The sequence below is a fragment of the Scyliorhinus torazame genome, chromosome 13 (assembly GCF_047496885.1).
Source record: "Scyliorhinus torazame isolate Kashiwa2021f chromosome 13, sScyTor2.1, whole genome shotgun sequence".
Lineage (NCBI taxonomy): Eukaryota > Metazoa > Chordata > Chondrichthyes > Carcharhiniformes > Scyliorhinidae > Scyliorhinus > Scyliorhinus torazame.
Window position 1 is genome coordinate 38,449,525 of NC_092719.1, and position 576,716 is coordinate 39,026,240.

The window sequence follows — 576,716 nt, forward strand, 5'->3', positions numbered from 1 at the left end:
ACCAATTATGAAGGGTCTGGAGGAGTGAGACATGAGCACTTTCGCAGCAGAGATCAAGATGAACATTGCACCTACGTACAAATTCTGTCGTCAATCGGCAAGGATGTGCAGCAAATGGTAGCATGGTAGCACAGTGGTTAGCACAGTTGCTTCACAGCTCCAGGGTCCCGGCTTGTGCCACTGTCTGTGCGGAGTCTGCATGTTCTTCTCGTTTCTGTGTGGATTTCCTCCGGGTGCCCCGGTTTCTTCCCACAGTGCAAAGATGTGCGGGTTAAATGGATTGGCCATGCTAAATTGCCCTCCGAGACCAAAAGGTTGGGTGAGGTTACTGGGTTACGGGGATAGGTTAGAAGTGTGGGCTTAAATGGGGTGCTCTTTGATGTGTTAGGCAGGTTGGTTCGATATGGACTGCACTCGATGCAGGAAAGTTAGAAAAAGACGTCTAACACAGGAGAAGATCCAACACTGTTTTATTCAACTAGATGAACTGCTGTACATATTCAGCTGTGGGTCGACACTATACTGATCTGACTAGTGACCTTGTAGTAGCCTGACCAGACTTACTAGCTACCACATGGTGTTTGTGCTTGCTAGCTCGTGGACTCTTGACTGTCTCAGTAGCTGGTCCCGAGATCCCTCTGGCTTTATAGTGGTAGTGTCCTGTCTGGTGATTGGCTGTGTTGTGTTGTATTCTTACTGGCCATCCTATGTGTCAATCACTGCCTGTCTGCATCTCATTATATACATGAGTGGATATTATGACATCTAAACCCTTTTTTTTTGAGTTAAATAAATACTGAGGTATGTATATATATATATATATGCCTGACTATATACAAACGGTGATTGAACAAATGTATGTACAGGGGAAGGTATCGATAGTGCAGATACATGGCAAACTAAGCAACATTTACAAGAGTTAAGTCGATGGATTCAGTCACAAAATTTACAAAATTTAAGTCTACAGATTCAGTCTTTGTGGCGGGCGACGAATTCTTGTCGATCGCCGCAGAGGTGGGTCAGAAGCCACCTGCACGTGGAGAGGTGGGATCGCTGGCAGATTGGTGGCCTCGTGGCAGGGTACGTCGGGAGGAAGCATGATAGCCGGCGGAGCACTGCGGTCAGGTGGTGGGCGTGGAACTCTTCGCAATGCCCGTCTGTTGCGCCGTAGCAGGGAGCCATCAGCCATGCGAACAATGAAAGACCTCGGGGCAACTTGTTTGACAACAACAGCTGTGGCTGACCAACTGCCCTCAGGCAACTTGACGCGAACATGATTGGCTGGAGCCAGCTCAGGTAAATCCGTGGCATGAGCATCATATGTGGCCTCCTGTTGGGCCTGGGACTGCTACACTTTTTGTTGTACCATGAGGTGGTCAAGGTCTGGAACATGGATGGCTGGAACTGTGGTCCTCAGAGTGCGATTCATGAGCATCTGCGCTGGAGACAACCCAGTGGACAGTGGGGTTGCCCTGTATGCCAGCATTGCCAGGTTGAAGTCGGAGCCTGAGTCTGCAGCTTTGCACAGCAACAGCTTGACAATATGGACCCATTTCTCGGCCTTCCCGTTTGATTGCGGGTAGTGGGGACTGGAGGTAACGTGACGGAAGTTGTAGGACTGTGCAAAATCAAACCATTCTTGGTTGTAAAAGCATGGACCATTGTCGCTCGTTACCGTGAACGGTATCCCGCGCCTGGCGAACATTTCTTTGCAGGCTTTGATGACCGCCTTCGACGTGAGGTCGGACAGTTTCACCATTTCTGGGTAACTGGAGAAGTAGTCAACCAGGAGTACGTAGTCACGCCCCTTGGTGTGAAAAAGGTCTACTTTGGACCACGGAGAGGTCACGATCTCGTGCTGTTGCAGTGTTTCCTTGGGTTGAGCTGGTTGAAACTTCTGACAGGTGGGGCAGTTGAGGACCGTGTTGTCAATCTCTTGGTTAATGCCCGGCCAGTAAACCGCCTCCCGAGCTCTGCGTCGGCATTTCTCGATTCCAAGGTGACCCTCATGGAGTTGACCCAGCACCATAGCCTGCATGCTTTGAGGAATAACGATCCTGTCGAATTTCAGAAGGATTCCCTCCACAACCGTCAGCTCGTCTTTAACGTTAAAGAATTAGGGACATTGTCCCTTCTGCCAGCCATGGGTAAGGTGCTGCATCACACGCTGCAGTAAAGGATCCTCGGCCGTTTACTCACGAATTTGGACCACCCGTTTGTCAGAGGCCGGGAGGTTGGTGGCACACAATTGCACTTGCGCTTCTTTGTGGCAGATAAAGCCACCTTGTTCACACGGCGTGGTGATGGACCGAGATAGGGCATCTGCAATGATCAGCTCTTTACCTGGCGTGTAGACAAGTTCGAAGTCATAGCGGCGGAGTTGAAGAAGAATTCGCTGTAACCGAGGTGTCATGTCATTTAAATCCTTCTGGATTATGTGGCCTAGAGGCCTGTGGTCCGTTTCCACCGTGAATTTCGGCAGGCCGTAAACATAATCATGAAACTTGACTATTCCTGTCAGGAGACCCAGACACTCCTTTTCGATCTGGGCATACCGTTGCTCAGTGGGTGCCATGGCCCTGGAGGCATATGCCACTGGAGCCCAGGACGAGGAGTCATCTTGCTGGAGGAGCACCGCCCCAATGCCGTCCCAGCTCGCATCAGTTGATATCTTGGTTTCCTTGGTTGGGTCGAAGAACGATAGAACTGGGGCTGTGGTGAGCTTTGCCTTCAGCTCACGCCATTCCGCTTCATGTGTGGGCAGCCACTGGAATTCCGTTGACTTCTTGACGAGATGGCGGAGGGCCGTGGTGTGGGATGCAGTATTGGGAATGAATTTCCCGAGAAAGTTGACCATCCCGAGGAAGCGGAGGACCGCCTTCTTGTCCTCCGGGGTCTTCATGGCGTTGATCGGCAAGACCTTGTCGGCATCTGGCCGCACACCCTGCCGCGAGATGTGGTCGCCTAGAAACTTTATATCAGATTGACCAAATGAGCACTTGGCCCTGTTGAGCTGGAGACCATGTTCATGAATTCGCTGGAAGACCTGCTTGAGGCGAGCGGTGTGTTCCTGGGGCATTGTGGACCAGATGATCACGTTGTCCACGTATACTCGTACCCCCTTGATGCCGTTCATCATCTGCTCCATGATGCGATGAAACACTTCGGAGGCAGATATGATACCGAAAGGCAAGCGGTTGTAACAGTAGCGGCCGAACGGGGTGTTGAACTTGCACAGCTTGCAAATGGACATGTCCAGTTGTATTTGCCCAAAACCCCGGGAGGCGTCCAGCTTAGTGAAGAATTTGGCATGAGCCATCTCACTGGTTAACTCTTCACGCTTCGGGATCGGGTTATGCTCCCGCATGATGTTGCGGTTTAAATCCTTGGGATCAATGCAAATGCGGAGCTCCCCTGATGGCTTCTTTACGCAGACCATGGAGCTGACCCAGTCTGTTGGCTCCGTGACCTTCGAGATGATGCCCTGGTCTTGGAGGTCCTGTAGTTGCTTTTTCAGATGATCCTTAAGGGGCGCCGGCACCCGGCCTGGTGCATGGATTACAGCGGTGGCGTTCGGCTTGAGCAGTATTTTTTATCGGTACGGGAGCATACCCACTCCATCGAATACACTGTGGTATTGTGTGATAATGTCGTCTATGTCAGCTTGCAAATTTCCATCGGGCGAGGCCGTCGCCGGTGACGATGACATGGTGTGGACTCGCTGAACCAGGTTCAGGAGCTTGCAGGCGCGAGCACTGAGCAGGGACGCCCTGTCAGGCCTGACGATTTCAAATCATAACGTTTCCTTGATCGCCTTGTTGGATACCCCTAGTTGACACGAGCCACTGGCAGCTATGGCATTGCCATTAGAACATAGAACATAGAACGATACAGCTCAGTACAGGCCCTTCGGCCCACGATGTTGCACCGAAACAAAAGCCATCTAACCTACACTATGCCATTATCATCCATATGTTTATCCAATAAACTTTTAAATGCCCTCAATGTTGGCGAGTTCACTACTGTAGCAGGTAGGGCATTCCACGGCCTCACTACTCTTTGCGTAAAGAATCTACCTCTGACCTCTGTCCTATATCTATTACCCCTCAGTTTAAAGCTATGTCCCCTCGTGCCAGCCATTTCCATCCGCAGGAGAAGGCTCTCACTGTCCACCCTATCCAACTCCCTGATCATTTTGTATGCCTCTATTAAGTCTCCTCTTAACCTTCTTCTCTCCAACGAAAACAACAAAAACGTCCATCAGCCTTTCCTCATAAGATTTTCCCTCCATACCAGGCAACATCCTAGTAAATCTCCTCTGCACCCGCTCCAAAGCCTCTACGTCCTTCCTATAATGCGGTGACCAGAACTGTACGCAATACTCCAAATGCGGCCGTACGAGAGCTCTGTACAGCTGCAACATGACCTCCTGACTCCGGAACTCAATCCCTCTACCAATAAAGACCAACACTCCATAGGCCTTCTTCACAACCCTATCAACCTGGGTGGCAACTTTCAGGGATCTATGTACATGGACACCTAGATCCCTCTGCTCATCCACACTTCCAAGAACTTTACCATTAGCCAAATATTCCGCATTCCTGTTATTCCTTCCAAAGTGAATCACCTCACACTTCTCTACATTAAACTCCATTTGCCACCTCTCAGCCCAGCTCTGCAGCTTATCTATATCCCTCTGTAACCTGCTACATCCTTCCACACTATCGACAACACCACCGACTTTAGTATCGTCTGCAAATTTACTCACCCACCCTTCTGCGCCTTCCTCTAGGTCATTGATAAAAATGACAAACAGCAACGGCCCCAGAACAGATCCTTGTGGTTCTCCACTTGTAACTGAACTCCATTCTGAACATTTCCCATCAACCACCGCCCTCTGTCTTCTTTCAGCTAGCCAATTTCTGATCCACATCTCTAAATCACCCTCAATCCCCAGCCTCCGTATTTTCTGCAATAGCCTACCGTGGGGAACCTTATCAAACGCTTTGCTGAAATCCATATACACCACATCAACTGCTCTACCCTCGTCTACCTGTTCAGTCACCTTCTCAAAGAACTCGATAAGGTTTGTGAGGCATGACCTACCCTTCACAAAGCCATGCTGACTATCCCTGATCATATTATTCCTATCTAGATGATTATAAATCTTGTCTCTTATAATCCCCTCCAAGACTTTACCCACTACAGACGTGAGGCTCACCGGTCTATAGGGTATTGCAGTCTGGCATTGTAGTTAAGGAGCTGGCAGGCCAGTGGAAGAATGCTTGGTCGGGCCCGGATGGTGTCGAGGTCGGATTGTGAGATGAGGTTCGCAGAGGCACCGGTGTCCAGTTTAAATCGGATGCGAACCTTGTTAACTGTGAGGACAGCACAGCACTCGTCGTCGGGATCCACACTGAGGATCGAGAGGCGTTGCGCAAGTGTGGTGGAGGCCAGCTCATGTGTGGTTATGATGCCCACCCGATATGGAGACTTGAGGCAGTCAGCATCAGGGTCCGTTGGGCTGTCGGGATCAGAATCTGGCATGCCTTGTTGTATTGAGCGGACACTTCTGCGCCGCAGCTGGGATCGCTGGCTGCTGAGCGGTGGAGCGGATCTTCAGAGGGCTATGTAGTGGCCAAACTTGCCACACTGGAGACATCGGCATCCTCTTGCCGGACATTGCTGCTTTAAGTGGGCGGAGCCACAATTCGGACACGTCATGACGCTGACGTCAGCGCGATCCGTGCGCCATCACGCATGCGTAGTGCGGTCGGCCGATGTATGCACCTGCGCAGTCGAGTTTTCGGTCTCGTTGTCCACTCGGTCGTGGCGTGCATGCGCAGGGATCTGAGAAAAGCGCGCGAAACGGCCACTCTCCTTGAAGCTCAGTCCCTGCATCTGTGCAAAGTCCTGCACCCTTTCCGCCTCATGGGATGCCAGCTTTGCAGTTTCTGCCACCCTGATGTGGGAGTAACGATTCTTGGCGTGCTCATGGACAACGCACGTCTCGATAGCGACAGAGAGGGTCAACTGTTTGATTTTAAGGAGCTGCTGCCGCATGGAGTTGGAGTGGACCCCGAAAACTATCTGATCCAGGATCATGGAATCAGCCGTCGAGTCATAGTTACATTACTGCGCTAGGATGCGGAGATGGGTCAAGAAGGACTGAAAAGGTTCATCCTCACCCTGAAGCCTCTGCTGGAAGATGTACCGTTCAAAGCTCTCATTCACTTCAATGTCGCAGTGGCTGTCGAACTTCAGCAGGACTGTTTTGAAATTTGTTTTGTCTTTGCCGTCGGCGAACGTAAGCGAATTGTAGATATGGATGGCGTGGTCCCCCGCAGTGGAGAGAAATAGCACAATCTTCCTGGCATCCGATGCTGCCTCGAGGTCGGAAGCCTCGATGTACAAGAGGAACTTTTGCTTGAACATTTTCCAGTTGGCGCCGAGGTTGCCGGAGATGCGGAGCTGCAGAAGAGGCTGGATGTTTTCCATTTCGCTGGATGGCTGCTTACTGGTCGATGCTGATTCACTCGAGGTAGGTCCGTCAAGATCAATATCACTCTGGTACCATGATGTGTTAGGATATTTACAGGTAGTAAAAGTTTCTACAAATACATAAAACAAAAAAGAGTGGCTAAGGTAAATATTGGTCCTTTAGAGGATGAGAAGGGAGATTTAATAATGGGAGATGAGGAAATGGCTGAGGAACTGAACAGGTTTTTTGGGTAGGTCTTCACAGTGGAAGACACAAATAACATGCCAGTGACTGATGGAAATGAGGCTATGACAGGTGAGGACCTTGAGAGGATTGATATCACCAAGGAGGTAGTGATGGGCAAGCTAATGGGGCTAAAGGTAGACAAGTCTCCTGGCCCTGATGGAATGCATCCCAGAGTGCTAAAAGAGATGGCTAGGGAAATTGCAAATGCACTAGTGATAATTTACCAAAATTCACTAGACTCTGGGGTGGTCCCGGCGGATTGGAAATTAGCAAACGTGACACCACTGTTTAAAAAAGGAGGTAGGCAGAAAGTGGGTAATTATAGGCCAGTGAGCTTAACTTCGGTAGTAGGGAAGATGCTGGAATCTGTCATCAAGGAAGAAATAGCGAGGCATCTGGATGGAAATTGTCCCATTGGACAGACGCAGCATGGGTTCATAAAGGGCAGGTCGTGCCTAACTAATTTAGTGGAATTTTTTGAGGACATTAACAGTGCGGTAGATAACGGGGAGCCAATGGATGTGGTATATCTGGATTTCGAGAAAGCCTTTGACAAGGTGCCACACAAAAGGTTGTTGCATAAGATAAAGATGCATGGCATTAAGGGGAAAGTAGTAGCATGGATCGAGGATTGGTTAATTAATAGAAAGCAAAGAGTGGGGATTAATGGGTGTTTCTCTGGTTGGCAATCAGTAGCTAGTGGTGTCCCTCAGGGATCAGTGTTGGGCCCACAACTGTTCACAATTTACATAGATGATTTGGAGTTGGGGACCAAGGGCAATGTGTCCAAGTTTGCAGACGACACTAAGATAAGTGGTAAAGCAAAAAGTGCAGAGGATACTGGAAGTCTGCAGAGGGATTTGGATAGGCTAAGTGAATGGGCTAGGGTCTGGCAGATGGAATACAATGTTGACAAATGTGAGGTTATCCATTTTGGTAGGAATAACAGCAAAAGGGATTATTATTTAAATGATAAAATATTAAAACATGCTGCTGTGCAGAGAGACCTGGGTGTGCTAGTGCATGAGTCGCAGAAAGTTGGTTTTCAGGTGCAACAGGTGATTAAGAAGGCAAATGGAATTTTGTCCTTCATTGCTAGAGGGATGGAGTTTAAGACTAGGGAGGTTATGCTGCAATTGTATAAGGTGTTAGTGAGGCCACACCTGGAGTATTGTGTTCAGTTTTGATCTCCTTACTTGAGAAAGGACGTACTGGCACTGGAGGGTGTGCAGAGGAGATTCACTAGGTTAATCCCAGAGCTGAAGGGGTTGGATTATGAGGAGAGGTTGAGTAGACTGGGACTGTACTCGTGGAATTTAGAAGGATGAGGGGGGATCTTATAGAAACATATAAGATTATGAAGGGAATAGCTAGGATAGATGCGGGCAGGTTGTTTCCACTGGCGGGTAAAAGCAGAACTAGGGGGCATAGCCTCAAAATAAGGGGAAGTAGATTTAGGACTGAGTTTAGGAGGAACTTCTTCACCCAAAGGGTTGTGGATCTATGGAATTCCTTGCCCAGTGAAGCAGTAGAGGCTCCTTCATTAAATGTTTTTAAGATAAAGATAGATAGTTTTTTGAAGAATAAAGAGATTAAGGGTTATGGTGTTCGGGCCGGAAAGTGGAGCTGAGTCCACAAAAGATCAGCCATGATCTCATTGAATGATGGAGCAGGCTCGAGGGGCCAGATGGCCTACTCCTGCTCCTAGTTCTTATGTTCTTATGTTAGGCAGGTTGGTTCGATGTGGACTGCACTCGATGCAGGGAAGTTAGAAACAGGCATCTAACACAGGAGAAGATCCAACACTGTTTTATTCAACTAGATGAACTGCTGTACATATTCAGCTGTGGGTCGACACTATACTGATCTGACTAGTGACCTTGTCGTAGCCTGACCAGACTTACTAGCTACCGCATGGTGTTTGTGCTTGCTAGCTCGTGGACTCTGACTGTCTCAGTAGCTGGGTCCTGAGAGAGCGGGCAACCTAGTGTCCTCTGGCTTTATAGTGGTAGTGTCCTGTCTGGTGATTGGCTGTGTTGTGTTGTATGTTTACTGGTCATCCTATGTGTCAATCACTGCCTGTCTGCATCTCATTATATACATGAGTGGATATTATGACTGTGGTAGTATGTATTAGGGGTCATGTGGGACTGTGAAGCCGTGATGCTATTGGCTGACAGATCCCGGGTCCTGGTTGGCTGTTGACTCCTGGCTCCGCCCTGAAGGCGGTGTATAAGAACCCGAGCTTCTCCCCGCCGCTCCATTCTGTTGCTGAACTGCTGGGGACAAGTCTCGCTTAATAAAGCCTCATCGACTTCATCTCTACTCGTCTCTCTCGTAAGTCATTGTGCGCTACAATGACACTCTTTCCAAGAGCCAGTTCAGACTCGATGAGCCGAATGGCCTCCTTCTGCAGTGTAAATTCTATGAAATTACAATGTGCAATTCTCGATCAACAGCTGTTATTTGTGGCAACATCACAGAGGCTATAACTTCCTTGTGGTTCCAATGGTAGTTCCATGCACAGCTAATCCCCAGCGAACACGTGGCCAGGATCGGTCAGTGTCTCCCCTCCATGGGAGTAGATACTATAGCCTTGGAGGCAATGGTAGACAGAATAGATGACAGCAGAAATCACTGCTTCCAGGCTGTGAGCCTGCTGTCTCTCAGGGGATTCAGGATTGGATAGCTAAAATCAGACCAGCAATAACATTGATGCAATGAGGCCCCAAGGTAATGTTCTAGGAACCATTAAAGTGTCATCTTGTTGGACTTCTACAAACTAATTTCGAAAGCTTGACCTCACAGCATTGTGTTCAAAACCTGCCTCTGGCCCCATCTCTCTGTCCTTTATCAGCATCTAGAAAAGACATGAATGGGTGTGGGTTTGGGTGTGGTTTGTTTATTAATTGCTGAAATATGCCGACTGCAATAATTCCAGGAGATGTGGAAGGAAAGGCCAAATTGGTTTATTTTAAACTGAAAAATAAAGCCACCATCACAACACACGAAACAAACATCCCAGCCCAGGACTATCAGGAACTGCCGGTCTGGATCTACGGGCTACATTTAAATGTCCCACTAACAAGTCCCAGCCGAGCAGATCTCCCTCTGCCCGTTCATTACAGGAACTCATTCTACGAAGCTCACGGGTAGATCAATCAGCTATCCTCCCGGGGTACTCGTGAGGGTTATCACATTGACAAATTGATTTTTATTCTGAGCCTCAGGGGAAACATCTCTTAGTTCGTTGGAAGTTGAACTACCTGCAGTTTTTTGTAAACTTGTGTTAATACACTTTGTTTTACAAACTCAGAAGTTTAAAAGTATTTTTCCCACAGCCATTATGTGGAAAAAGTGTCTACACATTCTGTAAGGTGACACATGTATTGTTCGTTAAGATTAACGTCGGGGACGGGATTCTCTCAGCCCGGGCCGGGCCGGAGAATCCCCTTGACCGACGCCAGCACGCGATTCTCCGCAGAGCGCTAGTCGCGGGCCGCTCTACAGGCTGGCCTGCCGATTCTTGGCCCGGGATGGACCGAGCGGCCGTCGTGAAAACGCCGAGTCCCGCCGGCGCCGTCCGCACCTGCCTCTCAGCCGGCGGGAACTCGGCGTGGAAGGGTCAGAGGGCGGCTTGTGGGGGGGGGGGGATAGTCTGTGGGGGGGGGAGTGGGTTCCGACCCCGGGGGGGCCCTCTGATGTGGCCTGGCCCGCGATCGGGGCCAACGATCGACGGGCCAGCCCCTCTGGCTGGGGGATTTCTTTCCTACGCGTTGGCCCCTGTAGTCCTGCGCCATGTTGCGTCGGAGCCGGCGCGTTGAAGGAATCCACTGGGCATGCGCGCGTTGGCGCCGGTGTCACTGCGCATGTGTGCATTGGCGCCGGCGCCGCTGCGCAGGGGCGGATCCCGCGCCGCCCAGTTCGCGCGGGGATCAACAGCTGGAGCGGCGCTAACCGCTCCAGTGCCATGCTGGCCCCCTGTAATCGTGGGCTCGGCCCGTTCACGCCATTGTAAAACGGTGTGGACACTCTGCTGCGGGATTAGAGAATCCTGCCCTGGATATCTCAGGATTCCTCCAACAAGTGAATAAAATCACCCTGATCCTCCTCTTTCTACAGAAAGGAAGTGAAAACACATTTGGTGAACAGGTTTAGCAACCTGAATACAGCATGGAAAATGCAAGGGGCGATTTTCTGGCGGAAATGTTGAGAAAACTCTGGGAGAGGCCTGAATCAGGATTTGTGCCGGGGACGCAGCGTCAGAGGGAACCACTACTGGCCTCCACAGTCGGCAGCTCGGAGGCGATTGCAACCTGGGCGGTTGGGAACATAGCAGGGCAGGGATCTTGGAGGGCCCCAATGCCTATGACCCTTTGGTGGGGGGCGGGAGGGTGTTTGATGCCAACGATCCTTCGGTGGGGTGGGGTGGAGGCGGAGAGGAGTCTTTAACTTCATTTTGAGATTGGGATGTCCTTTAAAAAGGGTGCCTGACCTCTGTGAAGCTGGGCTTGCTGGCGCATTTAGGCCCCGCCCCATACAATACTGGCACAAAATATGCCCCCTTCAAAGAAAATGTGTGGGACGATCTCGTTGGGAAGTCTGCAGGTTTGTCTGGGAAGAAACACGCCGGTTTTATGACTGAATCTGACACTTTGCCATTTTTTGGGAGAATTCCACCCACACTCACTGGAGTGTCGGAGAATCGGGCATCGGGGAAAAATCGGGATCGGCACCTTTCCAATGCTCTGGCCCCACACTGGCGGTGGGATCGAGGTGTCGCCCGCGGGGGATACAAATGGGTCCAAATGACGCATCCATTTAGCGGGCCGGGCACCATATTCTCCGGTCCTCTGGGCCGGGAATCACGCGGGCGAGATTCATTACAAATATTTCCCAAAATGGCCCCGACGTGGTGGACCTCGACGTGGGCCATGGGGGTAACTCCTCAAGGGACTTTCCCCCAAATTCCATCCGAGGGTCACCCATCCCCCCACAATGCAAGACCTGCGCACCCCACCCTCGGAAGATCCCCCCGCAGACCCCCGATATAAAGAGACCCCCCCAGACATCCTCTAAGTAGGGAGACCCCCCAGAGTCCCCCAAAACACGGAGATACCCCCAGACACCCTCTAAATAGGCGGACCCCTCCACAGAGAACCCTAAATAGGGAAACCCCCCTCAGAGACCCCTAAATAGGGAGACTTCTCGCAGAGACCCCCTAAATAGGGAGACCTCCCCCACAGAGATCCATAAATAAAGAGGCCTCCAGAGACCCCCTAAATAGGGAGACCTCCACAGAGACCCCCTAAATAGGAACCCCCCCCCCGGGCACCCCTAGAAAAGAGAAACCTGTCAGGAAGCCCCCCCAGAAAAGAGATCCCTGTCTGGCAGCTTGTGAGCCTAGTCAGAGGAAGTGAAAAAACACTCACCTGTTGACTCAGACAGAGGAAACACCACGTGTCAATTCCTGGAAAGAGAAAGCAGTGATCTGTGCTTCAATCCCTCAGATCCTTGAGCTGCAAACCATTCATTCATTTCCCTCACTGGGCTGTGATTGACACCACAGCTGTAAGCCTGGCTTCATTCATCTTCCTTCATGGTTGAGTAACTCTGAAGTGCTCTAACCACAATGTTTACAAACATCAACCACTTCAAAGTGAGTTAAGGGCATTGCTGTCACCCCCTTTCATGTTTGAGTGATTTTGGAGTGCTCAGCTGGAAATTGACAGCATTTAATTCTCAACCAAGAATGAGGCTACTTGGGCTCACCGTCATTCACAGAATCACAGAATAATACAGCACAGAAGAGGCCCTTCGGCCCATTGAGTCTGCACCGACACATGAAAAATACCTGACCTGCATACCTAATCACATTTGCCAGTACTTGGCCATAGCCAAGTACTAAATGTTCATAACATTGAATGCTATGATGTGCCAAGTGCCCATCCAGGTACTTTTTAAAAGATGTGAGGCAACCCACCTCTACAACCCTCCCAGGCAATATATTGCAGACCTTCACCACACTCTGGGTAAAAAGGTTTTCCTCAAATCTCCCCTAAATATCCTGCCCCTGCCCTTGAACTTGTGTCCCCTTGTAACTGCCCCTTCAACTAAGGAGAACAGCTGTTCCCTATCCAGCCTATCCATGCCCCTCATAATCTTCTACACCTCAATCAAGTTGCCCCTCAATCTTCTCTGCTCCAGCGGAAACAACCCTATCCAACCTCTCTTCATAACTTAAATGTTCCATTCCAGGCAACATCCTGGTGAAACATCTGTGCACCCCCTCCAGTGCAAACACATCCTTCCTATAATGTGGTGATTGGAATTGCACTCACTAGTCCAGCTGTGGCCTCACAAAGTTTTATACAACTCCAACATGACCTCCCTGCTTTTGTGATCTATGCCACGATTGATAAAGGCAAGTGTATCATATACCTTTTTCATCACCTTATTAACCTGCCCTTCTGCCTTCAGACATCTATGGACAAACACGCCAAGGTCCATTTGTTCTCTGAACTTCCCAGTGCCAGGCCATTCATTGAATACTTCCTTGTCACATTACTCCTTCCAATTACCATTGCATAAAATTTACAGCATCTTCTAGCAAGCACACAATGTATAGTTAAATGTGAAAATCCAGAAGATGATGGACGGGGTTCTCCGGTCCCCCAACTGTGTGTTTCTGGGCGGTGCGCTGTGCGCTGGTAGTGGGATTCTATATTACTGCCACTTCTCAATGGCATTTCCCATTAAAGTCACCCTACATTGTCAGGAAACCCGCAGATGGATGTGCACTGCCTGCGGGAAAGTGAATCGCAATGACTGGAGAATTCCGGCCGATGTCTGAGACTTTTCACTCCCACGTAACCATTGTGAAAATTGCATCTTGCCACCTGGCTGCCCATTGAACTGTAACATGTGTAGCCATCTAAATTGGCCAGCTCCTGATTTAAAATGGCGAACGGCAAAGGCTGATGGGAAAGTCAGCCAACACAGACAGAAACCAGCAGGTGCAGGTTTACTGTGTATTTAATTCTGCAAAAGGCCAGACAACATCGATACCAGCGACCATCAGCATAACAATGTAGCAGTCATCTACATACTGATGAGCAATCCCTGGGAACAATAAGTAACATTTGGGACACACAAAGCAAAGCCAGACTCCACGGCGCCAGCACGAGCCAACACAAAGGAGGTTAACAAACACCTCAAGACCGCCCATCGATCAGGGAACCGCTCCAGTATTGGAGAAATCGAACCAAGCGATTGGAACAAAGTCCAATCACCTAGGACCAGGTATAGGGTCCGCACGAAAGGCGGGAAGCCCCTGGGGACTATAAGAGTTAAGCCCCAAGTTCAAATCTCTCTCTCTTCGTCCTGCCCGGGTCACCCAGCAACACGAACCAACATTGACCGTGACCGGTGCAGTGACCGCCAGGCGCTCCTAGCTACCAATCCGCACCAACTTCGAATCCCGCAGACTAAGAACCCGAATGAAAGGCCATTTGTTCCCCTGACCTGGTGGGCCATTCCGAAGTTAAGTATAGGCCTGTTAGTTGTAGAAGTAGCTTAGACGTAGAATTTGTGCATGAGTAGCGATTACTGTGTATAATAAATGTGCTTTGAGTTGAATCTTACTAATCGGTGTATTGAGTTATTGATCATCACTTGGACTTGAACCTTGTGGCGGTATCATAAAGATACCTGGCGACTCGAGAGCAAAGGTAATAAAACAGAGCAATTGAACCAACCGGAAAGTTAGCAACACATGAATCTCCTGTCCTGACTAAACTTGCCACAAAATGATGTCAAGTCGTTCCAGTCTAAGTATCTTTTGAACAACAGAGAAAGCTTTAATTATTGCCTAAACAACCTCTCTGGCATTGAAAATTAACCTTTACAAGAGCGAAGGCTCATTCCTTCAAATTTTTATTATTGTTAGAGTTTAATTTAATTTAAAAAATCTTTTTCTATGCCTTTTGGGTCGCTCTTTATAATCCAATTTTCCTCACTCTTTCTTTCACATTCTGTACCCGATTTGACATTGAATTAACTACTAAACATAGGAACATTGGAATTATGAGCAGAAGTGGCAATTCAGCCCTTCGAGCCTGCTCCACCATTTAATCAGATCATGGCTGATCTCTTCCTGGTCTCAAATCCACCTCCCACTATATCCCTTCAACCCGTTTTTAAAAATCAAAAATATATCTCTTCCTCTGTTCACACATGCCCTAAATTCCCTGCAGACGGCTCTAAACTGTTGGATGTACCACTGACTGTAACTTTCCATGCAAAACCCCCATGTATTTGGGCTGATGCCAGTCTAACAAACTGCTGCTGTTCATTCACTGCTCACAGCAAATTCTAACCTGTGATCTTGTGGTTTATCACATGATTCCACAGCTCCTATATATGGGATCTGTTTTGTATGCTTGGGTGACATGATCAGTGATATGATCAATGCCATTGGTTATTCTCCAGCTTATACTGAGCACACATTATGGATGCATGTATAGTTACATTACTCTGGTTTGACTCCCCAGGTTGCACACAGATAATCATTAAAATGTATAATGTGCAGGTTTTCAGTTAGAAGCTGGTCTCCAGTAGGCATAAAAGAATGGCAGTGGCAAAGGGACTGACAGATGGTAGACATGGGTCAATGTTCAGTCACCAATTGTTGGCATCCAAAACAAGAGCATTAAGGCACGTGTAACATTTTCCAGTTCGGATGAAAGGTCATTGGCGTCAAACAGTAAGCCTGTTTCTCTCTCCACAGATGCTGCCTGACCTGCTGAGCATTCCCATAACTTTGTGTTTTTATTTCAGATTTCCAGCATCTGCAGGATTTATAATATAATAATAATAATCTTTATTGTCACATTAACACTGCAATGAAGTTACTGTGAAAAGCCCCTAGTCGCCACACTCCAGCGCCTGTTCAGGTGCACAAAGGGAGAATTCAGCATGTCCAAATTACCGGAGGGAACCGGAGCAAATCCACACAGACTCAGGGAGAGCATGCAGACTCCGTACAGCCAGTGATCCAAGCCGGGAATCGAACCTGGGACCCTGGCACTGTGAAGCAACAGTGCTAACCACTGTGCTACCGTGCTGCCCATGGTTTTTCCTTTGCATGAAAATAATTGATCTTCAGATACTCTTTGCCTGCAAACACCATGTTAAAAAAGGAGTTTGGGTAAATGTTCATTATGGAGCAGAGCTTATGCTGATGTACAGCAAGCTGATTGAACCTATTGTTATGGTATTCCCATTCCCTAACTTCCTTCCCGCCCCTAGTGATGCACTAAAGCGGACTTTCGTCTGTTTACACAGCTAGTAATTCCCAGAACAAGTCGCTAGTCTGTCGCTAGGGCATTATAGCTTGCTGGGCACCACACCGCATAATTAAATGTGAAAATCCAGAAGATGGTGGGCGGGGTTCTCCGGTCCCCCAACCGTGTGTTTCTGGGCGGTGCGCTGTTCACTGGCAGTGGGATTCTATATTACTGCCACTTCTCAATGGCATTTCCCATTGAAGTCACCCTACATTGTCAGGAAACCCACAGATGGATGTGCACTGCCGGCGGGAAAGTGAATCGCAATGACTGGAGAATCCCGGTCGATGTCTGAGACATGTCACTCCCACGTAACCAGTGTGAAAATTGCATCTTGCCACCTGGCTGCCCATTGAACTGTAACATGAATCTCCTGTCCTGACTAAACTTGCCACAAAATGATGTCAAGTCGTTCCAGTCTAAGTATCCTTTGAACAACAGAGAAAGCTTTAATTATTGCCTAAACAACCTCTCTGGAGTCTGTCCCGCTCTTACCGCCATGGGCATGTTTGGAAGGATTTGCAGGTTGTTACACCCAACCTGTTTGGCCGCGTTATGAATGCACCTTCTTTGGTCATCACGTCCTGCGGCGGAACTTAAACCCAGAGCTTCTGGCTCAGAGGCAGGGACCTTACCCACTGCACCACAAAACTTCCTGTTATACTATTTACAACTTGCATAATTCCTTTTTACAATCAATTTTATTACACTATTGGATTATCAGGGATGAAGGACTGTGAACATAATTAGAAATGTCTTAAGTGTATGATTAATGGATTAAAAGATCAGCTGCATGCGCGTGTGGACTAAAATACTCCCCAAGCTGTCTACAGTCCCACTTCAGTTACTTTTCTGCTAAGTTAGCCGATCTCAGTCACAGCAGCTACTTATGGGGAAGGAGTGCTCTCCACTCCAGAATATTACCCAGCGGTCTCGGCTGAAAGGTTTACACAAACAATTATTTAGAATATACCGAACAGAAACAGGCCGATTGACCCGACCGGTTCATGTTGGCATATTTGGATGTCAGGTAAAGGCTGGGTTGGATTTGATTAAAATGCCATCATTTTGCAGTTAGATAGCTTTATGCACATCTTGAATATGCATCAACAGGCTAGGTGGATTGGCCATGCTAAATTGCCCATAAGTGTCCAAAGGTTGAATGGGGTTACAGCGATTAAGTGGGAGATTGCGCCTAGGTAGGTGGTCTTTCGAAGGATCGGGTCAGACCCGGTGGGCCAAATGGCCTCCTTCTGCACTGTCGATATTCTATGGTTCTAAAGTGTGCAAGTTTCACCAAGGGATTATACTGCAATTGAGAAACTAGTTATATGAAAAAACCTGAAGACACTGGGGCCATGCAAGCAGAGATTATTAATGAAAGATTTAAAAGATGTTTTTGATATTGTGTGGTTTTGGGACTAGGTTCTTTTTTAAAGCAAGGGACCATACAGGACTTTGGGATGAGAACAGATAAATGGGATTAAATTTAGATTGCTTTGGCAAAGCAGGGCGGCACGGTGGCACAGTGGTCAGCACTGTTGCCTCACAGCTCCATGGTCCCAGGTTCAATTCCAGCCTTGGGTGACTGTCTGTGTGGAGTTTGTACTTTCTCCCTATCTCTGCATGGGTTTCCTCCAGGTGCTCTGGTTTCCTCCACAATCCAAAGATGTGCAGGTTAGGTGGATTGGCCATGCCAAATTGCCTTTAGTGTCCAAAAAGGTTAGGTGGGGTTACTGGATTACAGGGATAGGATGGAGGTGTAGGGTGCTCTTTCCAATGGCCTCCTTCTGCACTGTAAATTGTATGATTCTTTGATTCTATGAGCTGAATGGACCTTCCCTGTGGTATAAGGTTCCATCGTTCTACGGCCAAAACAGCAGAATCCAGTCTCCAAGGCTTTGAAGGATAATAGGAATTTCTCACTATCTGCCCACACAAATAAGGAAAGTCGCTTTGGCAAAGGGTTGAATGGATAATCCTTAACATGACAGTGATGAATGAAATAATAATAATTAATATAATAATCTTTATTGCCACAAATAGGCTTACATTAACACTGCAATGAAGTTACTGCGAAAGGCCCCTAATAAGGGGAGAAAACTGAACAAAAAATAACATAAGTAGGATTCCAAAAAATGAAATTGTTCGTTTTTGTATATTATCGCTTTTTGATATTATCCTGTGAGTAGATTGAAATCTGGTAGTTGTTGTGGACCTGAAATTCCTCATGGATTCACCATTAAAGGTTATGATTTTAAAAAAAAATAGAAAACCAAAATAGTACAAGCTGCTAAGTGCAGACAAAAATAAAACAATGATTGTCTCAACTAATTGCAAAATTCAACCCATAGCCTGAACATTTGATTGACTAATTCCTTTCTTCCCAAGTTATTGAGATCAGCGCTTCATCATGACATTTCACATTCAATCCACGCCATTATTGAAAGCACACTGATGGGGTGGGTAAAACACCTCATTTGATGAAATGTTTAATCATCGCCAATTCACACTGGAATGGACAGGAGCTGTAATTGTTAACTGATTGATAACATGACACAGAATTTACTGAAACAAGTCGGCTAATTGGGTGGAAAAGCACATTCCCTTCAATGGAAAGCCCCAGATGTTCCAGTGAGGCACAATTAACTCAACTGCAGGGGTCCAGAATGTAACTTCCTTACTCAAGTATTGAACAAACGATGATGTTTAAACTCACATATATGATGGGGGGGGGGGGGAAAGCACTGGTTTTCCCATTCATTAAATAAAGTACCGCAGTTTTAATGAACAAGAAAGATTTTGGTTAATCAGTAGTTTCGCGAGGTTGGGAATATGGAATTAAAGTCAGAAGATCCACATGTTATCTTCACCACTGCTTTTAGAAACTGCAAATTGCACTTTGGGATTCATCTCATGGCATTGTGTGCATGCGATCAAGTTAACTCTTTGCTTCTGTGAGGAAGGGTCTTTCGAAGTGTATTCACAACACTGTAAAAATCCACAGACTGCACAACTAGTGTAGGGCAAGATGATTTTGCCCTTTAATGAGAGCTGTGCCTTTTTTTGTAATGAACTGATTTCAGCAATAAAACAGTTGTCTGACAAAAATGAATGTTTCTCCTGTCATGATGATATTTAAAGGGTACATTGCTGACTGGATGAAGTAAATCAAAGCCAGATTTGCTCAATGTGTTGCGCAATGCTGGCAAACAGAGAGTAATTTTTTCATCAAAATAACAAAAGCAGAACAAAATTTGGAAGACAGGCTGACTGCCTGAAGATAAAAAATAACTCTGCCATATGTAGAACACAGACAGAAAGCTTTCCAGAAATGATTGAAATCCAAAAGCTTAGCAGACATTTCTTGTCTTAACCTTTCTCATGTCTTTTATGAATTAATTGTCGTGAAAATATTGTCAGTCTCCAGTTTGTGGAATAGTGGGACGTATGGCAAGTAACATATTATTTGACTGCAATGGGGGCAGCACGGTGGTGCAGTGGTTAGCACTGCTGCCTCATGGCGCCGAAAACAGGGGTTCGATCCCGGTCCCGGGTCACTGTCCCTGTGGAGTTGCACATTCTCCCTCTGTCTGCATGGCTGTCACTCTTACAACACAAAGATGTGCAGGGTAGGTGAATTGGCCATGCTAATTTGCCCCTTAATTAGAAAAAAATAATTGGGTATTCTAAATATATTTTAAAAATTATTTGAGTGCAATATTAAAAAATAGCAACTGAAATCATTGTTAAACGTATAATCATTGAGTTACTTTTATATATACTAGCTATGATGATAAAAATTAACCCTGTCTGGAAAGAAATCCCAATGTCAAAGGACACGATTTAATCATGAAGATTGCTGTCCAACCATCTCTGCCATGACACCCCCCCCCCCTCCCCCGGCCACCACAACCACCCCCCCCCCGCTGCAAAATATCAAAAATAGAGAACAGTAACTAAAATAGTTTGACATCAGTGCAAGAGAAATTTCTATATTTGTGAATTTTAATGAAAAGGTGGGTGTGAGTGACTGGCGACGCCGGGTCGCAGAATCGCCGGGGGTCGGTGTGAAACCCGCCCCCGCCGTCTTCCGAATTCTCCGTCCCCCAAATATTCGCCCTGGCGTGAATCGCGCCGCTCGCCTCGGAGAATGGCGGGGACCGGCGGGACCCAATGGGCCCTGGGGCCGCCCGAATTCTCCGGGCCGCAATGGGCCGAAGTCCCACCTGTTTAATGAGGGTCCCGCCGGCGTAAATCAAGGTTGGTCCCTACCGTCGGGACCCAGCTCCGTGGGCGGCCTCCAGAGTCCTCAGTGGGGGGGGATGGGACGTGGGAGGATCTTACCCCGGGGGGGTGCCCCCACGGTGGCTGGGCCCACGAACGGGGCCCACCGATCCGCGGGCGGGCCTGTGCCGTGGGGGCACTCTATTCCTCCGCGTCAGCCTTGTACCGATCCACGATAGCCGGCGCGGAGATGACCCCCCCCCGCGCATGCATGGGGATGACACCAGCCGACGCTGGCACTCCTGCGCATGCGCCAACTTGCGCCAGCCGGCGAGGGCCCTTCGGCGCCGGTTGGCGTGGTGCCAAGCCCCTTCCCGCCGGCCGGCGCAGCACAAACCATTCCGGTGCCGTCCTAGCCCCCGAAGGTGAGGAGTATTCCGCACCTTTGGGGCGGCTCGACACTGGAGTGGTTCCCGCCAGGGTTTGCGCCGTTTTTTCCCGCCCTGGCGATGTGCGCAGTATTTTAGAATAAGTCGCTCTAAGCATATGAGGCAGTTATGGGTCTCAGTATCAATGTGTGCAAGGCAGGCATGGGTCACAAACTGTTTTGTATACTGTAACAACCGGGTTGGCAGAACTACTCATGGGCTGATGCCTCAGGATCTTCTGAGCTTAATGTTCCCAAATCTCAATGGGAAAGTGGAGGCAAAACAAGACATGCAAAAAACCCATCATAACCACCAGATGCAGGCCAGAGCTTTTAGGCTGAGAATGCCATGCATGTCCGTAATTTTGGGGACGGCTCTCACTGGATCCCAGGGGTCAAGGTGGAGAAAATGGGGCCGTTCTCGTACAAGGTCAAGACCAGGGGGAAAAAAATGTACCAAAGCACGTGGACCACCTCAAGTGCAGTGAGCCCGCCTTAGAGGAAACCTCACCAGGTGAGTCGATACCCTCACCATCCTTTGTGGCCAGGGCACAGCCCACCAGCGATCAACAGGATAATGAAGACTCGCTCTCCGATATGGACATGGAAACAGCAGAACTACCAGGGGACATGGCAGTTGAAGATAAGTCCCCAGCAGTGGCCCTTCAATGCTCTGCGTGGAAGTAGACGATCCCCGACTCACTATGTGCTCCCCGACCCACCTCTACCTCTGGCAGACATGCGGCCTCATGTGAAATGGTGAAGAAGGCCCCAGCAGCAAGACACTGAGGGGGAACATTCGGGCTTGGGGGTGGGGGGCGGGGGATGGAGGTGAGAACCGTCACTAGGCCCATGACGATACACCAATAGATCTCCCCATGGTACTCATAGAATACGAGCTTCCCCACTAGTAAGAGGCCCGCCTAGCTGGAGCTCATTTCTTAACACTCTAAATACCACCCATAATAAGAATAATCTTTATTATTGTCACAAGTATGCTTACATTAACACTGCAATAAAGTTACTGTGAAACCGAACCTGGACCGGCACTCTTGTTAGTCCCCGACTGGGACCCTATTTTGCTGCAGAGGCCTTAACCTTCAAGTTTATAATAAACTTAAGTGAATCTTCTTCCTTGGACTCCTGGATCATTATAAATATGATGGAATATTCAGTGCAAACTCATAACCAGTTATCCAATGCATTCTAGATTCTATAAACTCTAAATGTATTACTGTCAACAAAATAAGTTTGAAATATTAAAAATCTGCCTTTCTGCAGAAATGTTCATAAGTTCATAAGATATAGGAGCAGAATTAGGCCATTTGGCCCATTGAGTCTGCTCCTCCATTCTATCATGGCTGAGATGTTACTCATTTTTTACCTACAATGCTACAGAGCAAGAGCTGGATAAGTTCATAATGAAATAATGGAATAATTAATATTGTTATCTAGCTCGGTGACCAAATTAATAAATCCCTTTTGTTAACATAACGGGACACATGAAACGTGAAAACATTGCTCCCAAGTCGATATACTTACATATATAAAGAATGATGTTACCCCAGATGTTACACATACCATGCATCAGATTTAAGACTGAAGCCCATTAAGAAACAAGATCTGTTTAAAAGATGACAGCAAGCTGCAGGAGTGTATTGATTTACTGCCAAGACGGTGTTTCAGAAACATTTTGTAAAATACCTGCTAATTAGTTAATGTGACCTTTTAACGTTTGATGCTTGATTCAGCTGGGAAATGACGGAGTTTAATTTTCAATAGTTTCCACTACACAATATGGAAAGGAATTGTGTTTGTGTGGCTCCTCTTGAAATCTTACAATGTGCCAAAGCACTTTACATCCAATGAAGTACTCTTGAAGTTCAGTCACTTTTGCCATATAGAAGATCACACAGGGGAAGAACTGTGTTGAAGTATCAGCCACCATTATATCTTCAAGTTATCTGGAGTGGGACTGGAACTTACAATGTCCTAACTCAGAGGTGAGTGTACTACACTCAGCCAAGGTTGGCATCAATCAATAATTGATGCAAATCTAAAATGATGCAAACTATGGCCAATCGGGATGCTCAACTCTTGCTAGTAGCTTTCTAGCTGTCTATGCATAATGAAATGGGGAATAAAGGACAGCAAGAATAATCTGAAACCAAAACCACTAGCTGCAATTTTCAATGCCCGTATCTTTTTGATACACAGTCAGCGAGAGCTCGTTGAACAGTTTCGAAGGCGACAATGAATATATCTATTCTACATTAAAATCAACGAGTGCTTTCCAACATTCTATTTTAAAATGCCTCAACTTTTACGATGTCAGCCTCTGTCTATGGGAAAATTAAATTTAAAATTATCAGATACAATAAAAGTTCTGCCCTTTGGAGATATTGGGATCGGCCATTTCCACAATAAATACATCCCACAATGCAATGGTTCTCAAACCTTTTTGGTTGAGGGCTCCTTTTCAAATGTATTAATGACATACCAATTGCAGATCCACCCTCAATCTAAATGATAATAGCCCGTACTAGTCCAAAGATGAAAGTGCTGGATGTGAAGGATGCTTTGGTAATGCTCTTACAATGAGCTGGCTGCAGAGTCTGACTGAGGTCAGGCAGCCGGTCAGCCCAGGCTACACTGTTCATGTGGAGGTCGCACTTTGTTTCTGCCTTGCGACTCACTACAAGCCTGCCTCTGACCGCCGCTTGTTTACATGCTCTTGACCACCTGGCCCCTGACCGTGGTGTCCATCTGTAAGATTGCCCCTGCTCAGTCAGCACTTTCGTATTATTTCGTGGGGACCCTTGCAAAATCTCTACAGTTTTCCAGGGAAAGGGATCCCAGTTTGCGAACCACTGACCCAATGCACAACATCGAGGGCCGAAGGGCCTGTTCTGTGCTGTACTGTTCTATGTTCTATGTTAGATTAAACCGGTACTATCTGGTCATCGTGAATCTTCATGCAATACAGCAACATGGCCTCCAGGTGGCTCTCTGCACCATTAATTTAATTTCACTGGCAACAAGCATTAAGATTTAGCCACACGATGTGGGCATCTCTGACAAAGCTGGCATTTATTCTACATCTCTAGCTGATGTCAAGAAGGCGGCGGCAAATCTTCTTTCATGCCAACTGCAGGCCAGGTGGTGAAGGATCTGTGGTCGGGGGAACATTCTCGGATCTTGTTCCAGTGAAGGTGAAGGAAACATGTTGGGATGAAGACGATTAACGTGAATTCAGCTTTTAGCTTACTATTCGTCCTGGTCCACCTCCTGCCCACTTATTTCCTACCCTCAATCTTTGAAAATGGCCACTTGCAGAATCTATTTATTTTCTTAGCTGCTATGATCTATTTTAAATCTGTTCGATTGTGCCTGCGCTGTAAGGGAGAGAGAACAACATCCTGAAATTGTTAAAGCACCAAGCTCGTATGAGTCCACGTCCCCCTGAAGCTTCCCGCTGACCAAGTCTTTTGAATTGCTCTTCACTACCGCAATGTGACTGGCCCTTTGATGACCTTCCTCGCCTTCCTTTGCCCATTGTTCTTCCCTTGTTCGTGGAGGCTTTAACTTCCAGTTGTCAACAGCTGGGTTGTGGCTGTTTGGCTATGACCCAGAGGGTCAGAGTGTGCATTGTGATATGAATCCCAATGCTGGATTTTCTGTGAAGACCATGCCCATGGTTAGAAGTGTGTATTTTAGAATTGGAATATCCCTTCATTCTGCCTCACCACTCCCAAGTACAGCCTTACCTTTGTACAGCTGTTCCTCTATTAATGGCTGCTATTACTTGTTGCCAAATACACTTCTGTCCCTCCCAATTCTTAATGTTGTGTGTATGTGTCTCGCTCTTCACACTCGCTTGACTTTGTGGCCAGTCCTCAGCCCACATTGAGCTTCACATTCCAGGTGAGATGGTGGTGCAGTGCTAGACTCGTAACACAGAGGCCCAGGCTTATGCTCTGGGGGCATGGGTTCAAATCCCATCAGGACAACTGGTGCAATTTGAATTTAATTAATAAATCTGCAATGTAAAGCTAACCTCGGTAATGGTGACCATGAAATTATCTTTTTTTTGTCATAAAAACCCATCAGGTTCCCAAAGGAAATCTGCCGTCCTTCCCTGGTCTGGTCTACACGTGACTCCCGGCCCGCTGCAATGTGGTTGACTCTTAACTGTCCTCTGAAATGGCTGAACAAGTCACTGGAAATTCGGGATGTGCAACAAATGCTGGCTTGTAATGCCCCACAACCCATAAAAGAATAAAGAAAAATCAATTCAGATTTGATGGCTGTAAGAGCTCCTCGACCCACTGAAAGTGTATCCAGTGAGGAACCCAAATCCTGCATTAAATGGTTTTGTGTCCGAGATGTGAAAAGAGCAAAAAGGAGGCTCAGAAACACATTGGTATCTGGCTGCCTCGGACGACGTACATATCTTTAAGTGTCAATGAATTGGAAGTGTCGTCACAATCCATAATTAACCCGCCTATATATTTTATCTTCCTGCTTGCATGACAGTTATCGTTATGACAAATACCACATATCATTGGGACAAAGTGGTTCATACCACCCATTGGTTTTTACTACAGGCAATGATAGCCACCATCCAACCCAACCAATCATTGTGAAGAGCTCAATTTTCACAACTCAGTGAAGGTTGTGAAGAGTACACAGCCTCCATTCAGACAAAGGATAAATTCCTATTGTATTTTCGACTCTGTGGACATGGGCACAATCTACCAGCCATGTTGCACCTGAAAAGCAGCACGGCACGGCAGGTAGATGCCGGGCGATCGCATTTCTGGGATCTACCCTGCTTGCCACGCCTCGCGAGATGTAACACAATCTCGTGGGGCGTCACCATGTAAATCTCGCCCGTCATGAGCACTTCTGGCAAATCTGCACATTAGAGTGAGACAGCTAGTCTCATTCTAATAGGTACTTCCGCAATCTACACGAGGCATTGGGATCTAACCCCCTCACCTTGGAGAGCGTGGGCGAGTGGTGTTTAGTGCTGGTCTCCACAAACGGGGACCAGATGGAACAGCACTGGTGGGGGTCTCCAAAGGGATTGGAGGTCCCCAGGTGCTTGTACTCTGGGAAGGGTGGAACCCTGGCACTGCTGATGCCACTGGGGCACCCTGGGTACTGCCAGTCTGACACACTGGCAGTGCCATCTGGGTGCCAGCCTGGAACTTCCCAGGTGGCACTGGCAGGGGCACTGCCAAGGTGCCGCGAAAGAGAAAATGCTGGAAAATCTCAGCAGGTCTGGCAGCATCTATAGGGAGAGAACAGAGATAACGTTTCGAGTCCGGTGACTCATTGTCAAAGCTCTTTTTTTGCCAAGGTGCCAAGCTGTCACTTTTTGCGTGATGGGGCTTGTGCCCGGAGGTGCCCTGTTTGGGTGCTGGGGGAGGACCTCTTTAGAGGTGGGTTGGGGCTTGGGGATTCGGGGGTTGAGTCTGTGTTCAAGAGATCGGGGCACCATTTAAAAATGGCATTTTGGCGAGTGGAGCTCTTCAGTGCAGAAAATGGGACTAAATGCGGCCTCGGCCACGCGTTCCCCGCTGAGGCCCTCGATCTCCCGAATGGCGGTTCGATAGCGTGGTGTTTTGCGGTGCTCCAAGCGCCGGGAAACACCTGACTAATCGTGCTATGGGACTCTGTTCCCATTCAGGTAGATGGCACATACGTTTGATCATTAAATTTCCCAAGTTGATCCATATTGAAGTATCATACAGCTGCTCTGTTTTTTAAACCTTTTCTAAGGATGTAAGCAACACCAGCAAAGTTGTATTTGTTGCCCATTCCATTTTGCACAGAACGTATTAATACTGAACCACACAGTTACCCATGGGCCATTTCAGATGAGAGGTGGTACACCTTAAGCCTGTGATGAACCTTGTAGTGATCTTTACATGGTTATGTACAGAAGGGGCTGATGGGACATGGAAAGACCACCAGGGGACAGCACTGGCGGGTATAAAGGGGGAAGCAAGCAGCCCTCAAGCCTCTTCGGCTGATTAGATTGTGAGGAGAACAAAGGCAGAGATTTAGCTCAGGGCTGCAAGTGTGGTCAGGCCTAGTTGTAGTGTATAGAAAAGTTGTAACTTTTCTACTAGTACAGTTCTTAAAGTAAGAGCTCACGCAGTTATTTAAGTTGTGTTAATCAATAAACTTTATGTAAAACTTCTGGATGACTTCGAGCCTTCTTCCGAAAGCCTTTGCTGTAACTGAATTGCGTAACACGTGTTACTTGCCATACAGGTAACAAAACAAACCTGTTGAGGTTTTACAACACTCTCAGTATCAGTTTTTCTGATTAAAGTCAACAAAATACCGAGATTACTGAATTCAATGCTTATCATGATAGGGGGCGAAATTCTCCGGAAACGGCGCAAATCAGTCGGGCATCGCGCCGCCCCAAAGATGCGGAATGCTCCGCACCTTTGGGGGCCGAGCCCCAACCTTAAGGGGCTAGGTTGGCGCCGGATGAATTTCCGCCCCGCCAGCTGGCGGAAAAGGCCTTTGGTGTCCCGCCAGCTGGGGCGGAAATGACATCTCCGGGCGGCGCATGCGCGGGAGCGTTAGCGGCCTCTGACGGCATTCCCGCGCATGCGCTGTGGAGGGAGTCTCTTCCGCCTCCGCCATGGTGGAGACCACGGTGGAGGCAGAAGGGAAAGAGTGCCCCCACGGCACAGGCCCGCCCACGGATCGGTGGGCCCCGATCGCGGGCCAGGCCACCGTGGGGACACCCCCTGGGGCCAGATCGCCCTGCGCCACCCCCCCCCCAGGACCCCGGAGCCCGCCCGCGCCGCCTTGTCCCGCCGGTAAGGTAGGTGGTTTGATCTACGCCGGCGGGACAGGCATTTTAGCGGCGGTGGTTTAATCTACGCCGGCGGGGGGTCGGAGAATTTCGCCCAGGATTTAAATTCCTAACCTCTGTTAGACCGCACAAACGCTAGGTTATCAAGCCCACAATTGTGTATGGCATCCAATGAAAGAAAGGGTGCTCACAGCTACTCCAAAGGCTTTGTGTAAATGCAGTGATGTGATATAAACCCATACAGGCTGTGGAGACGTGGCAGTACGTTTTCTCCTTCAAAGCCAGGTATAAGGATATAGCAGACAAAAAGCCCTTGCAAAATAAGCCACAATCTACTTATTTTTGCCGAGCTGCAAAGAAGAATGTCTTCCCTCTGGTATTCAATTCCTGGTCCGTGTTAAGTCCCAGTTTTAGCCTAGGCAGTGTTGTGTTTTGTCCGTTGTACTTTACAAAGGAATCCACCAAACACTTCAGCTTGTCCGAACCAGAATCTTTTATTGAGTCTCGTGTGGTAAGATACAGATATCTGATACAGAGCACGTTATCATGGAGTCTGCTAACTACTCCTCTAAAATTTGCATCTTGCACTGACCATTCACATGTATGTCCTATTACCCTCTCAATCTTCTTCTCTAGATGGCCGGATATGTCTCCCTTTACAGCGGAGTCACAGGTCACATGACCGTGGTCTAGAGACCGCATGGTGTGTCTGTACTGCCACCTGCTGGTTGAAGGTCGCACACTATCCATCTATGATATAGCCCATAGGCATATCACCACAGGCAGCAGTAGGCATTGTACTCTTAGGGACAGTGTAAATAGCAGCTCCCATAATAGTGATGTAAGAGAACACATGGCGAGTGATTCTTGTTCGGGAGAAAATCAAAGGTCATCAGGGATAGGTGGGAATGTGGAGCTCGAAACACATTCAATCATGACCTTAGGTCTTATTGAATGGTGGAGCCGACCTAAGGGGTCGAGTCGCCGACTTCCTCTCCTATCACATATGTTCATGGGCAGGATTCTCTACAGAATCAGGAATTCACTCTTATTCTCCCTCAATCCTATCAGGAAAGTAGAAGCAGTCAATTGACAAGAATCCAAGGGTGACTTCAGAAATGAATCTCTGAAACTATCTAATTGCAATGAGGATCTGGGTTGTGATTCAGCTTGTCATGATATTCAAACACACACATCATGATGGACACACTAACAGGCAAATCAGAGTACACAACACCACAACCAATCACAGACAAGAACACCAACCACATAAAAAGCACGAGCACGACACCTGGTGGTCAGTAGGTCTGGGGAGAAGGGAACAAGAAAGAGCTGTTAAAACATCACAAGCAGGGAACCCCCCACGTGCAGAGTGCAAAGACCAAACTGTAAATAGTAAGTTTAAATAAAGTAGCGTTGTACCATATGCAACCGTGTTGGCTCATCTGTGTGTCAGAACACCCAACACCACATGGTACAGGAGTGGATCGATACCTGCCTACTAACCTGCCATTCTGGACATGGACCACACCGGCAAACCGCAGCCGATGCAAGTCGCGGGGAACCTAGGTACCAACTGGAAGCTCTACAGGCAGCGATTTGACCTGTACATCCGTGCCACCGAAAAACAGAATGTCTCGGATGACACGAAGATTGCAATGCTCCTCTTCTACGCAGGTCCGCACGCCACCGACGTCTTCAACTCACTGGTGTTCGAAGAAGGCGAAAACCAAGCCAAATATGACACGGTCATCCTCAAACTGGACCAGCACTTTCAAGTTGAAGTAAATGAAAGTTTTGAAAGATACCTCTTTCAGCAACGCCTGCAAGGTAAGGAGGAGCTTTTTCAACCCTTTTTGACGCACCTCCGGATTCTAGTGCAGTCCTGCGGTTACGGCACCACCACAGAGTCCATGATCAGGGACCAGATTGTTTTTGGCGTTGCCTCTAGTGGCCTACGCCAGCAGCTTCTTAAAATGAAAAGCCTCACCTTAGCGTCTGCTGTGGAAGCCTGTGTCCTCCACGAAAATGCTACCTGCCGTTTTGCCCGATTTCAGGCGTCCGAGTTGGCACGGAGGGGGTCCCCAGCCATCGAATCGGCAAGCCAGGCCGCCCACGACGTCGAACGCATCCAGGCCGTCGATTACTTCCCGACCCACGGCCCGGACGACAGCGGCCGCTTCCCGCGCTTTTCGCGGTCTCCCGCGCAGGTGCGCGCCAAAAATAACGGCCACAACAAGGGACGCACTGCGCAGGCGCGCCCACCGCAAGATCGCACTGCGCATGCGCAGTGGCGCAACGAACGCCGTGACGTCATGACGTGCGGCAATTGTGGAGCTCTACATTTAAAAGGGCAATGTCCTGCAAAAAACCGACAGTGCCACAGATGTGGCACGATGGGCCACTACGCAGCCCACTGTCGTTCGGCTCAACCCATGGATCCGGCGCATCCTCGACAACCTCGCAGACAAGTCAGGACCGTCCAGCCCACGCATCAAGACTTCCAGTTAAGTGATGCAGATGACCAGGATGCCTTCCGAGTTTCCGTCATTGATGTCAACAAGGTCAATGCCATCAATCCAGCCGATGAGTGGTGTGCCACCCTGACGGTCAACCGATCGCGCGTCGCCTTCCGTCTGGACACCGGCGCATCCGCCAACCTGATTGCTTACTCTGCAGTCCAGGCCATGAAGGTCAAACCACCCATCACGCCATCCCGGCTCAAGATGGTTGACTATAACGGGAACGTCATCCCGTCCATAGGATCTTGCCAGCTACAGGTGACTCACAAGAGGTACACGGCCACACTCCCCTTCGAAGTTGTCGGCTCATCAAAGGACTCGTTACTGGGCGCACAGGCGTGTAAGGTCCTTCACCTGGTACAGCGCATTATGTCTCTCTCTCCAGATGAGATATCCGACTTCCCGGATGCTGAGTTCCACGCAAATCTCCATTCCCTCCTTGCTCACAACCAGGAGGTTTTTGAAGGCATGGGGACATTGCCATACACGTACAAGATTCGACTCAGACCGGACGCCATCCCTGTCGTTCACGCACCTCGCAGGGTTCCTGCGCCACTCAAAGACCGCCTCAAGGCACAACTGCAGATTCTTCAGGACCAAGGGGTCCTATCCAGGGTCACGGAGCCCACGCCATGGGTCAGCTCCATGGTCTGTGTAAAGAAGCCCTCTGGCGAGCTCCGTATATGTATAGATCCAAAAGATCTGAATAACAACATCATGCGGGAACACTATCCCATCCCGAAACGAGAAGACCTCACCAGCGAGATGGCGCGAGCCAAAATATTCACTAAATTGGATGCGTCCAAAGGATTCTGGCAGATCCAACTGGACCCGGCCAGCCGAAGACTATGCACATTCAACACCCCTTTTGGCAGATTCTGCTACAACCGGATGCCATTCGGCATCATTTCGGCATCTGAAGTTTTCCACCGCATTATGGAGCAGATGATGGAAGGCATCGAAGGGGTACGTGTATATGTGGACGATATCATCATTTGGTCCACCACTCCGCAGGAACACATGCATCGTCTACGACGTGTCTTTACCCGCATACGACAAAATGGCCTGCGTCTCAACCGTGCGAAGTGTGCCTTCGGCCAGACGGAGCTGAAATTCCTCGGGGACCACATCTCAAGGTCAGGGGTCCGTCCCGATGCAGACAAGGTTAGCGCCATCACAGCCATGCCACGACCGGCTGACAAGAAGGCTGTCTTAAGATTCCTGGGCATGGTCAACTTCCTTGGGAAGTTCATTCCCAACCTGGCTTCTCATACAACAAATATGCGCCATCTCGTAAAAAAATCGACAGAATTCAACTGGCACCAATCGCATCAGCGGGAATGGGAGGAGCTCAAGCACAAACTGGTCACGGCACCAGTGCTGGCCTTCTTTGACACGACTCGCCCTACAAAGATCTCAACAGACGCCAGCCAATCTGGTATTGGAGCGGTACTCCTGCAAAAAGACAGCACGTCGTCATGGGCCCCGGTTGCATATGCCTCACGAGCCATGACCCCTACCGAACAGCGCTCCGCGCAAATCGAAAAAGAATGCCTGGGCTTGTTAACTGGACTGGACAAGTTCCACGACTATGTGTATGGCCTGCCACGATTTACGGTCGAAACTGACCACCGCCCCCTGGTCAACATCATTAACAAAGACCTGAACGACATGACTCCTCGCCTCCAGCGCATCTTACTTAAACTCAGGAGGTACGATTTTGAACTGATCTACACTCCGGGGAAGGAGCTCATCGTGGCGGACACTCTTTCCCGAGCAGTGAGCACACCACCAGATGCGGAGGGGTTCGTGCGTCAAATTGAGGCACACGTAACTCTGACAGCAGCAAATCTGCCAGCTGATGATCCTGGTCTGGCCCACATACGCGCAGAGACGGCGACTGACCCCCTTCTGCAGCGAGTGATGCGCCACATGACGGAAGGGTGGCTAAAAGGGCAGTGCCCCCAGTTTTATAATGTGCGAGATGATCTCACCAACATAGACGGGGTCCTTATGAAATCACACAGGATCGTTATTCCGCACAGCGTGCGCCAGATGATTCTTCATCAACTACACGAAGGCCACTTGGGCGTCGAAAAATGCAGACGAAGGGCCCGGGAGGCGGTATATTGGCCGGGTATTAATGAAGACATAGCCAACATGGTGCTCAACTGCACAACCTGTCAGAGGTTTCAGCCGGCGCAACCTCCGGAAACACTTCTACCACACGAGATGGTGACGTCCCCCTGGGCGAAGGTGGGTGTTGACCTATTTCACGCGCTCGGCAGAGATTACATTGTTATTATAGACTACTTCTCAAACTACCCGGAAGTCATGCCTCTCCATGATCTGACGTCGTCCGCAGTCATTGGGGCCTGCAAGGAAACATTTGCTCGCTATGGCATTCCAAGGACTGTCATGTCAGACAATGGACCTTGTTTTGCCAGCCGTGAATGGTCGTCCTTTGCCGCAGCATATGGTTTCACTCATGTGACATCCAGCCCTCTGCATCCACAATCGAACGGGAAGGCTGAAAAGGGTGTCCACATCGCCAAGCGGCTCCTGTGCAAGGCGGCTGCTGCCGGATCGGACTTTAACCTTGCCTTGCTGGCCTATCGATCGGCCCCGCTATCCACGGGTCTCTCGCCAGCGCAGCTACTAATGGGTCGCTCCGTCAGGACGACGGTACCTTCCATCCTGGCACCAACAACAGACCATGAGGCAGTTCTTCGGAACATGCAACTGCAGCGTGATCGCCAGAAAAGTCGGTACGACACACGAGCGACGGACCTGCCCCCCCTGTCCTCCGGAGACAAAGTACGCGTCCATCAACCGTATGGTGGCTGGTCAGCACCGGCCGAAGTCCTCCGACAAGTGGCTCCCCGCTCGTTCCTGGTTCGCATGCCGGATGGTTCCGTGCGTCGCCGCAATCGGCGCGCCCTTCGCTGACTTCCACGCTCACAGCCACACAGCACGCACACGCCAGATCCTCAACAGGCTTCCGAGGATGACTTTGTGGAGCTGCCGCACATCACGCCCTTTCCATCGCCACCCATGGCCATGCCTGCACAGCAGCCAGTGGTTCTTGATCCACCCTTGAGGCGGTCAACCCGAACTCGTCGCAAGCCCATTAGACTGGACTTATAATACCGTTCATATGTTTAACAAGTTGCACAATTTTACATGATAACCTGTTGTTGTTTATCGTTCCAGATGTCGTCTGACTGGACAACTGTTCAAGTTTTTTTTTCTTCTTCTCTCGTTCGCATTTATGTTATGTTATGGTACAACTTGGTTCATGTGACGCACCCGACATCGCCCCATGTACATAGTTCCGTCATATGCACATGCTGCACACGACACACACACACTCTTAGATGCACTCACGACACGATCATATTTATTACCACGTAGGCACATATCTTTGTAAAAAGGGGGGATGTCATGATATTCAAACACACACATCATGATGGACACACTAACAGGCAAATCAGAGTACACAACACCACAACCAATCACAGACAAGAACACCAACCACATAAAAAGCACGAGCACGACACCTGGTGGTCAGTAGGTCTGGGGAGAAGGGAACAAGAAAGAGCTGTTAAAACATCACAAGCAGGGAACCCCCCACGTGCAGAGTGCAAAGACCAAACTGTAAATAGTAAGTTTAAATAAAGTAGCGTTGTACCATATGCAACCGTGTTGGCTCATCTGTGTGTCAGAACACCCAACACCACACAGCTATGACTGTTTGAAACCCTTCGCAGACATTGATAGCCCAGCTGTTTTGCAGGACATTTTCCAAGAACGGCACACTCACTCACAATAAAAGTACAATGAAAAAGATTAGATCAGAAAATACATGAGGATGAGAGTGATCAATAATTGCACTGTAATTATTGCTTCAAAAGTAGAAGATGAAAATCTGGTGATGGAACCTTTTAGAAAGTATATCTGCACCTATCCATCCACCAAAACAGGTCATCAAAGGTTCTCGCAGCCAAATAAGTCAAAAGCGAGACATGGATGCAAACCATGCAATGCCTGCCTCTTCGATGTGGGAAGAAAATGAACTTAATGGGAAACCAGCAGGTCTGCTGGATTTTGAGGGAAACCAAGACATTGATCAGGTGGTTTCACTTCCGGGGCTAGAAGTCGCGGACTATCTGAGTGTTGAAGAATGAGAGACTACAAGGAGTCATTGCTCCAGAAGTAGGAAGGACAGAAAAAAACAATAGGGAGCATGTGAAACACAAAGAGAGAGAGAAATCTGAAAACTCAAATAAAGAGTGAGGGGAATGTGATTGGGAAAAGTAGAACAGTGAGGAGAGAAACAAATAGATCAAGTAAAGATCCAGAAGTCAGGCCAAAGGAAAGCAGGACTAATAATCCATAGAGAGGACATTCAACAGAGGTATCATTTACTGCATATTTCAGAAGGTACGTGTCATAACCCCCACAAGGACACCATTGTCCATTTCCCCGTGGGACTCATGGAGTACGAGCTTCCTAGGTAGGGGGTAGAGACCATCCAATTGGAGGTCATTAAGAGCAACACATAGAAGCTGGCCCACGCAGGACCCGGAGTTGTTGGTTGTTGCAACAAGGATTGGATTGGGAGAGAGTTACAGCCGTGGGCAGAGTATTGTAAATAGTTCAATAAATCCTTTATCCAATACATCTGGCTTCCTCAATTACTGAACTGGTGACAAGGAGACTCCGGACTCGCTTGTGGAACTGCCCAGCTGCCCCGGACCATTACTGTACTGGAACTTGAGGACAAGTTCAAAATGCCACTATTTAGCAAGCTAGAATCCTTTGATGCAGGCCTGGAGACTGTATTCTGAACGCATGAGGTACTTCTTCCAGGCTAATGGTATTTTGTGGGAAGACCATCAGAAAATCATCCTCCTTATCACCTGTGGTGCCTTGACCTTTGGAATTATAAAGAGTCTCACTTACCTGGCCGTACCAGACTCCAAATCATTTGACGACCTAGTCTCATTTGTAGCTGAACATTATGAGGGTATAGGTTTGACACAGCGGTGCAGTCTCCAGACGAATCGGTCACTGACTTCTTGATCTGCCTTAGGTGATTGGCAGAGTATTGCGGGTTTGGGCCGTTCATCTCTGAAATGCTGAGTATCCCTGGTTTATGGGGCAAACAACACAGTCACTCAGAGGAAGCTGTTGGCTGAGCCCATTGTCATGCGAGAGTGCCTTTAAGAACTGGATGTTTAAGCAATGTACCTTTAAGAAAACAGTGATGTCATAGAGTGGGTGGAGCTCAGCTCAGTTCAGCCATTTTGAAGTTTCAGTTTTGAAAAGTGCCTGGCTGGTTTTGCTGAGCAGTTTAAAAGTGCCTGGCTGTTTTGCTGTGAGCTGATTAAAAGGAGAAAGCCAGTTTGAGACAGCAGCTTGAGAAGTTCTGGTTTGCTGTGAGTTGTTTGCAGGAAGAAAGCAAGGTGCTGGAGCTGAAGTCAACCAAGCTAATATGTCTCTGCCATTCTACAGAAAATATATATATCCTTTAACCTGATGTGATACTATTTAAAGGTGTTAAGTCTCTTGGAAGTTTGAAGGAACATTTTAAGGAATTATTTACTGTTGCAATATTTTCTGTTATCTTTGAAGTAAGGGGTGTTAAGAGATCCAATGTTTATTTAAGATGTTAAGTTGAGTTCATGGAATAAAACAGTGTTTTGTGTTTAAAAACCCATGTGTCCACAATTGTAATCCTAGGGAAAAGTAACACCTAGGGAAAAGCCACGTGCTCAGAAAAGCAAAAAATCTATTAAAGGGAGAGGTTGGTTGAACTCCATGATACATTTTGGGGTTCTGAAAAGCCTCGCCCATAACACCACCTTAGATTTAAAACGAGCCATCGAGCTGTCCCGTGAGCATGCAGAGAAAAGAGTGCAGGAGCTTCATGGGTCCGTGGACTATGGCACCCACAGTTTGGCCTGCTCTCCGTTTCGAACTCTCACAGCATCACGAGGCAATGCCAGTGTCATAATATGCACCCATGCACATTATGAGGTAAAAGCAGGCAGTGACAGACACCCAGGTGAGCCAATCAACATACAGAACAGAACACGACCAATCACCAGACAGAACACCAGAGGGGGGCTTCCAACTATAAAACACTCGAGGCATCAGCACTCTGCCTCTTTCCACTGGTGACAACTGTAGTGATAGTCAGGGTGTGCAAATCATTCAACACCTTCTACACGTGGATCAGGGCTAGTCTGATCTAGATAGTTAATGTTAATTTACTTAGAATAGTAGAGAGTCAACCCTCAGGCAGCTGTGTGCTTCGTTACTGAAGTTCAATAAATCTTATTGAACCAACGTTTGGTGTATGCTTGATCATTTAACTGCATCGTGTTGCAGTCCGTGTTACCCCAGGGTGAATAACACGACAGCCAGATGACCTCCAAAAGGGCAACCCCGGAGGCAATTCCGCAGCCGGAACAAGCACTCAGGCGCCACGGCAGACCTGCAGGATACTTCCCCGAGGATGAAGAGGAAGCTGGCCACATTGTCAGATGCGTGGTTGGAGGACATGTGATGGTCAAAGCTGTCAATTTTGGCACAGAGAAGCCATTCAAGGCAGCCGCCAAAATCACCGTGAGCCGGGGCCTTGCACATGGGCCCCTTGGATGAGGACTGTTTGATGCAGCTGAACTGCATCACGGCCTGAAGGTCGTGCCGATCTGGGTCACATTACAATAAATGGTCATGCTGTAGTGATGAAATGGACACTGGAGCTGCCACCTCCATTGTGGACCATCAGGCGTTTCGACGACTCCGTTCCGGATCATGCCAATGGCGTTGCGCGACACCAAGGCGAGGTTGGTGACCTATACTGGTGAGCCACTAAGCATCGTGAGGAACACTGTAACTCTGGTAACACACGGGCAACAGTCGGTCTGACTTCCGTTGGTTCTGGTATGGGGACTAGGGCCCTATTTTCAGGCTGCAAGTCCTCCGGTTCAACTGGCAACAGGTTTTTTTTGGATGGTACCGGGAATCTGTACGACGTACTGGGCAAATACCCTGAAGTGTTCCAGCATGGTTAGGGCAGGGTGAAAGGGGCTAAGGCCCATACCTGCATGGATCCTGATGCTCAATCCAGGTACTTCAGGGCAAGGCCTGTCCCTACGCATTGCTTCCCAAGGTTGATGTGGAGCTACAGAGCCTGAAGGATCTGAGGATTATACACCCTGGACAATTTGCGGAGTGGGCTGTGCCCGTGGTTCTGGCAATGAAGCCCAACAAGTCTGCCCAACTCTGCATGGATTACAAACTCACAGTAACCAGAGCTTCATGCCTCGACCGGTATCTGAATGCCCAGAGTGGAAGTTTGTGCGCAAAACTGGCTGGAGGGTGTTCCTTTATGAAACTCGACGTGAGCCACACTTATTTACAGGTGGAACTAGATCCAATGTCTGGAAAAGTTTGGACCATAAACACCCATAGAGGGTTATTTGAATACACCCGCCTTCTGTTTGAGGTCTCATCTGCCCCAGTGATTTTCTAGTGAGTAATGGGGAGTATCCTGCAGGGTCTGCTGAAGGTGGCCGTCTATCTAGACGATTTGTTCATCACAGGCGCCATGGAGAAGGACCATAATGACAACCTGCAAGAAGTGCTCAGGCGGTTTTCCCAAGTGGGCAACCGGCTAAAGAGGAGCAAGTGTATATTCCGCGCTAAAGCGGTGACTTACTTCAGATACAGGGTGGACAGAGGAGGACAAGGTTGGGGCCATAAAAGGCCCCCGACGCTGAAGAACACCACTGAACTCCAGTCGTTTTGAGGCCTGGTAAATTATTTTGGAAAGTTCATCGCCAACTTGGCCACCTTATTGGTTCCACTCCACATTCTGCTGAAGAAGGACGAGAAGGGCTTCTGGGATCCCTTTCAAAACAAAGCATTCGCCGGAGAAAATGTGCATCTGTCGTCCACACAGCTCCTCACTCATTATGATCCAGCTCGGCCCCTAACCCTAACATGTGATACCTCCCCCTCCGGCATTGGGTGGTGCTGGCCCACAGATGGGACGATGGCACAGAACGTCTCATCACTTTCGCCTCGAGGACCATGGTTGACGCAGAACAACAGTATGCCCAAATCGAGAAGGAGGGCTTGGCGGTAATATTTGGAGGCACAAAATTCCACCGATACATTTACGGGAGGCACTTTCCTATTGCGACTGACCACAAGCCATTGCTCAGCCTTTTTAGGGGAGATAGAATCACATCCATTGCATCAGCCAGAATTCAGCGTTGAGCACTTCTACTCGCTGCATATGAATATTTGTTTCAACACCGCCCAGGTACGAAGATTGCCCATGCCGACTCTCTCAGTCATGTACCATTGCCCATGAGTTACCTGTCCCTGCCAGCGGTGAATGAAGTGGTTGCAGCTTTTAATTTTAATGCTACCTTGCCAGTGACAGCTACTCATGTATAAGCATGGACGCAGTGGGATCCGGGACTGCAAAGCTCTGTCACATGCTTTTGAGCGGCGGATTGCAGGGGAACCCCCCCCTATATCCCTACAGCCTCTTTCCCAGAGGCTTCCAGAGCTCAGCGTGGAGGATGATGCCATACTGTGGGGAACACACATAGTCATCCCACCACACAGCCAGGAGTCCCTGCTGAAGAACCTACACAGTGGTCACCACGGCACTTCTAAGATGAAGATGCTGGCTCGCAGTTATGTCTGGTGGCCCGGCATCGATGGGGACATTGAGAGACTTGTAAGCAGCTGCCTGGTGTGTCAGGAACATTAGAAGCTCCCGCCGGGGGCCTCCCTTCATCCATGGGAATGGCTGGGACGCCCATGGGTGCAACTGCATGCGGACTTCATAGGGCCTTTCATGGGGTCCATGTTTCTTGTCATCGTAGACACCCACTTGAAGTGGATTGCAGTATACAAGATGGCCTCAATGATGTCTAGGGCCACTGTAGAAAAGCTCAGGTGCTCATTCAGCACCCATGGGATCCCTGAGGTCTTGGTGGACAATGGGACACCCTTCATTCGTGAGGAGTTTGCCACGTTTGCAAACAGATCAGCATCAGGCATGTCAGAACTGTCCTGTACCATCCCTCATCTAACAGCCTGGCAGAACGGGCACTCCAGACTTCCGAAAATGGATTAAAATAGTAAACTCCGGGCTCCATGGATACAGGGCTGGCGTGGTTCCGTTTTAACGATCGCCCAACGTCACGACGGGGTTAACCCCTACAGAGCTGCTGATGGGTCGCAGGCTTAGTACCCAATTGAGCCTCACGTTCCCAAATCTCGCCAGGAAAGTGGAGGTGCAGCAGGAAGTGCAGAAGTGGCACCATGACTGGAGGATGCCAAGGCGGCAGTTTCACTTTGGGGACGCGGACTATGGCTGCAACTTTGGAGGCAGGAAAAACTTAAAATTCAGGGAAGATTTCAGTGGAAGCATCTGGACCACCTCAAGAAGGAGCCTGTGCTGCACGGCACCCAACCAGCAGCATTGATATCCCCTCCATGCCAAGAACCGCCCCTCAGACAGAGGTCGCAGCCATCCATATCCAAGCACCTGGACCAGCAGAAGAAGGATGACTCCAGCTTGGAAATGGACACGTAGGTATCCATGCAGTTGAACGACGTCGTGTCCAGGACCGAGGCCCTGGCGATAACACTTCAGAGGCCAGCCAGTAAGAGACGGTTGACGATATACACCGTCCAACCCAGAACCACTGCTAGCTGAAATACAGCCTCGGGTGAAGTGGCGCAGAAGGCACTCACCATTGGCGGCTGAAGGGGAGCTTTCGGACTTTGGTGGGGAGGGGTATCATAACCCCATGAAGACCACGGGGAAACCATTGTCCATCACTCTGTGGGGCATGTGGAGTACGAGCTTCCCAGGTAGAGGGCAGAGGCCACCCAGCTGGACCTCGTTAACACCGACCCATAAAAGCCGGACCAAGCAGGGCCCAGAGTTGTTGGTGTCCTAACAAGGACTGGATTGGGAGAGAGTTACTGCCATGGGCCGAGCACTGTACATAGTTCAATAAATCCTTCTTCCACTACCTCTGGCTTCCTCAGTCACTAAAGTGCGATAGGTAGAAGTTGGAGGAATCTTATTTCTATTCATCAAAAGCGACAATCAGTCATACGTTTGGAAGAACCAGATGTTGAGTTAGAAATGAATAAAGAACCAGGAGCTGGATTCTCCACAGTGTAACACCGTCAATATGACGCGAGGCAGGTTGAGGTAATGTCAATTGAAGGCTTTATTAAGCAGAACTTTATCCCCAGCATCGTGGTTACAGAATGCAACTGCTGAGGGAAATGGAGGGAAAAACTGGGTTCTTATACCGGCATTTCTGGGTGGAGTCCAGTAGGTGGCAGATCCTATCAGGACCTGGCATCCCTCCACCAATAGCCTGTCGACACGTGGTGTACCGTATTACCCCTAATACATACCACCACACGCAGTCCCGCGCCAAAATCGCATTTGGCGCGGGGGCAGAGAATCAACTTTCCTGACGAGATCGGGCCCAGCGCTGTCAATAAGTGATTTTCATTTCATTCATTCATTTTTCAATTTTTGTAATATCAATGGAATATGCTGGTGTCCTGAGGTAATATTAATAAATTAAATTAGGATACCAGAAATGAAAAATGTGAGCATAATTATTGCAAGGCCATAAATCTAGCGTGAAGCTTTAATAATTATTTGGATGTTGTGAGAATTTTTCGAGATAGCTGTCTGATTTACATTACTGAATTAATTGAGGATACACTGCACATGGAGATAAGTACCAAGATGTTATTTACTGTCCATTAATAAAAAGCTGCATCACTGCATTTATCTCAAGTGCCATCATGTGGGCAGCCTGTTACATGCTTCCAAAGCTCAGTTCTGTTGACTCGAATGACACTGGATACGAGATAGGATATATAACAGGCTCATGCAATACTACCCATTTCTCAGTTTAGTTCAAGAAGAATTTCTACTCCAAGTTGTTTGAAGAAAAAATGTAAATGTCAAAGTACCATGGTAAAGACAGACTACCTTTGCCTTGTATAAGGTGGAACTTGGACATTAATCCAATCAGCTGCATTTACGCTGAGCCTATCACTCTGATTAAGTGAAGCAGACTATGCACACAGGAACGCAGTAGTCATGCATGGTCAATACTGAACCAATGAAATGCTCACGTTAGGGTCAATGAGTTGCACCATTTACCATTGTTGGAGGCTTTACTTCAAAGCTGTTGTAACATGCCATTTGGTATAATTACAATAGGGACTCTCAACAGACAAAAATATGTCAACAGGAGCACTAATTATCTTCTAAATGTTGAAAGTTCAGACCTGATGCAGCAATGTCATTCCCAGTAAAAAAATGTCCTAAATCATTCTGTTAAGGTGCATCATTCTCATGTTCTGGGATCGAGCCCGAGCGAAATGATGCAAGCTCATGTCACATTTGCCTATGCTCCGAGTTAAGCCCATTATTCAAATTTGAACATGAAAATTTGGTAATATTATTGATAATAACAGTGATAGATAATAATTTTATGATTCATAAAGGTTCAGAAAGCTGTATCATGATGAAAAAGAGCCTTCCTTATTGTTACGATCAGGTTAGGAGGAATGAGTTGGCTCCTGTTTTATTCAGCACCCTTGGTTGCTCACAACAAACGTTTTAAAAATGTATTTTCCTCAAAGTGCCTTTTCCAACCTAAATGCATTTATTTGTTAAAAAGGAACCAATCAAATCAGATTATCTCCAGTCAATGAAAGGGTAAGTTTATTAGTTACTAAACTCTTTAAAAAATGACACCCATACACGCACAACACAAATACACACAATACACACACACCCACAACACACACAACACCCACTCACACACACAACACACACCCACACACATCTTTCCAGAAAAGTGGTCATCTTTACATTATCAACCATCAGGTGACTTGTGGCAGCCATTTTAAATCAGGAAATGCTGCAAAACTCAGCAGGTCTGGCAGCATCTGTGGAGAGAGAAACAGAGTTACTGTTTCAAGTCCATATTTAAGGATAGAATGCTATGCAAATAATACTGTGATTCACAAAGGGTGAAACCTTGATCACAAATGTTTTTTGCTGTATCTTAATGTGGTGTGCTGTAATCCTAATAAAACATTAAAATTAGGCCACGCTCTTTTAAAAGATACATGAGTGATGACATGATAATATTTTTCTGATTTTGTTGCCTTTAATGAAGGTTAACAGTATGCCTCCCACAGTCACTACTCTAACTAACCTTTAGTATTAAAAAACATGCTGACTTCCTCATTCTGCTCAGATTGATGCATTGCTATCTAAAGGTCATAGGGAGATAAAGGGATTATATCAGGACAGATCTGATCATTGCTTTATATTCCACGAGCCAGAATAAATCTTAAACACTAGTTCACTGAGTATCAAGGTGCTGTGACAAGGCTTCTGAAGGTGGGCAATGGGGGGGGGGGGGGGGGGTGTTATAGAAAGGGATCCGAATGCTCACATTTTTTTTGTCTAAGCACTAGCTCAGGCGAGAAAAGCAGTCTGTAGCCCACAGGTTGCACAACTGTCTTCTCCCGCCATATTTTCCAGCACTCAAAATGCTGTAGACGTGTCCCATGCTGTCACACGGGCGGAGCTGGCAATGTCAACTTTCCAGAGATCGGGCCCTTTGTAAAGGGTGCCCTGAATTCCAGCACTAAAAATCAACATATAGAACCGGCCACAGCCAGGGGAAACCTCCCCTCCCAACGGACATGAGAAAACCCGCCAACTCCCAACGGAAATGCAGCATAGCAGACATGGGGAATGCCCCCAACAGGCATGGGGAACCCCCCCATGGACACAAGGAACACACCCTCCGACACGGGGAAGCCACCCACCATGGACACGGGGAGCCTACCCATAGACAGGGGGAACCCCCCTGCAATGGATAATGGAATTCTCTGGAGTAACCCCCCTAGCATTGTCCCTTGGTACTGCCCCCAGATACTGCCCCCAAGCACTGAAATGTCAGGCAATGTAGTGACAGGAGGGTAGTGCCATGATACTGCCCAGGCATCTCCCCCCAGGCGGCTGTACCTACCTGTGTACCCTCGGCAGGTTCTCTTCACTTGGCTCCTATTGCTCCAGGTTAGTTACAAACCTCTCTGCTTCCCAATATGGGGGCGGCCGATACAGCGGGGAAGCCCACTAATTGTATTTCAATGAGGTTCTCACCCTTCCTGTGAGGTAATTTCATTACATCAATGGTGGAGGCTAGGTACAATTGCATTAACAGGTCTTTTGGTATCTTGCGGGATTTTGCCCCCATGTCACCGTTTGTGCTCATGGCAAACATGGGTGCAAAATTCCGGCCACATGCTTTAGAGGGGCCATTTTACATTCTATATATTAGTCCAGAGCACAGTGACATTCAAATTGATTTGTTTAGTCTTAGGGACATGTTCCTGAACATCCCAAGGTCGCATATTTTGCCTTCTGTAGAGAACCGACACACATTACAATGGGATAATCCCCATAAACAGGCACAAAGATTTGGATACATGATTAATCCATGCCTGTTGATTGCAATGCATTTGAATGATATCTGCATCCAGCCAATACTAACCATGATGTTCACTGGCAGGATGGATCTACGAGGCCTAAAACTGTGATTAGTTAGCACCATTTAAAGCTTGCCTGTGCTGTGTATAGGGGAGATGTATTGGGCGGGATTCTCCGACACGGCAGCTACGGGCCACGTAGCCCAGCGATTCACTTACCTGAAGGGGGACAGCAGGGTGCCGGAGTGCTCCGCACAGTTCCGGCTGCCAATACGGGGCCCTGCACTTCCGGCCGCGGGTCCGTGCATGCGCGCGGCGACCCCCTGTGGCAGTGTCCCCACGCAACATCGCCATGGGGTCCTCTTTCAATGGCCCCCGACCGGCGCAGTGCTGAATGCGCCCGTGAGACTGGTGGCCAGACCGTCCTTGCCAACTCCCCGCTAACAAGGTCGACAGGCACTTGCCGAGCCAACCCCACTTAGCTCGCAACCATCGCACCGAGACGACCGGCCCCAAGGTTTGGACACGTAGAACTGGGAAGGCTCTTAGATGCCAGGAGGGATGTCCTGTTCCCCCAAGGGTCCCAGAGGGTGAACCATAGGGTAGCCAGTGCCACCTGTGATGAGGTGGCAGTGGCCGTCAGCTCGGGAAACGTGACCATGTGGACTGGCCTCCAGCGCCGCAAGAAGGTCAACGACCTACACCGGGCCGCACATGTGAGTTGATACCCCCCCTCCCCCAAAACATTCCAGCCCCCCCAACTCTCCATTTGCCCCCCATCCTTCAGCCCAAACCAACTATTCACACCAACCACCCTTCACCCCACCCTCCTTTTACCCCAACTCTCCCTTTGCCCCTCCAATCCTCCCTTCACTGCCCGCCCTTCACCACCCTCTCTACACCCGCCACCTTTCACCCCCTCCCTTCACCCCCTCCCTTCACCCCCTCTCTTCACCCCTCTCCCTTCACCCTACCCCCGCCCAATGTGAACCACATGTGCAGCTAACGATGCTCTCTGTCTCCGCAGGAGAAGCTGTCCCATGGTGCCAACCCCACACGCCACAACCAGGTGCCACCCTGCTGATGGGTATCACACGGCCTACCAAAGGAGGACATCCATGGTAGACCCTGCAGGAGGGCGCAGGACAGGGGCAGCAGAACATATCACTAGCATGGGTAGCGCCAGCCACCACTACCCCTGCTGGCATGGTTGGGTGGTAAGGTCAGAAGCCGCCCAAGTGAACAAGTTCTATGACGCACGCCAGCCTAAGCATGGACATAAAAGGCAAATGGATCATTATGACCCATTTGCATCTATTTAGCGGGCCCGTGCCCTCTGCCCACCCTCCAATCATTTTCCAGTTCCTGCGGCTGGGAATCACATTGGCGACATTCACATGGTTGCTCCCTTGGCCCACTGTGAGGTCCACCACGCCAGGGCCTCAATCATAGAGAACATCCGAGGCCATCCCCCCCTCTCACACCGCACAGCAGCTCCCAACCCCTGGATTGCCTGGGCACCTCCCAACCCCAAACATGAGGGTGACCCAACCCACCCCCCCTGACCCCTGTAATAGCGGGACCTCCCAGCAGCCCCTGTAATAGGGGGACCCCCCCAGCAGCCCCTGTAATATGGGGACCACCCACAGGGATGCCCTGCCTAAAATAACACCCTCCACAGACCTCCCCACACACAGACCCCCCCCACTCACAGAACCACCCCTCCCACACACACACACAGCAACATGTGGAATGATGCATGAAGTAGAGAGAAGACACGCCATGGAAAAGGTTAAATGTATACTTAAAGGTTTATTATCATCACCATGAAAGTACATTGAGTCATGTTTGCTTTACATAAATTAGTTCAGCAGAAGTGCCTAATCTATACTTCACCTACATGTGAATTGCCTTTGTTTTTAGGAACACTAAGTTCTCTGTTTGTTTAATGTGTTGATATTGTGACAGCAATTTAACTTAAGTAAAAAATGTACACTAATATTTAATCTCCTTCCTGGTCAAATAAACCTGCAGTATATATTGGCAAATGGAAGAGAAATGAGTTTTTGTACTTAATCTACACAGAACAGCATACCAAATAACACTTAAAAATACAGAATAACGTTTAAACATAGGAAATAATACCTTATAACATTTCATTTACAATAAAGACTTGGAACACATTCATCTGTACACTTTGCAGGTTTAATTCTAGGTGGAATGATGGAAGCAATAGGTGGGACATTTTCCCCCCTCCGCGGCGTGCTCTGCAGTGACGGAGGGCGGCTCGCCAGTTACTGATGGCGCGATCTTCTGGTCGCACGGTTGTCAACAGGGTTAGGCTACTCATTGAACACACACCTCGCCGCCAGGAAACCCACAATGGGGGTGCAACGTCGGCAGGGCGTTAAGATCCTGCCAGTCTGAACATCCAGAAAAACCCGCCCAATATTTATAGCATTTGTGGTTACTTATGGCAGACAGGGATGTGTTCAGCAACATTGGTCAACGTGCTTTGAGGTTCAATGTATATTTGGGTCACTGGGGCTTGCCTGTGAATCTACTATTTACCAACTGAAGATTTGCTTTTTTCAAATGACCCAATATTGTCTTATTTTCATTGTAGATTATTTGAATGACAAGGGACAGTGATCATATTAACATGAATCGACAACAATGCAAAATACAAAGCATAAATTCTAAAAATCTGAAATCGAAACAGGAAATGCTAAAAATACAGAGCAAAACAAGTGATGCCTGAAAGATAAAGAGGGGTTAATGTTTTGGGAAGGACCCTTCATTAGAAATGGAGAAAGAGCATTTCTACAAAATGTTAGGTATAATTTCTTTGCAAACACTGATTGGTCTGCTGTGTATTTCCAACATTCCCCATTTTTATTTCAGTCACAGAGCAGCTTGAAATTTTCCGGGTAACATATTTTTCTGTCTCCTTCTACAGTTCAATAGCTCATCTTTCCAATATATTGCAATACACTTAATGGGTATTTACACAACTTGATTCTTAAGAATTTAAGATAATTTTTGTGCACTTAAAATGGCATCCCCCTAATATATTACAGCATTATATATGACACTGAAGTGTAGGTCCAGTTATTCCTTCGACCTTCCAGACCTCACCCAAACTAGGACGTCACTCGTCATTAGAGCAGTAGTAGAATCACACCACACTTCATTTCACATTTCCTCATCAATGAACTGGGATGCTTTGACCCACCCTGTTCATCAACTTCAAATGAGCTCGCCGAATTCATTAGCCTCAGCTGAGAAGCTAAATATAAGTCGGGTAAAATCAAAGAGCTACAGCAGTTTTAGGTTACTGAATGAAAGCACATGTTTAAACCAGGTTACTTTAAAAAATGGATCAATATAAAACTGCCTCCTCATGAGGGAATCACCGGGAATTAAATCTAAATACATATCTGGACTTTATATATGAGAAAGGCATTTGATAGCAGATATTACAGCATCTAATGCTCCGTTAATCACAGCATGCTCAGACATTACTTAAGAATTTAGCTGTACTTTGTAAAGATAAAAAAAGGAACAAAATGGCTACAGATGTGTTCTGTACAGTTTATATTAAATAGTTTCATACCATCAAAGAATTATCTCTCAAGGCAGTTCTTTAAGTACCAGGCAACTGGTTTCTTCTATTTCGACTTTTTCTTCTATCGATAAGTGCCTTTAGTTTCGGGTGATCTATTCTAATTGATTGTCCCTTCTCAGTCTGTCTCTGCCGATGCCAACTCTCCTTACAGTACTTATTGATCGCCTGCATTTCTGAATAACTGAATAGTCCTTCCAGGTCCTTGTGAAGGAGTTGCAAACCAGTCAGGCCATGAGCAGCCCCCCAGGACCAGGATGTCCCTTTGGTGATTATGGATGGAACTAAGTCAGTATCCACAACCTTCAGTTTAATCTTCATCACTGTGCTTTTAAAGTTGTTCTCCGTAGCAATGCAGTGATAAAGCCCTTGGTCAATGTTTTGTACAGAACGAATCAGTAGGCCGTGCTCAGTTACAAGAATTCTGTCATCTTGCTTTACCTGTTAAGAAATAGACATGCATTTTAAATGAATGTGTGACGTAAAGCAGTGTTTTCTGCCTAACACACATAAGTCACTCAGAAAAAAACTTGCCCATCCCAGATTTCATACCAGTCCCAACTGTCATACCAGTCCCAATGTGCGACACCACAAAAGTCACAAGAGACATTGATTCAGACCACTGGAGGAGTGCATAAAACAGGTAGGGTGGGAGAATGCCCTGACCTATTCTCATCCCTTGCTTGGGGACCAGTCCATAGCGGTACTGGTGGAAGCTGGGACACTAGTCATTGACCCACTTTCTCAACCATGATGATTCATAATGGGGGGTAATGGGAAAATGAGTCAAAATCAAAGAAGCATAATCATATTTGAGCAAATAAAAGGTGAAAATGATCAAATCCATAAATTTTTGTGCAGGATATTTAAATATGTTTATTGCCTCCATGGAAGAGAGAACAAACCAATGTTGTAGTGTTCAAGTGCATATTGGAACGACAATCACATTTCTCCCTTCTGAAATTATTAACCCATTTTATTGTTAAAAGCTCTGTGTTGCTCAAGACCAGTCAATATGATCTTGGCACCATCAGAGCATTATTTCATAACTAAAGCATGGTGTCCAACCATCCATGTTATGAGTAAACTGCAGGTTTTTACATTAGTAGTTTGTGTGACACGTTATAAAATAGATGTTTGCTTACTCTGACTTAAGGAGACTGAATGGCTTCTGGCTGGTGTGGGATTGTGAACAGTACATTGTTCTCCATTTTAAAATGGTAAACATTCACTGAAAGCTACAACCCTCCAATCCCATGAGGTGGGGACTACCACTTGGCTTGGATCTTGGAAGTGTGTCCCAGAGTTTGGTTCATTCATCGAGAGTGTCCCATGATTCATCCTCTGGCAGCTCCCAGTTGTCCAGTTACAGGCCCACCTGTAACTTGCATCATCCTTAGGTGACAAAGGATGGCCAAGGTTCTTCCCTCACTGATTTTCCTCTGCTGATTGCCCATTATTCAGAGGAAAAACAGATAGATGTGCACTGAAAGTCAACCTTCATGATTCTATCTGTTCATAACCTGGAACATTGATTTATAGAGACTGCACAAGTTACATTTCCCTCCATTCCATCTGTTGCCAGGACGACGATGAATTGTTTTTAAAGGATCCATTTTTTTGTGAAATGTGTCTTTAATTAAATAGCTTAACCTAATATTGCAACCTAAATAGATATTCAAGATCTTTTTCTGGACCAAAAACTAGACTAACAGACTTGTGGTATCTAATTTCAAGCATGATTCAATGCTTTCATGCTCACCTTAAAACAATGAATAGACAGCTGAATACTTCATTATGTACAAATCATTCACTGGCCCTTCTTGGCAATTAAAGCAAAGAGCAGCAACAACACCTCTCTCCAGTGTAGAAAAAAACATCCTAATTTGCTTCACAGAAGCAAACATCAATTTCCAGCCATATTGACTACAATCATGGTAAATTTCAGTTTAAAAAATGGGTTTTAAGGAAGGTCATTAGGAAGGAGGGGGAGATGAAGAGGTGGGGAGGCTTTTAGGAGGCTTACTTGCCATTGCAGACTGTTATCAGGATGGATAGGAGGCAGGGAGGAGAGTTGCTGTTCAACATCTCCGATCACTATGCTGGCTCTGTCCTGGAATGTGCGGAGATAGACCAGTTTGAGAGGGAGGAGAGCAGCACAAACTCATTGATAACAGATCTGAAATGACAACCTTCATTTAATTGAGCGGGCTCTGGCTAATGCAGAATGCTTGGTGAATCTTTTTTAATTTGTTTGCAGGCTCACATTGAAACAAGATCACCTGCAATAAAAGTCAGAATGACAAAACTACAGCTTTGGGAAATTCTTCCCCAGGATTTTGAAAGGACTTGTCACAGAAATTTAAAGTGGTTAAAAAAAGTTTAATCTAAAAACTGAAGAAACCAGTCATTTTTATCTTTTCTTTATGTAGGAACTCATTCATGAACACAAAATGATCTTCCCTTGGTGCATTTATTTTTATTGTCACTGTACGTAATGCAAAAACGACTCTCATCTTCCCCTCTATATTCATGTCTCGGGGCAGCACGGTAGCACAGTGGTTAGCACAGTTGCTTCACAGCTCTAGGGTTCCAGGTTCGATTCCCGGCTTGGGTCACTGTCTGTGCGGAGTCTGCACACTCTCCCCGTGGGGTTTCTGGGTTACGGGGATAGAGTGGAGGTGTGGGCTTGAGTGGTCCAGACATGATGGGCCGAATGGCCTCCTTCTGCACTGTAAATTCTATTCTATTCTATTCTATTCTATTCTATTCTATACACTAAGAGCCAATTGTGACAGAGTTTTACAACCCTATTGCTGGGGCGGGGTGGTGGGGAGAGGGGGGGGGGGGGGCGGCAAAATGTGGCAAACTTCCTAATCGCCATTGGCTTCGGTGGGACAGGAAGATCCCACCGGCGAGAGGGGCCGTAAATTCCGACCGAGGTTTCAGTACTCAGCAAGAGTTAAGAATTTCTCAATGTTCAGGGAAAAGTAAAGAATTGTGAAACCAACTCAGTAATTCTTGGCACAGACTCCACTGAATCCAGCCAGCCACGCCAAGCATGAGAAATGTAATTATATTTTCTAAGATTCACCGGGAATTCTATTAGGGATCACAGTTTAATGTGACGTCCTGAAAATCTGGCCCCATAAAAGTCAGTGGTATTTTTCACTTGGTCACTATTTTTCTGTTGCTTGCCCATATTAAGTGGGTGCTGCTAGGATTTGCTACTCTGACATGTTTTACTAATTACTCCCTCCTCAAACATTCCGGCATGTGTGTAAATCTACTTCTGTATTGTCCTTGGTGAATTAGCTGCTACTGGGAGTTGGCACTGTTTTTTTCCACAATTTAAGCATTGCTGACTGCGGCTAGTTTACTGATAGTGAGAGGGAGCATTTTCAGCGTGCTAATTCTTTTAGGTGTCCTTTGGAAGCCCTTGATTGAGACGAGGAAGATGACTTTACATGGAGGAGAAAAAGCAGATGCAACTGATGGGTTTGTTACCTCAGGAGCCATATGTTCAGACCCAGGCACTTCTATCTGGGCCAGTCTGAATAGACCTATCTTTGTCATCTATAAACTCTACGTTTGGCCAAAACCAAGTTTTGTCACATTCTCAAACAGGACCACTGTGTTAATACCATCGCAGAAACAGTTCTAGTTCTGAAGTGACAAAGAAAGTGACTTCAGTATGAGAACATAAGGACAGGAGCAATAGTGAGCCATATAATATCTCAGGCCTGCTCCACTGTACAATAAGATCTTGGCATAACTTCTACATCAATTCTGCTTTCCCAGCCTCTCTAGCCAGGTGAAACCACCTCTCAGCATTAAGGCTGCCAAATCCTCTCAGCATTTTATATAGTTCAAAGAGATCACCTCACATTCTTCTCAATTCCAGAAAATATAAGCCCATTCTACTCAATATCTCTTAATAAGACATCCTCCCATCTCAGAATCAATAAAATGGACATTTGTTACAGTCCCTCCAAGGCAAGGTTTTTTATGTTTGACAAGTAAGGTGAACAAATTGTTGACATAACTTTAAAAAAAACTTGCATTTTGTCTCTGATTTGTTTCAACTGATGCCACTAATAATTGTCTGTCACTGACAGTTTTGTTAAGGGGTTGTGAAGAGTACAGCTGATGTTAAATGCTAATCGAAATGTTAAATCCAAAACCCAGAAGGGAACTTAGGAATGCCGGCTTTTAACTGGATATTTGTAATTTGGTATATGTGAGGAAAGATGTGACGACCACTGAAGGATGCCTCAGACTCTTTTGTGGTGATTTTAAACAATAAACAAGTTTATTGCACAGTAAAACACACAAGAAAGTCAATTAAAAATACAGTTAACTCCATTAATGGCTTGGATTTATCCACTTGGATTTATCCACTTCCAAGTCCCCGATTTTCCTAACCTCAGAGCAAAATCCCCCTAAATAACATCCCATAGGTTTTAAAATATAAGAAATATCTAGAAATGGTTACCGCACTGGGCATCTACATATGTAGAGATTGCTTCCAATTTGCAATAGAGACAACTGGTTTCTCAAAACAAGCCTCTTCTAGACAGAACTTGCTGAGAGGTGCAACAGGTGATTAAGAAGGCAAATGGAATTTTGTCCTTCATTGCTAGAGGGATGGAGTTTAAGACTAGGGAGGTTATGCTGCAATTGTACAAGGTGTTAGTGAGGCCACACCTGGAGTATTGTGTTCAGTTTTGGTCTCCTTACTTGAGAAAGGACGTACGGGCACTGGAGGGTGTGCAGAGGAGATTCACTAGGTTAATCCCAGAGCTGAAGGGGTTGGATTACAAGGCGAGGTTGAGTAGACTGGGACTGTACTCGTTGGAATTTAGAAGGATGAGGGGGGATCTTATAGAAACATATAAAATTATGAAGGGAATAAATAGGATAGATGCGGGCAGGTTGTTTCCACTGGCGGATGAAAGCAGAACTAGGGGGCATAGCCTCAAAATAAGGGGAAGTAGATTTAGGACTGAGTTTAGGAGGAACTTCTTCACCCAAAGGGTTGTGAATCTATGGAATTCCTTGCCCAGTGAAGCAGTAGAGGCTCCTTCATTAAATGTTTTTAAGATAAAGATAGATAGTTTTTTGAAGAATAAAGGGATTAAAGGTTATGGTGTTCGGGCCGGAAAGTGGAGCTGAGTCCACAAAAGATCAGCCATGATCTCATTGAATGGTGGAGCAGGCTCGAGGAGTCAGATGGCTTACAGGAAGAGGGAAAAGTTCCAGGTGCAGGTGAGACCAGATGACAAAACCAAGATCAAGCATGTGAATGCACAATATGCTAAGAGGAGAGGAACCCAGATGTTTCCCTTGAATTCTGGTGAAACCTCCCACTTGCTTGCAGAAACAAGGATTTCACTGTTTGAAAATAACAGGAATATTCTTTCTCTTTATCTCTGGGAAATATTCCAAAATCCTCCAAGTCTATTTATTGTTGTACTGAACTGTCACCATGAGAAGAATCAGAAGACTACGAGGCGCATCCTGGGCTGAGGAGCAGGAGGAGGTGGGAGTTGAAATAGCTGATGGTGACATACAGCAGAGGGCTCATGAGTCAGTTATGGATTGAAATGGCTTTAACTGCAAACACAACTTGTCTCTTAACCAACTGTCTGATCCAATAAAACACAATAGTGTGGCCACATGTACGCCATACTGTTCATTTCAATAAATGGTGCTTCAACTACCATATATACCCAGTAGCTGTTCATCATGTCCCTCGGGTGGAATAATATGGGGTTGTGGGTGGGTGGGGTGAGGTACCAGATCATTGTGAAGCTGACCAGCTATATGCCAACAAGTCCCAGAGCAACAAAGCACGGCCGGGCTGACTAACGAGGGTCAAGTGGGACTTCCACTTCCCTTTGAGGCAGAAATCCCGTCTTGTCAAGCTGCTGGCTAATCAGATTGCCCAGCAGCTCCATTGCTCCAAGCAGTGCCATGTGGGAGTCAGTGGCAGGTCTGGGACTGCGACTGAAGAAAGGAACCCAAAGCCTCGGATCCCTGGTGCCGGTACATCTGGGGGCCTTGGAATGCAAAGGTTTAGAGAGAGCGAGGTAATGGGAAGGGAGAGGGTGGGTTTTAGATACATCTACATCTACATCTGTCACAGTTTACCCTCTGATGATAGTTTCTCTGCTGTTTGGCCTTTCACACCTTTTGTTCTCTTTGAGGACTGCCATTAGCACTCTTTTCCCTTGGTATCTGTGGCTCTGACTCATCTTTCATTCTCACTCTACAGTATAAATATTTCCCACTTTCTCTGCCTTTTAGCTTTGACAAAGGATCATCTGGATGTGAAATGTTTGCTCTTTTCTCTCCCTGCAGATGCTGCCAGACCTGCTGCGATTTTCCAGCATTTTGGGCGGGATTCTCCGACCCTCCGAGCTGGAATCGCGCCTGGAGTGGGGGTGGAGAATAGCCGTTCACGCTGGAAATCCGGCACACTTCCGTGATTCTCTACGGACCCGCCAGGCGTGTGTGTGCGGGCGATGCGCCGCCGGTCGGGGGCCGTTGAAAGTGGCCCCCACAGCGATTATCCATGCTCGACGGGCCGAGTGCCCGCCGAGGTCCGCCGAGTCACGCCGCCATGGTCCACATGGGGTTCCACCCGGCGGGACCTCGGCATTCTGACTGCGGGGGCCGTCCTAGTGGGGGGGGGGGGGGATTCGACTCCGGGGGGGGGGGCCTCCACGGTGGCCAGGTCCGCGATCTGAAACTACCGATCGATGGGGGTGCTCATTCCGGGGTGGGGAGGGGCATGCGTGGCCGCGTGGGCGTAACTGCAGGGCCCCGCCAGCAGCCAGAACTGCAGGACGCACGCCGGGGCCCTGCTAGCCCCCATGAAAACGGAGAATCACCCCGGACCTTCGAGGAAAAGTCTGAGTGATTCTCGCCCGTTTTCCGGCGGGCGTGGGGACTTAGTCCCCAGAAGGGAGAATCCCGCCTTTCTTTTTGGTTTCTGTCCATTACTTCATTGGTCCTTAGTGGAGGGAAACCAGTTTTGACTGGTGCTGTCGCATCCTCAAAAGATTCTGGTGTAGGGGACTTCCGGTGGCGGCTATGAGGGAGTAAGTCGCACTTTTGGTGGCTCCCGCTCTGGTCGGACTTTTGGACCTGTCCCCCGGACTTTTTTCCAGTTTTAAACGGCAAATTCGAAGGCTGAGGCAATTGGGCACCATTTCCACGTATCGGTGTGTGGAGAAAAGGACCAGAAGTGCACGAAAGGGCAGAAACAAGAAGTCAGTCACGAGCTGTGTTGAAGCTGCAACGGGAGACAGTATGGCCGAGGAACGGACCCCTGGGGTGGCAGCGCAGCGATCAATGGACCCGGCGATGCAGGCCATCCAGCATGGTTTTGCCAGGCAGAAGCGGGAATGTTTGGACCCGATCAAAGAATCAATTGATCGGCTAGGGAGAAGATTGGACACCCAGAATCAGGCGATTCAGAAAGTTGAAAGGGCGCTGGCTGAGCGGCGGGGATGGGGGGGGGGAACCTCAGAGGGCAATGGTGGTGAGATTCCACAGGTTCCTGGACAAGGAATGCATTCTTCGGTGAGCCAAGCGAACGTGGAGTTGCAAGTGGGACAACAGCATCCTGCGGGTGTACCAGGACCTGAGCGTGGAGGTGGCGAGGAAGAGGGCAGGCTTTAACCAAGTCAAGGCTATTTTCTTCAAGAAGCAGGTGAAGTTCGGTCTGCTGTACACGGCGCGTCTTTGGGTCGCGCATGACGACCAGCATCACTATTCTGAGTCGCCCGATGAGGCGCAGGACTTTGCGAAAAGAAAAGGACTGGTAGGGGTCTGAGAACTCTCGGACTTTGAGACAACTTGTTGGCCTGTATTGAGCACCTTTTTTCTGTTTTTTTTTCCCCTTGGGTTTTTTTTGGGGTTCCGTTTTCCTGTTTTTAAATTGGTTATGCCTTCTCTTATTGTTTTGTGTCTGCTTTTGGGGCTCTGTTCAGGAAAAGGGGGGGGGGGAAGTCGATTTTTCATTTTTGGGTTCTTTTTCTCGGTAGATGTTGGCAATGTCCCTTTTGTTTTTATTGAGGTGCACTTTTGTGGGATGGAGACGTGCCTGTTTGAGTTTCGGTGGGTGGTGCTTTTGCTTTTGTGTTTTCTTGCTGCTGGGTGTTTGTTTGGGGATTGTTAGATGAGGGAGTTTGTTTGTATGAGCGGGGGGAGGGGAGCGAGGGAACAATAGGTGGGAGACTTCTTCGCACCGGGGGCGGGGGCCACCAAGCTAGCTGGGTGAGCTAGCTCATGGAAGCACAGTGGGGTGGGGGTGTATATGTTTAGTTTACTAGATTGGTCAGGCTTTAGAGTAGTGTTGCTGGGGGGGGGGGGGGGGGGGGGGAGTTGGGGGATGGGTTCTGCTGACGAAGGAGGGACTTCGGTGGAGGGACACTGAGGAGGTCGGGGGTGGGGGCTGCTGTGGTGCGGGCCGGAGGGGTGTGGCGCAGGGGCTGGAGGCGGGCCCAAGCAAGGGGATGGCTGATCGGTGGGGGGGGGGGGTGGGGGGGGGGGCGGGGTGGGGGGGCACTTTGCCCCCCAACTAGGCTGATCACCTGGAATGTTCGGGGGCTAAATGGGCCGGTAAAGAGGGCACGTGTGTTTGCTCACCTGAGGGGACTGAAGGCAGATGTGGTAATGCTGCAGTAGTGGACCAGGTGAGGTTGAGGAAAGGCTGGTTTAGTCAGGTTTTCCACTTGGGGCTGGATACAAAGACTAGAGGGGTTGCGATCTTGATTAACAAGTGGGTGACATTTGAGGTGGGAAGAATAGTCTCGGATGTGGGAGGTCGATATATCATGGTTAGTGGCAAGCTGCAGGGGATGAAGGTAGTGCTGGTCAATGTATATGCGCCAAATTGGGATGACGGGGATTTTATAAAGAGGGTGCTCGGGAAGATTCCGGACCAGGACTCGCACAAGCTGATTATGGGAGGGGATTTTAATACGGTTATTGATCCAGGCCTGGACCGGTCATGCTCGAGAACGGGCAAGGTGCCAGCAATGGTAAAGGAGCTGAAAGGGTTCATGGAGCAGATGGGGGGGGGGGGGGGGGGGGTGGGGGGGGGGGGGGGGGTGGATCCATGGAGATTTAGGCAGCTGAGGGCAAAGGAATTTTCTTTCTACTCCCACGTACATAAGGTGTATACCCGGATAGATTTCTTTGTCTTGGGTAGGGCCCTACTGGCTGGGGTGGTGGACACGGGGCAGTCGGCAATCACGATCTTGGACCATGCTCTGCACTGGGTGGACCTGCAGGTGAGTATGGAGAGCAAGCAGTGCCCGCAATGGAGGTTGGATGTAGAGCTGTTGGCGGACGAAGTGGTGTGCGTGAGGCTGATGAAGTGCATGCTGAATTACCTGCAGGTAAATGATACGGGGGAGGTCTCAGCAGCAGTGGTCTGGGAAGCGCTGAAGACAGTGGTGAGAGGAGAGCTGATCTCGATCCGGGTCCACAGGGACAGGACGGATAGGGCAGAAATGGACCGACTGGTAAAAGAGATTCTACGAGTTGATAGGAGGTATACGGAGGCTCCAGAGGCAGGACTTTTAAGGGAACGCCGGAGGCTATAGGCGGAATTTGGTTTGTTAACCACAGGGAGGGCAGTGGAACAGCTCAGAAAGGCGAAGGGGGCGATTTATGAGCACGGTGAGAAGGCCAGCAGGATGCTTGCACAGCAGCTCAGAAAGAGGGAGGCAGCTAGAGAAATAGGGAAAGTTATTGACGGGGATGGGAACTTAGTTGGGGACTCGGCGGGGGTGAGCAAGGCCTTTCGGGACTTTTATAGCAGGTTGTATAGGTCGGAACCTCCTGCGGGGCCGGAGGGGATGAGGCACTTCTTGAAGGGGCTGACTTTCCCGAAGGTGGATGTGGAGCTGGTTGAAGGGCTGGAGGCCCCGATCGGGCTGGAGGAGATAGTGGAGGGACTGAAGGCCATGCAGTCGGGTAAGGCCCCAGGACCAGACGGATACCCAGCCGAGTTCTATAAAAGGTACTCCGGAATATTGGGGCCGGTGCTGGTGAAGGTCTTTAACGAGGGTAAGGAAAGAGGGGTTTTGCCCCAGACGATGTCACAGGCCATGATCTTGTTCATCCTGAAACGGGACAAGGGCCCGGAGCTATGTGGGTCTTACAGGCCGATTTCCTTGTTGAATGTAGATGGCAAACTTTTGTCCAAAATGTTGTCCTCCAGGATTGAGGACTGTGTACCGGACGTTATTGTGGAGGATCAGACGGGGCTCGTTAAGGGTAGGCAGCTGGTGGCCAATGGAAGAAGGCTGCTAAACATGATCATGATGCCCCCGGAAGGTAGGGAGGTAGAGGTAGTGGTTGTGATGGATGCGGAGAAAGCCTTTGACCAAGTTGGAGTGGGGTTATTTATGGGAGGTGCTGGAGCGGTTCGGTTTTGGGAGGGGCTTTATTGACTGGGTTAGGTTGCTGTGCCGGGCTCCGGTTGCAAGTGTACGGACAAACAGGACGACGTTGGACTATTTTAGACTGCACCGGGGGACGAGACAGGGATGCCCCCTCTCCCCACTGCTGTTTGTGCTGGCGATAGAGCCGCTGGCAACTGCTCTGAGGGCCTCAAGGGGCTGGAAGGGGTTGGTCCAGGGGGGATGGGGGGGGCACAGGGTCTCGCTGCATGCGGATGACCTCCTGTTGTATGTCTCAGACCCAATGGAGGGGATGGAAGAAATTATGGGAATTTTAGGGGACTTCGGCCGGTTTTTGGGGTATATGGGGAAGAGCGAGATGTTTGTGGTTCAGGCGAGAGGTCAGGAGAGGCGACTAGGGGAATGCCATTTAGAGTGGTAGGGGACAGTTTCAGGTACCTGGGTATCCAAGTGGCGAGGGATTGGGACAGGCTACATAAATTGAACTTGGCCCAGTTGGTGGATCAGATGAAGGAGGATTTCCGGAGATGGGATGCGCTTCCGTTGTCTCTGGCGGGCAGAGTTCAATTGGTAAAAATGACGGTCCTCCCGAGATTCCTATTTGTTTTTCAATGCCTCCCCATCTTCATCCCGAGGTCCTTTTTTAAGCGGATCAATAAAGTTATTGTGGGCTTTGTGTGGGGGGGGGCAAGTCTCCGCGAGTGAAGCGGGCAATGCTCGTGCGGAGTCGGGGGGGATGGTGGGCTGGCGCTGCCGAATTTCAGCAATTACTACTGGGCAGCTAATATAGTGGGGAGGTGGCTGGGGGGTGGGGGGGGGGGGGGGGGGAGGGGGGAGCCGGCGTGGGTGCGCAAGGAGGCGGCTTCTTGTAAGGGCACCAGTTTGGGGGCGTTGGTAACAGCGCCTCTGCCGTTCCCGCCGGTGCGGTACTCCACCAGTCCAGTGGTGGTGGCGGCCCTGAGAGTCTGGAGGCAGTGGAGGAGACATGTGGGAGCAGAGGGGGCATTGGTATGGTCCCCAATCTGCGATAATCACCGGTTTGCCCCAGGGAGGATGGACCGGGGGTTCCGAATTTGGCAGAGAGCGGGGATCGAGAGGATGGGGGACTTATTTATAGAAGGAAACTTCCCGAGTATAAGGACGCTGGAGGAGAAGTTTGCATTGGCGGGGGGAAATGAATTTCGATATCTACAGGTGCGGGACTTTCTGTGGAGGCAAGTACCAACCTTCCCACTCCTGCCGTTAAGGGGGATTCAGGATAGGGTGGTTGCTAGAGGAATGAAAGGGGAGGGGAGCGCCTCGGACATATATAAAGAGCTTATGGGATCGGAAGAGACGCAGACCGAGGAGCTGAAGCAAAAGTGGGAGGAGGAGCTGGGGGGAGAGTTAGAGGAGGGCCTTTGGGCGGACGCACTGAGTAGGGTCAACGCGACCGCAACATGTGCCAGGCTCACCCTGACCCAATTTAAGGTCGTTCACCGGGCTCACATGACAGTGGCCCAGATGAGCAGATTCTTTGGGGTGGAGGACAGGTTTGCGAAGTGTGCGGGGAGGGGGGTGGGGGGGGGGGCAGCAAACCATGTCCACATGTTCTGGGCATGCCCAAAACTGAGGGGATTTTGGTAGGGCTTTGCCGATGCCATGTCCAAGGTATTAAATACGAGGGTGGTAATGAGTCCAGATGTGGCGATTTTCGGGGTGTGGCAGGATCCAGGAATCCAGGAGGAGGAAGAGACAGATGTTCTGGCCTTTGCTTCCCTGGTAGCCCAGAGGCGAATATTACTAGCATGGAGGGACTTGAAGCCCCTGAAATCGGAGACCTGGCTATCGGACATGGCTGGCTTCCTCTGCCTGGAGAAAATTAAGTTCACCATGAGAGGGTCTCTGTTAGAGTTTGCCCGGAGGTGGCAACCATTCGTCGACTTCTTCGCAGAGAATTAATCGTCAGCAGAAGGCGGGGGGCGTGGGGGGGTGCGGTGTTGAGGGGGTTAGGCTAGCGTAGATTAGGGGGGTAAGCAATGGTAGGACCTCTGGGAGAGGGAGGCGGTATTTGCACAATGTTAATATTTTCCTTGTTATGTACATTGTTGATTTTGTTGCTGAAACAATGCCAAAGAAATACCTCAATAAAATGTTTATTAAAAAAAAAGATTCTGGTGTATCCATGCCTTCTACAATGATCTTATTGTTCGTCATTTCTTCTAGATAACGAGGGATCTGAGTGTGACAATAACACCTGGGCCACCCGTTTGCAATTGTTATACCTCTTTATTTTTTTAAATAATCTGCATTATATAAAATAAGTCCTTGGATTTGTGTAACATCTCCTGAATCTTTCCCCCCCAAAAATATACAAAGGGTGCAGACCAGTGGCTCCCCACTGAGGAATGTGAAGCCTGCCGTCAGGACGCCAAAGCTGATTTCTAACCTAACTACTCTGCAAGTGAAAAATGCTTGTAAATTGGAGCTCTGGGGTTTAACAAGTTGAATGTTGGAGATTTTATGCACATCTGTACTTCTTCACTTCAATGTCAGCAACTTCACTGTTGCTCATTGTGGTAGTATGTATTAGGGGTCATGTGGGACTGGAAGCCCTAATGTCATTGGCTGACAGATCCCGGGTCCTGGTTGGCCGTTGACCTCTAGCTCCGCCCTGAAGGCGGAGTATAAGAAGCCGGAGTCCTCCCCCGCAGGCCATTCTACTATCGAGCTGCGGGGGAACAGACACGCTTAATAAAGCCTCATCGACTTCACTCTATTCGTCTCACGGAGTCTTTGTGCGCTACACTCATAAAGTTGTCACTCCTTATATTTTGCTGACCCAGTTCCCAAGCTGCTCTTGCCATTTACTCCTTCTCACATGTGCTGGGTGCTCGTTCTGATTCTGACAAAATGAATTGCCCAAGGTGAGTATGTCTGAGCAGTGCTTGTACAAGTAGCAATGTGAGATGGGTGATCTTGTGATGGATCTGCCTCCCAATGACCCACGGTGCCAGTCCCCTATAAAAACAGAAAAGGAATGTGTTATTGAGGTGCTTATGTGAAATGGCAATGTACAGACCTCCAACAGGAATATCGTGAGTGGGATGCTGCTGTACCCATAGCACAGAAGGAACCTTCTTCTTAGTGAAGAATTTGAAGATGTAATGTGGTAAACCACTGTTACACCTGTATTAGGTGTTGTAAGGTAGGACCTGTACTACAGGTTCGCCGGCAGCCCCTGCCTGCTGGCTCTGCCCAGTAGGAGGAGTATAAATATGCATGTCCTCTATTCAGCAGCCATTTCGCCAGATGCTGTGGGAGGCCACACATCTTACTGCAATAAAGCCACAGTTGTATCCAACCTGAGTCTTTGTACAATTGATCGTGCATCAATTTATTGCAGTAAGATTTTCTATCAGATGGACCTCCGAATCAAACCAGATCGTCTGCAGCTGGATCTGCAATCGAGCGACGCCAGAAAGAACATTAATCCCTGGCTAGCCTGCTTGGAGGCCTAAATCAACTCAGCGACCACAACACGCTGACGGAGGCTCAGAAGATACAGATTCTGTACTCAAGGTTGAGCTCCAGCGTGTTTCCGCTGATCCACGATGCCCCGAACTACGCGGACGCCATGGCGCTCCTCAAAGAAAACTATGCACAGAAAGCGATCACACTCTTCGCCAGGCATGTACTCGCCACTCGCTCTCAGCTCCCTGGTGAGTCCATAGGAGACTTCTGGCGGGCCCTAATCCCACTCGTCCGGGACTGTGACTGTCAGGCATTACTGCCACCGAACATTCTAATCTTCTTATGCGCGATGCTTTTGAAACGGGGATTGGGTCGGACCTCATTTGCCAAAGGCTGCTTGAAGGTGCCACGCTTGACCTATCGGGGACTAAGAAGCTAGCACTCTCCATGACAGTCACCTCACGTAATGCTCAGGCCTACCCCGCCGGCCACGCGGCCCACCCCTCCTACCCCTCGTGGACCCCACAAACGGCCGCCCCAGCAGGGGCTTTACCCAGCCAATACGCCTGCACCACAAGACAATCCGTGCACCCCGGGGGTCCCCGAAGTTACTTCTGTGGCCAGCAGAAGCACCCTCGCCAACGCTGCCCGGCCCGCGCTGCCATTTGCAAGGCTTGCAGCAAAAAGGGCCACTTCGCCGTGGTGTGTCAGGCCCACGCAGTCGCCGCTATCGCCCCCTCCCCCCTGACCCACACACATTGGGCACCGCCATCTTTGTCCCGGACCACGCGCGGCCAGTGGGTGCCGCCATCTTCACCTCCCGGGGCCGCGAGCGGCCAGTGGGCGCCACCACCTTCAGTCCATGTGCGGCCCATGGGCGCTGCCATCTTGTCCAGCCCCCGCAACGTGCGGCCCATTGGCACCGCCATCTTGTCAGCCCCCGCAACGTGCGGCCCATGGGCGCCGCCATTTTGTCCCCCGCAGGATCTTCAGGCACCGCCATCTTCTCTTCCCCAGGGGGCATGGACGCCGACAACATTCCACGACCTGGGCCCCCCACGTTCTCCATCTTCGGATGCCAGCGACGACCAACCGCTGCTCGCCTCAATGACGCTCGACCAGTCTCGTCCACACAACCTGGCCACAGCCTCGACTACGGTGAAAATCAATGGCCACGTGACCTCTTGCCTGCTGGACTCCGGGAGCACCGAAAGCTTCATCCACCCGGATACGGTAAGGCGCTGCTCCCTCGCGGTCCACCCCGCCAATCAAAGAATCTCCCTGACCTCCGGATCCCATTCCGTCCCGATCCGGGGGTTCTGCACGGTCACGCTCATGATCCAGGGCGTAGAATTCAGCAGCTTCCGCCTCTTTGTCCTTCCTAATCTCTGCGCTGCACTACTACTAGGCCTGGACTTCCAGTGCAATCTCCAGAGCCTCACCCCCAAATTCGACGGGCCCCTACCACCCCTCACTGTGTGCGGCCTCGCAACCCTGAAGGTCGATCCACCCTCCCTCTTTGCCAATCTAACTTTGGATTGCAAACCCGTTGCCACCAGAGCAGACGGTACAGCACCCAGGACAAGACCTTCATCAGGTCTGAGGTCCAGCGGCTGCTTCGGGAGGGCTTCATCGAGGCCAGCAACAGCCCCTGGAGAGCTCAAGTGGTAGTTGTTAAAACTGGGCTGTGGAGAAGCACAGAATGGTCGTGGACTACAGCCAGACCATCAATTGGTACACGCAGCTCGACGCGTACCCCCTCCCACGCATATCTGATATGGTCAATTAGATTGCGCAATACCGGGTCTTCTCAACGATAGGCCTAAAATCCGCCTACCACTAGCTCCCCACTCATAAATCGGACCGTCCAGACACTGCTTTCGAGGAGGACGGTCATCTCTATCACTTCCTCAGGGTTCCCTTTGGCGTCATTAACGGGGTCTCGGTCTTCCAAAGGGAGATGGACCGAATGGTCAACCAGTACGGTTTGCGGGCCACCTTTCCGTACCTAGACAACGTCACCATCTGCGGCCATGATCAGCAGGGCCACGATGCCAACCTTGTTAAATTCCTCCGCACCGCCACTCTCCTCAACCTCACCTACAACAAGGAGAAGTGCGTGTTCAGCACAACCCGCCTAGCCATCCTCGGCTATGTGGTCCAGAACGGAGTTCTGGTGCCCGATCCCGACCGCATGCACCCTCTCATGGAGTTTCCCCTCCCCCACTGCCCCAAGGCCCTCAAGCGCTGCCTGGGGTTCTTCTCCTACTACGTCCAGTGGGTCCCAAACTAAACGGACAAGGACCGCCCACTCATTCAGTCCATCCACTTTCCCCTTACGGCCGAGGCACAACAGGCCTTCACCCGTACTAGAGCTGATATAGCCAAGGCCGGGATGCACACAATAGATGAGGCACTGCCCTTCCAAGTAGAAAGCGACGCACGTCGCACTTGCCGCCACCCTCAACCAGGCAGGCAGACCCATGGCATTCTTTTCCCGCACCCTTCATGCCTCAGAAATTCGTCACTCGTCCGTCGAAAAAGAGGCCCAATGTATCGTTGAAGCTTTCGTTGTGCGGCATTGGAGACATTACCTGGCCGAAAGGAGATTCACTCTCCTCACTGACCAATGGTCGATAGCCTTCATGTTCAACAACACGCAGCGGGGCAAGATCAAAAATAATAAAATCTTGCGGTGGAGCATCGAGCTCTCCACCTATAATTACGAGATTCTGTATCGCCCCGGCAAACTCAACGAACCTCCAGACGCCCTATCCCGAGGTACATGTGCCAGCGCACAAGTAGTCCGGCTCCAGGCCCTACACGACAGCCTTTGTCACCCAGGGGTCACAAGGTTGTACCATCTTGTCAAGGCTCGCAATCTGCCCTACTCCGTCGAGGAAGTACGGCCAGTCACCAGGGACTGCCAGGTCTGTGCGGAGTGCAAGCTGCACTTCTACCGGCCGGACCGTGCGCGCCTGGTGAAAGCCTCCTGCCCCTTTGAACACCTCAGCGTGGATTTCAAAGGGCCCCTCCCCTCCACTGACCATAACACGTATATTCTCAGTGTAGTCGATGAGTACTCCAGGTTCCCCTTCGCCATCCCCTGCCCCGAGATGACGTCTGCCACCGTCATCAAGGCCCTCAACACAATCCTCGCTCTGTTCGACTTCCCCGCCTACATCCACAGTGACAGGGGATTCTCATTCATGAGTGATGAGCTGCGTCAGTTCCTGCTCAGCAGGGGTATCGCCTCCAGCAGGACGACCAGCTATAACCCTTGGGGAAACGGGCAGGTGGAGAGGGAGAACGGGACAGTTTGGAGGGCCATCCAACTGGCCCTACGGTCCAGGAACCTCCCAGCCTCTCGCTGGCAGGAGGTCCTCCCTGATGCACTACACTCCATCTTGTCACTACTGTGCACCACTACGAATAACACACCCCATGAACGTCTTTTTGCCTTCCCCAGGAAGTCCACTTCTGGGGTGTCGCTCCCGACTTGGTTCGCAGCTCCAGGACCGGTCCTGGCACGTCCGACTCCACAAGGCGGACCCGTTGGTGGATAGGGTGCACTTGCTCCATGCCAACCCCCAGTATGCCTATGTGGCGTACCCCGACGGCCGCCAAGATATTGTCTCCCTCAGGGACCTGGCACCAGCAGGTTCCACTCATACACACTTCCCCAGCCCGGCGCCACCCTCCCCTCCCCCGGCGCTCCCAACATTAACCCCACCAAGACCATCCCTCCTTCCCCTGTCCACGCAAGAAGATGAAGAGGATTTTGGCACGCTCTTGGCGTCACCCGACATCAGGCCAGCACCGACGTCACCAGCATCGACATCGCCACCACCATTACGTTGCTCCCAGCGGAACGTCAAGGCACCAGACCGGTTGAATCTCTAACTGGCACCGGGCTTGCAAAAGACATTTTTTTCCTCTCCTAATAAAACACCGTGCATAAATTCACTACTGTATATAGTTCTCCACCACACCCGCCGGACTCATTTTTAACAGGGGGTGAATGTGGTAAACCACTGTTACACCTGTATTAGGTGATGTAAGGTAGGACCTGTACTACAGGTTCGCCGGTAGCCCCTGCCTGCTGGCTCCGCCCAGTAGGAGGAGTATAAATATGCGTGTCCTCTATTCAGCAGCCATTTCGCCAGCTGCTGTCGGAGGCCACACATCTTACTGCAATAAAGCCACAGTTGTATCCAACCTGAGTCTTTGTACAATTGATTGTGCATCATGTAAGTAGTTTAAGTAAAAGAGCAGACGTGCCTTGATGGACCAGCAATAAGCTTTTGATTTCCTCCACCTTTAGTTGCTTCCACTCCCCACCAACTCACTGCAGATCTCTCTCTTGCTAGCAAGAGAATCTCCTCAGGCTGCAAGGATCATTAGCAATCCTGTGGTCATGGGTGGTTTTCTCCTGTAAAGCCAGGGAATGGTTAGAACGGTCAGCATTTACAAGTACAAAAGGAGTCAGTCCATGCAGTTTACCCTATGCAACTGCATGATAACACAACATAGAGGTCGCTTTCTGGAGCCAGTTTGATTGCACCATGAAAAGGTTCGGCGTCATATTAGAAGTCACAAAATTCTACAGTATTAGGAACAGGAGAAGGTGTGAACGATTGTGTTAGTATGTCCCATTAAATTTCATGCACCGTGCTTGGAGGTAATGCTTGCAATGCCAGTATTCCAGCTGGACAGCTTTCATTCAGAACTCTTCTTCAGGTCAGAGAGTTTTTATTCTTCAGCTGATGCCTTTGGATTTGAAAGTCATTCAACATATTGAACTACCACATGCCATTGGTTGGTGAACCTTGTAACAGAAAGGAGAGTTGTTCTTGCCCTCAAGTACAGCTGCTGTCCTTTGCTGTGCCTGTTCCAAGTGGACACCCAATTTGTTCTTCCACAAAGGGAACATTTCTTGATCCAATTCCTTTGCTGACTGACAGATTTCCAAAAGTCTCCAGGAGTCTCGAAATGGCAGCAGAGCACTTGCCTCTTATGACCTGCTGTTCTCTGTGAGGTCAACCCCCAGTCCCAATTCTGCTGCCCTTGTACAAGGGCAATGATCCCAGCACCATTTCAGCCAGGATTGCTGAATCAGCCTTTATGTGTCAAAGAAACCTAGAAAATAGGAGCAGGAGGAGGCCTTTCGGCCCTTTGAGCCTGCTCCACCATTCATTATGGTCATGACTCATCATCTAACTCAATCGTCTAATCCATATCCTATGATTCCCTTTGCCCCAAATGCTATATCTAACTGGCAATCAAGCATATTTCTAATCATTAGGGAGATGGTCAAATGAAGAAGACCATGGGTGGGATTCTCCATCCCAACAGCCCCATTTTCCTGCACAGCGCACCCTTGCCGGCAGCAGGATTCTCCCTTTCCACAGCCAGTCGGGAAACGCGCGGGCGTGGGTCACTGCCGGCGGGGCGGAGGAACGCGCCGCTGGAGAATCCCGCAGCAAGTGTTGACAACGCTAGGGCTTTTTGAGGGCAGCACAGTGACGTAGTGGTTAGCACTGCTGCCTCACGTCGCCGAGGTCCCAGGTTCGATCCCGGCTCTGGGTCACTGTCCATGTGGAGTTTACACATTCTCCCCGTGTTTGCGTGGGTTTCACCCCCACAACCCAAAGATGTGCAGGGTAGCTGGATTGGCCAGGCTAAATTGTCCCTCAGTTGGAAAAAATTAATTGGGTACTCTAAAATTTATTTTAAAAAACTTCAGGCCTTTTTGCTGAAGCCATTATTAGACTCATTCAATTATGTTACAAATGGACGTAGATGGTCTGAATGGTGTAAAACCTAAATCAATGCCGTAAAGCCTCTCATCGCTTTATGGTCAAACACCAGGATACTGAAATACGTATTTCCGTGATAAGACATTTTCTAAGCGAAGTCTGTGACATAGTTATATGAATACACACCTCCTTTCTTCTGTCATTTGTTTTCTGCATCAACCATTTAACTGAAGCGTGGGGTGACTTTGGTGCACATTCCAGGAAGGCCGTGCTGTTTTTCACCCCGTATTGCACAGACTCCACTGCATTTCTGTATGCTGCAATATATTTCAAAGGTACAAAAATAACACATATATTGTATTAAACATGAAGCCAGAATCAGACAAACTTGAAATATATTTAAATATCACAAGATTATAACTCCCTACATGCATTCAATGGAATGTAGTGTACTGAGATTGTGCAGAAATGGGAAAATAAAATGATCCGATAGACATCTGAATGAGAGGGCCAGGTAGATACCCAATGAGTGGAATAAAATTCAGATCCCATACAGCAGCACTCTGCAATCCATATATTGTACAGGTTGGGTAACTGGGTGAAACTATAATGAAAGAAAGTAAAATACAAATATTCATTTAAAAGTGTGTCGATGAACAGATTCAGGATAATTGATGAATGGGATCTTTCATGCAGCCCTGTCTATTCTCTCTTATAACACCACTGCCATGCAGCCCAAAAAATAACTAAAACAAATAACTCGAATCATGGATGGGATTTTCCAATAATGGGGCGATGGCCCCACTCCAGTGGCAAAACGCGGGCGTTTCGCTCTGGACTTTCCTGAAGAAAACCCAGAGTGATTCTCCTACCTGAAGGAGGCTAGCAGGGCCCCGGAGTACTCCCCGCAGCTCTGCCTGCCAATACGGGGCCCTGCACCTCCGGTTGGGAGTCCGCGCATGCGTACGGCGGCGGCCTTTGGTGGCCACCCCACGCGGCATGGCGGACTCACACCGCGGACCGGCCCAGAAAATATAGGCCCCCCCGAGATCGCGCGCGCCCGCGGATCGGTGGGCTCTGGTCGCTAGCCTGGCTGTCCGTAAGGCACCCCCCCCCCCCCCCCCCCCCCCGGTGAAGGATCCCACCATCCCCCACCAGGGCGGCCGCGGACTGTCTCCGCAGCCGCCTCCGGCATTTCCCGACAGGCAAAATGTTATAAGAACCATGCCATCGGGAACTCGGCCAGTTGTCATCGGAGAATCGCCGCGTATGGTCCACGAACCACGCCGCGTAGACCGCACGGGGATTGTCCGGGGACCGGAGAATCCCGTGAGCGGCGTCATGCCGGAGTTCGGGGTCAACGCCCATTCTCCGCACCCACGCCGATCGCGATTTCGACACGGAGGCTCGGAGAATGCCGGCCCATATATATAGTGCCGATTATAATTTAACAAAAGAAACAGAACAAAATAAAAACAAATTATGTGAAGCAAGTGCATGCATTTGAAGCTTGGATACATTCGTTTATAAACTATTAAAACTGATGCTGATGATTTTGTTAGGCATCTGGTTTTGCAGTGCAGAACAACTGACAAAGGAATGTTTTCCCCTCCACCACCAATCAGGGTTGAACATTTATTTTTTTCTTACGTGAAGCAAATGCAGCTCAGGCTCAACATGAGGTAATTGTAAATGAATTGTCCCAAAGGGTCTTTCTTTCAATTCTTAATCTTTGTACCCCTCCTCAGGCATTGTGAAAATAATTTGGCGAAGCAGCATAAAAATGTGAAGCAAAATGGAAAATATGAGACCATCACCAACAGTCTGTCCTGGTCCACTCACGATGCAGCAGTCAAGAAAGCCCAACAACGTCTCTACTTCCTACGTAAGCTAAAGAAATTTGGCATGTCTGCATCAACTCTCACAAGCTTTTACAGATGTGCGATAGATAGCATCCTATCCAGTTGCATCACAGCCTGGTACAGCAACTACTCAGTCAAAGATCGCAAGAAACTGCAGAGTGTGGTGAACTCAGCCCAACGCATCTCACAAGCTTGCCACCCCCACATTGATTCTGTATACACCTCCCGCTGCCTCAGGAAGGCAGACAGAATTATCAGAGACCCCTCCCACCCAGACATTGCCTTCTTCCAGACCGTTCCATCAGGCAGAAGGTACAGAAGTCTGAAGATTCGCACGCCCAGACATAGGAACTGTTTCTTCCCCACAGCTACAAGACTCCTCAACGACTCCCCCTCGGATTGATCCGTTCCCTGTAAGAACACTATTCACGACGCCCTATGCTGCTCTTGCTCATGAATTTGCTTTGTTTGTTTTATTTGGGCCCTTGTTCCGCACTGTAACCAATTACTGTTTGCCGATGTACTATTTGTCAATGTTCTCTGTTGATTATTCTTTTGTCTACTATGTAGGTACTGTGTACGTTCACTCTGCGGCAGAAAAATACTTTTCACTGTACTTCGGTATACGTGACAATAAATCAAATCAAAATCAAAAATCAAATCAAATTTTAAAAAGTTGTACCGAAAGGTGGACTAAATTCTTTCAGTAGAAAACCCAGCAGTGATTACATCCGTGCAAATATTTGGACTTATTTTAAAAGCTTTTTTTTTTGTAATTAGCTTCTGTCCATTCAAAAGGACAGGTTAATCTTTGGACTTTATCTGCTGGTCTAGCTCAGCCTATCAAGCAGTAAGCGGTATGTGGGAACAGGCAGATCAGAGAATAGTATTTTCCCATGGTGGATAGTTCAGCAGGTGAGATTGGCAAAGCACACAATATATTATTTTATTGAGAGGTATTCAGCACTACTTTCAAAGCAGTTTACAAGGAGGAAGAAATGATGGACGTGAGGGGGAGGGAAGGCGATGCGTTTGGTTTTGAAGACAAGGAGATAATTAGTTAGCCTGGACAAAACCTCCAGAGGGTGAAACGGCTGAAGGATCAGCCTCCAATGGTTGTGTGGAAGGGTCAGGGACGAAACACATTAAAAGGATACATTTCCCTATTTTTCAACTTCCGAATGTTATAAGAAAGTGAGCACTCCCAGCAGCTCTGATAACATGCAATAAAATGACCTGCACAGGAGTTGAGCTCTGCACACACACCCAAATAACTATGAGCAGAGCTCCATTAACATTCATCTCATGACCTGCAAGCACGACGCAGCTGGTAATATAACTCTGCAATGCATCAACTACACATTGTGGTCCACAGATACCGATTCGAAACTCCAATTGCATTGTGGTCTTAAAATGTGCTGTCATAAAATGATCAATAAACCTGCTCTCTTTAAAAAGTAGGGAATCCCAAAGGAGCATGAACAACCTAGCACTTACCAGGGGAGATGTGATAAAACAATAAGAGGCATTTTAAATTAATTCTATGGGGCACCTTCACTGTGGTTTTGTGCTTTCATGTTTTATATGTCATGCAACTAATATTTGCTATCTGTTTACTAGGTAGACAACCCTTGAAGGTGGGGTTTTTCCCCCAAAATAGTGAAGTCAGCACTTTTGGCAAGAATATCAGTGAGATTCCTGCCAGCCCCAGTTGGAGCGATCCGGACCGCTATTTTCAGGCATTTTATACATTTTTTATTCCCCACATGAAAAGGCTGCGCCTGAGGTGCAAAGTTCCTGACTTGTTCGCCCAGGAGGTCATCTGAGTATTTCAATGAAGGGGCAGCTGCATTTAAACAGCTCCACCTCACTTGCTCTCATTCAAGCAATGAATATGGCAGCTAGGAAATTAGCTCCCAGATTTACGGAGGGGGCCCTCATCGGTTTGCTGTATGCCGTGGAGGAGATGCGGGCTATAATCTACCTTCGGGCAGGCAAGGTGTCAAATCCTGCCTGGGACACGGTGGCAGCACTGGTCAGTGCCAGCAGCCTCACAGGGTTTCAGCAGAGGAAAAAGATGAATGCCCTACCACAATCAGCAAGGGTAAATGCTCTCTGTCTCCTCTCTGCACTTCACCCTTCCCTACCCACCCCCCTCCCAGAAGGTCACCTCGATCCAACATGCTGCCACCTCACAGGGCCCCAGCACCTGACCTCCCAGCAGCATCCTCAAACCCCCCCGGCACTCCTCATCAGAATCCCTGCCTGCTTAGGCACAGTGCCCACACATGCCAGGTGTCATCTACCTTTCACTGCACGCCCCCCCCCCCCCCCCCCTCCACACCCCCAGACCCCAAGGCACCTAGCTCACATAATCCCCATTTGTGTTCTTGCAGAAGCTCACCCACAACCACCATGAGTGAGAGAAAGCAGGTGGTGGGATGCCCAATCTGAGGATTCCGGCTCCGCACGAGGAGATGGCGACGGAGCTAACAGGAGAGGCGCAGGAGCGGGCCTGCACAGAGGATGAGGTGGGCCTGCGTCAGATAAGTGAGGAGTCACTGCATCTTCATCCCGACGGCCAGTCTCAAGTGAGTTTTTTGTAGTCCAAACCCTTGCCCAGGCTATGTACTAAAAACATGTCCCTTGCCTTTCAGGAACATCATCCAAGAGACTGGCCCACCTACCAGCAGTGTTGCACGATCCGGCCTTGACACCACTTCAGAGGATGTCACTGAAAACGTCATGGAAGAAGTGTCACAGCTATCATCAGCACCATCCACCATCACAGAGACACACACCTCGGTGGGCAAACCTAGCAGGGTCACTTTCAGGGTCACGTTCTTGTGAGCACCACCCAGCTTCTGATGCACATCAAGTGGAGGCAGGAACGTCCCAGGGATCAGATAGTTGCAGGCCTGATGGATCCCAGGACACAGCCGTACCTCAGCCAGGAGTTATACCTCTGGATATGTTCGCCCCTCAGCTGATGGACATGCAAAGACAAAGCTGGGAATACCAGGAGAGGTTGTCAGTGACACTCCTGTGATTGTAAGGCCAAATGGAGGAGTCCCAAATTCTTCTGTTGTAGGAGATGGTGCCAACAAAACGTGGCACCCAGGCCAACACTGCAAGAGTGGCGTCCACTTGGGAAGGCCTAGGGCAAGAGATCAGATCCATGATGGGTTCCAAGCATGGCTCAGTCCCTGGTAAAGGGGCTCAACACCACAGTGCAGATACTGGCAGGCCTCCAGGATTGGCACGTCAGATGATGTTGAAGATGGAGCACACTCCAGCTGCCCCTCCATCCCATGGAGTAACCCAGGGGCCCATGAATACAAGGAGGGGGGAGGATCTGCTTGAGCACATCCCAAGGCCTTGCACCCAGGAAACTGTGGAAGTGACCAGCCCATCTGAATCCCCCTTCCTGATACCGGTGCAACTCAGAGGCAACAGACAGAACAGAGCGATACGGCAACACCAGATGAAGCCCACCAAGGACATCTCAAGTAGCAGGACGTGGAAGGTAGCAGCCCTCCTCCACTTCTGATGTGCATCCTGGGAGTACACCTAGATGTAGTGGGAGGATATGCAAGTACAATGAATTGTAGATGCACAACGTGGGCATTGGTGAAGTTAAGCTAGATAGTTGGGGTTCTTTATCGCTTGTAATATCTGCACATGTCACAGTATTAAATTCTGGAACCTGAAGGCCTCACTTTTGTTAACCTCCTCCCAGTGGTACAGGTCTACCCTCCACCTGGACAAAGATCTTTTCACTGGTCCTCAATGTCAGGCAGACGGTGCGGTACTCTCATAGCCTGTGTTTCATTAATTGTGAAAGGTCTAAGGCATGAACTAGTGAAACCTAGACCTTCGCCCGTAATCCCCTCCAGTGCTAAGGGACAAAGGAATCTAAGTTTGAACCTCACTCAATCTTGAGCCAGGGAGTCAGCGTGCTGGCAGCAGACGGGCAGGAGTCAGACATAAGCAATAGCTGAGGAGCATCACAGACCATTCCTCGCTGTGAGTCATCAAACCCTCCAGCACGGACTGGGCAGCAGGCAACCGTGGACTCCCAAGCCCCAGCACTCTGATGGCTAACGTTTCTGCAACCCTCATCCCATGATCGGGGAGAGGTCACGACGAACTGAGGGGGTGGGGGTGCTTGTTGAGCTGTCAGACAATATGCTTGTCCTACTGTATAAGTGGGAAGCGCTGAGGGCACCCCTAGCCCCCCCCCCCCCTTGCCCATGCAGACACTTGTCCCCGCCTGGCCTTCAGTGCCTCCTCAGCTTCTTCCTCTACTCCATCCAGGGCTTCCCCCTCATCCGATGAAACGTGACACACCTCCAGGTCTTCATCAGTAAGATTGTGACTCTGCTGCTGAGCCAGGTTATGTAAGGCACAACAGACCATAAAGCTGGAGATCCTCTGAATGGCCCCACCGGACCTGTCGAGGGAGTGGAAGTGCATCTCAATCAGCCCGATGCATCGCTCTATCAGAGACCGGGTGGCATTGTGAGTCTCATTGTATCAGACCTCTGCTTTGGTCTCAGGCCTTTGCACTGGCTTCATCAGCCAAGACCTTATGGTATATCCCTTGTTTCCTACAAGCCATCCCCACAGCCTGTGGTGACTCTTGAACGTTCCAGGGAATTGGCATTGCCCAAGGATGAAGCTGTCATGCACGCTCCCTGGAAAACGTGCACAGATGTGCATGATCCTCATCTGATGGTCACAGACCAGCCGGACATTGAAGGAGTAGAACCCCTTCCTGTTGACCAAGGGGACTCATTGATACCACAGGCGCATGGAGCAACATGGGTGCAATCTCTCACCCCCTGCACCGGTGACAGGCCAGCAATATTGTCGAATCCCGTAGCCTTCTCATTCTGCTGGGCCTGGTCCATGTTAAAATGAATGATGTCTGAGGCCCTTGCGTAGAATTCATTCATCACATCACGGATGCAATTATGAGCAGATGCCTGCAAAATACCACATAGGTCACCTGAAATGACCCTGTTGCATAGAAGTTGAGGGCTGCGTGATCTTCATGGCCACAGGGAGAGAGTGTCCTCCACCTTCACATGGCACCGTTGGAAAGAGTGTGGCACGCGTGCCACACAGTCTTCCTGGTGAGGCAGAGTCTCCCACAGCACATGTTGTCCAACAGCTCCATGAGGGGTCCTGTACACCCTTGGTCTCCTACACCTCAGAACTCCCTGTTCAGCTGGTGCGGCCACCGGTCCCTGAGCCTGCCCTACTGCCCCTGGTCTCCTGGCACTGGGTCTTCTCTGGGTGCCACTGCTCATCACTGCTGCACTCTCTGCTCCTCCAGCGCCGAAGAGTAGCCAGCGGCACTGACTCCATACTGATATCGCTCAGTTAGTTGAGAGGGATGAGAGCGAGACAGTCAGGTTGGCATTGTTACCGCTTAACAACAGTAACCGGCACCTAATACTCACTCACACCACAGGTGCCATCCCATCTCCATAGCATAACTGGCCGGACCTATGCCCTCACACAGTGCTTCTCGTGAGATTTAGCTGCACCACTATTTTCAGTGCCTTCCTGCCCCTGCGCGGCACAGTGATCCTGGTTCAATTCTGGCCTCGGGTGTACTTTCTCCCCGCTTGGATTTCCTCCGGGTGCTCCGATTTCCTCCCACAGTCCAAAGATTTGCAGGTTAGGTGGTTTGGACATGACAAATTGCCCCTATGTGGGGTTATGGGGATAGGCTGGGGGATTGGGCCGAGTTTGCTGCTCTTCCGGAGGGTCGGTGCAGACTGGATGGGCCGAATGGCCTCTTTCTGCATTGCAGGGATTCCATAATTCTATTCTACCGGCCTCGTCACAACCTGAGTCGGGTGCAACAAAGTCATTAGATCACGGCCCATTTTTTTGAACCCCACCCAGGCTGGGAACCTTGTTGGTTTCTCTTCCAGGGTCTCATCCAACCAGCCCATTCAGCCCGCCTCCTTTACTCTCGTCTCACCTGACCCTCCCCACCCCATGTGGCCCACACCCGCAGCTGGCCCATGCCACCAAGCCACAGGCACGTTACTCGCAAATTCCTTTCAAACCTTTTTAAACAACACACGCAGCAGGCTTCAGGACCACCAACACCAGCCGTGACCACCATCTTGGTAACCCTTGACCTCCACCCCTTCTACACTCATGCCTCACCCCCCCCCAACCCCCACCCCCCTGCCCCCTCCCCCCACTTCAACCTCCTTCTCTGGAGATGGACAATGGGCTTCATCTCCTTGGATTCCTTGGTATTAGGTGGAGACAATGGTGCTCAACTCCTTCCTCCCTCTCGGGTGTTAGTTGAGGGCTGCTGTTGAGTAAAGAGTCAAGAGTGCTGCTTCTTTCCCAAACACCTTTATTTTTCCTCGAACACACTCCATACAAACCTTTATCACCACAATAAGTGCCACCTGCAACCCCTTTACATATCAGTACCGAGTGCCTTCAGTCGCTTCTTGATATCACATGGAGTGAATCAAATTGGCTGAGGTTTGGCAGCTATGATGCTGGGGCCCTCAGAAGGAGTCTGAGATGGATCACTCATTTGGTAGATGAAGGCTGCTTCAGTCTTGTCTCTTGAACTGATGTGCTGGGTTCTCCCTTCATCAAGGAGGGGGATATTTGTGGAGCCTCCTTCTCCTGTTAGTTGCTTAATTGTCTACCACCATTCACAACTGGATTTAGCAGGACTGCAGAGCTTAGATATGTTCCATTGGTTGTGGAATCGCCTCGCTCTGTCTAATTTCCACAGAAATTAGTCCTGTTTTGTAGTTTCACCTGATTGACACCTCAACCTGCTACTGCTCCTGCCATGCCCTGCTGCACTCATTTACACTATGGAAGGGTTTTGTAGGGGAGATGAAGAGAAGATGGTTCCACTCCTGGAGGAGACCAGAACTATGGGTCATAAATATAAGATTACCACAAATAAATTTAATACAGATCCAAGAAAAACATCTTTCTCTCGAGAGTGATTATAATGTGGAACTGACTATCACAAGGTGTAGTTGGGATGACTGGCAGAGATGCATTTAAGGGGAAGCTAGTTCAACACGTAAGGTTAATCAGGACATGTTTTAAAAAGCAACTAAAGCACTGGGGAATGTTGATGGGGTTAAATGAGATTGAGTGGGAGGATATTCTTGTGGAGCATAAACCTGATGGAATGGACCTATTGGGCTGAATGGCTATTTTTGCATCGCATATAGAATGCATTTATCTAACTATGTGACCTGCTGTGGATTCCCATGTTTTTCATTGGATTCCCAGATCTTCTAACTTTCCTTTTTCTGGAACAATTATTATTTCACAATTTCTAATTCAATAGTTGTTACTTTTTAGTGACAAGAAATGAGAGAATTGTCTGATCCCAACTTTGATAACATGAATGACTTTCAGGGAGTTGCAGCATTAATAGCAGATTGTGAAGTTCACCTTTGAGATTAAATCCCCTGCACTGTGTCAACGGGTTGCCATGTCTCACGTCCTGCCTACGGCTTCTCCTGCAACCAAAACAAAATTACAATTTAGGAGGAGATGGAACCAGCGATTTCTGTAATGTAGTGTTTGGGGCGGTACAGTGGCACAGTGGTTAGCACTTCCGGCTTTTCGCGGCAGGACCTGGGTTAAATTCTGGCCTTGGGTGACTGTCTGTGTGAAGTTTGCATGATCTACCCATGCCTGCGTGGGTTTCCTCCGGGTGCTCTGGTTTTCTCCCACAGTCTAAAGATGTGCAGGTTAGGTGGATTGACCAGTCTAAATTGAAATGAAATGAAAATCGCTTATTGTCACAAGTAGGCTTCAAATGAAGTTACTGTGAAAAGCCCCTAGTCGCCACACTCCGGCACCTGTTCGGGGAGGCTGGTACGGGAATTGAACCGTGCTGCTGGCCTGCCTTGGCCTGCTTTCAAAGCCAGCGATTTAGCCCTGTGCTAAACCAGCCCCTAAGTAGCTGTAATGAAATTGCCCCTTCGTGTCCAAAAAAGGTGGGGTTATGGGTTACGGGGATAGGGTGGAGGAGTGGACCTAGATAGGGTGCTCTATCAGAGGGTCGCTGCACACTCAATGGGTCGAATGGCCTCCTTCTGCACTGTAAGAATTCCATGGTAATTCTAATCAGTATGGCAGGTAGAACTGTGGCCATAAGATCAAGTAAATTTTCACCTTCACCTAATGGGCAGCAATCTGGACGAATGGTGCCGCTCATCTATTAGAGAAAGCAGTGACTGAAATCATTGGAGTGAAGATCAAGAGGGTTCTACAGCCGGTAGATAATCATCTACATAGGGACAAAATTCACCCTCAGGTGTTTGAAAAAGATTACTTGTTGAATAAAGGATTGTGAGATTCTGTGAAAGAAGTCACCTCTATTTATCTTGTGGTCGAGAACTCCAGAATGAAAAATGCTATTATTTAATCTTCTTCCAGAAAAACTTTGCTTATGTGGAGATTCACCATTTTTCTCAGCACATTGTCATTGTCTCCAGGGATTATATTCATTGGAGTTTAGGAGGTTGAGGGGAGATCTAATAGAAACTTACAAGATAATGAATGGCTTAGATAGGGTGGACGTACGGAAGTTATTTCCATTAGCAGGGGAGACTAGGACCCGGGGGCACAGCCTTAGAATAAATGGGAGTCACTTTAGAACAGAGATGAGGAGAAATTTCTTCAGCCAGAGAGCGGTGGGTCTGTGGAATCCATTGCCACAGAGGGCGGTGGAGGCCGGGACGTTGAGTGTCTTTAAGACAGAAGTTGATAAATTCTTGATTTCTCGAGGAATTAAGGGCTATGGAGAGAGAGCGGGTAAATGGGGTTGAAATCAGCCATGATTGAATGGTGGAGTGGACTCAATGGGCCAAATGGCCTTACTTCCGCTCCTATGTCTTATGGTCTCACCTGACAACAGGTCTAGAGGCCAGGACTGCAGAGTTCAAGTCTATAATGTTGAAGATGTTATTTTTGTATATAACTGGGTTGGTGGGTGCCCTAAGTCCATCTACAGGAAGTAGCTGTAATGAATAATTTGTCACCTCCTGCCTGCTGAGCCTCTCAAAATAATGACTGAGACGTGATTGGTCTTATCAATGAAAAACCACTCCATTCCCTGAATTAAGCCTGCAATGCAATATCTTGTTCCCTCTCCACTGCTGTGCTGCTGTCTTCACTTGAAAAGCTGATCATTCTCATTTACTCTATAAATCGGAGTGACGGGAACATGAGTGGCCATTCATAAGGCTGAACGAGAGCTTATTTGCATTGGTAAAATGTGAAAAGAATCATTCATGGATGTGATGTGGCATTTTGGTATTGTATTTATCCTTGGTGGCACTAAATTGAGCACCCATTCAGTAAAGCTCATTAAAAACAGAATAATTCCTCTCAGGCTGCTGAATGTGTCATTCTTCCATGGGGATGAAAAATCCATTCAAAAACAGCCCTGGCACTATAGAAAATGCAGACACCAGGGCATTTGGACACAGCTAATATCCTATATTTAGTGACCGTTTTCTGAATGAATCCCTATCTTTGCCATTTTAAAATTACAGAATTGCTTTAAGTTTATCGCCATGGATGCCGAAATTGCTTCATCTATCACCAGGTGGATTTTCTGCAACTGAACAATTACTTATGCATTGCTTGTCCATAGGGGTGAACTGAGAACCTGGCTGTCTCATAGTTAGAGCCAAAGCAATGAATCGAAAGCCATGAACAGTCATTAGCTTTGACATCAAAGGCACTCATACTGGAAGCACCTAGCACGACCTCCTCCCAGCAGAGTTTGATGGCTACAACAACACTCGAACCATAGGGAGAGAGAGCAAGGCTGTTGAATTAGTATCTTTTCGAAAGTGGTCTGAAGGACCGTTAAACCTTACTGGTTCTATTAAGACTGGTCGTTTGTATAATTGATTGTAAGCATCTGTAACCTTGCACTGCCAACAGAATATATATGCAACCTTGTAACTGAAGAATCTATTTGAATAATTTTCTGCAGACATCAACTATTTTAATTGTTGATGACCGCTTGAAGGTGCAACTATTTGACCAATGGGGTCTTTTGGCAACATAAAACAGCATCCACTATTCGTCATTTCTCTCACCTTTTGCCAGTGAGATAGAACCTGGAGCAGGATTTCCCATCCCAAGCACAGTAAGGGTCTCTCGCCAAGCAGCAGTCAGCACATGCTGTACCGTAGACGTGGCAACGATGAAAAGACACCTGGGTAATACCTTCATCTGAACTCACGTATAGCTGTTGCTGTTATAAAAATAAGATCGTAAATGACAGTTAATGCAGGAGATCTCATTTTTCTCCTCATACTTGTAGATGACACAGCAGCACGTGCACATGTGACACAGCAGCATTTGTATACGTGACGCAGCAACACGTATACAGGTGGCACAGCAATATGTAACAAAGAATTCACTGGGTGCTAATCAACTGGCTGATCTTTCACTTAACCAGCCAGGAAAGTTAAGGCCAGGGAAACTAACCTCTGCTCGTCATCTGATTGGGACCAGAGATCGAATGTGAGTTTTATAAGGCCACAAAGGAGTCCACACTGAGTAGTTCCGAACAGCTTAGTTTATTTACAATAACCATAGTGTAGATCCCAACTGGGTCTCTCACTAGCCGGTGCCTAACTGGCGGCTTTGTATATGGTACAACTGTACATTGTTTGCAGGTTCCTCCACCACTTAACCGGAGAGCTTGTATTCTGCAAGGGCCACGGGGAAGTTAATTGTTCCCACCCCTTAGGCTACTTGCTGGTTATAACAGTGAGTCCTTCCTGGTTTGTATGTTTGAGGAATATACCAAATGATGCATTTATACCCTGACACAATAGTATCAAATATTTATTAATCTGTGCACTGAGAGGACATTGATGGAACCTCATTAAGGAATTAGACCTTTAAATATATACGGATAACTTTACCTGCGTGAATATGTTTTCAAAGTTTTACAATGTATGCAATATTTACAGCACAGAAACAGGCCATTTGACGCATCATGCTTCACATGAACCTTTTCGCAACCTTCTTCAGCAATTCCCATCTCTCTCATATGCTCATCCAACTCTGCCTTAAATGCACTTAAGGCTGAATTAGATCGATCCTTGATTGAAAGTTGGGCGCCAAAGGGGGTAGCAGGAGAACAGAGGCCAAAGTCAGATCAGTCATGATCTTATTGAATGACTCAAGGGGCAGAAACGCCTACTCCTGCACATAATCCATATGTTCATACGGAGATATTTGTCAGAAATAGCAGTCCCCTTTCCACTGTGCAGCTGCAGGACTGTGAGTGGCACTAAATTGCTGCTCCTGCTGGTGCTGGTCACCTTAGCCCTCACCTGGGGTCCAAAATAATAGAGCATGAATGACACTTGTGCAGTGTGGATTGATCAGAGCTCCAAAATGTAGATCAGAGAACAGACCTTCAAAGTTGCTAAAGTAACCTCCTAGCACAGGCACTGTAAATGAACCTTCCACAGTAGCAGGCGAGAGAGCAGCTGTTAGTGTTCAGTACTTATTGTCATATTTCCCTGCCATTTACTCAATGTCCTCAATCACCATTATGTACTTGTCTCACTGGTGAGTTCCAAGAAGCCTGCGAACCCCATGGATCCACCAGTACACTGCAAAAGCCATGTTAATGTTGCAGTAACTGAGCAATTAACCTATTGAAAGTGACAACCTGCCTCTCCCAAAGTCGTGTACATACAGCCCACCGTGCAGGGGTTCAAGCTTAGAAGTTGGAGGCTTGAAAGCAGCTTCCCAATATGGTTACAGTTTTCCTTGACTTGAACCCCCTCCTGCATTCTCCTAATTTAAAATTATACCCCCCACCCCACAAACTCCCACATGTCCTGACCTTAGTCATGGGCCTAATGTATGATGCCTTACTGAAAGCTTTTTGGCAATTCAAGTATGTTACGTCTACTGAATTACTCTATTTTACTCCTGTTACTTCTTCAGAGAATTCAATAAGGTTGGTTAAGAATGACCTGTCCTTTTTGAATTGATGTTGACTGCGCTATTATATTTTCAGTTTCTAGGAGTGGGGATTTTCATCCTCTTTCCGCACTGTGTTTCGCAATGGCTGCTTTTCCCAATGGCCGCTTCCTCTGCCGCAAAGGAACCAGCTGGGCGACATTCTCTGACCCCCCACCGGGTCGGAGAATCGCCGGGGGCTGGCGTGAATCCCGCCGGTAGCCGAAGTCTCTGGCACCGGAGATTCGGCGGGGGCGGGAATCGCCCCGCGCCGGTTGGCGGGCCCCCCCGCTCGATTCTCCGGCCCGGATGGGCCGAAGTCCCACCGATAAATTGCCTGTCCCACCGGCGTAAATTAAATCACCTACCTTACCGGCGGGACAAGGCGGCGTGGGCGGGCTCCGGTGTCCTGGGGGGGGGTGGGGCAATCTGGCCCCGGGGGGTGCCCCCATGGTGGCCTGGCCCGTGATCGGGGCCCACCGATCCGCGGGCGGGCCTGTGCCGTGGGGGTACTCTTTCCCTTCCGCCTTTGCCATGGTCTCCACCATGGCGGAGGCGGAAGAGACTCCCTCCACTGCGCATGCGCGGGAATGCCGTCAGCGGCCGCTAACGCTCCCGCGCATGCGCCACCCCGAGATGTCATTTCTGCGCCAGCTGGTGGGGCAACAAAGGCCTTTTCCGCCAGCTGGCAGGGCGGAAATTCGTCTGCCACCGGCCTAGCCCCTCAATGTTGGGGCTCGGCCCCCAAAGCTGCGGAGCATTCCGCACCTTTGGGGCGGCGCGATGACCGTCTGATTGGCGCCGTTTTGGGCGCCGGTCGGCGGGCATCGCGCCGTTTCCGGAGAATTTCGCCCAGCAGTGGGAAGTTGCCATCAGTGGAATCTGAAGAGCCTGCTAACAGGAATGGCTGGAAACTTTCAGCTTAGATGTTTTTCGATTAAATATTTGAGTAAAGGTTCCAATATCTTTCCCACCACTGACAAAGCCAATTGGTCTGTAGTTCCTGAACTTGTTCTATAAATTTAGATTGTTTGAATTGTCAGTACTTAAATCAGAATATTTCACAATAGCTAGTTCACAAATACAAACGTATTTGTTAGCATTCTCATTACCTGATTTGAAACTGTTAACCTGATAATATATTGGATATTTATTGCTGCTCTATCTTTTCTGCATTAAACCATCTTTGTAACCATTTAAGTCATAATGCTAGAAACTTTGTTTTAAAGTAACTCCCTGAATTATATTATGGAAAAGGACATCTTGGCCCCTTGCTGACATTGAAAACTTCCAAAGGTTCGTTGATGATGATCAAGGTCACCTGATCTCTTCACGCTGATCATTATAAATGCCAGTCATTGCAAAGGTGGACCTAGCAAGTATGCTCAGTGCTTGTTCAGGAGTTTAAGCATTTTTTCTACAGATACTAATTTCATTCTACCCACTTCTTAATCTTGGAAAATGCTGCCTCAGACTCTACTTGAACGCTGGTATGTGTGTGTTGCAGGATGCAGGACATGTTTTTACCTTTTTACTAAGTAGTATATTTTATCTGAGTGTGTTTTCAATCACAAAACTAACTACTTACTTTGGAGATCAAGAGTTCTGGCTGGCTTACATTCTTCATATAGCTTTACATGCGGTCAGTTCACAACTTTTTCAAATTTCAAACTGTTATAACCAACCTTGTCAGTGGAAAAGTGAGAAATGTATTCACTCTTGTTGGCTTGGTGGTAACATGATCCACTGTGGGCATTGGTTTGATACACATGCAAAATTCTGTTCACCAGCATCTAACTGTTGGTTACAATTTTTTAAAATTAATAAGGAATTGATCGGACTCGAAGACATTTTGGGACAAAGCTTTTACCTATGAATTTTTCCTGATTCTTTTTTCTTATTAGTCATACTGCATCTGGTAACACAACTATCTGTTTGAAGTTCTCTTACACTGCTTGTTAGAATTTGATGTTATTAGATCTGCCACTTCACCTTTTAGTTAGTTATACTGCAGCTTTTCTGTCAATGGAAAATGAAAAATACCTTGTACTAATCTAAATATTCCATTAAAACTGGGCTATAGCAGTAAGAAACAATTTACTGAAACAGCATCATGACATTTGCAGATATAACACACTGACAGCCAACAGTTTTAATCTCAAAGTGCAACGAAATGCCAAAAAATAGATTCAAAAAGGTTGCAGCAAATAACAAAAATTACCTTTTTAGATGAAATTTTCATAGCTGTGATAGCTGATTGATTCTGCAAAAGAGAAAATGGTTATGATTATTTTAAGGCTAACTTTTATTCATGCTGTATCACCAAGTAATATCTGTTTTATGTATTGGGTCATGACATAACCGTCAACTATATTGCTGTAAATCTGGAAGCACATGCTGACCAGGCTGGGGAAGGACAGCAGATTTCCTCTCCTGCAGAGAATTAGTGAACCAGGTGGATTTTTATGGCAATCTGGTAGTTTCAAAATCATTATTAATGATATTAGCATGGTATTCCAGATTAATTAATTAATTGAATTAAAATTCCCCAGTTTCCCTGGTTGGATTTGAACTCTGTCTCAGAGGTGCTGTCTGCTCTCTTCTGCAAGGCAGTGGCAGGCCCCATCATGGCTGCCATCCACATTTTCCACTCATGCTCTGCAGGCTGCTCCTGCCTTCTACTAATGCTGAGCACCACTAATTGGCCACCAAGCTCACTTCTGGCCCAATTTAGGGCATTACATTTGACACTTGCGTCGTAGGCGCAGCACAGAAATGGCGTGGGGTCGGGACCCGGAAATTGTTCAGGCATTGGGTTCTCAATTCTAGATTGAAAATCAAGCTTATGGATTCTAATCAAAGACTTAAGTATTACCAATATGAAATTCTTACAATTGTTGTTTAATTTCATACCGCCAACACACTATAACCGCCAACACACTATAACCAAAACCTAATTGTTAATTTAGGATGAATATTAAAACTGGTTCAATTGACACCAAATTTGGGCACAAATATCCTGGGGGGGAGATTTGTTAGTGCTCTTTGGGGGGGGTTTAAACTAATGCAGCAGGGGCATGGGAAACTGGATTGTAGTTTTAGGGTAAGGGAGAATGAGAGTATAGAGGTCAGGAGCTCAGATTTGACGTCGCAGGAGGGGGCCAGTGTTCAGGTAGGTAGTTTGAAGTGTGTCTACTTCAATGCCAGGAGTATACGAAATAAGGTAGGGGAACTGGCAGCATGGGTTGGTACCTGGGACTTCGATGTTGTGGCCATTTCGGAGACATGGATAGAGCAGGGACAGGAATGGATGTTGCAGGTTCCGGGGTTTAGGTGTTTTAGTAAGCTCAGAGAAGGAGGCAAAAGAGGGGGAGGTGTGGCGCTGCTAGTCAAGAGCAGTATTACGGTGGCGGAGAGGATGCTAGATGGGGACTCATCTTCCGAGGTAGTATGGGCTGAGGTTAGAAACATGAAAGGAGAGGTCACACTGTTGGGAGTCTTCTATAGGCCTCCAAATAGTTCTAGGGATGTAGAGGAAAGGATGGCGAGGATGATCCTGGATAAGAGCGAAAGTAACAGGGTAGTTATTATGGGAGACTTTAACTTTCCAAATATTGACTGGAAAAGATATAGTTTGAGTACATTAGATGGGTCGTTTTTTTGTACAGTGTGTGCAGGAGGGTTTCCTGACACAGTTTGTTGACAGGCCAACAAGAGGCGAGGCCACATTGGATTTGGTTTTGGGTAATGAACCAGGCCAGGTGTTGGATTTGGAGGTAGGTGAGCACTTTGGGGACAGTGACCACAATTCGGTGACGTTTACGTTAAGGATGGAAAGGGATAAGTATACACCGCAGGGCAAGAGTTATAGCTGGGGGAAGGGCAATTATGATGCCATTAGACGTAACTTCGGGGGGATAAGGTGGAGAAGTAGGCTGCAAGTGTTGGACACACTGGATAAGTGGAGCTTGTTCAAGGATCAGCTACTGCGTGTTCTTGATAAGTATGTACCGGTCAGGCAGGGAGGAAGGTGCCGAGCGAGGGAACCGTGGTTTACCAAAGAAGTGGAATCTCTTGTTAAGAGGAAGAAGGAGGCCTCTGTGAAGATGAGGTGTGAAGTTTCAGTTGGGGCGATGGATAGTTACAAGGTAGCGAGGAAGGATCTAAAGAGAGAGCTAAGACGAGCAAGGAGGGGACATGAGAAGTATTTGGCAGGAAGGATCAAGGAAAACCCAAAAGCTTTCTATAGGTATGTCAGGAATAAGCGAATGACTAGGGAAAGAATAGGACCAGTCAAGGACAGGGATGGGAAGTTGTGTGTAGAGTCTGAAGAGATAGGCGAGATACTAAATGAATATTTTTCGTCAGTATTCACTCAGGAAAAAGACAATGTTGTGGAGGAGAATGCTGAGCTCCAGGTAAATAGATTAGATGGCATTGAGGTACGTAGGGAAGAGGTGTTGGCAATTCTGGACAGGCTGAAAATAGATAAGTCCCCGGGACCTGATGGGATTTATCCTAGGATTCTCTGGGAGGCCAGGGAAGAGATTGCTGGACCTTTGGCTTTGATTTTTATGTCATCATTGGCTACAGGAATAGTGCCAGAGGACTGGAGGATAGCAAATGTGGTCCCTTTGTTCAAAAAGGGGAGCAGAGACAACCCCGGCAACAATAGACCGGTGAGCCTCACGTCTCTAGTGGGTAAAGTCTTGGAGGGGATTATAAGAGACAAGATTTATAATCATCTAGATCGGAATAATATGATCAGGGATAGTCAGCATGGCTTTGTGAAGGATAGGTCATGCCTCACAAACCTTATCGAGTTCTTTGAGAAGGTGACTGAACAGGTAGACGAGGGTAGAGCAGTTGATGTGGTGTATATGGATTTCAGCAAAGCGTTTGATAAGGTTCCCCACGGTAGGCTATTGCAGAAAATACGGAGGCTGGGGATTGAGGGTGATTTAGAGATGTGGATCAGAAATTGGTTAGCTGAAAGAAGACAGAGGGTAGTGGTTGATGGGAAATGTTCAGAATGGAGTTCAGTCACAAGTGGAGTACCACACGGATCTGTTCTGGGGCTGTTGCTGTTTGTCATTTTTATCAATAACCTAGAGGAAGGCGCAGAAGGGTGGGTGAGTAAATTTGCAGACGATACTAAAGTCGGTGGTGTTGTCAATAGTGTGGAAGGATGTAGCAGGTTACAGAGGGATATAGATAAGCTGCAGAGCTGGGCTGAGAGGTGGCAAATGGAGTTTAATGTAGAGAAGTGTGAGGTGATTCACTTTGGAAGGAATAACAGGAATGTGGAATATTTGGCTAATGGTAAAGTTCTTGAAAGTGTGGATGAGCAGAGGGATCTAGGTGTCCATGTACATAGATCCCTGAAAGTTGCCACCCAGGTTGATAGGGTGGTGAAGAAGGCCTATGGAGTGTTGGCCTTTATTGGTAGAGGGATTGAGTTCCGGAGTCAGGAGGTCATGTTGCAGCTGTACAGAACTCTGGTACGGCCGCATTTGGAGTATTGCGTACAGTTCTGGTCACCGCATTATAGGAAGGACGTGGAGGCTTTGGAGCGGGTGCAGAGGAGATTTGCCTGGTATGGAGGGAAAATCTTATGAGGAAAGGCTGATGGACTTGAGGTTGTTTTCGTTGGAGAGAAGAAGGTTAAGAGGAGACTTAATAGAGGCATACGAAATGATCAGGGGGTTGGATAGGGTGGACAGTGAGAGCCTTCTCCCGCGGATGGAAATGGCTGGCACGAGGGGACATAGCTTTAAACTGAGGGGTAATAGATATAGGACAGAGGTCAGAGGTAGGTTCTTTACGCAATGAGTAGTGAGGCCGTGGAATGCCCTACCTGCTACAGTAGTGAACTCGCCAACATTGAGGGCATTTAAAAGTTTATTGGATAAACATATGGATGATAATGGTATAGTGTAGGTTAGATGGCTTTTGTTTCAGTGCAACATCGTGGGCCGAAGGGCCTGTACTGCGCTGTATTGTTCTATGTTCTAAATAGCTGCCCAAGATTTCAATCATCCAGATGGCGATAAGTAGGGGCGTCATTCTCCGACCCCCCGCCGGGTCGGAGAATGGCCGTTGGCCGCCGTGAAACCCGCCCCCGCCGAAGTCTCCGGTACCGGAGATTGGGCGGGGGTGGGAATCGGGCCGTGCCAGTTGGCGGGACCCCCGCTCAATTCTCCGGCCCGGATGGGCCGAAGTCCCGTCCACGCCGCCTGGTCCCGCCGGCGTAAATCAAAGCTGGTATTTACCGGTGGGACCAGGTGGCGTGGGCGGGCTCCGGGGTCCTGGGGGGCGATCTGACCCCGGGGGGTGCCCTCACGGTGGCCTGGCCCGCGATCGGGGCCCACCGATCCGCGGGCGGGCCTGTGCCGTGGGGGCACTCTTTCCCTTCCGCCTCTGCCACGGCCTCCACCATGGCGGAGGCGGAAGAGACTCTCCCCACTGCGCATGCGCGGGAAACTGTCGGCGGCCGCTGACGCTCCCGCGCATGCGCCGCATTTCTGCGCCAGCTGGCGGGGCACCAAACGCCATTTCCGCCAGCTGGCAGGGCAACAAACGCCATTTCCGCCAGCTGGCGGGGCGGAAATCCCTCCGGCGCCGGCCTAGCCCCTCAATGTTGGGGCTCGGCCCCCAAAGATGCGGAGCATTCCACACCTTTGGTCCGGCGCGATGCCCGTCTGATTGACGCCGTTTTTGGCGCCAGTCGGCGGACATCGCGCCGTTGGGGGAGAATTTCGCCCCAGGGCTATAGATGGTTCAGGATAAATTAATCGAAATGCAGGAGCTAATTTTGACATGATTCATATATTTGAGTGACAGGTGTCCCCTCTGAGTCCATTTTTAGGGCTCTCGCCTTTGAAAGATTTAACTTTATAAGTACATATTGGACACAAGACTATTGATTTATTCCACCCTGCTAGTATCAAATTTAAATGATCCGTATTTAATGGGAAACAGAATGCAAAATAAGCGCTTTATTTCATAAAAAGTTACATGTTGAAATTCTTCATTAAAGCAACAATTTAGTGTAGACATTTTGGATTGCATTTTCTGGGAGTACATTCTGAGATCACAAATGTTTCTGTGTCTCCAACTGGGATACATACTTTTCTATAAACTATATAAATTTAAATATTAAATATTTTGGCAGCCTGATTGTTCCAGCAGTTGAGATTTGGGCTCCTAATCAGAAGTTCCACTGGCTGCCTGTCTCTTGCACTCATTTTCCTCAGTTGGGTGAGGTCCATGTGTTTTCCTCAGCCAAGCTGTCCTACCAAATGTGATGTAACAGAAAGGCATTCCACTCTGGGGAGAATGAAAAGTAACAGAGTTTTGCTGGGTCCTCTTTTGATTGCTGCGGCCTCTGTCGAAGGGGATGGCACAGCGGTGATGATGACTAGCATGGAAATATCTCCAGCTCACCTCGTCAACATGTCATTTTAAAATTGCATTAACTCTGGCCTTACAGCTGGTTTTTTTCACATTTTTACTTTGTTCACAAAGAATGTACATTCTTGTTTCAAAATCAAATTAGTCTCACTTGATTAAATTTATATAATTAAGGGATCTGGAAAATAACAGGAAACATTAAAACACATTAAATGCTTTCTAGTAATGATAAAAAAGTCACAATTTTTTCATCAGCAAATTAAGGTTACAGAATTCCTTTCCTTTTTTAACTTGCTTACAAGCTGATTGTGACACAGTGTCTAAAAGATTAATGCAATGTTATAGTGAGAACCAATTTAGTCAGAACATGCTACAGACAAGAACGCAAGGACCTCATATGGTTCCATTAAATATCATAATCATGTTCAAGCAGTTTATAAACATTTGGCTACCTGAGAATGTGTTACTGTCTTCATCTCTCTCTAATCATCAACATCACTGACCTGGTGGTTACCTTTGGTCAGAAACTTAACTGGACCAGCCACATTAATACAATGGCTACAAGAACAGGTTGGAGACTGGAATTCTGTGGGGAGTTACTCACCCTCGGGCAGGATTCTCCGACCCCCCGCCAGGTCGGAGAATCCCCGGGGGGGCGGCGTGAATCCCGCCCCATCGCTGGCTGCTGTATTCTCCGGCGCCAGTTTCCGGGCGGGGCGGGGTTTATGGCACGCCGTTCGGGGGCCATTGGCAGCGCCCCCCCCGGCAATTCTCAAGGCCCCGATGGGCCGAGCGGTCGTCAGTTCCTGGCCAGTCCCGCCAGCGTGAAATGGACATGGTCCCACACGGCGGGACCTCACTGGTAGGCCGTCTAGTGGAGTCCTCGGGGGTGCGCGGGGGGATCCAGCCCGGTGGGGGGGGGAGCCACGGTGGCCTGGCCCGCGATCGGGGCCCACCGATCTGCGGGCGGGCCTGTACCATGGAGGCACTCCTTCCTTCTGCGCCGGCCTCCGTAGGGCTCCGCCATGGCCGGCTTGGAGAAGATCCCCCTGCGCATGCGCAGGAACAAGCTGGCCGCTCTGCGCATGTGCGGAACTACGCCGGCGGTTCTGACCATGCGCCAACTTGCGCTGGCCCTTTGGTGCCAGTTGGCGCGACACCAACCCCTCTGGCGCTGGCCTAGCTCCCGGAAATGCAGATTATTCCACAACTTCTGGTTGGCCTGACGCCGGAGTGGTTCGCGCCATTCTTGGCGCTGGCGTCGGGCCATCCTGCCAATTGTGGGAGAATCCCGCCCCATGACGGGATTATCGACCATCTACAAGCCACAAATCCGGAGTGTGCTGGAATACTGTCCACTGATCAGGATGAGTGCAGCTCCAACAACCCTCAAGAAGTTCAACCATCCAAGTCAAAGCAGCCTACTGAAGAGAGACTAAGTAGACTGGGGCTATACTTATTGGAATTTAGAAGAATGAGGGGTTCTTATGGAAACATATAACATTATGAAGGGAATAGATAGCAAAGAAGCAGGGAGGTTGTTTCCACTGGGGGGTGAAACTGGAACTACGGGGCATAACCTCAAAATAAGGGGGAGCAGATTTAGGACTGAGTAGAGGAGGAACATCTTCACCCAAAGGGTCGTGAATCTGTGGAATTCCCTGCCCAGTGAAGCAGTTGAGGATACCTCGTTAAATGTTTTTAAGGCAAAGGAAGATAGATTTTTGAACAGTAAAGGAATAAAAGATTACGGTGAGCGGGTGGGTAAGTGGAGCTGAGTCCGCAAAAAGATCAGCTATGATCTTATTGAATGGCGGAGCAGGCTCGAGGGGCCAGATGGCCTATTCCTGCTCCTAGATCTTATGTCCTTATGTTCTTATGCTCATTCACCATCTTAAACATTCATTCCCTTCACCACCACCAGCAACATGCATCATCTACAAGGGGTTCTGCAGCAACTTGACAAGTCCCGGCCGACATTACCTTCCAAATTTACAACCTATATGACCTAGAAGAACAAGGACCCATGGGGACACCACCACCTGCAAGTTCCTCTCTAAGTCACACACATCCTGACTTAGAGCTATATTGCCGAACCGTCACTATCTTTCGGGAAGGTTCTCCAGGATTCTGATCAAACAGCACTATGGCTGTACCTCACAAAATCTTGGAATCACAGAACTGTTATGGTACAGGGGGAGGCCATTCAGCCCATCATGTCTGCACCTGCCTTTTCCCCATAACCTTGCACATTGCTTCTATTCAAATAATCATCTAATTCCCTCTTGAATGATTGAGCCTACCTCCACCACACTTCCAGGGAGTGCATTCCAGACCCTAACCACATGCTGTGTGAAAATGTTTTTCTTTTTAGTATGTGGATTAATGTTTAAATAATAATGAAACAAAACTATGCAACTTTTAAATGTTACAGAATGTTTGTTATGACAGAACATAAGTTCACAATTGTGACCATCGACACCAACCACAAATAACAGAAAGACTGAACTAATTGTTCCAAAACAAGAATGGTGTATGAATAGGACATATTGGTGGCTCAGGAACTGAGATTATAGTGGGGGCCCCCATGCCTGCCATAGAGGATCTATTAGCCCAAAGATGGACTTCACCTTCCAGTTGACCCTGCACACGAGGGATGGGCGACCATAGAAACCTCCTGTCAGAACCTCCAGTGATGTAGAGAATAAGGGAGGGAACAACCAGATGGGAGGCCAGGGGGACTCTGATGGAATGAGGGCATTGACAAGGGTCCATCATGCAATGGAGTTGGGCGGGCACCAGAAATGCGAGTGAAGCTTAGGCGCTGGATAAGGCGTGGGATTGGCTGTTTCCAGGATCGGGAAGCCAATGGGTGAGGGTAACTACTGAAGTTAAGCGACTGCGTCACCAACCTGACGGTTTCTCTCTCGTTCCTCGCAGCTTACCGAGAGATATCAGCATGGCGCCAGTGGAGCTGGGAATTCTGCGTATTTCAGCGCTAGAGGAACACAAACCCCAGCAACAATGAGCGGCAGCACCCAGGGAGAACCCAGCGGCTCATGACCAAGGGCCCACAGGACAGGCTGAAGGACCGGAGGTTGCACTACCCAAACAAGGTGCTCGAAGACACAAAAGGAGACTGGTGGGAATACAGGACCCGTGTATCCATCATGGAGCTGTTGGACAAAATGTGCTGGGAACAACAGTTATCCGCTGAGTTCTTGGCTGAGGACATGAGTGGAGAGACCTGAGACTGGATCAGAGGCCTGGTCAACAAGGCTCACGGTGCCACCTGGTCTCTGATAGAGCAGTGCATTGGCCTCCTGAATATGCACTTCCGCTGTCTCAACAGGGCCAGTGGGGCCCTTCAGTATAGTCCTCAGAAGGCTCCCGCATCTTGGTGGTCTGCTATTCCCTATGTAACCTGGCTCAGCAGCAGGATGTGACCTTACCTTACGGAGCATAATGTCTCCTCGATGAGGCCAAGTAGGAGCCGGAGGTTGGAGGCCAGGCAGCGGCAATGGGCACAGGGACCAGGGATGCCTTCATCTATTCTCGCTTTACGCGATAGGACCAGCATGTTTTCTGACAGCTCAACAAGTTCACCCCACCCAAGGCCATCATGATTCCTCCATGATCATGGGAGGAGGGTCACATGAAATCTGAGTCATCAGCGTGCTGGGCCTGGGGAGGCTTTGAGCCGGCTGAGCAGTCAATGCAGGATTGTAATGACACACAGTGAGGAAAGCTCTGTGTTGCTCCTCAGCTGTTGCGTATGTCTGACTCCTATCTGTCACCAGCAAGCTGACTCGTGTGCGAGTGAGGTTCGGCCTTGATCCCTCTGTTGCATAGCACTAGAAGGGACTCAGACATTCATAAGTGACCCCTAGCCCCTCGCCCCTAATCCCCTTCAAGATTTATGTAACTTCTATTTGGAGAGGGTCTAACTGTTTGCTCGACATTGAGGGCCTGTGAGAAGTCCTGTGTCCAGATAGTGTGAAGTGCAATCCCACTGGGAAGACGGTTAATAAGAGTGAGACCTTAAGGTTGTGAAGAACAAGAGTTTTTAATATAGTGACATGTACATTTGTAACATTTGACAAAGACCCCTAACTATCTGTTCCTAACTTCACCCGTGTTCACTCTGTGCCCCTACATTTTCTTAGCCTTGCGAACACACCCACTACATCCTGGTGTATCCCCAGGAGCGCATCAGAAGTAGAGACAGCCTGCTGCCTTCTCACCCTGTTGCCTGAAATGCCCTTGGTGGGTGTCCTCTGGATAGCCGGGACCTTGAGAGCCCTGGCATACCTTTGGGTGGCACTGGTGTTGCTGCACTACCTTGTTTGCCCTGTGTCACCCTGTTCTGCCCGCTGCCCCTGAGTTGTGCAGGTATCAGAAAGGGAGAATTCAGATGGGCTGGTCACTCCCAGACTCTCCTGGGTGAAAGGCCCCAGGAAGTGCTCCAGGTTCCTCCTCCCTCTGGGTGCTCATGGGCCCCTGGGTTGCTCCATGGGATGGAAGAACAGCTGAAGAGAGCTCCAGAAGACCAAATGTCACCTGGCGCTGCCAGTCTTGGAAGCCCGTCATTATCTGCACCATGGTGTTGAACCCCTCAGTCATGGTCTTCATGGTCTTCTTCCCATCATGGATCTGACGTCTTTCCCCAGGCCTTCCACTGTGGAATGCAACCCTTGCCGTGTTGGTCTGCGTGCCACGCATTGCCGGCAGCATCTTCTGTGACAGAAAGCTTTAGGACTCCTCCATTTGGCCTGGCAGTCGCAGGGGTTTCGCTGACACCCCCGCCTGGTATTCTCGGCTCTGCCTTTGCATCTCCAGCAGCTGAGGGATGAACGTGTCCAAAGGAACGGCATCTGGCTGGGGTACAGCTATGTCCTGGGATCCAGCAGACCTCCGACTGTCCGATCCTGGTGCGTTCCTGCCTCCACCTGATGTGAATCAGAAGCTGTGTGATGCTCACCAGATAGTGACCCAGAAGCCTGTCTGCTAAGTTCGCCCACTGAGGTGTGAGTCTCTGCAATGGTGGATGGTGCAGGTGATAGCTGTGATGCTTCATCTGTTTCTTAATGCGATCTCTTCTGAGGTGGGGTCGAGGGGGGGCAGTGAGGCACTGCTAGGAGATCAGCCAGGCGCTTTGGTTAATGTTCCTACAAGGCAGAGGGTGTGGTTTTAGTACAGGACGTGCTCAAGGGTTTGGACTACAAATCATTCACTTGAGATTGGTCCTCTGGACGAAGGTGCAATGGCTCCTCACTTTTCTCTGCAGGTCAACCTCGCTCACAGTGCACGCCTATTCCTGCTCCTCCCCTGCGAGCTCCATGTCCCCCCCTTACAACAGCGTGGGGACATAGTCCCCAAAACAGAGAATCCAGCCCAAGGTTTCTGCTCAAATAAAGGGCGCGATTCTCCTAAATTGAGACTAAGTGTTTGCGCCGTCGCGTTTGATGACGGTGCGAAGCGGGCGAGGGGGACAACCGATTCTAGCCCACACTGGGGGCCAACACGGCACTGGAGTGGTTCACGCCGCTCCAGCCTCCCTTCCTGGCGCCAAATGGGCCGCGCCAACCCGCGCATGCGCAGGGGACCTCTTCAGCGCGCCGGCCCCAACGCAACATGGCGTGGGGGTTCAGGGGCCGGCCCGCAACAAAGTGGGCCCAGGGAGGGGAGAGGCCAGCCCGCCGATCAGTGGGCCCCGATCGCGGGCCAGAACCCATTGGATACCCCCCCCCCCCCCCCCCCCCCGGGGACGGAGCCCCTCTCTCCCCACCACAGGCCACCCCCGACCCTTCGCGCAGAGTTCATGCTGGCAGAGACCAGGGGCGAAATTCTCCACCAACGGCGCGATGTCCGCCGACTGGCGCCAAAAACGGCGCCAATCAGACGAGCATCGCGCCGGCCCAAAGGTGCAGAATGCTCCGCATCTGTGGGGGCCTAGCCCCAACATTGAGGGGCTAGGCCGGCGCCGGAGGGATTTCCGCCCAGCCAGCTGGCGGAAATGGCGTTTGTTGCCCCGCCAGCTGGCGCGGAAATGCGGCCCATGCGAGGGAGCGTCAGCGGCCGCTGACAGTTTCCCGGCGCATGCGCGGGAGCATCAGCGGGCGCCGACAGTTTCCCGCGCATGCGCAGTGGGGAGAGTCTCTTCCGCCTCCGCCATGGTGGAGGCTGTGGCGGAGGCGGAAGGGAAAGAGTGCCCCCACGGCACAGGCCCGCCCGCGGATCGGTGGGCCCCGATCGCGGGCCAGGCCACCGTGGGGGCACCCCCCGGGGTCAGATCGCCCTGCGCCCCCCCCAGGACCCCGGAGCCCGCCCACGCCGCCTGGTCCCGCCGGTAAATACCAGCTTTGATTTACGCCGGCGGGACAGGCAATTCCTGGGCGGGACTTCGGCCCATCCGGGCCGGAGAATTGAGGGGGGGGGTCCCGCCAACCGGCGCGGCCCGATTCCCGCCCCTGCCCAATCTCCGGTACCGGAGACTTCGGCGGGGTCGGGGGCGGGATTCACAGCGGCCAACGGCCATTCTCCAACCCGGCGGGGGGTCGGAGAATGATGCCCCAGGGGTGAACGGCGCCGGCGGGACTCTGCCATTTCCGCGCGGCTTCTCGGCCCATATGGGCCAGAGAATCGGCGGCCCGGCCGCGGACAGCGGCCCGTGACTGGCGCTGCGCCAAACTCGCCGGCGCAAAGGGCGCTGATTCTCCGCACCTCGGAGAATTGCGCGCCAGCGTCGGGGTGGCATTGTGCGATGGCGGCGATTCTCCGGCCCAGCGCGGGGCTCGGAGAATCACGCCCAAAGGTGGGAACTTGGGAGAATACCGTGGAAATTCCCACAGTTCAGAAAACCCCCCAGAACTTCCACAATCTCCATGTAGGAGCTGAAGATTAATTTCCAGGACATTGCCACAAGCTATCCATCAAAACGGCGTCAAAGAACAGTATATAATTTTGTCATTTACTTTGAAAATGAATTAACTAGAAAAATATTGGCAATGGGAATAAAAATGTTGTTCGACTGAAAGTCAAGCACCATCACCACAGCTGACTGAGAGCAAGGCGATGTAACATGAGAATGGTCATGTGGCCTGATCGATGCTAGAAGCTGTGGGAATTGGCGGCAGGGGATCATGGGATGAAACCACCAGGAATCGCGCCAACCAGAGTTGGCCAACATGCTTACCTGTGCGCTGGGACACGGGAGATCAGCTTGTGCTTTAATTAAATCGTTTGTTTTATGAACATTCATATCACAATATGTTGACAGGCCAACAAGAGGCGAGGCCACGTTGGATTTGGTTTTGGGTAATGAACCAGGCCAGGTGTTGGATTTGGAGGTAGGAGAGCACTTTGGGGACAGTGACCACAATTCGGTGACGTTTACGTTAATGATGGAAAGGGATAAGTATACACCGCAGGGCAAGAGTTATAGCTGGGGAAAGGGCAATTATGATGCCATTAGACGTGACTTGGGGGGGATAAGGTGGAGAAGTAGGCTGCAAGTGTTGGGCACACTAGATAAGTGGAGCTTGTTCAAGGATCAGCTACTGCGTGTTCTTGATAAGTATGTACCGGTCAGGCAGGGAGGGAGGCGTCGAGCGAGGGAACCGTGGTTTACCAAAGAAGTGGAATCTCTTGTTAAGAGGAAGAAGGAGGCCTATGTGAAGATGAGGTGTGAAGCTTCAGTTGGGGCGATGGATAGTTACAAGGTAGCGAGGAAGGATCTAAAGAGAGAACTAAGACGAGCAAGGAGGGGACATGAGAAGTATTTGGCAGGTAGGATCAAGGAAAACCCAAAAGCTTTCTATAGGTATGTCAGGAATAAGCGAATGACTAGGGATAGAGTAGGACCAGTCAAGGACAGGGATGGGAAGTTGTGTGTGGAGTCTGAAGAGATAGGCGAGATACTAAATGAATATTTTTCGTCAGTATTCACTCAGGAAAAAGATAATGTTGTGGAGGAGAATGCTGAGACCACGGCTAATAGAATAGATGGCATTGAGGTACGTAGGGAAGAGGTGTTAGCAATTCTGGACAGGCTGAAAATAGATAAGTCCCCGGGTCCTGATGGGATTTATCCTAGGATTCTCTGGGAGGCCAGGGAAGAGATTGCTGGACCTTTGGCTTTGATTTTTATGTCATCATTGGCTACAGGAATAGTGCCAGAGGACTGGAGGATAGCAAATGTGGTCCCTTTGTTCAAAAAGGGGAGCAGAGACAACCCCGGCAACTATAGACCGGTGAGCCTCATGTCTGTAGTGGGTAAAGTTTTGGAGGGGATTATAAGAGACAAGATTTATAATCATCTAGATAGGAATAATATGATCAGGGATAGTCAGCATGGCTTTGTGAAGGGTAGGTCATGCCTCACAAACCTTATTGAGTTCTTTGAGAAGGTGACTGAACAGGTAGACGAGGGTAGAGCAGTTGATGTGGTGTATATGGATTTCAGCAAAGCGTTTGATAAGATTCCCACGGTAGGCTATTGCAGAAAATACGGAGGCTGGGGATTGAGGGTGATTTAGAGATGTGGATCAGAAATTGGCTAGCTGAAAGGAGACAGAGGGTAGTGGTTGATGGGAAATGTTCAGAATGGAGTTCAGTTACAAGTCGAGTACCACAAGGATCTGTTCTGGGGCCGTTGCTGTTTGTCATTTTTATCAATGACTTAGAGGAAGGCGCAGAAGGGTGGGTGAGTAAATTTGCAGACGATACTAAAGTCGGTGGTGTTGTCAATAGTGTGGCAGGATGTAGCAGGTTACAGAGGGATATAGAGAAGCTGCAGAGCTGGGCTGAGAGGTGGCAAATGGAGTTTAATGTAGAGAAGGGTGAGGTGATTCACTTTGGAAGGAATAACAGGAATGCGGAATATTTGGCTAATGGTAAAATTCTTGGAAGTGTGGATGAGCAGAGGGATCTAGGTGTCCATGTACATAGATCCCTGAAAGTTGCCACCCAGGTTGATAGGGTTGTGAAGAAGGCCTATGGAGTGTTGGCCTTTATTGGTAGAGGGATTGAGTTCCGGAGTCAGGAGGTCATGTTGCAGCTGTACAGAACTCTGGTGCGGCCGCATTTGGAGTATTGCGTACAGTTCTGGTCACCGCATTATAGGAAGGACGTGGAGGCTATGGAGCGGGTGCAGAGGAGATTTACCAGGATGTTGCCTGGTATGGAGGGAAAATCTTATGAGGAAAGGCTGATGGACTTGAGGTTGTTTTCATTGGAGAGAAGAAGTTTAAGAGGAGACTTAATAGAGGCATACGAATGATCAGGGGGTTGGATAGGGTGGACAGTGAGAGCCTTCTCCCGCGGATGGAAATGGCTGGCACGAGGGGACATAGCTTTAAACTGAGGTGTAACAGATATAGGACAGAGGTCAGAGGTAGGTTCTTTACGCAAAGAGTAGTGAGGCCGTGGAATGCCCTACCTGCTACAGTAGTGAACTCGCCAACATTGAGGGCATTTAAAAGTTTATTGGATAAACATATGGATGATAATGGATAGTGTAGGTTAGATGGCTTTTGTTTCGGTGCAACATCGTGGGCCGAAGGGCCTGTACTGCGCTGTATCGTTCTATGTTCTATGCACTCTTTTATATCAAGTACTTTTCGAAACTGCTGCCGCATACTCCACCCCAAACTATTTCTTCCTCAGTGTTCCAAATGTTGACAAGAACTGCAGAACTACCACATGTTGGAATGGAGATTGGATCATGGGGATATTAGTTGCAGGATTTCGAGGAATTATATGAGTGTGTTTATTGTAGCTATTTAATTTAAACACCTTTTTAATTTAAACACACAACATCGACAGTTGCCTGAAATATATGTCCAATGTTCGGGAAAGCAGAATAAGTAAATGATGTGATAAATAAACTTCACTTTGAATCTCAACAGGCCACAGGCTGTGCAGCGTTAACATGCATATACACCCCATGAGTCCAACATTAAACCCAGAGCTTCTACTTCAAAGCATAAATGGTTTGGCAGCCTAAAGAAAAATGACAGATCTTTGGGGACTTGTATAATTAGCAGCACGCTCTGCACGTCTTCTGGTTTGAACCTGAAACAGCAGTTTGAATGCAAAAGAGAGGCCTGATTATTTCCACATGGGCCTGCCACACGGCACCTCACGCTTTGTTTCTGATTTTGACCAACATCTTTTCACCTACGCAACCCTGCTGAGTTAAACTTGGAACGACGTCCTTACAAATTCCAATCTAATAAATAAAATCTGGCAGCGCTGCTCAACTTGCTCCGATAGAAATACTGAGTCAGACCTCAAAAACTTCCATCTCTTCCAAGATAAGCTCGTCATTAGCTGATGCATTTTTAGGCAGAACAACAATTTTCTGGATAGTTCCCTTATCTGAAAGACACATTGGAAAAAAATGCTGTTACAAAATGAAAATCGGTTCAAGTGGGATACTGAGATTCATTATTGATTACATTTTTTGAGTGTGGTTTGATTAACTGTTTAATATTTGCCGAGATTTTCCATGCTAGGTGTAGTAGTGTAACGCTAATTTGGCGATGGTGCAAAATGAGCCATATTGGCCTCAGGGAAGGAAAGCAGCAATTATGACCTTTGAGGATCTTCCACTGAGTGACAAGGGGGAAGGGCTGTCTCCTCAGAAGCATCTAATAGAAAACCACGTCCATTTCAGCCACAGTCAAATATACGGTAGCATAGTGGTTAGCATTATGGCTTCACAGCGCCAGGGTGCCAGGTACGATTCCCAGCTTGGGTAATTGTCTGTGCGGAGTCGGCACGTTCTCCCCGTGTCTGCGTGGGTTTCCTCTGGATTCCTCCCACAAGTCCCGAAAGATGTGCTGTTAGGTAATTTGGACATTCTGAATTCTCCCTCTGTGTATCCGAACAGGCGCCAGAGTGTGGCGACTAGGGGGTTTTCACAGTCACTTCATTGCAGTGTTAATGTGAGTCTACTTGTGACAACAAAGATTATTATTATTATAAAAATACTTGGTTGCTGGGCAACCTGCCTAAGGGCTGTGTGTTGTGTGTAGGTCAGACTTCCTTTCACTTCATTTTTACCGGTGATTTCTTCAGTCATTCTCTCTGTTAGTCTGGGCAAATATGGAAATGTGGATCAGAAAGAAAAATTGGGAGAAGTGTACATCGGTTAGTCAATCCATTATTGCCCATTCTTTTCAAATGTCAGAAGTTAAAAATGTCCGCTGGTAGGCCTGAAATGTGTTGTATGTCAGCCTGAAGTGAAATGTGTGCTGTTGCCACATAATTTTTCATGGAAAGTGCATCATCATTGTCACACATAGCTTCTGTTGCAGAAGGAGCAACACTGGTGGTCGGTTGTCATACCACAATGATACAAATATTCATAGGTGGAATATAAAGGGATGCAGACAATTGAAAGGGGACAGGAGAAAAAAAAACCCTTCCTGCAAATATTCTGAGCAGCATTTGCCCAGGTTAATAGAGGGACAGACTGTAGAATTACACGTAACAACAAAATGAAAGGATGTCCAAGCTCCAAGCTGTCGGTAAGTGACCCAGCAACGTATTATTTGACCGGGCAATACGGTAGCATAGTGGTTAGCACAATTGCTTCACAGCTCCAGGGTCCCAGGTTCGATTCCCGGCTTGGGTCACTGTCTGTGCGGAGTCTGCACGTTCTCCCCGTGTGTGCGTGGGTTTCCTCCGGGTGCTCCGGTTTCCTCCCACAGTCCAAAGATGTGCGGGTTAGGTGGATTGGCCATGCTAAATTGCCCTTAGTGTCCAAAATCGCCCTTAGTGTTGAGCGGGGTTACTGGGTTATGGGGATAGGGTGGAAGTGTGGGCGTGGGTGGGGTGCTCTTTCCAAGAGCCGGTGCAGACTCGATGGGCCGAATGGCCTCCTTCTGCACTGTAAATTCTATGATAATTGTGGATGAAGTGAAGGTGGCTCAGTACTGGCATTCCTTGTCACTATGATGCACCACTCTCAAAGGTCATAATTGCAGCATGTCTACAAGGAGGTGGAGATAGGATTCAGGTTGCTACCACTATGCTATCCTAGCAACATATGGCATGGCTCCGCATTTCGTTCCATGGTGACATCTTTCCAGCATTATTATTACGTAGATGTAATAATACTTTATGTTTGGCGGGTGGCATCTTATTGGATATGATCAATCAGGCTTTCCTGACTGTCAGTCTCCATATATACCCATTTTATTAGGAACACAGAAGTAGGAGCTTTGTTCTTGTGAGGCTTTGGCAAAAGAAACTTGCATTTAGAAAGCAACTTTCATGGTCACCAGATGTCACAAAACACTTTGAAGTACCTTTGAATTATGATCATTGTTATAATGTAGGAAGTACAACAGACAATTTACACGCAGCAAACTCACACAGACAACAATGTGATAATGACCAGCTAATACATCTTGTGATGTTGATTAAGGAATAAATATTGGCTAGGTGGCTAGGGATAACCCTCTGTTCTTTGTCGAAATACTGCCATGGGACCTTTTACGTCTACCTGACAGGGCAGACTGGGACTGGGCCTTTGTTTAACATCTTTGACAGTGCAGCAGTCCCAAAGTCCTCTACTGGAGTGTCAGCCCAATTTCTTTGTGTTGCAAGTGCTGGAGGGGGCCTGGAACCCACAACCTTCTGATTCAGAGGCAAGAGTGCAAGCAACTGAGCCATAACTGACAGCAAACAAACAAGAAAGATTTTCTCAATGGCAGCTGTATTGCTTTAATGCAAGCCTATTTGTTGGGGTTCTGACATTTTCGACATCTTACCTGTGCCGAGGAAGAGGACATGATACCTTCCATCTGCAGCCTTCACCCGGTCTACTACTATCTTGGTGTACTTGTAGTCGGTGTTGATCCTAACAATCAGAGGCTGCTTATTGATTGGATAAACAGCGTTATACATCATAGGATGATTCCGGATAAATGTAACCACGTCATCTGGAAAATCCTTTGTTGACAATGTGTTTGGTGTAAATGCTCCTCCAGGGCACTAACAATGGAAGATGAAGACAAGAATGTCATATGAAGCAGGCAAAAATCTGTTTCATTAAATTCCAATGACATTAATGTCCCTTGGTTGTCTCAGTTTTTGATTTAAATTATGTGATTCTTGTGGTTTTTATTTTAGTTATTTGAACTGATACATCATGCCTGGTAATTGTCTTCTGCTGCAATCAACTAGGTATTTATAAATATTAAATTCTAAGCATTGATTCTGTTTGAAATGAATCAGAGTTTACACCATTCATTTATGAAATGCAACGATAAAACATCCCTGACAATCTACACTTTAAATAACAGAAGAATTTAAATCATTTGGGCAGGCATTTTGAATTTCTTTAGACAATAGAGAGCAGAACATCTGTGTAGCATAGTTTTATCAGCACGTGTGATGATGAAAAGTGGGAATTTGTAAAGAGGAAAACAGTTTATCCCTCTGGTGACAGGTGTAGGAGCCTTCCATTTTGTGGGATTACATTCTCATTGTAGGACAACTGACATATCCAGTGAATTTTAATTCTGTTGTCTAATTGTGAAAGCTGTGGCATTGCCTTTCACCCAAACACAACCTTCATTGACATTTTTGAGTGTATGTGGCCAGGATAGAGCAGCACGGTAGTATAGTGGTTAGCACTGTGGCTTCACAGCACTAACCCAGGTTCGATAGCCTGCTGGGTCACTGTCTGTGTGGAGTCTGCACGTTCTCCCTGTTTCTGCGTGGGTTTCCTCCGGGTGCTCCGCTTTCCTCCCACAGTCCAAAGATGTGCAGATTAGGTGGATTGGCCATGATAAATTGCCTTTAGCGTCCAAAAGGGTTAGGAGGGGTTATTGGATTAGGGGGATAGGGTGGAAGTGAGGGCTTAAGTGGGTCGGTGCAGACTCGATAGGCCGAATGGCCTCCTTCTGCATGTTCTATGTTCTATGACAGTTAAAACTGCAGTGGGAAAAGGACAGCGCAGTGAGTTAAATACTGAATACTTTTTATTTCTTCCTGGGACAAAGGTTGAAAACCAACCCAGACCAAAGGGCGGAAAGTCTCCAAATCTGTTGCCTCTCTGCATGAAACATGTTTGATCAGTTTCAATGAGGTTGATAGTGAGCTATAACCTCCAGAGCAAAGGAATTTTGGACGAATTGGCAATGCTACTTTGAAGAGCCTGAGCAATGGTAGTTAGGTGTGGGAATTGGGGAAAAGCTCTGTGTTCTTTTGAGGTTGGAATGGAGCACATTCTTAGGGAAAATAGAAGGAGCTTTATTCTGAGATTAGTTATGCTGTACCTGATCTGACACTGAGTGCTTTGCACTGACACTAAGGGCTGACTTCTCCTGGGTGTGTTGCAGTTCCAACGTCAGGATAAATTCCGGGTTGGGAGCTGGGAAGTGGCTAAGATGGGACTGTAGAGGTCATCTTCCCAGAGGCAGACAATTAAGAAGCTGCGCCCGAAATACCCAACCAATTAGGGAATGCAGTTGGGTTCTAGCATCAGGAGATCCAATGAGCGTGCCCGCAGCACAGGACAGCTGATGCCCCCCCAGGAGGCTTTGATGGTTTTCCCAGCCTGCGACTGAGTGATGCCCTCCAAGGTGCTCCTGGGTTTGGCATTCAGTGCATTGTTATTTATTGGGAAAGTCCTAAAGCTGTTATCCATTTACCTCCAATTGGACCCTTACTAGGCCGAACTAGCCACTGTAGGGCAGGAAACCAGTGCTGCCTCTAGCAAGATCACTCAGAAGTGGAACCGTAAGGGGGATGACCCAACATGCTATTTTCTAATTTTGCTCCTGCTAACCTGCCTCTGAGACTAGGAACATTCAGCCCTGAGTATTGGAAAAACATCCTCACAGTAAGAACATGTCTGGAATTCTCCCATCTTGGGACTAAGTCCTGTGGCGGGGACGGGAGAGTGGACTATTTCCCGCTGTGGAGGAAAACAAACCAAATCTTCTGGTGCGACCTCGTTAATTATGCACCTGATGTTTGGTGCTACATTCTGTGACGGGGCAGAACTGGATGGCGTGTAGTCCACTGCCATGCATAGGCACCATATTGGAAAGGCGTCCAACATCACTGACCCACCTTTGGAAAATCGCCCCCCCCCCCCCCCCCCCAGGGCAACAAATCTGGAATGTCCATCTGTAGATGCTCTCCCACCTCCACCATCCCCATTCACTGCTGTGGTGCTCCAGGGTCTAGGGTTGCTGGTGGCCCCATCCCGAACTCTGAAGGCAGTGCCAGGCATTGTTCAGGTGAGACCTCACATCTGTATGAACATGTTGTTCCGACTGCATTTTGCGTCGGCGTGTTTTCCTGTTGGTATCGTGGAGAATCTGGCGTGGGGATTGGGCCTTCATATGCATCTGATTAATGAGGTGAAAATGAGTTCCATGCCGGCCTCCAGTGGGTTTTCCAACCCACCATGGCGGGCGCCAGTGGAAGACCCCATTGTAAACTCACGCTGGCATAAAACCGATTTCTGGCCATCCCGCCGTATTCTCCCCCCACACCCGCCACCGGACTCACCAGCAGGGGCTTAGAAGAATTCCGCCCCAGGTTTTACAAAGTGCCACATGTAGAGGAAACACTGGCCTGGCTTGTTTGGAGCTATTAGTCCATGACTGTATTCTAACCTCTATAAACAGGTAAGTGCTTTTAAATAATTCTCCTTTTTATTTGCTGGATATTTTTTCCTCTCTTTACAGAATCACAGATTGTTACAGTGCAGAAGGAGGAGGTCAGGTCCATCGTTTCTGTACCAGTTCTTAAATTACCATCCCGTACCTCCTATGCTGTTTCTATTCAATAATCATTCTACTTCCCCCTTGAATGCCTCAATTGAACCTGCCTACACCACACTTCCAGACAGTGCATTCCAGATCCAAAGCACTCACTGTGTAAAAACGTTTTTTCTCACATGACAAATCAGTTTAAGTCTATGCCTGCTCGTTCTTGATCCTTCTATGAGTGTGAATAGGTTTTCCTATCTACTTTGTCCAACCCTTTCATGATTTTGAACATGGTGGCACAATGGTTAACACTGCTGCCTCACAGCACCAGGTTTGATTCCGACCTTGGGTGACTGTGTGGAGTTTGTACGTTCTCCTCATGTCTGCGTTGATTTCCTCCGGGTGCCCTGGTTTCCTCCCACAGTCCAAAGATGTGCAGGTTAGGTGGATTGATCATGTTAAATTGCCCCTTAATGTCCAATGGTTAGGTGGGGGTAGGGCAGGGGAATGGGCCTCGGTGGGGTGCTCTTTCAGAGGGTTGGTGCCGACTCAATGGGCCGAATGGCCTCCTTCTGCACTGTATGGATTCTATGATTCTATGATCACTATCAAACCTCCCCTTTGCCTTCTTCTCTCCAAGGAGAATAGTGCCAACCTCTCCAATCTATCCTCATAACTGAAGTTTCTCCTCCCTGGAACCATTTTGTAAACCTCTTCTGCATGTTCTCCAGTGTGTTTACACCCTTTCTATAGAGTGACACCCGGAACTGTATATTCCAGCTGAGGTTGAATTAGTGTCTTGTACAAGTTCAACAGGGCCTCCTTGATTCTGTTCTCAATGCTCCTATTAGTAAAGCCCAGAATACTATATGCTTTATTAACTGCTCTCCCCACCTGTCCTGCCACCTTCAATGATCTGCATTATTTATATGCACAATTTAGTGAACAAATAGATGTGCCATTGACCTGATCCCAGAATCTCCTGTACGTGTGGGTCAATAGAGTGTGGTTTACCGTCCCATATTTACGTTTCTTTCTTGGGCAGAGCTAACCAGGCTGATATCTGAAATTCACCAAGTTAGGAGGGTTGAGGAGGTGACATTGTTAAAAGATTATGTCTTGAAGTCTTGGGTGAGGAGTTCTACTGCCTTTTCCACCCACCCCTCAGTGGGTGTACTTTCAGTGGGGGTTGAGGGGCACGTACAGTAGTTCTTGAGGGGAGCCCACTGCCCTTAAAATATTTCTGTTTATTTGACAAAACAAATGTTATCTTTCAGAATATTTAGACATTAGATGGCAGTTAATGGGTATATACATGGTGGTGTTGACATGTTCAGGTGTGTTTTTCCCAGATCGGGGGCGAAATTCTCCGGAAACGGCGCGATGTCCGCCGACTGGCGCCCAAAACGGCGCCAATCAGACGGGCATCGCGCCGCCCCAAAGGTGCGGAATGCTCCGCATATTTGGGGGCCGAGCCCCAACATTGAGGGGCTAGGCCGGTGCCGGAGGAATTTCCGCCCCGGCAGCTGGCGGAAACGACGTTTGTTGCCCCGCCAGCTGGCGCGGAAATGACATCTCCGGGCGGCGCATGCGCGGGAGTGTCATGGGCCGCTGACAGTTTCCCGCGCATGCGCAGTGGGGAGAGTCTCTTCCGCCTCCGCCATGGTGGAGATCGTGGCGGAGGCGGAAGGGAAAGAGTGCCCCCATGGCACAGGCCCGCCCGCGGATCGGTGGGCCCCGATCGCGGGCCAGGCCACCGTGGGGGCACCCCCTGGAGCCAGATCGCCCCACGCCCCCCCCCCCCCCCCCCCAGGACCCCGGAGCCTGCCCACGCCGCCTTGTCCCGCCGGTAAATAGGTACTCTAATTTACGCCGGCGGGACAGGCAATTTCTCGGTGGGACTTCGGCCCATCCGGGCTGGAGAATCGAGCGGGGGGGGGGGGGGGGGGGGGGGGGGGCGCCAACCGGCGCGGCCCGATTCCCGCCCCCGCCGAATATCCGGTACCGGAGACTTCGGCAACCGGCGGTGGCGGGATTCACGGCGGCCCGCTGGGGGGTCGGAGAATGACGCCCAGTATCTGAATTTCACACATCCACTGAAGGAAAGGGCTACACATCAGTATTTTAGCTCCACTTGATTTGGATTGATTCAATTACCAACAGACCTAAATCTAAATATTACTTGATGTTATTGGAGCCAAAGTAAATGGAAAAAAAAAATGAGTTCCAGCTGCATACCTTTTTCCAGTTCAAAGTTTCTATTGAATAACTATTTTAAGCACGTTATTGAAAACAATAGCCAAGGTGGGATTGGCTTTTTGGATGGAACATGTACTCAATGCTTTATACATCCTTTCTTTGTTTTTTGCCAAGAACAATATTCAGTAACCACTTCAATGAATTTTGAATTTACTGAGATTGCCTCTATCAATAATTATGGACGAATGTAAAGAACTGACTCAAAGTTCAAACTAATCCTGAGGGAATGAGCAATATGCTTTTTAGATGTTCATGAATTGAGAATGTTCAGCTTTAAGCTCTTGACAGCTTTGTGCACGAGTTAACGCATATAATTGTGGCAAAAGATTTTTCAGCAATGCAAACAGACCCAGAAAACAAAGGCATGGGCTTTTGCTGTGGTTAGGGTGGTGAAATTGTCAGTGCTTTTCTCCATTAGTCTACTGAAAGTGACAATTATTTCTGGAATCTGTACATGTGCAGAATAATGTGGAAACTCAGGAGTTGTTGTCACTGATTCTCCGATTCTCCAGCAGGTTCGCTGTTGAGGTATCCCAAAAGCTGCAATCAATGGAATTTGCGAGGAATTCCACTCTTATGCCATTAGTTTCACTGTAAACACTCAGAAAAAAGATTACAAATAAACAAACCTACGAATTAGGAGCAGGGGTAGGCCACTCGGCCCCTCGAGCCTGGTCTATCATTCAATAAGATCATTGTCAATCTGATTGTAACCTCAACTTCACAATCCTGGCCATCCCCGATCACATTTCACCCCCTTTTCAATCAAGAATCTATCTAGCTCTGACTCCACTGTCTTCTGAGAAAGAGCGTTCCAGAGACTCCCGACCCTCTGAGGGAAACAAATTCTTTTCATCTCAGCCTTAAATGGGCGATACATTTTTAAGCCGTGACACCTAGTACTAGATTCTCCGACAAGAAGAAACATTGGGCGGGATTCTCCCGTACCCGGCAGGGCGGGGGGTCCGGGCGGGGCGGAGTGGCGTGATCCACTCCGGCGTCAGGCCGCCCCAAAAGGTGCGGAATCCTCCGCACCTTCAGGGGCTAGGCCCGCCCCGGAGTGGTTGATGCCCCATCGGCCGGCGGGATAGGGGCTTGGCGCCACGCGCCACCAGGTCTCGCCAGTAAGGGACCTACTCTGATTTACGCCGGTGGGACTGGCTACAGACAGGCGGGACTACGGCCCATCGCGGGCCGGAGAATTCGGGCGGCCCCGGCGCCAATTGAGTCGCGCCGGACCCCGCCATTCTCCGAGGCCGGCGGTGCAACTCACGCCGGGCCGGATTTTGGGGGGCGGGGGAATTGGGATGATGGCGGGGGCGGGATTCACGCCGACCCCTGGCGATTCTACCACCCGGTGGGGGTTCGGAGAATCCCGCCCATTATCTTCCCTGCCAATACCTCTCACGCTCTTCATTGTTTTGATCAAGTTTAATCTTCTAAACTCTTGTGGATACAAACCTAATCTCTCCAACCTTTCCTCATAAGACAACCTGCTCATTCCTAGTACTGGACTAGCAAACCTTCTCTGAACTGGGGCGTCATTCTCCGACCCCCCAGCGGGTTGGCGGGCCCCCCCGCTCGATTCTCCGGCCCGGGTGGGCCGAAGTCCCGCCGAGAAATTGCCTGTCCCGCCGGCGTAAATTAAAGTAGGTATTTACCGACGGGACAAGGCGGCGTGGGCGGGCTCCGGGGTCCTGGGGGGGGGCGCGGGGCGATCTGACCCCGGGGGGTGCCCCCATGGTGGCCTGGCCCGCGATCGGGGCCCGGGCCTGTGCCGTGGGGGCACTCTTTCCCTTCTGCCTCCGCAACGGTCTCCACCATGGCGGAGGCGGAAGAGACTCTCCCCACTGCGCATGCGTGGGAAACTGTCAGCGGCCGCTGACGCTCCCGCGCATGTGCCGCCCCGACATGTCATTTCCGCCAGCTGGCGGGGCGGAAATTCCTCCGGCGCCGGCCTAGCCCCTCAATGTTGGGGCTCGGCCCCCAAAGATGCGGAGCATTCCGCACCTTTGGGGCGGCGCGATGCCCGTCTGATTGGCGCCGTTTTGGGCGCCAGTCGGCGGACATCGCGCCGTGTGGGGAGAATTTCGCCCATGATTCTAACACTTTTGCATTGTTCCTCGTTACACCTTGTTGAATGAGGAGTGGCTGAGTTTTTAAAGAGTGTACCAACTTCATAATTAGTACTAAGTACCTTAATTGGCCCTAAAAGCTAATTTTATATTTGGAGGCTGTTAAGTTGCTCTATAATGCTACTGTAACAACACATCGTTATTTTGTTCTCTTTTTTGAAAGTTTATCTTTGCTTTAGCTTCTATTTTAATCCAATTCTAATTATTTATTAAATTACAGAATCATAGAATCGTAGAATCCCTACAGTGCGGAAGGAGGCCATTTGACCCATCGAGTCTGCACTGACCCTCCGAAGGAACATAAGAACTAGGAGCAGGAGTAAGCAATCTAGCCCCTCGAGCCTGCTCTGCCACTCAATACGATCATGACTGATCTCATCCCGGCTTCATCTCCACTTTCCTGCCCATCCTCCATAACCCTGCAACCCATCACAATTAAAAATCTGTCTATCTCTTCCTCAATGGGCACCCTACTTCGGCCCACTCCCCGCCTTATCCCCAGAACCCCACATAACTTTTGGACACTGAGGAGCAATTTATCATGATCAATCCATCTAACTGTCTCATCTTTGGACTGTGGGAGGAAATCGGAGCACCCAAAAGAAACCCATGCAAACACAGGGAGAATGTGCCAGCTCCAAGCAGACCCATGGCTGGAATTTCTGAAGCCAGGTCCCTGGCGCTGTGAGACAACTGTGCTAACCATTGTGTCTCTGTGCCACCCTGGAAATATAAATTAAAAATGAAACAATTCAGCATTTCTAACACTTCATCAAGCCAGTAAAACCATCAGACAGTGCAGCACACCCTCTCTTGCTAGTGATGTTAGTTAGTCCAAGTTACATTTTCAAGTGTCTGCATTGAGGTTTAAAACCTCAATGACTCGAAGAAGTGAGTGTTACCACAGTGCCAATGTGACATCTTTAGGTGAGAAAATAATTTCTAAAGTTGAGGGAATTATTTTGCAAACTAGGTAAATGTATCGGAGATATCTCTGACTTACTGTGCCAGGTCTTGGATATGGAATCCTGCCTTGGTATGGAACATATTGATGATTTGGTCCTTCCTTGTGAGCAAATGGTCCATTGAATACGGTGTGAATGTCGAGCATATTATAAACACACACAGCTGAACCTTTAAATATTGAGCTGTGGGAAATAGGGAAAATACATCGTTATTGCTGATGAATGCCATAAGGTAGGGAAAATATAATTTTTATTTATTCAGCATTTATTCACGATCACGTGCGGGATTCTCCGGCCTCCCAGTTGCGTATTTCTCGGCAGCGGGAAGCGGCGCACCAATCGCTGGGGTGGGAGTCCCTGCTCCTGCCGCTGTCAATGGGAATTCCCATTGAAGCCACCCCCTCGCCATCGGGAAACTCGCGGGACCAGAGAATTCTGCTGCCAGCAAACAGCCAGAGAATTCCGGCCCACATACAGATTGAGACATAAAGGATACCATCAAAATAATATAAATGAGAAAGTAAGCTTTATATGAAAAAAAGAGAGTTAGAGAGACAAGAGACTGAAGGTGTGTTACTCATATTCGAGAAAGGCTTTTTTCAATTCCAGAAATCAAAACATTTCTTGGGGTTGGGTTATATTTAACGCGTGAGAGAGTGGAATAAAAAGGCCTTTATTCTGTAATGCCAATATTATACTTGGATCACTTGATGATGACAATGAATGCCAAAAATGTAAAAGCACTCATTCTGTAGTGTTGATATTCGTTTTTGGCATTCAGTCATCAGGCGTGAACATCGCTGGCTAGGCAAAAAATTGTTGCCCATCCCTAGTGGTCCTTCTAGAATTGCTGCAATCCATGAGCTGTAGGTGCATCCACAATGCTGTTAGAAAAGGTGCTCTAGAATTTTGACCCAGAGATAATGAAGGAATGGTGATATAGTTCCACTATGGTGTGGCTTGGAGGGAAATTGTAGGTGGTGATTTCTTCATATATCTACCACCTAGAAGAGCAAGGGCAGCAGAAGTTACAGGTTCAAAGGTGTTGTCAAAGGAGCCTTGGCGAGTTGCTGCTGTACATCTTGCAGATAACACACACTGCTGCCACTGTTCATCGAGTATATATAAATGATTTGGAGGAAAATGTAACTGGTCTGATTAGTAAGTTTGCAGACGACACAAAGGTTGGTGGAATTGCGGATAGCGATGAGGACTGTCTGAGGATACAGCAGGATTTAGATTGTCTGGAGACTTGGGCGGAGAGATGGCAGATGGAGTTTAATCCGGACAAATGTGAGGTAATGCATTTTGGAAGGGCTAATGCAGGTAGGGAATATACAGTGAATGGTAGAACCCTCAAGAGTATTGAAAGTCAAAGAGATCTAGGAGTACAGGTCCACAGGTCATTGAAAGGGGCAACACAGGTGGAGAAGGTAGTCAAGAAGGCATACGGCATGCTTGCCTTCATTGGCCGGGGCATTGAGTATAAGAATTGGCAAGTCATGTTGCAGCTGTATAGAACCTTAGTTAGGCCACACTTGGAGTATAGTGTTCAATTCTGGTCGCCACACTACCAGAAGGATGTGGAGGCTTTAGAGAGGGTGCAGAAGAGATTTACCAGAATGTTGCCTGGTATGGAGGGCATAAGCTATGAGGAGCGATTGAATAAACTCGGTTTGTTCTCACTGGAACGAAGGAGGTTGAGGGGCGACCTGATAGAGGTATACAAAATTATGAGGGGCATAGACAGAGTGGATAGTCAGAGGCTTTTCCCCAGGGTAGAGGGGTCAATTACTAGGGGGCATAGGTTTAAGGTGAGAGGGGCAAGGTTTAGAGTAGATGTACGAGGCAAGTTTTTTACGCAGAGGGTAGTGGGTGCCTGGAACTCACTACCGGAGGAGGTAGTGGAAGCAGGGACGATAGGGACATTTAAGGGGCATCTTGACAAATATATGAATAGGATGGGAATAGAAGGATACGGACCCAGGAAGTGTAGAAGATTGTAGTTTAGTCGGGCAGTATGGTCGGCACGGGCTTGGGGGGCCGAAGGGCCTGTTCCTGTGCCGTACATTTCTTTGTTCTTTGTTCTTTGTTTGTTGGGTGTGGAGGTTTTGGCCATTGGTGATCCCCAGGAAGTTGATAGTGGGGATTCAGCAATAGTAATGCCACTGAGTGTAAAGCGGGTTGGTAGATTCTCTCTTGTTGGAGATGCCCATTTGTATCCTGCAAATGTTACTTGCCATTTATCACAGCCCAAGCCTGAATGTTGGCAGAGTCTTTCTGTATTGGAGACTGACTGCTTCATTATCTGAGGAGTGGCAAATTAGATTCAACATTGTGCAATCATGTACGAACATCCCCACTTCTGATCTAATGTTGCAGCGTATGGCATTGATGAAGCCGCTGATGAATGGTTGGGGTGAGGACACTACTCTGAGGAACTCCTGTAGTGATGTCCTGAGGCTGCAATGACTGACCTCTGGCCACCGCAACCATCTTCCTTTGTGCTAGCCATGACTCCATCTAGTGGAGGACATTTTCCCTGATGCCTAATTCCTTAATTTAGTTATGGTTCTTTGATGTCACACATGGTGAAATGCAGCCTTAACGTCAAGACCAGTCACTCCCACCTCACCTCTGGAATTCAACTCTTTGGTCCATGTTTGAACCAGGCTATAATAAGAAATGTAGCTGAGTGGTCCTGGCAGAATCCATACTGCGCATCAGTGAGCAGGTTGTTGGTGAGTAAGTGTCACATGATTACACTGTTGAAGATACTTTCCTTTGCTTGTCTGGTAATTGAGAGTAGATTATTGGATTGAGGGTAGATTATTGGACAGTTATTGGCCGGATTGGACTTGTTCTGCTTTTCATGGATAAGAAATACCAGGACAAGTTTCAACATTGTTGGGTAGATTCCATAATTGTAGCTGTACCTGACAGCATGGTCAGGGACATGGCTACTTCTGGAGTATAGATTTTCAGCATGCCAGCTGGGACATTGTCAGGGCCCACTGCCTTTGCTGTATCCACCGCCTTCAGAAGTTTCTTGATATCACATGGAGTAAATTGGTTGAAGACTGGCATCTGTGAAACTGGGGACCTCAGGAAGAGGCCGGGATGGATCAGCCACTCAGTTCTTCTGGCTGAAGATGGTTGCAAATGCTTCAGCCTTATCTATTGCACTGATGTGCTGGGGTTCCTCCATCATTGAGCTTTGTAGAGCCTTCTCCTCCAATTAGTTGTTCAATTGTCCACCATCATTCAGAACTGGATGTGGCACAAGTGCAAAATTTTGTCTCAAGATCGTTTTAATTCAAGCATTAAAAAATGTGTCTGTGTTTTAGTTAGCACTATGTATGATTCTTATTCCTACTGATCAGCAAACAAGAATGGCACGGCGGAAGCTTACTAGCGTTAATTTCGAAAAAAGTCCATTGTGGACAGCTACAGTCACGTAAATTGCCTTGCAATCAAAGTGTTTGATAAGTGATCCCTGTCATTTTTTTAACAAGATAAAACAAATGTTTTCTTTGCAATAAAAATGCAGCAAAATGTTTTTCAGGATAAAAACAAGCATTAAGAATTGAGATTGAAAAGTTTGAATTATGTCTTACCTTGAAGAGGTGAACAGTCCGTAGACAAGGAGGTTTTTGGGATTTTCTGTTTCTAATAAAAATACATCCTCTGAGAGGGGAAAAAATGTAATTATTAGTCATTTGTTGATTCTGAAAACATTCCCATCAGGGATTCTCCGGTGTTCGAAACTGATAAATCCTTGGCCTGATGTGGAAGGAAAGGAGCTGAACAGTCGGAGTGTTTTTTCATGAAATACAAAGCTTCTGCTATTAAACTTGCAGGGCTGCTTTGCATTGTACCAAAGTGAAAACCCTCACATTTGTACAGAGAACTCAGATTTATGCCTGGATTTAATGGCCATGGAAGGATTTTTCCTCATTTAATAATTTTCATCATCCAAATTTAGTCTTCCAAAATGGAAAAGTAAAACCTAAATGAATAAGATTGCTAACAATGATAAGGCTTGTGATTAAGATTTGCCGGTTGACTTGCAGGACTCCACAGCACTGGGGAAGGGGTGGCTTCCCTGTTTGCCTGCTTGTCTTCAGCTTCAGACACAGGCTGTCCTGCAACCCACCTGCAAAGCCTTTTTAAATCTTAGATGTAAAATGGCCGGGGAGAGGGCGCCTCCATCTGGGGGCGTCCTCTCCCTCACTTGAATGGCAATCTGCTGTTTCTTACGAGCTTGATGGCCCCATTTTCACCCTCCAATTTCAAGACCACCAATCCCTCCCCCCAAACACACACACACACACATACAACCTTAATTCGACAGCAAGTCTGGTCAGTAATTGATCCAGTTGGGGAAAATGCTATTATTTCCTTGAGAACAAAGAGGTGGACTCATTAAAAAATGCGAAAGTTAGAGAAACCGCTACTACCCTGACTTAATGGATCCCTGCAGCGCTATATAAATAACAATCTGATTCATCACATTGAAATCCAAGCGAGCTGTCAATAACAATGCTTTTAGCAAGCCATGGAGTGCGAATTCAATGTAAACAATACAGTTCAAAGTATTCGGCCTCCTAGCCATACACACTGCTTTCAGTACTTCAAAACGAAATGAAATTGACTGTGCGAAAACCACTTCAAAGGTTTCCACCTCTTTAAAGGCATAACTTTCACCTTCATCTCACAGACCATTAAACTTGGCATACTGGGGGGCTGGGGGGTGGGGAGGGGGGTGGCATGGTGGTGCAGTGGTTAGCACTGCTGCCTCATGGTGCTGAGGACCTGGGTCCGATCCCGCCCCTGGTTCACTGTCCGTGTGGAGTTTGCACATTCTCCCGTGTCTGCCTGGGTCTCACCCCCACAACCCAAAGATGTGCAGACTAGGTGGATTGGCCACGCTAAATTGCCCCTTAATTGGAAAAACATAATTGTGTACTCTGAATTTAAAAAAAATAAAAATAAACTTGGCATGCTGACAGACTTTTTAAAGGGTTTCAGGACTCAGATGGGATCACTTTCACTTTATAATTTGGGATGTGTATTTATGAGATAATTAATGAATGTTTGAATGGTATATGGGGTACAGATGAGCACATTTTCATTTCATTATGGGAAAACTTGAACCTTTACATACTGACTTGACATACATGGGTTTAATGGCTACAGGTGTGGAGAACAGCCAAAGGAATCCCATCCAAATGATGACCTCTGACCTGAGCCCCACCAGTACAGCATGACCCCCCTGATCTCACCTCTCAGGAAGGAACACCCTTGGCACCCTGGTGAAAATTTTTGGGAGGGTACTTGCCACCTTGCCACCCCTCGGACTGCAAGGCGCCAAGCCCACTCTTCTCAGGACTTGCATCAATTCCCGTCAGTGGGACTCTAGGCTGGGTGAGTGTGGGGAACAGAGAATCCTGGTCTATGACTTTATGAAACACATGGTTTAGGTTTGATGACTTCACAGAGAGGACAGTGAATGTGTGGCCCATGCTATCAAGGGAAATGATGGAGGTGGATAGTTTCAGCAATTTCTACAGGGAGTGGGCTGATTATTGCCAACAGAAGGAATTGAGGAATAAACTATAAACTTTTGTGATCTACCAGATGGACTGTAATGGTCTTTTCCTCTTCTGTTGACTTCTGTCAGCTCTAATGTGACCCACCACAGGAAATAAATGAACACCACTTAAGAAAAGTTCTGTTTCAATATTTGAATTGGACCACTGCATACTGAACTGTGTTGAGCTGGAGTCTGAGCTGCAGACATTATGGGGCATCAGGTACGGGGAGAGCTACCTGGGCACTTTGATGCAGAAATCAGTCGCACCCCTTAGATTAAGTAGAACTTTAGAGTTCGTCAATGGTTGGGGACAGGAGGTGTGGCCATGAGCCAAGCAGGCATAAGTGTTGAGGCAGAAGACTAGCCATGATTGTATTGACTGTCTGAGCAGGCTTTATGGGCAAAATGGTCTGCTCCTGCCCTTATGACCTTATGTTAAGAAAGCACCTGCAAAAAGGTAAGTTCTAACTTTCCCATTATAATAGATTTAACAATAAAACACATGATTCATAAAATATGGTTATAAAATTTTTCACTTACGCAATTCATCAAAGTGCGTTTCAGTGCCATCATCATCGATCACTGAACATACCAACCGGGCCTTTAAGAAAGTTGTCCATTTGTTAACAAGACTACGTTGACCACCTATGTCATTCTAAACAGCAAAGGAAAGTTATAATAAATGCGAAGTAAAGGAAGACATTAAAACATCTGAGGGAGTAAAAATAGATTTAACACTTGCTCCATGATAGGCTTATATAGGATTCTGGTGGTTTTCAAAATACTTTACACATCTGTTTGTCAAATGTTTTAAATTGTGCATAATAGTTTTAATATAAGACGCAGTATGGAACATTCATATTCTTTCAAGTTAGCTCCATTAAGAACCTCCTATCAAGCATGGCACTGGATTGGTGCATTGCAGAGATCCCGTTAGACTGCCACAGAAACATTGGCCATATTTGACAGCAGTACTTCTCATTATAAACTTTCCTTGTTTTTCCTTCATTACAACTGGCCAGATTGACCAGCTGTCGGGAGGAAAAGAAACAGCAGAAGACTGACCCATGGGGACAATCCCCGGTAATTGTGACTACAAAGTTGGCTGAGGACTGAGGCAGGTTTCAGAGGAGATCTGTGATTGGTGCAGGATGGAGACAGAGGCTGTGATGGGCAGAAGGAAGGTGGGATAATCTGAGAGGCCGAGAGGAGAATTCAGTCTTTTCCTCATCCATAAGCAGATTTATAAATTGATTTGATTTATAAAGAGTACTTACCTTCTTTAGCTCGGAGCTTGCCTCCCTTTTGCTGCTGGGCTTTCTGCGCCCTTGAAAACCCAGCTGGCAGTTTATAAATTTAAATCAGTCTCCCATTTGCATTGTCGGGGCATGATTCAAATATGATAATGAGTGTCTCTCCAGGATGGGACATAGAAACAACTCACAACCTGCCTAAAGTAGGAGAGTGTGTTGGAACAGCCTTCGGAAGGTGTCCCATTGTGAAGGCGTCAAGATGGTTGAAGGCATGACAGTCAATGATGGAGTGTAGGGTGGTGCACAACAGGATAAAATGGAATTCTTGAGGAGCGTAGAGTTCAGGTTGGGTGTTGTTGGGCTGGAGGAAGTTATAGATAAGTCAAACAGGGGATAAGATATGTAGGGATTTAAAAAAAGAGGATGAACATTTTTAACCGGACACCTGGTTAGGAGCCATGGTAGGTAATCGAGAAAGGATGTAATGTGTGAGCAGGGCTAGGCGTGGAATAGGATGCAGGCAAGAGAGCTGTAGCTGAGTTGAAATTTATAGAGCTTGTTGGGTGTGGGTGACTGGTCAACAGAATATTGGAACAATCGAGGGTGGAACTGACACAATTGTGGATGAAATTTTCAGTGCGAGGAGCTCGGAGGTATGGAGGGGATGATGTTGCAGAGGTGGAGGGAGGCGGATTCTTTGTGATGGTGAGGATATGGTGTTGGAAGCTCACCTTGGAATTAAATTTGATGCAGGTCTGGTGAACAGTTTGGTTCAACTGGAGATTTTGGCCAGAAAAAGGAGTGGAATCAGTGGAATGGGTGCAGAGTCTGTGCTGGGGTCCAAAGATAATATCTTCCCAGTATTCAATTGGAGGAAATTGCAATTCATTTAAGACTGGGTGATGGATAAACATTTAACAGTCTAGATAGAAGCAGTGGAGGAGTTGAGAGAGGTGGTGGTCAGGTAGAACTGAGTGTAACCAACAGTTGGGGCTGACCTCCATGCTTTCTCAATGTTCTATGATATGACCTTAAACTGCTTTGACATTCTTTAAGTTCATGATTCTAAAGATCAAAATTAATACAATGTAATCATAGAGTTTTCCTTGCTATATTTGCAATATGAATATGTTTATTTGACAAACCATTTTGAAGCTAATGGGCAGTTGTGGCAGAAAATGGGTTGGCAATTTGCTCTCAGTTCATTTTGGGCTTTATCCATGAATTAATTTCACCCCCACAATGTCAACATTCTGAAAAATACACTTGTATCTTCATCATTTAATTTAATTTCATGTTTTGGTTTTATTGCAGTTTGTTTTCAACCTGTTTCTTTGCAGAGCAACAAAGACTTGTTAAACATCTGGAGTTTCACAAGTACCTCTATTTCCCAGTTCTCTGGTGGCCTTGCAAACTCATATTTTGCGGTGAAAATCTTTTTTATGATGGTTTTAGATGGTAATAAGAAATGTTTCAAGCACATTCCTACCTTGAACTAAAGGAAGATCAGCCTATGAGACTCCCTGGAGAGCCCTGGTCCTGTCCAAGATTGCCTGGTGGAATTTTCTTATACAATGAATCACCATATAAAAACGTGCTGTCTGTGGTTTTCTAAATCATTTTTTTGTCTCTTGGTATTATTTGAAGGTCATATCACTCCTTTGGACAAGCAGAGAACCCATAATTTGCACACCACTAACAAAGATAAAGGGCTCAATTTTAACTCATTCCAATCCTACCCACATAGGTAGAGTTCAAATTGGAGGCAAATGTTTGCAATATCTTTGCTCTGCTTATGTTGTAGAAGAGCCGAACTGCTACAGTGATGTGATCTCACAACAAACTTTGAAAACTGATCTTCCTTACATTCTTTCGAAAACCCTCCTCTTTATTCAGTTTTATATGTATATTCGCTGTCATTTTTCTTTTGAAAACCATTATGAACATACATTCAAAATGATCAGGCCACATGCAAATTCTGGGTGCCAGGACTTCGGACTTTAGTTAGGTACAATGCACCTGGCCACGGCTTCAAAAAAGTATTCACTATGTGCCTATGCGACATTAGGAACATGTTAGGAAAACAAAGGTAGTTTCAAGGAATTTATATTTGTAGGTAAACATTAGAAATAAGGTATAGTTTTAAGTGGGTTTAATTTAATGTTTCTGCGCCTACAAGGGTAAAACTTGCAGTTAGATTCATGCTGGACATAGGTGTTTGTATGAGTGGACATTGGCCAAGTTCTAACTGTGTTTCTATTGTGCTGAGAGAGGGCTTTGAATAATAGATAGAAGTAAATCAGTGCTTAGCATCCGAAGACCACTTTCCAGAGGGAAGGGCTTTCCTTTGTTCTTAGTTTTAACTGGAATCCAGACCAGTTGGAGAGGAAACTGGGGAATGGAAAGCTGTCAATTATGCCAGAAGAAAGACTGGACAGGACAGGAGCTGCAAAGAGGCAGGCTGCCTAAAGTACAAGTTACAGCCCAGAGATAACCAGGGAACTGGGATAGAAAGAATGTTTAAGATGACTGGAGTTAAGCGAACAGAGACCAGGGTATTGTTTAGGAGAATTAAAGGAAGAGTAAACAAAGGGTTCTGAATTAAAGAGACAATTGCATTAACTAGATTTAAAGTGGGACAGGTAGATGAAACATCCAATGCCATTTTAATACAGTCTGGGAATCGAGAGTTAAAGCAATTGTGAGCAGTTTGCACAGCAGTCAAGACAAAGAAATCCAAAAGGAGTTAGTGTAAAATCCTGGACTGGATTTACTGTTAAGAGTGGAGTGGAAGCTTTGTTCAAATGTGTCATTTGGAACCCCTGGTCTGGATTTCAGAATGCAAACCGCCAAGGAAAAGCATTATTATTATGAGATAAGATTTTAAAGCATGTTTTTGGGAGTGGAGTGTGGAAACTCTCACGTGACAGTCATCTGGGAGGATTCCGAGAAGTCATCCACAAACATTCACCTAGGGTTCAGAGTGGAGTGTGTATTTGCCCACAGTCATCTTGTATACTTTAAAGGGATTTTGTGTTAATGATATCATTGTAGATTAAGATGTACTTTATAATCCATGCTAATCCTAAAACCTGTGTGTAATTGTTCAGCTAAAGAGAGAGAGTAAAGGCGTATTGTGTCATAATCCATTTTTTCATGTTTAAAAATGCCTCTTTCTTGTTGTTAAAACTAATTAGTGATCCCTTGACTCTGTTCCTCCACATTTTATAAAACATAATTATGGTCTTTTGAGCCAGGGTTCTATTCTGAGATCATTCCGTCCAGTTATAACATCAACCGGGATTATAACAAACATTCTCTCTCTCTCTGATCTATGTGACTCCGGGTTTTCAAAACATGGATCCCATATTCCTTTATCAAAAATCTTCACACAGCAAATAATAGTTGATTAACCTTAAAATACTGCAGATGCTGAAAATCTGAAATTAAAACAGAAAATGTTGGAATAGGTCTGGCAGCATCAGTGGAGAGAGGAACAGGGCTAACGGAGGACTATTTTGATGAACAGTCATTGATCTGAAACGTTAACTGCTTCTCTCTTCTCAGATAATGCCAGACCTGCAGAGTATTTCTAGTGTCTTCTGTCTGCAATTGGTTAGCCTTGTTGACAACATGTGGACTGGAAAATTTCAGTCATGACCAATAATTACATCCAAACTCAGACCTTGTGCCGATGGGTGAAAGGGTTTCTGTGCACTGTGTTCATAAAGTGGAGGTACTCAGTGATGTGATTGCTCCAATGTTGTTGTAAATCTGAATGATCTCACATCCGTCCTCATGAACCATTTTGCCTGCTTTTCATGGTTTAATGTAAAATATCCACTGTTATATCTATCCCGGTTCTCATATGAATGAACTCTCCTGTCTAATCACTTAACTTGATATTTTCTAAATTATATTACAAATGCGCAATACCAAATTATTTATGAATAATGTGAACAGCATGAGAGTTGGAACAGAATCCTGCCGAACTCCATTAGTCACTGCTCCTGCATAGAGCTTTGTGTCATTTAATACTGCATTTGTTTCCTATTAGCTGGCCAGCTTCCAGTGGAGCCAATTAATTTGCTGTTAATGCCATAAACCCTGAACTTCTTGAAAAGTTTTACATACGGAACTTTATCAAATGCCTTCTCAAATTTCTGTCAATTATATCCATTGAATAGCCCTCAGTCATTAGCTTAGTTTTTAAAACAATTTAAAGTACCCAATTCTTTACTTTTCCAATTATGGGGCAATTTAGCGTAGCCAATTCATCTATCCTGCATATCTTTGGGTTGTGGGGATGAGACCCACACAAACATAGGGAGTATGTGCAAACTCCACACGGACGGCGACCCGGGGCCGGGATCGAACCCGGTTCCTCAGCGCCGTGAGGCAGCAGTGCTAACCACTGCGCCACCATACCGCCCTTGAGGCAAATTTAATCTTCCGATCACTAATGCTTTCCAATCAGTGGGTCACAGAATCATTGAATCATATAATGATTACAACAGACAAAGAGGTTGCTTGGCCTATTGTATCCGTGCTGGCTCTCTCCAGGAGCAACACAGCTAGTCCCACTTTCCCTGCCTTCCCCCCGTAGCCCTGAAAATTGTATCTCTCCAGATACTTATTGTGTTCCCCTTTGAAAGCCACAACTGAACCTGCTTCTAGTACGCTCCCAGGCAGTGCATCCCAGGTCCTAATCACCCGCTGCATAAAAAAGCTTTCTCGTGTCCCCTTTTGTTCCTTTGCGAAACATCTTGGGCGGGATTGCCGGGGGGGGCGGCGGGAATCCCGCCCCCGCCGGCCGCCGAATTCTCCGGCACCGAAAATTCGGAGGGGGCGGGAATCGCCCCCCCCCCGGCGATTCTCTGGCCAGCGATGGGCCGAAGTTCCGCTGCTGTCATGCCAGTCCCGCCGGCCTGAATCAAACCACCTACCTTACTGGCGGGACTGGCGGCGCGGGCGGGCTCCGGGGTCCTGGGAGGGCACTCTTTTCCCTCCGCCTCGGCCATAGCCTCCGCGATGGCCGATGCGGAAGTGACACCCCCCCTGCGCATGCGCGGGGATGACGTCAGCAGCCGCTGACGCTCCCGCGGATGCGCGGACTTCCGCCGGCCGGCGCAGTCCTTCGGCCCTGGCTGGCGTGGCGCCAAAGGCATTTCCCACCGGCCGGTGGCACGCAAACCACTCCGGCGCGGCCCTAGCCCCTCAAGGTGAGGGCTTGGCTTCTAAATGTGCGGAGAAATCCGCACCTTTGGGGCGGCCCGACGCCGGAGTGGTTCACGCCACTCCATTCCGCCGCGACCCCCCGCCCTGCCGGGTAGGGGAGAATCCTGGCCCTTAAATCAGTGTCCTCTAGCTCTTGACCCTTCCACTAATGAGAACCGTTTCTCCCTATCATCTCTGTCCATCCCCCTCAATACCCATTGTGGTGATGTGTATCAATGTAAATGCATGTAGGCTAGCTAGACACTAGAGGGAGCACCAAAGACATCACACACACACACTCAACCAATAGATCAAGTAGATAGGACATGACCAATAGACATTCACGTTACACAAGGAGGTGACACGACCACAGGGGGGACATTACACCAACCCCTTTATAAAGGACACCACACACATGATCTGCCTCTTTCCAGTGGAGACAGTCAGTGAGTACAGACACAGGGTTGATTCAATATTACACCCACCACGTGGATTGCAGCAGCTGGTTAGACAGTCTGGGTAGCTATAGTAGGAATAGCAGTAGTGTCGAACCCGAGTAATAGAAGTGTAAATAGTTTAATAAACGTGTTGAAGTTATCTCCACGTCTGAACCTTCCTTTGTCAAGTGCACCACAAGGAAGCCGCTTATGTTACACCTACAACATAACAAATCACCCATTAACCTGAAAAGACATTTCGCTATCAAAAGAAGTAAATTCGACAAATGCATTTGGTTTTTATTCCAGCTATTTGGACTTCATGGAATTGAATTTCCACCTCAGTTCACCAGTACAAACTGGCTGGCAGGAGAGGAAACTCAGCCCGGAAGTCATTCCGCTGCCTCTCCACTGCCAAATGCTATTTTATTTAATATAATGCGAGAATTGGTACAAGGTTTACAGTACATCTGTTCTGATGTGGGCAGCTGTATCACAATGAGCCACAAACAGCAAGAATAAATCATATTTTCGGTCATTGGTATCTTAGCAACTATGGGCACTCGGAGTCTGATGTGTCCCTTACGTTTAGCTTTTCAATAGGCTGCAGAGATGGATTTTAAAATTGAATTGCCACTTTGCCTCATGTGGGCACAGAGTGATCATTTGAGGTCAGCAAAGCAGGAACTCTGAAATCATAAAATACAAAAAACAGTTCCAGCACTTCAACAACACCACCAGCCAACCTACACAACTGCTTGTCTCTCCCAAAACAATTGGCCTGACCTACCTGAAGCATTGCCTGGAGTCCTTCAAATTATCTAAATAATTCTAACCCTTACCAAATAGGCTGGGTCAAGGGCTGAGTCATGGGATTGGCATAAATTGAGCCCCCACTAAAATTAGACAGTCACTCATACTGTGAGTGAGGTAGTCACTCTGGTCACAAAATTAAAGCTGCTTCAAAACTTCAATCTTTTAAAACAAGGCAGGCTTTGTTTGTTCAACACCTTTGCGACCTGGCCGACGTACACTCAATAAACCATGCAGTAATATGATGAGGTGGTCAAAAGCTTTACTTACGGGACATATTCTGGCAATCCTGGAGTAAATTTGTTTGGTATTGCCATTATCATCTGTTACCTTCTCCCGGAGAAAAAAGTACAGCTTTGCATCATTTGGATCTGTGCCGTCAGGAATGATCTGGGCATCCACAAACACTGGCTCTAACAAAAGAGAAGGCAAGATCCAGTAATGAATAGGGGATGAACGTCTTTGAGCTTACATTAAAGAGAGTTCAAACTCAAGTCAAAATGTTTTAGGGCTGGAGGAAGGTTCGCAGTGATGTTCCCAGGAGTCGGTATTGGGACCCTTGATTTTTTTTGATTATACCTTAATGATCTAGATCTTGGTGAGCAGGACAGTAGCAGCATGGTAGCACAAGTGGATAGCTCTGTGGCTTCACAGTGCCAGGGTCCCAGGTTCGATTCCCTGCTGGGTCACTGTCTGTGTGGAGTTTGCACATTCTCCCCGTGTCTGCGTGGGTTTCCTCCGGGTGCTCCGGTTTCCCCCCACAGTCCAAAGAAGTGCAAGTTAGGTGGATTGGCCATGATAAGTTGCCCTTAGTGACCAAAAAAAAGGTTAGGAGGGGTTATTGGGTTACAGGGATAGGGGGGAAGTGAGGGCTTAAGTGGGTCGGTGCAGACTCGATGGGCTGAATGGCCTCGTTCTGCACTGTATGTTCTATGAGCAGGGGACAATTTCAAAGTTTGAGGATGATACAAAACTTGGAAGTACTGTAAACTGTGAAGAGGACATTGGAGAACTTCAAAAGGACCTAGACAAGTTGGTGGAGTGGGCAGTTTGGTGGCAGATGAAGTTAAATGCAGAGGAGTGTGAAGTGATGCTTTTTGGTAGGAAGAACATGGCGAGACAATATAAAATAAGTGGTAAAATTCTTTCAGGGGTTCAGGGTCAGAGGGAGCTGGGTGCATATATGCATAGATCATTGAAGGTGGAAAGAGAGGAGGAGAGAGCCGTTAATAAAGCTTATAGTATTCTGATCTTTATTAATAGGGGCATAGAGTACAAGAGCAAGGAGATTATGCTGAACTTATACAAGACACTAATTTTTAATAATAAATTTAGAGTACTCAATTTTTTTCCAATTAAGGGGTAATTTAACATAGCCAATCTACCTACCCTACACACCTTTGGGATTGTGGGGGTGGGACCCATTCAGACACGGGGAGAATGTGCAAACTCCACACGTACAGTGAACTGGGGCAGGAATTGAACCCGGGTCCTTGGTGCCATGAGACAGCAGTGCTAACCACTGCGCCACCGTGCCACCTATACAAGACACTAGTTAGACCTCAGCTGAAATATACAATTCTGGGTGCAGTACTGTAGGAAAGATGTAGATGCATTGGGTTGAGTGCAGAAGAGGTTGACAGAAATGGTAAAAGTGAATTACTGCAGATGCGGGAATCTGAAACAAAAATAAATGAAGTAATCGAGACTCGAAATGTTAGCTCCGTTTTCTTTCCACAGATGCTGTCAGACCTGCTGAGGTTTTCTAGCATTTTCTGTTTTTGTTACAAGAATGGATGAAAAACTTCAGATATGAGGATAGATTGGAGAGGTTGGGACTGTTCCTCTTGGGGAGCTGAAGGCTGAGGAGATGTGATGGCAATGTTCAAAATCAGGAGCAGTCTGGACAGAGATCGGGAGAAACTGCTCCCACTCATAAAAGGATCAAGATCGAGAGATTGAAAGTGATTTCAATCAAGTGATTTCAATGTGCAGGGGTATGGGGAAAAGACAGGGAAACGGAGCGGAGTCATGATGCTTATTTGGAGAGGCGATGCAGGCGCGATGGGCTTCCTTGTGCACCGTAACAATTCTGTGATTCTGTGATCCAATAGATAGTTCAAAACTTTAGGACATATTGGAATATGACCATCACTACATGAGCAGGGTTAATGAAGCAGTGAGTGTGTAGATTTAAGGAGAATCTAGATAAGTAAATGAAAAACAAATAGTAAGATACACAGAGAGGGTGAGAGGAAGGAGGGTTGGAGGAGATTCATGTGGACATAGTCGTGGGGCATGGACTATCTCAGCTGAAATGCTGCTTCTGTGCTGACAATTATATGCAACACTATCGTGTATAATTCTATATGGTGGACCAATTAAATGTATCTGAAACACTGTGATTAAAAAGCAGATTACATTACGTACTTCCCTTCTGGAATGGGGTTTGATTCCACAACCTTCTGATTCAAAGATGAAAAGCACTACCTAATAAGCCCAGCTAAAATATTATACAAAATGATGGTCCATATGACCGAAACATCTGAAATGACCAGTTTCTATAACCGCGTAAGAAGTAACATCACTTACAGCTGCCATTTATTTACTATTTTCTCTTAATAATCCACAAACAAATTTCAGGTCAGTTTCATATGTCAGAAATTACTAAATTATACGCACACTAAACTAAAAATATCATTAGACTTTAAAATATCCCTGCTTCACAGTTATAGTTTTGCAGCGAGGGCGCCTGATGGAGCTTTCTTGTTCACAGTTCTGTCTCACATGATTCCGAAAGTGAGAATTTAAACAAGACGTGGCATTAAGTTCAATCAAGTGGGGGAAAAAACTTGCAGACATTATATTTAATTATTGGTTGCATTGGTGGATTAGCTTTGACTAAACTATGTCACTGTGACTACATTCACCATGGTTTAATCATGTAGATAAGTGTTATGAAAGCCAGATTTACGTCTCAGCACAACAGAGTTGGGAACTCCAAGCCCCGTCAGGCGTCAGAGTTTCCATGCATTCACAGACCGGGAGCGAGATACACATGTGCAGTTTGGCATCTTGAGAACTTTGGGGCGAGGATCCCTGCCTGTGCACAAAGACAAATGGTGTGAAAACCTGGATCATGTGACCGGGAGTGAAGGGTCAGGAGTCCCAGACAGGGGACAGGGTGAGATTCCAAAACAGAGAGGGGGAAAGGAATGGTCCAAAAGGGAGAGCCCCAAAAGGAAGTCCCAGGTAGGCAACAGAAATATGGGACAGAGATGACTAATTTTTAAGTTAGAGAAAAAGAGAGGAACACAGAATCAGGCTGGAAACAGGAAAAGGGGATGCAGATAGGAAACTTTGTGAAAAGGGCTCAGGAGTAGCCTGGAGATCCAAGAAGGCAGCCAAAGGTTGGTGACTGCATGCTGTGAGCCGCTGGGTTGAAGGTACACCTTTGGAGATGTAATGTTCTGCTCAGCACAACTGATGAGCTGGAGCTGTGCTTGTCAGTTGATGTTTGCGTGGGTACTCAGGAATGCAAGGAAACAGGATCTTGGGAGACAAAAGTGAAACACTGTGAGGTAGGCTGTTGATGATTTCATCCGAGTTGGAGTGACTTTTGGAGAGAATTCCCAGGTTAGATTTTCAAAGTTGAAGGTTGGAATCCCTCTTGACAGAGACAGAGGGCGCGATTCTCCGAAATGGCGACAGGGGGCGAAATTCTCCGTTATCGGCGCGATGTCCGCTGACTGGCGCCAAAATCAGTCGGGCATCGCGCCGCCCCAAAGGTGCGGAATCCTCCACATCTTGGGGGGCCAAGCCCTAACCTTGAGGGGCTAGGCCGGCGCCGGACTGATTTCCGCCCTGCCAGCTGGCGGGAAAGGCCTTTGGTGCCCCGCCAGCTAGCGCGGAAATGACATTGCTGGGTGGCGCATGCACGGGAGCGTTAGCGGCCGCTCACGGTATCCCCGCGCATGCGCAGTGGAGGGGGTCTCTTCCGCCTCAATGGTGGTGACCATGGCGAAGGCGGAAGGAAAAGAGTGCCCCCACAGCACAGGCCCGCCCGCGGATCGGTGGGCCCCGATCGTGGGCCAGGCCACCGTGGGGGCACCCCCCCGGGGGCCAGATCGCCCCACGCCCCCCCAGTCACCCCGGAGCCCGCCCGCGCCGCCTTGTCCCGCCGGTAAGAGAGGTGGTTTAATCCACGCCGGCGGGACAGGCATTCCAGCAGCGGGACTTCGGCCCATCCGGGCTGGAGAACCGCTGGGGGGGGGCCCGCCAACCGGCGTGGCGCGATTCCTGCCCCCACCGAATCTCCGGTGCCGGAGAATTCGGCAACCGGCGGGGGCGGGATTCACGCCAGCCCCCGGCGATTCTCTGACCCAGCGGGGGGTCGGAGAATCTCGCCCAGTGTGTTCGGGCCTTCGCGTTTCACGACGGCACGAAACAGGCACGGGGACTACCGATTCTGTCATAGGGGGCCAGCACGGCGCTGGGGTGGTTCACGCCGCTCCAGCCTCCCTTCTCGGCGGCAAATGGGCGCCGCGCCAACACGCGCATGCACAGTTGGGCCGCGCCAACCCGCACATGCGCGGGGGACTTCTTCAGCACGCCGGCCCTGATGCAACATGGCGTGGGGGTTCAGGGGACGGCCGCGCAACAAAGTAGGCCCGGGGGGAGAGGCTGGCCCCGATGCAACATGGGTGGGCCCTGATCGCGGGCCAGACCTCATCGGACCCCCCCCCAAGGGACGGAACCCCCCCCCCCCACAGGCCGCCCCCCCAACCTATTGCGCAGAGTTCCCGCCGGCAGCGACCAGGTTTGGACGGCGCTGGCGGGACTCTGCTTTTTACGCGCGTCCGCTCGCCACACCCGGGCCGGAGAATTGGCGGCCCCGCCGCGTACGGCGGCCCGCGACCTTCGCCGCGCCAAACGCGCCGATTCTCCGCACCTCGGAGAATCGCGTGCCGGCCTCGGCGCGGCGTGGCGCGCTTGCGCCGATTCAGTTATATTGACTCAGTATTTACAGATGTCTGGGTGTATTGTTGAGAAATCCAGGGGCTCTGTTTTGGTTACATTTGGCATTTATTGTGCAGTGTGGCAAGTTGGGCCACATGCTTGTCAATCATATATATTCTAACATTCAGAGTTAATATGAGGTACAGGATAAATATTGTAAATTGCTTTAACTTTCTGACCTTGTGTAGTAAAGTTCATTTTTGCTTGTTCAAAACCCAGGAATCCAACAAGTGTCTTGAACTTCAAACCTTGTGAACTTCAAACAAAATGTTATTGGTCCATAACTGGATCTTGCCAACAACATGGGGTGGGGTCTTGACCAAGATCCATAACATGAGTCCCAAAGAAAGGCACATACCACTTAACCACTTGGAGTTGTGCTGGTCTGTCCTTATGCTATTTCGTTTTGTTACACTGCGAAATATTGCTGCGTCAGTGCCCATGAAGTCTATGTACATTCCTGAAAATAGTTCTTCACCTGGAGAGAAAATGACAAGATGATCGTAAACATAATATATTTAAAGCATATTTCAAAATTGTCACATTAAAAAAATATGCTCTGTTCTTTCAGTCTGTCTATTCTACTCACTGATCATAAAGGATACTGTGTTAACCTGAGGGTTAAATGAACAGCGGCCCTTTCCAGACTCATTCTTTGATTCAATCATAAACATTTGATCCTGCAAAATAAAAAGGTACGGTAGGGTGAGGTTACTTGCTGAAGTATAAAACAAGTGTAACATGCAGTTAGCTGGAGTGAGTCAGAGGTAGAACACAAATGTAGGCTGTGATGCTTCTTTCTGGGTGGTCTTGGTGGGTGGGGGCAGTGGGGGGATGGTGGAATAGCAATGGAGCAGTGGTGCGGGATTATGTAGTGGTCTGACTGAGGGTGATGTGGAGCCCACAGGCGCTCAACATCCTTTGAGCTCCACGGGAATGATATTTAAAAGTATAAATAAAATCCCATCTTTCATTAGTAGCTGACACTGGGGAATACGGAGTGAGTCAGATCCTGCTCCTACTCTCAGTCATCGCAAAACAATTTCCACCAAGGAAACTTAAATAGGTGTTTGACCCATCACTGGGCTATGGAAGCAACTTAATGCCTGTATTGCGCAACCACAGGAACACCTCAGAAATGTTCTGAACCAATATCCGTTCAGACCTCCTTTGCAATATCACACTGTTTTCTTTAAATTGGTCCACATTTGGGATGCTTCAGGGCCAATTTCTACCCATGCACAAATTGAATGTCAAATTTCCCACCGATTTTAATATATATTTAAATATTTCAATGATGTCCAGCTGTATGAGGGTTTTGGGTTAAGGCACTGCACTTGATAAATCCATCATTGTTTTCTAAGGGGAAGCTAATTATAATGAGAAACGCACACATTGAAATATTTAGTATTCTAAAATACTACTAATTGGGGGGATTTTCCGTGCTCCCCACGTTCTTGGCAGCGGGTGCGGCCCACGTTGGCCGGTGGTGCGAACTTCCGGTCCTGCCACTGTCAATGGGATTTCTGCCGTGGTTCACTGTTGGCAGGACCGGAAGATCCCACTACTGAGAGCAGCCAGAAAATCCCTCCATTATTTCTGTGCTGAAGTAATATTGTGAACAGATGTTGTCAGCTTAAAAATGGTAAAAATTCAATTTTTTCACTTTATTTTCCTTTTATTTTCAGAGCTAAAATAAGTTGGTGCCAATTCCCTCTTATATTTGGTGTCCATACATCAAACTGTGCCAGAAAATTTACTGGAATCCAGATTCTCAGGTTTGGGGCAGTCAATAGTAATTACCACCTTAAAGGTTGTAGAAATCATAAAGTATAGAATCATAGAAGCTCAACAGTACACAAGAAGGCCATTTGACCCATCGAGTGTGCACCAACCCTCCAAAAGAGCACCCGACCTAGGCTCAAGCCCCACCCTATCACATTCCCTATCCCCGTAACCCCACCTAACCTTTTGGACACTAAGTGGCAATTTTAGCATGCCCAATCCACCTAACTTGCACATCTTTGGGCTATGGGAGGAAACCGATGCAGACACGGAGAGAATGTGAAAACTCCACACAGACAAGTAACTGGAGGTCGGAATTGAACCCGGGTCCCTGACGCTGCATGACAGCAGTGCTAACCATTGTGCCACTGTGCCGGCTGCGTTCTGTGTTCCAGCCTATTTAGTTAGAGATACAGGGTAAGCTTCATTATTCATGCTTCTGCTGCTGTATACCCTTGTCTCTACAATGTAGAGGCTATTTTGGCCAACACTTGAGTTTCTTCCCATTATCTGTAATCTGGGTTTTATTTTTTTAAGCAACCCATGAGGTCCAGTAGCAAACCTTAAGGAAATAAAAATATCATTTTTATCTTTTGCATCACATGGATCCTGTCCCAGCAGATCGGAGGCCCCGGGTTGTCGGGCTCAGGGCAGGGTGGTACCCTGGCACTCCTGATGCTACCCAGGCACCTTGGCACTGCGACCCTGACTGTGTCACCATGGCACTGCTAGGATGCCCAGGAGGCACTGCCAGGACGTCAGGCTGGCACTGCCAAGATATCCATGTGCCAGGGATTGGGCCCAGGGGTGCCCAATCCCTGAGGCATACAAGATGATCAGAGGATTAGATAGGGTGGACAGTGAGAGCCTTTTTCCTCGGATGGTGATGTCTAGCATGAGGGGGCATAACTTTAAATTGAGGGGAGATAGATATAGGACAGATGTCAGAGGTAGGTTCTTTTCTCAGAGAGTAGTAAGGGCGTGGAACGCCCTGCCTGAAACAGTAGTGGACTCGCCAACACTAAGGGCATTTAAATAGTCATTGGATAGACATATGGATGATAAGGGAATGAATAGTGTAGATGGGCTTTAGAGTGGTTTCACAGGTCGGCGCAACATCGAGGGCCGAAGGGCCTGTACTGCGCTGTAATGTTCTATATTCTATGTTCTATGCCCTTATGAGGTGGGTAGGGGGGAGGGGCCTCGGGAATCCCCCAATTGATAAGTTGGGGCTTTGGAGGGTCCGGAGGCCAGGTTGGGGGGAGGGGGGGGGGGTGGTCGAGAGATTGGAGCGCCGTTTAAAAATGGCTCATTTAAAAATTAATCTAAATGCAGCCTTGGCGGGGCGTTCCTCGATAACGGCCAAAAATAGAAGTAGAGTCCCATTTAATTCAGGGTCGTTATCGGTGCAGCAAGCGCTGGGAAACACCCCGCTAAATACACCCAAAATGAGACTCCACACTAAATTGTTGTGCCCTTTGTATTTTGTACAATTAGCATTTCTGAGAACAAAAGTTGTACACTTAAGGGCACTTTAATCGGCCACTAACAAAGTCTATGTAGCAATTTCGGGAAATGTCATTTAAAAGTAAGGTGCAGCTCGTTATACCATTTTGTATGTGATCCCCTGAAACTATCACTTCCTGTCGTGCCCGAAGAATGCTTTAACGTATTGCATCGCAGTTCAGTGAACAGCTTTTCCTGACCTAACAATAACAACTCACATCAAAATAATTAATTAAATGAATACTTTGAAATGTTTCTGAGCAACGTGATAAAGTATTTTGTAAATGTAAGCCTGTCAAAGTAGAGGAACCTGAAATAATTGGGAGCTAGAATGAAAGGCGATAATGACAAGGATCTGAAACTAATGTGCGTACAGCATATTAAACAGGATATCACAGCATTACAATGATAAAGAATTATCCCTGTGATTAGTTCCAGAGTCAAATGCAAAACAAATATCTGTCGGTGTTATAGAATGATCATTGCTGATATGATACTAACCTCTGACCTGCGACCTCTGTTGATATATGTACAAACAGGACTAAATGCACCACTCCCACAAACAAATAGATGAGTTCGGTTATAAACTTGTATGACGCGAACAAAGTTGCCACATCCATTCTGTCAACAACAAGAGAAGATCATGAAGAGGGCAGTAATCAAGGAGTCACTATTAAAAACCTATAATATATATGAATTTAATCGAGGCATCAAACATGGGAGCCAGGTTCACGTAATTGTGGGAGAGGTCGTGCGTCAGCCTTCGAGTTGCAGGAAAGCATTTTGCGATGATTACATTAGAGTTTGGGAAGAGGCCCACGCAGGAAGCTCACCCACCTGCAGTGGGATGTCAGTTAGGCTCATTAATGAGCCAATTGTCATCAGTTATCCCTGAGCTCACCAGAATTTAGTGGTGGTTCAGGGATCAAATGGAAGCCACATGGCTTTCCTGTGCCTCCCTTTCGGGGGTTCTAGTGGCTTATTGCGGGGAAGAGGCCGGGACGGAGAGGGGCATTGGAGGGAGAGGGGTGGGTGGGATGATCGAGGGAATTGGCATTGCAAAGTGGGGAGCCACTGAAAGTCAAACCCTGCCTTTGTCCCCAACACCCTCCCCTCTCCTGCAGCCCTCTGCTCGCATACTCCACCCCACCTTCATTCATCTGAGTGTGGGGAATCCAACAACGATTGCTGGTGAAGTCCCAACAGCATTACCAACAGCAGCCACCGCTACCAGTGGAATGGAGAAATGCCAGTCCCTGATTGGCTGGCAGCTCTCAGCAGGTGGGATTTCTGTCTCAGGCTCTAAATCCCAGGATATCCCGACACCAGCCGGCTGAGAGGCATTTCATTTGATCAAGCGTTCCCTACAGAATCAACATAGGTTTTCCATCCGTTCATATTAACAGATACAACCAAATGAAATATTTTCTTTGACAAATATGAGAATTTTAAAAAGCATTGAATGATTTCAAGGGACACAGTGAATATTAATTGTGCTTCCCATTTTCAAGGTGCTGTTGTTCCAAACATTTGCTAAACTATTTGCACCAACACTGCACTTCTAAGCTTTTTTTCAAATCTTTGATTCATTATTGTTATTGACATTTAACAGGTACTTTGCTTCAGTGTGTACAAAGTGAATGATATATACTGAATTAGTTAAAAACTAGATGGAATGGGATATATGAAAGGATCCTGAGGGAAATGGGGGAAAATTGCAAAGAGTTCCATGGAGAGTAGATGTGTGATGGAGAATGGGTAATGGAGAGAGAGTTAACCTTGGTATCTACAAGCCAATTAGTTTAGCATCTGTGGTAGACAACATTTTGGAGTTTCTAAATACCAAGATGATGAGGAGCCAATTAGAAGGAGCTAACATAAATTTCTTTGTGGAAGAGACAGAAATAATGGATTGGAAAATGCGTTGGATGTGGTGTACATGGACTGTCTTAAAGCCTTTGGCAATATGTTGCCTCGGAAACTATTGGAGAAGATTAAGGACTATGGAATTAACGTGAAGGTTGCAAATTAGAATAGAAATCAGTTCACAGGGAGGAAATGGAAGGGAGATGGGGAAGGCGAAATTCAAAAGTGAAGCTGCTGCTCCCAATGCTGCTCCAAGCTGACCTGAGGCCAAAGTTGGGATCAGCCCACAGTCCAGTGGAAATGGAAAGCTGCAGGTGTCAAATGGGGCCAGACAAGCCTGGTTGGCTCCTGTGCTGAACCAGCTGGCACGGAGGCACGGCGATGGGGGTGGGTGGGGAGGTGAGGCCAAGCAACATAGGCCTGGGTCAGCTGCAGCATGAGGTATTTTTGTAGGACGAGACCCCTGCTCCTGTGTCTCCACAACAAAACAACAACTTTGGAAACATTTTAAAATAGTTTCCAGCAGTCCTTTGATGGTTATGCAGCTCAGGATCTGGTACAACTGCATGGAGCTTGAGTTAAGTGCAAGCTCTGCCTTTGACCCTTATTTATTTCCTGGGGTCCTAAAATGACACAGGATCCCAGTTTACAAAGTGAAGCAACCTTATGCCTATTTGAGTTGGAAGGCTGCCTGTCCATTTACAGGCCTCTCAGGGAGGGCAGCAGGCAGGCCTTGAGCCTTAATGGGGCTGCTGAGGTGCCCATTTCTTGTCACCCACACCCCCTGCCTGATTTTCAACTCCAAACCGCTCAGCTTTTCTACAAAACAGGCAGTTGAACAAATATTGAAAAGGACCTTAGGAAGCTACTAGTGGACATTGATAAATTAGGCGAAGGGGCAAAAAATGGGCAGATGGAATGCAATGTGGCACATTTTGATAAAGAAGATAAGTGTAATATTACACTTTGAATGGAGGAAGGCTGAGCGATTAAAAGAGCAGAGGGATTTGTGGGTTCAGGTTCACAAAGAAAAAAGAGCAGTGCCTCAGTGGCTAAGACTATTTTAAAAATTGTTGCTGAAATACTGGGTTTTAATGGTAAGAGAGCTGGAAGTGTTGAAATGTACATGAAATGGACATGGAATCTTAGTAAGATTGCAGTTGGTATGTGCAAGGTTTCGTTCCACACTATCCAAATCTTTGAGGCAATAGGATACAGCACAGATTCAGTCTGAGGAAATACAAAAAACAACATATATTTATATGGCACCTTAACAGAATGAAATGTTCCAAAATGGTTCACAGGAGCATTATAAAACAAAGTCTGACATCGAGAAACATGGGGAGATAATAGGACAGATGACTAAAAGCTTCGTCAAAGAGGTATGTTTTTAAGACGTGTCTTAAAAAAGGGGAGCAAGGTGGAGAGACCGAGAGGTTTGGAAGGGAGTTCCAGAGTTTGGGGCCTAGACAACTGGGAACATAGCTGCCAATGGTGGAGCGATAATAATTGTGAATGCACAGGAGGACAGAATTAGGGGAGCGCAGATATCTTAAATGGTTGTAGCACTGGAGGAGATTTCAGAGGTAGTGAGGGGCAACATCATGGAGGAATTTGAAAACAAGGATGAAAATTTTAAAAATTGAAGACCTTGCTTGACCGGGAGCCAATGTAGGCCAGCAAGCACAGGCTTGATACAAATACAAAGAAGTGTTTGAAAAATGGAGACAACTTTCACTAGAATAGGCTAGGGGATAATTTGACAGTGGTGTTTCACATTCTGAACAGATGGGGGACAGATGGCTGGAGATTGATTGTTTTTCATAGTTGAGGAGTCTTGAACAAGGGAATATAGATTTAGGATCAAATGGAAGACACTTAAGAGAGAGACTTTGGAAATGTGTTTACACCGAGAGTTGTGACTGTAGCAGAAACCATGCCAACATTTAATTATTTGGGAGGTAACAAAAGGAAAGTGGAATAATGGGACATGGAACAGGGTAGGCTCTTGGGATTAGAATCACTGCTCACATGGAGGATAAACACCGATATGGGCAGTTTGGGCCAAGTGGCCCATTTTCATGTTGCAGTTCTCAGTCGTTCCGTGTCTGTCAAAAAACAAATCCATCATCACATGGCGAATGTAAACATTTGCTACTTACATTTGGATCCTTGCCAGCCATTTTGCATTCATCCACTTTATTGCTTGATGCTGGCCAGTGAATCTGATGAAAGATATCACAATACTTCAACACACCATTAAAACAATGCAGGACACAATAAATGAAAAATACAACCAATGTAGATGGGACTCCACAATGTGCTTTTTGTTAGCTGTTTCGGTTAGGTATTATTACAACAGAAAGGTTGTTGGGGAGAAGAGGTCAATTAGAAAGAGGTATCAGGTGAAGAGCCTTCCTCCACTCCCGCCATAAAAAGGAAAAAAGCAGGAATTCGCCCAAGCCACTTGAGTCGGTCGTCTTCTGGTACTTTAACAAATCATTTTTTTTATTATCAGTTTATTTGGAAGGTAACGCAATATTGTATGATTTTTGGATGTGTTGACATGATTATGGTCAGGAATTTCCTATTAAAAGCAGCTCCTGGATTTCCTGGACTGGCTGGAGCTACTTAAAACCACGAGGAAACATGATAGGAAGCTTACTGTCACATCTTAGGATGCCAGAACAGTGAGATGCACCTAATAATGCTCATAGATCACTGGGCGGTCTGTACAATATCACATTGCAACAGTGTTAGAACAAAAGGCAGATGGAAATCTAAGAACAGCAGCATTAACCAGAAGTCATTTCCATGTCCAAAGAACCTCAGGAAGGAAACTTACAGTAAGAGGATTCTGGCTGATGCTGTTTACATTGAGAGACATAATGTGATCTTTGCAGCCCACATATAAGCGGTCTTGATCTTCATCCATTAGCAAGATTCTGTAGTCCAAAGGTTTCGAGGATAGGCTAAAAAACTGAGATGTATGAGTGGCCTTCAAATCTGTCAACAAAATATATTTAAGATAATGATTAGTTAAATATAACTGCTCGAATGAATCCTTTGAAATAAAGTGAGATATGATGAAGTAAGATAACCAACAGTAAAAGGCAGTTGGATGGTCGGTGTTCCAGGTGAGGTCCCAATTCTGCCTCTCCATTATTAAGACTGTTAGTATACCTTCCAACAACTTGTCTAACATCAAGCCTTGGATAAGTTGCAATTTCCTTCAGATTGGTGTTCGCAAAACCGATTCTTAGATCCTACCATCCTCGATGTGTCTCTAGCTCCAACTCCATCAATCTTCCCATTTACCCTGTTGGACTGCATCTAGCTCCACATCCATGGTATTCTTTTCGAGCTTGTATTTCTCCTCACTCAGGGTGTCACCAAGAATGCACTTCTCGATCTTGAGAATTGCCTGCTTCAAGAGCTACCACTTCCAATCCAATGTTGAAACTCTAATCCAGATCTTCATCAGCTGAAGAGTTAACTTTTCATAACCTCCACAATTCACCAGTTTGCTCGAAATCTGCAGTCCATGGTCACTGCTGCGCAAAGACCTAGACACCCATCACCCGCATCCCTGAAGAGTTCCATTAGCTCTTTGTATATCTGTTAAAAAATTCCAAGTTCCTTTCCCATTTCTTTAAATACATTCACAAATTCACTCTGTGCTACCTGAGTGCCCTCCTGCAGTCATGTGTATCTCCACTTCCCTCACTGTTCAGTACACCTTTTGCTCTACCATCAGCAACTGATTATTTCATCACTAAACCCCTGCATTGTGGATGCTTATTTTAAAACCACTCTCCTATCTCTGTGACTTGCCTTTAAAAGTCCTGTAAAGAGCCTATCTAGGAAATTCCACAAGGATTCTGGTGACTTTTTGCCACCAATCCAATGGAAGACAGGCAGGTGCTTTGGGTAAATGGGGTAAATGGCCATCTAAATGTTCTCCCACTTGCTTGATATATAGAAGGTGTAACAAGAAACAACAGTTGTAGCCCTGCGTAAATACAGGCTCTCTCTTCAAGTGACCCCTAAAAATTAATTCTTCTTTGTACCATGTCCAGGCCTCGTCCTTGTGAGAAGCTGTGAAACATTCCATTACAGGTATTATGTACAAACGAGATACATATTTTATTGATTTCTTGGACGCGATCCAATGGCCACACTGTGCCCGGAAAGCAGCTCGACGTGGCACAGCATGGCCAATAAAAGCCGGGAGACCCTGCCCCTGGGTTCTCCCAGTCTTGCAACACCTTGAAAGATCCAATGCTATCTTGTGAGATGTTGTGATGGAAATCCTGCCCATTATGGGTGAGATCACTTTTTGGCAAATCTGTATATTGAGGCAAGACAGCTAGTTTCACTCTAATGTGCAGATTCCTGATGTACCTGCGCTTTGGAATTCATCCCCTTCGCTTTGGAGAACTTGGATGAGCATCATTTGGGACTGGTCTCCACAAATGGGGATCAGATGGAATGTCACTTGTGGCGGTCTCCCAGGAGATCAGAGGCCCCCATGTTCATGCCCTTTGGGCAGGGTGGATCCCTGGCACTGCTGGTGCCATCTGTGCACCCTGGCAGTGCCACATGGGCACCTTGGCAATGCCAGCCTGACACCCTGGCAGTGCCACCTGGGTGCCAGCCTGGCCCTTCCAAGGTGCCCAGGTGGCACTTTCAGCTGGACTGAATGGTGCCATGCTGGCACTGCCAAGGTGTTAAGCTGGCATTTTTTGTGCATGAAATCGGGCCGGGGTTGCACTGCATTGGTGTTGGTGAGAGTGCGTTTGAGCTGGGGGAGGATTCAGGGTCACTTTGGGTGTCTCCGAGATTGGGACGCCATTTAAAAATGCATCCCAATCACTCACTACACTGGGGAGTTCAGGCGAGTGGAGCTCCCCAGTGTAGAAAACGGGGCTATGTGCAGCCTCAACCGTGCATTCCCCGCTGGGGCCTCTCATACAACACATCACATTGTATAGCTATATGTTTCTCGCCACTGCAAACGCTGAGAAACACGCGGCTAATTACGCTCGCTATGGGAATTTGTTCTCAATTAGTCGAATCGCGCCCCTTGATTTACTAAAGAAGGATTACTGTAACTTGTATTCAACTGTTGCAGCACCAAATCCTATCAGAATTGCAATTTCATATTAACTAGTTTGTTTCGTTACTTTAAAAGCATTTTAATTTTAAATAATTGAAAGCAATTTTAATGCATATTCTACAAGAATTCACAAGAGTTTATTAATGATTCACCAATACAAATATCTAGCCCATTAATTATTTAGTTACAAGGGCTATTACACCACCAAATCTCCATGATTGTTTTCTTTTCTTCCTTGATGATAATTTGGGCATGCGCTTAGGAATAAAGAGCATAAGAAAGGGCACAAGATTGCAAGTAGATATAACCAAGAATCGGTTGTTGAACCCATTGATTCGTTCACCCAGATTCAAATGCAGAACTCAAATGGACTGAACGTCACGTAGTATTAAGTTTTTGCTCACCATCGTTTGAGAGTACAAAACACATCGTAATGGTTTGCACAAATATAAATGGTACTAAAATAGCATGAACACAATTTTGGCAGAAGGTCAGTTATTATAAATGCCAATTATTTTAGAAGTTATTGCTTTTTTTGTCTGGAGCCTGCATCAGAGTGTCTATCTCTGAGTCGTACAATATTTGTGGAAACAAAATCTAAACTGATGGATTATTTGCCACGTCAATAATAATTGAATTTCATCCTTGCTTTCAAACCGGATACAATCTTTGCACGAGTGGCATCCTTGACATTGTATTCGACTCTGAGATGAGCCTCTGATCGCTTATCTACTTACCATTAAGACCACCTTTTTCTAACCCTTAACATTGCCAGATTTTACTCCTGCTTCAGCTCTTGTGTTGCTGAAATTCTCATCCCTGCCTTTGTTACCTCAAAATGTGGCTATTCCAATCTATTCCTGTCTGCCCATCAATCTTCCACCCTCCGTAACCTCATTCAAAACTCAGATGCTTGTATCCGAACTCACACCAAATTCACTCACCTCCTGCTCTCACTGATCTCCTAGTTAAATGGCGTCTGTAGTTTAATATTCTCACCCCTGTTTTAAAATCCTTCCATGGCCCAGCTTTCTCTTCCCTAGCTCTGCAATCTCTACCAGCCCTATAAAGCCTCCGAGATATCTGTTCTTCTCAATGTTCTCCACTGTTGGTGGTTGTCCTTTCAGCTGGATGAAGCCCCACACTCTGGAATTCCATCGCTGAAACCGCATCGCCCCTCACTTCCTTTTCCTTCTTTAAGATATTCCTTACAATCTACCTCTTTGAACAAGCTTTTGATCATCTTTCGTGATGTTCTCTTTATAAATCTCCTTGATGTCAAATTTTGTTAGGCAGCACTTCTGTGAAGCGCCTTAGGACATTAAAGGCACCAGATAAATACATGTTGTTGTTGTTATCACCCATTTTGAGAATACATATGTGCTGCCTATAATACAAGACATCACTATTTTCTACAATTTCTTCAAAATTCTCCTCTGTGTAGAGATCTTTTTGGGACGTACTGGGTGGCAAGTCTCACAATAGCCCAGTAAAGTAAAACTACGTCCTCCAGAGGTTCTTGCTTTACATAGGAACTTTAGTAACTTGAGGAAGCCAGCAGTAAGAGATCAGAGGTTTATTTAACTATTTACAATATTCTGTTCAAGGCAGCAACTCTCTCCCAGTACAGTCCTTGCTGGGAAAACTAACCACACCAGACCCTGCTTTGGGCCAGCTTTTATGTTCATTTGTAACCAGCTTCAGCTGGGTGGCATCCGACCCCTCTCTGGGAAGCTCGTGCTCTTCGGGTCCTATGGGAAGATCAACAATGTTTCCCCCATGGTCCTCGTGAGGGTTATAACAGGAACATAGGAACAGGAGTAGGCCACCCAGCCCTTCGAGTTCATCCCGCCATTTAATGAGATCATGGTTGGTCTATGGCCGAACTCCATGTATCAGCCTTAGGCGCATATCCCTTAATATCTTTGCTGAACAAAAATCTATCGCCGATTTGAAATTAACAACTGTTTTAACTTCTACTGCTGTTTGTGGGAGAGAGTTCCAAACCTCTACCACCCTTTGAGTGTTTCCTCACATCTATCCTGAACAGTCTGGCCCTAATTGTCTCTTTGCTCCAATGTAAAATCGGAGCATGTCTCGGAATTCAAGTTATATTTGCACGAAAACAGGAGTGTTGATGCGAAGTGCAACATTTCACACCAACACTACAATTATAGTTTGACTGCACCCTTAGATATTCAATCATGTTCTAAAAGGAGCTGGCTGAAAGAAGTTGACTGCTCCGAGGGAGCATGAGGGAGATTAATTGTCAGTGTATGCATTCATTAACTTAAAATACTTCAGCAACCCTAATAGTTTCAATTGTGTGTGTTCATTCCAGTCCCTCCCATTGTCAGGCTCTGAGATTTCTACAAGCTTGTTTTCCTCACTGATGTAATCAGCATTCATTCGGTCACAAATATTCGGCGAGATGAACAATGGTGCTTTAAAGTAAGAATATTTAGCATAATTCTTTATACAAGTAATTGGTTTTGAAAAGAAACATGATAAGGGGAGAAGAACAAAGAAGAACATTTATCTGTTTTTTTTTTCAGAGGCTGTTCCGAAACCTAACAGAAATGTATTCACATTCTCAACAAGCAAGGTCAATGCATTCACAATGTCCTTTCACAGACTCGGTAGACCTACATAAATCTTTGGCCGTGTATAAATATAGTCTTGTGGTCCCCATTCAGAATGTTCTTCCTGCCTTTTAAATGAAGCAGGGTGAAAACGTTGTTTGTCAGTCAGCAAGCAGTCTCGATCTTTACAAAATATGTTTTCAACACAACATCAGTGAAGTGTGAAAGTGAAAAGTTAGAGCGGACCCTTGTCCAAAAAAGGATCGGGGTTTGCTTCTATTGCCTAGAGTGCTGCAGCTCATTTGATTCCTGAAGCTGTGAAGTTGCAGCTTGCAGTCTGTTCACGCTCACAAGCTTCAGTATCTAAATAAATAAGTCTGAATTTCGAACAGGCACCGAGAAAAATGTTAGGTCCGATTTATGTGGTGCATCCAACATTTCACCAGGTTTCTCTGGCTTTTCTAAGTGTGAAACCTGCTGGGATCCTGAGCCCATCAATCACTCACAACTGGCTTGTCGCACTGAGTACGATCTCCAAGTTCCTGCCTGTACAGTAGCAGGCCGGATCAAAATATTTCCAGCAGAAGGGAGCTCAACATTTTGTGGTCGGTTCAACATAATCCAGCTTCCCTTTAACAAACTACAAAAGGGAAAAAAAAGTTCCTGAGCCACAGGATGTCTTTCCAGCTGGTGAAAGATATTTGGTAGGCTGGAGGGAAAAAGAAAAGGGAGGTCACAAATAGGTACTTGTAACAGAGTCGTAACAGAGAACCTGAGGCACTTTAGTCACTGTTTTAACTTGGCGCGTGGATCAAGTGACTGGGAGCCAAACAGAGCAGTAAAAACCCTTCTTACTTTTGTCAGCATGAGGCCCAGGAGATGTTAACTCCCAGTCTTCATAGGTTTGCCCCCAGTTAATTTCCCACCCAAAGCCACAGGAAAGCGGGAGCTGATGAGTAGGCAGGAGCTCAATGTCAAATAGCAGGAAGCCATATTTGGGAACTGAAGAAACAGTCCCCAAGCACTTGGATAAGTGAGTTTCCGGAGTGCTTCCAGAATGGTGTCAGGGAAGGGGTGGCCTAAAACCTTATTGCAGGATCGGCAACAGCATACCATTCACAACTTTGTGTGGGCCTGGGGGGGGGGGGTATGGGGTAGTGGGGAGGACGGCTTCACAGAAAGGAAAGAGCAGGTTAAAACTTTCGAGAGAGCTGCCATTGAATTCCCTCAGGTGACTTTAACAGCCTATGTATGTCTCAGGTGCGTGCTTGTCCAAGGAAAGTTACAGTTGTGTGGTGAATGTATTATGCCAATAATCCACCATTGTACTTGTATCTGTATCTGTGCTATGCTGTTGCCCTTGTGGGCTCCTCCTATGGGCCATTGTATGGCATTATCCACAGGGGAACATGTTGGGGCCTGTTTGGGCTCCGCCCATGGCTCCTCCCCTTGAAGGGAGGTATAAAGAGAAGTTGACCTGCAGGCGGTTCTCAGTATTGGATCAGTTGCAGGCAGGCACTGTTCTAAGTTGATTAAAGCCACGGTTTACTTCTACTCTTGTCTCGAGTGAATTGATGGTTGCATCAAGTTGCTCTTTCGCTTCTTGGCTTTGAATTGGCCTTGTCATTTTCCCTTTCTTCCTGTGAGCTCTATTTTAGATCGGCAGACAGTTTTAAAATGTCTTCCGACAGCGGTGGCACTCTGCTCCCCCTGCTGGGCACTCACCCTGTTTGTGTTGGGTTTTCCAGACACTGAGAGTATTTCAATATGGTAATTGATACACATTTTTCCAATTTTGCAGGGTTTCTTTTCACTGTGATTTCTTTTTCCTGTCTGACGTATTGAATCGCCTCACTCATTTTTTCCGGGCATTCACTTGGCCCACGACAAACCATTTTGTTTAGCTTCCCAACCACCGCCTGCCATGCTAACTGGACTGCCTTTGTGACAGTTAAACCTTCCCTCATTTGCAAGAGATCTGATAGGGTTTCATCCAAGGTCCCAACTACTGCACAATCGGGTATTAATTCAGCTTTGAGGATCCTGCAGTCGCAATTTTCTGCGAGCATGCAGAGGTCACTTATTGGATTGGATTTGTTTATTGTCACGTGTACCGAGGTACAGTGAAAAGTATTTTTCTGCGAGCAGCTCAACAGATCATGAAATACATGGGAAGAAAAGGGAAGAAAAGAAAATACATAATAGGGCAACATATACAATGTAACTACATAAGCACTGGCATCGGATGAAGGATACAGGGTGTAGTGTTAATGAGGTCAGTCCATGAGAGGGTCATTTAGGAGTCTGGTGACAGTGGGGAAGAAGCTGTTTTTGAGTCTGTTCATGCGTGTTCTCAGACTTCTGTATCTCCTGCCCGATGGAAGAAGTTGGAAGAGTGAGTAAGCCGGGTGGGAGGGATCTTTGATAATGCTGCCCGCTTTCCTCAGGCAGCGGGAGGTGTAGATGGAGTCAATGGATGGGAGGCAGGTTCATGTGATGGAATGGGCGGTGTTCACGACTCTCTGAAGTTTCTTGCGGTCCTGGGCTGAGTATTTGCCATACCAGGCTGTGATGCAGCCCGATAGGATGCTTTCTATGGTGCATCTGTAAATGAATCTGTAATGACGCATGTTCACAGATTTCATTAGAAACAAAAAAAGGTATTTATTAGTTAGAAAAATTGTACAGAGGCCAGCACCCAACTCCACCCCCCCCTCCCTCCCCCTCCCCGGCTGCCCGAGAGCAGTCCACCAGCTGCCCCAGTCCCTACACATCTTCTATGCGTCTTCTAGTTGGCTTCTGTGTAAGGGAGTGCTACAGCACCTGGGGTTTACCCACTCTCAGTCCCAATTGGTCCCTCAAACCAGGTGACCCTCTTCTGCTGTGTTGCCCTGAATGGGACAATCACCACAAACCACCACAGAATCCATGCATTCACCCAGTTTTTGTTTACTCTTCTTAAATTTTGCTCTTTCAATTATCTTTTTTTTTCTAACACTGAAGTATGAATCAAATGTTTGGAGGACATAATTATATGAGTTGAAGCTTCATTGACTGCCTGTCTCACTATTACATTGTCTGCAATAGCCGCTACTACATAGAGCAAAGTATAGACCTGGGGCGGGATTCTCTCAGCACCGACGCCGGTTCACCGGAGAATCGGCGCCATTGGCGCCGGCGCGGTCGGGGGCCGCTCTATGCTGCCCCCCCCCCGGCGATTCTCCACCCGAGATGGGCTGAGTGGCCACAAAACAAATCCAGGTCCCGCCGGCGCCGTCCACGTTCGGTCTTACCCGGCGGGACCTCGGCGTGCATCCTTTCAGGGGCGGCCTGATAGGGGGAGGGAGGGGGATTCCAACCCCCGGGGGAGGATGCCTCTGCTGTGGCCTGGCCCATGATCGGGGCCTACCGATCGGCGGGCCGGCCTCTTAGGCTGGGGGCCTCTTTTGCTCCGCGCCGGCCTCTGTAGCCGTGCGCCATGTTGCATCGGGGCCGGCATGAGAAGGAAGCCACCGAACATGCGCCCAATTGCGCCGGTCGCGGTGTGCATGCGCGTATTCGCGCCGGTTGCAGTGCGCATGCGCAGACCATTTGAGGCCGATATCGGCAGCTGGAGCGGCGTGGGTCGCTCCAGTGCTGTGATGGTCTCCTGTAGGGCTCGGAATAGCTGCTCCTGAGGGCCTGTTGACGCTGCCATAAAACTCAACGGCGTTTACGATGGCGTCAACACTTAGCCTCAGGATCAGAGAATCCCGCCCCCGATTCTTTTGTAAACCTGAAGCAGTTCTGTACCTGGAGAATCTTTCCTCCGTTGTACCAATGTTGAGCCAGTTTTGAGCCATCAGCATTTCAGAAAGGTTTTGAAAGTTAATATAGACTTCACATTTGTCCAAAACTCTGGATCAGTTTCTGCTTCAGTAGTTTGGCATGCAGATTCTAATCTGTACTCACGGCAGTCTGGATTCTAGGTCTGTGCGCAAGCCTGCATCCGCTGTACCCACTTGCTCCATTCTCAGGGGAGTCTTCAATCGTTTTTTCTTCTGAACCTTTTCCCATGGATTTGTTGGCCTTTCAGGTCTACAGTCTTCTCTTGAAGTTTCTCTGGATTTTTACACTCTGTCCACTGCCCCATGTTTTTTCTGGAGTTCAGGGTCTGGATGGGGTTTCTTTAGGGTGTGCCGATTTTTTATCTAAGTGCGCTACCATAGATCATTATTCGTAAAAAAACATCCTTGTTTATTGACAGGTCTATTTATATCTCAGTGTCGACGCGAGTTTGTACTTTCACTTGCCACCAGACTTCAGTTACTTTCTTAAAAAATATATTTTATTGAGGCATATATATATACATCAAACATTACCATAAAAAAGCAAGCAAACAGGAATGCAAATAATCAAAACGGCTGCCATCTCCGGACAAACCCCTCCACAGATCCTCTCAAGGCGAACTTTATCTTTTCCAGCCTGAGGAACTCTGCCAGGTCGCTCACCCAAACCCCCAGTTTCGGCGGCACCAAGTCCCGCCATCCCAATAAAATCCGTCTCCGGGCTACCAGGGAGGCAAAGGTCAAAACATCGGCATCTCTCGCCCCCTGGACTCCCAGATCTTCTGAGACTCCAAAGATCGCCACTTCTGGTCTCAGGACCATCTTCACCCTCAACACCTCCGTCATAACGTCAGCGAACCCCCGCCAGAATCCCTCAAGCTTCGGACAGGCCCAGTCGCACACCGCCCACACCTATGCTCCACCCCTTCAAAAAACCTGCTCATCCTGGCCACAGTCATATGCGCCCTGCGAACCACTTTAAACTGAATAAGGCTAAGCCTAGCACACAAAGAGGATGCGTTCACTATCCTCAAAGCCTCCTCCCACAACCCAGCCTCCACCTCCTTCCCTAACTCTTCCTCCAACTTGCACTTCACTACCCCTATCGGGGCTCCCTCCCAATCCATTAACTCTTCATAGATTTCAGACACTCTGCCCTCACCTACCCCTGTTTTTGACATCACCTTGTCCTGTAGCCCCTGGAGCGGCAGGTGGGGAAAGGTCGGAGACCTCAGTTACTTAATCACGTGATATTTCATCATAGTTACATCAGTATCAGGTGCTCCAGATGATATCACACTACGCTACGTAAAGCACCATTGTTTTAGTTCCACGAGTTAGAGTTAGCTTGACCACACATTGGCAACATAGTCAGTTTTCCAAGTGGATTTCAGAAGCATTCTATTTATTATGATCGCTAATTGGGAGATTTACATTCCCTTTGGACATTTTGCATTCATTAAATCCTAAGGCAATGAGCTAGCCTACAGGAGCCTAACTCACACACCAATGCCCTTTTGTAATCTAAATTCAGTCTCCATACATGTGAATTCAGGAAGGCCCTATCCATGGTGGAAATTCCACTGACTTTGGGATGAATTGCATGTCTCGTTTGATTTGGCAGAATTAGACATTTAATCCAATTGAGCATCCAACCAGAAATGTTAGACATCTTTCAAGATGGAGTCTGGGACCCGCGGGATTGTGTTTCCCAAACCAATTGTTTTGTTTATTTATTCTGTAAGTCTGTGATGGCTTTCCCGCTGAATTGCTTCTTGCTGCAAGTCAAGTGCCTATCTTCTACCAATAAAGGGTGTGTTGTTGTGTAAAGATGTTACATCTGGTTCTCATTTCAGTTATAGTAATTACGTTAAATCACTGGATTGACAGTTCGGCTAGTGTGACAGGTGGCTGTAGGTTTAAACTCCCCTGTCAACAGTTGAAAGTGATTGATCTTCTCTTTCAAATAGGTCCAATATCCTGTCATTAGTTTAAATCACAACCATACAAAACTAATACCCAAGGTACAACAATTACTGGCACAATTAATGCAGGGTATTCTTGGTTAATTCTCAGGGTTGCCATGGCGCAGTGGCATTGTCGCTGGACTAGTAATTCAGAGAATCCCTACAGTGCAAAAGGAGGACATTCGGACCATCAAGTCTGCATTGACCATTGGAAAGAACACCCTACTTAAGCCATGCCTCACCCTATCCCTGTAACCCAGTAACCCTGGGCGGAATTCTTTGATAATGGGGCTATGTCCCCAAGCCCACAGGACAACGGGAGCGAATCACTCCGGACTTTCCTGGAGAAAGATTAGAGTGATTCTCCATTTTGAAGAGGGCTTGTAGGGCCCCAGAGTGCTCCATGCAGCTCCGGCTACCGATATGGGGCCCTGCACATCCGGCCGCAGGTCGGCGCACGCGCACGGAGGCTGCCTGCAACGGTGGCCCCACGCAGCATGGCGGACCCACACAGCGGGCCGGCCCCAACAATATAGCCCACCCCCCCAGATCGCGCGCGCCCGTCGATCGGTGGCCCCCGATCGCGAGCCTGGCCATCCTGGAGGCCCTCCCCGGTGCCGGATTCCCCCCGCTCCCCACCAGGGCAGCCGCGGATTGTGTCTGCAGCCACCACTCCGAGTGCCCGCCGGGTGGAACCATGAATGAACCATGCCAGCGGGAACTCAGCCAGTTGCCGCCGGAGGATCACCCCGGGGGCCTCTTTCATTGGCCCCCGACTGGCGCCGATTTTCCCCGGAGAATCGCGCAAAGGCGCCGGACCCGATTAAGGGTCTGACGCACTATTCTCCTCCCGCGCGCCGAGCGCGATAGCGGCGCGGAGGCTCAGTGAATCCTGACCCCCATCTAACCTTTTGGGCACGAAGGGGCAATTTAGCATGGCCAATCCACCTGAACCACACATCTTTGAATGGTGGAAGGAAACAAGAGCATCCAGAGAAAACTCACACCGACACGGGGAGAAAGTGCAAACTCCACACAGATAGTCATCCAAATCCGGAATTGAACCCAGGTCCCTGGCTCTGTGAGACAGCAGTGCTGACCACTGTGCAGTCCTACAGGTCTGCGACTCTGCAACCTACTGCCCAGGAATCGACAGCGAGGCACAGAAACAACTAGTCATTCCATGAAGACAATCAGACACCAGCAGACCTGCATACTGTGACCTTTCTCAGCTCAGTTGGGAGGAAACCATTCATGTTACAACAGAATTTAGTGCACCCAGCTAAAGCTGGAGACAAGTTATATGAAGAGTTAATGACGGTCTTGCAAGACCATTTCTCTCCCCATCCACTATTAATAATTGAAAGGTTCCGCTTGCCTCTTCACACTCAGGAGGAAGGGGAAAACATTTCACAACTTGTTGTATCACTGTGAAAGCCAGCAAAGTACTGTGAAATGGCCAGACTTTGGATAATACACTTCACGACCGATTAGCTTGTGGCTTCAGGAATGAAGCCATCCAAAAAGAATTCTTGACTGAAGATGCATTAACATAAATTCTGCTATGGAAATTGCAATGTCTATGGAACTTGCTGCGAGAGAAGCTTTGCTGATTAGAAATTGAGTTAAAGTCCATGAGGTAGAGTCTGCGAGGAGCGGGTCCACCAAGAACCTCCCATGCAATCAAGTGGGACATATGGCTGGAGATTATTGGAGCAAGGAGAATAAATGCTAAAATTGTGGTTAAGTTGGTCACATTGCCAAGATATGTTGGTGACGCCACCCTTCATCAGCACAAAAGAAGTGTACCAAAAAAATACTGCAAAGTCTACAGGGCGAGTTTACCAGTTCAGTGATCCAACTGAAGTGCCAAAAGGTCAAGTCAGCTTAAGGAATTTAAGCTCAGCATTCTATCAGTACAAGGAGACCAGCAATGATTTTGGGTATATCCAAAAGTAAGAGTGAACACTATTAAGTGGATATTGTGCTGCAGTATGACTTATACCTGAATCTATATACTGAAGGGCTTCATCAAGGTGACTGTGGAGGTTAACAAGCAGAAAGTGGCGTTGTCTCTTCATATTGTTCAAGGAAACTTTCCAGCATTGTTTGGGAGATCTTGATTAAAAAAGATTAAGGTAAACTAGGCCACCATGAACCATCCTGTTGATTTTATGAAAAAGTTTCAGCCGCTTCTGAGAAAGTATACATTATTCGACGAGTCACTTGGATCTATAACTGGGGTTGAAGTGAAACTCAGGTTAAAGGCAGACAGAATGCCTAAGTGTTTGAAAGCATGTACCGTGCCTTGTGCTATTTGACCTGAAGTGGAAGAAGAACTCGAGAGGATACTGAAGACAGGTGTCTGAGCTTGTTACCACCAGCGATTGGGAAACCCCAATTGTTCCTGTATTATAGAGGGTGGTTCAGTACGAATATGTGGGGATTTCAAAACGACTATGAACCCTGTATTTTGTGCTGATCTGTACCCTCGACCACTTATCGACGATCTTTCTGCAGGCCTTTAAGGTTGCCAAAAATTTAGCAAAATTTACCTCTGTTAAGCCTATCTGCACATGAATGTAATAGTAATCTTTATTGTCACAAATAGGCTTACATTAACACTGCAATGAAGTTACTTTGAAAAGCCCCTAGTTGCCACATTCCGGCACCTGTTCGGGTACACAGAGGGAGAATTCAGATTGTCCAAATTACTTAACAGCAGCACATCTTTCGGGATCAGTGGGAGGAAATCGGAGCACCCGGAGGAAACCCACGCAGACACGGGGAGAACGTGCAGACTCCGCACAGACAGTGACCCAGCGGGGAATCAAACCTGGGACCCTGGCGCTGTGAAGCCACAGTGCTGTAGCTCGTGAGTCTCAGCCGTTGTTTAATAAAAATGTTTTTTCCCATCCTTAAAGTTAAAGTTACAAAGCCAATGCGCAGAGTGGACAGGGTAAACCCTCAATCCATCTCATTGCTTGCTCCAATGGTAGCATTGTGGATAGCACAATTGCTTCACAACTCCAGGGTCCCAGGTTCGATTCCCGGCTTGGGTCGCTGTCTGTGCGGAGTCTGCACGTTCTCCCCGTGTGTGCGTGGGTTTCCTCCGGGTGCTCCGGTTTCCTCCCACAATCCAAAGATGTGCAGGTTAGGTGGATTGGCCATGATAAATTGCCCTTAGTGTCCAAAATTGCCCTTAGTGTTGGGTGGGGTTACTGGGTTATGGGGATAGGGTGGAGGTGTGGGCTTGGGTAGGGTGCTCTTTCCAAGAGCCGGTGCAGACTCGATGGGCCGAATGGCCTCCTTCTGCACTGTAAATTCTATGATGCTGTAAATGCAAATTCAAATTGAAGCCATGTCTCCACAAGAGAGTCATGCAAGACCCAAGCTGACAAGAAAAGACATCGCAACTCATCTTGGGCTTGATCTTAGCCAAAAGGTCAAAAAGCGCTGAGTCTCAACCGTTATTAACCATAGTAACAAAACAAGAGTCTGTTTTGGTACTGGAGGCTTCCGATCGGGATAACATTAACACCGGCTCTCTTCCAATGACATATGGTTCAGATCTTGGGTGGGCTATCAGGTGTGCAATATTACCTGGATGACATTTTGACCACCGTTTCTAACGATGAAGGGCGTGTAAAGAATCAGTAAGCTACTCTTTCAACGCTACATAATCTCAGCGTCAAGAAAGAGAATGGGTATTGTTTAAATCTTCTATTCACTATATTGGGCACATCACCGATCAAAACGGTCTGTACAAAGAATCTAAGAAGATATTGGAGATCCTGGATGCTCCACGACTGCAGAACATAACTCAGTTAAGATCATTTCTAGGATTACTGAATTACTGTGGGAAGTTTGTACCACATTTAGCAACAAGATTGAAGTCTTTACACATGTTGCTTTGTAACAAACAAGCTTGGATGTGGATGAATAATTGTGAGGATGCTTACCCAAATGTCAAAAAATATTACAAGACTGACCATCACACCTAAACACCAATTTTTGGACTGCATAAGGGAACACTTTCACTCGCTGCTAGTCGATTACAAATTTGGGTGTCAGCACATGATTATATCCCAATATCGTAGGTCTGAATATCATGCAAACATGGCCACTTTGTCTAGGCTGTGGCAGTAAGATCAACAAGACCAAAAAGATAAGCAGGTATCTAATGAACATGTCAAAGACATATTCTATCTGTCTCATGTGGAAAATGTTCCGATAACGTTTCCTCAGGTGCGAAAATTTACCCAAGCAGATCCGTTGATGGGGAAGCTGTTAGACATGTTTCAAAGCATCACTCTAACACAACAGCACAGAAAGAATCCAGACCTTAAATCCTATCTTACCAGGTATCTTGAGTTGATAGTTTAAAATGGAGTATTAGAGTAATCATTCTGTCGTGTATGCAAAATAGAATCCTGGAACAACTGCATGAGGCCCCTCATGGCATTGTTAGAATGAAGGTGTTGGTGAGAAGCTACTTCTGGTCGCCCAGGTTGGATGCCCAAATAGAGAAGGTGGTGTTATGCCAGTCCTGTGTTGCATGGAGAAATGTACTTCCACTACAACCTTTGCATCCGTGGGAATGGCCCACGAGACCACAGCAAAGAATCCATGTTGATTATGCGCATTTGAAGTGGCCGGAGGTTGACGTCATGAAATTGACAATTACGGAACAGACCAGAGAAGGCTTAACGAGGTATTTGCAAGATTCAGGTGACCTGAACAACGCATGAGTGATAACAATACTCAGTCAACATCAGCCAAATGTGATGACTACCTGAAGGGGTGTGGCATCCCCATATCAAATCTGCCCCCTAACATCCAACTACCAATGGCTGAGCTGAAAATGCCATACAATCGCTCAAACACGCAGTGAAGATTTCAAGGGATAAAGGCTCTCTACCTAAACGTGTCAATAGTTCTCTGATGACATCCAGAAACATTGCGCATTCAACAACACAAAGCTCACCAACTATACTGATGTTCAAAAGGAAACTACACACACAGTTCGACCATTTAACTCCCCTTCAACTTCAGAGATAGCCAGGCAACAACATCAGTGCAAGTGGTTAGACGTGAAAACATTGCAAAAGCAGAGTCTTTGACCGTGGGAAACATGTCCTTGCGTGAAACTACATATCATACGAAAAATGGACTCCAGCAATCATACTAGCCACAATGGGTCAAATTTCATATACTGTGCAAACTGGCGATGAACGAATTCGGCATCGACACACTGACCAATTATGTCTGCATGTAGCGAGCCTACAGAATCTGTACCAAATGTTTTCACCACAGAGAGTATGGACAGTTTCTGAGTTGGTTTCACCAGGTGTAACACCAACCAGTCTACAGGAAGATATTCCTAGTACCCCTAAGAGGCAAGTTCCTGAACGCGTGTTCTGCCAAAATAAGACAGATGTCCACTCAGAGACTGTCTTACCAATGTACATATGCATCTGTAACATAACAATGTTAGTTATGGCATAATGATTTGGATCTGTGTTAAATTGTTTGATTAAGTAAAAATGCTGGGGACACTAAAGGAGTAAAGAGTGAGGGATGTAATGTATCAGAGTAATACCATTGGCTGGTGTAATGTTCTGCAATGACATCTTTGGAGTGGTTTAGGGGCTTTTGTGAAGTTCACCATTGTACCCTGTTTAATCAACATCCTGTAAATAAACCCCCGGCACTATGTTATATGAATCCGATGTGCGCCAGCTCTGGTTCTTTCGCTTTATGGCTGCAACAAAGAATATAACAAGGAGTAGGCCATTCGACCCTTCAAGCCTGCTCCATCATTCAATATGATCATGGCTGATCCTGTACCTCAGCACCAAACTCTCGCGCTCTCCCCATGTCCCTCGACAACCTTCGAGTCTAGAAATCTGTTTCCTTCTTAAATATATTCAGTGATTTGGCCTCCACAGCCTTCTGTGGTGGAGAAACAGAAATGTTGTTCAACAACTCCATTCTTTTTCCATTCCTGTCCCGATAAGAAAGCCTGATTATCCCAGGCCTTTACCAGGGGTTTTTCACAGTAACTTCATTTGAAGCCTACTTGCGACAATAAGTGAAAAAAAAGAAAAAGAAAAAAAAAGGATGCGTTTCAAACTGCTCACTGGTAGATAGTGAAGAAGCAGTGGATCGACTGCCCTCTTTCCTCACCTTTCCTTATATTCCATGGGACAGCTGAGATTGGGCCTTCACAAGCTGGTTTTTGCTGAACCTCCAGCAAAGTCACAGTGGTGCAACCAGGGCAGCTCAGAGGTATTACCCGGTCGACATTTACCTATTGGCCTGGCCAATATTTATCCCTCATTTATCGTAAAAAAGCCCAGATTATCCTGTCATCATCGCCTTGCTGTTTGTGGGAGCTTGCTGTGGGCTGCCAAGTTTCCTACATTGCAAAAGCAACCGTACTTCAAAGAGCACTTCATTAGTTGTAGGGTGCACTGGGATAGCCTGAGGTGGTGAAAGGTGCGATAGACACGCACGTCTTTTTCTCTTACTTGATGCTCTCGGTGCCCTTCAGTCGTGACATGCAATCTGTTCACCTCACACGTGACACAATTATGTGTATTCTGTTACCGACAGGTGCTTATCCTCACAAAATAGTCACCGATAAACTGAGAAGGCCACTTAAACCGCCAGTGAGCACAGCTCACCAACAAGAGAACAATAAGCTGCACTGATAAACTATGGGTGTGTTTACAGTCCTTCAGTAAATTAAACTCATACAGCTTGTGTGTGAATGACACGCGCTGAAAAGAGACTGGAGGGAAAAAAATCATTTTGGAAAAATAGGCTAAAGGTTGGGTGGAGTTGTTGAATTTTTCCTCCATGAAATACTTGAGATTTCGGTCTAAGAGCAACATTTTTTACCAGTTTTTGTTGAAAGATGACTCCTAGTCACTGTCCATTGCCAAACAGCTGCCTCAGTCACATCTGCCAAAGGGTTTGTGACTGACTTTTTCAGAATGTCTTAGTTTCAGCCAAACTGAAAACAACTATTCGCAAACAGCTTTCAGACTTTTATATTTTAATGTAAAACATGCTCAGTTAGAGACTGCTCTGCAAAATTCATCAAATTTTCAGCGCTATGGTACTTATTTCACTTCTGTCAAGAAAATCCCAATTGCAATGAATCTGATTGCCTGCCGTTACTGCAGGACATGGATGTTTGATGTCACTTTGAAATGGGGTTGACATTTAAAGACTTTGTCCATTGTAATGATATTCTGCAACCACTTTAAGGATGATATCTAACATTTAGTTGCTTTGAAAACAATGTTAATACTTTGCAATGTTTTTCACGATTCGATCGCTCTACAGATCAGATTGGTTAAAACCTTTCGCATTTCTGTGAAGTTACACTCATTACTTCATTGTGCCCTTTGTTAAAAACTTGATTCAATTTTATATGCATGCTAAACTTGATTTTCAGTTACAGGGCAATACAGTCTTACTAAGACAAACAGGTAAGGCAGTTGCAATGTTTGACCCATTCTTGGATATTGGGCACGATCCTCCGGCCACGCTGCACCGGAAAAGCAGCCCCTTGCGCCGTGCCACAGCATGGCCGGTGAAAGCCTGAGACCCGCTCCCGGGATCAACCCGGCTCGCAACACCTCGCCAGACTCAATGCAATCTCGCGGGACTTTGCAAGAGGAATGCTGCCCACAATGGGCGGGATCACTTTTTAGAAAATCTGCATATTAGAGCGGGGCAGTGAGCCTCACTTTAATGTGCAGATTCCCGATGCACTTCATCTCGGTGACCTCAGGCGAGCGCCGTTTGGTATTGATCCCCATAAATTGGGACCAGAACGGCACTCGTGGAGGTCTCCAAGGAGATCGGAGGCCCCCAGATGCATGCCCTTTGGGCAGGGTGGTGCCCTGGCATTGCTGGTGCCACCTTGGATTTTATATTCAATCAAAGTTTTCAACATAATAAGAGGAATAGAAAGGGCAGATTAAAACTATTTCTGCCTGTTGGGTAGGGAAGTCTAGACCTGGGAGACAAACATTACAGGAGTGAAATTAGAAACAAGGAGCTCTGAACTCATCAGCAAACAGCAATTGATACTAAATCGATTGTTACATTTTAAATCTGAGACTGATAATACCTCGGTATATGGAACAAGTACAGGTAAATGGAATTAAATCACAGATCACTAATGATTTTATTGCCTGCAGAACTGAGGCTGAGTGACATCTTCCTCTTCTTATCTTTCTATTCACGACAGCACCTCTCAGTCCCAAAAACTCTTCCTTCATGTCAACAGGCTGTTTGATATCTCTACATCTCATCCTGCATCCTGCAGACTTTTTATGCCACTTGTACACATTCCTCAACCGCTAGTCTTCTTCTCATGTATCCAAGATTCTTGCAAGAGGTGTTGACACAAAATATTCATTAGAGATAAGTAACCACAGGGACCATTGCAATTTTGAAATATCCTACAGGAATGCAATGCTATCTCCTTAGTCTCAGGGGTACAGAAGTAGATCAATGATAATCAGGAGGAGGAAATAGTCCTTCTTTGTAGCGACATTATGGATTCTTTGTTTTCATGCAGGAACTGATGGAGTATGTTACAGTTTCAGTATTATCAGCAGTAGATACCAGTTAAGAAATAGCCAAGGGCTGCACAGTGCTTTCCCCTCCACAGGGCTCTGGTGACTGGATAAGACAGGAATAAAAAGCAACCCACATGTTGGCTTCCAGGCCATCGCGGTCAGGATGCATGCAGCTTTCTCTCAAGGCTTTTATGATCAGATTCCTGTCTCTGGACCAGCCACTTTGCTGATCAACGGGGTCACAGATCCAGTGTCCAGTGGAGCGGTGATGGCCGCAGTCTTCCTGCTCGATATTACTGTTTCTCGACAGCAGCACATGTAGGTGTTGTGCCTCCCCTCCCCTTCACACAAATGGAATTTGGAAAGTGACACCAGGCTGTTCAGGAGCAAACTTCCGAAATGCAAACAGAAGAAACTCAAAGCCTGGAGCACGCTGCCTTAGGGATGAAAATCACCTCAGATCATGAGCTTTCTGGACAGAATGAGCAGCCAACCAGGTTATTCAATCCTGACTTTCAGGCTGCTGCGAGGACGAGCCCTAACAGAGATCAAATGCAAGAGATTTAGAATTGAGGACAAAACCTTTATCTATGGATCACTGAGACTTGGAAACTCACTTCGACATTTGATACAAAAACTGTCAACGTTCAAGATGAGATTGGATAAATGGATGATGGTAAAGGGTCTGAAAGGATATGGAAACATGGTGGCCAAATGAGATTCAAACTATTTTCTTGCATGGAGGTCAATGCCAATGTTGATTGTTGAGCTGAATGGTCTATTTCTTTGTGGTAATTTCGATGTCAGGTTTCCTTTGGGGGCGGAGTAATACCTAGGGATAGTTGCATCCTTCTCACGTGGCATCAAACTCTCCATTCTGAACTGCTCCTCCTCCTCGTTAATGCTAAATAAAGATATGCCCACAGGGCATGACATACCTGCTTCAGAGAAGATCGCACTATTGGTAGGGGTATGGGTCATGGCGCTGAGGACCTGGGTTCGACCACGGCCCTGGGACACTTCCTGTGTGGAGTTTGCACATTCTCCCCCTGTCTGTGTGGGTCTCACCCCCACAACCCAAAGATGTGCAGGTTAGGTGGATTGGCCATGCTAAATTGCCCCTTAATTGGAAAATAAATGAATTGGGTACTCTAAATTTAAAAAAAAAGGAGGGTGGTAAAAAGGCCTGATGGTGGAATGACCTCAGCAGAAGCAAGCAGAGGTGGTTATAGGCAAGTAATATCAATAGCCATCTTCTTGGAGAGTTATATGGGGGAGAAAGAGGACCCAGTGGAATAGAAACTAACTTGCTTAGTAGCTGATAAAGAAAGATAGATCACCTTTTCGGTTGGATTCATCTACCAGTTGCGATGAAGAGTTACACTTTGAGTACTAGCTTCCTCAAATGCTGACTGACCTGTTACATATTTCCATCATTCGTGTTTTTCAAATCAGATTTCCACTATTTGCTGTTCTTTTCTTTAGAATTACATTCATTGGAACAGTTTGGGATGACAACTCAACCATACAGTCGCCCTGGAACAATCCATTCTGCAAAATGTTTAGTCTTTTAAAAATTAACTCGGGCATGTGGGGAGGGGCTTGTTGGGGGAATGGCACTGAAAAGTAATAGCATCATTGCCTCATCATCAGTTCACTGTGCTACACCTTTGTTTATGAACCTGAGAATCTTGATTAAAAAACACCTTGCCGGTTTGACAGGGGTCCTTTAAGAGTTAAGACTGAACATGCTTCAATCTCACTTGTAGTTCTGGCAATTTTTCATAAAGTTAGATGACTTTTTGGTACTTCTTCTCTTACACTACGTAAGCTCAGACATTGCCAGGTCTGCTGTGAGGGTTGCCAATGCAGTAAGGATGACTTTTGAGGACGACGTAAATTTCTGGAACAAGTTTCGAACCGTTCACTCTGGTTAACAAAATGAGTTTGAAATGTTCCGCAAGATAAAATAAAATATTCCAGGGATGGAAAGATAAACCACATGTGCTGGAAGTCTGAAACAAAAGCAAGGACGCTAACAGAAGTGTAGAGCAGCTCCATCACTGTTTGAAAGATAAGGACGCGTTAGAGTTGTGAGAGGAACCTTTGTCAGGGGTCAGGTCTCCAAGGGTCAGGCCTAAAGTGTTCACTTACATTTCTCTTTCAGACATTGGTGCACTCCCTGTTTGCACTTACAGAATTACAATTGTGTTTGTCCACAATGGTGATTCTTTCCAGACATTTTTACTGCTCAAGGAAATTTCATTTTGCATGCCATGTCGTCACTGATACAGTAATTTGATCAGACAAGCAGAAGAGATAGATCTTCGAACAAAATAGCAGATCTTTAAACGGAAACCAGAAGGGCCGCAGAACAAGTCTGAACCCAGTGCCCCTCGTACAAGGTGAAATCAACCTTGTGACTTAATTGTGAACAAGACAAATAGAAAATGGAGATGCGAAAACCACATAAAATGAGGTTGGAGATTGTTTGAATATTTTTGATGGATCCTGGGGGTTTTATCATGAGACTTGCCCTGTGCTCTTGCCATTAGTTGGCCAAAACATCCATCTTGTGACATACTGCCTTCCTATGCCAATTGGAAAGCAAAACAGCTTATTACCCAATTGGATGATGCTTGACTGTTGGCCAAACAGCTTTTTCTTCCCATTTTCAATATTTATACATCTAGTAAGAGAAATAGCATAAGAAAATGACAAAAAAAAAGTGTATTCCCAATGTCCCGATGATTACACACTGCAATGCCACAGTTTGATCTTCAATTCCTGGAGATTCCAGGCAAATCCTGGAGAACTGGCGACCCTGGCTGCATTCTCTGCTCTTTTGTGTGCCGACTGTTTACCGTTTTGCAATGGTTATGATGCAGGACTCCAGGTGTGGGTCTGAGGACTGGAGTTCGGAGGCATGTCAGCCAAGTAAAACTTGACGCCCTCTTTCTACGCCCCACAGGAAGACTGTCCGATATCTCAGGAGAAATGTTGCGAGTGATATCAATGGGCTGGACAGCCTATGGTATCTGGCAGAAGATGAATTGGATCAGCAAACTGTTCCATCAGCCAATATGTTCGGCCAGATTGTTCCCGGCCAATTTTGATAGTTAAATGCATGTGTTTCAGGGAGCAAGGAAACTCTGAGCAATGGTACATAATTATTTTCGAATGACTTTGAGTGGGAGTTCCCTTCTCCTGCACATAACCCTACCCCTAAGGCAATCAACTATAATGACAGTTTGGTTGGAATATTAAATACCTTTCCTTTCGGACGTTTTCTTTCTGTTCTGGCCTGAACTCAGCTGAGAGGCTAGACTGGAGAATTAACCACCAAGAGAGACTTGAATTAAGTCTCCCTCCAACTTTCTGCCTTCAGCCTTAGCTTTCGATTTTGATGTCATTTTTCAGTGTTTTTTGCCTTAATTTTCACCAGCTGTTGAAGGATCACCTATGCGCAATAATGGCTTTGTGCTGTTTCATGATTCTCAGATCTGTCTTACCCCCAAAACGGTCTTTATGTAGTCAGTAGGGAGCCAGAAGGTTGGCCCTCACACGAAAGATCTGCGACTTGCAAAATCCATCCACCCCATTTTTCTCGTGCATTGCGCCCCACGTTCCTCTCATTGGCAGAGTTGGAGGAAATATACCATGTATTTCCTCCTCTCCATGTTCCAGAGCTTACCTCAAGCTGAAAGTCATAGACCTCTTGACAAATGTAGACTGGGTTTTCTTCCAGGCATTAACACTACACTCTCACACCACTACTACTTGGAATTTGAAACCTAGTACCAGCGTTTGTTTTCCTACTGTACCTAAACGCCGTAGCTTGTTTGCAAGTCAAATAACCGTGCAGTCTGGTAATGTGGTGTGTTGGTATGTATTAGGGGTCATGTGGGACCTGTGAAGCGGAGATGCTATTGGCTGACAGGTCCCGGGTCCTGGTTGGATCTGCCGACTTCTGGCTCCGCCCTGAAGGCGGAGTATAAGAGCCCGAGCTTCTCCCCGCAGCTTCATTCTGTTGCTGAGCTGCTGGGGACAAGTCTCGCTTAATAAAGCCTAGATCGACTTCATCACTTCTCGTCTCGCGTAAGTCATTGTGCGCTACATTTTATTAAGCGAGCTTAAAAGACTATGGAACTCCGGATCGCCCCGGAATGCCTGCAGATCAGCCCCCACGCAGCGAACTCGGCAGCAATATTCAAACACTGGCAAGCATGCTTTGAAGGCTACCTCCGAACGGCCCCCGGCCAGATCAGAAAATGCAGGTCCTGCATTTGAGGGTAAGCCCAGAAATTTACTCTCTAATAGAAGATGCAGAGGATTTCCCGACGGTGCTCGCATTGTTGAAGGGAATCTACGGTCGGCCCGTGAACCAGATCTACGCGCGCCACCAACTTGCGACGAGACGGCAAAGTCCTGGAGAATTGTTAGAGGAATTCTACGCTGCGCTGCTAATTTTGGGACGAGGCTGCAGCTGCCCGCCGGTGAACGCGATCGAACACACGGACCTGCTAATTCGTGTTGCATTTGTGGCAGGTATGAACTCTCCCCAAATTCGCCAAAGACTTTTAGAAAGAGAGTCACTAGGACTCTCAGAGGCATGGGCCCTTGCAGCCTCTCTTGATGTGGCCTCACAAAACGCCCACGCCTTTGGCACCGACTGCGCGGCAGCCCTTTGGGCTCCGTGGACCCCCATCGCGACCAACTCCCCGGCACCCCCCCTCGCATGCTTGCGCGGTTAAAGTGCCAGACCATCCCGGGGGGGCCCGCTGCTATTTCTGCGGACAAGTGAAACACCCCCGGCAGGGCTGCCCGGCCCGCGCAGCTATTTGTAAAAGCTGCGGCAAAAAGGGCCATTACGCGACAGTGTGCCGGTCCCGGGGGGTCACCGCAATCCCCGGAGAAGAACGGGGCCAGCACATCCCAAACACCCCCCAACCCCCCCCCAGCGCCCCATGTGCGACCCGCGGGCGCCGCCATTTTGGGTCCCGGGCACCACGAGGGGAGGATGGGCGCCGCCATCTTGTGACCCCCCAGCCACGTGCGATTCATGGGGGCGGCCATTTTGTCCACCCCCGACCACGTGCGACCCATGGGGGTGGCCATTTTGTCCACCCCCGGCCGCGTGCGATTCATGGACGCCACCATCTTGGTTGACAACAAAGGACCCCAGCATCGACGGCTCCACGGGGTCCGAAGAAGACGCCGCGACACTACTACCATGACTGGCTTCGGTGACACTGGATCAATCGCGGCTCCGGACGCTCCAGACGACGACAACAACAGTGCTAGTCAACGGATACGAGACGCCATGCCTGATCGACTCCGGGAGCACGGAAAGTTTTATTCACCCAGACACGGTAAGACGCTGTTTTCTGACCATCCATCCAAACACGCAAAAGATTTCCCTAGCTGCAGGATCCCATTCCGTAGAGATCAAACGGTTCTGCATCGCATACCTAACGGTGCAAGGGAGGGAGTTTAAGAACTACAGGCTCTACGTCCTGCCCCAACTCTGCGCGCCCACATTACTGGGATTAGACTTCCAATGTAACCTTCAGAGCCTAACATTCCAATTCGGCGGCCCAATACCCCCACTCACTATCTGCAGCCTCGCAACACTCAAGGTTGAACCGCCGTCCTTGTTTGCAAACCTCACCCCGGATTGCAAACCCGTCGCCACTAGGAGCAGACGGTACAGTGCCCAGGACCGGATATTTATTCGGTCTGAAGTCCAGCGGTTGCTGAAGGAAGGCATAATCCAGGCCAGCAATAGTCCCTGGAGAGCCCAGGTGGTAGTCGTAAAGACCGGGGAGAAGCAAAGGATGGTCGTAGACTATAGTCAGACCATCAACAGGTACACGCAGCTAGATGTGTACCCTCTCCCCCGCATATCCGACATGGTCAATCGGATAGCCCAGTATAAGGTTTTTTCCACCGTGGACCTCAAGTCTGCCTACCACCAGCTCCCCATCCGCCCAGGTGGCCGCAAGTACACTGCCTTCGAGGCAGACGGGCGTCTATACCACTTCCTAAGGGTCCCATTTGGCGTCACAAACGGGGTCTCGGTCTTCCAACGGGAGATGGACCGAATGGTTGACCAGCACGGGTTGCAGGCCACGTTCCCATATCTCGACAACGTAACCATCTGCGGCCACGATCAGCAGGACCACGACGCCAACCTCCAAAAGTTCCTCCAGACCGCTAACGCCCTGAACCTCACATATAACGAGGAAAAATGCATTTTTACCACAAACCGTTTGGCCATCCTGGGATACGTAGTGCGCAATGGAATAATAGGCCCCGACCCCGAACGCATGCGCCCCCTTATGGAATTTCCCCTCCCCCACTGCTCCACAGCTTCTTTTCATATTACGGCCAGTGGGTTCCCCCAGTACGCAGACAAGGCCCGCCCGCTAATACAGTCCACTACCTTCCCCCTGTCGACAGAGGCTCGCCAGGCCTTCAGCCGCATCAAAGCGGATATCGCAAAGGCCATGATGCGCGCCATCGACGAGTCCCTCCCCTTCCAGGTCGAGAGCGACGCCTCCGACGTAGCTCTGGCAGCCACCCTTGACCAAGCAGGCAGACCTGTGGCCTTTTTCTCCCGGACCCTCCACGCCTCAGAAATCCGCCACTCCTCAGTGGAAAAGGAAGCCCAAGCCATAGTGGAAGCTGTGCGACATTGGAGGCATTACCTGGCCGGCAGGAGATTCACTCTCCTCGCCGACCAACGGTCGGTAGCCTTCATGTTCGATAATGCACAGCGGGGCAAAATTAAGAATGACAAGATCTTAAGGTGGAGGATCGAGCTCTCCACCTTCAACTACGAGATTGTGTACCGTCCCGGAAAGCTGAATGAGCCATCCAATGCCCTATCCCGCCGCACATGTGCCAACGCACAAATAGACCGCCTCCAAGCCCTCCACGAGGAGCTCTGCCACCCGGGGGTCACTCGATTCTACCATTTCGTAAAGTCCCGCAACCTCCACTACTCTGTGGAGGAGGTCCGTACAGTCACCAGGAACTGCCACATCTGTGCAGAGTGCAAACCACACTTTTTCAGGCCGGTTAGAGCGCACCTGATCAAGGCTTCCCGCCCCTTTGAACGCCTCAGTTTGGATTTCAAAGGGCCCCTCCCCTCCACCGACTGCAACGCATACTTCCTGAACGTGGTGGACGAATACTCCCGTTTCCCCTTCGCCATCCCCTGCCCCAACATGACAGCGGCCACAGTCATTAAAGCCCTTGGCACCATACTCACACTGTTCGGTTGCCCCGCGTATATCCATAGCGACAGGGGGTCCTCCTTCATGAGTGACGAGCTGCGCCAGTTCCTGCTCAGCAAGGGCATAGCCTCGAGCAGGACGACCAGCTACAACCCCCAGGGGAACGGGCAAATAGAGAGGGAGAACGGCACGGTCTGGAAGACCATCCTACTGGCCCTACGGTCCAGGGATCTCCCAGTTTCCCGGTGGCAGGAGGTCCTCCCGGACGCTCTCCACTCCATCCGGTCGCTGCTGTGTACCACCATTAACCAAACGCCTCATGAGCGCCTCCTTGTCTTCCCCAGGAAGTCCTCCTCCGGAACGTCGCTGCCGACCTGGCTGGCGGCCCCAGGACCCATCTTGCTCCGGAAACATGTGCGGGCGCACAAATCGGACCCGTTGGTCGAGAGGGTTCACCTCCTCCACGCGAACCCGCAGTACGCCTAGGTGGCGTACCCCGACGGCCGACAGGACACGGTCTCCCTGCGGGACCTTGCGCCCACCGGCAACACACACACACCCCCGACACCGATCACCCCCTCCCTGCCACCAGCGCACCCCGCGACTGCCCCCTTCCCGGGGGGATCGGTCCTCCTCCCGTGCCCGCCCAGGAGTAAAACAGGAACAAACAGCGAAACAATCCCGGAGACGACAACGCCCGAGCAAGCACCTGCACCACCACCGGGGCTGAGGCGATCAACGAGGAAGACCAGACCGCCCGCTCGACTCGTGGAATCCGCGTGACACCAAGAAAAGCAAGAATGTTGTTGTTTTTGCTCATATTGTAAATAGTTCTCACAAACTTGTACATAGCCCAGTGTAGGGCTAAAGCTGTATTAAAACTGTCCGAAATTTGTTCCAGGGCCAGCCTTGTAAACCCCTACCACCATGCGAACCACCACCCCGCCGGGTTCCTTTTTAACAAGGGGTGAATGTGGTGGTATGTGAAGCGGAGATGCTATTGGCTGACAGGTCCTGGGTCCTGGTTGGATCTGACGACTTCTGGCTCCGCCCTGAACGCGGAGTACAAGAGCCCGAGCTTCTCCCCGCAGCTTCATTCTGTTGCTGAGCTGCTGGGGACAAGTCTTGCTTAATAAAGCCTAGATCGACTTCATCACTTCTCGTCTCGCGTAAGTCATTGTGCGCTACATGAGGAGAGTATAATTTGCTATGTCAGCAGGAACTCTGCTTCTCCTGAAACAAAGTGAAGACCTCTTCAAACTTTCTTACCAAGATTCCCTTTGAGAAATCATCAGTATACAAGAGAATACAATGGGGCTGTGAGATTAACTGCTCCCATGTTTATGGAAATGCTGGGAACTTATTTACAATCAATGTGTGTGAATTAAATTGGCTGTTTTCGCAATGTGAATTGAAGGTGTTGTTAGATACATTCTGGAACCTGACAATCATCTCAAATTTCATCAAAACAACCTTTATGAAAGATAAATAGCAGCAAATCTATTAAATTGGCCCATATGTGCATGTTTTTGCCTGAGCACCTACAATATACATCCTATGCAAGCTATAACAATCTTGAATTTTTCACTCTTGAAGGAAAATAAAAATCGTATTGGCAGACAAGGAGAGTAGATCATCGTTACTGCTACTGCTGCTCCTGGAAAGAGCCAGAGACAAGGAAGATAACACGATGACCACAACAGGAGGTACAGCTGGGTAAGATTGGCCAAAGGCCCTTTCAAGTCCCCGAATGGTTTTGGTGGGATCATTTAGGACTCTGAGGTGCGATATTCGTATTGCGCAAGAGAATCTAGTGATACAAATCAGTGCTATCAGACCTCATTGCTACATGAGCTCAAATTACCCATTAGGCATTCTCACAATGCTTTGACATTTAGAAACTGCAAAGTTCAGAACAAGACCATTGAGAAAACAAGACAATCCATTATTAACTCGTTCAATAATTTGCCATTATTTGGGTATTAGCTGTCAGACACTGAAGCCATTATGGGATTTTTCATTGCAGCTATCTAACGCACTGTACTTTGTGTGGAATGTCAGATTCTCACATAGCCCTGAGCGCACAAACCTAGTGCTTACGCTTCAGGCAATATGATGCCAGGGGCTCTCAAGCCAGAACATGTAAACAGCAGCTCAGTTTAAGGGTCATGTCACTGGCAGAAGTCAATATCCAGCTGTCTCCATTACAGCTGCCAAGGAGAAGACAGGTTTGAGACTCCATCTGTCAAGGCTGTCACACAAAATGACAGCCATCTGCTTCGGTCTCCATATGGCAATCTTGAGCCATTTTATAGCTTCACACCACAGATATTGAGGTACCTTTAGATGAGATCATTAAAGATTGCAGCGTAAGATGTGTTACAATAGAACATTTACCAGGAAACTTTTATGACGGTGGAGCTGCAATATCTCATTTCACATCCAATACCTTGTCACTGGCAGACTTGTTTCATTAAAAATAAATTAGTGCTATATAGGTTGATGCAGAACACCATCAATGAAGTCAAAGCAGCAAACAACTAAAACACGTAGAACATGTTAGTGTTGAAGGACCCAATTTAATCATACGTGGGAAAATAAAGGACCTTAAGCTGAACTATTGGAGGAGTTTGAAGGGGCAATGCTCACTTATTGCTGTCTTAATCCCTGCTTTTTCACTTTGTCAAATCCTTCAGATCATTATTTGTTGAAGTTGTGCTACTGTTACACTATAATAACATTAAGCTGTCACTCAGCTGCAGTGGTCCTTGTCCTTCTGTCCATTTTTGATAGACAGCTCTCTGCACATTAAATGTGCTGCTCCATGTTCTAAAATGTGAAATGAGCAGCACTAAGTGACTGGGGACAACTATTGTGGTCAGGTGTTGCTGCGTGTGGGAGAAGCAAAAGAAATGCTGGCATGTCCAGGAAATCGTAGGCATCTGCTGACTTCTGCATTTAACATGCACGCATTTGTTAGCACAAGGAACCACAACGTGGCGCCAGTCCGATCTGTGATTAACATGTGTTGAAAAGGAGATTGGTTAATTATATAACCTGGGATTGATCTGCCAGCGCAAAGGTTTCCTGGTCTGCCTGAAACTCGCCAAGTTAGAAAAGGCAAGAGGACAACGCAGATTGATGGGGCCGAGTAAATGAGAGGGTGGGAAGCCTTTGAATAAAGTAAAGTCGCCAGAGTCCCAGATGACCATAGGCTGCTCTCACGTTTGAGGGGGGAGATGGACTGGTGGTGATTTAACCTGAGGGTCACCACACCTCAGGTGAGGAGCAGGGTTGAGAAGGCGGGGCCTTCATGAATAACCTCAGCCTGTGCGGGAATTGAACCCACTTTTAAATACTGGAATCATGAACGGAGGGAGCCCCGTAACACATGGGTTACTGTCTCTGTTAGGGAAAGTAAAAGGGCACTCTGGAATTCTGGAAACAGTGAAGGGAAATTTGCTTCCATTATCGCATCTTCAACCTGAGAAATGTGGTGGGAAGGTTCACATGGTGACAGCCGGATGAGCATTCATGTCAAAAACCTAACACTGAGCTCCACTGCTCTTTTGGAATATTTAATGATTTTTGCTCCAAATGGCAGATGTGTCTCAATGGGGGCTGGGGAAGGGGGGAGTTCAACTTGGCCTGCAGATGTCAGACAGGTGGTGGCGAAGCTGCTGTCCATTAAACGCCTCGCCTTATGTTCTGCTTTATTGACTTCAAAGGAACTGAATAATCGGGTGAGTGAGATGTATAAAATGGGAACAGATGCAATATTGACTGATTTACGTCCCACACCCCAATTCAAATATCGCTCTCATGTGTTTCGAGTGTTGCAAACACAGTAATGATAGGAGATTTCTCCCAATGTTGGAGGAAATCCATGCAGGGTGGAACTGTTTATAAAGTATCATCAGCGGGATTCTCCATCGGCAGGAACCTCCGCCCCACCGGCACCCTTGCCTGCGGGTTGCCCAACGGCAGGGGGTGGCCTACAATTGGCTAGGAACAGAGAATCCGCTGCTGGCGGGGGTGCGCCACACCGGAAAATGGAGCTAGCGGGACGGAGAATCCCGCCCGATATTTTCCGGGTGAGGGTTTGAACCTGCCATGGTGGGTGGGCTTTGGTGCATTTGGCAGGTTAAAGGAGCAAAAAAGAAAATGCTGGAAGGGCAGGAATTCCGGAGAAACCTGCCAATTTCTGCACTTTGCACACGTGGATGTATCAGTGGATGGGAAACAACTCATGGTACAGGTGGATCTGCAATTAACATGGGTTGAAAGGCAATTGGTTGATTCTTTAATCTTGGATTTTGGCTTTACCTGCCAGTGCACGGGTTTCCTTGGCTTTCTGAAACTCACCAAAGTGAACAAGGTGAGAGATTGACAGGGCGGAGTGAGTGACAGGTTGGAAAGTCTTCAAATACTGAGCTAAGACAGCTGCTTCTTTGCCGAAGTGAAAGGCTCCTTCTCACAATGGTTGTTCTGAGAGGGAGCTTTCACTGCTTCAGAGGGGACATCCAAGACTTTGGAGGTCATTCCAGCCATCTGCCCTTTCCACCTGTCAGCCTTTCAGTAGCATGGGAGCAGCTTGGGCAACTTGAACATTTGGTGTGGAACAGGAGCAGCAGGAGAAACAACAGGAGGTAGCAGCAACAGGAGGGAGCAGCAACAACAGGAGGGAGCAGCAGCAACAGGAGGGAGCAGCAGCAACAGGAGGGAGCAGCAACAACAGGAGGGAGCAGCAACAACAGGAGGGAGCAGCGACAACAGGAGGGAGCAGCGACAACTGGAGGGAGCAGCAACAACAGGAGGGAGCAGCAACAACAGGAGGGAGCAACAACAACAGGAGGGAGCAGCGCCAACAGGAGGGAGCAGCAACAACAGGAGGGAGCAGCAACAACAGGAGGGAGCAACAACAACAGGAGGGAGCAGCAACAACAGGAGGGAGCAGCAACAACAGGAGGGAGCAGCAGCAACAGGAGGGAGCAGCAGCAACAGGAGGGAGCAGCAGCAACAGGAGGGAGCAGCAACAACAGGAGGGAGCAACAACAACAGGAGGGAGCAGCGCCAACAGGAGGGAGCAGCAACAACAGGAGGGAGCAGCAACAACAGGAGGGAGCAACAACAACAGGAGGGAGCAGCAACAACAGGAGGGAGCAGCAACAACAGGAGGGAGCAGCAACAACAGGAGGGAGCAGCAGCAACAGGAGGGAGCAGCAACAACAGGAGGGAGCAGCAGCAACAGGAGGGAGCAGCAGCAACAGGAGGGAGCAGCAACAACAGGAGGGAGCAGCAGCAACAGGAAGGAGCAGCAACAGGAGGGAGCAGCAACAACAGGAGGGAGCAGCAGCAACAGGAGGGAGCAGCAGCAACAGGAGGGAGCAGCGACAACAGGAAGGAGCAGCAACAACAGGAGGGAGCAGCAACAACAGGAGGGAGCAGCAGCAACAGGAGGGAGCAGCAACAGGAGGGAGCAGCAACAACAGGAGGGAGCAGCAACAACAGGAGGGAGCAGCGCCAACAGGAGGGAGCAGCAACAACCGGAGGGATCAGTAACAACAGGAGGGAGCAGCAGCAACAGGAGGGAGCAGCAGCAACAGGAGGGATCAGCAACAACAGGAGGGAGCAGCAACAACAGGAGGGAGCAGCAGCAACAGGAGGGAGCAGCAACAACAACAGGAGGGAGCAGCAGCAACAGGAGGGAGCAGCAGCAACATGAGGGAGCAGCGACAACAGGAGGGAGCAGCAACAACAGGAGGGAGCAGCAACAACAGGAGGGAGCAGCAGCAGCAACAGGAGGGAGCAGCGACAACAGGAGGGAGCAGCAACAACAGGAGGGAGCAGCAGCAACAGGAGGGAGCAGCAGCATCAGGAGGGAGCAGCAACAACAGGAGGGAGCAGCAGCAACGACAGGAGGGAGCAGCAACAACAGGAGGGAGCAGCAGCAACAGGAGGGAGCAGCGAATACAGGAGGGAGCAGTAGCAACAGGAGGGAGCAGCAACAACAGGAGGGATCAGCAACAACAGGAGGGAGCAGCAACAACAGGAGGGAGCAGCAGCAACAGGAGGGAGCAGCAACAACAGTAGGGAGCAGCAACAACAGGAGGGAGCAGCAACAACAGGAGGGATCAGCAGCAACAGGAGGGAGCAGCAGCGACAACTGGAGGGAGCAGCAGCAACAGGAGGGAGCAGCAACAACAGGAGGGAGCAGCAGCAACATGAGGGAGCAGCAGCAACAGGAGGGAGCAGCAGCAACAACAGGAGGGAGCAGCAGCAACAGGAAGGAGCAGCGACAACAGGAGGGAGCAGCGACAACAGGAGGGAGCAGCAGCAACAACAGGAGGGAGCAGCAGCAACAGGAGGGAGCAGCAGTTATAGGAAGGAGCAGCAACAACAGGAGGGAGCAGCAGCAACAACAGGAGGGAGCAGCAGCAACAGGAGGGATCAGCGACAACAGGAAAGAGCAGCAGCAACAGGAGGGATCAGCGACAACAGGAAGGAGCAGCGACAACAGGAGAGAGCAGCAGCAACTGGAAAGAGCAGCAGCAACAGGAGGGATCAGCGCCAACAGGAGGGAGCAGCGACAACAGGAGGGAGCAGCGCCAACAGGAGGGTGCAGCAGAAACAGGAGGGAGCAACAACAACAGGAGGGAGCAGCAGCAACAGGAGGGAACAGCAGCAGCAACAGGAGGGAGCAGCAGCAACAGGAGGGAGCAGCGACAACAGGAGGGAGCAGCGACAACAGGAGGGATCAGCAATTACAGGAGGGAGCAGCGCCAACAGGAGGGAGCAGCGACAACAGGAGGGAGCAGCAACAACAGGAGGGAGCAGCAGCAACAACAGGAGGGAGCAGCAGCAACAGGAGGGAGCAGCAACAACAGGAGGGAGCAGCAGCTACAGGAGGGAGCAGCAACAACAGGAGGGAGCAGCAGCAACAACAGGAGGGAGCAGCAGCAACAACAGGAGGGAGCAGCAGCAACAGGAGGGAGCAGCAACAACAGGAGGGAGCAGCAACAACAGGAGGGAGCAGCAGCAACAGGAGGGAGCAGCAACAACAGGAGGGAGCAGCAGCAACAGGAGGGAGCAGCAGCAACAGGAGGGAGCAGCAACAACAGGAGGGAGCAGCAGCAACAGGAAGGAGCAGCAACAGGAGGGAGCAGCAACAACAGGAGGGAGCAGCAGCAACAGGAGGGAGCAGCAGCAACAGGAGGGAGCAGCGACAACAGGAAGGAGCAGCAACAACAGGAGGGAGCAGCAACAACAGGAGGGAGCAGCAGCAACAGGAGGGAGCAGCAACAGGAGGGAGCAGCAACAACAGGAGGGAGCAGCAACAACAGGAGGGAGCAGCGCCAACAGGAGGGAGCAGCAACAACCGGAGGGATCAGTAACAACAGGAGGGAGCAGCAGCAACAGGAGGGAGCAGCAGCAACAGGAGGGATCAGCAACAACAGGAGGGAGCAGCAACAACAGGAGGGAGCAGCAGCAACAGGAGGGAGCAGCAACAACAACAGGAGGGAGCAGCAGCAACAGGAGGGAGCAGCAGCAACATGAGGGAGCAGCGACAACAGGAGGGAGCAGCAACAACAGGAGGGAGCAGCAACAACAGGAGGGAGCAGCAGCAGCAACAGGAGGGAGCAGCGACAACAGGAGGGAGCAGCAACAACAGGAGGGAGCAGCAGCAACAGGAGGGAGCAGCAGCATCAGGAGGGAGCAGCAACAACAGGAGGGAGCAGCAGCAACGACAGGAGGGAGCAGCAACAACAGGAGGGAGCAGCAGCAACAGGAGGGAGCAGCGAATACAGGAGGGAGCAGTAGCAACAGGAGGGAGCAGCAACAACAGGAGGGATCAGCAACAACAGGAGGGAGCAGCAACAACAGGAGGGAGCAGCAGCAACAGGAGGGAGCAGCAACAACAGTAGGGAGCAGCAACAACAGGAGGGAGCAGCAACAACAGGAGGGATCAGCAGCAACAGGAGGGAGCAGCAGCGACAACTGGAGGGAGCAGCAGCAACAGGAGGGAGCAGCAACAACAGGAGGGAGCAGCAGCAACATGAGGGAGCAGCAGCAACAGGAGGGAGCAGCAGCAACAACAGGAGGGAGCAGCAGCAACAGGAAGGAGCAGCGACAACAGGAGGGAGCAGCGACAACAGGAGGGAGCAGCAGCAACAACAGGAGGGAGCAGCAGCAACAGGAGGGAGCAGCAGTTATAGGAAGGAGCAGCAACAACAGGAGGGAGCAGCAGCAACAACAGGAGGGAGCAGCAGCAACAGGAGGGATCAGCGACAACAGGAAAGAGCAGCAGCAACAGGAGGGATCAGCGACAACAGGAAGGAGCAGCGACAACAGGAGAGAGCAGCAGCAACTGGAGGGAGCAGCAGCAACAGGAGGGAACAGCAGCAGCAACAGGAGGGAGCAGCAGCAACAGGAGGGCGCAGCGACAACAGGAGGGAGCAGCGACAACAGGAGGGATCAGCAATTACAGGAGGGAGCAGCGCCAACAGGAGGGAGCAGCGACAACAGGAGGGAGCAGCAACAACAGGAGGGAGCAGCAGCAACAACAGGAGGGAGCAGCAGCAACAGGAGGGAGCAGCAACAACAGGAGGGAGCAGCAGCTACAGGAGGGAGCAGCAACAACAGGAGGGAGCAGCAGCAACAACAGGAGGGAGCAGCAGCAACAACAGGAGGGAGCAGCAGCAACAGGAGGGAGCAGCAGCAACATGAGGGAGCAGCGACAACAGGAGGGAGCAGCAACAACAGGAGGGAGCAGCAACAACAGGAGGGAGACGCAGCAGCAACAGGAGGGAGCAGCGACAACAGGAGGGAACAGCAACAACAGGAGGGAGCAGCAGCAACAGGAGGGAGCAGCAGCATCAGGAGGGAGCAGCAACAACAGGAGGGAGCAGCAGCAACGACAGGAGGGAGCAGCAACAGCAGGAGGGAGCAGCAGCAACAGGAGGGAGCAGCGACAACAGGAGGGAGCAGCAGCAACAGGAGGGAGCAGCAACAACAGGAGGGATCAGCAACAACAGGAGGTAGCAGCAGCAACAGGAGGGAGCAGCAACAACAGGAGAGAGCAGCAACAACAGGAAGGATCAGCAGCAACAGGAGGGAGCAGCAGCGACAACTGGAGGGAGCAGCAGCAACAGGAGGGAGCAGCAACAACAGGAGGGAGCAGCAGCAACATGAGGGAGCAGCAGCAACAGGAGGGAGCAGCAACAACAGGAGGGAGCAGCAGCAACAACAGGAGGGAGCAGGAGCAACAGGAAGGAGCAGCGACAACAGGAGGGAGCAGCGACAACAGGAGGGAGCAGCAGCAACAACAGGAGGGAGCAGCAGCAACAGGAGGGAGCAGCAATAACAGGAGGGAGCAGCAGCTATAGGAGGGAGCAGCAACAACAGGAGGGAGCAGCAGCAACAACAGGAGGGAGCAGCAGCAACAGGAGGGATCAGCGACAACAGGAAAGAGCAGCAGCAACAGGAGGGATCAGCGACAACTGGAAGGAGCAGCGACAACAGGAGAGAGCAGCAGCAACTGGAAAGAGCAGCAGCAACAGGAGGGATCAGCGCCAACAGGAGGGAGCAGCGACGACAGGAGGGAGCAGCGCCAACAGGAGGGAGCAGCAGAAACAGGAGGGAGCAACAACAACAGGAGGGAGCAGCAGCAACAGGAGGGAACAGCAGCAGCAACAGGAGGGAGCAGCAGCAACAGGAGGGAGCAGCGACAACAGGAGGGAGCAGCGACAACAGGAGGGATCAGCAATTACAGGAGGGAGCAGCGCCAACAGGAGGGAGCAGCAACAACAGGAGGGAGCAGCAGCAACAACAGGAGGGAGCAGCAGCAACAGGAGGGAGCAGCAACAACAGGAGGGAGCAGCAGCTACAGGAGGGAGCAGCAACAACAGGAGGGAGCAGCAGCAACAGGAGGGATCAGCGACAACAGGAAAGAGCAGCAGCAACAGGAGGGATCAGCGACAACAGGAAGGAGCAGCGACAACAGGAGAGAGCAGCAGCAACTGGAAAGAGCAGCAGCAACAGGAGGGATCAGCGCCAACAGGAGGGAGCAGCGACAACAGGAGGAAGCAGCGCCAACAGGAGGGAGCAGCAGCAACAGGAGGGAGCAGCGACAACAGGAGGGATCAGCAACAACAGGAGGGATCAGCGCCAACAGGAGGGAGCAGCGGCAACAGGAGGGAGCAGCAGCAACAGGAGGAAGCAGCGACAACAGGAGGGAGCAGCAGCAACAGGAGGGTGCAACAACAGGAGGGAGCAGCAGCAACAGGAGGGATCAGCAGCAACAGGAGGGAGCAGCGACAACAGGAGGGAGCAGCAACAACAGGAGGGATCAGCAACAACAGGAGGGAGCAGCGCCAACAGGAGAGAGCAGCGGCAACAGGAGGGAGCAGCGACAACAGGAGGGAGCAGCGACAACAGGAGGGATCAGCAGCAACAAGAGGGAGCAGCGACAACAGGAGGGATCAGCAGCAACAGGAGGGAGCAGCAGCAACAGGACGGAGCAGCGACAACAGGAGGGAGCAGCAACAACAGGAGGGAGCAGCAGCAACAACAGGAGGGAGCAGCAGCAACAGGAGGGAGCAGCAACAACAGGAGGGAGCAGCAGCTACAGGAGGGAAGAGCAACAACAGGAGGGAGCAGCAGCAACAGGAGGGATCAGCGACAACAGGAAAGAGCAGCAGCAACAGGAGGGATCAGCGACAACAGGAAGGAGCAGCGACAACAGGAGAGAGCAGCAGCAACTGGAAAGAGCAGCAGCAACAGGAAGGATCAGCGCCAACAGGAGGGAGCAGCGACAACAGGAGGGAGCAGCGCCAACAGGAGGGAGCAGCAGCAACAGGAGGGATCAGCAACAACAGGAGGGATCAGCGCCAACAGGAGGGAGCAGCGGCAACAGGAGGGAGCAGCAGCAACAGGAGGGAGCAGCGACAACAGGAGGGATCAGCAGCAACAGGAGGGATCAGCAGCAACAGGAGGGAGCAGCGACAACAGGAGGGATCAGCAACAACAGGAGGGAGCAGCGCCAACAGGAGGAAGCAGCGACAACAGGAGGGAGCAGCGACAGCAGGAGGGATCAGCAGCAACAGGAGGGATCAGCGACAACAGGAGGGATCAGCAGCAACAGGAGGGAGCAGCAGCAACAGGAGGGAGCAGCGACAACAGGAGGGAGCAGCAACAACAGGAGGGAGCAGCGCCAACAGGAGGGAGCAGCGGCAACAGGAGGGAGCAGCAGCAACAGGAGGGAGCAGCAGCTACAGTAGGGAGCAGCAACAACAGGAGGGATCAGCAACAACAGGAGGGAGCAGCACCAACAGGAGGGAGCAGCGACAACAGGAGGGAGCAGCAGCAACAGGAGGGAGCAGCAGCTACAGGAGGGAGCAGCAGCAACAGGAGGGAACAGCAGCAACAACAGGAGGGAGCAGCAGCAACAGGAGGGAGCAACAACAACAGGAGGGAGCAGCAGCAACAGGAGGGAACAGCAGCAACAACAGGAGGGAGCAGCAGCAACAGAAGGGAGCAACAACAACAGGAGGGAGCAGCAGCAACAGGAGGGAACAGCAGCAACAACAGGAGGGAGCAGCAGCAACAGGAGGGAGCAGCAGCTGCCTTCTCCTCAGCCACCTGCTACTCCCTCAGGACAGAGAGGATGAAAACAAAGCTCCAGTTTACAGGAGCTGATACCCCAGCACAGGGTATGCAGGCAGAACATCAGCTTTCTGGACATAACTGTACACCCGTTCCTCAGGAGGCTCAGACGTACATGGCAGATTACTGCTGATATTTGCAGCCTACTGGAGGAAGATCCCCTGCCCAGTGAGCCAGGTGGGTACACATTGTCAGTGCATGTCACAATCCTGAACTTCTGCACATCCGGCTCCTTCCAGGAATCTGCTGCTGATATCTGCAGAACCTCATAATTTATTGCCCGGATGTGCATCTCCCGGGCCACTGATGCCATGTTTACCAGAGCTGGCCACGTGCGTTCACTTCATACGGAAGTCAGAATAGGAGGGCATTGGGATTGGCTGCTGTGGCTCGATTGCCCCAGGCACAGGGAGTCATTGGGGCTGTCCACTTGAATTCTCAGACTAACTAGCAGGATTTGTTTATTGGAAGGGATTCCTATCCATCAATGTTCACTGGAATATGGTCACTGGAAGATGACCATGCCCGCCTATGCAAGATATTCTTGTAAAGTGTCTGATGCCTTCGGCCTACACCAGTCACATCTCCCACAGGTTTACACACCTCCATGCAATATCAGTGGGTGACTCCTTGGAGAGAATTGCTCCCCTCTAAGGAAGTGGCTGATGACATATATGAGCAGCTTTAACACTGCCACACAGGAAAGGTACAACTGAAGTCACACAAATACAAGAATACTCATTGAACAAGCATCAGTTACGATTTTACCTGAGTTGATCTGGGGCTGTCCTTCAATATATACAGACAAGGGCATCCAGGAAGATGGTAGACCACTGTATCTTGCATTATATAGCACAGTAGAGAGGACTGGAGCAGCAGCAGGAGGAGGGACGTGAGGATTCCTATGCATCCTCAATGGAGGAAGAGGAGTAGCTTACTTTAGCCAGAGTATCTTCAGCCACAAATATTAGCTCCCATGGGCAGAGATATTCGGGCATGCTTGGGCTGACCTGAGGTAGTGCAAATCTTTCCTAAACTTTTCCCTGCACACTTTAAACCTATGTCCCCTGGCTGGTTTAGCACACTGGGCTAAATCGCTGGATTTTAAAGCAGACCAAGGCAGGCCAACAACACGGTTCGATTCCCGTACCAGCCTCCCCGAACAGGCGCAGGAATGTGGCGACTAGGGGCTTTTCACAGTAACTTCATTGAAGCCTACTCGTGACAATAAGCGATTTTCATTCATCCTGCAAGCCAATGCAACCATATCCATGTGCAAGTGAGCACACTCTTGTTGCTCATTTCCTCAATGAATTTGGTTTTACTTGCAGGTTTCATCCTCCAGTGCACTGGGGGCAACGTTTCTTTGTCAGTTCAAATAGTCCCGCAGCATAATCTCCTGATGTCTGGGAACTGGGGTGCAGTTTGGGACTTTGGGATTCCATCACTCCTGTTGCTGTTTCTCAGTTTCCAGTTGTAAAAGGCTTCCATTCAGTCCCACGTCTTTAAGTACTGAGACTTCATTAGTCAAATGTGCTCTTGAACATGCTCACCCACCACAATTGGTTGGGAGCCTGGAAGCAAGATGCTAATACCATGGCTCAGTTAAAGAGTGATAGAAAACCCTCCAGAATGAAGTCCAGGCAAGTCAAAACCTTACCATGCTTCAAAACATTAATAAATAACTCGGCAATTAGTGGTGTAATCTGTACCTTTAAATGCTTTAATGCCTCATAACACAAGCATAGTTATGTTGAAAAAGTTAACTGACAAACAAGAATAATAAACCAGAATTTAAGAGTTACACTGAAAATATTCTGCATCAGTGAAGTTGTTGTGTGCTTTATTAGCACCTCCTTTGGGAACATAGTCGCATAGTAGCAATTATGGAACCGTAATACAATTAATGATAAAAAGTAATATAGGATCCCATTGAAGAAAACTTTGGATAGATCACACTGCCATCTGTCTAAGCGATGATTAAGAGCCAGAACAGTCTACAAGGAACCAGGGAGAAGAAAAGATAGTTTCACAAAATATTTATCTTATCTGATTCCAAAGCTAAACATTAAAACATTAAATCACTGCTCATTTGTAAATATGCACAATGTTTTAAAGCTCCATTCTTACATCTGTTCTCAGTCAGCGATCAGGTAGTGTTGGCAGCAACTATTTGGTAAGGATATAACATTGATTTAGGAGCTTGCAATGGCTACATTCTATATCACCTCTGCCACATTAACCAAATTCTTGCCTTTTGGGATTGTTGAGGTTTACTCACCCCTAGACTTTCCCAAACTAAATCATTACTCGAACAAGTAATTAGCTTTGCCCTCAAAACAGTGTCACTGATTTTGTTGTCAAAGGCTTTGATATTTAAACCTGTTAAACCTCCAGGCTAAACACCACATCAGCAAATGACACAGATGTTAGTCAGGCTGGTATCGGCAGTGTGATGTGTGCAGAAGGTCTGGCAGGATATTGGTTGACAACCGCTCTGATTCGCGAGAAAAAAAATTCCAGCTCCAACAGTAGCACTTCTGCACAGAATCACAAACGTGACAATGCAAGAAGCACTTGGTGATTTCATAAGCTGGGGCTTTCATTACAGAAATCCAATTTGGAAGGATTATAGTGGAGATTGCAAGCCATGGTTTTGATGGCGTGAATCGTAACAACTCGTGTTTACTTAAGGAAGGTCTTGAAAAGCATTTTGCAGAAAAGAATCAGACAAAATTGGACAGCCAGCCAATGGACGAAATGTGAAAAGGAGTTGTTCAAAAGATGATCAAGGAGCTGGGTTTTAAAAGAGGCAAAGAAGATAAAGCAGCTGAGGGTATAGGGAGAGGTATTTCAGAGCCGTCACAGTTAAAGGTATTTCAACTGATAGTAGAATAGAAGTGGGGGGACTGTACAGGATGCCAGAGACACAGGATCATAGGCCTTGATAATTACAGGCAACAAAATGGAGAATTAAGGTGTGAAATATAGCTGGGAAACCCATTTTTTTTAGGAATGTGGTAGTCCGGTTGAATTTAATGGTAGGACCGCGTGAGCAATTTTGTACTCAATTTCCCGCCTGACCACTGGTGGAATTGACAGACTGGCTGGCTGCCAGGTACAGCATAGTACAGCTGGGGTCACACAGTAGTTAGCACTGTTGCTTCACAGTGCCAAGGACCCGGGTGCGATTCTCGGCTGGGGTCACTGTGGGTGCAGAGTCGGCACGTTCTCCCTGTGTCTGCGTGGATTTCCTCTGGGTGCTCTGGTTCCCTCCCACAAGTCCCAAAAGACTTGCTCGGTGAATTGGACAGTCTGAATTCTCCCTCAATATACCCGAGCATGCGCCAGAGTGTGGCAACTAGGAGATTTTCACAGTAATTTCATTGCAGTGTAAGTCTACTTGTGACATTAATAAAGATTATTATAATTAATAAATCCCATGGGAGAATTCTGTAGCCACCCATCACTGGGGACTGCACCCGGCAACTGGAGACAATCAGAGCATGGCGAGTGCAAGCGTGGAGCGCGTAGGAGAGAAAGAGAACAAGGATGATGGACAATAAGAAAGAGAGAGAATTTGGGGCAGAGCGAGAAGGATGGGATAGGGCAGAGAGAGAGAAGGTGGGGGACAGGCATAGAAAGACTAAGAGAGGACAGGGGATGCAAGAGAATGAGTAGTGATGCCAGAGAGAGGGTGGGATAAGTGAGAGAATAGGGTGGGAGAGATTGTGTGGCAGGTGTTATGGGCCAGGGTTTAAAAAACTCCAAAGTGTATTATGGAGTTCACCTGACCTATAACATTTTGTTGAATTTTGCTGGGGTGAGCACGAGAGCCTGTCTTTCAGGTGATATTCAATGGACTTCTTGGCACTTTTAATAAAAAAATCAAGCTTTATTCTCAGAATTTAGTTAACATTTGTATCAACACATACAGCAAGAATGTTTATCAATTACGAACATAAAGACCCCACACAGCTACAGTGATCTATGTATAACCGTTAATGAATTCCCCCTTAACTGTTCCAATTCACAACAAAATCAAAGTAAAACTAGAAACCCCTTTTCAAAGGCATGTCCCAGTACCCGTCATTCTCACTTGCATAAGATTGTTGTTATTGCTACTCTGTTCCCCTTTTCAAACAGCAGATTTGAATTCCTTCCAGAAAGCAATTATCTCTTTTAAGTTACCAAGCAGTCTGGAACAGCTTTTAAAATGAAGAGAGTCAGGCCAAAAAGAAAACTTTTGTTCTCTGTCTGAGTCCACAACAGCCAAATGTGAAAGCGAAACCAAAAAAAAACCTCCCAAAGCCACAGCCCAACTCCACCCACACAATGACATCACTGAAGCCATGTGACAAAACAAAAACCTTTTTTAAAGGGACATTCCCATGACGTAGGGAAAGATGGTGGAAAAAGAGTGCAGGGCAGGGGAGAGAGAGCCAGCGTGGAGAGAGAGCCAGTGTGGAAAGAGATTGTAAGTGAAGAGATTCTCAGCAGGGGAGGTCACATAGGTAGGAAATAGTACGGAGCAATAGTGGCAGAGATTTGTTTCAGGGACTGGGTGTGTGGGAAGCGCTTCTTCTCTTTTTGGTCCACAAGTAGTGCTGGAAAATCATTTACCTGCTGGATTGGAAACTTCCACCTTCACTTCACTACTGGGCTTTCCAATCCTTGGGAATCTATTGATTTTAAATGGCTTCAGATAGCTGAGGAGTGAAGCATCCTTTATAAATATCATAATGGTGGACCTGCTTCTCTAGAGGCTTCCAGGCCCATTGTAGTCAAACTGGACCAGGTGTGTGGTTGGTTGATGTCAGCTTTCACAACTTTTAACAACTCAATGTTCACCCTGACCCTCTTCCATTCTTTCTTGGGATGTTAAATACCCCCTTTATAGAGTTTGGGGACGGTGTTTGCAGGGCTGACAAAGAGGGACAAGGTCATGAATAGGGTGAGAATTCTAAAATCGAAGGCATTGTCAACATTTCTTTGAAATGGAAACATTTCAAAATAGGCTGGCTATTTAAACAAGACAAGATGTCATTGTGCACTACAAAACGTCAATAAGATTGTGAGTATTCCAGCATCTTTGGGATTATGCCTTTGAGAATTGAAGTCGGGAAATAAAAATGAACCATATTATTGTATAAATGCCTTGAGTGTTTGTATCATATTCCTTTGTTGATTATTTTAACAGAATCAGTTAAAATAACTCTCTTACTGCCTCAGTGAAAATAGCAGACAGGGAGTTTTATACGATCACATTAAGTATTTGCACGATAATATTGTACAGAGTCACAGTCGTAAATTGAACCAACTGAAAACATATAAACAGTGCATAATATGTACGTTTATTCAGACTAATTCAAGCAAAGGTCCTGCACACTTCAATAATTCTTCTCCACCTTATTCCGTGTGCGAAATTCACAAAGTATTGACTATACAGATGTGATGTGATTGAAAACATGTCTGCGAGGAGCGGGGGAGAGAAATGTAATACTCCGAGTTGAATAAACATTGAAATAATTAAACAAAACAAACAGCACTCTTTCACATTTTCTCACCTTTCTCTGTTATTTTTACCCTCGTTTCATGTGGCACCATCCACCCCATCTGCTGTCCCTTTCTACAACACCCCTTGCCTCCATGGAGAGTGGTGCAGTCTTCAAAGACCCACTTCGTTGCCTTATTAACTACAAATGTGGTTCATCATATTTATTGTTAGCCAGTTGAATGGCCAGCATGGTGTATCTATCATTGGAAACATAAAAAGGGCTGCTTTCATGTTGCCAGGACTCACTGGCCTTAAAGGTCAAAAGGAAATACCACAGGAAATTCTCACAATGCACTTGTTAGTTAGTACTTGGAAATCAAAGAAAGGTTAACATTTTGGAATTATCCATTCCGAAATACTTATCGGAGGAGCTCTTGTGGCACAATGGGTAGTGTCATTGCCTCTGGTACCAGAAGCTGCAGGTTTGAGTCCCACCCCAGGGCCTGATGGTCAAGGAAGCGGGTGCATTCATAACATGGTCGACTGTCAACCTGCAAATCCTTCCAAAACACACCAATGGTGAGTGGTAAGAGCGAGGGAGATTCCTGGTCAGTCACATGATCGAAAGGAAGTTGGCGCTTCTAGCTTCATTACCCATAGCTCAAGACGCCAACATGTGTGCAGCAGACTCTGAGTGACCTCACCACCGCCAAAATATTTGCAGTGGTTTGGATGAACCGTTCATTTTCAAATGCTAACTGAAATGAAGGGGTTGATTTTAACTCTCTGGTAGAAACTGGGCAAGTAATAACGAGCAGTTTAATCTAACAGGGATCCTAACCACGAGTCATATTAACCCACAGAACTTTGCAGGCAGTTGAGCTCCTGCCTAAAATAGAGAGGGGTCTCATTAACATGTGCAAATCCTGGTCTATCGTCCTGATAGGACGCTGTTGCACTTCTAACCAATTCTGAAGGTTGACCCTGCTGCACCTTCCCCAACAGGCAGAAATAGGTTTGCAGCTGGTCTGAAAACAGCAGAGAGATAAAGAAGGCTGTAACTGCCCCAGACACAGTCTTGCTGCCCCTCCCTCGCCACCTCCCAAACCACATGCCATCCTCTCCTGAAATCCCTGCCTGACACTGCTTGGAAATTGGCGGGTGCCTACGGGCTGTCTGATCATCAACTTCCCACAACCACACTGCACCCTCTTCACAACCACTCAGGTGGGAATTCAAGCAGCATTGAAATGAGGTCCAGCAGTTAAATCCTGGGATTTAGTTTTGGACCACTGCTGGTGAGACGCGAGCTGCCTGTGGACAGAATGTCAATGCTCCAGCCAAATGTTCACCTCAGTAAATCTGGTAATTGGGTGGGTGGGGGTGTGGGAAACATGAAAACAACTGAATTTTTGTAAACTCCCCCCCCACCCCGCCGCTATTTCCCTAATTCCCTCCACAGGGAGATCCCCTCTATCTGGTCTGGTCTACACATGACTCCAGTTCCAAATTATTTGACTGACTAATACATTGACACTCAGATTGAGTAGGAATGGGAAATAAATGTCATCCTGCGAGTATTATTGGGTGGCACAGTAGCACAGTGGTTAGCACTGTTGCTTCACAGCACCAGGGTACCGGTTCGATTCCCAGCTTAGGTCACTGTCTGTGCGGACGGAGTCTGCACATTCTCCCCGTGTCTGCATGGGTTTCCTTTTTGGGGTTCCAGTTTCCTCCCACAGTCCAAAGATGTGCAGGTTAGGTGGATTGGTCACTCTAAATTGCCCCACAGTGTCCAAAAGTTAGGTGGTGTTGCTGGGTTACGGGGATATGGTGGAGGTGTGCTCCATTTCACGGAGACATGGCTCACTCCTGTTTCACTGGACTGCGCCCTACAATCAGAGGGCTTCTCAATCCACCAAATGGACCGTACAGCCTCAGGCAAGGCAAGGGGAGGTGGGGTCTGCCTCCTAATCAATACCTCCTGGTGCCTAGATGTAGCAACACTGGCGAGTTTCTGCTCCCCGGGCCTAGAATACCTGACGCTAAAATGTCGCCCCGACTACCTTCCGCGGGAGTTCAGCTCCGTTATCCTGACGGCAATTTACATCCCACCCCATGCGAACGTGAAAATCGCACTGGGCGAAATATTCACCACCACAAATAGCCTTGAAACGAAACATCCCGAGGCCTTGTTCTTTGTAGCTGGGGACTTCAATCAGGCCAAGCTCAAGAGCGTACTACCAAGTTACCATCAACACGTCACCTGTTCCACCAGAGGCCCAAACATCCTGGACCACTGCTACACAAATATCAAACATGCCTATCGCTCTATCGCCCGCCCACACTTTGGCAAACCTGACCACAAGGCTGTGCTTCTGCTCCCGACTTATAAGCAAAAACTGAAGCGGGAGAATCCGTCAAAGAATGTCGTGCATTATTGGTCTGAGGAATTGGATGATTTCCTACGGGACTGCTTAGAGTCAGTGGACTGGCCAGTACTTAAAAACTCTGCGACCAGCCTGAACGAGTACACCACTACAGTAACTGACTTCATTAGTAAGGGTGTAGAAGACTGTGCCAAAGAAGCAAATCCAGGGTTTCCAACTGGAAACCCTGGATGAACAGGGATATCCACTGCTTGCTGAAGTCTAGGCCTGAGGCGTTCAAGTCAGGTGACCCTGACCTCTACAGAAATCCATCAAAGATGCCAAAAGACAGTACCGGACCAAACTCGAGTCCCAGGCTAGCCATACGGCTCTTCGCCGTCTATGGCAAGGTCTGCAAGGCATAACGGCTACAAGATGAAGGCATGTAAAATCGCCGGCTCCAATGCACCCCTCCCTGATGAGCTCAACGCGTTCTATGCCCGCTTTGAGCAAGAGGTCAGCGAGAGCGAGCTCTCCACCCCAGAAGCCGTGGATGAACTTGTGTCTGAGATCCCCACTGCAGACGTCAGAGCAGCCTTCTCGAAGGTCAGCCCATGGAAAGCTACTGGCCCGGATGGGGTACCCGGACGAGCACTCAGGTCTTGCGCGGATCAGCTGGCGGGGGTATTCGCAGACATCTTCAACCTCTCTTTACAACAATCTGAGGTCCCTATCTGCTTCAAGAAGACAACCATCATCCCTGTACCAAAAAATAGTCAAGCAGCGTGCCTTGATGACTATCGTCCAGTGGCTCTGACATCCATCATCATGAAGTGCTTCGAAAGTTAGTCATGGCACAAATCAACTCTAGCCTCCTGGATTGCCTTGGTCCACTACAGTTCGCCTCCCGCTGCAACAGGCCCACAGCAGACGCCATCTCCATGGCCCTGTACTCTACCCTGGAATCCCTAAATAACAAAGACACCTATGTCAGACTCCTATTTATCGACTACAGCTCAGTCTTCAACACCATTATTCCTACGAAACTCATCTCCAAACTCCGTGGCCTTGGCCTCAGCTTCTCCCTCTGCGACTGGATCCTGAACTTTCTAACCCACAGGCCGCAATCAGTAAAGATAGGCAACAACACCTCCTCCACGATCATCTTCAACACCGGTGCCCCACAAGGTTGTGTCCTCAGCCCCCTACCATACTCCTTATACACCTATGACTGTGTGGCCAAATTCCCCTCCAACTCGATTTTCAAATTTGCTGATGACACCACAGTAGTGGGTCGGATTTCAAACAATGACGAGACAAGAATACAGGAATGAGATAGAGAATCTGGTGAACTGGTGCGACAACAATAATCTCTCCTTTAATGTCAACAAAATGAAGGAGATTGTCATCGACTTGAGGAAGCATAGTGGAGAACATGCCCCTGTCTACATCAATGGGAACGAAGTAGAAAGGGTCAAGAGCTTCAAGTTTTTAGGTGTACAGATCACCAATAGCCTGTCCTGGTCCCCCCATGCCGACACTATAGTTAAGAAAGCCCACCAACGACTCTACTTTCTCAGAAGACTAAGGAAATTTGGCATGTCAGCTACGACCCTCACCAACTTCTACAGATGCACCATAGAAAGCATTCTTTCTGGTTGTATCACAGCTTGGTATGGAGCCTGCTCTGCCCAAGACCGCAGGAAACTACAAAAGGTTGTGAATGTAGCCCAGTCCATCATGAAAACCAGCCTCCCATCCATTGACTCTATCTATAATTCCCGCTGCCTCAAAAAGGCAGCCAGCATAATTAAGGACCCCACGCACCCGGACATACTCTCTTCCACCTTCTTCCGTCAGGAATAAGATACCAAAGTTTGAGGTCACGTACCAACCGATTCAAGAACAGCTTCTTCCCTTCTGCCATCAGACTTTTGAATGGACCTACCTCGTAGATCTTTTCTCTACACCTTGCTATAACTGTAACATTATATTCTGCAGTCTCTCCTTCCTTCCCTATGTATTGTATGCAATGTTTGTACAGCATGCAAGAAACATTACTTTTCATTGTATACTAATACACGTGACAATAATAAATCAAATCAAATCAAAATTAGATAGGATGCTCTTTCAGGGGCCGGTGTAGACTGATGGGCCGAATGACCTCCTTCTGCACTGTAAATTCTATGATTCTATGAGCCAAGGGTAAAAACTGCTTTTGTTGATCTGAAAAGTCACAAGATTCCTATCCTGTTATCATCTTAGTGATGTTTTTCTGTAGTTATTGATCTGCTTGCTATGGTATGGTACTGATTTCCTGTGAGTAGGTTAGAGACTCTTTTGGAGCAGAGGTCCCCTGAGCTTTGCAGGGAGGTGAAACCACATATCCAAACCATACAGCAGTATTGGGCAATGCTATGATTCGAGCAAAGGTCACGGAAAACCGGAGCTGAAAGTACATCATTTTTATTGTCAAATTTGAATTGGAACAAAGTCTCCATGGCCAGGATTTTACAGTCCTGTTGCAGTGCATCTCCCCACAGTGAATACAGCGAGCCATTCAAATCTCCATTCAGCTCCGTGGGACTGTACCACTGGCTGGTGGGGCTGTAAAATCCTGGCCCATGTCTTTTCCATTGCAGTGTCATTGTTGTGTAATAGTGCTGCAGTTTAACACCATGTCTTGATGAACCTCTTCTTCCTGACTCTAGTACATTTCACCTGAGCATCAATGAAGTTTGTTGTGAATGACAAAGAAACTCGGCAAATGTATTTAATTTTTTACTATTCTTCTGGTCCCCCGTCTCCTCCTGTTGTCAGGTTTTCCTGATGGGGAAGCCACAACCGCTCCACATAGACCTCCAGACAAAATCACTGTCAGTTATTGGAGCCCAATCTACAACTTTAAAGCTGAACCCCGTTACCTTCCGACCGCTGTTCCTCTCACTTGCTAAGGAAAGCAAGTCAAGATTGCAACCTGGGAGAAGATCGCAGGACGGGTGTGGGTATGGCACACGAACCATTTTAACTGCCTGTCAGGTGAGTTGGGGTTAAAATTGGCCCTATGGCCTTGTAATGATTTCTTACATATATGCCGTTATATGTTTCCTTTCCATAACAAACGTCTCCTATGGTGGCAATAACTCTTTGCCACATCAAACACTCCACAGCACAGGATATTACTCATTGAAAAAAAAAAATCACATAACTACTCTATGAAACACAAGTTACAGAACGTCCATGTGCCAGACAATATTGGGTATTGATAGAGTCTAGCTCAGTTTTCAAGGTTCTGTCAATGTTATGAGCAAGCTGTCAAGGGAAAGTGTTGCTGAAAGTGTATTTTGTCTTTTCTTCACAGCTGGATAGCAGAGCAGTGCTCTGCTGGTTGGTGTTTGGATAAGGTCTGTTTTTCTTCAAGAGTGTGAAACAGCCTCCAATTCAACTCTCACCGCTTATACAATGCAGCTAATGTGTACCCAGCACAAGGCTGGAGAAATCACAGGATGAGAAGATGTGTAAAATGCATTTGCTAATAATATGTGTGAAAATTTCTTTCTAAAAAAAAATTGCGAGCAGATGGGAAAGATAAACTTCACTGCACTTGTTGGTGACCAACCATATCGTCCAAACGTATACATTTCCTTTATAGTTTACAAAGTTTTTAACCAGAAAAATGCCAATTTATCATTCGTACAATTAAGTGGTGGAAAATCAACGACCAGCTCCATTCATAAGTGGTGAAGACTGGTTAGTGCTCCTGGGGCATACGTTGCATTGGCTGTCACCTCTGAAGTTGGTGTGACTGCAGGACACAATGTTGTCAAGTTACACATCAAGATCAGTATCGTGACTCGGAGAGAATGAAATTGGTCACTTCGCTTATGTTAGCCCCTGGATTCTCATATTCAAACTGCCACTGGTTCCTGCAATTTATGCTCAGTCTCCACTTTTTAAAAAACATTTCTCAGCTACATTCCCAAGGAATGCCAACTGGAACATGAATACATAACCCTCTGGGGCCTTATCTCCATGGCACTGAAAGAAACATTGTTACATTTGCAAACAATCTTTCCTGCCAGTGGTTACCTGCCTGAGTTGGACAAGTTGCGAGACAAAGAGTGGAACTTGGGCATGGGCCAGGAGAGTGAGCCAATCCTCTTTGAGAGCCTCAATCTTTGGCAGCATGCCTCCCAGCATTACCCAGCTCGATTTCATGCGGCATGCAAAGTACTCCAAATGAGAAGGCGCTTTGCAGAATTCTTTCTGGAACTCAGAACAATCCACCTCATCTACCCGGCTGAAATAAGATTGACAAAATGTCAGGTTCAAACTGAAAGCTGGCATGTAACTCTCCAGTTCCACAGATCAGTTTCCTCTCCAAATATTGAGCCTCTTAGAGAAATAAAACTGAGTGGACGTGGTTTACACCGTCACTCTGAGGGGTGGGGCAATATGAAACTGGCAACCGGCCCCCAGCTCCCATCACAGAAGTAACGGGGTTCGCTCCTCCCCTGCATCTCCACCCCCCCCCCCCCAACCCCACTCCCACCACATCTACAATCCTCACTGGCATTCATCTCCCCACCCCCTCCCCCCGACAATCCTCACCGACATTCTACCCTCCCCCCCACAGTGTCCACTCTCCAACCCCTCACCCAACACACATCAATGAACCCACCCACATGGGCCTCCCACTAGGGCCTGACCCTGGCACTGTGCCAAACTGGCAATGCCAATCTATGCCGGGGCAGTGCCGGACCACTGCACGGGCATGACCCTCCCCCCTCCGGGGGCTATGCTTAGCTCTGTGCCCCTGGAGAGATCCCTTGACAGCTTCTCATCTGGCCAAACCTGTTGTAAACCTCACCAATGTATGAATATTTAGTGGGGGGGAGTGGGGGGGGGGGGGGGGGGGGATCATGTGGCGGGGGTGGGGGGGGGCTGTCAATAAAATTTAAATTCATGGAAATCTAGTTAAATGAGGTTCACGGCCTTTGTGGCCATGAACCTCATGACATTGCTGGCGAATGGCGGGGAAAATCGGGAAACACGATCTCTCCAGCGAAACCTCGTTTCCTGATTCTCATGGGCTGTTCCGCCGATCTCGCACACGGCTAGTGCGGGCTCAAAATTGTCCCCATTGTTTAGTTTGACCATTAGTCAGTGTGATATAAGCTAGTGACTAGTCACTGGACAAATAATATTGAAGCTTTCATGATATTCAGATAAACATCATGGTGCAAACACACATACACACTAATGGACAGATCAACGGACCAATCAATACACACGCAACATCACAGCCAATCACAAACAAGAGCAGACACACTATAAAACGGGGAACACGACACTTCTGATTCATTCCAGCAGGAGACAGCTCAGGGCACAGATCTCACAGCAAGCCACTCAGACATTCACCATGTGCTGAGTGCCTCTCCAAGATAGTGTTAGGGCTGGGTCCACAGGTTAGAGAGTAATGAACGAACCACAGTAACCAGTTTACAAATGTTATTATTGTTAGTAATAAAACTGAGTTGTACCTTCCGCAACCGTGTTGGTTCGTCTGTGTAGCAGAGCACCCAACACGACATAGTACCAGGTTTGGAACCCAGTACCTGTGAGACCTTCCTACGCATCCTCAGGAATCCGCCATCCTGCGCCATGGACACCATCAGCCCACCGCAGCCGCTCCAAATCGCTGGAAACCTCGGCGTTAACTGCAAGTTGTTCAAACAGCGCTTCCAGTTCTTCCTAGAAGCCCCAGAAAGGGAGAATGCTTCGGACACCAGGAGAATCGCCCTCCTCCTCTCCACGGCAGGGCAACACGCCATCCACATCTACAACTCCCTGGTGTTCGCGGAAGGCGAGGACAAGACGAAGTACAAGACGGTCCTTCTCAACCTCGAGCAACACTTCAGTGTTGAGGTAAATGAGAGTTTCAAGAGGTTCCTCTTCCAGCAGCGCCTGCAGGGTAAGGATGAGCCTTTTCAATCTTTCCTTCCTCACCTCCATATCCTTGCGCAGTCCTGCGGTTACGAGGCCACCTCCGATTCCATGATTCGGGACCAGGTAGTTTTTGGGGTCACCTCGGGTGCCCTACGCCAGCAGCTCCTCAAGATAAAAAGTCTCACCCTAGCCACCGCCATCGAAGCCTGCATCCTCCATGAAAACGCAACCAGCCGCTACTCCCAATTCCAAGCGGCCGAATCGGCACGGCAGGGGTTCTATGTGGCCGAATCGGCAGGGCAGGGGTCCTACGAGGCCGAGCGGGTCTAGTCCAACGGGTTACTGCAGGCCCCCGGCCCGGACGGGGGGCGGATATTTCACGTGCTTTTCGCGCCCTCCCGCGCTTGTACGCGCCAAAAGAGACGTCGACGCAGAGGGACGTGACGAACGTCATGACGTCACGACGTGCGGCAACTGTGGATCCACACATTTAAAGCGGCAATGTCCAGCAAAGAAGCGACAATGCCTCCGCTGTGGCAAGATGGGCCACTACTCTGCCTGCTGCCGAGCAGCTCAACCTGCCAACGCTCCCCAATTCCGACAGCCTCTCAGGGACGTGCGGACCATTCAGCCTACATACTCCAAATCATACCCAGACGATATACAGACCGGCGATACAGACGACCGGGAAGCCTTCCGCGTTGCGGTCATCGACTGGAACCGGATGTCTCCAAGCAGGACCCACCAGCTGATGCCAGTGAACAGTGTCAATCCGGGTGATGAATGGTGTGCCACCTTAATGGTCAACCGATCACCAATCACATTCCGTTTGGACACTGGTGCCTCCGCCAACCTGATAGCATGGTCAGCCTTTTACGCCTTGAAGGTCAGACCACCAATTCGGCCATCCCGTTGTAAGATGGTCGACTATAACGGAAACGTTATCCCGGCCATGGGATCCTGCCAGCTCCAGGTGACGCACAATGCGTATAAGGCCACACCGTCCTTCGAGATTGTTGGTTCATCAAAGGACTCCCTGCTAGGCGCACAGGCGTGCAAGGTTCTCCACCTCGTTCAGTGGGTACACGCTCTGTCTCCAGAAGGCACGCCAGACTTCCCGGATGCTGAATTTAGGGCACAGCTCCACTCGCTCCTCGCCCACAACCAGGAGGCATTCGAAGGCATGGGTACACTGCCCTATACCTACAGAATACGGCTCAAACCGGATGCCACCCCGGTCATTCACGCACCTCGTAGAGTCCCAGCACCACTCAAAGACCGCCTCAAGCAGCAGCTGCAGGATCTCCAGGACCAAGGAGTGCTATCCCGGGTCACGGAGCCCACGCCATGGGTCAGCTCCATGGTGTGCGTTAAAATGCCCTCTGGCGAACTCCGGATCTGCATCGACCCAAAAGACCTGAACAACAACATCAAGAGGGAACACTACCCCAAACCCAAACGGGAGGAGATCACGAGCGAAATGGCCCGGGCTAAAATGTTCACAAAGTTTGATGCCTCGAAGGGATTTAGGCAGATCCAACTGGATCAGTCCAGCCGAAGGCTGTGCACCTTCAACACTCCTTTCGGCAGGTTCTGCTATAACAGAATGCCATTTGGCATCATCTCGGCATTCGAGGTTTACCACAGAAAGATGATGGAGGGCATCGAAGGGGTGCGCGCCTATATTTACGACGTCATCATCTAGTCCACCACACCACAGGAGCACATCAGTCGTCTCCAGCGTGTCTTTACCCGGATACGGGAGCACGGCCTGCGCCTCAACCGAGCAAAGTGCTCCTTTGGCCAAACTGAGCTAAAGTTTCTGGGGGACCATATATCCCGGTCGGGAATGCGTACGGATGCAGACAAGGTGAGCGCCATTACAGCCATGCCGCAGCCGGCAGACAAGAAAGCAGTGCTACGCTTCCTAGGCATGGTCAACTTCCTGGGGAAGTTCATTCACAACCTTGCCTCCCACACGACGGCTCTTCGCCACCTAGTCAAGAAGTCCACGGAGTTCCAGTGGCAGCCCGCACACCAGAAGGAATGGGAGGAGCTCAAAATTAAGCTCACCACAGCCCCGGTATTGGCGTTTTTCGACACCTCTCGGGATACGAAGATCTCGACTGATGCCAGCCAGTCCGGCATTGGGGCGGTACTCCTGCAATGGGACAACACTGCATCATGGGCCCCGGTCACCTATGCCTCGCGGGCCATGATCCCCACAGAACAGCGCTATGCACAGATCGAGAAGGAGTGCCTGGGTTTGTTGACCGGAATCGATAAATTCCACGATTACGTGTATGGTCTTCCCCAGTTTACCGTGGAAACCGACCATCGTCCCCTGGTCAGCATCATACATAAAGACCTGAACGAGATGACCCCTCGCCTCCAGCGCATCCTACTCAAGCTCCGGAGGTATGACTTCCAACTGGTCTACACCCCGGGTAAGGACCTCATCATTGCGGATGCCCTATCTAGAGCAGTGAGCACACCGCCCAATTCGGAGGGGTTCGTCTGTCAAGTCAAAGTACAGGTGGCCTTCACATCGGCCAATCTGCCAGCTGACGATTCAAGTCTGGCCCGTATTCGCCGGGAGACTGCGGCTGACCCCCTTCTACAACGTGTGATGCGCCACATGACGGGAGGGTGGCTCAAAGGACAGTGCCCACAATTCTACAATGTCCGAGACGACTTGGCTGTCATTGACGGTATCCTCCTAAAGCTGGACCGGATTGTGATTCCGCACAGTATGCACAAGCTGGTCCTCGACAAACTGCACGAAGGCCATCTTGGGGTTGAAAGTGCAGACGGAGGGCCCGAGAAGCTGTATACTGGCCGGGCATCAGTGACGATATTGCCAACATGGTGCTCAACTGCCCCACCTGCCAAAGGTTTCAGCCGGCGCAAACTCCTGAAACGCTTCTGCCCCATGAGCTGGTGACGTCCCCCTGGGCGAAGGTGGGTGTGGATCTCTTTCATGCACTTGGCAGGGACTAAGTAATCATCATAGATTACTTTTCAAATTATCCAGAGTTCATACGCCTGCATGATTTAACATCGTCCGCTGTCATAAGGACATGCAAAGACACCTTCACTCGACATGGCATTCCGATTACTGTCATGTCGGACAATGGACCCTAGCCCTCTGCATCTCCAGTCAAATGGCAAGGCGGAAAAGGGCGTTCATATCATCAAGCGGCTCCTCTGCAAGGCTGCTGATGCCGGATCGGATTTCTGCTTAGCCCTGCTGGCCTATCGCTCGGCCCCACTAGCCACTGGCCTCTCACCAGCCCAGCTGTTGATGGGTCGCGCCCTCAGGACCACTGTGCCATCCATTCTTGTCCCTACACTCGACTACATTCCAGTACTGCAAAGGATGCGACAGCAGCGTGCTCAGCAGAAGGTGGCACACGACACTCGGGCAACTGGTCTTCCTGCCTTGGCGCCTGGAGACAACGTTCGCATCCACCTACCGGAGGGTGGCTGGTCGGCAACTGCCGAAGTTCTCCGACGCGTGGCTCCCCGCTCGTTCCTGGTTCGCATGCCTGATGTCTCCATTCGCTGGCGCAATCGCCGGGCTCTTCGCCTGCTTCCGCACTCGCTACGTGATCATACGGCAGTGCCACGCCCTCCTGTTGTTTCTGATGTCGAATTCATGGAGCTTCCTGCCACCATGCCCATTCCTCTGCTGCCTGTGGCCAGGCCCAATCCTCAGCCGGTGGTTCCTGACCCACCCTTGAGGCGGTCAACCCGAATTCGTCGCCCACCTACTAGGCTGGACTTATGAGCCTGTTTGAACATTGGACTCACTAAAAGTTTTATGCCACTATGTTAATACGTTTCTCTTCTGTTGTTACAGGAGTTCGTTTTTGATGCTTGATGTTTACACTTGTTTTGTTGATGGTACAACCTTGTTGCTATGTTGCACCTGACACCTTCCTATGTATATAGTTTAGCCTCATGTACATGTTGTAGATATTGCTCACACACACATTCAGCTGCACTCAGTACACATCTATATTTATTACCACATAGGCACATATTCTTGTAAAAAAAAGGGGATGTCATGATATTCAGATAAATATCATGGTGCAAACACACATACACACTGATGGGCAGATCAACGGACCAATCAATACACACGCAACATCACAGCCAATCAAAAGCAAGAGCAGACACACTATAAAACGGGGAACACGACACTTCCGATTCATTCCAGCAGGAGACAGCTCAGGGCACAGAGCTCACAGCAAGCCACTCAGACATTCACCATGTGCTGAGTGCCTCTCCAAGCTAGTGTTAGGGCTGGGTCCACAGGTTAGAGGGTAATGAACGAACCACAGTAACCAGTTTACAAATGTTAATATTGTTAGTAATAAAACTGAGTTGTACCTTCCGCAACCGTGTTGGTTCGTCTGTGTAGCAGAGCACCCAACACGACAGAAGCCTAGTTAATTGCTCTGGAGATCGGGGCTCAAATCTCACCGTGACAGGCGGTGGAATTTAAAATACAATCAATTAGCAAAAAAACTAGAATCTAAATCTGGTCTCAGGAATGGAGACCATTAAAATGATCATCAGTTGTTGTAAAACCCCACTAATGTTCTTCAAGGAAAGAAATCTGCCGTCCTTACCTGGCCTGGCCTACCTGTGACTCCAGATGCACAGCAATGTGGTTGGGCTCTTAACTGCCCTCTGAAATGTTTGAGCAAGTCACTCAGTTCAAGTGTAATTATGGATGGGCAACAATGTTGGCTTTGCCAGTGACACCCATATCTCATGAAAGAATATAAAAAAGAGTTCACCAATGGTCTTACGTTTTACATGCAATGTGATTTCCATTTTGATATCCGATCAACAGATGGATTTCTGTTCAACTGCCGTTCCACAACAGATAAGGTGAAAAGGAACAGCCAAGGTTCAGGAAAGGTAACTTGAATTATCACAGCTCATTTTTCTTGTGCCATAACTCTTCTAGTATACAATCTTACTTCTAATATCCGTGTCTTCTGCTCTCCTGCCTTTTCGATTATTCCAAAATATTTCTCATTTTTTGAGTCCAAAGTTCTTTCCAAGCATATCTATCATAAATTAATGCCCTTTGACCCTCCGAACCTCTATTAATTGGAATAATATTCGAAGTTAAACTTTGTTATCTTTCTATAATGAAGAAATTACATTTATCAATCACAGGGAGAATCCTGCCTGGGAATCACATTTCAGTTCCAAGCTGTTTAAGGTATGTACGTCCACCCCAGTGGTCACCAGCACCTTTAGACTTTGGTCACCTGTCCTCGCGTTCCATCTTCTGTTTTTATTGCCATCACCGTTCTTGGTTTTTTCTGCCTCTTTTGCTGTGGCTTCGTGGTTCCTCTGACCTCAAGCCTCGGACCTTGAGATTTAAACCTCAGGTCTACAGCATTACAGAGCAGTAACCACTTCATAAATTGGCTCAACCCATCAGGCCTTCCTGCTTCCCATTGCAGCCAGACCTCTGTTCCCACCTTGCTCGCATCTATCCTTGATCCCCTTCTCCCTGTTATTGTCTCCCTCACACCTCATCACACCACCCATGTTCTTCCTTCCCCATGCCCTCCTTACCGGGCCTCACGGTCACGTGAATCTCTGTTCTGATTGCCATTGCAGTCCCCACTTTCTGCCTGCTCTTTGAATCTTCAAACCCCAGCTTGCCAGCTGTTTTCCACTCCCTTTGGCTTTGCACCTTGGACGGCCAGACCTCATGGCTTCAGTATTACTGCCTAGCCCCTCACCTTCCCTCAGGCCCCCATATACCCTCAGGCTCCTCTTTCAGCCCTTACCTGTCCCACTTTCTGCCACCTGTTCTCTGTCTCAGAATCTTTTTGTTTTTAAAGTGTGCTTTGTATTTATATGACTGGAAACAAATATATTAAAACTCCATACATGCTTTAGGAACCAAACATTCAATTTCCCAGGTGGATGGTGGGAAATTGACAATGAGGCGGCTCAAACCTCGGGGAAATGCAGAGCGCAATAGGAGTAGAAGACTTTTGGATGATAGGTAGAAGAAGAGGCTAGGAGAAAGAGGGACATGGGAATGAGAGGAAGAGAAGAGGACAGCCGGGGAAGGAGAAGAACAGGAAAATATGAAAGAGGGGAAGGATTGGCGGAAGCAACTGGGCCTCTGCGAAGGTAAAGCAGTTGAAAAAAGTTGACAGGTGGGCTCTAGGATGATGGGTCATGTATGGAGGGAAGGGGCAGTGAAGTGGGGGTAGAGGAGTCCGGGGCAATTGAAACTGCAGTTGGGAGACAGGTGCCAAGGAAGAGGAGAGGACTGGACTATCATCCCTGATGTATTGTTTTCCGCTGCCACTCTGCGATCTGCTACACTTGCTAAACGTTCCCATTTGCCTATGACTCAGACTCTCCTGTCCCACTTACTGACCAACACACGCACTGACTATGTCAGTTTCAGTGCTGCCTCCAATGAGCTTGCATTTAATGTTAAGTTCATTTAATGCAGATTAGAAATGACATCTGAAGCACTGGTTAATGTACATGGATCAAAAATCAATAATAACAGAACTGAGTCTTTATGCAATGCATCTGGAACATAAAATATTAAAGTTTGCATATCATAGCCACACCACATCTGAAAGTTTATGTTTCCTGTTTCCCTGAATATGTTGGTATTGCAACAGCTTCCGACACCTCGGTTATCCTGTGTCTGAAAAGTAGTAACATTCCACTTCATGGCCATTCCATTTTAACAGTAATACTTTAAAATTGTCCAGAGGAAAAGATAATCGCTCATATTAAAAATAATATAAATGAACCGTGACCGGGTTCAACTGGGTTAACATCCTATTTATTCCAATAAACTTGCGCCAGCACTAATTCAGTAGGGATGCAATTTGAAGTGATGTTGGTAACCCACAAGCAGACAAACCTTTTCCCCCAAAGGAACTCTAGCTGTAAAACTCCAGCCACAGATATCAGGCAGCTTCCACTCCAGGGGTATTGGAATATAAATGTTGTCAGGGTTTCGACTCTCATTGAGCACTAAACTAGTTTAACTCTCCAAGCCTGAATCCTAAATAATCATTGCAGAAATGTTGTTGCGAGGCCTTAATACAATAATGACTATTCCAATGAGGCTTTATACAGGCGAGCTAATTCAGAGAGAAGTCCCTGAGTTCTAGCCTCATGTGACAGACAGTTCACCAGTTCATTGCAGTTATAAATATACTGCTGAACTAAATAAAGTAGTAATTATATGAAATATCTTGTATCTTCTTTGTGTTGTCACATCAGAACATGGTCGGGAAATTACTGAGTGCAAAATTAACTGGCACAAGACACAAGATACAGAGCAGGTATAAATTAAGAGTCAAGAGTTTTGTTTAAAATAGATGGTGACTGCTATTGATATCAGTAAACCCCTGACAGATCCATGGAATTAGTTGTGTTTTTTATGTACTGATTTCATATGTTAATAATAAACCTCACAATCATGGGATTAAAAAGTCAAACCAGGCAACCCATATGAATATTAACAAACTCTTTAATACAGTGTATTTTGCCATGTAACCTTATATTGGCTTATTGACTCTCTGTGACCTTGCTCCACCATATGTCCGCATCCTCCAGCCCCATAATCCCAATTTGTACTGCCGACTCTGCCTTCTCAAGTTTACTGCGCCTGCTTCCACAATAACACAATAACACTGCACACTCAGATTCCTGGAGCTGCTCGGTGTTTATTTTACTTACCCACCCTCCCACCTCCCCCTCATCAGCAGTTTATGAAGCATCACAGGATGGTTCATTGTGTTAATGACAAAATATAAACGTAGTTTGATTTTGGCCTTGTGTGGTGGATAATGAAACTTTATTCCATTTTGTGCGCTGATAACATTACATACAACAGTGACAGAAACACCATACACAGTAATACAATCAGAGCCACCTCACTGAGTGGATCTGAGTGCCTACTGTTGAGAAAATTTCAACTGGTATAAACAGTAGGAAGTCGCCAATCAATTCATCACTTTCTAAACAGATAGCGGGAGTATAAAGAAATGCAAAGTTTCCTCTGTGCTCTGCATATGGTCAGTTTGATTTTGGACAGTCGGTTTCTGAATATTTGATATTTATCAGAGTAACACCATTGGCTGGTGCAATGGCACGTGTTACGCAATTATGTCATTGGAGTGTTTCACGTGCTTTTGTGGAGTTCACCATTGTACCCTGATCTCAAAATAAACCCCTTGCACTTGGTTATATCAATTCGATGTGTGCCACCTTTGATTCTTTCTCTTTGCAGCTGCAAAAGAGAAACTGGCGACGAGATCTGGGCCATTAAAAAACAATGTTTGTCAACAATTGTGAGAGCTTGAAGAAGGAATCGTTGATGGTGATCCAGAAACATCACAGTCGGGAGTGAGGTTGGGAGAAATAACGTCAACCTCCAAGACAAAATCACGGGCGCGATTCTCCCAGCCCTGCGCCGGGCCGGAGAATCGCCACAACTGCGCCACGCCGCCCAAACGCCGGTGCGCGATTCTCCGAGGTGCGGAGAATCGGCGCCATTTGCACCGGCGCATTTGGCGCGGCGCCGGTCGCTGTACGCGGCGGGGTCGCCGATTCTCCGGCCCGTATGTGCCGAGCGGCCAAGCGGATAAAGCATAGTCCCCCCGGCGCCATCCACACCTGGTCGCTGCTGGCGGGAACTCTGCGCGAAGAGTCGGGGGAGGCGGCCTGTGGGGGGGGGTGGGGGGGGGGGCGGGGGGGGGGGGGAGGGGGGGCTCCGTCCCCGGGGGAGCCTCCGATGAGGTCTGGTCTGCGATCGGGGCCCACCGATCAGCATACCAGCCTCTCCCCCCCCCGGGCCTTCTTTGTTGCACGTCCGGCCCCTGAACCCCCTGCGCCATGTTATGTCGGGGCCGGAGCGTTCAGTAAGGCCACCACGCATGCGCGGGTTGGTGTGTCGCCACTGCACAAGTGCGGGTTGGTGCCGCCCCCAGTGTGCACCAGGAAGTGAGGCTGGAGCGGCGTGAACCGCTCCAGTGCTGTGGGGGCCAGAATCACTACTGCCCACGCCTGTTTTGCACCGTCGTGAAACTCGACGGCGTTCGGAGAATCGCGCACCACCATTGCGGCAGTAAAAACAACTCTCATGTTGGCGAATCACCCGATCGATCGGGCCAGCCTCTAGTGAAAATTCAAGTGATTTTTTAAAAAAGCAATTGGACAACTGAGAGTTACTGGGGGCTTACTTCAAATGGAGGATCAAGGTTTTCAGTACACTTACCGCTGTAGTGGGTCGAGCTGCAGAGACAGCGCACAAGGTACTGAAATGAGCCACGGCAACACAAACCTACGGGTTTGCGACTCTGCAAGCTACCGCCCGGGAATCGATAGAGCGGCACAGAACAGGCAGGCTACTTGTGCGCTTCACGTTTGTCTTCTTTAAACAGAGAGAAAATAAATGGCAAGGAAGACAGGTTGAAGGTTGAGTAACACTGATCAAGGTACTGCAATCCAAAAATGGCAGGAAGAAAAGGTGCCATGGATGCGTTTGATGAGGAGGAGGAGACATGAGGAAGGGTTCCAATCATTCCTTAAAGACAATCAGGCACCAGCAGACCTGCACCCTGCAATGTTTCTCAGCTCAGTTGGGAGGAAAACATTACTGTTACGACAGAATTTAATACACTCAGCAAAACCTGCAGAGAAGTTATGTGATGAGTTAATGACTGTCCTGCAAGAGCACCTCAAGCGAAAAATTCACACCAGCAATTGTACTAGCCAAAACTGGTCAGATTTCACACACTACTGACGATGAACAATCTGGCGTCATCATGCTGACCAATTATTGTCTGCACGTAGCAAGAGTACAGAAATTGTACTAGATGTTTACACCACAGAGAGTATGGACAATGACCTGCCAGACTTGAGGACTACAGCTCTTTCGCTTTGTGGCTACAACAAAGAACATAATGGTGCTGTATCCATAAATTTGCAAATTGTAAATCAAAAAACTAATTATTAAAGCATTTTCTCACCTACATCTACTTTAGGGCTTATAAAGTCACATTTTGTAAAGTTCCACTCCCAAGGCTGGGCCCTGCTCAACTGGAATATGAATTAGTGAGTCAGGTAATGAATCTCAGCATCTCTGATTAACAGCACTTTGATTTTCCAATGATTAAATTCATCCTATGATCCGGAGACACTGGAGTTCATTTGATGACAGGGTGCAAACTGGTGCTGTTTAAGATCAGGCACGACGTCACGTGGCCGTTGCTGGCGATCGTTGTGGTGGCTTTCGCTAGCGTCGGGGCCGACTCTGGTCCAGGGTAACAGAGGCCAGCTGCAGCAAGGGGGAATTCTGGTCGGGCAGCGTGGAGTCGGCTGTGCTGGGGGCTTGAGGCCCCATCCAAGATGGCGTCAGCCACGGGTCGCACATGGAGTCCGGGGATGCAGAAGATGGCGGCGGCGAGGGACAAAACGGCGGCGCCCACCCATCCAGCGTGGTGGCCGGGGGGCAAAATGGCCGCGGCCGTGGGTCGCACGTTGCCTGAGGATAGAAGGGCAGCGGTGGGCCTTGGACGGCCGGGACCTGAAAAAAAGGCTGCCGATACTCGCTGGAGACCGCGGCCACGGCACGGGCCTGGCAGACCGCGGCATAGTGTCCTTTCTTGCCGCACCCTTTGCAGGTGGCGGTGTGGGCCGGGCAGCGCGCGCGGGGATGATTCGCCTGGCCGCAGAAGAAGCAGCATTGGCCGGTGATGAAAACGGGCCGTCTTGCCGCGCAGGCCTGCGGGGTTAGCGGGAAAGTCTGGGGGGGCTGCCGCGACGGGGTGCCACGCAACCCAGGGGGGCGCCGTGCGTCCGGGAGCAAAAGCCAGTGCGTTTGTGTACGCAACGTCCATGGACCCTGCCAGGGCCCGTGCCTCAGTGAGGCCCAGTGTGTCCATTTCAAGGAGCCTTCTGCGGATGTCGGGAGAAGTCATACCTGCCACAAAAGTGTCCCGAATTAAAAGTTCCGTGTGCTCATTCCCTGTAACTGCTGGGCAGCCACAGTTTCGGCCCAGCACTACTAGTGCCCGATAGAAGTCTTCCAGTGTTTCTTCTGGGCTCTGCCTTCTAGTTGCCAGCAGGTGACCGGCCTAGACCTGGTTCAGAGGACGGATGTAATGTCCTTTTAGCAGCTCCATAGCTGCAGCATAGTTCGCCGCCTCTTCGATCAGAGGGTAGATCGCAGGGCTGACCCGCGAGCGTAGAAGGTGCATTTTCTGCCTTTCTATGGGGGTGTCAGCAGCCGTGTCGAGGTAGCCCTTAAAACACGCCAGCCAATGTTTAAAAATAGCAGCGGAGTTGTCTGCGTGGGGGCTGAGCTGAAGGCACTCCGGCTTGATGCGGAGATCCATCCTTTCAGAAGAAATAGCTGATTAAATTGATGCACAATCAATTACTCTCGAGACAAGGAGAGTCATAACTAATAGGCTTTAATCAGCTAGAACTGTACCCAGCAGCTTCGATACAGAAAGTGAAGGCTGCTGGGATGGCATTGGTTCTTATACCCCGCCTCTCAGGGCGGAGCTATGTACGTTAGCCAATGGTAGACTCCTTGGTCTAGCCAATGGTCATTCACCTCTCAGGTACTGCAATACTTGGTATTACCACAAGAATCAACTTTTTGAAAGTTTGGATGAAACACACAGTTTTGGTTTGAATTGTTGATAATCAGAATTTGATCTTCCCTGGAGATGTTAAACGACACATCTGCAGATTTAACAGCCCAACACTGTGGCGGAAGTGATGTGATTCCTGCTCACTCACTTGCATTGAAGGTGTGGAGTGTGCAGATTGACCCACACCAGCACCTTTCAGAATGGCTCAGGGACCAAGTGAGAGAGCACACAGGATATTGGTCATGGCACGGCAGATCCTGATGGAGAAGGTCCAGAGGCGGAGGGATATGCTGTATCCATGCAGGTTGAGGCAGTGTGGGGGGGGGGGAGGTGGAACAGAAGTCCACCTTACCTCCTGTCCCTCTCTTCCTGAAGCTTCCACAGGTACACAGTCCATGTTTGAAGTTATGACATGCCTTCCTGACAAAATTGAGTGAATATTTATATAATGAGGTCCCTTTCTGCCTTGTTCAACCTCAGTGCCACTTTGAACTGTATCTTCTCACGCTGACTCACAGCTGACCCTGCCATCACCTCCATTGAGCTGACGTGTAGCTGCCAGCTGCCCTCTTTGTGAGAATGACAAAAGCGAGCTCCTAATTAAACCTTTAACTATTGTAGTTTGCCTCATGATGTGGGTGAGTTTGCTGGCCGGCCTTCCTGAATATCGGCATTGCGAACGGAGGTAGTGCACCAGCAGGCAGACTGACTGTGCCAGATATTCATCTCCATTCACAACCTATCTGGCCAATGACAATCCAGCTCTTAGTATTTACTGCTTTTATGCAACACCAAGGGGTAGTTATATGGCTCGGGGGAGATGGTGGCATAGGGGTTATGTCACTGGACCAGTAAGTCGGAGGCCCAGGTTTGGGGGACACGGGTTCAAATCTCACCACAGTAGCTGGTGGAATTTAAAATTCATCTAATACAAATCTAGCACTGAAAACCAATCTCCGTAAAGGTGACCATGAAAATGTCTGATTCACGAAGGAAATCTGGCAATGCTCCATCTGACCTTCATGTGATTCTGGATCCACAGTAAAATATGGTTGACGCTGAACTTATCTCTGAAATGGCTGAACGTGCCGCTCAGTTCAAGAGGAATTAGGGGTGAGCAACAAATGCAGGTTTTGTCCCACATCCTGTGAGAGAATTGAAAAAAAAGATTCAAATGATACTCTTGAAGAAATCTTTCATTCTGGTGGTTTAGAATGTGATTGGAATTTGGAAAGTTACACTCAGCCATCCATTATAATATAATATATTCATCATTTAATTCAACGATTACATTTTCAGTATATCATCCGTATACTTTGAATTCAAAGTGCAGGTGTTTCCAACCCTATTATTCCAGTACTCAAAAGGGAAAGGACTTGCATTTGTATCACGTCTATTATGATCTCAGGATGTCTCACAGTGCTGTGTAAAAATTGTGAAAGCCAATTTGTTGACAGAAAGATCCCACAAACACATGTTTGACTTTTAAGGGGATGGGGTGTCTTGCTCGCCCCCGAGGAACAAAGCTGGTGCCACTCCACCCGAACCCCAACAAGTCTGCCGCACAGCAATAAAGCAATGCTGGCAGCATGCTTCAGATGAGAGTGGGAGTTCAGTCCCTCAATGTGAGGAAAGCCCCACCCTCGAGAACTACCAGTTAATCTGATTGGCCAGCAGCTCCAGCAGTCCCAGCTGTGCTGGAACTCAGTGGTGACTGCTGCTGACACTGCAACTAGACCCTGGGATGAAAAAGACCTGGGGCAGGATTCTCTGACCCCCTGCCGGGTCGGAGAATCGCGGGGGACGGTGTGAATCCCGCCCCCACCGGTCGCTGAATTCTCCGGCACCAGAGATTCGGCGGGGGCGGGAGCCGGGCTGGTCGGCGGCGCCCCCCCTGGCGATTCTCAGGCCTGCGATGGGCCGAAGTCCCGCTGCTGTAATGCCGGACCCGCTGGCGTGAATCAAACCACCTCCCTTACCGGCGGGGCCAGGTGGCGCGAGCGGGCTCTGGGGTCCTGGGAGGGCCCGCAGGCCGATCTGGCCCCGGGGGGAGGGGGGGTGCCCCCATGGTGGCCTGGCCCACGATCGGGGCCCACCGATCCGTGGGCGGGCTTGTGCCGTGGGGACACTCTTTTCCCTCCACGTCGGCCATAGCCTCCGCGGTGACCCCCCCCTGCGTATGCGCGGGGATGACGTCAGCAGCCGCTGACACTCCCGCCACCCGCGCATGCGCGGGCGTCCGCCGGCCGGCGGAGTCCCTTTGGCCTCGGCTGGCGTGGCGTCAGCCGGCGGGACGGCAACCACTCCGGTGCGGGCCTAGCCCATAAAGGTGAGGGCTTGGCCCCGAAAGGTGCAGCGAAATCCGCACGTCTGGGGCTGCCCGACGCCAGAGTGGTTCATGCCACTCCATCCCGCCGGGACACCCCGCCCCGCCGGGTAAGGGAGAATCCCGCCCCTGGTTCCTGATGTTAGGCAAAAGTCAGGGGTATTGGACAGGGAGGGATCGGGGGGGGGGGGGGGTGATTTTGTGGGAGGGCGGGGGAGGGGGGGGACGGGGGACGGGGGAATTTGTTTTGGAGCCCAGACGGGAAGGAACAAAAGGACGGGTAATATCTTGAGCAGGGTGCCCCCGAAGTGGACAGGGCATCCTCCTCCTCCCCCCACCCCTCCCCCTCCACGAACGACGTGCCCCCCCTTCCTTCCCATATTTTAAATAGTTTTCTTAAAGAAAGGGGCCTACCCACTTCCAGCCACCTGCCTTTGCCAACCATTTGATTGCATGGGCAGCACGGGCAGTGTTATATTCAGGTCAATTGCCCTGGTAACAAGCTCAATTGCCGGCTAATCACTTATAAAATAAACGGCACGTGGGCGGCCAGTTTCTGCAGCGGCCCACTTACTGTATTATGGGGAACAGGCTGAGGCAGGCAGTGGGCTAGCTGCCCATCGTATTTTATTTGCCACTACTGCAGAAAACATGCTTGAGGGAGTGAGGGGGTGGTGGGAGTGGTGGAAGCGTAAAGTCCAGCCCATGGAAATAAATTATCCAATCATTTGTTTCAGCGACATTGACTGAGGGAATGGTCAGAACATGAGGGAAAAAACTTGTCTTTGAAATAATGCAATGGAATCTTTTGTATCCATCTCAGAGTGCAGGTGGGAGCCTTGGTGTAATATCTCATCCGAAAAATGGTAACTTAGTACTAGGTGTCGGCCTAGATTATAATGTTCTACTCTCTGGAGTGGGAACTGAACATACAACCTCTGACTCAAGAGGCGAGAGTGCTCTCCACTGATTCAAGGCTGACACTTTTTTTTAGAAATTTAGAGTACTCATTTCTAACCACTGTGCCGCCGTGCTGCCCTTGGCTGACACCTTAAAAGATAATAATCAGGGAAAGGAAATATGACCACTTCACGGCTATAAAGTTAGTGTTGTCATTGTCAGTCCCTTGAAATAAGGATGACGTCTGCCCGGCTTCATGATTTGTCCTCAGGTGAGTCAACAGCCCAGGTCAATCCTGGCTGAGGACAAGATTTTTTCAGTGCAAGTGGGTGCTTGAACCCGTTCACGAGGGTTCTCTGCTCCCCGCCTTCCACTCCCATCGCCGCTCTGAAGCAGGGATCATGCAGTCAGTTGCTTGACTGTGTTACGGGCTGAGGCGCTGCCACGTGGCACAGTTTGTGGCAAGTTCCTCCCATGTCAATTCAGCCCCTTTGCAATGAGGCCTTCATGGCATCGTTTAAACAACTGCTCTGTCCTCGTGTGAGAAGAGACTCTACTTCGAAAGCTGAATATTCGACATGTGCATACAGTGTCCAGATCAACAGAGCTGGGTTTTGTATGATCATGATGACAAACATTCCCTGAAGACAACAGCTACACCACTCCAGAAGATATGGATTAAACATCCATCGAAAGCCGATGACTATACCGATGGCTTCCTTCAGCAGAAGAAAAGAGTACAAGTTATAGTTAAGTTTTACAACTGTTTCTGAGTCTTGTAGAAACAATTTTGTCGAAAAATGCTCCACATTCATTTTCCGAAACTTCTGATGCTCAAATGTTCATCATCAAGTGATGAGGCCTCCTGCAACTGAACTGATTAGATCTTCATAACAAGATGCTGCTCAGAAGGACCACACACTTTTAAAAATTTGGATCGTTGTATTAATTATCATTTACATACAATGGATTAAGCCACACACGCAGGGAAAGTTTTATTATGTTAACGATTGTACAATACTCTGGGTGAGGTCTCTGTTGGAAAATTCTTTCTCCGAAGTTTTGCTTTGTGTAATTGTTTAGATTTGTTATTAGGATAGGAGCTCTTCCAACAGATTATGCTGTACTGTATAAGTAGAACATGTGCAGAACTGAAAAGATTTGTTCTGGGTCATTTTCAACTGAAACACAGTAGGACTGCAGTGGAAATGTGCAGCAAGCATAAAATATCCTCTCAGTGTTAACGATTCATACCTTAAAACAGCTTTCCCATTTTTAGCTGCACAGAGCCAGACATTGGACCTGCACACAGCAGGCATGGAAAGGTTGAGTGGGTGGCGTTCAGGTCAGGTCACATGCAACGATGAACTCATAAAGACTTAATGAAACAGAAAGAAGCAATTGCAATGTTTTTTCTGCAGAAGTTTGACTTGGTCAGGAGGAAATTATGAAGTTGAATTGACGAGAGAGAATTTGCATGAGTGGTGTGCCAATTGGGAACCTTTGTGACTGGGAGACCAAAGATATTTGAGGCAGGTTTTCACGCCGATATGGTAGTGGGGGGGGTGGGGGGGTGGGGGGGGGGGGGGGGGGCTGGGCTGAGGCAAGTGGGCATGTAATTTTGCAACCAGCCAGTGTGCCGGTTTCCTGGTACCATCCTTCCCCGGGCTATTTTCCTGTAGCCAAGAACAGGGGGTTGGAAGGGCTACCTGCCTACAAGTGGCGGGTAGTTACTTCCAGTCATTTAAAGGTCAATTAAGGTAATTGATCAGAGGTTGAAATACATTTTCCAGTAAGCCATGGGGGTACCCATGGTGTTGGGTGCAAGGCAGCCTCCCAGTGACCCAGCAGTGGGCCAATGCTCCAGGCAGACTCTGAGGCACCCACCCCATTTCTATTTGATGACAGCTGCAGTCAGACAGCACCTGATGGAGGGAATGTCCGCTCCATAATGATAGCTGGCTTTGTGTTCCCAAAACAAAAAGTAACATCCTGTCCATACTTTCCAAATAACATACTGTTTCATTGATATGGTTTACTGGGATACTGAGAGGCAATTGGGCCGTCTCTCTGAGGAAGAAGAGAAATTAACTGATAGAGAAGCCAGAGGTGGTATTCTCCCGTTCCCCAGCTTCGTATTTCTCGATGGCGCGGCAATCACTGGTGGGCAGGATTCTATCTTCCCGGCGCTTGTCAATGGGATTTCCCATTATAACCACTGCACGCTGTTGGCAACCCCATGGATGCGGGTACACTGCCAGCCAGAAAAGTGAATCGTAATGACAAGAGAATTCTGGTCCAGAGGGTTGCCAGGACTGAAGGGCAATGTTATTTGAAACCATCAATAACTGGTGATTTTAACCATAAATAATAGGTATCTTTTATTCATAGCTGAGTGTGACCTGTTTCTAGGTAGAAAACAATCTGCATTTTCTCTAGATGAGCAAGGCACGGTGGCACAATGGTTAGCACTGCTGCCTCACAGTGCCAGGAAGCTAGCTTCAATTCCGGCTTTGGGTGACTGTCTGTGTGGAGTTTGCACTTTCTCCCCGTGGCTCTGTGGGTTTCCGCCAGGTGCTCCAGTTTCACCCCACGGTCCAAAGATGTGCAGGTTAAGTGGATTGGCCCTGCTATGATTGCCCCGTAGTGTCCAACGATTAGATGGGATTATGTGGATGGGGCAGGGTAGTGGTCCTGGGTATGGTAATCTTTCAGAGGTTGGTACAGACTCAATGGGCCGAATGGCCTCATTCTGCACTGTAGGGATTCTATGATATTTTGGTTGTGACTTAGTTGCCGGCCAATTTTAACATTGTGCCATAAAAAAGCATAAATCTTTCCATTTAATGCTTAGCATACAAATATTTATGGTACTGATACTTTAGTGCAACTTGTATTGACTTATCAGCTTTCTCAGCAATATCTCAAAATGTTTCTTATCCAATGAATTACTTTGTGTTGGTGTTGTGAGTAGGCAGGTCAGTCACTTCCGTCCCATGAGGAACAAATGATGTGAATGACAAGGTTTTTGGTGGTTTGGTTTGAGGAAGAACATTAGCCGGAATAACTTCTTGTACGTCTTGAAAGAGTGTCTTAAAATCACTAATATCGACTTAATCAGCCTTGTTTAACATTTCACTTAAAAGACAGCACCCATTCTCCCACAGCTTGCCTCATCTGCTTAAATAGCAAAATTAATTTCTGGTCTACCGGGGCTTAATGCAGATAAGCTCAGTTATAAGATCTGTTGTATAATTGTTATTTACACACTCCCCTGAGTTACTTCATTCATATCAATTAAAATTAAGTAATATGAAACATATCAAAATGTAAGGCAACTGGGACTCTTGCATACAGTGTCTCAGTGTGCAATTAGAAGGATCTGGAAAGCATTTCCCATAAAAGGCACAAACTAACATTTGCATTCCAGTGCTTGACTGTATGACACTTTAGTGGAGGATCAATGCACACCCAGGCAAAGATGACTCAGGTAAGAAAAATTAAAAGTTTGGCAACACTTAGCTGGACGGGCCCATGTGTAGACAGCAGAATATATTTCACAATATCTTGATTTATGTCAGTTTTGCCTATTAATATTGAGAAATCAGCAAGGTTGAATGAATTCTGTGTGACCTTGATGGAAATATTTTTTTTTTCTTTTTATAAATTTAGAGTGCCCAATTCATTTTTCCAATTTTGGGGCAATTTAGCGTGGCCAATCCACCTACCCTGCACATCTTTGGGTTGTGGGGGCGAAACCCACGCAAACACGGGGAGAATGTGCAAACACCACACAGACAGTGACCCAGAGCCGGGATCGAACCTGGGACCTCGGCGCCGTGAGGCAGCAGTGCTAACCACTGCTCCACCATGCTGCCCTCTTGATGGAAATATTAAGGTTCCTGGAATAACCTTAAATGTCAGTGCAGAAGTACATTTTTCAGATGGTTTTATGCATCAGAAAGCCCATATTCTTTTTTAAAAATAAATTTATTTTTTTCCAATTAAGGGGAAATTTAGTGTGGCCAATCCACCTCCTCTGTTGGGTTGTGGGGGTGAAACCCACGCAGACACGGGGAGAATGTGCAAACTCCACACAGAGAAAGCCCATATTCACTTATGCCTGTGACCCACATCAACTTTAACACTTGTTTCTTTTCTAGTTTTTCCAATGAAGGGGGAATTTAGCATGGTCAATCCACCTACACATCTTTGGATTGTGGGAGTGGTATCCATGTGGAATGTGTAAAATCCACACAGACAATGACCGGGGCCTGGATCGAACCGGGGTCCTCAGCGGTGTGAAGGAGCAGTGTTAAGGACTGCGCCACCCGGTCACCCCTAACTTTAACACTTGCTAAGCCAATCCAGTAATGCGCTAGCTACTGTTGTGTCAAATTTTACTATCCTGCCCATTCTTGTCAATTTTTAATGTATTAAAAGTATGGCCCAGATGTTTGCTCCCGGGTCAGGTGCACAGATACAGGAGAGTTACTGGCTCCACTAACCCCACCTCTAACAATGTCTGCTCAAACATCCAATTTTTAGTCTGGAGTCGGGGAGGGGGTATTTAGAATTTGAGTTGGGCCGGGCAACCCCAGGAATGCTGAGGGATTGGAGGCAGACCAAGCACAGGTTGGGCAACTCGGCGCAGATCAAGAGTAAGGTCTCAGAAAGACCCATTTGAGAGAGGAGGGGCCACTCCTCCTTGAAGGCCTTCGAGGAGATGGCATTGCCTTGCCAGGTGAGTGTGAAAGCTATAAATGCTGTCCATCTGTACGCTGACCTTGAATGGATGGCCCATCATTCCCTGTGGGAAAATTGTCATTGTTGCTGCCTAATCAGAGTGAACCACTGAAAGCATGGAATGGATTCACAAGCCACAGCCATGGAGATGGCATCGTCTTGCCACCATTACCCGGTACAGATATAATGCAGTCATGTCATTAGCTGCGAAGACTTAGCGGGTGGATGAATGATGAACAGTGCCATGCTCATTATCCTAGTCACTTGCCCTCTTACCACTCATCTATCAGAATGTGCCCACACTGTGGGCCCTTGACCAGGTCCCTCACAGCTGCATTCTGGTCACTGTATAACAGTGTGGCGAAGAGAAAGGAAACCCATTGGGGCTGTAGGTGGTCGCAGAGCACTACCTCAGAGTCACAGCCACCAAGAATTTGCACAGAGCCACAAACTCTTACCGGTAGTCACTGATGATATGGTAAAAATGATTAGTGCACGTAAGGTCACTGAAGTGGATGAGAGCATTGTAATCTCAATGATTCATGACCCTTTTCACCTTACATTTTAGAATCATAGATTATCAGAGAATTTACAGTGCAGAAGGAGGCCATTCGGCCCATCGAGTCTGGACCGGCTCTTGGAAAGAGCACCCTACCCAAGGTCCACACCTCCACCCTATCCCCATAACCCAGCAACCCCACCCAACACTAAGGGCACTTTTGGACACTAAGGGCAATTTATCACGGCCAATCCACCTAACCTGCACATCTTTGGTTTTGGGAGGAAACCGGAGCACCCGGAGGAAACCCACGCACACACGGGGAGGATGTGCAGACTCCGCACAGACAGTGACCCAAGCCAGAATTGAGCCTGGGACCCTGGAGCTGTGAAGCAATTGTGCTAACCACTATGCTACCGTACACAGAAGAGATGCAGAGGAAGGATGGGATGGGTCCTCACTTTTCTCACCAGGATCTTCACATTTTGGTGGAAGAGGTCTGGAAGAGGAGATCAATCCTCCACCCTGCTGGCTCCAGTGAGGCTTGGATTCAAATTGTAGCTGTGATGAACACAGCAGGAGATTATCAGCAATCATGAATTCAGTGCCGAAAAAGTTTCAATTTTCGGTCAGGTGAGCGGCTTGGCTCATTCACACAAAGGGAAGGGCCATATCTGCATGCTGCAGCTAAGGCGTGAGACATGATACATTCCTCTGCTTCAGCATTGAGGACAGCTCGTGTAGGTGCAAACAGAACACATGTTTTTGCACAGAGGCAGCGAGGGTATTCCTCTAAAGTATAAACGTAAAGTCGTCATAGTCAGCTTTTCCTTGGAGTGGGAGAGCTGACTTGTGGTGATTTAACCTGAGTATCACCACACCTCAGGTGAGGGGCAAGGTTGAGAAGGCAGAGCCTTCATGAATACCCTCAGCCAGTATGGCAATTGAACCTGCGCTGATGGCTTTATTCTGCATCACGAACCAGCTGTCCTCAGGAGTCACCTTTTGGGGCACAGTATTTCGATAATGAGCAGCAGATGTGCTGATATTAAGCAGAGTTCCCGGAGCTCTAGGACTGTAAATAGGTGAACCCATCACAATCACTTGATCCACGTTGTTCCTGGGGCTCAAATGCATGGGGCCGGATTCTCCATTTCTGAGGCTAAGTGGAGAATCCGCGGGAGGTTCACGACAGGAAAATCGGCGCGAATCCCTCAGCGATTCTGGTACTCGTGACGGGCTAGCATCAACGGCGTGCGAAACTCCCACAGATCATGCCAAAAACGGTCGGAGAATAGACCCGTCCCGGTCGAGCGCAAAACATGGTGCCGGCCGTGCTCAAACCCTAACCCGCCAACTGTGACCCCACAGCCCACCCGCTGGCCACCCCAGTCACCCCCCCCATCTCTAGCAGAAGCCTCCCCAGCCAGCAGCACGGATCCCGGACGAGTGTGGCGCCGCTGGACACTGTTCGCAGCCAACATGCCAGGTTCCCGACCGTTGGTACCACACGTGGCCCGGGCCATTTGAGAACTTGGCCCATCGGGGGTGGAGCATCCCAAGCGGGCCGGCCGATGACCCGCCAACGCCGTTGACACGTGGTGCACGTCACGATGACACCGATTTGGAGGGGGCAGAGCACGGCGGACCGGTGTCAAACTGGCGCCGGTCCCAATTCCAGAGTCGAAATCCATTCTCTGCCCAATCACCGATCACGATTTCGGCATCGGACTACGGAGAATCCAACCCCAGAGCTCTGAGCATGAGAGATTGATCAATCTCATGGAGAAATGTCAGCAGCAACACTTGGGAGTGAATGCAAGACCAGTGATTTGGTCAGAAAAGCCTTCCTCAGTGATCTGGGTCAGTCTGCTCAGAGTATAAGTGTTGACATCCATGGGAAACATGAGGAGCTGTATACCCTTAACATGAAGGTCGCACTGTTGGTACATCAATAGCTGGAATAGGCAACCGTTAGCACCAGCAGCCAGTCCCATCAATTCCACCTGAAGGGTACTTTGTAGGCGACTGCAAGAGCAAAGGGCACCATCTCACTTAGAGCATTAATGCATTTACTGTGATTACATATCTCACATTGTATTTTGCACATTTGAGCACTTCTTTAATATATTTACTGCACTTGTACATGACTTGTGTATGTTTATACACTAGAGAGCTCAAGAAGAATGGTAATGTGGCAAAATGGCCAACAGCCTGAAAGGCTAGGCCAGATACAGAATTGGACAATCTAAGTTAAACAGGAGCCAACAGCTTGAGCCGCCAGGTCTGATGGGAATTCTGACAGGTCAAATAAACACAGCCACTGGTCAGACGTGAACAAGGGCAAGTCTGGGCTTGTCCTGGAAGCTGGGACCAGAGGTGCTCAACCTTGACCAAATAAAAACAGCATTTTGTTTGTTGGCCAGTATCGGCCAGATTCAATGGCGCCTGAACACCAGATATGGAAAGGGCTACACTTGAGAGTGGACTCCTAGGGGGTTCCTGGCATCTTCCATATATGGAATTGGCAATTCCATTGGGTGTTGTGACCACCCCGTCCCCCACCGGTTGCCTAATTGGCTGGAAGCCAGGGAACTTTCCAGTAGGGCGCAAAAGAAAGAAGGGAGATGGTATAAGAAGAGTCACCTGGAAGCCACCCCCAGCAAAGATTCCACCCCCAGTGAAGACTATATCCTAGTGAAGAGAAGACACAGCAATGACAGAAGAGGATGTGTGAGACCAACCTTTGCGAAGAAGACCCTGAGTTCACAGGCAAGATCATCGGAATTGGCAGAGCTCAGCGGAATCGCACCCGGCGGAGCAGCTTGGTCAAGCTCAATTGCATGGGCAGTATCAGAGTCTCAGACAGACAAGTTTGTTTAAGGAATTAGAGTTGTTGTGTGAAAAGAGTTTGGATAATAAGATTCTGTAATAAAATTGGGTTGAACCATAAATCCACTCTTGTCCTTTGATCGTCTCATGAGTAAGGGCATCTGGGTAAATGGATTTTTAATATAAACTGGTCAAAGTGTCTAACATTTCAGACGACAGTAACATTATGAAGGTGGTTCTAACCAGTAACAATGAGGGCAGAATGCTGAGATCCATGTCATCTTCCTGTAAGGAGGAGCATAGTTTTCAGCAGATTTGTGATGCTTCGGAGAGCTTCTTCCTTCTCTGCTGTACCATATAAGATTCCCAAGGTCAAAACCTCAAGCATTGAGATGTTCCTTGAATCTTTTATTGTCCATCCAAGCTTGATTTTAAGGGAGGTTCAATTATCAGTGTAATAACACCAATAATGGATCTACGTTGGTGGCTGAAATAGCTGAGGGAGCTGGGAACGCATTAGTATGAAGGAGTCGCAGCAGTTATCACAGGGAATCTTGCACACATATGAAGGAAAACCTTGAGGTGGTCACAAACCACCTGCACGTTTATTGAGTGGAAGTACATCTGGTTGACAAAGGTATGGCGACATGGGTGCAATCCATAACACCCTGTACCTGAGGGAAGCCTGCTAATTGGGCAAAGGCCATGGCTCTCTACATTTGAGATGCCAACAGATGTGTGCTGTTGACTGGGAAATACCAGATTAGTTTCCTGATGATTCCTGAAAAGATCCTGAGGCACAGGATCTGAGAGTGACGGTTACCTTCACAACTTTGGCTGGGCTTGGGGGGGATGGGGGGGGTGCAATGGGTTGTGGGTCGAGTTGCTGTTGGACCATGCAGCCCATGTCTGTCACATTTCATGGCTTAACCTCGGTCACATTAGGCACTGATTCTGTCATATTGAGGTAGCGTGTGCTAGATCTGTACATCCTTCCAACAGGGGAGAACATAGTTTTCCTCCCTCATCTCCTCTTCCAACTTCCTGGTGCGCGGACAGCTGCCTCTTCCTCCTAACCTTCTGCCCTCCCTCTGGCCTCAGGCTTCTCACAGTGACTGGCTTCTGTGGCCTCTATATGCGAGGGTGTCATATCCAACTTGTATATCCACTAGACATGCTATACTCCCTTCTCCAGCACAAAGTTCTTCCTGGCACCAGGGCAAGTGAAACAGTAGGAACAAAAATAATTGACCTGTGAGACCTGGAACCCCATCCTCCTACTCCCTCGGGTTAAGGGAAGACAGTTGGAATTTGTTTTATGTCACTTCTGGGTCTGTGATTAACGTCTTTAAGAAAATTCCTTAGGGGGACCCTACTTCGCCAGAGGGTTATCTCTGACTATCCAAGGAAATACACTAAGTTCAGATTTGATCTTACCAGGTCAACTCTGCACACACTTTGGGTTCCACGCTCTTTAGCTACCACAGTCTGACGAGAGCTGTTGATTTAAATGACTAGCTGCCTCTGTAAAATGAGCATGTGTGCAAAACATGGCCCGTCTCCATTCCCACCCCCACAAAAATGGAAATTTGGGGGAGGAACGTTGGATTTTCAGGCAGTTCTGCTATTTCGCCTGTGTTGGAGAGGGTCAGCATTGTGGTGGAAATCTGCACCTTTGTTAAAACAGAGGTGATGATTATTTTGATGCAAGCTGCAACATTAAATCGGTGCATTTTTTTTGAAGGAAACATTCTAATTCTCAAGTTCTTGTTATTCCCTCTATATCCCATGCTTCATCCGTAGAATCTTCTCACATGAGTTGAGTTTGAGTTTGAGCTTGCTCTCGTGTGGTCTTACTCAACAATTCCTTGTGTAAAAGCTGAGCAGTCATTGTGTGTTCTGTGGAGGAGGAAGTTCTTAAACAATACATTGGACGTTGAATCTGCTGACCTTTGGTAACCTTGCACTCTAGTGCAGGCAAACAAGATTCCTTTCACTCAGAAGTGTGGGTGAGTGCATCAATACCTTCCGATTACTTTCGCTAACCAAGAGTTGGAAGCTATTATACCAATGCGTAATGCGATTAGTCCCTTTGACATTGTTGACATTTTGAATGAGCGGAACGGAGGAGCGGGGTTGAAAGTGATCCAGACCTGTCCAAGCTAACTGCCGGTTTTTGATGCCAAAATCAATTGCGTCGAAGTCACAATTTCTATGTGAAATGCATGGTTGATGCTCTTATGATTATTTCTTTGCCTTGGTCAAATTCCTCTCAGTGCTTTACTTATACAAGTGTTTGAACAGCTAATGTCCACGTTGAAATAGTACAAGGAGAAATTTGATGCAAAGTGGTTGAAATTAGTGATGATCCCAATTTCTCCACTTAGAGAAGTGGATGAGAGAAAAGAATGAACTGATCTCTTGTTTGCAAGAAACCACAGTGACGAGGCTGAATGACAGGAAACAAGTAACTTGAACACATTGGGTCTGAATTATTGCAATAGAAAACTGAACCAAAATAGTCCTTAGCAAGAAGTACATGTGGGATCCAGGAAAATAAACAAACAGAATGTGTGAAAATTCTTGATTCTATAATTCCACCTTTGCCCCATTGGTTCCATTCTGATTTCAGCCTGGGGTTATAATCATGTGCATACAGCTCAAGAAGTAAATAAAATGTGATGCACTTTATATCATTGTATTTATCTGTTGTTACTGATTTACTATTTTTCCCCAAACTGGCGATACTTTATGAAGTACTTTTGCACCAAATAAAAAATCTCTAACTTTCAGGGAGAATGCTGTCCCAGCATTGCAAAGTGCAGTTTAGAAATAAGTTTCAAAACTAACGGTGAAGCGTTAGGAATACTGACATGGCACTTTAAATGCGCAGGAGATTTATGTATTTCACCAGATTTGATTTTTAATGCAGCAGGAAATCTATAAAGGTCTACAGGCCATGAATTAGCACTCTTCACAGAGAATTGTTTTTAAGTTGCCTCAGTCTTCCTGTAACCATCTGCTTGTCACAGGAACCTAAGAATATAGAAAAAGAATTAGACCATTTTGCTGAAAAATAAAAAGATTGATTTTCATTTCAGATTGGCAAGATGTAATGAGTGAATGCCACAGGGATCAGTGCGTGGGCCTCAGCTATTTACAATTCATATCAATGATTTGGATGAAGGGACTGAAGGTATGGTTACGGAATTTGCGGATGACACCAAGATAGGCAGGAAAGTAATGTTGTGAAGAGGACATAAGCAGCGGAATTCTCCGTCGGCGGGATCCTCCTGTCTCTGCCGGAAGTGCACCTACATGAGGTGGCCACAATGAGAAACCCCATTCTCCGGCTTGGGGGAGCCATGCCACGGAAAACATGGCTGGCGGACCGGAGATTCCCACTGCCGGTCCGGGGGGTGCTGAGGGGCACACCGGAAAACGCGGCTGGCGGACCAGAGAATCCCGCCCCTTAGTCTGCAAAGGATTTGTGGGCAAAAATTTGGCATATGGACTGTAACATGGGGAAATGTTAACTTTGAAAGGAAGAATAAAAAAGCCGCACAGTATTTAAATGGGGAGAGATTGCAGGGCTCTGCAGAACAGAGGGATTGGAGTGTCCAGATATATGAGTGACAAAAGGCTAGTATGCAGGTACAGCAAATGATTAGGAAGGCAACTGAAATGTTGTTGTTTATTGCAAGAGGAATGAATATTAAAATTGGGAAGTTTTGCTACAATTGTACAGGGCATTTGTGAGACCACATCTGGAGCAGTGTGTAGAGTTTTGGTCTCCTTATTTAAGAAAGGACATACTTGCATTAGAAGCTGTTCAGTGAAGGCCCACATGACTGATTCTGGGGTGAAGGGGTAATCGTATGAGGAAAGGTTGGACAGGCTGGGCTTCTATCCTTTGGAGTTTAAAAACATTCATAGAAAATAGAAGCAGGAGAAGGCCATTTGGCCCTTCGAGCCTGTTCCACCATTCATTATGGCTGATCAGCAAGTTCAATACCTTGATCTAGACATTCGCACATATCCCGTGATCCCTTAACCCCCAAGAGCTATAGAAGAATGAGAAATGATCTTATTGAAACATGTAAGATCCCATTGAGGTGGATGCTGAGGGGCTCTTTCCCTTGTGGAAGAGACTAAAACCAGGGGATGCAGTTTAAAAATACAGGGTTTCCTATTTAAGATGGAGATGAGAAGAATTTTTTCCTCTCAGTCTATGGAATTCTCAGATGGAATGAGTCTATGGAATTCTCTTCCCCAGAGAGCGATGGAGGCAGGGTCACTGAATATTTTTAAGGCGGAGGTAGATACCGTCTTGGCTGACAAGGGACTCGAAGGGTACAGGTGATAGGCAGGAAAGTGGAGACTGAAATCAGATCAACCGTGTTCCTATCAAATGGCAGAGCAGGCTCGAGGGGCTTGCAAAACTCAATCTGAATATTTGATCTTAGAATCATAGAATTTACAGTACAGAAGGAGGCCATTCGGCCCATCGAGTCTGCACCAGTCCTTGGAAAGAGCACACTACTCAAGCACACCCCTCCACCCTATCCCCGTAACCCCACTTAATCTTTTTGGACACTAAGGGCAATTTTAGCATGGCCAATCCACCTAACCTGCACATCTTTGGACAGTGGGAGGAAACCAGAGCACCCACACAGACACAGCGAGAACGTGCAGACTCTGCACAGACAATGACCCAAGCCGGGAATCAAACCTGAGACCCTAGAGATGCAAAGCGACTGCGCTAACCACTGTGCTACCGTACTGATCTTGTGAAATTCGACTGTTAAATCCAGGGCTTAAGACCAAAAGGTCCTGCATTTACTCAAGTCTGCATCCTGGAGGAGAGGCTGTTGGAAAATGGGAATCAGAGCTGCACTCATTAGCACTGCTAGACTCCATTTCTATTCTTTGCGGGTAATCCCTCCCTGACAGGTGCCATCCCATACGCAAGTTGAATGTTTTAAATATTGTGCACTTCCAATTAGGACACACTCATCTCATTTAACTACACATTCAGATTGTAAATAACTTTAAACGCCTGCCTTTTCAGGGTGGTAGTGGGTGAGCTAATTGATTAATGGTGAAACTGAGAAAAAATCATGGAGTTTGTGTGACCCTTGACTATTTTTTCCCCACTAATTTAATGTTTGTCTAGAAATTAAACTGTGCCATACTTACAAAAGCCCTGTGAATTGACAAATGCATTTAGAGAAACAAATGGGCACATGGTAATGTAAAGCAGATCTGTTTTAACATTGGCTGTTCAAGCGCTAATGGCAACATTATTCATTCGGTAACAGTGCACCATTACAGAGTTACAAAGAGCCTGGGAACGGCTTGCCGTTTAGAAAATCATGCAGCCTTGTGAAATAATCATTAAGAATGGCTGCACAGGCTTTTAAAACGGGTTCTACTTCACGAACCAAGGAAAGCGATTATATTTGTGACATGCGCAATTATTCTCATCGGCACTTTTATAGAACTATGGCAAATTAAACTATAGACAGAGGGCCACCTGCAGTTGCATCATTGTGAGGAACACCTGGCAGTGGTACAATTGAAAACCATTTGGGCGTTCTGCAGAGTTATGAAGCTTGGCATTGACAAATGCCCCCACATTTACTGCTGGTCTTTTTCCTTTACTATTTACAAAGCTCTGCAAATTGCACCTGTTTACTCTTTACTGACTGAATATGATTCAATTACAAAACTGTACATTTGTTGGAGAGATGAATAGGAACCGAACAAGTGATTTTAACACATAACCATCACACAGTTCTACATACCTCCAGCTCCTGTTTCAGCAATAATCTTTATTAGCACATGTATTATGCCTGCTGTAATGTTTTGAGAGTATCGGTTGTATTGTGGTATAGTTTAAATGGTGAAACAATGTTCATCCAATCATAGAATCATACATTGAAGAGTACATTATTTGATCCAGGGAGTCTGCATCGGCGTTTTCAAAGAAATAACAATACAGATAGTCGCTCTCCCCTGCTCTTTCCCCTTTATACCTACATTGATTTTCCCCTTCAATATTTATGAAGTTTCCTACTGAAAACCACTATTGAACTTATATCCACCTTCCTATCAGGCAGTGCATTCCCAATCCTAAGAACTCGTGCCAGTAAGATTTTCCTGATGTCAGTTTTGCTTCTTTTGCGGGTCACCTTCAAATTCACACCTTTTAAAGAAAAATACTGCAGCTGTGGAGGCTGGTGGAGACAGTGGCACGTCATAAACCAGTCGGACTTAGCCTGTGGAGGCAGGTCCAGGCAGTGGCAAGTCATGAACCAGTGGCAGCATCTGTGGAGAGAGAGACAGAGTTGACGTTGCGAGTCTGTGTGACGCTGAGAAGATTTGCAACATTAATTCAGTTTCTCTCTCCACAGATGCTGCTAGACCTGCTGAGTTCATCCAGCATTTTCTGTTTTTATTTTAAATTCATCCCCTCTGGTTATCGATTGGAAACTGTTTCTCTTTATTTATCATCCCAAGCTACATGATATTATAAAGTTTTATCAAATCTCCTTTTGGTTTTCCCTGCTCTCACGAAAAACCACCTCAACTTGTTCAGTCATAGAGTCATAGGGGGTCAGCGAGCTCCTTGAGGGAGGAGGAAGGGATGGGGCCCAGGTGGTTAGCACTGCTGCCTCACAGCGCCAGGGACCCGGGTTCAATTCCAGACTTGGGTGACTGTCTGTGGAATTTGCACCTTCTCCCCATGTCTGCGTGGGTTTCCTCCGGGTGCTCCGTTTTCCTCCCACAGTCCAAAGATGTGCAGGTTAGGTGGATTGGACATCCTAAATTGCCCCTTAGTGCCCAGGGATGTGCAGGTTACAGCGTCATGGCGCAGGGGGCGAGACAAGCAACAAGCCTCCTCAAATCCTGATATGCAATCTGGGGGAGCACTGTTACGACCCCTTGGGCTAGTCTGCAGTCAATTCCAGCTCCACTTGACCCAGTGTCGCAACACAACTGAAGTTAACTCAAAATACCCAAAGTCTTTGGCTGCCCAATAACTACAGTCACCAGGTTTGTAAATTTAAACACAATTAACTTTTATTATAAACTGTAACTATAATTAAATAGGCAGCAAATACAACTGGTTAACAACTATCTAATTTCTAAACCTGCCTCCCCGTTTAACTCGTCCCACCCTCTCCACACACACAGGACAAACAAACAGGGGAAAGAGGATCGTAAAAAAAAGGATAAATGTCTTTGTTTCAGATGAATATCTTCCAGTTAGATTCTTCCTTCAGTCTAGGCCTACAGTCGGGCGATACCTTTGGCTTAAGTCTTACTGTTATTTTGCACTGTAGTTGCACAGCAATAGCAGGCAGCCAGCATTCGAGAGAGAGTCCGCTTCTTCTTCCAGGGTCTCGAGTCTTCTCAGCAAATGCAGAAACAGCAGGCAGGAGACATTTGAGAGAGAGAGAGAGAACAATATAGCTTCTCGTCTCAAGAGACCGGAAACTTTCTGCTGGGTCCTCTGAAAGGCCCACCTGGCAGGACTCAATCACTGTCTGTTGCCTGGCAGGATACTGTCCCTGGCCAATCCATTGACCACCAACCAACCAATCGAACTGGAACTCACCATTATTTTGGGTTCCATAAAGTCTGGATTCTGCTGTTCAAAATCTGAAACCCCATAGCACAGTGTACTATTTTGAAACGTTTGAGTTCCTCATTTCTTCTGCTCGGCTGAGAGGGATGTCTCCATTAAAAATCCATGGACCAAAAAGGGTGGGGTGAAAGGCTAAGGGGAAGTTGGGGTGAAAGGTTAAGGAGAAGTTAGGGTGAAAGACTAAGGAGAAGTTGGGGTGAAAGGTTAAGGGGAAGGTGGGGAGGAGGGCTATGGGACAGAAGGGACTGAGGGCAGGGGGGGTGGTGCTGGCGATGGAGTTGCTGGTCTTTTGGCCTCCTAGTCGACAAATTGGGAGCTGCTAAGGTTCTCCCTGGTTCTACAGCCCTGAAGGACTTGTTCCTGGTGCTGTCAAGCCAGCTCCGGGTCCTCGTCTGGCTCACCCTGGACACCATCATTGCCCAATGAGGCCTGCAGTTCCTCCCCCTCCTCCAGCATGTTGTCCCTCTGCTGTGCAATGCTGTGCAGGATGCAGCAGACCACCACAGTGCACAACACCCTCTGGGGACTCCATTATAGCTACAGAAATGCATGTCTGTTCCCCTAACTAATGAATCATTTATCATTATCACTTCTTCCTTCTTCCTCCTTTCCTGTATAGTCAGGCCACCTGTGGTGCCAGAAGCTTGGCTCTGACTGTACTCCCTTGAGGAACCAGCACTCTCACCAACTTCCAAAATGGAAAAGCGATTTGAGAGTGGGACCCCAGGTTACTCCAGCACAACCTGCCTGTTTCTATTGGACTGCCTGGTGGTCACCTTGCTTTCCTCCAGTCCCTTGCGCTGAGGTGTGACCCATGTAACCGTAACACCCCTAGAACTATTCGAGTTAATCTCTTCTGTGCCCTCTCTGAAGGTTGACTTTAAGACGTAAATCAAGGTCAGATTTCTTCGATACTCATAACCCTCTTCGTGATCGCGATTGAACCCCTTCTTTCATCGATTGCCAAATACCTAGAATGCTAGCTCTGACCATGTTGGCAAATCGCTAAAACTTTGCAGCAAATGAAAAGTGAGCAATAGCCTCCAGTGAGAAAGTCACTCCAACTTTCCGAGGGTGAAATGATATCTTGCAGTTTGCTATGGGTGTGTTTTAGAGGAGCAATGTCACAGAAAACGTTTGCAATTAAAATCAAGGTAATAAACTGCTGGTTTCAAGTTTGTTGAATTGAACTTAGTAACAACATTTACAATTATCTCAATACGCATCAATCGTTCATTACAGTGAATTACAGTGACTGCTGCAATGTAGGCAATTGGTCACCCACTCTGTTACCACTGAAATCAAGTTAAATAAGGAGCCTACCAGCAGGTAAGTGATCCCCTTCAAGGGTAGTGGCATATTTACATTATCTAATACATCACCTGCTGGCTGGCTCAGCGCAATTGACTGTCTTCCTGCAGAGGTGAGCTGAAGTGTGCTGCCTGTCTGGTGCCTGTGACATGAAATGAAACTCATACCCAAATTTAACTGGGGCTGTCAGTATGAACCTGTGGGGAAGCTGCTCTGCTGACTTTGCACCCGTTTTGGGTTCAATTTCTCAACCACAGGCACTAATCATTTGAGTCACAGAACACAGGGATGTCAGGGTAGCACGACATTCGCACTCACGTTCAGCAAATTCTGCTGTGTTCTCAACATCTTCAAGTTTGCCAGCTCAGATTTCTCCCAAATGACAGAAGGGCTGGAAATGTCACTCTGCAGGAGTTCAGTCGAGCAGAGTTTGTTGATGGCCCCATAACGGACATTTGCTGAATGCCTCTGTATTGGTCGTTCTGACACAAATGGCAGGTCCAAACAGCAAGTGGACATAACACTGAATCCTCAAATACCTCCACGATATTTATTTCATGAGTGTTTTACATTGCGTCAATGAGAGGAACATTTTACATTCCTTCCAATGTATTATTTTAGCCAACAACTCAACTGATCGTGAAAAATGTGGTAGTCTTGCATTGAAACTACTTCATGAAAAAATCATAATGGCTTCATACTGATTGCATTCCTGACTCTGAGTCGGAACGTATAGGGTTCCAACCCCACTCTGCATCTCTGGTGAGCTGGGGTCAGAGTTCCAGCTCTGAATTCTGGATTGACAATCAATGGGATACCTGAGTTTGGTGGGTGTTAGTTTTCCCACATCAGTGCCATCTTATGAGTTGTTTCAGCTGATAAAACCCTCTTTTTGTACAACAGCAGGTATAAAGAAGGTTCTGATGAAGAAAGTAGCATTTGACTTTGTGGCCGATCAGATTGGTAACCAGTTTGCAAATTCCTCTACTCTTTCTTATTACTCTCCAAGGAAAGAGTCCAAAGGTACAAAAACAACTTCTTCAGCATGAGCCGGACAACTGAACGTATTTGGGCAGAGTGCAACGTGTTTCGTTATTTTAATTTTTGCCCAATTGTTTTCAACCTCTTGCATCTATTGTGCCTTCCTTCGGCCGAAGATTGGAATGGTCCAATCTCACTAAGCTCTCTACCGCCGCCGCCAATGACATATCACCATGAGTTGTGCTGTTAAAAGAAACAACCATCACCATCCACCTCCCCCGAGAGTTTCCCCTCCTCCTTCAGAGTCCTAGTAATTGGTGATATAATTGCTCCCAAAAATACAAGAAAACCTTGCAAATAAAAACCAGTCAGATCAGGATCTGAACTCTGGTTTCCTCCCTCCACTTCACTGAGACATCAATGTCCTCTTGCTGCCACTTTCAGGTCACTCAATTAAAATTGTCCCTCTTTCATTGTTGTGTCAGACATGTTGAATGTGAAAAAAAAGATGCTTCAATAGAAGTAGGTAAATTCTTGTCTCGAATACAAAATAAATACACGTCTTCCCTTCATTTCTAAATTGCAATTCAGCTCAGGGGTGAAATTCTCCGGTATCGGCGCGATGTCCGCTGACTGGCGCCCAAAACGGCGCAAATCAGTCGGGCATTGCGCCGCCCCAAAGGTGCGGAATGCTCCGCACCTTGGGGGGCCGAGCCCCAATCTTAAGGGACTAGGCCCGCGCCGGATGAATTTCCGCCCCGCCAGCTGGCGGGAAAGGCCTTTGGTGCCCCGCCAGCTGGTGCGGAAATGACATCTCCGGGCGGCGCATGCGCGGGAGCGTTAGCGGCCGCTGACGGCATTCCCGCGCATGCGCAGTGGAGGGAGTCTCTTCCGCCTCGGCCATGGTGGAGACCGTGGCGAAGGCGGAAGGGAAAGAGTGCCCCCACGGCACAGGCCCGCCCGCGGATCGGTGGGCCCCGATCGCGGGCCAGGCCACCGTGGGGGCACCCCCGGGGCCAGATCGCACCGCGGGACGCAGGACCCCGGAGCCCGCCCGCGCCGCCTTGGCCTGCCGGTAAGGTAGGTGGTTTAATTTACGCCGGCGGAACAGGCATTTTAGCGCCGGGACTTCGGCCCATCCGGGCCAGAGAATCGCGGGGGGGGGCCGCCAACCGGCGCGGCGCGATTCCCGCCCCTGCCGAATCGCCGGTGCCGGAGAATTCGGCAACCGGCGGGGGCGGGATTCACGCCAGCCCCCAGCGATTCTCCGACCCGGCGGGGGGTCGGAGAATCTCGCCCCAGATGGTCTATTCCACCACTTAACGCACAGATTTTCTCAACTGCACAGAATAAAATTCCCCAAAATACAAAGGTGCAATTAATTTTTTTGTTGAAGTGAATATGAGATCTGATCAAAGAGACAAATCATTTAAAATGTTGATGCTGTTTAAAATGGTCTTTCTTTAACAGACAATCCCTTTACGACACACTTAGCTCCTAATCAGCCAACATCAGGGGCGAGATTCTCCGACCCCCCCGCTGGGTCGGAGAATCGCCGGGGGCTGGCGTGAATCCCGCCCCCGCCGGTTGCCGAATTCTCCGGCACCGGAGATTCGGTGGGGGCGGGAATCGTGCCGCGCCAGTTGGCGGGCCCCCTCTAGTGATTCTCCGGCCCGGATGGGCCGAAGTCCCGCTGCTGGAATGCCTGTCCCGCCGGCGTGGATTAAACCACCTCTCTTACCGGCGGGACAAGGCGGCGCGGGCGGGCTCCAGGGTCCTGGGGGGGGCGCGGGGCAATCTGGCCCCAGGGGGTGCCCCCACGGTGGCCTGGCCCGCGATCGGGGCTCACCGATCCGCAGGCGGGCCTGTGCCGTGGGGGCACTCTTTTCCTTCCGCCTTCGCCACGGTCTCCACCATGGCAGAGACGGAAGAGACTCCCTCCACAGTGCATGCGCGGGGATGCCGTGAGCGGCCGCAACGCTCCTGCGCATGCGCCGCCCGGCAATGTCATTTCCCGCCAGCTGGCGGGGCACCAAAGGCCTTTTCCACCAGCTGGCGGGGCGGAAATCAGTCCGGCGCCGGCCTAGCCCCTCAAGGTTAGGGCTCGGCCCCCCAAGATGCGGAGGATTCCGCACCTTTGGGGCGGCGCGATGCCGGACTGATTAGCGCCGCTTTTGACGCCGGTCGGCGGACATCGCGCCGATACTGGAGAATTTCGCCCCTGATCTGTCGATAGGCTTAAGAACTTTCTTACTTGCTTACAAAAAAAGGACTCTGTATGAGACGTCCGCGGACAATTTGACCTCAGTAACTTCCACAGAAGTGTAATCACAGCTGCGTCTATTCCACATCACGCAGACACACCTTTCTTTTAGTTTCTTTCACAATCTTTCTGCTTTGCTGACGAAAAGCCAAACTCATCAGGAAGTAGATATTCAACAGTGTGGAAGGTTGGAATTTATATTTTCAATGTTGCACTTACCTTCAAATGTGAGGTGCACACGTGGCAAGGTCTGCTGATGGCTGATCATTTTTCTGGACTCCAGAAAGATTCCCAGGACCACAAGAAGAAATAATTTGGCCATTTTGCGAGCAATCAATATTCTGTTCGATCAGAATAAGCTGCAGAAAATTCAAGAGAGAACTGTTACACAGATATTTTAAAAACATGCCCATTCTGTTGTGAGACAATCGAGAATAATGTATTAATTTTAATTCACCAAAAAAATTGGTGTCCTCCAAACAATTGCTTTCCATTTTTGTTAGGGAGGGCATAAGTGAGTTGCCAGCTTGGGATCAGATTGGAAGAGTTTACAATTTTATGAATACATTGAAAATGACCGACTTTGGTTGAATGTTCTCCGAAACCTTGCCTGAGTTTCTGCACATGAAAGTGTATCAGATTGAAGCAATCAACATTTTTATCATTGCGGCTGTCAATTTACACCTCCGTAACCTTGCCTGACTTTGTTCCTGTCTCAGCTGATGAAAGCATGCCTTTGTTACTTCTGGACTCAACTAGTCCAACACACTGCTGCCTGCTCTCCCATATTCTACCCTCTCGTTATCCAAAACGTTGCTGCTCATGTCTAAACTCATACCAAATCCTGCCTCCTTTAATTCACCCTGTCCTCACTGACCTATGGTTCCCGGTCAAGCAATTTTTTTTCACTTTCAGATTCTCATCCTTGTTTTCAAATGTCTCCATCGCCTTGCCCCTCTTGAGCTCTGTAGACTTTTCCAGCTCCACAACCCTCCAAGGTATCCGGCCTCCTCGTATTCTGTCCTTTTGTGCATCCTGGATCGTTGTTCCACTGTTGGTGACTGTACCTTGAATTGCCTTGGTCCCGATCTCAGGAATATTCTTGTTACACATCTCCACCTCTCTACCTCTGCTCCAAGGGGAAGTGGGAGCACCGGAAGATTCCGTTGGCGGAAAGGGCTGGAAATTCCCACCCATAATGTAAGTTGCTGTTTATTAACTGAATTAAAATAATAAAAGGATAATAGTCGTGTCATTCAGGTTCCATGTTTGTACATGGAGAGCTAGTTACCAACAAGTTGGCATGTCTGTCACTATATATTGCCCACATTGGACCCTGTCCCATTCCACACAGCTTAATGAAGCCAAAATTAACTTGATTCAGCCAAAGCGCCATTATCTCCAGTTTAGAAATCAATTCTCGCCTGTGTTATTCTGTCAGTCTTATAGTGAAATGACCATTCCAGCTGTTTGCCATCTTCATTGTATATGGACAGGGTCCACTCCTGGGAAAACCTTTTAGGAATGAACATTGTTTCCATCGACCACACCAGTGGTGGGATCCTGTGTGTGAAAAATGTAAACACTTTCTAGTTTTCTGGCTTGGAGGGATAAATATTTGCTCTTTGATATGGTGTTTAGTGCATATAACCACCACCTGCTTTAACCATCATGGCATTCATGCTAACATTAATTATTTTATAAATCTTTATCTATGAACCTCTTTGTTCGTATGGACATACGTTTTTAGCTGTCTATTAGTGGCACACAGAACTCCAACGGCCACGCTGCACCCGAAAAGCAGCTTGCTGCGCGTTGCATGGCTGATAAAAGTCGGGAGACCCTGCTCCCAGGATCTACCCGGTTTGCAACGCTTTGCGAGATCTAATGCGATCTTTCGAGATGGGAAACATGTGGCTAAACGCTCTCGCTATGGGACTTTGTTCCCAATTAGTTGAATCGCGCCCAGAGTGTTCTTAATAAATGTTACTTTTCCCCATTAAAACTAATTGCTGAAGTGAAGCAATATTAATGATAAAAGCTCTTTGGAGTGATTCAAATGCAAAAGTAAAGCCTTTAAGTATAATGAAAAGAGAAATATGAAAGAACATTTTAGAGTAATAGTGTTTAGGAAGCTGACTGAATATAAGAAGGATTGAAAAGGTCCTGGTTAATCACAATTGGATGCTTCGATCACAGAGCATTGAATTTACATTGAAGACAGCATATGGCAAGCTGCCATATACAAAATCATGATTTACAACTCAATATCCGATTACATCCATTTGTTGTACATGAAAAATTTGCAAATGAATGTTTTAGAAACATTAGTGCTGGAGTACAAAAACTGCAATCAATATGAAATCCACAGATCATCAATTAATTATTTTGTGCTGCCCAACAATTGCCTTATTTCTAGTCTTTTATCGCCAGGGCATTCTATTTGCATGTTGCAAAGCACGGCATCGATAGTGAATCCTCAGTTGATTTCTCAGATTGATACTGGATCTGCGTTTACATCAAGGAGGCAAATATGCATTTGTATTATCTTGTAAGATAGATTTGGGCATCACATGGCTAATTCTATGACCCTGACCTTCCAAATGGGGAGTTGTGTTCACAGGTGGCTCAGGTCACAGGAAGTCATCCTGATTCTGGAATTCATGGTTCCCGTGGGTTCCCTTGGATTGCAGGATCACAAATATTTCCCATATTGTCGCATCCTTAGCATTACAAAATACTAAAATATCTTTGCGTCGACACAAGTGTTTTATTTCTATTGGGAAAACTAGGGGAGGACAAAGGCCTTCAGTGAAGGGCATCACCAGAGTAGAAAGCGAAGGGTACATCAGAAATTGTGATAAGGAAGTAGCAAACTTGTCATATTAATGTCATGTCAATTTGTGACACTGCTAAAGTATAACAGATGGCTGGGAACGTGTTCCAAGGCTGTGCTATTATCTTGCAGCTGGGATTCTGTTACAATGTTTATGAAAACTCATCTGAATCCCAAGAGTATGTTAAAACATATCTGCAGATTTATTTCTGCTATACACACACACACACATACACGTTCATGTCTTCAGTTAGCACAGATACATTTTCTCTACATCTGCCAATTTGACACTATGATAGTTGCTAGGATTTTCCAAGCACCTGCCTGGTTGCCGGTTTTTTAAAAAATGTAAGAGCGAACTGTTTTTCCTGCTCTCCTGCACCCCTCTCCACATCATACCACCAGTGGATCAATGGACAAAGTTATTACCATGTTGATTCTAAAACCAGAAAGATCCTAGTGTCAATCTTTGTGCTGAATTTATCAATTCTTAGTTGGGACGGCAGTAAAAGTGCTACAATTGGTCTCAATACCCCTCGGCTGAGCAGACCGGATCTAGCTGATTTATGTTCATAATTTCTCACGAATGATAACACAATGGGTTATCATGTGGTTTTACTAGAAAAGAAAATGTGAGATATTTTCACACGGCAGGAAAAGAGTGTCTTACTCAAACTTAATGCATGCTTTGTTCTGTATAAAGTCAGCAACACTGTAAAATGGAAACAGTATGTGTTTCAAAGACTGGAACTTCTGATATCCTTTTGTGAAGTTTCCCTTCCCCAGCAGAAGGCGCCTTTAGCAGAAACAGGGGAACAGTCTGAAAGATGGCATTTCTGTGATTACCCCAAGCACATGCTGCGATTTGATTTGCTGGTGGAAGATGAATTGGAGGTTGGAGACGGAAGACAAGCTGATCGTTCAAGTTTTGAATCTCCCACCACCCACTCCCTTTCCCTGAGATACTATTTCATCTGACAGCTTGAGAACTGAGAAACCTCAACATTCTGCAGTAGTAGATGAACATAAATGACAGATTGTTTGGGCCTCAGGCTCATAGCCATCTGTCTTGCTGTAGATGCTCAGTTACCTGTGATACTGGGTTGCTATAGAAATGTTAACCATCACCTGCAGAACTTCCAGATCTGCCTCAAATACTCAATTTTGTTGTTAATGAAACAACTAATCAACGGTGTTCTCCAAACTCTCATTTAGCCAACTTGAACTAGAAGGTTAATTTTTTTATATAAGTCACAGACAACAATGTATGCGGCATACATATTAATAGGAGTTACACCATATCAACTTATCTTTGGCCCAGTCGATGGCAATGATGATGATTATCATATCAATGATTGATTTACCAAGTAATACCACTCGCATTAAAAATGCACCTTAATATCTATGGGTAGGTGTCTGAGTAAATTAGTCCCTGATATAATTTTGTTACACCTTACAGCATATTGTTGAGCAAACCTTGGAGTTTTTTTTAACCATTGTCCTTCTTTCACGGCTTAGCACTATGGTATTCTTCAAGTTCAAATTAGAGTTTGCTCGACAGATACTATCCATATAGAAAGATTGCTGTGTTTTGCATTCTAACCCACAGGCTATTGTGACCAGCTAGTATATATCAGGCTGATACCACCCACGTTAAAATGCACAGAATTACTTTTCTGCGCAGTCAGAAAATTATCAGGCAAGTCAAATTTTATGTGTTGGCTTCAGAATTGACCTTACCTTCAGCAACTGGACAAGTGGAATTTAAACTAAATGAAACCATTTTGAAACAATGCCCATTTGTAGACAAAGTGGATTTTTACTCTCTCAAATATGGAATATTCAGTGTAAAATGTGTTGCATGGCAGCACGGTAGCACAGTGGTTTGTACGGTTGCTGCACAGCCCCAGGGTCGCAGCTTCAATTCACATCTTGGGTCACTGTCTGTGCAGTGTCTGCACATTCTCCCCATGTCTGCATGGATTTCCTCCAGATGCTCCGGTTTCCTCCCATGGTCCAAAGATGTGCAGGTTAGGTGGATTGGCTTTGCTAAATTGCCCCTAGTGTCCAAAAGAGGTTAGGTGGGGTTAGGGGGATAGGGTGGAGGTGTAGGAACATGGTGGAGGTGTGGGCTTAGGTAGGGTGCTCTTTCCAAGGGCCAGTGCCGACTCGATGGGCCGAATGGCCTCCTTCTGCACTGTAAATTCTATGATTCTCTGAGAATACCCATCTTTGTATAATATGTAATTTCCATTGCTAATCATTACAGAGCTATAACTGACTTAAATATATTGTTGGACGTGCATATTTTGCTACAGAAATCATCTTCGTACCAGAATTACTTCAACTAAGCTCATGGCTAATAATTTGGTGCATTTTTAACACTTTATGATCAACACCGGGGGCGAGATTCTCCGACCCCCCAGCCGGGTCGGAGAATTGCCGAGGGCAGGCGTGAATCCCGCCCCCGCCGGTTGCCGAATTCTCAGGCACCGGATATTCGGCGGGGGCGGGAATCGCACCGCGCCGGTTGGCGGGCCCCCCCGCGATTCTCCGGCCCGGATGGGCTGAAGTCCCGCTGCTAAAATGCCTGTCCCGCCGGCGTAGGTTAAACCACCTACCTTACCGGCGGGACAAGGTGGCGCGGGTGGGCTCCAGGGTCCTGGGGGGGGGGGGGGGGGGCGTGGGGTGATCTGGCTCCGGGGGGTGCCCCCACGGTGGCCATGGCGGAGGCGGAAGAGACTCCCTCCACTGCGCATGCGCAGGGATGCCGTCAGCGGCCGCTAACGCTCCCGCACATGCGCCGCCCGGAGATGTCATTTCCGCGCCAGCTGGCGGGGCACCAAAGGCTTTTTCCGCCAGCTGGCGGGGCGGAAATTAGTCCGGCGCGGGCCTAGCCCCTTAAGGTTGGGGCATTCCGCACCTTTGGGGCGGTGCGATGCCCGACTGATTTGCGCCGTTTGGGGCGCCAGTCGGCGGACATCGCGCCGATACCGGAGAATTTCACCCCATATGTTACATTGCAATATAAATGAGTCCACAGATAAAAGAGAACCAATTTTGAAACTTTTCAATGAACTAACCTTAACTAAGTCTACCAAGCTGGGCTCAAATGCAACTAATACTGAAAATATAACCATGACCAAGAACATAAGGTATAAGTCGAAGAAGAGAATGATGTTTAATCTGGTTTGATACTTATTAATAGCCACATGAAATTCCATTTATCACCATTCATAACCAAATCTAACACATAAGCACCAAGTTATTACATCCAATGAACAGAGTAAAGTGCAAGAGTGAAATAATTTACTGTAGTGCACGGTAACTTTAAAATATGAACCAGCAAAAGAAAGAACAAATCTTTTGAGATAGATAATCAGAAAACACTTTGTTGGTAAAGTTTGCAGATGTCATGCATTTTACAAGGAACGGCAGAGGCAGTTAAATTGGAGGCAGTGCATGCCAGAACAATAAAGCTGATACCAAGTGTCAGGAACAGACTGAAAAGACTTGGATTTTTTAATCCCGCATCTGAAAGGTGATCCTATATCGGAATAAGAGGTTGCTAAGGCCATTGAAAACGTTAGCCTGGCTGTCCTCATCCGTAATTATCTTGTAACTCTGTGAAGAATTGGACAATGCTCTTGCTCAGCCTTGTGTATTAAATGTGGATAATTTCCCCTTGACACTCCGTTAAATTTGCTCGTAAAAATAAATCCAGGCACAAGTGGCAGCAGAATGCCCTTCACTATCTGCCATAACACCTTGGCGAGCAGAAGAAATTTGACACAGCAGAAAGGATATTTTCTGTACAAAACAGAAACGATTGCATATTGAGAGTCTGAAAGGACATTTAAAAAGTCAAGAGCTTTTTCAATGCAGTATTCGATTGAAGAACTCTTATGATATTATCAGGTTATTGTTTAATCTCAGATATTTTTGGTGCTTGACTGTTGTGACTTTTGACATCAACTGAGAATAAACTGCACCCTCACCCTACAAGTTCCTGCGTATTATTATGCAAGGTGACGATGTACTTTGCCAATTACGGTAATCCACAGCAGTACATGCAACAATTTTTGTGATTGGTTAGACTTTTTTTATTCATTTAGATGTTTCATGTAATTTTGTTGAAACAAGGTTGTACATTTGGGAAATATCTTAGTCTGCTAATTGATTAAATTTAGAAAAATGTCAAGATTGGTTGTGAAATGTTTCAAACCGATTTTGTCACACTGTGCAGTAACCCACGGACAAAAATATTGATTTAGATTTGAAGAAATGCTCAAGTCAGATCTAAACTATTTGAAAAATGGCATGCAGCAAATTTAACCATTAGCCCATGGGAATTGCTAGGGAAATTTGTGTCTCCAGGGACATATCAGTACCACCTTCACATGTATAATACTGGAAACAATATTATTGACACAATAAGTGTTTTTGAGAGATAAAGCATAACTTAGCTGTGCTAATATTCATTCTAAATTTATTGATCTCCTATATTATTGAGACACAAGTATAAGAGAATAACATTAGATGTGCTTTACTATATCCATGTCACATGTATCTTATGATATGCATCCATTTTGTATCAATCCACACCCTCTGTTCCCCAACATGCTGAACCTTCCCAAGGTTTCACCGACCAGTTCTGCATCTCCCTCGTGCGTTTTCTCTGACCAGTTTCTCTGGGACACAGATCCTGCTACCTTGGCCTCAATACTACTGACTCGCCGATTAATCAACATTCCATGCTGCCACTATAGTGACTGACATATTAATGGTTCCCACTTCACTAGTACAGTCACCTCCTTGTCAAAACATGCATCATCACTCTTCCTCATAAAACCCATCCTAGTCCTTGCAAACTATGGCCCCATCTCCAAAAGCTCTTTCTCTTCCAAGGCCCCTGAATGAGGTGTCACCTCCAAAATCTGTGTACCACGTTCCTGCAATTCCATGTTTGAAATTATCCAATCAGATTTCTATCCCTGGGAGAACACTAAAATGGCTCTAACAGAGTCACGTGACGAGTGCTTCTAGCCAGCTGTTTCCCAGTACTCACAGCGCCGCTAAATATCACGCTATCTCTCGGGACTTTGTTGCAATCCGGGGCCTCAGCAGGGAATGCCACACTGAGTCCGCACAGTCCTGTTTCCTCCACTGAGGAGCTCCTCTCACCAGAACTCCTCAGTGCAGGAAGAGATCGGGACGCCACTTTTAAATGGTGCCCTGATCTCTCGACCCCTCAATGCGATCCCCCCCAGAGTCCCAACTCACCTATAAGGGGGTCCTCGGGCCTCCTGTACCCCACATCACATGAGCAGGGCACCCCAGGCCCAATGCCTGGTGCGGACACCCAGACTGGCACCCAGGTGGCTCTGCCAGGGCACCAGATTGGCAGTGCCAAGGTGCCCATCTGGCATTGGCAATGTGAGAGTGTCACTCTGCCACATGGCAATCACCTGGGGGCCTCCGATCCCCTGGGGGACTCCCCAAGTGCCATTCTGTCCAGTCCCCGTTTCTGAGGACCAGCACTGAATGGCCTCGCCTGTGGCCCCCCATGCAAAGGGGTTAGATCCCAGGGTTTCGATAGATCAGGTACATATTAGAGTGAGACTAGCTGTCCCATTTTAATATGCAGATTTGCCAAATAGTGATCCCGCACAGACATCTCACGATGCGGTGTTGAGCCGCGTAGATCCCGGAAGAGGGATCTCCCAGAATCTACCGGCCGCATTGCCCTGCCATTCGGGTGCAATACAGCCGGTAGATCGCGCCTATGGAAAATCGCTGCAGGAGTAAGCCATCCAGTCCTTAAAGCCTGCTCCATCATTCATTATGATCATGACTGGCCGCAGGAATCCCTCGCATTCCTCGAAGAGCATAAAGTTACATGGCGAAGGACTGGGAATCGCTTCCTGATCTGCGCTCCCAGCGGAAGTGAAAATCAGGTGCAGTGCAGCTTCGGAAAGAGAACATCTCCCAAATGGAGAATTTTGTCCTATTTCTTATTGCTAAAGCATTAATTAATCTCTCCTCATCAATGTTTTAAGACATAAAATTATAGAAAGACAAAATAGGGATTTATTTTAAAAACCTACAATGTTTGGAAATGAGAGTGAGATTTTATGGTGCAAAAAGGAATCAAAACGGACTGTCTGTCAGTTGTGAATGCCCACCTGACTGTTACTGTGCAAAGCCAAATGAAGCTGACACAGGATTCTGAATGATGGCATTTTCTGCCATTCAGCGAGAGATTGATGGACGGCAGAATTACACCACCGCAGATTTCTATAATTTGCCTGTGCATTGAAGAAGTGCACCGCGCTATACAGAGGCTTGTAATATCTATGAAGCGCTACAAACATTTTGGAACATAGCAATGATCAATATCCACACCTGAAGAATTAGTTATAAAATTCTAATAAATTTCTAATAAATTTCAACAATCTAAACATTATATGAATTGGATTCTATATTATATCTTAATTATCATAAAACTTCAATCTCGTGTCTGGCCTCTATGGCATAAATACAACTAAAGACACAAAGGGCGGGATTCTCCAGTTCCCCTGCTACGTGTTTCTCGGCCATGTGTTCGCTGGTGGCGGGATTCTATTTTCCCGATGCTTGTCAATAGGATTTCCTACTGTCACCACCCCATACCGCTGCGAAACCCGCTGGCGGGGGTGCACTCCCGCTAAGAAAAGTGAATCGCAACGACTGGAGAATTCCGCCCAAAGAATACTGATTTTTACCACTCTCCAACAAACCTAAGTTAAAAAGTAAAAGTGCTGATGTTGGTTAAGTATGAACTATTATTTAGCTTGCACACTAAAATCCCGATTTAATATTACTAAATAGTCAAACTTGTCATTGCAAATTTTCTTATCTGGAGCATATCAATGACGCATGCTTTTTTTCCGTGCACACATTTCTAAATCACAAAACAATATAGAATCAGTACCTACCTATAATCAGTCAGAGGCGTATTCAGCAGAAAACTGTTTTGAATGACTGACGACTGGTTGAATTGTAGTTAATCAGTTCAAATGTTGAACAATTGGCCAGTGCATGATTTGTTTAACACCTCGTTGGGAACCTCATTGCCTTCCTGCTCCCCACCAATATAAAAGGTTTTCCTCAAACTGTTCCTTAAGATCCCTGTGACAGCTGAAACATACGCTCGTGCTCCTCACTGTCAGAGCAAATAACAAGGCTGCAGTCAAGGCGCTGTCTGACTGGGGAGGGACCCAAAGCAAACTGTAGGTCTCCAATTACATTGAGCACAGTGAAATCTGCTCAACTGCCCGTTTCGCGAATCCTGCAGCTCACCCCATATGGGATTGCATGATTAGCAAAACATGATGTGCTGCTTGTAAATAATAATCAGATGATGTCCTCATTGCTGAAATATACTGTTGGAAATTATAACATAACAGGATATACTGTGTGCCTCTGAACATAAAGTAGGCAGTGACTGTTTTTATCCGCTCCTAATCAACCTTTCCTTTACAGAGATACAAAGCCTTACACACGAGCAGTAGAGAGCACTGTCTGGGGAAAAGCATCAGCTCTTTTAAGGCAAAGACAAGATATGTGATTAAAAGGAATAGAAGTTCACATTTCAAACAATTACACTAACTAGTAGTCGACTACCAGTACTATCGTAGCCTCCAGTTTATGGTACAGGACACACAACTCAGAGGTCACACATCCATCTTCCGGTCCAGAGTCCATCCATGGAGCAGGGGGAACCGCGCTCGCGTTTCTTCTTCCAAAAGATACAGACAGAGATCTCTGTGATCAGCAACCTGAAGGAAGAAGATAGCTTGGTAACAGCGGGCGGAATTTTGTTGAGGTGCCGTGATCTTGCCTGCTGGCTGGAGAGCTGGTGAGAGAGCCCCACGGCTTATTTTTTCAGATTGCCCTCCTAACCACAAGCCAATTGACAATGGCGAGGCCAGATGCAAGCTTTCCCGTGGAATCCATACCCTGGGGGTGGCAGTCTTACCTCCCGAGAGTTGCCTGCAGTTCCGGTGCTCAGCAGTGCCACTGGAGAAGCTGTGGATGTTGTCGGAAGTTCAGGAGTCCCAAGATCACAGAGCGACCCAGGCCACAGGTAAGTAGTGGGGGTGCGGTTTCAGAAATGGGCATCAGCAGGAAGGGCAGGGGGATGCTCTCAGTGCACCCCCCCCCCCCCCCCCCATTCCCAATATCCAGTCCCACAATCAGGCACCAGCCACCCACCCCTGGGGGTGACAAGCAGGCCACACAGTTTTACCAGTTGTACATGCTTCATGGTGATAGCCTGTTTGGGCTAATCCCAACAGATCAGGATGAGGCCCGTAAATGGTCATTATTTGGCCCCTTAAGGGCCTCAATTGGCAAGTGGTGGGAAGGTCGACCATGGGCCTTCCCACCTGAAACTTAATTTTGGCGGAGAGAGGAAGATGTCGGGTACAGGTTCGCCACCATCCCACCATCCCCACCCTCCAAGCTAACCTCCAGAGAGTGCAGAATATTCCACCCATAATCACAGCGTGACATACTAAGGCTCAGCACATCCTTTTATGTTGGACTGTATCTTGTGAAGCCTACAGATAGCATGGCTTCCCAGTCCTTCCTGTCCCCTATCATGGAGGCCTCCTATGTCGGTCGAGGAAAGGTTTGGACAAAGCGTTAACTTTGGATGAGCTGACTGAGGCTTTCAAACCCTTTGAGATAAAATAAGTTCCTAGAACCAAAGACTTATGGCTGATTTCTATTTGACAATCTGGGACTGGATCAATACAGAGCTGTATGTAAGTATAGGCTCAGGCTGGCTACAGGTTAGAATCAATGAAGAAAAGCATTATGACCCTAATCTACAAGTGAAAAGGGAGTGGGAGGAAGTCAGAAACTGCCCAATCAGTTTGGACCAGAACAGAAAAGGCCTTAAAAATTGTACATCTGCATGATGAATGTCTTCCTGAGCTGTCTGATCAATTCTGACATCAGGCAGAGCTGTCCTCTCTCCCTTGTCCAGTTCGTGTTTTGTCGAACCTTCTACCAAGTCTGTCAGGAATGATGCGCACATGGACAATCCCAGGCAGTGGAGATGTGCAGCTCAAAGCCTTCCTGTTCATAGATGATATCACCATTGTTTGCTTGAATCTGTCATCAGTGAGCATCTACAACCAGTTTGAACTGGTCTCGGGAGCCAAAGCAAACCCAAAGCATGAGGGCGGTCATGTTCTTTGGCTGACCAATCCTTCACTGTCAGGGCAGGCTGCCTGAAGGTGCTTGGGATTTGGCTCGGAGGGGCTGGGGCAAGTGCCAAAAACTGGAAGGAACAGCCAGCTCTGGTGAACCAAAAATTGGGCCTGTGGGAGTTTTTCTCCTGCTCTATTGCTTAAAGAACCTCGTCACCAGGTGTGAGATGCTCTCAATGTTGCTGCATGTGGTGCAGGTCTGGTCCATTCCTTATCCCTGACTGTGGTGATCACTAGAACCATCTTCTGCTTTTTCTGGAGATGGAAAATAGAGAGATTCCGCAAAATCATAATGTACAAGTCTTCGAACAAAGCAGGATAGGAAGGGGAGAAAGGCACCCAACATTTCCCTCATCCTGATGGCCACCTTTGTGTGTGGCTGCCTCACTCTGTGCATAGATACTCGGTACACAAACACCACGTGTCACTACAGAGGCTCTGTCTGTCCCTGGTGTAGTGAAGAAGGAGTCTGGCTATATTGCTGTGGAATGCTCCATTCAGTTGAATTGTGCCACATCACCTGTCCCTTGTGGAGAATTTTATGTATAAAAACACCTTTGACCACAAGTCTATCAAGCAGTGGTCTGCATGTAACATCCTCATAGCTCTGCGAGAAAAGGAGATGGTGAATTCTGTCAGATGGCTCGCTGACTGTCAAAATCATTTGGCAGAATGGCTCAATCCCAGAATTTCTAAAACAAGCACTAAAATGTAGCTTGGCTGATGATGATTGAGGCCCTCCCTGTCAGATCCATCCTACACGCCTGGAGCCTCACTGTATTCAATTTAGTCTAATAAATTATTTTTATATTCATTGAGCTTATTTGTTGTATAAGACAAAAGGCACAAATCAGTTATAGGGGATTGGGTAAACACATTGTGAGTTAATTTTGTTACGACTAGGCTCATGATATTTTCACATAGTTGGAGCTAGTAGGAGCTGTGTGTGTGTGTGTGTTTCGCTCAAAGCAAAGGTGGAAATAAGGCTACAGCGCATGACACATTTCCCTTCCATTGATGTCATATTGATACCCCTTTAAGGCACATTTCATAGTAATCAACTATTTTCTGATAGATCTGATAGGTAAAAAGGCTATTTTAATGTAAATATTAAAGCCCAGTTTTAATACCTATTTTAAATTAAGGATTTCAGTACTCATAACCTTAGACCATGACAAAACACATAACTTCAACAGAAGCACAAAAGCCTGATACATGCACAAACTAATTGTAGATTAAAACAACATTTTTGCTGACAAAGTGAACAATCTATTGTCCTAATGAACAGATTTTCAAAGTCAGTTTGACATTAAGAAATAAGCTGTACCAGTAATCGAGATCAAGGTCAAGTAAGCACCAGAGCAATATGAAGACACCATTGTCCAGAATGTGGATAAAGCAAAGTCAGCAGAAAACCAGGAAAAACCAGTCTTGATAATAGCACAAAATTGCATTCCGTAGCAAATATTCAAACATGAAATATTCAGAACTTATGTTGCACATTGAGGATTGACAGTTAACCATCGAATCAAATGTATTTGATTCTCACCCAAACCAATTAGGACAGCATAGAGGTGTAGACAGATGGCTTTAGACTGATAACATTCTCCTTAAACATGATGGTCCGTACGGCCATCTTTATTCCGGGATCATTCTATACTTTGATCTAACTACTCGCTATCTCTATTTTCATATTTTCACTTTTCCACTCTGACTCTTGAAGTAAATGCAAGCTGTTTTTCCATAAGCAAGAAACCATTTCTGCATTAGTTTGAAAGTTAAATTGTTTATAAGTTACTTCTCTTTATGTCCTTTTGCCAGCCGGACTTTATTGAGAATAGATTTAAGTTTCTCTGAATTGTAATCCAATCGAGGCAATAAAAAATTCTTATTTGCATCCGAGATGTTTAACTCAAATTTCGACTGAGTTTTAGTGTTGCAAGACTTCACTAGGTTCGCATGGTAGATCTCTTCAATTTGGCGTAATTCGGCAAAAGGGGAGGAGCGCAGAGTCGGAGGAAATCGGAAGACCGAAGAAAGACCAGAAGGATGGAAGATCCAAAGACATCTATCCAAAAAACGCCTAAGGCTGGAGTAAGAAAACATCTTTTTCACCCATTAAAAGTCTTAAAGCTGCATCGAGTAGTGCTCCGACCCCTTAGAAAGGACCTTTTTTCAGACTGTGTTATTCAATCGGGTGCCGGTCGTTTAAACTCAAAATAACACGTGGCTGAAAGGTAAATAGTCGCGGTAGTGTACCAAGATTACACATAACGCGACCAGAAAACTGGGTGTAAGGCTGAGTATATGGCGGACATGACTCCTAAAATATATTCAGAACCTTCAAATGGTAGAGAACTACTTCCCACAACTTCCAAGGGAGGTCGCGCTGTACCAGATGTCTCTGTTGACGATATATTGGGAGCTGTTAGATCTTTGATTTATAGACATTTTGGACTGTCTAAAGTAGCCACAAAAATTGAATCAAAATATGACATCCCCAAAGGGCAGTGGTCCCTTCTTAACATCAAGAGGGCATGGGGAAAAACCACACGTTTAAATAGAGGAAAATGTATGAAATGGTCTTTTGCAGTAATGGCACAGCTCCGCAAACATCAAGAGACAATTGCAAAAACTAAATTCGATCATGACTTTAAGTCCACTAAAGACCAACTATCAGCAGTTGTTGAAGAATTACGAGATGCAAAATCTAAACCTGAACAATGTGATCAGATTAAAACATTATTGGAAAATGAAACCTTTAAAGTTCAACAACAATCATTACAAATTGATGAACTCCAAAAAGAAATACTGACTCAGAATCCAAAAGTCAACAGTTAATATCAGACAATGATGGTCTTAAAAGTCAAAATTGGCAGTTACTTGAGGAAAAATGTATTTTGGAAAGTGACATGGACACCATGAGATGTCATAACAAATTACTGACAGACAAATTAACAGTGCCACCAATGGCAAGAGTTGAAATGATTTTAACTAATGCTCAAGATGTACCAGTGATATCTAAATCAAATCCTACATTATTGCAAGCTACTACTGACATGAAAATAATGAATACATTGATTGACGTTCCACTGGGGGAGTCTGGCCGAATGGATTATCTGTCCATTCCGGGTTCAAGGACACTTTTACCCCAGAATAAACTGTTATTTTACTCTGAGGCTGACCACGACATGCTGTTGGCCCCGATCCAAAAGCCTCTCATGGCAGCTTTAATAGACTGTGAGATTTTTAAACAAGAAAAGCCTGTTCGGTTGAGCAACAAGCCTAGTGGCAAACAAAGTGTAATACAACTTAACCCATTAAGTACGAAACAGCTTGGAGTTAAAGTGATAAAGGCAACAGACTGGGTTTTAAACCATTTAACATATCTATCATCTAAAACCCATTTTGTTACTGGTTTAAAACCAGAACTGTCGGCAGCTTTAAATTTGATCCTACCCAGACCTCAGTCCTAGTCCAAAACAGCAATTGCTAAAAATAACACATCAATCGTTGCTTCTCCTTCTCCGTTAACGACAAATCCGACCCCTGTACTCACTTCGAAAAAGAATTCCAGAAAAGATATGGAATTCCTTTCTCGTGTTGAAGACGGCCATTTTGCGAATTTCAGATTTCATGATTACAAACTGGACTCCTACGATGAAGGCCCACCTCCTGGCTACAGGGATACGCCCCAAGTCACGTAGCGCCAAAAAGTTGCCAAGAACTGTTAACTTGAGAAAACTGTCATTATTTTAAATGTTGCTTCATTAATTTTAAGAAAGTAACAAATCTTGTTAGCTGTGCTTTCTTTAACAGAGCCGACAAATTCAGCTACAGAAAACCAAGTTCATTCAGTGCAAGATTGGTTCAGTCATATATTCAATAAGTTATTGTGTTTGATATTTTAAAATAAATGTTTAAAATTAGCTTGGAAATTAAAACTTCAGACAATGTGGAAGCTGTTTTTAAAAAAAACCCTGATTAAAAGCAAATCTATGTTTGAGAACACACCGTTCTAAGACAATTGACAAGCAGTAAGTTGGCAGCAATCCAACTTTTACTCCCAGTCCATTTTGAGTGACATATATATAAAAGACGTTTGAGAAAGATGCGAATGGCATCATTCCAAGCCCCTTTTTTGTTTTTGCAGGGAAATTAACCCTTTCAACAGGCTTTTGTGTATAATCCAGAAGATGTCAAAGACTTGGCAATTCACATCCAATACAAAGTTAAAAAGAAACTTGACCAACCCTTTGTTTACACTCTTTGGGGTTGGCTTTCAAATTGGTTGGGTGGCACAGGAATTAATATCATTCACCGACTTTTCCTATTTTGCATATTTTGACTTATCATTTACGTACTAATGTTGCTGATCAGATACTTTGGCTAATGCATGCCTACCCATAGTGCCCCACCAATCCACATAGTTCATATAAACCACTAGCCAAAAACATTAAACTGGAAAGTTTCTGTTGAACTATTATTTACTGCATTATTATTAATTAATTAATTAATTATTATTAATAATTTTATTACTGAATTACAGTCAATTTTGATAATCATTTTACCATTTATCATTAAATCATATCCTGAACTTCAGTTATTTTACTGTATAATCATTTTATTTGTATACATGAAATTATTATTATTAATTGTTTATTACTGAATGATGTAATCATGATATCAATTCTTAATCAGTATATCACTGTTTTAAGCAATACTAAGGAAAGAAAAGTTGGATCCACGCATCACATGTGAAACGCGCGTATAAGTATTAAGATCTGTAAAAATGTTTACCGTAATATTCATTTTCAGTTATTTGATTGGCTTTGTAAATGTTGTACCAGAACTGAATGAGAACACATTCCTTTACACATCTAAGATATATGCTAAAATGTCAACATTTCCAACTGTTGGGTATGCATTGTAATCCTTACTAACGCAGGAGAAGGTATTCCCTTCTTAAATATCCCCTTTAATGCTTCAGAAACAGCAGAATGGTACATCCATCAGAGTGTCCCTCGCTCTGTTGTGGTCCGTTCTGGAGCATATTCATATGAAAAAGGAAGGTACAAGATTTATCTAAAGAAATTTATTAACTTATGGAAATCTGCAGGTTATCCACTAAACACCTTTTCAGGATGGCACCAACTTAAATATAACCCTAACAAAAATCCTCAATATATTAGCCTCCCAACTAATATTAAACAAAAAGGATCAATATGCCTCACTAGTAATCACTCTAAAGGGATGAAAAAGGGCAATAGTGTTTGTAATAATTATTTGGATGTTAACACAGTTTATAAATGTACACAGAATTTATTACAAAGAACAGAACGGTCCTCAACAATAACAGGCATACACAACATCACAAATAATAAAACATTCTCACATCATTGGTACTTAGAAGATATTTACTTATACTCTGCTTATAATGGAACTTATTTTATTTGTAATGACAAAGCATATTCCTGGCTCCCAAAATACTGGGCAGGATCTTGCTACAGAGTACCTGCCATTCATCATCTCCCTAATCTCCCTTATGTTTCAGAACCAGCCACTCGAAGAAATAAACGTGCTATCATCTTACGAGACGCAATTTATGCTAAAATTATTCCTTTCTATTGGGAAGTAGGGGCGGCCAATTAATTAAATAAAATAACAACCATCATACAAAACGTAGCCGATTATACTGCCACTGCCCTAGATAAAATTTCTGACGAAATGCGAGCAATTCGAACTGTGGCATTACAAAATCGAATAGCACTTGACTATGTGCTAGCCGAAAAAGGTGGCATCTGTGCCCTGATTGGTGCGGAGTGTTGCACTCTTATTCCAGATAACTCAAAGGAAGTTAAAGATCTGGCACACATTCAAAAGGAAGTCAAGAAACTTGACTCACCCTCAGATACCTCTATCTGGGAGAAACTTTGCGGGTGGTTGGGACCCACAGGAATGTCCACAGTAAGAATAATCTTTTTCTTCTGTGCAGCAGGATTCATTATTTACATGACATTCCTGGTGATCAAATGCATTGGACAACTATTCGCTAAATGCAAGGGCCCAACAATCAAAATGATTCACACTAACCCTACTACACGACCATTAGATGAAATAGAACTGCAATATTGTTGTTGAAATGTTACTGGTCAATCAATTATTTGACTGTATTATTAACATATTGCTAATAGATTAACACTGAAACAGTAGAATCAAATTCGATTAATTGTCATTTTATAATAATAATTCTTTAAGAGTTTTAATAATTTTTACTGTAATGCAAAGCTTGCCCACTCTATTGTTGAAAACTGCAATGACAATGAATGAGTTCTTCTTCGCGCTTTGACCTATCCTATCGCATTTACTCTTTTGTTTTATCTTATTGTGATATATCTCACTTAATCTTTTGATTTATCAAAGGGCAGACTGATAGTAATCAACTATTTTCTGATAGATCTGATAGGTAAAAAGGCTATTTTAATGTAAATATTAAAGCCCAGTTTTAATACCCATTTTAAAATAAGGATTTCAGTACTCATAACCTTAGACCATGACAAAACACATAACTTCAACAGAAGCACAAAAGCCAGACACATGCACAAACTAATTGTAGATTAAAACAACATTTTTGGTGACAAAATGAACAAGCTATTCCTAATGAACAGATTTTCAAAGTCAGTTTGACATTAAGAAATAAGCTGTACCAGTAATCGAGATCAAGGTCAAGTAAGCACCATAGCAATATGAAGGCACCATTGTCCAGAATGGATAAAGCAAAGTCAGCAGAAAACCAGGAAAAACCAGCCTTGATAATAGCACAAACTCGCATTCCATAGCATACACAAATATTTAAACATGAAACGTTCAGAACTTCTGTTGCACATTGAGGATTGACAGTCAACCATCGAATAAAATTTATTTGATTCTCACCCAAACCAATTAGGACAACATGGAGGTGTAGACAGATGGCTTTAGACTGATAAAATTCTCCTGAAACATGATGGTTCGTACGGCCATCTTTATTCCGGGATCATTCTATACTTTGATCTAACTACTCCTATCTCTATTTTCATATTTTCACTTTTCCATTCTGACTCTTGAAGTAAATGCAAGCTGTTTTGCCGTAAGCAAGAAACCATTTCTGTATTATTTTGAAAGCTAAATTGTTTATAAGTTACTTCTCTTTAAGTCCTTTTGCCAGCCGGACTTTATTGAGAATAGATTTAAGTTTCTCTCAATTGTAATCAACTAGAGGCAGTAAAAGATTCTTATTTGCATCCGAGACGTTTAACTCAAATTTCTACTGAGTTTTAGTGTTGCAAGACTTGACTAGATCCGCATGGTAGATCTCTTCAATATTACAACATAAACATAGGCAAGCCTCTGGTCCCCATGTGCTTACCATCAGAACTAGCCAAGGTTAGCATATCCCACCAATAGTATCTAAATCGCTGGCTTTGAAAGCAGACCAAGGCAGGCCAGCAGCACGGTTCAATTCCCGTACCAGCCTCCCTGAACAGGCGCTGGAATGTGGCGACTAGGGGCTTTTCACAGTAACTTCATTGAAGCGTACTCGTGACAATAAGCGATTTTCATTTCATTTTCATTTTCATTTTCATTTCATTTATCAGTATATGTCTGACATATCAATGCTGTTAAATGTTATCCTGCCATGTATTGCATGTTAATACTAGCTCAGGACAAGTCCTCGCGCAAACTTAGATCGCATTCACATCTGGCTATGCGTCCACATGTGGTATGCATTACAGCTGTAAATTACAGTTTGGTCAGCCACACATAAGTCAATGATGGATTCATCGGCCTCGTCACAACCAGTTTGGTGGAGCGATGAGGCCATTCAATCTCGAGAGAAGCCTCTCACGTGAGTCGCGACCGAACCTCGCGAGACTTCGCGATCTGGATCTGATATGCTAGTGTGGAAACCAGTGCTTAACTGTGCCTGCCCAGAGTCTCCGAAGCAAGGCCATTCGATCCTTGGCGCTGGGTAGATCTAGTGTTAGCATATTCAAGTAAGACTAACTACTCACTTGAATATGCAAGTCTGGATCCCCACCTCAATGTGCGGGATCGAGATCGTGATGCGTTGCAAGATCTCGCCCAAATTGACACTTAGAAATTTTTTGGTTAAATCGTGCCTAATATTTTCAAAGGACTTCACATATAGCAGCACATGATATGTGGATTGGCTGCTTTGTAAGCCCATGTCTAACTCTGTGCACGTGGTGCTTCAATTTACAATGGTGGCATACTATTGCTCCACTTAGAGGACAAGACATGAACCAGAGGAAGCATGGTTGCTCGGTGGTTACCACAGTTGCTTCAGGGTCCCAGGTTCGATTCCGGGCTTGGGTCACTGTCTGTGTGGAGTCTGCACGTTCTCCCCTTTTTTGCATGGGTTTCCTCCGTGTGCTCCGATTTCCTCCCACAGTCCAAAGATGTGCGGGTTAGGTGGATTGGCCGTGCTAAATTGCCCTGAGTGTCTAAAAAGGTTAATTGGGGTTACTGGGTTAAGGAGATGGGGTGGAGGAGGTGTGTGCTTGAGTAGGGTGCTCTTTCCAAGGGCCGGTGCAGACTTGATGGGCCGAATGCCCTCCTTCTGCACTATAAATTCTACGAAAGATTCAGGCCTTTGACAATTTTTGAAGTCATCCTGGACAATGTTGTGTCAGGGAACAGGATGCAGGGAGTAAGAGAAGATAAAACTGCCGATCTTCTCAAGCTGTGGGAAAGTATCACTCAATGCTGTGTCATGCACTCATTGCCACCTGCACATTCATATAAACAGCACAAACCGTGATTAGCTTATGGTGAAAGCTCTGATTAAAGTAGCTGGTTGGTCACAGTTGTCACTTTTTATCATTTGAGGTGGGAAACAGCTGCCCGTTTGGAAAGCAAGGACACTTGACACAATCCTGCACCCTGATATTTGCAAGCACCCGACCAGTTCTGCACAAAACCCAGAGAATGCAGATTGTGAACATTGAGGTGGCAATACAGGGTGAGTCACAGGCTATAGCTGTGGCAAAACAATTGATGCCAGCAGAAGATCAGAAGGAAGCTGTTAACAAACCAAAGAGCTACTGGAATTTAAGAGCATCAGTGTCATGTTAGCAGGTGGCTGCCTAATCATCCTTGTGCTTATTAAAGAAGATTAAAAAACTGGCTGGACTTAATCAGCCAATTGTTCCATACACCAGTGGGCAGCACTTTGGCAGATATTGTTGATAATCCCTGTACTAGACTTAAAGGAGTAAAAGCCAAAAACGTTGCACAGACCAGGCACCAGATGGAACAAATCGACATGGGGCTTAATGCCGACATAAAGTCAATGGAGACAATGTTTTGAGTCATTGTCAGATATGTGACAGATCTGCATATAGATTTGATAGCATCATGGCAAGTGCAAACAGTCACGCTTTGGCAATTAATAATCTCCTTTAATCTAGTAGTACTTAATTTTAAAAAAATAATGTGATTATGTTGCTTTAAAGTAACCCTCAGCATAAAGAGATAAGAAACTTGACAAGGGGCACTGGACTTGATAGCTTCCAGTTAAATACTATGTGACCTACAATGACATGCTATAGTGCGAGGTATTTTATGAAGATTGTCTTATTTAGGGACCTTTTATTGCTGATGAGTTTCCATAAACAGTTTCTCAACAGGAAGGTTTTCTGTGACAATGGTTGTGATTCTGCCTCTTGTCACATTACATAAATACCCCCTCACCATCTGACATGATAAACAAAGGAAAAGCCATTCAAAGTTAACAGTAAAGAAGAAATCAGCCCTCTAAATTATGAGTTACCAAGTGGCTTATTTTTAATGCCTGCTCAGAATTACTGGAAGTACCACTGGGCAGTAACCTTTCCCCTAAACATTACAAGACTTGGAGTTTGCCAAAGACCTCATTAGCATGCAGGATGTTACTAAATCGGGATGAACACAAATCAAATGGGCGTTAGTGGGAGAGTTTTCAATAGGTCACGGTGAATATTAAAATTCCCATTCTCCACACACCAGGATCTCATGCTACGTATCGCCAATCTGAATATTCACTCTTTAATGAATAGTTATATTCCTGTTGTACCACAGGCTTTATATATGAGCACTGTGTCGTGTGTCGGACCTGAAGTAAAACCTTAGCAGTCTAGCACTGATCAGATTCAACTTGAAAGCAGCAGCCCCATATATACAATGGCTGCTACAACAGTGTGCAGCAGATTGTTTTAATGTTAAAGATTGAGAAAGCTCATACAGATGCATCACTGATGATGAATTGGTGCAGTAAAGGTGCGATGAAATCCTCAAGGGCATTCTTTCCAAACAGCTATGTAATCGCCTGGGAGTAGGAGCTCAGGTGATACCACTTGAAAAGTGTCTTTCCTTTTGATTATTTCAGACAGTGAGCTTAGCTTTCAATTATATTATTATTCCTGTCAAAATGAAAGGTCATGAATTGTTCGCCCTGAATTGACCCAGAATACCTGACACCATAGCCTGGAATTTAGCCTGGAGGTAAACTCTGTGGAAGGTGGCTGCTGTTTTGAGGTTGGGATCTTTGGAAGAACATATTTGCTGAATGCCCGACAGAATGTAACTGCAGGCTCGTTTTAGGAGAAGTCCTGACCCATAGTCAGCCTAATTGATAGACTTTCAAGCCAGAGGCCTGATTCACAAGCCTACTATTGGGAGAGCCAGAGAGATTGTCATGGGAGGATCCCATGGTTGCTGGTGGGAAGGTTCCCAGGGTCCCAAACACAATGTGTTGTATGCTGGTCTTGGGAGTTCGGGGGAATGGGGGGAGTGGGGGGCGGTTGCGTTCAAATTGTGCTGGGCAATGTGGGGTGGGGTTTGCAGAGGGTGTTCTGATGGCAATCAGAGGGCTCAGACAATCATCATCTTGGAGAGGGGATTAGATATTGATTGTGAGGAGAGCAGCAAAATTGTAAGTATAGTGGGAAGTTTACTGAACAGATTGTTGGATGTTGTTTTTTACCTTCATGGATGTGAGCATCACTGGCAAGACCAATAACAATTCTCCATCTCTAATTTCCCTTAAGGAGGTAAGAAGAGCTGTCTGTTTTCTTCAGCTGAAAAAAACCCCATGTGGTGTAGTTGGACGCGCAGTGCTGTTAGGAAGGGAGTTCCAGGTTTCTGACACAGGAACAGTGAAGGAACGGTGATCTATTTCCAAGTCAGGATGGTTTGTGGTTTAAAGGGAAATTTGCAGGTACTGGTGTTCTCATGTATCTGCTTCTAGATGGTAGAGTTTGCAGGTTTGGAAGGAGCTGTCGAAGAGGGCTTGTAGTACATCTTACAGATGGTGCACTGAGTGCAAGTGGTGGAGGGAGTTCACATTTAAAGTAGTGAACGGGGTGCCGGTGAAGCAGGCTGCTTTGTCCTGGATGTTGTTGAGCTTCTCAAGTGTTGTAGGAGCTGCATATACCCAGTCAGGGGACGAGTATTCCATCACACTCCTGACTTGTGCCTTGTAGATGGTGGAGAGGCTTTAAGGAGTCAAGTGATAAGTTATTTGCTGCATTATTCTCAGCCCCTGTTCTCCTTTTGTAACCATAGTATTTATATGGCTCATCCAGTTAAGTTTCTAGTAAATGGGCAACCCAAGGATGTTGATGGTGGGGGTTTCTGTGGTGGTAATGCCATTGACTATCAAAAGGCGATGGTTAATATCCTCCCTTGAAGATAATCATTGCCTGTACCTGTGCGGTATGAACATTATTTGCCATGTGTCAGCCCAAACCTGAATGTACTCCAGTCTTTCTGCATGTGTGCATGGAAGGAGTTGCGATGAAACTGACAATTGTGCAATCATCGGCGAACATCTCCCCTTATGATATTATGATAGAATGAAGGTCATTGATGAAACAGCTGGAGATGGCTGGTCCTAGCACACTAACCTGAGGAACTCCTGAAGTGATGTCCTGAAGCTGAGATGATTGACCTCCAAGAACCACAATCATCTTCCTCTGTGCTAGATATGACTCCAATTAGTGGAGCGTTTACCCTCTGATACCCATTGACTTCAATTTTGCTTGGGGTCCTTGATGTCATACTCAATCCAATGCTGCCTTGATACCACTCTTACCTTTCCTCTGGAATTCAGTTATACTGTTCATGTTTGGACCAATGCTGTAATGAGGTCAGGAGCTGAGTGGCCCAGACGGAACCCAGACTGAACATCAATTAGCAGATTCTTGTTCAGTACTGCTGCTTGGTAGCACTGTCAAAGATATCCTCCATCACTTTACTGATGACTGAGAAGAGACTGAAGAGATGGACTGTGAGACAAGTGATGGACAGATAGTTGGACCAACCAACACACACACACAACATCGCAGCCAATCACCAGTGAGAGCACACGCACTATAAAACAGGGAACACCACAGTTCCCACTCATTCTACCAGGAGATAGCTCAGAGCACAGAGCTCACAGCGTGCCACTCAGACATACACCATGTGCTGAGTGCCTCACCAAGATAGTGAAAGGGCTGGGTCCACAGGTTAGCTGGTGAAGCACGACCCTAAGTCAGCAGTTATTAGTTGTTATTGTTCAAGACAATAAAACAGAGTTGTACCATCTACAGCCGTGTTGGTTCATTTGTGTATCGGAACACCCAACACGACATGATACCAGGTCTGGAAACTAGCCAGCGACTGTGAGACCTACCTGCACCTCTTCAGAAGTCCGCCATCCTGCTCCATGGAAAACATCAGCCCGCCGTAGCCTCTCCGAATCGCTGGAAATCTTGGCGTCAACTGGAAGCTGTTTAAACAGCGCTTCCAGCTCTTCCTAGAAGCCACAGACAGGGAGAATGCATCGGGCACCAGGAAGATCGGCCTCCTCCTCTCCACGGCGGGGCAACACGCCATCCACATCTACAACTCCCTGGCATTCGCGGAAGGCAAGGACAAGACGAAGTACAAGACGGTGCTTCTAAAGTTCGAGGAACACTTCAGCGTGGAAGTTAATGAGAGCTTCGAGAGGTACCTCTTCCAGCAGCGCCTGCAGGGTAAGGATGAGCCTTTTCAATCTTATTTGACACACCTCCGTATCCTCGCGCAGTCCTGCGGCTATGAGGCCACTTCCGACTCCATGATTCGGGATCAGATAGATTTTGGGGTCACCTCGGACACCCTACGCCAGCAGCTCCTCAAAATAAAGCACCTCATCCTCGCGACTGCCATCGAGACCTGCGTCCTCCATGAGAACGCGACTAGCCGGTACTCCCAAATCCAGGCAGCCAAATCGGCACGGTAGGGGTCCTACGAGGCCGACCGGGTCCAGTCGATCGAGTTCCTCCCGGCCTGCGGCCCGGATAAGGGCGGCCATTTTGAGTGCTTTCCGAGGCCTCCCGTGCTTGTACGCGCCAAAAGAGGATATGTTGACGCAGAGGGACAGGATACGCAGGACCGCACCGCGCATGCGCGGTGGCGCAACAAATGCCATGATGTCACGACGTGCGGCAACTGTGGCTCCGCCCACTTAAAGCGGCAATGTCCGGCCAAAGCACGACAATGCCTCCGCTGTGGCAGGATGGGCCACTACGCTGCCTGCTGTCGAGCAGCTCAACCTGCCAACTCTCAACAATTCCACCAGCCTCGCAGGGACGTGCGGGCCATTCAGCCCCCATACACCGAGTTATATCCTGACAACATGCAGACCAGTGATACTGACGACAGGGAACCCTTCTGCGTTGCGGTAATCCACAAGAACCGGATGTCCCCAAGTCGGAACCACCAGCTGATGCCAGTGCACATTGATCCGGGCGATGAGTGGCGTGCTACCCTAACGGTCAACCGATCACCGATCACATTTTGCTTGGACACTGGTGCCTCCGCCAATCTCCTCGCATGGTCAGCCTTCCAGACCTTGAAGGTTAAACCACCGATTCTGCCATCCCACTGTCAGCTGGTTGACTACAATGGAAACGTCATCCCGGCCACAGGGCCTGCCAGCTCGAGGTTACACACAACTCACACAAAGCCACATTATCTTTTGAAATAGTTGGATCCTCGAAGGACTCTCTGTTAGGCGCACAGGCGTGCAAGATCCTCCACCTCGTTCAGCGGGTGCACACTCTGTCTCCAGAAGGCACATCCGATTTCCCGGATGCAGACTTTAGGGCGCAGCTCCACTCACTCCTCGCGCACAACCAGGAGGTTTTCGAGGGCATGGGCACACTGCCCTACATGTACAGAATACGGCTCAAACCGGACACCACCCCAGTCATTCGCGCACCTCGTAGGGTCCCAGCACCACTCAAAGATCGCCTCAAGGAGCAGCTGCAGGACCTGCAGGACCAAGGAGTGCTTTCCGGGTCACGGAGCCAACGCCATGGGTCAGCTCCATGGTGTGCCACTCAGACATAGACCATGTGCTGAGTGCCTCACCAAGATAGTGATAGGGCTGGGTCCACAGATTAGCTGGCGAAGCACGAACCTCAGCCAGCAGTTATTAGTTGTTATTGTTCAAGACAATAAAACAGAGTTGTACCATCTACAACCGTGTTGGTTCATTTGTGTATCGGAACCCCCAACACGACAGATTGTAGTGTTGTAGCTGTACTGCAAGTTACGTATGGGCCTGGCTAGTTATGGAGTATGGCTTCAGTACTACAGCTGGAATGTTTTCAGGACTCTTAGTCTCAGTTGTATCCTGATATCACATGGAGTGAATTGAATTGGCTGCAGATTAGCATCTGTGATGTTGGGCCCCCAGGAGAAGGCCAATATATCATCCACTCGATACTTCTGGCTGAAGTTGGTTGAGAATGCTCCAGCCTTATCTTTTGCACTCATGCTTGGGCTCTCCATCACTGTTTTTACCCTCAATGGTTAAGAGCCACATTCTTTAGTGTTACAGTGCTGCACCCCATGTTAAAATACAAATGACTACACACCTCTGCTGAACAAAGGTTCAATGCGCCAATTATAAAGCCAATGGGACCTTTAACATTGGGCAGTAAGTATGAAAGTGCCAATATTTTTCTTCTCAGACAAAAGATTTGAAATGCGATGTGAAAAACAACTTGTGAAAATACACCATCTATGCCCCTTTAATTTCTGACTGATAACACAGCAACACTTGTGTTTCATGGGTTAGTGTGGATATATAGTTACACCCAGAAAACCATTGCCAACGCGAGGAACTTTCACATCATTAATCATAAACGCTTTTTCAACTGCAAAAGCCACTAAACTAAAAACAAAATGTGCATTTATCACAACTTAACTGTGTCACCTTGTACCCGTTGCTGCAGAGTTTTTCCTGTAGCTTGCTTTCGCACATCTGCACAGTATCTTCAAGAGGAAACCTCTGAGTTAGAATATGTGTACTCGGAGGGCTGAGCAATTTGTGCTCAATTTATTTATACATCCTGAAATCCCCTGTTCCTCTTTCCTTTGTGCTGTGTTACACTCATTCGAATTACATTAGTCATTTTATTTATACTCTGAAATGTCTGGAAGCCCGTCTCCATTGAATATGACTCACTGAGCACAACTGGACTCAGAACAATTTTGAAACATCTTTCAAATAATTGAAGGTGCGGCCACCTCATCCGCACACATCACCACAGGACAGGCTGCACCCACATACAAGTGCTCCCTCAAAATAAATATTCACCAGATTTTGAAGAAACTTTCAACACCAACATGCTGAGCTACTCACACTGTACAGGTGAAGAATCCAGCTGCCACCTGTTTATATATATCCAGGGGTTAAGATTCCTGCTACATTTACAATTTGATTACTTGTATTTTAAGAGGCTGGTCATTTACTGACCTTTCATCCAGTAACGATTAGACTGTTAATCATAGCAAAGTATTTCATAACATTAACAGTTATTAACACCGGTTTAATAATTTCACCTTTTAGCTACGAATGAACAGAAATTTATTTTGAGAGACAAATTAACAACGGATGGTTTTCCTGAAAGAGTGGTCACAGCTTAAAATTCTATCATTCATGCACAAAATAGATATTTTGTATCAATCAAAACCTTTCAATCCTTCGCCCTTAGCCCAGGACTGAATTTTTCATTTTCAGTTCGAATAATGTAAACCTCTGCCAGACATCCATAAAAATACCCCTCTCTTGGAGCAATGAGATTATGTCCCATTCGGTTCAACCCTGAGATGAATTTCAAAACAGTAAAACCCAGGGAATCTCTCCATCCAGTGATTCACCCAGAAACAGCAATAAACCCAACCTTGCATTAATAGGAATACAAACTTTGATTGTCATAAACCCTGTATATTAATTCTATATCACAGCTAGGGAGGAATTAAAGGACAAAGATTGCTGAGCAAGCAAGATAAATTCAGACTGATTTCCAAGCATCCACATGGTTCTTAAAAATGTCTCCGTTCTTCCAGTCATTATTTTATTTGTCATGAATGAGTAGCCCCACTGAGTATATATATATATATATAGTCAGTCATTACCTGGATATATTTCCTTGAATCAAAGTAACTTTATGGGAATAGATATCATCACAAAGACACTGCACTCCCACTACACAAGCTCGTCCAGCAGCGATTGACAAATTTCTCCAAGAGCACGGAAACATTTACTCACAACAAGAATTACTTCCTAAATTGTCCCGATCAATCTGATGACCTCAAGCTCACAACGACTGTGCACGAAAATGTGAACAAAGGCTGCAGGAATCGGTAACCGGCAACTAACCTGGACAGCACTCCAGTGTGCGTGAAGTTACACAAGAATGAGTCATAACATCGGTCCCAGGTATTTTCCTCTTTTCAAAAGCTGGTTGGAAACGCAGTGGTCATTACTTTCCTAAACTGGTTGGGTTTCCCTCAGCCACTAACGTTCTTGGTTGCTAGGTAGTCGCGCAACCTTTAATAACGCAGTGTGTGCCTCCAAGTCAGTTTCAAGTTGGCTAAACAGTGAAATGGAACAACAGAGGGAAGCTCTCACTGCGTTAAGATACAGAAAGGCATCTGTTTAACTCCTGATTCAAAGCCAAGAGAAGTATAAAATGAGAAAAATTCACTGGGCTAACAAACTAACCCCTACTGCAATTTCAAAACAGATCACCTTACCTCACATTCAGCCATATGTAATAGTTCCAGCAGCGTTTATCCCACTGTACACTATTGTTTCACTTTCCAATGTTTACTGCTTTTCTTACTATGGTCAAAAGCATTCAATGACATCACTCATCAGAGAGCCGCCCAAGCTTAAATAGATTATTGAAACGAGGAGCCTGTACTGGACCAGAACGAGATCTGTTCAAAAACTGTAGCTTTCAGCGTTAGTTAGTCACCAGCAGCAATCTAATTTTGTATTGAAGGAAGTTAGTCTTCAACCTTGCTAGGTCATGGACTGCTTGACAAAAACAGAACAAGAGAAATCGAAGTTAATGCGATAAAGCTGTAATTCTAACTGATCATGCTTATTCCAGTAACCGAAAGCAGGCATTAATCCTCTTCCAGTTGCTATGCTAATATGCCTGTTTGAATCTGCCAGTCCATGCCAGCATTCCTGTGTGGGGGCAGCAGACACAAAGCACACCAATTAAATGGAGCTCACAAAGACATTGTAACACCAAGATCAAGCATTGCAGAATCCTTTAATATTTAACTTACTCATTTATTTTACTATCATCAACTGAAGTAATCAGCCAGTAAACAAAATCCACATGAACCCATAAAGGGATTCCACATTTTCAGAATTACATATATATTATAGGGCATTGCACACATTAAATACAAAGCCAGTAATATTCAGGAAACACTTAAACACACTTGTCCCAGTGACAATTCCGACATTTCATTGAACTTTCACATTATGTTCTCCTTTATTAAAAATATGAAAGTACTTTTGAGGCAGCAGATTGGAGACATTTTTATGAGCATTTCCCCCTTAAAGAGCTTACCCTGTAAATAATATTCTAAAGACTGCTAATCTTGATGAAATTACGAACAATTATAAACCCCATCAATAAGCCGAATTACAAGTGGTTTATTGAGTCTTATTTTGCATCGATTTAGTCAGGAAAATGTTTTATTTATTCGATGTGCATTGCCAACATTAATGTGCATGCTGGTATACACAGAATGACCACGCTCGTTATCTTCGAGCAGGCGAATGCATTGTATACAGTCTTCATTATACACTGGCTTCAGTAACAGCTGGTGGCAGGTGGCATCGACCCACTGCAATGCCAAAATATGAAATAAACAGAACTGCAGGCATGCCGACCATTTACCCAGCATGTCTCTGGCACAGTTACCCACAGGGCAGTACTCAATACACAGACAGTGGCATCTGCTAGTGCAACTCACACATCATATCACAGCTAGTACCTTGCTCCTCTTGTGAGCTGCTATTCCGCTATTGTGCAAACGCAAGAAAAAAATGCTAAATGAAAGAAAACTGCCTGTAATATCTACTGCTGACCCCTATTTAATCCTCCCCTCCCACTTGCTTAATAGGTGGGCCATTTAATATTTAAAAATGGATCAATATTGATTTCCAATGTTTTCTTGAGCGGGTAGAATTGACTGCTTTTGAATTGTCATTACATGCCACTGGCACTATAATGTGTGAAGCCATGCTGCGTAATGACAAAAACCGCAGTGATGCATTTTGTTCCCTTGAGTAGTTGTGAATTTTTGTTACACATTGCTTATCGAGAAAGTCCTGCCAAGCAGTACGGCAATGGTATTTTATATTTCTGTAACGTAGTCAACCTTTGTTCACTGATGCAGATAACCCCAGGCTTGTGGAGGTGTCCCGGCATCACATAATATTTCGGAAAGGGATAAACTGTTACATCTTATGAAAAAAAGCTGAAGACTCCTGCCTTTAATTGGGTCGTGTGTGGAATATTTTCAAAAGGTTCTTCCATGCGGTATTTTACTTCTGATGCTAATTGCAAGTTACTATCACTGAATGTGAAAACAAACAGCAATATTAGATACCAATAGATATTTGAGGTTGTATGTTTCGGGCATTCCAGTTACAATTTCAACATTGATCTGAGTGCACAGACCTCATGACTGCTGAAAGGAAAACGAACTGTGGCATATCAGTGCCACCAATCTCTAGTAGCTCGCATATCAATACCAAGATGTACATGAGGGCAAAAATCCAATAGGGAATTCAAGAAAAGCAGTATATCCAGAGTGATTAGATTATGGCACTTGCTACCGCATGCAGTATTTGAGATGAGTGCCTGAGGTATGTTTTAAGGGAAGCTCGATACCACTAAGGAAAAGTGAATAGAAGGCTCTGCTGATACCGGGCAGCACGGTAGCATAGTGGTTAGCACAACTGCTTCACAGCTCCAGGGTCCCAGGTTAGATTCCCAGCTTGGGTCACTGTCTGTGCAGAGTCTGCACGTTCTCCCCGTGTCTGCGTGGGTTTCCTCCGGGTGCTCCGGTTTCCTCCCACAGTCCAAAGATGTGCAGGTTAGGTGGATTGGCCATGATAAATTGTCCTTATTGTCCAAAATTGCCCTTAGTGTTGGGTGGGGTTACTGGGTTATGGGGATAGGGTGGAGGTGTGGGCTTGGATAGGGTGCTCTTTCCAAGAGCCGGTGCAGACTCGAAGGGCCGATTGGCCTCCTTCTGCACTGTAAATTCTGTGATTCTATGATAAGGTTAGGTAAAGATGGGTGGGAGGATGTTGGTGCAGTGCTTAAACACCTGTTTTCTAAGTTCTACACAAGTCAACACTGCTCTGAAGGAGAGATCATGGTTGGGGTTAGAAAGAGATTTCTTGAGTGGTGGTGGTGTGGCGTTCTGTTGAGAGAGATGGCAGGGTAAGAGTGATCACGGGGGAAAGAGTGATCACGGGGGAAAGAGCGATCACGGGGGAAAGTGCGATCACGGGGGAAAGAGCGATCACGGGGGAAAGAGCGATCACGGGGGAAAGAGCAATCACGGGGGAAAGAACGATCACGGGGGTAAGAGCAATCACAGGGTTAAGAGCGATCGCAGGGGGAAAAACGATATGGGGTTAAGAGTGATCATGGGGGTTAAGAGTGATCACGGCGTAAGAGTGATCGCAGGGGTAAGAGCAATCAGAGGGGTAAGAGTGATCACGGGGGTAAGAGCGATCACGGGGGGAAGAGTGATCATGGGGGTAAGAGCGATCATGGGGGTAAGAGTGTTCACGGGGGTAAGAGTGTTCACGGGGGTAAGAGCGATCACGGGGGTACGAGCGATCACGGCGGGTAACAGTGCTCATGGGGGGAAGAGTGATCATGGGGGTAAGAGTGTTCACGGGGGTAAGAGTGATCACGGGGGTCAGAGCGATCACGGGGGTAAGAGCGATCTCGGGGGGTAAGAGTGATCACGGGGGTAAGAGCGATCACGGGGGGTAAGAGTGTTCACGGGGGTAAGAGTGATCACGGGGGTAAGAGCAATCATGGGGGGTAAGAGTGATCACGGGGGTAAGAGTGTTCACAGGGGTAAGAGTGATCACGGGAGGTAAGAGCAATCATGGGGGGTAAGAGTGTTCACGGAGATAAGAGTGATCATGGGGGTAAGAGTGATCACGGGGATAAGAGCGATCACGGGGGTAAGAGCGATCACGGGGGGTAAGAGTGATCACGGGGGTAAGAGTGATCATGGGGGTAAGAGTGTTCACGGGGGGTAAGAGCAATCATGGGGGGTAAGAGTGTTCACGGGGGTAAGAGTGATCATGGGGGTAAGAGCAATCATGGGGGGTAAGAGTGTTCACAGGGGTAAGAGTGATCACGGGGGTAAGAGTGATCATGGGGGTAAGAGCGATCACGGGGATAAGAGTGATCACGGGGGTAAGAGCGATCACGGGGGGTAAGAGTGTTCACGGGGGTAAGAGTGATCACGGGGGTAAGAGCAATCATGGGGGGTAAGAGTGTTCACAGGGGTAAGAGTGATCACGGGGGTAAGAGTGATCACGGGGGTAAGAGTGATCACGGGGGGTAAGAGTGATCACGGAGGTGAGAGCGATCACGGGGGGTAAGAGTGATCATGGGGGTAAGAGTGATCACGGGGGTAAGTGCGATCACGGGGGGTAAGAGTGATCACGGGGGTAAGAGCGATCTCGGGGGGTAAGAGTGATCAGGGGGGTAAGAGCGATCACGGGGATAAGAGTGTTCACGGGGGTAAGAGTGATCACGGGGGTAAGAGCGATCACGGGGGGTAAGAGTGATCACGGGGATAAGAGTGATCACGGGGTAAGAGCGATCACGGGGGGTAAGAGTGATCACGGGGGTAAGAGTGATCATGGGGGGTAAGAGTGTTCACGGGGGTAAGAGTGATCATGGGGTAAGAGCAATCATGGGGGTAAGAGTGTTCACGGGGGGTAAGAGCAATCATGGGGGGTAAAAGTGTTCACGGGGGTAAGAGTGATCATGGGGGTAAGAGCAATCATGGGGGTAAGAGTGTTCACGGGGGATAAGAGCAATCATGGGGGGTAAAAGTGTTCACGGGGTAAGAGTGATCATGGGGGTAAGAGCAATCATGGGGTTTAAGAGTGTTCACAGGGGTAAGAGTGATCATGGGGGTAAGACTGATCACGGGGGTAAGAGTGATCACGGGGGTAAGAGCGATCACGGGGGGTAAGAGTGTTCACGGGGGTAAGAGTGATCACGGGGGTAAGAGCAATCATGGGGGGTAAGAGTGTTCACAGGGGTAAGACTGATCACGGGGGTAAGAGTGATCACGGGGGTAAGAGTGATCACGGGGGGTAAGAGTGCGCATGGGGGTAAGAGTGATCACGGGGGTAAGAACAATCATGGGGGGTAAGAGTGTTCACGGGGGTAAGAGTGATCACGGGGGTAAGAGCGATCACGGGGGTAAGAGTGATCACGGGGGTAAGAGTGATCACGGGGGTAAGAGCGATCACAGGGGGTAAGAGTGATCATGGGGGTAAGAGCGATCACGGGGGTAAGAGTGATCACAGGGTTAAAAGCGATCACGAGGGTAAGAGCGATCACGAGGTTAAGAGCAATCATGGGGAGGTTAGAGCTATCATGGGGTTAAGAGCGAGCATGGATGTAAGAGCAATCACGAGGTTAAGAGCGATCATGGGGAGATAAGAGCTATCATGGGGTTAAGAGCGAGCATGAATGTAAGAGCGACCATGGGTTAGGAGTGATCAAGGGGTTAAGAGCGAGCACGGGTTAAGAGCGATCGCGAGGGTAAGAGTGATCACGGGGGTAAGAGTGATCATGGAGGGCAAGAGCGATCACGGGGGGTCAGACCGATCACAGGGTTAAGAGCGATCATGGGAGGTAAGAGCAATCACGGGATTAAGAGTGATCACGGGGGTAAGAGTGATCACGGGGGTAAGAGTGATCACGAGGTTAAGAGCAATCACGGAGGTATGAGTGATCACGGCGTAAGAGTGATCTTGGGGGTTCAGGGCAATCACAGGTTTAAGAGCAATCATGTGTTTAAGAGCAATCACGGGATAAGAGTGATCACGGGGTAAGAGTGATCACGGGCTTAAGAGTGATCACGGCGTAAGAGTGATCTTGGGGGGTAAGAGCGATCACGGGGGGTAAGAGTGTTCACGGGGGTAAGAGTGATCACGGGGGTAAGAGCGATCACGGGGGTAAGAGTGATCACGGGGTGAGAGTGATCAGAGGGTTAAGAGTAATCACGGGAGTAAGAGCGATCACACGGAGCGATCACAGGGGTAAGAGTGATCAAAGGAAGTTAAGAATGATCATGGGGGTAAGAGTGATCACAGGAGTAAGAGTGATCAGGGGTAAGAGCGATCATGGGGTTAAGAGTGATCAGGGGACACGAGCGATCACGGGGTTAAGAGTAATCACGGGGGGTAAGAGTGATCACGGGGGTAAGAGTGAATATGGGGGTAAGAGTGATCACAGGCGTAAGAGTGATCAGTGGTAAGAGCGATCATGGGGGTAAGAGCGATCACGGGCGTAAGAGCGATCACGGGCGTAAGAGCGATCACGGGCGTAAGAGTGATCAAAGGAAGTTAAGAATGATCACGGGGGTAAGAGTGATCACGGGGTTAAGAGCGATCATGGGGGTAAGAGTTATCACGGGGGTAAGAGTGATCACGGGGTAAGAACGATCACGGGGGTAAGAACGATCATGGGGGTATGAGCGATCACGGGGGTAAGAGTGATCACGGGGGTAAGAGTGATCACGGGGATAAGAGCGATCACGGGGGTAAGAATGATTATGGGGGTAAGAGCGATCACGGGGGTAAGAGCGATCACGGGGGTAAGTGTGATCAAAGGAAGTTAAGAATGATCACGATGGTAAGAATGATCACGGGGGTAAGAGCGATCACAGGGGTAAGAGCGATCACGGGGGTAAGAGTGATCAAAGGAAGTTAAGAATGATCACGATGGTAAGAATGATCACGGGGATAAGAGCGATCACGGGGGTAAGAATGATTATGGGGGTAAGAGCGATCACGGATGTAAGAGTGAGCAAAGGAAGTTAAGAATGATCACGGTGGTAAGAATGATCACGGGGATAAGAGCGATCACGGGGGTAAGAATGATTATGGGGGTAAGAGCGATCACGGGGGTAAGAGCGATCACGGATGTAAGAGTGAGCAAAGGAAGTTAAGAATGATCACGGGGTTAAGAGCAATCACAAAGGTAAGAGTGATCACAGGGTTAAGAGTGATCAGAGAGTAAGGGTGATCACAGGGGTAAGAGCGACCACAGGGGTAAGAACCATCATGGGGGTAAGAGAAATCACGGGGGTAAGAGCAATCACGGGGGTAAGAGTGATCACAGGGTTAAGAGTGATCAGAGAATAAGGGTGATCACAGGGGTAAGAGCGATCACGGGGGTAAGAGCGATCACGGGGGTAAGAGCAATCACGGGGTTAAGAGTGCTCACGGGGTTAAGAGCGATCATGGGGGTAAGAGCGATCATGGGGGTAAGAGCGATCACTGGGGTAAGAGTGATCACAGGGGTGAGAGTGAGCAGGGGTAAGAGCGATCACGGGGTTAAGAGTGTTCAGGGGATACGAGCGATCACGGGGGTAAGAGCAATCACGGGAGTAAGAGTGATCACGGGGAGCGATCACAGGGTAAGGGTGTTCAAAGGAAATTAAGAATGATCATGGGGGTAAGAGCGATCACGGGGGTAAGAACGATCATGGAGATAAGAACGATCCTGGGGGAAAGAGCGATCACGGGGGTAAGGACGATCACAGGGGTAAGAGTGATCAAAGGAAGTTAAGAATGATCACAATGGTAAGAGCAATCATGGGGGTAAGAGCGATCACGGCTGTAAGAGCGATCACGGCTGTAAGAGCGATCACGGGGGTAAGAACGATCACGGTGGTAAGAGCGATCACGGAGTTAAGAGTGATCACAGGGTTAAGCACGATCCTGGGGGTAAGAGCGATCAGGGTGGTAAAGGCAATCACGGGGGTAAGAGCGATCACGGGGAAAAGAGCGATCACGGCATTAAGAGCGATCATGGGGGTAAGAGCAAGCACGGGTTAAGTGCGATCACGGGGGTAAGAGCGATCACGGGGGTAAGAGCGATCACGGGGTTAAGAGCGATCAAAGGGGGTTTAACAGCGATTGTGGGGTTTTAAGAGTGATTGTGGAGGAGCAATCAAAATCAAAATGATTGTGAGGGAGAGATCACATGGGGTAAGCGATTGCTTTGTGTACAGTGAGGAGATGTTGGGGAGGGATTTGCTAACTATGTGAAAGGGAGAGATGGCTGCACTTTTGCTTTAAGGGCTGGGATTGAAACTTCACTGAGCACCTCCTGCTCTGAGGCTGTTCTGGTAAATTATTTAATTTATTCAAATATTATAATGATGACCCATCTTTATAGAATGGGTTACTTGGCTAACTCCAATCTCATTGAGGTTAAACCAGAAGTAGATATGTTTTTGGCAGAGTAGAGTCAGATCAAATGTAATAATAATAATCGCTTATTGTCACAAGTAGGCTTCAATGAAGTTACTGTGAAAAGTCCCTAGTTGCCATGTTCCGGCGCCTGTTCGGGGAGGCCGGCACGTAATCCTCCAACCTTCACCTGCCCATCATGGGGTTCATTCAGACTCATCCTAATTAATCTGTTAGAACAACACCAATCTCTTACAATAAACAGAATCAAACTAAGTGACTTCAGGGACTGAACAATATAAATCAATATCAAAATATCAACATCATGAGCTGAATAGCTAGCTGGATAGATAAATAACCTGAGGATTAGATTTTTATTGATGCATTTTACTGAGCCATGGGCAGCATGGTGGCACAGTGGTGAGCACTGCTGCCTCAAAGCGTCAGGGACCTGGGTTCGATTCCGGTCTTGGGTCACTGTCTGTGTGGAGTTTGTACGTTCTCCCCATGTCTGCGTGGGTTTCCGCTGGGCGCTCAAGTTTCCTTCCACAGTCCAAAGGTGCACAGGTTAGGTGGATTGGCCATGCTAAAAAGAATTGCCCCTAAGATGTGCAGGTTAGGTGGGGTTACGGGGTAGAGCGGGGCGGGGGGGGGGGGGAGGTGGAGGGGCGCGGGGAGCAGGGCACATGGCGGGGTACCCTTTCAGAGAGTGTGTGCACACTCAATGGGCTGAATGGCTTCCTTCCACACAGTAGGGATTGCATGAATTGTAAACCTACCTAGTTTAGTAACGTAACTTGAAAGGAAATGTTACACTTGAACCAAACCATACAGCTTAACATTTCAAGAATTCCAAAGGTTATTTAATCTTGGTTAACACTGCATTGCTTCATCTGTTCTTCCTCGATTATGGTATTCTGTTAATAATAGTCCAGCTGAACAGGGGGCTTTCCTTATCTTGCCAAGGTGTTGAGTCACTATCATCGTGGCACCTGAAGCCACAGCGTGATCCCATTTCCCTCTTGTACATTTGAAGTCTTCATCCATGTGTTAACTGGGATAATGAGCGAAAAACAAGGCTATGATTCACTGAGCTACTTTTTCCGAGTTGTCTCCTTTAAAAGCTGGCATGTGAATTTTGATTTTAGAGACACATGTTTCTCATTTGATTTGTGAGAAAAGCGTGCTGCCTTGTGGTCCGGGACGGAGCCCAGAGGAGAAATGTTCTGCAGAGCGAAGAGCTCAGCCCAACTGGTGCAGCTGTATCGTTAGTCCCCACACCAAATGACTCAGCCTGGAAAATAAAGTCTGCACTTGCTGTTTTCAAGCGTGGGCTGAATTTTGAAGAATTCCTTCCCAGGATGTTGGTGTCACTGGCACGGGCAGTCCGAATTGTTCTTGAGAAGACGGTGGTCAGCTGTCTTCTCAAATGTCTGGTAGCGGTTCGGCACAACTGACTGGCTTGTTCAGCCATTTCAGAGGGCGGTTAAAAATCGACCACATTACTGTGGGTCTAGAGTCATGTGTAGGCCAGACCATGTGTAGGGGGCGGAGGGGGGAGATCGGGGCTTCCTGTGAGGAGCCTTTCCTGGTGGCGAGCTTCAACTTGCTAGCAGGTAAACCTTCAAAGTGTGGCCTCGGCAGGGAGAAACTCCCAGAGACCAGAACAAACCAGCAAAGTGATGCTGGATAGCGGGATGTTTCTCATTGCTGCAGCCGCTAAAAAACACCCCACTAAACGTGCCCGACAGTGGACTTTAACTTAAATCCACTGAAACGCACCCAATATGTGACTTACCTCAAGCAAATTATGGAAGATCTATTAGTGTTGTAAAACGGGACGAATTACTTTCAGTTGGAGACATCCTAGTTCCCAGGTTCGGCAGCTATTAATCGCTCTATTCTGTTCCACAGGCATGAAATTGGAAGTTCACTTTGAATCCAATTGCTGCTCTCCCAGGAGATCGCCAGCAATATAACAGGGCAGGGACTTGGATTACGAAGCTCCGTTTCAATTTACCTTAAATTATTCCTGGGAACAGAACATTCCCGGACACACAGAGGAAAGGGAAGTTCCTCTGATGGCAATCTCCTAAATTCAGTCACCAGCTGTGACTTCAAGGGAAGCGTGCAGAAAGTAAATTATGAATCAATAGGTTTCTTTCCTAGTTTCAGTCAGTTGCTGAGGGAATCATTTCCACCCTGGTTTATAATGGGCAATGGCAAATTAGCTGCTGCCTGCGAGGAATCAGGTCAAATTTGGAGTGTGGATGACCTGTCCAGACATCCTGGTACACAGGAGACCATTCTAGTGGGGGGGGGGGGGGGAGTGAAAAGGGATGTGGTAATAACAGGGAACAGTAAAGTCAGGGGGCAGATACTGTAATAAAAACAAAATACTGTGGACACTGGGAATGTGAAATAAAAACAGAAAGTTCTGGAAAAACTCAGCCGATCTGGCAGAACCTGCAGAGAGAGGAAAACAGAGTTAACGACCTGGAATTTCCAGTCCCGCCACAGTGCGTTTTCCCCTCAGCAGATGCGGGCGGGCAGATTCGAATCCCTGTCGACTCCGGTGGGACTGGAAGATCCCACCGCCGGGATTGGCTGGAAAATCCCACCCAACGTTGCAAATGCACAATGACTCTTCTTCCGTTCCAAAATCTGTAGGATTTGCTTTTCATTACAAAGGGCGAGGGGCAGTTCTGATATTAAACGATGAAGACCACAGAAGGAAAGGATAATAGTCTGGACCAACAAGAAGTAGAATTAAAATGGAAGCAAATTACTGCGGATGCCGGAATCTGAAACAGAAAATGCTGGACAGTCTCAGCAGGTCTGCCAGCATAGATAGTCCATAGAGTTCATAGAATTTACAGTGTGGAAGGAGGCCAATCGGCCCGTCGAGTCTGCACAGGCCCTTTGAAAGATCACAAAAAGCTATTTGAAGAAGAAGAACTTGTTTGGGTGGAGCTAAGAAACAACAAGGGGCAGAAAACTGTTGGGAATATTTTATAAGCCCCTAGCATCAGTTGGAACATCTGTCGACTATAAAACAGTAAATTAGATGTTGTATCCAAAAGTTAATACAATAATCACAGGGGGAGTTTAACCTTCACAAAAACTGGGCACACCAAATTTGCAGTACTACTGTGGAGAACAAATTCATGGAATGCATTCAAAATAGTTTTCTAGGTCAGTATGTCAAGGAACTAATTAGGAAACAACTAATTAGATTGAGTATAATGGGAAGTCTTGTGGCACAGTGATCACTGCCTCTGAGCCAGGAGCTCTGGGTTTGAGTCTCACCCCAGGATTCGATTAATGCAAACAAGCTGAATATCAATTGACAAATCCTTCCAACGCTTGCCAATGGCAGATGGTCAGAATGGGTATGATTCCTGGTCAGCCGTGTGATAGAAAGAACCTCTACCAGCACTATCCATGGCTCTAGACTACAATATGCATGTAAAATGTGCATGTTGCCACAGCAACCCAGACTCCTTGAGTGAACGATATCGTACACTACCACCATTGTGCAATGAGACAAAGTTAATTAATAATCTTATAGTAAGGGAGCCTCTGAGGAGGAGTGAATATAATAGAATTGTGTGTGAGCAAGTCTGAAACTGGCTTCTTAAATCTGAATAAAGCAAACCACAATGATATGGAGCGAAGTTAACGCAGGTAGATTGGAAATGATTAAAAGGTTAAAAAGCAAACATTTCACACATTGATTCACAATTAACAATGACGATACATCCCATGGATACAATGATCCAAATGTTAGATTAAATGAAGAGGTATATAATGTTGCCAAAATGAGTAGCAAACTTGAGGATTTTAAATTCAGCAAAAGATCAAAAATAAATTGATAAAGAGGAAGTAGGTTGCAAGAATAAACTATATAGAGACAGAAAACCAGATTGTAAAAGCGTCTATAGTTATGTGGAAAGGAGAAAGTAAACAATAGTCCCTGCAAGGCAAGGCAGAGTCAGGAGAGATTATGAGTAAAAATAGAAAGTGCCAGAAAAACGTAGGAGGTTTGGCAACATGTGTGGAGAGAGAAACAGAGATAATGGGCGTGAATTACCGGCCGCTTCTCGCCGGAATCGGGATTCCGACGGTCGTTCTGCCCCGCCAGATCTAACAAAATCTTGCATGATGTCACGATCTGGATCCCGCTCACAATGGGTGAGATCCAGACTTGCATTGTTAAGAGAACTTAACTGCTCACTTACCTATGCCTAAGTCAGATCTAACCACCCCCGGGGTCTACCGGCCTCGCCAAGGAGACCCCAGCCGGGTGCCGTTTAGCGCTGCTACCCACAAACAGGGATCACGTGGAACGGCACTTGGTGGGGGGGTCTCCCAGGCAATCAGAGGCTCCCAGGTGGTTGGTCTATAGGCAGGGTGGCATCCTGGAACAGCTGATGCCATTTGGGCACTGTAGCGCTGCCAGTCTCGCATTCTGGCAGATATACCCTGGCACTGCAAGGGTGCCCAGGTGGCACTGCCAGGTTGGAAGGGGCACTGCCAGGGTGCCAGACTGACAGTGCCAAGGTGCCCAGGTGGCATTTTGCTTGTGCCAGGCATCAGGCCCGTGGATGCCCTGCCCTTATGAGGTGGGGTGCGGTGGTCTCAAGGAGCCCCCCAACAGGTGAGCTGGGGTGTTGGAGGGGGGTCTGGGTGTTGTGTTCGAGGGTCGAGAGATAGATGGCACCCGATCTCTTTCTCACTGGTGAGCAGAGCAGTGCAGGAAATGCGACTGAGTGCGGCCTCAGCAGGGCATTCCTGCCAAAGCCCCCCAAAATAACACAGTCCCGTTGGATAGTGGGGCCGTTTACAGCGCTTGGACTCTTTTGTTTCATTAGATTACGCCAATGTTTCAAATCCAATATGACTCTTCTCTGGAACTAACTTTCTGTTTTTATTTCAGATCGCCCACAGCATTTTGGTTTTATTTCAGGAGAAATTATAATGAAGAATAAGAAAATGGCAGCAATATTACGCAACTCCCCCATTTGTCTTCACTGTAGAAAGCACAAAAACACATTCTGAAAGTATTGGGAAACCAAGGATAGCATGAAAATAAGTAATTGTAGGATATTAGTATTAGTAAGGATAGTATTGGAGAAATGAACGGGATTAAAAAACAAACAAATCTCCTGGACCTAATTGTCAGCACGCTAGGGTCTTAAAAGAGGTGCCTATGGAGAAATGGATGCATTTGATTTTCCACAATTCCCTAGAATCAGGAATAATCTTACAGACTAGGAAATTGTAAATATGATCCCGCTATTCAGGAAGGGAAGGAGAGAGAAAACAGGGAACCTAAGGCCAGTTTTCCTGATATCAGCACAAGCCCTGGAGAGTATACTGGAGCCTTTATCAATATGACAAGTGATACACTTCTGACACTTATTGCAATCTCCCCAATTTAGACAAATGTACAATGACTTTTTGCCTTTTAAGCAGGCCTGGAAGCAATACATTTCTACACCAATATCTCTAAATCAGCCAATCCTCACATGTCTAACTAGTTCTCCCTTAAATGTTCCTGCATTATCTACCTCCCTGTACACAGTTCTGCACATTCACCAATCCCTGGATGAAGCAGTGGAGTTAAAAATCCAAAGTGAGATTACAGTTGGAGCACAGGTGACTAGTCAGAGTAAAACCAGAATCAACAAAGAAAACTTGATCAACAAAGAAAACAAAGAAAACATCATGGAATTTAAAGATTCTCATAAGTCTTTGAGTTGAGCTGAAGCAAAGTCAAAACAGTCATTGCTAAAATAGGACCGGTCAAACGGTCCTTGGTTTGTTTCATTTGCACCACGATTGAAATGACCAATGTGCTAAAATAACTGATGTAAATCACTCCTCCATAATCTCAAAATAAAGAATTCAAGAAGAAAGAATTTACAAGTGTATTACACCTTACACATCCTCGAGATGTCCATCATAGAAACAAAAAATAGAAGCAGGAGTTGGCTATCCGGCTCTTCGAGCCTGCTCTGCCGTCCAACATGATTACGGTTGATCCTCTATCTCAACACCATACTCTTGCGTTCTCTCCATATCCCTTGCCACCTTTAGAATCTAGAAATATATCTGTTTCCTTCTTAAATATATTCAGTGATTTGGTTTTCACAACCTTCTGAGGGAGGGAATTCCACAGGTTCACCACCCACTGAGTGAAGATGTTTCTCCTCAACTTAGTCCTAAATGGTCTTCCCTGTATCTTGACACAGTGACCCCAGCCAGAGGAAACAACATCCCTGTATCCAGTTGATCCAGCCCTGCCAGAATTGGATATGCTTCAATGAGATCCCTTTTGATTCTTCTAAATTCCAGTGAATACAGGACCAGATGACCCAATTTCTCCTCATGGGACAATCTTGCCATTCCAGGAATCAATCTGGTGAACGTTTGTTGCACTATCCCAATGACAAGTATATCCTTTCAGAAAAACATAGAAAATAGGAGCAGGAGGAGGCTATCCAGCCCTTCGAGCCTGCTCCGCCATTCATTATGATCATGGCTGATCATTCAACTCGGTAACCTGCTCCACATTCCCCCCATGTCCTTTGATCCTTTTAACCCCAAGAGCTACATCTAACTCCTTTTTGAAAACATACAATGTTCTGACCTCAACTGCTTTCTGTGGTTCACCACTCTCTGGGTGAAGAAATTTCTCCTCATCTCAGTCCTAAATGGTTTACCCTATATTGATTAGATAAGGAGATCAAAACTGCATACCATACTCCAGATGTGGTCTTACCAAGGCCCTGTGCAGCTGCAGAGTAAGACATCCCTGCTCTTGTAATCAAGTCCTCGTGCAATAAAGACTAACATACCATTTGGCTTCCTCACTGCTTGCTGTACCTGCATGCTTGCTTTCAGTGACTGGTGTACTAGGGCACCCAGTTCCATTTGTATGTCAACATTTCCCAATCTATCACCATTTAAATAATATGTTGCCAATCTGTTTCTCCATTGAAAGCCACTAACTTCATATTTACCCACGTTACTGCACTGGCCATGTATTTGCCCAGTCACTCAACTTGCCTAAATCACCTTGAAGCCTTTTAACATCCATTGCACCATTCCCACTCCCACTAAGTTTCGTGCTGTCAACAAACTTGGAAATATTACTTTTGGTTCCCTCATCAAAATTGTTGTTGTATATTGTGAATAGCCGGGACCCCGAGTACCGATCCCTGCGGGATTCTATTAGTCATCGCCTGCCACTTCAAAAAAGACCCATTTATCCCTCCACTCTGTTTCCTGTCTGCGGTCCAATTCTTAATCCATGCCAATATATTACCTCCAATCCCATGTGCTTTCGTTTGCACATGAACCTCTTATGTGGGACTTCATCAAAAGGTTTCTGAAAATCCACAAACACCACACCCACTGGTTCACCCTGACCTATTCTATTTGTTATGTCGTCAAAAAACTCCAGTAGGTTTATCAAACATGATTCACCTTTCATAAATCCATATTGACTTTGTTTAATCCCGTTGATATTTTCTCAGTGTCCTGTTATCGTATCCTTTAAAATAGACTCTAGCATTTTCCCTGCTACTGACTTTCGGCAAACTAATTTGTAATTCTTTTCTTTTTTAAATAGCAGGCATAAAATTTCCACCCTCCAATCTGCCGGGACTGTTCCAGAATCGACAGAATTTTGGAAAATGACAACCAACGCATCCACAATTTCCGTGGCCACCTCCTTTATTAATCAGGGATGTAGATTATCAGACTCTGGGGATCTATTGGCTTTCAGTCCCATTAATTTCTCCAGCACCCTTTTTTTTTCAGTAATACTAATTTCCTTCAATTCCTCTTTTTCAATGGACCCTTGCTTCTTTAGTATTTCTGGGAAGTAATTTGTGTCTTCTTCTGTGAAGACAAACTAAAGTAGTTATTTAATTGCTCTGCCATTTCCTTGTTCTCGACTATAAATTCTCCCACTTCCGAATGTAAGCGACCTACATTTGTCTTTGCTAATCTTTTTCTTTTTATATACTCGAAGAAGCTTTCCCAGCCTGCGTTTGTTACTTACAAGTTTACCCTCACACAGTGTTTCCCCTCTCGACCCTCCTTTGCTGAATTATGAACTGCTCCCAATTCTCAGGCTTGCTACTTTTTCCAGCAATTTTATAGGGCCCCTCTTTGGATCCAAGACAACCCTCAATTTATTTTGTAAGCCATGGTTGGGGCACTTTTCTTATAATGCTTTTGAATTTATGTGTAACAGAAAGGAATGTATAACAGTGCCTAACAACCTAACAACCTAAGAAATAGTCTTGAAGTGTACATACTGTTGCAAAGTAGGGAACACAGCAGCCAATTTGTGCACTGCAAGGTCCCACAAACAGCAATGCGATTATTTATTTCATTTTTTACAAAAAAATTTAGAGTACCCAATTCATTTTTCCAATTAAGGGGCAATTTAGCGTGACCAATCCACTTACCCTGCACATCTTTGGGTTGTGGGGGCGAAATCCACGCAAACACGGGGAGAATGTGCAAACTCCACACGGACGGTGACCCAGACCTGGGACCACGGCGCCGTGAGGCAGCAATGCTAACCGCTGTGCCACCGTGCTGCCCGGCAATGCGATTATGAGCAGAGACTATATGGGTGGAATTTTCCAACCCTTCCCGCCAGTGGGATCTTCCAGTCCTACTGAAGTTGATCCCTGCTGCGGGCTCCCCAGCGGTGGGACGGGCGCAGACTTGGGCGAGATCGGAAGATTCCGCTGGTGGCCAATAGTGAGCCATTTTCCTGTGGGAAAACCCACTGTGGGGGTGGAGGGGGCCTGAAAAGTTCCGGCAACTCTCGTCTAGAAATTCAATGGCGCACATTTTCCAGGTGCAAAAGGGAGGCAAAACAGCTTGTGGCACAAGTGCAGTGACGTTGATTGAGGGATAAATATTGTCCAGACGAAGCGACAATTGCTTAAATCCAGCATGAAGTAAATGTATTCCAATACTTACCTTACCAAACGATCAGCCCTATGTTCCTAGGTGTGGATATAAAAGGAACCGCAAGAGCTTTACCTTATACAACAGCAAACATACACATCAGGAGGTGAATATTGCAAGCAGTCAGGTGGAGGAGGAGGAATCGCCATTTAAGGTTGCCACGGGAGATTCAACACACAACCATACATATGCACATGTTGCTATATTTAAAAAGTTACTGTGCAATAGACCTCCTGTGCCTGCAAAGGGCAAGAAACTCCCAGTGCCCTTGTAATTGAAGAAATGTGGCTGGTGGCCAGGCTGGTTTTACCCAGATGACTAACACTCTAAAACGTACTCATTCAACTATGTGAATTATCAGGAAGCAAATGACAGGTTTGCTTCTGTAGCCAACACGACCATTCAAAAGATTTGTCCCAGAATAGCCTCTTCAAATCAGAATTAAGATGTTACGAGTCATATCCTGCTTTCTCCCTCTCTCTCGACATTAAATAGCCTATTAGCGTAGAGAATATTCAATAGCTTCAAATGACACTTTGACTAAGATGTGTTAGAAATCGAAGGAAATCCAGTTTGAATCTGATTCTTTTCTCCACAGTTCCATGCCGTGCAGTATAAAACTACTGGTGTTGCCAAGAAATTAGACATTTGCCTGGATTTTGTAATTGGTGTATCCCTGTCCATATTATATGCAGCTTCAATTTTCCTCGGTGTTTCACTTTCTGTTCCTTTTTTAATGTTTTAATGATATTTAATAAAACATTAACATTAAAACAGCCCTCATTTTGAAAAATGTGGTGGAAATGAAGTGCACCTGGCATTTTTTACACTTTTTTGTGAGGGGTTTGTATCTGGTTTGCTTGCCACATAGGCTAACTAAATTCACTGAAATGTGTCAGAAATACCAATCAAATCCTCTTGGCAACTTTGAAATTCAGTGACACAGTGCCCATTTTCCGGGTGCAAAAGGAAGCCAAAACTGCTTGTGGCACAAGTGCAGTGCATCACCTGCCATTTTGGCAAAGGCAGAAAATGAGGCTTCCGTGACTCACGCATGGAACTAATGTGATGCACTTTTTCAAAGTGGGGACTGAATGCTGTTTAAAGCTATCTTTTCAAAACAGGGAAGCATGGCCTATATGTGGCTTAAATAAAGTCCTTAAAGAGAATCGCTGGAGGCTGCTACGGTGAAGGAACAGTTTTATCATTCCACGGCAGGATGATGTGTGACTTGGACAGGAATATGGAGGTGGTGGTATTCCCATGTTTCTGCTGCCCTTGTTCATTCTAGGTTGTAGACATTGCGGGTTTGGAAGGTGTAGTGAGGTGAACCTGAGTGAGTTGCTGCAGTGCATCTTGGAGATGGTACACATTGCATCAGTGGTGGAGAGAGTTAATGCTTAAATATTAGATGGGATGCTTTATCACAGAAGGTATCAAGCTTCTTGGATGTTGTTGGAGCTCCACTCAATCAGACAAGTGGGGAATATTCCATCATACTCCTAACTTGTGTCTTGCAGATTGCGAACAGGCTTCGGTAAGTTAAGTGTGAGTCATACGCCTCAGAACTCTCAGCCTTTGACCGACACTTGTAGCCACGGTATTTATATGACTGAATTCTGGTCAGTGGTAACACCCAGGATATTGTTGGTTGGTGATTCTCTCATGGTAATGCCATTGAAAATCAAGGGGAGCTGGTTAAAATTCTCTCTTGTTAGAGCTAGCTATTGCCATGAGGCGCTTAAATAGCAGATAGCATTTGTACTATTTGTGCTCAAACTTGAATGGTATACAAGTCTTGTTGTTTGACGGCATGGGCAGCTTTAATACTTGAGGCATTGCAAATGGTACTGATAACTGTACAATTATCAGTGAGTATCCCCATGTCTGATCTCTATCGAGAAAAGTCCATTGATAAGCAGCTGAGGATAGTTGGGCTTAGGTAACTAGCCTGAGGAACTCCTGCACTCATGTTCTGGGACTGAGCAGCCTGACCGCCAACAACCATAACCATCTTCCTTTCTTTTAGGTATGACTCCAACGATTGAAGAGTTTCCTCCTGATTCCTATTGACTTCAGTTTTGCTAGGGCTCTTTCATGCCACACGTAGTGAAAAGCTGCCTTGATGTCAAGGTCAATGACTCTCACTTCCTCTCTTGAGTTCAGCTCATTCATCCATGTTTAGACCCAGGCTGTAATAAGGTCAGGAACAAAATGGTCCTGGCAGACTCCAAACTGAACATCAGTGAGTGGGTTTGTGCTGTTTGAGAGCACCGCCGATGACACATTCCATCACTTTGTGGGTGACTGGGAATAGATTGATGGGACGGTAATTGGCCAAATTAGATTTGTCCTGCTTTTTGTGGACAGCACATACTTGGGAAACTTTCCACATTGTCAGATAGCCGCCAGTGTTGTAACTACAAGAACAGCTTGGCTAGAGGTGCAGGTAATTCTGGAGCACAAGTCTTTCGTACTACAGCTGCTTGGTTGTCAGACCTCATAGCCTTTGAAGTATTCGTGCCTTCAGCCATTTTTTGATATCATGTGGAGCAAATCAAATTGTCTGAAAACTGGCATCTGTGATCCTGGAGACCTCAGGAGGAGGCCGTAATGGATCGACACTCGGCACTTCTGGTTGAAGGTGGTTGCAAATGCTTCAACCTGGGGCTGGATTCTCTACTGGCGGGATTCTCTGTCGCGCCGGGAGCGCACCCACGCCCTGGGATTTCCCAATGGCGTGGGGCTGTCCACAATGGAAATCCCATTGGCCGGTTGGCAGAACAGAGAATCCCGCTGCCGGCGGGGGGGGTGGTGGCAGGACGGAGTATCCCACCCCTTGTCTTTTGCACTGATGTGCTGGGCTCCCCAATCATTGAAGATGAGAATATTTGTGGAGCCTCGACCTTCAGCTAATTTTTAAACATTGTCCACCATGTCCTGGATGTGGCAGGATGTTAGATCTTATCTGTCAGTTGTGTAATCGCTTAGCTCTCACTGTTTACTGGGTACATCGTCCTGCAGCTTCACCAGGTAGGCACCTCATTCTTAGGTATGCCTGATGCTGCTCTTGGCATGCCATCTTGCACTCCTCATTGAACCAACATTGGTCCCCTGGTCTGGTGGTGATGGCAGAGTGAGGAATATGCCAGGCGAGGAGGTTGCAGATTGTAGTTCAATACAATCCGACTGCTGCTCCAGGCCCAGGTGGATCTAATGGGTGACATTTCTGGTGCCTACGTTGATGCTGCTTTGTCAGTTCGGTTTTATTCTTATTGGATTTTTCTGTGTCAATTGGAGACAACTCAGTTGTTTACCAGACCATTCACATGGCAATTAAGACTCGACCACATTTGTTTTGGGTCTGGGGTCATATGTGGGGCGAGAGCTGGTAAAGTTCATTCTTGAAGGATATCAGAGAAGCAGGTGGGCTTTTACAGCAATCTGATAGTTTAATGATCGTCACTCCTATTTTGGGATAAAACAGATAACCAACGATGATCATCACTATTGATAGCAGCTTTTTAATTCCAGATTTCTCAATCCATTGAATTTATATTCCCCCAGTTATTGTGGTGGTATTTGAACTCATGAGTCTGGAACCGTCTGGACATTTGAATTACTAATCAAGTAACACTGCCACTGGGCTATCATCCTCAAAATATAACCCCTTTGCTTTTGCCCCTCTCACCTTCTTGGTGCACTATGCTAAACTTTCCTTCATCCATATGCTTTATTCACATGTTAAAGGCAATCAAAGTATGATTTAGGATTTAGAATTCATGCACGAAACAATAAAATAATCAATCATTTGTGAGGAGTTGATCTTTCTCTATCTTAATAAATTCAACCTGGGTAGAAGTGACAAAAAGGGCCACAGCAAATCAGCAATTTTCTTTTACATTCCCAATTAAGGCAATTTTTACTTCATCGAGGGGGGATATTTAGGTGAAAAGGGGATCCAAATTTCCACTTTTTTCTCTCTGAACTTCTGTGGTATTTTAAACCGGGATCATCGTTGATATATGATCGTACCCAGCTATTTAATACAATTTATTTTGGGCCAAAATCAAAAATAACGTATTGATTGTAACAGAATATCTATCAAGCATCTGGTCAATTAAAGTATTAAAAAATATACTGACAGTGTGCTGGAAATGTAAAATCCACTTTAAAAAACATTTCCTAAGAGATTACTGCTGTACATAATTAAATGCAGGATTGCAATAAGTTTCAGTGGTTAATGGAAAGTTGATGACTGAGTACGGATTGTAATGAATTTTAAGCTTGTGCCAAGAAATCTCATGGCCTAGATATTCGAGGGTGCCCTTTTTTTTGGACTGAACCCTGAATGGATAGGCCCATGGGGCACAATATTGGGCCTTGGGCTTTATTGTCATTGAACCAGCAATCTGTGGATACCTATTCGGCCTCAAGAGGCAACTTGCTGGTGAAGAGGATTGCAGAATGTGACTGGGTTATAGAGCAGTGGTTGGTGACGATTGGGAAGGGCAGTGGCTGAGATCGGCGGGGGTGGGGGGGAGGATTGGTGATGGAAGGAGAGCTGCTTGGCAGTTGTTAACATGCTTTGAATATGAGGCATAGGGAGAATGCCTGTTCCTTCTGGCTCCATGTGCAGGTAAATATATTTCAAAATCTTAGCTTACTGATGACGACCTGCAATATTCTTTTAAGGTTGTATGCAGATTTGTTTTGTCAAATGTAACCGGCAGCAGATGCTATAAACTAATAGTGCTTTCAGCACCTTATTTGCTTCTGCAATGGAGCTCCTGATTGTGTCAGGCAAGTTGCTGGGGCTGAAACACTGATTCTTTTTGCCTAAACCAATATAGCAGGTGGACTATTGGTGGTTTGGAGCTCTTGTGGTGCATTGGGTAGGATCCCTGCCTCTGAGCCAGAGGACGGGGTTGTCCGGCCGCATTCACCCGGTGACCGGAGAATCCCGCCCGAGGTCAATGGATTTTTCCATTGTCGGCGTCTCGCCCGTGGCGTTCTTGCGGTGGGTGGGGTGGAAGAATCCAGCCCAGATGCTCCGGTTCTGGCTCCACCTCAGGTTTTGATGGCCAAGGATAGCCTTGATGCAGCCAAGAAGTTGAGTATCAACCTGCAAAATCTTTCTAACATGTCAATGGCAGGCGGTAAGAGTGGGGGTGACTCCTGGCCAGCTATGCTTGATGCAGAGTGATGCCCCTCAAGCTAAAAGCCTCTGGCAACAGACTAGCAACCTGCTCCAAGAAAAAAATCTCCCTATGGGAATAGGCAAAATTCTGCCTTGAGTACCAGTAGGTGTGGGAGGAGAAACAACAATATTGATGATTAATTAGACGGGTCCTTGTGGGATGGGAGCCGGTTTTAGAATTATGTTTATTGTTCTTTGCACACTGTCCTGTACTGTTGCTGTTTACTATGCCAAAAATGCCTCAATAAAATTGCTTATTAAAAGAATAATAAGGTACACTTCCTGACTTCCTTAATGGAGGATATGTTAGTGCCAAAAAATACCCACTGTGTGGTTACGGGTGTAACCAAATATTTATGTTTATTTTTGATCATATTATTCCACCAATATCATAATTTTTAAAATAGTGAGCGGATTTAAACATTTCTCGTTACTTCCAAAATATTGACTTAAATATCAGTGATTCTTATTGACAGATATAATAATGTGAAGCTGGTTGGTCTGCGTTAAATCCTAGTCAACCAGATGAGTAAAGCCACAGGCCGCTTCTTTGTAATGTCTACATGACTGCCAACAGCTCAAAATTCTGAACAATAACAATTAAAGAAAACCAGGACGTGATTACCTAAGGGTAGGATTACCATAGCACGACTAAAGTTAGGGTTGTTCTGTGGGACATTTTCAAATAAATTAATTAATTTGAATGTACAATATAGAATTCAAGGGCAGAATTTTCCGATTTTTTTGGCTAAGTGTCAACTTGGGCGGGAAAAGTGAAGTATAGACCATCAGAGGCATTGGCGGCTTTTCCTGTTGTATGTTAGGCAGTTAGGGAGGAAAATGTTTTCGCGGGTTTAACGCGTTTTCATGGGTGACGGGGGGAATCTGATTCATCCATCCCACCATTCCAACAGGGAGTGCTTCAATCAGTGGGATGTTCCATTTAAACATCTCTCCAACGCTCCTTAACATAGAACATAGAACAGTACAGCACAGACCAGGCCCTTCGGACCTCGATGTTGCGCCGAGCCTTGTCCGAAACCAAGATCAAGCTATCCCACTCCCTGTCATTCTGGTGTGCTCCATGCGCCTATTCAACAACCGCTTGAAAGTTCCTAAAGTGTCCGACTCCACTATCACAGCAGGCAGTCCATTCCACACCCTAACCACTCTCTGAGTGAAGAACCTACCTCGGACATCTCTCCTATATCTCCCACCCTGAACCTTATAGTTATGCCCCCTTATGCTCCTTAGCACAGCTTCCATGGCTGCAAGGACGGGTTTCGGAGGGATCCCTGACCTGAACTTTTGATGCCGTTGGGGAGAGATGCCACATCCTGTACCCTCAGGTGGGAGATGCCCTCAAATAAGGTCATCAAACCCCCTGGGTGGCGGTGGCAGCGCTCGTAAGCGTCAACTCCCTGCATCAGAGGACGTGTATCCAGTAATGGAAGAGGATGAATGACATCCTCCGTTCCGCCGGGGCAAGTAACTATTCTCATTTGCCTCCACTCACCCAACCAACATAAGGAAATCACTCACTGCCAGCTAAAGGGATCCCATCACTCGCCCTCCCACACCCTCTCCTCATCTCATCCCTGCTCCCACCCACACATGCCATGCATTCTTACCATCCGACTTAACATGCGGCTTGCTTACACTCTCACCATCTGTCCTCTTCAATCACCATAAAAAAGGACAAAGCACAAACTGGCAGAGCGATGGCAGAGTTAGAAACCTTTGAAGACGGAGCCCACCAGCTGGCCGGGGAGGAAGAGGACCTCGCCTGCGCTGAGGGCAAGATGGACGCAAAACAAAATGAGGACCCGAAAGACCATCATCCACCTCACCAGCATGGTAGCATTGTGGATAGCACAATTGCTTCACAGATCCAGGGTCCCAGGTTCGATTCCGGCTTGGGTCACTGTCTGTGCGGAGTCTGCACATCCTCCCCGTGTGTGCGTGGGTTTCCTCCGGGTGCTCCGGTTTCCTCCCACAGTCCAAAGATGTGCAGGTTAGGTGGATTGGCCATGATAAATTGCCCTTCGTGTCCAAAATTGCCCTTATTGTTGGGTGGGGTTATTGGGTTATGGGGATAGGGTGGAGGTGTTGACCTTGGGTAGGGTGCTCTTTCCAAGAGCCGGTGCAGACTCGATGGGCCGAATGGCCTCCTTCTGCACTGTAAATTCTATGATACCAACCTTACGTGTGACCATGCACTAATGCCATCGACCTTCTTTTGTAAGCACATTGTGGGAGCAGCCCAGTGTCTCCGCTGGTCAGGCAGTAGACATCGACCCAGAGAACAGTTCTGATGCGTTCTTTGGCATCCAGATAGAAGAGGCATACATCCTCCCCCAGTGACGAGTCACGCACATTGGAGGGTATTAGTAGTAGAGAGGATTTGCGGTCAGAAACTGGTGAGTATCTCGCTTCTTCTGATCCACAGCAAGCGGAGGCAGGGATGTCCCGCGGATCTGTCACTCGGAGGACTGCTGGGGTGGGGGAGGGGGTGAGGATTCTGATGAGCACCAGTCAGATGATGTGCTTCTGTGCCTCTGGACTCAGCGGTCCCTCAGTTGCTGGAGCTCCAGAGGCAAAGTAGGTAACGTCAGGAAGTGATGTCCGCATCACTCGTTGGATTGCTAGGTCGACTGAATCATATCATAGAATTTACTGTGCAGAAAGAGGCCACTTGGCCCATCGAGTCTGCACCGGCCCTTGGAATGAGCACACTACCCAAGCCCACACCTCCACCCTATCCCCACACCTCCAGTAACCCCACCGAGCCTTCTTTGGACACTAAGGACAATTTAGCATAGCCAATCCACCTAACCTGCACATCTTTGGACTGTGGGAGGAAACCGGAGCACCCGGAGGAAACCCACACAGTCGCGGGGAGAACGTGCAGACAGTGACCCAAGCCTGGAATCAAACCTGAGACCCTGGAGCTGTGAGCAACTGTGCTAACCACTGTGCTACCGTGCTGCCCTGGAGATGTCCCCATTCCTTCTGTCTGAGGAGATCATGCCAGCACTCCGAGACAGGGAGGTGAACCCTGCGGGAGTGGCTGATACAGCAGAGACCTTAGTGCAGGATATTCACTCCATCGTCCAAGGCATGAACCCCATGATGCAAGCACTTTTGGGCATCCATGAGTACCAGCTCCATAGAATGGAAGGGGTTCTCAATCCTACTCCAACTGCTCTACCATCCGAACGAGGAAACCAGGGGCTCTCAAGCACCCATAGGGAGAAGGAAAAGAGGGTGCATAGGCTGGAACTTTCTACCGAGGACTTTGGGAGTGTCTAACCCATCTGACTTCCCTCTTTCTGTGACCGTGCCAGCTCCAGCCCCACAGACCAAGGAGGGTGGTGCCTTCACACCACAACACCCCAAAAGCAGGCCGGAGCCTTCTAGGTCCTGGATCTCCTGAGGTTGCCCGCCAAAGTCATCACAAAGAGGGCATGGTAGGCAGCAGGGTGTCTCCACCTCTGCTGTGGATCGTGGCTATATACAAATACATAGAAGCAAGTTAAAAAGGTGAAGAAAGGATAGTTGCTCAGTGTGGGCACAGGTTTTGTTAGGCACTTGTAGATAGCGAGCACATACGTACATCTTCAACCAGCTCTGTCAATGTATTAAACGTCGCTTTTTGCAACATCTTTGTGCCTCCCCGTTCTCACTAGAATTGTTCATAAACTGCTGCTGAGATAAATGCGTCATTTTGACGCTGAAAGGTTGGGTGCTCACAACCAGAGCCTGCTCCCTGCAAGGCTGGCAGCTCATTGCTTGGTGTTTCACAGTGACAGGGCTCAGTCATGCTAGTTTCTCCCTGGTAATGCGGAGCTCTCCCACAATGGTCAAACCCACCATTCAACCCAGTCATTGGGCAAGTCTGATCTCAACACATAGAAAGCAGCAGCTCGACCTTTATGAGAACAGTGTCTCTGGCACCGGTGACACTGATCCTCAGGATACCCTAACTGTGGAAGATCCTGCACCAAAAGAGATAAGACTATCCACGCATCATTGCCCTGATATGACGCTGGTCACTAAGAGTTAGCGAGCTGTTTTAGCCAGGTAGAAGACAGATATTCACAGTTGCTCTTTGAGGAGCAATGTTGTCCTTACTGCAATTCACCATCTGCATTGTTGGCACTCGGGGCAACTACATCTTTCCCATGAACGAGCCATATCAAGTATACTTGAGCGATGCCAACAGTCAGGAAGGACCATCTCCCATGATGGGGCACCAGTGGTCACCCTAATCTTGGTCATCAGTTTAGCGGCCGGCAATAAGGGCATCCTGAGTTCTCCTCCCCTTGTTGGCCACCTCAACCTCGACATCAGAGGAGATGTGCCACTTGTCCACCTCCTCCTCGGTCAGCTCCTCGCCCCGTTGAAGTACCAGGTAGTGGCGGGTACAACCACAGTGCAAGAGAATCACTGGGGACTCTATTAGAGGGCTTCAGCAGACCGGCCCAAGCACCAGTATTGCATCTTCAACATCCTGATGGCCTGTGCCACCAAAGCATGTGTAACAGCATGAGACCTGTTATATCGGGTCTCTCGCTGCACACTGTGGCCTCCTCACAAGCATCATCAAACCCCTTGTTCCAGAGGGCCCACTATTGTAGCTGCTTAACTCCCTTAAATACCTCGGCTATCTGTGAGCGGCCAAGAATGTAACTGTCGTGGACGTTCACTGAGAACCTAGCACACACCTGCAGGATGCGCTTTGTGTGGTTAGAGGCGATCTGAACATTCAGAGAGTGGAAGACCTTGCGGTTAATAAAGGGTCTCCTTGATAATATGGGGATCAGAGAGCTACGTGTGTGTAATCAATGGTTCCCATTACAATACCCCTTGGAGCCAGACAGCCTGCTGAACTCCCTGCACTTGTGGGAAGCCAGTTATCTGGGTAAATCTTATGGCTCTCACTTTCTGGCTAGCCTGTTCCCGGTCAAGACCGATGGAATTGTGAGCCCTCGCGAACGGTGCGGTCCGTCACCTCCCTGGTGCACTTATGTGCAGAGGCCTGCAAGGTGCCACAAAGGCCCCGGAAAGGAGCCAGTCGCATAAAGGCTCAGGACAGTTGTGGCCTTCAGGGTGACAGACAGTGGCTGCCCTCAGACTCCATGTGGTGCCAACTCCTGGAGCAGGTGAGCGACCATGTCCCTGGACAGACAGAATCTCCTCTAACACTGGTTTCCACACAACTTCAGGAAAGTCACCATCTGTAAACTCTGGCCTGAAGCTGCTGCCTCTGAGTTCTCTGGGGTCCTACCAATGGCAGCTGAGCTGCCATACCTCCCTCCTCAGGGTTCTGCTGCTGCTTCCGGAAAGCCGTTGTCATCTTTCTTGCCTCATGGTGAGCAGGATTACAGTCAGTTCTACCACTCCATCTCTTCCACACTCAATTAACTGAACGGGAAGAAAGAGTGAACATTATGGAGTCGACTGCATGCCCTGACCCATTTCCCATCTACCGCTGGGAGCATTCTTCCAATGGTCCCTGACTACTATCTGGCAATCACACTGAGATCCAATCCCTTACATTCTCCCAGAATGATCAAGAACTTACATCACCCTCGCCCCACTCAGCCTGACCAATTGGCCTCCAGTTTCGGAGACGATCCTGTGCCCTGAGATCTCATGAATGGTGCAGGCATCTGTCCTATCATTAACTGGAAGACCCTGTGTGTAACCCAGTCAATGGGGGGAGGGGGCGGGGGAAGGAATGACAACACCTGTTGGAGCAAGGCAGCCTGCTGAGTATTATAGCCTTTGCCCCTTGACAAGGATCTTCTAAATCTGCTCGGCTTCTCATCAAATGCTGAAGGCAACCCTCAGGATTCACTGAATGATGAGTTCAGAACGCAAAAGGTTGATTAATGGCACGAACACTCATCAGTGCAGAGTTAGTGGGTATAATTGGCTCATTTGTCAAAGCAAAGGAGTGTTAATTGACTCGTGGGGCAGTCATCTGGATGTCCAGCTCATGACCAATGCCACCCGTGACCCTAAAATTGTTGTGCATGGACCCGGTGACACTCGTGGTATCGAGAGAACAAGAACAAAGAACAAAGAAAAGTACAGCACAGGAACAGGCCCTTCGGCCCTGCAAGCCCGTGCCGACCATGCTGCCCGACTAAACTACAATCTTCTACACTTTCTGGGTCCGTATCCCTCTATTCCCATCCTATCATATATTTGTCAAGATGCCCCTTGAATGTCACTATCGTCCCTGCTTCCACCACCTGCTTCCAACAGGGGCAGCACGGTAGCATTGTGGATAGCACAATTGCTTCACAGCTCCAGGGTCCCAGGTTCGATTCCTGGCTTGGGTCACTGTCTGTGTGGAGTCTGCACGTTCTCTCCGAGTGTGCGTGGGTTTCTTCCGGGTGCTCCGGTTTCCTCCCACAGTCCAAAGATGTGCGGGTTAAGTGGATTGGCCATGCTAAATTGTCCTTAGTGTCCAAAATTGCCCTTAGTGTTGGGTGGGGTTACTGGGTAATGAGGATAGGTTGGGTAATGGGATAGGGTGGAGGTGTGGGCTTGGGTAGGATGCTCTTTCTAAGAGCCAGTGCAGACTCGATGGGCCTATTGGCCTCCTTCTGCACTGTAAATTCTATGATTATCTATGATTATCTACCTCCTCCACCACCTCTGTAAAAAACTTGCCTCGTACATCTACTCTAAACCTTGCCCCTCGCACCTTAAACTATGCCCCCTAGTCATTGACCCCTCTACCCTGGGGAAAAGCCTCTGACTATCCACTCTGTCTATGCCCCTCATAATTTTGTAGACCTCTATCAGGTCGCCCCTCAACCTCCGTCGTTCCAGTGAGAACAAACCGAGTTTATTCAACCGCTCCTACCGAGAGGTAGCATGTGTGTGGGGAACTCCCATTTGAGTGCGCCCCTGCTCGGACTGAATTGCTCATTGGCCCGAGCCCCACTTCCTCCCTCTGGAGCCAGAGCCCCACAGTCTGAGGCACCTCGCGGAAATGCCCTCTGTGCTCAAGGGGTTTCCTGTATGAGCTGCTGCTGCACACCCTTCACTTCCTTGCCATCACCCTTGTTGCCATCCGGCAGCAGAGGTCCCCAGAGAAGGTCCCTCTATGGAGCAGTCCTCCCCCTTAACATTGGGTAACCTTGGTGGTGGCAAGCGGGGTTGAATTGGGCGAGAGCAAGAAGTTCTTGCAGAAGAGGCTTCTGACCCGGGGGTGGCACGATTACTCTGCAACCCCACAGGAGGGTTTAAAGCCAGGACAATCTCTTGCAGAGTGGGAGGCTCAGAAATTGTTTGCGGTAATGGAAGCCTGCTCAAAGCATCCGCATTTGATATCTGGGTTCCTGATCTATGCTGAAAGGTAAATGGATGTGCCACCAAGATGCCCATCTTTGTGCACGGGCTGAAGCTACTGCTCAGAAGGACTTACCTTCATGAAAATTGCTTTATGCACATAATGCTTTATAGTCTGAGATGATGGTAAAATGTCAACCGTAAAAGTATTGATAACATTTTTTCACAGTATAAATGACGCCCAGACTTTCTTTGTCGATCTAGAAATATCTCCTTTCAGCATCGGACTGTGTTTGGGATGCAAAGGCAACAGACACAAGTAACCACAATGTGTTTGTTCTTGCTGAAATGGAACAGCAAGGTCAGTGACTGCAGGGCCTGCTTGACCTGATCAAAAGATTTCCTTTGAACCTCCTCCCACTTTCAACGTTGGTGTTTCTTTAGCAGTCGGGATGCCAAAATAGTTGACATTTGGGAAATAAAAGGCCGTAATAATTGACCATCCCTAGAAAAGACTTCAATTCAGATGCATTATTTGGTTTGGCAACCAAATTGCCTTTATCTTATCTTCAAGTGAGTGTAACCCCTTTGAGTTAATTCTGAAACCTAAATACATGACTTCATTAGCCTGAAATGTGCATTTTTCTCACTTTAACCAAATACCAGCCTCTTTAAACCTCTTCTTCCAAATTCGCTTTGTGTTCTTCTGGTGTTGCCCCATCACTTGGACATCGTCCAGATACACGGCAACCTTCAGAATTCCCTGAACTAGGCTCTCCATTGTGCACTGGAATATCGCACAGGTCGACGAGAAACCAGAAGGCAAACCTGTATACTGGAAGAAACCTTTGTAGGTATTTACAGTAACCAATTTTCTTGACCCTCTTCCAGCTCAAACTGCTGATACGCATGGCTTTAATCAAACTTGGTGTATTTAAGACCTCCAGTCAACTTAGCATATAAATCTTCTATCCTAGGTATAGGGTATATATTTAATTTAACCGCCCTGTTCGTCATCTTATAATCACCACAGATTCGGACTGTCCGGTCTGGCTTCAACACTGCGATGATCGGTGCTGCCCATTTTGAAAACTGTACTGGAGTAATTACCCCCAGGTCCTCCAGACGCTTCAACTCTAAAATCTATTGTAAACCACGTTGGCGAGACATCAAAACGCTGGGGGCAGGCTATTCAATGTGGAGGGAGGTTATAGCGGAGATTTCTGCGAATAAGATTCACATGAATGCAAATGTGATTCCCAACCTTTCTGGGTGGGAACTGCGATACATCTCTGGCAGGGTGCGGCGACTATTGCTTTGGCAAATCCCATTTTTTGACTCTCGCGATATTTTGTGCTCCTGTTCCCATTTCCGCCTGCGGCAAACGGGGACACAAAATCGCGGCCCAGGTGTTTGACCAGTGTCATGCATTTATACTGGTGTGGGGGCTCCTCACAACAGAATGTGTTTCCCAAGGAAATGCCTCTGGACTTTAACAGTTAGGGCAGCACGGTAGCATTGTGAATAGCACAATTGTTTCACAGCTCCAGGGTCCCAGGTTCGATTCCGGCTTTGGTCACTGTCTGTGCGGAGTCTGCACGTTCTCCCCGTGTGTGCGTGGGTTTCCTCCGGGTGCTCCGGTTTCCTCTCACAGTCCAAAGATGTGCAGGTTAGGTGGATTGACCATGCTAAATTGCCCTTAGTGTCCAAAATTGCCCATAGTGTTGGGTGTGGTTGCTGGGTTATGGGGATAGGGTGGAGTTGTGGACCTTGGGTAGGTTGCTCTTTCCAAGAGCCGGTGCAGACTCGATGGGCCGAATGGCCTCCTTCTGCACTGTAAATTCTATGAATTTATGAATCTATGAATCTCTGACTCAATGTTCTTCTGAGTCCCATATATTCATGACATCAGTAGCCTGACTCTCCTGCCAGATGTCAAAAAATTCTCACTCTCACAGTAATTATATTGATAACTAACCACGCAATTTTAGGAGGACTAACAAGAGTTCAATTAGCCATTTTCACATGAGCAGTGAGAATTCAACAGCGCTCAAATTTGATCCTAAGGGTATAAAATGAGAACATTCACAGATCAGGGGCGAAATTCTCCCCCAACGGCAGGATGCCCGCCGACTGGCGCCAAAGCCGGCGCCAATCAGACGGGCATCGCGCCGGACCAAAGGTGCGGAAGTCTCCGCATCTTTGGCGGCCTAGCCCCAACATTGAGGGGCTAGGCCGACGCCGGAGGGATTTCCGCCCCGCCAGCTGGCGGAAATGGCGTTTGTCTCCCCGCCAGCTGGCGCGGAATAGCGGCGCATGCGCGGGAGCGTCAGCGGCCGCTGTCAGTTTCCCCGCGCATGCGCGGGAGCATCAGCGGCCGCTGAAAGTTTCCCGCGCATGCGCAGTGGGGAGAGTCTCTTCCGCCTCCGCCATGGTGGAGGCCGTAGCGGAGGCGGAAGGGAAAGAGTGCCCCCACGGCACAGGCCCGCCCGCGGATCGGTGGGCCCCGATCGCGGGCCAGGCCACCGTGGGGGCACCCCCTGGGGTCAGATCGCCCCGCGCCCCCCCCCAGGACCCCGGAGCCCGCCCACGCCGCCTGGTCCCGCCGGTAAATACCAGGTTTGATTTACGCCGGCGGGACAGGCAATTCCTGGGCGGGACTTCGGCCCATCCGGGCCGGCGAATCCAGCGGGGGGTCCCGCCAACCGGCGCGGCCGGATTCCCGGCCCCGCCCAATCTCCGGGAGCGGAGACTTCGGCGGGGGCGGGATTCACGGCGGCCAACGGCCATTCTCCGACCCGGCGGGGGGTCGGAGAATGACGCCCCAGAAGCTTCACATTTTCAACAGCCAAAGGCTGATTTCCCCTGGGGAATGACAACATTCAATATTTGCTAGTGCACCAGTGCCTGAGGACTTGGATGGCTGCCACTCAATCATTGCTGACCATGAGCACATGGTGAGCCAGCTGAGGTGAATTGGAACATAAATTGCTGGTGGGCATTATTCTCCCTCCGTACATGAGACTTTCCATCTCTTTTGATGAATCAAACTAAATTAAACAATAGTTCTGCATATTAGAATTAATGCAAATGGCCAACCTTCGGTTACATCAGATGCAAAAATGATATTGATTTCATTCATACCTTGCATTACCTTTCCAGGAGAGAAAATAACCTGCTCCAGCATTCTTCTACAGTGACATACATTCTGCCCGCGAACAGGAATGGGTAATTGAAATGGGGGCAGGGCCCTTTATTTTCATTCCCAATGTGCTCCTGTCCACTACCATTTTGGACTGGCCGGGAGATAGTTAAATGAAATCATGACTGCTATTTCTATTCCTGTTTGAAGCTTGTTCAAGGTAGGCTTTGTTCGTTACAATGTTGAAAGGATGGATACTTGGCATGCTGTTGATAGGTCTATGTTCAAATTTGCCTGTTGGGACATAATTTATCTTCTTGGTGTCCATCAATTCAGTAAGTAGCACTGTATTGTGCGGTATTTCAGTTAGCGGGAGCTGGGATGCTTCTTGGAATCACAATCTTATTAACTTGACTACTCAGAGGTGGAAGACAGCCCGGAGTAAAAGTACTGGATTGGTTAGCTGTTACTTATTCTCCATCTTTTGTAAAAGTAATGTCTCAGAATCATAAAATCAAAATGAGGTCTGATTTAATAAGTGACCCGCCCCCCGAACTTGGCACCCACCGTTTTTGCCGGTGGGAGCAGGGATGGGCTGTAGTTTGCACCTCTGTGGTTCATGGAGGCACCAACACATTGAATAGTGCAGCTTTCTTCTAACAGATCCAACTTTCATTAGTGGGATCTCCAAAACATAACTTGTGGGCTTGAGCCTTTGAGGACAAGGTTTAAAGTTGCCAAGTTATTTAGGCGGGCACGGTGCCGTTATGTGTAGGGCCAGGGACATCGTTTGGCTGGTTCACCCTTTTGGGAGAGGGAAGGTGCCCGCTGGATTTGATGAGTAAATATGAATGTGTGTAAAAGATGGATAAGCTCTGAGGAAGCTGTCAAGCTTTTGAAGAGTTTAAACCTCCTGCAGTCTAAAAGTTCAAATTTTGCAATTTCACTCTATCTGTTGACATAAGGCTGAGGATTAGCGTTGTAGGATTAGTGTTAAATGACTGATTCCATTCCTGTCATTATCACAGTGGAATTCCCATCAGTTCACAGATTGATTCCAACCCCAAGTGGTTCTAAAGTGTTTATGTGGGGCGATGAAGACAAATATTTGTTTTCATAAGGGATTAAGTACTTGAATGAAAATGTTTGCTTTTATAAGGGATTATGTAGTTGAAGGAATTTAAATGCACTGAATAGATTTTTAAAAATGATTTGAAGTGTTATTTTTAATAATGTCTGCAATAGATACTTCGAACTTTATTTTCCTTGATCTTTGCAATGCTCTTGAGGTCTGCCTATGGTGGATACTGGGTGAGTTGGCGTGCACAGTGGTGGATGGGGGGGGGGGGGAGGAGTGGCATGTGTTAGCACTAACGTGGAATGCGGCTATAATGGGCCATGGGGATTAGGACATGGGGCATAGGTTGCTATGGGAGGTATGAGAGGTCCATGGGATGGGTAGGGAGGCATTATGGAAGCATGGGTGGGCATGCGGAGAGAGTGGATGGGTGAGAGGATGTGTGCAGCGATAGCTAGAGGGATTTTTTTTCTTTTGTTCTTTTTTCTTAGTCTCAGTATCAAGCCTTTCACACACCTCACTCTGCACCCGGCTGCCCCTATGGCCGCTACTGAACTCTTTCTGGAGGTGGCAGGTCCAATTCCTGTTACCACCTCCTCCACCCAGAATAAAAATTGGAACGTCTGAGGCACTTTCTCCAGATTTGGGTTTGTGGAGTGAGGAATTCTCCTGAATCTCCGCTCCCCAATCAAGAGTGAAAGTTTGGCCCTATATCACTCTTTATGAAGTCCATTATCTGCAAAATAAATAAATTCAGGGCTATGGGGGAAAGGGTAAGGGAATGGGACAAGATGCACTGTTCTTGCAGGGATCTACAATGGCCACATAGGACTGATTGAACTCCTTCGCTGCTGTAATCATTCTATGATTCTGTTCTAATCTCCTCCCAAAGTCCAATGACTGACCGAAAACAATTTGTTTTATTTTAAAAAGGTACACTTGGGGACAAGGCCAAATAAATGCTAGGCCTTATGTAGAGTGAACGCTATTTCACTAAATGGCCACACAAGCTGCTTAGTTCATGTTGGAGTAATCCAAGTCCTTACTTATTTACTGAACTGTAATGTATTCCCAACAGAGCAAATGGTAAGACTGCAATTTAACACTATCAATTCCATTTTCTCAGTTGCAGCAATGGGAACTGTGTGTCAAGTTCTCATATCAGCCCAAGTGTACACAAAAGCACCTTGTTCATACTCTCCACATTACTTTCACACATTAGAAATTTTTTAGCAGGTCAACATTTTTGAAGGTCAAAATACCCAAGGTTATAGTACAGCCAAGTTCTGATACTTTGTATAAATGGCATCTCAGGGTAGGTGGCTCTGAATGTTGCACTACCAGCAACAGCCATACATTCGGTGGTGTTAATATCATCAAGGTTACGTTTAGCAGGCATTAAATTGCACGTACCAGTGCCCTTGCATGATGGCATTTGACATATTACAGTCTCTTGGCTCCACTAGCTGTAATCAGATGCCCTACAATGTGTAATTTCCCCCCTTCAGCAGTTACCAACACACACACGCACACACAAGTCCTTACCCTTTGATCTTTGCAATGACCTGTGCAAAAACAATGGCAAAGTCCATTATTTAAGATGAATTGCTTTATGGAATGTTTGACACAGCAATGCTTCTAAAACCTAGCTTAGAATGCTAGACAATGTATTGAATTTCTTTGTAAATTAGCTGGAAAAGTAAAAAAAAGATAGTATTATAATTTATGTGACGTATGACACATTTACAGCTGTGAGTTGTCTGATTTATGTTTGATTAAGTTGGAGTAGAAATCACAGTTTGAAATAATTACATCTCCCCTTAAAATCATCACAATGTTAAACTGCACCAAAGATGGGTCCCAATTTACCAAATATGATTTAGGTGAAAGGCTTATAGACAACATGAACCTTTCAGTATTTTTTGGCACAATGAGTCACCTGCTGCATATTTCCAGAATGTTCTCTTTCTATTTGATGTCCAGCTCTCGTTGGCTTTGGAATTCATGAATTGGAAGCAAGTGTAAATTGGAATTTCTAACATAGGGGCTGGTTTAGCACAGGGCTAAATAGCTGGCTTTTAAAGCAGACCAATGCAGTCCAGCAGCGCGGGTTCAATTCCCGTACCAGCCTCCCTGAACAGGTGCCGGAATGTGGCGACTAGGGGCTTTTCACAGTAACTTCATTTGAAGCCTACTTGTGACAATAAGCGATTTTCATTTCATTTCTCTGGCAGGCAAGATTACAGAAACAAAAGTTTTATTCCCTGAAATTTTGGAGGTTCAGGGCTTTTCCGTTGAAGATTTTAATATATTAAGGGATGTGGGCAATGGGAATTGAGTGATCTAATTTCAAGGCAGAATGAAATATGGGTGGCACTACTGCCTCACAGCGCAAGGGACCCGGGTTTGATTCCCACCTTGGGTGACTGTGTGTGGAGTTTGCACTTTCTCCCCATCTCTGAGTGGGTTTCCTCCGGGTGCTCCGGTTTCCTCCCACAGTCCAAAGATTTGCAGGTTAGGTGGATTGGACATGTTGAATTGCCCCTTAGGGTGAGGTAACAGGGCTGGGGATAGGGCCTTAGGTAGGGTGGTCTTTCAAATTTCAAAGGGTCAGTGTAGACTTGATGGGCCAAATGGCCTCTTTCTGTACTGTAGGGATTCTATGATTCCATGATAAAGAGGGCTGAGTTGAGAAACTGATTAGGAAGTCTAGGTGTAGGGGACATTGTTTTAAAATGCGAGCCAGGAGTATCAGGAAACACTTTTACATGTGAAGGGTGATAGGACTTTTGAACCCTGCTGCAAATAGCAGTTGAGGCTAGATCAATTGTTAATTTTAAAACGGAGACTGACAGATTTTCACTGACCAGAGTGAAAGAGATATAGTGCAAAGTACGAAGAGCAACTGTGATCTCATTGAAAGGTGGAAGAGGTTGGAGGGACTATACGGCTCCCTTCTGTTCTTCAGCATGCCCGACAGATGCTGCATCTGCTGAACTCCATCATACATTCTAGCTGGCTCAGAGTGCGGCAAATTATATAGCTGGTTTGTAGAACATGTTATATTCACATAAATAGGATTTTGGAGGTTCCAATTATTCTAAATATTCACATTGAATATATGTCAAATGGTAAATAGTCCTTAACTGTCAAGTATTTTTTGATGGGCTCATGTGTCTCATCAGTTTGAGTGTAAATTCATTAACTTTTGAAGTTGGAGACATTTTCTGTCGTTTTGTTTTGTGTTTAGCCCTTTCCAGGCCAGCGATTCACTTGCTATCATCCTTTACAGCTTTGGGCATGTTCAGTGACATTAATATCCCTGACAAAAGTCCACATCTTTCAAAATCCCTGTCGTTAGTAATAGTGTTGGAACAGTGAAGGGCAGTATCTTCATTTTTTTTCTTGGCTTGTTCATTCAATAAATACAACTTCCCTTTGCGGGAATGTCATATTCCGTGTCTGCCATTCTCTGCCTTTGAAGACTACGACTGTTTACTGAGGCAGTTCCACTCTCGATGGTTGGATGTTTGGAAAATTTTGAATTTACGCTTGAGTGGGCTGCTTACCACAATTCTGGCAGCAAATGTAATACAACAAAAAAAACTAAATTATTATTTGTATGCAAACCTGCTTAAAATGCTTTCAGTTTGAAAATAGGAACCCATCACACTTGGGTCAGGAAATGTGTAGAAAGCATGTGCTGAATAAGTGAGAACCTGAACGTTTGAACTGTTTAGGCTCAATGACATTAGCGGTGAGCATTTAACTGTGATTAAACTCCCGAGGATATCAAGTGCAACTCCTTGCGCACATTCAAGTTAAACAAATTATGTGTGGCTTCAGGAAGGGTATCAAATGCAATTCCATATGCATTTCTAATGGACTCCAGATGAAGGTATACCTGATGCCAATACATCAAACAGCTCTCCAGTCAATTGTATCTTCCAGAATTCTCTGCCTTACACTTTCCCCCTTACTGCTTTTTGTTTCTGACCCCGTCTCACCTCCCTCCGACTTCCTACATTGGATCCCATCCCCTGCCACATTAGTGTGACATCAGCTACTTCATGGGCTTTTGCCCTTAGTCTAGCGCTAGCCTTTGTACAGTGAAGACCTACTTAATAAACCTCTGTTGATGTTGCATTCAACCCACTTGCATCAGCAATTTATTTATTTTGTACTGTTCGTCCAAAAATACAATAGTTCCGGCTCTCTTTGCAGAATAATTATCCAGGAAAAAAATTGAAGGATTAAAACCACTTCTAACAACTATGGAACTGACCCTCTCAACCCACCCCCGACTATCTCCTGAGTCCCTAGTCGCCACATTCCGGCGCCTGTTCGGGGAGGCTGGTACAGGAATTGAACCCGTGCTGCTGGCCTTGGTCTGCTTTACTAGCCAGCTCTTTAGCCCACTGTGCTAAACCAGCCCCAGGAGATGGAGATGATATTACATATTTACAGATTTGATGGAGTCAGATTTGCCATATTGAGCCTGTGGAATCTGGGCAGCGAACTCTACTTACCATAAAATCCTGACATACCCTGAGTCAGCATTTCCAACCACCAAACACACCTCGCTGGACCAAGGCATCCCTAATGCCCTATAGATATGTCACTGTCAGATTTATTGCGTTTCATCAGTGTTTGACTTCTGCTCTTTAAGGTCCAATGAAAAAGGCTCCCGTTTTCTCTCTCCTTGCTTTAGGTATAATGCAATTGCTTTACTCTTTTAAAATGTCAAATCAGCTCTAAAGTGCAAGAATTGTGAGGACATTTCAGAAGAGATAGTTTAGAGAATTGGGACATCTTACAAAATTTATAAACAGAGGATATCAGAGTTTACTTCTGCAGCCCAAAAATGTCATTTTTGGTCATTAATCTTCTGGCAGTCTTTATTTTTCAAACAAAAATAGTAGTTGGAAGAACAAAGTAGGTCAATCATTATCTTGGAGATAACAGAGAGTCAGTGTTTCAGGTTCAGTCATGTAATAGGCAGGATGAACAAAAATATAAAATTCAGTGGAGGAAAGTAAAAGGATGTGCGAATAGTGAAGGCAATGAGGGCTACAGGTAGACGTAAAGAAGAAAATGGGAGAGCTGGAAAACCTGGGAGTGCAAGTCTGATATTCAAACAGGTTTGAGATTGAGAAGATATTGGCAAAGCAGAGCAGGTTCACCAGCCCAGAGAGAGTATAGTCCCAGACTCCCTTCAGTACCACGTTCTGAGGAATGGTCTTCCAAACAAAATGACAAAAGTAGATGAAAGTAACTTCAGAGTGAGTTTAGCCACCCCTTCCATTTGACAGCTGGATTTCTAGTGATGTAGGGGTAGGCTTGTGTCTGACAGCTTGACGGAGTAGGATGGGCGTGCTTTTTTTGTGTGTCTTTTGTTTCTTAATTTGGTGGAGATGATTTTGATGTGAGCCCACTCAGTTTGTCCATGAGTTTTTAAAAATGATTATGTCCCCTTCATATTTCTTTTGGATCCCAATAATATGCTTTTCATCTTTCGCAGTCCCCTGAACGTTAGAAACCCCAAACACTGAATGTCCCCAATACCAATCCTAACCCTGATATCCATTATCTCCGCAGAAGCTGACTAATTTACTGTGTGTTTCCACCTTCTTCTTCTTCAGACCTCCAACACCTACAGTTTTCTATGTGTCTACATTTTATTTCTCGGGGCGGCATGGTGGCACAGTGGTTAGCACTGCTGCCTCACAGATCCAGGAACGCGGGTTCAATTCCGGCCTCGGTGGACTGTCTGTGTGGAGTTTGCACTTCCTCCCATGTGTGTTTGGGCTTCCTCCGGGTGCTCCGGTTTCCTCCCACAGTCCAAAGAAGTGCAGGTCAGGTGGATTGGCCATGTTAAAATTGTCCCTCAGTATCCAAAAGGTTAGGTGGGGTTACTAGGTTATGGGATGGAGGCCTGGGCTTAAATAGGTGCTCTTTCCAAGGGCCGGTGCAGACTCAATGGGTCGAATGGCCTCCTTCTGCATTGTAAATTCTATTATTCTATGACTCTCCCTCAGTGTGGACAAATCTTACCTTGACGCTGATTCAAAGGAACATTCCCCTGCCCCCACTAATGTCTGATCAGAGTGCGAACATCAGACCCACTCATGTTCTTCAGCCACAATGTTTCAGAATTTTAATTGACACTGAAGAATGCTGCATCAAAGTGAAAATCATGAGAGCTGACAAAATCTCACCAAGGAACAAACTCGCAATGATGACATTTCTAATGTGGAAAGTTGACTAAATTAAGCTGATGACACCAAAGTAATAATTTTCTTGAATGGTGATTTTGTGACTATTCTGTTGTCTGAGGTTGTATTTGCTGTGAAAGCTGGTTCACTGACAAAGTGGTCCTGCAGGCCATTGGGCCAACCCGGATTCCTGTTCTCTTGTGCTATACTTGTCTGCAGATAAAACCCTCAGTCAGTGCTGCAAGGAACAAAGTGTACTTCAAGCTTAGGAGATGAGTGATGGTTTACAAAGCTGCAAGCTCCTGAATTACCCACCCAGCCCTCCTCTCCTTCTTGGTATTCATAGTTATTTATACTTAATGATGCTTTCATCCAAAAGTATTTTAGTACATTAAGGCATATGCAATCAAAATTCTTAAGCTAGAAGATGAAATCACTTTATTAAATTCTTGTTATACTTAGCTGCTTTAGAAACAGTCTAGCTAGTCTGTCTTAATGCTGAATGTTGCCCCTGTTACTGCACTTGGCAGAAAACCAGGATTATCCACACTCCTCCCCCCCCTCCCGTCCCCCGCTGGGATGTTCTAGTCCTGCTGTAAGTCAATGGCTGTAAGTCAGGAGCCACAGTGGCACAGTAGTTAGCACTGCTGCCTCACAGCGCCAGGGACCCGGGCTCAATTCCAGCCTCGGGTGGCTGTGTGGAGATTGCATTTACTCCCCGTGTCTGCGTGGGTTTCCTCTGGTTGCTCCGGTTTCCTCCCACAGTCCAAAGATGTGCAGGTTAGGTGGATTGGACATGCTAAATTGCCTCTTAGTGTCCAACAGGTTAGGTGGGGTTACTGGTTACGGGGACAGGATGGAGGCATGGACACTTTCTAATGGCCAGTGCAGACTCGATGGGCCGAATGGCCTCCTTCTTCACTGTAAATTCTCAGACTCTGTGACTTTTGTTTGACCCACCATATCCCCAGGATGGGACTGGACATCCAGCCCTCAGGTCTTTGCGATCTGACAATTTGCAGGTTCAATTTCCATCAACGTGAACAATCCTTTCTGGATTGTGCTACTTTGTGTAAAAGTTATAGGGTTATCATGCATCTTGATGCGAACAAGGTTTCAGTCAACGGGGTTGTGTAGGTGATAATATGTGGGTCCAAACAATAGAGAAAGTCTATAGTCTTCAGTAATGCAACGCCTGAAATCCTAAATAATTAAAACTGAAAAGAAAATAACAAATCTGAACAACTGCAAACTGGTTACATTGAGACGCTATTAACAAACTTCATGGCTTTCTATCATATTTATTTTATGATTTCAATAAATAGAGACACTTCAAATTTTGATATATTGTATTACATGCCTTAATTACAAAGACGGAATAGATGGAACAATGTTCTTGTTTAGAACCTGGTTTAGAGCTCTTTGTAATCCAAGACTGAATTAAAAAGAGATAACTTTACTAAACTTTGAAACAGTTCTGTAGAATTATTCTCAAAGGTTTAGATAACATCTGTCTTCAGCTTACTGTCTGCTTCAAATGGATGCAGCCAGCTGTGGTTATTCAGAGAGTATCTCATGGGGGCACCTCTCATACTGAGTAACAACCAACTGTCAAGATCCTGTAGAATACGCATGAGATTCGGCCCATCAAGCCCATTCCCTCCATTGTACTAACACACATTCTGTTATCACGGTCCCTTAATAATTATATTTCCTTTTTAAAAGATTTTTCTAACTAAGGGGCAATTCAGCGTGGCCAATTCACCTACCATGCACATCGTTGGGTTGTGGGGGTGAGACCCACGCAAACACGGGGAGAATATGCAAACTCCTCATGGACAGTGACCACGTGCTGGGATCGAACCCTAGTTCCCAGTGCTGTGAGGCAGCAGTGCTAACCACTGCACCGCTGTGCCGCTCTATGATTATATTTCCTAAGGGAGGGATCAATCACAGGTGAAACCTTGTTGAGGCCAAAGGAGCAAACTTCCTCCAGATGACACTGCCATTTACTGAGCCGTATGGGCCACAGTGTTCTATAAGTTACTATTAAAGCCTGGTGCATAGCAGAGCAGCCTGACAGAACTTTTAGAATTGGAGTTGTTCTGCCAAGATAACTGCCTTGAAGATAAAGTACATATGCTGCAAAAATAACAGGAAACACATGTTCTGTAGTGTTCTGTAATTCAAATGCAAATTAACTGCAGATGGTTGAATTGTTCTGCTAAAATTCCAGAATGTACAAATTCTTTTAAAAAATGCAAAGGTTTCAACTCTCAGAGTGAGTATATAATAAGTTGCTTTATAAAGTTTTGCCAACAATGCAATGCTTTATCTTTAGTAAGTGTCGGTGCACTTGGTGAGGTGGGGGCTTTGCTGCAAATCCTGATATTGTCCGCACCTGACATTCTCACAAGTGCACTTCCTTGTGGAGGCAACTAGATATAATAATTGGGAGTGGGGGCCCTTATTGATTTATCAACATGTAAGGATTCCAGGGAATGATTAGAATTTCCCGGCCATTGGGATCAACTGACTCAGCACAAATTGCGAATTGAACTTGAACTCTCTGCAGTATGCATGTTTCAACCAATCACTGCACACAATTACTGAGCCGGTGTTGAAAACACAGACGTAGGTGAATAAAACATTGTTATTTTGTGCAGTCTCACTGTAGGTTAATTTTAGAAGCAAAGACCTAGACAATCAGCTAAAGAATATTGTTACCTTCATCACAAACAAAGTGAAAAGAATGTTTTTGTGAGTGTTTTGAGTATTGCAACATTCCATGAGCAAATATTGTCCAAGAATTAAAGCAACAATAGCCACCCACAGATTAGGAAACATTCTTTAACTGTGGCCACGTTCTGCATTATATTTTGCTAAGTTGTCTATTTTTCTGTGTTTATTATATTGAACACTTCAAGCTAACAGATCTGAAAAGTACCACAATTAAATTTGAGGTTGAACCTAGTCTAGATGTAAATGGGTGAGATTTTATAACTGATGAGCATTTTTATGCTTCATGCATCTGACGAGACTGCCCGAAGGGCCGACTATCCTAACATCGGTGACAGCCAGCAACAGTCATTGGCAATACATCACATCCTGTCAAAAAGTGGAGGCAGAAAGTATATTTCATCACCTCGAGGGTTTAAGCAGCTGTTATTGAAATAGCTGTTATCACCTGTGTAACCATCTATGTATAGACATCATTTAGAATTATTAATCTAATTATATCTTGGTGCTTTACTGCATGTCATTTAAAGAGATTAGTCGACATTTTGCAAAAAAATGAGACAAACTGCTCCAGGGATTTGACTTTATTGACTCTGCTAATTCTTCCATTCTTTCTTCAGTCAGTCATTATGTCTAAAGCTGCACAGTAGCGGGAGCAGAAATAGTCAACATTCTTGCACCATCCTCTCGCACATCTGACTGCCTCCATTGGAATATAAACAGTAATGCGCCCACCAAATAGCATATGCTGCATATTCTTAATCAGCTATTTTGGTGCCATGGTTACTCAGAAAGATTTTATGATAAGTGTTATCTAAAACATGAGAGAAAATCATCATGGGTGGAATTCAATGCCCTCCCAGTGGTGCGTTCGGTGGTGGTGGTGGTGGGGGGGGGTGTATTTATTCAGGGAGGTGGGTGAAGGATAGGGTCCCTGTTACCTGCCCATATCCACCACGATTACTCCCATAGCAGGAAGGCCCGTGGACAGCCTTCCTGCCCCACCACCAATTGAGGGCCATAACCACCGCATCATACTGGTGCTGGTATTTAAACCAGGGGCAGGTGGGGTGCCTGCCACATGATGATCACAACAAGCAAACCCGTGCGATGTTGCTTGCACGCTCCTGGGGGTGGGGAAGCGTCCATTGTTCAATGGCTGTCAGTCCCTGATCGAGGCAACGAGCATCAGGAATTGGGGGGTTGGGGGAAGGCAGGGGCGTTGACAGTCACCCACTGCCCTTGCTGCCAACCCCCCATCATCAACCTGTGGCCTGGGATCCAGTGATTATACTAAATCTCGGGTGGGTGTCATACCGGCAGCGACCACTCTCACTGGTGGTGCTGCCATTCAATAGAGCTGTGGGCCTCTGATTGGCCATCAGCTCTCGGCAGGGGGGACTTCAGTCGGTCCATTGCTGTCCAGTTAAGTGCCCAAGGGGCGCTTATTGTGCCAAGCCCTCCGTAAAAGTGGTGATGTGGGGCTCTCACCAGCTCTCTAGTCAGCGGGTAAGACCCTCATCGCCTCCATTAAATACTGCCCAAGTTATAGTGATGTGCATTAATGGACAGAGAAATCGGACAGGGCATGGTGGCCAAACGTGAAGTTTTACAACTTGCTGAAGTTGAAAGTTACCCCACAAATATTTAGCATTGTGGATAATAAATCAGAGCCGCAGGAATGATCCAAATAAATCACTGAGAAGCTGATGACAGAACAGATGTCGTTCTGCAGCTTGCATGCAGCATTTCTACCAAATGAATGTCATCAGCCTAACCTTTGCTCAGTTATGTGTCTGCAGTCAGGTCTTCACACAGTTAATGTAAAACCAGTATCCGGTCATCTATTGTCACTTTACTGACTGTTCACTTAATGGACAATTTCCTGACAGAAATTGGAAATCAATGACTTGCTTTTGAAGCTCAAACCACGTGCTAGAAACAATATCGTGGGAACAGCTCCTCTTCTACAGTTTTATGTGTGTTGTGTAAATAATGCCTGAAGTGTGCATTGTCTGGAATGAGCTGCTGAAAACTCTGCAATGTACAAACATCTCAGTTTTGGTGCAATTATGATGGTGCCAGTGAGCACGTCCCTTGAGGAAAATTGTGTAATTTGTGTGCACATTGTATATAAATGTTTATCTGTCTTTCGAATGAACATTAGAAGATTTTTGCCTCTTAGCTGTAATCATGTCAGCTTTACAGTTGTGCTACAATCAAGCACTAGAGGAAGTCTTCTTTGTGTATCAGATTTGGGCAACAGTTAAATTTCACAAGCTTCTGGCAGTGACATCACAGAGATGATAATCAGGGAGTCATCTGAAAAAAATGATAACCACATTGATGAGGATCTTTGATATAACAGATTGTTCATATATTACACATTAAAATGGTCCAAGACACTGACCAGGGAGATTTTCAACCTGTGGCCATAATAGACATGAAGCAAGAAGTGAGGGTTGGGAGAAGATGGGGCTCACGGTGCCACCCAAAGCCACATTTACAGCTTGGGCCTCTGTCATAGCCCTCACGAGGACCACAGAGAAACCATTGTTGATCTCCCCATGGGACCTGTGGAGTACGAGCTTCCAGCGAGGGGGCAGAGACACCCAGCTGGGGCTCATTAGAACCCAAACATAAAAGCCAGTCTAAGCTGGGCCCGGGGAATAACTTTCAATTTTCGGGAGGGAAAAGCCTTGCTTATTGCTAGGCCTAGCTCCTGCGGTGCTCTCCACTGTCGAGGTGCATGAGGGTCTCTAAACGAGGTGTTGGCACTTCATTTAGAAATACTGTGGGGTGCAGAGACCTATGAACTGAATGAATGATCTAGAGATAGGGGGCACAATCTTCCAGCCTCGTTACCCTCTCGCTCAAGTGAATCCAGGCCGGTGAATAGCGGGAGAGGCCAAAAACGAAACCCGCGTCAGGCGGCCCACTCCCATAGGCTAAATTGGGGTCTTGCTGTAGCAATTATCACCACTTATCCCCATTTCCATATAATTAACGGGAGCCACCACTTATCCAATGGCCTCCTGTCATTCACCAGCCTCCCTAGCAAGTGGTCACGCTGTTGCTGATTAGTACTCCTTTTTAAAAACCTGAACCTGGCGGAAGGGCTTCTGTGGGAGCCGAGGAGGTGATTATCCATCTTTGCTCACAGGCTCTGTCCTCGGCCACCCCAGTCACCTCCAGGGTCCACTCCTCGAAGGAGGTGAGGATTCTCAAGTCCAGAGCCCCACTGCCAGTCTGGGCCCTCTCCCGCCGATTGTGGGGGAGCTTTTCCTGAGGAGGCACAGAGAGGGCATCATAAGCCACACGCGTGGGTCACAGTGGCCGGGAGGGGATGTGAAGGGAGGGTTGGGGTGGAGGGAGGGTTTAAAGGGGGAGGGCGGTGGAGGGAGGGTTGGGGATCACCTGGGAGGTTGGGGGGGGGGGGTGGATGGGGGGTGGATAGAATAAAAGGGAGTCACTTTAGAACAGAGATGAGGAGAAATTTCTTCAGCCAGAGAGCGGTGGGTCTGTGGAATTCATTGCCACAGAGGGCGGTGGAGGCCGGGACGTTGAGTGTCTTTAAGACAGAAGTTGATAAATTCTTGATTTCTCGAGGAATTAAGGGCTATGGAGAGAGAATGGGTAAATGGAGTTGAAATCAGCCATGATTGAATGGTGGAGTGGACACGATGGGCCGAATGGCCTTACTTCCACTCCTATGTCTTATGGTCTTATGGTCCCTTGGGGGAGGGGGTGGCATTGATGTCTACTCACTCATGCTGCCCAGTGTAGATCGTTGACATCATTTGGGAGGAGAAGCCTGTGAGGCCTTGTTAAGTGAACCAATTAATGTTGGATAGCGTCGCTGGCCTCGCTGGGCCAAGTGCCGGGAGGCTCACTGCAATTTCCACTTGCCAGCACACTTAGAAATTTTTCCGGAGAACCCAGGGGTTCAAATTCCAGCATGGCAGCTGGGAAATGTACAATTAAATCTGGGATAAAAAGATATCTCAGTAAGGATGGCTATGAAGCGAATGGATTATCACCAAAACCCATTTGGTTCCACAATTTAGAAAATTCAATGCCCTTCCCTGATCCAGCCTATATCTCAGACCAGACCAGACCCCCAGCAATGTGGTTGACTCTTGACACGACCTAGCTATTCACTGGTGTTCAAGAAGACAACTCACCACCACCTTCTCAAGGTATAACAAATAAAAATCAACACTATTTAGTCAGCAACTAATACACAATCAAAAGAACTTATCTTACAATACAAAAAATATAACCGATAGCAGCATCACATTCCTACTTATCAAGTGTCTATGTACAAAGAAGTAACTTTATTAAAGAAACGACAACAGTGGAATTTATTAGGGAGGAAGGGTTCAGAAAGAGTGTGGGGTTTGCTGGAGTCCGAGGAAAGGGGCTCTAAATGTGTATACTGGAGGGCGGGAGGCTCTCCTCCTCCATTTCCGCAGTCTGATTGCCTGGATGACACTGCACAATATGGCTATCCAGTAAGGCTTCTACTGTGTATGACAGGGAGTACCATTTAATGAGATTCTCACACCATGTGGGGGTATCAGTGGCTGTGTCTATGTGTGGTGTAGTGTCCGGGCTGGGGGTGTTGTGTTGGGTAGTCGTGTTCGGGGTCTGTGTGGTGAGGGAGGTAGAGGTGGGTAACGCGCGCAACTGCACTGTTCCAGCGACGATCATGATGCAGATCATCAGGTTCGTCTTCATTTTGTTCATGCTTTTCTCAGTGTTTAAGTATCTTCCTAGGGGTACAAGCATAATATCTGTTATTATCTTGTTGCTTAACATCTCGTTTGTCTGTCTCTTTCTCCTTATCGTCAATTTCCCTTTATAATCGTCACCATATGTGACTCCCTCATTTTTTTTTAAACCCAACCATTTGGGAGACAAGACATCTGAAAAAAGTTCTGTGTCACAGTGCGAGCACTCTCGCAGCCTGTGTTTGATGGGCTGAGTGGGCGGACAGTTTCTCCGTCCTCTGCGAACTCGTTTTTCCAACCAAGTGATTCTGACTTGTGAATAGTAGGTGGGGGGATAGCAACCGAAGGGTCGCCGGAAAGGGGCAAAAGTTGTGGCAAAGAGCATTCTTTAAACCACAGGCATGAAAAAGAACAGCAAAAGAGTTTCGAAAACAATTCTCCGAATGGGGTGCGTATGATCCGCAGCAGGGCAAGAATGGGTGGAATCCCCGGGTAGGGCGGTGACCAGTGCCGTTACTCCACTACCCGAGCTTGGCTGACCAAATGTATAGGGGGTCCTCAGGCAGGACGGGGATCAGTGCCGTTACTCCACTGCCTGAGTGACCTTCCAAGAGCGGTAAGAATTTGGAAATATATGGGCTCCAACAAAAATGTTACTTTAACTGCCATGTGGCGTCAGAAGAGTAGTTATTGCTGTATCAAGAAATTATCCATGAGGCTGACACACAAAATCGTACAAGAGAGAACGTGCAACATTTAAAAACAAACTAAAGATAAAAGCGGTCAGGTTCCATCAGAGTATAGGACACCGTAAATCTCAATCGGTTCCTGATTCTCATCATCTGGACACCTCAAGGTACCATTCCAAAAATGGTCTCAAAGGGGTTACCATGGTGGGAGTCAGACTCGGAGTCATCACCATCTCCCGGGTGCCAAACTCGTGCCTGGAGTTTGAGCGCCAATGCGGCATGTGCCGATGTGGGGTCCATTTTGTCATTCCATGTCAGGCGACAGGAATTATCGCGGTGCCAGTGTTTCAAATTCTGTAGGGCGGTAGGGGCAAGGGGGGTGGTGCTATTGTCGGGTGGTGGGTCAGGTTCCGGTGAGGGCAAATAAATCGTCTCGAAGGGACTGAAAATATCATGGTTGGTATCTTCGGAAGCTGTAGTGGCTGGGGCCTGCTCTGTGTGTCCCGTCTTCGGGTCTCTCAGGAGCGTCAGTTGTGCTGTCACTGTCGCTAGCAGCCGAATCAAGCGTTAGGGTGAAATTTGATCCTGGGGGCGGGGTCAAGGTCGTGTCTATGGATGTGCTGCTGCTGCTGGGGGAGGGCGAGTGTGGCGTAGCTGGGCTTTTTTCGCATAACTGTCCGGGTTGTTCTGTGCACAAATCAAGCAATTTTCAACATAATGGGATATGTCAGTTTTTAACTCAGGCCACCAGCAGAGAGGTCTGAGGTGGGCAAGGGTGGATTCTATCCCTTGGTGTCCATGTCCGTCATGGAATTGACAAATGATCTCATTCCTATCCTGGGTGGAGACTACACAAATGCCATCTTTTAAAACGATCCCCTCATGGATCGTTAAAGAATTTTTAAACTTTTCGTAGGGAGCTGGGAAGTTTCCTTTTAAAATTTCCTTCAATGTCTCGTCTTCCTTCTGTGCCTGGGCTAAGTCTTGGATATTGGGCTGTGAGACCTGAGCTGCGTGTACTGGGGCACGCTCGGGGGGGTTGCCAAAAGTGGCCATGTCGTGAGCCTGCCTTCGCTAGGGCGTCAGCTTTCACGTTATCGGGTGGAGAGGAACGATGGTGACTTCTTACTTTAACGATGCCATATTTCCTGCCTTTAGCTGTCTGAAGGATGTTTGAGGTGAGGCTGAGGGTAGAGGTTTTCCATCGGCGGAAAGAAATCCTCTAGATTCCCAAAGGGGTAGGAATTCTGTCAGGCTGTCGCAGATGTACAAACTGTCTGAATATATGTCTGCTGGGGTCGGGAACGAATCGCGGTGCTGGACAATGTAAGCTGCTAACTCGGCTGCCTGCGAACCTAAGTGTCCAGGCAACTTTAAAGCTATCTCTTCTAAAGCGCATCCCTGCGCGTCCTCTACATAAATACCACATCCTGTGATCCTATTTCCATCACAATCTGTGGAGGAGCCATCTACATAAATTCTCAAAGCTTTGTCTGTGGGCTGGATTGTCTGTGGTTGGATGCCTGTCTTTTTCGGTACCGACTTGGGAACAAAGGGGCCTGTACTGTGCTTGGGGGCTATGATATCGCACTCATGTGGGGTTCCTGCATAGTGCAAATTATCGGCCAGAAACGTGTGTGTTTGTGTCCGTTTTACAGTAATGTTGTGTCCTTGTAGGAGTAGGGTCCATCGCGCTGCTCGAATCTGGCTTACTGTGCCATCTTTTAGTCTGCCGCCCAATAAAAGCTGTGTCGGGATGTGCTCGGTCAAAATGGTTATGGGGTTGAGTCCGGTTATGTACGAGAAGTACTGTACCACCCAGAAAACTGCTAGTAGGTGCCTTTCGCAGGCTGAACATCCCTGTTCTACTGGATCTAAAACTCGTGAGGCATAGGCTACGGGTCTTCAACGATCGTGCCTTTCCTGCAGGAGTACAGCCAAAAGGGTTCGGTCGGTGGTCGCTACCTCTATCGCGTATGGGGAGTGTGGATCTGGGGCTTGCAGAGTGTGGGCTTTGCTCAGGGTGAGTTTCAATGCATCCACGGCATCCGGGTGCTGTGGAAGCCATTTCCGTGAGGCCTGTTTCTTTAGGAGCTCGGAAAGTGGGGCTGCTTTTGTGGCGAAACCATCTATTTGGTTTCTGCAATATCCAACCAGTCCTAAATATGACCGGAGTGCTGTCACGTTTTGGGGCAAGGGCAATTTTACAATCGAGTCTATGCGTCTATGTTCTATTTCACTCTTCCCATGCATGATGACCGTACCTAAATATGTGACCTTTTCCTGGAGGATTTGGGCTTTCTTGGGGTTAAGTTTGCATCCAATTGTGGTGAGTAGCCCTAATAATTCCGAAAGAAGTGAAATGTGCTCTTCCTTGGTGTCAGTCTGTAGGAGCAAGTCGTCCACATACTGAACAAGGCATTCAGTGTGGGAAAATTTAGATAAGCCGTTCACCATTTGTCTGTGAAAAATGGAGGGGGAGTTGTGGAAACCTTGTGGAAGGCACGTCCATGTGTACTGCTGTCCCTGGAAAGCGAACGCAAATTTATACTGGCATGTTTTGTCCACTGGTATGGACCAAAAGCCATTGCTAATATCCAATACCATGAAATATTTTGACTGGAGTCCCTGTTTTAACATGGTCTCGGGACTCATGGCAATGGTGGGGGCTGCTATGGGGTCACTTTGTTCAATTCCCTATAATCGATGGTCAGTCGCCATGAAGCATCTGGTTTCCTTACTGGCCAAATCAGGGCATTGTTCATCGATGCTACGGGTTGAATCATTCCTTGGTTTAATAAACTTTGGATTACCTTGGCTATCTCTCCCTCGGCTTGCTGAGGGAAGCCGTACTGTTTCTGGGGCTTAGGATCGGGCCCTGTAATGTTAACCACTCCTGGGATTTTGCCGCAGTCGTGCTTGTGCTGCGCAAACGATGTCTTATGTCTTTTCAAGACCTCTCTAACCATTTTGTCTGTGGTAATGGTTTGTGGATCAAACCAGTACTCTCCCACTGAGCTAATTCTGTGTGCATAATCTCCTACTGTGAGTGTGGCGGGGGCTCACGCTGCTCTAGCCATTTTCCATACACATCTATTAACTGGGTCAAACGAAAGGTTGTGTGCACTCATGAAATCTATGTCCAGGATGTGTTCTGCTGCCTGGGGTAAATCTACTAAAACGACCAAGTGTTTTGTTTTAATATTGCCAATCTGTACAGCCACAGGGGCTGTGATGTGTCCCTGCTGGAGGTGACCTGTAAAGCCACTAAGGGTAATGGTGTCCGTAGTAGGCCATACATCTCTCTGGTACATCACGGAGGAGTTTAACGTAGTTCGGGACCCTCCTGTGTCTCAAAGGAACTCTACTGGGTGTCCCCGGACTGTGCCTACAACTGTCAGTCTTCCAGACTTATCCCAAAGGGTATCGCAGACCCAAGTTGAGGACCCCGAACACTGTCAATCGGTGCCGTTCGTGGCCAAATTATCTGATCGAGCACTAACACTGTGGATGGGTCTGGCATTGTTTCTGGGATGGGGGGCGTTTGTGTGCTGATTCCGTTGCTGTTTTGGGGGGGGCATTGCATTCGCGGGCATAATGTCCTTCGTGTTCGCAATTATAACATTCCAGTGCTTTAGGGTGCTGCAAGTTACTTCTGCCTTCATTTACCCATGCGGGGTCTTGGTGTGCCCTTACTGGATTCATTGTGGCATCTACTCTCTCCTGTTCTGTCTTTCTCTGTATAGACTGTTCCCAAGCTCACGATAAGCATTTCAGAACCCACACTTCATTGTGTGCCGGGTTTGAGGGGTCGTAACTGGCACATGCCTTCTGTCCTGCCTCTGTGGCATGGGATACTAGAGTACGGGTCCATTTGGCTGTATCGTCTGCTGATAAACGGGTGCGGGCTAACTCACCGAATACAGCGGTAAAGTGGATCCAGAGGCGTCCAGCAAACACTGTTGGATGCTCTCCCTTTTTCTGTCGGCACCGGTTGAGTCCTTCTACTGGATCTCCTCTATTGCAGCCAATGGCGTCTAAAATGGCTGTTTTCATCTCTTGGAAGCTACCTCCTCCCACATTTTGTGGGTCGGGAAGGGCTGAACTAACTGACGGGTCAAGGCACATCACTGTGAGCTTTACCTCTTCCTTCGCGTCCAAACCGTACATGAGGGTCTGTTGCTTCACTAGTTCGAAAAAGTAATGTGTGTCTGAGGTGGGGTGGAAAGTCTCAATCTTATCGCGGGCATCTCTTAACTGGGTGATAGTTAATGGGGTTGTATATACAAAATCAGGTTGGTCTTCCGTGGTGACCCTGCGCTGCGTAGTGATGGGGTTCATTGGGTTGGGTGCTGCCTGTGCAGTCGGTGGTGCGGGTGCTTTTCTTTTCGGGGCCTGGGGGGCTCTATTCTGATTCTCTGTCTCACTCACATACCATTGGGCCATTTCACTGAGTTCCTGCCAATCGGGGCCATCTTCCTGATCTAGCTGTGGACCAAAGATACCTCTGAACCCATTCTGGACAGAGAGCAGTGATTGCAATCTTGCAATTTGCTGCCTGCACTTGGCATGATCCACCGAACTCTGCCTCTGTTCCGTGGTGGAACTGTGGAGTGCTCGGAGGGCTGCCTTCAAATCCTCGCATTGTTTCCTCAATTGTTTCCTCCTGTTTCTTCTCTTACCAGTACCGCATGTTGCGTGTCCTGGTAGGCCTTATCATATTGAATCTGGAAGCTGCTGAGGTGGGCGAGACAAGATTGCTGTGTCCTCTTGACATCATCCATCTCCTTGTCCTTCGCCGCTAGCTGCTCCCGGTGCTACACATTTAATCTCTCACTTTCTCTAATGTCTCCCTCTCTACCTCTCTCCTTTTCCTCAAGCTGTCTATGGAGCGTCCTCATGACCTCCTCTGTGCCTCGCAATTGTGCCAAGCAGGACACGATTGCCATCGGCTTACGAATCTTACTTAAACTTTTCTTGTGGATCTCGGTCAGGCTGTCCCAACAAGTCTGTCCTATGCTGCCAGGACCTGTTTCCTCATTTGCTCAAAATTCCGACCATCGGGGCCATCCTTTCCCCTTTAGGTGTCTCCTAATCTCTTCTTCCCATACGGGACACTGTTCTGATCTGTTGGTCGCTGCGACCTCGGGCTCTTGTGGATGCATAAGGCGTTCCATTGCCTTCATGGCTTTCCCTACAATTACTTCTGTCTCTACCGGAAATTTGGAACAGGGGGGAATAAAGCGGTGGTGGAAACACGGGTACGGCTCAAGCTATTTTCCGGTTTACGCAATTCCCTAAAGTTTCCGCAACAAAATCTATCGAGTTTACCTTGTATCCCTTTGTTAGTACGCATGCAAATTACACACTTCCGAATTTTGGAGGTTTGATCGATACTGGTTTCGCTTGTGGTTTCTTTTACTTTGCCAATTTGGATTCTAATTCAAATGCTTTTGTGGGTTCTCGCGGAGTGACACGGTCACTTCTGGGTCGAGTCCCGTCAGATGTCGCCAATAACAGTTGCCTTTTCTCTGGCTCTGCTCTAACTACGGCAATCAGTGGGTTTGCCCCCCTTTCTTTTGGCATCTATATTCTAATGCACAGAGTCGGCACGTATCAAATGATACCACCACAAGGTTCAACCGGCTATCGATCAAAGAGCCAAACACCAGTTAGTTAGTTCAAGGTCAAGGGTACTTTGCACACAATTAGTCATGCAACATAAACTACTAGTTAACTACACATATCGACTAAGACAACCTGTACTTAACTTCAGGCAGTCGGCTTAGGTCAGAGGAACAGTGGCCGCCGTTCGTTTCTGGATCTATCGAGTATGGAGAAGTAGCTGCTGCTCAGCTGGGCTCATCCGTCTGGTAGCGAGCGTTGAACTTGGACTTGCTTCTGGTGGTGCTGCACTTGGAAACGGACGTAGCCGGGGCGTCAGGTCCAAGAGAGGACAAACATATGGCGGACTCTCTTCTTATACTTGGGGGTTTCCGCGCTCTTTTGGGCGGTCCGTCAGTTTGGACCCCACTAATTGTGTGATCCCCGATCACTGTGTTTGATTTCCAACCAATAAATGGGCGGGTCTCTGGATGGCTGGGTGTGTCCCAAGCGGTCACTGACCCTGTTGTTTACGCTTCCCTAGAACAGGGAGTGGCACCAAAATGTCTGGGACTGTACCGGTCGCTCAAGTACCAGTCCTTTGTCTTGGTGGAGATGGGCCATCAAATGCTAATCGGCCCATCAAAATGCTAATTGGTCGGAGTTTCGATACCGCCTGAACATCTTGCTTGCAAATATACATTTCAGCCTCTGAGCCTGCCTGAATCTTGCTTTGTCCATTTTACCCGCTAGGCTTTGTGAGTTTCTCTGTCCCTGGTTGTAAGTGGCCATCCCAGATTGCTACAATCCAATGGGCTCCCAGTCACCATTATAGAATCATGGAATTTATAGTGCAGAAGGAGGCCATTCGGCCCATCGAGTCTGCACTGGCCCTTGGAAAGAGCACCCTACCTAAGTCCACACCTGTACTCTATCCCCGTAGCCCAGTAACCCCACCCAACCCTTTTGGACACTAAGGGCAATTTAGCATGGCCAATCCAGCTGCATGTCTTTGGACTGTCGGAGGAAACCGGAGCACCCGGAGGAAACCGGAGCAGACACTGGGAGAATGTGCAGACTCTGCACAGACAGTGACCCAAGCCGGGAATCGAACCTGGGACCTTGGAGCTGCGAAACAACTGGGCTAACCACTGTGCTACCGTGCTGCCCCCACAAGGCACCCACTGGCATTGCTGCTTCGAATCGACATTCCATCCTTGTCAGCACTCTGCTTGGTGATTAACCCCAAAACAGGCCCTCTTTCTGGTCTCCTTCCCCAGAAACTCTCAGACTGACTGACTCCAAGGGCCGAATTCTCCCAACCAGCCCACGTTGGGTTCGGTGGCAGCTGGGCGCAGTGAATCGGGCAGGAGCCAAAAGGTTGGATACCCGTCGCATAAAATCATTGGTTAATAGCGGGCCGCTCTTCCCATTGGCAGGTGGCACAAGTGCCATTTGCATCTTATGAATGTTCATTAAAGCAACTAGCCACTGCCATCCTGTCAGGCTATTCAATTTTGCGTCACACTAGTGGGAATGTACACTGGCATCAAACCCAGTTGCCAATGATTGGTGTTGACAGCATGGTCCTCAGTGTTCCAGAGACTTCAGAGTGTGTGCAACAACTTTCTGCCATCGGGCTGCACTTCTCCGGGTGTGTCGTTCAGCACTCTGCCAGTGCAGACCGGTTTCTATTGCCATCTCCATGACGACCTGGTCTTCATGGACAGCATTGTGTTGCTGGTCTCATGGACCCTTCTGTGTCACCAAATCGGATTAGTATCTGGAGATGGGGAGTATAGGAGTCTCCTTGGTCCGGGATCCTCATAGCAGTCCTTATCTGGACAGCAGTGTGCTGTGGGCTTTATGCTGCCACTGCAAAGGTCTGAAGTTTGACCAGTGGTGGAGAAGGAGGTGAGGTGGTGGAGGGAGTGGGGAGGAGGGTGGCTTAACAAAGACAATGGGGGCAATGTGGAAGGAGGATTGTGCAAGGGGAGGGAACGGCTCATGATGGCAGGCAGAGGGGCAAGGAGGTGGATGAGGATATGGGACAGTAGAAGGCAGAAGGAAGACTGTGTGGAGGGAAGCTGAATCCTGATCAGACTGCATGGAAAGCTCACATAGGAGACAAAGGAATACCGCATCATGTACTGGAAGTGGATGGATGAAGACTTCAAAGGTGGTGGGTAGAGATCCAAGTGGGTATGGGCGCCTCAGAGGTGATAGGTTAGGTTGCAGGTGGTTGAATCAAGGAATAGATGTCCTCTGAAGGCTGTTAGCCTTTTCCCTCTGAATTGATGACATGCTGCATGTTCTGGTGAAGACAGGTACAGTATCCTACTCTTCTGGTCAGTGGGACAGGTGCCCGCCGCCACCGCACTTAGTCTCAAAATGGGAGAATTCCACCCAAGAGTCTATATGTACGAGTGGTCTCCACCTTTATGTTCTGTTGTTAAATGCCTTACTTTTAATAAGTTTGGACTTGGTTTCCTGTCCCCATGGCAACCAGGTCACATGGGCTTGTTTTCAGGCAGATTTCATAGCAAATCACATCCCCTTCTTCAAACTATTCCATTTTAACTTGAATTAAAGAAGATAGATTAAAACTTGCAAAGGTCAGCAATGATAACAGAGGATCAATCCATGGAGCTGATGTTACGTTTTGGACTGTCCAAATATGGTCAGGGTGCAGTACATCCTGACTAAATATGACAAGTCATTTCAACAAGTTGTAAAATAACTCCACAATTAGAAAAGGGATGTGGCTACTCTGTTTTCAAGTTAATGCGCAATGTCATGGAATTAATGTTGCCAGAATCATTTCCATGTGGAAACATTTTCCAATGTTATTGCAATTACAGTTAATGCTGAAGGAAGTGGCTGCTTGTGGCGGCATAAGCCTGGACTATTTTTGACTGACCAGACTGAATCTGTGCATTAAATGCTGAAACACCATTTCCATCTATCATTGTGCCATCATCATGTTGCATTTGATGAGATCATTCAGAAATTCACCAGTTCTTTCCTATAGCACATTAACTTGCTATCAAGGATTCTATTCATTGAAAATCAAGGTTTAATTACAGGAGGGATCTGTGACAAATGTAAAATAAAGGACCTATTCCAGAAAAGTCAACAACGCTATCGACATCCAGTACAATGTGTGGCCCAAGTACTCTGGTTGTTTTACCAGTAATCACTACTGCACCCTATATTACACTCTTAACAACAAGTAAACCTTCATCAGCAGCAGATATGGACTGATGGAGCCTAATCACTTCATTCTGTTTACAATGCAAAATGGACCATTGAAAATAGAATCTAGTCAATGTTTCAATCATCTTGTTGCTGACATTCTTATTGGGGTTTAAACTGGATTGTTGCTGATTATCTGATATGTTTATATCAGGTATATTTAATACTTGACACACGATGGTGTCAGTTTATCATATTTTGCATTGCATACACTAAAGAAGAATCATACACAGAGTAGCCTTTTTTTAATGTCTGCAACATGTCAATGTTTTTTGCGAAACTTGCATAGTTTAGTTGAGATGGTTCACAGGCTGAAGTCTATTTGTAAAGATGCACTACTTAATTGCTGAAGCTTTTTGCCTTGCGTTCAGCAGGACAATCACAATAATACTAAGAATGCAAAAACTGCTTGGCACTTAACTGTCAGCCACTATCAACTGCTGCGTTCTCCATGGCAATGCCTCTACCAATCAGAGTCCACTTGCCAAACAATCAGCATCCTCTTCTCATACACTACCAAGTTGTTTCCACTGACATTGACATTCTTGTGATTGTCCTGATGGGTGAAAGACGAAAAGCTTTGACAAAATGTCATTTTTCAGCAATACTCGAGTTACGTTCTATGAAATGTCCAAATGCACCTTTCACTTCTAAATGGATCATGTAACATTGATTTTAGAGAGCCTATTCACAAAGTGAAGTAAACTACTTTAACTGCAGTTTACACTCTGCTCTGTGCTCTTGCCCACACTGATTGAGAACTGCATATTTTGAATAAACCTGGAAATATATAGTGATTGATTATTCCCAACGTTTTACACCCAATAAATTACCTTTGAAGTGTTGTCACTATTTAAAAAAAATTCATTTACAGGATATTGGCATTGCTGGTTGTCCATCCCTGCCCTTCAGAAGGTGGTGGTGAGCTGCCTTCTTGAACCGCTGCAGTCCTTGAGGTGTAGGGACACCCATGGTGATTAGGGAAGGAGTTGCAGGATTTTGTCCCAGCGACAGTAAAGGAATGGTGATATATTTCCAAGTCAGGGTGGTGAGTGACTTGGAAGGAAGCCAAGAAGTGGGGTTCCCAGGTGTCTGCTGCTCTTCTCCTTTGAGATGGTAGTGGCCGTGGGTTTGAAAGGTGCTGCCTAAGAAACCTTGGTGAGTTCCTGCAGTACATCTTGTAGATGGTACACACGGCTGCCACTGTTCGTCGGTGATGGCGGGATTGAATGTTTGTGGAAGGGGTAGGAATCAAGTGGGCTGTTTTGTCCTGAATGCTGTTGAGCTTCTTGAGTGTTGTTGGAGCTGCAGTCATCCAGGCAAGTGGAGCGTATTCCATTACACGTGCCTTGTGAATGGTGTACAGGTTTTAGGGGCTCAGAAGGTGAGTTACACGCCGTAGGATTCCTAGCCTTTGACCTGCTCTTATAGCCACAGTATTAATATGGCTAAACAAGGTTGCATATTGTCCAGGTCTTGCTGCATTTGGGACATGGACCGCTTCATTATGTGAGGAGTCGCGAATGATGCTGAACATTGTGCAGTCATCTGCGAACATCCCCACTTCTGACCTTATAGAACATAGAACATAGAACATAGAACAATACAGCGCAGTACAGGCCCTTCGGCCCACGATGTTGCACCGAAACAAAAGCCATCTAACCTACACTATGCCATTATCATCCATATGTTTATCCAATAAACTTTTAAATGCCCTCAATGTTGGCGAGTTCACTACTGTAGCAGGTAGGGCATTCCACGGCCTCACTACTCTTTGCGTAAAGAACCTACCTCTGACCTCTGTCCTATATCTATTACCCCTCAGTTTAAAGTTATGTCCCCTCGTGCCAGCCATATCCATCCGCGGGAGAAGGCTCTCACTGTCCACCCTATCCAACCCCCTGATCATTTTGTATGCCTCTATTAAGTCTCCTCTTAACCTTCTTCTCTCCAACGAAAACAACCTCAAGTCCGTCAGCCTTTCCTCATAAGATTTTCCCTCCATACCAGGCAACATCCTGGTAAATCTCCTCTGCACCCGCTCCAAAGCCTCCACGTCCTTCCTATAATGCGGTGACCAGAACTGTACGCAATACTCCAAATGCGGCCGGCCCAGAGTTCTGTACAGCTGCAACATGACCTCCCGACTCCGGAACTCAATCCCTCTACCAATAAAGGCCAACACTCCATAGGCCTTCTTCACAACCCTATCAACCTGGGTGGCAACTTTCAGGGATCTATGTACATGGACACCTAGATCCCTCTGCTCAGCCACACTTTCAAGAACTTTACCATTAGCCAAATATTCCGCATTCCTGTTATTCCTTCCAAAGTGAATCACCTCACACTTCTCTACATTAAACTCCATTTGCCACCTCTCAGCCCAGCTCTGCAGCTTATCTATATCCCTCTGTAACCTGCTACATCCTTCCACACTATCGACAACACCACCGACTTTAGTATCATCTGCAAATTTACTCACCCACCCTTCTGTGCCTTCCTCTAGATCATTGATAAAAATGACAAACAGCAACGACCCCAGAACAGATCCTTGTGGTACTCCACTTGTGACTGTACTCCATTCTGAACATTTCCCATCAACCACCACCCTCTGTCTTCTTTCAGCTAGCCAATTTCTGATCCACATCTCTAAATCACCCTTAATCCCCAGCCTCCGTATTTTTTGCAATAGCCTACTGTGGGGAACCTTATCAAACGCTTTGCTGAAATCCATATACACCACATCAACTGCTCTACCCTCGTCTACCTGTTCAGTCACCTTCTCAAAGAACTCAATAAGGTTTGTGAGGCATGACCTACCCTTCACAAAGCCATGCTGACTATCCCTGATCATATCATTCCTATCTAGATGATTATAAATCTTGTCCCTTATAGTCCCCTCCAAGACTTTACCCACTACAGACGTGAGGCTCACCGGTCTATAGTTGCCGGGGTTGTCTCTGCTCCCCTTTTTGAACAAAGGGACCACATTTGCTGTCCTCCAGTCCTCTGGCACTATTCCTGTAGCCAATGATGACATAAAAATCAAAGCCAAAGGTCCAGCAATCTCTTCCCTGGCCTCCCATAGAATCCTAGGATAAATCCCATCAGGTCCCGGGGACTTATCTATTTTCAGCCTGTCCAGAATTGCCAACACCTCTTCCCTACGTACCTCAATGCCATCTATTCTATTAGCCTGGGGCTCAGCATTCTCCTCCACAACATTATCTTTTTCCTGAGTGAATACTGACGAAAAATATTCATTTAGTATCTCGCCTATCTCTTCAGACTCCACACACAATTTCCCATCCCTGTCCTTGACTGGTCCTACTCTTTCCCTAGTCATTCGCTTATTCCTGACATACCTATAGAAAGCTTTTGGGTTTTCCTTGATCCTTCCTGCCAAATACTTCTCATGTCCCCTCCTTGCTCGTCTTAGCTCTCTCTTTAGATCCTTCCTCGCTACCTTGTAACTATCCATCGCCCCAACCGAAACTTCACACTTCATCTTCACATAGGCCACCTTCTTCCGAAGGAGCTTCATCAGGTCGCCACCTCATTTCTAGGTATGCTGGAAGTGAGGTCATTGATGAAGCAGCTGAAGATAGTTGGGCCTAGGACCTTACACTGAGGAACTCCTGCAGTGATGTCCTGAAGCTGAGATGATTGACTTCGAACCACCACAACCATCTTCCTTTGTGCCAGGTATGACTTCCCCTTGCTACCCATTGACTCCAGGTTTGCTAGGGCTCCTTGAAGCCATACTCAGTCAAATGCTGCCTTGATGTCAAGGGCAGTCACTTTCAACTCACCACTAGCATTCAGTTCTTTTGTTCATGTTTGAACCAAGGCTGTAATGAGGTCAGGATCTGTATGACCCCGCCAGTAACCAAACTGAGTGGCGTGAGCAGGTTATTGCTGAGTAAGTGTCGCTTGTTAAAACTGTTGATGACTCCTTCCATCATTTTACTGGTAATGGAGAGGAGACTGATAGGGCAGTAATTGGCTGGGTTGGATTTGTCCTTTTTTTTGTGTACAGGACACACCTGGGCAATTTTCCACATTGCTGGATAGCTGCTGGTGTTGTAGCTGCACTGGAACAGCTGGCTTGGCTGGAGGTGCAGCAAATTCTGGAGCACAAGTCTTCAGTATTTTTGTTGAAACATTGTCAGGTCCATAGCCTTTGCCGTCTCCAGTCCCTTCAGTCGTTTCTTGACATCACATGGAGTGAATCATATTGTCTGGAGACTAACATCTGCTGGGGACATCAGGAGGAGACCGAGATGGATCATCCACTCGGCACTTCTGGCTGAAGATTATTGAGAATGCTTCTGCCTTGTCTTATGCTGGGCTCCTCCGTCATTGAGGGTGCACATATTTGTGGAGCCTCCTCCTCCAGTGAGTTGTTTAATTGTCCACCACCATTCATGGCTGGATGTGGCAGGACTGCAGAGCTTATATCTGATGCGTTCATTGTGGAACCGCTTAGCCCTGTCTATTACTTGCTGCTTATGCTGTTTGGCATGCAGGTAGTCTTGTGTTGCAGCTTCATCAGGTCGCCACCTCATTTCTAGGTATGCTGGTGAGACAGGACATATCCAGGAATGGTGATTGTGGCGCCTGGTACATTGTCTGTAAGTATGATTCCATGAGCTTGACTAGTCTGCGAGATAGCTCTCCCAACTTTTTCACAAGTCCCCAAACATTAGTAAAGAGGACTTTGCAGGGTCAACAGGGCTGGGTATGCCATTTGCCATTGTTGTTACCGGTGCCTAGGTCGATACCCGGTGGTCCGTCTGGTTTCATTCCATTTATGTAGTGGTTGAATACAATTCAATGGCTTTTCAATGGCTTGCTAGGCCATTTCAGAGGGCATTTAAGTGTCAACCACATTGCTGTGGGTCCTGAGTCACTTGTAGGCCAGACCAGGTAAAGATGGCAGGTTTCCAAGTGAGCCAGATGGGTTTTTATGAGAATTATTTCATGGTCATCATTAGAATTTTAATTCTAGATATTTTATTCAGTTTAAATTCCACCATCTGCCCTGGTGGGATTTGATCCCAGGTCCCCAGATCATTACTCTGGGTCTCCTATTAGTTCAGCGACAATACCACTACACTAGTTCAGTGACAATACCATTACACTACCGCCTCCCCCTTCTGTAGCCAAAAGCTGCAGCCAAGTTGCATACACAGCAAGTGAGAGAACTGACTAGTTAATCTGTTTCTGGTGGCGATGGTTGAAGGGGAATTAAAGCCGGATACAATATAACACCTTCATATTCTTTGAATTTGAGATCTTTTACATTGACCTCAACAGGCAGACAGACCTTAACTGTGATGCCTTAGCTGAGTTATATCTCTGACTCAGTACCCTGTTGAAGTGTCAGTCCCATAATTATGTACTCAAATCCTGGTGTATAGCTCAAACAGTCCATTGTGACTTTAAAATGCCTTGCAAGTTGAACCCGAACAATAATATCAATACAAGAACTATTTTAGCACTTTCAAGAGGAATCCAAATCCAATCTTCAGATTTGCACCCATACCCCATTTGTCAACTTCCTCAATCAGATTTTCTCATCTTTCTTTGAAAAACAGGGGGGGATTCTCTCAGCACTGGGCCGGGCCGGAGAATCCCCGCGACTGGGCTATGCCGCCCCGACGCCAGCACACGATTCTCTGCAGAGTGGAGAATCGGTGCCATTGGCGCCAGCGTGGTTGGCGCGGCGCCGGTCGCGGGCCGCTCTACGCCCTACGCGATTCTCGGGCCGGGATGGGCCGAACGGCGTTGTGGAAACACCGAGTCCCGTCGGCACCGTTCTAACCTGCTCTCAGCTGGCGGAAACTCAGCGCGGAAGGGTCGGGTGGCGGCCTGTGGGGGGCGGGGGCTCCGATGTGGCCTGGTCCATGATCGGGGCCCACCGAATGGTGGGCCGGCCTCTCTGGCTGGGGGACTCATTTCCTAAGCGCCGGCCCCTGTAGCCCTACGCCATGTTGCGTAAGGGCCGGCGTATTGAAGGAGGTCACTGCGCATGCGCGTGTTGGCGCCGGTGCCACTGCGCATGGGCGGATCCCGTGGTGCCCAGTTCGCGCCGAGATCGGCAGCTGGGGCGGCATGAACTGCTCCAGTGTCGTGTTGGCCCCCTATCGGGGCCAGAATTAGTCCTGGGAGCGAACTGTTCATGCCGTCGTAAAACATGATGGCGTGGACACTCTGCCGCGGGATGAGAGAATCCCGCTCAATGTTTCAGAGTTTTAAATCAAATCTTATTTTCATGGAGCAGATTTGGGAATGAGTAATGTTTTATACAAAGTGAATTTGAAAATACATAGGTTGCAGCCACTGACACAGAGAGGGGCTTGATATAGTGATGAGCTGAATGCCCTTAATCTTATTTTCAATGACCAGGCCCATAAGCAATTCGTTACTGTATCTCAGAAGGTCTGACAAAACAGCTGCACCTGTTATGGTAATATTAATTCTATTGATGTGTGCACAAAATAAAGTGCTGGCTGAGAATATGGTCTTAAGAGAAGGAATTATTGGTTTGGTTAATAGGGCTACTACTGAATTTGTGAATGGGCAAGGAGTTAAAAGCCAATTAATTATGTTTGATTGAATGCAGGTGGTAAGCATCAACTGAGTATTCACTTGAGCCTCTTTACATTGACAAAGGCTAAAACTGAAGTCATTGAGTTAGGAGATGTGTAACTCTGTAAATAAATATAAAAATATAAAGATTGGCTCCAGGTCTATCCTTCACCAACTCGCTTTCTGGAATAGAACATAACCCATTCTGGGAATAGAGATGAGCGGGAATATTCACATTAGGCTAGACATTAAATAGATGACCTAGGTTCAGAGCTAGAAATTAAAATGCATAATACTTACAATTAGAAGTTTTTAGAAAAATCAAGGAATGCCTAAAAACTAAATCACAATTTGCATCAGGTACCATTTCACGAAATTTTCCCAGTCTACCTGTTGTACGAGTGGAGAGGCGTACCTTCACATTCAATTGCCGCATTCCTAGGTTACACCATCATGTAAATTAGATATTGACCAGTGTAGGAACAAACCTGAACATAAGTCATTCAGGCAGACAGGAGCGATCAGCACCATTGTACCCGATAGAATATCGAAAGCAAGCAGACATAAAATCTAGAACAGAAACTAACCTACAATGTCCGAGAATGAAAACCTTGTGATTTGCCCAAATTGATCTAACTTTTCAGAAACATTTAGTCTACATAACATCGGTGAGAAATGAGCAGTTTTTATTAGTGATGTAAAGAAATCAGAAAATTCACGGAGATCAGTAACTGAAAGAGACTGGTACAAGTTTGGAGATGAGAGTAGAGGAGCAAGTGGGGTAGGGGAGTGAATCATAATTCAAAATTTCCAGACCTAATGAATGCCCTCACCCAAAACATTACCCTGCCTCTTCTCCTTCAGCACCTGACTGACCTGGGGCGTCATTCTCCGACCCCCCGCTGGGTCGGAGAATGGCCGTTGGCCGCCGTGAATCCCGCCCCCGCCCCCGCCGAAGTCTCCACTCACGGAAATTTTGCGGGGGCTGGAATCCGGCCGCGCCCGGATGGGCCGAAGTCCTGCCGAGGAATTGCCTGTCCCGCCGACATAAATCAAACCTGGTATTTACCGGCGGGACCAGGTGGCGTGGGCGGGCTCCGGGGTCCTGAGGTGGGGGCGTGGGGCGATCTGACCCCGGGGGGTGCCCCCACGGTGGCCTGGCCCGCGATCGGGGCCCACCGATCCGCGGGCGGGCCTGTGCCGTGGGGGCACTCTCTCCCTTCCGCCTCCGCTACGGCCTCCACCATGGCGGAGGTGGAAGAGACTCTCCCCACTGCGCATGCGCGGGTAACTGACAGCGGCCGCTGACGCTCCCGCGCATGCGCTGGGAAACTGACAGCGGCCGCTGACGCTCCCGCGCATGCGCCGCATTTCCGCGCCAGCTGGCGGGGAAACAAACGCCATTTCCGCCAGCTGGCGGGGCGGAAATCCCTCCGGCGTCGGCCTAGCCCCTCACTGTTGGGGCTAGGCCGCCAAAGATGCGGAGCCTTCTGCACCTTTGGGCCGGCGCGATGCCCGTCTGATTGGCGCCGGCTTTGGCGCCAGTCGGCGGACATCCCGCCGTTGGGGGAGAATTTCGCCCCTGGTGCACATCACCAACATTTTCTGCTTTGTTTCAACATGAGGAATCCTTTTGTAAGATTCATGTGCCCTTCTCCAACCTTTCGGTAGTGGATAGTGTATGTTGGAAAAGGATTTAAAATTTTAACACTGAGTAGATTGAGAAATAAGACCCCTGGAAAGTGATTGCACATTTGAAAACAGAGTGCCTCATCCAAGGTTACTTTGTTTGGGTGTAGTTAGAACTGACATGTCTGGGGGATTCCATGGCAGCTGAATCAACATGTGTCGCAGAATAAAATAACTAATTTGCTGCCCACTTGGCAGGATCCGAAAGCAATGTCTCACCCCGAAGCACACCCCATTGTGCCTGTTTCTGTCAAAAAATATCTAGAGCCACCCTCTCAACCACATTACCACGACAGCAAGATGACTGCGTTTCGAAACATTTACAACTTCAAGCTGTTTTCCAGACCAACCCATAAATCTCTTCCATCAATTAGGCAAACCCATCTCGATACTTTGCTGAAACTTAACTGATGCTTTGGCCAATTAAATGGATCACTTTGAACTTTTTCCATGAAGCTTTGAATTTCAAACTGCCACTTCAATCAATATATTGTGGCTGTAAATTCTATTTGGCTTAACTGCCCGAGTGATGCAGGCTTGCACATTATTAGTACAAAACATATTAGCACTGAATATTTACTAGATTGCTGAAGGACATGTGACGAGCAGTTTGTAAGATTTAGCAAAGCATTGCTAAATTAATACCGTACTGTACCAGCACATTTATTTCTCTTCCATACTTGATGTTTTATGAGTAACAAAATTCACTTGTACACAGAAATGGGGCCTTTGCTCAGGACGTTAGAACTGCACACTGATACCCAATTTGGAAACTAAAAAAAAATTTGAACATACTTTTTTTGTTCATGCTTGCTAGCAATGTTTTCTCTCTTGAAAGAGCAGACAACACTCCAGGGAATTGGGATCTCCAGAATGGCCTATTTACCTCTCAGCATTTCTGACTGAACAATGATATATTTTACATTTCTATGGCATTTTCTGTGTGCAAAATCATCCTTCTTTCACAAGAGGCATAATCAGACAAAATGGTTGCCAGCCCAAAGAAGGCCATATTAATTTGGCCATTGAGGTGAGCTTAAAAATTGCATTGAAAGTGAACATGGGATGTGTTAAAAGGGAGAGGTATGGACAAGATGTCTCAGAACATGGGCCTTAGGTGGCTGAAATTACAGCTACCAATGGTGGGGGAATGGGTGCAAGGGAAGGCACAGGATGGCAGAGTTGGTAGAATAGAGAGATTTAACAGATTGTAGGGCTTGAGTTACACAGATATAGAAATGAGAGGCCATGAACGGATACAAATACGAGGTTGAGTTTTTTTAAATTGGAGCTATTGGGACACTGGGACTAATGTAGGTTGGTGAACACAAGAGCAATGGGTGAGTAGAATTTGTATAGGATAGAAGATGGCAGCAGAATGTTGAATGAGTTGAAGTTTACAGAGTGAGTGTAGGAGGCTGGTTTTGGAAAAACTGCAATAGTTAGATATGGACCATTGTTCCCTTTAAAATTTCATTGCTGTGCGCAGCCAGCTTTTTCAATGGGTGGTACCTTTAATTGTTTTGTGCCCGTTTGAGAGGCAATTAACCTAGAATAGGCCTGCAAAGTCCAAAGGAGGCTGTTACACGACTGCACACATCCCAGTGGAACATTAGTAGCGAGGTGAGAAAAGCACTGAAGAGGCACTGTTCAAAGAAAATGGCATCAGTCTTCTCATTGTAATGGGAGAAGAATGTGACTTCTTCAACAATGCATGTTAGAGAACATGGAAACACAAGAGGGATTGAGTGCAGTGATGGTGGAAAGGTGGGATGGCATATCTAATCTGACCCTATACCTTGGGATGATGCCGTCCATGGGTAGTTTGTAGAAAAGGAACAGAAAGCACCAAAGATGGACCCTTGGGGCTGGGAGGGATGGTCCCAGAGGTAATAGTGAGGGGGCAGCAAGTGAAGCCATTGCTGGAGATGCTCTGGTTACAACTGATAAGGGTCAAATTAATGGGGGTATTCCCACTGATTTGGATAACGAAGCAGGGGAATTAGACAAGGATAGCGTGGTTGATCCTGTCAATGATTATCTTCGCTGTGGGTAAGGAGGACGAGGAATATTTCTGACTGTGACCATGATGTACTGAGGATCTTTTGTGTGAGACATGTTGAAGAATGTTGGAGAATAATAAGAGGTCAGAGATGGGCCTATAGTTTGCAAGGACAGGGGTCGAGGGTGTATTTTTGAGGGAAAAGGACCTTGGCGCTGATTTAGAAAACAGTGAGGGAAACATTTCCAATGTCAAGAAACATCTGGGCCAGGAAAGGAAGCTGGGTAGAAGCAGAGCACATTGGTGGCACGGTGGCACAGTGGTTAACACTGTTGCCTCACAGCACCAGGGACCTGGATTCAATTTCAATCTTGGGAGACTGTTTGCACATTCTCTCCATGCCTGCATAGGTTTCCTCTGGGTGCTCTGGTTTCCTCCCACAATTCAGAATGTGCAAGTTAGGTAGATTGACCATGATCAATGTGCGAGGTTACGGGAATAGGACAGGAGAGGGGGGCCTAGGTTGAGTGCTGTTTTGGAGGGTCAGTGCAGACTCGATGGGCCAAATGGCCTCCTTCTGCACTGTAGGGATTCTATGCATATAGCAAAGGAGTGAGGAGTACTGAAATCTTTGAAAGTAGGAGAGAGTGAAAGACAAATCCAGGGGAGAAGCACACATTAGAGAGCTGGCCCATGGAATTATCTTGTGTAGTCACAAGACTGGAAGGAGCACTAGGAATTTGATGTGCTGGCCCATGTAAAAATAAATGATTTGCCTTGCGTTCTTACAATATTTCAATTTTGGACTGCATACTTCAATATCATTTTGTTTAACTCTTTCTTTTAATGTTTTCTTTACTGTTTTATAATGGCTGTGCCTCTTTCATTCAACATTTATTTGTTTATGTATTGCAGCAATCTCTTTACATTTCCTAATTTCCTGCCTTACAACTCTAGTCAATATACGACCCTCCCCGCCCCCATTTTCCTTCAGTAAATGTTTGTGTCATGCTTACTAGAGTGGCTGATGTGGATGGATTTTGACGCTTTACAAATAAGGATGTCTAATCAAACCCTGGCATCTTCAGTGAGGAGCAGAGTAAATCAAATAGAACGTGAGGAAAGACACCACCGTATGGTAGATGACAAAAAACAACCTGTTTTGTTGGCCACAAAACATGGATGAAAGATAAGCAGGAGACATTGGGTTGCTGATTGTTAGAAATTGGAGCAAATAACTTTTGTGGATTAGTTAAGTCTTTGTGATAAGGAGAGAGTGAGAGAGATGATTAAATTATGTCATATATATTTTGCACTTCTATTCCGGCAGATATTAATGGACTCTGCTCCAGTGGGTGCTTCCTGTGTTGCCCAGGACAATGATTGACAGCCTTAACTGGAGAGTTGAATGTTGATTCATTAGACAGTTTACATATAAACAGACTGGAGTAAATCCTGCCACATCATGATTGCAACTGCAGAGTTATTTGGTAATCATTTGGAAGACCGATATATGCCCCTATTCATCTCTAACTTTTATGACGAAACTTGCATAAATTGTCCACCTCTGAATTGCTGTCTTGGTGAGCCCCGAGAGGCTGGGAATTTGGTCCAACTTCCATCAATAGCAATGGAATTTCTTGGCTCTTGTCAAACTGGGGGTATGCCAAAGTGAATAGGAAACATTTTGGAATTGCAATCCAATTGTGCACCTTAATTCGTCAACTTGGAAACTGACAAATCACTGATTTGTCAACTACAATAAATGATGAGATTGCTTGTTGATTGAACAAATACAATTATTTCCCTCGAATATAAACTTGATTCAAAGCTGGTACATTGTGCCAGATCTTGCTGGAAAGATACTTCAGCAACGCACGCATGCTGTTATTAATCTGCAAATCAGCAGCATGTCCAGGGGATTAAGCGATACACCATACATTGTGAATCTCCAAAATGTGCGGGACTGAAACGTAACAGAATTTACACCGCTTTTTACCTCACACAAACAGATTCTCACTTTTAGCCTCTGCATTATTTTTAAAGACTTGTTGGATTTGCATATTAATTGCCCATTAAACCTGCCAAAGCAAGTTAAAGCTGGACCGTAACAGCGGAAGTAGCTTTTTACCGACATGACAATTGTCAATGAAACGTCAATCAGCCTCTCTGACCTAGAATGGAAAACGAATTGTAAACATTCAATCTCATTATCGCAGGTAGTCAATTGTTCATTAAAATTCTTGTATTTTTTCTTACTCTTCCTTTGTGTCTGTTTTTCTCTTAATCTAATCTTTCTTGCGCTCTCTTTAATTTTGTTTTTGTACCCAAGGTGACATTAAATTCCCCCACCATTTCCATTGTTCCTCCATGCTTTGCTCAACAGTTGAATCGTGTTGTTTCAGGAGTTAGACGTAGCTGCTTTCAAAATGTCTTAGATGCCCGGTTGCCCTTGCTATGCCATGGCGAGTTGGCACTTCCAGCAGGTTAGTGTGCAAAAAATAAGTTAAGAGCTGTACTGTCCTGTACAGTGCTCAGCGGCTTCTACTCAAAGAGTGAAACATGGCTGCAGATTCAGACCTACAAATTCAGAGCTACAAATTACCGTATCTCTACTCCATGTGAGTGACCAGCTTAAATCAAAAAAAAACACTCCCATATATTAAATGGTATCACATTGTAGAACAATATTTTTTGCAGTGATTAAAACAAAGACAATTTACAATACAATTCAGAATACTTTGTAAATTGAAAATGCAAACAGTCATGTCTAGTGCTTCAACAAATGGGGTATTTTAACAGGCAGGAGTGATCAATTGTCAATTTTGTGAAATCAGACTTCAGTGCCAACTACCAACTTATATTTCCATTTTAACCATGACAAGTTTTATGCCTCCAAACTAGCTGCTCTGGAAGTGTGTGTCCACAATTATAATATGTAAATGAACTTTTATTCCTGATATTTTGGCGGTCATTTAAATATTACATGGGCCATCCGGATTTTCCATGATTCAGGAAAGCTGGGAGTTAGGAACAGCCAGATCCAGCAGGTAAGTTGTTTTTTTTCATATCATTGCTGGCAGGCCAGGAGATGTAATATGCCTCTAAGGGGTATCAGCATAATATCACTGGATGTGAAAGTGTCATGTGATCCAGTCTTAGTTTCACTTTTGCTGATTCCACACACACAGCTTGGATGTCTTCCAGCTTTATACCGATGGATAACTGTTCTCATATGCCTAGTCTTAATAAATGAACCCACAATGTGTTTACCCAATAGAAAAACAGAAAATGCTGGACAATCTCAGCAGGGCTGGAAGCGTCTGTGGAAAGAGAACAGAGCTAACCTTTCAAGTCCAGATGACCCTTTGTCAAAGCTGTAAATAGGATGAGATTTATACTGTTGTGGGGGGGGGGGGGGTGTTTGGGTTGTGGGAGTGGGATGGGATGTTTGTGCCCTCGGCTAGGCTCCCTATTTAGTGAACCTGGCACTCTGCCTCTGCTCTGCACCCCTGGCCCCGTCGGTGCCCGGCATCGTGGGGACCTGTGTTCTCGATATGGTAACCGCGTTTACTGTACGTGCGGAGTAGAATGAATTGATGTTGCTGTCAAGGCACCAGAGCATCCCATGCGTGCCAGCTCTGGTGCACACATTGTGTGGCCTCCTGTGCCTGCCCGGGCCCTATGCCTTGCCCATCCTGGGCATCCTCTTCGTCGGACGAGGCCTGGTGTTCATCGCCCTCCACCAGCACATCGCCCCTCTGCTGTGCGATGTTGTGGAGAATGCAGCAGGCTACCACGATGTGGGAGACCCTCCTAGTGCTATATTGGAAGGCCCCTCCAGAAGGGTCCAGGCACCTGAACCGCATCTTCAGGATGGCGATGCACTACTTGATCATGCCTCATGTCGCGACATGCCATTGTTGTAGCTGGTCTCCACGTCAGTCTGTGGCCTCCGGATCGGCATCATCAGCCATGACCGCAGTGGATAACTCCTGGCACCAAGAGCCAGCACCTCACCAGGGGGATCGCCTCGAAGATGTCAGGAACTGTCGCATGTGCCAGGATGAAGACATTGTGCACACTGCCTGGGTATTGGGCGCAGACGTGCATGATGTGCAGCTCATGGTCACACAGCAGCGGAACTTTCATTGAGTGGAACCCCTTTCAGTTTTAGAAGACCGGCCTGTCATGGGCCGGTGCTCATAGGGGGACATGCATCATCTTGGGCTGAGCAGGCATGTAAGGCCTGTGTGACAGCGCAGATGCACCTTTGCACACAGGTCTGTGAGATCCCCAACAGATCCACACTCAGCGCCTGGAAGGACCCCGTGGTAAAAACATTCAGGACGACTGTCACCTTGATGGCCAGTGGGAGCGAGTGTCCTTCGCCATGCCCCCAAGGTTCCAGGTGCATGGTGGTCTGGCAGATCTGCTGTACAGTCCCCCTGTTCAGCCTGAATCTTTGACGAGATGCCAGGTCCTCGAATGACAGGTGCTGGCAGGACACACGAGGCCTGATGCGGCGTTTCCTTACCACCTCCTCCTCGGCCTGTTGGGCGGCTGTCTCTCCATCCTCACCGGCAGGCTCTTGTTCCTCTGGGACAGGCTCCGATGTTAGTGAGTCCTCCCCGAGCAGCTCCCAGGGCTGCAGTGACAAGGATGAAGGCCACCATTCCTGGTTGAATTCCGAAGTCCATTGTCTGCAGTGGGTGAAAAGCAGACATGTTAACATTGTGCATACTCCCGTGCACAACCAGGTCTGACGGGCTTCACGGTGGCCCTAGCCTGCACTTAGCTCCTGCCCCGCATGTCCTCCGAACCTGCCTCCTCCTCCTCCCCCAGCTATTCCCCTGGCACTCTGCCTCCGCTCTGCAGCCCTGGCCCCGTCGGTGCCCGGCATCATGGGGACCTGTGTTCTCGATATGGTAACCGCGTTTACTGTACGTGCGGAGTAGAATGAATTGATGTTGCTGTCAAGGCACCGGAGCATGGCATTCTGCCGGGTGTTCACCTCTGGCCACGATTTCTGACTCTCACACGATTCTCTGCCCACTCCCGTTTCGCGATTCCGGCGTTGCTGGATGGAGAACCCCTTCCCAGAATTTTTGCATGTTTTAAAAAAATTCAGCGCTCTCATTGCGAATCTTTAATACAATCGAGCGAAAGAAAATTTCCAGTGAATAATTGAAAAAGTATCTCTTAAAATAATTTTGAGCAGCAAGCTGAGCACAGATAACTTCCCACTGGGACAAATTCAATAAACTACTCACTGTTCATGCATGAATAAAGTGTCCTTTCAAAACCTAGTGCCCTGCAGGCATTCTCACAATAGGTTCCTCTAGTCAGTTCCAACCCTGTTTCGATGCTGAGGTGTTGAGTGAATTCACAGTGTCACCAGCACAGATATATCGCGACTTTAGAAGTGGAGGAAAATTCAAAGGTGATTCACAGAATTGCCAAGGAAAGGTACGTGAGACATAAACAAGATTAAAGCTGGTGCACTGAAGGGTGCACTGAGGGTGCACAAAGAGCTGGTTTTTAATACCATCTTGTAAGTGGAGAGAGAGATGGATTTAAAAATCAGAGAGAGGTTACAGCACAGAAGAGGCTATTCAGCCCATCATCTCTGTGCTGGCTCACAGGAGGAGCAATTTACCCAGTGCCACCATCCCACCGTCTCCCCATTCTTCTCTTTCAGATAATAATCCAAGTCCTCCTCGAATGCCTTGTTTGAAGCTACCTCCACCATATCCGGCACCGTATTCCCGATCCTAACCACGGGCTGAGTGGAAAGAATTTTCCTCTGTCGCCATTGTTTCTTTTACCCACTACCTGATATCTCTGCCGTCTCGTTCATGGTCCTTCCACTAAAGGGATGTTTCTCCTAATCCGCTCTCTCCAGACCCCTCATGATTTTGATTGCCTCCATCAAATCTCTTTTCAACCTTCTCGTAGAGAAATAGTTCTAACTTCTCCAATCTGTCTAACCCAGCGGGCTTTGAGATGGGGAGTCTCGTGAAATTTCATGGAGGGGATTCCCTCACCCCGACCCGGACACGAGTTTAGGGTGGGACGGGCATAGCCACCCTTGCCCCAATAAGGCCCTTAAGCAGCCACTTATGTGCTTCTTCCCACCCAGCCTCAATATTGAGGCTGGTGGGTGCAGGGTGAGAAATAGATAAAGCAGTCACTGGTCTTAATCTCAGACAGGAAGGGCGGAGGTGAAGTGGGGGGGGCTCCATTGGAATCCCCCTTCTGACTGGGGTCACCCTCACTTCAAGTACCAGACACCTTCACACCTCCCCCCGTCTGCTTATTCCACCAACTTGGCAATGTGCTTGTGTCGTTTGACATGATGGCCAGGATTCTCTGTTCTCTGCCGCTGGGATTGGGAATCCCAATCGGGCAGAGAATGGGCGTCAGCTCAAAAATTGGATTGGTGCCGGACGCCAGACCCGTTACCATTCTCCGCTCCCCCTCTGCCAGCCTTAGCATGCAAACCGCCATGCGCGAACACGCTTACCATCGACTTGCATACATTTTAATGTGAGTAACGTGCAGATAGCCTGATTCTCCACTCTGCCTTGTTGTGCTTCACCCCTCCCAGATGGGAGTGCGAGTATTTAGAAGTGGGGCACTGGCACCATGGCTCTGAGGGGAGGCAAACAAGTAAGAACATGTTTTCCATTAAATCAGGCTTGCTGAGGGGTGTATGCCTGGAGCTCTGGGACTAGTGGGGACCCACTTGCTGGCAAGTGTGGATTCAGGGTGTCTCCCTCGGAATCGGGGGGCCCTAGCAGAACCTCCGATTGCTGCTCTAAAAGCATTGCAACCCACCCCTTAGGTATAACTTACAGGCTCCTGATTGTTGAGACTGTTGACTGCTGTCAGTATCCAGGAAATACTCTACAGTCTCCTGATCACATGGAAACCCTTCCAGCCGGCCATTATGTCCGGTAGTATAATTAAGGGGATAGGCATGGCCGTGAACAATCGCACGACCACCGGGTGTTGGTACTCCTCATTGCACACCAGAGGAAGCAGCAGATTAACAGAGATAACCCCAAACAAAGGACGCATGCACCGGTGCCACCGGAACCCTCCCTGGTGCACTGCCTCACTAGTGAAGCTATCAGCTAAACCGCTCGTAAGGATTAGGTGATTTTCCAAGCCCTGCAGGTCTACAGCGTGCCATTGGTATCACACCTTATGAATCCATTCATCCTGAACATGCCCAGGAAACCTAACCACCTCCCTGTCAAATCCTCTGTGGAAAACTCAGGCTCCACATCACACTGGAGCTATGTTCCCTGCAAACACACTCATCTCTCGGTTACCCCCAACTTTAGGACCTGCCTGCATCAGTCTCTTAGCATAGCGCCGCAAGCCTGCACAATATGAACATCTCCACCACACAATCAGCTGCCATAATTCTGGTGGGGAAGGCACAAGGCTCACCCAATGAGAACACCCACAGTAGACCCCACTGGGAGAACCAGGACAGGGTCACAAAGCCATCACTAACACCTGCCTTTGCAGCCATCGGTACCCCGGTTGGAAGGGACAGGCGGTGAGGATAGAGGTTCCCACACCAAGGGCCGGGTGCCAGTCAGCGATGGGGTCACGGATGCAATTTGGACAACATGATCTTGAATGGGCTGAATCTTGAGGGGTGGCGGTAAAGGTAGGGGTGGTCGCTTTTGAGGGTGGCGCAGTAGAACTAGGGTGAACATGTAATTTGGTGGCTTTGGGTAGACAGGCGAATCCTCACCTTGTGGACAGGTTTTGAGTCTTCCCCCTGCCCCGCAGAGAAATGGAATTCGGGATTCAGCCTGAAATGTTAGGAGGAGGTTCAAAGGCAGTGCCACATCAGGCCAGGTTTATACCATCAGCGTTCATCCTTTGAGAAGGTGGCGGACTGTGTATTCCACCGCCTGACTCTGGCTCACCAAAGAGATTGTGTGACACTTGTACCTGATGATGGCACACCTGGCACTGTGAGGGGGAGGAGAAGGACACCCCTCATGCTGCCCTCTGAGCACCAGTTTGACAGGGGGTGCCCTTCATTAATAGGAAGGGCTTCCACTCCTTGAACGTGCAGTTGTGTGCAATCACCAGCTGCACATCAAATACATCTGTGCACAATATCCAGACAGCGTACACAGCACATACATCCTGGAGCACTCGCAGGTTCCTAGCACATTTGAGGCACTGCCTTGGTTGAAGGGTTAGCTAGTGGATGACAAGGTCTACCCATTGATGATGCCTTTGTGGAGGGTCCAGATTGAGGTGCCTTTGTGGGAGGTCCCAGATTGAGGTGGAGAGGCTTTATAATGACGCTCACTCAGCGACCATGAGCATTGAATGGTGCATCGGGCTGCTGAAGGTGCGCTTCCGCTGCCTGAACCTCTCTGGTGGAGTGCTCCAATACAGCCCCCAGAGTGTGTCACACATCGTGGTGGCCTGCTGCATCCTGAACAACATCGCACAGCAGCAGAGTGACATGCTGGAGGAGGGGGGAGAATGGCAGGCCTCATCAAACGAGGATGGTATCCAGGAGTAGCCAGGCGAGGATCTAGAGTTGGCACCACAGGCCACCGAACGAGTCATTCAGGGCCGTTGCACCAGGGAGAATCTGGTCATCTCCTGATTTTCTGTATGGGAGATGAAGCACTGTCAGCTCTGCCGCCCTCTTTCCCCACTCCGCTGTGGGCTCATTCACTGGGGATGCTGTCACACCAAGCAGTCTCACACGGAGGCTCCCGTGGCCTGACAGCTATGCGTGTGGGATATTAATGTGTGATGCCCTGAGCACCACCCCCATCCCTCCCCAAACCCAGCCACTGCCCAACTCCCAGCTCCAGCCCATCCTTCCCACCAGTGGGACAGGGGTTAGAGGCAGGTCAGACTGGTGGTGCAAAAGTGTTTAATGGTGCGTATTTACAAATTGTGTCCCCTTCGCCCTGATTATGTTCAATCTACAACGTCTGTGTCATCTATCTTTTTGCAGAATTGTATGTCAGTCCTCTTGGTGGGGTTGACAGCACTCACTGCCTCTGCTACCTCCTCCCAGGCTTTGTTCAATGCAGATAGCTGCTGTCTCCACCTCACCCTGGGGAAGAGGGTGTCTCTCCTCTCCTCCACGGCATCCAGAAACCTGGGAGCGGGTCTTTTAGCTGTCATCCTGTTAGATGCATGCAGAGTTTCAAAGCTGCTCCAGCATGTAAACTCTCGACGGGGCTTTCCGACCCCAGCGAATCAGAACCCCGGGGATTCGGGACTCAGATGGGATGCAGATCATGAATTATTCCTTGCCGGTGCTCCTAGTTGTAGTCTGAACTTGTCGCAATTCTCTGCTGGTGGGGGCACTTGGACTCTGGAACAGAGAATCCAGCCCTATTCTTTGCACAGTTCACAATGCTTCTGTTTTTTATATCATTGTGGTGGTATGTATTAGGGGTCATGTGGGACTGTGAAGCCGTGATGCTATTGGCTGACAGATCCCGGGTCCTGGTTGGCTGTTGACCCCTGGCTCCGCCCTGAAGGCGGAGTATAAGAACCCGTGCTTCTCCCCGCAGCTCCATTCTGTTGCTGAACTGCTGGGAACAAGTCACGCTTAATAAAGCCTCATCGACTTCATCTCTACTCGTCTCTCTCGTAAGTCATTGTGCGCTACAATTTATTAAGCGTGCTTAAAGGACTATGGAGCTCCGGATCGCCCCGGAATGCCTACGGATCAGCCCCCACGCAGTGAACTCGGCAGCAGTCTTTAAACACTGGCAAGCTTGTTTCGAAGGCTACCTCCGAACGGCCCCCGGCCGGATCACAGAAGACCAGAAACTGCAGGTCCTGCACTCAAGGGTAAGCCCGGAAATTTACCCTCTCATAGAAGACGCAGAGGATTTCCCGACGGCGCTCGCAGCACTGAAGAGCATCTACGTTCGCCCCGTGAACCAGGTCTACGCACGCTACCAACTCGCAACGAGACAGCAAAGTCCCGGAGAATCGTTAGAGGAGTTCTACGCCGCGCTGCTAATTTTGGGATGGGGCTGCAGCTGCCCGCCGTTAAACGAGACTGAACACACGGACATGTTAATTCGCGATGCATTTGTGGCAGGTATGAACTCTCCCCAAATCCGCCAAAGACTTTTAGAAAAAGAGTCGCTAGGACTCTCAGAGGCACGGGCCATTGCAGCCTCCCTAGATGTGGCCTCGCAAAACGCCCGCGCCTACGGCCCCAACCGCGCGGCAGCCCCTTGGGCTCCGTGGACCCCCGTCGCGTCAAACCCCCCCCTCCCTCACAGGCTTGCGTGGTTAAAGCGCCGGATCATCCCGGGGGGGCCCGCTGCTATTTCTGCGGGCAAGCGAAACACCCCTGGCAGCGCTGCCCGGCCCGCGCAGCTATTTGCAAGAGCTGCGACAAAAAGGGCCATTTCGCGGCTGTGTGCCGGTCCCGGGGGGTCGCCGCGATCCCCGGAGAAGAACGAGCCCAGCGCATCCCAAACGCTCCCCAAACCCCCCAGCGCCCCATGTGCGACCCGCGGGCGCCGCCATTTTGGGTCCCGGCCAGCACGAGGGAAGGATGGGCGCCGCCATCTTGTGACTCCCCAGTCACGTGCGATGCATGGGGGCAGCCATTTTGTCCACCCCCGGCCGCGTGCGATTCATGGACGCCGCCATCTTGGATGACAACAAAGGACCCCAGCATCGACGGCTCCATGGGGTCCGAAGAAGACGCTGAGACACTACGACCACGACTGGCCTCGGTGACGCTAGATCAATCACGGCCCCGGACGCTCCAGACGACGACAACGGTGCTGATCAACGGACACGAGACACCATGCCTGATCGACTCCAGGAGCACCGAAAGTTTTATCCACCCCGACACGGTAAGACACTGTTTTTTGACCATCCATCCAAGTACGCAAAAGATTTCCCTAGCTGCAGGATCCCACTCCGTAGAGATCAAAGGGTTCTGCATCGCGAACCTAACGGTGCAAGGGAGGGAGTTTAAAAACTACAGGCTCTACGTCCTTCCCCAACTCTGCACGCCCACATTACTGGGATTAGATTTCCAGTGCAACCTGCAGAGCCTAACGTTTCAATTCGGCAGCCCAATACCCCCACTCACTATCTGCGGCCTCGCAACTCTCAAAGTTGAACCGCCGTCCTTGTTTGCAAACCTCACCCCAGATTGCAAACCCGTCGCCACTCGGAGCAGACGGTACAGCGCCCAGGACCGGATATTTATTCGGTCTGAAGTCCAGCGGTTGCTGAAGGAAGGCATAATCCAGGCCAGCAATAGTCCCTGGAGAGCACAGGTGGTAGTAGTAAAGACCGGGGAGAAGCAAAGGATGGTCATAGACTATAGCCAGACCATCAACAGGTACACACAGCTAGATGCGTACCCTCTCCCCCGCATATCCGACATGGTAAATCGGATCTCCCAATATAAGGTTTTCTCCACCGTGGACCTCAAGTCCGCCTACCACCAGCTCCCCATCCGCCCAGGTGACCGCAAGTACACAGCCTTCGAGGCAGACGGGCGTCTATACCACTTCCTAAGGGTCCCATTTGGTGTCACGAACGGGGTCTCGGTCTTCCAACGGGAGATGGACCGAATGGTTGACCAACACGGGTTGCAGGCCACGTTCCCGTATCTCGACAACGTAACCATCTGCGGCCACGATCAGCAGGACCACGACGCCAACCTCCAAAAATTCCTCCAGACCGCAAACGCCTTGAACCTCACATACAACGAGGAAAAGTGCGTTTTTAGCACAAACCGGCTGGCCATCCTGGGATACGTAGTGCGCAATGGGATAATACGCCCCGACCCCGAACGCATGCGCCACCTTATAGAATTTCCCCTCCCCCACTGCTCCAAAGCCCTGAAACGTTGCCTGGGGTTCTTTTCATATTACGCCCAGTGGGTCCCCCAGTATGCAGACAAGGCCCGCCCGCTAATACAGACCACCACCTTCCCCCTGTCGACAGAGGCTCGCCAGGCCTTCAGCCGCATCAAAGCGGATATCGCAAAGGCCACGATGCGCGCTATCGACGAGTCCCTCCCCTTCCAGGTCGAGAGCGACGCATCCGACGTAGCTCTGGCGGCCACCCTTAACCAAGCGGGCAGACCCGTGGCCTTTTTCTCCCGAACCCTCCACGCCTCAGAAATCCGCCACTCCTCAGTGGAAAAGGAAGCCCAAGCCATAGTGGAAGCCATGCGACACTGGAGGCATTACCTGGCCGGCAGGAGATTCACTCTCCTCACTGACCAACGGTCGGTAGCCTTCATGTTCGATAATGCACAGCGGGGCAAAATTAAGAATGACAAGATCTTAAGGTGGAGGATCGAGCTCTCCACCTTCAACTACGAGATCTTGTACCGTCCCGGAAAGCTGAACGAGCCGTCCGATGCCCTATCCCGCGGCACATGTGCCAACGCACAAATAGACCGTCTCCAAGCCCTCCACGAGGACCTCTGCCACCCGGGGGTCACTCGGTTCTACCATTTTATAAAGTCCCGCAACCTCCCCTACTCTGTGGAGGAGGTCCGTACAGTCACCAGGAACTGCCACATCTGCGCAGAGTGCAAACTGCACTTTTTCAGGCCGGATAGAGCGCACCTGATCAAGGCTTCCCGCCCCTTTGACCGCCTCAGTTTGGATTTCAAAGGGCCCCTCCCCTCCACCGACCGCAACACATACTTCCTGAACGTGGTGGACGAGTACTCCCGTTTCCCCTTCGCCATCCCCTGCCCCGACATGACAGCGGCCACAGTCATCAAAGCCCTTAGCACCATATTCACACTGTTCGGTTGCCCCGCATATATCCATAGCGACAGGGGGTCCTCCTTCATGAGTGACGAGATGCGTCAGTTCCTGCTCAGCAAGGGTATAACCTCGAGCAGGACGACCATCTACAACCCCTGGGGCAACATGCAAGTAGAGAGGGAGAACGGCACGGTCTGGAAAACCGTGCTACTGGCCCTACGGTCCAGGGATCTCCCAGTTTCCCGGTGGCAGGAGGTCCTCCCGGACGCTCTCCACTCCATCCGGTCGCTGCTGTGTACCACCACTAACCAAACGCCTCATGAGCGCCTCCTTGTCTTCCCCAGGAAGTCCTCCTCCGGAACCTTGCTGCCGACCTGGCTGGCGGCCCCAGGACCCATCTTGCTCCGAAAACATGTGCGGGCGCACAAGTCGGACCCGTTGGTCGAGAAGGTTCACCTCCTCCACGCGAACACGCAGTTCGCCTACGTGGCGTACCCCGACGGCCGACAGGACACGGTCTCCCTGCGAGACCTGGCGCCCGCCGGCAACACACACACCCCCGACACCGATCATCCCCTCCCTGCCACCAGCGCACCCCGCGACCGCCCCCTTCCCGGGAGGATCGGTCCTCCTCCCGTGTCCGACCAGGAGTGAAACAGAAACAAACAACGAAACGCTCCCGGAGACGACAACGCGGGAACAAGCACCTGCACCACCACCGGGGCTGAGGCGATCGACGAGGAAGACCAGACCGCCTGCTCGACTCGTGGCATCGGTGTGACATCAAGAATGTTGTTGGGACTGTAACGAAAATGTTCTTTTCTCTTACGAATATTGCAAATAGTTCACAAACCTTGTACATAGCCCAGTGTAGGGCAAAAATTGTAACGACATGCCCAAAATTTTCCTCCCAGGACCAGCCTTGTAAACACCTACCACCATGCGAACCACCACCCCGCTGGGTTCATTTTTAACAAGGGGTGAATGTGGTGGTATGTATTAGGGGTCATGTGGGACTGTGACGTCGTGATGCTATTGGCTGACAGATCCCGGGTCCTGGTTGGCTGTTGACCCCTGGCTCCGCCCTGAAGGCGAAGTATAAGAACCCGTGCTTCTCCCCGCAGCTCCATTCTGTTGCTGAACTGCTGGGAACAAGTCACGCTTAATAAAACCTCATCGACTTCATCTCTACTCGTCTCTCTCGTAAGTCATTGTGCGCTACAATCATCCACAAATTTTGAAAGTCTAGGTCATTTATATATCAGGAAGAGCAGATGTCCCAACACTGACCCATGGGGAATTCCAGTACAAACTTTCCTTTCGAAGATCCCCTTGGTTTGAAGTACAATCGTTAACCACTGCTGTTTGCTGCCACTAAACTAAACAGGCAGTTGAAAGGCCACTGGCAGGCCTTTCCTTAGGATGAGGACCCGAGAGGCGAGGTTCCCATCAATTGAGAGCTGCCAGAATTGAATAGAATTGACCACAGTTTTGTATTCGGTGATGAAATGTGGGTGTCGCCGGCCAGCATTTGTAGCTTATCCTAATTGCCTGGATGGTGTATTTGGGCATTTCAGTTAAGAGAGCTGGACTCGCATGTAGGGCAGACCAGGTACAGACAGCAGAGTTCCTTCCCGAGAAGGGACATTAGTGAATCAGTCACGTTTTTACAACAATCAGTGATAGTTTCATCGTCAACATTATTGATAATAGCTTTAAATTCCAGATTGATTAACAGAATTTAAATTCCGCTGGCTGTCATTGTGGGATTTGAAGCCATGTCGTCACAGCACGAGCCGGAACCTCTGGATTACTAGTTGAGAGGCATCACCTTTGTGCCACATCTTCCCCTGTGTCTCAGTGGAGCAAAATTAACAAATTCACGGAGGAAATCATCAAAGGAGGCGAATTGGATAAGCTGGACCCCAATCGACCCAGTGGGTGCGATTCTCAGGCCTCCCAGCCGCGTGTATCTCGGCAGCAGGAGGCGGTGCACCGCTTGCTGGCGGTGAGGTTCACTGTCCTGCTGCGGTCCATGGAAATTCCCATTGACGCCACCCCATGCCAGGAATCCTGCGGGCGGGGGTGCATTGCCAGCGGGACCAGAAAATCCTGCCGCTGGCGAATGGCCAGAGAATTCCGGACAGTGGGAACACTGGGCAAAAAGGGTTGGCAAGAGCAGAGAGTGAGGAAACTGGTGTTGCTGCACATAAAGAGACTATACTAAAACTGGCCTTTGATAGTCTGACTAACCATAATTAAAACAAGAAATCAATTTCTTAATTGTCATTCAGCTGTGGAGCATAACACTGCAAGATTAAAATGTAAAAAGATTTCTTCAATTATAAATATGATGGTCCACAAGAAATGTTTTGATCCGCAGAGACCAATTAAAATATTACTTCATTTAAACATTAGCTAGTCAATGCGAATAGCTACGATTGTGCAGAGTCATATGGAGCAAGAAAACAGAAGGAAAAGAATTATTGTACATTCTCAAAACCTGCTTCCAGTTTGCAGTACATGGAATAGTCAGGTTTAAATAAGGCTCGCAATGTGAAGGGGATCTTCTTGAGACTAGAGTTGTTGAATCAGTTCCAAGAATGTACCAATTGAAACCTGAACTGTTTACCGCAGCTGAACTGTAGTTTGTTGCATTTTCTTCTCCATAAAACTCCCAAAAATAATTATGTCAACATTTATTGGTGCGTTTGGTATAAACAAAAGCTTTGGTTTAAAAGCGTATATCAATTATATTTAAATAACCACAGACTTGAATCTGGAGTCTAGTAAACAATCCCAGTCAACGTTAATATGAAACTGCAGGCATTACCACTTAAGGCAATAAGCTTTGTAACTTGGCTGTTCACCAGAATAGTCTCAAAGATGTACATGTTTTTAGTTTAGTGCACGCAGTGAGTGTGCGGCTTAATTTCCAATGTAACAGATACAAATAAATTCATTTCCAATTGATTCATCTTATCCTTCTCTTAAAAGAAATGGAAAATGGCAGGAATTCTTACACATACTAATGCCCAAACTTCCTTAAAATGAGCAGCTCACCACACTTTTTTTGGCACTGCTATTTTGTAGGCATTATATGAGTCAGTGAGCATAATGCTGTCTTGCTTATAGTCGCTGGAGAGCAAATGAAGCAGAAAATGCCAGATTAGGAATAACTAACATATTAGAAAGCATTAAGATGAATATAAGTGACAAAGGGTGGTGAATGTTTGGAATGGATAATCCACAGAGACAATTAAGGCTGATAATCTCAGTTATTACACGAGGAACCAGCACAGGTGTTTGATGAGCAAATTATATGTAGAGAATGGATTGTTCACTCTGTCTTTGGAGTCTGGGGCCAATCAGAATGTTGTTTTTTGGTCCTGGATGTTGTTAGAATTCTATAAAGTCTGTGCAGGGGGAGCAAATGACTTTTCCCATTAGAGAAAAGAGATAGAACCCATAGAATCCCCACAGTGCAGAAGGACGCCATTCGATCCATCGAGTCTGCACTAACCCTCTGAAAGGACACTGTACCCAGGCCCACTCCCCCATCCTATCCCCGTAACCTCACCTTGAGATGTTTAACAATTAAGGATATTTAACTTCCTGTTACAGCACCAACCTCTCTCGGCACTATATTCAATAGATGGGATAGTTACTTTGATTTTAAAAATCAATGTAGGTCCATAATGGGCTTTCAAAGTCTGAAGTTTTAAGAGAAAGGAAAGTTTGGTTGAGACTATGAGCGAGACAAGGTTGAACAAGATTTACCTGGCATTCTGTCAAGGAATACAAGAGCAACACTGGCGGAGCCCCTGTGATGTGGGAGCAGTAACTCTTCAGTGGACTTTAGTTTGATAGAAAATAAATGGTTCAAAACAGGAAAGTAAGCTCCTAGAAAACAGCTTCAACAATTGGAATGCCATGGTGATTCATTTTCAGATCTGAGGAGAGAGTGAGAAATAAAAACAAGAGCTAACAGTGGATTCATCCAGAACACCGGCTGTTGACTAGACTCTAGTCAAGCATGAGAAAGCTGTTTTTGAAAGTGGATCAACATGTAATGATTCAACTAGAATGTTGACGGGACAGTAACAAGAGGTACTTGTTAAACCCAGGGGTTGAACTCATTGCAGAGTTGAGAAATGATGTTGTCAACTCACTGTTTTCCACTTCTGTCCATCCTCCGCCTCTGAACCTCCCTATGTTTTCATCACTGCCGCTCATCCTTTGGTATATTACTTGTCAACCACACTCTCCAAAGACTCATATGTGTCTGATTCTCCTCACATGTTGGCTATTAGGCATCTTAGTCTCTCCACCCAGTTGATTTGTTTCTTGACTGGTGCACATCTGGGACTCTTCCACTTTGCTCTTTTTCATGGGTAACATAACAGCTCTCCTCATGTTCAGCCAGATTTAAGTAAAGCAGCTGAGAGTTGGCATTATCCCAGCCTCCTTCAGATTCTGACACTATGGTAACTGTTTGCCTGTAGCTGCAAAAACTCAAATGTAGTTGGGGACCTATCTGCACAACTGAATCAGTTCTCAGGCAGGTTGTTAAATAGGCATGCAGCACTCACCCCAGAATTGATGAGAGATGTACGGGGGGGGGGGGGGGGGGGGGGGGGGGGGGGGAGGGACTATGTGACTATGTGTTGATGCCGACACAGAATTTGTGGACTTGCACGACAGCAAAACTAGTGCTGCATCTGGACCGATTCCGCTACTGCTAAGGGGCTTGAACGGCACCTTGTGGAACACATTCGATTCTAATTGGTGCCGGATTTGCCGGTTTCGCAATTGACACTTAGGAGGTTGACAAGCTGCAGCCTCATATACACACTTCACTCCCCACACACACCATCCCAGCCAACAAGATGGCAGGAAGGAGAGTGGCACCCAAGATTTGGGGACGCAGAGCTCAAGACCCTCTTGGATGCCATGGAGGAGAGGAGGATGACCCTATACCCTGACCTGGGAAGGACGTTGCCGGCCGCCGCCATTCTACATGCCTAGGCGCAGCTGGCAGGTGCGGTCAACGCATTGGCCAACGGTGTCGCCCCTCTGCTGTGTGATGTTGCGGAGGACGTAGCAGGCCGCCACGATGTGGGCGAACCTCTCAGCGTCACACTGGAGGGCCCCTCCAGAATGGTCCAAGCACCTGAACCCCATCTTCAAGAGGCCGAAGCACCGCTCAGTCAAGCTCCTGGTTGCTGTGTGGTCGTTCTAGCGGGTCACCGTGTCGGTATGTCGTCTCCAGATAGGTGTCATCAGCCACGGCCGCAGTGGATAACCCCTGTCGCCCAGGAGACAACCCACCCAGCCGGGAGGGAATCTCAAACGTGTCAGTGTGCCAGGATGAAGGCGTCGTGCACACTGCTCGAGTATCGGGCGCAGATGTGTATGATGGTCACATATCAGCTTTACGTTCATTGAGTGGTACCTATTTTGGTTTGTGTAGAGCGGCCTGTCATCTGCTGGTGCTCGTAGGGAGACATGCATCCCATCGATCACCCCCTAGACTTGGGGCATGTCAGCGATGGTGGCGTACCCCACTGCCCGGGCAGCCTGGTGGGCTCGGTCCACACTGAAGTGGATGTACTGAGCCGCATATAGGGCATCCGTGACAGCGCAGATGCACCTGTGCACCGAGGTCTGTGAGATCACGGACAGGTCCCCACTCGGCGCCTGGAAGGACCCCGTCGCGTAAAGATTCAGGGCAACCATCACTTTGATGACCACCAGGAGAGGGTGTCCTCCCCATATCCTGGGATGCCAGGTGTGCCATCATCTGACAGATGTGTTGCACTGTCTCGCTGCTCAGCTGGAGTATTTGACAGCCGGCAAGTCATCGAATGGCAGGTGGTGCCGGTACACACGAGGCCTCTTGCGGCACCTGCTTGACACCTCATCCTCCTCGGCCTGTTGGGCGGTTCGCTCTCCATCCTGGGCAGCTGCCACCTGTTTCTTCTGCGGCATACTCCGCCTCTGCAGTTTCCTCCTCTGTAAGCAGCACCAGCTCGTACAGCTGCAGGGCATCCCCCAGGGCTGCGGTGACCAGCAGGAAAGCCACCATTGGCGGTTCAATTCCAATTTTCATTGTCTGCAGGGGGTGAAAGGCCGACGTGCAAGCATAGTGCATACCCCCGTGTCCAACCAGGTCTACCGGGCTGCATGGCGGCCCAGGTTGGCACTACTGGCTCTGCCCTCGCACGTTCCCTCCCCCACATCCCCACACCCCTGGCCTCACGGTGGCCGGCACCATGGGGGCCTCTGGCCTTGGCGCCTGTTCCTGATGCCAGAGGTACCGTTAGCTGGCATTGCTCTCACCCGTGGTATGCACTGCGGCCCCCGCCCAGCGCCCCTTTAAGGGCTACTGAGAGCATTGCCCTGGGTGGGCTGCTGGCAGGTGGTGGCTGGGTGGGGAGGGTGGGTTGGGGGCACCCATACTGCCGGTGTCACTTTGCAGAACCAGGGGCCTAGGTGGGTGGTGATTGGGCGCGCAGCAAAATGCCTGCCTTGCAGGCTGCGGTAATGGCAGTCTGGGACTGGACACCGCCTCAGACACCTTGGCAGACCAAGGTGAGCCACTTGGTCTGTTCCCCCACCCCAACCAGCCCGGCCAGTGTACGGCCCGGCAGTCCAGAGTCGCGCCTCTCCATGTCGCTCCTTCTCTCTCTCCCTCATCAGCCATGACGCCGGTTTCATGAATTTTAAAGGGACAAGTGAACCACACCGTCGAGAACTCGGACCACCAGAGGAGGAGAATCATGGAGGCCCCGGAGAATACCAGGTTAGGCCGGCTAATGACATGCAAACGGTGTTTACTCTACATGTGTTCCGGACTGCATTGACACCGCTTTCGAGGTGACGGAGAATTGCGATTTGGCACCAAATCGGCACCCGCGGCGGTTTTGGCGTCAGAACCTATTCTCCGCCCAATCGTGTTTCCCGATTCCGGCGTCGTCGAATGGAGAATCCCGCCCATGATCTCAATTGTAACGTACATGGAGAAATGTGCATAGCTGGCATTGCGCAAGCCTGTTCAACAACTCCAGGAATTGAAGAGCTGACTTGACAGTCCTTAAAGGGCAATTGGGGGCCTCCGTGGAAAGGTATATTATTTGTTTCTTTAAGAAAAGATCTTTTTGTAGGACGAGGTGGAGCAAACCATGGTTCTCTCGGCTCCAAGTGTTCTTGTCATCCTCCTGACATCTGCCTCCCACCCTTCCCCCCAACAGGCCTCAGCTGTGGTCGGCTGCGAGGCCATTTTCTACCACAGCGAGTCAGTAAGCACTCTCGCCCTCACAACTTGGCAGAAAAAGAAATCACTGGGGCCTGGATCAGACATTCTTGATGCCCATCGCTGTTTGGTGCCCAAGTGGAAATATTTCCCTCAAAGTTGGTAAGAAATAAGTCTTGGATGTTTATACTCAGAAAAAAGATTCTAGCTACAAACCACAAGTTCAGCATTATCCTTGACAACTCTCCAATTTCTTATATGATTAAAATTATGGTTAACTGATGAATATTGCATAAAGGAACCCTTGTAAGTGTTTCTGGCCAATTAGACATGCTGAGTGCACCAACGTGAGACACTAGTCAAAACACCCTGAACGGTGTCCATGTGTGCTTTCATATTCAAAATTCCACATGAGCTGCCGAAGCAGCGATAGGACCAAAGTGCTTCTTGGAGAAATCGCACAAATACAGCACAGGTCACTGGCCTATTGGTGTCGATAATGAGACCAATTATTTTATTTTCTACTGGAAATACTTTCTCGAATTCTATTTCCTTACTCTTTTCTGACTTCTTATTCATTTTTTTTCTCATTTCAAATACGTGCCTGGTTTTCGTATAGTTGTTTTCATATTCCAATTATCCTCAGAGTCAGAAAATACCCTGGTAAAAAAAATCAGTGACTCTTTTACTATATCCTTTTCAATATCTTTCCAACAAATGCATGCCCACAAATATACACACCATCTGTCTTATTCATTTTCTTTGACAATAAACTCTATTTTTGCCTCACAAAAATTTTCTGCACCTACTTCTTCAGCCAGATTCACTTCAGCCAGATCCACTTCTTCAGCCAGATCCACTTCTTCAGCCAGATCCACTTCAGCCAGATCCACTTCTTCAGCCAGATCCACTTCTTCAGCCAGATCCACTTCTTCAGCCAGATCCACTTCTTCAGCCAGATCCACTTCTTCAGCCAGATCCACTTCTTCAGCCAGATCCACTTCTTCAGCCAGATCCACTTCTTCAGCCAGATCCACTTCTTCAGCCAGACGTTATCCCCTGGACCCATTCTCCTACCTTCAGCAATCTCGTTACACTTGGACCACACCCTCTGGCCTCTTACCCTCTCGAGACTTTTTCATTGAGAACTGATGGTGTAAAATCAACCCTCTCAAATTTCCTGCTCTCAAAACTCAAACTTCCTCCAACCTGCACTAATACCTTATTCCCAGGATCCACAAAAGGAACTGCACTGTAATTTCAGATAGTTCCTGCCCCTCAGAACTGACTTCTTCCTACCTGGACTCTACATGTTCCCCATCTTCTGTCTCTCCTCTTCTACATCTGTGACTCTTCTGCCACCATCAGTTTCCAGTTTCCTACCTTATTTGACCCTGAGGTGAGATTCCCACCTCATATTTGCGCCTTCAATAAGACCACCTATTTCCAGCTTCGTAACATGGTCTGGCTTTGTCCATGTCTTCACTTCTGCTTTCGCTACCTCTAGAATCGACTATCCCAATGCATTCCTGGCTTGTCTCCCACATTCTAACCTCTACAAAATGTGAGCTCACCCAAAACTCGGCTGCCCGCGTCTTGACTTGCAGCAAGTTCAGTTCCTCTGTCAACCCTCTGTTCATTGACATACACTGGTTCCTGGTCAAGCAAGGTCTTCACTTTAAAATTCTCTGCCTTGTTTTCAAAGCCCGCATGTCCTTTTCCCCCTCATCTCTGTAAATTTCTCCAACCTCACAACATATCTTCCCTCCTCCAATTCTAAGTATTCCATCATTGGTGGCCCTGCCTTCAATTGTCTGGGCCTCAAGCTCTGGCTATGTGGAACATGCCTTGTTCCAGCCCTAATCAGATCCCTTCCCTCACTTCTTTCCCTCCCTCACCTCTTTTCCCAGTGCTCTGATGACTCTATCCATATTATTTCCTGCTCTTGTCCCATCAATTTTGCTCCCAATTTCCACCCACCCATCAGCTTCACAGGGCAATGCTCACAGAAGCCCCTCAAATCTTCCCCTTTCTTTATCTCTAGGATATCGACGCATATCCACAAAACGTCCAGTGGCTCAGACAGCTATCTTTACCACTCTTCCTCTTACCTTGCCACGTGTAAGGATGTTATATCATTCTCCAGATCTTAGTCACATCTGTCCTAATGGTGCATGTTCCCTTCTAATATTTCCGATAGTTCTTCTCTTTTCCTCAACTAAGGACTCCACTATGATAGACAGGGCTTTTAACCATGCCTATTCCATATCATACACACCTCCTCTTCTCCCTTTCCCTCCCTCCCAGAACAATAGAATTACACTTATCTTACTTTCCACCCCACTATCCTCCATACTGAAGTCTTGTGGTAGCATTCCTGTCCCTGACCCAGGGGCCCGTGCTTTACTCCCACTCCTGGACTTGATGACCATGGAAGGTGTGTTCCTTCAGTGGTCAAACAGGTGATCATCGACCTATGCATCTTCTAATACATCCACGGTATGTGGTAAGAGTGAGAGTCTCCTGCATGGACAACCATGTTGGATGAAGAGTGCTGCCCCTCAAGCCATATCCGCTGGTGACTTTCAACAGGAAAAACTAGCCATGAAAACAGACACAAGCTACATATTGATTCTGCCATTTCTACCACCTCCAGAACATGATACCATCAAACTCATTTTCCCCTTCCCTCCCCTTCCAGCCTTTCAAAGCGACCACGCTCTGCAACAGCCTTATTCACACTTCAATCACCGCTGACATTTCCTGCTCTTCCAACAGCTTCTTCCAGTGCAAGCATAGGAGATAAAGTATCTGCTCTTCTACTACCTCCTTCCACCAGCTACGGCCTCAAACACTGCTTCCAGATAAAGCAACAATTTACTTGTACTTTTTTTTCAATCTAGTCTACTGTAAGACCTGCTCATAATGCAGTCTCCTCAACACTAGGGAGTCCAAACACAGATTGGGTGACTGTTTTGCAAGTAACAACTGTATTAAGTCCCAAGCATGGCCCTGACCTTCTGGTTGTTGTCGCATGGATTTGTCTGTGCTGTCTCAAATACGAGGATCTTGAGACATATTTGTTTAAACATAAACTTTTTATTGTTAATCTTTAAGTGCTAACAATCCCAGATATTAGTATGAATGGCGCTGTTTCTCCCATGCTGGCTGCTTATGAGTGTTCTCTCTCAGTCTAATACCATGTGACTCTATAGATCATACCTTGGCAGTGCTAGTCTCCAGTCCCATGTTAGCCCTGGCTCTGCCAAGTACCTTTACATTCCAATGGTATGCAGGCACTGTTAAGTAATGGGTTAAGAGTTAAGTAATGCATTAAGAGACGTTGCAATTAGTTGTCTCATTTATGTTAAGTACCCAATGATTGACACTGATATGTAAAGGGGCTTCAGGTGGCCCTGGTGTCAGATGGTGAGTTGTTAGAGTTTTGTGCAGAGGCTGTGGAAGTGAAATAAATGGTGTTTGGTGAAAAGGAACAGGACTTTTGATTCTTCATACAACGGTAACTAAAACGTATAACAGGCACCTACAACACGGTAGCATTGTGGATAGCACAATTGCTTCACAGCTCCAGGGTCCCAGGTTCGATTCCGGCTTGGGTCACTGTCTGTGCGGAGTCTGCACATCCTCCCCGTGTGTGCGTGGATTTCCTCCGGGTGCTCCGGTTTCCTCCCACACTCCAAAAATGTGCAGGTTAGGTGGATTGGCCATGATAAATTGCCCTTAGTGTCCAAAATTGCCCTTAGTGTTGGGTGGAGGTGTTGACCTTGGGTAGGGTGCTCTTTCCAAGAGCCGGTGCAGACACAATGGGCCGATTGGCCTCCTTCTGCACTGTAAATTCTATGATAATCTATGAACAGAATACAACATCCTCCTTTCTTCTCTAAGGAAAACTTTCATTTCCAATGGAGCATTAAAATATGGGCCGGTATTCCCCAAAATCCCGACCCAAGTGTTGACGCCAGTGTAAACACTGGAGTGTTTCATGCCGGCGTCAACGGGCCACTTGGTCAGTGGGCCACAGCGGGCCAGCACGGCGCTGGAGTGCTGAGCGCTGCTCTGGCACCGATACCCGGCCCTGCACTGCCGGCGCGAGTCTGCGCATGTGTGTGGTGGCCGTTTCCATGCCGGCGCATGCACGTAGCAACCGTTTCCATGCTGGCGCCATGCAACAGGGCGTAGCGGCACAATGGGCCCACGCGGAAGGAGGTAGGCCCCCTCCAGATCGCACGTGCCCGCCGATCGGTAGCTCCCGATCGTGGGCCTGGCCATCGTGCAGCCCCCCCCCCCCCCAGGAGTCTGATCCCCCTGCCCCCCCCCCCGCCAGGAAGTCCACCGGAGCCGCGGGTCCGAGCTCCCGCCAGGTGGTACCAGGTTGGAACCATGCCGGCGGAACTCGGCCAGTCGACTGCGGAGAAACGACCGCGCACGACTGCCGCCAATTCTCCGCTCACCGAAGAATCGCGACCCCCGTCGGAGCGGTGTGGCGGGAATGTCCGGCGTGACTGGCGATTCTCCGACCTGGCTCGGGCTTGGACCAGCCATGATCTTAATATGCTATCTTTTCTCCCCCACCTCAAGTCTCTGACTTTAGAAATTCAGACAGTGTTGAGGCTTGGCTGTTCTTCCGCATCTCATTGTGTCACATTTGGAGGAATGGCATCTCCATTTGATTCCCTTTTCACACGCCTTCGAATCGTGTTTCTCTTTATTAACAACCCGTCTGCTTTTTTTGGACTTAATGAATTTGTTCCATTCCTTCTGAGAGGAATGCTCATACCTAAGGTAGACACAATTTTTTTTTCCCCTGTGATGTCCACCATGTTCTTGCTGGATGTACATGTTTCACAAATGGAACCTTCATTTCCACTTGTTTCACAATTGCAGCCAAACATTTGTTTTCTTTTTTATTTTTATGCTGTTTTGCACGCCTGTGAATCATTTCATTCAGCTCAAATTTTTATTCTAGTTCCTTGTGCTTCAGTGAATTTTGCAATCTCATTTGTCTTTTATTTCTGTCTTTAAAATAACTGTGCCTTTGTCCTCCATTTTGGTTTCACTGCTGGCTAGAACTGTCCCTAGCACAGATTTAACTTGTTTCAGTTCTTTAATTTTGCTACTCATGGCTCCATTATCCGCTCACAGCTTGGAAAGTTCTATGACTTTTCCTTTCAAAGCCTCCCCGTTGCCATTCAATCACTTCAGTCTCTTCCTTTTAGCTTTTGGTTTCGTCCTGGAACATTGCTGAGTCCTCTCTGCCAATTGGTTCTTCAATTTGTTCAGGGTGATGTTAAATTCATTTTCCTTCTCTTTGTGAAGCTCACTTGCTTCATTTTGGGCTTTCCTGTAATTCAGTAGATTCTCCTCGGGTTTCTTCTGCTGTTCTTCCATTCTGCTGTTTAAGAAAGTCTTCATTTCTTCATGGTTGCTAAATGGTTATGCATTCATTTTGCAGTTGATCTTGAAGAGCAATCAGTGGTTCTTTCAACTGTTTGTTTTCTTGTTTACCGCTTGATAACTCACACTGGGTTTCAGTGCATTGTTTCATTGCTACTGATAATTCGAAGGCAGCTTTGTCTGAAGTAATATTCGGCATCCTTTTGAGCCCCTCATGTTTTTCCATGGCTACATGTTGATTCTTCGAGTAGTCGTTCAGGATCACAACTTCTTTGCATGTCTTTTCTGCCTGCTATTTGCCTGGCTGTATATCTGGTTGAGTTTTCCCAACAACTAACTTCGATTTGACAACTGTGGAATCAAGCTTTGTTATTTCCTCCGGATACCTTTGTGCTGTCTCTGAAATCTGTTTGTTCAGTACTTGAACATATTGGTTCATTGAAGACTTCATTTTCATGCAGTTTCAAATGTATATACTCAGCTTGAATCTTGCGCTTCAAGTTTCCAGTTCAGCTCTGATGTGAACATTTTCCGGTAGAACAGTGTGAATTATTTTTTCCATGTTTTGTTTCTTTCGAGTTACCTTAGATAGTTTTTATTTATTCACGGCCATCTTTTCTACTCCACACTGCCACCTGTCTCCCTTGCTCTGCAGTCATTTATCTCCCTCTCTCTGGGATTTGCTGTCACTTTCTTGCTGGGGTATTTTGTTGCCATTGGCACTTTATTAAGAGTTGCCCTCTCTCTGTGGTCTCTTATTTTATATCATGGCCATTTTCTTCTTGTAGCTCCAGCTTTAAATGTTGTTGCCCCTTTAATGCTGTTGGTGTTTTTTTCCACTCGGGTTATGTGCAGCTGTCGGTTTCTTCCCTGTGAGTTTCCCGTGCTTTTTCAGGATCCCCATAATTGTTGACTTTTGGTTTTAAAACTTCTTGTTTTAATCTTCAAAATAGTAGCATTTTTTATCTGGACAATTCCTTCCTTCTTCCTTTTACCTGTCAGTATTTTTGTTCTCTGTGAACAAAACTGTGCTTTTCCAATTCTGGTCCAATCTCCACCGAGCGTGATTACCGTTTGTTTTAACTTTTGAAACTGCAGCAATTCAATTTCTGGGCTGCGTAGATCAATGTCAGGGCAAGTCCTTTGTTTTATTTTTTTAACTCTGCGGGAACCTTTCACTTTTTCCTCTGCCAGCTGATTTTAATTTAATTTATTTTGTTTTTGTAACTTTGGTGCAACATGACCACCACTGCTACAAGCTGCTGGGCCCTGGGACCACTACCTATTCTATTATACAAGTACAGCTTCTTTTTTGTAACTTTGTTCATCATCTTGCAAACTAACCAGATTCTGTGACTCAGCGTTACTCACGGTCTTTCAATTTTTGCAGTTTTACTCACCATCTAGTGAACCAAGCAGAATCACTCAGGGTCTCGCTGTCTTTTGTATTTGCTCACCCGTCTTTGTGATCTGACCAGGATTTTTTTATTTTTTACTCCGCATTACTCAGGGATCTTACAATGGACTTCCACTCACACTGTTGGATTACTCGACTGTAGCAAAGGTTCTTCAATTTTTCTCCTTGGGCACATGTAAGTCTGGTCCAGCTTCAGCTGCTTTTAGAACAGAATGCCAAGATATGAAAAACTAAGTTCATTGTTTAAAATGCCACCACTCATATCCATGATGTGGTGATGCTGGCGTTGGACTGGGGTGAGCACAGTAAGAAGTCTTACAACACCAGGTTTGTTTCAAATCACTATTTGAAACAAACCTGTTGGACTTTAACCTGGTGTTGTAAGACTTCTTACTGTGACCACTCATATCACCACTGATCACCATGTTGTGTGATCACCATCCGCTGACATGATATGTTTTAGGAGCTCTCACTGCTGCCAACCATTTTGTAACATGGTGTCATAGCCTTGTGTTGCAGTGATGAGGAGCCTGAGATTTGTATGTTTAAACTTGAACCATTTATTGTTAATTTTTAACTATTTACAGATTGTAGGTAGTGTCATGCAAGGTGCTGTTTCCCTCATTCAGGCTGCTTCCAGAATGTTCTGTCTGAGTCTTTGAACATGTGATTCTATACAACATACCACGGGAGGTGCTAATCTCCAGTCCTGCGGTAACCTTTGCTCTGCTGAGCACCTTTACATTACAATGGCATGCCGGTACATACAGCATAATACAATACCGATTACCTGTTATTTTAATTTTCCAACCCATTCCCACTCTGACCTTCCTGTTCTTGGTCTCTTATATTCTTCCAATGAAGCTCAATGTAAGTTTATAGAACAGCGCCTCAGCATTTAATTAGGCACCTTGGGGCATTCTGGACTCAACCCTGAGTTGAACAATTTTCGATCATAATTTCCATCTCCATTTTCCCGAGCAGCAGTGATTGGTTACGATTTCTGTTATCATCAGTGATATCTCCTCCAGACCCATATTGTGATTTTTTTTCGCTTGTCCCATAACCCATTCTCTATGGTCCTGCATCAACATCCCTTCTGTCATTTAAACTCTCCTGCCTTTCACCCTCTCACAGAGCTTCTCCTTTGTGCTCCACTCCCCACAATACTTTCCTTCCTTCGAAAGTATTGAGGCAATGCTTAAGTAAAATCTGTTATAACTAAAAAAAAATTCCAATTCAAAGAGCCTGAAACTACTCCATCTCCCCTGCTGCAGATGTCGCCGTTACATACTGAATATTTCCACAATCTCCTGTTTTTATAGCATATCAGAGCCTAGACTATTCTATTTTCACTCTCATTAACTTTCTTCCAGTGCAATGTCCATTTCAATACTTCTCTCCAAATGACTCACCCATCGCATTTTCAATACGCTGTTTCAATATCACTTTCCTCTGTAAGAATTGCGGCAAAAAAACTTGATAAGCTTTGCTGCCATTCAGCTTCAGCTCAGTAATTTCATTCCTTTATTGTCCATCCTTTTACTTATGTGCTTCAGTCATCACTCTTTCTTTACTGACACATAATCTCCCTTCATACGCTTTCTTGACTTTCCTAATCTCTCTTTTCATTCCTTTTATTTCTTGTTTTTTTTCTGTCTTTTCTATCCCCCAGTTGTATTTTACGCTTCTCTAATTTTTCTATAATAGGAGATGTCAGGTTATATCTTAACTCAATCCCGCCTCCAGGTCATCTTGCCAGAGGTGGACGAGGGACGGGAGTGGCTATCCATTTGGCTGGGACATGGAGCCAAGGATTAATAATGGAGGATAGATTAAGGTTTGGGAAGGACTCCGATCAAATCATTTGAGTGGCACGAATGGCCTCTCACTGACTGCCAAGGCCCACAGCTCAGTGGAAACGGCCTCAGACTGGAAACTCCATGCCCTAATGATGGGGTCACAGGCAGAAAAGGCCACACTCAACAGCCCAAACGAATTCACTTGAGCAGATTCCTCTCTACTCAGATGGATCTGTCGGCTTCTGCCCTCATTATTTTTTGTTTTGTTGCACGCCTCCAAGGACAATTCCATCTTGCGGCACTGTCATATTCTCCTCACTGTCCAAGCACCTCTTCTGGTTGGGCTGCCAGCCCTCCAAAAACCACAGGCCTTCCGATTGGGGTCTCAGCCTCCGGAACCTGCCTGTTGTCCTCAATTGGATGAGGTTCCAGAGGAGGCTAATTAAGAGGCCGCTTCCACGATGATCTCACAGGTTCTGCTCTGTGGGTTTTACCTTGGGATTCGTTAGCTTCTTACTCCAGACGCGTTCTTTCTGGAGGCAATGTGTTGCTCTTTTTAGCCTTAGTTTATTAGCTCTGATTATGTCACCTTTGCTCACGAGTCGCCAGGTATCTTTCTGATACCGCCACGTGGTTCAAGCTCGAATTATGATTAATAAGTCAGCACACCGCTTAGTAAGATTGAAATCAACGGTCATTTATTATATACAACAAGTAATGCTTACACAATAATCCCACTATCTATATAGAAACCTATCACTACTGGCCAATACTTAACTTTAGGAAGGGCCCACCAGGTCAGGGAAACAAATGGCTTATCGAATCGGATCTGGCACGCGGGATTCAAAAAGGCTGATACAAGTCGATGGCTAGGAGTCTTTATCGGGTAGCGATCGCTGGAGTCAAACTTACTGTTTCTTTGTTGATGTTCTTGCGAAGGTCTCGAGCAGGAGAAGAAGGGAGAGAGAGAGCGATCTAAACTTGGCCCCTTACTTTATAGGGCCCAGGGGCTTCCGGCCTCTCGGGGCGGCCCTTGACCCTGAGTCCCAAGTGATTGGACTTGTTCCCAATCACTGGGTTCGATACGTCCAATAACGGGGCGATTCCTCGATCGGGGGGTGGTCGTTCACCTGTCTTTGTTTCGGCCACTGCAGGCGCCGACAGGTCTGGCCCGGCATTCAATTGCTAACATGTTGCAATTGTTCCCGGGGATAGCCGATTAAACTGCAGATGTCTGGGTTGATATGCTGCTAATGGTCTTGAGTATCGATCTGGGCCAACCTCCCCAGAGCCGAATACGCTATTCTGTCTGCAGCTGTCCGTTTGTGTCCTGTTGGCTGCTTTTCCCATCAGCCTTTTCGGTGAGCCATTTTAAATCGGGTTTTGGCCAAATTAATAGGGAATCAGCCATTTTAGGTGGCTACAAATGGTCATTTGTTGAAAACACATTTATTTACATGATAACTATTGACAAAGATTAAATAAGATCAAGCCATAACTGGAGTTACTCTCTGTGGTGTTACTCAGTCATCTTTCTTCAGTGAGGCACATCACTGTGACAAAGCTCCTTATTTAAATGCTCAGTAGCTGTTGCTAGAGTTAATCCGTTAACTTTATATGTCCCTCCTCAAGTCTTTATCCCAATCCTATTATACACACATTCCCCCACCTCAACCAGTACATAATCAGAGACTTTCTCACACTGATTCAAGGTTGTCTTTTCCTGCACTGCTCGTCTTGCCAGTCCCTGGGCTATCCTCATTATTTTGTCATCTCCGGTGTGGTTGCTGGGTTGGCTTCATCCTCCTTCACCTGCTGAGCTGCACCATTGCTGGGCTTCACTTGAGACATTTCCCGCCATATTCTACTGTTTCTCTGTGGGTTTGGTCACTGCTGCCACCATCTGTTGTTGTGGTTTTATCTCAGAGTTTATTGGCTTCCTACTCTAGAAGGGAATAGGCAAGGGGTTTTTGTTGAACACACATTTATTTACATAGCAACAATTTACAAAGGTTCAACAAGACCAAGACATAGTTTGAGCTACTCTCTAAGGCCATAAGACATAGAAGCAGAACTAGGCCATTCAGCCCATCGAATCTGCTCCACCATTCAATCAAATCAGTATGTTTCTCATCCCCAGTCTTCTGCCTTCTCCCCATAACCCCTGATCCCCTTATTAATCAATAAGATGCTTCTCAGTCACCTTCTCTCAATGATTGACATTACTGTGATATAGCTCGTTATGCACATGCTCAGTAGCTATAAGTAGAGTTAGCCCTTTAATCTCCAGGCGGGTCTCACAGGCCTTTAGGTATGGGACCCATATTTTCTCCCAGTGGGAGAATGCTTTCAAAAGTGATAACATTCCCCTCTTCCTCACCAACTGCTCCACAGATGTTACCTGACCTGCTAAGTATTTCCAGCATTTTCTGTTTTTATTCCTATCTTTGAAGTATCCACTCCACTGCTGGAATGTTCAACTTTAGTCATCTTATTTTTTAAATATTTCCCATTTCTGGTCTGCTGTTTGATCTGTCGTTGTTTCTCCCAATCAGTTCATCTTGGCTGCATTTCTTTCCATTCCATTGAAATTAGTTCACTTTCAGTCCAGCACCTTTATCTTAGACTCTCACTCTTTTTAACCTACTTCCAGGGTGAACTTGATTAGATTCTTACCCAAGGGTCTTGCTAACTCCAGGTCATTTGATTACCGAGAACCAGTTCCTGCCTTACATCAATCCCTGTTGGATCTGACTCAGTGTTGAGGCCAGCAGTGACCAGATGATTTATGAATACTAATATTGGCTGCTGAATTTAAATATATATTTTTTTAAATGGCTAATTTAAAAGAACTATTTGTTGAGTTGAGTGGGCTCTTGGCTGTTTAAGAGTGGAATTTCAGTTCCCTGACATATTAAGGATTATTTGGCTGACACTGTACAGTTCTATTATGTCTGAGGGAGTTTTCAGGATTACATTTGCAAGCAGCTGAAAACGCCCTCAGCAAGGGGTTAGAAAATGATACAAGAGCTATGCATCTGCGCTAAGCAAAGCAAATAACATACAGTTATTATCGGGTTGCAGTAATGATCTATTTTGATAGATGTTGGCCCAATTTCTAATAGATATTTCTTTTTCAAACCGTGATTTGTGAGATAATTAATATAACAAATGGACCATTACAAATACACAAATTACTCTTGCTCTCAAATGTTCGACATTCTATTTTACTAACTGGAGGTATCCCAAAATATGGTTAAAAAAAAGAACCATAATTTGTTTTCCAACTTCTTCAAGTCGATTTGAAATTGCAAGCATATTGGAATAAAGTCACAACAGGAAATGGTTATGAGCTAATGTATCAAATGAACAATTCGTGTGTTTTGTGTCACACTCTCTATATTACCGAAAATTGACAAACCAGGTGTTTTAATTCCTCCAGTTAAATTGCAGGATACTAATTTGCATGTGTTCCAAGTTTATGACATTTACACAATTATTGTTTCTGGCAATTGGGCTGGAAGCATTATAATTCTGAGATGGTCAATATCTGTGAGGCTCTCCTGCTCGTCCAACTTAACATTGGTAGAAGAGCTGTAAATACCCTGAGGGACAAAAACACAAATTTGCTATTGCTGAGACAAGATAGCACAGATGGACATTGAAAATCCCTGTGATGTGGTGCACTCTAGAAGGGTTTTCATGTGGAAGAGTTCATTGTTGGACTCCTGACCTCCTAGTTTTCTCCACCCTCTCTTAAAATGAAATCAGAATCGCTTATTGTCACAAGTAGGCTTCAATGAAGTTACTGTGAAAAGCCCCTAGTCGCCACATTCCGGCGCCTGTTCGGGGAGGCTGGTACCGGAATTGAACCGTGCTGCTGGCCTGCCTTGGTCTGCTTTCAAAGCCAGTGATTTAGCCCTGTGCTAAACCTATCCATCGCACTACTTCCTCTCTGGAGTTCTTCACGGCTGAAAGGGCTGAGAACATTAACTCGATTTCTCTTTCCACAGATGCCCCCAAGGCCAGCTGGGTTTTCCCAGCATTTTCTGTTTCTGTTTTGCTTCTAGTTCAGTGTTGGAGTTGGATACAAAAAGAATTGCCTGAAAAAAAGAAGTGATGCAGCCTTTTTATTCATTCATGGGATGTGGGCATCACGGTCCCAGCATTTATTTCCCATTCCTCATTGTCCTTGGACTGAGTAGTTTGCACAGACATTTCAGAGGGCAGTTAAGAGTCCATCACACTGCTGTGGGCTTGGAGTCACATGTAGGCCAGACCAGATAAAAATGGCGGATGACTTTCCCTAAAGAGCATTAGTGAACCAGATGTGTTTTTACGACAATATCATGGTCATTATTAGACTTGCAAGTCCAGATTTTTATTCAAATTTCACGAGCTGCCATGCTGGGATTTGAACCCAGGTCTCTGGGTTATAAGTCCAGTGAAAACACCACTGTGCCACCGCCTCCCTGGCAAACCACTAAACGGGACCACTTGTCCTTGAAAGGATTTAATCAGAATCATACGACTCCCTGTAATATTTCTTGTTCATGGGTGTGCTGGCTTCATTCACAGGGAACCCTCTTTTAATTATTATTTTTGCTCTGCTGCATATCAACCTATTATTTTAACTTTTACATATTGTGCTCCAGCCATAAACCGCAAATAGTCACTGTAACACATGAAACTGTCATAATATCCACTCATGTATATAATGAGATGCAGACAGTCAGTGATTGACACACAGGATAACCAATGAACACACACGACACATAACAACCAATCACCAGACAGGACACCACCACTATAAAGCACACAGGGCATTAAGACTCTCCCTCTCTCTACAGGACACAGCTACTGAGATAGTAAGAGTGCACAAGCCAGTGAGCACTATCACCATGAGGTAGAGAGTTAGTCTGATCAAGCCAGTAGGAGATTATCAGTTAGATTGATAGCATGTCAACTCACAGCAGACTATGTACAGCAATCAGGAAGTTCAATAAAACAGTGTTGGACCATCTCCTGTGTCAGAAGCCTGTTTCTACTTTCACTGCACCCAGTTGCAGTTAATGTTGAACCAACTTACTTAACACATCATGGTGCCAGAGTGCTATTAATCCTAACGAACCTACCTCGAGTGCATCTGCAATGACCAGCAAGCAGCCATCCAGAGGCATGAAAAAGATCCAGCCTCCTTCATAACTCCAGATCTCTGGCAACCTCGGCGCCAACTGGAAAGTCTTCAAACAAAAGTTCCTCCTGTGCATCGAGGCCTCCAACCTCGAGGCATCGGATGCCAGAAAGATCGCGCTGTTCCTGTCGACTGGGGGGGATCACGCCATCCACATTTATAACTCGCTTACGTTTGCCGATGGTGAAGACAAGACAAAGTTCAAGACAGTTCTGCTGAAATTCAACAGCCACTGCAACATTGAGGTGAATGAGAGCTTTGAACGGTACATCTTCCAACAGAGGCTTCAGGGTAAGGATGAACCTTTTCAGTCCTTCTAGACCAATCTCCGCATCCTAGCGCAGTCATGTAATTATGACTCGACGACTGATTCCATGATCCGGAATCAGATCGTTTTCGGGGTCCTGTCCGACTCCCTGAGAGAGCAGCTCCTCAAAATCAAACAGTTGACCCTCTCTGTCGCCATCATTGTCCATGAGCATGCCAGAAATCGCTACTCCCGCATCAGGGTGGCAGAAACTGCAAAACTGGCCTCCCGCGAGGCAGAAAGGGTGCAGGCCATAGCGAAAATGCAAGGCCTGAGCATCGAGGAGAGTGGCCATTTTGTGCGCTTTTCTTGGGTCCCCACGCATGCGCGCCACAACCGGGTGGACGATGAGGCCGAAGACCCTGAGGCGCATGCGCGAACTTCAGCCGACCGCACTGCGCATGCACGATGGTGCACAGAACATGCTGACGTCAGCGTCATGACGTGTCCGAATTGTGGCTGCACCCATTAAAAGCGGCAATGTCCAGCCAAAGGCAGGCGATGTCTACAGTGTGGAATGCCTGGCCACTATGCGGCCTTCTGCAGGTCCGCTCCACCGAACAACAGCCAGCGATCCCAGCTGCAGCGCAGACATGTCCGCTGCGTACAACAAGGCATGCAGGATTCTGATCCAGACAGCCCAATGGACCCCGATGCTGACTGCCTCGAGTTTCCATATCGGATGGGCATCATCATTCCCGCACGTGAGTTGGTCTCTACCGTGTCTGCCAACCGCCTTTCGATCCTCAGTGTGGATCCTGATGACGAGTGGTGTGCCGTCATCACGGTCAACCAGTCTCGCATCCGATTTAAATTGGACACTGGCGCGTCGGCGAACCTCATATCACAGTCGGACCTCGATAGCATCCGACACCAACCTAGCATTCTTCCACCAGCCTGCCAGCTCCTTGACTACAATGGTAATGCCATAGCTGCCAGTGGGTCGTGTCAACTAGGTGTCTCTCACAAAGCAATAAAGGCGACGTTGAGATTCGAGACCATCCGGCCTGACAAGGCATCCCTGCTCGGTGCTCGCGCATGCAAACTCCTAAATCTGGTACAGCGAGTTCATGCCATGTCCTCGACACCGGCAACGGCCTCACCCAATGCATATCTCCAGGCTGAGATAGACGACATTCTCACACAATACCACAGTGTGTTTGATGGGAGGGGCACCCTCCCATATCGCTACAAAATATTGCTCAAACCGAATGCCACCCCAGTCATCCATGCACCACGCCGGGTGCCGGCTCTTCTCAAGGATCATCTGAAAACGCAGCTACGAGAGCTTCAAGAACAGGGCATCATCACAAAGGTCACAGAACCCACAGACTCGGTCAGCTCCATGGTCTGGGTCAAGAAACCCACTGGCGAATTCCGCATTTGCATTGATCCCAAAGATCTGAATCGCAACATCATGCGAGAGCATTACCCGATCGCGAAGAGTGAAGAATTGACCTGTGAGATGGCTCACGCCAAATTCTTTACCAAGCTGGACACCTCCCGTGGCTTCTGGCAAATTCAGCTGGACGAGTCCAGTTGGAAGCTGTGCACTTGTAACACTCCGTTCGGCAGGTATTGCTACAACCGCATTTGTATCATTTGGTAATTGTAACTTTTGGTATCATATCAGCTTCCGAAGTATTTCATCGCATAATGGAGCAAATGATGGAGGGCATCGAGGAGGTGCGAATCTATGTGGACGACGTGATCATCTGGTCCACGACGCCCGAGGATCACATTGCTCATCTCAAACAGGTTTTCCAGAGGATTCATGAAAATGGCCTCCAGCTCAACAGGGCCAAATGCTCGTTTGGGCGGTCCGCTATCAAGTTTTTAGGTGACCACATTTCACAGCAAGGTGTGCAACCTGACGCTGACAAGATGCTGGCAATCAACCCATGAAGACACCAGAGGACAAAAAGGTGGTCCTCCGTTTCCTCAGGATGGTAAACTTTCTCGGAAAATTCATTCCCAACATGGCATCCCACACCACGGCCCTCCGGCATCTCATTAAAAAGTTGACAGTGTTCCAGTGGCTTCCCGCACATCAAGCTGAGTGGCTTGAGCTGAAGGCGAAGCTCACCACAGTCCCAGTACTGGCAAAGATATCCACAGACGCAAGCCAGGACGGCATTGGGGCGGTGCTCCTCCAGCGAGACGATTCCTCGTCCTGGGCTCCAGTGGCATATGCCTCCAGGGCCATGACTCCGACCGAACAACGGTATGCCCAGATCGAAAAGGAGTGTCTGGGTCTCCTGACAGGAATTGTCAGGTTTCATGACTAAGTATACGGTCTGCCGAATTTCACGGTGGAAACAGACCACAGACCTTTAGTCCACATAATCCAGAAGGATTTAAATGACATGACACCTCGGCTGCAGCGAATTCTTCTTCGTCTCCGCCGATATGACTTCGAACTCGTCTATACACCGGGCAAGGAGCTGATCTTTGCGGATTCCCTAGCCCATCACCATGCCGTGTGAACCGGGCGACTTCATTCGCCACATTGAGGCACAGGTGCAGTTGTGTGCCAGCAACCTCCCAGCCACTGATGAACGAGTTGTCCAGATACGCGAAGAAACTGCCAAAGGTCCTCTACTGCAGCGCGTGATGCAACACCTTGCCCATGGCTGGCAAAAGGGGCAGTGCCCCCAGTTCTTCAACGTTAAGGACGAGTTAATGGTTGTCGAGGGGATCCTTCTTAAACTAGATAGAATCGTTATTCCCCAAAGCATGCAAGCCATGGTGCTCAGACAGATCCATGAGGGTCACCTTGGGGTCGAAAAATGTCGATGCAGTGCTCGGCAGGCAGTCTACTGGCCTGGCATCAGCCAGGACATTTCCAACACGGTCCTCTACTGCACAACATGCCAGAAGTTTCAACCAGCTCAGCCCAAGGAAACACTGCAACAGCACGAGATCGTGACTTCTCCGTGGTCCAAGGTGGGGATAGACCTCTTTCACGCAAATGGGCGTGATTACGTGCTCTTGGTCGACTACTTCTCCAGCTACCCGGAAACAATGAAACTGTCGGACCTCACGTCCAAGTCAGTGATTAAAGCCTGCAAAGAGACGTTTGCCAGGCACGGCATACCACTCACAGTAATGAGTGACAATGGCCCATGTTTCTACAGCCAAGAGTGGTCCAACTTTGCACGATACTACCACTTCAGTCACATCACATCCAGTCCCCATTACCCGCAATCAAACAAGAAGGCCGAAAAAGGGGTCCACATTGTCAAGCGGTTGGTGTGCACGGCTGCAGACTCAGCCTCGGACTTCAACCTGGCGCTGTTGGCATACAGGGCAACCCCTCTGTCAACTGGTTTGTCTCCGGCGCAGCTGCTCATGAACTGCAACCTGAGGACGACTGTTCCAGCCATCCATGTTCCAGACCTTGACCGCCTCACGGTGCTGCAGAAAGTGCAGCGATCCAGGGACCAGCAGAAGATCACGTAAGATGCTCATGCCAAGGATCTACCTGTGCTGGCTCCAGACGATGTTGTTCGCGTCCAGTTGCCTGAGGGAGGTTGGTCAGCCCCAGCTATTGTCGTCAGGCAGGCTGCCCCCAGGTCCTTCATTGTCCAAATGGCTGATGGCTCCATTCTACGGCGCAGCAGGAGGGCGCTACAAAAAGTTCCCTGCCCACCGCCTGGCCGCACTTCTCCGCATGTCATCATGCCTCCTCTGGACATCTCGCACCACGAGGCCACCGATCTGGCAGCGATCACGCCTCTCCATGAGGCCACTGACATGGCAGCAATCCCGCCTGTCCAAGTGCCGGCGTTCCCCCCTCCACCTCTGAGGCGATCAACAAGAATTTGTCGCACACCACAAAGACTGAATCTATAGACTTAAATCTTGTAAATTTTGTTCAGATTGCTCAGTATCTGCATGATAGATACCTTCCCATGTACATATGTTAATTCACTCACCACTTGTATATAATCATGCATGTATATATATATATCGCTACGTTCCAAAATTTACTTCAAAAAGGGGAGATGTCATAATATCCACTCATGTATATAATGAGATGAAGACAGGCAGTGACTGACACACAGGATAACCAATGAACACACACGACACATAACAACCAAATATCAGACAGGACACCACCACTATTAAGCACCCAGGGCATTAAGACTCTCCCTCTCTCTACAGGACACAGCTACTGAGATAGTAAGAGTGCACAAGGCAGTGAGCACTATCACCATGAGGTAGAGAGTTAGTCTGGTCAAGCCAGTAGGAAGTTATCAGTTAGATTGATCGAGTGTCAACTCACAGCAGACTATGTACAGCAATCAGCAAGTTCAATAAAACAGTGTTGGACCATCTCCTGTGTCAGAAGCCTGATTCTAGTTTCACTGCATCCAGTTGCGGTCAACGTTGAACCAACTTACTTGACACATCAGAGACCAAATTGTTCTCTCCAATGTCAGATTGAGCAGTCAGTGACATTTCTGATCTATTTACTTTCATTGCCGTCTGTATGTTCCAGAGGACTGTGCTAAGGTTTAAGATTAAAATGAATCTGAACTAAGAGGTTGTTCCTGGAATTACTGCCCTGAATTTTATCAAACAGAACAGCAAGTCATGCAAACCCAACAAATCTCAGGAGCTGGGGCATCCAAGTGACTGAGAGTGACAGTTTGTGAAAATAGCAATTAACAGTCAATTCCAAGACAATTGCCTTAATTTGTTGCAAAAGTAAGTGCAGAGTATTGTAGACCACTTATTATTTCTGCTGATGTGAGAGAAGTGCAACTGTACACTAATTTACTTGGGACAGTAATTGTCACTGTTCGACATCTCATGCACTCCAGGAAAAAAAACCAAACCACATCGTAATGAGTAGCTGTTTATTGCAGTCCATTATTAAGAAGCAAATTGAGCACAGCATTAGGGAGACTTCTGAGTGACCCGTCTCCCTTGTTATTTTCAAATGTCTCCAATAACTATAGAGCTAACTTGGGTTGCTGTGCTCTCCGTCGGTCTCGCTCTACCTCATTCAACCTCTCGTACGGATGCCATGATCTAAATGGATATATATTCCAATTTTCAAGGGTTACATTTAAAATTTCTGTGAGGGTGTCATTCAAATCAACTAGGTAGAGAGGTTACTGGGGCAAGCACTAAAATTATCCACATGAATGACAGAAGCATTTGAAATCAAGTCATTGAACTAGATGCAATAGTGGCAACCAGTAATTATGATGTCAAGGGCACCGAACGTTCAAATATGTTAAGGAAGTGGGAAAGAGAGGAAAGCTGTAAAGATTGACTTAAGGGAAACTTGGAGGGGGGGGAGGGGGGTGCAATGATTGGCTAGGGGGGGTGCTATAAGATAATTGAAGCAACACTGCAGAAAAAGCCACACTATGAAAAGAATTAATTTCATTGAGAAAAAGGTTAACATTCATCATTTGCTCCATGTCAGGATATGACTCAGCACTTCATATCTATATTAAATGAGTTTGTGAGAAAAGAGAGAGGCATATATTGATAGCAACGACAGTACGATAACGTATAGTTTGGCTTGGAAGATAACATGGGAAAATCACCAAGCAAGCTCCAGTACATCAAGCTGCAATGCTTCAGAGATATGGGCCAAGTTATTCAGGGACTGCTGAGGTACCACTCAGGAATTATAATTGAGGATAAAGGGAAATCCTTCAAAAATATTTCATCGGACATAAGGGAGGGAATCAAACCTCAAAGCAGCAAATGCAAAATTGAACGAAAATGCTCAATTGATCAATGTGAAAATTCAAAGGGAGATTACGTTCTTTCCAAACAAAAACTCCTAAAGCGAGAGAGTGCACACAGGGTCAAACACCAGATTATGCAGCAGCAGGCAAAACAAGAAAAATTGGGAGCACAGCAGCAAAAGCAATACGTTCTGCCAGAAAATCATTTGCATGCTCCAACAAGAAGGTAGTCAAGCAGGAGTAAAATAAACACAAAGGAACCGTCACGGAGTTGCACAGAGATTGAGTAGCATACGATATATTAGAGATGTTTAAAAACTAAGACAAACAACGGGCAACTTTTACCGACTTTAATTCTCAGATGGCCAATCCAATGACATCCGTTTGACACCATTGTCAAAAATTAAGATGACGTTCTTTGTGTGAGATTAGCTCTTTGGCATTAGCACATGCTCTAAAATAGAGTAATCAACTGACAACCTATAGGATGAATCAATGATAAGAGCACCGAGAGAGAAACGGAGGAGATTCCTGAGGTGCAATTTCACATTTTGATCAAGTCAAAGAACACTGGGGATGTTGAGGCAGAAAACATTAAATGTAGTTCCAATGTTAAAGAAGGAAACCCTCACACACAGCAGCTGCATACCGATTTGCTTAAAATGGAAGAACTACTGCTTGCAAATATCACAACAAATGGCAAAAAATTAGAAATACGTTTCTCAGACATTATTTGATGTGGTTATGCCCCACGTCATTGGAAAATTGGGCTATAATACTTTTTCTGAAACATTTTTGGATGCATAACAGATAGTGCACTTTCAAGGTTCAACAGAAATTGGGCTTCAGACCTGATTGTTCGATTATTGAAGAGCAACCCAGGGGATCAATGTCGGCCGGCTGACTCACCAGCAGCACCTCTGGTCCTGGAGACTGGAAGAGAATTTGAAGGGGGCGAAGTCCGGGCCGACCAGCAATAGCGGTGGGACAAACAATCCTGCTCTTCCCGGTTCCATCGAAAGATAAGTCAATCCTTGAGTGGCCTCCAACAATCCCTTTAGGGTCGGCTTGTTACACCACAGTAGAATTGGAAAATTTAGTCAGAGCACGAATAACACATGCTGCACCTCGTTTTTTGCCCAATTCCTGGGAGGGAACCCAACACAGATGCTGTGCCTCTGTTGTATGTGGAAGCGGGGGGGGGGGGGGGGGGGGGCTGTTTCCTGTGGTTACGACAGGTACATATATCAAAACAGTGGTGTCTGTACCTTAGCTACGGGATGTTATGCATGAAATTGTTTCTCTGTGTCCCCAATTTACCAGCAGTTGATATGTGCAATGAGGACCTTTTCCTCATTATGTTCCTCGACTTCCAAAATACTTCCAATAAAGAGCACAAGATTCTCCTTTAAAACCCAAGCTGAATGGATATCAAATACATGATGTGGATGTGGATTAGCAATTGGCCGAGAGGAAGGAAGCAGAGCTTTATGAACAGAGGTAGATAGCAATGGGGGAAGTAAATTAGGGTGCTCCAGGGAACCATACGGCACCCCTCCTTTTCCTGCTGTACACAATGGTCCGTAATTCTTGTTTCAATGCAAGGTGTTAAGTTCACAGATGACACTACACGAGAGAAAGTGGACTCGGGGTGGACAGTTTAGATCTTACAAGGACAAAGCAAAAAGCTTTTCAATAAAGACTTTTACGTACACATTTTCAAAGCACTACATGCTTCCTATAGTAAAAATAGGAAGTGTGAGTACACCATGCATGGAACTGACAGGTTCCAACTGACACCAACTTTCATAAGCAGGCTCAAGGATAGCCGCCCAATGTTGGCAGGGGTCCTTTTTAACTCACATCCAACTGGAATCAAGTAATTGGGTCCTGATGGCAATTGTTAATTGGTGACCCAGGCAGAAAATTGAAGAGTTTTTCTTGCCCCGTCAACCCAGCACACAATCAAGGTAAACATGGCACATTTGGCCAGGGTTTTGTGGGGCGACAGTAGCCTCAACCACCAGCCGGAAAGTTGGGGCAACCTTGCTGTGGCTGGTGATGGGAGCTCTGTCTGAATTTCATTTGTAACAGGCAGTTAACTGCCTGAAGTTCACAGAATCACAGAATTCTTACTGTGCAGAAGAAGGCCATTCAGCCCACTGTGTCTGCACCAACTCTCTGAATGAGCATCGTGGGCATGATTTATTGGCCGCAGCCCGCCGAAATTGGGACGGGCCGCGACCGGTAGAGGCATCTCCTATGATTCCTAATGGCTGTTACGTCTCGCAAGATCTTTTTAAAAAATAAGTTTAAAGTACCCAATTCATTTTTTTTTTCAATTAAGGGACAATTTAGCTTGGCCAATCCACCTACCTGCACGTCTTTGGGTTTTGTGGAGGCGAGACCCACACAGACACAGGGAGAATGTGCAAACTCCACATGGACAGTGAACCAGGGCCGGGATCGAAGCCGGGACCTCGGCGCCGTGAGGCAGCAGTGCTAACCACTGGTCTAACCAGATCTTGCGAGATATTAGCATCTGGATATTGGCCACAATGGGCAGAACCCAGTCTCGCAGAATTAAGTGAGTTTAGAAACCCACTGAGCTCTGCTGATGCTGGATCGAACAACCACCCAGCAACTACCAGCCTTGCTAAGGAAACCCCAGCCGGGTGCCATTCAGCACTGATCTTCACAAATGGGGTCCAGGCAGAACAGCACTTGGGTGGGGGTCTCCCTGACAATCGGACACCCCGGGTGGTCGGCATCTGGGCAGGGTGGCATACTGGCATTGCTGGTGACATCTAGGCACCTTGGCATTGCTAGCCTGGCACCCTGGCTGCCAGTGTCACGCTGGCAGTACCAAATTTCTTCCTATCTAATCTGTCCAGCCCCCTCATGATTTTGAACACATCTATCAAATCTCCTCTCAAGCTATTGCTCCCCAAGGAGAAGAGTACCAACCACTCCAGAACTGAAGTTTCCCATTCCTTGAACCATTTTTGTAAACCTTTTCCACACTCTCTCTAATAATGTATTCACATTCTTCCTAAAGTGTGGTGGTGCAAGTGTGTATATGCGGCTGCAGCTTGTCAGCCTCCTGAATGCCAATCCCAAATCCAGCGAACCGGATGCAATTTTTCAATCAGTCATGTTCCATGTGACGCCGATGCCCAGAACGGTACACAATACTCCAGCTGAGGTCTAACTAAAATCTTATAATGTTGTCAGCATAACCTCCTTTCTTTTGTACTCTTTTCCCCTATTAATAAAGCCAAGGGGCCAGATTCTCCGTTGACGCCGGGCAGGATTAGTGGACTTCTACAACAGCAAAACTGGCGCCGCACCTGGACCAATTCACTGAGCGTTATGGGGCTAGCACCGGCGCCACATGGAACATGACTGATTGAAAAATGGCGTCCGATTCGCCGAATTTGGGATTGGCATTCAGGAGGCTGACAAGCTGCAGCCGCAAATACACACTGCTCTCCCACACACACCATCCCAGCCAACAAGATGGCAGCAAGACGAGTGGCACCAAGATTTACAGATGTCGAACTAGAGACCTTGCTCGACACCGTTGGAGGAGAGACGGGTGACTGTGTACCTCAGGATGGGAAGGAGGCTGCCAGCCACCTATCACATGTTGTATGGCCTCCCGTGCCTGCCTAGGCCTTATGTCCTGTCTATCCTTGCCCTCGCCTGCATCTTCCTCCTCCAGCACATCGCCCCTCAGCTGTGCAATGTTGTGCAGGATGCAGCAAGACACCACGATGTGGGAGACCCTCCTAGCACGATACTGGAGGGCCCCTCCAGAGTGGCCCAGGCACCTGAACCGCATCTTCAAGCCCGCTCCTCCACCTTATCCCTGCAACCCAGAAACTCCATTTAACCTTTTTGGACACTAAGGGCAATTTAGCATGGCCAATCCACCTATCCTGCACATCATTGGACTGTGGGAGGAAATCGGAGCACCCGGAGCAAACCCATGCAGACATGGGGAGAACGTGCAGACTCCACACAGTTAGTGACCCAAGCTGGGAATCGAACCTGGGGCCTTGGAGCTGTGAAGCAACTGTGCTAACCACTGTGCTACCGTGCTGCCCAACATGGGCTATTGGGTTGTAGGTTCATTTATTAAGGCAAGTCATAGATATGTATAAAGTTTAAGGCATCTGAGCAGTGCTTCATTTCGTTAACAAGGCATCAAAGCAGTGTGTGTGTGCTCTGCTCAAAGCAAAGCAAAATTAAGACTGTATCACATGACACACTCCCTTCTAGCGATGTCATGCTGATAGTCGCCCACGGTCAGCTTTTCCAAAAGAAATGTTCCCAGATGCAACGACTTGAGAAAATCCTTGTAAATTTGACATACTCTCATTTAAGGCTAATTGATTTGGATTGCTTTCAGTTTGAGTTTCGCCTTCTTTAGAAGTACAATTCAAGGAGGAATCTTTTGACTTTAGTCCAATGTTGAATTTAAAGTTGGTGTGAACACATTTTTGAAAAGATATTTAGCCCCATCCCTGTAAATTACAGCAGACTAACACTAGCATTTAGACCATTTAAGAGAAACATGGGATTTTCGGATGGCTGAGTTTCATGTCCCGCTACCAAAAATCATGGGCAGAATTTTATGGGCCCCTACTGTGGTTTTTCAGGTGTTGGGGCGGGGGGGGGGGGGGGGGGCACTAAGATTCCCCAGCTGGCCTTTCTGCTGTCTAACAGCCCGTCAAACATTTTGCAAAGGAACAGCTAGCAAGGCATGGGGCTGCCTCTTCACCCTGACCCCGAACCAGGCCCTTAAATGGCAAATTAATGGACACTTCAGGACAGCTTTCTGCCTAGGTGCAATTTTGAGGCTGGTGGGAGGAGGCCAGGCAGTTTATCTGCTCAGGATTTGGGAGCTAGGGAGAAGGTCAGGACCAGACGGTGCTGCAGGGACACATCTCCGGCCATATCGGCAGCCCCACAGCCAGTTAACGTTCCATGGAGAGTTAACTGCTTGAGACGGGACTTCCGCCCCTCACTCAGGAGGAAGTCCCACCTTAGAAACCTGACAGCCTCTTTCGGCCTTGCCCCAGTCACCCTGCCCCCAAAATTCGAGTGGACTAAGCTGCCCATTAATTGGCCACAAGGGCCTCAATTGTGGTGAGGCTGGGCAGGCTTCCCTCTCGTAAGATTTCTGACAGGCTGTGGGTGGGCCATTAGGCAACAGGAAGGCCAGCTGGGGTTTTATCTCCCCCCCGCCCCCCCCCCCCACACAGACACCTGCAAAACCACCGGCAGGGGGCGTGAACATTTTGCACATGATTTTCACAAGGGTCTGCATCAATTCTCACAGAATTATTTTTTAAAGTAATATTTACAAATAATAGTCAATATCATTGTTTTGACTTATTTCATGGCCGCTGGTCCGAGTCTCGCAGCATTGATTGAGGAGTTCATGTCTTCTATAAGGCCAGTGAGCAGCTGGGAAATATGGACATTGCTTCCCATACATGCAATGTTCTGCATATTTTTCAGTGTAATCGGAATGGAAATATCTGACAATGCAGCTGTTTATTCTTCAGTTCTAATGTTAAGGAGTTCATTCCATTTACTCCGAAAAGAATATGCCACCATGGTCCTGTCAACAGGTCAGCTGTAGTGTTGATAATATCATGTGCATTCAAAGCCAACATATTATTCTACATCAATTATTTCAGAAAAATGCCGTAATCTCGGATGTGGAGCACATGATTAGCATTTTGTAATTGATTTTTCAGTGCTTACATCGACTAACACATTTGGTTAAGTCACTGCTCATTCTGTTCACATGGTGTTTACATGAGCGTGTATTAATTGATTAGAACCTTTGACATGGTTCTTTATGTTGGATGTTGTACACTTTGAGAAGCAGTAACTAATTTGCAGTTCACCAGGAAAAGGGTTGGGTAAGAGTACGGCCTTCCCAGACTTTCCCACATTATTTGTAGTGGTATGAGATTAAGTTTAGGATTCAGATGGAGTATTGCTCTCACGTCTTTCCTCCCCCAGCTTGTCAATCATATTTCAACGACCAACACACTTCTTTCGTCCACATTACCATTTTCTTGTGCCAAAGCAAACTCACAGAAGGATTGATTAATGAGTTTAGAATAAATCGTTCGCTGAGGGCTGAATTTTCCCAGAAATCAGCAAAGGCCAATAGCGGGCGGGAAAATCGGCGTTAAAGCCGCTGACAGGAACGGCGGCTTCCCCTGCCACATAGTCTCATGCTTCGAGAAAAATACAGCAATGGGCGGGTCCCGTGACATATCGCTGGTGGGGTGGTCCCTGATTTACCTGCCCCACCATAGACCCTTGAGGATCCGGGTGCCATCTGAGCGCGAAGGAGTTTCCCTGGAACCAACCCCTCTCCCCCGCAACACCACCAATTGCCCGGCACTGCCCGTGCCCAGTACCCGTGGCACTGGGGGGGTGGGGGAGGGGCATGGTTGGTGAAACGACGTGAAACACGATTTGGCTGCTGTCGCAGGATTTCCTGCTCCCGTCGCTGAACCCGCCCGATCAGGTGGGGAAAATCCCAGCCTGAGCCTCTTGTTGCTACTCTGAACTCGGTCATTAAAACAGCATGGCTTTTCTTTCAGCTGCACTCGACATCTAACCAACTGCTGACTACCTGCACAGTTCTACAATTCAGGACCGCTTGTCTGCCAGTCAAATTAAAGTTTCCATCACCACACAATCCTTCTGCCATCCCAAATGCTGTTCTATGTCTGCTGCAGGATTTACTTCACCTACTCCTCTTTTTTATCAATGTTGTTAGCTTTTTTACAATCTGAACCTTATCCCTAGACCCAAGGGAAGGAAAATCTGAAACGTCATTTCCACTAATTCTGCTGTCCCTGTTTTGAATATTTTGAGAACTGTTTCTATGATCTCTGCTACCGTTCCTTTTGTCCAAGAACCTGCACCGACTGGGTTCATCTGATCTGTGCTGTTTAGTACTTTAAATACCTTAAAATATGCTCGCCAAAATATGCTCAAGCCTTTCTAAGAATATGGAGGATCTTAAATATGCCTTCAGAGTTTTACACTGCGTTTACAAGTCGAGTAGCTTTATACATGCTTCCAAATACCCAACACATCCAAAAACCATAACCTTTTTGTAGTGATAGTATGGTTGTGTTGTAATTCACCGACTGACCACTAGGAGTCTCATTAGTCTATAAGTGAATATTAGAGTTAGGTGACTTCAGACTGACTAGGGAGCTGGAAGAGAGAGGTTGTTTGCGCATGTTCATACTGTTATTCATCTGTTATTTTGTATCTATTTGACCCACAGTTAATGTTAATAAATTGTTTTTTGCTTTAGCTACTAGTGTTCTTGTAACATAAATCAGGTCACCTGACAAGTAGATTACACTTTTTGCACACAAAGTCTGTGGCCCCAGCCTCGCTAACGGACATGAACTTTAATGTGGGAAATCTAGTTGTTTGCCTTACCTTGCGCCCAGTTGTTGTGGGAGCTTTTCCTTTTGACCCAAACCCTATCATGACAACTAAGTTCAACCAAGAAAATACTGCCCCTCAGCAACTAACAATCCAATTGGTTCAACAAGTCTTTGGACGTATGAGTACCAAGAGCAGTCTGCCAGAGGCTGCTTCTCAAATTGGTTAATGTACCACCGAGGGACACAAAACATTTCCTCAAACCCCTCATTCCTAGCTAGTTTTCTACAAGTCAGCACTTATTCATCATAACTATACACAATACATCCAAAATCTGAAAATATCAGAATACCAAGATGCAACAGCTCTATCTGTAGGATCATTCTTGTGTCTCCCTGAGCCACCACATCCTTTTGAAGTGTGGGCCTGAATTTTCAGGATAGAATTGGCAAGTAACCCATCTCCACTGACACTGACAGGCCCACTTCCATTTCACGTTCAATTGTGCGTTGATTGGCAGTACGGGGGAACTCTGTACACCCTTGGAAAGAAGTCCCGCCTCGGAGAGCTATCAGTCAATCAGAGTGGCTGACAGCTTTCCAGTGTGTCCAGGTGTAGGGCTGCATTGATCAGAAGACATACTGCAGCATTCAGCCGCAATCTAAGTCCTGGGACCGCAACTTCAGCTAAGTCCTCAGGGTCTTAGGGGCGGGAGAGTAGGGGATGCCCTGGGGGGTCAGAATAATAATAATAATAATAATCGCTTATTGTCACAAGTAGGCTTCAATTAAGTTACTGTGAAAAGCCCCTAGTCGCCACTTTCTGGCTCCTGTCCGGGGAGGTCGGTATGGGAATTGAACCTGTGCTGCTGGCCTTGTTCTGCATTACAAGCCAGCTGTTTACTGTAAAGAAGGGGGCGATCGTGGTGTTGGTGGGTTTACCAAGGTAGGTTGGAAGGACGGAGCTCCCAGGTCCCCGAGGGAAGGGTGCCCTAAATCTGAAGGGCCTTCTGATTGAGGCGCCCAATCCCCTTCCCATCCGTGGTGGAGTTCTATCATTTTTCAGTTTCGCACCCTGCTCTGAACTACATCCACCATCCCAGAAATTGGGGAAGGGGGGAAAAGGCCTTTAAGTGGCTATAAAGTGGCTACTTAAGGGCCTTAAGAGGATAAAGGGTGGGTTTCCTGCCTGAGGCCTTGTCCGTTCCACCATGAAATTGCATCGGAGTCGGGGAGGGCAGGAATTCCGTCCATGCAATTTTACGCTCGCCCACATCCCGCCTCAGAACCTGTCTGGGTAAGCGCAAAATTCTGGCCATGGTAACTGGAACTGCATGTTGAAAGTATTGAAGTCAGTCCATTAGCAAGCCTCAGCTGCATATTCAGCATGCAGGCCTTCGACGGTAATACTGAATTAAGGTCGAGTCTGCTTATTTTGATGGCATTAAATGCATTTGAAGAGAAGCGGGTTTGCAATGTTTTGCTTTATTCATTTTCACAGGATGTAGGCTTTGCTGGGCAGGCCAGCATTTGCTGCCCATCCCTAATTGCCCTTGAGAAGGTGCTGGTGAGCTCCCTTAATTTTGTGGTGTCCTAGCCTAACATTCTTACTGCAAACAGTACCACTAACTGGCCATTGATCTTGTTACTCTTCATAGGATTTCACTGTGTAATGAAACTGGATGCTATGTTTGTCTGATGACAATAGACATTGAACTTTAAAATAATTCATTGTGAGCAAAGTGTTTAAGAGATTTTTGAGAGGTACGGCAAGGTTCTATATAAATTCAAGTTAATTATTCTTTTGTTCATTATCTGCATTGGTCTGAAACCGTCTGTTAAAACAAAGTCAGCCGCGTGCTCCATCCTTTGTGCACTCCTTAATTTTCAGTATTTTGCAAAGTTATCAATCTTACAACGGCATCCAGAATTCCTTTGTGCCTGGCTTTAAAATGTAATTTCCAGGGAACATTTCAGGGACAGAAGTAAAATACCTTGGTGTAAATCTTGGTCTTCAGCATCTGGACAGCAATCGGACAGATCCCCAACCCGTGACAGAATCAATCTGATTTTCATTTCACCAAGTATTACCTAGGTTGGACCCCGTGAGGCGCTTTTCCAGAATACCACTTGTGTGGTGATGGTAAAAATTTATCCCATCGAGATCAACCGTGAAAAGTAAAACTCGGCCTACCTCAAGGGAAATCATCACGCTAGCTGGTCACCAAAAGATTAATAATCCACAGTAAAATCAGTTAAAGCTTAACCTGACTGAAACACTTGACAACAATATTTTAAATGATGTGCATTCTTAAAGAATCTTCACCCCCCAAAATATTAACAATGCAAAATAATAATGACCAATTCACAGTTTAATTGATCCATTAGGAACTATTTTACTTCCAAATCTTTTGAGTTGGAGGGAAATTTTCACGCTGTGGAAATCTGCATTTAATAATACACATCTGGCAGTTATTAACATAATTCTTGTTTTCCAGAAATACATGCCAAGAGCTTTCAGTCATGGCAAAAACTGCTCACTGATTCATTCTTAAACGAATGCAATTGAAATTCAAGGGCATTAATTCCTTATAGGTACTAACAGATCTCGGCAAAACTAAACTCATTTATAATGCGATAAATCTTGTTTTGCCTGTCCTCTTAACTGTACACAGTGTAGTCAGTAGACCCCATCTCGTTGTTGAGAAAGAAATAGAAACTCAAGACAGTTGAAAATACTGATTGTCCCAACAAACAGCGTTAATAATTTTGCAGCAATGATCACCAAAAACTCAGAAACCTCGGGCTGAATATTCCAGTGTGGTGGATGGCTCGCCCAGCCCCTCGAAGGAAAGTGGGTATGAAGTTAACCGGCTCTGTGCCAGCCCGCCCTGCAGCTATAACATGTCATGGGTGGGCTAAATAACGGCAGTATGGGATTCCAATCGGATTGGCCGGCAGCTCTGTCAGTCACTGCAGCGCCAAGTGCGCATTGGTGGGCGCTACTGGGACTGCAACCAGGAAGAGGGTGAAGGCAAAATGGATCCCAGAGAATGGCAAGTCTGGGGGGCTTGGGCAAGAGGGTTTTGGCAGATTAGGGAGGGGGGCGAGGGGGTTGGGCGTGGAGTGTTTAATGCAGCAGGCAGATCGCAAAAGGTTGAGGGGTTATTGTATCCTAGTGGGATCTACCCCTGGATCAGAAAATGCAGCCTCTGAAGATAGTACGGCCCCCACTTGCTTCCTGCACTTTGACATTTGTTCTGTAATTATAGGGTTATCCACTCCTTCTCGATTGCTCATGCCAAACATTTTATTGCCTGAGCAGCCTATTACCGGGGTCAATTGGCTTGGTAACATGCCCTAGGGGCCCTTGATTACTTATCTAAATGTGGCAGGCGGATTGCTGATTTTGGCACCACTTGCCGCCATTTCCCCCACCTCACTGTATTATGCGGGTGCGCTCGGGGGTGAGTGCGGCGGTGGTGGGATGTGTACCTGCTCAATTTTAGGTGCCGCCCTCTCTCCATCGAAAACACACCAGGCAAAGGGCACGTAAGATGCGGCCCATTTTGTAAATGGGATAAGACGCAGTTATAATGAGAATCTATTTAGTGATCACTTGGAGCAACATATCATCGAAACAGTGACACGCAGACCAATAACATTCAGAAAGCTGTTAGTGTGAAACCCCATGGGAACCTCATATCCATTCATATGTCTGAAAGAACAGACTACCATTTTACATGCTCACATTATCTTCTTCAAGGGGGCCGGTTAGCTCGGTTGGCTTGTACAGTTGGTTCGTGATGCGGAGCAGCGCCGACAGCATGGGTTCAATTCCCATACTGGCTGAGGTTATTCATGGAGACCCGGCCTTCTCAACCTTGCCCCTCGCCTGAGGTATGGTGGCCCTCAGGTTTAATCACATCCAGTCAGCTCTCTCTCATGGGGGAGAGCAGCCAATGGTCCTCTGGGACCATAGAGCACATCATCTACTCATCACACAAGCCAGGATATGATTATGAACAGGAATTTTGATGATATTTTTGGAATTTAAAAAAATCCTAAATACTACTTCCAAAGATTTGATTTGCTAACCCCAATTCAAAACTGCATTTAGCATAAAATGACAAGTTCCTTCTCAATAAACGAAATCAGTGGAACAATATAGCAGTCTTTAAAGTCATTAAGAATCTTTTGATATAAAATTATAATTTCCAACCAAATTGGTTTGCTTAAGATATCCAAAATGTTGGTAAGATTGCAAGTGCGCTATTCATTTTAGAATAAAGGATGATTTATGCAGTTTACGAATTTGAATAGTTCATACAAAAATGCTTATATACAAGTTTAATATTTTGGATCTTCAGCAGTCGTACACTAATGGGCATTAGACATACCACTGAACATTCACCCTTTCTGACTTCAGGATATCTATCCATTCTCATAATTTTTCTCTTCAGTCCAGCCTTCATTGTGTTCTACAGCCCTCCCTCTCCTCTCCAAGCCTCATCCTCTAGCAGCAGAGGTGCATATTCACTCTACACATATCCACATAATATTTAACCCAGTTCCTTCCCACTCATAAATCCAGCTCTGTTTCAAAACAGTTAACCAAACCAACCTCAGCTGTATTTACTGTGAGTCTACTTCACCAAGACAGAATTCTCTTTCTGAGATGATCAATTGTAGTGTCTGTTTTTAAAATGTTATAAATGTATATTTGTGGTACATGTATGCCCTAACTCATTGGTGAAATAAAGTAGTGCCTGCGGCTGTTGACCGATCAGTCTTTATTATTAAATTGGGGATTTCCAAAAAGATGGGTAGTCATTTCTGGAGAGAGATAGGTCACATTACTGCGAAGTGTGGCAACATCTTCTGCACTTGTGACATTTTCACTGAAACTGAAAATAATTGGACACAATTGTCTTGCTTAATGCAACTGATGAATAATTAAATCATAGAGACCAGGACAGTCTCAGTTTTGACCCTTATACGAACTAAGGTTGGTCTTATTGGGATTGGAATCAGCCAATGTTTCCACTCCTCGTCATTGTTTAAAGGATTGTTGCTGTAAAGCAGAATGTCTGGACATTATGGGAGGACACAGTCAGGGTCAGCTGTGTCACAGATCAGTCAAAGAGACCAGTGAGAGTTTGACATTACATCACATTGTTGAATAATTGAAGGACACAACTTATTCAAAAGACTTTGTGCTGAAAAGGACGATTCACTAATGTTGAACAAAAAGGTTTCAAAAAAGTTGCCAAATGAATTAAAAGAATACGTCAGCCGATTGATCATTTTCTTCATCTATAGAATCAGTCTATACTCCAGAGTTTGTACATAGTCTAACTTCAATGGGAATGTTGCTGCACAAGCTCAGGTCCACGGAAGGAGTAGTTATAATGGATGGAATTTTCCTTTTATTTCCAAAGTGCTGGCTCAGACGGAAAGCTTGAGCATCCCACCCGCAGTCTTTCCCATCATATTTTCATGGACTTTGAAAAGAAAATGAAATGAAAAAAGCCTGAAGATAGAGCTGAGGAGAGGTAACCTTCTGGATTCCACTCGATTCAAGGTACAAGACAACTTAAAGGCCTCGCGAAAACTGCTGATCTGATATTCTATTTAACTGAGACAAGCTGTTGGTGAGTCTGCTGAAGCTGACCACATATCAGAGGCTGAACAGACCTGAAGTGCACCTTCTGTGGGTAAGGCTCAGCCCAACACAAGTTAAAGTGTGTCTCTAGAGGGGATTCCACACACTGAAAATCCAGCCTTAGTGGCCCAGCTTGAAGATCCAAACAAACGGACGGTTTAACATCTCACATTCTGAAGAGATCACCACCTACAAACCCTGGCAGCAAAGATCCTCAAATCTCTCATACCTCTTGATCCCTGTTATTTTTTAACCTTCCCTATGCCCTTCTGTCTTGTGCGTATCTGGGTGGAGGGTGAGATGAGGTTTTGGGAATAGCTAGAGTAATAAACCATTGTTTCATTATTTCCATTGTATGTTCATCTTTTACTCTTGTCATAAATAAAGTTTTTTATGTTTTACTTACAAATCTGGTGCTTGTAGCTCATTGGAGCAGTCAGGGGTCAAAGATCCCAGGAGAATACACACATTATTGGTGACTTCACTTATGTTGGGTCTCCGGAGTCTCTGGGGCTGGAATTGACTGCGCACTCGCCCAGGGTGTCAAAACAAATCAGAACTCACGCAGTTTCAGATAGAAAGCGGGCCTTAAAAACCCAGCCAAGGTGTGGAGAGCAGGAGGGTAGGAGTTGTTGTTTTGCCATGTTAAGTTTGTAAAATGGTCATTTGTAAATAGTTTTCGCCTGGAAATAGTTGTTTCCATCCCCTGGTCTCCTGGAGTTTCCATTATCACAGTTACCCAGGCAAAATGTGGATTAAAACCAATTCTAACTCTCGGATAACTATACTACTGGGGCCCTGACACCAGTAATAATAATAATAATAATCACTTATTATCACAAGTAGGCTTCAATGAAGTTACTGTGAAAAGCCCCTAGTCGCCACATTCCGGCGCCTGTTCGGGGAGGCCTGCACAGGAATTGAACCGGCGCTGCTGGCATTGTTCTGCATTACAAGCCAGCTCTTTAGCCCACTGTGCTAAACCAGCCCCCTATTTTACTGAAAAGGCAGGAGAATGAGGATGAGAAAATATCAGCCATGATTGAATGGCGGAGCAGACTCGATGGGCCGAGTGGCCTAATTCAGCTCCTATGTCTTATGGTCTTATGGACCCTGACATTGGTCGTATTGTTCGACTATGTTCGTCGTATCGGTGTCAATGCCGGGCCACCATACATAGTTCCTTGCCAGCATTTTCATTTTAGATTCACCCGGGTGGATGTTATGCAATAATAATTGTCTTCCGGGAATCGGAGCAACCACTTGTGACCCACAAAGTAGTGTACCGTCTTAGTATACCGGCTCAGTTTGTTTCCTCGAGTCAAATAAGGCTTCATTGCCGCTGGAGCTTGACCATAGAAATCCCAACTTATACCATATTCTTGATTTTCGACAGGACAGGGTCCCTTTATGTCCAAGTTCTGATTTCTTTTGCAGATACAGGCAGCATTTCTAAGAAGTTTAAAGTCATTACAACGTTCTCAGGTACAGCCGGGGGCGTTGAGCTAAAGGGTAATGGAAGATGGCTCAAAGCATCAATGTTACATGTATGGGCCCCAGCTTGATGCTACAAGGAGTACTCACATGCTGTGAAAGGAGGAACAGCATCAGATTTCAGTCCTGGCTTCATTCCTTGGTTGACAGGTCATAAATCTGATTTCAAATAAAGTTACAGGTCTGCCAAAAGTGAGAAATGTGCATTCTGAACATATCTACACTATGTTGGATTGCACAAGAGAAAATGCCTTAAATTATCTTTCGTACCAACATCACAAAGGCTTCCATCTCAGTTCTTGGTAGCCATATGGTAACATATACTTGGTAATAATGACAATCCAAATGTCAAAAGCATATGCCAAAACCCGTTACAATTTGTTTTGCAGTGAAATATAAACTCCATTAATTGCAACAACACACTATCATTTTCATTTCAAACATGTTGTTACGGCCGTGGATGCCGATAATTTTAAGAGAAATTCAAACTCCCAGTTATTAGCTAAAAGGATGACACGTCAACAGTTTGTGTTCTAAAAAATACCTTTGCGGCATCAAATCACTTAAAAACACAATTAACTACTTCCTTTTCAAAGACAACTCATGCTTCAAACTACTGAACATAATTTCCCCCCTTCTATTTTTAACGGTCGCCAAAAAACCTTGGTTTTGTTACATTGCTTGGTCTTTTAAGTAGAAATCCAATTCTCCTGGAACCAATCCAAAGTGATTCACAGCTCCTAAGGCTTTCATTTTTGTTATTTTTCTTTCCCAATACTATCTTCCACAGTGAGAGTTTTCCTGGGGATTTTCCCTCTAACCCCAGCAAGGTAAATCATCCAACCTTGTGTTTAAAGTTTCGTGAATATGGTCTTCAAAATGAGTTTGCGCTTCCATCCACATTCCCCATGCTGAGCTGTCGGGTCAGTATTTTCTCTGCTTAAGGTGCAGGCCTGGTTGGCTCTATTTCTTTGCTCTTTTCCTCTTAGTTGATTGTAGACCTTGAAAGACCAGACTGCAAGTCCACTTTGTTATATTTCTGTGATATAACCTTCTTCTCCAAGGCAATGAGAAACACATTAGCCTTGTATCTAAGCAGAAATGTGAATCAACCAACCTGGTCATAACAGCCTTTCATCTTAGAAATAAAGGGATAGACTCAAGTCCCATTTCTTACTGCTAGATATCGATACCACCAATTCTGGCCCTTGGGAGACCTAGAGTCTCCTCATTGTGGACTTACAAATAGCTGCCATTATCCCAAACTCTAACTACCAAGCATCTCCCCCTCAGTAAATCAATTGGAGTCTTCCTTTGATCTTTAACAATTGACCCACCCAGCTTTGCTGTCAGGCAGACTTCAACACATGTCACATGATCCAACATTTAGAGAAATAGATCTCGATTTCCCAGGCCCTTCCGCCATGAGTGTAAATCCTGTAATGGCCGCTAACTCTAGTGAGAGGCCAGAAACGGGATTTGTATTTGTGCCGGCAAGAACTCAGAATGGGGTGCTCCCGGGCCCTCTCTCCTGAGGTAATCAGGTTCACGCCCAGTCCATTAAATTATGCTTAAATGGCTTACGGGTGGCACGGTAGCACAGTGATTAGCACTGTTGCTTCACAGCGCCAGGGACCCAGGTTTGATTCCCGGCTTGGGTCACTGTCTGTGCGAAGTCTGCACATTCTCCCCGATTCTGCGTAGGTTTCCTCCGGGTGCTCCAGTTTCCTCCCACAAGTCCCGAAAGACGTGCTTGTTAGTTGAACTGGACATTCTGAATTCTCCCTCAGTGTACCCGAACAGGCACCGGAGTGTGGTGACTAGGGGATTTTCACAGTAACTTCATTGCAGTGTTCTGTTGCCTAAACGAGACTCTGCCATAGTTATCATGGGGGCGGGGGGGAGAGAAGGCTCTCACTTCCAAATTTGCGATCGGGGTGCCATTTACGAACTCCCGGGCTTGCCGGCTCTATGAAGCCCCGTCACACCAAAATGTGCCCACCTGCTTTTTGTGACAAAGTGTGGGAGATCTGGTGGGAAGAAATACGTAGGTTTTCAGTCAGAACCTGACACTCATTGTCCCAAATTATAACACTCTTATAAATCAAAAGATATTGTCCTAAAACAGAATAATCCTATGAACCTCACAACAGTAACAATAGAGTTTCTTCCCTCTTTTGTTTCACCCACTCATGCCAATGTAGTTTAGCATTCCTCCAGAGCATAGCAATAAGTCCATTCAGCCCCTCGAGTGTGTTAGGTTCTACTATTCAATTTAATCTTGACTGATCTGTACCTCAGCTTTACATACCAACCTTTTCTCTGTATCCCTCGATCTCTTAACAAACAAAAATCTATCAATCTAAGTCTTGAAAGCTCCACTTGTCCCAGCATTTCCAGCGTTTGGTGAAGAAGGTTCTAAGTTGCTACTAATCAAAATCGTGCTTTCTTATTTCACCCTTGAATGGCAAAGCTCTAACTATAAGGTCATGACTCCTGTTTATGGTTCTTCATCAGAGGAAATTGTTTCTCCAAATCTAGTCTGTCAAAACTTTTCATGTTTTGAAAACTTTGAGCTGATCACCCTGCGATCTTCTTTATTCAAAGCATTACAAGCTAGATTTATGCAACCTGTCCGCATAACTTAACACTAAGTCCAGAGGTATCATTCTTGTGAATTTGCACTAAATTCATTCCTTGGTCAGTAGACCTTCTCAGGTTTTGGTATCCAAAGCTGAACACAGTACTCCAGATGATATCTACAGTGCTGAGAAAACCTTCCTCTCCGTTGTATTACAGCCCTGTTGACATACGGGAGTCCTATTATTCACAGATCTTTCACTGGGCAGTATTTAATGCCTCACTCTCAGTGGTGAATTTGGAGGTGGGAGCATTGGTTGGGAAACACATTGTCCTCTCACCTCCACTTGGTTAAGCTTGGGCCTTGAATGCTTGTGGACAGCCTTCCCACCAAGAAGCTAACTGAGACCCTTAAATTGGCCTTTAATGTGGGGTGCCTGAAAGGCAAACTCTATCAGGTTTCCTTGAGGGTCTCTGAAGAGTGTGAGGGTTGGAGGAGAGGGGGCTTGTTCAAGGAACTGAGTGCCTAACTGAGGGATCTAGCATTGGGAAGAGGATGCTCTACCGTGAACAACCCACCACCCTTTCTTCTGCCGCCCTCCCTCCAGCCTGCAAACGTCTCCCTGCAACAGCTGACTCTCCCTCATTGAACTGTGGCCTTGGTTCCCTGTTGATCCTCCAACTCTGATAGGTGCCTGACCAGCAGCAGCCATCAATGCAGGTGGTGCTGACGGACAATGGAGAGCTGCCGATTTATGTTTGGCTAGGAGCTCTTAGGCGGGTGTATGGGGGCGGGAGGGGGTGGGGAAGTGCGTGGTTGGTGTGGAGGACAGGATTTCTGCCCCTGGAGTCCTAAATCCTGGGACAAACCAAACACTGGCCACCTAAGTGCCTGATGGGCACTCTGTTCTGACTGACCTTCTCCAAAGGAGGCAACGTGGAGCTCCCACTGGTCCTCAAGTCGACACGTGAGACTCCATTGCCAAAATTAAATTCCACCCACTATTTCTTACATTTTATGAGCTACGTTCATCCTGAACCTGTCAATAGAATAATTGGACTGAAATGTTTGCCTTTCTCTGGAGCATGTTTTTTTTTTGCTTGGGATCTTCCCCAACAGTTTGGCCAAGATTCAGAATGTGCCAGGATATGTAGATGGACACTACATAATGGGACTGATATTCATCTGAATGATAGAACCAGTCAAACCCATATTATTCTACAAAACTTTGGTAAGGCCACATTTGGAGTACTGTGTACAGTTCTGGTCGCCTCATTTTAGGAAGGATGTGGAAGCTTTGGAAAAGGTGCAAAGGAGATTTACCAGGATGTTGCCTGGAATGGAGAGTAGATCTTACGAGGAAAGGTTGAGGGTGCTGGGCCTTTTCTCATTAGAACGGAGAAGGATGAGGGGCGACTTGATAGAGGTTTATAAGATGATCAGGGGAATAGATAGAGTAGACAGTCAGAGACTTTTTCCCCGGGTGGAACAAACCATTACAAGGGGACATAAATTTAAGGTGAAAGGTGGAAGATATAGGAGGGATATCAGAGGTAGGTTCTTTACCCAGAGAGTAGTGGGGGCATGGAATGCACTGCCTGTGGAAGTAGTTGAGTCAGAAACATTAGGGACCTTCAAGCAGCTATTGGATAGGTACATGGATTACGGTAAAATGATATAGTGTAGATTTATTTGTTCTTAAGGGCAGCACGGTAGCATTGTGGGTGGCACAGTTGCTTCGCGGCTCCGGGGTCCCGGGTCCGGTTCCGGCTTGGGTCGCTGTCTGTGCGGAGTCTGCACGTCCTCCCCGTGTCTGCGTGGGTTTCCTCCGGGTGCTCTGGTTTCCTCCCACGGTCCAAAGATGTGCAGGTTAGGTGGATTGGCCAATGATAAATTGCCCTTAGTGTCCAAAATTGCCCTTGGTGTTGGGTTGAGGTGTTGAGTTTGGGTAGGGTGCTCTTTCCAAGAGCCGGTGTAGACTCAAAGGGCCGAATGGCCTCCTTCTGCACTGTAAATTCAATGATAATCTATGATTAATCTAGGACAAAGGTTCGGCACAACATCGTGGGCCAAAGGGCCTGTTCTGTGCTGTATTTTCTATGTTCTATGTTCTATTCTTCATAATCAATGCACAGATAATAAAATTGCTTTCTCCAAAATTAAATCTTTTAAATTTGCATAGTCCCAATAATTTGTCAGTTGACTGTTAATAATGTAAAAATAGGAATTCCTCAGAAGCTCTGTTCAAAGGGAAATCGATTTCTGCCATTTACATTGGAAACATATAAAGAGGTTAAAAAGGGAATCATAGGAAACAATATTTTATCATAAAATAATAGACTCAGTGAGTGGGAATTTTTGGTCCTTCCTGCTGGATTAGTTCTCTTGACTTTTTTTAACGTATTTTCACCATTTTATGGGAAATATGCAAATATCAATAATTTCTCCTTTTTCTTCAGTAATTTATCATGAATCTTTTTCACCTTTTTAGGTTTTACCCAATGATCGCTCCAAATGCTATTCTCTTTTTAAAAAAATAATTTTTATTAAAGGTTTTCATAAAATATCAAAAACAAAATAAAAACGAAACCCAACCGGGTTAAGTACAAGACACAGTCCAGAAAAACAACCCTCCATACCCCCCTCCCCCACTGTACATAAATAATAAAATAACATCAACACCCCGACTTAATACGAGTATATATACCCCCTCAGACCCTCCAGTGTAAATAACAAAAACAAAAAATAAAGTAATAAAGTAACCCCCCCCCCCTCGAGTTGCTGCTGCCATTGGTCTACTGCTCTGCCAGGAAGTCTAAGAACGGTTGCCACCGCCTAAAGAACCCTTGTACCGACCCTCTCAAGGCGAATTTCACCCTCTCCAACTTAATAAACCGCGCCATATCGTTGATCCAGGATTCCACGCTTGGGGGCCTGGCATCCTTCCACTGAAGAAGAATACTTCGCCGGGCTACCAGGGACGTAAAGGCCAGAGTACCAGCCTCTTTCGCCTCCTGCACTCCCGGCTCCTCTGCCATCCCAAATATTGCGAGCCCCCAGCCCGGTCTGACCCTGGATCCTACCATCATCGACACCGTCCTTGCTACGCCCTTCCAAAATTCCTCCAGCGCTGGGCATGCCCAGAACATATGGGTGTGATTTGCTGGGCTCCCTGAGCACCTGACACACCTGTCCTCACCCCCAGAAAACCAACTCATCCTTGTCCCGGTCATGTGTGCCCTGTGCAGCACCTTAAACTGTATGAGGCTGAGCCTCGCGCACGATGAGGAAGAGTTCACCCTCCCCAGGGCATCTGCCCACGTCCCTTCCTCAATTTCCTCTCCCAACTCCTCCTCCCACTTACCTTTTACCTCCACCACTGATGCCTCCTCCTCCTCCTGCATCACCTGGTAAGTTTCCGAGATCTTCCCCACTCCCACCCACCCCCCGAGAGCACCCTGTCCTGTACGGTGTGTGGCCGTAGCCTTGGGAATTCCACCACCTGCCATCTGGCAAACGCCCTTACCTGTAAGTACCTGAAGGTGTTCCCCGGGGGGAGCCCGCACTTCTCCTCCTTGGAGGGAGCGGCAGCGGCGCCGTTGCCAGCGCCCCCAGACTCGTACCCACACAAGATGCCATCTCCAGCCTCTTCCATGCAGCCCCCTCCCCCTCCATCACCCACTTGCGCACCATCGTCGCATTGGCGGCCCAGTAGTATCCACAAAGGTTGGGCAGTGCCAGTACCCCCCTATCTCTACTCCGCTCCAGGAACACCCTTCTCACCCTCAGAGTCCCTCGCGTCCACACAAACCCCATTATACTCCTGTTAACCCGCCTGAAAAAAGCATTCGGGATAAACACGGGGAGGCACTGGAACAGGAACATAAACCTTGGGAGCACCGTCATTTTAATTGACTGCACCCTACCCGCCAAGGACAGCGGCAACGCGTCCCACGTCTTAAACTCCTCCTCCATTTGCTCCACCAGCCTTGTAAAGTTAAGCCTATGCAGGGCCCCCCAGCTCCTGTCCACCTGGACTCCCAGATACCTGAAGCTCCTCTCCGCCTTTCTTAGTGGGAGCTCGCCAATCCCCCTCTCCTGGTCCCCTGGGTGAACCACGAACAACTCGCTCTTCCCCATGTTGAGCTTGTACCCCAAAAAGTCCCCGAATTCCCTAAGAATCCTCATTACCTCCGGCATTCGTCCCACCGGGTCCGCCACATACAGCAGCAGGTCTTCCGCATAAAATGACACCCTATGCTCCTCCCCACCATGCACCAACCCCCTCCAGTTCCTTGACCATCTCAGTGCCATAGCCAGGGGTTCAATCGCCAGTGCGAAGAGCAGGGGAGGTAAGGGACACCCCTGTCTCGTCCCTTGGTGCAACCGAAAGTACTCGGACCTCCTCCTGTTTGTGGCCACACTCGCTCTATCGAAGGCTTTCTCAGCGTCCATCGCCACCACTATCTCCGCCTCCCCCTCCCTCGCCGGCATCATGATAACGTTCAAAAGCCTCCACACATTCGCGTTCAACTGCCTCCCCTTCACAAACCCCGTCTGGTCTTCATGGATGATCTGCGGCACACAATCCTCAATCCTCGTGGCTAAGACCTTCACCAGCACCCTGGCATCTACATTTAGTAAGGAAATCGGTCTGTAAGACCCACACTGCAGGGGATCCTTGTCCCGCTTCAGGATCAAGGAGATCAGTGCCTGGGTCATTGTCGGGGGCAAAGACCCCCCTCACATGCCTCATTAAAGGTCCTAACTAACAGCGGGCCCAACATGCCTTCCCCGCCTGCAGGCTTCCTATCTCTTTGATCAGCTCCTCCAGCCCAATTGGGGCCCCCAATCCCGCCACCAGTCCCTCTTCCACCTTTGGAAACCTCAATTGGTCCAGGAAGCGGCCCATCCCTCCCTCCTCCTGTGGGGGCTCGGATCGGTACAATTCCTCGTAGAAGTTCCTGAAGACCCCATTGATGCCAGCTCCACTCCGCACCACACTCCCTCCCCTGTCCTTAACTCCGCCGATCTCCCTAGCTGCGTTCCGCTTCCGAAGCTGATGCGCCAGCATCCGGCTTGCCTTTTCCCCATACTCGTAAATCGCCCCCTGGGCCTTCCTCCACTGCACCTCTGCCTTCCTGGTGGTCACCAGGTCGAATTCGGCCTGGAGGCTACGCCTCTTCCTCAACAATCCTTCCTCTGGCTCCTCCGCATACCTCCTGTCTACCCTCACCATCTCCCCCACCAGCCTCTCCCTCTCCCCCCGCTCCCTCCGCTCCTTGTGAGCCCTAATGGAGATCAGCTCTCCCCTCACCACCGCCTTCAGTGCCTCCCATACCATCCCCACTCAGACCTCCCCGTTGTCATTGGTCTCCAGGTACCTCTCTATACTTCCTCGGACCTGCTCACTCAATTCCTCGTCCGCCAACAGCCCCACCTCCAAGCGCCACAGCGGGCGCTGGTCCCTCATCTCCTCCCCCATCTCCAAGTCCACACAATGCGGGGCGTGGTCCAAAATGGTTATTGCCGAATACTCAGTATCCTCTACTCTCGCTATCAACGCCCTACTCAAGAAGAAAAAGTCGATTCGGGAATAAGCCTTATGGACATGTGAGAAGAATGAAAATTCCCTAGCCCCCGGCCTTGCAAATCTCCAAGGGTCCACCCCTCCCATCTGGTCCATAAACCCCCTCAGCACTCTAGCCACCACCGGCTTCCTACCCATCCTAGACCTGGAGTGATCCAGTGCCAGATCCAGCACCGTGTTAAAGTCTCCCCCCATTATCAGGCCCCCCACTTCCAAGTCTGGGATCCGACCCAACATACGCCGCATAAAACCCGCATCGTCCCAGTTCGGGGCATGCACATTGACCAGTACCACCCTCTCTCCCTGCAACTTACCACTTACCATTATGTACCTGCCGCCATTATCTGCCACAATGCTCGATGCCTCAAACGACACCTTCTTTCCCACCAAGATTGCCACCCCTCGATTTTTGGCATCCAGCCCCGAGTGAAACACCTGACCTACCCACCCTTTCCTCAATCTTACCTGGTCTGCCTCCTTCAGGTGTGCCTCCTGAAGCATAACCACATCCGCCTTGAGCCCTTTCAGGTGCGCGAAACGCGGGCCCGCTTAACCGGCCCATTCAGTCCCCTTACATTCCAGGTTATCAGCCGGATCAGGGGGCTACCCGCCCCCCTCCCCGCCGACTAGCCATGACCCCTCCTCGGCCAGCCACCCACCCGCACCCGGCCCGACCACTCCCACTCGCTCCAGCTCCTCCTTGACCATAGCAGCAGCAACTCGATTCCCCCCCCCCCCGGCTAGGACCCATCCTAGCTGATTTACTCCCCCCATTGCACTTCCGCAAGTCAGCTGACTCCTGCTGACCCCGGCCACTCCCGCCTCTCCTTCGACTCCTCCCATTGTGTGGCACATCCTCCTCTCCCATCCCAATCCATAGGCTCTCCCCCTCCCCCTTCTGTTCTAAGCGCTGGAAACAACCCTCGCTTCTCCGCCCCGGCCCCGCCCCCTCCAGTCTTCAGTGCGGGAAAAAGCCCGCGCTTTCCACCTACCAGGCCCCGCCACCTCTGATGCAGCTCCTTTTACAGGCCTGGTCCCCTCACCCCTGACTTGGTCCTCCCACTCCCCCACGGGGCCCCATCTCACCTCCAAGAGCCCCCCCCGACCAACCCAACCAAAACAGTGCCCAACCCGCCCCAGCCACCCTCACCGACCCAAAAAAGAAAAAACACAAAGAAAAAGAAACCCGGAGCAATACAAAGGCCCCCCCCCTCGAAACAAAAATAAACATAACATATCAACCGCAGCCCCCAATCGCCCGTCCCGACCCTCAATCTGTGTCCAACTTCTCGGCCTGAACAGAGGCCCACGCCTCCTCCGGAGACTCAAAATAATGGTGCCGGTCCTTGTAGGTAACACACAGTCACGCCGGCTGCAACATGCCAAACTTCACCCCCTTCCTGTGCAGCACTGCCTTCGCTCGATTGTACCCGGCCCTCCTCTTCGCCACCTCCGCACTCCAGTCCTGATATATCCGAACCTCCGCGTTCTCCCACCTGCTGCTCCTCTCCTTCTTGGACCACCTGAGCACACACTTCCGATCGACGAACCGATAGAACCTCACCAGCAGCGCCCGTGGAGGCTCGTTAGCCTTGGGCCTCCTCGCCAGCACTCTATGGGCCCCTTCCAGCTCCAGGGGCCCCTGGAAGGACCCCGCTCCCATCAGCGAGTTCAACATGGTGACCACATAGGCCCCCACGTCCGGCCCCTCCAGCCGCTCCGGGAGGCCCAGAATCCGCAGATTCTTCCGCCTCGACCGATTCTCCATCTCCTCGAACCGCTCCTGCCATTTCTTGTGAAGCGCCTCGTGCGCCTCCACCTTTACCGCCAGGCCTAAGATCTCGTCCTCATTATCAGAGATCTTTTGTCGAGCCTCGCGGATCGCCACTCCCTGGGCCGTCTGTGTCTCCAGCAGCTTATCAATAGACGCCTTCATCAGCTCTAGCAGGTCCGCTTTAATCTCTCTGAAGCAGCGCTGGATACCCTCCTGCTGCTCCTCTGCCCACTGCATCCACGCTGCCTGGTCTCCGCCCGCCGCCATTTGTCTTTCTTCCCTCGCACCTTCTTCGGGTCCACCACTACCTTTTTTGCCGCCCCGCTCCTAGTTGAAGCCATATACTGATATATCCGAACCTCCGCGTTCTCCCACCTGCTGCTCCTCTCCTTCTTGGACCACCTGAGCACACACTTCCGAATCGACGAAGCTGTTGTAGACTCCTTCCCACACCGGGAAACATCAAAAAGGTACCGTTGGGGGCCCTGAAAAGAGCCCGAAAGTCCGTTTTTGCGGGAGCAGCCGAATGTGCGACTTAGCTACGCATAGCCGCAACCGGAAGTCCCAAATGCTATTCTCAGAGGACACGCATATCAGAAATGTCCCAAACCAGTTTGAAATAAAAGAAGCAAAAGCACTTCCCTTCTATGCTCATAAAATATCAAACAAAACAATTCAAACACTAAAACAATGCCAAATATATAATGTTTAATAGAATGGCAAATTTCAAACACCATTCAGAATTTACTGCTCCATCACTCCAGCTAGGGAGTTAAATCTACTAACCCTTCAGCCTTAGCCGCGATCGTTTGGAAATGAAATGACTCAATGTTCAGCAAAATGAACAGCGTATCCCTCTGTCCACTGGGGAGCAGCGAACCACAAGAGCAGGAAGGTCAATCCCCTTTGCAGAGCGGTGTTAAGAGTCACTTTTGGAAAGTGCAACCAACTTTTACACGTTATCGTGGGAGCTGGTGCCTGCAGAGCAGATTTCCCTGGGGTATGTTAAACCAACAACCAAAACATGCCAGCAGTTGAGAAAGTACAGAAATACAAACAGCAACTCCAGGAAATATGCAAATCTTTCACAAACTGTGTGGGAGCAGCTGTTTCCCTCCTAATACCAAGAAAAAAAGTAATCCCAGACTTCTCGTGGAATTAAACACGTGGCTTTTGTAAACTTACCATTTCTTTTAAAAAGGAATTGCAGAATATATGCTTAACAGTTCATTGCTTTTAATGTCCTGTTTCCTGTTTCATTCCCATTCATAGTGCATGAAACTGTGATGGAAGCATGTGGAAAGAAATTGTTGAAATAAAGAATATTTGTAATGTTGTAGGTTGTCTGACATGTCACTGAAAGATGACATTGAACGTTTAAGGATTTTTGGTTCCGTCCTTCGCTATATAGACATGGTGCACATTTTGACTGCAGCAAAGTGTAACGATAAGAAAAATATTAGGGATAAATAGTTTCAACTCAGCCTGATTCTCCTTCTAATATTTTCAATTTATTCTTTCAGGGAATGTGGGCATTACCAGCAAAGCCATCATTTATTGACCATCCCCAATACACTTGAACTGAGTGACTTGCAAGACAACTTCAGAAGGCAGTTTAGAGCCAACCACACTTCTTTCCTTCTGGAATCAAACATAGACCAGACCAGGTAAGGATGGTAGATTTCCTTTCCTAAAGGACATAAGTGAAGCAGATTTTTTGTTGTTGCTGCAATCAATGATTACAATTACTGAGACTAGCTTTTCAATTCCAGATTCATTAGTCGATTCTAAATTCCACGAGCTGCCCATGGTGGGATTTGAACTCATGCCCCCAGAGGATTAGCATTGGCATCTGGATTAGTAGCCCAGTGATTTGACCATTATGCCACCGTCACTCCAAATTAAGCAACAAATGTTCCTCTTCTAAAACTTGCCCTCCCCGCCACGCCAGCCACCAAAATATCGACCTCACCGCTTTTGTTCCTTGCCATCTGCACTCCAAAACACAGCCTCCCTTCCAGTGCTCCCCACCCCTCAGGGATCCCGGATCCCTCCCCACGGTAAGAGCCCAGACTTCTCGGCAGCAGCCATCACTTTTCTTCATGCACCTCCTTGCGGCCCAGCAGCACCTACAACTGAATCATGGCCTGCCAGAACTGCTATTACCTGGTTAAGTCCACCGGCAACGCACTGTTGCTGGAGGAGAGGCTCCCCTGTAAAATGCAGCCCATGCACTTTTGTGTACTTCTATACTGCATACTGTGCCTGTGCTTAAAAAAGGTTTTGTGAGGGCCACGAAGAATCCAGCACGAGTTTCAAGGATACAAAGAAATAACATTTATTTACAATAACATATATATATATTTATATATATATATATATATATATACACACAACAGCAGCAACCTCACTTGCTGCTTACTCCTTCCTGCTGGTTCCAAACTGGCCAGCTTTATTTATACAGGGAGTCTGCTAATGATTTCTCCACCCCCCCTCATTGGGGAAGCTCATACTCCTACAGGATTGTGGGATTGTCATTAGTCCCCAGCCAATGGTAAGCAGGCAGGTTATAACAAAAGGTCAAACTATAACCAGGTAACTATTTTAAATTAAACTTTCCATCATAAATAGTCACAATTCAGGCCCGCTAAAGGTGTATCATATGGATAACTTGTAAAATATTAACTATACTTAGGGTTGAATCTTCTTAAACTAACTTATTTTTGAAATGGACTGATGGGCTGCACAAAATAGCCACCAAGGGTCAGCTGACTCTTTGTCTGCAGATTATAAAACTACCACATTGTCTCAAAAGGATAAAAGGACACATTCCAGACTGAGACATAAAACCATAATACATAGGAGCAGAATTAGGCCATTCAGCCCATCGAGTCTGTTCCGCCATTCAATCATGGCTGGTATGTTTCTCATCCCCCCTCCACTGCCTTCTCCCCATAACCCCTGATCCCCTTATCAATCAAGAACCTATCTATCGCTGTCTTGAATGTCATGTTAAGCACACTGAGATAACACGGGCTGCAACTGGATGCAGCTATAACTGAAATAGACTCCAGTCCTTGAAGTTAGTTCAATTTGATTTATTGAACCTGTCACACAGTTAGCACAGTCCTCTGTGAGTTTGACTCTCTGCTAACATAAGTGTGATTTCTCTATCTGACTGAACCAGACTAGCTCTTAGCCACGTGCTGTATGTGTTCCGTGATATATACACCGGACTCACTCTGTAGATGTCCCTAGTGGAAAGAGCCGGAGTGTGAGTGCCTCGTGCCTTTTATGGTGGGAAACCACCCCCAAGTATTCTGCCTGCAGATTGGCTATGTCCTGTTCTCTGTGTTCATTAGCTGCCTGTCTGTATCTCATTATGTGCATGTCTGCATATCATGACATCTCCCCTTTTGAAATGTTTTTCTGCAGCCTATGTGAAAGTATTTACATGTGTAGGCCGAAAAACTAACGTATTTTCATGAGATGGCAGATGGGAACATATGTACATATGAAAACAAGTGTCTAATGTGCGAAAACAGAACATAGCAAACACAACAAATGTTCATAAGTCCATTCTCTGGGGCTTGCGTCTGAACCTGGTCGACCGCCGGAGAGATGGTGGTGGGGATGACGGCGCGTTGATGGATGGGATTGCAGCCAGACTGATGGTGCAGACCTGCACAAGGGATAGTGTCCAGGCTTCCCGCAATTTAAACAGCGCCTGCCTCTTGCAGGGCAGTGTTTCCTTAAATGGGCGGTGCCACAGTTCGGGCATGTCATGACGTCGTTACGCTCCGTGCGTCGTCGCACATGCGCAGTGCGGTCGGCAGACGTTCGTACCTGCGCAGTGTGGTGATCGGCCGCTTCGTTATCCCATTCGCAGCGCGCATGCATGGGGCTCCGGGAAGAGCGCGCGTAATGGTCGCTTTCATCAAGGCTGAGGTGCTGCATCCGGGCAATGGTCTGCACACTCTCTGCCTCGTGGGAGGCAAGTTTCTCAGTTTCAGCCAATTTATATTGGGAAGACCGATTTTTGGGTGCTCATGCACTGTACACGTTTCGATCGCGACTGACAGGGTCATATGTTTGATTTTTAAAAGCTGCTCTCTCAGAGGATCAGAGTGAACTCCAAAAACGCTCTGGTCCCAGATAATGGAGTCAGCAATATAACCAAAGTTGCAGGATAGCGCTAGTAGACGGAGATTAGTGAGAAAGGAGTTGAAAGATTCGTCTTTACATAGAATTTACATAGAATTTACAGTGCAGAAGGAGGCCATTCGGCCCATCGAGTCTGCACCGGCTCTTGGAAAGAGCACCCTACCCAAGGTCAACACCATCCACCCTATCCCCATAACCCAGTAACCCCACCCAACACTAAGGGCACTTTTGGACACTAAGGGCAATTTATCATGGCCAATCCACCTAACCTGCACAACTTTGGACTGTGGGAGGAAACCGGAGCACCCGGAGGAAACCCACGCACACACGGGGAGGATGTGCAGACTCCGCACAGACAGTGACCCAAGCCGGAATCGAACCTGGGACCCTGGATCTGTGAAGCAATTGTGCTACCCACAATGCTACCGTGCTGCCCTTGTAGGCGTTGCTTAAATATATAGTGCTTGAAGATTTCATTGGTGTCCACTTCGCAATGACTATCAAACTTGTCCAGGATGGTCTGAAACTTTGTCTTGTCCTGGCCTTCGGTGAAGTTAAACGAGTTAACGATTTGGATGGCTTGATCCCCCACAGTTGAGAGGAGAAGCACGATCTTTCTTGAATCAGACGCACCCTCGAGGTCTGAGGCTTCGATGTATAGCAGAAACCTTTGCTTGACAGTCCGCCAGTTGGCACTGAGATTGCCGGAGGTCCGCAGCAGTTGAGGAGGCTGGATCTTCTCCATGGTGCCGGGATGTATTTGCTGGTCGTCACGGAACAGATTGAGGATAGCAGTCTACTGGTACTATGTCGTGTTAAGCACACTGAGATAACACGGGCTGCAACTGGATGCAGCTATAACTGAAATAGACTCCAGACCTTGAAGTTAGTTCAATTTGATTTATTGAACCTGTCACACAAGTTAGCACAGTCCTCTGTGAGTTCGACTCTCTGCTAACCTAAGTGTGATTTCTCTATCTGACTGAACCAGACCAGCTCTTAGCCACGTGCTGTATGCGTTACGTGATATATACACCGGACTCACTCTGTAGATATCCCGAGTGGAAAGATCCGGAGTGTGAGTGTCTCGTGCCTTTTATAGTGGGAAACCACCCCCAAGTGTTCTGCCCGTTGATTGGTTCTGTCCTGTTCTCTGTGTTCATTAGCTGCCTGTCTTTATCTCATTATGTGCATGTCTGCATATCATGACATTAAAGACATTCAGTGACTTGGCCTCCACAGCCTCTGTGGCAAAGAGTTGCACAGATTCACCACCCTCTGGTTGATGAAATTCCTCCTCATCTCAGTTTTAAATGATCATCCCTTCTGTCTGAGGCTGTACCCTCTGGTTCTAGATTTTCCTACTCGTGGAAACATTCTCTCCACATCAACTGTATCTAGGCCTCTCACTATCCTGTAAGTTTCAATAAGATCCCCCCTCATCCTCCTAAACTCCAACGAGTACTGTCCCAGAGTCCTCAACTGTGCCTCATATGACAAGCTCTTCATTCCAGGGATCATTCTTGTGAACCTCCTCTGGATACTTTTCAAGGCCAGCACATCCTTCCTTAGATATCGGGCCCAAAACTGCTCACAATACTCCAAATGGGGTCTGACCAGAGCCTTATACAGCCTCAGAAGTACATCCCTGGTCTTGTATTCTAGCCCTCTCAACATGAATCTAACATTGCATTTGCCTTCCTAACTGCTGACTGAACCTGCACGTTAATCTTAAGAGGGTCTTGAACTGGGACTCCTAAGACCCTTTGTGCTTGTGATTTAAGACCCTTTCTGCTTGTGATTTAAGATGTATCTTGATAGACACATAAGTGGGCGGGGAATGGAGGGATACAGATCGTTTGGGCAATAAGTAGGCGGTCTAAATAAGGAATCGGGATCGGTGCAGGCTTGGTAGGCTGAAGGGTCTGTTCCTTTCCTGTAATGTTCTTTGTTCTTTTTCTTTGTTCCCCCAAACTGCAAAATGATTCCCTGGTTACGAGACCTCCAGTAACCAACGTCATGGCCTGCAGAAGGTCCATCTCTTCAAGAAAATCCTGCAGCAACTCTGGTATACGACTTTGACAACTGAATTAACTTAATTACATCTTCTTCAGGGGCTGGGTTCTCCGGACCCCAGCCATGTGTTTCCCAGTGGAATGCCATTCACTAGCAGCCGGATTGTCCAATTGAAACCAGCCCACGCCGCCAGGAAACCCACAGGAACAGAGAATTCCAACGACTGGAGAAATCTGGCTCGTGTGTTTTCCAAAATGAGCCAATCACATGAATTACAAACGATTCTTTTGCTTATTGAACTATTCTCTTCAATAGTATTTTTCTCGAGTGCGTGAATGAGCTATGTAGGGTTAGATTTTCAGGGTGAATGTGTGGATAAATAACCTTCTTTATTTAAGCCCATGAAAGCTTTCTGCTGGCTATACAAATTGCCCACACACTCAAGGGTTAAGTAATACATGTGTCTTCCTTTACTAAACACCACCTGATTATGGACAGTGATGGAAAGAAGCAGGGGTTTCAGTTGTCTCTCACCCTCTCCATAACACACATAGTACCTGTCATAGTAAAACCTTTAAAAAAATTAATTTACAGGCTGTGTATGCATCACTGGTTAGGCCAATAGCCCATCCCTAGTTTCCCTTGAGAAGGTGGTGGTGAGCTGCCTTCTTGAATGCTGCTGCCCATGTGGTGTAGGTGCACCCGCTGTGCTGCCAGGGAGGGAGTTCCAGGATTTTGACCTCGTGACAGTGAAGGCTTGGCGATATATTTCCAAGCCGGGGTGGTGAGTGACTTGGAGGGGAACCTCCAGGTGGTGAAGTTCCCAGGTATTTGCTGCTCTTGTCCTTCTGGATGGTAATGGTCATAGATTTGGAAGATGCTGACTAAGGAACATTGGTGATTTACTGCAGTACATCTTGTAGACGGTACACATGGCTGCCACTGTCCGTCAGTGGTGGAGGGATTGAATGTTTGTGGAAGGGCGAGCAATCAAGCGGGCTGCTTTGTCCTCGAAGGTGTTGAGCTTCTTGAGTGATGTTGGAGCGGCACATCCAGGCAAGTGGAGAGTATCCCATTACACTCCTGACTTGTGCCTTGTAGATAGTGGACAGGCTATGGGGGATCAGGAGGTGATTTATTCACAGTGGATTCCTAGCCTTTGACCTGCTCTGGTAGCCACAGCATTAATATGGCTGTTGCAGTTCTGTTTCTGATCAATGGTAACCCCAGGATGTTGATTGTGGGGGATTCAGCGACGTAATGCCATTGAATGTCAAGGGGCGATGGTTAGATCCTCTCTTGTAGGAGATAGCCATTGCCTGGCACTTGTGTGGCATAAATGGTCATTGTCACTTGTCAACCCAAGCCTGGATTTTGTTCAGCTCTTGCTGCATTTGGACATGGATTGCTTCATTATCTTAGGAGTCACGAATAGTGCTGAACATTGTGTAGTCATCTGCGAACATCCCCACTTATGATGGAAGGCAGGTCATTGATGAAGCAGCTGAAGATTGTTGGGCCTAAGACACTACCCTGAGGAATTCCTGCAGTGATGTCCTGGAGCTGAGATGATTGGCCTCCAACCACAACAACAATTTTCCTTTGCCAGGTATGACTCTAACAGGGGAGAGTTTTCCCCCTGATTCCCATTGACTCCAGTTTTGCTTGGGCTCCATGATGCCATACTCGGTCAAATACTGCTTTGATGTCAAGGGCAGTCACTCTTACCTGACCTCTGGCATTCAGCTCTTTTGTCCATTGTGGTGAATGTATTCACCTAATGCATGAGCTGTCTGTATAATGCTGTGACCTATGACCTGGAAGTAATGATATGGTCCACTTCCAGGTACTGTACTGGAACCCCGGTGGGCTCCACCTCTGGCCCCGCCCTCACCGAGGCCATATATAGACCGGCCACCTGTGGGTAGCACTCATTTGTACAGCAGATACTGTCAGGCGAGTTCATGGGTAATAAAGCCTAATGTTCACTCGTTCTCACGGTCTCACAGTGAATTGACGGTATAGCATCCATGTTTGAATCAAGGATGTGATGAGGTCAGGAGCTGAGTGACCATAGCGGAACTCAAACTGAGCGTCCGTGAGTAGGTTATTGCTGAGTGAGTGCCGCTTGATAGCACTGTTGATGACCCCTTCTATCACTTTGCTGATGATGGAGGGTAGACTGATAGGGCAGTAATTGGCTGGGTTGGATTTGTCCTGTTTCATGTGCACAGGACACACCTGGTCAATTTTCCACATTGCTGGGTAGATGCCAGTGTTCTGGCTGTACTGGAACAGTTTGCTAGGGGTGCGCAAGTTCTGGAGCATAAGTCTTCAGCACTACTGCTGGAATATTGTCAGGGCCAATAACCTTTATAGTATCCAGTGCCTTCAGCCGTTTCTTGATATCATTGAAGTGAATCGTATCGGCTGAAACGTACATCTATGATGCTGGGGACATACGGAGGAGATTGAGATGGATCATCCACTCGACACTTCTGGCTGAAGATTGTTGCGAATGCTTCATTGAGGATGAGGATATTTGCGGAGCCTCCTCTTCAAGTGAGTTGTTTAATTGTCAACCACCATTCATGGCTGGTTGTGCAGGACTGCAGAGGTTAGATCTGATGCATTCATTGTGGAATCGCCTAGCTCTGTCTATTACTTGCTGCTTTGCTGTTTGGCACACAAGTATTATCTGTAATACACGTGTTTAGCTTCAGCATGTTGACACCTCATTTTAGGTATATCTGGTGTTGCTCCTGGTATACTCTCCTGCACTCTTCATTGAACCAGGGTTGATTTCCTGGCTTGGTGGTAATGGTAGAGAGGGGGATATGCTGGGCCATGAGGTTGCAGGTTGTGGTTGAATACAATTCTGATGCTGCTGATGACTCACAGCATCTCGTGGATGCCCGGTCTTGAGTTGCTAGATCTGTTTGAAGTCTATCTCATTTAGCACGTTGATAGTGCGACTCAACATTTATTTATTTGTCTTATGGAGGCACAGAAAGATTACTGCTACAGATAATAGTTTAAAGCTTGTCAGTCATCTCTATACTAGAATTGTGGAAGAAATTAGATAGGAATAGATAACCAGAAGTTGGCTAGAAACAGTCATTCCATATATGGTATAAATGTATTACTTCAATCGCTGTCATTTTCATTCTAATGTGAAATTTCAACCTGACAAAACTGCCAATATTGCATAGAATAACCAAAATGTATCCATCAACACTTTTCTGACAGCATGTTTCAAATCCACAATATCCTGAAAGGACAGACACACACCATCCTGACTTGGAACTATATCGCTGTTCCTTTACTGTCTCTGTGTCAACATCCTGAGCTCCCGATCAGCACTGGGAGTATACCTACACTGCATGGGCTGCAGTGGTTCAAGAAGATGTCTCACCGCCATCTTCTCCTGTGAACATATGAACAAACAAGCGTACGAATTAGGGCAGCAGTAGGCCATTCGGCCCCGCGAGCCTGCTCGATAAGATCGCGGCTGCTCTGATTTGGTCCTCAAGGCCACCATCCTGCCCAATCAAGAATTTATCCTCATCTGCCTTCAAAATATTCAATGATTCTGCCGAGCAGAGTTCGACAGATGCACAACCCCTCCCGAGAGAAAAAAAAATTCTTCTCAGCTCAATCTTCAAAACAGCGTTCGCTAGTTCTGATCTCTCCCACAAGGGAAACATCCTCTCAGCATCCAGTCTATCAAATCCTCTCAGGATCTCACGTTATCCTCAAAGGCAATTAGGGATGTACAAAAGCTGCTGGGCTTTGTCAGTAACACTGAATCCCAGGAAAGAATAGAAAGACTCAAAATAAAAACTCACCAGTATTGCATTCCAACAAATAAATACTGCCTTTCATTTGGCCTGCAAGCTGAGATCATTCACTACTCAATCAACAAGACAAAGATAGGCCTGTGTTCTTCAAAAACATGATATTAAAATCAGGCATTTCCACATGAATCAAAATAAAGCTCTGGGGGAGAGATTGTGGCAAAAACATTGACTATCACATTTGACCACCAGAGTCTACAAGCACAGTAATCATTTGAGAGGTCGTCTCGATACCTCTTCCATAACCTGCGGAAGAAGCAGTTGGCTGTATTTATTAATGGCTGTTTTTCCCAAGGGGAGATAATTATTCCCTTGTTGTCAGCTCAAAGATAGATCCAGATGATTGATCTGCTAACAGCATCGACCTTGGAGCAAATTAAATTGATCTGTGTCGCTAAACAAAGTGAGGATAACGTGGATTTCAGGATAAAGTAACGCTATTGATCACCCTCACTCTGTGAATCTTTGTATAGGAGACATGCACCATTTACACAGGAGATTAAACAGGGCAGCATGGTGACACAGTGATTAGCACTGCTACCTCACAGCGGCAGGGGCCCTGGTTCAATTCCAACCTCGACTGACTGTGGAGTTGGCACGTTCTCCTGTGGGTTCCCTCCGGGAACGCCTGTTTTCTCCCAAAATCCAAAGGTGTGCAGGTTAGGTCGATTGGCCATGCTAAATTACCCCTTAGTGTCCAAATGTTAGGTGGGGTTACACGGTTGCAGAGGAGTAGGTCTGGGTCGGGTGCTCTTTCAGAAGGTTGGTGCAGAATGGATGGCTGAATGGCTGCCTTCTGAACTGAAGAAATTCTGTGATTAAGGCCACTCATAGATAAGTTTTCAGAGAAGCATGCATGAATGCCACATTCACCATCATTATTACCATTCATCACACTTTCAAAATGGAATTCCTGTCCGATAGTAATGTACTTAACAGAATTTTTATACAAATTATTTGCCTGTAGGACTTTGGACAAAAAAAATGCTTAAATACAGCTTCCAATCTGGCTAATATTGTCTTAGATTGCACTGTCTTCAATAACCTGAGAAGTGGCCTTCCTAAGACATATTGTACAAGGAATTTGTCTTCTGTGCTTAATGCAGACCCCTTACACAGCATGTTACTCAGAGCTGATGCTCAGCATTAGGAAGGCTAACCCTCACGGCAGAAGATGAATTCCACAGAAACAAAGGACAGTCAAGCCAGCGGTATGTATCTATGGCATTGTGGGTGATTGCCAATCCGGTCGACTTCCATCAATGTAAACACCAGTGTGGATAACAGGGGAGGGTGTTTCCAAGGTTGGTGGGTGGAGTAGACTGGGGTCACAATGTTTTGTTGCAGCATTACTGCATGGGGCAGAATGCATTGGCTGATTCTTTCCTGTCAATTAGCTTTATATTTTTTAAAACTTTAAGATTCTGAGGCATGATGAGACCGGTGGAACAGACACAGAAATCAGTCAGCTCTCATATTAAATCATAAGCATTGTATTTTTTGAGAAGAAAGTTTAGCTCAGCTCAAACTAGTATTTTTATTCTGGATTTCACCAGTAATTGGCATGGAGAGTGTGGTGATATGCATCGCTGTATATACACAAGGGATTAATGTAAATACACTACAACTAAGTAACCCCTAAAGGGAGCACCAGAGATGTCATGACATGCAGACATACAGCCAATGGGTCATTACAACAGGACACAACCAATGGGTAATGAGGACACCCAGAGGTGGCATTACCACAAGGGGGCACTTCACAACCCATATAAAAGGGCAGGGCACACATGCTCTGCCTCTTTCCACAGACAGACATCTAGAGAGTACATCAGGGTTGATCAACAGCATCACACCCAGCACGTGGCTTAGAGCAGGCTGGTAAAGATAGACTGAGTTACTGCAGCTAGATTAGCAGAGAGTCAAACTCATTTAAGAACTGTGTTAATAGTTCAATAAACAAGTTGAACTCAATTCATTATCTGGAGCTTCCTTTGTCAAAACATACATCAAGGAAGCAGCTTATGCTACACGAAGCAGCATAACACAACATGATACCAGGAGTGCCTGTTTCATCTATTTAGTTCAACTCAGCAAGATCTGTGACAACCAGCAACTGAACCCAGGTACGATGATCGAGATTCCGGTTTCTAATCCACTCGGGTACCACGGCAATCTCAGTGCCAACTGGCGTGCATTCAAGCAAAAATTTCAGCTTTACAAGGAAGCATCCGACCTACATGGCGTGGCCGATGCTGAGAAGATTGCTCTTCTACTCACCACTGCGGGTGAACATGCAACAGAGATCATCCGCTCCTTTAAATACTCCAAAGGGCAGGACTGAACGCAATTCCAGACAGTCCTGGACAAATTTGAAAGCTACTGCGAGGTAAACACAAAAGAAGTCGGTAAAACTGGCACCAATACTCACCACGAGGCAGAGGTAGGGTTGCAGTAGGAGCAAATGGCAATTTTGATTGGCAGCCATTTTGCGCGTATCCAGCCAGCCCAGTCCGCACAGGCGCAGTTCCCGGGAAGACGCGAGTTGGCAAAATAGTGTTCTGCGCATGCGCAAGAAGCCACGCATGCGCAGTTGTGAAAAAAGCGCACAGTAAAGGAAAAGCGATTAGCGCATGCGCAATCCATTCCTACGCTTTACGTCACGAGCGTCATGATGTCAGAGGCCCCGGACCACGCCCACTTAAAGGGGAAATGTCCAAAAATTACAAAGAAGAGTTTTAAAGCCGCAAAACACCATTCTTTCACCTCGAAAGACAGAACAATGCCTGAACTTCTACCAGTAGTTGAAATCAACCTCCGCAGAACTCTGTATCAAGCAGTTAGCACCACCCAAAGAGATGATTTGGTCCTTGAGGACTACTACTCAGATGATGATTTCTTCCTTGGACACAGAGAGCGCAATGACAATACCAAAACACAAGAAGATAATTGGTTTATCGAAGAATACTACTCAGACATGGCTGAGTTATTCGGATATGATGATCATACAAGCATCAGCTCCACGGATGAAAAGCTCAAAATGACTCTACTCATGGTAGATGAATCCAATACCATGATGCCGTGGCAGATCGTCGATACATTGGATGACAGCAACCTGTCAAATACCCACGAAGAAGACAAAACCCACAGAGAGCGGCCTGATGCCACACAGAGGGTGGTCCACGCACCACGAAGAGTCCCCGACTCCACACAGAGGGTGGTCCATGCACCACGAAGAGTCCCCGACTCCACACAGAGGGTGGTCCATGCACCACGAAGAGTCCCCGACTCCACACAGAGGGTGGTCCACGCACCACGAAGAGTCCCCGACTCCACACAGAGGGTGGTCCACGCACCACGAAGAGTCCCCGACTCCACACAGAGGGTGGTCCACGCACCACAAAGAGTCCCCGCCTCCACACAGAGGGTGGTCCACGCACCACGAAGAGTCCCCGACTCCACACAGAGGGTGGTCCACGCACCACGAAGAGTCCCCGCCTCCACACAGAGGGTGGTCCACGCACCACGAAGAGTCCCCGACTCCACACAGAGAGCGATGAAAGACTCCATGGTGAGACCACTGCACGACTCCACACAGAAAGTGATGAAAGACTCCACAGCAAGACCAGTGCAGTCTTGATGGGCTGAATGGCCTCCTTCTGCACTGTAAATTCTATGAAACCACTGCATGACTCCGTTGAGAGCGCACAGATAGACTCCACAGCGAGACCACTGCATGATTCCACACAGGGAACGATGCCAGACTCCACAGAGAGAGCGATACAAGCCTCCACAGCAAGCTCGTTGATAGACTCCACAATGGAAGCAACTCAATACTCCAAAGCACAGTTCATGCATGAACAAGACCATGAAGGTCTATTCACCTTATCTGAACAACCAGCAACAGACGATGCAAGTCTGCCACGCTCACATGAACAACAGAAAGACTATGACAGTCTGCCCAGATTACTTGAGCCACCAGAAGAAGACTCTGACAGTCTCCCAGCTCATCTAACCAACAAGAAGACACTGCAGGTCTACCCACTGTATGTGAGACAAGTGACAAAGGCATCACAATTGAAATGAAAATCGCTTATTGTCACAAGTAGGCTTCAAATGAAGTTACTGTGAGAAGCCCCTAGTCGCCACATTGCAGCGCCTGTTCGGGGAGGCTGTTACGGGAATTGAACCGTGCTGCTGGCCTGCCTTGGTCTGCTTTCAAAGCCAGCGATTTAGCCCTGTGCTAAACAGCCCCCAATTCCCATACAAGATGTGCAATATCACGGCGAGACTGACAGATCTCAGCTCGTATGCACAGAGGCACTTGACAATCCAAGTGAAACTACTCATGAGTCCAGTGCGACCACGTCAATTTAAACCTCATCCACTCGAGCCTCTCCACAAGAAAATGAAATCTTGAACATTTTGACTCCAGACGAGGAGCATCAAGAAACCAAAGATGATTCAGGTGAACCAGAACGGACTCCAGACGGGGAGCATCAACAAGCCAAAGATGATTCAAGTGAACCAGAATTGACTCCAGATGGGGAGCACCGAGGAATCAAAGACGAAACGCTTAATGAAACAGCAAATGCCACAAAGGACAATGACATAAGTAACTTTATGAAGGACTCGAATTCTCCAATCGGAATGGTCATTGAGCGCAGCAAAAGCAACATTCACAGACAACAACAAGAAGCGCACCAAAGGCACCAACGTCAATAACAAGCACGACAAAAACAACAACACTGGAACAACGACTGGTATGACATGGTACTACGACACGGTAGCATTGTGGATAGCACAATTGCTTCACAGCTCCAGGGTCCCAGGTTCGATTCCCGGCTTGGGTCACTGTCTGTGCGGAGTCTGCACATTCTCCCCGTGTGTGCGTGGGTTTCCTCCGGGTGCTCCGGTTTCCTCCCACAGTCCAAAGATGTGCGGGTTAGGTGGATTGGCAATGCTAAATTGCCCAAAGTGTCCAAAATTGCCCTTAGTGTTGGGTGGGGTTACTGGGTTATGGGGATAAGACCATAAGACCTAGGAGTGGAAGTAAGGCCATTCGGCCCATCGAGTCCACTCCACCATTCAATCATGGCTGATTTCAACTCCATTTACCCGCTCTCTCTCCATAGCCCTTAATTCCTCGAGAAATCAAGAATTTATCAACTTCTGTCTTAAAGACACTCAACGTCCCGGCCTCCACCGCCCTCTGTGGCAATGAATTCCACAGATCCACCACTCTCTGGCTGAAGAAATTTCTCATCATCTCTGTTCTAAAGTGACTCCCTTTTATTCTAAGGCTGTGCCCCCGGGTCCTAGTCTCCCCTGCTAATGGAAACAACTTCCCTCCATCCACCCTATCTAAGCCATTCATTATCTTGTAAGTTTCTATTAGATCTCCCCTCAACCTCCTAAACTCCAATGAATATAATCCCAGGATCCTCAGACGTTCATTATATGTTAGGCCTACCATTCCTGGGATCATCCGTGTGAATCTCCGTTGGACCCGCTCCAGTGCCAATATGTCCTTCCTGAGGTGTGGGGCCCAAAATTGCTCACAGTATTCTAAATGGGGCCTAACTAATGTTTTATAAAGCTTCAGAAATACACCCCTGCTTTTATATTCCAAGTCTCTTGAGATGAATGACAACATTGCATTTGCTTTCTTAATTACGGACTCAACCTGCAAGTTTACCTTTAGAGAATCCTGGACTAGGACTCCCAAGTCCCTTTGCACTTCAGCATTATGAATTTTGGCACCGTTTAGAAAATAGTCCATGCCTCTATTCTTTTTTCCAAAGTGCAAGACCTCGCACTTGCCCACGTTGAATTTCATCAGCCATTTCTTGGACCACTCTCCTAAACTGTCTAAATCTTTCTGCAGCCTCCCCACCTCCTCCATACTACCTGCCCCTCCACCTATCTTTGTATCATCGGCAAACTTAGCCAGAATGCCCCCAGTCCCGTCATCTAGATCGTTAATATATAAAGAGAACAGCTGTGGCCCCAACACTGAACCCTGCGGGACACCACTCGTCACCGGTTGCCATTCCGAAAAAGAACCTTTTATCCCAACTCTCTGCCTTCTGCCTGACAGCCAATCGTCAATCCATGTTAGTACCTTGCCTCGAATACCATGGGCCCTTATTTTACTCAGCAGTCTCCCGTGATGCACCTTATCAAAGGCCTTTTGGAAGTCAAGATAGGTAACATCCATTGCCTCGCCTTGGTCTAACCTATTTGTTATCTCTTCAAAGAACTCCAACAGGTTTGTCAGGCATGACCTCCCCTTACTAAATCCATGCTGACTTGTCCTAATCCGACCCTGCACGTCCAAGAATTTAGAAATCTCACCCTCAGCCAACAACCAAGGTTAGGCTAATTGGCCTATAATTTTCCATCTTTTTCCTCATTCCCTTCTTGAACAGGGGGGTTACAACAGCGATTTTCCAATCCTCTGGGACTTTCCCTGACTCCAGTGACTTTTGAAAGATCATAACTAACGCCTCCACTATTTCTTCAGCTATTTCCTTTAGAACTCTAGGATGTAGCCCATCTGGGCCCGGAGATTTATCAATTTTTTCACCTTTTCGTTTCTCTAGCACTTTCTCCTTTGTGATGGCTACCATATTCAACTCTGCCCCCTGACTCTCCGGAATTGTTGGGATATTACTCATGTCTTCTACTGTGAAGACTGATGCAAAGTACTTATTTAGTTCCTCAGCTATTTCCTTGTCTCCCATCACTAGATTACCAGCGTCATTTTGGAGCAGCCCAATGTCTACTTTTGCCTCCCGTTTGTTTTTAATGTATTTAAATAAACTTTTACTATCAATCCTAATGTTACTGGCTAGCCTACCTTCATATTTGATCCTCTCTTTTCTTATTTCTCTCTTTGTTATCCTCTGTTTGTTTTTGAAGCCTTCCCAATCTTCTGACTTCCCACTACTCTTTGCCACATTCTCGGCTTTCTCTTTTGCTTTGATGCATTCCCTGACTTCCTTTGTCAGCCATGGCTGCCTAACCCCCCCCCCCTCTGATAACCTTTCTTTTCTTTGGGATGAACCTCTGTACTGTGTCCTCAATTACTCCCAGAAACTCCCGCCATTGCTGTTCTACTGTCTTTCCCACTAGGCTCTGCTCCCAGTCGATTTTTGTCAGTTCCTCCCTCATGCCCCTGTAGTTACCTTTATTTAACTGTAACACCTTTACATCTGATTCTACCTTCTTTCTTTCAAATTGGAGATTGAATTCGACCATATTATGATCACTGCCTCCTAAGTGCTCCCTTACTTTAAGATCTTTAATCAAGTCTGGCTCATTACATAACACTAAGTCCAGAATGGCCTGTTCCCTCGTGGGCTCCATCACAAGCTGTTCCAAAAAGCCCTCCTGTAAACATTCAATGAATTCCCTTTCCTTGGGTCCACTGGCAGCATTATTTACCCAGTCCACCTGCATATTGAAGTCCTCCATGATCACTGTGACCTTGCCTTTCTGACATGCACTTTCTATTTCGTGGTGCATTTTGTGCCCCTGGTCCTGACCACTGTTAGGAGGCCTGTACATAACTCCCATTATGTTTTTTTTGCCTTTGTTGTTCCTCAACTCTACCCACACAGACGCCACATCATCTGACCCTATGTCGTTTAGTGCTATTGATTTAATTTCATTCCTAATTAACAAGGCAACCCCGCCCCCTCTGCCCACCTCTCTGTCTTTTCCATAGGTTGTGAATCCCTGGATGTTTAAATGCCAGTCCTGAACCCCCTGCAACCATGTCTCTGTGATGCCTACCACATCATAACTGCTAGTCACAATCTGGGCCACAAGCTCATCTACCTTGTTCCGTACACTGCGCGCATTTAAATATAGCACCTTTAATTCTCTATTGACCGTCCCTTTTTGTTTTCTTAGTGTGGTGGACCTTGGTGGGGTGCTCTTTCTAAGAGCCGGTGCAGACTCGATGGGCCGAATGGCCTCCTTCTGCACTGTAAATTCTATGAAATGCAGGACACTGTGACAGCACAGCTCAAGACAATGGCAAGTGTGCAGACATACCATGGCATGACAAATCATGGCATCTTACAAATTCACATTTGCTACACTACAAACAAGCAGACCAGCTTTCAAGGCAGCTGACATACGGCATCAATACCACAAACACAGACACCAGTCCAGGTCAGACAGGAAAGATGACCTAAAGAATTGCTACCATAAACATCGGAAAAAAACCGGAGTCCAAATCAGACAACAAAGTGATTTGACCATTTGAACACCTCCTGATAACTTCTTGGTTCCTTACGCACAGGGACACTGACGGCATTCACAAGGAAATGACAACATCAACATCGACACTTCAATAACAAAACAAGAAAGCCACTCGACCATATAAATTCATGAACTTTGGACTCATAAATATTATTTGGTATTGTATGATCATCACTGTCATCATAACTTGTACATGTCATCCCTTATCTACCTATTTTGTTCAATTTTCTTTAACCAAGTACAGAAAATATGTAACACGAGAAAAGGAGGGGGATGTGGTGATATGCATCACTGTATATACACAAGGGGTTAATGTAAATGCACTACAACTAAGTAACCACTAGAGGGAGCACCAGAGATGTCATGACATGCAGACATACAGCCAATGGGTCATTACAACAGGACACAACCAATGGGTAATCAGGACACCCAGAAGTGGCATTACCACAAGGGGGCACTTCACAACCCATATAAAAGGACAGGGCACACATGCTCTGCCTCTTTCCACAGACAGACATCTAGAGAGGACATCAGGGTTGATCAACAGCATCACACCCAGCACGTGGCTTAGAGCAGGCTGGTAAAGATAGCCTGAGATACTACAGCTAGATTAGCAGAGAGTCAAACTCATTTAAGAACTGTGTTAATAGTTCAATAAACAAGTTGAACTCATTTCATAGTCTGGAGCTTCCTTTGTCAAAGCATCAAGGAAGCAGCTTATGCTACACGAGGCAGCATAACACAACAGAGAGGCTTCTGTTTCTGTGGAGTGGAATAGAAGTCAGTTCACCTGCTTTGAAGCCCAATTATCCCCTTCGGGTCGATATAACCTCTCAGACCTGGTGCAGAGCTTAGCGGTGAGAGCACCAATTCAGGATTCAGGAACAAGAGATGACTGGGCCCTGCAGGGTTTTCTGCCATTAAATTCGCTGTATCACTTGAATCTCTGCATCAGAATCATAAATGCATCAAATCTGTTGTACCTCACAACACTTCTGTAAAGAAAGTTGTTTCCTGAGAGGAGGACTTTTTTCTTTATAAATGTTAAGAATGCCAACCCTGGATGTATAATCCTGAGTGCCTGCAGTTCACATGGAAACTGTGGCCGCGATTCTCCGGAAAGATTTCTAAGTGTGGTAGCGAGTGGGAATTGCGGTGAGCTTCCCAGCGCTTGGCCCAGCGAGGCCGACAACGCTATTCAACGCTAATTGGCCCACTTAACGAGGCTTCACGGGCTTCTCGCCGCAAATGAAGGCTCACCTGCTGATTTGCTAGCACCGCGCTCGCCAGTCCCCCGGCTCTAACAAGGTTGAGCAACACTTAAGCAGCACTTGCTCAGCCAGCTCGCAACAATGCGCCCAGGAGACCGGCCCCAAAATTCAGGGATGCAGATCTGGGGAGGCTCCTGGACACAGTGGAGGTCCCTGGACACAGTGGAGGCCAGGAGGGATATCCTGTTCTCTCGAGGGTCCCAGAAGGTCAGTCGTAGGGCAGCCAGTGCTGCCTGGGATGAGGTGGCGGTGGCTGTGAGCACCGGGAGTGTGACCAAGAGGACTGGCCTCCAGTGCCAGAAAAAGGTTAACAATGTACAGCATGAGTGAGCAGATATCCCCACCACCATCGAGACCTTTCCGCCCCCACTCGAGCATCCACCCCCCCAACTCTCCATGTGACTCCCAACCCTCCCTCCATTCTCCCTCTCATATTAACTCCCCCAACCTTCCTTCATACCCCCCTCCCCCCATGACTGTGAACCATGCATGTGGCTAATGATGCCCTATCTGTGTCTCCTCAGGAAAAGTTCTCCCACAATCGCCAGGAGAGGGTCCAGATTGGCATGGTGAGCTTGACATAAGAATCCTTACCACCTTCGAGGAGGGTGCCCTAGAAGTGACGTGGGTGGCCAAAAACAGAGCAGTCACCAAAGCGGAGGCTAACGGATGCCGCTGAGGTGAGGAATCACTGGACCCCACCCGGAGGACCTGTCAAATGTGAGTTGTTAATGCCTTACTGACTAACCCTTCATTAAATGAATGCAGGTTGAAAAGGATTTAGAAGCCTTGAACATATTAACTAGGGTGATCAGAGAAAATATTTTAATGCATTGTGGAAAGTCGGTACTATGTTCGGATGAAAGGTTCTTGATTTGAAATGTTTTTTTATCATAGAATTTACAGTGCAATAGGAGGCCATTCGGCCCATCGAGTCTGCACCGGCTCTTGGAAAGAGCACCCTACCCAAGGTCAACACCTCCACCCTATCCCCATAACCCAATAACCCCACCCAATACTAAGGGCAATTTTGGACACTAAGGGCAATTTATCACGGCCAATCCACCTAACCTGCACATCTTTGGACTGTGGGAGGAAACCGGAGCACCCGAAGGAAACCCACGCACACACGGGGAGAACGTGCAGACTCCACACAGACAGTGACCCAAGCCGGAACCGAACCTGGGACCCTGGAGCTGTGAAGCAATTGTGCTAACCACCATGCTACCGTGCTGCCGTTCTCTGAGCCTTTCCGAACATTTTCTAATTGTATTCCTCTATTTGGTCTCAGATATATCATTTTGTGTAATATAGCTTCCTGCAAGAAACTGATAGTGCCATTGAAGAGAATTATTAGAATTGAGAGATTTTGAGAGCACTGTGGCATCCTGTTTATTTCTGTTTCTTACTGCCAACAAACGTCCACTTTTTATTTGGTTGCCTGTTGCACTCGTCAGCTTCACACACAAGCACAAGGTTCACTTTGGAAGAAGGGCGGGTGACGTTTGAAGAAAGAAACAACTTGCATTAATATAATATAATAATTCCAGAGTTTAGGGCTTAGGTAGCTTAAGGCACAGTCGACAATGGCTCAGAAATGAAAATCAGAGATGTGGAAAAAGCCAGAATTGGGAGAGCATTGAGATCTTTGAAGGTTGCGGAGTTAAGGTAAGGAGGGGGGTGAACAATGTATATTATGTATGTGACAATAAGGTGGAGTGTGCACCAGGTATTGTCTATCCTTTGGCAGTAGGCCTTGAATAACCTAACCATGGTCTTGAAAAGGACAGCAGGTGGCTGCTCACCAAAATACTGAGCCCTGTGGCCAGTTACTTGGTGAGTTCTGCGCGAGTGCCTCTCCTATATACACTTGGGTCTCCTATGCCTTCCCTGACCCAATACAAATAAGGCCTGAACATGAAAATAGTTTAGTCATTCTACGGGTACCAGTGTATGGTGCACTCGCTCTGTCCACTGCCGAACAAATGTGGGCAGATCACCTCTATGGTCCATGGGTCAGAAGATCAATAAAGGTACTGAGCAATTCAATCTGAGTTGTGGAATAAGTTAAAATATATATTTGATTGATAAATCTGAGTTTTGGAACTAGATATTTAATTCTTCCTTTTCAGAAGTATTTCCCAGTCTGTCTTGTTCCGAACGAGTGATCTGCCTGAAGCCGGCTGAGATTGATAGCTAGGTCGGAAAGAGTTCAGTGAATGGGCAGCTGCAAATCACCTTAAAAAAAATTATTATTCGGGGTGTTCAGCCCAATTTACATCGCGGCTTTAGTGTGACAGATGTAACTGTTTTGCTTTTTGTTTATGCTCTGAGGAAGAAAAGTTAAGTGTGTAACTGCTAAAAATTTACAGCGTGCGGTCTGTTCACATATTTTATGGTTTAATAAATCTGTTAGGCAATTAGTAGATCACACCGTGCTCGTGTATGGTTTATTTAATCGCTATATATGTTGTATAATCAGTAGCTGGGAAACAACAAGAGTTTTCAGTTTGATCTTCAGGCTAGCAACAAATTACTTCGTTATTGGACAGATAGCAACACATTCTGGGTCTTAGCGAATGGTCTGAGAGGCTGAACCCAAGAAACTTAATTGAGAAGATCAAAGCTCAATGTAAAACAGAGAAATTGCAGTGGACAGCGGTTTCTAGTTTTCATGTTGTTGGAAAGCACGATGAGATGTGCGATGGGTTCATTTTGAGTTTGCAATCCTGGCATCGATTCCCATGCTTTGGGAGTGCAGAGCAGGAATGCTGACAGTGAGCTGCACAGTATTTTCTGTTCATTAATCTGTTGACCTCAGTGCCAGAAATCACGATATGCACAGCTTTGCAGTAAGAGCACATCTCCTTAAAATTATCCCCGACATCTAGGTAACAACCTCAAAGGGCAATTGAATACAGTCAGCTGGTGATAGCTTGGGACTGTATATTCACTTAATTATTGCCAATGCAGGAATAAAAAGCGGGGCTCTGAAAGCAGATCACGTTCAGTGGGAATAAAGGTCAGCACTATTTCAAAATGCATACGGGAAGCCCCTCTCATGCCATGCTTGCTGAGAATCTGTCGAAGCAGCCAAGGTACTCAGAATATAAAGAAACCTAGTTCAAGAACCTGTGGATTGTTTCACCAAAGGCAAACAGAATATTGAGAATATCTGCATCCTGATAGGCCACGTGTTGTGCAGAACACCTGAACTGTGGAGAAAGGAATCTTTTTCAGAGAATCCGAGACTTGGGAAAATAAAGTAGTTCTTTCTGCAGAACCCAATAACGTGATTGCAGTGTAACAAAACCATCCCCTCTATTCGCACCTACAGTGCTACTATCTATGGTACAAGATAGGATTCTTTAACAATGCAATGGGGAATACTAGAACAAAAAGAGCCAACATTGGAAGACAAATGCTGGCTACTTGCCTGATACATGAAGAGGAGGAGCAACCCAAAGGGACACTTTCCTAAAATGAAGTGCTCCTTCCATAAAGAGATATTTTTTTTCTAAATACTTCCTTCTTGACAGGAGATATTCTCACCGGTGCCACTAAACCCCGAAGCCAAGTAGAGAGCCAGCTATGTCAATTCTCCCAACAGGAACCTGCCCAAGTTCAGCTGGTGCTAAAGCTTTCGGTATTCTTTGGTGCTTTGCAAATTTGTAGAAGCGTTTTCAGGTTTGGAATGGGAACTGTATTCTTTGATGTGAGCCGTCTATCTGTTGACATTTGTTTTAGATTTCTGGAGGCTTCCATTCGCATCATGGATTTGATAAACAGATGTCAGTTTGAATTTTAACTGCAGCCTACGCCAGATGCACTGCCCCTAAAGCAGGAAACTATAAAATGAATGATAAAATAATAAAATGTACCAGGTATGTACTTTTGCACCTGGACTGTACCTATATATCACAATAATAATGTTGATTTTTACGAAAACACAATGTTTAATTTCTCTGTTCTCCAGTGATGCTAGGTGAATTGGCCATGCTAGGATTGCTCCTTAAGTGTCCAAAGATGTGCTGGTTACCTGGGGTCACAGAGATAGGGCGGGGAGTGGGCCATGGTAAGGTGCTCTTTCAGAGGGTCAGTGTTCACTCGATGGACCGAATGGCCTCCTTCTGCACTGCAGGGTGTATATGGATGATCTGTCAATTATTGCATGTCAATTACTTGGCAAATTGTTTCATCTGCCCCCCCCCCGCCCCCCCCCTCATCCCACCCCAGCGGGTGATTGGCGATTTAACTGAAAATATTTTAAATGGGCCCAGTGGCCCAATTTGATGCTGGACAACAGAAGTAGCCTTCCCGGGATGCAGTAGATCGAATTTCCTGAAGTATTAAGCAAGGTTTATCTTGGATTTCAAACTCTGGCGGATATTCAGCTAAAAATCACATCACGTGCTCAGACAGAAATGATGCTGCATTTACTTTCTCCAAATATGCTTTGGAATTTAAAAATATTGAGCCTTGTCCTTTCTGGTGGTTTAAGCTTCACAGCAGGATGTTTTCATCATGCTGACATAAGCTGGTAAAGACAATGTCACAGCGAAAGGAAACCTGACGCATATCTATCAGCAACGTGGCCTCAAATACGGCCCTACTACACAGGCCTTAAATCTAGAAACACCTTCAACCAGGGTTTTGGATTCAGTTCAGGTCACCTTATTATGAACTGAATGCAATCTTGACAAAGTCTGTATCTGTATCAGCTAACCCTCCCTAACAACCAAGGAAAGCAAATACAGGGCGTTTTGTAACAAGACCTGCAAGCTTTAATGATACTTTGCAGTCATTTTTTTCCTTTGACAGCATTTAAATACAGACGGCTGGGCAGCATAAAAGAGATGAACATTCAAACTTAACTTGACAAGAAATCATCTGATACCTGGGCCAGATTTTAATGAGCTGCAAATTTGTTGACTTTAATTATCATATTACATATTAACCAAGGCTTCTTTAAAGACAGGCTGCAGTATTGGTGCTACGTTTATTAGAGAAATGACCTTTACTGATGGAGAAACAAATGTATTTTACTGTTTAAAAACAGATGCAAGAACAATTATAGAAATATGGGCCTACCTTACAGCGTTCCAAGCATTCTTTCTACTTGGCTGTATATCGTCTGTGCCTAGGGATTTATTAAAGAGTATTTTATGCACCACAGTCAAGTAATATGCTTTTAATGAGTATATTTTGAACTGTTACAGGAAGACCTCTGTTTTGTGGCAAATAAACAAGATTGCCAAGTCTTATCTCCTGTGCACTTGTGTTTCTCGTTTTCGTTAAACATTATTCTTTTATCTTTTGTTGGCCCTCCAGGACTGAACTTCAGAGTTATCAAATCATCAGGCTGATTTAACACACTCCAATCCTTTTCGAACCGTTCAGTAAGCATCAATTTGTGGAGACAGCTGGCACACATATTTCAGATACCTTGGCCGGGATTCTCCCGCAATTGGCGGGATGGCCCGACGCCGGCCTCAAGAGTGGCGTGAACCACTCCGGCGTCAGGCCGCCCAGAAGTTGCGGAATCCTCCGTACTTCCAGGGGGCTATGCCGGCGCCGGCGGGGTTGGCGCCGCGCCAACCGGTGCCGAAGGACCGCTGTGGGCCGGCGCGAGTTGGCGCATGCCAAGAACCGCCGGCGTGTTCTGGCGCATGCGCAGAATCGCCGACGTGTTTCCTGCACATGCGCAGGGGGCTTCTCCGCGCCGGTCACGGCAGAGCCTTACAGGGGCCGGCGCAGAGGGAAAAAATGTCCCCACGGCACAGGCACGCCCGCAGATCGGTGGGGCCCAATTGCGAGCCAGGCCACCGTCGGGGCCATCCCCCCAAGGGCCGGATCTGCCGCGCCCCCCGAGAAATCTGCTAGCCGCCCTCCAAGCCAGGTCCCGCCGGGATGGATCATGTCCATTTGACGCCGACGGGACTGGCCAAAAATGGGCGGCCGCTCAGCCCATCGGGGCCCGAGAATTGCTGGGGGGGGGGGCCACTGTCAACGGCTACCGATCGGCACGGCGTGATCCCCACCGCCGACCGAAAACCGGCGCCAGAGAATTCGGCAACCAGCGGCGGGGCGGGATTCACACCGTCCCCCGGCGATTCTCCGACCCGGCGGGGGGTCGGAGAATCCTGCCCCATATTCTCATAACAAAATGGCATTTAATCTTGGTAACTTTGACATCCTTTAGTTAACTGGCCCCTTTGATTAAAACAGACCTCTATGCTTAAACCGTTTAAAGATGTATTCCTTCTTTGGGACCCTTGTTGGCATTGGAGTCAGAGAAATCAGGGGCCACAGATGTAAGAGAATTACAAAAGAACAAGCAGGGGGATGAGGATAAGCACCTTCTTACAATATGGTTCATGAACTGGAGATTACATCCTGCAAAAGTGGTGGGATCAGATACAATCGCACCTTCCAAAATTGAAATGGATACATGATTAAGAAGGAAATAATAAATGAAGGTTTATGAGAAAAGAGTAGGGATGTGGGCCGAATTGGACAACTTGTTAAAGATATGGCAGAGGCATGATGGGCTGAATGGCCTCTTTCTGGAGTGAGGAAATCTCCAGCCATTGGGCATCTCTGTTCCTGCCAGGGCAGGCACTCCTGCCCGCGGGTTTCCTGGCAGCGTGGGGTAGCTTCAATGGGAAATCCCATTGAGAAAGGACGGGATGAGGAGCGCGCTGCCAGGAAACAGGTGGCCAGGGGATTGGAGAATCCAGCCCCAGGTATTTTGGGTCAGTGTAAATCAAAAATAAAACATGCATGAATAATGTAGCCACAAATAATAAAATTTCCTTCAATGCATTACTGAGTGAGTTGATGTTCTTTGCCCTGTTATCAAGTTATCATTGATTTCTTCCTTTAAGTCCAGAATGAGTGGAATGTGATATCTTTAACAGGAACCTCAACAGTTAAGTCTCTAAGGGGCTGACATTCCTTTCCTCATTAATGAAAGCTAAAACAGTCACAAAAGTAAAACATGGTGCCATGCAGTCGAAAACACGCATTGTCGATTGGCGCTGAAGGTTGTTACCCCTCCAAAAATGGATTTGTGAAAGTTAAGGAAAAAGTGACCGAGGTATTTTACATTCCAGGGTTGCGATTAGGTAGATAGATGAACAGGAAAAGGTAGAAATAGCATCAGATCAGTGACATAAATGCGGGGCCTCGTCTGTATGTCAAAATATTCTGAAACGTCCAAACTTGTCCTTTTCCACAAATTGCACAATTCACAGCTGCATGAACTTTGACATTTGATCAAGGTTATGTGACTGGTTGAAATGAATTGTAGGTCATTATCACAGGTGCATTCCATTCATTCACATATTTTATTACCAATAATTAAGCCACATTCTAAATTTGTCATACTTTAATGCCACACCTTCCCACAAATTCATTAGTAGGGGACTATTTATGAAAACAGGCTTTTCCAATTAAGAATAGTTTTGCTTTAAATTTGCTGGCTTACTATTTATTTACTTTTTAAATCTAACTTCATCTTAGAAAACCACAGTTTATAAAATATCTGACATTATTATTGTTTTCTTCGCCAGTTGATAGAATTGCAGCAATAACTCTGCCCAGAGAGTGTGTGAGGACATTCTGGACAGATAGGCAATAATATAATATTAACCCACTACCCAAGGCAAATTCTGCCACGGAGCAGCTTATTGTTAACTGAAGAGATTCAAGCAATATTATTCAAAGATACTTCTGGTGTGATTTTAACTCATGCAAAACTCAGCCACCCACCAAGGGTTAAAATTAGGCCCACTGTCGCAACAAACAGCAATGAGTTATTGGGCCATATTAACTAGAATACTGCAAACTGCTGAAGTAAACTGGAGACTGATCGTGGCTGCAAAGTTTAGCTCCATAATGCCACTGGCTCAGTCTCTGTGATAGTCCGTTTTTCCGGTACCACTGCCATGTCCACAGGGCCACAATTTGGGGATTAAGCACCCATTCCCTTCTCAGGGGTGTCTTTCATGCCTTCTAACCCCCTTGTATAAATCTGGCATCTTTTCTCCTTCTGATTCCAGAGCCCTCTCTCTGGCCTGTTCCTCCATTTGCTGCCCTCCTCCTTTTGAAGCATAGCCGTCCTAAGTGTTTCACCAACAGCTGTTGTACGAGTGCAACACCCCTTTAAGAGGGGAAGGTTGCTGTTAAGAAGGGCAGGCTGGCTGTTTATCACCCTCGTCATGTGCGTACCTGGACTCCCTACTGAGAGTGCAGCTGGTCAGCAGCATGTTTCACAAAGTTTACCCGCTGCCTTTTCGAGATTGGGTATGGCATCATCACACATTGCCCAACATTGAGCCGAATCGAACTTCCCCCAAAATAGAAGTTCAAAGGCCCATGATTTACAGAGACTGAATTGTTAAAGATGAATACTGTTAATTTGGAACTGAAGAACCCTATTCAGAGGAGGAAATGTATCGTGATATCCCATCAACTGAGCAAAATGTCAAAAATGTTACTGGTTTTACAGCATTACCATGACTTCAGATAGTTTATTCAGCTACAGGCCCAACTTGCTGATCCATGGTTTTCTTTCCATTAAAAGCTAGGACTGAATTTACCCATTGATTTAGTAGTGAACAAAATGGCAGTGACTCTGTAGACATCACGCAGCATCAATTCCATAGTTTGTTATCTTGCTAAACTAAAAATCAAACCACCAATTATACCATTGTGCAGACTTTACTTATTAGATTTGTCTGGCTCATTGATGTTTCTCATTCATGTCTCCAGTGATATTTCCTCATCATGTGCATGCCTGTTTTGTTTCTCATTTCATATTCTCCCTCACCACTAGGCCTACCTCCTCTGGTGATGTGTCCTTCCGTTGGAGAGCTGCAAACAGGTTTGTCGTCAGGCACGAAACCTGCAGAAAAAAAAATTGAAAGCATGTCCTAAAGTTAAAAACTGTCACATTTGGTAAACCGGGGGCGGGATTCTCCAATAATGGGGATATGTCCCCACGCCAGCGTCAAAACGTTGGCGAATCACTCTGAATTTTCCTGAAGAAAGTCCAGAGTGATTCTCCTACCTGAAGGGAGCTAGTGGGGCCACGGAGGTAGTCCTCACAGCTCCGGCTTCCAATACGGAGTCCTGCACTTCCGGTTGGGTGTCCACGCATGCGGATGGCAGTGGCCTGCATCGGCCGCCACGGGCGACATGGCAGACCCACACCGCGATCCAGCAGCAAAAAGATAGGCCCCCCCCTAGATCGAGCGTGCCCGGTGGCCCCCGATCGCTAGCCTGGCCATCTGTGAGGCCCCCCTGGTGAAGGATCCCCCCCGCCCTCCACCAGGGCGGCCGTGGACTGACTCCGCAGCCGCCACTGGCCGTTCCCGACAGACAAAACGTGGTTAGAACCATGCCGTCGGGAACCCGGCCATTTCACGTTGGAGAATCGCCGTGGGGGCGTCTGTCAATGGCCCCCGACCCGCGTAGACCGCGTGCGCGATTCGCGCCAATTCATCCAGGGATCCGAAAATGGCGGGAGCGGCGTTGGACCGGATTACGGGTGATCGTGATTTTGGCGTGGAGGCTCGGAGAATTACGTCCCCTCAGCCTCTCGGTTTCCTGTCCTGGGCTCTCTCCCCACCCACTTTGCACTGCAAGTAGTCGGCCCCATATTTTTGGAGACCAATGAATTCTCCAGTTTTTGTGATGCATTTTCCTTGCCGGCAACAGTATTAACCACTGTGTTACCGTGCCGCCCACATCGATGGACTGTGGCAGGCAACGGGAACACCCGGAAGAAACTCATGCAGATACAGGGAGGAAGTGCACACTCCACCCAGACAGTCACCCAATTGAACCCGGGGCCCTGGCGCTGTGAGGGAGCAGTACTAACCACTGTGCCACCCATGCTATTCAGCTCCTTGTTTTCTTGGCCGCTGCCTGTAGTGCGATGTTGTCACAACTCGGGTGGTCAGGTGGGAACGGATGGGACTGGAGCCGAGTTTTTATGCACTTACAAGCTTTTATGTCCAGGACCAGATTTTCTGGCCCTTCCCGCCGGTGGGTCCATCAGTCACGCCAAAGGCGACCCCCATGGAGGGTTGCCCGGCAGCAGGATGGGTGAGCCACACAAAACGGTATAGACTTCCGCATGACCAATGGTAAGCTGCCTCCGCTGCCAGAAAACATATCACAGGGGACCAGAAAATCCCACCCATACGTATCCGCATCTCTGCTCCAGCCAACACAATTTCTGCCTGGTCCAAATATACCTGTTTGGTCCTCAGTTAATGTCCACAATCTGACTACAATTAAACACCCAATTAATATATATAAATATATATATATATATATATATATATACACAGCGAACAGATGTTGTGTTCAGTTGTATGAACCTGTAATGTTCAACAGATATTTGAAAATAACCTAAATGATTTTTTTTTTTTACAAAGGATATGCGTCTCTGCTCTGAAAGAGATCCAGGCGTCTTTCCTGCAAGTTTGATTTGATTCTCTCAAAATTAACAGATACATTTAGCTTCACAGTGTTTTTATTGAATGTCCTTCTTTGTGTGCTGCTGAGAAAGTCACTGTTCTGTCTCTGTCCTCAATCTAATGTGGCTTAGGGTCAAGATAAATGCCTCGGTATTTTGCCCGCAATTTGTTCTAAGGATGTGATTTTATTTCCCCACAGCTACTAACTGATAAAAGGGAGGAACTCTCTGCGGAATCCATTGTAATGATCAGCAAAGATGAGGCTGATCCTCTCACACAAATGCCTGAAAATGAGATGCAGCCACTATAAAGCTCATCCTTTATTTTCCTGCACGTTCCAATCCTGCCTTTCTTTCATACGCGTCATGGATAAAAATGAACTTTATTCAAGAACAACCACTGATGCAGCTGAAAGACAGAAAAACTTAAAGCAGCTCTTTTCATCTTTCTAAAGTCCATTGAGTACAGACCCAGAGTCCTCAACCGCTCCTTATATGAAGTCCTAATTCCAGGGGTCATTCCTGTGAACGTTTTGCCCATACGGTACCCTGTGCACTGCTGGTGAAAGTTGAGGCGGAACTCGGCCGACTATAGGGCCTCGGGTTCATCCGGCTGGTAGTGTTCGTCAATTGGGCAGCGTTGGTAGTCCCTGTACTTAAGGCAAATCGTTCGGCCTATGCAGCGGCTATAAGTTAACCGTGAATAGGCCTCCCGTTTGGCAGGTACCGGATTGAAGATTTGTACGCAAAATTGGCTGGGGGTGTCATTCATTTACTGAACTCGACATGAACCATGCATATCTCCAACTGGAGCTGGTCCCAGAGTCCAGCAACGTTATGTGACTATTAATACACACAGGGGCCTTTACGAGTATACCAAGCTGCCATTTGGAGTGTCACTGGCTTGTGCCATTTTTCAACACGCATGGAGAATACTCTGTGAGGGCTGCAGCAAGTGGCGGCCTATTTAAACAATGACTTAGTCACTGAGCTACGGAGCGAGAGCATCTGAGCAATCTAGGGGAGATCCTCCACCGGTATTTTGAAAACAGGCATCCGCCTCAAGAGGGAGAAGTATGTTTTTCTCACCAAGGAGTTTATCTACTTGGGATACTGCATGCACTGGGATGGACTGCATCCAGTAATGGAGAACGTGTGAGCGATTTGACGAGCTCACACTCCAGAAAATGCAACTAAACTGCACTCTTTTTTCGCACTTGTAAATGCTTTTGCCCGGGTAAAAAGACAGTTGATGCCATCCGCCCTGCTGAAGCATTATGATCTCACCAAACCGTTGTTAGTCATTGTGATGCCTCGACATATGGCAATGAAGCCCTTTTATCACATCGCATTGACGATTGATCACATTTGCGTCCAGGACACTGGCTGCGGCAGAGCGTAATTACACTCAGATTGAAAAGGAGGGTTTGGCAGTAGTCTTCATGGTGAAAAGGTTCCACCAGTACGTATACGGACGTCTTTCACTATTGTGATAGACCACAAGATGTTACTGGTACTTATTAAGAAAGGCAATTCCACCGATGGTGTCCGCCAGGATCCAAAGGTGGGCCCTATTATTAACGGCCTACGATATACGTTCAAGTATCACCCAGGGATGCAGATTGCAAATGCAGATACGTTGAGCAGGCTCCCGCTGCCAACTTCCCCCCGCACCGCCCTCTCCTCCCAGAGCTGACAAAGTCATTGCCACACTGAATAGATGATAATAATATTCTTTATTATAGGTCACAAGTAGACTTACATTAACACTGCAATGACGTTATTGTAAAAAGCCCCGAGTCGCCACACTGCGGCGCCTGTTCGGGTGCACAGAGGGAGAATTCAGAATGTCAAATTCACCTAACAAGCACTTCTTTCGGGACTTGTGGGAGGAAACCAGAGCACCCGGAGGAAACCCACACAGACATGGGGAGAACGTGCAGACTCCGCACAGACAGTGACCCAAGCAGGAATCAAACCTGTGATCCTGCCGCTGTGAAGCAACAGTGCTAACCACTGTGCTACCATGCCGCACTATTTCATGGATACCTTGCCGGTTACCACTGCCCAGATCCACAATTGGACGCAAAAAGACCCCATAGTGTCAAAGGTCCGCCACATTCTGTTGTACGGAGATCCGGAACCTGCCCGATGACCTGTGGGCCTTTGTGACCAAGATGTTGGAGCTGTGTTGAGGACAGCCTTCTCCTGTGGGGGCCTACGTAATGATCCCACACCCGGGCTGAGACCCTATTCCATGGGACCTACCAAACAGACACCCAGGTGTCACAAAAATGAAAATGCTGACCCATAGTTACATGTGGTGGCCAGTCCTGGATGAGGAGATAGAACGGCTGGCCCAACAGTGCGACATCTGCAAAGTGCAGCAGGAATTCCCACTTCATCCATGGGAATGGCCAGGCCGGCCTTGGGTGCGCCTTCATGCTGATTTTGCTGAGCCTTTACAGGGATCCATGTTCATGCTTATACTAGATCCACATTCCAAATGGCTGAAAGTCCACAATATGTCCTCCATCACACCAAGAGCGACGATCAAGAAGCTCGGGCTCTCTTTTAGCGCACGAGGCATTCCGGATATGTTGGTCATGGATAACAGCACCTCCTTTACCAGCAGAAATATCAGGGGTTTCATGAAGGCCAAAAGGTGCGACGCAACCACTAGGCCCCGTTCCACCCACCCGTTCCACCCATCCTCAAAAGGTTGGTGCAACCTTTTAAAAGGAGCCTGAAGAAACAGGGGCGGGACTCTCTCAGTCTGGGGCCGGGCCGGAGAATCCCCGCGACCGGCGCGAATCGCACCACGCCGCCCCGACGCCGGCACGCGATTCTCCGCAGAGCGATTGGCACCGGCGTGGTTGGTGCGGCGCTGGTCGGGGACCGCTCGGGATGGGCCGAGCAGCCGTCGTGAAAAACCCGTGTCCCGCCGGCGCCGTTCACACCTGCTCTCAGCCGGCGGGAACTCGGCGTGGAAGGATCGGGGGGGGCGGCCTGTGCGGGGGGGGGGGGGCCTCCGATGCGGCCTAGCCCATGATCAGGGCCCACCGTTCAGCGGTCCTGCCTCTCTAGCTGGCGGCCCATGTAGTCCTGCGCCATGTTGCGTCGGGGCCAGCGGTTTGAAGGAAGCCACTGCGCATGCGCACTTTGGCGTAGGTGTCACTGCGCATGCACGGATCCCGCTGCGCCCATTTGACACCGGGATCAGCAGCTGGAGCGGGGTGAACTGCTCCAGTACCGTGCTGGCCCCCTGTAGGGGCCAGAATTGCTGAACCTGAGGCCGCGTCGACGCCGTTGAGAAACGCGACGGTGTTTCCGACGGTGTCAACACTTAGCCTCAGGATCACAGAATCCCACCCCAGAGATCGGGATCCCTGGACACACAGCCGGCTAGATTTCTGCTTTGCTATTGCACCACAATGCATGCCACAACCGGGGTAGCACCGGCAGAAATATTAATGGGCCAACGGCTCAGGAGCCGCCACAGCCTCACGTTCCCAGATATTGGGTGAAGGTTCAGCAGAGTCAGGACAGGCAGGGTCATAGCCAGACAGGCGAGAACGGACTAGGTAGTTCAGACCAGGTGACATCACCTTTGGCGATGGCGCGAAGTGGGTTCCTGGGACGGTGGCGCGGCCGACACGGCCAGCCTCATATCAGATGCGTACATGTAGCACCGTCAATATGACGCGAGGCAGGTTGAGGTAATGTCAATTGAAGGCTTTATTAAGCAGAACTTTATCCCCAGTAGCGTGGTTACAGAATACAACTGCTGAGGGAAATGGAGGGAAAAACTGGGTTCTTATACCGGCATTTCTGGGTGGAGTCCAGTAGGTGGCAGATCCTATCAGGACCTGGCATCCCTCCACCAGTAGCCTGTCAACACGTGGTGTACCGTATTACCCCTAATACATACCACCACATTCACCCCTTGTTGAAAATAAACCCGGCGGGATGGTGGTTCGCACGGTGGTAGGGGTTTACAGAGTCGGTACTGTGCCGTAACTTTGAACAAAACACAAAATTATCGCTTCAACTGGGCCAACGGGCCAAACAGGGTCGGCATGATGCCATAACTATAACAAGACACAATAACTGAAAACGTTGAGAGTTAAAGTGATTCGATGAGCTGGATGGGCGCCCTGGTCGTCCTTTCCGATCATCTCGGGCGTGGTGGTGATGGCGCTGGCTCGAGTCCCGTCGACTCTGGGAGCGTAGCGCTGTCCCCTGTGTCCTTACTCCTGGGCGGGTCTGGGAGGAGAACCGAACCCCCCCGGGAAGGGGGTGGCTGCGGGATGAACCGGCGGGAGTGAGGCGGTGGTGATTGGCGTTGGGGGGGTGTGGGTAGCTCCGGCGGGCGCCAGATCTCGCAGGGAGACCGTGTCCTGTCGCCCATCGGGGTACTCCACTGTCGCTATGGATATAGTCGGGGAAACCGAACAGTGTAAAAATGGTACCGAGGGCTTTAATGACCGTGGACGCGGTCATGTCGGGGCAGGGGATGACAAAAGGGAAACGGGAGTATTCGTCAACGACGTTCAGGAAGTACGCATTGCGATCGGTGGAGGGGAAGGGGCCTTTGAAATCCAGACTGAGGCGTTCAAAGGGTCGAGAGGCCTTAACCAGGTGCGCTCTATCTGGCATGAAAAAGTGCAGTTTGCACTCAGCGCAGATCTGGCAGTTTCTGGTGACTGTTCGGATGTCCTCGACGGAGTAAGGGAGGTTGCGGGCCTTAAGGAAGTGGTAGAAATGAGTGACCCCCGGGTGGCAGAGGTCCTCGTGGAGGGCTTGTAGACGGTCCACTTGTACATTGGCACATGTGCCGCGAGATAGGGCATCGGATGGCTCGTTCAGCTTTCCGGGACGATACAAGATCTCATAATTGAAGGTGGAGAGTTCGATCCTCCACCGCAAGATCTTGTCGTTCTTGATCTTGCCCCGCTGTGCATTATCGAACATGAAGGCAACCGACCGTTGGTCAGTGAGGAGAGTGAATCTCCTACCGGCCAGGTAATGCCTCCAGTGTCGCACAGCTTCCACTATTGCTTGTGCCTCCTTTTCCACTGAGGAGTGGCGGATTTCTGAAGTGTGGAGGGTTCGGGGGAAGAAGGCCACGGGTCTGCCTGCTTGGTTGAGGGTGGCCGCAAGAGCTACGTCCGATGCGTCGTTCTCGACCTGGAAGGGGAGGGACTCGTCGATGGCGCGCATCGTGGCCTTTGCGATATCCGTTTTGATGCGGCTAAAGGCCTGGCATGCCTCTGTCGTCAGGGGAAAAGGAGTGGACTGGATTAGTGCACGGGCCTTGTCTGCGTACTGGGAGACCCACTGGGCGTAATAAGAAAAGAAGCCCAGGCAACGTTTCAGGGCTTTGGCACAGTGGTGGAGAGGGAACTCCATGAGGGGGCGCATGCGTTCAGGGTCGGGGCCTATCACTCCATTACGCACTACGTAGCCCAGGATGGCTAGACGATCGGTGCGGAACACGCATTTTTCTTTGTTGTAAGTGAGGTTCAGGGCGTGAGCGGTCTGGAGGAATTTTTGGAGGTTGGTGTCGTGGTCCTGCTGGTCGTGGCCGCAGATGGTGACGTTGTCGAGATACGGGAAAGTGGCCCGTAAACCGTGCTGGTCAACCATTCGGTCCATCTCTCGTTGGAAGACCGAGACTCCGTTCGTGACGCCGAATGGAACCCTTAAAAAGTGGTACAACCGCCCGTCTGCTTCGAAGGCAGTATAGTTGCGGTCACCGGGACGGATGGGCAGCTGGTGGTAGGCGGTCTTGAGGTCCACGGTGGAAAAGACCTTGTACTGTGCAATCCGATTGACCATGTCGGATATGCGGGGGAGAGGGTACGCATCTAGCTGAGTGTACCTGTTGATGGTCTGACTATAGTCGATGACCATCCTCTGTTTCTCCCCGGTCTTAACAACTTCCACCTGGGCTCTCCAGGGACTGGTGCTAGCCTGGATGATGCCTTCCTTCAGCAGCCTCTGGACTTCAGACTGGATAAATGCTCGGTCCTGGGCGCTGTACCATCTGCTCCTTGTGGCGACGGGTTTGCAATCCGGTGTGAGGTTCGCAAACAAGGAAGGCGGTTCAACCTTGAGGGTCGCAAGGCCGCAGACAGTCAGTGGGGGTATAGGGCCGCCAAATTTAAATGTTAAACTCTGGAGGTTGCATTGGAAGTCCAACGCTAGGAGTGTGGGCGCACAGAGATGGGGGAGGACATACAGCCGGTAATTTCGGAACTCCCTCCCCTGCACCGTTAGGTTAGCGATGCAGAACCCCGTGATCTGAACGGAGTGGGATCCCGCCGCCAGGAAAATTTTCTTGGCCGAATTACGAGGGAACAGCGCCTTACCGTGTCCGGATGAATGAAGCTCTCCATGCTCCCAGAGTCGATAAGACACGGCGTCTCGTAGCCATTCACTAGGACTGTAGTGGTTGCAGTCTGGAGCGTCCGGGGTCGCGACTGGTCGAGGGTCGTCGAAGCCAGACGTGGTTGTTGAAGTTGAGCATCGTAACCAGACAGTATGTGGCCGTCTGTGTCGGGGTCCTTCAGCCAAGATGGCGGCGTCCACGGATAGAGCGCGGTCGGGGGTGGACAAAATGGCGGCGCCCTTCTCTCCCTCGCGGCGTCCGTTGGTCACACGTGGATCGCTGGGGGGGCTGGGTCTGTGGTCCCATTTCTTCCCCGGAGATAGCGGCGACCCCGTGGGACTTGCACACCGTCGCGTAGTGGCCTTTTGTCCCGCAGCTTTTGCAGGTAGCCGCGCGGGCCGGGCACCGCTGCCGAGGGTGTTTCGGCTGGCCGCAAAAATAGCAGCGGGGCCCCCCCGGTTGGTCTGGTGTTTTGGCCGCGCAGGTTTGCGGGGGTGGGGGTGGTGTCGGAGAGTCGACCGCAGCGGGGGTCCACGGAGCCCAAGGGGCTGTAGTGCGGTCGGGGGCGTAGGCGCGGGCGTTACGCGAGGCCACATCGAGGGATGCCGCCAGGGCCCGAGCTTCTGTAAGTCCCAGAGATTCTTTCTCCAGAAGCCTCTGGCGGATCTGGGAAGAGGCCAAACCTGCCACATACGCATCGCGGACCAGGAGCTCTGTGTGTTCACTCGCTGTTACCGCCGGGCAGTTGCAGTTTCGACCCAGGATCTGCAGGGCGTTATAAAACTCGTCCAGCGATTCCCCCGGAAATTGCCATCGTGTGGCGAGCTGGTAGCGAGCAAAAACCTGGTTGGTGGGCCGGATGTAGATCCCCTCCAGCGCGGCGATGGCACCGGTGAAACCGTCCTCGTCCTCGATGAGGGAGTAGACGTCAGGACTCACCCTGGAATAGAGGACCTGCACCTTTTGTTCGTAAGTCGGTGTGCCGGGGGCCGTTCGGAGGTAGCCCTCAAAGCATGCCATCCAGTGTTTGAAGATAGAGGCCGAGTTAGCTGCTTGGGGTGCGATGCGCAGGCACTCCGGGGTGATTCGGAGCTCCATGTTCCCACGTCGTTTTCTTCTATTTAAATTCTGCTTAATAAATTGTAGCACCGTCAATATGACGTGAGGCAGTTTGAGGTAATGTCAATTGAAGGCTTTATTAAGCAGAACTTTATCCCCAGCAGCGTGGTTACAGAATGCAGCTGCTGAGGGAAATGGAGGGAAAACTGGGTTCTTATACCGGCATTTCTGGGTGGAGTCCAGTAGGTGGCAGATCCTATCAGGACCTGGCATCCCTCCACCAATAGCCTGTCGACACGTGGTGTACCGTATTACCCCTAATACATACCACCACAGTACACAAGAATGGACAATGAAGAAACATTTGGAGCCCCTCAGGAGCAGGAGACCAGCATTGCGCCACACTCCCCCGGAGGAGGCAGTTTCTAAACACATCGCCTTGACCCAAGTGGGCTTTAGAGCGTCATCCCCTGGGGGACCCGACACTGAGATGGGAGAGATCATTGCATCGGATATGGAGACCCAGGCATCGAAGGTTTCTGACGATCAGCAGGCCGGGGTTCAGCTGCCAGTAGTGATGCCCCAGACGGACAGTGAGAAAGCGGCATTCCCCGACGAGATACCTGCCCTCCGATTCTGGCTCCGCAGGTGCTTGAAGAGCAGCCGCGAGCGAAGAAGAGCAGGTGCCCTCCTGCTCCACCTTCCTCAGACGGGAGGCTCATCAGGCCGTCAGAGGGGCCGACTAGCCTCCCTGTAAGCCTCGAGGAATACAAGCTTCCCTGCTGAGGAGCGGGGACCCATTACAGCCCAGATAGGACCCTAGGCAGAGATGTCCTGGCTGGAACAGGGATTGTGACCTGTTAAAAATTTGCTTTAACAGTAAATAGTTTTCATTATACTCTCGTACCTGACTCCTCTGTGGCCACACAAATAGGCAATGAGCCAAATTTACACAGTAAATGTTGTTTTGTGCCTGGCTCCTCTCAGGAGGGGTTCTATCGTAAACCACATTAATGTAGTTTGAACAGAATTGTGATGAAAATATTGAAATATTTGTAATGTTCTCATTACTGCACTGAAGCACATCTTGATCTCTGGAGAAAATATGAATATCATTGCACTTTCCTGTTATGACAATTTGAAATGTTTCATAATGTTCTTTTAGATATTTTATGAAAAAAGTATATTTTTGCAAAAACTTGTAAACCACATTAATGTATTTCTTTCAATTGCAGACTATGTTGTAAAAAGTTAGATTGTGTCCTGTAGCGCCCCACAAAAAAAGCGTAACGTAAATGTTTATATAAAATAAACATTAAAATGACTAAGCCTGACCCCTCTACAATATTAATGGATTCAAAAAATGTAGTTAAGTTCCATCTGATTAACTCTGAAGTCTAAAGCAGGAAAGAATGCTTTTCTCTCCATTCCTCGCCTTTTTCTTCAACCTTTCTTTAGTTCAGTTTCTCTCCTTTTGCCATTTTTACCCATCGTTGTCCCAAACACTTTTTCTCTTTTTTATTCTATTTTTAAAATGTAGTTCCTTCAGGGGCAGCACAGTGGTTAGCACTGCTGCCTCACGGTGCTGAGGACCCGGGTTCGATCCCGGCCGCGGGCCACTGTCCGTGTGGAGTTTACACATTCTCCCCGTGTTTGCTTGGGCCTCACCCCCTCAACCCAAAGATGTGCAGGGTAGATGGATTGTCACTTCATTTTAAAAAATGTAGTTCCTCCCACATCTAACTGTACCCCCTGGATTTAATGCTCTAAAGTATGAAGAGTGATATGTGTCAGTTTTCTTGCTTTGTTTCCACACCGCAACTCCTCAATGCTGTTGGGATGGTGATGGTTGCAGATTGTGTCTGCTGAAGTGTCTTCTGTATGTTAAAAGCTAGTTTTTATTAGCCACTTGTGACCATACACAATAAAGGGTACAGGCAAGGAACAAGGTCTGAGCACATCTCTAGCCAATACCACACTGACCTTAGGTCAAGCTAGGCAAGTGCCTTCTTAAATCATTGTATGGCTGGTACTGTACTTAGTCCCTTCCACGACAAATGCCTCCTGACTAAAGCCAGATTGAGCAATTTGGGTTATACCAAAGTCACCAATCCCCTCACTTCAAGCTTTATTACAGCCCCTACTAAAGCAGAAAACTTATTAAAGTCATTTTGTGGATATATTTTGAACTTATCAACCCTTTTTTGTTTTTGCATGTGCAGTAATCACCAAGCCAGGCAATTAGCTTCTGCAGTGGCTAAATGGAACTCTCTGAGCCCTGTGCTGAATTTTGTCAGGGGCAGACTTCAGTGATGTGAGTCCTTGATTGGAGAGCACCACAGTCTCTGCAAGGCTCCACTTGTGCCAGTTTGCTGCCAAAGGCCTTGGCCAGTGCGGAAACAGTTGAGGAGTGCCTGATGTTGGCACAGTAGTTGAAGCTGGTTGGGCGGGCCGTGGGATCTGTGATGAAGAAGAGGTTTTCCATGATGGTATGTTGGTTCCATTCCTGCTGCCATCGGGCCTCTACTATTGGCACAATGGTCTTAGCCATACAGGCTGGAATGATAGATGTGCAGCAGGTGCATTGGTAAGGTCAGCCTTATAGAATCAACGAATCGCAACAGTGCAGAAGGAGACCATTCGGCCCATCGAGTCCGCACCGACCCTTCAAATGAGCACTCTACCCATGTAGAGGAAACTGGAGCACTCGGAGGAAACCCATGCAGACACGGGGGGAACGTACAATCTCAACACAGACCATGACCAAGGTCGGAATTGAACCCGGGTCACCGGCGCTGTGGGGCAGAAATGCTTACCATAGGTAGGCATGGTGATGCAGTCGTTAGCACTGCTGCCTCACGGCACTGAGGACCCTGTTCGATCCTGGCCCGGGTCACTGTCCTTGCGGAGTTTGCACACTCTCCCTGTGTCTGTATGGGTCTCACCCCAGAACCCAAAGATGTGCACGCTAGGTGGATTGGCCACGCTAAATTGCTCCTTAATTGAACAACAAATAATTGGGTACTCTAAATTTATTTTTAAAAAGTGCCGTCCATGTCACAGTCTGTTGTGGCTCAGCAGAGGGAGAGGTATATGAAATGGCATTCTGTGTTGCAGATGTAGAATCATCTTTAATTCACTTTGTGTAAACAAAATGCCCTGTGTCTGTGAAGTTAATTCATATCGGAATTATTATCTGATTTTTGACTTAAAGTAACCTTATTACTTAAGATTAGTGCATTACAAGAGCAGACCAAAAATAGTTGCAAAAGAAAGGTTTTAAAAATATGTTTTGTACCAAGGTATGCAGCCCATCATATTCCTTCATTTCTAACCAGGTATGCTCAGCGACATTCCTGAGGCCTATTCCTTGCAACTACTTGTGCCAGTTTGCTGCTAAATCCTTAGCCTGCGTGGAGGCTACCGAGTAAGGGCAGAAGGTTTTTTTTAAGTTAGGGCATCATGATCGGCACAAACTTGGGGGGGTGGGGGGGGGGGGGGGGGGGGGCGAAGGGCCTGTTCCTGTGCTGTACTTTTCTTTGTTCTTTGTACTCTCAGCATATGGCTCAATACTTCCATCTATACCAAAGTTGCCATTTGACAATCCATAAAAAGAAACACCATTTGTACCAAGCCTAGTGTTGTCACATGCTTTTAAGGGATAGCAGTATGAGATCATTAGAGGGGAAGTGTGTCATGTGATCCAGTCTCAGTTTGACTTCGGCCTGTGAGCAGAACGCAGCACACACAGCAAAGGGAGCACAAAATCTCCGGGCAGCATTTTCCGTTTTGTTGACTATGTGTCAACTCAGGCGTGAAAAGCAATGTGTAGCCCACTGGCTGTACTGCCAGGTTTACTTGCCATACCTTTTGATACTTGCACAAACAAAATCTTGGAGGCGGGTCCCATGATGTCACGCTGGCTCTAAATGAGTCCGCCCCGTAAGCACCATCGGCCTTCAAGAGAATGGGGCCCCATTTTTAAATCTATAGATCTGAAGAACATTAAAAGAAGATTCCTCCCCACGGCAGCTCCCCACGAAGAACATCCCCTCACCCCCATGTGCACCCTACCCTCCAGGGAATCCAACCCCTATGCACACATTGATTTCACCCTTCCCACAGAACCGTCCATTGGAAGACCCCATCCGCGGCCCCCTAGCAGTGCCCAGGTACTGGCCTCGATATTGCCCAGACTTGGCCCTCTTCCCCCTGGGGGCTGTACTTAGCTGTGTGTCCCGGTGGGAACCATTCACCAGGTCCCCATTTGTTAAAAGTTATGTAAGCCCGCCAGCATGACATCACGTCAGCAGCGGTGGGAAGGGAAATCTTGGGCGGGATTCTCCCAACGGGAGTCCAAGTGCCGACCCCGGAGTAAATACAGGAATGTTTTACTCTGGCGGCGGCACCCGTTCCCAGACCCCATTCTGGGGCCTCCATGGGGCTGGCAGGGGCGTGGCGCAATTTGCGGGGGCGGGGCCTCGGTGCGGCATTGGAGACCCCCGCGTAAAAGATACGGCACCTTGGGTCCCGCGCATGCGCAGTTGTGCAGTCGACAACTAGCACATGCGCAGTGGCTGTCCTCCCCACACAAAAATGGCGCAGGGATATAACATTGCCGGCGGAGGAAAGGACGCCCGCCGACAGAGAGGCCAGCCTGCCGATCGGTGGGCCCCGATCACGGGCCAGACACCATCGGAGGCCTCCCCCCAGTGAGGGAGCCCCCCCACCCCCCACAGGCCGCCCCCCGAGCGTTCCCGCAGAGTTCCCGCCGGCAGCAACCAGAGGTGAACGGCGCCCTCGGAGCGGCCGCTCGGCCCATCCGGGCCGGAGAATCGGGCCGATTCCAGCGGCCCGCAGCGCGCCAAACGCGTCGGCGCAAATGACACTGATTCTCCGTACTTCGGAGAATCGCGCGCCGCCGTCGGGGCGTCGTGGCGCGGTTGCTCCGATTCTCCGGCCTGGCGTGGGGCTCAGAGAATCGCCCCCCGTATCATTGGAGGGGAAACCCACTAACGATATTAAAATGTATGGTAATGCGTTTCCCGTCCTTTTGGAGCAGGAACCTCAATATGTCACTGGTGGGTTGACGGGACAATCGGAACAGGAAATCCTGATGGTGCACAAGCTGTTTGGGGATACCCGTTGGATTCCCCCCCCCCCCCCCCCCCCCCCCGCCGCCATTGCTGCCCATTTAAAACAGGGATGGAAAATCCCCTCCATTCCCGATGGACTGTGGCCGTGAAATCAGCTCCTGCAAAAAAAAAAATCTCTTGAATCCCTGAAATATGAGCCAAAGAAATGAATGAAACTATTGTTCGGTTGAACAGTTGAGGGGAAAAAATCCATTAATTGTCTGATAAGCCATGCTGACTTAGATCTTGTGTGACTCGGCTAATTATCTAATTTATTATATAAACAGCGAGTTGATTATATGGTTGGAGACAGAGGGAGCAGATACACAATCCTCTTTGTATCCCTCTATCTGTCTCATGATAGAAGCCCTGCAGAAATATTAACCCAAAACCAACAGGAAAATGCCTACAGCCATAACCAGCAATTATTCCTAATTGTTTCTGCTGTTTTGCATAAAAAGATACAACAAAGTCGACAAATATTTTTAAAGGGAAGAAGGGACTTTGGTTTGATGTACTAATCAGGTATTGCCACTGTGCTACACACCACCTCCCACCTTGGTGGTCGGGCCTCATTCGCGTGTACCTGATTGGGTGGGTCTAAGACAATTTGCTCCTCAGGGAGGGTGGGAAATTGAAGAGCCAACATTTCAGTCTGTGAACTGCGGTTGGGTTTGGAGTGGAGGGGGTCCAAAGAGCAGTTGGGGATCCCATGGGGGAGACTGCACTGGGCAGGTAGAAGATCAAAGTATTTTTGTGAAGCCACCAGGAGCACCCCTGCTCCTCATGGACCAGCAGAACGGAAAAATACAGAAGAGCCAGATTGGGCACGGGAACCTTAACTCGGTTTCTCTTCCCACAGATGCTGCCAGAGCCATGAGCATTTCCAGCTTTATGTTTATGATATTTAAAGGTAAAACCTTGGCCATTTGCTCCTGTGATCAGCAGTGGTTGGGCCTCTCATCACCCTCCTGGTGGTGCCTGGGTGGCACTGCCAGGGTGCCAGGATGGCAGTGCCAAGATTCCAGGATGGCAGTGCCAAGGTTCCAGGATGGCAGTGCCAAGGTGCACCAATGGCAGGAGTGTCAGGCTACCACCCTGTCCAGAATCCAACCACCAATGCCTCCAGTGGCCTGCCCCCCCCTCCAATGGCCTGCCCCCCGTCCCCCCCATGTCCCATTACACCTGGTCCACGCTTGTGTGAGCCAGCACTAAACAGCACCCTGGCAAAGTCTCCGAGGTGTGGCCGTTAATTCTTGGCCCTTGGGAGAATCTGCTGCAGACATATTTAAGTGAGCCTAAATGCTCACGTAAATATGTAAATCTGGACCGCGACGCCTCACAAAATCTTGTTAGATCTCAGGAGGCGTTCCGAGCTGCACAAATCCCACAAGAGGCCTCACAATTTCTTGGTGGAGCGTAACCTTCCCTCACACACCAGCTGCCCATGAAATCTGCGTAGCAGAGGTATGAGGCCCTAGAGTATACATGAAATGCTGGTATAACTGATGTGGGGGCAGGGGATGGCAAATAAGAGGTGGGCAGGGTGCCCGCCAGTTCTAACTCCCGTCAGTGGGAGAATGTAAAATCCAGCCTATAATATCAAGATTTATAACAAATCCACATTAAAATTATTTCTTAAGAAAACTGTTCAGAAAACACGTTTGGGACAGGGATTGTGTTTTGGATCACAAGCCTGACGTTGGGATCACGATCCCCACAGTCAGACAGCATGATTTTCTCTGAATTGATCAATCAGCGGCCCGAGTGGATGTTTGCTGTTGAATTAAGGGAGCGAATAGAAGACCCTCCAACACTGGAGCTGTAGCCTGCCATTTCTGGTAAGGAAGAGAGAGGGTGCCTCCACTTTTAGGTGCCCTCTCAACAACTCTAAAATGAACAAATGGCCAGCCACCATTATGAAGGGAATTCCTGCCACAGGACGGCCTGTAGAAGCAGCTCTGACCAGGTAGACTGGAGGGGGCAGGGTCTCAATGGCATCCTGGAGCGTAACCCACCTTGCTCTGCAGCAGGGTGGCTGCCTCCAGGCAGCTAACCTGGTTCCCACACCGCAGGCCCACCCCCCTTCCATACCCGCCCTCATACAGGGCGAAAATTCAGCCCCGGTTTTCAGCATTGAAAAATAAACTAAAAATTCTGCAACTGGCGTCAGTCAGATATACAGAAAACAGATGTAGAATTTCAACTCATATAATCAGATCTGTGGATAAGATTTAGATGCATTAATGTTTACAGGTCTCCAATAAAATGTGCTTTGTTACATCCTTCATTGTTACTTAAATTCACTAATTCCTATTTAAAACTTATAAAGAAGTCAATGAATGTATCTCTTCAGTTTCAATACGTAACAAAATACATTTTATATGATGTAAATTACAGGTTTAAAAAAAAAACTTACCAGACTTCTTCAGAAAACATGCCCCTTCTTTCTCAGTCAGACAAGTCTAATTTCCCCTCAACTCCAAAACCCGATTCCCAAAGCTGCTCCCATAAATATATATTTTTCTCAATGGATTTACGAGGCATTTATTTTTTACAGCACCCGCAATAACAGTAAGAAAAGCTTTGCCAGGTTGAAATGAACAGGTTTTCTACTTGCTGCCTGCTGTCACTTTGAACCAGCCTAAATATTGAATTCGTGGTGAGAATCCTGAAGCACCAAGAGGGCACATGCAGGAAATTATAAACATTCATCCATGATGCAGAGCAGCAAAATATGCAGCAGCCTATTATGGAAAGTAGAGTGTGCAGCATAAGGGAACAATCTTATGCAGCAGCCAGCTACTTGTCAGCCGAAACTATCCTGAAGCATTTGCTTTGTTTTCTGAGAACTCTCCATATAAAAAGTACAACGCTAAAAAGAATCATTAAAACAACATCCATATTTGGGGTGGTGGTGGTGAGAGTCAGTGCAAGGTCAGTTTTTAAACACGGTTATTCAAAGTCAGCTGCCAACTATCACACACACACACACACACTTCCAATGTTCCAGACCGACATCACTTACCCATCAACAATTAGGACTCGTGTCCAACAATTTTACATAGAATCTCTACAGTGCAGAAGGAGGCATTCGGCTCATTGAGTTTGCACGACCCTCCGAGAGAGCACTCTACCTAGTTATCCTCATAACCCTGCTCATTGATCATGGCCAATCCACTTAACCTGTATACCTTTGGACTGTGGGAGGAAACCGGAGCACACGGAGAAAGCCCACGCAGACACGGGGAGAAAGTGCAAGCTCCACACAGACGGACACCCAAGGCCGGAATCAAACCCTGGCGCAGCGAGGCAGCTGTGCTAACCACTGTGCTGTCATGCTGTCCCGTGTTATGCCTCACCATGACATGTTGTACCTTACTTAGCTGCCTCCAGGCAGCTAACCTGGTACCCACACTGCAGGCCCATCCATCTTCCATACCCGCCCTCATACTTACCACTGCCACAATCTACTCACATCACCCCAACACATTAGACTGAGAACATAGAACAGTACAGCACAGTACAGGCCCTTCAGCCCACGATGTTGTGCCGACCATTTATCCTAATCTAAGATCAATCTAACCTACACCCCTTCAATTTACTGCTGTCCTTGTGCCTGTCTAAGAGTCGCTTAAATGTCCCTAATGACTCTGACTCCACCACCTCTGCTGGCAGTGCATTCCACACACCCACCACTCTCTGTGTAAAGAACCTTCCTCTGACATCTCCCCTATACCTTCCTCCAATCACCTTAAAATTATGTCCCCTCGTGACAGCCATTTCCACACTGGGGAAAAGTCTCTGTCTATCCACACTATCCATGCCTCCCATCACCTTGTACACCTCTATCAAGTCACCTCTCTGCCTTCTTCGCTCCAGTGAGAAAAGCCCTAGCTCCCTCAACCTTTCTTCATAAGACATGCCCTCCGGTCCAGGCAGCATCCTGGTAAATCTCCTCTGTACTCTCTCCAAAGCATCCACATCCTTCCTATAATGAGACGACCAGAACTGGACACAATATTCCAAGTGTGGTCTAACTAGAGTTTTATAAAGCTGCAGCAAAACCTTGCGGCTCTTAATCTCAATCCCCCTGTAATGAAAGCCACCATACCATACACCTTCTTAACAGCCCTATCAACCTGGGTGGCAACTTTGAGGGATCTATGTACGTGGAGCCCAAGAATTCTCTGTCCTCCACACTTCCAAGAATCCTGCCTTTAACCCTGTATTCGGCATTCAAATTCGACCTTCCAAAATGAATCACTTCACATTTATCAAGGTTGAACTCCATCTGCCACTTCTCAGCCCAGCTGTGCATCCTGTCAATGTCCTGCTGTAACCTGCAACAATCCTCAACACTATCTACAACTCCCCCAACCTTCGTGTCATTGGCAAACTTACTAACCCACCCTTCCACTTCCGCATCCAAGTCATTTATAAAAAATCCCTCCTCAACTACCTCCTTTTCTGCAGCTGTGGTGCACTCCATAATTAACAGTACCACTCCCCTCCTCCTTTACCTCCCTACTTATTCTTCTGAAAACATTTAAACACCGGAATATCTAACAATCATTCCTGCCCCAGTGAAATCCATGTCTCCGTAATGGCCACAACATCGTAGTTCCAAGTACTGATCCATGCTCTAAGTTCATCTCCCTTATTCCTGACACTCCTTGCATTGAAACAGACACACTTTAAGCCATTCCACTGAGTACAACTTTGCCCTATCAACTGTCTATCCTTCCTCACAGACTTGCTGCATACTATTTCTGCCTGTTCAACAGCTACCCTATCCTCCGATCCATAGTTCTGGTTCCCATCCCCCAGCCAAACCAGTTTAAACCCTCCCGAAGAGCTCTAGCAAACCTCCCACCCAGGATATTGGTGCCCTCCAGTTTAGGTGCAATCTGTCCTTCATGTACAGATCCCACCTTCCCCAGAAGATATCCCAATGATCCACATATCTGATGCCTTCCCTCCTGCACCAGCCCTGTAGCCACGTGTTCAGCTGCACTCGCTCTCTGTTCCTTGCCTCACTTGCACGTGGCACCGGTAGCAATCCTGAGATCACTACTCTGCTTGTCCTGCTCTTTAGTTTCCAACCTAACTCCCTGAAATCACTTTTTAGATCCTCATCCCTTTTCTTAGCTATGTCATTGGTGCCTATGTGCACCACGACTTCTGGTTGCTCCCCCTCCCCGTTAAGAATCCTGTAGACTCGATCCGAGACATCCCTGGCCCTGGCACCCGGGAGGCAACATACCTTCGGGGAGTCTTGCTGGCGAGCACAGACTCTCCTATCCATTCCCCTAACCATTGAGTCTCCTATCACTATTGCTTTTCTATTCTCCCCCCCTTCCCTTCTGAGCCACAGAGCCAGACTCAGTGCCAGAGACCTGGCCGCTAGGGCCTTCCCCCGGTAGGTCATCTCCCCCAACAGCATCCAAAACGGTATACTTGTTTTGAAGGGGAACGGCCACGAGGGATCCCTGCACTGTCTGCCCGTTCGTTTTCCTTTCCCTGACTGTAACCCAGATATTTAGGTCTGGAACCTTGGGTGTGGCTACCTCCCTGTAACTCTTCTCCATCACCCCCTCTGCCTCCCGGATGATCTGAAGTTCATCCAGTTCCCGTTCCCTAACGCGGTCCCAGAACAGATCCTTGCGGGACACCACTGGTCACCAACCTCCAGGCGGAATACTTTCCATCCACTACCACTCTCTGTCTTCTTTCGGCCAGATAATTCTGTATCCAGACAGCCAAATTTCCCTGTATCCCATGCCCCCTAACCTTCTGAATGAGCCTACCATGGGGAACCTTATCAAATGCCTTACTGAAATCCATATACACCACATCCACTGACCGACCTTCATCAATGTGTCTCGTCACACCCTCAAAGAATTCAATGAGGCTTGTGAGACATGACCTGCCCCTCACAAAGCCATGCTGACTATTTTTAATCAAACTATGTTTTTCCAAATAATCATAAATCCTATCTCTCAGAATCCTTTTCAATATTTTGCTCACACAGACGTAAGACTGATGGCTCTGTAATTCCCAGGGATTTCCCTATTCTCTTTCTTAAACAGGGGAACAACATTCGCCTCCCTCCAATCATCTGGTACTACTCCAGTGGAGAGTGAGGACACAAAGATCATCGCCAACGGCGCAGCAATCTCCTCCCTCGCTTCCTGTAGTAACCGTGGGTATATCCCGTGAGGCGCAGGGGACTTATCTATCCTGATGCTTTTCATAATTTCCAGCACATCCTCCTTCTTAATATCAACCTGTTCAAGTCTATTAACCTGGTTCACACTGTTATCATGAGCAACAAGGTCCCTCTCTCTAGTGAATACTGAAGCAAAGTATTCATTTAGGGCCTCCCCATCTCCCCAGACTCTTGGCACAAGTTCCCTCCACTATCCCTGATCGGCTCTACTCTTACTCTGATCATCCTCTTATTTCTCACCTAAGTGTAGAACGTCTTGGGGTTTTTCCCTAATCCTTCCCGCCAGGGCTTTTTCATGCCCCCTTCTAGCTCTCCTCAGTCCATTTTTGAGTTCCTTCCTGGCTACCTTGTAACCCTCTAGAGGCATATCAGATCCTTGCTTCCTCAACCTTACGTAAGCTTCCTTCTTCCTCTTGACTAGAAGCTCAACTTCTCTTGTCATCCAAGGCACTTTCACCTTACCATTCCTTCCTCGCCTCAGTGGGACAAAACTATTCAGCACTCGTAGTAAATGCTCCTTAAACAATCCCCACATTACTGTTGTGCATTTCCTCAAGAACAATTGTTCCCACTTTATGCTCCTCAGCTCCTGTCTAATAGGAGTATAATTTCCCCTCCCCCAATTAAATACCTTCCCAACTGTGTGTTCCTATCTCTCTCCATGACTATGGTAAAGGTCAAGGAGTTGTGGTCACTGTCACCGAAATGCTCTCCCACGGAGACATCTGACACCTGGCCTGGTTCGTTGCTGAGCACCAAGTCCTAAATGGCCTCCCCCCTAGTCGGCCGATCTACATATTGAGTCAGGAATCCTTCCTGTACACACCTGACAAAATCTGCTCCATTCAAACCATTTGCACTAAGGAGGTTCCAGTCAATATTAGGGAAGTTGAAGTCATCCATGACAACAGCTCTGTTACTTCTACACTTCTCCAAGATCTGCCGCCCAATCTGTTCCTCTATCTCTCTGCTGCTATTGGGGGGTCTATAGAAAACTCCCAATAAAGTGACTGCTCCTTTCTTGTTTCTGACTTCCACCCATACTGGCTCAGTAGACAAACCCCAAAAACAAACAACTCTTACCTTACAGAATGTAGCTGCCCTGTGGACCAACTGGAACTCCGCCCTCTGACTCTGCTCCGAGTCAGCTGCACTCTCTGTAAACACCATCTCCCTTCATGCTCTTTGAGGAAATGTCGGAAATCAAATGAAAGGAGCACTTTGCTCCCTCCTCACCTAACTCCCTCAGTCACCAAACTCTCACTATAGCACTCAAACGCACCCAAATTCAGCACTCAGTGCCAGTAAAAAAAAAGCCCCTACCCTGACTAATTCCCTTCCCTGTGAACACTACAATGGTCCATTGTACCACACTCATTAGCAACCTTTGCTATCTTGCAGGACATGGTTATACAGAGAGTGCAGCAAAGACCAGGCTGTAGATAAGCGCAGTTGGGGGGGGGGGGGGGGGTCCTCATTCCCTTGGGGCAGATAGTGATAGCCCCACCAATAATGTTGAGCACTGAGGCCATAGCAACCAGGCAGAATGGTGGTATGTTCCTGCCCTGTGCACCTTCCCAAATCCCTCTCCAACCTCATCCTGCAATGTGGTGTGAAGTATGAGTTGCAGATGGTGTTATCATTCTTCTCTTTAAAACATTGGCGATCAGAGCTAACCTCACTGGAAGTCATTGGGCAAGGACACCCACCATTATTGTCAGCACCTGTCTATTGCATTGCTGAAATCAGTGGCTTTCAGGAGCCGAATGTTGCTGTTCCTCTCTTTACAGTGACGTTACAGAGAACCCTCTGTTCATGTAGTTTCAAGAACAGGTAATTAGCTCAGAACCTCCATAATGATCCATCTAAAATAGCAATGTGGGCACACAATTTGATAAATCTATTACTCTACCACTTCCCTTCTGTGGAACATCTTTGTTATGTCATGTGAGAGTACCTTTAAGAAATGGGTGTTTATAAATGGGTATGTATATAAATATCTGTAGTGAGAGTACCTTTAGGAAATGGGTGTTTATTACTGCAGTGATGTCAGAGAGTGGGTGGAGCTGGGCTGTCTGTCAGCTTTTTACTTTCGTTTTAGGCTGTTTGCTGCAGGGTGTGTTTTAGTTTCATTTTCAGAGCTGCAGTCACAGCCAGAAGGTGTATGAATCTCTCTCTGTAATCTAAAGACTGTAAATTGATCCTGGTGATTTAAAACTAATATCAGTAGTGAGTTTAACCTGATGTGCTTCTGGTAAAAGGTGTTTTAAGTCTTATGGATGTTAAAAGGAAAGCTTAAAGGATTACTTAGTGTTGTATTCTTTGGGGGTTGTATTTGAATTAATGGTTGCTAAGATGTTCACTGTATGTTTTAAAAAGGTTAACTTGAGTTCATAGAATAAACATTGTTTTGCTTTAAAAAGTACTTTTCCATTTCTGCTATACCACACCTGTAGAGTGGGCCGTGTGCTCCCCATACCACAATCTATTAAAAGTTGTGGGTCAGGTGAATTCCATGATACACTTTGGGGTTCTCTAAACCCTGGCCCATAATTAACGAAAATTAACGTGCAGGAGTAATGTAGAGTTTAAGAAACTCTTGGAAGTCAGGACTGCTGCTTTTACAAAGCATTTCTCACATATGGATAATGACTTGTTCCTGATGGAAAACTGACTAAAGAAACAATAACGTTCAAAGGTTCTGTTTCTGAAACCTGAAATTTCACACATTAATTTTGTCAAAATTTATGAGCCATATAATCAGAATAAAAGTTTGAAATGACCGTAATATCTTTGCCATACCTTGTTGTGTCAAAGTGCTATATTAGTAAACTAATATTTCCCAGAAAAAAAACATTGAAAAGAGTTTGACTTTCAGTTTCAAATATCTGTTAAACTGAAGGCAAGATTCATAAATTCAAATCTCTTCAATCTTTGGAGACCGTGCTTTCATTCTGTACCAATATAAATGTTTTGAAAGGTAGCAAGGTATAAGCACACAAAGGATCTTAAAGAATGAGAGCAAAACTGGGTGCTGGCCTGTTCACTGCAGTTCAGCTCTCTGAAAGGGCACCCTATCTAGGCCCACTCCACTGCCTTATCCCCGTAACCCTACCTAACCTGCACATCCCTGGACACTAAGGGCAATTTAGCATGGCCAATCCACCTAAGCTGCACATCTTTGGACTGTGGGAGGAAACCGGAGCACCCGGAGGAAACCCACGCACACACGGAAAGAATGTGCAAACTCCACATAGTTAGCCACCCAAGGTCGGAATTGAACCAGGGTCCTCAGCACTGTGAGACAGCAGTGCTAACCACTAACCACTGTGCCACCAAACTATTTTGATCGTGGAGGAGGAGTGGTGGTGGGGGGGTTAGTTCAAAGACCTTGGGATTTTCTTTGTTTTCTCCCCTCACCCAGATGATGTCACTGTTGGGGGGGGGGGGGGCACTTTTGGGAGAACACACACAAGGACACCTGCAAGTGAGGTTATGAATCTGGTGGTTATTAACACAGGGCAGGATTGTCCGGCCTCCCGGCCGCGTGTTTCTCGGCTGAGGGAGGCGGTATGCCGTTCTCTGGCGATGGGACTTTCTGCTCCCAGCGCTGACAATGGGAATTTCCATTGCAGCCATCCCACGGGCGGGGTGCACTGTAGGCAGGACCAGAGAATCCAGCCGCCAGCGATCGGCTGGAGAACTCCGGCCTATGAGTGCAATGCAGGCTTGCTAAGACAGCTGGTCCTCCTCTTTCATATGTTGATGTGCTCGATCTTCGGCTCCATTCTTTCATAGGATCAATTAACAAATGTGTTACTTATAATAGACTATTGAATATTGTGTTCGTCCTTTATCAGGTGAATAATTAAGAGCGGTTATTGAAGTTCTACATCGAGCAACTAATAAATGATGAAAGCAGAGCTCCAGTCCAGAACATGGCTACAATGTAATTTTAAGCTGACGTGGGGATGGTGGTGGGCACCGATTACCAAACGATATGAGTAAACAATTAAATTTCTTTTAAATAAAGAAGTGTTTCAGCCAAGAATCTCATTCAGCATATCCACCCTGAAGGTACAAATCTACGTGGCTGTAACCAGACGGATGAACCAGATTTATGGTAACGTCGTGTGAATGAAATTTAAATTAAGTTAACTGTACTCTGGGTAGATAAAATCATGTTATAATAATTAATGTTACAATCCAAGCAATTGTGGGATTCAAAACAGCTGTTAAATTGCGAACAAGTTTAAATTTACAGCCATCACGTCAAAGTATTAAAGAGATTTAACACCAACAACAAAGTTTGAATGGTTTGAGGACCGTTGTATAATTCCTGGATCAAGGGGCAAAAGCAAAGAGGTTTGTCACTTTTTTAAGCATCTCGGATTCAAACGGACATGGCAAAGTACATCATCATGACTCTTATAATTAATGCAATGAATTTATGGAATATAGGTACTTCTTCTGGAACTAGTTTTGAGTCTAGTTCAGACTCAGGGAATGGAGGTTTGCTCTTTCAATTGATGTGTTAGGCAGGTAGGTTCGATATGGACTGCACTCGATGCAGGGAAGCTAGAAACAGACGTCTAACACTGGAGAAGATCCAACACTGTTTTATTCAACTATAGAACTGATATACATATTCAGCTGTGGGTCGACACTATACTGAACTGACTGGAGACCTTTTAATAGCCTGACCAGACTTACTAGCTACCGCATGGTGCTTGCACTTGCTAGCTCGTGGACTCTGATTGTCTCAGTGGCTGGGTCCCGAGAGAGCGGGAAACCTAGTGCCCTCTGGCTTTATAGTGGTAGTGATGTGTCTGGTGATAGGCTGCACTGTGTCGTGTGCTTACTGTTCATCCTGTGTGTCAATCGCTGTCTGTCTCATTATATACATGAGTGGATATTATGACATCAATCACCTGCTAACATTTATAAACGTAATGGGCGGAATTCTCTGTTGGCCGCGCCAAATTTGGGAAAGCCAATTCGGCGGAGAATCGGTTCTGACACTAAAATCGTGGCAGCCACTGATTTGGTGCCAAATCGCGATTCTCCGTCACCTCGACAGCAGCGCCAATGCGTTCCGGAACGCACACATTGGAAACACCATTTGCCTGCCATTAGCGGGGTCCGACCCAGTTTTCTCCAGGTCCTCCGCAATTCACCTCCTCCTCCGGGCCAAATTCCCAACGGAATTCACCTGTGCTTTTAAAAATCGTGAAACTAGCGTGGTGGCTGATGAGGGAGAGAGAGGAGGTTGGACATGGAGAGGAATGACTGGGGGCTGCTGGGCCAGACACTGGCTAGGGTGGGCGGAGGGGGGCTCTGCCAGGGCCAGGTTGGGGGGGGGGGGGGGGGGTGTACAGGGGCGAACAGGCGGAGTGGCCGTGATGACTCCCCTCACGGAACTGGGGCGGTGCCCAGGCACGAACCGCCATTACGGTGGCCATCTTGCTGTGCACCCACAAACCACCCACCTTGGCCCCTGGTTCTGCAGAGTGACAACTTAACTGGTGTCTATTTTTCTGGCCTTACGGACCTATGTTACGTCTCGGTGGATCCCCAGGCAGTACATCAGGAGTGGAGGCGGCCTGCTGTGATTCCCGCCATGCAACATGGGTCCCCATTGGCGGGCTTCTTCTTAAGCAATCGGGCCTGGATGGGCCAGCTGCTGCTCAGGTGTCCCAGGTGGCATGGTGCCGCCCTGTTCTGTCCACCAGATCCATCAAGGATAGGAAGGGTGGGGGGGGGTGGACTCCGAGGTGCTGCGGAGTTCCGGCACCCCCTCTTCGGGAGTCACCAGCACGGGCCGCATCACCTCCTCCTCCCTCGGAGTGCAAGTTGGCCCCTGGACTACTCCACGGGATGAGGGTGTCAGGGGAGCTATCCCTTGAGGCTCCCCTGACAACTGGTGCTGCCAGCCCTGGAGGCCCACTCTAATCTCGACCAGGATCTGCATGCTCGCGGCCATGGAGCACAGGGAGTGGACCATCTGCATCTGGGACTGCGCCTCATCACGCTGCGACTGTGCCGCCACCTTCCCGGTTTGTGTCACATCAGCCAGTGACTGCACCATTTCCCTCTGGGACTGGGCCACCTCCCTCTGAATCTGCACCACGTTAGCCAGTGCCTGGGCAATGCCACCGACGTTCCCAGTCATGGCCTGCCGTGGCTGGGCCACGGTCAGAAGCACCGCTGCAATTTCCAGGTGGCTCTGGGACATGGTTACCTGTGAGGCGACGTGGTAGCATAGTGGTTAGCACTATTGCTTCACAGCTCCAGGGTCCCAGGTTCGATTCCTGGCTTGGGTCACTGTCTACGTGGAGTCTGCACGTTCTCCCCATCTGCGTGGGTTTCCTCCGGGTGCTCCGGTTTACCCCCCACAGTCCAAAGATGTATTGGTTACGTGGCCATGCTAAATTTCCCTTAGTGTCCAAAAAGGTTTGATGGGGTACTGGGTTTCAGGGATAAGGTGGAGATGTAGGCTTAAGTAGGGTGCTCTTTCCAATGGCTGGTGCAGACACAATGGGCCGAATGGCCTCCTGCAGTGTAAATTCTCTGAAGCCTGTCCTGGGTATCAGCCAGCGCCTGCACAGAATTCCCCAGGCCTGGGACATACTAATCCAGAGCTAAAACCGTCGCCCCCAATGCCTCCACCACAAACACCACCCGTGCGATGTTGGCCTGGGCGCACGCATGGTCTGCACCCTCTCCTGCTCCTGCACACAGTTGGACTCCACCAACTGCAACACAGATGCCGAATGCTCGCCGGCAACCCCTCATGTAGTCCCTGGCTCTGCGACGGCATCTCCACAACCGATTGGACTGGCCGTTCCAGAAGCCCGAGACCCGTCTGGACGGCAGCTAGTTCATCGGGTAGGCCTGCCCTCCGACCTTCCGCCCCCACGGCTGTTCCTACCTCCACCTGCTGTACCGGTTCAACTGTGTGGTGTGCACCAGAAAGTGTCCCAGGAGCTTCTTCACTAAAGTGCCCAACCAAGGTGAGTGTCTCCGGGATGGTGGAGGGTGTTGGAGAGGGGAAATCTGTGTCACCCTCTGACACAAACTCAGGGGTGTCTCCGGTGGAGAGCTGGGTGTCCGAGCTGCTCTCATCATTGCTTGGCTCAGGGAAGGGCTCTGGCTGTGGCACTGGCTGAGGGTGGGGGATGCCAGATGGACCCACCCCATCTCCACAAGACAAGATGCATGATTAGACCGCGGGGCTGGGGTGGATGGGGGTTGACGGTGTAGGATGAGAGTGTGTGTGGGGTGAAGGTGGTGTGGAGGTGATGATGCTGTGGGGGTGTGGATGGTGTTGGGGTGCTGTTGAGGGGAGGGGGGTTGATACACGTGTCACAGGGAACCAGAACTCAGCAGGGGTCTGACTTCCTCGCCTATGGCTGAGCTTCACCTCGGTGACCTCCCTTTCCTCTGGGCCGACAACCACATCCATGGCCCTTTGCTCTGCCACGGTGAGAGGCCACAGGTGCGGCGGTCCCCCTCCTGTCTTCTCTCATGCCCGGTGCTTGTGCGCGGCCTTCTCCTGGGGGGAGACACAGAAAACTACAGCGTTAGACAATCCGATGCATGCAGCCCAGGGGGTGGGTAGGTGATGGCCTATGTGGCCAAGACACCCCGCCATGGCGGCTGGTGTAGGTTCTCACATGTGGTGCAGGGTGGCCCGGGGTGGGGGAAGGGTTACGGGTGTGTGGGAGGGGGGTTGGTGCGAGGGACACACTACTGCCTACTCACCCTGGCTGCCCTGAGGAGGTTGCGCAGTTTTTCCTGGCACTGCTGGCCCGTCAGGATGGTGTTGCCCAGGCCGCTCACGGCCTCTACCACCCGCGCCCAGGCACTGTGAATGGTGACGGCTGGCAGACTCCTTCCCGGGCCGGAGTACAGGGTCAACCCCCTTTCCTCCACCGCGTCCAAGACTATCTCCAGCTCGTCATCAGTGAACCTTGGGTCTGCTCCCCTCGCTGCCATCCTGTTGGCTGGGATGGTGCGTGTGGGGGGAGAATTCTTTTTTGCGGCTGCAGCCTGTCAGCCTTTTGGGTGTCAATCACAAAACCGGTGAATCCGGCACCGTTTCCATTAGAAACGATTGTGTTCCACGTGGCGCCGGTGCTCGCCCCTTAACCGTAGTGGAATCGGTCCAGGTGCAACGCCGGGTTTTCTGGCGTAAAAGTCCGCGGATTCTGCATTGCCCTCAACACTTAGGGCTGGATTCTCCGATTACCAGGCTATGTCTGGAGGATCTGAGGCGTTTTACGTAGTAAAAATTGGCGTGGCCGCAGAACCGATCGGTGAGGGGCTTGCAGCCGCGCCATGTAAAACGCACGGCCTTCTCGCTATAAATGCCTGGAGAATTGCCGGCTCCGTGGCCGTGCATGCGCACGCCGACGACCTGCAGCGGTCGCGCCGTACAACATGGCGCCGGCCGTGCGCGGACCAGACCTGCCAGATAGTGCCCCCCCTGGACTCCCTCGCTACCCCCGGGCTGCCCCCCACCAGCCTGGAAATCGACATCGGGGAACGGAGAATCCTGCCCATTGCCTCAGAAGTGGAGAATCCCACCCAATAACGTTGGTCGATCAGGACGCTCATGATTTCAGATATCCAATCTTGCCTTACTGTCGCAAAGCGAAGAACAAACAGATGTAACTATTTGTCAATCCCATTCAAAATAAAACACACTTGTTATTCTGAATATTACACAGAAAGAGGTTACTCAGAAGACCGCAAAGATTGGCGCTCTTTGATAGTCAAGGAGCACCAGTGCACAGCGCCATCTAGTGGAGAGACAAAAACATGCGTCCTAATGACGCCAACTCGGCGCAGCTTTTCTGCAAGAAGGGAGAACTTGGGCTGTCATTATAGGACAAAGGGAACATTCAGGCATTCAGACAGGGTGCCCTCGCTGGCCTCCTGTTCTGGTAGATTGAGAGTTACACTCTTGGTTGCCATGGAACAGCTGGCTCACCTCAAACTCTTGATCAAGAGGAGGGGAGCCTGTTGGGATAGATATGGAGAAAATTAAAATTGTGCAACATTCGTTGGCGGCTAATCAACTATAATTTCAAATGGCACTACAGTTATTGTAAATCATAACCGTCCGTTGAAATGTTTCGATAAATCTCGTTGTTTAGACTAATACGCTAATAAACGTAAAATATTGCATGGATGTATAATTTTATAGAAGTGGATTACAAGTTATTTATGACCAGCGTTGTTCCATGCTCCACTATCGCATAAAGGGGTCATTTTGATGAAAGGTTGAAAACAGGCATTAAATGGGTGCTGTGCTAACAGGCATACATCTTTGAAAGTCTGGGTTTGGCATGCAATTTTAATCCTAATTGCTGATCACCATGGTTTGAATTTGCCTGGAAAAGCACCACACACCCGCAGGTTTAACACACAGGTGCAGATTAGACCCAGTTTTTACAAAGTAGCCCATGTGGGCTCCTCACTCCCGTTTCCACTGAAGCTGTGGAGTATCCTAGGTGGCACACAGCAACAATTGGCAGGATGGCTCAGGGACTGAGGCAGAGGGTGCACAGGTTCCCAGGCTGGAGGGTCAGAGGAGGAGGGATGTCCCACCCCCACAGAGAACAAGGTGCTCACCTCAACCTCCTGTTCCTCTCTTCTGCAGCAGCTGGTGTTGCTCTCCCAGTCTCACCTCCTCCTCCTCCGTTCTACGTCCAGTCCAAGAGGGAATCCCAACCTAGATGCCCTTTGCCATTTCCCTGGTGACTCCTGCAAGGTGCCCAATAAAGTAGAGTGTCATTCATTTTAGGTGAGGTTCTCCGAGAATTTCCAGAATTTGTGTTGCTGGACATTTAGTTAAGTATTACAAAGTGTCCCAGAAAGTCTCCCAGTGCATTTCCAAGATCCTCTCCACAGCTCCAGCAAGTAAAGATGAGGTGACTGATCCGTTTCCAATTAGGCCCTTTACAGCCGTCTGGACTTAATTAAGTTCAACATCTTCAGAGCATGAACTCTCTTCCATTGTGACCCCCTTTTCAAAATCCGTTTTTGTTGTCCCAATGCCCGCCCTACACCTTCCCCACAGGACCATCTGTCAATTGTTCTTAAGTTTCGCTTTCATGGAGCCCTGACCCTTGTTCTGCAATCTTACCTTTATCAAACATTCTTTAGCCCTTAACATATACTTCACTCCGTTTGTCTTGTGTCTATGCCATCTTTGTCAAATCTCTCTGAGCTCCCACCTATCCCTGACCTTTTATTTTGTTCTAACTGCTCCACCTGCTCTTAAACAGTATAAAATGTTAGCTCTGAAGAAGAATCATGCAGACTTGAAGCATTAACCCTGTTTCTCTCTCCACCGATACTGCCATACCTGCTGAATTTTTCCAGCGTTTCCGGTTTTCATCCCTTAATCATAGAATTTACAGTGAAGAAGGCCATTCGGCCCAACGAGTCTGCACCGGCTCTTGGAAAGAGCACCCTACCCAAGGTCAACACCTCCACCCTATCCCCATAACCCAGTAACCCCACCCAACACTAAGGGCAATTTTGGACAGTAAGGGCAATTTATCATGGACAATCCACCTAACCTGCACATCTTTGGACTGTGGGAGGAAACCGGAGCACCCGGAGGAAACCCACGCACACACGGGGAGGATGTGCAGACTCCGCCCAGACAGTGATCCAAGCCGGAATCGAACCTGGGACCCTGGAGCTGTGAAGCAATTGTGCTATCCACAATGCTACCATGCTGCCCACAATGCTACCGTTTGAAATCCACATCAACACTCCTAAATATGTTGTCACTGCTGGAGAGAGTTTTAGGAAGGTGCTTCCCACCAAAATGTCATGCGGCCCTTTAATGAGCACTAACTGGTCTACGAACATACAAACACATGAATTAGGAACAGAAGTAGGCCATTCAGTCCCTCAAGCCTGTTCCGCCTGTGGTGATGTGCATCAATGTAAATACATGTAGGCGAGCTAGACACTAGAGGTAGCACAAGAGACATCACACACACACACACTCAACCAATAGATCAAGTAGATAGGACACGACCAATAGACATTCACGATACACAAGGAGGTGACACGACCACAGGGGGGCATTACACCAACCCATATATAAAGGACACCACACACATGGTCTGCCTCTTGCCAGTGTAGACAGTCAGTGAGTAGAGACACAGGGTCAATTCAATATTACACCCACCACGTGGATTGCAGCAACTGGTTAGTCAGTCTGGGTAGCTATAGTAGGATTAGCAGTAGTGTCGAACCGAGTAATAGAAGTGTAAATAGTTTAATAAACGTGTTGAAGTTATCTCCAAGTCTGAACCTTCCTTTGTCAAGTGCACCACAAGGAAGCCGCTTATGTTACACCTACAACATAACAAATCATGATACCAGGAGTGAACCGTTTCAATCCACATAGCCATACCTCAGCGTACAGTGACAACCAGCAACGATACCCAGGCAAGTTGTTCGAGATCCGGATTCCGCAGCAGCTCCAGTGCCACTGCGATCTCCGCGAAAACTGGCGGGCATTCCGGCAAAAGTTTGAAATCTTCCTGGTGGCAGCCGAACTAGAAGACCTGGCCGATGTTGAAAGGACAGAACTTCTCCTCACCATAGCCAGTGCCAGAGCAGAAGAAATCTTTAAACAATTCAAGTTCTCCAAAGGGCAAAACAGGAGCGACTTCCAGGCAGTCCTGGACAAACTCGGCAAATATTGTGAGGAAAACACACTCCAACCAGCAAGAAAAGGTAAGAGAAGCGCCAGTACTCACCACAATGCCGAGTTCCCAGAGCAGAGAACAGTTTTGATCAGCGGCCATCTTTCTAAAGGGTCTGCACTTGCACAGTTGCGCAAAGAGCGCGCAGAATGGCAAGACGCCGCACAAGCGCAATCACGAAAACGGCCATCGGTAAAGGAACAGCGATCTGCGCATGCGCAATCGCTTCCTACGTGCTACGTCACATGCGTCATGACGTCAGAGGCCCTGGACCACGCCCATTTAAAGGGGAAACATCCCAAATCAAAGAAAAAACGTTTAAAGCCGTAAAACAACCTCCCTTCACCTGGAATGACAGCACAATGCCTCAAATTGAACCAGGGAATGAAATTAACCTCCGAAGAACCCTGCAACAAGCAGTTACTTACGCCCAAACCGATGATTCCGACCTTGAATACTTTGTTACTGACCTTTACATTTTCTCTGGAACTCGCGAGCCCAATGCCAGCTCCAACACAAACAGTGATGATATGGTCCTAGAAGACGATGACTCAGATGAACCTTTCACCTTGGGAGGCTACCCCAGTACCAAATCCGAACTGCAACTTGACATGTAGCACATTGGCAACCCCCGAACTGAATCCGACGCAAACGCGGATTCGTTCTTCGGATTTGAGGATCTTTAGCCCAGCAGATATGACATCCCAACTCGTGAGTGCAGGATGATGTTGCAGCCTGAAATTAAGAGACAGAGAGCGGTACACGCCCACAGAGAGTGGCCTGCTGCCACACAGAGTGTGGTCCATGCACCACTCAGGGTTCCCGACTCTACGAAAGAAGACACGCAAGACTCCACACCGCAGTCCTTGCACGAACAAGAAGTGACTCCAGTGTCACAAGCCTCCACAGCGAGCTTGTGGACAGCCTCCACGATAAAAGCAATGCAAGACTCCGACGCGCCGTCCTTGCAGGAACAAGACCATGAGGGTCTAGCAACCTCCTCTGACCAATTAGCGGCAAACGATCCAATTCTGCCATGCTCAAGCAAACAGCAAGAAGACTATGACAGTCTACCACGCTCCAGTGCACAGCAGGACGACCATGACGGTCTATCTTGCTACAGTGAAGAACAAAGCGACGATGACAATCCAAGCCCAAATGAAGGACAACAGCAAGACAATGACAGTCCACCCACATTGCTTGCGCCACCAGATGAAGACTCTGACAATTTACCCAACCCAAGTGAATAACAAGCGGCTACTGAGGATCTACCCACGGTATGTGAGACGAGTGACGACAGCATCCCACTTCCCATGCAAGATGTGCAAAGTGACAGACCTCAGCGAGTGTGTACAGAGGCACTCGACGATCACTGTGAGACAACTGGTGACTCCGGTGACACCACGATACATCCACCCTCATTCGCTCGAACCTCTCCACAAGTCAATGCATTCCTGCATGTTCCGACTCCACACGTGCAGCTTCAAGAAATCTCAGCTGACTCCAGTGAACCTGCTAAGACTCCGGATGGGGAGCATCAACAAACTAACACTGACTCTGTTAAAACAGACCAGACTCCAGATGGGGAGCAACCAAATGCCGACTCTTGATTCACGTAAGCCGGACTTTACTCCAGACAGAGAGTGCCGCAACCTCAGTGATGGCACGCTCAGGGTGACAGCAGATGCCCAAACGACAGGAGATGGATCACTCAACAATTACACTGGGTCAGTAATAACAAGCAACGGCTACAGTCCAAGAGGAATACACCAATTATCACCACAGGTATATCCACACATTTTTTCCACACCAGCAGTGCAGCCAATGACAGCCCATGCTGGACAAACCCAGTATTCAGGCATGCAGCAGCCAGCAGTCTATGCAGCATATTCTCAAACACGCCAGCACTACGGATTGCCCACTAATGAAATCAAGACCAAAGGAGGACTACCGCAAGCCCAAATTGCACCAAAGACTGGATGCCTTAGTTACAGCCCAGGATTTGCTGCACCACAGCCTGACCAGACGGCATATTCCTATCAGATGCAAGATTCTAGTTTCACACCATCGCCAGGTATTTATGCGAGCAGCAATTCTGTTTTCAATTCGACAAGCTTCAACGGTTCTCAGCAGGATCACCCTTCCTGCACAGCATGTGGCCAGAACCAGTATGTACAGTCTTATCCAACTTCAACATATGGCACATCCATGACCTCAAATGATACTGTTGATGGTACCTCTTCAACGTTAACACCTTATCAGCTACAAGATGCCATCCAACAGCATCATCACAAACATCGAAAAAAGAAAGGGACTCCAAATCAGACAGCGAAGTGATTTGGCCACTTCTTGGTTCCTGTGGCACAGGGACGTTGATGGCGTTCATAACCAAGAGAGACATTTGACAATGATGATTGATGGTTTTTGGACTCACACGAATGATTTGGACTTATTGCTTAATCACTGTTCCCATGACTTGTATATACCTTACCTTATCTACCTGTTCTTTGTTCAATTTTCTCAAAGTGTGCAGAAAATATGAACATATAAAAAAGGGGGGATGTGGTGATGTGCATCAATGTAAATGCATGTAGGCTAGTTAGACACTAGAGGGAGCACAAGAGACATCACACACACACACTCAACCAATAGATCAAGTAGATATGACACGACCAATAGACATTCACGATACACAAGGAGGTGACACGACCACAGGGGGGCATTACACCAACCCATATATAAAGGACACCACACACATGATCTGCCTCTTTCCAGTGGAGACAGTCAGTGAGTAGAGGCACAGGGTTGATTCAATATTACACCCACCACATGGATTGCAGCAACTGGTTAATCAGTCTGGGTAGCTATAGTAGGATTAGCAATAGTATCGCACCAGAGTAATAGAAGTGTAAATATTTTAATAAACGTGTTGAAGTTATCTCCACGTCTGAACCTTCCTTTGTCAAGTGCACCACAAGGAAGCCGCTTATGTTACACCTACACCATAACAAATCACCGCCATTCAATAAAATCATAATTCATCGGATTGCAGCATCAATCCCATATCCCTGCCCACCCTGATAATCTTTCATCCCCTTGTTAATCACTAATCTATCTAGCTCTACCTTAAAAATATGCAAAGTTCCTGCTTCCACTGCCAGAGGCTTGTGACCCTCTGAGAGAAATAACTTCTCCTCATCTCGGTCTTAAGTGAGTGACCCCTTATTTTCAAACCCTGACCCCAGTTCTAGATTCTCAGACAAGAGGAAGCATCCTCTCCACCTCCACCCTGTCAATACCCCTCAGGATCTTAAAGGTTTTGGTCAAGTCGCCTCTTATGCTTCTGAACTCTGGTGGATACAAATCTAACTTCTCCAAACTTTCCTCACAAGACAATCCTCCCATTCCTGGTATTAGTCGTGTAAACTTTCTCTGAACTGCTTCTAACGTATTTACATCTTTCCTTCAATAAGGTGGACAGTATTGTACACAATACTCCAGATGTGGTCTCACCAATGCCCGAAACAACTGAAGAATAACCTCCATCCTTGTGTAATCAAATCCCCTCACAATATGCCTGCATACTAGTCTTTTGTGATTCGTCACTAGGACACCCAGATCCCTCTGCACCTTTAAGCGTTGCATTCTTCCACCATTTAGATAATATTCTTTTTTATTCCTCCTGCCAAAATAGGCAATTTCACATTTGGCCACATTATGCTCTATTTGCCAGATCTTTGTCCACTCACTTAACCTATCTATGCCCTTTGTATCCTCCTTACGTCCTCTTCACAATTTACTTGCCTAACTACCTTCGTGTTGGCAGCAAATTTAGCAACCATCCCTTCATCCAAGTCATTTGTATAAATTGTAAAAAGTTGCGGCCCCAGCACTGATCCCTGTGGCACACCCTTAAGGAGCCCCTGGGTAGCTATTCCGAGTATAAGCTTCAAATCCTCTACCAAGGTGGCACCTTGCACTAAACACAAGCATTTCAGTTGACTATCTCGGAAAATTTTCAGCGACAGAAAGTGCTACTGTGAAAGTGCTCCACGGTATTCTCTGTGGTGCAATGGGTAATGCCCCCGTCTCTGAGACAGAACCTCCGGGTTTGAGTCCAACCCCAGGACCCGATGGGCCAAGGAAGGTCCGTTCATAACACGGTCAAACAATTTGGAGTATCAATCTGAAAATCCTTCCAAACACACCAATGGCTGGTGGTAAGAGCGGGAGAGACTCCTGGTCAGTCACGCTTGATGGCGAGTGGCGCCCTTCAAGCTAAAAGCCCATGTCGATAGACTAGCGGCCTGTTCTGAAAATTACTATCTAGGGAAACAGATGAAAGTCTGTCTTAGAATCATGGAATTTACAGTGCAGAAGGAGGCCATTCAGCCCATTGAGTCTGCACCAGCTCTTGGAAATAGCACCCTATTTACGCCCACACCTCCACCCTATACCAGTACCCCCCCCCCCTTTTTATCATGCCCAATCCACCTGACCTGCACATCTTTGGACTGTGGGAGGAAACCAGAGCACCCGAAAAAACCCACGCAGGCATAGGAGAACGTGCAAACGCCACACGGACAGTCACCTGAGACCGGAATCGAACCCGGGTCCCTGGTGTTAGATGTTTTAGATGCTGTGATATGAAGAGTCTAAAGTTCTGTTCCTTTTTCACCAACACACATTTATTTCATTCCAACAGACTTTTCACAAAACTCTTAACTACACATCACCTGCCAGAGGCCACCTGAAGCCCCTTTACATATCAGTGTCAATTAATGGATACTTAACATAAATGAGACAACTAATTGCAATGTCTCTTAACCCATTAGTTAACAGTCTCCCCTTCCTTGGTGAAAAAAAATAAATTAGGTGAAAACAAAATTTCAAGAAACTCAAAAACACACATATGATTTCCCCCCCTTTTGTTTCCAGTTTTTTTTCTTTAGTTTGGACGAGAAAGAAAAAAAACAGTCACAGAAACAAGCGTCCTTCATTAACAATATCCAAAAGTTTCTGTGAACTCGCCCCTCTTTTCATAAAACAGTCTGACAGTTGATAGCTACTGTCAACTCATTTAATTTTTGTTATTTCCCCTCTGTCCAACATCTGCTTCAAACTTGCGATGTCTATCCGTAACCTCTTTTCATTTACACTTTTTTGTAGAGTGCACATTTTCCCACAGGGATTTATTGTCAATGTGACAGTCAATAGGTATATTACCCAAATCCCCTAATCCCAAAATTTCTGTCAATATCTGACTTACACAAAAGGCCACATCCACCGCCTCTGCAAAGCTTAACGTCTCAGCAGCCAAAGTGCTTTTTACCATTCTCCTTATTTTCTTTGTTTCCCACACAAGCGGGCAACATTTACCATTGTTCCCCAAAAGGAAAATGATAGAACCTCCTGCGCTTGAAACCCCATCACATAAATTTGCGTAGGACGCATCACTATAAACTATGAGTTTCAAGTGCCTAAGGTCACCTAAAACCGGGAACTTCAAAACACACTCCTGCATTTTTAGTTTGGCCAACGCTTTATTAGCTCTTATTATGTCTTCCACTTTGGGATCATTCATTTTTGTACTCAACTCTAAGACATCAAAACTCACGTCCGGTCTAGTCTGTCTACCTAACCAGTTCAGTTGCCCAATTAAACTTCGCAGTTGCTCTTTTTCTATCTTTGAAACCATTGCGTCTTTTTGTGAAACTCGGCCACGACTAATTGCTATTGGGCTGATGCTTTCCAAATAAGATTGCTGACGTAAAGTTGCCCCTAACTTAGTCTGTCCAATTTCCAGTCCAATATATTTAAATGCACCGGAAGCCTGACTTCCAACCCTGAATTCTTTCCTCAAACAAGAGATTACAATAGCTTCAAAATCACTAGTCCCACCACATAAAAAATCATCGACATGCATCATAAAAATGCCAGAAAGATTTCCTTTATAGTGCCAGTAAAACATTGCAGGATCTGCTTTCAACTGGCAACAGCCTAACTTTAACAAAACTGACTTTACCAAAAATACCAGACTCTAGATGCATCATTTAATCCATATACACATTTGTTCAACTTCCAGAGTACCCCTTCTGTGTTAGCTGCTTCTTTAGGAGGACGGAGAAAAATGTCTCTCTGGAGCTGATGCCCCTGCAAAAAGGCAGCTTTTATATCTATAGATTTGCATTCCCATGCCTTTGTGGCTAATAGAGCCAAGAAGATCTTTAAAATAACCTTTCCTGCTGTAGGTGAATTTACCCTTATATCCTGATCTTCTACGTTTTCTTCAAATCCCCTTCCCACAAGCCTGGCCTTTGCCATATAAGTTCCATCCGGAAGAACCTTTTCCGTGCAAATCCATCTGTGGGATAGAGCTCTTTGTCCCCTATCCGGTACTTCAGTGTATACCCCAAATTCACTCCAACTATGCAGTTCTTGCTGTTTAGCATCTTTGATAACTTTTTCATCTAATTTATTTGAAGCCACCAAAATCTCATGTGCATGTGGGCTTCTACTCCTATTAGTATATCCTACGCATGTTCCGAGATCTTGATAAACTACGTCCCCTCTCCCGCCTGGTATCTCGATCTGTACTGCTACTGCTTGATCTTTCCCTTCTGCTGTGGGATGTCCTTTCAATAGTTCTCGACCTTTTCCTGCGGACCTGTTCACTATCCGATGTACTATCTGAACTGGTACTGCATTTCTGTGTCCTCCATTTTTGAACTTCGTTTTCCCAATCCATTGTCTTGACTCCTTCCACTGAATGCTGTACATTCAACCAATGTTTATACTTTCCAATGGCCTTCCCTGCTCTACTAATAACAGTTGCATCCTTCCATTGACTAGACCCTTCAGGCAAGTATGTCACTTTTGTACCAACTTTTGGCAGTTGCCCTTTTGGAAAAATGGCCTGTTCTAATTCATCAGAAGTGTTGTGTTCCTCTACAGAAACCCTGTCTATATCAGTTAACTGGTCCTCATAGTTCTGTAACACATGCGTACCAGATGACTCTGGTTCCTCGTCATGTCTGTCTGCTCTGTCTAATTTTGAAAATTTGTAATCTGTACCCATTATCCTTGATGAATGTACCCTAACAGTTTAATTACCATGTTGCAAAATAATTGTTTTGCCATCTATGCCTATGATCTTCCCTGGGCCTTTCCATTCATTAGAATTGTCTCTCTTATAGTATGCCATGTCTCCTTCCTGAAAAACAGCATCTGATGGCCGTACGTTATGTCTTAAAGCTCTGCGAATTCTTTCAGAGACTTCTGCTTCCAAAAAAGCTTTTCTACTGCTATGTAATGCATTTAAATGTTCAGCAAAACGAGAGCTAATTGTAGTCCCCTCCCAAGCTGGAGGCTGATCATCCAAAATGGACGGAATTTTAGGATTTCTACCAAACACCAATTGATAGGACTATAGCCCCCAACCATCTGCAATGAATTCTTTGCATGTACCGCCCATGATAAGGCTGAATTTAGCCTGCAATTTGGTTGATCTGCCAAAAGTTTCCGAAGCGTCATCAATGACAGCATGATTTCTTTCACAGACAGCATTACTAAATGGGCTTTCTGCAGTCATATTCATAACTCTGATATTCACGTTTTCACACATATCCCTAAACTCATCATTAGCAAATTCTCCCCCATTGTCCGTAAGGAATTTTGCTGGTGGACCCATTTCTGTCCCTTTTCATTTTTCCACGATTTGATCCAGAATTACTCTCTTTTCTTTATTTCATACAATCGTTGATTGAATAAATCTGTTTGCTAAATCTACAAAATGCAAAATAAATATATGATTTGCTTTATCCCAGATATTAAGGTCCATGGCCACAATGTCGTTAAAATCCCTGGCCAAAGGTATGGATACTATCGGTGCTGGTGTCCTTCTGTACTTCCTACAAACTTCACAACGGTCACTAACCTGTTCTATCAGTTTAGTATAGTCGTCATCCCTTACCCCTGCATCCTTTAATACATTTTTCAGCCTCCGAGGAGACGGATGTGCAAATTGCCGATGCAGTTTTAATACAGCAAGCTTTTTATTAGCGAAAGTCCCATTTTCAACTGCAATTAACACATCCTTAACCACTCTACTTGAAATATTATTTTTCAGTAATGGAATACAATAGTGTCCCGACTGTGTAAATTGTAAGTCCACCATCTTTCCAAAAACTGTTGCCTTATCCTGTTCCATATCCAGTTTCATGTGTGCTTTCTTCAACAACGGTCTGCTCAGAGGCAAAGGTATCTCACTTGATACAACATCCGTGCTAATGAAATGATTCACTCCGGCAATATTGCAAGGGATCACCACTCTTTTCAGCGACTTCAGTGTATTATCATCCCCAAACCTGAAACTTGTGGAACTTTCAAATTCCTTAACCTTGTTAATATTTTCAGCAATCAAGGAGTCCAGATAACATTTTAACCAGTCAATTCCACACACAGTAGATGTGCATCTACTGTCCAATACAGCACAGTTGAAGGATTCTGCAACCAACACCCTCGTTAACAGCGTAAAACTGCTCGCCAATAGGACAATGCCTTCTTTCTGGTCACTATCTTTTTCCTCTTCTGACTCTTCCGTGTCATGTGTCGCTTCAAATACTCTATCATAATGAGTTGGACAGTTGAAAGCATAATTGTATTGAGAGTCACATCGAAAACATCGATTTATCATGCCCCGTGCATTTCTGGGGTTCATCTTCCTATTGTAGTTCTAACTGGGTTTCTGTCTTCATAATTTCCTTGTCTCGGTCTCCTTCTATAGTCTTGAGCCCTGTTCGTAGCCGTACGATTTCGCCATCCTGTTGGTAGTCTATCTTCCATATTCTGCCTTATTGCAGGCGGACCTATTTGGGTCATAAGAGCCATCGGAATCGAATGTTTCCCCAGAAACCTTTGTAAAGCTTTTGTCATCTGTTCGAATAAGGTATCCTTATCAGTAAACTGAACTCCTGTCAAAATCAGGAGCCTATCCATGTTGCTCACTCTAGCACAGTCAAGTAATTTAAAGGCCAACACAGACTGTGGAAATTCCAGGTTGTGTTTCTGCAGCCTTTTATATAGTCTGCCAAATTCCATTATATAGTCTTCCATGGAGATATCCTCCATTTTCCGGAACGCATCAAAATCCGACCATGCTTCATACGCACTTAACAAGTCATCTTTCTTATAAATCTTATCCATGTAATGTAATAAAGTCTCCAGACCTTCTTCTGAGTCTAACTCTTCCAATTCCAGCTCAGAAAGCACTTTGTTTCGGATTTTATTGCCATATGGTAGAGAAAGAGCCAATGCCATACCTTGTTTTCTCTTTCCCAAAGCATGTACCTTCGTCCACATAACTACTGCACTTCTCCATTGATCATACAATTCCCTTTCAGAAAATAAGGGAGGATAGTCATATCCAGCCATCTTTATCCTCGGTTGAGCCATATATCCCTTTTTTTCTTTTCTCACTCACTCCTTAGTTTCATCTGGAAAAGTTGTATCTTTCAACCCTTCACATTTACACAGCAACCATCCTCTGCTACCAATTGTTAGATGTTTTAGATCCTTTGATATGAACACACATTTATTTCATTCCAACAGACTTTGCACAAAACTCTTAACTACACATCACCTGCCAGAGGCCACCTGAAGCCCCTTTACATATCAGTGTCAATTAATGGATACTTAACATAAATGAGACAACTAATTGCAATGTCTCTTAACCCATTAGTTAACACCTGGCGCCGTGAGGCAGCAGCGCTAACCACTGTGCCACTAGGAGCGGGTAGAGAATTGGAAATGGAAATTCAGCACTGGATAGGGCACTGTGTCCAAAATTCAAGATGTTGTTCATATTATGCTCAAATGGAAATTAGAGTTTGACAGGCATTTTCGTTCTAAAATATAGATTGACACATTTCAGTTTGCCTTGGTCCCATCAATCAGACATTTTTTTCTGATGCTTGAAAGAAAAGAATCCTTAAATAACAACTGAACAAGCATACAAGAAACCTTCGCATGTAAATGTAGTGCACTCGGCCATCTGAGGAGGAAGGAAACAATAAGTTCCTAACTACGTTCGATTCACATTTCTTAACCTTAGCGAGATTTTAATTTGAGTAACTGTCATAGTCTCTGTTCAACATGTGGACCGAAGCTGGCTGCTGGATTTAACAAGCCATCTAACGTATGCAAACCTGCCACAGACTAGAAGCTGGGCCTGGCAACGATGCTCGGCTCAATCATTACATTCTGCACTTTCCAACAAGCTGCAGGTTATTCCTGATGACAGAATTCGACGGCGGAGGGAATGGAATCATCTACCACCACTTTGTAGATTGCATTTTGTTCGCAGCGTTCTTACGAGTTGTTGCTTAGGGAGTAAAATAATGACATGCTTTTACATCAAAGAGTAATAAAACATTTCATCACTTGAGTACATCTACATCAGCTTTGCCTCGCAAAAGTATGAAAATACTGACAGGTCAGCTTGCTACCCTTTAAGTCTAAATGTGGATTGCGCTGAAGGAGATAACTAGAAAATTACAAATGTGAAGCATATTAAATCAAAGCTGAGGGAGAATGCCAGAACATCTGGGGGGTGGGGGGGGGGGGGGGGGGGGGGGGGGGGAGAGAAGGTTGTAAATCTGACTTAATACAGCTGACAAGTCAAAATTCATAAGTATGTTCTTCTCGGCAGGTCCAAACTTAGATTAAAACCCGACTTTAAATTAACAACATTGGTCAAGGGAAACAGCAATCTTTGGGAAATAGATAGTTGAATCATTCCAAGCCATGTATGGTTCATGTACGACACTGGTAAATGCTTTTTCAAGCTCTCCGTGTTTAAATGAGGTATCCTATGCTTCATCTTACAGCAGGTTACAGCTTTTGTGAAATGGCTCTGCCTGGGATGATGGATAGAGAGTTTCGCTAAATTTATGACCACCATAAAATATTGGCATTTGTGACTGGTAACTTTTAGTAACCATGGAAACTCATGTGAATTTTCAAATAAAAACGCATCTACTCAATTGGACCATAAGGATGACCCCAACCCCTGTCACACAAGAGCCTGAAAGGGACACAAACACCAGACAGCAAAATTATACTAAAAATGAAAGGAAAGTTAACAAATTATTATTTTTTTTAAATAAATATTTTTAACGGCTTTCTCAAAATTTTTTAACATAAATTACTATCCACATATTTAACAATCCCTTCCTCAACCTGAAAACTATTACTTAACTAATTAACCCCCCCCCCCCTTTTAGCTGCTGACTGAACTTAATTGCTTAAAGTGAGATATGAATGGATGCTGCCAGATTTTATGGAATCCCTCCTCATTCACTCTTTTTTTTATTTTTTAAAATATTTTTATTCTCCTGCTTTTTCACATTTACTCCCACATTTACACCCATCAACAATAAACAATAATCAGCAAGATATGTCAATCCCCATAATAACAACGATCCCATCCGCCCACCAACCCCCAAACATCAGCCCGCATGTTTACATAAACAAATGACAAAAAGGAATCAGGGATTATCCGTAGTCACCCTCAATCTACACAGCCCCCCCTCCCCTCCAACTAATATTTGATGTTATCCAGTTCTTGAAAGTGCATAATAAATAGTGCCCATGACTTGTAGAACCCCTCCGAGCTTCCCCTCAGTTCAAACTTAACCTTCTCAAGGGTCAAGTATTCCAATAGGTCCCCCCGCCACGCCAGGGCACTGGGTGGAGAGGCTGCTCTCCATCCCAGCAGGAACCGCCTTCGGGCGATCAACGAGGCGAAGGCTATGGTATCTGCCTCCGCTCCCGTTTCCAACCCTGGCTGGTCCGACACCCCGAATATGGCCTCCTGGGGACCCGGGTCCAGTTTCACACGCACCACCTTGGAAGTTACCCTAAACACCTCCTTCCAGTACTCCCCTAGCTTTGGACAGGACTAAAACACATGAACGTGATTCGCGCCCCCCCCCCCCCCCCCCCCCCCCCCCCCCCCCCCCGCAACGCTCACACACATCCTCTACGCCTTCAAAAAATCGGCTCATCCTCGCCCTCGTGAGGTGCGCTCTATATACCACCTTCAGCTGTATCAGCCCCAACCTCGCACATGAGGTGGAGGCATTCACTCTCCGGAGCACCTCACACCAGACCCCCTCCTCTATAACCTCTCCCAGCTCTTCCTCCCACTTTGCTTTGATCCCTTCCAGTGGTCCCTTATCCTCTTCCAGAATAGCTCTGTACACCGCTGACACTGCCCCCTTCTCCAGTCCCCATGTCGTCAACACCTCCTCCAGCAATGTGGAGGCCGGTTCCTCTGGGAAACTCTGTATCTCCTTCCTGGCAAAATCCCGAACCTGCACGTACCTAAACACTTCTCCCTGCTCTAGCCCATACTTCACTTCCAGCTCCCTCAATCCTGCAAACTGACCCTGAAGAAACAAATCTTTTAGCGTCTTAATCCCCTTCTCTTCCCATTTCCGAAAACTTCCATCCCACCTCCCTGGCTCAAATCTGTGGTTCCCCCGAATCGGCATTTCCCTTGACCCTAAACCCAACCTGAAGTGTTGGCGAAACTGCCTCCAGATTTTCAATGAAGCTATTATTACCGGACTCCCTGAATATTTCCCCGGAGCTATCGGGAGCGGCGCTGTTGCAAGTGCCTTCAGCCCCGACCCCCTGCACAAACTCTCCTCCATTCTGACCCACTGAGAATCAACCCCTCTGACTCAGCTCCGCACTTTCTCCACATTCGCCGCCCAGTAGTAGTACAACAGGTTCGGGAGACCCAAACACCCTGCCTGCCTTCCCCTCTGTAGAAGCACCTTTCTCACTCTGGCCACCTTCCCTCCCCATATGAATGAGGTAATCCTTCCCTCAATCTCCCTGAAAAAAGAATCGCAGCAACACATTCATTTTAACCGCCTGTACCCGACCTGCCAGTGACAGAGGAAGGCCATACCACCTTGCCAGATCGGCTTTCACTCTCCCCACCAAACTAGTGATGTTGTACCTGCGAAGCCTCCCCCACTCCCGGGCAATCTGCACCTCCAGATACCTAAAATGAGTCCCTGCTCTACGGAATGGCAGCCCCCCCACCCCTGCCCCCGGCCGAGACACCACAAAGTACTCACTCTTGTCCAGGTTCAACTTGTACCCCGAGAAAGACCCAAATACCCGCAGTAGCTCCAATATTCCTCCTATCGACGCACTCGGCTCCGACACATACAGCAGCAAGTCGTCGGCATACAAGGACACCCTATGCTCTATCCCCCCCCCGCACTATTCCTTTCCATGTTCCCGAACTTCTCAATGCGATGGCCAACGGCTCAATCGCAAGTGCAAACAGCAGGGGGGACATAGGACATCCCTGTCTCGTTCCACGGTGGAGAGAAAAATATCTCAAACTGATATTATTTGTGCGGACACTCGCCTTCGGTTCCTTATATAACAGCTTTACCCAGTTCACAAACCTTGGTCCAATCCCAAACCGCTCCAGCACTGCCATCAGGTACCCCCATTCTACCCGATCAAACGCCTTCTCGGCGTCCAATGCCACAACTACCTCGGTTTCCTTTCTTTCCGCCGGTGCCATCACAACGCTCAAAACCCTCCTAATGTTCGAAAACAGCTGCCTCCTTTTCACGAACCCCGTCTGATTCTCCCCTATCACTTTCGGAAGGCACTCCTCCAGCCTACCAGCCATTACCTTCGCCAACACTTTTACGTCCACATTCAGAAGTGATATGGGCCGATACGACCCACGCTCCGTCGGATCCTTATCTTTTTTTAGTAACAAGGAAATCGATGCTTGCCCCAAGGTTTGCGGCAACACCCCCTTCCCTATCGCCTCCTCAAACATCCCCACCATCAGGGGTGCCAACCTATCCTTAAATTTTTAATTATATTCCACCGGAAACCTATCCGGCCCTGCCACCTTCCCCGACTGCATCCTCCCAATCGCATCCTTTATCTCCTGCTCCACTATTGCTCCTCATTCCCTCTTAAACTAAATTTAACCTTCTCTAGGCTTAGAAACTTCATTCAATCTCCCAGCCATATTGAGGCACAGGCTGGAGAAACTGACTTTGAACCCAATAGGATCTGCCTCCTTGCCACCAGCGAGGCAAAGACACCTGCCCCCACCCCTGTCTGGAGCTCCAGCAGGTCGGACACCCCGAATATGACTCCCAGGTAACTGGGCTCTAGGTCCAACTGTAACACTGCCAACATGGTGCTAAAGAAGGTGTTCCAGAATTCCCCAGCTTCAGGCACGAGGAAAGTAATCAAATTAAATCGTAGTATTATTTACATTGTAAACCACACACTCCAATCTGCGTATGGCTCAATTGTCACATTGAAGGCCTCAAGAATAATTAGAACCATTCTGTGCCCCCTCTCCAGGGACCCCTAGGCATTGACAAGACCATGGAAAAGAAAAAGGCAATGAGAAAAACCATCCCCAGAAACAGTGTCCAGACTTACCTGGTGGGTGCTCATCATGACCAAATCTGAAGCAGATGCAGCCACTTGTCCAGTCTCTCAGCACTTTGTTGTCAAGGATCAGGAACGTGACTGAAGTGTAGCCAGAGATTGAGGAGAAGCCCTTCAGATATTGGAACAGGGGCTGGAATTTCTCACACACTGGGCGAAATTCTCCGTTTGGGAGACTATTTTCTCCCGCCGGAGTAGAAACAAGTTTGAAGCATTCAACAATATAAAGAAATCAAGTCTTTAAGCCAGAGTCCATCGTGTTGCCTGCAGTAAGGTAATGTAATAATTGTGCCTTCTCCAGTTTTGAGAAAAAGCTCAATTCTTAGTATGTATAGAGAGCACATTTGGATTCTATTTAAAGCAAGTTACATATTAAAAGGTTTACATTTGGAAGTTACTCCTATGTTTCACAATTGCTGAGGTAAGTAACTTTATTTTCAGCATTCGTTTTGTAGCTTGGGAAAATGCAAAGTCATAACTTGATCCCAATTACCATAAAGATATTGGCCAAATCTTTCTCGGCATTATAGAAACATACTGACTACTACACCAATAGAGATCAGATGGAGACAGCACTCCTACTGCAGAATAATCTATCAATGCAGAGGTGAATAAGGAACAAGTTAGCAAAGAATGGATATAAACCATGACTAGCCCCCCAGTGAATTAGTCAAAAACAAAAATATTAGTGCCACAAGAACCAACTCAGATCCATTGCTACAATGGAAAAGATTACACAGTAGCATTGTGGATAGCACAATTGCTTCACAGCTCCAGGGTCCCAGGTTCGATTCTGGCTTGGGTCACTGTCTGTGCGGAGTCTGCACATCCTCCCCGTGTGTGCGTGGGTTTCCTCCGGGTGCTCCGGTTTCCTCCCACAGTCCAAAGATGTGCAGGTTAGGTGGATTGGCCATGATAATTGCCCTTAGTGTCCAAAATTGCCCTTAGTGTTGGGTGGGGTTACTGGGTTATGGGGATAGGGTGGAGGTGTTGACCTTGGGTAGGGTGCTCTATCCAAGAGCCGGTGCAGACTCGATGGGCCGGATGGCCTCCTTCTGCACTGTAAATTCTATGAAACTCTATGAAATTACACACGCCAGGATTAAATTTAAAATACAGGGGCTGGATTCTCCATCGGTGGGATCCTCCGCTTCGCCAGCAGCGCACTCACGCCCGCGGATTTCCCGGCGACATGGGGGTGCCCACAATGGGAAACCCCATTGGCCAGCTGGCGGGGCAGAGGATCCCGCTGCTGGCGGTGGCACATCACAACAGAAAGCCGGTGTGGCGGGCCAGAAAATCCCGTCCCAGATTTTCTAAAGGGATTATTTTTTCTCTTCCAAATCTGACTTGTTGCCATACATCATACTATTTATATTGTCTAGTCTCTTCAATGCAGACTAGGAGGATAATTGTAGTGATCTATATTATAATGATTAACAATACTATTCTATAACTTGGAAATCAGAAGGAAGGGAGATTGTCAGGATAAAGAACAATTGTATAAACCCACAGGCAGTTATTGGGTCAGTTTACTCTTGAAATATGTTGAGGGAACCACAGTGGCACAGTGGTTAGCATTGCTGCCTCACAGCACTAGGGTCCCGGGTTTGATTCCAGCCCTGGGCAACTGTCTGTGTGGAGTTTGCACATTCTCCCCGTGTCTGCTCTGGTTTCTTCCCACAGTCCAAAGATGTGCAGGTTAGGTGTGGTTATTGGGATAGGGTGGGGGACTGGGCCTAGATAGGGCGCTCTTTCAGAGGGTCGGTGCAGACTAGGTGGGCCGAATGGCCTCCTTCTGCACTGTAGAGATTCTATGATTTGCGTCAATATCTGCTGTAGTAAACTGTCGCAAGTTGTGAAATGTTGACAAATTGTTCCAAAGTTCAATTTTCATGCATGAGCAAAATAAATCTGGCTGACTACAGGAAATCATCCTCTGTAAAAAAAAAAAAGAGGCAAAATAACCCCCCAACCTGAGCAGAAAATGAGAGCGAGCTTCTGGAAGTAGCAGCTAAACAGAGGAAAAACACATGGAAATCCTGATTAATGCTTCGCTTCACATCAAAAACAAGAGTTGATTGGTGTTTCACAGTCCATTGATTGGGCGGTCATCATATACTAATAAACAAACCAGACCCACGTCAGTAATGTGGATTTATATAGACCAAAATTCAGATTCATTGGTTGCAGCTTGCTCACTCTCCATAACACTAACTTAATTCTTTAATGAGCAGAATTATTAAAAGCATCAGGTGTGTGATTCTGGACAAATTAGTTGGCTACTCGTAGACACAGCTGTAGTTGGTTGATCAGTTTGCCTTCTCAGTTCACCATTTATCCCACAATCATCACAACCTTCATTAAATTAGTTCATTGAGCTGATCAAATTTGTCACCAGGAGTGCTTGAAATTGGAACAGTTTGTTTTACAATTTTGGACATGTCAGTAGCAAGCATCATCTGATCAGGTTTAGCACAAGCTATTTGTACGTAATTACTTCTACCCTTTCCTATCAATGCCCATTAACCTAGGCCACACATTAGTATTCTGTCCTCTGCAGCTCTATTGCTGTAAACTGCTTCACGTTTGGGACCAGCCCTCACCAACACCTCAGGTCGGACAGTCTGGGAAAATTCAATCTGATTGGCAGGAACATTTCATCAAACCAAGGTGAATTCAAAGTGAAAGCAAAAGGGTATAACACCAGCAAGGGAGATTCTCAGTACAGGTGTTTCTGCTCCATTGCTGCAATCTTGGCAGAAGAGTCATGGTAATCCTGGAAAAAGAGCCCTGAACACCATTTAATACACATTTTCCCATGGTTTCTCCAGCTGTTACACTGCAGTTCCAGCAGATAATCAGGAGAACCCTTGCAGAAATGTACCCTCAGTGTGTGGCAACACACTGCATGACTGACTCACTTCAGTCACTACAGCTTCTGAATAAACAATCACATAAACTGAATAAAACCCATTCGAGATAACTTTCAACTGCTCATCCCTATCCTCCTTTCCTTACAGCTCCCTGTTACTGATTATTTAGCTTTTCCTCTGAGGAGGTAGGGAGGTTGCGAAGTGATAGCCCAGTGGAATGTGCCTGACCAGACTGAATAGTGGAGCCAGTGTGTGAGAGGGTGCTTCATGTGTGCGGGAGTGAGCAGCGGTGGTGGAGTGAGGCGAGATGTGGTGATTTGAGGAGAGTGTTGATAATCAGAGAGATAATGCCCTCACCCAATTTTGTTTGCCAGCCCATGAGATTGGGCAGGTAGTGCCCGACTCATCAACGAGCAGTGAAGAGTCTCACCTTAGCCATCTCAGTCAGGACACTGAAGCTTTTCCTGTACTGTGGCCATGTCCATGGGCAATGTTGCTGGCAACTGACCCATTCCACCACCTCTACCCACTGTTGGCAAACAACCCACCTTGAGACTTGTTGCCTGGAGAGTAAACACCTCTCCTCGTACCCAGTCCCCCCACTAACATAACCAACGTGCTGCTGAAAATCCAGGGAGGCCGGAAAACAGCATCCTTCACTCTGCCTGCCTGCCAGTTCTTCAAAGTTGAAGTCACATTGCTGCTCCTCTTTAAGCGTTACAGGCTGCCTTTAAATGGCATCGGGGGCATTGGATATTCCTGGCCCGATTAAGCACTCTGGCAATCGATAGTACTTCAAGAACTGACAACCGAGCTGATAATGAGGACCCCTCACCCAATTTTGTTTGCCAGCCCATGAGATTGGGCGCTCGTAACATTGGTTCGAAGCCCAATAATAGGCCCAGATGTATTTTGGCCCTGATTAATGATTCAATTTGCCACATAGATAGACACAGAGTCCATCGCTATTTTATCTGTTGACCACAGCACCATAGAGTCCCTACAGCATGGAAGGAGACCATTCGGCCCATTGAGTCTGCAACGGTCCTCTGAATGAGCACCCTACCTAGGCCACTCCCCCACCCTATTCCCGTAACCCCACCTGTACATCTTTGGACACTAGGGGGCAATTTAAAATGGCCAATCCACCTAATCTGCACAACTTTTGACTGTGGGAGGAAACCAGAGCACCCAGAGGAAACCCACCCAGACACGGGGAGAATGTGCAAACCCCACAAAGACACAAGGCTGGAATTGAACCCGGGTCCTTGGCGCTCTGAGGTAGCAGTGTTAACCATTGTGCCACTGTGCCGCCCCTTTTGTGCACATTTATGTGCCTTGTTTGATTTTTCTGCAGTCACGTTGAGGGCATGTTGTTTTAATACATTATTTGATTAGTTGTTAGCGTAGGAGAGCACAATTAGCATTACAGAAAATTGAATGCAGTTGTCTAAAGTGTCTCATTACCCAATAGTAATATACGAAAGAAGGACACAGATTTCCAACTGGAATCAATTTTGTCACATCTGATGTGGGCCCCCACTTATATTGTCCAACAAAATGTCCATGTTGGTTCATGATCCATTTTATAGAGACTTGGGTTAATTATTGAGGCAAGCAAATTCTGAAGAACCTCTTATTCTGAACAGAGCTATTAAATATCCGTCTGGTGGATCAAGAAAGTTGTGCTTAGTATCTAGTGTTTCAAAGACGGTCTTGACTTAATCACTTTAAAAGGGCACATTGTCTGGTGTGTCAAAGTTTAAGTACATTCAGCACAATAGAATTTGGCAATCTGCGGATATTTGTGGTCTGCCTCCAGAATAAGTGCAAAAGCAGCTGATTTAATACTCTTTGCTTTACACCTGCACATGCATTCCAGCAAATGAGGAGTCAATGTGGCCTAACCTGAACAGTCATGGAATAGGCTACAAATTACTGGGTGCTAAGAGTAGCCAAAATAAATAAAAATAGGTAAGAAGTACCTAGGGTGATTCTCCAAATCGTAAATAGACTACGGTGTCAGAAGCATGAACCTGTCTCTCGGCCACGCAAATGCACTATGGTCGTCTACCTAATGTTTCATACAATGAGATTTAAACTTTAAAGAAGTGGCTATGATAAGTGTAGCCCTGTGAAAACTCAAGAACGATGCTTATGAGATTTGCAAAGTGAACTTTGAGATTGTTCATTATGTTTTTAATTTCCTACCCTCATTACTTTGAACTGAATCATTTCTTTGCAAGTGGGATGAATTTCTGACTCGATGTTCAATCAATCCCGCCGAATACATTCCTCGTGTTTGAATACATGTGAAAATAATAATATTAATCTCTAATCACCATAAAACATCTACATTCTATGCCAAAAAGTGGTGTTATTAGTTTTAAGGGAAATTGCAGTGGAATTTTTCAGGTCATTTAACATTTCCTCCAGTTATTAAACCGTTTATATTAAACTCTAAGCAGTCCCAGAGTTTAGAAGATTACATTTAAGACTGAGTTGCATATTATCTTCTGCGATTCCTCCCCATTTACAATGCTGTGTCAAGATCTTTTAATTTTCTGCAGTTTACACATTTCCATTACTAGCACAAGCTTCAGTAAAGTACAGGACATGCTCAGTTGGCTGGATATCTGGTTCATGATGCAGAGCAAAGTCAACAGTATGGGTTCAATTCCTGTACCGGCTGAAGTTATTCATGAACCGTCATCTCAACCTTGCCTCTTACCTGAGGTGTGGTGATCCTCAGGTTAAATCACCACCAGTCAATTCTCCTCCTCAAAGGAGAAAGCAGCCTCTGGTCATCTGAGACTATGGCGACTTTGCTTTTACTGGACATGCCCTGCCCATTATTAGTGGTATCACTGATATATTAAGTACAAAACTATTCTTATTTGAGAGATATCCATTAATTTTGAAACATAGAAAATAGGAGCAGGAGGAGGCCATTTGGCCCTTCGAGCCTGCTCTGCTATTCATTATGATCATGGCTGATCATCCAACTCAATAGCCTCATCCTGCCTTCGCCCCATATCCTTTGATCCTCTCCGCCCCAAGTGCTATATCTAACTGCTTCTTGAAAAAATACAATGTTTTGGCCTCAACTACTTCCTGTGGTAATGAATTCCACAGGCTCACCACTCTCTCGGTGAAGACATTTATCCTCATCTCTGTCCTAAATGGTCTATTGCGTATCTTCAGCTGTGAACCCTGATTCTGGACACCCCCACTATCGGGAACATCCTTCTTGCATCTACCCTGCCTAGTCCTGTTAGCATTTTATAGATTTCTATGAGATCCCACCCTCATCCTTCTGCACTTCAGTGAATACAATCCTAACCGACTCAATCTCTCCCCATACGTACATCCTGCCATCCTAGAGATCAGTCTGGTAAACCTTTGCTGCACTCCCTCTAGAGCAAGAACATCCTTCCTCAGATAAGGAGCCAAAACTGCCCAAAATATTCCAGGAGTGACCTCACCAAGGCCCTGTATAATTGCAACAGACACCTCTGCTCCTGTACTCAAATCCCTCGCTGTGAAGACCAAAATACCACGTATCTTCTTTTCCGCCAGCTGCACCTGTATGCTTACCTTCAGCGACTGGTGTACGAGGACAACCAGGTCTTGTTGCGCATTCCCCTCTCCTAATTTATGGCCATTCAGATAACAATCTGCCTTCCCGTTTCTGTTACCAGTGGATAACCTCTTATTTATCCAAATTATACTGCATCTGCCATTAATTTGCCCACTCACTCAACTTGTCCAAATCACACTGAAGAATCTCTGCATCCTCCACACAGCGCACCCTCCCAATCAACTTTGTGTCATCTGCAAATTTGGAGAATTTTGTTCCCTCATCCAAATCATTAATACATATTGCGAATAGCTGGGGTCCCAGCACCGATCTCTGCGGTACCCCACTAGTCACTGCCTGCCATTTGCAAAAAGATCTGTTAATTGCTACACTTTGTTTCCTGTCTGCCAGCCAGTTTTCTATCCATCTCAATACACTACCCCTAATCCCATGCACTTTAATTTTACAAGCTAATCTCTTAATCTCTTATGTGAGATTTTGTCAAAGTCTTCTAAAGACCAAATAAACTACAGCCACTGGGTCCCCCTTGTCAATTCTACTAGTTACATATTCAAAGAATTCCAGTAGATTTGTCAAGCATTAATTCCCCTTCAAACATCCATGATGTCTCTGTCCGATCCTGCCACTGTTTTCCAAGTACCCTGCTATAAAATCTTTGATAATGGATTCTAGAATTTTCCCCATGACTGACATCAGGCTTACTGGTCCATAAGTCCCGGTTTTCTCTCTACCCCCCCTTTTTAAATAGCACACTGGGCTAAATCGCTGGCTTTTAAAGCAGACCAAGGCAGGCCAGCAGCACGGTTCAATTCCCGTACCAGCCTCCCCGAACAGGCGCCGGAATGTGGCGACTAGGGGCTTTTCACAGTAACTTCATTTGAACGCTACTTGCGACAATAAGCAATTTTTTTCTTTTTTTTTCAAATAGTGGAGTTACATTAGCTACCCTTCAATCTGTGGGGACTGTTTCAGACTCTATAGAATCTTGAAGGTGACCACCATTGAGTCACTTCCTTAAGTACTCTGGGATGTAGATTATAAGGCCCTGGGGATTTATCAGCCTATAATCTTATCAATTTCCCCAACACAATTTCCCTACTAATATTGAACACCTTCAGTTCCTTCATCACATCAAGCCCTGCATTCCCCAACATTTCTGGTATCTTTGTGTCCTCATTTGTGAAGACAGAACCAAAGTATGCATTTAGTTGCTCAACTATGTCTTTGTCCCCCATTATAAATCCCTCTGTTTCAGAGTTTAAGGGACCTACATATGTCTTCACCAATTTTTTTATCTTCACATACCTATAAAAACCTCTACAGTCAGTTTGTGTGTTACCTGCAAGCTTACTCTCATACTCTATTTTCCCCTTTCTAAGCAATCCCTTAGTCCTCCTTTGCTGAATTCTGAACTGCTCCCAATCCTCAGCCCTGTTGTTTTTCCTGGCCAATTGTTATGCTTCTTCCTTCGATTGAATACCATCTCTAATTTCCCTTCCAAGCCGTTCCCGTTTTACTTTTGTGCCAGACAGGAAAAAACAATTGTTGCCGTTCCCCCATGCACGCCTTGATTATTTGCCATTGCCTATCCACAATCATCCCTTTAAGTAACGTTCCCCAATCGACCATAGCCAATACAATTGATACAATTATAAAACTTAATCCTCTATTTTTTTCTGAAAAGCAGCAACAAAACTACCACTAGATTCAGAAACGTGTTATTTTAGAGCATTAGTAAACTGGATTTTAAAAAAAAGAGTTAAGCATAGATCACAAGCTTAGCTAAATGTTTTTATTTGCAACATGTGGAAGGACCAATGTTAATCACAGGCAGTTACTGGGAGGGCAATGTGCCGAGCAATCTGCTTGTTCACCTCATATCATCGTCTCGAAATAGTCTGTCAATTGGAATTTATTCACATTGCATTGATTGACTGATTGTGTACTTCAGTGTGTCTCAGGGAAGAACCCCTGCCTCGCTGAATCAGTGGGTAAGGTGCTAGTGGAGCAGCTGAGATCATATGGGTAGGTCTTGTTCCTCTCAGATGGTAAATAGGTGTCAAAAGAGATGCTGTAACGGACTTAGAGGCAGCAGACAATGCTTGCAGCATGGTCCCCAGGATGTGGGATCAGTGAACGAGGCACCTTAATTACCTGACTGACAGCGAGACCTTGCAGGGGGATTCCTTTCTCTATTACTGCATTATGCCTGGCCCGGTGCTTATCCCCTGCGTGCTCCCCCCCCCCCCCCCCCTGTACCCCAAATACTCACAAGTTCCTTCCCTGCTGCACCAAACCTTTCCACTTAAAGACACTGTTTAAAAGCAAATTGCTGCTATCCTGAGGTTGCATTCCTCAATTCTGTCCATTTATTATTAGGGTGGCTTGCTCACAGTAATCAAGCCATTACTAATGGACTTATTTCATAGAATTTACAGTGCCGAAGGAGGCCATTCAGCCCATCGAGTCTGCACCGGCTCTTGGAAAGAGCACCCTACCCAAGGTCCACACCTCCACCCTATCCCCATAACCCAGTAACCCCACCCAACACTAAGGGAAATTTTGGACACTAAGGGCAATTTATCATGGCCAATCCACCCAACCTGCACATCTTTGGACTGTGGGAGGAAACGGGAGCACCCGGAGGAAACCCACGCACACACGGGGAGGATGTGCAGACTCCGCACAGACAGTGACCCAAGCGGGAATCGAACCTGGGACCCTGGAGCTGTGAGGCAATGGTGCTATCCACAATGCTACTGTGCTGCCCATAGTGACTTCTGTGACTTTGACCAATATTTTGGAGATTTAATTCAAGACTCTTCCTGTTTTCATGTGAAGACTTATTTTGATTTGTTATGATTAAATATCATTACAAAACACCTAACCCTGACAATCACCCTATCGTACAGACACAGCTTCCGGGGAGGTGGAAATGATAAGTAATAAAATACCCACAATCACAAACAATTATCAACTAATACAAAACTAAAAGCAGACAGAGATCACTGCCAACTCTGAGAGGATGCACACAGTGGACTGGTGCAGACATTCCACCCATCCAACCCCACAATGTTCTCCCCTGCCTCGAGTTGGACCTGGCGTATATGCGGTTCGGGAGGCAAGTCACAATAGGGGGCAGAAAACAGATTGATTGCTCCCGTGGCTTCCATTTGTGGGGGCGGGGGGGCGGGGGGGGGGGGGGGTAGAAGGGGCCGGGCACACAATCCCGCCCATTGTCACAGTTTTGTCATTGCCAATGGGTGAACTGTTGCTGCTACTTGTTTCTACCCAAGAATGATGCTAGTTTAAAATTTCCAAATAATTGACAATAACCTTATATATTATCTTAACAATAAATATATATTCAGGCCTTACACCACATTCATGATTACATTATTAAAAAGAGAACAGTTTGTTACAATAATACAACACTCTAATTAATTTCTTCAACTCCATGACAGTCATGTGGTTAAGTCATATGCATTATAACGGATAGACTTTCTGATCAAAAACAGCCCAGAAATAATTAATATAACACTGACTGTGGTTAATCTAAATCATTGCCTTGCTGCTGATAGGGTGTAGCCGACACATTATCTGCCAAATAATCATTATCTATTCATTCTCAAGGGAAAGATAGTGAAACTTTTTTGATTAATTAAAGGTGGAGATTTACTGGAACAAGATTAGCCTTATATTCCCATGGCAGCATCATGGTCTGAGACTGATTACAAGGTTACATTTTACAACGCACTGCACAATGCAAGTAAAGTCAGGAGATGTTGAAGTGCCAAAAATGTGCTTGACATAGATGAGGAAACTAAACTTCTTGGAGGTAGCCTTGACAACAGGAAATGTGGAAGTTCAGCTTAAAGTCAGAGAAGACCGTACCAGTGGCCTGGATTTTTCACTCAGTGGCAAAGTAGCCTAGTGATATTTGTGGCATAGGTTTCACCTTTCCTGATGTTAATTCTGTTTCAACATCAACTGAAGGGGACCACTAGCATCTGGCATCAGTGTTGTCATCAAGCATGCTAGGCAGCCTATCACATTGAAGAATACTCACAGACATCAAATCAGGACATGAAAAACAATGATCATCCTTCACATTTTACATAGAATTAAATAAAGATTGAGACGTTCGCGAGATTATAGTTGAAGCTGAAACACCATCAACAGATGTTGAAAATAAAATATTTATTATTTTGAAAATCTATGGAATTTTTAACATAATAGAGAAATTTGACTCAAATATAAAATTAGATTTTTCAGGACCAGAGAGGTTGTTCATCAGAAATTGTGACTTATTATGCTGTTAAAAACTCAGTTACACTTCATTTAACAAAGCACAACTTTTGAAAGAGTTTTTACCATGACTAATGGATTAAAATGAGAAGTTTACATTATATATAAGTTGTTCTAAGATTTCCATTTATGAGTATTTCAACAGCGCATCCTATAGAGGAAAGGAAAATCACATCAACAACTTCTGGATTTCTATGTTTAACTGTCCATGTGGGGACTCCAGAAGTTCCCATTGTTTTCAAAGTTGGAAAACAATGAACACTTATGCTTTGCTGTTATTGCCAGTCTGTCTGTCTTCCATCCCTCCTCATTCTGAGGGTTGGCCACATTACAACCTTTCTCCACTGATTTCCATTCTTTGCTGCCTTCACGTCCCCTCCCATAGAGAGACCAGTCCACGTACCGATATTATCCATCCATACCACCCTATGTTTTGGTTGTGCACATTTTCCAGGTGATTAGCCTTGTGTCACCTCTTTATCCAAACACTCCCTTCCTGTTCGCATCACATGTCCAAAATATGTACACTTCCTTGATATCACTGCCTTCGCCAAATTCTTTGTAACACCAGCTTTCTCGAGCACCCACTTGTTTGTCTGCCTGAGTCCTTTCATGTCTAATGCTTATTTTCGAGCCTCGTCACTCTTCCTGATAGTTCAAAGTTGACAGCCATACGTTGCCAATGGCCACACAAGGGCTTTTAAAATATCTGTTAGAAGTGAGATGCTGTGGCTAATCTATACTCTGTTAACTGAGTTCACAATGCCATGACCCTTGTTAAGCCTAGCCTATATTTCTTTGGTAGATCCTGCATCTTTTGTGATGAGCGACATAAACAAAATTGAAGTTACCAACTTATGCAAACTGAACGCCATTAATCAGAATCTTGCCGGCCTTTCCACCCTTCCCCTTCACCTTTGTCTTGTCAACTGTGATCAGTAGTGGTTAACTTGATCAAGATGATCCACCAACTCCTGTCGCTTCTCCACCAGAGTAATGAGCAGACTAATGTCATCTGCATATCGAAGATTCGAAACTCGTGCTTGATAATCAATATCCCATCTTTGTATTACATCAAGTGTCTCTCTCATAAGCATTTCTGCTTGGATGTTGAATCAATATGGTAAGAGAACACACCTCTGTCTACCATCCCTTTAAAAAATAATTTAGAGTACCCAATTCATTTTTTCCAATTAAGGGGTAATTTAGCGTGGCCAATCCACCTAGCCTGCACATCCTTTGGGTTGTGGGGGCGAAACCCACGCAAACACAGGGAGAATGTGCAAACTCCACACCGACAGTGACCCAGAGCCGGGATCGAACCTGGGACCTCAGCGCCGTGAGGCTGCAGGGCTAACCCACTGCGCCACCGTGCTGCCCCACCATCCCTCTTTGACTCTGACCCTAACTCTTTTTCTACGATAAAGCTTGGGTAGTAAGTTGGTTAAATGTGGTGGGTATTCCATGTCTAACATCGGCAACCACAGTTTCTTGTGTAAGACCGAATCAAATGCCTTCCCATACTCAATGAAGCACATGTATATTGGCTGTTGACATTCTTGAACTTTGCGCATTATGACTCTTAGATTGGTCACTTGATCATTGGTTCGTCTTTAATGCCGAAATCCAGCTTGCTCACTTTTTCCACATCTGTTCCAGGATGATCCTGAAGAAGATTTTACTGGGCTAGGAGATCAAAGCAATTGTTCTATAATTTGTGCACTGTTTCAGGTTTATCAATCTAGTCCTCCGCCCATTCACCAGTCTCCCACAATGCCACATATATTCTGTATATCCTGCCATCATTACAACAATTAAATCTGGGCCAGCGAGGTGAAGAATGGTGGTGATTAACAGGCACGTGCAGACACACTAGACATCAAATAGGCCGCTCTTCACTAATGTTTCTGACTTGCTGAAGTACTGCATTCAGCTCAACGTTACTATTTAGTAAATTATTTCAGACAATCTGATGATCTGCTGAAAATTAATCATTTTAAAAGTGATGGTGCCTTAAGGGCATATCTAATCACATTCTGTGTTGTCATGCACATGCAACTGGCCATTTCATCTGGCTGGACACTATGCCAATGATCCTCTACAGCATTAGAATGCAGGTTGAGTTCTTCCTTCAGATCGCTGTACTTGGACACTAGATGAACTGCTGCTAACTTTTGGCTGTTGAGGTGTAACCAGCGCGGACCAGTAGGTGTTACTTTGCAGAGTTCCAGAGTCTGCCATGTCAGGTGTTATCGCTGGAACGTGAAGGATTTCTTCAAGCTGACAGTTAATCTGGTTTTCTAAGCACTTGGTCATGATGATGTTGTCAGTTGCACTGTGAACTAACTCAATCAGCTTCTTTTAATATACGAATGAGCATTAATCTGATGGGGTGAAACACCCACTATTCATACTGTCCTGCTCTTCTGGTAATAGGATTACAGGCTTGTGTGATCTGTAACCCAGAAAGGATTAATACGAGGCCACTCAACCTGCCTCGATCCATCCGTTCATTTTCATTGCTCTTCAGACACCGGCTCCTAGTCTGCTAAGTCCACTGCAATTATCAGAACTTTTCAGTTCTCAAACTTCAAAGTAACTGGATCTTTAACATTTATTTCAACTCGACCCTGGTGGCTTGTAATTTTTTTTAATATAGTTTAGGCTCTCCTTCATTTTCTTTGTACAAATAGCTTGCTCCACGTGATACCACTACTTGGTTGAATAATCAAACTTCAGATATTCCAGATAAGATATTTTAATTGTAACGTTAGAGGATAGTGCTTTCTGTATCACAATAAATAATACTGCATACTTATTTTTCTATTAAATATATGGAATTTATCCAGCTGCACATCAATTGGTGTGGCTCGAGAAAGTTATGTTAATTGTTCCCAGTGTTGATGCCTGGGCTAATAGATTTGGTATGCAACATGTCATAATATACACCAGTATATCATGGTGCAGACACACACACACACACTGATGGACATGCAGTGGGACCAATCAGCATACACAACACCGCAGCCAATCACCAGTGAGAGCACACGCACTATAAAGACAGGGGACAGGAGAGTTCCCGCTCATTCTAGTAGCAGCCAGCTCGGAGCACAGAGCTCACAGCCTGCAACACAAACATTCACCATGTGCTGAGTGCATCACCTGGTTAGGACTAGGCAAGGGTCAACAGTTAAAGCTGGTATTGCATTTACCCACAGTTGAAGTATGTTAATATAGTTAACCTTATAATAAAATAGAGTTGCACCACTTCAAGTGTTGGTGACCTGTTTGTGATCCAGAACACCCAACACATCACAACAAACTTTGTAACTCAACTTTGATGAGACTGGTGACTCTGCTTGAATCTTTATCCCAGTTAGTTATGCAGAGTAAGGTCCTAGTTAGTTATGCAGAGTAAGGTCCTAGCCCGGTATGGCCTTCTTTTCAGGAACTTACCGAAGGCTGCAGCTGTCATTGAAAGCGTAATGATTTTCTTTCCTCTCCAAAAAGATGTAGGTTGTGGTTTTATTACCATTGTAAAACATTGGGGTGAATTTTACATTCAGAAATCAGCTCTACTGCCCCACTGACAACCACCTCTCCCACCCCTGCCCCCCAAACCCAGCCATCTCACCATTTAAAAAATAACTAATTAGCAAGATATTGTTAACAAGATCGTTAACAACCCAGTTATCTGCAATTTTACGATGCCTGCTGGATCTTTTTGTGTGCCGGATCTTAAAATGTTTGCTAGTCATTTGTGCCAGCTACAAAGCGGCAGACAAGGTCTGCCAACGACACCATGGTTGGATGTACCGGCAGATTCTGCTGGGAAAGGTGGCAGGATTGAGAGCAGAGGGCTTTACCATCCTAGCTATGGCTGTAAGATAGCCACTCTGCCACATCATGCAACGGTCTGCAATGCCAATTCTCAGAACCCTCACATGTTGTAATGTGAACGTCGCTGATAAAAATTCAACATTTTATTATTTATTTCTTAACTCGAGAGCTTGCAATGGTGTGGCATCAGATACTAACTGCAAGCTTGGTAGGAGGCATATGGAAGGGTTTGTATTGGAGAAGCTAGCTTCCTATGTAGCTATAATTGGCTGACATGTGAGTCTGCACACATATCTGAATGGTAAGACTGGGTGTGGAAGGTCCATTCACTTATCGAGGTAAACTAGGTGACTTGGTGCCAGGACTGAAAGGGGATCTGAATCAGGCCCAGAAAGTAACTGAGAGTATTGATAACATGTGGGTGGATAGATTGTTGAGGTAATGGCTCCAGTTATAGTGATTCATTCATTTAAAATTTAAAAACAGAATGAAGTTGAATAAAAGAAAATACTGCGGATTATGGAAATCTGAAACAAAACAGAAAATTCTGGAGAAGCTCAGTGGGACTGGCAGCATCTGTGGAGAGAGGAACAGAGTTCAGTTTTGAGACCGCATGATTTCTTCAGAATGAAGAATGAGGTTGGATGTGAAGTAGTTCTATTGTTAACATAAGGTTAACTTAAAACATCTGGATGCAGTGAAACTGACTCCTTGCTTTATGAAGACGTTAGATGCATTTTTGTTAATTGATAACCATAGAAGGACGTTAAATTTTGGATAATAATTGGAGGGACTCAGTCCCGCACCACCATAGTCAGGGGAGGGCCAATCAGCGGGCAGGGGGGGACTTCATCAGGGGCTGGGGGAACAGTGGGGGGTGGGGGCTGGTCCGGGGCGTACAAGCCGGCCGAAGGGGTGGACTATTTCGCGGGCCAGGTCTGCGAGCGGCTGCCGTCATTTGCACGGCGCAGCCGCTGCAGGCGATTCTCCGACCCTTATCAGCAGCTGGAGCCGGGTGCTCTATCCTGCCTTCCTGCTAGCCCCCAGCAAAACGGGGAATCGATGGCCATTTTACACAATTTTGTCTGGCGTAAAACATTATCGTTCCCAAGCTGGCATGGGAACAAAGCCCCAGAATCGGAGAATCCAGCCCTTGTTTTTGTTGAATGATTGATGTTTTTCTGTATAAAGTTGTTGAATTAAGGTTTCTGTTGTAGGCCTTTTTGAATGATGTTGATCAGAGGGGTTTGTGAAGGGGAGTCTGATACTTACGTACTCTCAGGGAAGGACTGGCCCATGTTGGTAGGTTGGCAGATCCAGTCTTGAATGGTGGTGGACAATGGAACAACTCATTGGAGGAGGAGGCGCCTTAAATATCCCCATCCTTACTGCCGGGGTATCCCAGTTCATCAGTGCAAAAGACAAGGCTCATTTATTTTCAACAATCTTCAGCCAGAAGTGCCAAGTGGATGATCCATTTCAGCCTCCTCCTGAGGCTCCGGCATTACAGATGGCAGTCTTCAGCCAATTTGAATCACTCTCTGTGATATCAAGAAACGGCTGAAGGTATTGGATACTGCTAAGGCTTAGGCCCCTGAAAACATTCCAGCAAAGTACTGAAAGTTTGTGCTCCAAAACTTGCTACATCCCCAAGCCAAGTACAGCTACAATACTGGCATCTACCTAGCAATGTGGAATGTTGCCCAGGTATGTCCTGTACACAAAAAGCAGGGCAAATTCAAGCAAGCTGCTGAGAACTGTTTTGTTATGTTTCCTTTGTAACATAAGCGGCTTCCTTGTGTTGCATTTGTCAAGGAAGGTAGAGACGTGTAAATAACTTCAACTCATTTATTTACACTATGTACACTTTTATAACTTGAGTTCGACACTACTGCTAATCCTATTGTAGCTACCTAAACTGACTAACCAGCTGCTGTCTTCCACGTGGTGGGTGTGATAATGAATCAACCCTGTGCCTCTCCTCACTGACTGTCTCCACTGGCCAAAGGGGCTGATCATGTGTGTGGTGTCCTTTATGTATGGGTTGGTGTAATGCCCCCCCTGTGGTCATGTCACCTCCTTGTGTATCGTGAATGTCCATTGGTCGCCTCCCATCTAACTTATCTATTGGTTGAGTGTGTGTGTGTGATGTTTCTGGTGCTCTCTCTAGTGTCTGTCTAGCTTACATGTATTTACAGTGATGCACATCACCACAAGAACTGGGGAAAATTAAGATGAATAAAATAAAATTGGGATAAAGAAATTTAAACGGGGAGATGGCTGAAGAGATCTTGAGATGCAAATGAACATATCAGTGAGAAAGGAAAGCGTTTACCTCGATGACTAGAGGATAACAATGGGGGTATAGAAAAGGCAGCATCAAAGTGGAGAGATAAGGAAATTGACACATATATGTAATAAACCAACTTGACAGGGTGGATAACATGAAAGGAAAAATGCTATACCCACAGCACAATGACTGGCAAAGAAAGGGAGACAGAAACAAACACAGACGCAGTTACCATCAGCCATTGCACCAGCAGCACGGTAGCATAGTGGTTATCACAGTTGCTTCACAGCTCCAGGATCCCAGGTTCGATTCCCGGTTGGGTCACTGTCTGTGCGGAGTCTGCACGTTCTCCCCGTGTCTGCGTGGGTTTCCTCCGGGTGCGCCGGTTTCCTCCCACAGTCCAATGATGTGCGGGTTAGGTGGATTGGCCATGCTAAATTGCCGTTAGTGTCCGAAAAATGTTAAGTGGGGGTTACTGGGTTACGGGGAGAGGGTAGATACATGGGCTTCAGTTGGGTGCTCTTTGTAAGGGCTGGTGCAGACTCGATGGGCCAAATGGCCACCTTCTGCACTGTAAATTCTATGATACCCAACTTAAGATGCAGTCTCCCAAAAATGAGTTTTTGCTAAACAGGCAGCAGTTAAAATCAAAACTGGAGCCGAGGAAATTACACCTTTGTTGAAACTGAGCAGATTACTCCTTTGTTGAAACTGAAGACAGTTTTCCCAAATGTGACCACATAACCTGTGCGTGGTAATTATTTGCTGGATTAGCTCGTAGAGTTATATAAAATTGGATTTTGTTTTGGAACATAGGGGCACCTCAGAGTTCAGGGAATGTTGGTAGTTGGAACCAGGGAATAATTTCCTCCAATATTGTGCGTATAGCCATCAGTGTACTTGTATATTGTAGTGTATTACAGCCCTTCTTGCAGTGTGTTTTTTTCTTTTAAGTTAATAAATATTCTTTATTCATTGTTCACACAACAACTGGACTATTCCTCCCTGGCTCACATATTTTTCTTACAGTATATCAAATTGAAAATGTACATCACCACAAACTGTTGTTCCAAGTTACACTTCTGGATTTTGGGATAGTCTTGCATTTAGTTTCGCATTTATCATCAGCGGAGTTCTTAACACCGGCCAATATTAAATAACACTGTCTAATTGCCATTCCATCAGTTTACTCTTGATCATCAGTAAAGTTGTTGGAAGGACTCACCAACAGTGCTATCAAGTGGCACTTACTCAGCAATAACCTGCTCAGGGACGCTCAGTTTGGGTTCTGCCAGGGTCACTCAGCTCCTGACCTCATTACAGCCTTGGACAAAAGAGCTGATGCCTGAGGTGAGGTGAGAGTGACTGCCCTTGACATCAATGTAACATGTGGCCGAGTGTAGCATCAAGAAGCCCTAGCAAAGCTGGAGTCAATGGGAATCAGGGGGGAAACTCTTTGCTGGCTGAAGCCATACCAGGCACAAAGGAAGGAGGTTGTGATGGCTGGAAATCAATCATCTCAGTGTCATGTGAGAGTACCTTTACGAAATGGATGTTTTAGCAATGTACCTTTAAGAAATGGAGCTGATCATATTACTGAAGTGATGTCAGAGGTTGGGGGAGCTGAGCTCACTTCTGCTTTTGGTTTCAGTTTGAGGAGAAAGCTGGGAGTGTCTGTGTGTTTTGCTGAGAGCTGCAGGAAGAAAAGCAAGGTGCTGGAGCTGAAGTCAACCAAGCTGATATATCTCTGCCATCCAACTGAAAATATATATTAACTGTGACCTGGTGTGTTACTGTTTTTGTGAAGCTGAAGTCTTTTGGATGTGTAAAGGAACAGTTTGCAGGATTGGGTAGTGTTGTATTATTTTCGGGGTTATCTTTGAAGTAAGGGGTGTTAAGAGATTCAATGTTTATTTAAAAGATTAATTTGTGTTCATGGAATAAACATTGTTTTGTTTTAAAAACCACAGGTCCATAATTGTAATACTACACCTGGGTAACAAGTCGTGTGCTTCAACAGCAGCAATCCATTAAAGGGGGGATTAGGGTAGGATTAGTTGAACTCCATGATACATTTTGAGGTTCTGTAAACACCTCTCCCATAACAATTGGAGGCTCGAGTGGGATAAAAATCTGTCTATTGGATTGGCTTTTGTGAACTTAATGACAGTGAAGGATTGTTGCTTTTCCAGTGTGGTATTTTAGTTTAAGTGGGGAGAGTGTTGTGAACAATGGCTCTTTCGGAGGCTCAGAATTTTTTGGGGGTTGACACGATGACACGTGATACCTCACTGACAGAAACTAAAAACAGATTGTTAGGTTTGGCAAAAGCATTGCAGTTAACACTGCCTAGCAAAATACGAAATGATAAGGTACTTAACGTGGTATCTGCGCATTTACGTTTGCCTGTGATACATTCTGACTCATTAGATATGGCAAAGCTCCAGTTGCAGATTAAGCAATTTGAACATGAAAAAGAATTAAAGCAACTTGAACATGAAAAAGAATTAAAGCAGCTTGAATATGCAATGAGAGAAAAAGAAAGAGATAGAGATAGAGAGGAAAAAGAATAGGAGAGAGAAGAAAGAAACAAAGAAAGAGATAGAGAGGAAAAGGGAAAAGAGAGAGACTTTGAACTTCGGAAAATGGCTCTGAAACATGAAAATCAGTTAAAATTGGCAGATGCAAAGGGACACATACAGTTGGAGGAGATGGATGAGGATAATGAGACAGAGCGTCATAGTCGAAGACGTGGCGGGGATCTATTTAAATATGTCCAAGCATTGCCGAGGTTTGACGAGAAGGAGGTAGAAGCCTTTTTCATTTCATTTGAGAAGGTAGCTAAACAAATGCAATGGCCACAGGACATGTGGGTATTACTGATTCAAACAAAGCTAGTTGGTAGGGCGAGTGAAGTGTTTGCATCACTACTGGAGGAGGTATCTGGAACATATGCGGAGGTGAAGAAATCCATCTTAAGTGCATACGAGCTAGTGCCTGAAGCTTACAGACAAAGGTTAAGAAATTTAAGGAAAGAATTTGGTCAAACATACATGGAGTTTGAAAGGCTCAAACAGAGTAATTTTGACAGGTGGATAAGGGCTTTGAAAATAGACCAAACGTCTGAAGCTCTCAGAGAAATTATACTTTTGGAGGAGTTTACAAATTCAATTCCTCATGTAGTGAGAACTCATGTGGAAGAACAGAGGGTTAAAACTACGAGATTAGCAGCAGAAATGGCAAATGATTATGAATTAGTTCATAAATCAAAGATTGGTTTCCGACATCAGTTTCAGCCGGTGAGGGATAGAAACTGGGGACATGAGAAATACTCAAGTGGTAAAGGTAAAGGTGATCTGATGGGAGACAATAAAGAGAATGTACCTCAGATTAAAAAATAAATCCAGGAGGGTGGAAAAGAAATGAAAAGTTTCAAATGTTTTCACTGTAATAAACTAGGCCATGTAAAGTCATAGTGTTGGTGGTTGAAGAAAAGCACTGGAAAGGCTGATGTGGTAAAACAGGATAAGACAGTGGGATTTGTTAGAGTGGTAAAGGAAAGCCCAAGGGAAGCGAAGGAGGTGCAAACGATTGTACAGCCTGTTCAAGAAGCAATTGTTAAGAAGGTGCCAGATGTCTTTAAAGAATTTACTTGTGTGTGTAAAGATTACTCATGTGTATCAGGAGGAGCAGGTAAAGAAGTCACAATTTTAAGAGATACAGGGGCTAGTCAATCTTTAATGGTAAGAGATGAGGAATTATGTAGTTTGGGAAGTATGTTGCCAGAAAAGGTGGTGATATGTGGAATTCAGGGTGAGAGGAGTAGTGTTCCATTATATAAGGTAAGGTTGGAAAGTCCAGTGAAGAGTGGTGAAGTGGTAGTAGGAGTAATAGATAAACTATCTTGTCCAGGAATACAGTTCATCTTGGGTAATGATATAGCTGGATCGCAGGTGGGAGTGATGCCTACTGTGGTTGATAAGCCAGTGGAAAATCAGACAACTGAAGGGTTGAAGGACGAATATCCTGGGAATTTTCCGGATTGTGTAGTAACAAAGAGGAGAAATCAAAGAGTGAAGATGAAGTTGAAGTGCAATTATTAGAAATGATTTTTGATCAGATGGTTGAACAAGAACAGGTGGAGGATGAGGTGGATATTTTTAGTTCAGGAAAATTGACGGAGTTACAACAGAAAGATGTAGAAATAAAACGGATATATCAGAAAGCATATATGGGCGAGGAATCTGAGAGTATACCAGAGTGTTATTACCGTAAAAGTGATGTCTTGATGAGAAAATGGAGACCTTTACATATGCAGGCGGAAGAAAAGTGGGCAGAAGTTCATCAAGTAGTATTGCCGGTAGGGTATAGAAAGGAGGTGTTGCGAGTTGCACATGAGGTACCAGTGGGAGGTCATTTGGGAATAAGGAAAACTCAAGCTAAAATCCAGAAACATTTTTAGTAACCTGGACTACATGTCACACATGTCAAGTGATAGGGAAACCTCAAGCAGTGATAAAACCAGCGCCCTTAATACCCATTCCAGCATTTGAGGAACCTTTTTCGAGGGTCCTAATTGATTGTGTAGGACCGCTTCCTAAAACAAAAAGTGGGAATCAATATCTTTTGACTATAATGGATGTGTCTACTAGGTTTCCAGAGGCCATTCCATTACGTAATATTACAGCAAAAAGGATTGTGGAGGAGTTACTTCAATTCTTTACTAGATATGGACTACCCACAGAAATTCAATCGGATCAAGGATCGAATTTTACTTCAAAGTTATTCAAAGAAGTTATGGATAGCTTAGGAATAAAACAATCTAAATCAACTGCGTACCATCCAGAATCGCAGGGAGCGTTAGAAAGGTGGCATCTGACATTAAAGACAATGTTGAGGGTGTATTGTCAAGATTATCCAGAGGATTGGGATAAAGGAATCCCGTTCATATTGTTTGCAATTAGGGATGCACCTAATGAGTCTACCAAATTTAGTCCTTTTGAACTCATTTTTGGTCATGAGTTAAGCGGACCAGTTAAATTGATTAAGGAAAAATTGGTGGGTGAGAAATCGGAAATTACACTATTGGATTACGTGTCAAATTTTAGGGAACGATTAAATAGAGCAGGTGAATTGGCTAGACAACATTTAAAAGTTCACAAAATATGATGAAACGGGTAGCGGACAAGAAATCCAAAGTTCGTAGTTTTGCCAGTGGGGATAAAGTTTTAGTGTTGTTACCAGTGGTAGTTGAGCCTTTAAAAGCTAGGTTTTGTGGACCGTATCAGATTGAAAGGAAATTAAGTGAGGTGAATTATGTGGTAAAAACACCAGATAGAAGGAAGACTCACCGAGTGTGTCATGTGAATATGCTTAAAAGGTACTTTGAAAGGGGAGGAGAGAAAAAGGAGGTTTTAATGATTCTAACTCAAAGTGACGAACCAAATCCAGATGACTGTGAATTTGACATACCTCAAATTAAATTGGAAAATGAGGATGTTCTTAAAAATTGGGATGAATTGTTAAGTTACCTTCCAGAGGAAAAACAAACTGACCTGATATCACATAGGCAGGTTTGTTGAGATAAATTGGGAAGTACTAAAATGGCTATACGTGATATAGATGTGGGAAATGCTGTTCCTATCAAACAACATCCATATAGACTTAATCCTTTGAAATTGGCACAGGTTAACAGAGAGATTGGGAGTATGCTTAAAAATGGCATAATTGAAGTTGGTGGCAGCCAATGGAGCTCACCCATAGTGATGGTACCTAAACCAGACGGTACCCAACAGTTGTGTGTGGACTATCGAAAGGTGAATGCAGTTACAAGAACGGACTCTTACCCTATCCCACGTTTGAAGGATTGCATTGAGAAAGTGGGACAATCTGCTTTTATTTCCAACTTCCAGACATGGAAGGAACATTTAAAACATCGTATGGAGTTCTTCGATCGACTTCAGGCGGCGGGTTTGGTGATGAACCTCGTCGAAAGTGAATTTGGAGAAGCCCAAATCACTTTCCTTGAGTAGCTTCCGATACCCTCAAGACAAAGGGAAATAATGCAATCTCTTAGCATTAACGAATTTGATCAAACCTTTATGCAAAAGCTGTGTAGCGTGGTTGCTCCGCTGATGGAATTGCTGAAGAAACGTAAAAAATTTCAATGGACAGCGGACTTTCAACAGGCATTTGACTGCCCGAAAGCTGTGATCACCAATGCTCCTGTATTGGAGAATTGCAAGGGGCTCTGTGGTCAGAATGAACTATAATGTATCTGATTCTAAAGAGAAATGCCAAGGAGTAGAGGAATGGATGGATCGTGCAGAGACTTTCTTGTTCAAAGAGACTGTCAACTGAGAAGGTTTTCGGTTGAAGGAAGAAGAACGGGGGGAAAAAATGGACTATATTATTATACCTGTTTGCGTGTGTTCTTTTTAAACAAACAAGTATATTTACTGTGTGCATTTCTTAAAGGATAGTGCAAAGGTGAAAAATGAAACCATCTTGAAGTTGATGGTTTATTTTTTTTTCTTGGGGGTGGTTTACGAAATGGATGTTTAAGCAATGTACCTTTAAGAAATGGAGCTGATCATATTACTGAAGTGATTTCAGAGGTTGGGGGAGGTTGAGCTCACTTCTGCTTTTGGTTTCAGTTGGAGGAGAAAGCTGGGAGTGTCTGTGTGTTTTGCTGAGAGCTGCAGGAAGAAAAGCAAGGTGCTGGAGCTGAAATCAACCAAGCTGATCTATCTCTGCCATCCAACAGAAAATATATATTAACTGTGACCTGGCGTGTTACTGTTTTTGTGAAGGTGAAGTCTTTTGGATGTGTAAGGGAATAGTTTGCAGGATTGGGTGATGTTGTATTATTTTTGGGGTTATCTTTGAAATAAGGGGTGTTAAGAGATCCAATGTTTATTTAAAAGGTTAATTTGTGTTCATGGAATAAACATTGTTTTGCTTTAAAAACCACGTGTCCATAATTGTAATACTACACCTGGGGAACAAGCCGTGTGCTTCAAAAGCAGCAATCCATTAAAGGGGTTGGTTGAACTCCATGATACATTTTGGGGTTCTGAAAACACCTCTCCCATAACATCAGCTCCAGGACCCTGCAGGAGTTCCTCAGGGTAGTTTCCTAGGCCCAACCATCTTCAGCTGCTTCGTCATTGACCTTCCTTCCATCATAAGATCAGAAGTGGGGATGTTTGGTGATGATTATACAATGTTCAGCACCATTCACGACTCCTCAGATACTGCAGCAGTTCATGTCCAAATGCAGCAAGATCTGGACAATATCCAGGCTTGGACTGACAAGTAACATTCACGCCACACAATTTCCAGGCAAGAGAGAATCGAAACGCTTGACAGTGAATGGCATTACCATCGCTGAATCCCTCACTATCGACATCATGGGAGTTACCACTGACCAGAAACTGAAATATTGTGGTTACAAGAACAGGTCATAAGCTGTGGCACGTAACTCACCACCTTACTTCCCAAAGCTGGTCCACCATCTACAAGACACAAGTCAGAGATGGGTGTAATGGAATACTATCCACTTGCCCGGATGAGAGCTGCTCCAGCAACACTCAAGAAGCTCCAGGACAAAGCAGCCACACCATCCACAAAAATTCATTCCCTCCACCACTGGTGAACAATACCAGCAGAGTGCACCACCTACAAGATTCATTGCGGCAAATCACCAGGTAGCACCTTCCAAACCCACGATTGCTGCCATCCAAAAGGGCAGCATGGGCACACCACCACCTGCAAGTTCCCCTCCAAGGGGAATCCAATACCATCCTGACTTGGAAATATATTGCTAAGGGCAGTCACTCACACCTCCCCTCTGGAATTCAGCTCAGAGATGACAATTCCGTCACTACCTCATTTGTGAAGTGAAGACTCCTGAGGCACCCTTCCTGGCTCATCCCAATGTGGGAGTGCTGCATCCGGAAGACGCATTGTGGGTCAGGTTTTCTGAGGAGAACTCTCCTTCTCCCTATTCACTGAGGTTGTGCTGTTTTATCTTCCTCTGCATATGTTGCTCACATTGTAGAACAAGTGACACTGCAACGACTGCCCATGATACTTATACACGGTAACGTCATTCTCTGCCTTTCTGCGGTCAGTAGAAACATTCAAACTCCTCCAGGAATCACCAGTGTTTCCACTAACTATGTCTCAGTACAAATAAGTCAAAAGCACTTAAGCTGCAACTTAATGGGAGCCCTTTGAATAGCCCCAGAACGGGGTCCATCGTGCTTATTATAATTGTTGTTTAAGCAGTGAATAATGAAGCTCTTGGGCAGTTTGGGTCTCCTGGTGAGACATCAGCCCGTTCCCATCAATGATGCCACTATAACACCATCAATGTTCTCGGACAGACAGGGAACCCTCCCTGCGTGAAACACTCCAGTTCAGGGGCAGCCAGAGGAACCCCGCAGACAAGAACATACAAGGTAGACCATCCTAGAGGTGCTAAGCAACTGAATTTCACGCCCTCAGGGCTGGCTTCTCCATCCAGCAACACCGGAATCGCAAATCGTGACTGGGTGGAGAATCGCATTGGAGCCGAAAATCGAGACCAGCGCCGAATGGTGCCGTTGGCATATCATCAACGGGCTCAACTCGGCATTCTCTGGGCCTCCCGCGATGCCTCACCTACGCCAGACGGAAGTGGTTCACTTGTGGTATTTAAGATCAGGAAACCGGCGCCGTGGCTGATGAGGGCGAGAGAGTAGGTAAGACATGGTCCCAAAGGCACAACTGTGGGCTGCCAATCCTGCCGCTAGCTGGGGAGGCATCTGCCAGGGCCTGGTGGAGAAGCTTGGGGAAGACCAGAGGTTGGGCCGTGGGGACAGGGAGTCCCCCCGGTACCGGGTGTCCAGGCACAGACCGCCATTGCCGGGGAATGCAAGGCAGCTATCCGTCCCGCAATAGACCCGACAGGAGGGCACTGGACAGGGATTGCAGAATGCACTGCTGCCATGGGTTGTGCCAGTCACCAGCATCCCTGGAGGCAGGGACCGTGTGCCGGGATCAGAGGCACCCCCCCACACACATATTCCCACCGATGCAAGGCACCAATGGAGCCATGGGTGTGGTGCAGGCAGAGGGCAAAACATTAGGAGGAACGACCGGGGATGGGAATGGGTGTGGGGGGGAGACATGTGGGCAGGGGCTGCAATGCAAACCGGGCCCACTGTGTAGCCCACAGGGCCTGGTTGGACACAGGGGTAACTGCCATGTTAACATGTTTACCCTTTACCCGCTGCAGAGAATAGATTTTGATATCCAACAAGGAGTGGTTGACATCTGCCTGGTCGCCGCAGCCCTGGCGTATGCCATGAGGCTGGACGAGCAGGAACTGCTCAGTGAGGACCCTGCAGCTGCGGAGCATGCCCCAGAGGAACAGGAGCCAGCCAGTGAAGACGGAGAACCGGCCGCCCAACAAGCCGAGGAGGAGGTGGGAAGGCAGCATCATATCAGGCCCCGTGTGTACCGGCAGTGCCTGTCGTCAAGGATCTGCCGGACTGGGTGTGTCGTCGAAAACTCTATCTGGCCAGGGAGACTGTGCAAAATATCTGCTGCACAAAATATCTGCTGCACAACTGGAACCGTGGGGCATGGAGGAGGACACCCGCTCCCAGTGGCCATCAAGGTGACGGTCGCCCTGAACGTCTATGCCACGGGATCCTTCCAGGTCCCAGTTAGGGACCTGTTGGGGTTCTCCCTGATCTCAGTGTACGAGTGCATGCACGCCCCTAGACTACTCCTGGGGAAGGGGGCGCAGCCGCGGGGTTGCGGCTACGTGCAGGGGACTCTCCGGCATCGCCAGGTGATCCTGCAAGACAAAATTCAAGATGCATGACTAGACCACTGGTTAGGTCAGGGCGAGAGTATTGTGTGCAGTTCTGGAATCCACATTGTAGGGGGGATGTGATAGCACTGGAAAGGGTGCAAAGGAGATTTACCAGGATGTTGTCTAGGCTGGAGAGTGTTAGTTATGAAGAGAGCTCGATAGACGTGGATTGAACAGTTTAGGCCTTTGCTCTCTAGCGTTTAGAGGAATGAGGGGAGATTAAATTTAGGCATACAAGATGATAAAAGGTAGGGATAAAGTGGACAGGGAGTGGATGCTTCCTCTTGTGGGGCATTCTAGAAGGAGAGATCATAGTCTTAGGATAAGAGGTAGCAAATTTAAAACAGAGTTGAGGAGAAACTACTTCTCCCAGAGGGTTGTGAATCTGTGGTATTCGCTACCCCAGAGTGCGGTGGATGCTGGGACAGATGTAAATTTAAGGAGGAGTCAGACAGATTTTTAATTGGTAATGGGCTGAAGGGTTATGGAGAACGGGCAGGAGTTAAGGCCACGATGAGATCAACCATGATCGAACGGCAGAGCAAACACGATGGGCCAAATGGTCTAATTCTGCTCCTATATCTTATGAACTTACTGTTTTCCTTGAAGCACAGGAGACTGAGGGGGGACATCATTGAGATGTATAAAATTATGAGGGGCAAATATAGAATGGACAGGAACAAACTTTTCTCCTTGGTTGAGGGGTCAATGACTAGGGGGCTTAGATTTAAGTAAGGGGCAGGAAGTTTAGTGGGGATATGAGGGGAAACCTTTTTACCCAGAGGGCGGTGGGGGTTTGCAATTCACTGCCTGAAAGGATGGTGGAGGCAGAGACCCTCAGAACATTTAAGAAGTATTTAGATGTACACTTGTAATCCCGGAGCATACAAGGCTATGGAACAAATGCTGGGAAATAGGTTTAGAATGGTTAGGTGGCTGTTTTTGACCAGTGCAAACACGATGAGCTGAAGGACCTTTGGTTTGCTGTATGATTCTATGACTCTATGACCCCAGGAGGCGGTGGGGTGGGTGGGGGGGGGGGGGGGGGGGGGTGGGGGGGGTGGGGGGGGTGGGGGGGGGGGGGTTGCCACAGGGACATTGCTAATCACTGCGGGCTCACTTGGTACCCCAATGTCGATCTCAACCTCTCCGACCCCACCGACCAGGTCCAACATGCTCTGCTCTGCAACCGTGAGGAGCCGTAGGCCCGGTAGGCCCCCTCCAGTCTTCTCCCACTCCCTGCAGCTGAGGGCCGCCTTCCCCTGGAGGGACAGATAATGTAGTGTGAGACACTCGGATATGGCCAGCACAGGGAGTCCGCGGCTGGTGGTCTGTGTACAGGGAACCCAGTCATGGCAGCTGGTATGGGTGTGAGCATGTGGTTCAGGGTGGGGTACGGGCAGACTGACAGCGGGTAGGGTTCGATTGCCCTCTGAACTGGTGGGCTATGGGAGTGTAGGAGGGGGTTGGTAGTGGAGGTGGCAAACGCTGGCTGGCCTGGGAGGTTGTTCACCCTTGCCCAGCGCTGCCTATTAGTCCACCTGGTGGGGCCGCATGGGGGAGGGAGGTGGAGAGGGTGATGGTGATTGATGTGTGGGATGGGGGTTGGTGCCAGTGGTGCAGTGGTGGTGACTTACCCTGGCTGCCCTGAGGAGTTTGTGTAACTTCTTTCTACATTGCTGACCAGTCTTGGCAGTGGGGCCCACGGCCTCTGCCACCAGCGCCCAGGCCCGGTTGACTTCCGCGGGTGGCAGCTTCCTTCCCACTTTGGGGAACAGGGTGTCCTGCCTCCCCTCCACAGCATCCGCTAGCGTCTCGAGCTTGGCACCTTTGGGGTGGCATCTTCTTGACTGAAATGATGGTGTGTGGAGAGTGGAGTGCTTATATGCAGCTCCATTTTGTCAGGCTCTCGAGAGCTAATCCCGACCCCGGTGAATCACATGCCAGCGTTAGTTGGAATTGCACTTGTTCCACATGGCACCAGTACTAGCCCACTAGGATGTCCCGAATCGCTTCGGGACCGGAACCGCTTTTGAGGTCTCAACACTCAGGCGATTCTGTCCCATCACCAGCACTTAGTCTCTGAAACTGCGAATCCAGCCCTCAATCTGTGATAATGACCGTCACTACACAAGTGTTCTGTGCCACTGCGTTCCCTTATTCAGTTTATCTAATTATTAATCTTACTGAGCAAACATTGTACAATGTGTGTGGTTTGACTTGGTGCCTGAACAAATATTTTCTCAGAAACCTTCTGTAATGAGGTGCAATAAAACATTTGTAAAGCAATTGCCTGAACTTTATGAGGTGTTCCTATCTGATTTACAATTTTTAAAAAATATATAAATTTTATATCATGTAAATATACAATTCAATTCCAAACAGATGGTCGATAATTTAACAATTAATAATCAAGATTAAAACATATTTTGGATTTGTTTAGCACATTGTGCCTTGGTTTTAAAGTTAAATGATACCTACAAGGTGGGGGGGGGGGGGGGTGCTGCCACAGATGTGCATATTTGTAAAGTACAGAAAAGACCATCTGTAACTTACTCTGATTTACCCCACTGTGACTATCTCACCCCATGATGCTTGTAGAATTAGCAGACGACCATAACAACATTTTCAAGTGAGGGATGTTGGTGCTGGCCATCGGAATGTATTCCATTTCAGATGCCAAGATCCATCAGGTCTGGTATGGCTTGCTAGAGTAAAGCTTCGCCCTACTTGGTGTCACCAAGAATGTCAAGTTTCGTCCTACTTTGTGTCCCCAAGAAGGTCAGTCTGTTTACCTGTATTATATCTTTTCATTGTGGGCAGCAGACGTCCCCTGCTCTCCCTGATGGGCCTGTTTAGCACAGTGGGCTAAACAGCGGGCATGTAGTGCAGAGCAAGACCCCAGCACGCAGGTTCAATTCCCGTACCGGCCTTCCCGAACAGGTGCCGAAAGGTGTCGACTAGGGGCTTTTCACAATAACTTCATTGAAGCCTACTTGTGACAATAAGTGATTCTTATTATTATATTATTATGAATGACATTTCCAACTTCTTGTCAGCTTTGGGCCAGATTTGCTTTTCAGCCTAAACAAGAACTAAATCAAAACATAACTGAGGCCAAATTCTTTTTCCTTCACCCTCTAAGTGTAACAAGATGAAAATCAGAAAAAATATCCACCTGCTGCGATTTGCGAATGGGCCTCACTGGAAATAGTGGAAGCTGGAAAATTATATTTAAATGAGGGTCTTATAATACAGTTTGTATCTCGAAGCCAGTCTTGTCAGAGTCAGCCGTGTCACTACTCCTTCTGCAATCTAAACCCATCCATTAATCATTCATGGTGCAAGGTAAGAAGTAACTGGTACATAATGGTACAAGCGGCACTCAGCTGTTTGCATTTAAAAGATCACCCCAGAATGGACATGTATTTTTCTGTTGTTTAAGGGTGCTGAATCACCCATTTCGACCCCCAATAATGGGCTGGTTTGGCTCAGGTGAGAAGTTAACATTTTTAAAAATTTCACGCCCACCTCAAACCCACCCACTTCTGAGTTTTAATGAAGGTAGATCAGTCTGTAACAGGTTTCAAAGATGCGGCATGTCTCCAGCTTTCTATTTTGAACTCATTTTGGTCATGTTTCCTGGATCTGAAGAAACCCTGCAGATAAAAGGAGGCGAGGAGGTTGGGGTCCATGAGGTAACTTCACTTACAGTACTGCTGGTGGGTTAAGAGGGGCAGGATTGTTTCCTCCAGACCCAACAAGTTGGCTGCATTTCCGCTCCGCCATATCATCGACAGGCTCCCCTCCTACCTTCAGATTGTGTACCCTCAACAGTGCTGTTCCCCAGAAGCATGACCAAGAGAACCGACCGCCAACCACCTCAACCCCCACCCCATCCCCATCATGAGGCAGGCTGACCACAATTTTCTCTCCCAGCCCAGCTATTTGTTCCTTGGCTTTGCCTTGTGCTGCAGGATCACCGGCCCAGCAGCCATGCAGGCTCTCAATAAGGTTGACTGTTGGATGCAGAAAATAATTAAAAGATGTCCTGCAATTAAAATCTGGGCAATTCATGCTTCAGGGTTCTCACCCACAATTCCAGCTCCGAGTGTGGCCCTCCCTTATATATCAGCACCATGTTTTCTGTGTGCTTGTGGCTGCTGGACGGACAATTGGTCAGGAAGCTTACGGGGAATACTGATAGAATTCTCTTTCTAAAAATGGATAATCTGGCCATTCCATCTTGGCTAGCTGGTGGATAGGTAGTGATGTGGTAACAAGTCGTAGAAGGTAGCAGCATGGAGGCCAAAGAGGAGGAGCTGGAAAGCTTTACAAAATCCATTCCCTCCCAACACAAAGTGCAGAGTTATGTATGAACTTTTCAGAGGAGCAGTGTGTGGTAGTAGAGGTATTACGGTACCTGGTAATGCTGGAATACCATTGGTCAAGATGTATGGTAGCTCCGCCCTGATAGGCAGGGTATAAGAGCCCGTGCTGCCCCAGCAGCCTTCAATCTGTACCTGGCTGCTGGGGGAAACATCTAGCTTATTAAAGCCTTCAGTTGGACTACAACCTCGTTTCAGTGGTCATTGATCGTGCATCACAGTGCACACGAATGCTGCATTTGTTTTCAGAAAGGCTGTCACAGATGAGTATATCCATGAGGAGAAACCTATCGGCAGGCAATTTGTGCAGCCTGCGCCATGCCGCCATCATCCAACTTACCAGCCATTTTGACGAGCTTCCCTAACTTTCAGATACCTGTGAGCTGCCTTTTCAGAGTGCGATTAGTCCTCATTGGAATAGTTATAGTTGCTTATGGACTTTGCTGTATCGATGCTCCTGGAAAAGGCATGGTAGCTGTATTTCTGGCAGCTTCTCATGAGATATCGTCAGGAAAATGTACTTGCTGGTAACATCATCGGGCCAGTGGAGAAGTTACCCTGCCCACCGCCCACATGATGTACTATCCTACAAATACAAATTAAACCTAAAACAGCTTCGCAACTAATGGACAGAAAAGGCCTCAAAATGAACATAAGTCAAAGGCGAAAGGCTGGAATCTAATTCACTGACCCACACAGGCCTCCAACAGGCTGTTTATAGTGCCTATTTCAGAGTTTTGGTTGACATTTGGTGTAAATCACTGCCATATTGCCCAACTCGAATTTAGGCCATCAGTATGAGGGAACTTAGTGAGGTGGGCTAATGTGACTCCATCAACTGCAGGGCACATGCAATGTTGAAACACTCCAACTCGGGAAGCATGTAACTTTAATGTTTCACCTTAACATTCCAATTTAGCTGACAAACTGAACATTCAGTTCCTTTAGTCTGACTAAACCCTTTCTCAAATGTCTTATGGTTAAAATGAATCAACAGCTGTTACTAAAATCTCGGACACAGATCTCTCATTTTATAATTTATTGCACACTGCGCACTGGTAGAACACAGCACATTCACCCACACTGTGTTTCTTGACTCTTTCCTCAGTTATGCAAAGGAAATGAAGATGGACTTCTATGGAAATATAATATATATGTGTGTACATATACACAGAAACTAATAAAAGAAGGCCTTCAAAACTACATTGCAGAATGTATTACTAAATGTGCTGGATAAATGCCCGAATGTTGCTGTTAAAATTCTTCCCAAATTGCTTGTTCTTCAGTAATTGAAGTAACCCTTGAGGTTTCTGCTGGGACCATTTCTCAACTTATGTATGAACGAAGGTCTTTTTAATGGAGAAATTTTCTGGGTAAACATTTACTCAGGCAGCAGCTCAACTTACATACATTGCACAGTGTTTGCTTAGTATGATGAAGAGTAAAGATTAGCTGGAATATAGAGCTGTAAAGTATCAGGGGCGCGATTCTCCGCTCCCGCGACTAAGTGCCCACGCCGTCGTGAACGCCGCAAGGTTCAGAACGGCGCGAAACGGCCCCGATCTCGAACGATTCAGGGCTTGAAAATGGGCTAGGATCGGGGCCGCGCGAAACTCGGGGGGCGTGTCACGAAAGCAGCGTCATCAGCTGCCGGGCCGGGCATTGGCGCCGCGTAAAAGGCGTAACTGACGTCACCCGCGCATGCGTGGTTGCCATCCTTCCCGAGGCCGCCCCGCAAGAAGATATCGGATGGATCTTGCGGGGCGCGGAGGAAAGGAGGTCCTCCTTCAGAGAGGTCGGCCCGCCGATCGGTGGGCACCGATCGCAGGCCAGACCCCTTTTGAGTCCTACCCCGGTGAAAGAACCCCTGTCGCCCCCCCACAAGCCCCCCACCCCCAGCGTTCCCGCGCTGTTCCCGCCGGCAGCAACCGGGTGTGGATGGCGCCGGTGGGAAGCCGTCGTTTTGGGCAGGCCGCTCGGCCCATCCGGGCCGGAGAATAGCAGGTGTAGCGGAGAATCGCCATTTTGGGTGTCCCGGGCGATTCTCCGGCCTGCGCCGCACAGAACTTGACGGGGCCGTTCTTGTCGCTTGGGTGAATCGCAGGAGGGCGTCGGACCGACGTCGCGGGGAAAAATGGCGCGCCAGGGGATTCTCCCAACCGGTGCAGGTTTCTTTATCAAGGTGCATGACTATGGAAGGATTTCCATGTATGTCACCTTCTGAAAATATTTACCTCATGGTGGCTTCTGGCAGCTTGAAGAACAATATTCTATCATCCAATAAGATTCCAAGAGGAGTTCATGATGTAAAAGTATTGGGTTGCAATAAGTGGTGATCAGGACTCACAGAGCCCCTGTTCTCCCGACACATGACCCATTTTATATCCATGTCACCAAGTGCCCATGTGACTATCCCGTCCACATATGACATCTATTGCCTGAAACTATTGTTTCTATGCACCTTTTCACACATGGGGTTTTGAAAATCTGAAAATGTTGCCCTAAAAATATTGTGGATGCTGGGATAATTGAAATTTTAAAGGCTGAGGGCGCGATTCTCCACTCCCACGCCGAAGTGGCCGCTCCGTCGTGAACGCCGGCGAGGTTCACGACGGCGCGGAACGGCCCCGATCCCGACCGATTCAGGGCCCGAAAAAGGGCTAGGATCGGGGCCGCGAGAACCTCGGGGGGGCGTTCCACGAAGGCCGCGTCATCACCGTGCGACGCCCGAATGACGCACCGCTGCGTCATAAATTGCACGAACCGCGCACAGAGGACCCGGAGGAGAAGTGAGGAGATGGCTGAGCCCCGAAGAGCCGCACCGAGGTTCCGGGATACGGACCTGGACACCCTGGTGGATGAGGTGGAGCGGAGAAGGGAGACCCTCTGCCCAAGACGTGGGCATCGCCAGCCATCCAGCGTGGTGAGGCGCGGCTGGCGGGAGGTGGGCACCGCAGTCAGTGCTGTGGGCAGACCCCCCAGATGGGGGAGCAGTGCCGCAAGAAGCTGCACGACCTCACCCGGGCTGCCAGGGTAAGTGCCATGAGGGTGTCCCCAGGCTCCCTCCCCCCCCAGCACGGGGGGGGAATTGGGGGTGGGGGGGGGGTCATTGGAAGTGTTGGGGGGGACTGGGGCATCAGGGGCGATGTTGGGGGGGTCAGGGGGTTGGGGGGGTCATGGGGGGTTGGGGGGGGGCATTGGGAGTGTTGGGGGGGACTGGGGCATCAGGGGCGATGTTGGGGGGTCAGGGGGTTTGGGGGGGTCACGGTGCCCAACTATCTACTTGACCCACATGAGCCCCGGGACCCCCCTGGAGTGAACCCATGGCGTGCTGTCTCCTGAACCAGCAACAATGTTGTCAATATCTGCATGCCCTGATGATACCCGCCTAATGGTGATGCTTTATCCAAACCCCCCCGCCCCCCCCAGGACAAGACAGCGCACAACCAGCGGGAGCGCATGAGAACCGGAGGTGGTTCTCCGGTCCTGCACCTCCTAACCATTCACGAGCAGAGGGCCCTGGACCTCGCTGGGGGATCCGCCACCCGGGAGGTCGCGCCATGCCAGGTCGGAGGCGCAGAAGCAAGTGAGAGAACCCTGCATGTCCTCTCCACCCCCAACCCGTCATCGCCCCCCTCACACTCTGGGCACTGCACCCCAGATCCCATCCCCCCTCACACTCTGGCCACTGCACCCTCGATCCCATCCCCCCTCACACTCTGGCCACTGCACCCTCGATCCCATCCCCCCTCACACTCTGGCCACTGCACCCCAGATCCAATCCCCCCTCACACTCTGGCCACTGCACCCCAGATCCCATCCCCCCTCACACTCTGGCCACTGCACCCTCGATCCCATCCCCCCTCACACTCTGGCCACTGCACCCTAGATCCCATCCCCCCTCACACTCTGGCCACTGCACCCCAGATCCCATCCCCCCTCACACTCTGGCCACTGCACCCCCGATCCCATCCCCCTTCACACTGTGCACCCACCACCACCATATACCCGGGCCACCATGTCTAACCAACCCCAAATCTTTTATGTTCCCCAGGGCCACCCGCCGGACCTTCAGAGACGCCTCGCCCAGGAAGCAGCGCAACGCCACCCACCGCAACGGCACCCAGGGACGCACGCCAGAGGTTGGCAGTTGGTCGGACAGGAGGGCAGACCTCACAGTCTGGGACACAGGACCCAGACGCTGAGACCTCCGGGACAGACATTAGTCAGGGGCACAGGGTGGGCAGTCATGCCGAAGCCCACATCACGGCCACACTCCCGCTGGATCGAACTGGAGGTCAAGACGACATGGCCCGCATGGAGCTTGCGCCGGGCCATGAGGGGGACCAGTACACACCAGACTTCTTGTCGGATGATGACCTCGAGCTTGCGGCACTGCTGTCTCCCACACCGTTCACCATCACAGAGACACCCACCTCGGTTGGGCATATAAGTGATGAGACTCCCGGGTCACTGTCTGGTGCGCACCCCACAGCCGAGCTGGGACAGCAGGTGGAATTTGGAGCAGCCGAGGGGCTGGACGGTCGGAGGGCAGCCCAGGCCCAGCAACCAGCTGCCACCCAGACGGTTCCCGGGTTCCTGGATGTAATTGACCCACCCGGACAACCGATGCATGTGGACACCCAGGGACTGAGTAACGGGATGAGGGCCATCTTCCAGGACCTGCATACGCAGCTGGAGGAGTCTATCCGCGTCCAGGAGCAGGGAGTGGTGCCGCTCATCGCAGCCACACAGGCCGACACCGCACGGGTGGCGTCCGCGGTGGAGGCAATGGGTGAAGGGGTTTTGGCCATGGGTCAGGTTCTGCAAGGCGTTGGGCTTCACGTGCGCGCGTCATCCATGGCCCAGGAGCCGTCTGCCCTCTCACAGGTAGCCATGCGCCAGAGCCAACACGACATTGCCGCCACTCTCCGGGCCCTGGCTGAGTCTCACTATGCCATGGCCCGGTCCCAGCAAGCGATGGCTCAGTCCCAGCAGTCAGTCGCGGAGAGCATTGACTGCCTGGCGCACGTGATGGATGGCGTTGCACACTCACAGGTCGAGATCGCACAGACAGTGGCAGGAATGTGGCACTCCCTGAGCTCTGTCTCGGCGAACATTCGGACCGTGGTCGATACTGCTGCAGTCCTACTGGACTGGCAGTGCCAGGTGTCGGGGGTGCGACGGGGCATGTCTCCGAGCGCATCTCCGTCCCACAGTGAGGCCCGGGGACCACCGGGCTCCCCGAGGGAGGAGGAGGTTCTGGGGCCCGTCCCGGTAGCTCCATCAAGGGACGTCCCGGAACACTCGGCCTCCCCCCGTTCCATCCCTGGCGCATCTGGTGGGGAGCGGGCAGGTCAGGGTGGCACCACACCATCCAGCACGCCCGCAGAGCAGCCTGGCCCATTGAAGCCGGGCCGCCCCAGAAAACACGTGCCGAAGGGGAGCCATGTCGAAGGGCGTGATTCACAGCAGTCCGCCTCCACTCCTGCTGTACCATCTGGGAACACACCTAGACGTAGTGGTAGGTCCCGTAAGGCAAAGTCGTTAGGCACGTAAGAAGTTGGCACGGGTGCAGGGCACAGTTTAGTTGTAGGGGGTAGGGCACCTATGTTCACCACACGAATAAAAGCACTGTTAAATTTGACTTGTCAGACTGTGTGCTATGTCCGGTGCCAGGGGGTTCGGGAGGGTGCCCGATTGGCGTCGTGGTATACAAGCTGTTCAAGGTCTGTTTCGGATGTGGTGACCCTTCCCCCCCCCCCCCCCCCCACCCTGCCCCCCCCATAATCGGACACCGTTGTCCTTGGTACACCGACGCCAGCCACCCCACGGGCATGTGGTGAAATATCCGTCATGAAGGCTGTGACCACCGGAGTGCATGGTTCAGCTATAGCCATGAGTCAGACCTTGGCTGGCGAATCTGAGCACACAGCTCATCGCAGAGCGGGCTGTCATCATTCAACATGGCACTGTTCACACCCGCTTACCCAATCATCAATGTTGTGCAATCCCGTAGTGCCGCAGTGGTAAGGTGATGTGGAACTGTTGGCGTGAACGCGGTGCGGGGGTGCGGGGGGGAGTTGCTGTGTGGTGCCCGTGTGCAGGAGTGATGGTGCAAATGGCAGTGTTCAGCGAATCCCACCCCCATAGTGCGTGAACCGTGCGGCCACCAACGCATCGCGTGCCCGCTGTCCCCGACGGTGATGTTGCGCAGTCTCCTGGGCATAACAAGCACCCGGGCAGTGTCTGCGTCCTGCGCCCCTCCCCCCACCCTGATGCGCCCCATCATCCTCATCCTCCGCATCCTCCTCTTCCCCATCCCCCTCGTTTGCGTTGGCTCCGGTGCCGTCGGGTCCTCCCTCCGGCTCCTCCACCAGGTCATCTCCCCTCTGCATGGCAATGTTGTGCAGTGCACAGCAGACCACAACTATGCGACCGACCCTGTTGGGCCGGTACTGCAGGGCCCCTCCTGATCGGTCCAAGCATCTGAAGCGCATCTTCAGCAGGCCGAAGCACCGCTCCACCACACCCCTGGTTGCTGCATGTGCCTCGTTGTATAGGCTCTCCGCGTTGGTGTGAGGCCTCCATATTGGTGTCAGCAGCCATGACCTCAATAGATAGCCCTTATCGCCCAGCAACCAGCCCCTCAGCCGGGAGGGGGGAGGGCATCCATCGAACATTGCGGGGAAGAATGACTGTGCCAGAATGTAGGCGTCATGCACACTCCCGGGGTACTTTGCACACACGTGCATGATCTTCACGTGGGGGTCGCACACCACCTGAATGTTCATGGAGTATGCGCCCTTCCTGTTCATGAACACGTCCCTGTTGTCTGCAGGTGGGTGCATGGGGACGTGCACACCATCGATGACACCCTGGACCATCGGTATCCCGGCCACCTTGGCGAATCCACGTGCCCGTGCTTCCTGCTGTGCTCGGTCCTCAGGGAATTGAATGTACCTGTCCGCGATGGCGTACAAGGCGTCGGTGATGGCCCTGATGCACCTGTGGACCGATGCCTGTGATATCCCGGAGAGGTCCCCGCTCGGCGCCTGGAAGGAACCGGTCGCATAAAAGTTTAGGGCCACCGTCACCTTGACGGAGACTGGTATCGCGTGTCCTCCTCCCATTCCAAGTGGTGCGAGGTGCGCCACGAGCTGGCATATATGTGCGACCGTCTCCCTGCTGAACCATAGTCTCCTCCTGCATGTGATGTCCGTTAGGGCCTCGAACGACATTCTGTCACGGTACACCCTCAGCCTAACTGGACGCCTGTGGCGCCCTGGCACCACCATCAATGGATCCTCCTGCTCCACCTGTTCCTCCTCCTCCTCCTGCTCCCCCCCAAGCACTTCCTCTGCATTCCTCGCCGTCTGGCGGTCAATGTTCTCCTCGGCATCCCCCTGTACATTTGGGTCCTGAGCGCCTGCGGCCTGCGCGTCGACGACGGGCCACTCCGCGGCCATCCCCTCTGCTGCACCGGCGACCGCTGCATCTGCAGCCACTGTGGGCCGTCCGACTCTATGCTGCCGGATGGCAAACTCCAGAGCTGCGGCTCCAACCACGGCAGTGAACATCGCTGTCTGGTTGGCATACATGGTGACCTGCAGGAGGGTGGTGGGGGGCAGAGAAACGACATGTTACACGGAGGTTCTTCCACATCTTGTCAGCCGGGCTGCGGGGGATACCTGTGTGCCCCGGTGGCCTGGTCGCGCTGCAGATACGCAGCCAGCATAACACCTGGTCACTGTCTGCGCCCAACGGTCACTTCACACCGTACTGCTCACCAGTCTGCCACTCGCCTGTGCCCATCAGCCACACGCACCCTGCGGCCGTGTCCTCGTCACCGTCCTGCCATATCAGGGCGACTGACATGTGGCATCCGCGGATGGACGATACCATCCACACTCTCCCTCACCCCCCTTCCCACCTGCACACTCTCCCTCATCCCCCCTCCCACCTGCACACTCTCCCGCACCCCCCCCCACCTTCACACTCTCCCACTCCCCGACCTGTACACTCTCCCGCCCCTCCCTCCCACCTGCACACTCTCCCTCACCCCCCTCCCACCTGCACACTCTCCCTCACCCCCCTCCCACCTGCACACTCTCCCGCCCCCCCCACCTGCACACTCTCCCTCACCCCCCTCCCACCTGCACACTCTCCCGCCCCCCCCCTCCCACCTGCACACTCTCCCTCACCCCCTCCCACCTGCACACTCTCCCGCCCCCCCCACCTGCACACTCTCCCGCCCCCCCCCCCACCTGCACACTCTCCCTCACCCCCTCCCACATGCACACTCTCCCGCCCCCCCCACCTGCACACTCTCCCTCACCCCCCTCCCACCTGCACACTCTCCCGCCCCCCCTCCCACCTGCACACTCTCCCGCCCCCCCCTCCCACCTGCACACTCTCCCTCACCCCCCTCCCACCTGCACACTCTCCCACACCCCCCCTCCCACCTGCACGCTCTCCCACCCCCCCCCTCCCACCTGCACGCTCTCCCACACCCCCACCTCCCACCTGCACTCTCTCCCGCCCCCCCCCACCTGCACACTCTCCCGCCCCCCCTCCCACCTGCACTTCCCGCCCCCCCCACCTGCACACTCTCCCGCCCCCCCTCCCACCTGCACACTCTCCCGCCCCCCCCTCCCACCTGCACACTCTCCCGCCCCCCCCTCCCACCTGCACACTCTCCCGCACCTCCCCCTCCCACCTGCACTCTCCCGCCCCCCCCACATGCACACTCTCCCTCACCCCCCCCACCTGCACACTCTCCCGCCCCCCCCCTTCCCACCTGCACACTCTCCCGCCCCCCCTCCCACCTGCACACTCTCCCGCCCCCCCCCTCCCACCTGCACACTCTCCCGCCCCCCCCCTCCCACCTGCACACTCTCCCGCCCCCCCCCCCCTTTGGCTGCAGCCTTCTCAGGGAAGCCGACCCGGTCTCCGGGCGCTGCGCTACAGTCCGCTCACCTCCTCCCTGCTCAGCGACAGCCAGCACGACTGGCTGACGACTTTAAATAGGTGTGCATGGCGACGGCGTGACCCCAGTTCACGCCGTCGGGACTTCGGCCCACCCGGGCCTGAGAATAGCAGGGGTGCCAGAGAATCGCCATTTTGGGTGTCTCGGGCGATTCTCCGGCCTGCGGCCCGCGAAACTCGACCGTGCCGTTCCCGCCGCTTAGGAGAATCGCGGGAGGGCGTCGGACCGGCGTCGCGGGAAATTTTGGCGGCCCAGGCGATTCTCCCAACCGGCACGGGAGCAGAGAATCGTGCCCTGAGAGTGGTAGATGTTGATGAAATTAGGGCATTAAGGTGCACGGGAGTAAATGGAATTGAGGTACCAATCAGCATGATCTAATTGAATGGTAGAACAAGCTTGAGTGGCTAAATGGCCTACTCCTCTTTCCAATGTTTCTATCAGGAATCTACCCCAACCTCCCCCCTCTCTCCTCGCACAATCTGGTAAACACACTCTGATTTCTATGAAACTAGGGGCGACACTGCACAGACTAATATGGAGATGATGAATCTAAGGGCGGGATTTACTGGCTGTTCATGCCGGCGGGAAATTCCGGTTCCACGCCGGCGCACGCCTCTCCCATTGACAACGGCGGGGTCGGTAGATTCCGCTGGCAGACCGCCTCCGCCGGTGAAAACCACGTGGTGGGGTGGTCGGTAAATCCCGTCCACAGTAACCAATCCACACATTGCAATGTGGTGTTTTCGTTTGAGACCAGGATAGTAGTATAACTTTGTAATTTTGACCAGTAGCAACGGGGTCAATGCATCTTATTTCTGCTGATATGGGGCAGCAGGTGGCGCAGTGGTTAGCACTGCTGCCTCACGGCGCCGAGGTCCCAGGTTCGATCCCGGCTTTGGGTCACTGTCCGTGTGGAGTTTGCACATTCTTCCGTGTTTGCGTGGGTTTCGCCCCCACAACCCAAAGATGTGCAGGCTAGGTGGATTGGCCGCACTGAATTGCCCCTTAATTGGAAAAAGTGAATTGGGTACTCAAATTCTTTTTTTAAAATTCTGCTGATATAACAAGGACAATAACAAGGGCTCCATTAACTGTATATCTTTACCCTGATTGGTTATGGACTGCATGCATCCATATTGCATGTGAGCTGCTGCAAGTTATAATTTTATCTCACTCTTTGGTAATATCTGATTATTTGAATAAAAACTTACGGAAAAGAAATAGATTTATTGACCAGGAATATCCTATCCCTCAACATTCAAACTTTGGTAATTGGGTGAATATATTCCAAGCTGTCCCCAGGCCTCTCAACACTATCATGATGCAACTTTGTCATGTTTGATAACAGTGAAAGCCAACTGCCAAATCCTTTTTAATTTGAAGGGTGCAATTGCACAGTGACGTTGAAATATCAAATTGCAGCTTGTGTGCAGTGGCAATGTTACCCATCCACAGGAACACAACAACAGGTATTGACATAGCAACGGTATTGTTCAACAATCTAACATTCAGGGCTTGAAATGACAAAGGTCTCCTTTTTGAAAATCAAAGAAACCCATTTTTGCTGCTTTGATTAATTTTGTTACAATTTTCGTTCGGGAAAAATCTTACACGACACCTGCTCTCTCAGCTTGACGTAAAAACTCTGAGCCACTTTTGCAAAGTGGCCCTGGTCAGTATTTATCCCTCAACTAACATTTGATTTTGAACAAATATTAATGGCAAACCGTCAATGGTTTCTGCTTTGGAGACTTGGAGCCGTTTCTAGGAGGTGAAATACAATATGTAGGATTCACAGGAGATATATAATACTCAAATTGTCTTCCTATACTGGCTGAGTGGCACTGTAATTACAGGTTAGGTTATTCTTATTGTTTGCAAATAACTTTAGAAAGGTTGAAATTAAGGTAGAGTCACGTGACGGTAATTGTAGCGTTCTCCCCCTTGAATGAGGAACACAGTGTGGAGCTGTAAAGAGGCTGTATGCTCAGGGTAACCATTCCTTCCAAAGCCTTAAAATGAATATTTTGATCACTGCAGTACTTATACTTCAAGGTATGTATTTTCCAACCCCTTTTTATAGTATTATGGACAGTGTCTTTAATAAATATTTCTGACTACTTAGTCTAACATTAAGTTAATATATCGGCGTGTCCTAGCAATACTTAGCTCAAACGCAAAAGCAGTTATTTCAGAACATTTGGTGCTGGTATTTCTATTTGAAGAATTATTAAGATGTTTATGTACAGCACTGATTGAAAAGGAGAATTCGCTCAATTATGTTTCCGATAATGAATTGCTTTTTTCGAAAAGAAATGCATTTCTGTTCCTCGCTGTTTTATAGGAGTTTGGACAATCAGTGCAGCGACTGTTTCATTCCCATCAAATCCAGTCACGTTGCTTGAGGGAGAACCCATTGGCTCAGTGGTCACAACAACAAGTGATGACTTTGGTGCTACGGAATTCATCATTCTAGGAGGCAATCCAAATTTTGACATTGAAAATGGTGAGAATTTTAACAGCACGATTCCAGCAAAGGTTGCAAGAGTGTGCCGTAAACTGGAAAAGACTTGAGTATTTCTGTCCAGCACAACCCAGTTAAGTGCTCACTTATTTAATTATACAGCAATCTAAGGTGTTATTTTTTCCTTGTATTTTCCACAAATATAAAAAACAAATCTGCTCCAAAATCTGACAGATTTATATGTAAAAATCACTGATCGATGCAGTTACAACCTGTGTTTCAGTGCTATGATTGCCAGGTGCAATGAATAATTTAGTTAGTGTTGCTGCTGATCACTTGCACTGTGACCCGTGCTGATGCCACGTTGTTCTAGTCATTAGGACAGGGGTTATGTGCGCATGCTGGAAGTCTACAAAGTGTGCATATTGTGATATCAGTCTATGTCTAACTCGGATTTGACACAACCTGCCATTTTGGATCGTGTTGCTCCAGTTAATATCCATCCTTAAATGCAGAGGGTGGAATTCACCCATTCAGGCAATTGTGCAGTCCGAATGTTACTTGCCACTTATTTACCCAAGCCTGAATGTTGTCTAGGTCTTGTTGCAAATGGATGTAGACTGGTTTGGTAGCTGAGTAGTTGCATATGGTGCTGAACACTGCAATCATTGGCAAACATCCCCACTTCAAGCCTTATGGTGGAGGGAAGGACATTGATGAAGCAGCTGAAAATGGTTGGGCTGAGGTCACAACCCTGAGGAACTCCTGCAGTGATGTCCCGGAACTGACATGATTGACTTCCAACCACCACAACCATTTTCCTTTGTGCTAGCTATGACTCCAACCAGCGGAGGTTTTTCCCACTGATTCCCATTGACTCCAGTTTTGCTTGGGCTCACACTTGGCCAAATGCTGCCTTGATGTCAAGGGCAGTCGCTCTCACCTCACCTCATAGAGCTTTACAGCACAGAAACAGGTCTTTCAGCCCATCGTGTCTGCGCCAACCATCAAACACTTATCTATTCTAATGGCACTTTCCAGCACTTAGTCCATAGCCTTGTATGCAATGGCATTTCAAGTACTCATGCTTCTTAAATGCTGTGAGGAAGTGTCCATATTTGGATCAAATCTGTGTGAGTCTATTACTGCATCTTAGCAACACAGTCAATTTGCTGATCAACTCTGCCAGATTTAGCATCAGAAAATGCAGATAGCAGAATGGAGAAATTAGTTTGCATTTCCAACATCTTCTCCATTTATAAAGGAGATCAGCCTGTTTTCTAGGATATCCTTCAAACAAATACAAGGTTTGGTTTTCCTCAGCATGTGCTTGTCATAGGAGAGAACAAGCCATGCTCCTGCCTTGGGTCAGGCGTATGGTCTGGACATGCTCCCAGTGCAGGCCCAGACTCTAGCAAAGAGCAGATCAAGATCGCAGTTCAGAGACTTGAAGGTACACCTTTTCTGGTCAACATTTGCTAACTGCTGGAGGGCAACAACTAAAAACCCAGACACCCGAAGCTCTTGTTGGTAGAGATGGAATGTACTTGCTGAGTTGAATCATTTATCATCTTCGGAGTGCCTCCGCCACCACACTTATATAACAATGCTGGGTTTATACCTTACGCCTGCCTATAAGCCCAGTTACATTACTTCAGAAGGGCCCTGAGTCCTCAGGTTTAGATCAAAGGAAATGGTACTCAGGTTTTTTCCTGTTTACTGAACAGTACTGTATAAAAACTTGTTCTATGCACTTTGTTTCAGCAACTGGAATTATTAAAACTATCGTAGATTTTAACTATGAGGGCTATATACCTAAATCATACATTCTTGTGGTGCAAGCTGTGAATGGTTCACATAGTGCCTCGCAGTCTCTGACGATATCACTCACCGATGTTGATGAACTCCCTGAATGTACTGCAGTCGTTAATGGAACAGGTAAAACATGATGAAGAAAACACTGAGCTTTGGCTTGCTTAAGTTTATATATAATATAGCTGAGTAATAATGTATATCATGGATGTGCACTTAAGCATCTGTGAACCTCGATGCTATAAGGTTCTCCTCACCTCTGCAAACATCTTGCTTCCTCATTCCCAATCCTTCTTTTGGTATCCCATTCTAATCCGATGAGACTGTCTGGGGTGTGACGATTGGAAGGTTTTAGGATTTTGGATTATAAATGTAGGGGGCAATTTAAGGGTTAAAAGCCTGGGATTGATGAAGTCAATGCTGGGAGGAGACAGAGATAGACAGAGCAATTTTGTGAGAAGCTGTGGAGAGAGGCAGTTTGGAGAAAACTGTAAAAGAGACAGGGGTGCTCGATAAAGGCTTTTGGAAGTGAGGTCTGATCTCAGATCTGGCAATCCTTGTTTTACTTGATACCACAAGCAATAGCAGAGAGGCAGTGAGTTCGTTGAAGCTTTGAGTGAAGAGAAGCTGAGTTACCTCTGCCTGACTTTGAGTCCACAATTATTTTCCAAGTAAGATCGTTTACAAAGTGATACTATTTTAAAAGCAGAGCAACCTTGGCTGGAGACAAGGGAAAGACTAAAACAAATCAAGTGAAGCAGCCATCTGAAGACCTTCAGATACAGTAAGAAGGGATTCTCATAAGGGATTTGCATTGTAAGGCACATATCACTTTAGGCCTTGCTTGTTCAAGCTGGGTTGGGAGCTGTAAGTGTATTTTCTTGTTGTTTGATGAGAAACTGAATGGTAGTTTTAAGGTCTATAGTGTGCTGTTCTTTCCGGGCTCGAAGTTACAAAGGTTTAATATTGTTGTTTTATAATAAAGTTTTGTTTAAAAAAAGTAACCAAGCCCTATTTGGATTGGATTGGATTTGTTTATTGTCACGTGTACCAAGGTACAGTGAAAATTATTTTTCTGCGAGCAGCTCAACAGATCATTAAGTACATGAGAAGAAAAGGGAATAAAAGAAAATACATAATAGGGCAACACAACATATACAATGTAACTACATAAGCACTGGCATCGGATGAAGCATACAGGGTGTAGTGTTAATGAAGTCAGTCCATAAGAGGGTCATTTAGGAGTCTGGTGACAGTGGGGAAGAAGCTGTTTTTGAGTCTGTTCGTGCATGTTCTCAGACTTCTGTATCTCCTGCCCGATGGAAGAAGTTGGAAGAGTGAGTAAGACGGGTGGGAGGAATCTTTGATTATACTGCCCGCTTTCCCCAGGCAGCGGGAGGTGTAGATGGAGTCAATGGATGGGAGGCAGGTTTGTGTGATGGACTGGGCGGTGTTCACGACTCTCTGAAGTTTCTTGTGGTCCTGGGCCGAGCAGTTGCCATACCAGGCTGTGATGCAGCCTGATAGGATGCTTTCTATGGTGCATCTGTAAAAGGTGGTAAGAGTCAATGTGGACATGCCGAATTTCCTTAGTTTCCTGAGGAAGTATAGGCGCTGTTGTGCTTTCTTGGTGGTAGCGTCGACGTAGGTGGACCAGGCCAGAGTTTTGGAGATGTGCACCCCTAGGAATTTGAAACTGCTAACCATCTCCACCTCGGCCCCGTTGATGCTGCCAGGGGTGTGTACAGTACTTTGTTTCCTGAAGTCAATTACCAGCTCTTTAGTTTTGCTGGCATTGAGGGAGAGATTGTTGTCGCTACACCACTCCACTAGGTTCTCTATCTCCCTCCTGTATTCGGACTCATCGTTATTCGAGATCCGGCCCACTATGGTCGTATTATCAGCAAACTTGTAGATGGAGTTGGAACCAAGTTTTGCCACGCAGTCGTGTGTGTACATGGAGTAGAGTAGGGGGCTAAGTACGCAGCCTTGCGGGGCGCCAGTGTTGAGGACTATTGTGGAGGAGGTGTTGTTGTTCATTCTTACTGATTGTGGTCTGTTGGTCAGAAAATCGAGGATCCAGTTGCAGAGTGGGGAGCCATGTCCTAGGTTTTGGAGCTTTGATATGAGCTTGGCTGGGATTATGGTGTTGAAGGCGGAGCTGTAGTCAATAAATAAGAGTCTAATGTAGGAGTCCTTGTTTTTGAGATGCTCTAGGGATGAGTGTAGGGCCAGGGAAATTTCTTCATGCAATTACACCTGGAGCAAACCAATCTTAAAAACGAAATTGAAATATTGGGATTTTTGGTCGAGTATCTGTTAGGGTCTGGTCAGGGATCATAATTGGGGGCAGGGCCTGTTTGCCAGGTGATTTGAAATGTTTTCCAACGTTACAAGTACTATTTTGATGCAATTATTATGCCTAGCCCTAAACTCAGGAATTCACTCTCCCTAAACCTCCCTTCTTTTTTTCTCCTCCTTTATGATGCTCTGTTTAACCTACCTATTTGACTACGTTTTTTCACACCTGTCCTAATATCTGCTTCTAAGTCTAAGTGTCAGATTTTGTGAGATAATTGCTCCTGTGAAGCACCCTGGGATGTTTTATCACCTTAAATTCGCTAGATAAATACAAACCGTTATTCATACTGAAGGCACAAATGATGAATGAAACAACGGATCTCCAGTTGATGTGCATAGTTTAAGCAAATTCTAATGTTCAGCCTAATGCTGATTTATATATTTGTTGAAGTTTCTACTTGTTGAAGATTTTATATCTGTAATCATAGAATCCCTATAGTGCAGAAGGAGGCCATTTGGTTCATCGAGTCTGCACCGACCCTTGGGACAAACACCCTACTTAGGCCCATGCCTCCACCATCCCCGTAACCCCACCTAATCTTTTGGACACTAAGGGACAACTGATCATGGCCAATCTACCTAACCTGCTCATCTTTGGACTGTGCGAGGAAGCTGGAGCACCCAGAGGAAACCCATGCAGACACGGGGAGAAAGTGCAAACTCCACATGGACAGTCATCCAAGGCCAGAATTGAACCCGGGTCCCTGGCGCTATGAGGCAGCAGAGCTAACCACTGTGCCATCATGTCATCAGTTCTTTGAGAGTCATTAGCTATTAGTTGCTCTACATGGTCCATTGGAGAGCCTTGTAGGGTCCACAGAAATTTGAATTAGACTGATATAATACATAGACTACCAATATTATGACATAGATAAGTCTCTGTCACATTGAGACACCTCTGTTCAAAGGTACCTTCTAATACTCAGCTCCAGACAGCTGGGAACCTATCCTAGCCATTAAGGAATAGAAAGAGAATAAATCATTTGCTGGAAATAGGCAGGACAGATTCAAGCCTCTTGTGCTTGTCCAAAGATGTTTAAAAATTCACCCCGATTCATTTCTAGACGACCTGGATAGTCGTTAGATGGCATGTGTAACAGATTCAATTGGACGAAAAAGCATTTTGATTTAGACAGCAGCCAGTCAGAGAAGAAATCCAACTACAGCTTCTTACCTCAGAAAGGATATTATTGTCATAGAGGGAGCGTAACAAATGTTCACCAAACCTGTTCTGGGGATGGCGGGACTGACTTATGAAGAGAGACTGGGCAAACCAGGCCGGTTTGGAGTTTCAAAGAATGAGAGGTGATCTCAGTTGAAACTTCTAAAATATTAAAAGAAATAGACAGGGTAGTTGCAAGTAAGATGTTTCCCTTAGTTGTGGAGTCCAGAACCCAGAGGGGGATACTTTAAAAATAAAGGGGATACCACTAAAGACTGAGGGGAAGAAATGTCTTCACAAAGTGTATTTGGAATTATCTCCCCTAGAGCTTTGTAAAACCTTCATCATTGTGTATGTTTAAAGCAGAGATTCATAGATTTTTGATTAACAAAAATGTAAAGGGTTATGGAGATAGTGTAAAAGGCATTGAAGTGTCCAATCAGCCATGATCATATTAAATGGTAGAGCAGGCCTGATGGGTTGAATGGCCGACTCCTGTTCCCATGAGCCTACATCACTACACCACTACACATCAAAGCTTAGAAATGGCTGTCTGCAGTATTAGTGAGGGTTGACATATGAATGCATTCAGGACTCTTAGTAAATATTACAGTCAGACATTTATAACTTTAAATGTTTTATCGTTTAAATATTTAGTTAGAAATACAGCCAATGGGATGTGTGTGCTTCAGTAATTCTAACCTTTCTGACTGTACGATAAAGACAAAATACATTTTAATGAAAAACAGCTCAACTCTGCTGCCAAAAATCCAAGAGCCAAGCCCAGAAGAACATCAAAATAACTTTTCTAAAGTGTTATTCTGTGGCCACTAAGTTGTGGCAGACAGTGTTCAATAATTCAACAAATTTAACAAAAAGGAAAGGGCATAGAGTATTTTCCAGAGAGGGATGACCGTCTTTACAGAACTGTCAGCAATTGTGTGTGACATGAACTGCAAATTCAAATTCTCGGTCTGATTTAACAAGAATAGGAAACCCTTTGAATGCAGTAATTTGCTTCATTTTGTAATCTGGGCGTGTACCATAACTGTGGCTGATTTATGTGTAGATTTATTTTTATTATTCAGTCTCAGGATGTGAATGTCACTGGCTAGATAACCATGTATTGCACAACCCTAATTGTCCTTGAGAAGGTGGTGCTAAGCCACCTTCTTGACCCACTGCAGTCTGTGAAATAGATTTTTTGTGTAATGATTTGCCTGGCAGTAACTGTTTTTGTAAAGGTAAATTTCTATTGCTATTCCATCGATAAAAGCTGTCAAGCATTTTTTTAGATGTCATTATTCAACTCCAACCAAAATCCATGAGTGTTTTGACCAGTGCGTCCAATGGAATATGTACTGATTGACAGAGACCGGACACTGAGGACTGGAGTCACAAAGACTCTGTGGATGGGTGAAAATGGAAACTGGAGTTTGTTTCTGAGATTTCCAACCACATTGGCAGAATTTCTTACTTTCAGTGGAGCCTTTTAAGTGTCCGGATTGGGTTGTGAATCCACACCCTGCACCCCTAATCTGGCTGGCTTCATTTGAGGGGATAGGTATGACCTAGTCCTCCGCAATTTTCATTCTGGAGGAAATTACCAGATTTCCAATGAGTCAACACCTCAGAGGTGTTGTGACCCATAGTTGTCATGAAGGGACCTTTCGAAAGGTGAGAGTAAAAGGTCCTTTATGTCTCCCTCCCCAAGCGTTCTTAGCTGAGAACACAGAAATCAACTAGAATGTTGAAATAGCTGAGCTCCAGGCTAAATATTACTTGATTGATAGGCCCAACGCTCTGATGTCTTCTGCAGATTGTGCAATGTTTATTTATACAAGATAAAGAGGATTCAAATGCTTACAGTTTCTCTAGTTGATACTTTAAAGGGTCTGGATGATTAACACTTTGAATGAACTTCAGGAAGAGGTTTCAATCAGAAAGTGGAATGTTATCATTAAATAAATCTTTTGAAGCACACTTTCGACACATCCTATTGACACTGTAAGGTGCACTGGTTATAAACAGTGTTCAGTGAGTTTTAAACAGCTTGAAAGTGCCATAACTTGGCTTGGGGGCATGAGGGTGGTGGGAGGGGGCATAACTTGGCATGTGAGGGCATGAGGAGTGATGGGGGGTAATGTGGGGTGTTCATGAATTGACAAGGAGAGAGCTGCCAGCGATCACTACCTCCCGGGAATGAATAATAGAAAAATAAACTGTGTGCGGGGTGAGGGGGTGAGTGGGAAGGGCAAGAGAGCCTTCCCTTTTTCACTATAATCTGGGATGAAAGCCCACAGAACCGAGGCGGGTCTTTTAAAAAGCCCACCTCGGCAGCTTGACTGCCTCAGAACATTTTGCCAGGTTTGCTGGGCTGACTGCAGAAAGCAGCCGGCCCACACAATGAAGGCGGGCAGGCTGAGCTGGGGATGTTCTTGACTCCAACTTCCCACTTCAATGCTGAGAATCCAGTCCTGAAAGCAAGGTGCTGATTTCCCATCAACTCCTACTGCAAACAACCAACAGAGGCACTCATAAAACGGCATGGTGGCACAGCGGTTAGCACTGCTGCCTCACAGCTCCAGGGACCCAGGCTCAATTCCGGACTCGGGTGACCGTCTGTGTGGAGCTTGCACTTTCTCCCCGTGTGTGTGTGTGGGTTTCCTCCGGGTGCTCCGGTTTCCTCCCACAGGCCAAAGTCCAAAGATGTGCAGGTTAGGTGGATTGGCCATGCTAAATTGCCCTTGGTGTCCAAAAAGCTTAGGTGGGGTTACTGGGTTATGTGGATAGGGTAGAAGTGTGGACTTAAGTAGGGTGCTCTTTCAAAGGGCCAATGCAAACTTGATGGGCCTCATGACCTCATTCGGCACTGTAAATTCTAGGAAAATTCAATCTTGTTTGAAAGCATATAATGCTGTACAGTTTTAATACCTATTAACTCTTACTTTTGTTTTATGAAGGACCTAGCGTGACTATGTCTGAGACTAATAATAATGGGGAATTTGTTTATGCATTCTCTGCATCAGACCCTGAAAATGCTTCCGTAAATGTGAGTTTCTTAAATATGAGGTTCCTTTTTTGTTTGATGAGATTTTGCAACAACACAGAATGAAAATGTGATATAAGAAAGTATGATCTATCTGTTTGTTTCATGCATTCAACCCCTGAAGGAAGTTTTTATTATTAGATTTCATTTTCATATCATCTGGCGTTTGAGGACCTCCCCTTCCCTGCAGAGATCATTTAATTCCCAGCACCGTCCCCCCTAGATATCATCCCCACAGCACCACCCCTGACCTTCCCCCCAGCCCTGACACCCTGGAACCCCCCCCCCGCCCATCCATTGCCATCATCACTCCTGGGACCGTGTACCATCATTAGCCCCTGTTCCCAACCTGGGATCAGTTATCTTCCAGCCTCACTAATCTCTCCAGCGCTGACCTGCTTAACTGTCTTAATGTTACAACCAGATCATTTCCTGCCCTCTCATAGCCAGTGAGCTGCTATGGAATGTCTGTTTAGTGCCCGCAGTTCATCCGTGATCGTGAAAAGATGGCCAGATTGGAAAATAATTCGGTAATTTGGGCAGGCAACGTGTCATAATTGCTGAATACAGGTTTTTCCCCCACAGCAGAGGCCTTGTGCTGTTTTGCTGCAGCACACTTTGTTGCCAGTTACTTCCAACATAGCCTGACACTTCATTATGAAAGGAACGTCCATGCAGATGTCCCGCATGCATGGAAGATTCAGAATCAATGCTACCCTGATGCCATATGGCCTATCCAGCTGATACAATGCCAGGATACCGAATTGAGACCAGGCAGTTCCAGACAAGGAATTTTCTCATTCCTCTGCAAACAACAAGTTTTAAGCAGCACGCGGCCCCCGAACTAGGGCTCTTCAACAGCCACCCCCCCCCCCCCCCCCCGCACCCCCCCAACCCCGGCAGAATCACCGGCAGCGAGGCCAGTGGTCCACACAAATGGCTAGTAACTTTTGCGGGACTGGAGGATTCTGCTGCCGGCTAATGGCAGGAAAATACGATGTGTGGAGGAGCAGAAAATCCCACTGACTGTGTCTGCAACACATCAGGGAGATACAGCAGTGCCTGTGGTGAGAGCAACCTCTGCACAAAGCCTGCATCCATAGTTGGAAGCTGACACTTCCCTGCTCCCTCTCAGTGACATGAAGCATTCTGGCTGGTCAGACAATGTATTCAAACTCTTGGTGTGCATTTTCTATCAGCACTCTCCTGCCACATCAAGGTCCTCCTCAGCAAGGGCACGATTCAGATTGTCCCGGGCGCAGTGAGTTGGTGACTCGCGATCGGTTCAGCTTGAAACCCGATTTGGGCCTCTCCCGGGATTTAACTGTCGTGCCAAGCTCCACTCCGGGTATAATGCGGTGGCTGAACCACTGCCAAGGTTTCATGGTCACCATTAAACTTTTGAATCCAAACTTTTATTGAATTCAAATTTCAACATCTGCCGTGGTGGGATTCAAATAGCAATACCCTGGGTCACTGGATTGATATTCCAATGACAATACCACTATGTTATTGCCTCCCTCAAAATGGAAGAGCAATAGTGATAGGGGATCTCATAGCCAGGAGATCAGACAAGCATTTCTATGGCAGTAAATGTGACTCCAAGAGGGTGTGTTGTTTTCCTGGTGCCAGGGTCAAATATTTCTCAGAACCTATATGTCGTTCAGGGGAAGGGCGATTAGCCAGAAGCCATGGTCCACATTGGTACCAACGACATCAGTAGAAAGAGTCATAAGGTCCTGAAAGCAGATTTCAGGGAGTTAGGAAGGAAATTAAAAAAACAGGACCACAAGAGCAGTAGGATTACTCTCCGTTCCACTTGATAATCATGAGCATAGAAATAGGAGGATTGGTCCATTGAATACATGGCTGGAGAAATGGTATAGGAGGGACTGCAGTTAGATTGGTTCAGGGGCAGGTGGGACCTGTACAAGCTGGACGTGTTACTACCCACAGGGAGATTTGCTAGTGCTGTTGGGTGGCTTTAAACTAGCTTGGGAGGGGGGGGTGGAAACCTGAGCTGTGGCCCAAATTGGAAGGAAGTGAAGTTGGCAACAGGAAGTAGTAGTGGGACTAAAAGGCAAAAAAACAAAGCAAAGCATCAAACATGCATTGAATGCAGAATGATGTCAAAAAGATAGAGTTAAAGACGCTCTGCCTGAATGCAAGCAGCATTCGTAACAAGGTAGATGATCTAAAGGCACAAGTAGAGGTAAATGGGTATGATATACTTGCCATTACAGAAACATGGCTGATGGTGACCAAGGCTGGGAAGTGAATATTCAAGGATATTCGACTTTTAGGAAGGACAGACAAGAAAGGAAAGGAGTTGGAATTGTGCTGATGATAAGGGATGGGATTAAAGTAGTAAGGAAGGATCTCAGATTGGAGGAACAATATTTGGAATGTGTGGGTAGAGCTCAGAAACAGCAAAGGCAGCAGATATTGGTTGGAGTTGTTTCTCGCCCACCAAATAGTCATGATAATGTGGGGCATTGTATTAATCAGGAGACAAGAAAAGCATGTAGCATGGGCAATTCAAAATCAGGGATGGCTTCAATGTGCACATAGACTGGTTAAACCAAGTGAGCACTAATGCTGTGGAAGACGAGTTTCTGGACTGTGTTCGGGATGGGTTTCTAGAACAGTATGTTGAGGAGACAACTAGAGGGCAGGCTATTCTAGATCTAGTATTATGTAATGAAAAAGTGCTAATTAATAATCTAGTTGTAAAAGAACCTTTAAGGCTGAGTGACCACAATGTGTTAGAATTTTATGTTTGAAAATGTGGAGGTTCAGTCTGAAGCCAAGGTGTTAAAATTGAATGAAGGAAATGATGAATGCACGAGGGACCAATTGACAGACGTGGATTAGGAAAATACACTAAAAGGTGTGACTGTGCATTGGCAATGGATTGTCTTCACAGAACTATTACATAGCCTGAACACCTATATATTCCTTCAGGGTGCAAAATCCCCAAAAAGCCAAGGAAGTTAAGGATTATATGTGATTAAAATAAAAGATTTATAAAGTTGCCAGAAATAGTGGTAAACCTGAGGCTTAGGAGGTTTTTGGAATATAGCAAAAAGATGGCCAAGAAACTGATAAAGAAAGGGATATTAAATATTAAAACAATCTAGAAAAAAAAAACCTCTAGAAAAAGGAAGCATTTGGCTAAGGCAAAGGTGGGACCATTGCCGGCAGAGTCGTGAAAATCCATAATCGGGAATAGAGGAATGGCAGAGAAGTTAAATGATTACTTTGTGTCTGTTTTCACCAAGGAAGATACAGGAAGTCTCCCAGATATAGAGATCCAAGGGACTAGGGAGAATGCAGAGTTGAAGAAAATGAGTATAAGTAAGAAAGGTTGCTATAGAAATAGTGGATGCATTGGTGAACATCTTCCTAAATTCTATTGATTTTGGAATGGTTCCTGCAGATTGGAAGGTAGCAAATTTCATCCCACTATTTAAGAAAGATTGCAGAGAAAAAACTGGGAGGTACACACCTGTTAGTCTTACATTAGTAGTAGGAAAAGGCTAGAATTGATTGTGAAGAATGTGATAATTGGCTATGATTTGATTGGGCACTGTCAGCATGGATTTACGGGGCGGGATTCTCCGACCCCGCCGCCGGGTCGGAGAATCGCCGGGGGCTGGCATGAATCCTGCCCCCGACGGTTGCCGAATTCTCCGGCACCGGATATTCGGCGGGGGCGGGAATCGCGCCGGTCGGCGAGCCCCCCCTGCGATTCTCCGGCCCGCGATGGGCCGAAGTCGCGCTGCTGGAATGCCTGTCCCACCGGCGAGGATCAAACCACCTCTCTCCCCGGCGGGACTAGGCGGCACGGACGGGCTCCGGGAGGGTCATGGGGGATGCGTGGGGCGATATGGCCCCGGGGGATGCCCCCACGGTGGACTGGCCCGCGATCAGGGCTCATCGATCCACGGGCGGGCCTGTGCCGTGGGGGCACTCTTTTACCCCCGCCTCGGCCACAGTCTTCACCATGGAAGAGACACCCCCCCCCCCCCAGCGCATGCGCGGGGATGACGTCAGCTGCCGCTGCCGCTCCCGCGCATGCGCGGACTTCCGCCGCCCAGTGAAGTCCTTTCGGCCCCGGCTGGCATGGTGTCAAAGGCCTTTCCTGCCGGCTGACGGTGCGCCAACCACTCTGGTGCGGGGCTAGCCCCTCAAGGTGAGGGCTTGGCCCCTAAAGGTGCTGAGAAATCCACACCTTTGGGACGGCCTGATGCCGGAGTGGTTCAAGCCATTCCGTCCCGCCGGGACCCCCCGCCCCGCCGGGTAGGGGAGAATCCCGCCCACAAATGGGAAATCATGTTTGCAAACTAGTTGGAGATTTTGAGGATGTTATTAATTGGCAAAGGAGAATCGATGGACGTAGCATATTTGGACTTTCAGAAGGCATTTGATAAAATCCTTCACAGGAGGTTGACTAACAAAATAAAAGCATGTGGGGTAGGAGGCTATATACTATCATGGATTAAGGATTGGCTAACAGGCAGAAAACAGAGAGTAGGAATAAACGTGTCATTCTCACATTGGCAGGTTGTGTCTAGTGGGGTACCGCAAGGATCAGTGCTTGGACCCAGCTGTTCACGATATATATCAGTGATTTGGATATGGGGACCAAATGTAATATTTCCATGTTTGCGGATGATAAAAAGCTCGGCGGGAATGTGTATTGTGAGGAAGATGTAAAACAGCTGCAGGAGGATTCGGACAGACTTAGTGAATGGGCAAGAACATGGCAGGTGGAGTAAAATGTGGAAAAACTGATCCATTTTGGTAGAACGAACAGATGTGCAGAGTATTTCCTAAATGGTAAGAAATTAGGAAGTGTAGATGTTCAAAGGGGCCTGGGTGTCCTTGACCATAGATCAGTGAAGGCTGACATGTAGGTGCAGCTAACTATCAGGAAGGGTAATGGAGTGTTAACCTTTATCGCAAGAGGATTTGAATGCAGGACTGGTGAGGTCTTGCTTCAATTGTACAGAGGTTTGGTTAGACTGCACATGGAGTACTGTAAGCAGTGCCTCAGAAAGGATATTATTGCCAGAGACGGAGTGCAACAAGGGTTCACCAGACTTGTTCCAGGGATGGTGGGGCTGTCTTATGTTTCAACCTCTTTAGCTTTTGCAGTGAAATCAAACTGACTGCTGACTGATACATGCAACTTACTTAGATTGATATTAATTTGTGCAAAATGTATTATATTTCCACACCAAATGTATGATATTCTGTTTATTTAAGACAGTAACTATTGCACCTTTGACAACAGTGTGTATGTTCTTTTTATAACTATTTTTACAGTATACTATACTCCCAATCTCCACATCGGGTACTCTTACACTGTTTGCTATTGATACAGTGGGTGTAATTTCTACAATAAGTGCAGTGGATTATGAAGCTTCTGATCAGGTACGAAAATGATAATCTATTCACTTATTCAGCACTTTATATGTCATGGCACCATAAAGCTCACTGTGTGATTGTTTATCAGTTTCAAATATCCCTGTGATGGAGATATACCCCCGTAAGGGTATAAATTGGTTCTGTATTGGGGTCACTGTTTCTTTAAACATCTTCCATTGTTTTTCAGTTGTTTCACCCATTATAAGATTTTCCCAGTTAATTGTGGACAGTCTCTGTCTCATCTCATTAAAGTTGGCCTTACAGAAATCGAAAATTCTAGTAGCTAATTTGTGCTTTTCACTTTTAAACATTAGATTGAACCAGATGATGTTATGATCACTATTTGATAAATGTTCATGCACAATTAGGTTACTAATTAAATCTGGTTCATAACTCATTATTATATACAATATTGTTTGTCCCCTTGTTGCATCCAGGACATGTTATTGTAGGAAATTATCCCTGATGCACTCCAGAAATTACTACCTTTCTGACAGGTGCTTGACTGCCTCTCCCAATCTTCGTTCATGTAAAAATCTCCCATTAATGCTACTTTGCCTTTGCGACATTCTTGCCTAATTTTGGCATTTATACAATCTAGCACTTCTAAGCTGCCACCAGGGTGTCTATACACAACACATATTACAGTTTTAGATCCTTTACTGTTCCTCAGTTCCACCCACAATGTCTCCACTTGATGCTTTCCCCTCATTATATCCTCTCTTACCAATGAATTGATTCTGTTTCTAATCATTAAAGCTATTTTCACCCCCCCCCCTGCCCACCCCCCCCCCCCCCCCACGACCCCACCACCTGCCATTTTCCCTATCTGCCATGTAAACTTTATAACCTGGTGTACTAAGTTCACAGTCCTGACCACCCTGCAGCCATGGCTACCATATCATAATCTCTAATTTGCATTTGTGCCTGCAGCTCTTTTCCATTGCTTTTCACGTCAGAGGTTAGGATGCAACAACACTCAGAAAACATGTCTCTGTTCATTTGTAAAGCCATCTTTAATTTACAAGGTCACCAGGGTTCAAGTTGCCGTCTAAGTCACACACCATCCTGATTAAGAACTACCACTGTCACTAGGTCAAAATCATAAAAGCACTGTGGGTGTACTTGCAAAACATGGATTGCTGCAGTACAAGAAGGCAGCTCACTGCCACCTTCGCAATGACAATTAGGGATGGGCAACAAATGCTGATCTAGCCAGCGATGCCCTTTGAAAGATTAATTTAAAAAAACACTGCACTATATTTAACTAATTGCTCAAGTCTCTAAACATCCTACTCTTGTGACTAAGCCCAGCATATCATACGACACCAGAGGTTTAGTGACACAAAATGATTACTGTAACAGTAATGAACCGTAGCAGATATATTAGCTCTAGTTGGTTTTCAATGATGAAAATGTGATCACATTTTGTCTTTCTGCAGCGAAAGCGGTATCATGCAGTGGTTTCTGTTTCTGACCCAGCAGGCAATACTTGCACTGGTACTGTAACTATCCACATTGCTGATGTCAATGATGAAGTTCCAGTCATAAGGTTTGTTATTAAACTCTTATGCAGGCCACTTATTGGGTTATTACTGTATTTGAGAAAGAGAGTCAGCTTTGTCCTTTCATATAATATTCTTAATTTGCGAGAAATACAAATTCTGAATTCATATATGTACTTCTCATGAGTAATTGCATAAGATTTCCTTTTTAATACTTAGGGGTAGACTGACATTACATTTCCTATTTCTGCTGTTTTTCCTGTTTAACTTCTTCTACGAATCATGACTTAGTTCAATCCCACTGAAAAGTAAGATCAATATCAAAAGCATCCAGGTTGTACATTAATAATGAACATCCATTTTCTAGTCAATGCCCTTCGAGTCCAGTGTCAGTGGATGAAGAATTACCTGTCGGAACAATTGTAGCATTTATATCAGCCTCTGACAATGACACCAATGATTCTTTGACTTTCTCCTTTGCAATCCCTGAACTTGACTTCCAAATTCAGCAAGGTAAGCAGATTGGCATCTCTTCATTAAGTAATTTCAAAGGAGAATTCAGAAAAGTGATTATTTCAATTTTCATTTGATGCTTTACTCCCTCTTTTCTACCGCTGTCTATTGATTCCTGTACATACATTTTGAGTGAGAGATCAGAGTATGGAATCTGGAGTATGCTTCGAGCACATAAAATTGACAGACTGGTTTTCCAAAGTCAGTATTCCCCCTCCCCGCCCTCACAATTTAGGTTATACCAAGGATACAGAAGCAAAAAGTGTGCCACATGGGAAATTTTAAATAAATGTTCTTATTAAGATGAACAAGGCATTCTCTTGTATCCATGCGTTTATACCAGAGAGCAAATTGAGGAAGTTAATACATTTGGCAGAATGATTAAATACATATGAGATAATAATTGTGATGTGATTTCATTGCAATTTGTTTGTAATTTAAACACAAATACTTCTTCAAAGTATAAATCTATTAGAACTGCGCTGTGTAGATTACCATGCATAGAAGATTGTTTACTGGAGAGTAGTGTTCGATAGCTGTGAGTTACAATATTTGAATGAAACACTTAACAAAATACTTTGTAGAAAGCACTGTAACTAATACACCAGATAACACCCAGTCTCTGCAGGGAAGGGAAGTTTATTGAGGTTGGCAAACCAGTCTGAAAACAACTGAAAACAGAGAGAATAAAGAAGGCTCAATTGAGCGATCTTATTTTGTTGGTGAGAAGTAAGGAGAACGCAGGTTTTATAACCACACAAAAAGATACAAAGGTTTGAAAAGATTTACAGTCAAAATTCTGGAAACCAATTGTGTTATAGTGCAGAAAATGTCTTGCTGTTCACTTGCCACTGATTTTTCCTGAGCTTTGTTCAGGGACACTAGTCTTAACAGAGCGGTATTAGTGTAGTGGATGCAGCCACAGCATTATTTATTAACCTGCCCAGGCATATAACTAACTGGATCGATGCAACATGAAAGTGCAGGAAACTAATTTTGCAAAGTGGGTGGAACTAGAAGATCAAAGTAACTACAATAAGCAGTCTATCTGAAAATAACAGGGAGCGTTTACTAAGATCATAGGTATTATAGATACATCGTCTCATAAAATAAATGATCAATATTAAGCAACTGATCTCTCATTTTCAGATGGAAATAACATATGGATTGTTACTAATTCCACATTGGATTATGACAGTGCCTCTGAGACCAGCTACCAACTAAATATAATTGTCACTGACCTGGCATCTCACAGTGCCAGCTGTAACCTAAATGTGTCTTTAAATCCTGTCAATGAAGCACCTGTTTGTGACCCTCAGTTTGTGGCAGGTGAGTAGGGTGAATGATGGATTAAAGTATCAGTCAGTCCGTTGATGTGCAAGGGTATATCTGTCTCTCATGGACATATTTGACTCATATCTATGGAGGCTCTACTGTAGAATGGAAGGATGAGTCTTACCTGTGTTCAGTATGCTGATGGGTAGAGTTCAGCCCTGGTCAGTGATACATGCTGCCCTGTGTCTAATGCATTGAAGCAGGTTAATATGGTTCACTCTGGGTCAGGCATTTGGCAAACAGACATTGAAGCTTCATATTCATTCAACCTGATCTGACAGACATGTGAACACAATGGTCTGTCGATGGATATGTCTTCCTAGATATCAGAGTTAAGATTGTCACATTTTAATGTGTTTTCTGCCCTCATCCATTCTGGGATCTAGATTGCACTTCATCCAAGATATTTTGGGAATTCTATATTCAAACAAATAAGGGAATTTTAACTCCATCATATGTTAAATTGGTCAAAATTTGAAAACCAAAGCCAATCCAACACCATTCCAGTTTGTTCCTAGTCGGAACAATGCCATTTTAAGAGTTTGATCGCATGATGTATTGATGACATCATCGGCAGTTTGGGTGAGCTAACTAGCACACTGTGAGAAAGTACCTCTCCAATAAAGCTCTTCTTTATTTGTACTTTGTGGTCCGCAAGCCCATGCTTTTAAAAATACCGCAAAGAACCGGTAATGACAGGGACTGTTTAGCACAGGGCTAAATTGCTGGCTTTGAAAGCAGACCAAGGCAGGCCAGCAGCACGGTTCAATTCCCGTAACAGCCTCCCCGAACAGGCGTCGGAATGTGGCGACTAGGGGCTTTTCACAGTAACTTCATTTGTAGCCTACTTGTGACAATCAGCGATTTTCATGAGGAAGTCGGAACCCTGCCGGCAGACTCCCGGAGAAGAAAAAATATTGAAAAATCGTCGATACGTGCACAGATATCCTAAAAGGTTTAAGAAGATAAGAACATCATTACACCAAAGCTGGCAATGAAGTGGTGCTGAATAATGACAGCAAACATCGAAGGAACCAAAATTCAAACAAAGATTTTGGTGAAAACAGCATCAAAGGAAGTTTGCCACGTGCTCTGCCCAGAAAGTTCTAGAACAATGCTCCTCCGACGGTGAGCAGCAAGTAAAGTAACAAGTACCCTGCAACAATAGCTTAGAACGGGGGTGCTCCAACCTTGGAAGGAAACAGGATGAGCTCAGCGGTACCTTGTTGGGAAAAAAAAGCAAGGTCATGCTAAAAGTATTTTGTGGCACATTTGTGCTTCCACCAGCTTTCCCATAGTAAAATTATGACACCATATGAGGTCATTAGACAATAAACCTTCTGAAAACTATGTTTGAGAATCCAGTATCTGGGTTTAAAGAACACTAAGGCCCGACTGGAAACATATAGCAGGGACCACAATTATTGGGACCACGGGACCCTGGTTACCCATGGACAACAGTTAGTCTAGCTACTACTGGCTGTGACTGGTTACATAGACTTGACCTGGACTGGCAACAAATCTTCTGAATGGGTTCACACGGTTTGTAAGATGTCCTAGGAAAGTAACCGGTACTCTTCCTGGAAGACCTGGGGAAGATAAGGGGGGCACAAATAAAATTTATGTTGTCCCAGAAGTCTAAGGCAAATAGACTGGTCCCATACACCTTGCTTATGACGATGGACAGCAAGCTGAGCTGGCTGGAGAACTTGGGTAGTATACGCTTGGTCCAGTTCGCAGAGTGTGCAGCGCCAATGGTCCCGGTGCTAAAGCCAGATAAATCCATCCACTTATGTGGTGACTACAAAATGACAGTGAACATGGCCTCCTTCTTGGACAGGTAACCCCTGCGACCAGCTAAAGACCTTTTCTTGAAGTGGGCTGGGGGCCACTCATTCACAAAGCTGGATATGAGCCATGTGTGCCTCCAGTTGGAGTCCAGAACATACGGCACCATTAACACCCATGTGATTGCCCAAATAAAGCCGGCTCCCACACGGGGTGTCGTCAACATGTGCAATTTTCCAGCGGGTAATGGAAAGCACTCTTCAGGGGTCCCCAGGGAGGCTGTCTACCTGGATGATGCACTTATTCAGGAGCCACTGAGAAGAAACACCTGGACAATCTCGAAGAAACGCTTAATCGATTTTCAGATGTAGCTGTCTGCCTGAAGAGGGGCAAATGCGTCTTTCAGCTGAAAGAAGTTATATGCCTAAGATGCTGGGTCGATAAGGATGGGTTGCACCCAATAGAGGAGAAAGAGAAGAAAGTCAGGGCCATCAAGCATGTCCATACACCCAAGAACACAACAGAGCCAAGGTCATTCCTAGGGCTTGCCAATGATCACAGAACAATTCTTCAGAATTTACATTGCTGCTTTCTCTGCCTGAGCCAGCAGGTGTATTACTCAATTGAGTTTTAAAGCAGTGATTTTTTTTCACTGTTTCTGTCTGGACTGCTCTCTAACTTCCAGGCAAGGGTCTTTGTAATAGGGGGCTTCCAGGCAGGGGTGACTGTAATGGGAGTGGGGGTGGCTTCCAGGCATGGAGTCTCTGAAGTGGGACGCTTCCAGGCAAGGTTCTCTGTAGTGGGAGGCTTCCAGGCAGGGGTGTCTGTTATGGGGAATTTCCAGGCAGGGATCTCTATCATGGTGGGCTTCCAGGCAATGAGTCTCTGTTAGTGGGGGGCTTCCAGGCAGGAGTCTCCATACTGGGGGGTTTCTAGGCATGATTCTCTTTAATGGGGGGGCTCTCTGGTGGGGTCTCTCTTAAGGGGGCTCTCTGGTGTAGGTCTCTCTTATGGGGGTCGCTGGTGGAGGTCTCTCTTATGGGGCGGGTCTCTGGTAGGGGTGTCTCTTATGGGGTCTCTGGTGGGAGTTTCTTTTGTGCGCATCTCACGTGGGAGTCTCTCTTATGGGGGGTCTCTGGTTGGGGTCAAATGGGAGGTCTCTAGTGGGGATCTCTCTTATGGGGGTCTCTGGTGGGGTTTCTGTAATAAGGGTCTCTGGTGAGGAGTTAATGCATGGGTCAGGTCACCCTCATAATATGGCAGGGGTGACCCAGAATATCCCATGGTGGAGGGGGACACAATTGCATTGCGGGGGCGGATGGGGCCCAGCCGTCGGACCTCGCTATTGGGCCGCCCATTCAAAATGGCAACCCGATAGCGGGATTGACGAGGATATCCCTCACAATGTCTGTCATGCATAAATTTGCAGAGCAAGGGATAGTGAATCACCTCTGATTTGTGCTCCCAGTGCGAGCACAAATCAAAGGTGATTCATCTCCAATGGGAGAATACAGCTGGATTCTTCGCTAGTGGGATTCTCCATTGCGCCAGCAGCGTACCCACACCTGGGAATTTCTCGACGGTGTGGGGCTGCCCACAATGGGAACCCTCATTGGCCGGCGGGACGGAGAATCCCGCTGCCGGGGGGGGGGGGGGGGGGGCGGCGGGGGGGCACCGCCGCAGCAGTGCGGGATGGAGAATCCCACCCATAGTCTCCCAAATGGAGAATTCCAGCCACCTATTTCACAAACCTGTTGGAGTTTTTGAAGATGTAACTAGCAGGATAGATAAGGGAACCAGTTGATGTGGCATATTTGGATTTTCAGATGACTTTTGAGAAGGTCATACATACGATGTTACTAAGCAAAATTAAAGCACATGCGACTGAGGGAAATATACTGGCATGGATTGAGATATGGTTAATGTACAGAAAACAGAGAGTAGGGATAAACAGATCATTCTCAGGTTAGCAGGCTATGACTCGTGGGGTACCGCAAGGATCAATACTTGGGCTCCTGCTATTCACAATCAATATGAATGATTTATAATGGGGACAAAATGTAATATTTTCCAATTTGCTGATGTCACGAAATATGGTGGGAATATGAGGTATGAAGAAGGTGCAAAGAGGTTTCAAGGAGATTTAAGCAGGCTAAATGAGCAGATACAATACAATGTGAAAAACGTGAAGTTGAAAAATAAAAAAGCAGAATATTTCTTAAATGGGAAGAGATTAGGAAGTGCGCATGTCCAGAGTGACATGTGTGTCTTTCTTCATAAGTTACTGAAAGATAACATGCAGGTGCAACACACAATTAGGAAAGCAAGTGTTAAGTTAACCTTAATTGCGGGAATTTGAGTGCAGGAGTAAAGGCATTTTGCTGCTGTTGTATCTTCTCTTCCCTTCGCAGGCAATCCCTTGGGATCGAGGATGACTTTCTTGCAAACAGAGGTTGTTGTTCCCGAGGTCACTAATAAATCCAATGTTGGATCCACACACTCTGCCACAAATGGGGCCGGTAGTGTTTGATGATGCAGGTGGGCAGGATGCTAGGATTTTGGTACACTCCTTTCACTGTTTGTCCTTGGCCTTTGCCTGGGCCTGTCAGAGATGTTTGAGATGCCTGGCACCTTTGTAAATGCTTCTTCTTTAGTTTGAGTTGTCTTTAGAAATAGATTAAACAAATTGATGGGGATGTTGCATTTTTCAGGGAGGCTTTGAGGATGTCCCTGAAATGTTTCCTCTGCTCTCTTGGGTAACCACTTGCCCCGTCTTGGAGTAGAGTGCTCGATTCGGGAGCCTTGTGTTAGGCATGCAGGTGATGCGGTCCGCCTAACTGATTAGCTGTACCCAGTTCCTTGATACTGGGGATTTTGGCCTGAGGGAGGACATTTGCACCATTTTGCCAAGGCATTGCGGGTGATATTTTTCCAGGGATTTAAGGCATCTGCTGTACGTTGTCCATTTCTCTGACGTGGGCAGGAGGGCATATAGTACTCTAGCCCTGTAGACTGTGAGCTTGGTGCTGTGTTCCAGGTATTTGTCATCAAACACTATTTTCCTCAGTCACCCGAAGTCTGTGCTAGCACACTGAAATGAAGTTGAGTTTCTTCATCAATACCTGTGCTCACTGAAAATAGGCTGCCAAGGTATGAGAAATGATCCACGTTGCCCAATGGTTCGTCGTAGATCTTGATAGTCAGGAGGCAGTATTGCACAGCAGGAACAGGCTGGAAGAGGACCTTTATCTTCCGAAAGTTTGGCCAAGGTTCATTCTTCCATACGCATCCGTGAATGCATCAACGATAATTTGGAGCTCAGTCTCTGATTGAGCGCATATGCAAACATTGTCAACATACTGCAACTCAATGACAGAGGTTGGGGTGATCATGGTTCTGGACTGTAAGTGGTGTAGGATGAATAGTTTCCCGCTCGAACTGCAGAGTAGACTCAACTCCAGTGGGGAACCTAATGGAGATGGGTTGGAGTGTGCAGCAAGGAATATGGAAAAGAGCATTGGTGTGATGTCACAGCCTTGCTTGACCCCAGTTTGCAATGTTATTGGGCCTAAGGCAGATCCATTGGTAAGGATCATACTTGCATGTCATCATGCAGCAGGTGGTGAATGGCCGGCAGCTAAATTTGAGGAGAATGATCCACGATCCCTTCTAATTGTTCGAGTCGAAGTGAGGTTCAAAGGCCATGAACAGATTGCTGCTGCTCTCTGCGCTTTTCTTGGACTTGCCTTGCTGTGAAGATCAAGTCCACTGTGTCCTTTTTGATGGTTGGAATTTGCATTTTGACTCTGGCAAGAGTTCATCAGCCACAGGGAGATGGCAATTAAGATGGACTCTTGCAATGACCTTCTGTGTGGTGGACAGCAGAGATTACCCTTCGATAGTTACCGCAGTCAAAGTTCTCTCTTTTATTGAAGATTGTCTAAATTACAGTAACTTGAACCCCTGACATTCTCTCCCCCTTCCAGGTGAGGGAGATGAGATCATATATATGTGCCAAGAGTACTTCTCCACAGTATTTTAATATTTTAGGGAAATCCGATCTGCACCAACAGCCTTCGCAGCATTGGATCAAGGCCAGCATTTGTTCTTATCCATAATCACCTCAATGCCAAAGTTACAGTGCTAAATGCCACTCTAGTCATTGAAACACTTCATCATTGGTTCACCTCAAACATAAACTAATTTATTGTCATTAGCACCATCATTTACATATTGATGTAATACCATTTACAACAATCACATTTCCTTTGTTACAGGACCTTCTGTTTCTATTGCTGAGAATGTTGTTATTGGTGCCTCTGTCTATAAGATAACTGCATCTGACCCTGATACAAATCTTTTACAAGTAAGTCTTTTCCAATGATAGGATGCTTCTATTCTGAAACAAACCTAAGACTTACAGACTAAGCTTTCATCTGCATTTTGAACAATTTTGTTCCTTGTAACAATGATAAGTATCTTCTGCCAAGCTTCCTTTTTCATATTTTCCCACCAAGCATCTCCACATTTATCTCAATCTGTCAGTTCTTCTTACCTAATCCTTCCTTCCCTCTGCTCTTCTCCTTTTCTCTCACACCCTAGTTGCCTCTTCTCGTCAACTGTCTCTCAGCCTGCACATTGCCCCTACTCCATTTGACTCCAGTACTCTCCAAGTGGATGAACCTTGCTGGACCGATAAAGCTCCTGACTTTCCCTGTGCAACAGTGCAAGAGATCAATCAGCAGACAGCAAGTGGAATTTTCTAATGTTTTGTCCAAGTGTCAATTCGGGCATGAAAAGCAAAGTATAGCCTGCTTCCTGTAATGCTGGCTTTTCCCACTGTATTTTTAAAGTCTTACGCAATAGAAATCAAGGAGCCAGGTTCCATAATGACAGATTGACAAAGAGTCAACCCTACCAGCAACCTCAGATCTTCACAGATCGAGGTGCCCTGATGTCAGAATGATAAAAATGGATAAAAGGAACACCCACCCTCATACAAATCTGCCCCCACCTCCCCCTTTCAACAGACATAGAACTCCTGGCAGCTCCCTCCCACACACCCCCTTCACGGTATTGTCCAGGCATGAGCCTCTCCCCTCACTGGTGCTGTACTTACCTGTGCGCCCAAGTGGGGTCTGTTCGTTGGTGCACGTTTTCTAGAAACCAGTTGTAAACCGTGCCAAATGTGATGTCACGCCACTATGGGGGGATGTTACATTGGATGGCCTGCTAATTATATTTAAATATAAATAAAATATTTATAATAGGTTTCCGGTCATTGCATGGCGAGAACGCAGTTACATCATTGGAGGGGGGGCAGGGACAATTGAGCAGGGAAACGATTCAAAGCCATTGGGATCACTGGCTCAATTCCAGCCCCCCCCCCCCCCCCCCACCCGCGGTAATTTCCGCCCACCAAAAACAGGGTGAAAAATCCCTCCCAGTAGATTTGCACTTTGGAGTAAGAATACAAATGCTCAGCAGGTCAGGCAGCATCTATGGAGAAAAAAGCACTTAATGTTTCTGGTCAATGACCTTTCATCAGAACTTTGGAGTTTATCATAAAAGATCCAGATTTGTGACTCACTGATAACACAATCTAGAATCCGGGAGAAACCTGAATTCGCATTTTGTATGTTTGATGTCAACAAATCAAGATTGAAATAGGACAGAAAATGAAGTCTATCCAACTGTTCACCAAATGAATTGAATATAACATTGACAGAAACATAACTTTGATTTTTTTCAAGTATTCCTTGCTGTCGAGTTCCTCCACCAATACCACCACACAATTTAACCTGGACAACTTGGGTCTAATTACCACAGCAGCTCATCTGAATTTTGAAAATGGTGACATGGTAGGAGACACATTATTACTCCTGAGCAAGGAGAATTACACAGTTACTTTATTCCAGTCATTTCACAGACTTATATAGATCTCATTAATGGATTTAATCTGGAGTTCTGATCTTTCCCTTCAGCTTTTCTATGCTGTGGTATCTGTTAATGACACTGGGTCCCCGAGCCTCGCTTGCACAGGCACAGTGACTATCACAGTTACTGATGTAAATGACGAAGTTCCAATCTTCAGGTACGTCAAATATTATCCCCCTGTTGGCAGACAAGATCAGTTCTCATTGGACTGATGTTTCTTTTGTTTACTAAATAGGAATGTTTATCCCATTTTCAGCTTCTGCCCATCAACCATCTTAACCCCGGATGAAGAAGTGGCTGCTGGCACAACACTAACAACTTTGTCTGCCTCAGACAGTGATAGAAATGATAACCTGACTTTTAGTTTTGCAGTAAATGAGCCTTCCTTTGAAATCCACCAAGGTAGGGACACAACGAACTATTGCAAATCACCCAGGACATTGGCCATGGTGAAATGGGTGTGAAATATTTGTAACTGTTATGTTATGTTGGTGTTAAGTTTCTTCCTCTGTTTTATCCCTGTTCCCTGTGTTTCTTTATCCCGTTGTGTGCTTCTCTTTGCTCTGATGTTTGTTTCTGTACTTGTATCTATGGTAGTGATGGTTTCTTACAGATCTCAGTGTTTGTGCATGTGTACAATATCTGTTTTTGTTTATCATGTCATCGCCTCTTTTTGTATGTAGTTCCTCCACCAATACCTCTTTATGACTCTGTGCTTATTGTTGTTGTTATGTATCTGAGAATACACCCCTGCTGGTGGGACATCGCGCGACCTGTTGTTCCGTCAGCAGAGAGTGTTTGCACGGGCTTCAGTTTTCCATCTTAGATTGTATGAGCAACATCTCCGAATAAAACTTCCCATCATGTTTTTAAGCATCCAGAGTGTGGGCACCTCCATACCATTGCTCTTTGTGGAAAATTTAGAGATATAGTAAAATAGAAAATTGGCGATGAGGATTGAGGCAAGAAAATAAAATTGCTGAAAAAAATCATTGACAAGAACAATGGAGGCGGCGTCAAGAGTGGTGAAAAGATTCTCTGGCTTGGACTTGCATGCGTCGGGTGAAGCACAACCTCTGGTGTTGAAGGTTTAAAAACAGGTACACAACTGTGAGCAAGAAGAACAACAGTCCGAAACCTGTTTGCCGTTGAATTGGGTAGAGGCTGAGCTGCAGTGGCCGTGCATATAGCAAAGCTAAATGGGCTGCGGGAACAGGGACTCTGTACAGACCGCTACAGGGGTAAAAGGTCAAACCACAATCGGACACCAAGAAAGATTTTTAGGTTGCATTGTGGATAAGGTGATCACTTGTCCCATACATCCAGAAGGGTTGGAAGGGAGGAAGCTGATTGAAGTATAGACCCTCGGAACCGGTATCCGCAACAGCATGAAAAACCAGCACCATGGATGCATTTGATGAAGACAGTGGGACTTGGAACTCATATGGTGAGAAATTCTAATTATATCTCATAGCGAATCAAACACCAGAGGACATAAAGAACAATAAAAAAGAACAGTACAGCACAGGAACAGGCCCTCCGGCCCTCCAAGCCTGCAACGATCACGTGTCCTATCAAGACCAACTGCCAATATCCTTGTATACCCCGTCTGTTCATGTGTCTATACAGATAAGTCCTAAAGTTTGCTAACGTATCAGTCTCAACGACCTCACTTGGCAGTGCATTCCAGGCCACCACCACCCTCTGTGGAACACCACTACTTATAGCCTCCATTTGGAAAAACACCCTTCCAATGCTCCCCTCTGTCTTCCATGGCCAAGCCAGTTCTGAATCCATCTAGTTAGTTCACTCCTTACTCTGTGTGATTTAATCTTTTGCACCAGCCTGCCATGAGGGACCTTGTCAAATGCTTTACTAAAGTCCATGTAGGCAACATCCACAGCCCTTCCCTCATCAATCATTTTTGTCACCTCTTCAAAAAACTCAATTAAATTAGTGAGACATGACCTCTCGTGTACAAAACCATGCTGTCTGTCGCTAATAAGACCATTCACTTCCAAATGTGCATAGATCCTATCTCTGAGAATCCTATCCAACAATTTCACTATCACTGACGTCAAGCTCACTGGCCTATAATTACCTGGGTTATCCTTGCAACCCTTCTTAAATAACGGTACAACATTGGCTATACTATAATCCTCTGGGATCTCACCTGTGGCCAATGAGGAAACAAAGATTTCTATTGGAGGCCCAGCGATTTCATCTCCTGCCTCCCTCACAATCTGGGATAGATGCCATCTGGCCCTGGGGATGTGTCTACATTAATGCTTTTTAACATATCTAACACCTCCTCCCTTGTAATAACGACCTGTTCTAAAGTATTTACATACCCCTCTGAGACACCACCAATCAACATGTCCCTCTCCTTTGTGAATACCGATGCAAAATACTCATTAAGGAACTCACCTACTTCCTTTGGTTCTACGCATAATTTCCAGCCTTTGTCCTTGAGTGGACCAACTCTTTCTCTAGCTACCCTCCTGTTCCTGATATATATAAAATGCCTTGGGATTCGCCTTAATCCTGTCTGCCAATGACATTTCATGACCCCTTTTTGCCCTCCTAACTCCCGGCTTGAGCTCTTTTTTACTTTTCTTGTATTCTTCAAGTGCGTCATCTGTTTTTAGTTGCCTAGACCTCACGTGAGCATCATTTTTTGTTTTGACTAGACTCACAATTTCCCTCGTCATCCATGGTTCCTGAACCCTGCCTTTCCTGTCCTTCCTTTTCATTGGCACATACCTGTCCTGCACTCCCATCAGCTGCACCTTAAAAGACTCCCACATGCCAAATGTAGATTTATTCTCAAACAGCCTCTCCCAAACAACAGCCACCAAATCCTGCCTAATCTGGTTGTGGTTAGCCTTACTCCAATTTACCACCTTGACCCTTGGACCACACTCGCCCTTTTCCATGAGTATCCAAAAGCTTACAGAATTGTGGTCACTGTTCGCCACATATTCTCCCACTGCAACCTTGATGACCTGGCTGGGCCCGTTCCCTAGTACTAGGTCCAGTATAGCTCCCACCCTAGTCGGACTATCCACATATTGTTCCAAAAAACCTTCACAACGTTTCTCAGTTCAGTAGGTGTTAAATTTCTCTGCTGCTGCAAAACTTTGTGCACCCAGCAAAACCGAGAGGTCAGACCTATAGCAAACTAATGAAGATTTTAGAAGGGCATTTCTCATCTAGACCATTGTTAATTGCAGAAAGGTTTCAATTCCACCGCCATAGTCAGGAAGAAGGTGAAAGTATTTTGCAGTTCAGAATGACTTTAAGAAGGTCAGCAAAATACTGCGAGTTCGGTGCAATACTTGATGACTCTTTGTGTTTGTTTTGCATCAGAGAATACATCACTGCTGGTAAAGTGCCACATGACGTGTAGTGACGTCAGCAGTGGCTTTTGCACGGGCTTTGCAGTTCTCCATCTTAGATTGTATGATCAACACCTCTTAATAACACCTCTCATCATGTTTGATAGAACCCATATATGGGCACCCCTGTACCTTTTCTCTTTGCAGCTAACAAAGAAATATAACAGGTTTGTGGACTCCGCAGTGAAGCTTTTCAGAGAAAGCTTCTTACTGTAAGGCGGTTAACTCTAAATGGTGCTGCGGATGTTGCCACGTCGATGGAGTTAGCAACTAAAGAGGCTTCACAGATGGGGGACTAGAGTGAAGATCCACAAGATGGAGATTGTAAGAAACTAGGCTGAAAAGGGAGTACCATATCATCGATATACACAGGTTGGACGCTCAGTGAGGGAATGCTGGAGTAAAGAAAATAGTTCTTGTTCGATGGCCTGATTTATATTAAAAGAACACATACAACTAAAGCTATAAACAATTTATTTACATTAACTGTGGGCAAACTACAAATCAACAGATGAATAACTGTATGATCAAGGACAAGCAACGTATCTCCAGCTTCCTCCAGCCAGTCTGAGGGGTCCCAGACTCTAACATTTACTTATATCCAGTGAGCCTCCTTGTGGTCCATTGGTGAATTACAACACAACACAGCCGCAAAAATAACTGCAAGAACTGTGGTGAAAGGGCCATATTGCCAATGCACGTTGGGCTCAGCAAACCTCACCAACACCAACGAAGAACAGGAAAAAAAAAACTATGTGGATTAGTCATGTCTATTAGTTAGTAGACGAATGTTCAAAAACACTCAGGGGACGATATACCCAAACATCTTCAGGAGCCGTCTTATTGGTGCGGGGTAGCCTTGTTGGTGCAGGGTGATCACCACGCTTCTGCACATTCCCAAAAACTTGATGGAACTTGATATAACAGTTGTGAGCTCATACATTAATTCAGTCTTGTATACCTATTAATGTGTGTCATACATCTGAGTTTTTCTCATTTTTTGGGCACTCACCTTGTACTTTCTAGCATTGCTTTGTCTTTATAGTACTTTTCTATGTGGTGATGTATATTATTGGTAACTTTTGGTGATTTGTGTACTGTCACTTTGCCACTTGGTGCATTGGTTGTGTTCTTTTGCATTATTATGAGAGAATGATCTAGATTAATAAAAAATGATACATACTGGAAAACAGGCACAGGAGATCCACAGAGTGGACAATGTTCTAATGGTTATGTAAAAAGAGGAACTTGCAACACTTGCCCTGGTACTTGGATGTGTTTGCCTTGATAAGATAAATTTGTGAATCTTTATTGAGTCGTATTTCATTTCTCTTTAATGAGAAAATAAACTTTATTCTGCCATCACTATCTGTCCATTGTCTTTCAATTCTCATAATTTATTGTAAGAAGTCTTACAACACCAGGTTAAAGTACAACAGGTTTGTTTCAAACAGTAGCTTTCGGAGCACTGCTCCTTCCTCAGGTGAATGAAGAGGTATGTTCCAGAAACATATATATAGACAAATTCAAAGATGCAAGACAATGCTTAGAATGCGAGCATTTGCAGGTAATTAAGTCATTACAGATCCAGAGAAAGGGGTAACCCCAGGTTAAAGAGGTGTGAATTGTCTCAAGCCAACGTTGTCTCGGCCAACGTTGTCTACCTCATACGATGCAGGAAAGGATGCCCCGAAGCGTGGTACATTGGAATGACCATGCAGACGCTGCAACAACGAATGAACGGACATCGCGCGACAATCACCAGGCATGAATGTTCCCTTCAAGTCGAGGAACATTTCATCAGTCAAGGGCATTCAGCCTCTGAACTCCGGGTAAGCGTTCTCCAAGGTGACCTTCAGAATGCGCGACAACGCAGAATCGCCGAGCAGAAACTTATAGCCAAGTTCCGCACACATGAGTGCGGCCTCAACCGGGACCTGGGATTCATGTCGCATTACATTCAACCTCCACCATCTGGCCTGGACTTGCGAAATCCTACCAACTGTCCTGGCTTGAGACAATTCACACCTCTTTAACCTAGGGTTACCCCTATCTCTGGATCTGTAAAGACTTAATTACCTGCAAATGCTCACATTCTAAGCATTGTCTTGCATCTTTGAATTTGTCTATATATATGTTTCTGGAACATACCTCTTCATTCACCTGAGGAAGGAGCAGCGCTCCGAAAGCTAGCGACATTGAAACAAACCTGTTGGACTTTAACTTGGTGTTGTAAGACTTCGTACTGTGCTCACCCCAGTCCAACGCCGGCATCTCCACATCATGGCTACCATCGACACCGCAAACTGCCGGCTCAAAGTGGAGAGGATCTCCAGGAAGATCGCACATATCGACACTGACATTAAGCTTCTACAAAGATGCAAGAAAGCAGACAAGATCCCGAAAGGGCTACAGATCACAAACCAACTCAAGTTGACCTACAACACAGACTACGCTGAGAGACTCTGCCGTCGCACCTCTCTCACACTCCTCAACCACCTCGTCCGCCAGCTCTACAGCAGACGACGCAACCTGGAAACCAAGATAGAGGCCATATTCTCAACTTGCGTGCAGGATGCAGCAGACCAGCTGCGGAACACCGCCAAACAGATGAGACAACAATACTATGCCACCTATATGCACACCAAGAACAGGAAGCTTGAGAAACTCGGCATCACCACCAGCAGCAACCAAGCCACCCCCGGTACCACAGTAGAAAACAATACAGGGAAATCTATTGTCAACTTGTCGGACTACACCCTTCAAACAGACGAAATCGAAGTCCTCAGCAGAGGGCTCAATTTCTCCACCACCACCAAAATGGACCCCATCAGTCTCGTAGCAGCCACGGAGGAATTCATCAGGCGAATGAGGCTCCGGGAATTCTTCCACAGATCCCAAGAGGCTGACAGTGAACCCAAGGAGACTACCAATGAACTGGAACAGCAGACCGAGAGAACTGCGGTGCGGCAACCGAAGAGGAAAGAGTCGAATTGGACCACCCCAGAAGACCGCTGCCCCAGACTCGACATGTATGCTCAAGAGGAGTCGCGTCAATGCCAGATTCATCAGTCGCATTCACAAGGCAGCCCCGAACGTCACCCAAGCACAAAGCAACGCCATCCGCGCTCTCAAGATCAACCGCAACATCGTCATCAAACCAGCAGACAAAGGTGGGGCCACAGTCATACTGAACAGAACGGACTACTGCAAAGAAGTATACCGACAACTCAACAACCAGGAACACTACAGACAGTTACCCGCAGATCCGACCAAGGAACACATCCACCAACTCAACAGACTGATCAAGACCTTGGATCCAGACCTTCAGAGCGCTCTACGTGCTCTCATCCCACGTACTCCCCGCATCGGAGATTTCTACTGCCTCCCAAAAATACACAAGGCTAACACACCAGGCCATCCTATCGTTTCAGGCAATGGGACCCTGTGTGAGAATCTCACTGGCTACATCGAGGGCCTCTTGAAACCCATCGTACAAGGTACGCCCAGCTTCTGTCTTGACACGATGGACTTCCTACAGAAACTCAGCACCATGGACCAGTTGAACCAGGAACATTCCTCGTCAAAATGGACGTCTCGGCACTCTACACCAGCAACAGCCTCAGTACTCAACACCGACAACTGCTAATCTCCAGACGCAATTCTGCAATCCATCCGCTTCATTCTGGATCACAACGTCTTCACCTTCGACAACAAGTTCTTCATCCAGATGCATGGAACAGCCATGGGGACCAAATTCGCACCTCAATATGCCAACATCTTCATGCACAAGTTTGAACAAGACCTCCTCACCACACAGGACATTCAACCAATGCTGTACACCAGATACATCGGTGACATTTTCTTCCTTTGGTGAAGAATCACTGAAACGACTACACAATGACATCAATAAGTTCCATCCCACCATCAGACTCACCATGGACTACTCTCCAAAATCAGTTGCATTCTTGGACACACTCATCTCCATCAAGGACGGTCACCTCAGCACTTCACTTTACCGCAAGCCCACGGATAACCTCACGATGCTCCACTTCTCCAGCTCCCACCCTAAACACATTAAAGAAGCCATCCCCTATGGACAAGCCCTCTGTACACACAGGATCTGCTCAGACAAGGAGGAGCGTAACAGACATCGACAGACGTACAAATGGGATATGGCGCTCGAGTCATCGATCGACAGTTCCAACGCGCCACAGTAAAAAACCGCTCTGACCTCCTCAGAAGACAAACACGGGACACAGCTGACAGAGTACCCTTCGTCGTCCAGTACTTTCCCGGAGCGGAGAAACTACAACATCTTCTTCACAGCCTTCAACACGTCATCGATGAAGATGAACATCTTGCCAAGGTCATCCCCATACCCTCACTACTTGCCTTCAAACAACCGCGCAACCTCAAACAAACCATTATTTGCAGCAAACTACCCAGCCTTTGGAACAGCGACCACGACACCACACATCCCTGTCATGACAATCTCTGCAAGACGTGCCAGATCATCGACATGGATACCACCATTACACGTGAGAACACCACCCACCAGGTACGCGGTATATACTCGTGCGACTCGGCCAACGTTGTCTACCTCATATGCTGCAGGAAAGGATGTCCCGAAGCGTGGTACATTGGCGAGACCATGCAAACGCTGCGACAACAAATGAACGGACATCGCTTGACAATCACCAGGCAGGAATGTTCCCTTCCAGTCGGGGAACACTTCAGCAGTCAAGGGCATTCAGCCTCTGATCTCCGGGTAAGCGTTCTCCAAGGCGGCCTTCAGGACACCCGACAACACAGAATCGCCGAGCAGAAACTTATAGCCAAGTTCCGCACACATGAGTGCGGCCTCAACCGGGACCTGGGATTCATGTTGCATTACATTCATCCCCCACCATCTGGCCTGGGCTTGCGAAATTCTACCAACTGTCCTGATTTGAGACAAAATTCACACCTCTTTAACCTGGGGTTACCCCTATCTCTGGATCTGTAAAGACTTAATTACCTGCAAATGCTCGCATTCTAAACATTGTCTTGCATCTTTGAATTTGTCTAAATATATGTTTCTGGAACCTACCTCTTCATTCACCTGAGGAAGGAGCAGCGCTCCGAAAGCTAGTGTTTGAACCAAACCTGTTGGACTTTAACCTGGTGTTGTAAAACCTCTTACTGTGCTCATCCCAGTCCAACGCCGGCATCTCCACATCATAACTTATTGACCAGTGCTACCAGCAGTTCCAAACCCTCATGTGGTCATATCCTGAAAGGAAATTTAATTTACCTGAGTTAATTTTGTTGAAACAGGTTCTTCTTTTGTCTTTCAGGTGTAGACACTGCAATAATTACCAATGCCTTCGTGCTGGACTCTGACAATGTGTCTGTTACCAGTTTCTACACATTATATGTAGTCGTTACAGACCTGGGAGGTAACTCAGCTATGTGCATCTTGAATGTGTCATTGGTTGCCATCAATGAAGACCCTGAATGCGATGCTATATTTACAGCAGGGACAGGTGAAGATATTTAAATGATTAATCTTGATCAAAAGTGAATAGCAAATGCAATGAGTTGAATTTTCCTCTGGTAACAATTTCTTCTGACCCCTAATTTTACTCTTCATACACCAATTATCTATCCAGAATGGGTGTACATCTTTCCATTGGTGGTGTGGTGATGTGACAACCATTATTGTGCATAACATCAGCAGATAGACGACAGTAGAAAATCTGCTGCATTGGAAAGAAATGCAATTTATGTCCTGCAATCCCCATGGTGCATTGCAGAACAGTTAAAATTTCATTCTAATAAGTCTGGAAGTGGGACCTCAACAGAATGTGTGAGTTTGGTAAGCTAAGGGAAACAGAAATATCATTCTAAAAATCTATAATTGATGGAATTAACATTTAACTGCAAGTATAATGTAACTGCGAGTACTGTTTAAATTCCAAGTCTCACCAGAGGTCGAAGCAGGGAAATAGATGTTATCTACTGGTAGCAGCTAAAATAGTCAATTAAGGAAACCTGCTTGAACTGGTCCTTTGCTGGACTAGGGCTCAGCTTGTCTCTTTGTTCAGAACGTACAAATTCAAAAATTCTCAGTGTGACCAGCTTCAATGGAGTGTGAGAGTTTGGTGAGGAGGGCAGGGAGATACTCCTTTGCTTTTTCTAACTTCACGCTGTAGGAGCTGGTTTTTACTCTAATTCAGAGGAAGAAGCTAACTGGTGAGTATCCGATAAGTGCTCAAGGCCTATTTTATTCTTAAGGTTTCAAATCACACAGGAATTTGTGATAAGATTAGTAAAAATATAAAAGAAAATAAATAAATGAATAAAATAATTCGGTTATTAATTAAAGCACATAGGTAGTCAGGTCGGGTGATGTTCCATGGATGCAGCATGTGGGAGATCCTGGGTAGTGTCATACAGGGAACACACGTATGCACAAAGAATTTGCGGCTTGCAAAGCTTTGGCTGAGTCACTAAACTGGAGGCTGAGCTGCAGACACTGCAACACATCAAGAAGGGTGAGAATAACCTGGACACTGTACCAGGAGGTGGTCATATCCCATAAGATACAGTCTTCTGCTTTGAAAGGTGGGCAGGGTTAGGAGGATGTGACTGCACCTGAGGCAGGTAAGGGGACCCAGAGAGCAGGAGTGCAGGAGTGTCAGCCTCTGCAGTTGTCGAAAGGGTTTGAGGTTCTTTTAGCATGTTTGGATGAGAGTGGAGGCTGCAGGCTGGACGAGGTGACTGGCCAGGATGCTGTGGTACAGAAAGACACTCAAATGGTGCATGAAGTGAGTGGGCAGGGGAGGGGACACAAAGAAATGTAGTGGTAGTAGGAGGTCAGTATATTAAGGGGATTGACACTGTTCTCTGAGGAAAGGAGCGAGATTCCAGCCGCCAAGTTGCCTACTCGGTGCCTAGGTTTGGGATAGAAAATTTTCTGGATAGTTTCTTAGAACAGTTACTTCTGGAGCAGGCTGTACTAAACCTAGTAATGTGCAATGAGATAGGATTAATTGATAACCTCAATAACCTCATAGTGAATACACCACTAGTTAGCAACAATCATATGATTGAATTTTACAATTAGTTTGAGGGGGAGGAGAGTACATCCATGACTAGTATTTTGAACTTAAATAAAGGCAATTATGAGGGTATGAAAATGGAAGGGGAGGGCGTGGGCTCATGTAGGAAGCAACAACTTGGGCACAACACAGAAGGAGTTTCTGCATTGTCAGTATGAGGAGCTGGGCGTCAATTTATGAAGCAGAACCTCAAAGGTCATATCTCTGGATTATTAACGGAGCCATGTGCAAATTGGCATAGAACAAATAGATTAGTGAAATGAAAACGTGACTCAAAGGCTGGAGTGGGTTCCGATTCGTGAGGCACTGGCAACAGTACTGGGGAAAGTGGGATCAATACTGTTGGGACAATTTGCACCTGAATGTCCTTCAGTGGATTGGTTAGTTTGGTTCGCTGGACGGCTGGATTGTGACGTGGATTCAATTCCCGTACCGACTGACTGAAAATCTTCTCATCTTTGTCCCTCATCTGATGTGTGGTTAAATCACCACCACTTCGCTCTCTCTCTGATAGGGGAGAGCAGTCTAAGGACCCCGGCACTTTGGAGACTTGCACTTATTTCAATATAACACTGTTGCTTCACAGCGCCAGGGACCCGGGTTCAATTCCCGAATTGGGTCACTGTCTGTGCGGAGTCTGCACGTTCTCCCCGTATCTGCGTGGGTTTCCTCTGGGTGCTCCGGTTTCCTCCCACAAGTCTCGAAAGACGTGTTTGTTAGGTGAATTGGACATTCTGAATTCTCCCTCAGTGTAACCCAAACAGGCGCCGTAGTGTGGCGACTAGGGGCTTTTCGCAGCAACTTCATTGCAGTGTTAATATAAACCTACTTGTGACACTAATAAAGATTATATTATTATTGCATTTTATGTACATTTTGAGTGAGAGAAGAGTACACCCATGACTACTATTTTGAACCTAAATAAGCCAATTATGAGGGTATGAAAATGAAGCTAGATAAAGTGAACTCGCAAATGTGGTTAAGGGACAGGTGAATAGAGACTCTGAGGCACTGAAAGAGATATTTCAGAATGTGCAGAATAGATACATTCCAATCAGAAAGAAAAATTTGAAGAAATGGGCCATTCATGGTTAACTAAAAAAGTTAAAGACTGTATCAAACTTAAAGGAAAAACATATATTTGCACCATGATGGGTAAAAAGCCAAACGATTGAAAAGAATATAAAGAAAGCAAAGAATAACAAAAAGATTAATAAGAAAGGAAAACTTAGACTACGAAAAAAAGCTAGGTCACAGTATAAATAGGGACAGCAAGGGGTTCCATAGATATTTAAATAAAAAAGCGTTAATAACGTGAGTGTTGATCCTATAGAAAGTGCATCTGAGAAATTGATATTGGAAAGTAAGGGGACAGCGGATGAATTAAATAGGTATTTTGCACCTGTCTTCACCATAGAGGACACACATAGCGTCCCAGAAATAGCTGTAAATCAGGAAGTGGAAGTGAGAGAGGAGTTCGGGAAAATTACAACCACCAGGGAAGTGGTATTGAGCAAATTGTTGGGGCTACGGGCTGACAAATCCTCGGGTCCAGATGAACTTTACCCGAGTCTTCAAAGAAGTGGATAGTGAGATAGTTGATGCAATGCAAACTGGAGGAGCAGCATTTTATCTTCCAATTAGATATGTTACAGCCCTCAGGATTCAACATTGAGTTCAACAATTTTTTTAATCCAAAACATTTTTCATCCCAACATAAAACTCCGCTCCCCCTCTCCCACAGAGCCATCTGTCACTTGTTTTTTAGTTTTGCTTTCACTGAGCACTGGCTTTTGTTCTGCCAGTAACACATTCTGCTATCCTCTCCTTATGTCACCGCCAGCACCTTTTATAGTCCTTCACAAGGCAATTAATGCTTCCTTTGTCTCATGACCTACACATCTTTGTTGCAATCTATCCTAGCTCCTACCTATCACTGACCTTCTAGTTTGCTTCAACTGGACCACCCCCTCTTATACAGTATATAATCCATCGCAACTCTCCCTCTCTTTACTTCTGTAGAAGAGTCATACAGACTTGAAATGCTAACTCTATTTTCTCTCTACAGGTGCTGCCAGACCTGCTGCATTTTTCCAGCATTTTCTGCTGTTATTTCAGATTTTTAATATCCACAGCATTTTGCTTTTATGTTATTGAAATTGTTGATGCAATGGTTTTAGTTTTCCAAAATTCCCTATATTTGGCGAAGGTTCCATTAGATTAGAAAACAGCAAACATAACCCTTTTACTTGAACAGGGAGGGAGGCAGAAAGTGGGAAACGACAGGCCAGTTAGCCTAACAACTGTCATTGCGAAAACGTTAGAAGCCATTATTAAAGACGTTATAGCAGGCCACTTGGAAAAATTTATGGGAATCAGGCAGAGTCAACATGGTTTTGCGAAAGGGAAATCATGTTTAACCAATTTATTGGAGTTCGTTGAAGGAGTTACATGTGCTGCTGATAATGGGGAACTGGTGGATGGAATGTACCTAGGTTTCCAGAAGGCATTTGATAAGGCAGCAAAGGTTGTTGTGTAAAATAAAAGCTCATGGTGTAGGGGTAATATATTGGCATGAATTAAAGATTGGCTAGCTAACAGGAAACAATTAGTACAAATGTTTTTTTTCTGTTTGGCCGATGTGATGAGTGGTGTGCCACAGGGATCAGTGTTGGGTCACAACTTTTCACAATTTATATAAATGATTTGGATGAAGGGACCAAAGGTAAGATTGTTAAATTTGCTGATGACACAAAGATAGGTAGGAAAGTAAATTATGAAGAGGACATAGGGAGGCCACAAAGAGACATAGATAGGTTAAGTGGTGGGACAAGATCTGGCAAGTGGAATATAATGTGGGCAAATGTGAAATCCATTTCAGTAGGAAGAGTAAAGATAATAACAGAAAATGCTGGATAAACTCAGCAGGCCTGGCAGCATTTGTGGAGAGAAACAGTTTTTAAAAAAAGTATTTTTTTCCAAATTGTTAACATTTTAACATTTAAAGGATACAGCAGGACAAAGTAAAACAAACACAAAACCCCAAACCCGTCCCTCCCCACCACCCTAACCAACCATCCCACCTCACCCCCTCTGCCACCCCCAGCAGCTGACGGTAACCAGCTCCTTGAAATGTAGTATAAACGAACCCAATCTCTATGGAACCTCTCACTCTCCCCATAGCAAATTTCACCTTTTCCAAGTGCAAGAATTCCATTAAATGCCCAGCCACACCAAGGCACAGGGTGGAGAGACTAACCTCCACCCTAACAGGACCTGTCTACAAGCGATCAATGAGGCGAAGGCTGAAACATCTGTCCCCTCTCCCGTCTGTAACTCCGGCAGGTTTGACACCCTGAATATGGTCCCCGGGGGACTGGGCACTAAATCCACAAACAAGATGGCCGACATAGTGCTGAAGAACGACCTCCAAAATTTCTCCAACTTCGGGCAGAACCAGAATAATGTGTACGTAATTGGCTGGGCCCCTCCCACACCGCTCACGAATATCATCCACCCCCCTCAAACAACAGGCTTATCCTCGACTTTGTCAGGTGCGCTCTATGCCCGACCTTTAGTTGTATCAACCCCCGCCTCGTACACGGGTTGGGGCATTCACCCTCCAATGGACCCTCTGAAAGGAAAAAAGGGGGCGCTATTCTCCGATCGCGGGACAGAATGTCCACGCCATCGTGAACGCCGCCGTGTTTCATGATGGCGCAAAACGGGTGCGGGCTCTAGCGATTCTGGCCCCCACAGGGGGCCAGCACTGCGCTGGAGTGGTTCACGCCGCTCCAGGCTCACTTCCTGGCACGTACTGGGGGTGGCGCCAACCCGCGCATGCGCAGTGGCGACGCGCCAACCCGAGCATGCGCGGTGGCTTTACGGAACGCGCCGGCACCGACGCAACATGGCGCGGGGGTTCTGGGGCCGGACGTGCCACAAAGTAGGCCCGGGGGGGAGAGGCCGGCCTGCCGATCGGTGGGCCCCGATCACGGGCCAGACCCCATCGGAGGCCCCCCCCACCCGAGGACGGAGCCCCCGTCACCCCCCCACAGTCTGCCCCCGACCCTTCACGCAGAGTTCCCGCCGGCAGCGACAAGGTGTTTGGGGAGGGAGTCTGCTTTTTCCGCACGGCCGCTCGGCCCATCCGGGCCGGAGAATCAGCGGCCCGGCCTCGTGCAGCGGCCCGCGAAAGGCGCCGCGCCAAACGCGCCGGCGCAAATGGTTCTGATTCTCCACACCTCGGGGAATTGTGCGCCGGCGTCGGGGCGGCGTGGCGCGGTTGCGCCGATCCTGCGGTCCGGCGCTCCAACTTAAATGGAAAATGCCTTATTTTTAAATTGTGTTGCCTTGTTTGAAGTTTCTCCCACAAGGAGAAACATACTTTCAACAGCCGCCCTGTCAAGTCCCCCCAGCATCTACGATGGTTCAATAAAATAACCTCTCATTCTTATAAACTCCAATGAATACATGTCCAACCTGTAAACCTTCGTAAGGCAAACTCTTCATCCAGAAATCAATCCAGTGAAACATATCCACACTCTTTCCAGTGCAATTATATCCATTCTAAAATCAGGAGCCAAAACTGTACATTGTACTATAGATGTGGCCTCACCAATGCTCTGTACAACTGTAACAAAACTTCCCTACTTTTATATTCCATTCCTCTTGCAATAATCAACAACATTCCATTTGCCTTCCTAATTGCTTGCTGTCCCTACTTATTAACTTGTTGTGCTCATGCACCAGGACACCCAGATCCCTCTATGCTTCAGAACCTTGTTATCTTCCTTGATTTAAATAATATGCTGTTTTTTTATTCTTCCTGTTATTTGGATAACCTATTGGACAAGTTCACATTTGCATACATTACATACCATCTGCCAAATGTTTGCCCATTTCATCTATTTATTGCCCTTTGCAGACTTATGTCCTCTTCATTACTTTCTCTCCTATCTATACTTGTGTCATCAGCAGATTTAGCAACATTCGGTCTCATTGTATAAGTCATCCAAAAAGAAGGCTATGTGAACCAGCCTTCAAAAATAATGGCATGCATTCTCCATTGCCCATGACTGGTAGCAGGTTTCCCGATCCAGTGGAAAATCAAGTATCGTCCAAAAGACGGGATCAGCGCCGGGTGCCGTTCCCATTTCGGTGCTCCGGTCTGCAGCGAGTTTCACGGCCCGCGCTGGTAGCATCGTGCAAAATTGGTCATTGGCATCGTTCAATGGGCTGGAAGATAACAGAATTCTCCAGCCCCCTGTGATGTTCCAGCCCTCTCAGCCAGGATTCACACGGGTGTGAATTGGTGCTGCTTCTCCCAAGCGTGGCCTTGATGCAGAGGACAAGGTGAGACAAAGGGGTCAGTACATAAAGGAGATGCCCCCCAGAGTCCATCGGAATGCCCCCTCTCCCCTACAATGCAAATCCTGCTCACCCCATCTTCCCCCATCAGACCCCTCCATCTGAGATGCCTTCTTGAAAGCTGAAGAACAGTAGAGGCAGTCGAGTAAAATAAAATCACTGCATTTTCACTTACCCTGTTCTAACATCTGCTGCCTCAGACGAAAGTGTCTAAAGCAGTAGCTGTTGCAAGTGTCAGATGTTTCTTCCAAAGCCAAGTACACTTCAAAGGGCTTGAAATCTCTTGACAACCTTGGAAATGCAAATCTTGCGTTCAATTTCACACAGCAATACATTTGATTAGTCAGCGATTGATAGTTTTCTTACTCCAGAGACAGTTGTTTGGTGGATTGGTGATCTATCTTTCCCTTCATGCTTGAATGCATCTGCTGTAATGTTAACCACAATATTTATAAACCATCTTGATAAATAGCTCCTCACCACATCAAAAGCAGCTAAGTAATTCCACATCCTCATGCACAAATTAGCATGGTCAAGGAGAGGGACTTGCTCCTGAGCGCTGCTCCCAGAACCAGTGGAGACCAGTTGCAAGTCTCTGTGGCGGGAGTACTTAGTCTCCAAAATGGAGAATCCAGCCCAATAGCTGCAAAATAATGCAGAAACCTTCCAAAACGATGAACAGCATTTCTCCCTCCCCAAACAAATCCAGGTTTTCATGAGGACATTGGATTTTTTAGCTTTCAAAAAGAAATAAAATTGCACCACCATCTTTACCATTTAGTGATCACAGAGATTAAAGTACATTTAGTTTTTGCATTGGGATTACTGCCAGCGCTAAAGTGAAAATCTCATTGAGATAGAAATTTTGAAAGAGCTTTCGAAATTCTTCAGTACAGTGTCTGTAAAATGAACTAATTTGCTGCCATTAGCACCATTGTTTACACATTGATCTAATGTTATTTAGATTAATCATATTTCCTTTGGTGCAGGACCTTCTGTCACTATTCCAGAGACCATTGCTATTGGTGCCTCTGTCTATAAGATAACGGCATCTGATCCTGATGGAAATATTTTACAAGTAAGTATTTTCTTTTCTTTAAAATTTAGAGTACCCAATTATTTTTTTCTCCTATTAAGGGGCAATTTAGCATAGCCAATGCACCTAACCCACACATCGTTGGGTTGTGGGGGTGAAACCCACGCAGACACGGGGAGAATGAGCAAACTCCACACGGATAGTGACCCAGGGCTGGGATTCGAACCCGGGTCCTCAGCGCCGCAGTCCCAATGCTAACCACTGCGCCACATGCTGCGCCACATGCTGCCCCAAGTAAGTATTTTCTAATGATAGGTTGTTTTTGATCTATATTACGTGTTAGGGCAGCATGGCGGTTAGCACAAGGGACTCTGGTTTGATTCCAGCCTTGGGTGACTATGTGAAGTTTGCACGCTCTCCCCATGTCTGCATGGGTTTCCTCCCTCAGTCCAAAAATGTGCACGTTAGGTAGATTGGCCATGCTAAATTGCCCCTTAGTGTCCAAATTGTGCAGGTTAGGTGGATAGGCCATGGTCAGTGTATCGGGATGTGTGATAGGGAAGGGGAGTGTCCTGGATAGAGTGCACTTTTGGACGGTTGGTGCAGACGTGATGAGCTAAATGGTCTCTTTCTATTTTGTAGAGATTCTATGATTCTATGACGCGAAGACATGCAATCAAAACTTTCACCTTCGGTCTGCACCATTTTAGTGCTTATTAGAACAAGATGTATGAGAGAAAACTAGGATATTCAAGCATCAGAAGTGATTACAGACTATCTGTTAATAGATTCCCAACCTGTTTATAATCGGATATTGTCAACCAATGGAGCTGATTGCGATTTCTCATTTTGGAAATGGTCATTGTGTGTGCATTCCTTTTCCTAGTCTTCCTCTCTTGTTTCCATTCCTGCCCTTACAGATCCAGCTCTAATCCTCGACCTCCCTGCCCTTCACTCTCTCCTGTCTTCCTCTCCACTTCCCAGTTTAATCTCTTAATTCCCTTCCTCCATTCTCAATTGCTCTTTCCCCATTACCCACCTCATTCTCCCTCACATCCCTCACATCCACACCTCCTTTACACCATCTCCTTCCTTCTTTCTCTTATTCGCTTCTGTATTCGCCTCTATCCTTCTTTGCTTCTCTTTATGACTCACTCTTTCCCTCTTCTCTCTTCATCTTTCCAATTCCTCTATCATTGTCTCTGTCTCTCTTTCTCTCTATCCTCACTTTTCCGAAACTCCATTTGATTCCAGTTATCTCTACGCCTAATAATCTTGCTGGACCTAAACATTACAAATGGTCTCGATTTTCCCCGTACACCAGCACACAAGAATGCCTCACAGTCAGTCTTCCCTTTGGAGTTTGTGATAAAAGATCCAGGTATGGAACTCACTGATAACAGGGTCTCAATCTAAATCTGCAAGAAAGATGAATTTCTGTTCCTTGTGTTTGATCGCAAAAATTAAGATTAAAATAAGACAGGAAATGAGGTTTATTTACATGTTCACCAAAATGAACTGTATAAAACATTGACAGAAATACAACTTTCTAATTTTTTCAAGTATTCGTTCTTGCCGAGAACCTCCACCAATACCACCGCACGATTTACCCTGGACAATGTTGGCCTAATTACCGCAGCAGCTGATTTGAATTTTGAAAATGGTGACATGGTAGGAGATACATTATTACTCCTGAACAATGAGAATTTCTTCAACACAGTCACTTTATTCCAGTCATTTCTCACACTGTGATATAGATCTCATTAATGGATTTAATCTGGAGTTCTGATCTTTCCCTTCAGCTTTTCTATGCTGTGGTATCTGTTAATGACACTGGGTCCCCGAGCCTCGCTTGCACAGGCACAGTGACTATCACAGTTACTGATGTAAATGACGAAGTTCCAATCTTCAGGTACGTCAAATATTATCCCCCCTGTTGGCAGACAAAATCGGTTCTCATTTGTACTGATGTTTCTTTTGTTTACTAAATAGGAATGTTTCTCACATTTTCAGCTTTTGCCCATCAACCACCTTAACCCCGGATGAAGAAGTGGCTGCTGGCACAACACTAATAACTTTATCTGCCTCCGATGGTGATAGCGGTGATAATCTTACTTTTAGTTTTGCAGTAAATGAACCTTCCTTTGAAATCCACAAAGGTAGGGACACAATTCACTGTCGCAAATCACCCAGGATGTTCTCATGCTGTGATCTTGTGTCTTGTGTTACGTTTATGTCACGTTTCTTTCTCTATATTTTCCTTATTAGTGTGTTTTTGCTTTGTCCACTGTTTCGTGTCCCTTTTTTAATGTTTGTTTCTGTATTTGGATCTGAGGATATGACATTTTATTTTGGTAGTAGGGAAGATGCTGGAATCTATCATCAAGGAAGAAATAGCGAGGCATCTGGATGGAAATTGTCCCATTGGACAGATGCAGCATGGATTCATAAAGGGCAGGTCGTGCCTAACTAATTTAGTGGAATTTTTTGAGGACATTAACAGTGCGGTAGATAACGGGGAGCCAATGGATGTGGTATATCTGGATTTCCAGAAAGCCTTTGACAAGGTGCCACACAAAAGGTTGTTGCATAAGATAAAGATGCATGGCATTAAGGGGAAAGTAGTAGCATGGATAGAGGATTGGTTAATTAATAGAAAGCAAAGAGTGGGGATTAATGGGCGTTTCCCCGGTTGGCAATCAGTAGCTAGTGGTGTCCCTCAGGGATCAGTGTTGGGCCCACAACTGTTCACAATTTACATAGATGATTTGGAGTTGGGGACCAAGGGCAATGTGCCCAGATTTGCAGACGACACTAAGATAAGTGGTAAAGCAAAAAGTGCAGAGGATACTGGAAGTCTGCAGAGGGATTTGTATAGGCTAAGTGAATGGGCTAGGGTCTGGCAGATGGAATACAATGTTGACAAATGTGAGGTTATCCATTTTGGTAGGAATAACAGCAAAAGGGATTATTATTTAAATGATAAAATATTAAAACATGCTGCTGTGCAGAGAGACCTGGGTGTGCTAGTGCATGAGTCGCAAAAAGTTGGTTTTCAGGTGCAACAGGTGATTAAGAAGGCAAATGGAATTTTGTCCTTCATTGCTAGAGGGATGGAGTTTAAGACTAGGGAGGTTCTGCTGCAATTGTATAAGGTGTTAGTGAGGCCACACCTGGAGTATTGTGTTCAGTTTTGGTCTCCTTACTTGAGAAAGGACGTACTGGCACTGGAGGGTGTGCAGAGGAGATTCACTAGGTTAATCCCAGAGCTGAAGGGGTTGGATTGCGAGGAGAGGTTGAGTAGACTGGGACTGTACTCGTTGGAATTTAGAAGGATGAGGGGGGATCTTATAGAAACATATAAGATTATGAAGGGAATAGATAGGATAGATGCGGGCAGGTTGTTTCCACTGGCGGGTGAAAGCAGAACTAGGGGGCATAGCCTCAAAATAAGGGGAAGTAGATTTAGGGCTGAGTTTAGGAGGAACTTCTTCACCCAAAGGGTTGTGAATCTATGGAATTCCTTGCCCAGTGAAGCAGTAGAGGCTCATTCATTAAATGTTTTTAAGATAAAGATAGATAGTTTTTTGAAGAATAAGGGATTAAGGGTTATGGTGTTCGGGCCGGAAAGTGGAGCTGAGTCCACAAAAGATCAGCCATGATCTCATTGAATGGTGGAGCTGGCTCGAGGGGCCAGATGGCCTACTCCTGCTCCTAGTTCTTATGTTCTTATGTATTGCACTAGATCTCAATGTTTGCATATCTGTGCAATCTTTCTTTTTGTCCTTCATAATCAGGTTGCTCTATGCACCTCGTTCTACCTGTTTATTGGGCCTGTGTTTGTTGCTTTCATGTCATGTATTACTTCAGTGCTGTCTAATGATGTCAGCAATTCTGTTTTTTTTAAATGTTTGTTATAATTGCGTTTTTTTGCACTAATTTGCCTTTATAATTTTCTACGTGTTAACACACCTCTGTATTGTTATCATTTGGCTAGCTGTTTGTCATCATTTTACCATTTGATATGTTGGTTTGTGCTACTTTTCTTGTGTATGAGACAGTCAGACCAGATTAATTATAACATGCTGCACACTGCAAAGCATAGTCCTTACCAGGAAGGACCACGTGCAGACTATCAAAGTAATAGTGACAGAAGAGGAACTTCAACTGCTTGCTCTTGATAAGAGAGAACGGTACCCCTTTATTCAATAACATTTAATTTCTCTTTCAAGATTAACTTTATTCTCCCGTCACTATTTGTCCACTGTTCCTCAATGCTCAAAATCTTTGACCAGTGCTACCAGCAGATTCAAACCACGTGGTAACATCCAGCAAGCAATTATTTACCTGAGCTAATTTGATTGAAAGAGATTCTTCTTTTGTCTTTCAGCTGGAGACACTGCAGTAATTACCAATGCCTTCGTGCTGGACTCCGAGAATGATTCAGTTGCCACTTTCTACACATTATATGTAGTCGTGACAGACCTGGGAGGTAACACAGCAATGTGCAACCTGAATGTATCGTTGGTTCCCATCAATGAAGATCCTGTATGCGATGCTGTATTTATAGCAGGGACAGGTGAAAACATTAAAATGATCAATCTTGACCAATATTGAAACATGGGCTCCGATTTTGCAGAATACGTGCTGACGCTGGTATGGGAACAGTGGCGCTTTACACCAGAAAAAACAGCGCAAAAACTGCACCGATCCTCCGCCTGGTTGGGCGGCTAATAGCTGCGCATTGTGAAGCCCCCGGCTTTACCTGCGGATACGGGCGGAGAAATGCCGGGTCTATGGCCACGCATGCGCACGGTGGCGGCCTGCAGTGGCCGCACCGCGCAACATGACGCCGGTCATGCGCGGACCCGGCCTGTCAGAAAATGCCCCCCTTTGACCTGGCTCGTCACCCCTGGACAACCACCCACCAGTGCCCCCAGCCCCCGCCAAAGCCCACCCTGCCTGCGAACAGCACCCCCCACCCCGACTGTGGTGGTGCTGGACTTAGTCTGCAGCCGCCACGCGGGGTCCACGGGAATAAAAAGGATAAGTGTTCCACGCCGTCGGGAACTCGGCCCATCGGGGGCAGGGCATTGGGGGCAGGGCATTGGGGGAGGGCCTCAGATGACGTCCTGATGCCGTGCGGCGTAATCTTCAAGCTGGTTTTTGAAGAGGCAGAGCATCGCAAAAGCAGCGCCGCCCCCGATTTCGGCACAAGTGGGGATTCTCCGGCCGATCGCTGAACGCGATTGCGGCGTTGGCGTCTGGAGAATCCCGCCCAATGGCTATGAATTAGATTTTTGCCCCGATAACTAATTCTGCCAACTCTTGGTTTTCACGCCCAACTCCCCAGCCCATTTCCATGGCACCTTCCCTCGTAACAGAAGGTGCAACACCTGCCCCTTTACCTCCAACCTCTTCACCATTCAAGGCCCCAAATATTCCTTTCAGATAAAGGAGTGTTTCATTAACACTTGGTTCAATTTTGTTTATTGTATTCGCTGCTCCCAATGCAGTCTTCTACAGTGGGGAGGTTAAACACAGACTGGGTGACCGCTTTGAGGACCACCTTCGCTCAGTGCAAGCATGATCACAACCTTACTGTCATGTGCTATTTTAACTCAGAACCTTGACCTCGTGCCCTCACATCCGTCCTTAGCTTTCTCCAATTCTCCAGTGAAGCTCGGTGCAGACTGGAGGGGCAGGATCTCATCTTTCATTTGGGCACATTGCAGCCCTCGGGACTCAACGTTGAGTTCGGCAACTTTAGATTTTGACCTTCCTTTTCCATCTTAAACCCCCTTTTTCCATACACATACTGCCTCAATGCAACACCCTCTCCTTCTCCCACACCAGGCCATCTTTCTTTTGTTCTTTAAGTTGCTACTTTTTATTGCAGTTTCTATAACAACATTTTTTTCCCGCCCTTCTGTTCTGATGAAGAGTCAAAGGACTCAAAACGTTAACTCGCCTAACAGATGCTGAATTTTCCAGCATTCTCTGTTCTTGCTTCAGCATCTGCAGTATTTTGCTTATATTATCCTGGTTTTGTTCCTCCTGCATCAGTTATCAATCTGGAATGTATTTAAATCTGTCCATTGGGGATGTGGTAATGCGTCAGCTATATCTGCACATAACACCAGCAGATGGACGACAGTGAGAAACCTACAATCTGCTGTATTGGAAGAAGTGTAGGTTGCGATTTAACATGCAAAAAACAGAGTCCCGTTTTGGGCAAATACAGGTGGGTCTTTCTTGGTTCCTGCAGCGCCGAGAACGACCCCCCTATCAAATAGGACATTAATATTTCTGGCCTCCGTCGGGAATGCCCTACCTGTCAGTGCAGGAAGAGATCGAGGCACCATTTTTAAATGCCGCCCCGATCTCTTGAACCTCAAACACCTCACCACGGCTTCTGGACCCCACCAGTGCTCCAATGTACCTCTTTTTAGGTCCTCAAGCCCATTTGTTAAGGGCAGGGGACTCTCGTGCCTGATCCCTGGCATGGTTAACCTGGCACCCTGGCACCTTAAACTGCCAGTCAGTGCCACCTGGGCACCCTGGTATTAGCTTGGATGGCTATGCCAGGGTGCTCGGGTGGCAATGGAAATACCACCCTGCCCAGTGCCAGACAGATCATGGACCTCCAATGGACTGGAGACCACCCCCCCCCCAACCCACGTGCTGTTATGCCTGGTCCACATTTGTTTGGACCAGTGCTAAATTGCACCATGGCGAGGTTCGTTCCTGGGCCTCGGGAGAATCGGGCGTCCAGTGAAAGCGAGATCCAGATCACAACATCTTGTGAGATCTCGTTAGATCTCACGAGGTGTTCGGAGCATCACAAGATTTAATGTTCTCGTCCCATCACCGAGTCAGGTGCAACAAGACCGTTCGATTGCGCCCATAGTCGCTTTGTTTAAATTCTTCTACTATGTGAATGGGTAACTCATGCACTATCTAAATGAGGAGAGGCGTCCAGTTACGTCTAAGAGGCAAGGACTATTAAACAAAATGATGCCAACATAGTAGGGTAAATTTACAAGACAGCTGTCTCCAGAAATTGACTGCATTTTGAAGGAATTTAAGTCATAGATTGGGCTGCAAGGGTCTCATCCCAATTATCCAGTCCATTGCAATTCCAGTGGGAAATTCGGATGACAAATTTAATGACACGATTTACCGCTCCCATTTTCGGGGTGCAGTAATGGCAGAGGGGTGAAGAATTGAGCAGGAGACTCTAAATGGCTTTCATGCCCTGAGAATTTTCCTGCTGATTGTCCTCGCCAATGACGTAACAGAAATCCCAACTTTAAACGTCTATATCTCCATTTATATCAATTTGAGTTTCAGTATCAGGCCTTTACACCTGATTGTCCCTCCACGTTAAATTATCCATTCATACTGACGTGAATCACTACAGGTCCCCTTGGTGTGTACCTGAGCAGCGTCTAGGGTGTTCCATGGTATGGGAGGTGCATGGGATTCCATATTGGGTGGGGAAAAGGGGGAGTGTTCCATGATGGGGGAGTTGATGTTCCATGGTGTGGGTGGGTCGGGGGAGTTCTGTGGGTGGTGGGTTTTTCTAATTTCTGTTTTTACATTGGGATACTCTTCAAAAACGGGAAAACTGGCATCAGTCAGGCAGGTGGAACTGCCATTTTCAGAAGACAAGTACTTTTGAGCATTTATTGTGGGCCAGGAGGAACAGGGGGCCTTCCTCTCTGCCTTACGCACAATATTCTGCTGGATCATTTACTTTCCCATAGGTTCACTCTCTCCACTGGTGATCTCACACAGATTCTGTGACCTCTTTCTCTGGCCCGCTCGCCCCAGAATCGCTCCCTCGAAACTGTACACTGTGCCCAGCAACCCTGAACTTCTCTGTCAGGGGCCATCCCCAGTGGTGCCTTATGCTGGTGGCTTTTCCCAAACAACTATTGAGCGTCCTTAAAAGTGACTCACAGCTCTTCTCCCTACCCCATCCTGGCAAAACATGGTTCACCCAAGAGATTTTAATGAAGACAATTGTTCCTTCGGTAACAGGGAGGAATAACATTGTGGCACAAAAACTTTGGCTTCATCTGATTATGGCGATTATTACACATTGATTTTTTGCATGTAGATTAATGCCAAAGCCAACGCGAAAACCTCTAAACAAACCATTCAATTTACATGAGCATTGGTATGTTTGAAACATGATCTAACTTATTGGCATTAGCATGATCATTTATGTATCAATCTAATACCGTTTACATGAAACACATTTCCTTTGGCGCAGGACCTTCTGTCACTATTCCAGAGACCATTGCTATTGGTGCCTCTGTCTATAAGATAACGGCATCTGATCCTGATGGAGATACTTTACAAGTAAGTCTTTTATAAAATCGGTTGTTTCTGTTCTTGATTAAGTGTAAGACAGATAATCAAAGTTTTCAACCCCATTTTAGTGCTTGTTGCAATATACTCATTGTGGCTTATGTCAGGAATTTCAGGATACCCAGGGGTCAGAGGTCCTGCTCATGTCCACAGTGTTAACATCATTGACCCAATCAAAGTTCTGGTTAAGGAAGATTTCCAATCAGTTGGTGGTGCTGTCTTTGGTTACCAGTGCAGCGGTTTGTGAGTTCTTCTTTTGGAGATGGTAATGATCTGTGCAATGCTCTTCCTCACCTTTCTCCATCACTTTCTTCTGTTTCCATTCCTGATCCCCATCCATCTCACCCGGTCCTCTGCCCCCATTCTCTTCATTCCGCACTCTCTTGTTGTTCTGTTACTAGCATAGTCCCTTATCCTTTCCTTCATTCTCCTTCCCGCATTTCACAACACTCCCTCCGCTATTTGACAGTGCATTTACCTCATCGCCTTTCTTCCACCTCTTCGCAAAACCTCTATCCTTCTGGTTTTCTCCCATAATCACTCTGTTCTCCTTCTCTCCTCTTTCTCTCTCTCCTTTGATTTTCCCATCTCCAAATAACTTCAGTTATCTGACCATACAACAAACTAGCTGAAGCTAACTCACTGCACAGGCTTCCCCTGAGAAATAGCAGAAGGGAGCACCAATAGACAGCATATGTTTATATTGAAGTTTATTATCATAGATATCATAGATTTTACAGTGCAGAAGGAGGCCATTCGGCCCATCGAGTCTGCACCGGCTCTTGGAAAGAGCACCCTACCCAAGGTCAACACCGCCACCCTATCCCCATAACCCAGTAACCCCACCCAACACTAAGGGCAATTTTGGACACTAAGGGCAATTTATCATGGCCAATCCACCTAACCAGCACATCTTTGGACTGTGGGAGGAAACCGGAGCACCCGGAGGAAACCCACGCACACACGGGGAGGATGTGCAGACTCCGCACAGACAGTGACCCAAGCCGGAATCGAACCTGGGACCCTGGAGCTGTGAAGCAATTGTGCTATCCACAAGGCTACCGTGCTGCCCCAAATGGAGCCAGGTATAGGACTCACAAATAACAGGATCCAAATCACAATCCAGATGAATCTAGGAGCGGCACTGCTGCCTCACAGCTCCAGGGACCCAGGTTCAATTCCGTCCTTGGGTGACTGTCTGTATGGAGTTTGCACATTCTCCCCATGACTGCGTGGGTTTCCTCCGGGTGCTCTGGTTTCTTCGTACAGTCCAAAGATGTGCAGGTTAGGTGGATTGGCCATGCTAAATTGCCCCTTAGTGTCAAAAGGTTAGATGGGGTTAAGGGGATAGGGTAGAGTGTGGGTCAAGGTAGGGTGCTCCTTTGCAGGGTCGTTGCAGACTCAATGGGCCGAATGGCCTCCTTCTGCACCGTCGGGAGCCTATGATTCTATGAAAACCTGAATTTTCATTACGTATGTTGGATCTCAACAGGCTAAGATTAAAATAAGACAGAAAATGAAGTTTACTTGAAAGGCTCGGAAAAAGATTGAGCATTACCGTTGTGCCCGGTGCCGATCCCGCTATGTTGGGAGAATAGCGGGGGAAACCAGAAACAGGATTCACACTGGGTGCCAAACAGTTTTCCATTCAACAGCCTATTCCCGCTGGCATGATCGGGATCTTGCCTATAAAGGGCGAGAACCTGATGAAACCTCATTTGCATTCACTTTAATCTCATTAGCGAGATTAAAGTTGAATTCAACGGCCTCCCGGGAGTCACCTGCACCCCCACGTGAGCGTCATTTAGCACTATAAAAGTGGGCATTAGGCACCATGGACACTGAGGGAGAGCCCTTCAAGGGGGCTGGAGTTGTTTGGGGGCTGGAGGGGGCCAGGTCGGGTAGTCGCCCCTTGGCCTTTGGGGGAGGGGGGGGCGGTATAGTTCACGAATGTGAGGCGTTCAAGCCATCTTTAGATATTGTGGAGACCATAACAGGAGCAACCACAGCTGCAGCTTCAGTCCTCCCAAACACCCAGAGGACAGAGCCCTGCTGCAGCTTATCTCATAAATGTCCATTTCACCCCCCTTGAGATTCCAATCAGCTCTGTGATTTCAATGTTGCAGTCTGCCTTTCTTTCTATCTTTGTATTCGCGTGTTTACATTCTATTTCACAGCCTTTTCACTGTGGCCAACCTCTAGCTTGACAGCTGAAGGCTATCTCAAGGAGGGGTTGACCTTGTTAGTTGTGACAGAACTTTACGGTCCTGGGGCGTCATTCTCCGACCCCCTGCCGGGTTGGAGAATCGCCGGGGGCTGCCGTGAATCCCGCCCCCGCCGGTTGCCGAAGTCTCCGGTACCGGATATTCGGCGGGGGCGGGAATCGGGCCGCCAGCTGGCGGGGCAGAAATTCCTCCGGCGTCGGCCTAGCCCCTCAATGTTGGGGCTCGGCCCCCAAAGATGCGGAGCATTCCGCACCTTTGGGGCGGCGCGATGCCCGTCTGATTGGCGCCGTTTTGGGCGCCAGTCGGCGGACATCGCGCTGTTTCGGGAGAATTTTGCCCCTGATCTCTCAAGTGCCTCCTTGTAAGATCAGGGCCGGGATTCTCCCCTACCCAGCGGGTACCCACGGCAGGATGGAGTGGCGGGAACCAATCCAGCGCCGCACCTTTAGGGGCCAAGCCCTCACCTTGAGGTGCTCGGCCCGCGCCAGAGTGGTTGGCGCGCCGCCAGCCGACAGAAAAAGCCTTTGGCGCCATGCCAGCCGGGGCCGAAGGGACTCCGCCGGCGGCTGCTGACGTCATCCCCGCGCATGCGCGGGGGGGGGGGGTGGTCACTTCCGCATCGGCCATCGTGGAGGCTATGGCCGAGACGGAAGGAAAAGAGTGCCCCCATGGCACAGGCCCGCCCGCGGATTGGTGGGCCCCGATCGTGGGCCAGGCCACCGTGGGGGCACCCCCCCCGTGGCCAGATCGCCCCGCACCCCTCCCAGGACCCCGGAGCCCGCCCGCACCGCCAGTCCCGCCGGACGGCAGCGGGACTTCGGCCCATCGCGGGCCGGAGAATCGGCGGGGGGGGGGGGGGGGGTGCGCCGACCGTCACCGCCCCTGCCGAATTTTCGGAGCTGGAGAATTTGGCGGCCGCCTGGGGCGGGATTCACGCCGCCGCCCCCCCGGCGATTCTCCGACCCGATGGGGCTTTGGAGAATCCCGCCCCAGATAGCCTGTCTGATAGGAATGATTAGTGAACTGGTTGTCCTGCAACCTATGATGCCTGAACAGCGTGCCTTACCCTAGGGGCATCAACACCATAGAGGCAGCAGCTAACATTCTAACAGTAAAGAGCAGGGGTTCACCACTGAGGACCTTCTCATGGCCAAAGGGTAACCATTGGGTGAGAGGTTAACAGTCGAGCATGACTGTCTGAGGATACAGCAGGATTTAGATTGTCTGGAGACTTGGGCGGAGAGATGGCAGATGGAGTTTAACCTGGACAAATGTGAGGTAATGCATTTTGGAAGGGCTAATGCAGGTAGGGAATATACAGTGAATGGTAGAACCCTCAAGAGTATTGAAAGTCAAAGAGATCTAGGAGTACAGGTCCACAGATCACTGAAAGGGGCTACACAGGTGGAGAAGGTAGTCAAGAAGGCATACGGCATGCTTGCCTTCATTGGCCGGGGCATTGAGTATAAGAATTGGCAAGTCATGTTGCAGCTGTATAGAACCTTAGTTAGGCCACACTTGGAGTATAGTGTTCAATTCTGGTCGCCACACTACCAGAAGGATGTGGAGGCTTTAGAGAGGGTGCAGAAGAGATTTACCAGAATGTTGCCTGGTATGGAGGGCATAAGCTATGAGGAGCGATTGAATAAACTCGGTTTGTTCTCACTGGAACGAAGGAGGTTGAGGGGCGACCTGATAGAGGTATACAAAATTATGAGGGGCATAGACAGAGTGGATAGTCAGAGGCTTTTCCCCAGGGTAGAGGGGTCAATTACTAGGGGGCATAGGTTTAAGGTGAGAGGGGCAAAGTTTAGAGTAGATGTACGAGGCAAGTTTTTTACGCAGAGGGTAGTGGGTGCCTGGAACTCACTACCGGAGGAGGTAGTGGAGGCAGGGACGATAGGGACATTTAAGGGGCATCTTGACAAATATATGAATAGGATGGGAATAGAAGGATACGGACCCAGGAAGTGTAGAAGATTGTAGTTTAGTCGGGCAGTATGGTCGGCACGGGCTTGGAGGGCCGAAGGGCCTGTTCCTGTGCTGTACATTTCTTTGTTCTTTGTTTGACCCACTAATTCTGCTGGCAGAGGCCTGGGGTCCAGGGACTTATAATCTGCGTGGGAGTGAATGTGCAGAGCAAAGGCTACCAGCACAACTGGCTTGCTGGCTGGCACTCTGAGAGAAGGCAGGACAGTCATGGCAAGGGTGGGAGCGGGTTGGGGGTATTCTGGGTCCTGAGATGGATGGCCTAATTGATTGTCGGTTCCTCAAATTCTCCAAATCCTTCCAGATACAAAGATGAATATTGGTGTTGATCCTGCTGAGGTTGCAGCAGTACTGATGGTTGCAGCCGAGGTGGGCAGGTGTCACAAAATAGATCAAGGCTAACACATGCTGGAGCCTGCACCACAACTGCAGGGGTTGCCGCAGCCGCCTATCAGGCTGAGGAGGGGGCCAGAGACGTGATCAACAACGAGCAAGGGTGTTACAGGAGTCAGTGGTCCTACAATGAGCTGACGGACTGCATCTCAGCAGGGAGGCAGTGTGGTACCTCTGCCACATCCTCACGGACATGGCACCACGTGAAGGAGGAGGACATCTGCTTTCCGTGGCCATGAAGGATACGGCAGCCTTTACTTTTTATGCCACTGGGTCATTCAAGGACTTGAATGGGGACCTATGTGGCATTTCGCAGTTGTCAGCCCATAAGTGCATCTGGATGGTTATGGATGCTCTGTATGCCCCAGGTATCCAACTATATCACCTTTGACCTTTACCAGGCCCACAAGATGCCCGAGCTGCAGAATTCACCACCATCGCTGGGATGCCCAGGTCCAGGGGCCATTGATGGCACGCATATCACCCTGCGAACACCAGGGCATCAGGGAGTGCCCTATATTAACAGGAACGGGTCCCACTCCCTGAATGTACAGATCATGTGTGAGCACCACCTCAGGATCATGCATGAGGGTGGCATGGTAGCACAGTGGTTAGCACAGTTGCTTCACAGCTCCAGGGTCCCAGGTTCGGTTCCCGGCTGGGTCACTGTCTGTGTGGAGTCTGCATGTTCTCCCCATGCTGCGTGGTTTTCCCCCGGGTTCTCCGGTTTCCTCCCACAGTCCAAAGATGTGCAGGTTAGGTGGATTGGCCATGCTAAATTGCCCTTAGGTTGGGTGGGATTGCTGGGTTATGGGATGGGGTGGAGGAATGGGCTTAGGTAGGGTGCTCTTTCTAAGAGTCGATGCATTCTCGATGGGCTGAATGGCCTCCTTCTGCACTGTAAATTCTATGATTGCCTATGATCTATGTGTGTGCCCCCTTTCCTCGAGATCTCCGGTGTCTTCGCCGATCACCCCAGGATGACGGGTTGACTCATGGTGGACGAGGGATGCCAGCTGAATCATAGCTGATGATGCCAGTGTGGAGGCCTGAGACCGAGGCGGAGCCCTGACACAATGAGGCCCACGTCGTTACCTGTGCTGTCATTCAATGGTGCATTGAGCTGCTCAAAATGCGGTTCCTGGACCACTCTGGCAGTGCTTTGCCATACAGCCCCCAGCGGATCTCCCACTTTATGGTGGTCTGCTGTGCCCTCCACAACCTGGCGTAGCAGCAGGGCAATATTCTGGGCAAGAAGGCTGAACATACTGGCTTGCCTGAGAAAAAGGAGGTAGAGGACCAGGAGCGGCTGGAGGACAAGCCCTTGGAGGACCTGAAGGATGAAGGACGTGAAGGATGGAGGACCAGCAACGGCAAGGGTCCAGCGGGTCAGGAGGACGAGGGAGGCCCTCATCGCCTGCAGATTTTCAGGAGATGAGACTGTGTGTCTGGCAGCTCTATACTAACTCCACCAGCACCCCACCCCTCCTTCATTACATCGCCCTTCCCTGATCTCACTTTTCCCCCTTCCCAATTCTCCAGTCTCCCCTCCTCCCCTCCAAAGGTCTATGGTACATAATACCAGGGTGAAGGGCCTGTGTTGACTCTATACAAGGCAGTAGGGTGATAACGATTCGCTGTGTGGAAAGCTGTGGGGTTCCTCAGGTCCTGCTGACATCATGCTCACAACTATCCTCATGACTGAGTCTGCGTCATGGGCTATTTATTTTGGACCACTGTGGTGGAGGTAGCATCTATGTCCAGTGAACGATGGGGCTTGCAGTCCAGGATAGCTGTCACTGTGAGCTTCCTAAGCTCTTACCGGTGCCATTCAATGGGGAGAGAGAGAGAGACACAACCTGTTGAGAAGATTAAAATGACAGAGGTGTTATACATTTCAGCTGTGACATGTTTTACTGGTGAACATCTTAATGCAAAAATGATCCATTCCCCCTAGCTATGAATATTGATGTCACGTGTGCCCACTCAGTTCTCCTAACATTTCTTGATCTTCCGTGATCTGGTGCTACATCAAGGTGTGTCCCCAGGATGCACATCAGAGATGGAGGCAGCCCGCTGCCTTCCACGCCATGTGGCCTTTGATGCCCTTTATGGTTGCCCGCTGTAGGGCCTGGAGCCGGAGGGCTCCAGAAAACATACCGGTGTCACAGGTGTTTCCCTGCCACCCTATTCTGCCTGCTGCCCACTGCCTTTCTGATCAGGGGAGGGAGAATCAGAAGAGCTGGAAGCTGTCTGAGTCTCGTTTGTGGAAGGGCCCGGATGGGCTCCACTGCTTCCTCCTCCCTGAGTGTGTCCATACGGCTCTGGGGGAGCCCAGGGGACGGGACGGGGGAGGGCAGCTGGAGTGAGCAGCCTTTGAGTTCAACTGGCTTTGCCAGTCCTGGAAACCCCCCATTGTCTGTACCATGGTTGAAGCCCTCAACAATGGTCCTCTGTAACTGGGCCAAGTTCTGGAATGCCTCAGCAATGTCCACCTGTGTCTGCGACATGGCCCTCAGTGAATGGGACATGATGACAATCATGGTGACAGCCTTGATCATCAGAGACTGGGCCATACATTGGAACCACCTCATGGCCCCGACGTCGTGCCCCAGACTTTCCACTGCGGTTGCCACCCTGGCAGTGTTGGGTTAGGTGCCACGCAATTCCAGCACCATCTCCTGTGCCTGAAGTCTTTTGGACTCCTCTAAACAGCCATGCAGATGGTGGAATGCTGCTGACGCTCCCTCCTGAATCTCACAGCTCTGGCTTATTACCTCTAGCAGTTGAAGGAGAACCTTGGCCAGAGGCTCGGCATCTCGCTGGGACCGAGCAGAGTCCTGGGACCCAGCAGACCACCAACTGCTGTCTCGCTTGGATGTCCCTGCCTCCACCTGATGTGCATCAGCAGCTGTGTGGTGCAATCGATCCTCACTTCTTTAGCGAAGGCCAACCTCTGTTGGCCATCGCTCCCTCCTCGGGCAACCCCACAATTTCTGGAATTCCATCCCCCCGTCTTCTCCATTTCCTTCTTATTATGGGCTACCTTCTCCTGCGGAGACAAAGAGAGGACATTGTGAGCCTCACTCTTGATTGGTCGGGAGGTCTATAGCAGGTGGCATGTGTGGGCACTGCACCTGGACATGAAGTGGTTGTGCTGGTGAGTGCGAGGGGGTTCTGAGGAGGTCGGATGTTGGGAAGGCTCAAGGTGCAGCCAATGGACTGGGGGGAAGTGGGGTTGGGAATTAAAAGTGGGCAGGCGGTACTGATGCCAGGAGAGAGTTGGTAACATACCCTTGCAGCTCGCAGGAGATCATATTCTTCCTACATTGAATGGCGGTCCTCCTGGTCATGTTGCCTACATTCAATGATGCTGCCCTTGCTCCCAGGCGGCATAATCCTGCTGCTGGTTTTCCTACTCTCTCGGGGGAACAGGGTGGCCCGCCTCTCTCCATGGCGTCGGGAAGCCTGGCCAGGCCGGCATCCCCAAACCGAGGAGCTGGTCTACGCGCTGCGGCCTTACTTGGGTGACTGGGAGTGAGTGTTGAGGAACTGTTTAGATGCAGCTCCTCCTTATACGCTGCGAGCAGCTGAAGTGCGAGCTGGGCAAATCAGACGGCTGGGGACTCAAGCATGGTGAGTTTCACGTAGGGTATAGTACCCTCAATAACGACACGAGAGTGTGGAATGGCAAATGAAGGATTTAATAAGCAGAGAACTTGCCAGCTACAGAGACGTGTGCTTACTGAGCACAGGGCGTCACCTTATATACAGCTCCCTGGTGAGCAAAGCCGGACGCGGAGTCCCCCAGGGTTCCAAACCCGGTCTTAAAGGGGCATCACTTACATGGTGTTCAGGGTACAGTAACCATTCATCACATTCACCCCCTGTTTAAAAAAAACGCAAAGTCCGTTGGGGGTGAAGTGGAATTACATGTCTACACTTTTCGGTGGCCTGGTCGTCCTCGTCGACCTTCTCAGCTCGGGCGGTGGTGCAGCGGGCACGGACGTCTTTGGTGAAGGTACATCCGGGGCATGGTGGTCGGAGCTTTCGTCTGGGTCGAGGGGCAGGGGGAATAGCTGGGGGAAAAGCTGGGGCTGGGGGTAGCGGTGCGGGCGCCGGCAGGGAGTTTGGAGGGGGGGACGCTTGGGGGGGGGCGCGGTCGGTGTCTACCGACGGAGTGGGTGTCCAGGGGGGGGCATCAGTGGGGGAACCAGCAGATGCCAGGTCCCATAGGGAAACCACAAAGGGGGGCATCAGTGGGGGAACCAGCGGGTGCCAGGTCCCGGAGGGAACCGTGTCTTGCCTGCCGTCGGGTACGAGACGTAGGCGTATCGGAGGTTCGCATGTAGCAGCTGGAACCTCTCGACCAGGGGGTCCGTTTTATGGCTCCTCGTGTGCCTCCGGAGAAGACTAGGTCCCGGAGTCATCAGCCAAGGTGGAAGCGAGACCAGAGAGGTGGACTTCCTGGGGAAGACAAACAAGCGGTTGTGAGGGGTCTCATTCGTGGCCGTGCAGAGGAGCGACCTAATGGAGTGGAGGGCATCAGGTAGGACCTCCTGCCAACGGGTAGTTGGGAGACTTCTCGACCGTAGGGACAGAAGGACAGCCTTCCACACTGTCGCGTTCTCCCTCTCCACCTGCCCGTTTCCCCGCGGGTTATAACTGGTCGTTCTGCTCGAGGCGATGCCCTTGCTGAGCAGATACTGACGCAGCTCATCGCTCATGAACAATGTGCTCCCCTGGACGATACTCAATATCGTACGCGTAGGTGGAGAGTTCGATCCTCCACCTCAAGCTTTTATCAATTTTAATTTTGCCCCGTTTTGCGATATCAAACATGAAGGCTGGTCGGTAGCGAGGGTGAACCTCCTACCGGCTAGGTAGTGCCTCCAGTGCCGCACAGCCTCCACAATGGTTTATGCCTCCTTTTTGGCTGCAGAGTGCTGAATCTCAGAGGCGATGAGGGTCCGGGAGAAGAAGGCTACTGGCCTGCCTGCCTGGTTGAGGCAGTCAGGGCGATGTCTGACACATCACTCTCTACTTGGAAAGGGATGGTTTCGTCCACCGCGTGCATAGTGGCCTTGATGATGTCGGCCTTGATGCGACTGAAGGCCGACCGGGCCTCAGCCATCTGGGGAAATGTCGTGGTCTTTATGAGTGGGCGGGCTTTGTCCGCATATCTGGGGACCCACTGGGCGTAATAGGAGAAAATCCCCAACCACCGTTTGAGGGCCTTGAGGCTACGGGGAGGGGGAGTTCCTTAAGGGGGCGCATGCGGTCGCGATCGGGACTAGGAACCCGCTTTCCACGATGTAGCCGAGGATGGCTAGGTTGAGGGCCCGGGCGGTCTGGAGGAATCTTTCAAGGTTCGCGTCATGGTCCTGCTGATCATGGCTGCAGATGGTGACATTGTCCAAGTACGGGTAAGTAGCCCGCAGGCCGTACTGGTCCACCATTTGGTCCATCGCCCCCTGGAAGACGGAGACCCCACTTGTGGCGCCGAAGGGGACCCTGAGGAAGTGAAAAAGCCGGCCGGCTGCTTCGAAAGCAGTATAGAGGCGGTCTTTCAGTCGGATAGGGAGCTGGTGGTAGGCGGATGTTAGGTTGACAGTGGAGAATACACGGTATTGAGCGATCCGATTGACCATCTCTGCTATGCGGGGAAGGGGGTACGCATCGAGCTGCGTGAAGCGGTTTATTTTCTGGCTGTAGTCCACGACCATCCGTTTCTTTTCCCCGGACCATACTACCACCACTTGTGCTCTCCAGGGGCTGTTGCTAGCCTTGATGACCCCCTCTCCCAGTAAACGCTGGACCTCTGACTTGATAAAAGTCATATCTTGGGCACTGTACCGCCGGCTCCTGGTGGCGATGGGCTTACAGCCGGGGTGAGGTTCGTGAATAGTGCAACTTTCAGTGTTGCAAGGCTGCATATCGTGAGGGGGAAAGGGTCTGCCGAACTTCAGGGTCAGGCTTCGGTGGCTGCATTGGAAATCCAGACCGAGCAGCAGAGGGGCGCAGGGGTGAGGGAGGATATAGAGCTTGAAACGAGCGTATTCGGCGCCCTGGATCGCGAGATTCGCAATACAATACCCCTTGATTTGGACCGAGTGGGACCCGGAGGCGAGGGCTATGGTTCGGGAAGCGGAGTAGGTGGGCAAGGAGCAGCGCCTTACCATTTCTGGGTGGGCAAAGCTCTCCGTGCTCCCGGAGTCGAAGAGGTAGGAAGTGTCGTGCCCGTTGACCTGGACCTGCATCATGGAGTTCCGCAGGTACTTTGGCCGCGATTGGTCGAGGGTGATCGCTCCCAGTTGCGGGTAGTCCGAGTCCTCAGCCGAGTCGGATTCACAAAATGGCCGCTGCCGTCGGTCGGGTCTAGAAGATGGCCGCCGCCAAGATGGCCGCCCCCATGACTCGCACGAGGCTGATGACGCATCAGAAAGGGGCGTGTCCGGCCTGTGCGCAGCCGCATTGTGGGGCCTGTGAGCTCGTTTTTCGGGCCTGGTGAGCTTTTGGTTTCTGGGCATTGGGCCTGGCCAGGCAGACCCTCGCGAAATGCCCCTTCTTTCCACAGTCGCTGCAGATAGCGGAGCGGGCTGGGCAGCGTTGACGTGGATGCTGGCCCTGCCCACAGAAATAGCATGGTGTGCCCCCGGCGCAGGCCCGTAGCGTGGCCGAGTCTGGGGAAGTCCGAGGGGGGCTCGCAGGGTCCGTGGGGTACGTGCCTAGGTTGTGGCAGGCCACTTCCAGTGAGGTGGCGAGCGTTACCGTGTCCTGAAGGTCTTTAGCTCCATTTTTGAGGCGTCGCTGCCTGATATAGGTCGAACGGATACCGGACACGAAGGCGTCTCGGATGTGCAGGTTCATGTGGACTTCCCCCGTCACATCCTGATGGTTGCAGTTCCTGGCGAGCGAGGTGAGCTTTTCCACGTACTCGTCCAGTGTTTCCCCTGAGCGCTGCTGGCAGGTAGAGAGCAGGTGCCGTGCATGTACCTCATTTATGGGTTTGACAAAACGCTTTCACAGGATCTCGATCGCCTCGTCATCAGTGGTCTCCTTCTCGATCATGGCGGAGATTCTATGGCTCACCCGGGTGTGGAGTAGGTGCAGCTTGCGAGGCCGTAGGACGGGAGCTTCCGAGGATTCCAGGTAGGCCTCGAAGCAGCGGAGCCAGTACTTAAAAATCTCTTTGGCCTCCGGTGTCCGTGCTTCCAAGTTGAGCTTTTCTGGCTTGAGACCGGCGTCCATCCTAACGTAGTCTGCTTATTAAATTGTAGTACCCTCAATAACGACACAAGAGTGTGGAATGGTAAATGAAGGCTTTAATAAGCAGAGAACTAGCCAGCTACAGAGACGTGTGCTTACTGAGTGCCGCCTACAGGGCGTCACCTTATATACGGCTCCCAGGTGGGCGGAACCAGAGGCGGAGTCCCCCAGGGTTCCAAACCCGGTCTTAAAGGGGCATCACCTACATGGTGTTAAGGGGACAGTAACCATTCATCACAAAGGGGCTCGTTTTTTTGCATTAAATGCAGATTGCGCCCATGCACCTGCCGCAAATCACCCCGTGAAACCCGCCCAAAATGACACTTAGGGCGAGATCTACCAGCTGTTCAGCTGTGTAACAGCAAAGAGATCACAGCCAGGAAATCTTCACTTTGGAGTTTAATATAAAAGATCCAGATATTAGACTCACTGACAACTGCATCTAAATCTAAATCAGGAAGAAACCTGAATTTCCATTATTTGCATTTGATTGTAACAAATTAATTTTAATATAAGAGAGGGAGTGAGGTTTATCTAAATATTCACCTGAGGAACTGTATTAAACATTGACAGAAATATAACTTTCTAATTTTTTTCAAGTATTCCTTGCTGTCGGATTCCTCCACCAATACCACCGCACGATTTACCCTGGACCATTTGGGTCTAATTACCACAGCGGCTGATATGAATTTTGAAAATGGCGACATGGTAGGAGATACATTGTTACTCCTGAGCAAGGAGAATTACACAGTTACTTTATTCCAGTCATTTCTCACACTGTGATATAGATCTCATTAATGGATTTAATCTGGAGTCTTGTTCTTTCCCTTCAGCTTTTCTATGCTGTGGTATCTGTTAATGACACTGGGTCCCCGAGCCTCGCTTGCACAGGCACAGTGACTATCACAGTTACTGATGTAAATGACGAAGTTCCAATCTTCAGGTACGTCAAATATTATCCCCCCTGTTGGCAGACAAGATCAGTTCTCATTGGACTGATGTTTCTTTTGTTTACTAAATAGGAATGTTTCTCACATTTTCAGCTTCTGCCCATCAACTACCTTAACCCCGGATGAAGAAGTGGCTGCCGGGACAACACTAATAACTTTATCTGCCTCCGATGGTGATAGCGGTGATAATCTGACTTTTAGTTTTGCAGTAAATGAACCTTCCTTTGAAATCCACAAAGGTAGGGACACAATTCTACTATTGCAAATCACCCAGGACATTGGCCATGGTGAAATGGGTGCATAATATTTGTATCTGAAGTGTCATGTTCGTGACAAGTTTCTCCCTCTGTTTGATCCCTGTTCCTTGTGTTTCTCTGTCCTGTGTTGTATTTCTCTTTGCTCTGATGTTTGTCTCTGTACTTGGGTCTCCATTTGTGATAGAACCATAGAATCCCGACAATGCAGAATGAGGCTATTCGGCCAATTGAGTCTGCATTGACCATCGGAAAGAGCAGCCTACCTAGGCCCACCCCCCCCGCAATCCTACCTAACCCGCACATCCCTGGACACTACGGGGCAATTTAGCATCTAATCTGCACATCTTTGGACTGTGGGAGGAAACCGGAGCACCCGGAGGAAACCCATTCAAAGACGGGGAGAATGTACAAACTCCACACAGACAGCCACCCAAGCCCCCAGTCGCCACATTCCGGCGCCTGTTCGGGGAGACTGGTACTGTGACTGTGGCCAACCTCCAGCTTCACAGTTGAAGTCTATTTCAAATGAGGAATTAGCCTTGTTGGTTGTGAGAGCACTTCACATTCCTGGGGCTGGATTCTCCGCAGCCCGCCCTGCAGCCGGCGCGGGGACGGAGAATCCACTTTCACGCCGTAATCGGGCTCGGTGCCGGTTCGGCGATTTGCCGGGACCCAAGAATCGGCGGGACCGTGGAGTACGGCGTGCCACCGGGGGGGCCATTCCCAGAGACCCGCCCAGCAATCCTCCGCTCCTGACCGGCCGAGTTCCCGACGGCGTGGAACTAATCACCTATTTCCGGTCAGAATGCTGGCGTGGCGGCTGCGGGCTTAGTCTGCAGCCGCCCTGGTCGGGGGCTGGGGGATCGGAGACCGGAGGGGCCCTTATAGGCAGCCGGGGATTAAATCAGCGTGGTTTCAGGCTCGGTCCGAGTCCGCCATCGAGCACGGTGTGGCCGCTGGCAGCCTCCGAACCGGAAGTGCGGGGGCTCGTATCCGCAGCAAAAGCTGCGAGATTCACGCCGTTTCTCTGCTAGCCCCCTGCAGGGCTGAGAATTCATTCAACTTTTAGGTAGGAACTTCTGGAGTTAAACTCCACCGTTTTTACTCCAGCGTGGGGGACATAGTTTCATTTTGGGAGAATCCAGCCCCTGAACTCTCAAGTGCCTCCTCGAAGAAACAGGTGCCATGTCTGGGGAGGATGATTAGTGCACTGCACGTCCAACAACCTTTGATGCTTGAACAATGTGCTTGACCTCTAGGGGCATCAGTACCATAGACGCAGCTGCCAACAATCAAACAGTAACGAGCAGGGGTTCACCACTAAGGACCCTCTTGCGGCCAAAGTGTAAGTGTGTGGAGGGGCAGAGGACAGCTAAGCACGACCATCCTAATGTAGCTGGCAGAGGTCAAGGATTTAGGGGGTCCTGATCAGAGTGAGATTTGCCAGCACATCTGGCTTGATGGGTGGCACTCCGGGAAATGCGAGACAGTACTAGTAAGGGTGGAGGAGGCCTTGGGGAATTGAGGGTCCCGGGATGGAAGTCCTAACTGATTGTCGGTCTCTCGCCTTCCCCAATTCCTTTCAGATACAAATCTCTTTGCTGGTGTAGATCCCGCGCAGCCTGCCCTCGCTGTGCTCGCAGCAGCCGAAGCGGGCAGATGCAGCAGGTGGCAACAAGGTCAACACAGTCTGGAAGCGTCACCACATGTGCAGGGGGTCGCCGCACATCCTGATACCCAGCTGCCCATCAGGCTGAGGAGGGGGCCAGATATGGAGGCCAGCACCGTGCCAGAGTGTAAGGGAGTTGTTGTTTCTTCCATGAGCTGACAGGCAGCGTACGCCGCAGAAGACTGCATCTCAACAGGGGAACAGTGCGGCACCTGTGCCACATCCTCGCAGGCATGGCACCCCGTGGAGGAGGAGGACACCTGCTCCCAATGGCCGTGAAGGTCACTGCAGCCCTAGACTTCGGTGCCACCGGGTGATTGCAGAGCTCGAGCAGGGACCTGTGTGGCATATCTCAGTCATCGGCTCACAGGTGCAACCGAGAGGTGACAGATGCTCTGTATGCCCGGGCTTCAGACGATATCAACTTCAACCTGGACCAGGCTTACCAAGATGGCCGGGCTGTAGAATTTGCCGCCATTACTGGGATGCCCAAGGTCCAGGGGGCCATCGGTGGTACGCATGTGTGACCACCGGGCCATCAGGGAGTGTCCTATATTAACAGGAAGGGTTTCCACTCCCTGAATGTTCAGACCCTGTGCGACCATCGCCTGAGGATCATACACACGTGTGCCGGCTACCCTGAGATTGTGCATGACAGCTAGACCCTCGGGCACTCAGAGATCCCCAGTGTTTTCGAGGACCACCCCAGGATGACAAGGAATACCCGCTGAGGTCATGGTTGATGACGCCAGTGTGGAGGCCTGAGACCGAGGGGGAGACCTGATACAATGAGGCCCACATTGCCACCCATGCTGTCATTGAGCGGTGCATCAGGCTGCTCAAGATGCAGTTCCGATGGCTGGACTGTTCTGGCGGAGCCCTACAGTATACCCCCAGAGGGTCTGCCGCTTTTTAGCACAACAGTGGGGCAACATGCTGGAGGAGGAGGCGGAAGGACATGCGGCCTGGCCTGAGGAGGAGGAGGAGGCGGACCAGGAGGGGCTGGAGGATGACCCTATGGAGGAGCCAACAAATGGACGACGGGCAGCTGCAAGTGTCCGACATGCCAGGAGGACCAGGAACAAAGAACAAATAACACAGAACAATACAGCACAGGAGCAGATCCTTCGGCCCTCCAAGCCTGCGCCGACCATGGTACCTGCCTAAACTAAAACCGTCTGCACTTACAGATTCCGTATCCTTCCATTTCCACCCTATTCATATATTTGCCTCGATACCCCTTAAATGCCCATACCGTACCTGCTCCCACCACCTCCCCAGGCAGCGCGTTCCATATATTTACCACCCTCTCTATAAAAAACTTGCCTCGCACATCAGTTCTAAACTTTTCCCCATGCACTTTAAACCTATGTCCCCTAGTACTTGACTCTCCTACTCTAGGAAAGAGCATCTGACTATCCACTCTGTCCATGCCACTCATAATCTTGTAGGCCTCTATCACGTCGCCTCTTAACCTCCGTCGTTCCAGTGAGAACAGACCGAGTTCATCTGACTTCTCCTCATAACTAATGCCCTCCATACCAGGCAACATCCTATTAAACCGCTTCTGTACCCTCTCCAAAACATCCACATCCTTCTGGTAGTGTGGCAACCAAAATTGCACATAATATTCCAAATGAGGCCTAACTAAGGTCCTGTACAGCTGCAGCATGACTTGCCAATTTTTATATTCAGTGCCCCAATCGATGAAGGCCAGCATGCTGCATGCCTTCTTGACCACATTATCCACACGCGTTGCCATTTTCAATGATCGGTGGACATGCACGGTCTGATCTCTCTGCCTGTCAGTACTCGCAAGAGTTCTATCATTTATTGTAATTCCTTCATACATTGGGCCTTCCAAAGTGCATTACCTCACACTTGTCTGGATTAAACTCTATCTGCCATTTCTTCTCCCAAGACTCCAACCAGTTCATATCCTGCTGTATCCTTTGAAAATCCTCTTCACTATCCGCAACTCCACCAATTTTTGTGTTGTCTGCGAACTTGCCAATCTCAAGGACGGCCATCATCATCGCAACATTCTCCTAGGGCGAGTCTGTGCCCACTCAGTGCACCTCACTCTTCTTGTTCTCCCATAGTCTACTGCTATGTCTTGGTGTGTCCCCAGGATGCACATCAGAGGTGGAGGCAGCCTGCTGCTTTCTGCACCCTGTGGCCTTTGATGCCCTTGGCTGACGTCTTCTGGAGGACATGGAGCTGGAGGGCCCAGGCTAACTAACCTGTGTCACAGGCATAACCATGCCACCCAGTACTGCCCTTGAGCTGAAGAACTGGAGACTGCCGTAGTCTCCTTGGTGGAAGGCCCCGGGATGAACTCCAGTGCTTCCTATTCCCTGTGGGTGCCTGTAGGACCCTAGGTGACTCCATGGGATGGAGGGCCAGCTGGAGTGAGCTGCCTAAGCTTCTGAATTATTTGGCTCTGCCAGTCCTGCAGGCTCCTCATTGTCTGCACCATGATGTCGACGCCCTCAGCGGTGCTCCTCATTGACTGGGCCACGCTCTGGAGTGACTAGGCAAAGTACAACTGTTTCTGGGACACATCCCTCATCGACTGGGCCGAGTCCTTCAGCCATGGTCATCACAGACTGAGCCATGCCTTGGACACCACCAATAAAGGCGTGGACGTCATGATCCAGATTTTTCACTGCGGTCGCCACCCTAGCAGTGTTCGCTTGGGTTCCATGCATTCCAAGCACCATCTCCTGCTCCTGAAGTGTTTGGGACTCCTCCAATCGGTCTTGCAGTCACTGGAATGTCACTGACATTCTCTACTGAATCTCATGACCCTGTCCGATCACCTGCATCAGCTCTGGGAGAAACTTGTCCAGAGGTTCAACATCTGGTTGGGATTCAGCTGAGTCCTACGATCCAGCAGATCTACGACTGTTGCCGCCCTTGGATGTTCCTGCTTGTAGCGCACAAAGACTCCATGAGACGAATAGAGTGAAGTCGATGAGGCTTTATTAAGCGTGTCTGTTCCCCAGCAGCTCGATAGTAAACTGGCCTGCGGGGGAAGACTCCGGCTTCTTATACTCCGCCTTCAGGGCGGAGCTTGAGGTCAACGGCCAACCAGGACCCGGGATCTGTCAGCCAATGACATTAGGGCTTCCAGTCCCACATGACCCCCAATACATACTACCACATTCACCCCTTGTCAAAAATGAACCCGGCGGGGTGATGCTTCGTATGGTGGTAAGGGTTTACAGGGCTGGTCCTGGGAGGATAAAACATTCACATGGCAATACAGTATTGGACAATTTTGTCCTGTTGCAACTATTTACAGAGGGTATAGGAAGCAAAATGTTCTTGTGAACAGTCCATATTTGTTTTACATCGACGCCACGAGTCGGTCGGGCGGTCTGGTCGTCCGTGTCGATCGCCTCGGCCCCGGCGGTGGTGGTGGTGCTTGTATCAGTGTTGTCGCCTCCAGGAGCCGTACGGTTTCAGCTGTCGGTGCAAAGGGGAGGGGGACCGATCCTCCTGGGAAGGGGGCGGTCGCGGGGTGCGGCGGTGGCAGGAAGGGGGGGGTTGGGTTGATGGTGTCAGGGGGTGTGCGTGTTGCCGGCGGGCGCCAGATCCCGCAGGGAGACCGTGTCCTGTCGGCCGTCGGGGTACTCCACGTAGGCGTACTGGGGGTTCGCGTGGAGGAGGTGAACCCTTTCGACCAACGGGTCCGCCTTATGTGCCCGCACATGCTTTCGGAGCAGGATGGGTCCTGGGGCCGCCAGCCAGGTCGGCAGCGACGTTCCAGAGGAGGACCTCCTAGGGAAGACAAGGAGACGCTCATGCGGCGTTTGATTAGTGCTCGTACATAATAACGACCGGATGGAATGGAGAGCGTCCGGGAGGACCTCCTGCCACCTTGAAACTGGGAGGTCCCTGGACCGTAGGGCCAGTAGGACGGCCTTCCAGACCGTGCCGTTCTCCCTTTCTATTTGCCCGTTCCCCCGGGGGTTGTAGCTGGTCGTCCTGCTTGAGGCTATGCCCTTGCTGAGCAGGAACTGGCGCAGCTCGTGAAAGAGGACCCCCTGTCGCTGTGGACGTATGCGGGGTAACCGAACAGTGTGAAGATGCTGTTCAGGGCTTTAATGACTGTGGCCGCGGTCATGTCAGAGCAGGGAATGGCAAAAGGGAAGCGGGAGTATTCGTCCACTACGTTAAGAAAATATGCGTTGCGGTCGGTGGAGGGGAGGGGCCCTTTGAAATCGAGACTGAGGCGCTCGAAGGGGCGGGAGGCCTTAATCAGGTGCGCTCCATCTGGCCTGAAAAAATGCGGCTTGCATTCCGCGCAGATGTGGCAGTCCCTCGTGACTGTACTGACCTCCTCTAAGAAGTATGGGAGATTGCGGGACTTGATGAAGTGGTAAAACCGAGTGACCCCCGGGTGGCAGAGGTCCTCGTGGAGGGTTTGGAGGCGGTTAATTTGTGCGTTGGCACATGTGCCACGGGATAGGGCATCGGACGGCTCGTTCAGCTTTCCGGGACGATACAAGATCTCGTAGTTGAAGGTGGAGAGCTCGATCCTCCACCTTAAGATCTTGTCGTTTTTGATTTTGCCCCGCAGTGCATTATCGAACATGAAGGCTACCGACCGTTGGTCGGTGAGGAGAGTGAATCTCCTGCCGGCCAGGTAATGCCTCCAATGTCGCACAGCTTCCACTATGGCTTGGGCTTCCTTTTCTACTGAAGAGTGGCGGATTTCTGAGGCGTGGAGGGTCCGGGAGAAAAAGGCCACGGGTCTGCCCGCTTGGTTAAGGGTGGCCGCTAGAGCTACGTCGGAGGCGTAGCTCTCGACCTGGAAGGGGAGGGACTCGTCGATGGTGCGCATCGTGGCCTTTGCGATATCCGCTTTGATGCGGCTGAAGGCCTGGCAAGCCTCTGTCGACAGAGGGAAGGTCGTGGTCTGTATTAGGGGGCGGGCCTTGTCTGCATACTGGGAGACCCACTGGGCGTAGTACGAAAAGAACCCCAAGCAGCGTTTCAGGGCTTTTGGGCAGTGCGGGAGGGGAAATTCCATGAGTGCGCGCATACGTTCGGGGTCAGGGCCTATTATCCAATTGCGTACTATGTAGCCCAGAATGGCTAGCCGGTCGGTGCTAAAAACGCACTTGTCCTCGTTGTACGTGAGGTTCAAGGCTTTGGCGGTCTGGAGGAATTTCTGGAGGTTGGCGTCGTGGTCCTGCTGATCGTGGCCGCAGATGGTTACATTGTCGAGATACGGGAACGTGGCCCGCAACCCATGTTGATTAACCGTTTGGTCCATCTCCCGTTGGAAGACCGAGACCCCGTTTGTGACGCCAAAAGGGACCCGTAGGAAATGGTATAATCGCCCGTCTGCCTCGAAGGCTGTGTACTTGCGGTCACTTGGGCGGATGGGGAGCTGATGGTAGGCGGACTTGAGGTCCACGGTGGAGAAGACTTTATATTGGGCAATCCGATTGACCATGTCGGATATGCGGGGGAGAGGGTACGCGTCTAGTTGTGTGTACCTGTTGATGGGCTGGCTATAGTCAATGACCATCCTTTGTTTCTCCCCTGTCTTCACTACTACCACCTGCGCTCTCCAGGGACTATTGCTGGCCTGGATTATGCCCTCCTTTAGTAGCCGCTGGACTTCGGACCGAATGAAGGTCCGGTCCTGGGCGCTGTACCGTCTGCTCCTAGTGGCGACGGGTTTGCAATCCGGGGTGAGGTTCGTAAACAAGGACGGGGGTTGCACTTTGAGGGTTGCGAGGCCGCAGATAGTGAGTGGGGGTATGGGGCCGCCGAATTTGAACGTAAGGCTCTGTAGATTACATTGGAAATCTAATCCTAGCAAGGTGGGGGCACAGAGTTGGGGAAGGACGTTACGTTTGTAGTTTTTGAACTCCCTCCCCTGCACCTTAAGGGTAACTATGCAGAATCCCTGGATCTGTACGGAGTGGGATCCTGCAGCTCGGCAAATCTTTTGTGCGCTGGGATAGGTGGTCAAGGAACAGCGTCTTACCGTGTCGGGGTGTATAAAGCTTTCCGTGCTCCCGGAGTCGACTAGGCATGGCGTCTCGTGGCCGTTTATTAGGACCGTTGTCGTCGTCGTCTGGAGTGTCGGGGCCGAGCCTGATTGAGCGTAATCGAAGCGATCCGTGGTTGTAGTAGTGGAGTGGGGTCCGTTGTTGCCGTCCAAGATGGCGTCGGGGATGAACAAAATGGCCGCCCCCATACATCGCACGTGGCTGGGGGGTCACAAGATGGCAGCGGGGGTGGACAAAATGGCCGCCCCCATGCGTCGTACAGGTCTGGGGCGGTCCAAGATGGCGGCGCCTCTCCTCCCCTCGTGGTGGTCGGGACCCAAAATGGCGGCGTCTGCGGGCCGCACATCGGCGCCCCTCCTCCCCTCGTGGTGGTCGGGACCCAAAATGGCGGCGTCTGCGGGTCGCACATGGTGTGCTGGGGGGCTGGAGAGCGCTAGGACCGCGAGCGCTAGGACCGCGCGGAGCTCCCTCACCGCGAGCGCTAGGAACGCGAGCACTAGGACCGCGCGGAGCTCCCTCACTGGGGACAGCGGTGGTCGGGGCCCAAGTCGGCGGCGCCGGCGGGTCAGGCGTGGGGCCGCGAGCGCTGGGACCGTGCAGAGCTCCCTTGCTGGGGACAGCGGTGGTCGGGGCCCAAGTCGGCGGCGCCGGCGGGTCAGGCGTGGGGCCGCGAGCGCTGGGACCGCGCGGAGCTCCCTCGCCGGGGACAGCGGTGGTCGGGGCCCAAGTCGGCGGCGCCGGCGGGTCAGGCGTGGGGCCGCGAGCGCTGGGACCGCGTGGAGCTCCCTCGCCGGGGACAGCGGTGGTCGGGGCCCAAGTAGGTGGCGCCGGCGGGTCAGGTGTGGGGCGCGGGGTGGGGGTTCGGGTGGCGTTAGGGACGCGAAAAACTCCCTCCTCTCCGTGGAGAGTGTTGGCCGGGACCCAAAGCGGTAGCGCCGGCGGCGGGTCATACATGGGCTGCGGGGAGGGGGGTTGGGGAGCGTAGGCGACGTGCAGGGCTCCCAGTTCTCCTGGGACCGCGGTGGTCGGGACCCAGAGCGACTGCGCCTGCGGGTCGTACATGGCGTGCTGGGGGGGTTGGGGCGCATAGACTGCTTGCAGGGCTCCCTGTGCTCCTGGGACGGCGGCGACCACGCGGGACTGGCACACAACCGCATAATGGCCCTTTTTCCCGCAGCTTTTGCAGATGGCTGCGCGGGCCGGACAGCGCTGCCGGGGGTGTTTCGCCTGGCCGCAGAATTAACAGCGGGCGCCCCCGGTGCGACTCGGCGTTTGGACCGCGCAAGCCTGTGGGGTGTCCGGGGGGGGGGTGGTAGGGGGTTTGCCGCGACGGGTACGTACGGGGCCCAATGGCCTGCCGCCCGGTCGGGGCCGTAGGCGCGGGTATTACGCGCGGCCACGTCTAGGGAGGCTGCTAGGGCCCGTGCCTCTGAGAGTCCTAGCGACTCTTTTTCTAGAAGTCTTTGGCGGATTTGGGAGGATTGCATACCTGCCACAAAAGCATCACGCATTAACATGTCCGAGTGTTCGTTTGCGTTCACCGACGGGCAGCTGCAGGCTCATCCCAAAATCAGCAGCGCGGCGTAGAACTCGTCCAACGATTCTCCGGGAGCTTGCCGTCTCGTCGCGAGCTGGTAGCGAGCATAGATTTGGTTAACTGGGCGAACGTAGAGACTTCTCAGTGCTGCGAACGCCGTCTGGAAATCGTCGGTGTCTTCAATGAGGGTGAAAATCTCCGTGCTCACCCTCGAGTGCAGGACCTGCAGTTTTTGTTCGTCTGAGACTCGGCCGGTGGTCGTTCTGAGGTAGGCCTCGAAGCAAGTCTGCCAGTGTTTGAAGGCTGCTGCCGCGTTCACTGCGTGGGGGCTGATCCTCAGGCATTCTGGAATGATCCTGAGCTCCATAGTCCTTATTTAGGCACGCTTATCGAGCTGCTGGGGAACAGACACGCTTAATAAATTGTAGCGCACAAAGACTCCATGAGATGAATAGAGTGAAGTCGATGAGGCTTTATTAAGCGTGTCTGTTCCCCAGCAGCTCGATAGTAAACTGGCCTGCGGGGGAAGACTCCGGCTTCTTATACTCCGCCTTCAGGGCGGAGCTTGAGGTCAACGGCCAACCAGGACCCGGGATCTGTCAGCCAATGACATTAGGGCTTCCAGTCCCACATGACCCCCAATACATACTACCACACTGCTTTTACCTGTGATGTGTATTAGCAACTGTGTGGTGCTCACCAGATAGTGTTCCCAAAGCCAGTCCACTGATGTTGCCCACCGAGGTGTGTGTTTCTAAGCTGGTGGAGGGTGTGTGCGATAGCTGTGACTCATCATTGCTGTTCTCCTCAGAGCTCTCCTATGAGGTGTTCTCTTGGGTGGGGGAACAAGGTGCCCCCCCCTCTCATCCACAGTGCCCCCCCCCCCAATCTCACCCACAGTGTTGAGAAGTCTGGCCAGGTTGATATCCCCAAAGCAAGGAGCAGGTCTGTGCTCTGCCATACTCGGGTGTTGACTGGGAGTGAATGGTGAGATTACCTTTAATGCAGCTCCCTCTTATTCGTGGTGTGCAGCTGAGGCACGAGTCAGGGAATCAGATGGCGAGGGAGCCAGGCATGACAAAATTCACGTGGGGGTTCGTTTTTGGGGCTATGTGTGGTAAATACAGGCCGCAATCTCACCAATGCGGCCGATGTGAAACACCCTGCCAAACCCGCCCCAAATTACTTTGAAATTCTTTGGTTGAATCGTATGTACATCTATCGTTCCTTGCACTGCCTTGTTTTTATGTTGCTCCCCCCTTTGCTAATGCCTGTTAATATTGATATCTTGTGGTTGCTTGGGGAATATTTTGCCATTGGGTTTGTTGGCTTATGCTCTGTTACTCCAGTAGAAGCCAGAGAGAACTAACCATATTAATTACATTGCCCTGCATTGTGTGTACAGATTTGACAGCAGGGTCGACAGGGAAACATGTCCAGGCAATAGTGAACTAAAAAGAGGAACTTTAGGCTCTTTTTCTGGGACTCAGATCTGTAAGAAAGATTGGTGTAACTTCATTGAGTCGTATTGCATTTCTCTTTCATGGTAAACGTAATTGCTTCGTCACTCGTCACTATCTGTCCACTTTCCTTCACTGCTCCTAACAGTCCTACCAACAATTCCAAATCCTCATGTAGTAATATTCGTCAAGAAAATATTATTTACTTGAGCTAATTTGGTTGAAACAGATCCTCCTTTTGTCTTTCAGGGGGAGACACTGCAATAATTACCAATGCCTTTGTGCTGGACTCTGACAATGTGTCTGTTACCAGTTTCTACACATTATATGTAGTAGTTACAGACCTGGGAGGCAACACAGCTATGTGCATCTTGAATGTATCGTTGGTTGACATCAATGAAGATCCTGTGTGTGATGCTGTATTTACATCAGGAACAGGTGAAGATATTTAAAGGGTTAATCGTGACCAATATTTATGAGGGATTTTAATGAATTGAAATTTTATCTGGTGATAAATTCTGCCAGCTCCTGATTTTGTTTCTCACGAATCAGTTATAAATCTGGAATACATGTAAACCCATCCACCTGTAAACCCATCCACCTGTAAACCCATCCACCTGTAAACCCATCCATTACACCAGCGAGATGGTCAACAGCAGAAAATCTGCCACATTGGAGGAAGCACAGTCTCGTTGTTGCAATGGATGTGTAGCTGGAGTTGTATCCAAATAAGGACAAAGACCAGTCACACCTATGAGGCAACATGTTACAGTCAAGTTTAGGCATTGATTATGGACCAGGGGGGACAGGAGGATTTCTTCTGCTCAGATTGTCAAGCAAAGCTTCTTCTGGAATCCCTCGCTGCTCCTATGATCTCTCTCTCTCTGTTATCGCCTACGATAAGAAATCCTCCTCCCCTTCCTGGCCCATAATTGATGGTTGAATTTGACTGTAACATGTTGCCTCAGAGATATGACTGGTTTCTGTCCTTACTTGGACAGAACTCCAGCTGTGCATCCAAATGCACTCCGAAAGAAATTTGGCATGTTTGCATCGACTCTCACAAACTTCTACAGGTGTGCGATAGAGAGCATCCTATCCGGCTGCATCACAGCCTGGTATTGCAACTGCTCGGCCCAAGATCGCAAGAAACTGTAGAGTGTGGTGAACTCAGCCCAACGCATCACACAAGCTGCCACCCTCCCATTGATTCTGTATACACCTCCCGCTGCCTCAGGAAGGCAGACAGCATTATCAGAGACCCCTCCCACCCAGGTATTGCCTTCTTCCAGACCCTTCCATCAGGCAGAAGGTCCAGAAGTCTGACGACCTGCACATCCAGACATAGGAACAGCTTCTTCCCCACAGCTACAAGACTCCTCAACAACCCGCCCTCGGACTGATCTGTTCCCTGTAAGAACACTATTCACGACGCCCTATGCTGCTCTTGCTCATGTATTTGCTTTGTTTGGTCCCTTG

At 47.5% G+C, this 576,716-nt stretch overlaps 1 protein-coding gene and 2 long non-coding RNA genes across 10 annotated transcripts; 2 read left to right on the forward strand and 1 right to left on the reverse strand.

Moving 5' to 3' along the window:
• Positions 1-45,471: 45,471 nt before the first annotated feature.
• On the reverse strand, positions 45,472-428,780 carry sema3c (sema domain, immunoglobulin domain (Ig), short basic domain, secreted, (semaphorin) 3C). Of its 8 annotated transcripts, XM_072471387.1 has the most exons (20): positions 428,584-428,780; positions 411,933-411,995; positions 408,179-408,227; positions 223,087-223,226; positions 135,702-135,862; positions 135,019-135,081; positions 131,492-131,611; positions 128,289-128,379; positions 128,058-128,177; positions 122,951-123,093; positions 115,501-115,615; positions 112,982-113,051; positions 109,403-109,547; positions 101,048-101,270; positions 98,557-98,645; positions 83,074-83,115; positions 78,962-79,119; positions 76,293-76,360; positions 67,150-67,280; positions 45,472-47,750 (listed from the first exon to the last, which is right to left on the reverse strand). In XM_072471387.1, exons 4-20 carry the CDS (start codon positions 223,187-223,189, stop codon positions 47,331-47,333), a joined length of 2,262 nt encoding a protein of 753 aa, XP_072327488.1. In that variant the 5' UTR covers positions 223,190-223,226; positions 408,179-408,227; positions 411,933-411,995; positions 428,584-428,780; the 3' UTR covers positions 45,472-47,330. The 8 variants fall into 8 exon arrangements, with proteins under 8 accessions (XP_072327488.1, XP_072327491.1, XP_072327492.1 ...); XM_072471390.1 differs by lacking the exon at positions 408,179-408,227; XM_072471391.1 differs by lacking the exons at positions 408,179-408,227; positions 411,933-411,995; positions 428,584-428,780 and adding an exon at positions 336,034-336,156.
• Positions 251,641-385,130, forward strand: LOC140387974 (uncharacterized). The gene is made up of 3 exons (XR_011934040.1): positions 251,641-251,761; positions 253,750-253,879; positions 385,032-385,130. It is a non-coding gene; the product is annotated as an uncharacterized lncRNA (long non-coding RNA).
• LOC140387973 (uncharacterized) lies at positions 410,091-436,676 on the forward strand. The gene is made up of 3 exons (XR_011934039.1): positions 410,091-410,186; positions 411,927-411,974; positions 436,257-436,676. It is a non-coding gene; the product is annotated as an uncharacterized lncRNA (long non-coding RNA).
• The last annotated feature ends 140,040 nt before the right edge of the window (positions 436,677-576,716 follow it).

Bases quoted from the DNA above. Each gene is read 5' to 3' on its own strand.
- sema3c (XM_072471390.1), bottom strand. From the start codon at position 223,189: ATGGCCAAATTATTTCTTCTTGTGGTCCTGGGAATCTTTCTGGAGTCC. The intron at 98,646-101,047 runs GTAAGATGTCGA...TGTGTCTTTCAG, and splicing joins TGTCCTCTTCCTCGGCACAG to ATAAGGGAACTATCCAGAAA. The intron at 79,120-83,073 runs GTAATTTTTGTT...TTTTTATAACAG, and splicing joins TGAAAATTTCATCTAAAAAG to CAACAGCTATACGTGAGTTC.